This window comes from Manis javanica, chromosome 2 (assembly GCF_040802235.1).
Source record: "Manis javanica isolate MJ-LG chromosome 2, MJ_LKY, whole genome shotgun sequence".
NCBI lineage: Eukaryota > Metazoa > Chordata > Mammalia > Pholidota > Manidae > Manis > Manis javanica.
The window spans coordinates 129,575,674-130,152,389 of record NC_133157.1 but is presented as its reverse complement, the minus strand read 5'-3'; the positions used below and the strand labels follow the sequence as shown (position 1 = coordinate 130,152,389).

At 43.0% G+C, this 576,716-nt stretch overlaps 9 protein-coding genes, 2 long non-coding RNA genes and 1 pseudogene across 41 annotated transcripts; 6 read left to right on the top strand and 6 right to left on the bottom strand.

Annotated features, from left to right (window-relative positions):
- The first annotated feature begins 41,005 nt into the window (after nt 1-41,005).
- LOC140845632 (neuroepithelial cell-transforming gene 1 protein-like) lies at nt 41,006-48,364 on the top strand. The gene is made up of 10 exons (XM_073220263.1): nt 41,006-41,032; nt 41,720-41,827; nt 42,233-42,400; nt 42,806-42,868; nt 43,192-43,288; nt 43,427-43,503; nt 44,209-44,466; nt 44,905-45,075; nt 46,009-46,195; nt 47,324-48,364. The coding sequence occupies exons 1-10, from the start codon at nt 41,006-41,008 to the stop codon at nt 47,728-47,730; spliced, it is 1,563 nt and encodes a 520-aa protein (XP_073076364.1). The 3' UTR covers nt 47,731-48,364.
- Nucleotides 48,365-67,878: 19,514 nt separating this feature from the next.
- LOC140847878 (neo-calmodulin pseudogene) lies at nt 67,879-68,797 on the bottom strand (annotated as a pseudogene).
- An 11,479-nt stretch (nt 68,798-80,276) lies between these two features.
- LOC140847877 (calmodulin-like) lies at nt 80,277-81,474 on the top strand. The gene is given in 2 exon segments (XM_073229429.1): nt 80,277-80,833; nt 80,836-81,474. Coding segments are annotated over 2 exon segments (447 nt in total). The 5' UTR covers nt 80,277-80,478; the 3' UTR covers nt 80,928-81,474.
- Nucleotides 81,475-105,255: 23,781 nt separating this feature from the next.
- Nucleotides 105,256-119,328, top strand: LOC140847876 (neuroepithelial cell-transforming gene 1 protein-like). 2 transcript variants are annotated; one of them, XM_073229428.1, is made up of 10 exons: nt 105,256-105,521; nt 110,728-110,835; nt 111,243-111,410; nt 111,805-111,867; nt 112,197-112,293; nt 112,432-112,508; nt 113,232-113,489; nt 113,928-114,098; nt 115,052-115,238; nt 116,370-119,328. In XM_073229428.1, exons 1-10 carry the CDS (start codon nt 105,429-105,431, stop codon nt 116,774-116,776), a joined length of 1,629 nt encoding a protein of 542 aa, XP_073085529.1. In that variant the 5' UTR covers nt 105,256-105,428; the 3' UTR covers nt 116,777-119,328. The 2 variants fall into 2 exon arrangements, with proteins under 2 accessions (XP_073085529.1, XP_073085528.1); XM_073229427.1 differs by having other exon boundaries at nt 113,103-113,489.
- Nucleotides 119,329-138,817: 19,489 nt separating this feature from the next.
- LOC140847875 (calmodulin-like) lies at nt 138,818-139,738 on the bottom strand. The gene has a single exon (XM_073229426.1). The coding sequence runs from the start codon at nt 139,574-139,576 to the stop codon at nt 139,127-139,129; it is 450 nt and encodes a 149-aa protein (XP_073085527.1). The 5' UTR covers nt 139,577-139,738; the 3' UTR covers nt 138,818-139,126.
- Nucleotides 139,739-151,186: 11,448 nt separating this feature from the next.
- LOC140847874 (calmodulin-alpha-like) lies at nt 151,187-153,472 on the top strand. Its single transcript, XM_073229425.1, is given in 3 exon segments — nt 151,187-151,781; nt 151,784-152,958; nt 153,222-153,472. Coding segments are annotated over 2 exon segments (717 nt in total). The 5' UTR covers nt 151,187-151,426; the 3' UTR covers nt 152,146-152,958; nt 153,222-153,472.
- A 15,232-nt stretch (nt 153,473-168,704) lies between these two features.
- Nucleotides 168,705-222,624, top strand: LOC108404012 (uncharacterized). 2 transcript variants are annotated; one of them, XR_005059988.2, is made up of 4 exons: nt 168,705-175,166; nt 180,023-180,179; nt 211,421-216,252; nt 217,812-222,624. It is a non-coding gene; the product is annotated as an uncharacterized lncRNA (long non-coding RNA). The 2 variants fall into 2 exon arrangements; XR_001854846.3 differs by lacking the exons at nt 211,421-216,252; nt 217,812-222,624 and adding an exon at nt 197,234-203,304.
- A 32,422-nt stretch (nt 222,625-255,046) lies between these two features.
- ASB13 (ankyrin repeat and SOCS box containing 13) lies at nt 255,047-279,529 on the bottom strand. 3 transcript variants are annotated; one of them, XM_017671408.3, is made up of 6 exons: nt 279,365-279,529; nt 271,418-271,515; nt 270,073-270,223; nt 261,298-261,432; nt 258,078-258,269; nt 255,047-256,875 (listed from the first exon to the last, which is right to left on the bottom strand). In XM_017671408.3, exons 1-6 carry the CDS (start codon nt 279,405-279,407, stop codon nt 256,748-256,750), a joined length of 747 nt encoding a protein of 248 aa, XP_017526897.1. In that variant the 5' UTR covers nt 279,408-279,529; the 3' UTR covers nt 255,047-256,747. The 3 variants fall into 3 exon arrangements, with proteins under 3 accessions (XP_017526897.1, XP_017526896.1, XP_017526894.1); XM_017671407.3 differs by having other exon boundaries at nt 258,111-258,269; nt 271,328-271,515; nt 279,365-279,528; XM_017671405.3 differs by having other exon boundaries at nt 271,328-271,515; nt 279,365-279,522.
- Nucleotides 279,530-279,642: 113 nt separating this feature from the next.
- TASOR2 (transcription activation suppressor family member 2) lies at nt 279,643-531,181 on the top strand. Of its 24 annotated transcripts, XM_073229394.1 has the most exons (28): nt 295,356-296,231; nt 298,135-298,273; nt 345,001-345,096; nt 345,925-345,997; nt 348,010-348,099; nt 348,543-349,254; nt 482,098-482,243; nt 482,535-482,630; nt 483,457-483,529; nt 486,962-487,053; nt 488,976-489,113; nt 489,259-489,383; nt 489,465-489,484; nt 489,575-489,671; nt 490,888-490,988; nt 491,639-491,742; nt 494,796-494,868; nt 494,966-495,028; nt 497,594-498,310; nt 507,477-507,719; nt 510,841-511,714; nt 513,516-513,939; nt 517,117-520,977; nt 525,410-525,535; nt 526,419-526,572; nt 527,535-527,640; nt 529,596-529,777; nt 530,305-531,181. In XM_073229394.1, the coding sequence occupies exons 6-28, from the start codon at nt 348,957-348,959 to the stop codon at nt 530,421-530,423; spliced, it is 8,232 nt and encodes a 2,743-aa protein (XP_073085495.1). In that variant the 5' UTR covers nt 295,356-296,231; nt 298,135-298,273; nt 345,001-345,096; nt 345,925-345,997; nt 348,010-348,099; nt 348,543-348,956; the 3' UTR covers nt 530,424-531,181. The 24 variants fall into 24 exon arrangements, with proteins under 24 accessions (XP_073085504.1, XP_073085495.1, XP_073085499.1 ...); XM_073229398.1 differs by lacking the exon at nt 348,010-348,099 and having other exon boundaries at nt 295,356-296,083; XM_073229393.1 differs by lacking the exon at nt 348,010-348,099.
- Nucleotides 361,657-451,637, bottom strand: LOC140847871 (neuroepithelial cell-transforming gene 1 protein-like). 3 transcript variants are annotated; one of them, XM_073229420.1, is made up of 10 exons: nt 450,963-451,637; nt 416,899-416,985; nt 367,970-368,073; nt 367,447-367,509; nt 366,299-366,395; nt 366,092-366,165; nt 365,138-365,395; nt 364,532-364,702; nt 363,394-363,580; nt 361,657-362,269 (listed from the first exon to the last, which is right to left on the bottom strand). In XM_073229420.1, exons 4-10 carry the CDS (start codon nt 367,495-367,497, stop codon nt 361,863-361,865), a joined length of 1,245 nt encoding a protein of 414 aa, XP_073085521.1. In that variant the 5' UTR covers nt 367,498-367,509; nt 367,970-368,073; nt 416,899-416,985; nt 450,963-451,637; the 3' UTR covers nt 361,657-361,862. The 3 variants fall into 3 exon arrangements, with proteins under 3 accessions (XP_073085521.1, XP_073085523.1, XP_073085522.1); XM_073229422.1 differs by lacking the exon at nt 416,899-416,985; XM_073229421.1 differs by lacking the exon at nt 450,963-451,637 and having other exon boundaries at nt 416,899-417,411.
- LOC140847873 (uncharacterized) lies at nt 507,779-517,092 on the bottom strand. The gene is made up of 4 exons (XR_012128136.1): nt 516,239-517,092; nt 512,059-512,193; nt 511,183-511,304; nt 507,779-510,178 (listed from the first exon to the last, which is right to left on the bottom strand). It is a non-coding gene; the product is annotated as an uncharacterized lncRNA (long non-coding RNA).
- A 1,151-nt stretch (nt 531,182-532,332) lies between the features above and the next one.
- GDI2 (GDP dissociation inhibitor 2) lies at nt 532,333-569,495 on the bottom strand. 2 transcript variants are annotated; one of them, XM_037001538.2, is made up of 11 exons: nt 569,241-569,495; nt 560,510-560,617; nt 558,506-558,605; nt 556,168-556,302; nt 552,267-552,465; nt 551,891-552,022; nt 536,385-536,484; nt 535,081-535,252; nt 533,631-533,775; nt 533,357-533,411; nt 532,333-533,272 (listed from the first exon to the last, which is right to left on the bottom strand). In XM_037001538.2, exons 1-11 carry the CDS (start codon nt 569,283-569,285, stop codon nt 533,126-533,128), a joined length of 1,338 nt encoding a protein of 445 aa, XP_036857433.1. In that variant the 5' UTR covers nt 569,286-569,495; the 3' UTR covers nt 532,333-533,125. The 2 variants fall into 2 exon arrangements, with proteins under 2 accessions (XP_036857433.1, XP_017532437.3); XM_017676948.3 differs by lacking the exon at nt 569,241-569,495 and adding an exon at nt 568,890-568,997.
- Nucleotides 569,496-576,716: the final 7,221 nt, after the last annotated feature.

Below are 576,716 nucleotides of genomic sequence, written 5' to 3'. Positions count from 1 at the left end.
TAACATACCTGGTTGCAGAAAAAGTAAAAACTACTGATGTCTCCTTAAAACCTCTTGTTGCCACTAAGTTGCTGCCCACTTACTTCCGTCTCTGGGCCTCTGCAGGAGGAACTGAGTAGTAACCTTGGCCTTGGGGGTAATTTTTCTGTCTGGATTCCTGAGTTTCTAATGCCCTGCCGTCTGTCTCCCAGAGTGCATGGAAGGGGCTTCCTCCTTGTGTGTTTTTCTCTGTTGTTGAGCTAACAGCCTTGAAATTGTGGACCCTTCTGGTTGGAAGGGGCTGGCTCATCAATTCCAAGGTTTTCTAAAATGTGCCTTTTGTGTCCTGTGGTAAGAGGGAGGAAAAGGCAGAGTAAAAATACTTTTCCTTTGTCCAGTGCTTCGAGTTTAGTGTATTTAAGAATTTCATGTACATTATTTCATCTGACCTCAGATGACCTCTGCCCCATGCAGAGTGGTGATATTCTTGTTGGACATAACAGACAAAAATGGGGCTCAGAGGGGTGGAGGGATTTGCTCAGGGTCACAGAGCAGAGCCAGAACTGAAGGTAGCCCTCCAGCTTCCCACTCCTGTGCTCGTGGTCTGATACCCCAAATGCTTCTCAGAACAACTAGTCAGCAGTCATGTGATGAGCGTTTAATGGGAGATGAGCACCCTTCAGGCTGTGCAGAAATTACAGGGAAAGTATCAGGCACATTGCTTGCCCTCAAGTCACATGCAGTTCAGCAGAGTGTTTGCATTTGTCTGTATTAGGCATTCTTCCAGGTCAAGCAGAACCACAGTCCTTGTCCTCAGGAGCTTACAGCCTAGGTGGGAGTCTCCATCTGCACTCTGCTCCTTCGGCAGGTGCAGAGAACCCAGGGTGAACCTGTTTTTCTTTGCTTATTAGTGCTAAGTAAACAAACCCAGGGAAACCTCGATCCCTCAAAGAGCTTAAAGAGGATGGTTACATGTTCTCCACCACCCATCATCCTTCCCCCTTTTCTTCTCTTCATTTTCTCACTCAGATCAGGGACCTGTGGCCAGTCTGCCCCTGGTTAGCCAGGGAGAGGACGGAAGAAGCAGTTTGGGGCTGACGTGGGGCTTATTGTTGGCATCCAGCACCTGTGCCTCTTCCCCAGCTGTTGGTAACCCTGACTGAAATGGAGAGAAAGGAAGGTTTTGTATTGGGAGCAAGTGATGGGCAGGAAAGAAGCAGTGGAGATGGTGTGTGTCTATTCCTTTGAGCTGAGCTGGACTGCTTGAACATCTGAAATGGGCAAAACTGTCTTTGTGGTAGACTGGGCGAGGGGTGAGGCCAGGGGCTCCTGGAGGGGTTATAAACACTGAGGCTCTGGGCCACACAGCACTGCTTGGACCCCAGAAACAAACTGGCCCAGGTTGGAAAGTAAGATGTTCTCCCTGACTGCACAGGGTGCTGCCCCACCAGCTACCCAAGGCTGGGCAGAGTAGGTAGTGCCTGGCCCAGACAGGGTGGTGCTGCCACCAGGATGGACCCAGCATGGTTGTAGCTATGAATAGCAGGGACAGGAGCTGGAAAACAACAAGGCAGAAACCAGTACTCTGAACTAGACAGATGGCTCTGTGGACATCCACGTGTATGTACCCCATAGTAAAATAGTGATGGTGGCTAAGATTCAGCCTGGCTGGAGGCCTTGGAATTATTCTGACATGATCCAGGTAACATTCAGAGTACAAGCACCAAGAGGCTTTGCTCTAGTCAGTGAGCTCTCTGGGCACAAAACTTATATAAGTAGATAATATTCAGGTATAAAATCTCATCCCTATTAGAATTTCCTTCCTACCATTATCTATTTTCTTCTACATACCTCTAGCCTAGTTAGTATATGCCATCCCTTACCTCTTCTGTGCATAAAGCAACAAGATCTTTTTTTTTCTGAGCTTTCTCAGCTTTATCCACCATGCAGGCCTGACTCACCCCAGGTAATATCCAGTTGTCCTAAGAAGGAATCATCCTCCAGACTGAGAAAATCAATTCATCAAAACCTCTGTGAGTGGTAGTTTCTCCAAAGTTGGTTCCAAAGACCTGTTATCTGGCTCTGACCCTACCGATAATCACCAGATGCAAGTGACTTAAACTCTCTGAGGTACAACTGTCTTTGTATGTGAAATAAGACCCATCTCACTGATACTCCAGTGAGGCAATGAAGGGTAATGCACCGAGGGCAGTGACTTGTCTCTGGTGCTTACTGTTATTTCTGCAGGACACATCCACACCTTCCTGACATGTGTTCCAACCTGCCGACCTCTGCACTCATCTGCACGTGGATCCCTATTTTGGCATTTTCTCCTCCAGGAACTCCTGCTCTCTAGTAAGTCATTACCAAACACACACCTTCCTAGCTCTCAGCCTAGAGAAAATTTACCCTCTTTTGACCCTGCATCTTTCTCCTACTGAGCCTAATTTCTTTGCTCCTCTTTGTAGTAAAATGATGCAGAAAAGGTATCTGTATTTACTGTCTTTGATTCCTCCATTTCCTCTTCTGAGTGCCCAAGCACACTTTCATCCTCACTGCTCCACAAAGTCAGTCTAGCTGAGGTCACAGTGACCACCCTGCAGCAAGTCCAGTGCTCAGTTCCAGTACTCTTCTTCTCAGCCCCCCTCCTGCCCAGCATGTGACACTGTTCACTCTCTACTTGTTGCAGCCTTTGGCTTCTGGGACACCACCCCCTTGGTTTTCCTCATACCTCACTTTCTCATGATGCCTCTTGCAGATCTCTAAGTACTGCTTACCTTAGAGCACAAACCTTTTCTTGAATTACATTCACTCCCCAGGAGTCTCTTCCAATGTCATGGCTTTAGATAGCATCTATCTGCTGTCATTCTTTGTGCAAGTGTCCAGCCTTGTGCAGCCAACCACCTACTCTACCTCTCCACATCTCATCTTTTCTTACACTACATTCATTCCATCAGCAAATCCTATTGGCTGTATCTTCAAAATATACTCAGTGTTCAACTTCTTTTCCCTGCCAGCCCTAATGTTCTCTCCCCTTGACTACTGTGGTAGATTTCTAACTGGTCCTGCATCTACACTTACCTTCCTATAGTGAGTTAGTACAAGACAGCAAGAGTTATCCTCTTAAAATATAAATCTTATTACATCATCCTCCTACCCAAAACTCTCCAGTAGCTTCCTGTGAAATTTTAAAGGTCTTCAAAGTCCCACACAACCAACCTCTAACTGTGTTTCTGACCTCAATTCTGACTGGTCTTTCTCTCCATCACTCTGCTCCAGCCCCACCGGCTGACTTGCTGTTCTGAGAATATGCCCAGTGCGCTTCCAGCTCAGAGCTGCCACCCTGTTGTCCCTTGAGCTGAGCCCCCTTCTCCCAGAGAGTAGATGGCCCATTGTAATAGTTTTCTATCCCTTTACCACCAACCCTACTCATTATCCCACATTTTGGTAGGTCAGAAACCGGACACGATGGGGTTGAATGCAGGGTCTCCCATAGTTAAAGTCAAGGTGTTCGCAGCTGTGCTTTTATCAGGAGGATCTGGGAAAGAATCTTCTTTCAGTACTCATTTGGGTTAGTGACAAAATCAGTTGCTTGTGGTTAATGGACTGAGGTCCTGATTTCTGTGCCTTTCAGCTTCTGGGGCAGCTCAGAGTCCTACTCACATGGCCCCTCCATCTGCAAGCCAGCAAAGAGTCCTCACACTGAATCTCACTGATTTCCTCTTCCACTCCTGCTTTCTGCTTTGAAGGACTCATGTGATGACAATGGGCCCTTATATGCCTGGAAAATCTCCCTACTTTAAGGTCAATTGATTCGTAACCTTAATTAGTCCCTTTTGCCATGTAATGCAACATAGTATCATCTTCACAGGAGTGACACCAGGTGACAGATACTGGGGACCACAGTTCTGCTTACCACACCTGCTCTCTCACTTTTGTCATTTGGTCAATGCCCCCTAAGTCTCTGGCTGCCCAGTCTGTATGGCACCTGACTACTCCACTGATGCCTTCACTCTCTGATTCATCTCCCTGCTTGCCTTTCCTCATAGCACTGATCAGTGCCCATACTTGGTTAGTTTATTATCTGTTTCTCTTCACTAGATTGTCACCTTTTAATGGCTGGGACTTTGTCTATTTACTGCTGTATACATAGCACCTAGAATTGTGCCTAGAACATAGTAGGTGCTCAATAAATACTTGTTGAATACATGTAAAAAAATAAATAACACTTCCCCCTCTCAATAATCCTAGTTGGATATCTTAAGCAATTAACTACTTCTTTGCTTCTTAAGATACCTTTCTAGCAATTTATCACATATGAGTTAGGTATTGGAACACTTTCTACAAATTCCACTCTGTTCTGGACATCCCTTTGGCTTTTTAAAATCTTCTTTAAATTTTTATTTTTTTATCAAAATATAGTTGATATACAATATTATATCAGTTTCAAGTGTACAACATAGTGATTCAACAGTTATTTGCATTATTGTATATAAACAAGTGCAGTTACTGTCTGTCAACATAGAAAGATGTTACAGAACCACTAACTATATTCTCTGTGCTGTGCTTTCATCCCCATGACAAATTTATATTATGTTTTGAATCTTCCATTTGAGAAACTTTTGGCTTTTGGTGTACCCTTGAAACATTCTAAGGGCAAAATAAAACACATGAGGGTATGCTCTTACCCCACAACACTGGTGAAAGAAAAGGCACACTTTGTTATTTTCTCTGATAAACTTGAATCTGTTTTGAAGCCACATGCTGCTGGCTAGTAGGATGAACTTGAATCTGTTTGGAAGCCCCATGCTCCTTACTATTAATGGATGATTCAAAAATAAAATAGCTACTTCCCTCAGGGAATTTATTATTTAGTAAATTTGATAAGATGTGTTAGTAATACATCATTTTTACATGTCTTCAGTGTACAAGTGTACTAAATAATCAATGAAGATACAGAAAACATGCTTTGAGAGTATATGGTAGGGAGAAATAGCGGGAATAGAAATTAATTCTGGGGACTAGGTACTGGACGTGGGATGGGATATAAGCTAGATCTTGGTGGGTGGGTAGAGTCTGGACAGCTGAGATAAAAAAGGCAGGCAAAGTTGGGGAGAAAGGTATGAGAACAAGTGTGCAGAATGAAAGAAAAGTCTATGTAGGGAACTAGGAGTGATGGAGAAGAGCATTATAGGGCAAAAACCAAACCAAACTAAAACAAAAACAGCCCCATCACACACCCTACTCCAAAATCAATTCTAGGTCATAGATTGTAGGTCAAAGTATCAGTGACCAAACGTAAAACTTCTGCATGATAATATAGGACCCCTGGATAGGAAAAGCCTCTTTTAACAAGACAGTAAAAATGTAATCATAAAAGAAAAGGGATAAACTGGACTTATTGGAATTAAAAACTTCTATCCATCAAAAGATATCATTAAGAAAGTTAAAAGGCAAACAACAAAGTGGGAAAAGATATTTGCAACACATATAACAAGGAATTTGCATCCAGAATATATACACAATGTCCATAAACCCATAGGAAAATAACAGACAACCCAATTGAAAAATGGGCAAGAGATTTGAGTAGGCACTTCATAAAAGAGAATATTTGAATAAGCCATAAACAAAAAAAAGTCTAATTAGTCATGGGAAGTGTAAATCAAAACCACAATGAGATAACACTTCATACTAACAGGAGCAGGCTAAAACATAAGACTGATAATAAAAAGTTTTGGCAAGGATATAGAACAATCTGAATTTTCATACATTGCTGGTGGGAATAGAAATTAGCACAAATACTTTAGAAAATTATCTATTAATATTAAAAATATACATACCTCATTATCCAGCAATTCTACTCCCAGGTAGGTATCCAACAAGAATATATACACATGAGCACCAAGAAACGTGTACAAGAGTATTCAGAGAAGCAGTCATGATAGCCTCAAGTTGGAAAGAATCCTACTAGACATCAGTAGGAGAATGGATAAATTAGTGTCTAGAAATATAGGTTTAGAAGAGATTCCACAATGTCTAGAATGCTAGGGTGGATCTGGATTTTAGCCCATAGGATAGGGAGCTATTGAAGTGCTCATGTGTTAGGCAGGAAGATGACCTTTTCACTTGCACTGTAACACTGATGGAAATCCAAATAGAAAGGACAGTTTTTCTATAATACCACCATTTTTGCTTCTAAGAATTTTTTTTTTTTTACCGTCCTTGCCAGGTAAGTGGATAAGACAAGATAAAATTTTAACTTTTAATAATGCTTTTTAAAAAGAGATAGGTTGTAAGAGTGTTCCATGTGACTATTCAGTCTTCATATTCATTTTAATTGACTTTATCATTTCATCTGAGTTGATTTACCTTGTTACTTAACCATTCTCTTATTACTTTAATTCACTCCAACAGTTCTTTATTAGAGAAAATACATCATAAACATCATTTCCCCACTGAATGAGTGCTTGAGAATATGTTCTCAGAAATATTATTCTAAGGTCAAGGATTATGAATTTTCTAATGAATATTGATATTTGCAAATTACAGTCCAGAAGAATTTTTAGCAGCTCATATTGCCAGCTGCTGTGTATGAGCAAGTTCATTCATTTAGGCACTCAGCAAATATTTAATGAACACCTATTACATGCTGGCACTATGCTGTCAGAGAGTTCAATGTCAAATGAGGAAGACACAAAAATCGACTAGAGTCAGGGGGATGGGGAAGGTCCTCCAGAAGACCAGATCCGCATAGCCAATTACCCATGAAATGTATAGTGGCTGTTTTAAAAGATGAGAAAGTCTATTGGTGGTTTTTGAGCAGTGGTTGATATGAGTAGAATAGGGTTTAGAAAGATTAATTTGGCCATAATTTGTAGGAGAGATTGGTTAAGGGAGTGACTGGTGCCAGGTAGAATTGTGTGAAGCTTTTAGGTGAAAATCCATGGGGTTTCCTGACCTAGGGAAGAACTAGGGAAAAGAGCATAGGGGAGAGATGTAAGTGATCATAGCACTATTTACAAGGTAGGAGATAAGGTAAAAGCCATGTAAAATGTCATAGTACAAACAAAATATAATCAGACTGTTAGGGTTGATCATTCCACACTGCAGATGGCTGATTGACTTTTGGGTCTAATTGTAACACTTGTCTGCTCTGTTTTATACCATATACAACCTGATGGGTAGATAATCATGTGGCCTAGTTAGTGTGGCTGTGAGAATCTTAATGCCTTTATTCCTTATTTTCTGTGTATTTCAAAATATGCCCTAAATGATATTTTGTATGCCACATACATTGTGCTCTCCCCAGGATGCTGCTGTTCTTATACCATAATAGACTCTGTCTGATGCATTTGCTTTTGTAACACCACTACAATTTATTGGGGAAAATGAAGACAAGTGGCATCAAAATGCTCCCCAGCAGCTTTTACCAGAGCTCTTCGTAAATCAAGGAGGCCATAAATCAGGCAGATGTTAAACATCTGAGTCAAAGCTGCATCTCTAGGTCTGTGCCCAGAGTCTCTGGGCTGGCACTGACATGTGGCTAGGAACCATTTATGCTCATTTTCCCTGCCAGAGCATATGGGACAGCACTTACCAAGAATTACACACTTGTGATCCTGAAATCCCACAAAATTAATGAATTGTAAAGTTTTTACAGAGACGGGGGAAATGGAAGATGCATAACTTAGTAACATGGCTGGGTTTAGCAATATTTAAGCTAATGTCCATTCTGCTTCTTTTATGGGCAGTGGATGCTGAGATCAAAATTCAGGCTTACACTGCCCCATAACTTGTAGGGATGGTGCGTGGCAGTGCTAAAAGCTTCCAAACCAATGCAATGACATTTGCGATGTTCAGAAGGTTTGGGCTTAACTTGAGTAAGTTAACATCGTGTAAAACCAGGAGCAAGTCCTGAAAAACTGAAATCTACATAAGAAAAACTTAGCTGCCATATTCCCCTCTATTCCTGTTGGCAACATGCTAATTTCTCTGGTTTCTTCTTTACCTGTCTTCACGTAATTTATTATTTCTCTGCTCTCCTCAGGATTTTCTTTCTAATCTATAAGGCCAACACTTATTTTCTCTCTTGTGTGCCTCTTGAAACATTGTAAACTCAATAAAAAAATCTTCTAAGACAGTACATCTATCATTTGTGGGTAACTTCCTATGTTTCAGGCATCGTGCTGGTTTTATTACATGTATTATTTCTATGAGATCACCAGCATCTTTTACCTGAGATGGTGGGAACTCAGAGTACTTACACAGTATCCAAGGTCACAAATTGCTAGGGGCTTTACTGGCATCAGAATCTGTATCTGACTCTAAAACATTTTTCTTTCCATGCTGGTTTTCTATCTCCCATCAAAACTTAACAAAATAATCTGAACCTAGATTTTCCCCCCTCATGAATTTGGATAGTTTGATGCTTTGCCAAATTTATTTGCACATCTGCTCTTCTTTTTATAGGTCCTGCCCTGGGAGTGGTTAACACCTTCTTGGGCCTCATGTTGCAAATCTCCTGGACTCAGAGGTCTGGCTGAGGTTTTTCAGAAAGTAAGGAAAATTCTATTTGCTCTAAGCTGTAGACTTGAAGCAACTATGCTTCTTAGTCTCGGACTTTTCCTGGTGCTGAAAAATATCATTAACCATGTCCCCATCCAGCAGATAAATCTTGCCATCATCATGCCCATTACGAACCACATCTCATAGGCTCTGGGCTGTCCCCTGAAGAAGGATTACCTCCTTAGGTGACTGTTTAGGCCTGAATCACTGCTGCATACATCATCCAGGCAAATCAGATCAAGCCAAGAGTGAATTCATTGCACACGTTGAGGAATGGTTTCACCAGATAAAATACATAATGTGTCACAGTTGATCTAGCATTCACCAAAGTGACCTCACTGACAGTGGTCTGCTTGTGTATTAGGAAAAGGAAGGGCTTAGGAGAGGAATAGGAGGCCATTATAAAGTTACTATTGAATCTATTGCAAGGAGAGATCCTAAAACAATAATGCATAAAAAAAGTTTTCATCTTTTTATAATGATAACTTTCAAACACACCCAGAGAAAATACTAAAATGAAGCTTCATATGCCCATATATCAGATTCAACAATTATTAAGATATTCCACCATGAAAAACTTATAATGCCCCACGCTTCAGGAATCAAATCACAAAATAATAAAGACATAATTACTAGGTTGGTATGTCTTATAATATGGATTACACTTGATTAAAAGCTCCTATTCGTATTTATATTTCCCTCCTATTAGAATACTGTTAAAAGTAATTCCTCAGTCATCTGTTATTGTAGAAATATAAAAGCAAGAATATATATGTATATTAAAGAGACTGGTTACATTTGCTTCATTTATTCCTAAAAACCTACTTTTTGGAGTCAGCAGGATATCAATTTATAGGCTTCACATGTGCCAGCGAAGAGACGTAACAAGTGTCAAACTTAAACTTCCTGCTGATTTTTTCTCAACAAATAGATACCCATTCATTTGTTTAAAAAATCTAATAAGTGCCTACGGTATGCTAGACTGCTAGGTATAGGCAATAAAAATGACAAAAAATGAAAAGGCAGCATAGTGGTGGAAAGAGTGTTGCCTCTGCCACATATTACGTGCTCAACAAAATGGTCATGAACAATATTCATAATAATAAAGTGATAATTTTTCTGCACTATCAGGATAAGGTCCACCCTTAAGAATCTTTCAACCTTGTTGAATGAGACAGACATTAAAATAACAGGTGCCTCAGGGTTATAAAGGCTGCGATGGAATTATCTCTGGGATGCAGTAGGGAAAACAAAGAGGGAATTCACTGTCTCCATGATGGCTGATAATTGAAATGTACAGACACAGTGGGTGCCCTCCAGGCGGAGGGGACAGAATGACAATCCAGTGGAGGAAATAGCCCAATCAAAGGCACAGAGGTATAACCTTATGGAGAGTCTATGGCACTTCAGATAGGCACAATGACTGAACTGACAGCTGTCCGGGACACCACATCATAAGCAACCTTTTATGCCTTTGAACTATAACCTGGAAAGGGCAGATCGCTAGTGAAGAATTTCAACAAAGGATTATATCTGGGGGCTGTGCATGGGTGATGTGGGTAACCACACTACCTTGAACAGAAGAACTAGTAATTGTTGAAAAATAGTTAAATAAATGTTACATCTCCATATGTTTCCAGAGAGACCTGTTGTAAGAGCTGAAAACTAATGTTAATGAGAGCCATAAGGACAATGCATCATTACTGTGTTTGATCAAGTACTTTCTGATCAATTTTGTCTTTAACCAGAGTGCAGTACTTGCTCCCCTTCTGAATTCCTTACATCCATGAAGTCTGTCTTGATCTCCTACCCTAGACACCAAAGCTGAACTCTGAGAGTCATTCTCAGCACCTGCTCCTTCTCAGTGCATATGGCCCTGGCCCATCATAGAGCTGGGAGATCACAAAGTCCTATTGATTACAGCACCTGAATGTTCCTCATATCTGGTCTCTTTCATTGATAGTCTCTTGCTACTGTCCTAGCACAGGCCTTATTATCTGTTACCTAGACTAACACCTCTGCCTTCTTACCTAAACTAACTAGTTTTTCAGCCTCTAGTTCTGTACACGTTCCATTATCCACATTCCCAGATCAAATCCATGACCCCTTTGTTTGAAATTCTTCGCTGGCTCCCCAGTATTTCCAGGGTACAGTTCAAAGGCATAAAAGGTTGTTTATGATGTGGCCTCCCAGACAGCCACCAATTCAGTCATAGTGCCTATTTGGAGTGCCTTGGACTCTCCCTAAGTTTAGTGTCACCTCCATGTGGACACTAATGTGGATACTCATGCAACCTCATTAAAGTGGGGTCCCCATGACCCAGTCTCAAAACATGATCATGATCAAAAGAACAGACTCTTACAAACTAAAAAATTTCCATCTAAGTTTTTAAAAAGATTGCTGTGCTTGGACATCCTAAAGAGACTCCATTCTGACAAACATTTCTCTTTCTGCAACCCTTTTCTCTCCCATCCATTTTCTCACATACTGCAAATACTCCCCACCTCTCTTCAGAACCCCCTCCCCCGCTTCACCCTCCCTAAGCCCTGGCTTTGATCCCTCTTGTCCTTCATTCCTCCCTCTTCTCCAGATTCTGTGCTACAAAAGGCCAGAGGACCTGAGCAGACAGCAATTGATCAGGCAAAGCCAGACACCTCTTTAGTGAGCAGAGAGAGAGAACTGGTTGGAAATATACACAACAACAGTTTGTGTTTCATTACACAAAGATGAATAAACCATCTGTGATGATGGACACCTCACTCCCCACTGATGTGTAGATCATACTCATTTTACATTTATTTTTGTTGGAGGCAACTTTCCTCTTGTGGATGGCAATGCCACCAGGATAACGAGCCTGGAAAGCTCACTTACAGGGAGAGGGGTTGAGGGCAGCTGTGTTAGCAGAACTGCCTCAGCCAGGAAGCCCCAACTGTCTGTGCTCTTTCTGAATTCACACCTCAGGCTGCCTCTGGCTGGCATCACCTGTGGTGCTTTCAGGGTGTGTTTTGGGATTGGCCCTTGGAGGGTGAAGAGCAGGAAGGCAGCTGGGGCTGAGCCAGCAGGCTGCTTCTGCTTTGTGGGGTGTCCTTGCTGTTGGTCCATGTCGCTGCTCCCTGGCCTGCTGGCCGAGTTGGCACATGCCCTCAGCATTCCCGGTTTCTGACTTAGCCTGGCCCCTTGCTTAACTGCTTGCTCCCGGAGCCCAAGAGCCTTCCAGTGTTTATATCATCTTGCTTTTGGGTGCTGTTTGCTATGTGAACTTCAACCCCACTGCCACCACCTCTCCGTTCTGAAGGGCCCTGCTTCCCTGGGACCTCCTGCCACCTGCTTCTGGCCTGACTACGTAGGACCTGAGAGACTTTAGCAGTAGGTAGGTGATGAGCCAAGTAAGCACCTACTGAGGGAAGGAATTAAATTGACAAGTCAGGCTGAAGAGAAGGTAACTTAGGAGAAACTGTAAAGTGTGTGGTCTTTGACCTTGGTGGGACACTGGAGTACCTAGACTGTTTAAGGGGGGGAAAAATGCTTGGGTCCCACACCAGTTAAGCTGAAATCTTTAGGATTGAGCCTGCAGAGGCCAGCCCCCAGAAAGGCTCCCAGTGATCCTGTCCCTGGATATTTTGTCCCATGGAATGTGGACAGGATTTTGTGACTTGCTTTTAATGAATAGGATAAGGTGGAAGTGAAGGTATATGGCTCCAAGACTTGGTCATAAAGGCACTGCAGCATTGCTTTCTGACTTTCTCAGACCACTTGCATTGGTGAAAGTCAAATGTCATGTCATGGACAGCCCCGTGGCAAGACTCATGTGATAAGGAACTCTGGCCAACAGCCATGTGCGTGAGCTTGGAGGTATAACCTCGCAGCCCGGTCAAGCGTCTGGTGTCCGTAGCTCCAGTTGACAGCTTGATTGCAGCATCATGAGAAACTCTAAAACAGAACAAGCTGGCTAAGCTGCTTCCTGGTTCCTGACCTGCAGAACCCGTGAGATAATGAACATATATTTTTACAGCCACTAAGTTGTGGGGGTGATTTGTTACAAAGCAATAGGTAACTAATACAGGGCTCAATCACCTGTATTTTTTACAAGTTTTCTAGGTGATTGTAAAGGGCAGAACACTGAATAAGAGACGCTGGGAGGTGACTGGATGCTGTGGAAGGGAAGGGCATGTGACAGCAAAGCCATGTGTCAGTAACTGCACTACCCTTTCATCTGCTATCTTAACAATACTCTCAGGAGTTACATAGTATCATCCCTACTTTACAGACCAGGAAACCGAGGTTTAGCAAAACAAACCTGCCCAAGTTAGGATGACTTCAAACCCAGGTCAAGCCTTATTCAGAAGCCTCTGCTGTTTCTGATGTAGTACTCCCTGGCTTGGACCAAGGAGAGAAATCTGGTTCCTGCTAAGCTGAGAGCTGTACTTTGCCTGCTTGTCAGTCATTTGTCACTGACTTGCCTTCCACACTATTGGCTAACAAGTGCTCAACAGGAGAGCTGATTACATGCCCACCAGGGCACTTGTGTGTTTGCCATCCAGCACCCAGTGACTGTTTGCTGGGGAAGCCGGAGAAACGAGTGGTTTTGGAGAGAAGAGTTGGGGCAGGTGTGCCATCCCACCTTCCACTGTGGCCCAAGTGGGGCCTTGCCCTTCAACCTTTGTAGATTTGTGGGCCTGGGGTTTCTCTGACCATTTCATGGCCCCCATTTAACCATGGCTATTAAACCTGAAGCCCTTTGCCGTTTCCACCCCAAATGTGCTAACGTGGTCCCCAGGGTCCAGGTGTGCCTGGGCTCTAAGGCAGTAAACACATGCTGCCTAGCTCTGCCCATCACTAACCCTGGGGAGAAAATCTGCCTTGGATTAAAGATGGTTCTGGAATGAAATTTAGAGACCAATTAGCCATAGAAAATGTGAGAAAGCACGTGTCCTCCACTTGGAACTTTACAGGAGAGTTTTAAAATCATTATTATCATCCAAGCGGTACAGTGTTCATCAGGCTTCAGCTACAAAGACCATTTCTAAAAGAAACACATTATCATAATTGAATAATCCTTAATTACTGATTCCAAAATGAAAAACAGCAGAACAAAATCCAAACCCAGCTCTCAATTTATGTTTAGTGAGGATTATGTAAAGCTAATATCTTGTGGAAATAACTCAATAAATTTAGTTACTCAGCAGTGGTGTTTCATAAATCTGAAAGTAAGTAGCTAAGTCAATTAGCTGCTCTAACCTGGTTCACATTATCTTCACCTTCTATGGTGGCTTCTGGGTAAGTGTCTTTAGTGACCCAGAGCTAATCTGTCATAGTACTCGAGCACACAGAGACACTCCTAGGGCTTTGAAAGGTAGGAACAGTCACAGGGAGATGTCATGCTCCTTCAGTGACCATCCATCACTGTAGGTCAGAGCTGGCAATGAAGCAAAGTGCAGCCAGGCAACCAGGGCCAACAGACTCAATGAGAAGTGGAAATCAATGAGGTGCAAACAATCTATCCTTGAGGTCAAGGCAACATTCCTCCCTGTTCCCTGAAAATCTGGATACCATTTAAAACTGTGTGTTTGTGATGAGGGCAACAGCATGACATTTACAAAGTAAAGAAATGTTTTTGATATGGGAAAACATGAAAATAAAAATTACGTGTATACCCACTACCCATAGATAACTAATTTTAAGGTTTTGGAAGCTTTCTAGGCTTTTTAATAGACAAAAATAGTTTTAAAATCTGCATAATGTCCCTTCTTGCTTTTTATTTTAGAATCATGTCATGAAGATTTCCTCTTGTCATTGAGAAGTCTTTTAATGGATGGCCAATATCATAGTATAAAGCAAAGTTACAAGTTAAGGAACCAGTTTTCTATTATTGGACATACAGGATTTTTTCTCCCATTTTTCACTATATAAATACTACATCTGCATGCTTTCATTTTACATAAATCTCTGTCCTTTCCATTGGTAATGTTCTTAGGACAGATTCTAAGAGGTGGACTTTCTGGGCCAGAGAATTACACATTTTTAAGTCACCATAGGCATACTGTTAAAATCACTACACCTCTACAAACAGTACCACCATGTTTGGTCATGCAGTTTGAACACTGCATAAAGGTGCCCAGCAGTGGGGATGAATTAGGGCTAAACTCTAGTCTACATTTCCTTTGTCCAGCCTTACCCCCTGCAAGTGGGGCAACTCAGAGAGAGAAAGGACTGTGTTTGACCTTGCCCACCTGATTTCTGTACCATTAACCTAAAAGGGCTCTACCTGCTTAGAGTGGACTTGTCTTTTCACCTGGTCTGACTACATAGGCATCTTTTTGTAAATCATACAAAAGTGCTGTATTTGCTAGCTGGAGGCTGACTTAACAGTATGATTTTTAAAATTGGCAAATTGATAGGCAAAAACTGGTATTTCATTAAAATTTACATTGGGTCGCTCCTTCAGTGGTGTGGATTGCCAAAAGCGTCCCTTCAAAGCATTTCCACTAGTGTCTTGCATATTCTTATCAAAATGCCTTCAAATAATTATTCTCTGGACACAAAGTTCTCCAAATTGGGCTTTCAGTCTCATGTCAGCCACTGTGATCCTAAAACTAAGGAGGTATGTGTTTCTTAGCAACCTCCTCCAGGGTCTCATATCCACTTAGGCAGAGATGGATTTGCTGTGAAGCTAATGCAGCTGAAGCTTGAGGGCCCCTTCCAAGGGCTGGGACCTAATGTGGTATTAGCCATTCTTTTATGGAGGTTTATCCAAATTGTGTAACCTTCAGACCCTGAAAAATATGGTCTCATCCTTGCCTGGCAGTTACTGCTTTCATTATTCCCAGTTCTAAATTTCATATGAGTGTCTATTAGCACTACCTGGGATCTTTGGAATCCATAGATATAGAAAACATTGTTTTCTAGATATAGACACTATTTTAAAACATTTTCTACAGAGTAGTTGGTCCTTTTAGTATCTACTCTGTACATTGTCCGATTAAAGCCTTAGATTTATAATCATCTCTTCTGTCCATCATGGTTTTAAATATAGGTATAATTGTAAAACATATTTTTAAACAACTTCTGGCTTGTCTGTCCTTCGGCTGCCAATTCAACTTCAGTAATCCTCAGCCCCTACACTCCCAGCTTTGTGCACCCTATTTTTTCCAGCATTGCCAAATCATCTCTCGTTAACAAAGTTGTCAGTGACTCCTGATTATATTCATGCTGCCTTTGAGCATCTTGGCAGCCCCAGATAACCCCCGGGGTCTACTTAACTATATGCAGATTGCCAGACTAACTTTTCATGAGACATCTGTTCACATTCCAATGGTGCACGGTGGTCTGATTTTGTTTTGTAACCAAAACAAGGAGTATCGAATCTAAAGGCAGTTTAGTCAAATTTCCTGGTATTTCATCTTGTCTATGCTCCTCTTGAGCTTAGATAAATTTTTTGGTCTGGTTTTCATATCTGTAAAATGGAGTAATAATAATACCAACCATACCAAGTTTTCTGAGAAATGAGGAGGCATGTAAAGTATTTAGAACAAAGCCTGTAACTTAGGTAGTTATTCTAATAACCATTATCATTATTTTGAAAGCAACAGTAATTAGAATTGACATTTTGGAAGAGAGTACATTAAGATGAGGTATATTTTGTTCATTGCTGTATTTCCTGATGCCAAGAATAGTGCCTGGGATGTAATAGACGCTCAATAAATGTTTGTGCTTAAATGAATGAATGATGTCTATGGGCCCAGAACTTGCTTCATTTGAGTTGAAATGCCCCAAAGAAATTGAAGTTTGGTTCAGGAGACTGAAGCAGCAGATGGCTGATGTAGCAGTTTATGATTTAATCAGGGATTCTCAAAACCTTCAAGTGGAGAAAATCAATAACTAAGACATGATTTGCTTAGAGGAATTTGGCTGTTGTCCCTAGACCCAGGAAACAATTATTGAGCAGCCTGTGGTGCCAGTTTAACTGGGAAACAATCTTGTGCTGAAACCCAGCCAGTTGGAGAAGGTTGAAAGGGGTAGGGAAGAGATAATAATCCAGAGTGGTGCCTTCAGAGGGCTTTAGCACCAGGGCACCTGCCTTGAAATGGGGCTTCCAAACCTCAAATCCCCAGAAGCTGGGTCCACACGTGCTGGGCAGGGGTGAGTGCTGTCTGTGAAGCCCCTTAAAATTATATGCAGGAATTGGGGAATATCTGAGTCTGGGCTTCTAAGCATTTATTCTGGGCATCCCAGTACTTTTGGCAATTTTCAAGTAGTTCCCAAACCCAGGAAAGGTTAAGTATCATCTGAGTTTCTGCTTATGATCAGGAAGCTAGAGGGAGAGGTTCAGGGTGGGAGAAAAAAGGCTGTTTTTCAGATCAAACTGTGCCATTCACCCCAGACTGGCCCCTTTGAGTGCTCAGCAAACATTAGTAAGTCTTGCTATTCATCCAGAGCCATTAACTTGGTATTTGGCTTCTGCACGGGATTTAGACCAGGCAATGTTCATGCCCTACAGGTACCCAGCCAGCAGACAAAGAAGAATGTCCAGAGTGGGCATCTGGGACTGGGGGAAAGGAGTGGATACGTATTCACGTTTATCTCATGTTATAGTGGGAGATGCCCACATTCTTCTTTGAGTTGTTTCACCAGAGGATATCTGGGAGGAAAAGCTTCATGCAAAGATATTGAATTTTAGGAAGGGGTTTTCAATTTGTGCAGCTGCTGACTTTCAGTTACGGAACTATCCCTGGTCATCAGGCTGGATTTTGATGGTGATGAAGCAGTCACTTTAGGACCAACAGGTGTCATTCAGCTTTAAATTTAAGCCATAAATAGAAAAAGCATCTTTATAGAATAAGGTCTTGCAGGTCCAATCTAACCAAAGGGTCCTTTACGTCCTACAGGCTCATCCTCTTTGTATTGTCTAAGAATCTATGGTTTCTAGATGTAATAGTCAGATAGAGCCCAATAATTGGCCAGAGGTATTCAGCTTCCATGAAAAGTCACTTTCTACCACTCCCTATTTGAGGCCAACACCTTCGCCTGGCCACTGCCTCAGGTGTAAGGAGGGGGGTGCTTACTCTGAGACTAAAAGTGAACAAACACTCATTTGATTTTGAGAGCTTTGAATATTCCTTGATATAACTATTTTCTTTTCCACTAACACTTTTACCAAGTTATTTCTGAAAAAGAAAAATAAAACTATCGGACATGAATGACTGGAGATTTCATGGGGCTGAGTGTCCTACGCATCAAGGGGAATCATTCACACCTGGTTGGTTTTACTTACCATCCCACATCCACGTGCACACATTACAGCGAGGTACTTTAGAGTATGTGACCTGTTTGCTGCTGTGCTGCTCCAAATATCAGACCTTGTCTCTCAATAGAAAGCATGATCCAAATGGTCCCTGGCCACGTTGATTTCTGAACAATAGTGAGATATGCTGTGAAGATGAGGCATGGGGAGAAGGGACCCTCAGACCTGGTTCTGTTTTTTAATGTTGAACATGCACAGCTCCTGATGTAATAAAAGCTCAACCTTATCATTATTAGTTTTATCTCTCAACAACAAAAAAACATGATTCAAATTAGACAACAAGAGTTGGTTTTTAAACACTTACTGGCCCACCACTGGGTCCACCCTTCCCAGGCCCATGCTATTGGAGCCCCTTGCTCTCCCAGGTGGGTGGGATTTAACCAGCTGTAGCCTAGCTTTCTCTCTCCTGTGTCTCAAATTTTGCTGTTCTGCCTAGAGGTGGAAGTTGTGATGTGGGGCTAAGCAGAGGAAGCTGAATGGCCTCAGGAAGCAGCCTGTAGACCAACGGCCATTGAAGTTTGATAGTTTCAGGACTGGTCAAATTATATGGGTTCCAGGAAACATGTCTTCTCCACTAGGCTCCAAAAATTGTTCTGGTTATCTGGGAATTTGAGAGATTAGTAGACTTGATTTATGGATCTTGACTTGACACCAACCTGATTAGTTCATTTATAAATCTGGTGAGTGGATTCTTGCACTGTAGGGTATGTATTTTCCCCAATGGCAAGTAAGGGGGGATTGATAGCCATGTTTCAGTGTACATGCATGATTGAGTATATGTTTTGAGATATGCCAAACTAGATCTGATCACCAGTTTTGGGATTTGAGCAATGGGCCATGCCTGGGTAATCCTCGAGAGCTATCATCATCAGCATTTACTACGCAGCATTTTGAGGCCCCCATAGACAGAGTCCTGGAATGAAAAATGGCTTTCGTCTTAGAAGTGGCCTTCTGAGTGCAACCTGTCAAGTCCAGGGCTCGAGGGGCCTGTGTGTGCTGTGACATATCTTTACAAGCTGAAGTGGAGACAGCAGTGAGGCAGTTTCGCTGATGTACGTAGTCTTAATGGTTTTGATATTGTCGTACTGAATTATGAGTCTTTTCCGAGGCTCTTGGTGGTGCAATGCTTGATGGCAGGAAAGGAAGCTGAGGTGGGGAAATGTGAGGACGTCCAGTGATAAATCAGGGAGACCAACCCAGTCATGGCTGGCTGGGCTTGGTTTGTGTTCCCCTGGTACACACAGAAGCCTTTCAAGAAAGATCATTAAACTATGGAGAGCAAGAAGGCAATGGCCCCAGGATCACTGGGACATTGATGGGTGAATGGAAGATGCTTGTATTTTTTTTCCTGTAATACAAATGTGGAATTATCAAGTTGCATTTCTAGACACCATCCCACAGCAGCAGCCCCTTCCTTCTGCGTTTCTGTTTTGGGAGCTCTATACTGTCTTATACCTTTTTTTTTAGGAATATAGAAATAGAACATGGTTGCTCTTGGAGAAGACATAAAATAAATCAGATTATACGCTTTGAAGGTTTTCCCCCCTTTTTTTGTTTAGTTTTTAAGAGAGTATGCATGTCAGTATCTGCCTGCAGGGCGCTATGGGAGCACACATCGCTCAGGCACCTCCGTGGTCCTGCCTGATCTGCAGATCAGACCAGAACTGGTATCTGACTCTATCGGAACTAAGGAAAAGTGTGGAGCCTGAGGAAGAAGGCTTGATTCTGTTACAAAGTCCTTCTTAATGCTGGTCTCTGATTCTTGAGCCTATTGCTCAGATCCCCTTTAGGGATATTTCACCTACTTTGTTCTAATTTCCATTGGGAAATAGATTTCTATCCCATATTTCTATTTGTGCCATATTTCTATTGTTGATACACAGACTCCATTCCATCCTTGGATTCTCGATATTTGGATGTTTAGGTCCAGATCCTCAACTGGAATCTATGCTCCACTGATCATCTGCTTCCAGAACTATTAGAAAACGGACACAAACTGCATTTGCTATGGACACAAACTTAGGTTTGATCTCCTTAGCTAGTATTTTGGAAACAGCAAAGAGCCTTACCCAAATGTTACTTTAGTCCTCATTTACAAATATTTCTTGACACTAATTGTGGGCATGAGCCTATGAAGAATATGAAAATGGAGCATCAGTATATAAAATGCCTACTGTGTGCCAGGTAATTTATATATATTATTTTAATCTTTAAAATTACCCTACAAAGTATGATTATCTGCATTTAACAGATGAGAACCCTGAGTCAGAGAGGTAAAGAACTTTCCACAGTTGACTCAGTTAACAAGTGGTGGTGCCAGGGCCTGTCTTCAAAGCCAGAGCTCTTCTCTCTGAAATATATTACCTTATATGATCATCATGCACAGCACTGAAGCTTAGTAAAAAGAGTTGTATAGAATTCTAAAGGAGGGAAGTGTTCTGTGGCCTGGGTGGTTAGGGAAGATTTTGGGTAACTGTGCACTGATTTCATCTAAGATCTAAAGAGTAAGTAGGAGGAATGAGGAAGAGGAAAGAGGAACCAGACTTCTAGCAGGGGGACTGGCTTGAGCCCCAGCATCCTAGAGCAGATTGGAGGGGTGCACTAGGAGTTTTGGCTTAGTCTCCTCTCAGTTCCAACTGGGAGGCTCCTTGGGGCTGGAGAAGTTCTGGGGATAGGATAGAGTTACCACTGTAATGCCCATGGGTGGGTGACCACTCAGTGCCCAGCTCTGTTCCTGGAAGAATCTTCCCTCTGTGTTGCCCTCCATGGCCATGTTCTAGATGAGCACTGGGAGAACAAAGGTTTCCGATGTCAAAGAGTGTTGGCAGCCTGCTTCCTGTTGGTGCAAGTTCTGGGACCCGAGAATTGCCTTAGGGGTTGAATAATTACTAGGTGTATGATTTCTTTGGCTTTATAGTTATCTTAAAAACATTTTAGACTTTAGGTCTATCTGTATGCTTCTAATCCAAAGCCAAAGATGTTAACTACCCAGAGCTGTTAGGTGGATGAATTGCTGTCTTGCAGACAAGGGCCTGGGCTCTGATGTCTCTCAGGTTGCCACCTTAATAGTTTTGGGGCACTTCCTCTAATTCTGTCCCATAGCCCAGTCTTGCTCACTTTCATCTTCACAGCCATTTCATGAAGTAGGAACTATTATTAGCATCCCAATTTCACAGATGGTGAGACTGATTCTCACAGAAGTTAAGATACCAAATAGAAAGTAGGAGAGACCACACGGATTATCCTCCTTCTACAGGTTGGACTAGAACTTGACACACAAGCCCTCTAGAGCTTCTCCAGGTATATTCCTCACAGACCTTGTTGTTATTTCTCTGCAAATCATTTGCCTGAGAAGCTTCTCTTAGGGCATCCCTCTGCCTTTGATCTGAGAAACCACAGAAGCCCAGCCAGGGGGCTGCAAGACTTATGGAGCCTCCTTTTTGGAAGCTGCCAGTAGTGTGTGAAGCTTCGCAGAATGGAGCCAGTCTCCTGTGCCTGTCAGCACCACAGGGAATAAATCCCCTCTCTACCCAGCAGTAATCAGTTCACGCCCTGAAGCATGAAATTTGATTAGTGCTTTTATCTCCACTGCATCACTTGGACTGTTATTGCAGGTCATAAAATGTACTGAGTCCCACCCTGTCCATCCCTCTGTCAGTGTGACCCTGGTGTAGGACTCAGCAACTTCTGGGGGACAGGAGCCGGGCTAGCTGCTTACTCAGTAAGGAGCTTTCTTCTTTCTAATTTCTATGAACTTGCATGTACAGACCAAGGTAAATGTTTCCATACAAGGGAGCTCACTTCTCAGGGAAACATAAAGGTTACCGAAGTTTTTGCCTATCGCTTTTATGGGGTTGGGAGATAGTATAGGCATCTGTAATAAAAGGGCTTTCTTATCTCTGCAATGGAAATTCTGTTCCAAATTATAAAAAGAGCCACACTTACACTGTAGAAATGAGTTAAGGGTCTGTATTTAGAAATAGTAGCCTATAGTGATTTCCCAAACTGACTTGCAAATTAGAATATTCCAGAGAGATGTTGAAAACACATATTCTCAGGCTCTATCTCTGACCATTTGCACATGAGTCCATATTTTCTGAGACTTCAACCCAGGAATCTGTTTTGCTCACATGGACCATGTTCAGGGATGCTGTGAGGCACAGGGAGGCTGGCAGCATCTGTCACTATTTGAATGCCCTAAGGAGCAGGCCTATCAGGGCTTGTGTGCCCCAGTCTGAGGATGCTTTTCCAATGAACAAGAGTCATGCAAGCTTGAGTAAAGGGGCCTTATTTTAAGGATTCAGCAGGGCATCCAAGGCGAGGAGGGAGTCCTGAGGAGCCACCCAGGGACAGCTGGGAGAAGAGTCAGGACAGAGTTTGCCCTCTTGTTCCTCAAACGCTGAGGTCCTTCTCTGTCTCCCCTTCTCCCTGATGGCAGCACATACCTCACTCCCTGCCTGTACAGGACCCAACTTATTTAACAGTGGTCCAGCATCCACCACCAGCAGGTTTCTGTCCTTTGTAACCCAAATTCTTGAGAGCTAAAACAGGATGGGTTGGATTTGTCACTAGCCGGCCCCTGATCTGGCTTCTCCCTCATCCTGGGTTCACTGGAGCTGAGGAAGTCAGGTCAGTGAGGCTCTGCTATGGTCAGACTATCTCCCCAAATTTATATGTTAAATTCCTACCCTCAGAGTGATGGCATTAGGAAGTGGGCCTTTGGGGGTGATTAGGTTATGAGAGTGGAGCCCTTCATGAATGGGATTAATGCCCTAATAAAAGAGACCCCAGAGAGCCCACTTGCTCCTTCCACCATGTGCAGACACAATGAGAAGCCTGCAACCCAGAAAGAGGGCCTCATGTTGGCACCCTTATCCTGGGCTTTCAGACTCAGAGCTGTGAGAAATAAACTATTCATAAGCCACGCAGTCTGTGGTATTTTGCTGTAGCAGCTGAATTGACCAAGACAAGCTAGTGTCCACATACCTTTTCCTTGGGCTCTACAAGGATACCCAAGGCTATAAGGAAAGTCTTATCCTTCTCCTCTGTCCGTCAGCCTTCCCAGGATAAGTAGCAGGTGGGTCTCAAGTCTCTGCTCTGATTATTCTCACCATTCAAGAAGCAATCTCATTAAAGAAAAGGACTGAGAGGCTAATTTGAGTATTTTCTGATTACAATTTAACTTTATCTTGAGTAGAAAATGACCTGATTTTTTGTTGGGGAAAAAAAACCCTTTTGACTAGTGTGTGTCTTTTCTAGTTCTGAACATTTCAGTCTCTGCCTTATAAAAATTTTTTTATTGACTTGAGGCTTGGTAAAGAGAAATGAGCTGCTCTTCAGTCAACAATTGCCTTATAAAGAGTATGTGACTTTTTTATCCCCCCAGAAGTTCTTTGTATCTTCTTTTATCTCCAGTGTCCTAAAATTTCATGATGATATTTCTTGGTCTTTTCCATTTACTGCACTGAATTCCTGGTAGGGCCTTTAATCTGAGAAATTGTATCCTGTGGGGAAAATGCCTGAGACGTTTTCTTCTATTACACTTCTTCAATAATTTTGTCTCCTTCTGTTTACTCTCTTTTGTCTTTTTGGAGCTCATAGTATTCAGATGTAGAATTTACTGGACTAAACCTCTAAATTTTTCAAAAATCTTTTCTCTCACAAATTTTCTCGCTTGGTTAATTAATTAATTAGTTTTTTTTTTTAATTTTAAAACAAATCACCACTTATAGAAAAGTTGCCGATACAGCAGAAAGATTTTTTTCCCCCTACACCTTTGGAAGCAAGCTATGGACACAATTCCATGATATCTGAATGCTGTAGTGTGTATTTCCTACCAACAAGGAGATTCCCTCACATAACCACAATACAACATCAAACTCAGAAGATTAATACGCATACATGACTACTGTCTTGTTCTCAGATACCAGTCAAGTTTTTCCAGTTTCCTTAATAAAGTCATTTACAGCAAAACGATCCAGTTCAGAATCATGTGTTGCATTTAGTTATTTCTCGTTAGTCTCCTTCAATTCAGAACAATTTCTCAGTCTTTCCTTTGTGACCTTGATTCTTTTGAGCAGTGTGGATCAGTTATATTGTAGACTTTGCCTCAGTTGGGTCTTGTCTGTTTCCTCCTGGTTAGATTCAGGTCATGCATCTTTGGTAGGAATATCACAGGAGAGATACTTTGTGCTTCTTACTGTATCCTATCGGGTGTGCATGATTTTGACTTGTCCTATTACTGGTGATGCTCTCTTTGATCATTTGATAAAGAAGGTATCTGCCAGGCTTCTCTTCTATAAAGTTTTACTATTTGCCTTTATAATGAAGTCTTTTATGGGAAGGAAACTTGAACCTATGTACACACTATGAGTAGAAACTATGAAGAAAAATGGCAAGGAGAAACCCTTGACATGTTGCTCAAGTTACTGATCTATTTCTGCACATTTGTTCCATGTAAAGGTATATAAAAGAATATTTATAACTTCTTAGAATTGAGAAGGCTAAGGAGCTGAACCACTGTTGTATTGTGCTTCTCCATTTCTTCCTCTTCTAATCAGATTTTAGTAAATGTCAATCTTAATCTAAAATTTGACTCTATTTTTAAAACAACTATAGGGTATTGATGTATGTACATATGTGTGTTCATACATATGTGTGTTCATTCTGTCTGTTGAGAGGGTCTAGAAGAAACGGACCCTAACAGCAATAAGCACGCCTAGTGCCGACTCTGGTTTTTACATATCATTCTCCAGGAAAAGCTATCAGCAGTCCCTAGAGAACTGGCTCATTCTAGACAAGGTTAGAACAACTACAGGATGGGGACATGGCCAAAGACAGAGGCACCAACTTAAAAATACCTTCACTGGCCAAACCTGGAAAAATTTGAGTAACAAAAATAATGAGCATAGAATAAGATAGATAATATAGAATAGAGTATGATAAATTTCTGTAAGTCCATATTGATATAAATGGATACTTTAACAAATAAATAAGTAACTGGGGGAGAAAAGAAAGCTCCAGCTACTGAATTTGAATGGAAAATGTAGAAGGAATGATGGGGGAAAAAATACCACTTGGCAAGCACCACAGTAATAATTGTTACATGCAAGAACATCAACAGATGACAAAATTAGTTGGTTAAAGTATATTAGAAAACAGAATATTTTGTTCTCCACAATATAGATATAAATTACAAAAGTAACGTTAGAGTGGAAAGCCTGACAAGCACCAGCTTAACCAAATGATTAAAGATAGCATTGCCAGTAATGAGACACCAACATTGTATGATGCACTGAGAAAGAACATTCCATAAGGTACTCTTTAAAAGTGTCAAAATCATTTAAGAAAAAGAAGAAATGTTAGTCTGCTCCCAAACAGAGGTTTCCACTAACAGGGAACAAAACAGGCAGAGGTTTTGCAACAAGCAAGCCCTCAGTTTCAAAGCGGTGGAGCATCCAGGACTCCATAGAGCTAACCCAGACTTCTTTAAACCAGAACGCAGGACAGTCCAGAGGCAAAGGAAGGGCATGTGATGTGGCATCTGACCCCATCCACAGCCTCACCTCTCACCAGCAGCCTGCTGGAAGGGAGGGCGCTACTTAGAAGAGAGGACAGCTCCCTCCTGTGGAGTTAAAGCTTTATTGTGATCAGGGCTCTTTTACAGCAAAAACAAAGCCATAGTGATGGCTTCTGGAGAATGAACAGCCAAGTATTTCTTTCAATGTGTATTTCATTCATCCATCCATTTACAATAATTTGTTGAAAGTCTGCTATGTGCCTGATACTGTGCTGTTTTCTAGAGATTGAGAGACTCCTGCCCTAGGGCTCCTGGGTGAGCAAGCCACACCCACAGGTGCGCTGCAGATGCCTTAGACCTCAAACCTCTCTGGTACTGGTGGTGCCATCCAAGTGAGAAAGAGGGGTGTGGCCAGTAGGTAGCCTAGCAACAGGCCAGTAACATCATCAGGTGGTTAAAATTCCGTGAGAATACTGGCCATAAGAACCCCAACTGCCCCACACAGCGAACTTGCCAGGGGCTGAAAGCCTTTGGCAAGACAAGTGGCGAAGTCCACAGTGCTCATTGATTAGTAAGGAGAAAGAAAGGCTGCCCTTATGGGTGCGGTGCTTCAGCGGGCTGCCCCCCAGAGGGGGCAGACAGTGGATTGTCTAAGGGAAGCACAGGAGGAGGACGAGAAGGCCAGATGCAGAGAATTAAGGTGAAGGTAAGAGCTGCTGAAGACTGAGCTAGCATTGCTGTGAGGCACAGTAGAAAAGCTAAAGGTTGTGGCAGAGGAGGCACTCAGGGGAGGGGAGAGAAAGGGGCCATCAGCCCCGGAAATGGAGGAGCTGGGGAAGGATGAAGGGGTGCTGCCAGAGGCACTGACCCCTCCTGTATTGAAAGCATGCCCAGTGGCTGTAAAGAAAATAAAGACCCAGCAGCTCAAAGTTCCCCTAGGAGAGGAGTAGTCCCCTCCCCAGGTCGTGGGGCACTCTATGGACCACCCCTATACTCAGGCTGAGCTGCTGGATTTGGGCTCCCGGTTTAGGCAGAAGCCCTCAGAGTCAATATCAGCTTGGCTCCTGTGTCTGTGGTACTTAGGGGTGGATGATATTGTTCCGTTGGGATCAGTGATGGGAAAGCAGGCAGCAATTACAAAATGGACATCAGACCCGAAGGAATTACTCCCTCTTCGATTGACTTATGGCTGCACTTTGTGCTGTGTGGCCCAGTCAGGGTGATCTGCCACCTCTCCTGTTAGATGGCAGACATATGCTGACCTCCAACAGGAGTTGTGAGACCTAGACATAAGAAATGCCATGTATAATCCAGAGAATTATGGCCCAGATGAAGAGATTTTCACTACCGAGTTGAGAAATATTGTTCTTCAAATGCCTCCCACATCCCTCTTTGGGTCTCTAGTGGTCATTCTTTCCCCTCAATTAGGGCAGCCTATAAGCAAGGTGACATGTACACTAGCAGACTTAGGAGAGGTTGAAGCAATGAGAACACAAAGACAAATAAGGTCTTCTACTCCCAAGAAGAACTTAAAGGATCCCATGAAGGTTACGAGGATGCATATATGGGTTGATTTAATACTGGCAGGAGCAGATGGAAGGGATTTAGATGGGAAGTCAAATTAGATCTTACTAGAGCTATGGCAACAGCTGAAACCAGAGCAGCAGTTCCAGCCATTAAGACCAAAGAGGCAGAGGTCAGAGCCAGAGCCACAAGCCCGACCTGTGTGTTTGCAAGACTTCCTGCTGGAGAGCGAGCCAATCTCACTGGAGCCCACACAGGAAGATGATTGGGGAACATGGTTTGACTGAGGGGAAGGTCAAGGTTTCTGCCGTTTCTGCCCCGAGGGACTAGGGGGAAACAGGAGGCTACATGTTGGAATAGCTATCCATTGGTCTCCTGTGAAGTGAACATACAATGTATCCTAGCTCTGGCAGACACAGGGGCTGACTGTTCACTGATTCTGGTAACCCTGAGTAGTTTCCCCAGGACCGCCACTCTCCTAGTTGGATATGGGGGTAAGGCTATCAGAGTGAAACAAGCCCAAATCCCTTTGGGAATAGGGTGTCTACCCCCAAAAGAGTGTACTGGGTATATATCTCTTATCCGTGAGTATATTTTGGGGATTGATATCCTGCAGGGTCTATGGTTGCAGACCACTGCAGGTGAGTTTAGACTGAGAGTACCTGTTGGGGAAGGCAGTTCTGAGGGGTCATGGTAGGCACCTGCCTATACCTTTGCATGTGACCAATACCAAACAATACAAACTGCCTGGAGGACATAAAGAGGTTGGAGAAACTATCCATGAGCTGGAAAAGGTGGGTATTATAAAGCCCACCCATAGTCCTTTCAATTCTCCAGTATGGCCAGTAAAAAAGCCACATGGCTCCTGGCATGTGACTGTGGATTACAGAGAACTGAATAAAGTCATACCCCCTATGCATGCTGCTGTCCCCTCTATTGCAGGCCTGATGGATACCCTCAGCCATGAACTAGGAATGTACCATTATGTGCTGGATCTTACTAATGCCTTCATTTCCATTGACATAGAGCAGGAAAGTCAGGAACAGTTTGCCTTCACGTGGGAAGGATGGCAATGGACTTTCACCGTCCTTCCATAGGGATACCTCCACAGCCCCACCATCTGTCACGGACTTGTAGCCCAGGACGTGACTACATGGGAGAAACCACCAGTGGTGTGGCTGTATCATTATATTGATGATGTCATGCTCACATCCGATTCTCTTTCAGATCTAGAAGGTGCAGCACCTAACCTGCTACAATATCTACAGGAGAAAGGATGGGCTGTGAACAGTACCAAGGTTCAGGGACCTGGTTTGTCTATCAAATTCTTGGGGGTCATCTGGTTGGGTAGGACCAAAGCTATACCAGAAGCAGTTATAGATAAAGTCCAGGCCTTTCCTACCCCTACTACTATACCATTGCTACAGGAGTTTATGGGTCTTCTAGGCTACTGAAGAGAGTTTATCTCACACTTGGCACAAATTCTGAAGCCCTTATACTGGTTGGTATGAAAAGGCATCAGGTGGGAGTGGGATCAGACTTGTGCATCTGCCTTCACTACAGCTAAACGGGCAGTGAAGGCCGTTCAGGCCTTGAGTGTGATAGACCCATCAAGGCCCCATGAGCTGCATGTACATGTGAATGAAGACGGTTATAGCTGGGGTCTCTGGCGGCGGCTTGAACGAACTTGCCAACCTATTGGATTCTGGTCACAACTTTGGAAATGGGCAGAGGTATGTTACACTTTGATAGAAAAACAACTGAATGCCATGTATCACACCTTGCTGGCTACAGAACCCATCAGTGGAATGGCCCCGATAAGGGAAATAACCACCAATCCCGTCTTGGGGTGGGTACGAGAATGGATGCAAAAGCCAAGGAGTGGTGTGTCACAAACACCCACACTGGCCAAGTGGAGTTCTTACCCACAGCAGCATAGTGCCCTCTCTAGTAGCTCCTTGAGTGAAGAACTCCAATGCTTATTGGGCTGGTGACATATACTAGTGAAAAGCAGGAAGAATGTGCTTTGGAACCATTAGTAGCAGAAAGACCCTGTCTGGAGGGAAGAGCCTCTATACTGGAAGATGCATGGTACACAGATGGCCCCAGCCATGGGAAGCCCCCAAAATGGAGGGCCATAGCTTTCCATCCTAAGACTGAGAAAATATGGATGGAAGATGGTAAGGAGAAGAGCAGCCAATGGGAAGAGTTGCAGGCCGTGTGGCTTGTGACCAGCCAGGGGCTCTCCCCTATAGTCGTCTGCACTGACAGCTGGGCTGCCTATTGGGGATTGACCCTGTGGCTACCAGCCTGGTACCATGCCAACTGGCTGGTTGGTCACCGACCCCTTTGGGGGCAAGAGTTGTGGCAAGACTTACGGGCCTGTGGTCAGACTAAAATAATTACAGTATACCATGTGATGGGTCATTTGCCACTGGCATCCCCAGGAAATGGTGAGGCAGATAAATTTGCCCAGATACATTGGTTAGAAGGAAAGCCTGCCTCTGATGTAGCCCAGCGGTTACATCACCATTTGTTCCATGTGAGGCAAAAGACTATGTGGGCTGTAGCCCATTGGTGGCGCTTATCTTTGACCTTTGAAGAACTTAGTGGATCCTGGCAAGAGTGTGTCATATGCTCCAAAAGGGACTTACACCGAGTTTCATGTCAACATTGGACAATAACTAAGGAGCCTATACCCCTTGTCAGGTGGCAGATAGACTATATTGGGCCTCTACCTGTGTCAGAAGGATATCGGTATGCCATGACTTGTGTGGACAGGGCTACTGGACTTCTGGTTGCTTTTCCTACCCGTTGTGCACACCAGCAGAAAACCAAGAGAGGCCTGGAGCATCTCTCTGCTGCCTGTGGCCGACCACAGCTAACTGAGAGTGATCAGGGCACCCATTTTACTGGACATACAGTTAAGAATGGGTGCCACAGCTGGGAATCAAATGCAAGTTTCATGTGTCACACAATCCTACCACAGCAGGCATGATAAAGAGACACAATGGCTTGTCAAAACCTGTACTAACGTCAGATACCAATAGTCTGTAGGGTCAGTCAGTGTGGTTATGGACCTCAACATAATAAAGGCCATATATAATAAACCCACAGCTCGTTTGAACGAGAGACCCCGAAAGGGAACCCTGAGCCCCATAGACATGATAACACATATGGCTGCCTCCCATATACAACTGCCAGTACAAACCAAGGAAGAATCACTGAAGCCAAGTTTCGACCACCAGAATAAAATCTTCCTGACAGTACCAACTGCACTGAACCCCGGAGATTCCATTGAGTGGACATGGTCTTTGACCTTTTGACACCTGGACCAACGATGGCTGGCTCTCCTGGCACCTTGGAAACAAGGCCTAGAAGATGGCCTCCTGTGTATTCCTGGAATAATCTCAGAGTGACCCCCAAAGGTCACAGTAGTAAATCATGAATAGCCAGAAGGCAGGAGCATCCTACTGGGCAGTTTGTTTGATTGTTATGGCCAGTGCATGCACCTCCAGTAGCACTACATATAGATCCTTAAGTAACCACCAAGGGGAAAGGAGTAAAAGTATGGTCTACTAGACCTGGATGGGACCCTCTTCCTGCTACAGTCCTATCACAGGACCACTCTCTTGCATATATCCTACTTGATGGACAAGATTTACCTATGTTCTTATCATTAAAACATGTGTCTTATCACCCCTAAGGTCTTTGTGGATTGGGAACTTCGTCTCGCTTGAGGATTATTATACTTTTTGTTATCTGTATCAAAATCTTGTTGTATCTTAATTTTTGTTATTATCTCTAAGTTGTTGATATCCTTTGTTGCTGTTGTGGTATCTGATTATAGTGCTCCAGGTTCCTCACACAGGGTCCACTGCAGAAGATTGAGAGCATGTAGATTGTAAGGCGAGAATCCTGGAGGGGTGGAGTGTGGGGACACTCCCTGAACTTAAACCACCTGATGATGTAACTGGCCTGCTGCTAGTCTGACACTTCCATGCCTTTAGGCAAGGAGCTTTTATTGCACCATATAGAGAACTCAGGCCAGTACTCTGGGTGGAGGCAGATATGCTAGTGGTCGACCCACCACCATGATAATAAGCCAGGTAATAAACACTTTCAACCCAAACAATCGTTCTACTCTCATTTATTTGGTCACACTGAATCCACAGCGAACTGAAACCCATTGGCCAGAAAGATCCTCACCTCAGATCTTAGAGGTTTGATAGACCTTCTTTTCTTCCAAGATAACAAGATACTCCAGGCCCACTTGCACTAGTTTTTCCTGCTCCACACCTGAAACCAGTCATTTCTAAAAGCCTTAGTTTCCTTAGGAAACGGTAGAGGCTAAAATCTGGGAATTTTTATGCACACTCCTTGGATTGATCATTGTTTCTCATCCTGTTTTATGAGCAGAGCTAGGAAATATATGTAATTTTTTAAGATATAATAAATCATGAATTTATACTCTTTCAAATTCAAGGCTAAGGGTTTTTCACATAATTTTGTCACTCTTATTATCTGGATCTCTTTCAACTACACCAAAAATCTGGGTTCCTGGAGATACTGACTTAATTATTCACTTACTTTTCCCATGGGTCAAAGACAGCAGTCTACATTTCTATAAATTACTACTGTATTACTATAAATGTTAGAATTACTGAAAACATTTTATTTATTACTTGTCATTTTCTTTTGCTTTTTTACATATAGGTCATAGTAAGGATGTACAAATTACCATGTTCTCAAATTCCTGAACTAATTCTTTTCTGTGTGTAATCATGACAACTCATTTATTTCTTTTATGCTATAGAGACATTATTCTACTCCACATTTTCTGTTTCTTATCATAGTTTTCAACAGGATGCATGATTTTTTCTGTTACTTTTTAAGTGCAGTAATTTTCCTGTAATTTTAGGTTAGAGGAGTGGGTCAAATAGCCTGTTTTTCAGCTTTGGAGCTCTGGAGTTCTCTCTTCTGTTGTTTTCAGAAAGTGATTTTTAAAAATAAAACCCTCAGGCTATCTGAGAGCTTTCCTTTTTTTGACCCACCTCTCTTTTATCTGAACTTTTTCTTGTCTTTGTTTCTCTTATTCTGTTCTGCTCACTTTGGATCCTACTCCTTAAAGTTTTTCTCAGAGCAATGTTGGTTTCGAGAGTTTATAGGGCCCAGACAGCTTCAGCACCAATAGACCTTACTGCGTGGCGGTGTTCTTACTCTCAGCCTGAGAATTCAATCCTTGGAGTGTCACTTTCATGCCACTGAGGGCCCTTCTGCTCAGGGCCACCAGAGAAGTCCAGTTGTCTTCTCTCTGTGTCTTTGTGCACAAATGCTGACACCATGTAGGTCTCACAGCTGTTTGACAAACTAAAGGTTTCGGGGGAAACACGGTCTCTTCATTTTGTTGTAGCTTGGCTTTTCTGTTTTGCTATGTGTATTTTTTTTTTTTTTTTTTTTTTTTTTGGAGAGTGAAGACCTGTTAAAGATTTAATTTACGTAGTAATGAGTGAGCCAGCAGAACGATGAAGCTGGTCAGAGTGCTGTGGAAACACGGAAGTATTCTAACCACTGAAAAGTGATGGAATAAGTTTGCTAAATTAGGTGCCAAGCAGAATAATGGCCTCTGCATCTCTACCTGCAAAAGTATTTGCAGTGCTATCAGTTTTCTACAGAGTTAACATCTTACAGATGTAACCCTTATGGTTGTAAAAAAAAAAACGAACCAGTAACAAACAGTGAATCAAATAAAAGGTACATGGCCTGAGAAAATGAGGTAATCCATTAAAAAGCATTCAGGCATCCTTTTTGTCTGATTTCAGGTTGTGGATATTTCTAATTCTTTCCTTAACTTTATCACCCTTCTGACATATGCTCTTTCATAGCTTATTTTGGAACACACAGTTTTTTTGCGAACATGTTTTTCTATTATGCTTTTTTTTCCTTTGTAGGTATGTTATTTTTTTCCCTATACCTTTCTTCATATGAAAACCTTGTAGATTTCACTGTTCTTCTTTTCTATTGCTCATTATTTTCTAAAATTAGTTTTAGAAAGGAGGACTGACTTGATATATAAATCATAGGACAAGTATTATATTATATTATATTATAAACTAATACTCATCAAATGGCCAAAGGGAGGCTTCTATTGTCCTTCAGAACTTTGGGTCAGTAGTCATATATTTCCACATGCTATTGTTAACTTCTTGAATTGGGGAATTATAGTCAGGAAGGAAACTGTTATAAAATTATGGTTCATTCAACACAGCCCAACTGCCAAGAGAATAATGCTATGATTATAATCTCCCTTTCTTCCAAAACGAAGGTATGATGTACAACTATTTTCAAGAATGAACTTGAAATAATGATTTGGTATCATCTTTGTATACTCACAACTTCACTAGGCTCTGGTATAAATTCTTTCCTTTATTCTTTTCTGTTTAATGCCATGAATATTTATGGAGTACCCACAATTTTCTGGGTACTATATTTGACCTTAGAGATAAGACTATATACGAACAGGAAACAATGACCCTCTAACAAAATCATACCTGCACAGATTATAACAGACTGTCCCAAAGTACCAATTGGCATTAGAAGGAGGAGTGAGAGTGGTAGAAGGCTCTTTGGAGGGCTTGATTTGGAGTTGGGTTTTTATGAAAGCAAACATGAACTAGAGAAAACCAACCCATCTATGAATACCAAGAGTTAAAATCAGTTACATGTGAGGAATGATAAACATATTTTTGGAAAGAGTCAAAGAAATATATGAGGAAGAACTAAGGAATGAAGTTGTACAAAGGGTTAATTAGCCACTTACTTGAAAGCTATAAATGATAGATTAAAGAATTTGTTCCTCTCCTGTGAAAATCAACAGAAATAACATTCTGTATTCTTGAATTAATTTTCTGTAGTCCTGCTTTATTTACCTCTGTATTTCAGTCACCTAACATGACATACACATAGTCGGTATTCAATAAATATGAATAAACAAATGAGATATAGGTCAAATGAATGAAATGAGATTTTGGTCTTAGGGAAGCATGTAACAGTAATTGTCATGGAATGGATCATTAGCTCATGGAATGGATCACTGTCTTAAAGCTGTGATTGCTTATCACATTTGTCTCTAAGATTTCAGCACTCTTTTATCATGTTGCCTTGCCTAAAATTATTCATTTTAAATGTGAACACAGTATTTACTTTCCAAAGGTATGTTTCAGCTGTTTGTTTCTAACCATAATATTGCCTCTTTCTTGTGGTAAGAAGAATCAAAAGTTACTGTTTAATAATACCGGAATGCTACAATTACTTTTAATTGTAAAAGTAATACACAATATGTTGTCCCTGTGCTAAATTAAAACAATTTTTAAGTTCCCTTTAACCACCTTCATCCTTCAATAATAAGTAAGCAGTTATTATCTGGTGTATTCCAGGTATTTTTCTGTTTATTTATATGCTTTCACACACTGTGTATAATGTTGACTTATACATGATCATACTGTATGTAGCTTGCTTTTTTTTCTCTTTTTATGTCTTATCAATACATCTGCCAGAGATCTACTACATCCCTCTTTGATTGCCATGTAACATTCCAGAGTAGTCAAGTACCATAATCTACTTTATCAGTCCTTCAAAAGAATGGATCTTCGGTGTATTTTCTCTTTTTTCTGACATTAAAAATAATGCTATAGTGTACCTCCTCCTTGGTCATGAAGGAGGGACCATTTGGGACCATTTTCATGTTTCCAATATAGATACCTAGAAGTGGAATTGCTCTCTTGCAAATTTGAGTTTGGATAATACTGTTCATTTGCCTTCTAAAAAGTTTGATAAATTTACACATCTCCATCAGGTTATGATAGTAAACATATCCTACACTCTTGTCAGCTCTGAATTGTATTCATCTTTTCACTTTTTTCCAGTTGTTATGATGACAACTAGCAGAACATCAGTAAAAAACATAAGAGGACTTGAACAACACCATAAACCAATTGAATAAGAGACATATACAGATCACTCTAACCAACAGCAGGAGAATATACATTTTTCTAAATTGCACATAGAACATTCTCCAGGATAGACCATATGGTGGGCTACAAATCAAGTGAGTTTATGAGTTTGAAAAGACTTAACTTACACAAAGTTTTCTCCTGATCACACTGGAATGAAACTAGAAACCATTAACAGGAGGAAAACCGGAAAATTCAACACCCTACTAAACAACCAGTAGGTCAAAGAATAAGTCACAAGGGAAATTAGACAATACCTTGAGACAAATGAAAATGGAAACACAACATTCCAAAACTAATGAGATGCAGTGGAAGCAGTGCTCAGAGGGAAATTTATAACTACAAATGCTTACATTAAAAAGATCTCAAGTCAACAACTTAACACTTTAAGTATCTAGAAGAAGATGGACAAGCTAAACTCAAAGCTAGCAGAAAGAAGAATGAAGATCAGAGCAGACATAATTAAAATGGGAAGTAGAACAACAATAGAGGAAGATCAATGAAACTGAAATCAGTGCTTTGAAAAGATCAATAAAAGTGACAGGTCAGTTGACTAAGAAAGAAAAAAAGACTCAAATTGCTAAAATCAGAAATGCAAATGGACATATTAATACCAATTTACAGAAATAAAAGGTATTATAAGAGAGTACTGTGAACAGTTTTATACTAGCAGATTAGATAATTTAGCTGAAGTGAACAAATTCCTAGAAATGCACAGCCTGTCAAAACTGAATCATGGAGAAAATCTGAGTGTACCTAGAACTAGTAAAGAGATTGGATACATGATCAAAAACATCCTCAAAACAACAAAAAGACCTTGAGCAGATGGTTTCACTGGTGAAGTCTACCAAATACTTAAAGAAGAATTAACACCAATCCTCAGATTCTCCCAAAAACTTGAAGAGGAAGAGCATTTCTTAACTCATTCTATGAGGCCAGCATTACCAGACACCAAAGCCAGACAGAGATACTACAAGAAAAGGAAACTATAAACCAACATCTCTTCTGAGTATATATACAAAACTTTCAAAAAAATACTGGTAAAATAGTTGCAGCAACATATTAAGCAGGATTATATACAGTGACCAAGTAAGGTTTATTCCTGATATGCAAGGATGGCTCAACAAATGAAAACCAGTCAATGTAATAACACCACATTAACAGAATTAAGGAAGGGGGGGGGGGGAAATACGTGGTTATTTCAGTTGATGCAGAAAAAGAAATACACAAAAATCAAAATATCCTTTCATGATTAAAAAAATCCAGCAAACTAGGAATAGAGAGAAAATAACTCATGCATAAACAAGAGGTGGTATATACATACATTGGAATATTATTCAGCCTTAAAAAGGAATAAGATTCTCATACAAGCAACAGTATGGATGAACCTTCAAAACATTACACTAAGTGCTGTAAGCCGGACACAAAAGGAAAAACATGATTCCTCTTATATGAAGTACTTAGAATAGTCAAATCCATAGAGACATAAAGTAGAATAGTGGTTACCAGGGACGAAGGGTAGGGAAAATGGGGAGTAATGGGTACAGAGTTTCAGTTTTGAAAAGATGTCAGAAATTCTGGAGAAGAATAGTGGATATACTTGTATGACAATGTGCACATACTTAATACCTCTGAACCCTACAGTACTGTACCCTTTAAAATGGTCACTTATATGTTACGTGTTTCCTCACAATTTTTAAATGGAATAAAAAGGGGAAAAAGTAATTTGAGTTCTTTTTGTAGTATGGGTATTAACACCTGCTCTATTATGCATATTGCAGAGTTTTTCCAGTCTTTTGCCTTTGTCTCTCTGGGATTGTTTATCTAATATTCTTATAGTCAGCCTTTTTTGTTAAATTGTTCATCCTGGTAGACATTCTTTGGACTATCTTAATCTAAAGAGTCATATTTATTTCAGCCTTATGAAATGTTCTCATTTGTTAGATTATTTTCACCCTCTTACTATCTAATCTTTATTTCTAGAACTTGGATTAGCAAGATTTGGGAGCATGCGGAATTATTTTGTATGTTAACTCTTTAATTCCATCAACCTCTTTAGTCTTTTATGCTATTCTCTGGGAGAATTCTTCAACTTCATCTTCTACCTTGCTAATTTCTCATTAATATCTATTCTGCTATATAGGCTAACTATTGACATTTTCATCTTGACAATTACATTTTAATGTATTATCTCTATAATACCTTTCTGGGGATATCATATTATAATATCTCCTATTTGTTCTGTTAACTAATATAAAATAAGTCATAAATCAAACGAAATTATGCTAGCACCATTACAGACTGTTTAGAGGTTATAAACTCACTTTTGGACTTTTTTAGTTAGTTGTGTGACTTTGTGTAGATTATATAACCATTCTAAGCTTGTTTTCTGTATTTAATGATAAAATTTTAATCTCAAATGAGATTCTTCTTCTCAGCTCCCCAGCACACTGAGCCTTCATTCACTCATTTATTCATTCATTCCTGTGTTATTGAGCTCCCACTATGTGCCAGTCACAGAGAACAAAATAGTCTTTGACCTCATGGAGCTTACCTTCTAGTGGGGGCCATAGATTATGTTTGTCTGTACTAGCAATTTGTAGGGGAGACATGTATCCTATTGTTTGCATACATTTCCTTCCCATCTCCTTGAGGCCGAGGCTCCTGCAGGTTGTTAGGCAAGGAGAGAGGCCTGAGAAATAGGATAAAGTCTCTTTACCTGACTAAATGAGATTAATGATCCTTTTCTTTGTTGGCTGTAACTTCTGTTCCAACTTGTCCTGCATGGGTCAATGAGAGCAATGACTCCACCAAACCCTGCTGATGGGGGATCCATTCTTGTGGAACACCCCTGGGTATTGGTAGGCCCTTGTGAGATTAGCCACGTTTTGGATGACATCTAGCAAGTAGCATACCTTCCAGCCTTCCAACACTTGCTGCTCTTTGACTACCCTGCAGGAACCATCCCAGCAAGTCCATATCCCCAGTCTCCTCTCTATCCTCATAATAGCAGAGCCAGAAACTCAGTATAGGGTCCCTGCCATTACCTACAATAGAAAGTCCCTTGAGCATGTAACTCTTGTTGGCTTATTCTGTGTTTATTCTCATAGATTTCCGGACTGTCTTTTGAGGAAACTATAGTTTTACGACCTGCACTCATTCTTTAGGCTGTGTGTATGCATCATAATGCTGTTAACAACAATTCACAACAAAATAAACACTAGCAACACCATTATGGGAGCCCCATTTGGGTGACATTAGGATGGGTCTCTCTTCCCTTCATCACCTCCAAACACTGGGTTGGCAGACCAGCAGATCCGGGTGCAACACCAGCTCTCAAAGAACTTTGTCTTTAAAGTGTGTTTGGTGACAGTGCAATGTTTAGGTTCTTACTTACCAAACCAAGATGATTTAAATGGTCCAGCTGATCCTCTACAGAAAAACTGCTTTTGGTTGTAGCTCACATGTGCCAAATCCTAACCTGTACTGCAGAAGTGAGAAAAATTTGACCCAACCTTATAGGTGATCCATGAATACTAATCCATATCACTTTCCCACAAAAGCTTTCTGTATATTTTTTCTCAAACAGTGTATATGTATCCTGAATTGGTAGTGAACCATATCCAGTATTAACACCTTTATATTTTCATCACACTTTTTATGTTATTCATTAAAATTTTTCTTCTGAAAAGTTTGTGTTGTGTCTGGCAAACATTCTGCACACACATCCTGTTAGTAAGGCAATAAAGTTAGTATTGGACCCCGAAAAGCATGTGAAAAGTACGAAGGTGTCCTCCACCCGAAGCCCTGTATTTCCCACTTTAGTACCATTCTTTCCTACCAAGACATTTTAAGCGTGTTGTATCTACAGACTGAGCTAGCCGGTCGCTCTTACGAAGACATTTTAGACTAGAACTCTTTAAGAATAACATACCTTGTGAAGAAGTGAGATTATAGATGAATTTCTAAAGGTTAAATACAGAATGTATTTAAACACCAAATACTACTGAACATAATATCCTGCTGATGCCGGGGTTCTTGTTCCCGAAGCCAAAGAATGAGCTTCACAAACACTCAAGGTATGAGAGCAAGGTATAGCCCATTATTTAGAAATAAAGTGAGATAATAGAGCTCCTGGCTCACACCAGGAGGGGACAAGAGAGCCCTTGGTGTGTTGTGTAGGGGTTTTTAAAGGCAGTTGAGGATTTTTCAAGAACATGAAAAAAACTTACTGGTGTGGACTTGCATCACCTGCCCTGTCCTCAAGGTCGGCTGGGTCAAAGTCTGATTGTTAGGGCTGACAGCGGAGCCACGGGTTATGCTGATACCCTTGCAGAACACTCAAACATTCCAGGCCAAGTTGCTTCTGGCCTTTTAACCTTTAACTGATCTCACTGAAGGTGTCTATATTCTTAGGTATCTTTCCCCAGAGAATTAGTGTGACCTTGACTTTGCATAATGCTTAACAGAAGTTTCAGTGGGGACTTCTTTGCTCATTGTTACATTGCTCTGACTGTAAATACTGTGCCATGCTTTTCCTGGAGGCCATCACCCTACTCTGACTACATCCAGAGTCCCTGTCTCACTGCCACCCTAGGGAGGCTGCATAAGCAAAGTCTTTATTAGTTTCAGAAAGGTGCTTTAAATATATTTACATTTAATTATCTAAATCTAAATTCTGTAGTTTTAATTTTAAATATCACATAATGTTGAGTTACAGGGTATTAGTTGTACAATACCTGATACTATAAAGGTAAGGATTTCAAAAATTCCTTTCCTCCCAGCTAAACTAACTTTTTCCTTTCAAATTCGGTGGGAAGAGTACCTTTCCAAAGACTTTTGAATTGAAATTAAATGTTTTGTGATGTACTAGGAAGTCAAATTTGTTATGCTTTAAACAGGGAAGAGAAATTAACCTCTGTTTACAAAAAGGAGAACACAACTTTCTGACAACTGCTTTGTTTCTACTTAATATTGGCCTGTCTTCCTGTGAGGTAATTGCATCTCCATTCATCCAGAGGACTCTGTACTGTCTTTACTGAATAGAAAGGAATGCCTCATACTGGACCTTCTGCCCATGTGTGTGTCACCTCAGGCTTGCACAGAAGTGTGTTCTAAAGGCAATCACACATGTCTCTGGCCGCACAGTGTGCATTTTTACTATATATCTTGAAGGTTTCTTTCTCAATCTGTTTAACATTTCCACTTTAGTGACTTTATATTCAAAGTGTTAATTATTTTGGCAGAGCTGGGTTGGTCTACAGCTCCGCCTCTTAAGTCTTCAAAGGCCTGAATTCTCTGCTCATCTTCAAAAGTCTCCTTACTTTGTAGGTCAGTCTTTTCTGTTAAGTCTGTATACCCTGAGGGGCTTTAATGAGCCTAATTGCTTCTTTGAGTAATCAAGACACTTAAGCCTCTTTCCAGAGAATGTTAACTCTTTCTGCCAGTTTATTCTTGAATTATTCTAAGAGGATTATTTTTATTCAGTTTCCTCACCCCTGCTCACTTTTTTATGTGACATTAGTCATATCAAAGAAGTTTGAGGAAAAAAATGTCATCTGTCATTTTTAAATGGTAGTTTTTACTTTTAAATGGTAATTTTAATGTAATTTTTAATTATATTTCCTTCTGAAGTCTCATCAAAATCATTTTTTCAAGAATGCCACAGTTGTCAAAGGCATCAAATACAAATAACTTTACTGCGCAAACATTATAGTCATAGGACTGTTTTGTAATCAGCCTTCTTGATTTCACTAGCTGTATGAGTCATGTAATGGTATACGTCCATTTTCCTGCCCGTAAGAGAAGAATAACGCAGTTTGTAAAGTTTGAGATCCTTGGACAATAAGAAATGTTTGCTATACTGCTATTATTTTTGAACAATACGTATAGAATTATAACTATTCTGAATTTGTGTTAAGTTAATGAGTAAAATGTATGAGTGAGGCTCTAATTATTTATAAATCCCAACCTTTACTGGGAAGTGGGGATAACACATCCTGTGTTCCAAGCACTGTTCTGAGCCCTTTCGGCATAACTTATTTAATCTTCATAACAACTTCATAAGAGAAGTTTCAGTACTCACTCCTTCCTACAGAGGAGAAAATGGACGCCCAGGGTATTTTCCTGCAAGTGCTGGAACCAGGGCTGGAGCCCAGCCGTCCGGACTCCTGAGCACTACCTTGGCCACCGTCCTGCCCTGCAGAACACTTCCCACGACAGGGTCCTCCCTGCCTTCAAAATGACCATTCCACCATCAGACATGTGCAATTAAACACTAGTCTCTGACTGAAGTATTTAAGAATGAAATTATATCATGTCTAGGATTTGCTTTAAAATACTCCACGAGGGGCAGAGATGAAACAGATTATTTCCCAGAAACTATTAAAGCTGAATGATAAATACATGGGATCCATTCTGCTCTTCTCCACTTTTGTGTACGTTTCAAATTTTTCATAATAGTGTGGTTTTTTTTGTTACTCTCTCTGTTAAACTTAAAAGACCTATAGAGTTCTAGAAGGTCATTTCATTAATTTTAGTTTTCCTTGTGTTTAATGATAATTTTTGGTATGTTCTTTGTTATACTCTGGTATTTAATTGGAATTTCTTGCACCTTTTATTTTTTTATAAATTATTGCTACTCAATAGTGTTTTTAGTATTATAACAATGAAGAAAACATTCATTTTCAGAATCCCATAAAATTCTATACTTCACAATATGTAAATACTAGCTTTTGAGAGGGCTCAATTTTGTCCAAACTTGTTTAAAATCATTATACCTAAACATACATTTAATATAACCTGATTTTATTTTTACAGGAACCAAGCAATAAAAGAGTTCGACCTTTAACTCGAGGTACATCCTTGGCAAATTTAATCTCTCCTGTGAGAAATGGAGCAGCCAGATGCTTTGGTCATACAGTACAGGTAAGGGGGAATGGGGCTGGAAGTGAGTAATGTAGTGAGGAGGCTTTTTTCTAAAAAGCCTAAAATTGGTATTTTTTTCCTTGAGGTGTACAAACAGGTTTGTACTCTTACTAAACATAAATTTCCCTTTGGAATATGCTGGCAATAAATATTAGAACAATATCTAATCTCACTATATTAGTTTACATCTTCTATCAAAGCATGATCTTGGATAGCTTTTATTTCTAAAAAGTAGTTTTGGCTGATAATATTTTACAATGATAGATTGAAGCTTGGATAAATGCCTGGAGAAATTCTCTGAATTTTGTTTTCTAATTTGTCTATTTTTTTAAGAAAAAAAAAGAATAATTACTGTGTCCTCTAAAGCTGTTCTCTTTTGTTCACCTCTTTTATTCTTCTGTTTAGCCATTTAGTCATCATGGTGACAGCAGATCCCCAGCTTCTGCCCAAAAGTCATCACGCAGATCGACAGTTCCAACACCTGCCAAAAGGAGAAGTAGCGTCCTGTGGTCAGAGACGTTAGGTGTCAACATGAGAGAGTCTTTAACTGCCAAAGAAATCAAACGTCAGGAGGTAAGCTGCCATTCAGTAGTGAGACCAAATATATTGGCTTACACTAAAAAAAAAAATAGTACCTGTTTTTTAAATAGCTGTTTTGCTAGAAGATTAGCAAACTAATGCCTAAGGCAAAATCAACTTGCATTTATGTATTTGCCAGTAATTCTTAATAAATGCTAAGCAACACTTTGTGATTGGTGTGGTTCATCGGATTGAACTCTTCTTGATGGGGTTAAGTTATAAAACATAGGGCACTATATAAAATATTGAGACTCCATTCGGAATTTGTTTTCAGACTGAGACACTTTAAAAAGGACTGTTTGAAACATCAGTTAAATAATGGTGAATATCTATTGTACATAATTTTCCTTTCTCAGAGGAAGGGATGGTGACTTATGATGTCTGCTCCATTTTTTTTAGGCAATATATGAAATGTCCCAAGGTGAACAGGACTTAATTGAAGATCTCAAACTTGCAAGAAAGGTCAGTGTGTAACTTTTTATCATACACTCTGCTTTTTAGAAATTATATTTAACAAATTCAAACATAGTTTTCTTTTTAGAAGCAGAAAGTACTAGTGAATAGTTTTTTTTACATGAGCTTTATTAGACACATCTTCAAATATAAATGTAAGTGAGAGAGTCTTTTAGGGAGATTACCAAACATATACTTTAATTTCTTCTGTTTTACAGCAGAATCCACAGTGACGATTGTACAGTTACTCAAACTTGCATTCAAGTACAGATCTCTCATAATGTCTTCTTTGCTTGATCTCTCTGTGTGACGCATTTCTCCCCCTCTGGTAGGCCTACCACGACCCCATGTTAAAGTTGTCTATCATGTCAGAAGAGGAACTCACACATATATTTGGTGACTTGGATGCTTACATACCTTTGCATGAAGGTGAGATACGCTACTTAATTTTCTTTAGAATCTTGAACAGCAGGAATACAAGTAAGTTTAAATCTAAACTTCTAATTTAGTGCTCAATTATTTTTAAAATAAACCTGTTTTTGTTATTTCTTTTTTCTTTTGCTTCAGATTTGTTGGCAAGAATAGGCGAAGCAACGAAGCCTGATGGGAGAGTGGAGCAGATTGGTCACATTCTTGTGAACTGGGTATGTAGTGAGTATTTTACTCCAGAGAGTTTTTCACAAGTACATGCCACACTTGTCATTGTAACGAATATCAGAACCACTTGATCCAGGAACTGGATTATAAAAACAGATAAACAAGGCATTAAAATTGAACAAATTTTTGTAGCTATAAAAACTTACAGTCTCTGTTTAAAAACCTACTTCATGAATGATACAGTTTTGCTTTAAAAATATGTTCCTGCTTGTACAGAGTTCTCACATTATATGCAATTAATTTTCTCCTTCAGTTAATATTTGAGTGCCTACCAGATGCTTGGCACTGTTGTGGGAGGGATCACTGGGAATTGAGAGATAAAAGGCAGTCTCTACATGAATAATCTAGTGAGGGACAGTCCAGTAAAGAAACAGTCTGAAGGTTGGTGATGAAGGTGATACAGGAAGGCTACGGTGTCCTGGGACTAGAGAAGACTAGCATCTAACTAGCTGGGGAAAGTAAAAGTCATGAGTGTTTGGTTGAATTTAGCTAAATTAGGGAAATGAGAAAAGGGTGTTTGGTGTTGGCCCAGAATACTCTACTCCCCCTAATATCACCTGCAGGACAGTGCTCACAGCTTGTCGGAGCTTTCCAGAACAGCTGTGAGCTTTACGTTTCACGTTCACAAGCTTACTAATGGACTGACCATGGCAGGAACTTACCGTACTTCGTTTTCTCGTGTCACTCTTCAGTTGCCAGGCTTGAATGCCTACAAAGGCTACTGTAGTAACCAGCTGGCAGCCAAAGCTCTTCTTGACCAAAAGAAACAGGACCCAGGAGTCCAGGACTTTCTCCAGCGATGTCTTGAGTCTCCCTTCAGCCGAAAACTAGATCTGTGGAGCTTCCTCGATAATCCCCGAAGTCGCCTAGTCAAATACCCTTTACTGTTAAAAGAAATTCTTAGACATACTCCAGAGGACCACCCTGATGTTCAGCTTCTGCAGGAAGCTGTAAGTAGTCCAACTAATGATTCTTGTGTTTTCCAAATTTATACATTAGTTGTCTAGAAAGTTATGCAGTGCTACTCTCAGTTATGCATAGTGACTCAGCATCGGGAGGTGTTTGGTGGATGTTTTAAGCACCCCATATGCTCGTGCACCACACACTGTAATAAAGAGGCAGGACACAATCTGTATTTATATTCTAATCAAAAGACTGGATTCTGGTCTTATCACTTCCACTAGCTAGCTGGAGAACTTTGGGCAAATTACCTAATTAGGCTGAAACTGTTTCTTCATCTGTAAAATGAAGGGACAGACTGAATTAACTGATATCAAGAGTCCCTTCAAGCTTTAAAATTCTGTCATTTTGATGTGGTGTTTTAGCCCTGTAGGGAAACTGACTACATTATTCCGAAAAGGCTCCATTAGTTTTCTGATAATTTTTAGGTATTGATAATACAAGGAGTTCTCTCCAATATCAACTTGAAGAAAGGAGAATCAGAATGTCAGTATTACATCGACAAACTGGAGTATCTGAATGAAAGGCAGAAGGATCCTCGAATTGAAGCAAGCAAAGTATTGCTTTGCCACGGGGAGCTGAAGAATAAAAATGGATGTGTAAGTGTATCTTAGAACTAATAGGAAATGAGCCATTGCTTCCCTTTCTCACCCAGTTTGTTTCCACATAGATTATGAAGCAGGTTGTAAAATAAACTCATCAAATAGTGAAAGAAGGTTACTGGTTTTTGTTCTTTGTTACCAGCTTTCATAATGCAAACATTTGGTTTCTGTCTTTGCAGAATAACTTAAATGTCTCTGGAGAATCAATAATATTTTACTTTTTAGTTTTGGAGCATAAATCAATTTGGCTAGCAGTTTTCTGAATAAATTATTAGTTCCATGTTTCATAAAAAAATAACATATCCGTCAGAAGATTTTTCTGAAGAGTTGGTAGTGATGGAAGTAGTTTTACAGCAGACTACCTGGAAGCAAACTTACTTTTAGAATTTTAACTGAAAAAGTACCTGCCAGAGCTGAGTATAAACATGAGTGGTACTTTTCTTTCATTATTTGCTTTTCAGAAGCAAGATTAATAAGTTGAGGTTCTTTTTGGAAAAAGATGAAATCTGACATCTCTGATTTATACTGTGAGTCCCAGCTGTTCTATAAAGACTTAAATTTGTGTGGGACAAAGCAGACCATTAACATTTTTACAAGCTTGCATTGTTTAAATCCTTACTTTGTTAGAAAATTTTGGTGTACAATACTGGTCTTTCCAGTCATGTTCCTACTGATAGGTCTTTGTGGGGTGCAGTGTTTACTCTGCTGCTACCTCATCTAATGTTATATGCCAATAAAATGTTTTTATAGTCTGAGATTAGACAGGCTCTCCAAGCAGAACATGCATAGCCTTAGAATCCTCCTCTTTCTGAGGTCATCTACAAGGGGAATCTGAAATAAATGTGATGAGATCAATCATGTCTAAATTCCAATTACTTAAAATCACAGGGTTCCTTCCACATGTAGGAAGTATTTGTTTCATTTCTGCAGAAATTTTACATTTTCCTGTTTCAAGACATCTTGGTTTTGACTCGGGCTGTTACACGAAATGAACGTCACTCTTACCAAGTTTACCGACAACCAATCCCCGTACAAGAGCTGGTCTTGGAAGACCTGCAGGATGGAGATATGAGAATGGGACGGTCCTTTCGAGGGGCTTTCAGCAGTTCACATATAGGTAAAGATACAAATTGTAAAATTGTTTAAATTAACAAACTCAGAACCTAAGTGAATTTAGTTTTAATCTTTAAAAATTCTGTCTCAGATTAAAATATAAGATACATTAAAAAATTCACACAGTTCAACACCCCAAAAAAATCTGATTTAAAAAATGAGAACCTGAATGGAGATTTTCTGAAGATGTACAGATGGCCAACAGACACATGAAAAGATGTTCCGCATCACTAATCATCAGGGATGTGCAAATCAAAACCACATGAGATATCACTTTACACTAGTCAGAATGGCTAGTATTAAAAAACAAACAAATAACAAGTATGGGCAAGGTTGTGGTGCACTGCTGGTGAGAATGTAAATTGGTGCAGCATTCGTGGAAACAGTATGGAGGCTCCTCAAACACTTACAGAGAGGAATACCATATTACCCAGTAACTCCACCTCGGACACTTACCTGAAGAAAACAGAAACACTAATTCAAAAAGATATGTGTACCCCTATGTAAACTGCAGCACTATTTACAATAGCCAAGATATGTGTCCATCAATAGATAAATGAATGAGGAAGATGTGGATACATGGGCAATAACTAGGCCATAAAAAAGAATTAAATCTTGCCATTTGTGACAGCATGGTTGGTCCCAGAGGATATTGTGCTAAGTGAAAAAAGAGAAAAACAAATACCATATGATTTCACTTCCATCATACAGTATCTGAAAAACAGACAAAACAGAAATAGGCTATTCAGACAAAGAATAGGTGGTTGCCATGGTGGAAGTGGGGTAGTAGGCAAAATAGGTGAAGGGAATAAACAGGTGCAAACTTCCAGTTACAAATTAGTCACAGACTGAAGGTACAGCATGGGGAAAATAAAAGAGAATTGTGTCTCCACACAAAAAGTTATAAATGAAAGGATTCCATTGTCCTATAGCTGCAGCTGTCATCAAGTTGTGCTCTGACATCAGTAGGTGCATCTAATAAATAATGTCCTAAGGCTTTATTTAATGCCTCCACCTAACAAGTGTACACATACAGAAATTCCGGCACCCACACTTAGATTATATGACCACCTCATCTACACAAACTGTTTTTAAGTCTGATTTCCTTTCTTTTTTCCAATTTTTTTCCTAGCCAAAAATATCTTTAGAGTTGGCTTCCAAGACCCCTCTTCAGACCAGTCTCACACTCTGCAAGCCAATGATGTGTTCCACAAGCAGCAGTGGTTCAATTGTATTCGAGCCGCCATAGCCCCTTTCCAGCAGGCCACCAGTCCAGCCGAGCTGCAGGGTTTGCCCGGGTTCCATCAGGAGTGTGTCGAGAACAACCCCTCTGCTGGGAATGTCAAAACCCAGAGAAGGGCATCTACAGCATCCAGTGTGACTCAGGTTGAAGTTGATGGGGACGCTTCAGTGTGTGTCTCCCCTGCGTGTACCACAGACGACATGAAGAGTGTCAGAGTTCACCAAGCACAGCCTGGCTTCCCAAAGCCAAGGGACAAATCTCCATTGGGTGGTGAATGGAAAGAGACTTCAGTATAAAGGAATTTCTGTGTATTACTGGTGCAGAGCGTGTATATTTATAAATGTATACAGTTTGGGTTTTCTTGTGAGCATGGGAGCGTTGCAAGGTTACTTAATACTAGTCTTAACATTTTCAGTTTTTGTTTTTGTGTTTTTTTAATGGCAGCTAAAGATACATATACAGATTACTGTTAAAACTGCAACCTTTTTCTAAAGATACATTCTCATAATTTGGAACATGCAAGCCTGGTAATTTTAATCAAATGAAATATTTATGGAATGAGTTTCTTCTTCATTCTAAATTCATCAGGACTTTCCAATAACTACCTATTGTGATATTTACAATAGCTACCAAACCTTAAAATTTTGCAATTACTGGGATTTTATCAGTGTTTCTTTGATAAACTGCGTGTGCAGAATTTGAAATTTTAACATTGGCTCCTAAAATCTACACAAAATACAGGTGTGTAATACATTAGAATTTATACTGAAACACAAGTTCCTTTTGAAACAAAGTATAAAACTTTATACAGATTTTCCATTTTATCAACTGGAATACTTTATACTAGTTTTTGTCACTACACATTCCTCATTTTCATTCACTTAAACTGCCAATTGTTTATTTTTTTATTATAAAGTAGTTTTTAGTATTTGCTTTATTTTTTTTTTTTTACTTTGACACCTTTTCAGGTTGGTAGCCTTTATTTTTCCCCCTTGATAAAAATGTACATATGTTTAAAATCATATTACCTTTATCAACTGAAACCAAGCCATACTGTTTTTGAGCCAATGAAGAACATTGTGACTTTTCCGGTGTAGCATTGCAAGGTGGTGAACACACATGAACTGACGCGGTGTATTCTGGACGACTGAAAGAAAACCACCTGAAGGGTTTGGTTGAGAGCTTTAGCGTTGTCTGAAAAGCAGGAGCGGAGGCAGTTGGCTGTTAATACATAAAAACGGAAAAAGAGAGTAGTTTGGTCTTACGGTAAAAATGTCTGGTTGTGCTAGAACATGCAAGAAGATAGTAAAAGCTAAACTTGAGGGTGTATAGTAAGTTATAGAAGGCTTGGGGGAAGTGAATTTTATTTGTGTTGGTTTATAATACCTGCAAATAATGAGTTTGAAAAGAAGCAGGTGTGTTGAAAATCTGACCATATTATATCAATTTTGGATTTATTTATAAGAAGGAAAAAGTAATGAATATTCTACTGTAAAATGTTACTGTTCAAATGAGATCATAGTCTTTAAGTGGAGGACTAAGTGCTCTGTGTCATGGCAGACTTATAATGTGGATCATTCAAGGAAATGTTGACTATTCTGTGAACTATATTTGGCCAGTGCAAGTTAAAATGGAGAAAGATTGTAAATAGATCAGTCCAAATGATTTCTCTGTATAAATGAATTATACAATTTAAAAAGCACACACATAATCAGCCCTTAAAAGCTTCTTGACTGGTGGATGTTTGGGAGACATGTGCTAGAACGTGTTGGTATGGCAAAGGAGGTCATGCCAGGCCTCACAAGGGTTTAAAAATCATAAATACTTAAACCTTTGAAATTCACTGGTAAGAGAAAGATTCAATTAAGTCAAGTTTTGTGACTTATGAAACCATTTCGAAAGCAGTATAGTCAGAAAGAGCAATCAGATTGAAGAGGGGTGAACATCTAGCCGCTTTCTGGATACACTTGTAAATCTAATAGCAAAGCATCCTGATTTGACTAATTTAAGGTTTTAATTTAGGGATCTCAGGTTTCTGAGTTTGGATATTCAAAGTCAATTGTGTAGATGATACCAATGTTCTGATCAGAAGAATCAGAAAGCAAGTTTCTAACTATTTCTAGAGATGTTATATAGATTATCATTCCAGAATTACCTTGATCAGCTTCTAAAGTTACATAAGCCCGTAGTAGTTCAAAATGTTAATGGAATGATGATGTATCAAAAATATTCCTTTCATTCACTCAAGGGAGAAATTAAGACCCAGAAACGCAGTGATTATATGGAATGAACATTCTTCAGAAATTGCATCTGTATTTGAGAACATTTGATGATCTGGCCCATAGTTCTCTAATCTGTTTGGGCATCAGAATCACCAAGGGTGCTTCAAGAAAAGGTCTCAGGGCTTCATCCCCCTACACACCCCCATTTCACTGAGTCAGTAGCTTGGGGGTAGGAAGCAGAGGGCTGTTGATTCATATATGTAAACATTCCGTCCTTGGGTCTACATCTGGTAATCACTGACTTAGCCAACAGCCATTATTGCACCCTTGTCAAACCACGTCAGGGTAACCAAACTGAGCAGGGGAAGGTTTTCCTCACAGCAGTCACCCAGCCAATCAGTGAAGAAGGAATGACAGAATATCATTTTCTAAGCCCTCAGGAACACTTGGACCTAGGTGTTGATTCATATGGAACATGAGACACGACGTGCCTCCTGATGCAAGTGCACACTGCTACCTAAGCAGTCTTGCCAAGAAAATCACCCTGGATTGCATCTGCAGGAAACTTGAAGACAAATGACATTATTTCTTCAACAAAATAAAACCATAAAAGAGAAACATCTATGACTTAGCAGACATACCAAACAATTGCAATGTATGGACTTGGCTCCTAAAAGAAAGTTTTATATAAAATAAAACAATCCAAAAGTACCCAGTATTGACTGGATATTTGCAGTCCAGTAGTTAGTTTTCATGTGTGATGGTAGTACTATGATTACAGCCCCTTTAGAGAAAAATACTGGAGCATCAATGGATAAAATTGTATGCTCTCTGGGATGTCCTTCAAAATAATGGAGCAAGAAGAGCATGACTGGGGGGTAAAAGTGAAACAAGATTGGCTGTAAATTAAGAATTGGTGAATCGAGATGAGATGTAATGAGAATTCATTATATTTTCTGCATCTTTTTGTATGTTTGGAACTTCTCATTTAAAAAAGTTAAAAAGGTAAAGAGCTTATAGAATCTCCAGTATCTGTAAAGTTTCCAATCTCTCAACCTCCTAATTCCCCAAACCCCAGTCATCACTTTTCAAACTAAAGGCAGAATGTTTATCAAATACAGCAGCATTTGCCATCTACCACCGCACAGAAACTCAAACCTCTTGCCTCAATTCGATGCTCATACTCTGTCTCTTACAGCTTGGCAGTCGTTTAATTCATACAGCCCCTTCCCTCCCTCTACTTTCCTTTTCCCTAAATCTCCCTCTGTCTGTCCCCTGATCCTTGGCCCGCCCCTTTTCCTCTGACACACGTTCATGCTGCCCTTGGTGAGCCGGGGCTGGTTGGCAGCAGGTATGTTCCTGCTCCCCCAATGAAGCAACCCCATGCACCCTGACCTGACAACTTCCACCAAGGGCCAGCCTGTTAATGACATGCCCGCTTCTTAGGGAGGAGAAAGCATTATAATAGTGTTTGTGCTGTTGAGACCAGAAGGTAGGCAAATTAACTACATTCAAAGAATTCGGATGATCTCCCGCAAAAGTCAGATTTTTCCACTGCTGCTGCCTCTCAGGGAAGAGCAGAAGGTTTTTGTTTCCCTTCTCCCCTGGACAAAACAGAGATGATAAATCAAGTTAGGCCTAGACATTCAGAGCATTTAATTTCATCCCCTCTTTACTAGCTACAGCACCTAAAATCTAAAAATGTCCAGTGACTTGCCCAGGGTCACACACACACTTGGTGTGTGGCACAGCTGGGGATAAAGGCAGCTATGTGCCAGGCCTGTGTGTGTGCCACTGAAGGCACTGCCCCAGCTACCAGCCTGCTGTAAAGTTTGTCTTAGTTTACCTGCCTTGTCAACTGCAGAGAGACCTTGGGTATGAGAATATCGTGGATAGGAAATATTAGGGACAGTCATACCTTCCCCCACTGAATAGGCAGCTGCTAACACCCAGATCTTTAGACAGCGCTACAGAAACATTTCATTATGTATCCAGAAGCTAAACACTTCTCAAATTAGAAACCAAAAATCAGAGTTCTTTCCATCCGCTTGAGCCCTTACACTTTTCAAAGCAAGCGTCACTTTTACAGGGACTCAGAGATGAGCAGAATGCGCTGTTTTCCTGGCTGTACAGATGCAGGCTCAGACTGTAAGCCTTACCCAAGGCCGCAAAGCTAGCAGTTCACAAAGGTGGAACTAGACACTAGGCTCCGACCCAGTGTACATTTCCCCTCTCATTATGTTCATGATGGGTCCCCCAAGTTGTGTGGGTGGGAGGGGAGTGTTTTACAGCTGGTCTCTACAGCCCTGAGGGGAGGCTGGCAGAGGGCGGCCCTCACAGCCCTACAGTGTTGTGCACTGACCCCTCCCTTCCAGGACAGCTGGCGGGCTATTTCTGTGTGAAATGGAGGAGAGTGGTGCAGGGTTGGCAGAAGCAGGGGTGAAGGGGAATGCATGTGACCCACTCTTTCCCTGGTTTAGATCATGGGAGGGTTGGCCAGGCTCTGCAGCCCATTGCGGTAAGGATATTCCTGCACCCCCTGGCTTGCCCTGAGAAAGCCTCAAATTAGAGACCAGTGTGGTCCAGCCCTGAGACTACAGAGTATTACTGAGCACCAGAAGGAAATGAGCCCTCAGCCATTACTGGCATATACTGAACAGTTCCAACTCTTTGACATTCTGGAAAAGGCACAGCTGTGGGGACAGTAAGCAGGTCAGTGGTTGCCAGGGATGGAGTTCAGAGTGGGAGGGAGGAACAGGCAGACACACAGGAGTTTAGGACATTGAACCCATAATGGCAGGCACATGCCATTATGCACTTCTCCAAACCTACAGAATGTGCAACACCAAGAGTGACCTCAGTGTCATGGCCTTTGGGTGACAATGAAGTGTCCATGTAGTTTCTTCAATTGGGACAAATGTACCATGTGGTGGGCAGGGTTGATGGGGGGCTGTAAGAGAGGGGGGACAGAAATGTCTGGGAAATCTACACTTTCCACCTAATTTAGCTATGACCCTAAAGCTGCTCTGAAAAATAATACCTGTCCATCACGAGCAGAGGACGGAGCAAGTGCAGGACCCAGGAAGGAGGGTGACATTGTCAGCAGCACCCCAGTCTGGGTGGGGAGAGAAGCTCCTCGTTCCTTTTGGATCCCCCACTCACTTGAGTGTCAGACTCTGGCCAAGGCCCACGGCCTTTCCATCTGCCCCTCCTCACCTCTGTGTCTGGTGGGACAGGGGCCAGGCCGCCTCCCCTGAGGTCAGGCACAGGGCCCCTCCTCTGCCCACCACACAGTGGCCCTAAGCTGCAGCTCCTGCCTTCCCCCCAGCAGGTCTGAGCCCTGAGATCTGAGGGCCAGGCTGCCCCTTTTGTCACGTGCATTTCTCTCTCCCCTCCAGGCCCATCCTCTGTAATTCAAACTGTCCATTGAACATGACGGGAGAGGTTGGCATCTGTCCTCCCTGCACTGCAGGAAACTGCTGCAGGGCTGGGAAACATTCTGTTATCTGACATCATGTACTTTTGATAAACATGAAGCACAGACCCTGGCGGGCCCCCAACACACCCTGCCCATGGGGCCTGTTGGGGTGCTCTTCATCTTGGGTGGCTTCCAGGTGCAAGCTCAGCCCTCAGCTCCCCACGCAGCTGTCCAAAGAAAAACGTAGCATCTTTAATGATGGGGAGGAGAAGGAGGAAGGCTGCAGGTGTGAGGGACGTCACGAGGCAGGGGGCAGGCTGATGGGCCCAACGGACTCAGTAGGTCCCAGGGGAACAAGGCACAGGGTGTAACTGCGTCCCTGTTGTTGACCCTTTTGGGTGCACAGGTCAGGAGGGAAGCACCCACCCAGCACAGGACCTGTGGCCCAAAGTAGTGTGTGATTCCGACCACAGGACAACCCTTGCTGACCACACACAAGACAAACAGCATGTTACTATTCCACAGCATGAGGGTCTAGTGCATTTGCAGGGCAGCACACATAGCTGAAAACTCTGCACGGCCTTCACTCTCCGGTCCAGGCGGGCCCGCAGATGCTGCGTGCTCTCAGACCTACGAGGGCAGGCTGATGCCCGCGGGTAGCACACTTTTCCAAAACAAAGGAAAATGACACATAGGCCGAGAGATACACAGTCCGGCACACCCTGGGAGCTGCTGGGAGGGCTCCCTGAAACCATGGAACCATGTCTGCCAAAGGGAACAGCATGAAACAATCTTTCCACAAATGGAATTAGTGTGTCATTCTTACAGGCGGCCCTCCAGGGCTGCCCTTCCCCAGGAATTCCCCACGAGCTCCCTAGTTGGCGGTGACAAACAAGCCCAGCCCTGGCAAGTCCTACCCAGCAGCGCTCATTCAAAGGATGTTTCACATCCAGTGGCTCTGGGAGGTTCTGAAATCAGAGCATATGGGGGAAATGACATCGTGGCCTATCAGCACCCAGCACCTTGAGTCCCCATGAGCCAGGCTGGGACGGCTCCACCTTATGCTCACATGCTTCCCTCCCTGGAACTCTGTCCCTCTGTCTGCTGCCTCCCACTGCCTGGTGACCTCATGCTTCTCCTTCAGGACCATGTGGGGTCGCACCTGTCGTAGGCAGCCTTCTCTGATCCCTAACACCCATTGCTCCCACTTGGCCCACTGGCCCCACCAGGTATCATGCTGAACCCATGACACTGACCACTTCCCAACCTGAGTGTCACTGTGCTGGACTGTAAGCTTCTTTGTCTTCGTGTCCCAAGCACCTACCACTTTCCTGACACAGAAAATGTGCTCAAATGTGTTTGCTGAACAAACCAGACAGGGTAAACTATTTCAGTTCTGCGTTCTCAATAGTTGATGGCACAGAGAACAGACTGATCAAAGACACACAGACTTTCAGACCAGCAAGGGCCCTGTTGTCACCAGCTCTCCAGATGGCCTCCAGGAATCCTGAGAGCTCATGCATCCACCACTCCCTGCCATGATGTAAGCTAGGCTGGTCTCCATGACCAACAGAATAAGGTGGATGTGACAGGGTGTGATTTCCAAACTGCCTCTGCTTGCTCTGCCTCAGGTCACTCACTGTGGAGGAAGCCTGACGGTGGGTTGTAAGGACCCCCAGGGTTGCCTGTGGAGAGGGGCACAGGGTGAGCTGCTGGGCCCCTGCCTCAGCCAGCACCAGCTTGGCCACTGTGTGGGGGACCCCTGGGGAGCGGCCCCTGCAGAGCAGGGTCAAGCCTTCAGAGGCCGCAGCCTCGTGAAAGATCCTGAGCCAGAGCCATTCGCTGCATTGCTCACAGAGAAATTGTGAGGTGGTGCATGTTTGTGACTGTTAAGCTACAGGGTTTTTATATCATCGATTAGGCAACAAGCACTAACTAATAAAAGACCTGAGAGCTTGGCTGGGTCGAAGCTCTCGTGGGAGGACCCATGAGGGAGTCCAGACTCCAGGAACTACTCTGTGACCTGGCATTTGGACCAAACCAGAGGAATGAATCAATTTCAGGAGGAGAAACCAAAGCTCATCCCTCAGGGCGCAGAGGGAGGAGCAGGTCTCACAGACATTGGCCAGGCGTGGCTCGAGTCTCTGTCCTGAGGCCCCCAGCCTACATCCCAGGGGACAAAGTGAACAAGCTGACTTTGGATGCCGTGGTCCTACTCAGGGTCTCTTGATTTTAAGCAGGGTAACTGACTTGTCCATGCCGTTCAGCTGGAGCGTGGCCCTGAGAACCGGGCAGGGTCCCCCGGCTGCAGCCTGGTCTGCTCGGGCTGCCGTGCCCCTCAGAGGCGAGAGAGCAGGCCATCTCTCATTTCCTCCTCTGCTTTTTGCTTCCTCCCTTCCCCTGCCTCTGTCTCCCACACAGAATGTTCCTGATCATCTGAATCCTAGACACATAACAACAATTCATGCTTGGTAGGCACATGAGCATGAAGGTTGACAACAATGCCCAGTGCCCACCACCTGCACACAGTGTTCCTGCCACACCTCATACCACCCTACACATCCAAGCCCTGTCACATGCCCCACACATCTTACCACCCTACACCCACCAAACAGCCTATCCCTGAGCCTTGGTAGGTGAAGGGCAGAGGCCTAAGCCCAAGCCAGAGGCCAACAGTGCCCTGTAGACTGTGGTGCAAGGCTGCCTCCCGCTGCTGCCTTCCTCTGCTGCTCTCAGGCCCCAGGCCACCAGTCTCCCCATGGGCTCCCTGAAGGGGCAGAAGAGCATCAACGTGGGCTGACCTGAGTCCCACCTGCTGCTGGCCTTGACTGGGAAGGCCCAGCCAAGTAACCACGCCTGGGGAGACTGTCACACAGCTGGAGCCCCCAGTTCCACAGCAGATCCCAAAAGGTGACCTTCATCTGCCTGGACAATCTCATCATCTGTAGTCAAGTCTGCACACGGAAGGCCTCTGTAATAAGCGGCTGCTGCTGCTTCATGTACATCAAGAAGGCGATAATCACCATGCATTCCTCCCCAGTTGTAGTTCTATGCATGCCCCCAAATGCCTTATTGCTCCCACCATTTTGCTGCTTTATTTTCACAAGTATTTCCTCTTATTGTCTCCTAAGAAAATGGCCAGAGAGGTATTTTCACTGACTTTCAGAGTAGGGGTTGGAGTGATCTGACCTAAACTCAGAGGCTAAGTATCCTTGAAATTTACTTTGGGGAGTATGGTGGGCATGCAGTAGACATCTCAAAAGAGACTGACAGTGACCCTCAGCAGCTGAGCCTCCCCACCTCCCACAAGAATATGATGGGGACACATGTGCTGTACATGTCAAGATGCCATGAATGGACATAACAAATGGGGGCTTCAAATATTAGCCGCCCGAAGTCAGGATCTCAGATGCACTGCTCAGAGTGACAGGCACAGTTCTGGCCTCTGCAGGGGCGCAGCTGTGGGACTGGCTTCCTGACTGTGTTGAACAGCTCTCCTGGGAAATGCCTGTGCAGCCAGCTCTTCCTAAACTCATTGTACAAATCCCAACTCATGAAATAAACTCACACAAATCAATGAACACTTCTCTCCTCTGACCTCTGCTTGAGGTTTTTTCATCCTTTCATGACAAAGCAGTACAATCACCACAGATAAAGTCGCCGCACAATCTTTATGCCTCTGTTGCTGAGTCCCCAGCTCCCTTTATGACAGCGTCAGCACAGGTCTTGCATCCCCCTGCCCTTCCCCATCATTTTGCCATTCTTTCACTGTTTCCTTGAAGCCGTTTCTCCTGGGACAGCCCAAGTCTCACAGGTCTGTGTTAGGGTTCACTTTGTTTTGCATAATCCAAAGAATCATAAGTCACAGCAAAGCCAGCTGCCCCACCACCACCAGTGCAGACTCTGAATGCAGATGGAAAGCTGACATCCGGGGTGGGCCTGTGCACTTTGGCTCACTGTCCCCAAATGTCCCTCTCAGGCGCTGTTGCCTTCCCAGGTTGAAGGACGTCCATGACCATTGCTTCCTCTGAAGTAGCCACCTGATCATGAACTTCCCAGACCAGACAGTTACTGTGTCGATCATGGTGGCTTCAAGTGGGTCTTCAAGCAGGCAGGGAAGAGAAAACGGGATTTTTTTTTTAAAGTGCTAAAATGTTTAAAGCCCACTGAAATGGTGAGCTGAACAGAACTAAAGGAATTTACACAAGCTTAATTTAAGGAACGTTCCCCAGCAATCTAGCCAAAACTGTGTGAGAAAGTAAAAGCCATCGACCTGGCAGTATTTTCATCAAGACTCACTTTCTAGGATGCTAACCACTGGAGGCCTCAGACTGACACCCCCTCTCGCCCTCCTCCACAGAAAGCTCTCTGTCTTTAGAAATGCTAGTTCACACTACTAAGTGCATGGGATAGCTGACAGCCCCCTAATGGCCTCTCGTTCATGCCACTCAGAGCTCTCCCATTTCACTGAGAAGCCAGCTCCAGGTCCAGCCTGGTGGCATCAGCCTCACAGCCCCGGCAGCTCTGTCATCTTCCCCAGGTTTTACCTTGTAGTCTTGGGAAAATCCCTCACCCTCTGAACCTCCACACTGAACTTCCATCTAGACTTCTATGGACACTAGAAGCTTCCAGAGGTGACAGCCTAAGCCCGTGACTTCAGGTCCACGCAGGTCTACCACATGGTCTGCCTGCTGTCCTCATGTCTTGATTTCAGTCTTAAATCTTTCCTGCAGTTACTGAACTGAATCTTCCTTCTCCAACCTTTCTAGACCTGAAGGATGGTTAGCTCTCTCTGCTTCCCTTACTCAGGCCAAATTGTGCCAATTTCTCAGCAAGCACATGCTCTGGGTGGATGGAAATCAACAGGCCATGAGAGAAAAAGAGGCCCCCAATGCTTTTCTTGATGAGCAAAAACAGAAGTTTTGAGGCCTCAAGGAATTTTGAAACCCTTTGGGGAAACCAATCTGAAGATTTGGCAGCTGTATCATAAAAGTTCCCCTCTGTGGCTGCGGCCAAATTTTGGCCACCAACTTGAGTCCTGAGCTCCCCCAGGCTTGCAAAAGAGATAGAAGGCACCTGGTAGTGTGGCCCTTCCCAGGAGCCAGCCCCTCAGCCTCAGGTCCTCCCTGGAGTCCTTTGGTGACATTCTCCACTGTGTCCCCCGATGCCTCTTCTCGGTCTCCCAATCTGCAGCATGCAGCTCTCTCAAATCCGTCTGCATCACAGCCTCTCTCTAAGGACTCTGTCAAGCCTGTCTCTTCCAGGCCAGCATCCCTTCCTCAGCACAACAGGCAATTTTGGTAACACCCATGTTTCCAAAGGCATCACCATCTCAGAGCCACCATCACATCATGTGCCTTTTATACCACTCCTACTGGATATATTTTAATCAGCATGTTCTTCATTTAGTAAATGTATTTTAAGTCACCATTTTATATGCCATAGTTGTAAGTGGAAAACCAGCTTCCTTGCTATTAATAGAAGGAAACGGTAACAGCCAGAGTCTCAGACACCATATGCTTTTACCAAGTCCCACTGGGGTCCCTCTGCTGTGGAAGGGGGCCATGGGAGGGGCTCGCTGTCACCTTTGTTACGTTTGCCAGCTAAGTCCTAACATCATTACTAGTATCATCAATTACACAGATGTCAAATTTAGCCAAAATTGGGCTTGGAGATCTCTGGGGTCCATTCTGGAGAGACCAGTTTAATTATTCATTTTTCTCTCTTTCTTTCTCTCCTCTCTTTCCAGCTGCTATTATAACATACATACATACACCATAGCATACACAGGAATACAATCCTCTGTCCTGAAAGTACACATCTGAAAAGCCAGCATGAGCCCTCAGAACAAGGGACCAGCATTGTTTGGGGAGAGGTAACAGTCCCCAGCCTTCCTCCCCCTGGCCCTGACAGACACCATGGTGGTTCCTGACAGGAAGTCCCCTTCTTCCTCATGGAAAACCCAGAGAAGGGAGTATAGTAGCCCCTGAGAACTTGGTCCAAATTGCAGAAGTGAAAGAGGCCCATCACCTAATTCCAGGTCTGGGAGTCTGGGGTTCTGAGCACGCCTGACAGGGAATGGAAGCCTGAAGGACGCTCATACCAGGGCCTCTTCCGGTTGCATTTGCTCCATGTTTTACCAGGTCCAGCATGGTTTCCACTCTAATAACTAAATAAAGGTTGCATAGGAAGAGGCATTGCTACCTCTGTGTTCCGAGCAAGAAAATCACAGCCAAGAGGCTCGGCCTGAATGACCGCAACCTGGGTCCTTGCCTCTGCCACGCCCAAGGGTGCAGCTGAGCTCCTCACAGAGTTGGGCACGTGCACCAAGGGCCACCCTGAGCCATGCCTGCCACCAGAGCTTCTCAGCTCAGCCAAGAACAGCAGTGCCTCAGGGAGGCGGCAGGGCCAGGCCATGAGTGAGGACCCAAAAGTACTGAGCGCTGCCTCATGTGGGGTCTCGCACTAAGGCTCTTTCCTGGGCCGTCTAGAGATGAAAGGGAATCAGGAGGCCCTGCCCAAGCCCCACCCTATCTTACTTAAAAGCAGTAGGTGCAGTTGGGCTCAAGAGGGAACCCTTGTGGTGTGCCCCACTTCCCTGGCTCCTACTTGCAGGGCCTCCCTGTTAGCTGCCTCAATGGCCAGCAAAGCCCCTGTGCTCACTTCTGTGCTGGTCTCTCAGCTGGAAGGGCTTGAAGAAGTCCTAGTCCAACAGCTCCCAACTCTTTTCCTTCCAAGGACCCCTATTACTCTGCAAATTGTCTTTTTACCAAACCAACCATATTGTTCCTGAATGGTTCATTTGTTTCCCAGTTTGTGTTGACAAGGACTTGAGTTGTCCTGTCCGGCAGCCTCCACCCCTGGCAGGATCAGGCCCCATGCCCCTGTGTGATGGCTCTCCCACTGGCATGCCTCCTTCTCAAGACCATTGCTTGTGCCTGTGGGTACCCAGAGGGAGGAATTTCAAGGCAGGAGCCTTCCTGCATCACCAACATCCAGTACAGATGGTGCCTGGGAGAAGTTGTGCTCTGCCCACATTTGTACAGGAAGAAAAGAGGGCAAGGCAGAACCAGAGAAGACAGACTCAGTGAGCCCCTTCCTCCCCTCCCAGCCGGAGCCAGGTCTGGGAAGGCTCTGCTTCCTGTTTGCACACCGGGACACCTCCTGTCTCCTCCCTGACATCCAAACCCCACACACACCCCAACACACACATGCCAAGGGTAGCTCAGAAAACCCTGCCCACACCCAAAGATGCTAGAGCTGGGGTGGCAGGGGTCTGCCTTCCTCTGTGAGGTGGGGGTCAGTCCCTCTCCGGGGAGTAGGTTGCACAGTGAGGGCAGGAGGCCCTGGGCCACTCCTCCCAGGAGCACCATTCTGGCTTTCCTGCCCTCCATTTCTGGAGCCAGGCCATAGGACGCACACCTGGGCAGCCCCAGGGCTGTAGAATCTGCACACTGCCCTGGCCCTGTTAGTAACTGGGACCCCTCAGCCTCCCTGTGACTCCAGCATTCTGAGCACTGAACATTTCACCATTTGACATGGCAAGAAGCCAGCCATGTCCAACAGCAGGCAGCCCTGCAACAGTGAGAAGAACAGGTGAGAGGAGCAGGCTTGGCCCAGAGCAGGAAGTCTGGGAGTCAGAACAGTGGGGACCACCCAGTCCATCAGGGGAGCCAAACCATAAGAGGCCCATACATGGCCCTTTCCTAAACCTCTCTAGGTCTTTAACTGCGCAGCCAGGTCAGAGAGACACAGCATTACAGTAAATGGTGGGCACAGGATAGAAAGGCACTGGTGAGATGGAAAACACATGCTAGTGCCCTGGAGTGAGGACCATCTGCAGTGGGGAAGAGCAGCTGAGATCATAAATAACTGCAGGAAAGCAAGAAGGAGCTTGCAGAATGAGGTGTTTGGTCCTTCCCAGGTTATAGCGAAGCCAGAGAGAAGTACAGGGAGGAGCAGGTGAGGTCACCGCTGGGCTGGGCAGCAGCCAAGAGATTAGACAGACCCTGTCCTCAGGTGCAAGGCTGCAAAAGGCCACTTCGGATCCCTCCAAGGGTGCACCGAGCATAGTCCCAGTGCATAAGGGGTAGGGTGGCCTCATGTTATGACCCCAAACTCAGAACTTGGACAACTTTGCAGAGGAAATGAGACAGGGTGACTTACCTAGACTCTTCCTAAAAATCTGTATCTACTGAGACTCTGCTCTTCATGACTTTTGGGGAGGGTATGTGCACTGTGAAGGGATGTGCACCGATCTGAAATCCTATGAGCTGTTGCAAGTGGCTGATGTCTAAAACTATGTCCTACGAGTTCTATGTAGGAAATCTCCCTATTTCCACACCAAGATGGAATGAACTTGTGATGGTTAATTTTATGCTGTGATGGTCAACTTGGCTGTGAGAAGGGACACTCAGAAAAGCAGGTGAAGCATTACTTCTGGGTGTGCCTGTGAGGGTGTTTTCAGCAGACACTGCACTTGACCTGCTGGACAGAGGAGCTGAAGGCTCTCCACAGTGCGGTGGGCACAGTTCAGCCATCCAATGTCTGGATGAACACAAGGGGAGGAAGGCTGATTCGCTGTCTGGTTGAGCTGACACATCACCTTCCCCCGCCCTCAGATGTGGCGCTCCTGGTTCCTGCGCCTTCATACTCCCATCAGCCCACAGTTGTCAGGCCTTCGCATTCAGATGGATTCCACGAGCCCTCCAGGGTCTCCTGACTGCAAAGGGAAGACTGTGGGGCCTCTCAGCCTCCATGATCACATGAGCTCACTCCTATCATTAATCTCCTCCTGTAAAGTTATATACATCATATGTATCCTACTGGTTCTGTTACTTTGGAGAACACTAACTGCTGGGATTTTGGGATCCTGCCTGGACTGTGTCCATGGTTCTCAGAAGCTGGGCCATAAAGAGGCACCACCTCCCTCCAGTCCCCATTGGTCTTCCCCTCCCTGTTGAGTCTGACATTGCACAATCCCTTGAACCCCATTTTCACTGGAGAACCCACTCTAGGGGCAGAGGTAATTCCTCACAGGTGAGGGAGCCCAGCCAGTCTCCTGCATCTCGTACAGATCATGGGAGGGCATTTACTAAACCCACCATTCTACAGGGGTGTAGACAACCCTTGTGTGACATGTTACAATCTAGTGTAAATGTTGATGAGTTTTTATTATTTGTTCTGAAGAAGGAGACTAGGCCTTGTTCACAGCCATTATATTATAAGATGTACCTTGATGAGAACTGTACAGAGAGAGAGAGATTTTGTCATTCACTGGGAGAGCATGTCTACTGTGTGCCAGGTCCATTCTGGAAAACTTCCTGGAGGAGGAGGCATTTGGTACAGGCCTGAAAACAGACCTTCGAAGGCACATCAGACATAGACATAAATGAAGATATAAAGGTCCAAGGGCAGTTCAGAGATGAAAATGTATTATTTAGTATATGGCATTGAAACTTCTGTTTTGACCAGAAATAGAATAATTCATCTAAAATCATATGCTAATTAATGCCATGAAGGATTTGAGAGAAATTTTGCTTGAGTTCAGGTTAATTTTGTTTTGTTTTCACCAAAGCTCTTTCTCCCCAACCAGTTCCAGTGGACTTACCAGTTCAATTCTGCTCAGCAGAATTTCAGTTTTGTTTGTGATTCATGTTTCAGAGACCAAGAACTTACCAAATACTTAATCATACACAACATATGTGTGTGAATGACCAGTTAGTAAATCTGTAAATTAAAAGAAGTACTAAAGGAATAGCCTACCTTGAATATCTATTAGAAGAGAGAAACCTGCCCATCTGTAACTCATAAAACCCTTGACATCAGAAACATGTACAAATCCTCAATCTCAAAACGAGTTGGGTCTCCTTCTCCAAATCATTGACACAATTTGAAAAAAGCCAGGGAACTTTCCTCCTTACCAGGCTGTGGTGCAATGTTAGGGAAGGTGACTGCAGCTACTAAGGGGCACCTCCGGAAAACTAACAGGCAGAGACCTTCGCTGGACAAGGTAAATTTCAGAGGAATATTTAAAAACTGGTAAAACAGCTCCTCTGATGTGGATCTCTGCAAAAGTTATAAAGTGCTTTTTTAACTAATTTTTTGTAAGTTGGGAAATACCAGCAGATTGACCATTTGCAGAACTAGTCTTGGCAAACTGGCTTCCAGAGAAGTGGCTTTCAGAGAAGTGGGTTTCCCCAGAGTGACCTCAAGCCGAGGTGGCTCCTGACGCTGCTCACACACTGTCCAGTTCTCAGAGTCCTACGTTGAGGCCAGGCCACTTTGGGACCCAGGGGGAATGTAACAGCAAAGGTCTGCAAGGGGTTCTGAGTCAACACGGAAGCCATCTCTGTTTCCTGCAGAGGGTCGGGGGCAAGGAGGACTTCACGACAACTCAGGGCTGCTGGCTTCCAGAAGACTTTCCACCCTGTGGGTCCCAATGAGCAGGCCACCCAGGAGAGGTGTCCCAACAACCTCCACCTGAAACCAGCCCCACAAGTGACAGAAGGCACCACTGGAGGGGCAGCATCCTGAGCCCTCAAAGTCCATCCCAGACCCTCACTTCTCCCGAGCTGAAGTGAGTCACTTTCTCTCCCAGACCCTCAGACTCACTTTTTGTTCTCCTGGGCCAAAAAGTAGAGAAGTTTCTGTGGCTTTCTTCTTTCCCTGAGGAAAGACTCTTCAGTGATAGCCTCAAATGGCCCACCTCTAATAGCAGCCAGACACCTGCTTCCCTGGGTTGTCGTGCCTTCGTTTCTCTCGGCCTCCGTGAGCTCTAATGGTCCATGCATTGCATGCATTATTTTTAGTCTAACATATTTTAAACACTCAAAGATATGGAGAATCAAATAGCTAGATCTGTGCAGCTCTTGACCAGCTTAAGAAACCCAATATGAAGGTGTCGGTGAGGAACCCTTGTCTCTCCCCAATCCCTTCCTATCCTCCAGAGGAGACATCAGTCCTGAACTTGGAGTTTACTCTTCCCATTTCTGAGACACATATTTTTCCAGAGTCAAATAAAAAAAAAAAGTATTTCTTAAGAAAAAAGAAAATTGATGTTCCACTCCACAGACAGGATCAGTGGCTGTCAGACATTTGGGCCTCATGGGACAGTTAGCTGTCAAAATCAATTTAGGGTGCTGGTAGAACTCTCCATTTCTAAGAGTAAGAACATGAAAAAAGGAAACCCAGAAAACTATCATCTGCCATCACAGTAGCTTCATGAAAGAAAGGCCATTTGTCACAGAAAATATAGAAAGAACATATTCTCAGAATTTAAAAAAGGAATGCATTTAGACAAAAAGTCTCAGTTTTTCTCATTTCGACACAAAGCTTCGAAAAACTTCGTGTTGCATCAGTGTGGCATTTACGACTCACTAATTTAGAAACCCAGACTTCTGTGACCTGTGTCTCGAAGAGGTTGGGACCTTCCAGAGGGAAGCACCCCATCCTGGACAGAGAGGGGGCGTTTGTCACCCCATGCCCCTCAGATGCCCCACACGGGGTCTGGTAGCTGCCGGCCCCATTTTCTTATCTGATCCCACTCCTCACCAGCCCATCCCCGTCCCAGCTCAGACCTGTAGGACTCACACGATCCCTTCCCTTCTTCTCCAATGTCCCCAGCACACTGGCCACCACCCAGGACTTCACCTCACCATGTCCGGCAATGGCTGTGCTCAGAGGCACTTGGCCAGCCCCTGAGTCAGCAGTGTGCAAGGGTCATGGGGGACCAGAGCGACCTGCTGAAATGTCAAAGGGGAGAAAGGTAAGAAAATCCATCCATACAGCAGCCTCACCTCAGTGACCTAGCCCTGCTCCACCCACTGGGCACAAACCGATGTGCTTAGTCACTCACGCACCACCAATGCCAGGATAAAGGCCGGGCAAGGAGAGAGTATTTTGCAATAACCCCCAGGTAAGCTGGCTCTGCATCTCCACCCTGAACTGAGAACCACTGACTTGGCACAAGCTAGGACAAGATACAAAAGCACCATCGCCAAAAATAAAAATGTCCCTAAAAGCAAGAAAAACCCATTTCATGAAGGAGGAAGCAGAAGCCCACCATTAAGTGACACCCAGAGCACGGGGCTGGTTACAGACAATGCCGAAAAATGAATCCTGAGTCCAGGTGACCCTTCACCTCCCCGGCTGCCCCATGTCAGTCTGGCACCACTGACGAGTCAGCTTCTTACTCCAAGCCCAACTGTTCCCTTACCCAGCCTGCGCCTCCATTTCCAGGTAGGTTTCTAAGCCCATGGAGAAGATGATCTCTCAGAATCAGGACAAGGGAGCCTGGAAACTCAGAGCTGAGACAGGCTGCCTCAAATGGGTCTAATTTTTTTTTTTTTTGAGAGTGCATCTCTCATATTTATTGATCAAATGGTTGTTAACAACAATAAAATTCTGTATGGGGGTTCAATGCTCAATGCACAATCATTAATCCATCTCAAGCCTAATTCTCATCAGTCTCCAATCTTCTGAAGCATAACGAACAAGTTCTTACATGGTGAACGAATTCTTACATAGTGAATAAATTCTTACATGGTGAACAGTACAAGGGCAGTCATCACAGAAACTTTCGGTTTTGATCACGCACTATGAACTATAAACAATCAGGTCAAATATGAATATTCGTTTGATTTTTATACTTGATTTATATGTGGATCCCACATTTCTCCCTTTATTATTATTATTATTTTTATTTTTAATAAAATGCTGAAGTGGTAGGTAGATGCAAGATAAAGGTAGAAAACATAGTTTAGTACTTAAGAGGGCAAATGTAGATGATCAGGTGTGTGCCTATGGACTAAGTATTAATCCAAGCTAGACAAGGGCAGCAAAACATCCACGGATGCAGAAGATTTCTCTCAAAACAGGGGGGGTGAGGTTCTGAGCCTCACCTCTGTTGATCCCCACTTTCTCACCTGATGGCCCCCCTGCAACTGTGCCTGTCTTAGGTTGTTCCTCCCTTGAGGAATCTTACCCGTCTCTGGCTAACCAGTCATCTTCCAGGGCCATACAGGGAGATGTAAAGTTGGTAAGTGAGAGAGAAGCCATATTGTTTGAGAAGGTTAGATTTTTACTTCTTTGCAGATTTATGCCCTGTGGCTTCTATGCCCAGCACTTGTCTCGAGGTATCTTTACCGCCTGAAGGAATTATGATACTCGGTAAATTGGATATGAGGCACGAATTCTATTTAAGGGTTGTAATTAGGAAGGAAGAAGAAAAGCTATAGAGGTAGCATATGGAAGAAAACATGGGAGGATTGATTATTTCTTTGACATCTCTTCTTGTAGAGTACCTTAAGCATGTATAGTTTTTAAACTACTAACTAACTTGTGCACACATATTAACATAATAGGAATACGGTGACATAAACAAAGCAAATCTATAATTACCATCAATCTCCAGTGTAGCCAAAAAAACCATTTAGGCACCCTAGGCATTTGTGAAAATTTGCCTATGATATGATGGATATTGTCCAACTGTACTTGAACAGTCTGAGAGAAATCAGACAAATTAAAGCAACCCATTTCTGGGGTCTGTTCACATCCCATATGTTCTTTTAACCGTAGATAGTCTATAGTCATAAGATTTTGGAGTGCTACAACTTGCACCCCTCCCAACTCCTGGTTGAGTTCCAAGAGTACAGATCCGGTCAAATTCGTTGTCTCACTGTATGCACATGCCAGCCTAGACATCTCCCTCCTCATTCCAATGGCAAGTCCAGGAAATGGTGGGGTGGATGTAGCCACAAGCGCAGCATCGTCTGAATCCCTGTGGAGGCTTTTTGATGATTGTCCCCCGGCACAAGTCCTCCAGAGAGTGCTGATGCCAGAAGCTCCTCCTCATATCGTATCTTAGTTCATTTTCTGGGTAGCCAAGCTAGGCCTTGATCTTCTGCATAGAAACAAACAGACCCTTTGCCCACACTTTGACATGCCAAATGGGTCTAATTTTTTACAGGCACACAGCAGAGTCCCAAACTCAATTCAAAGGAGAGCTCTGCTTGACCTCTGGATGGGTGGAGCAACCACTGTCAGATTCCCTTTTTCCCAGCTTCTCCAGGGTGGGGCACCCCCACCCACAGCCTGGGGAACAACTTCAGAGCCTCCAGCTACCAGAGGGGCCAAGAGGGGCTGCAGCCAAGAAAGTCCGGGCAGCAGTAGGGGGCTGGCTCCTGGGAGGCAGTAGGGAGAAAACCTCTCACAGGTGACCTGCTATGCTCCTCAGGGTCTGGCTGCAGCCCCCACCTCAAGCTAGCCCACCTGCCCCCTCACCCATCACGGCACTGCTGCTCATTCCATCCCCCAACTTTCCAGCGATGTGGCCCCATCTTCAGTGCCCCCACCTCTGTGTGTTTGTTTCAGTCTTTAAGATCCTGTATCTCAAAGGCGAGATGAGTGCGCATGCACTCACACACACACACACACACACTCACACACACACACAAACACACATTTCTTTTTTAATTAGAGCCTGAAGAACAGTTGGCTATATGCAGGGATGATAAACCTTATTGTTTGTGGCATAGGAAATGTTCTCATCCTGTGGTCCAGGATCCGGTCCCTGGTCCTGACTCAGCTCAGGCAGACCCCTGAGCCTCTTCCATCCCCCTTCCAATTCCGATGATCCCACACACTCCTCTGTTACAAGTATCAGAGAAGCAAACTCAGATTGGTTCTCCAACCAGGGCAGAGGAAAAGGAACAGAGACTCAAAGGAACCCCAGACACCAGTGTTTGGGGGAGGCATGACCTAACAATCCCCAGTCAAACGTTCAAACACCAGTGCACATGCCCTTGGAGATCACATTATTTTATTTTGACCACCACATGGCTTTGGGGTTCCTCACAGCAGCCCTGTGAGGTTGGGAGCACCCCCATTTCCCTGCAGGGTACAGCAACAGGAACTGGCCTAGGGTTACAGGGTAGAGGGGATCCCTCCCAAGGAGCCCCAGGGGCTCAGCTCCCAGGCCCAAGTGTGGCAAGGCTTACCCACCAGGTAGGCAATTCCCACCACCCAGACCCTCCCTTCATACTCCACCACAAAAACAGGGGCCTCCAAAAAAGCATGAGAACCAGGATCAGTTGACTGGGCCCTCACTTTGGGGAGAGGATGCGCACAAACTCCTCGTAGTTCACCTGCCCGTCCTGGTCCACGTCAGCCTCGTGGATCATGGCCTCCAGCACCTCCTGGGAAAGCTCCTCACCCAGCTTGGCCATGACCTGCTTGAGCTCGTCCACACTGATGTAGCCGTTGCAGTCCACGTCGAAGACACGGAAGGCCTCCTGCAGGTCTTGCTTTTTCCCCCAGGTCTTCATCCCCCTGACCATCTCTTCCAGGAACTCTGGGAAGCTGATGACGCCGTCAGCATCTGTGTCCACCTTGCTGATGATCTCCTTCAGCTCGGCCTCTGACAGATCCTTGCCCAGGGCCTGCATCACGGCGCCCAGCTCCTGAGTGTTGATGCTGCCATTCCCGTCCTTGTCAAACTTGGAGAAGGCCTCCTTGAACTCGGCCACCTGCTCTGGAGACAGCTGCTCCTCCATGCTGCTCACTCGTGTCACGGAGCTTCCTAGCCTGCTGCCAGCTCAACAGGCCCACGTCAGAGCTGGGGACCCGCAGTCAGGGTGCCAGGCCGAGTCTGTATGAGGTCAGAGCTCCAGCGGTGCCTGGCCATAGGTGGGAGTCCCCTCCTTTTCTGCAGTCAGAGTAAAAGGAGGAGGGAGGCTCCCCACCCTTCCCATGTCCCCAGGCCAAACCCTCCTCCCAGGGAGGGACAAGAAGGCAGCTGCAGACAAGAAATGCAGGAACCGGAGTAACAGGGCCCGCCCAGGAGAGGCTGGAGGGAGCCAGCACGGGGCCATCCAGGGCAGCCGGCCTCTGCCGGCCCCACGGCTCACCACGCTGCTCCAGAAGCCTTTGTCCTCACAGGGGCCCAGCCAAGCTGAGGGCTTCACCACAGCTTCCCCAGCACACAGAGGCTGAGGCTGAGAAGGGGCAGGGCCCTCCCTCAGAGGACACAGCAGGCCCCATGTGGTGGGAGGCTGCGTGCGGTGTGCCTGCTCTCCTCCCGCGGGGCTGCTGTTCAGCTCTGGTCCAGCTCTTGTCCCCCAGGGCAGGGCTGGTGGAGGCAGATGGTGGAAGAATTGAGTGGAACCTAACCGGTGGAAACATGGGCATCACCAAATTCCCAGGCCAAATAGACAGAGACACGGTAGCCACCCAGAGCTCGAGAAAATAGGGAGCGGGTTTGCATTCAGAACCAGCAGCACAGCGGGGATTGTTTGTGAGACCAATGTCCATAATGTGATTTCAGAGGTGAGGAAATGACTGCATATTCCCAGAGTACCTCCCTGCTTGGCCCTGGCTCTTGATTCCATCCTATCAAGTCTGCGTTTCTTGATGCAGACACGGGAAGGACAGGGGCGCTTGTCCATGTGCATGAACGCATCTTGCCAGAGAGTCGCAGGAGAGCTGCATGCCGAAGCAGGCCAGCCCTGAAGAGGCTGGGGTAGAAGGATATGCACCTGGGGCTGAAACAGAGAACTTGACTCAGCCTGGCCTGCAGATGTGCTCAGAATCAGCCCCAAGTGCAGAAACCAAGGCTGGGTGCCTCTGGGCCCACAACCTTACCTTTTCCCTGGAAGGAAATCAGCTCTGCCCAGTGCTCTGAGGAGCAGTTTAGATGGAGAGCTCAGACTTTGGGAACTGTCTCTAAGTCCTCAGCAAGTGAAACCCTAGCCTGTGAGGGTACAGTTACATTGGGGTCCCAACAGTGACTTCCTCGAGAGATTCCCTCTTGATCCCTCTAATACCCAAGACATGGCTGACCTCTGCCTGTAAGTAAGGAATAAACTGCTCTGCTCTCCTCCTGAGAAATGTTACCAATTCCATCTCTCTCTGGTTCACCCATTGAACAGATGGAGAACTGTCTCCTTCCCTGTAGGGCAGCCAAGCAAACACCTCCCCACCCTCAGCCCTGCACACAAACCCCGAGACCCCCAAGTCCAGGGCACCACAATGTGGAGAGAGACACAAAGGAAGGCCCCAGTTGCCTAACTCCCTCTGTAGAAACATCTCAAAGGACTGCTCTTTTATCTTTGTGCTGGAATTGTACAGAGGCCCCCACAAATACTGAGTAACAAATTTCTCGATGAAACTGAAAGGGAGTATGCTGTGGAATTAAGGGTCCACCTGGGAGCCCAGCTCAGGGGTAAGCACAAAGGAAGGGTGGGGCTCCCAACAGCTAGGATCAGCTCAGCTCCTTCATTCATCTATATTTTTAAGAATATTTGAAGATATAAACCAATACTTTAAATTTCCTTTTCTTCTCATCTTATCATCAGGACTTGTGATTAAAAATCCAAGATGCTTATTTTCTTATTTTCCCTTGGCATTAACTAACATTGTAAACAACAGAGAGTTTTTCAGATACTATCAGGGGACTTGGGCGCTTCGTTCTAGCTCCTTCCCTGATTTGGAAACTTATCTCAATATGTTCATCTATAAAATAGGAATAATGCATCCACCGTATCTGACCAGGGCACCAGGAGCAAAGATCAGTATGTCTTTGATCAATGGCAGGTGTTATTCCTCTATGATAAACCTCATGTTTACTAGGAAGCTGGTTTGTGTTTGATCCAAACCAACACTCAAGATAACATCCCCTTGAAGGGGACCTCACTCTCCATTTTATTATACTTTCTGAATCGAGCTGATAAATTAAACTTGTCTGTCAGGGGGTTTCAGTTACATCAAACAGTCCAAGCCTCTGAAGGTTACTCGGCTCTTGGACAGCAGCCCTAACAGATGGAGTTCTGTGCAGAGCAGAGGCTTCTACTTAGAAAGAGCATCAAGCTGAGGGGCATCACGGGACAGGAAGGTGATGATTAGCTGAGGCTCGTTGTCTCCATGTGGAGATGGAGTCTCAGGTGGTAAAGTCCTGTGCCCAGGCCACCCAGGAGTTTTGGGGAGAGATCTAGACCCTGGTTGAGTGCCTCTCCACCCTCCATGCACTGTTTGGTCCTCCTCCTTCCTCTAGAACAGAGTTTTATCTCCACTGGAGTCGTCTCTCTACCCCTCCAGACCCAGCACCCAGCCTCAGTAGGCAAGCATTTGGCCTCACTGAGCCAGCTGCCCATGAGTGACTAACATCACAGGGCATCTGAAAGTCAAACCTGGGCTGGGGAAAGGGGCACAGTTTGGCATTTGGTGCAAAATCTAAGCAAGTTTGATTAAGCCCTTTCTTCCCCTGCAGGTGGGTGCAGCGCCCAGCCCAGCTTCTCAGAGGGAGTGGGAGAAAGCTCGGAGTGCACCTCTGCCAGGCTCCCTGTGCTGTGGGAGCAGGGTGTCCATCAGGAAGAGCCGCAAGCATGCTCAGAAAGAGAGGTGAGATGCGAAGATGGCCCACATCAGTGTGTGTCCTCCCCCTGCTGAGCAAAGGAGACAGGGGAAGATGCTGAGGGGCACAGTCATGGCAGCTGTGTGGAGGGCTCTGTGTGTGCAAAAGGGGCCCCTGGAGCCAGCGGGCAAGGAGCAGGTGGCTCCAGTGTCCACAGGATGTGACTCAGGAACAGAGACACCCTGGGCCCTCCCATGACTGGCTTTGTGGGCGAAATACTGGTGAGAAACCAGTGAGGCTGGTCTGGGAGGCTCCTGGGCTCCTCATCCCCCAATGAGGGCTCATGATGACAAGAATGGAGCCTGTGCAGGGCCCTCCCTCCCCAGGGGAGTCCCAGCTTCACAGAGCTGCCCCCTGCCACCTCTCAAGGTGTGCAGTAGGAACACCGAGCTGTGTGCTGCCCCTGGAGGCTCCCACCCCATACTGAAGGGGAAGACATACTGAAGCCAGACACACACTACCTGACCTCAGGACTCACTAAAAGCTGCAGCAGTTGGGTCAGCATGTCCATCTTGCACTTTGGAACCAGGCAGCCCTGGGCTATGGCCCTGGCTTCCCAGGTCACGGGCTGTGTGCAGGGGCAGGCGATTTCACTGCCCCAGCGCCAGCTGCCTGCATTGTGCAGGAAATAGTACCAGTTCCTGCCCTCTAAGGGGTGCAGACACTTAAGCCAGCTGCAGGGAAAACATTCGCTCAGTACATGGCACAGGGTGAACGCACAATAAATAGGAGCTTTACTGTCACTCATCTGCCCATTCACCCAGGTGCCAGGTCTCTGCTGGGCCCTCACCAGACTTCTACTGCCTGCAGGCATCTTCCAGGCCAAAGCAGACAGGGTGGCTATTCTAAGTTCTCAGAAAGTCTTAGACCATGTTAAATACCTGCTGTCAGTGGTACAAGGTCTGACCTGCTCGTTCTTCTACTCCTACTGTGCAGCCCGGAGCACTGGTTCATCGAGGGATGGACATCACTCTCCAGGAAATGGTCACATTGTGAGGACTCAGGAGTTGGACGTCACCTTTCTACTTTAGACCCTTGTCCAGGCAAAGGCATGATTCTTGGGCTAACAGAGAGTCACCTCGGAAAGGGCAGAGGCCCTACTCTCATAGGGATTATGTTCAAGAGAGACCTACCACATGCCTGTGTGCTGTGAGGCTTGTGCGTTTGCTTGCTCTGCACTCAGAACTGCCTGCTGGTGTTGCTGCAGCCAGTGCCCACGGTTTGCTCAGACTTACTGGGCACCTCTTTTCGGTCAGTGACACATCTGGGAACTCTGCAGGGCACACACCCCTCTCTGTTCCTAGTCCCCACACATTCTGGCCTGCTGACAATGGCACCCCAGTTACCTAGCACTTTTGGCCAGAAGTGCTCTAAGGTATTTTCCAGGTAACAGGAACTTGGCTCTTTAAACACCAAGTATTTGAACTTTAATCGTCTTGAGGAAACCTTCCTAAAGTATATATAATATGTTTTATTTCCCGTTATTGTAAACAAAGTAAGTGGAGTACTCAGTCTTGTCATTGTGAGCAGTGCCTCAGGGAGAGAGGCAGGCACATGGCCGCACTCCAGACAGGCCCAGGTAGCAGTAATTCCTCTCACTGGTCCTTCCCACCTCCTGTCTCCTGGTCAGCTGTTACACTTCCTGGGTCCTAATGGACCACCGGCGTAACAAAACAGAGGACGGGGACGGGCACAAGATCGTGTAGTACTTGGTCTCCTCCATGTTTGTCCTTGGCAACACTGGCATGCAGAGACAGGGGGCACTGGCTAAACTGGGTGGGAGCCAAGCACTGGGAGAGCAGGATTGGCGCCACCCCAGCCTGACAAGCTCATGGCCTAACCAGGGCAGGACGTCATTACCCGACGAAAGGGGTGGCCTGGTGACCTCTGGGAAGGCTGTCATCCTCTAGGAGAGGGTCCTCCATGTGCCAGATTCAGGATGAGACGGGGACCACCGCCGACAGTCCCACTGCCTCAGCGAGAGCCATGTTCACCGAGATGCCCGCTCTGAGCACAAAAATCCCACGTGACAGGCATAGCCACGTGTGGCTCCAGACAGAGTGAGTGCGGACACCAGGCTCAGAGTCTGCAGGCAGCTGCAGCCCAGACAGACTGTGTTCAGAGGAGGGGAGACAAGACTGGGGAAAGTGAAGGAAAGAGGCGGCCTGGCCCTACCCTGGATTCCTGTCCCTGGACAGCCTGGAGAGGGAAGCTGGTGCTTGCTACCAGTTACAGCTGGCTGTCTGCAGTCAGAAGGAAGAGAAACAGAGGCAGGGACTGGAGTGGCCTTCGGAGACAGGGTGCAAAGATCAGCCCCAAAGGCCACCGTGCTTCCTTGAGTGGAGCCCTCCGTAACCTGCCCTCCCCTCAGGGTGGACTGTCAGCCCGTCCCACCTCCCAGCCTGTCTCAGGCCATATCCTGCCATCACCCCAGACTTAGCGCCACCAGGAGGCTGCTCTTGCCCTCCCACTTGTTTCCCTTCCCGCATAGCACTTGGTCCAGGCACTCAGTTGAGCGTGGCAAGTGTGGGCCTCTGTTTAGTTTCTGTCTCCCTGGCCAAGCCTAAGGGGAGGCAGGCTGCTTTCTCTGCACATGCTGGGTGCTGAGCACCGGCTGGGTGAATGTGGGAGCCGATGGCATGATGGTCTCCCTGCAATCCCTGGCCTGGTTCATGCTGGTCTCACCACCGTCGTGTCCGTGGCCAAAGTAATTGACTCACACAACAAGCTCAGAAGCAGTCAAGACTAATCTGACATTCTCAGGGCCCGACCGCTTCACCTGTCCTTCCTTTGGCCACGGAAGACAGCAGGAGCCTGGCAGGAGCAGCAGAAGGGGCCTCCACCGGGTGGTCACAGCCCCACCATGCATGCACTGTGACAAAGCACAGTCCCTGTGTCAGGTGATGCCCCAGCACTGCCCAGGAGCTGTCCTCAATCTGGCAGAAGTGTAGTGACCCATGGAAGGATGGTGAGACCGGAGCTGTGCCAGAAGGAGGTGGAAGTACAGTCTCAGCTCCTCCTCTCACACTTAGTATCTGGCGTCCATTTTACATTTTAGATGAGGAGGCTTCAGAAATAGACTTGAGACATTGACTGTTCTCAGTACATTCCTGTGAAACCTGGGATAGGGTTCCACCAGGAACACCGTCATTCACAGTTACCTTCCACATCATCATTCTACATTGAAGGAAGGCTGCCATTATCCTCCTGTCTTCTGGGACAGCTGCCTTCTGATTCTCACTTGACCTTCTCTCTCCCTTGATAACCTCATCTCCAGTTACACCCATCTTTTTATTTGATTTCAGATTGTTTCCTTTATTTAGAAATACATACTTGTTGGAGCCATGTACACACACACACATACACATGTATTTCTGCATTAAATGCAAAGGTTTTCATCGTAATCATAAACTTCAAAGAATTGGAACTTGGAACAAATGGTCTTCTAGCCTCTTAGTGAGTTTCATACCCTCAGGAAGAACAATCACCTTTTTTTCTTTAAGGTGATTGCCACACCCCTAAGGTTTGGTGGCTTTAAGTAACGAAGGGCCTGCTTACTTGTATCAAGTGCATCCTGGTATCAAAGGAATTGCAGCACGCAGTCCTGGCACTCCAGCAGCATTACCCGACCAATTCTTTTTCAAAGCATCAAGTTTGAAAGGCTGGTGGGTCATAAAAATGAGCCCTTCCAGAGCCAGCACACCACTTTCCTCTGCCCCCCACCTTCCCTCCGCCCCCCAGGGCTGGATGCAGTGCAGGGGAGGCCACAAGGGAGCACGTGGCCAGCTGCCTGGGAGAAGTTACCAAGCCCCGCACTTGTCACAATGAACGCCCTTCTCCCAGGAACATGGGAAGTCTGAGGAGATTTTTACTTGTTTAGCTGCTTTTACTGTGAGACCTAGTAGTGACATGTTTGCATTAGGGGAGCTCATTCGATCCTGATTTGCACAGCGACTGTCAGGAATTAGATCGTGTGGCCTCCAGATGCTGATAGGGCTCTGATCAGAGGGCACTGGCCTAGCCTAGGCGGCTGCACCACTAAAGAGCTCGATACAGCACCAGGGGCCCAGAGCTTGGCCTCATAAAGCCACCGTTGGAAAGCTGTGGGACCTGATGTGAGGACAGGCCGATCCCAGAAGACCCAGGGGACTCTCACAACAGCCCAGCAGCTCAGCTGCCTCACACTTGGACTTCATTCTCGGGGGGAGGCCTTTCTTCACAAAAGCGAGCCACACTGCACAGTCTGACCCAGAGTAAGCCAACGTGCCATGGCCCTGTGAATTCCGGGAAAGGTGTTCTCATGTCACGGAGCAGCCCCGGCAGGAGGACGCTTCTGCTTATTAACAGATAAAATAAACAACCCAGCTCTGACCTAGAACAACGATCTCCTCCCTGAACTTGAATGCCAGCCCCACCCAGGACAGCCCTGGAGGAATCTTGATGATTCATACAAGACTGACCAAATATCATCATAAGATTTGGGGCATGCATGGAATCTGGAGCAGCCTTGAGTGGGGAGGTGAGAAAGATGGGCCCAAGACCCTGGTTCCCACGCAAGGCCCCCGATGAGTTGAAAAGACCCTCTCCTAGCAATGAGGGTGGCCATGCTCAGTTTAGGTCGGAATACAGGGCAAGGCACGTTTATTGCCAGCCAGTGCTGAAAGCGAGGAGCAGCAGAAGTAGTGGTCAGCAGCACCTGTGCACAGTGGCACATGATGCCACTGCCGTCCCCAGGCCGATCTCAGGGACATCGTGCATGTCTCATCATTATGTCCATTTGTCTGCATCATTATTGTTCCTTAGACTGAGAACTGCAGAGATCCCAAAACAGCAGCCATGTGTCCCCTGCAATTTAGTACGACCACTCATTTCTGGAGGATGAAAGGGGAGGGCCTGAAGGGAAGTCCCTGGTAGGAGCTGTAGCAGCTGAGACCAAAGACCCCAAAGGAGGCCTAGACAGACAGCCAGGTGCTCCCCAGGGGCTCCCTTTGACACATTCCCAGAGTAACCCTAAGCCCACAGGAGAAGTGCCCACCCCCAGGGGAGAAGTTGGAGGCCCCACCACAGCACCTGCCCATGCTCAGAGCCCCCAGAACCCTCCCCACCTCTACTCAGGATCCTTCCTCGGTCCTCTGCCTGCTCCCTCTAGGTGAACACTTGTCAGAATGTCTGTGTAACTTTCACATCTGGCTTTGAGGAGAGGTCCCACATCACCCCCAGACCTACTGGCTCTCCTCACTCCCACTGTTGTTCTAGCCACTCTCTAAGGAGCCCCTGTTGGCATCCCAGGGCGGTGACCATAATAAAGAGCAAATCAGATAAAAAGGCCATGGTATCAGATGGTTTGCAGGGTGGTGGGAGCATGAGTCAATCTTCCTACAGCCTGGGCAGCACCAAGGGAGTGCGTGGGGTGGGGGCTGCTCTAGTGGCAGCACAGAGATGTGAGAGGGAGGGCAAGCCGCGGGAAGGAGTCCGGGGGAGCAGCAGCAGCTGCTCCGGGGCAGCCAGAGGGCACCAGGCCCCAGAAGCCACTAAGCAAACCTGAGGACTGTTGGGGGAATGACAGACAACAGGTGGTGGAGAAGATGAGCATTTGGGAAGGGCCACGTGAAGCATCACGGAAGTTTAGGCCCTTCGGGAAGAACTTGAAGGGGAAATGCATGCAGCTGTCCTCCTGCAGCTGGAGGCTGTGCCGCCCTGTCCTGACTCCCTCTCGCACTCCCTTCGCAGAGCAAACATTGATGGAAGTCTGCTCCCCTCAAGGCAGAGGGCTCAATGAGGGCTCCACGAGAAATCAGGAGCAACCTGCCTCTTGTGAAACTTACATGGGGAGGAACAGAAAATAAGCCAGCAAATGAACAAATAAGATCAGTGTAGGATCAATGTAGGAGTGTAAGCCCTGAGGACAATTAAAGAGGGAGACTGATAGAAGAGATGAGGGGAAGGAGGGCTAAGTAAAAGAAGGGGCAGACACTTGAAGGTCAGGGACAGAGTGTCCAGGCAGACAGAGCAGCTCATGCAAAGATACTAAGGTGCAAATCAGGTTGGGAGTGTTCAAGGAACAGAAAGCAGTGACCCATGCATGGCATTACACAAGCGTGTGTGGGGAAGAGTTCCATTCAAAGCTTGAGACCAGTGCGTTTTAGTGTAACAGCATCGAAAGTTCAGTGACATGGTTTCAGATTCCACACTGCAACTAAATTGTAAGAAACTACCACTTGTTAAATTTTGATATGGTATCAAAAATGAATATCCACAATTATCTGAAAGAGTCATTTAAATATCCTCTCCTTTTCCAACTGACTATCTGTGCGAAGCTGGATTATCCTAAACTTCAAATCAAAACATATACCAACCCCCTAAGACACAGTGCAGAGGCAGTCACACTTCTATAAACCCAGACATTAGAGACTAGAGTTCACAAAATAATTATTTTAGGTGTTACTCTTCTAATTTTTTGTTTTAGGAATATAATTACTTTTCACATAACTATGTTATTTATGTTAACATGTAATGGGTTTTTAATTTATATTTTTCAAAGTTACAAAAAGCATAAAAAATATATTTAAGGATCTCAAGATTTTGTCAGTTCTAATTTCAAACCCAGTAAAGGTTGACAGATGTACTGCACATAAATGAAAGCCCTTTGGAATCCTCAGTGGTTTCCAAATGTTTAGATGGTCCTAAGATTTTGTAGGGAAATGGGTCAGTGCAGTGAGAAGCTGCAGGGACAGAATTACAGGAGCCCATGAAATAAAAACATTCCCCCTGTCACAGTTTCCTAGCCAGTGAGTTGCAACAGTTTAGACCATCCCAGCACTGTCTTTGTGAGTGATGAGTGACTCAGTTTAGAAGTCCTCACCAAGTTTGACACTCTGAAAATGGAGGCTGGAGGTTGGAGTCATGATCCAGGAAGCTGCACACCTCCACTGGCCTCTTCTAGGTGAAACAGGCAGGAAGCAAGAACGGATGCATCCATCCTCAGACATCTCAGACCCGAGTTTCCCCGTGAGGTTCGTACTTTGTCCTCAAGGACTGTCATTACAGACCCATCCCTGTGGCTCCCCTTCCATTCCTGCTCCTGCCCTGGTATTGTTTGATTCATGCATCCCTTTGGGGTAAGGAGTTGGCATATGAATTGGGGGGACATTTGGACTGCAGCACCCAGTTTATCTACTCTTTCTTTCATGGGTTGGGCCTTCGATGTCATGTCTAAAGACAACCCAGACCCAAACTGGATGACTTTATGTTTGGGTATCACTGCTGAACCTAAGCTCATCCAGATTTTCTCCTGTTACCTTCTAGAAGCTTTATAGTTCTGTGCCTTATATTTTGGTCCATGATCTATTTTGAGTTACTTTTCATGGAGGGTGTGAGTCTCTGTCCACATTTGTTTTTTCATGTGGCTGTCTGGGGGTTCCAGCATGCCTTAGAAAGACTGTCTTTGCTCTGTGCCACCACCTGTGCCACTTTGTCAGCATCCGTTGACTCTATTTGTGGGTCTATTTCTGGGCTCCCTTTTCTGTTACACTGATCAATGTTTCTCTTTTTCCTCTATCAACACACTGCCTTGACTGCTGCAGCTTTCAGTGAGTTCTGAAGCCAGGTAGTGTCAGTCTCCAGCTCTCTTCTTCGCCTTCAGTGTTGAATGGGCTCTTCCAGTCTCCCCGTCTGGCTTTTCTTCCACTGGGCAAAGCAGCTGCTTCTTGCATGGTGGGCAGTCATTCCCTGAGGCCTCTCGAAGTTGAGAGCTGGGTCTGTGTGCCTGGTGTACACCCCACCTCTCTTCTTGAGAAAATTTCTTACCAATACCGCTTACTTCAGCTCTGCGCATCCCCCAGCCAGGGGCTCAGCCTTTCAGACGTGCCTTGTGCATTTCCGCATCGATCAGAGAATAAAACTTGAGGCCCCACCACACCATGGATACCTTGCCCATGTCCACCCTCCTCTCCTTCTTTTCTCCCTTCACCTGTGAGGTTGTGGCCCCACAAGCCACCTCTTTGACCTTGGCCATGCCATGCCCTCTGCTCTACCGGGCTCGGAGCCCTCCAGCCTCCCCGCCTAGGAAGAGCCTCTGCACCAGGTCTCCTCCATGACCACCTCTGTGGAGAAGCCCTCCTTGGTCATCCCTAGGGAAGCAACCTCCCGTATTCCCCCATCATCACCTCTTTACTTCCTTCCAAGTGTTTATCAAAAATATCAAAGAATGCTGCTTGTTCGTTTCACTAGCTGTCTTGTGGATATAAGCTGCTTGAGGACTCGGAGTTGCCTGTCTTGTGCACAGCACTGTTCCCAGCTTCTAGAATAGTACCCTCACATTGTAGGCACTCATTAAATACCTATGGGTGAAGAGTGAGTGAATGACGGAGGAAATCCCCCTCCAGTTACATTTCTTCTAAAGACGACAAGACTGCCTGCTTCTACCTGAAGAAAAAACCTGTGTTCCTTCTCTGAAAATCCAAAGGCTGTCATGTTTTGGAAACCAATGACAAGGAGGGAAGTTCCTTTCAGACAAAGGCAGTTTCTGCTTTTCCTCCTGCCAAATTCTTCAGCTGAAGCCGTGTGGGGCTGGTGCCTTTCGTGAGTGAAGGGCATGAAGATCTGGGTCGGGGAGGGGAGGGGAGGGAGATCCACAGGAAAGGCCAGCAATCTCCCTGGAGATGTCCACCGCGCCTTCACAGGGCATGTGCTGAGGCTTCCAGCCCCGGGTGTCAGGGTGGAGAGCTGGCCCCATTCAACAGGGGCGCTGCGGTCAGCTCAATTAGCAGACTAACCTGACTGCTGGCACTGGACTCCTGATCAAACAGGATCTGGCCTTCAGGCAACCACAGGGTGGGGAGTCTGAATGTGAGGGCAAGCTCTGCTCCTTCTTAAGCGCCAGCCAGTCAAGCCAGGGCTAGACTGCCTGCCAGCCAGCGTCCCTCGAGTGGCCACCTGTCCTGGGAGCCACCACACCCTGAGGCCGCTACCACCCGTGCCCCGCACCGCACACACCATGGCGGACCAGCTGACAGACGAGCAGGTGGCCGAGATCAGGGAGGCCTTCTCCCTGTTCGACAAGGACGGGGATGGCACCATCACCACCCAGGAGCTGGGCACTGTCGTGCGGTCCCTGGGGCTGAACCCCACGGAGGCGGAGCTCCGGGGCATGGTGGGCGAGATCGACCGCGACGGCAGCGGCACCGTGGACTTCCCCAAGTTCCTGGGCATGATGGCCAAGCAGATGCAGGGTAGGGACAGCGAGGAGGAGGTCCGCGAGGCCTTCCGCACCTTTGACAAGGATGGCAATGGCTTTGTGGGCGCAGCCGAGCTGCGGCAGGTGATGACGCGGCTGGGGAAGAAGCTGAGTGACAGGAGGTGGACGAGATGCTCTGGGTAGACGACAAGGAGGGCGATGGGCAGGTGAACTGTGAGGAATTCGTGCGCGTGCTGGTATCCAAGTGAGGGCGGGGTCCGCTCCAGCCACCCCGCACCCACTCTCCTCTCCTCGGGCAAGGCTGATTCAGCCAGCTTTCCACAGCTCCCTTTGTCTTCTTTCCCGCCACTCCCCCCTCCAAGCCCAGCAAACCCTGGTGCTTCCATCACTCCAGCACCAAAGGGCCTTGTCCTGCACAGACAATGGGCCGAGGATCCACCGAGCTGCACTGACCCCTCTGTCCACGGGGAGCGCAGCTGACACCACGAGCCCGCGGGGCAGAGTCCCCAGGGCCTGACTGACGCCTTTGGGGGCAGTCCCAGGGGGGAGGAGGAGTCTGGCCCGGGGTGAGGGGCCATGGAGCTCTGACAGCTGACATCAGGCCTCCAGAAGGATCTCCTCCCTTCCCCGCGGCCCCTGTGCGCTCCCTTCTGCCTTTCCCGAGCACCGTGACTCATCTCGGCAAGCTGGGAGTAAACCTGGGTCGGTTGTAGCTTGTCTGAATTCACCTTCACGGAGGGAGACTTGAGTGCAAGGGAGAGGGAAGCTGTAAAGGAGTAAAAACTCTTGTGGTCCTTTCATGTTTCCTTTTTCCTGGTTCCCACTGACATGATCCTTGTTCGTTAAGTCCAGGGTTTAAATGAGACAGGAATCTGCATTTTTGTGCTTTTTGAAAATGCACCGAAATCTCTTTTGGTGAGCGTAGCAAAAAGAGGGAAGCCTAGGTAAAGTAAATCTCCAATACTTATTTCAACTAAAATGGATCCATCAGTAGCAAAGAGCATTTTAAAGTCCAGGCAGGGCCCTGAAGAGCTGAGGGCTGGTAGTGGTGGGCACTCTGATCCGTTGGTGCTGCCCCGACAAGCTGCTCTGCTGTGGTGCCTGTGGCTCAGGACCTGCGGGCAGCGAGCACCCCCAGCCTGCCAGTGCGTGTGGGGCCAGAACTTAAAGCCAGTGCACCCGCGGTGGACACCCTCTGGGGGCTGGAGGGCCCTTGTCAGAGGCTATTTTAGTTCCAAAGTGGAGCAGCATTTTCTGGGGTGGACACATCACTGGGACTCATCAGCAGTGCTCCTAGCCGCGGCGGTCGCAGAGCAGGTGGCCAATCTTGGGTAAGGGCATTTCCACCACACCCCTCCCCACTGTGCACGCTCCCTCAGATATAAAATGAGCATGGGCTTTGGGGTGCATGGCCAGGGATGGGTGGCTTTGTGTTGTCGCTGCCCTGCTGACGGTGCTCAGATGGCTTCTATCCCTGGTAATGGCAGAAGTGCTTTTGGACCCCGGGTGCCAGTCCCTGTCATGGACCCTCCGTGTGCTGGTCCCCACTGCCTTCCCATGGGGCACCTGATCTGAGTACTTCCCCATCTACAGAGGAGGAAACAAAGACACAGACAGCTTAAGAATTCAGCCTGCTGACCCCCACTGGTGAGCGACAGATGGGGCTGAAGGCAAGCCCACACCCTGATGCCACCACACTGCCCCATCGCCTGAACTGTGACCTGACATACCACAGTGCCTCTCCCCAGCTTTGGGGAGGTTTGGAAAAGTGTTCTTAACATGCTTGGAGGGCAATAGGTGTTTAATAAATGTCAGCTCCTGTTGCTGTCACCTTCTAACTCCAACACTGTGAGGCTTGGCAACACATTTCCACCCCTCAGCATGGTGCAAGGGCAGAGTGGGGGCAGGAAGGGGATGGGTTCCTGGATGGTCATGGCCCCAGTGCGGGTGGCTGTTGAGCTGCTTCCCAGCAGGAGAGGAGGCCAGGCTGCCTGTGGTCTTTCAGGTCCCGCCTCTTTACACAAGTCCTCTGTGGCCTCAGCAGTAGGGATTGCTGCAATACCTGAAGTCAGAGGTGGGCACAACCCCGAGAGCAGGACAGGGCACAACGGCCAAGCCAGCTGTTGCTGGCAAGGTTCTGACAGGTATGACAGCCCCACCTGCCAAAAGCAACATGGGCATCTCCCCAGGGACAGAAGGATTCCCACCCCAGGGTGTTCCGTGGGAGTCTCCTAAATGCTTCAGGAAGGAAGGAAACAGAGGTAAGGAAGGGCTGGGTTCCGAAGTTACCTTCACACGGGTCACCCGTCAGTAGCCACCAGCATGCACCTGGCTTGTAATCCCTGTCTTTCCAAGTGGCAGCCTATCTAAGCCCTTGCAAGTTTGGGGACCAATGTGTCTGCTGCCACTTCAGCTACAAGGGCAGGAGGTATCATTTTGTGCCCCCCACCCAGCCTCCTGGCGATTTATCTGCAACAGGTCATCCTGTGATGGCACATGGCAGACAGGTCCACCGCAGGCTTCTATGGGAGTTGCAGTGAGGGCTCTGGGAGCCGGCTGTGAGTGGAGCACCCAGGCGAGCTGAAATGAGCGAAGGTGACGTCTCTCCACTGGCCAAGACAACAGCACCATGTCATTTCCACCGTGGCTCTTGTGACACTGAGCATTGGGAAGGGAACATCCCCTGGTGCACCCTCAAACACAGATCAGTGATAAGTGGGGTTCTCCTCCAGCACAGATGGGATACCTGCAGCAGCAGGGCCAAGGTGTGCCACCAGCTGGACGGGCTCCCTGCCCTCCCTCTTGTTTCACTTTCTGGAATACAAGTTCCAAAAACATTTTCTTCGATCCTTGCTCATTCGAGTGAGGTCATCAGCCAGCTGGGCTTCAGGGCTCCACCCCTCTCCCAACCTAGTGGATTAGGGACAAGGATGCCAGGCCCAGGGGCCACAGCTGGGCAGGTGCTCTCTGATTCTGGGGAAGTGCCCCACCCTGGCCAGTGGGTGTGTGAGCCTCCCAGCAGGCCAGAAGCCATGTGGCCCCTCACAGCCTCCACACACTGGGCATCAACTGCTCCAGCTCAGTGTGTCTGGTTGCACATCAGACTCGGGACTTGGGGTCCCTGGGGCACACTTACGCCTGTCTTCAGTCCCCTCACCCTCATCTTCTTTCCCTTCACCCTCCACATGCCACCAGAAACCTGTCTTGTCTCCAGACAGCAAGATAGATGCTTCATTTATAAGATGCAGTCCTTGTAATTGCCATGTGAGCCCCCTGGCCTTGCTGAGTATGGCAGGGGGAAGCCTGGGGCCAGAGCACTGGAGGAGCCACCAATACCCCTAGTCCCCAGGGGAGGCCCTGAGGATGTGAGGTTGAAGCCCAACCTCCAGGGGCCTCCCTTGCCCAGGCCCTTGGGGACAGGCTTCCTGGGAGATTCTCCTCATGCACTTTCCATGTTTCTTTCTCAGTCACTGAATAATTGGACTTAAACAATCTCCATTTATTCCCCAAAAAGGTGCTGACTGCCGCCCAGAGGAACATTCCATCCACCCTGGGGGAAGGAATTTGTAAATATTGCCTGGGCTCCCATGTGCTTTCAGCAAGCCTCTCATAAATCAGTGCTCGGGGCTCCTGGACCTCCCAGACTATATGCAGCCACTCCTCTGCCTCCTGTGTTTCCAATTTTAAATCAAACACAGCCCAGCCCTGCCAGCTCCTGTTGATCCTCACAGATTCCAGGGACTGTTCAAAGGCCCCTGGAACCAACCAACTAAAAATAACTTCATTGTTCCTGCAGAGTTATTTAAAATTAAAACTCACATATGGGTAGATGGCCATCACTTCACGAAAAAATGAAGAAAGAGAAAGAAATTATCTCTGAGAATGGCCTATGTCCCCCATTTGCCAGCTTCCCACCATGCTGCTATTCTCGGGGTTTTAAAGTAGGAGCCAGGTCAGGCGCGCCTTCCACTCACTGTGCACTGGGGAAAGGGGAGTCAAGCAGGGCCATGGGAGAAGGGCTGGAATAGCCTCAGTTTCTATTCTGGGACCACCAAGTGAAGTGCTTGGCATGCACTACATTAGCTCATTTAATCTGCAGAACAAGGGGCTGCAGCAGCCACTTTCATTAGCCCCTCTTAGAGAAGAGAAGATCGAGACTTGCTCAGAGTCACACAAGCCCCCACCCTAGGCACACATTTAGCAAAGCAGAGTCTGAACCTGGGTCTGACTGGCTCCAAAGCCCGCATCCTTCCCACCACCAGAGAAGCTTCTCAGAACAGGCAGCCTGACACTGAAAAGAGGCTGGCCTTGCAGGACTATAAGAGCTGTAGCAGAGCCGCCCAGGACACCAGCTGGGAGTGGCCGGTAGGAAACGCCTGGAAGTGGAAACCATGTCTGGGCAGAATTTGCCAGGTGGGACCTAGAGAAGAGAAGGGAATTAGCAGTTGAGGAGGCCCAGGGCTTGACAACTGCTGGGTCAGGGTATGGCTGGCTGCAGAGGGCATGCCATCAAAGCTTCCCGTGTCTCCAGGCCCCCTTGCCCTGGCACTGGTTGTCAGTAGGGGCTCAGGATGCCGCCACCCATAGGAACTGGAGGCAGTCACCACAACCAGGAGAGAATTCGGCACTGCCCACATCCCTGTGACTATAGATGCTGGTCATCTGAGTCTCTCGGCTACTGTTGTGCAGGGAGCCCCGCCACCTACCCAGACTCACACCACGGGAGCCAGAGGATGGGCAGTCAGGACAGACACATGTCCTCTGCTATGGGCTAAATTACATTCCCTCCAAAATTCACATGTTAGGGTCCTGAGCCCCAGAGCCCCAGAACGTGACCTCATTTGGAAATAGGGTCTTCCTGGAGGTAAAATGAGGCCATTAGGGTAGGCTCTAATCCAGTATGACTAGTGTCCTTATAAGAAACAGAAATTTGGACACAGAAAGATGACTATGTGAGGACACAGGGAAGATGGCTGCCTGCAAACCACATAGAGAGGCGTTGGGAGAAACCAGCCCTGCTGAGCCCGGATCTCAGACTTCCAACCCCCAGTATCTTGACAACATAAAAACTACTAAGAATGTCCGGGTGGTGATGGCAGAGCTTAAACCGAGCCTGGGCCCCGTGGTGGGCCTGCTCAGCAGTGAGTGAGTTAGGCGCTGTTGTTGGTCCATCTCTGTCCATGCTCCGCGCTCCCCCTGAGCTGCCTCACTCACTTTTATGGCTTCATGCACCCGGGTACACAGATGGCTCCCCAGGTCATCCACCCAGCCCAGCCCCAAACTCATTCTGCTGGCCGTTGAGTACCATTACCTAAAAATCAACAAGACTGAAAAAATGGACCTTATTATCTCATCCCTCCTTCCCTGTCCTCCATTCATCAGAATAAAACAACCCTTCTCCTTCTCAGCTCAATTTCGGTCAAGGATGATACCATCAAGCCAGTTGTCCAGGTTCTCTTTGCCTCTTCCTTCCCTGAATTTGCCCCAAGCTCTGTCTCTCCACTTTAGGAATCCATTTCCCTCTTTCTGTTACTTTTCACTCCCCTGTTGCCACAACCTTGTCTCTTCCCTGTCATCCCACTCATCCTCAGGTCCCACTTCCAAGGCAGGCTTGAAGCCCTAGGCCTTTGCCTGATACTGTGCTGTTTTCTAGAGATTGAGAAACTCCTGCCCTCAGGCAGCTAGGTGAGCAAGCCACACCCAAAGGTGCCCTGCAGATGCCTCAGAACTCAAACCTCTCTGGTACTGGTGGTGCCATCCAAGTGAGAAAGAGGGGCGTGCTCAGTAGGTAGCCTAGCAACAGGCCAGTTACATCAGCAGGTGGTTTAAGTTACATGAGAATCCTGGCCATAGGAACCCCAACTGCCCCACACAGGGAACTTGCCAGAGGCTGAAAGCCTTTGGCAAGACAAGTGGTGAAGTCCACAGTGCTCATTGATTAGTAAGGAGAAAGAAAGGCTGCCCTTATGGGTGCGGTGCTTCAGCGGGCTGCCCCCCAGAGGGGGCAGACAGTGGATTGTCTAAGGGAAGCACAGGAGGAGGCACGAGAACGCCAGATGCAGAGAATTAAGGTGAAGGTAAGAGCTGCTGAAGACTGAGCTAGCATTGCTGTGAGGCACAGTAGAAAAGCTAAAGGTTGTGGCAGAGGAGGCACTCAGGGGAGGGGAGAGAAAGGTGCCATCAGCCCTGGAAATGGAGGAGCTGGGGAAGGATGAAGGGGTGCTGCCAGAGGCACTGACCCCTCCTGTATTGAAAGCACACCCAATGGCTGTAAAGAAAATAAAGACCCAGCAGCTGAAAGTTCCCATAGGAGAGGAGTAGCCCCCTCCCCAGGTCGTGGGGCACTCTATGGACCACCCCTATACTCAGGCTGAGCTGGCGGATTTGGGCTCCCGGTTTACGCAGAAGCCCTCAGAGTCAATATCAGCTTGGCCTCTGCGTCTGTAGGACTTAGGGGTGGATGAAATTGTTTGGTTCGGATCAGAGATGGGAAAGCAGGCATCAATTACAGAATGCACATCAGACCCCAGGGAATCACTCCCTCCTCATTTGACTTATGGCTGCACTTTGTGCTGTGTGGCCCAATCAGGGTGATCTACCATCCTCTCCAGTTTGATGGCAGACATATGCTGAGCTCCAACAGGTGTTATAAGAGCTAGGCATAAGAAATACCACGTATAATCCAGAGAATTATGGCCCAGATGAAGAGATTTTCACTGCTGAGTTGAGAAATATTGTGCTTCAAATGCCTTCCACATCCCTCTTTGGGTCTCTAGGGGTCATTCTTTCCCCTCACTTAGGGCAGCCCATAAGCAAGGTGACATGTACAGTAGCAGACTTAGGAGAGGTTGAAGCAATGAGAACACAAAGACAAATAAGGTCTTCTACTCCCAAGAATAACATAAAGGATCCCATGAAGGTTACGAGGACCCAGATGTGGGTTGATTTAATACTGGCAGGAGCAGATGGAAGGGAAATAGACGGGAAGTCAAATTAGATCTTACTAGAGCTATGGCAACAGCTAAAACCAGAGCAGTAGTTTCAGCCATTAAGAACAAAGAGGCAGAGGTCAGAGCCAGAGCCACAAGTCCAACCTGTGTGTTTGCAAGACTTCCTGCTGGAGAGGGAGCCAACCTCACTGGAGCCCACACAGGAAGATAAATGGGGAACACGGTTTGACTTAGGGGAAAGTCAAGGTATCTGCCCTGAGGAACCAGGGGGAAACAGGAGGCTACATGTTGGAATAGCTATCCATTGGTCTCCTGTGAAGTGAACATACAATGTATCCTAGCTCTGGCAGACACAGGGGCTGACTGTTCACTGATCCATGGTAACCCTGAGTAGTTTCCCCAGGACCCCCACTCTCCTAGCTCGATATGGGGGTAAGGCTATCAGAGTGAAACAAGCCCAAATCCCTTTGGGAATAGGGTGTCTACCCCCAAAAGAGTATACTAGGTATATACCTTCTATCTGTGAGTATATTTGGGGGATTGATACCCTGCAGGATCTGTGGTTGCAGACCACTGCAGGTGAGTTCAGACTGAGAGTACGTGTGGTGAAGGCAGTTCTGAGGGGTCATGGTAGGCACCTGCCTATACCTTTGCATGTGCCTCTGCAGGTGACTAATACCAAACAATACAAACTACCTGGAGGACATAAAGAGGTTGGAGAAACTATCCAGGAGCTGGAAAAGGTGGGTATTATAAAGCCCACCCAGAGTCCTTTCAATTCCCCAGTGTGGCCAGTAAAAAAGCCAGATGGCTCCTGGCATGTGACTGTGGATTACAGAGAACTGAATAAAGTCATACTCCCTATGCATGCTGCTGTCCCCTCTATTGCAGGCCTGATGGATACCCTCAGCCATGAACTAGGAACGTACCATTATGTGGTAGATGTTGCTAATGCCTTCATTTCCATTGACATCGAGCAGGAAAGTCAGGAACAGTTTGCCTTCACGTGGGAAGGATAGCAATGGACTTTCACCATCCTTCCATAGGGATACCTCCACAGCCCCACCATCTGTCACGGACTTGTAGCCCAGGACATGACTACATGGGAGAAACCACCAGTGGTGCGGCTGTATCATTATATTGATGATGTCATGCTCACGTCCGATTCTCTTTCAGATCTAGAAGGTGCAGCACCTAACCTGCTACAATATCTACAGGAGAAAGGCTGGGCTGTGAACAGTACCAAGGTTCAGGGACCTGGTTTGTCTATCAAATTCTTGGGGGTCATCTGGTTGGGTAGGACCAAAGCTATACCAGAAGCACTTATAGATAAAGTCCAGGCCTTTCCTACCCCTACTACTATAGCATTGCTACAGGAGCTTCTGGGTCTTCTAGGCTACTGGAGAGAGTTTATCTCACACTTGGCACAAATTCTGAAGCCCTTATACTGGTTGGTATGAAAAGCCATCAGGTGGGAGTGGGATCAGACTTGTGCATTTGCCTTCACTACAGCCAAATGGGCAATGAAGGCCGTTCAGGCCTTGAGTGTGATAGACCCATCAAGGCCCCGTGAGCTGCATGTACATGTGACTGAAGATAGTTATAGCTGGGGTCTCTGGCGGCGGCTTGAATGAACTTGCCAACCTATTGGATTCTGGTCACAACTTTGGAAATGGGCAGAGGTATTATACACTTCGATAGAAAAACAACTGAATGCCATGTATCACACCTTGTTGACTACAGAACCCATCACTGGAATGGCCCCGTAAGGGAAATAACCACCAATCCCGTCTTGCGGTGGGTATGAGACTGGATGCCAAACCCAAGGAGTGGTGTGTCACAAACACCCACACTGGCCAAGTGGGATTCTTACCCACAGCAGCATAGTGCCCTCTCTAGTATCCCCTTGAGTGAAGAACTCCAATGCTTATTGGGTCAGTGACACATACTAGTGAAAAGCAGGAAGAATTCGCATTTGAACCATTAGTAGCAGAAAGATCCTATCAGGAGGGAAGAGCCCCTATACTCAAAGATGCATGGCACACAGACATCCCCAGCCATGGACAGCCCCCAAAATGGAGGGCCATAACTTTCAATCCTAATACTGAGACTATATGGATAGAAGATGGTGAGGGGAAGAGCAGCCAATGGGCAGAGTTGCAGGCCATGTGGCTTGTGATCAGCCAGGAGCCCTCCCCTATAGTTGTCTGCACTGACAGCTGGGCTGTCTATTGGGGCTTGACCCTGTGGCTACCAGCATGGTACCATGCCAACTGGCTGGTTGGTCACTGACCTTTTTGGGATCAAGAATTGTGGCAAGACTTATGGGCCTGTGGTCAGACTAAAATAATTACAGTTTACCATGTGACAGGTCATTTGTCACTGGCATCCCCAGGAAATGATGAGGCAGATAAATTGGCCCAGATACATTGGTTAGAAGGAAAGCCTGCCTCTGATGTAGCCCAGTGGTTACATCAGCTTTTGTTGTATGCAGCGCAAAAGACAATGTGGGATGTAGCCCGTGAGTGGAGCATGTCTTTGACCTTTGAAGAAGTAAGTGGAGCCCAGCAGGAGTGTGTCGTATGCTCCAAAAGGGACTTACACCAAGTTCCACATCAACATTGGACAATAACTAAGGGGCCTATACCCCTCGTCAGGTGGCAGATAGACTATATTGGGCCTCTACCTGTGTCAGAAGGATATCAGTATGCCATGACTTGTGTGGACAGGGCTACTGGACTTCTGGTTGCTTTTTCTACCTGTTGTGCACACCAGCAGACAACCAAGAGAGGCCTGGAGTGTCTCTCTGCTGCCTATGGGCGACCACAGCTAACTGAGAGTGATCAGGGCACCCATTTTATTGGACATACACTGCAAGAATGGGTGCCACAGCTGGAAATCAAATGCGAGTTTCATGTGTCATACAATCCTACCACAGCAAGCATGATAGAGAGACACAATGGCTTATCAAAATCCGGACGAAAGTAAGATACCAATAGTCTGTGGGGTCAGTCAGTCTGTTTATGGACTGTGCTATGGTGTTTGAATGAGAGACCCCAGAAGGGAGCCCTGAGCCCCATAGACATGTTAACACATATGGCTGCCTCCCCTATACAACTGCAAGGACAAACTAAGGAAGAATCACTGAAGCTGAGGTTCTATCACCAGAATAAAATCTTGCTGCCAGCACCAACTGCACTGAACTCCGGAAACTCCATTGAGTGGACATGGCCTTGGACCTTTCGACACCATGACCAACGATGGCTGTCTCTCCTGGCACCTTGGAAACGAGGCCTAGAAGCTGGCCTCCAGTGTATTCCTGGAATAACCTCAGAGTGGCCCCCAAAAGTCACAGTAGTATATCCTGAACTGCCAGAAGGCAGGAGCATCCTACCAGGCAGTTCTGTTTTATTGTTATGGCCAGTGCATGCACCTCCAGTAGCACTACATATAGATCCTTAAGTAACCCCCATGGGGAAAGGAGTAAAATTATGGTCTACTAGACCTGGATGGGACCCCCTTCCTGCTACAGTCCTATCACAGGACCACTCTCTTGCATGCATCCTACCTGATGGACAAGATTTGCCTATGTTGGTGTCATTAAAACATGTGTCTTATCACCCCTAAGGTCTTTGTGGATTGGGAACTTCCTCTGACTTGAGGATTATTATAATCTTTGTTATTAGGAAACTCCTCTGGCTTGAGGATTATTATAATTTTTGTTATCTGTATCAAAATCTTGTTGTATCTTAATTTTTGTTATTATCTCTTAGTTGTTGTTATTCTCTGTTGCTGTTGTGGAATCTGGTTACAGTGCTCCAGGTTTCTCGCACAGGGACCACTGCGGAAGATTGAGAGCATGTAGATTGTAAGGCGAGAATCCTGGAGGGGTGGAGTGTGGGGACGTTGGTGTTCCTATGTCCAGGATCCTCACTGAACTTAAACCACCTGATGATGTAACTGGCCTGCTGCTAGTCTGCCACTTCCACGCCTATAGGCAATGAGCTATTATTGCACCATACAGAGAGCTCGGCCCAGTGCGCTGGGCAGAGGCAGAAATGCTAGTGGTCGACCCACCACCGCAATAACAAGCCAGGTAATAAACACTTTCACCCCAAAGAATAGTTCTGCTGTCATTTCTTTGGTCACACTGAATCCACAGCGAACTCGCCGCGGTCTGAAACCCATTGGCCAGACAGACCCTCACCTCAGATCTTAGAGGTTTGATAGACCTTCTTTTCTTCCAAGATAACAAGATACTCCAGGCCCACTTGCACTTTTTTTTTCTTCTCCACACCTGAAACCAGTCATTTCTAAAAGCCTTAGTTTCCTTAGGAAATGGTAGAGGCTAAAATCTGGGCATTTTTATGCACACTCCTTGGGTTGATCATTGCTTCTCATCCTGTTTTATGAGCAGAGCTAGGAAATATATGTAATTTTTAAGATATAATAAATCATGAATTTGTACTCTTTCAAATTCAAGGCTAAGGGTTTTTCACATAATTTTGTCACTCATTATCTGGATCTCTTTCAACTACACTAAAAATCTGGGTTCCTGGAGACACTGACTTAATTATTCACTTGATTTCCCCATGGGTCAAAGACAGCAGTCTACATTTCTATAAATTACTACTGTATTACTATAAATGCTACAATTACTGGAAACATTTTATGTGTTACTTGTCATTTTCTTTTGCTTTTTTACATATAGGTCATAGTAAGGATGTACAAATTACCATGTTTTCAAATTCCTGAACTAATTCTTTTCTGTGTGCAATTATGACATCTCACTTATTTCTTTCATGCTATAGAGACATTATTCTACTCCACATTTTCTGTTTCTTATCATAGTTTTCAACAGGATGCATGATTTTTTCTGTTACTTTTTAAGTGCAGTAAGTTTTCCTGTAATTTTAGGTAAGAGGAGTGAGTCAAATAGCCTGTTTTTCAGCTTTGTAAGTCTGGAGTTCTCTCTTCTACTGTTTTCGCAAAGTGATTTTTAAAAATACAACCCTCAGGCTATCTAAGAGCTTTCCTTTTTTTGACCCACCTCTCTTTTATCTGAACTTTTTCTTGTCTTTGTTTCTCATATTCTGTTCTGCTCAATTTGGATCCTACTCCTTAAAGTTTTTCTCAGAGAAATAATAGTTTCGAGAGTTTATAGGGCCCGGACTGCTTCAGCACCAATAGACCTTACTGCATAGCAGTGTTCTTACTCTCAGCCTGAGAATTCAATCCTTGGAGTCCTTCCCAGGCTAGTCTCCTGCTTTCATGCCACTGAGGGCCCTTCTGCTGAGGGCCACCAGAGAAGTCCAGTTGTCTTCTCTCTCCATCTTTGTGCACAAATGCTGACACCATGTAGGTCTCAGAGCTGTCTGATGAACTAAAGTTTTTGGGGGAAACATTGTCTCTTCATTTTGTTGTAGCTTGGCTTTTCTGTTTTGCTATGCATTTTTTCTTCTTTGAAGAGTGAAGACCTGTTAAAGATTTAATTTACGTAGTAATGAGTGAGCCAGTAGAATAATGAAGCTGGTCAGAGTGCTGTGGAAACACGGAAAGACTCTAGTCACTGAAGAGTGAGGGAATAAGGTTGCTAAATTAAGTGCCAAGCAGAATAATGGCCTCTGCATCTCTACCTGCAAAAGTATTTGCAGTGCTATCAGTTTTCTACAGAGTTAACATCTTACAGATGTAACCCTTATGGTTGTAATAAAAAAAAACCAATCTATAACAAACAGTGAATCAAATAAAAGGTACATGGCCAACATCAGCACTCTCTGGAAGAGTCATAATAGAAGATCATCATCAAAAAGCCTCAACAAAGTTCCAGGCGATGCTGCAGTTGTAGCTGCATCCATCCCACCGGTTCCTGGACTTGCCATTGGAATGAAGAAGGAGATATCTAAGCTGGCCTGTGCTTTTAGTAAAACAACAAATTTGACTGGATCTATACTGTTGGAACTCAACTAAGAATTAGGAGACGTGCAAGTTGTAGCGTTCCAAAATCTTACAACTACAGACTATCTACTGTTAAAAGAACATATGGGATGTGAACAGTTCCCAGGAATGGGTTGTTTTAATTTGTCTGATTTCTCTCCGACTGTTCAAGTACAGTTGGACAATATCCATCATATCATAGACAAATTTTCACAAATGCGTAGGGTGCCTAACTGGTTTTCTTGGCTTCTCTGGAGACGGCTGATAATTATAGATCTGCTTTGGTTATGTAACTGTATTCCTATTATGTTAATGTGTGTGTACAATTTAATTAGTAGTTTAAAACCTATACATGCTTAAGTTACTCTACAAGAGGATATGTCAAAGAAATAATCAATCCTCCCATGTTTTCTTCCATCTGCTACCTCTATAGCTTTTCTTCTTCCTTCCTTATTACAACCCTTAAATAGAATTCATGCCTCATATCGAATTTACTGAGTATCATAATTTCTCCAAGTGGTAAAGATACCTCAAGACAAATGCTGGGCATAAAAACCACAGGGCATAAATCTGCAAAGAAGTAAAAAGCTAACCTTTTCAAACAATATGGCCTCTCTCTCACTTACCAACTTTACATCTCCCTGTATGGCCCCGGAAGATGACTGGTTAGCCAGAGACGGGTAAGATTCCTCAAGGGAGGAACAACCTAAGACAGGCACAGTCGCAGGGGGGCCATCAGGTGAGAAATTGGGGATCAACAGAGGTGAGGCTTAGAACCTCACCCCCCCCACCGTTTTGAGAGAAATCTTGTGCATCCGTGGATGTTTTAATGCCCTTGTCTAGCTTGGATTAACACATAGTCTACAGGCACACACCTGATCATCTACATTTGCTCTCTTACAACACTAAACTATGTTTTCTACCTTTATCTTGCATCTACCTACCACTTCAGCATTTTATTAAAAATAAAAATAATAATAATAATAAAGGGAAAAATGTGGGATCCACATATAAATCAAGTATAAAAGTCAAACGAATATCATATTTGACCTGATTGTTTATAGTTCATAATGCGTGAACAAAAACAAAAGTTTCTGTGATAACTGCCCTTGTACTGTTCACCATGTAAGAACTTATTCACTATGTAAGAATTTGTTCACCATGTAAGAACTTGTTTGTTATGCTTCAGAAGACTGGAGACTGATGAGAATTAGGCTTGGGGTGGATTAATGATTGTGGCTTGATCATTGACTCCCCTATACAGAATTTTATTGTTGTTAACAACCATTTGATCAATAAATATGAGAGATGCCCTCTCAAAAAAAAAAAAAAAGAACAACAGCAAAAAGTACATGGCCCTAGAAAATGAGGTAATCTATTGAAAAGCATTCAGGCATCCTTTTTGTCTGATTTTAGGTTCTGGATATATCTAATTCTTTCCTTGACTTTATCACCCTTCCGACATATGCTCTTTCATAGCTAATTTTGGAACACACAGTTTTTTTGTGAACATGTTTTTCTATTATGCTTTTTTTCCTTTGTAGGTATGTTATTTTTTTCCCTATACCTTTCTTCTTATGAAAACCTTGTGGATTTCACTGTTCTTCTTTTCTATTGCTCTTTCTTTTCAAAAATTAGTTTTAGAAAGAAAGATTGACTTGATATGTAAATCATAGGACAGGTATTATATTGTATTATATTATAAACTAATATTTATCAAATGGCCAAAGGGAGGCTTCTATTATCCTTTAGAACTTTGGGTCAGTAGTCATATATTTCCACATGCTATTGTTAACTTCTTTAATTGGGGAATTATAGTCAGGAAGGAAATTCCTGGCAAGAAAATAATGCTATGCTATATAATCTCCATTTCTTCCAAAACAAAGGAATGATGTACAATTATTTTCAAGAATGAACTTGAAATAATTATTTGGTATCATCTTTGTATACTCACAACTTCATTAGGCTCTGGTGTAAATTCCTTCTTTTATTCTTTTTTGTTTAATGCCATGAATACTTATGGAGTACCCACAATTTTCTGGGTACTATATTTGACCTTAGAGATAAGACTATATACGAACAGGAAACAATGACCCTCTAACAAAATCATACCTGCACTGATTATAACAGACTGTCCCAAAATACCAATTGGCATTAGAAGGAGGAGTGAGAGTGGTAGAAGGCTCTTTGGAGGGCTTGATTTGGAGTTGGGTTTTTATGAAAGCAAACATGAACTAGAGAAAACCAACCCATCTATGAATACCAAGAGTTAAAATCAGTTACATGTGAGGAATGATAAACATATTATTGGAAAGAGTCAAAGAAATATATGAGGAAGAACTAAGGAATGAAGTTGTACAAAGGGTTAATTGGCCACTTACTTGAAAGCTATAAATGATAGATTGAAGAATTTATTCCTCTCCTGTGAAAATCAACAGAAATAACATTCTGTATTCTTGAATTAATTTTCTGTAGTCACGCTTTATTTACCTCTGTATTTCAGTCACCTAACATGCCATACACATAGTAGGTAGTCAATAAATATTTGATGAATAAACAAATAAAGAAATGTAGGTCAAATGAATGAAATGAGATTTTGGTCTTAGGGAAGCCTGTAACAGTAATTGTCATGGAATGGATCATTAGCTCATGGAATGGATGATAGTCTTAAAGCTGTGATTGCTTATCAAATTTGTCTCTAAGATTTCAGCACTCTTTTATCATGTTGCCTTGCCTAAAATTATTCATTTTAAATGTGAACACAATATTTACTTTCCAAAGGTATGTCTCAGCTCTATTTGTTACTAACCATAATATTGCCTCTTGTGGTAGGAAGAATCAAAAGTTACTGTTTAATAATACTGGGATGAGTAATACTGAGTCATATTTTTATGACTGAAGTTTTTTAACTCTGATAGGCAAGGCTTTGATCAAAAAACAAACAAATACTTCAAAAGAAATGTTTTTAAATATATGAATAGTTGATTTTTTTCTGAGTGTCTAGATTTGGGACCTCATTTTCTTGTAAGTTAAATAGTATATTGAAGGGTTATATGTTGAGTATTGGTATACTCTGCAATTTTAGATTAAACATAATAAACTGTGTATTTAATTACTAATACAATTAACAGTTTTAATAACACTAGTGTTTATTTACAATTACAATAGTCTGCTGGCTGTTCCTGATTTATCGTATCACTTTTGATAAACTACCTTTTAGAACCATGACAGGTAATTGGTAATTTCCCTGAGGCACAGATTTGTATAGTTTGAAGCTAGCTGTCATGCTAAGGCTAGTGACTTATGAGGAAGGCTAGCTTACTGCCCTCCATCTTGCATTTTGAAGAAATTTATGATCTCTACTGGTTGCCCTGTAAAATAATAAACTTTGTTTCTCAGTGACAAAGTTGTAGAAAATAAAGCCAGTTACTGGTACATGTGATGAAACTTGGGGAAACAGAAGACAGATGAAAGAAATGGTTTTTCTTACCCAAAATATACAAGTTAATTATAAAACAGTTATTGCTGATAATGCTCTGAGAAGCCATAAATAGTATCCAGAGCTGTTTATCCTTAAACATAATCATTCCTAGACTGCTATATGTATTTCACTGCTTGTGCCTGCTTTTTAATTGTAAAAGTAACACACAATATATTGTCCCTGTGCTAAATTAAAACAATTTTTTAAGTTCCCTTTTACCACCTCCATCCTCTAATAATAAGTAAGCAGTTATTATTTTGTCCATTCCAGGTCTTTTTCTGTTTATTTATATGCTTTCACACACTGTGTATATTGTTGACTTATACATGATCATACTGTATGTAGCTTGCTTTTTTTTCTCTTTATCTCCTATCAATACATAGAGATCTAAAACATCCCTCTTGATTGCCATATAATATTCCATAGTATTCAAGTACCATAATCTACTTTATCAGTCCTTCAAAAGAATGAATCTTTATTTTAGTGTATTTTCTCTTTTTTCTGACATTAAAAATAATGCTATAGTGTACCTCCTCCTTGGTCATGAAGGAGGGACCATTTGGGACCATTTTCATGTTTCCAATATAGATACCTAGAAGTGGAATTGCTCTCTTGCAAATTTGAATACTGTTCATTTGCCTTCCAAAAAGTTTGATAAATTTACACATCTCCATCAGGTTATGATAGTAAACATATCCTACACTCTTGTCAACTCTGAATTGTATTCATCTTTTCAATTTTTTCCAGTTGTTATGATGACAACTAGCAGAACATCAGTAAAAAAAAATAGAGGACTTGAACAACACCATAAACCAATTGAATAAGAGACATATACAGATCACTCTAACCAACAGCAGGAGAATATACATTTTTCTAAATTGCACATAGTACATTCTCCAGGATAGACCATATGGTGGGCTACAAATCAAGTGAGTTTATGAGTTTGAAAAGACTTAACTTACACAAAGTTTTCTCCTGATCACACTGGAATGAAACTAGAAACCATTAACAGGAGGAAAACCGGAAAATTCAACACCCTACTAAACAACCAGTAGGTCAAAGAATAAGTCACAAGGGAAATTAGACAATACCTTGAGACAAATGAAAATGGAAACACAACATTCCAAAACTAATGAGATGCAGTGGAAGCAGTGCTCAGAGGGAAATTTATAACTACAAATGCTTACATTAAAAAGATCTCAAGTCAACAACTTAACACTTTAAGTATCTAGAAGAAGATGGACAAGCTAAACTCAAAGCTAGCAGAAAGAAGAATGAAGATCAGAGCAGACATAATTAAAATGGGAAGTAGAACAACAATAGAGGAAGATCAATGAAACCAAAATCAGTGCTTTGAAAAGATCAATGAAAGTGACAGGTCAGTTGACTAAGAAAGAAAAAAACAAAGACTCAAATTGATAAAATCAGAAATGCAAATGGACATATTAATAACCAATTTACAGAAATAAAAGGTATTATAAGAGAGTACTGTGAACAGTTTTATACTAGCAGATTAGATAACTTAGCTGAAGTGAACAAATTTCTAGAAATGCACAACCTGCCAAAACTGAATCATGGAGAAAATCTGAGTGTACCTAGAACTAGTAAAGAGATTGGAAACATAATCAAAAACATCACAAAACAACAAAAAGACCTTGAGCAGATGGTTTCACTGGTGAAGTCTACCAAATACTTAAAGAAGAATTAACACCAATCCTCAAATTCTCCCAAAAACTTGAAGAGGAAGAGCATTTCTTAACTCATTCTATGAGGACAGCATTACCAGACATCAAAGCCAGACAAAGATACTACAAGAAAAGAAAACTATAAACCAACATCTCTTCTGAGTATATGTACAAAAGTTTTCAACAAAATACTGGTAAAATAGTTGCAACATATTAAGCGGGATTATATACAGTGACCAAGTAAGGTTTATTCCTGGCATGCAAGGATGGCTCAACAAATGAAAACCAGTCAATGTAATAACACCACATTAACAGAATTAAGGAAGGGAGGGGGGGAAATGGATATTTCAATTGATGCAGAAAAAGCAATAAACAAAAATCAAAATATCCTTTCATGATTAAAAAAATCCAACAAACTAGGAATAGAGAGAAAATAACTCATGGATAAACAAGAGGTGGCATATACATACATTGGAATATTATTCAGCCTTAAAAAGGAATAAGATTCTCATACAAGCAACAATATGGATGAACCTTCAAAACATTACACTAAGTGCAGTAAGCTAGACACAAAAGGAAAAACATGATTCCTCTTATATGAAGTACTTAGAATAGTCAAATCCATAGAGACATAAAGTAGAATAGTGGTTACCAGGGACTGAGGGGTGGGGAAGATGGGGAGTAATGAGTACAGAGTTTCAGTTTTGAGAAGATGTCAAAAATTCTGGAGAAGAGTAGTGGATATACTTGTATGACAATGTGCACATACTTAATACCTCTGAACCCTACAGTACTGTACCCTTTAAAATGGTCACTTATATGTTACATGTGTTTCCTCACAATTTTTAAATGGAATAAAAAGGGAAAAAACAATTTCAGTTCTTTTTGGAGTATGGATATTAACACCTGCTCTATTTGCATATTGCAGTTTTTTCCAGTCTTTTGCTTTTGTCCCTCTGGGATTGTTTATCTAATATTCTTATAGTCAGACTTTTTTGTTAAATTGTTCATCCTGGTAGGCATTCTTTGGACTATCTTAATCTAAAGAGTCATATTTATTTCAGCCTTATGGAATGTTCTCATTTGTTAGATTATTTTCACCTTCTTACTATCTAATCTTTATTTCTAGAACTTGGATTAGCAAGATTTGGGAGCATGTGGAATTATTTTGTATGTTAACTATTTAATTCCATCAACCTCTTTAGCATAAAAGACTAATTCTTCAACTTCATCTTCTACCTTGCTAATTTCTCATTAATATCTATTCTGCTATTTAGGCCAACTATTGACATTTTCATTTTGACCATTATATTTTAATATATTATCTCTATAATACCTTTCTGTGGATATTATATTTCTTTTAACATCTCCTTCTATTTGTTCTGTTAACTAATATAAAATAAGCCATAAATCAAATGAAATTATGCTAGCACCATTAAGGACTGTTTAGAGTTTACAAACTCACTTTTGGACTTTTTTAGTTAGTTGTGTGACTTTGTGTAGATCATATAACCATTCTAAGCTTCTGTTTTCTGTATTTAATGATAAAATTTTAATCTCAAACTTGATTCATAGCTCTTCTCAGCTCCCCAGTGCATTGGGTCTTCATTCACTCATTTATTCATTCATTCCTGTGTTACTGAGCTCCCACTATGTGCCAGCCACAGAGAACAAAATAGTCTTTGAATTCATGGAGCTTACTTTCTAGTGGGAGCCATAGATTATGTTTGTCTGTACTAGCAATTTGTAGGGGAGACATGTATCCTATCATTTGCATACATTTCCTTCCCATCTTCTTGAGGCTGAAGCTCCTGCAGGTTGTAAGGCAAGGAGCAGACTCAGAAATAGTATAAAGTCTCTTTACCTGACTAAATGAGACTAATGATCCTTTTCATTGTTGGCTGTAACTTCTGTTCCAACTTGTCCTGCATGGGTCAATGAGAGTAATGACTCCACCACACCCTGCTAATGGAGGATCCATTCCTGTGGAACACCCCTGGGTATTGGTAGGCCCTTGTGAGATTAGCCACATATTTTGGATGATGTCTAGCAAGTAGCATACCTTCCAGCCTTCCAACACATGCTGCTCTTTGACTACCCTGCAGCAACTATCCCAGCAAGGCCATATCTCCAGTCTCCTCTCTATCCTCATAATAGCAGAGTCAGAAACTCAATGTAGGGGCCCTGCCATTGGTCCCTGGCCCTCTCATCTCTCGAGATTTCCTAAGGGAAGGAAGGCTTGAAGGCAGAATAGTCCCTCTCCATGTAAACTACAGGCTCCCAAACACCAACAACTTTATTTCTCTGTCCTTTTCTTATTTTGCTTGGAAACAGTGAAGTGGAGATGTCTATAGCGAGTATGGTTCACTCCCTGATCAGACTCAACTAAGTCTTGCAGGGACTATTATTATTTCTAATAGTATTGAATTTATCTGAATTGATCTTTTCCCAAACCAAATTCTCTGTGAAGCTTGGAAACACTCATGTTTTTAAAAACTCAAATCCACACATAACTTCATTACTAACTTCTTTTGTACTCATCTAGTCCAAATACAACTGCATTTTCTGTTGTTTTTAACTTAGAGATATTTGGGAACTCTGGTTCCTCAGAAATTCCATTTTGTTCATTTTTCAATCAATGCTTCCTTTTTTAGTAAAACTTGAAATTCTATTCAACCAACCTATTTTTAGTGAGATATAGAGCAGTAATTTGTAATCTTGAACTCTAGGGTTTTAAAGAGGAACATAGTTTTCTTATATTTACAAAAAGCCCTTAAAATATTTGTGAACTGTAGAATTTTTTCATACACTTGTGTGGTTTTTAAATATACATTTAATTTAGTAATACAAAACAAGGGCTAAAGATACAAATTCTACTGTCATCCATACTTCTCTATGATTATGAGTTTTTTATGTAATCATCTTACTATCATAACTAAAAAGTTAAAAAAAACCTCCTTGGCAATTGCATTTCACAATATCCTGTATAGAGGGCAGCAGAGAACGTAGATTTTATTACTCTCTACTGGAATGGCTTTCCTAGCCTAATTTGCAGTTCCTTGTATCTGTTCCAGATGAGAGTAAATAAAAACAAGTAATGTCTAAATGAAACAAAGTAATGACTATTCTTCAGCTTTAATTTATTTCTAAAATTCAGAATTCTAACTTCACATTAAAAGGAGAAAATAAACGTAAGTCGTAAAAAAAAAAATACAGTCCTTTTCTATAGAGAAGGGAAACAATGTTATCTTCTTTCCCTTTACCTTGTTCCTACTTTAGGAAAGAAAGCATTGAAGGCTCATACAAGTAGAATAACAGAGACTGTAACCAAACCTGGTCATTGGAAACCAGTCATTTTACCAAAAATTTTATTATCTTTTACACAACTGCATTATTATTTTTACATGACTCGGTTAAGTTTTTAAGTTTATAAATTCTATGTTTTCTGCACAAAGAAAAGACACCCAGTTTATGCTTCCAATTTTGGCATCTGTACTATTTGTAAGGCATGTATGTGGTTGCTGTTACGTGATCATTAAAGTAAACCACCAGTTGAAATAGGATCTCTTCTAACATTTAAGCAACTGAACTATTTTATTATTCCCTTTTTATTTATCAGCTCTGTTATAAAAAGGTTATAAGGCAAGTAATGTCAACTTTTTTTAAGGTTTCCTTCTCTGTAAAATGCTGGAAATTATTTACCAAACTGTAGCCTGAGACAAGGAAACTCAGATTTTAAACCTAGCTCTGCTCCTAACTCATAGGGCAACACCTACCATTGACCGAGCAGTGAGCATTTACCAAACTGTGCTAAAGGTGTTACGTTTATTGGCTCATCTGGAAGGTATGTTGTAATAGGAGTTGAGCAGACCAGATTCAAACCTGTCCATTGATTAACCATGCAACTTTGGGAAAGTTCATTAAACTTCCTGAGTTCCTGTTTCCTCCATCTGTAAAATGGAGGTAATAATACATACTGCATACAGTTGGTTAAATAAGATAATATGCATAAACCGTGAAGTAAGAACTCAAATTTCCCTTTTTTTTAAATTACTGTCCTTCAATTTCCACTTAGGAAAAATGAGGAGGATGAGTTCATGATCTCAAATGTCCTTTCAGCCCTCTGCTTTCATGGAATATTGTTAGAGTTAAGGTTCTCTCAGGCTCATCACTGAGGCGAACTAAACATCCCATGTTCATTAGTGCTGTTTCAGGTGCTGGCTACAGCTTTCTAAATGATAGATTGGTATTTACAGAAGGGCAGCTTTGGTCCTTCCTGCAAGAAGTCACACTGACCTGCAAACCCTAGTAAACTGTCTTTTACAGATTTGTCGTTATAAACAGTGTGTGCCCACTACTTATTAGCTCTATTCCCTCCTCAACCTCTATAATTTATCTTCTATCTTTATTCCACTGAAGTGGCACACATGAGGTCTTTATTAACCTTGATATCACTAAACCCAGGAACCTGTTCTTACCAGTCTTAACCGTTTTTCTGTAATTAACACTTTCTCTTCTCTTGGCACCCTTGCCTTATTTCTTTCCTTCTGATTGTTGCTTTTACAAAATTCTTTTTCCCTCAGCATTTCTGCAAAGTTTGATCTTTGGACCTCTGTTCAAAAGAAGAAAGTATCCAGATTTCCTCTCCCAGGCATCTCATTCTCTCCCAAAGCTTCAGCTCTGATCCCTGTGTGTCTGACTCCCCAGTTGAAATCTGCCCTCTGACCTCTTCCAGCATTTCCAGGTAGTAGCTCAGTGTTTTCATTGCGTGACCTTTCACCACCTCAGACTCAGTACCTAAAATGAAACTCAGAATTCCCTTTCACAGCTTGCTCCTCCTCATTTCTTTATTTGCAGTCACACTAACCCTCCTAACTTTAAGGTAGGCATTTCTGACTCCTTGCCTATATATCCTTTTCCCTACTTTAGGCAAGACTCCTGATACCACCTGATTGTGATTTGTGCATTATGTTTCCAGTCATCTTTTAAACCGTCTCAACACAGCTTAAAACATAACTTTCATTGTTTTTCTCACCTACTCAACAAAGCCCTCTGCTCAGCTGTCTTTGCCCATAGCCCCTGGCCTCCCACCGTGAGCCTTCTCCCTCATCCTCCTTTGGGAGAGCCTTGCACTTTGCCCTTGATCAGACCTATGAAAAACAAAACATAGCCACCACTGACATACTGTCTTACAGCCTCTTCCTTAACATCGTTCCCTACTGCAGCTCCTCTCAGAGGACCGCCAGAAGTGGTTTCTCCTAACTCCTGTAGCACTGCCAGCTATACAACTTACTTTGGTGTTAGTTATCTCTGTGTGTGGCCTGCCTTTACCCAGTGGTCTACTAGCACTTGGGGAGCAGGTATGAAACCTATTTTTTGGATTGCCCACAGCATCTAGACTAGTGCCTTCTCCATAGATTTGTCTGGTCCTAATAAATCCTAAGAATGGAGATGATTTTGCAAATTACTGGCATCATATCATTCATAGTAGTATATAGTTAATAAAATTCTGCCTTTCAAAGTAAAATAGATTTTTTTCTTTCTGTTAAAGAAGAAAATCTGTGGAGGAGTTCTACCAATCCAACAGAAATAGTGTTTTTCCATAGAGAAAATGAATTAGACGAGAAATTTAGAGACTGTCACTAGTATGTGACTTTGGGGAGGTCACTTCATGTCTGCAAACCTTATGTCTTCACCTAGAAAATGTAAGACTTTTAAGTAGGTATTTTAACCCTTTAAGGATTACATCAGGATTAATGTAATTCAAAATAGCAAGGTACCCTGTTAGTCATTTTTAGGATAGAAATCACCTTTTATACATTTATTTTATAAAACATCTATTTTATACATATCAGGTTTTTAAAACATACAGAAAAAATCTCTACCTTCAAGAAATCTTAGAAATACTGAACCTTCAAATCTGATATGGTAGCCCCATTATACTTTACCCATATCCCTATGGAAGATATATACTTTAGGAAAGAGTTAACTGAAGTATGGCTACTGCATTTACTCTGCTAATCTTAAGAAAAGATAGTGGGAACCAGTTTGTGATGATTTTACAGTCGTGAATATGCTTGCAGTTACATAAATAAAAGCAAGGTGCCTGGATAATTAGGCTCTTCTTTAGGGTATACACTCATTTGGCTCTGAATTATGATTTTCTTAAAGTTGTCAAGTTGTCTGCACTAAATTCCTTTCCTATGTAATAGGGTTTTACAGAGAAAGTACCCCTGTCTGTGATCAAGTACTAAGAGTTAGGTACGTAGGTAAGAATTCAGTCTCCTTCTGGGAGTGCTTTTTAAATTAGGAAAAGCTGTGCATTAACCCAGTTTCCTTGCCCCATCTTTTTTACTATAGAAATTCCAAACCTCTTGCTAAAGGGCTTTCTCTGGCACTGTGCTAACTGAGAAGCCTAGGTGTGCCCAGCTGTCACTTAACCGGAGTCACGTGCCCCTTAGGTGCCCGCCCCCTAGTCCGCAGCTGGCCCCGCCCACAGAGCCCTGAGGGCTGTGTGCTTTCTCCCCACTGTTCTCAGAAGCTGTTAACTCCGCCGCAAGTATGCGGCAGAGCAAATGGCTTCCCAGGGTGGCCGAGCCCTGGAAAGAAAAGCCCGTGTGCCTGTGTAGTGCTCCGCTATAGGGCTGACTTGGACATTACTGAGCTCCCAAGATTTTAAGGGATGCTTGGTAAAGCATGGTGGCGCACGATGAGATTGGAGGTCTCCTACCTATTAAAAGGACTATACGAGTCCTCGATGTTAATAATCAGTCCTTCAGAGAACAAGAGGTAAGACTTTTAGAGAAAAATGAAGCCAGAGGAATGTTTTCTAACTTCACGGAACTTTTAAGATTTTTAGCAATTTAATAACAATCTAATCTTACACTTTTGATCTTACTGAGTGTTAAAATATACGGCTTTGGTTTACATGCAAGCTTGAAATGTGTTTAGGAACTATGGTGTGAGTCTAAGAACTATGGTATAGATACGTGTCTATACATAGCATAGCTTGAGTGTACATAAACTTTATACAAAAAGAAAAATATTTTACCTGTTTATGCTGCTCAGTTTGATTAAATTGGTCACATTTCTGGTCTTTAATATAGTTGTGGCTTACTTTAACTTTCATTTTTATTACCTGGTCTTAGAAACCGCTTTACAAAGTGAGTGGAAAACGAGTCCCTTCCTTGCAAGTCAGTGAACAGATTGCCCCTAAAATGCTGTCTGACTTAGTGCTCTTTTTTATTTTCCTTTCCACATCTAATGCTTTCATTGTGTATGACTTTCTTTTTCTTAAGAATGAAAAATATGTTAAAATATTTAAACCAACAAATCATTATTATTTAGGGGGCTTCTACCTTACTTGCTCTGTGAAGTCATTGTGGTTTTTAAAGGTCTTTATGAACATTTATCAAAATAAGTCATGATTTTTATGCCATTTTTTGAATTTGATAATATTTAACACTACATAGGTAATTTTATTTATACTGCATAGTACAATATATATACTCCCTACTGCAAATACTCTATAGTGTATACTATATTATCATTTACATGATAGATAGAAATAGTGTTCCTTTATTCAATGAACTGTGTACTTCCTCTTTTGATTGTACTGATGGTTTTGTGGCTGTATGCATATATCAAAACTTATCTAATTACATGTTTTAAATATGTGCACCTTATTGTATTCCTCTTTTGATTGTACTGATGGTTTTGTGGCTGTATGCATATATCAAAACTTATCTAATTACATGTTTTAAATATGTGCACCTTATTGTATACCTCAGCGGCGCTGTGTGTGTCGTACATACACATTTTGGTAGTTAAAATAGGTGCCATCTTTAGGAGGTATGCTTTCATTTGGTGTGGCTTAGCTTTGGTTTCTGCTTCTCTGTTTCATTTTGGCTTTTGCTTCTATGTTTCAATTTTCTCAAAATATATAAGCATTTCCTTTGAGTATAAGCATTCCAAAATATATAAGCAAGTCCTACTTTGCATTGTAAATACTGAAACTGATCATCTTTTGTACCATCAAGAATTAGTCTTTTTTGTTCAGTATCAGACACTGGTCATGTTTGTGGCGCACCTTTATTCCAAAAATAATAAACACCAGGGATGTTGTCAGGTTTTTAGTACTAGCAATGGAACATAAATAAATAACTAAATTTGACTGTTTATATTACTAAGTAGAAAGGGAAGAAATCCTATGTGATCACAACTCATTTGTATCTTTTTATAAATAAGTTTTTCTGTTCATTCTTCTCATTTTAGAGTTCTTGCCAGTCAGAGGAGACTATTCATCCAGTAATCCAAACAAACTGACAAATACTATTTTTTTTAAGTGTTTTGATTTGGCTTACTATAGGGGAGACCCTCCTAAAACATATCCTCTTACGTGCCATTACTAGTTGAGAAAAACTTAAAAAAAAAAGAAACTGAGCGCACAGCAGAATGTTTCCATGTTGTTGCTTTTATCTGCAAGGGTAGTACCAGTGATAGACTTCAAATTGATTCTAACCACTTTCTGTTTATAGATATCCAGAAACTATTTCAAGACATAAATCTGACTACAAGTGGATTAGTAAAATAAATAGATTGATTAAAAACTTGGTATAAAGACAGAGTGCCTTTTTATATAATCATGTGATTGCCTAGCTAAACCCAGATAGTCTGGTTAAAAGCTAATAAGCAAAATAAACAATATGGATTTATATTAGTGGGTGTTGAGGTTTGTTCTCATCTAAGTGAACTTTAGCCCCGTTGAAAGGTTACCTACAATAGAAAGTCCCTTGAGCATGTAACTCTTGTTGGCTTATTCTGTGTTTATCCTCATAGATTTCCAGATTGTCTTTTGAGGAAACTATAGTTTTACGACCTGCACTCATTCTTTAGGCTGTGTGTATGCATCATAACGCTGTTAACAACACTTCACAACAAAATAAACACTAGCAACACCATTATGGGAGCCCCAGTTGGGTGACAGTAGGATGGGTCTCTCTTCTCTACATTACCTCCAAACACTGGGTTGGCGAACCAGCATATGTGGGTGCAACACCAGCTCTCAAAGAACTTTGTCTTTAAAGTGTGTTTGGTGACAGTGCAATGTTTAGGTTCTTAATAACCAAACCAAGATGATTTAAATGGTCCAGCTGATCCTCCACAGAAAAACTGCTTTTGGTTGTAGCTCACATGTGCCAAATCCTAACCTGTACTGCAGAAGTGAGAAATTTTTGACCCAACCTTATAGGTGATCCATGAATACTAATCCTTATCACTTTCCCACAAAAGCTTTCTGTATATTTTTTCTCGAATAGTGTATATGTATCCTGAATTGGTAGTGAACCATATCCAGTATTAACACTATTATATTTTAATCACCCTTTTTATGTTATTCATTAAAATTTTTCTTACTTCTGATAAGGTTGTGTTGTGTCTGGCAAACATTCTGCGCACAAATCCTGTTAGTAAAGCAATAAAGTTAGTATTGGATCCCCAAAAGCATATGTGAAAAGTACGAAGGTGTCCTCTACCCCAAGCCCTGTATTTCCCACCTTAGTACCATACTTTCCTACCAAGACGTTTTAAGATCTACAGACTGAGCTAGCCGGTTGCTTTATGAAAACATTTTAGACTAGAACGCTTTAAGAATAACATACCTTGTGAAGAAGTGAGATTATAGATCAATTTCTAAAGGTTAAATACAGAACATATTTAAACAACAAATACTAGTGAACATAATATCCTGCCACCCTAGGGAGGCTGCATAAGCAAAGTCTTTATTAGTTTCAGAAAGGTGCTTTAAATATATTTACATTTAATTATCTAAATCTAAATTCTGTAGTTTTAATTTTAAATATCACATAATGTTGAGTTACAGGGTATTAGTTGTACAATACCTGATACTATAAAGGTAAGGATTTCAAAAATTTCTTTCCTCCCAGCTAAACTAACTTTTTTCCTTTCAAATTTGGTGGGAAGAGTACCTTTCCAAAGACTTTTAAATTGAAATTAAATATTTTGTGATGTACTAGGAAGTCAAATTTCTTCGGCTTTAAACAGGGAAGAGAAATTAACCTCTGTTTACAAAAAGGAGAACACAACTTTCTGACAACTTCTTTGTTTCTAGTTAATATTGCCTGTCTTCCTTTGTGAGGTAATTGCATCTCCATTCATCCAGAGGACTCTGTACTGTCTTTACTGAATAGAAAGGAGTGCCTCATACTGGACCTTCTGCCCATGCATGTGTCACCTCAGGCTTGCACAGATATGTGTTATAAAGGCTCTCTGACCACACACTGTGCATTTTTACTATATACCTTGAAGGTTTCTTTCTCAGTCTGTTTAACATTTGCACTTTAGTGGCTTTATATTCAAAGTGTTACTCTGGACTTAATTATTTTGGCAGAGCTGGGTTGGAGCTCCACCTCTTAAGTCTTCAAAGGCCTGAATTCTCTGCTTATCTTCAAAAGTCTCCTTTACTTTGCAGGTCAGTCCTTTCTGATACGTCTGTATACCCTGAGGGGCTTTAATGAGCCTAATTGCTTCTTTGAGTAATCAAGTCACTTAAGTCTCCTTCCAGAGAATGTTAACTCTTTCTGCCAGTTTATTCTTAAATTATTCTAAGAAGATTATTTTTACTCAGTTTCCTTACCCCTGCTCACTTTTTTATGTGACATTAGTCATATCAAAGAAGTTTGAGGAAAAAAATGTGTCATCTGTCATTTTTAAATGATAGTTTTTACTTTTAAATGGTAATTTTAATGTAATTTTAAATTATATTTCCTTCTGAAGTCTCATCAAGATCATTTTTTCAAGAATGCCACAGTTGTCAAAGGCATCCAATACAAACAAATAACTTTACTGCACAAACATTATAAACATAAGACTCTTTTATGATCAGCCTTCTTGATTTCACTAGCTGTATGAGTCATGTAATGGTATACCTCCATTTTCCTACCAGTAAGAGAAGAATAACAGTTTGTAAAGTTTTGAGATCCTTGAACAATAAGTGATGTTTGCTATACTACTATTATTTCTGAAACAGTACATATAGAATTGTAACTACTCTGAATTAGTGTTAAGTTAATGAGTTAAATGTATAAGTGAGGCTCTAATTATTTATAAATCCCAACCTTTACTAGGAAGTGAGGATAATTCCTAAGAAACTTTAACTTTAGCAATGGCTAACACATCCTGTGTTTCAAGCACTGTTCTGAGCCCTTTCAACATAACTTATGTAATCTTCTTAACAACTTCGTAAGAGAAGTTTCAGTACTCACTCCTTCCTACAGAGGAGAAAATGGAGGCTCAGGGTGTTTCCCTGCAAGTGCTGGAACCAGGGCTGGAGACCAGCCGTCCGGACTCCTGAGCACTCACTCCCTTGGCCACCATCCTGCCCTGCGGAACACTTCCCATGACAGGGTCCTCCCTGCCTTCAGAATGACCATTCCACCGTCAGACAGATGTGTGCAATTAAACACTAGTCTCTGACTGAAGTATTTAAGAATGAAATTATATCATGTCTAGGATTTGCTTTAAAATACTCCACCAGGGGCAGAGATGAAACAGATTATTTCACCAGAAACTATTGAAGCTGAATGATAAGTACATGGGATCCATTCTGCTCTTCCCCACTTTTGTGTACGTTTGAAATTTTTCATAATAGTGTGTTTTTTTAAAGTTACTCTCTATGTTAAACTTAAAAGGTCTATAGTGTTCTAGAAGGTCATTTCTTATAGTTTTTCTTGTGTTTAATGATAATTTTTGGTATGTTCTCAGTGATACTCTGGTATTTAACTGGAATTTCTTGCACCATTTATTTTTTTATAAATTATTGCTACTCAATAGTGTTTTTAGTATTATAACAATGAAGAAAACATTCATTTTCAGAACCCCATAAAGTGTAGCTTTTGAGAGGGCTCAATTTTGTCCAAACTTGTTTAAAATCATTATACCTAAACACATTTAGTATAACCTGATTTTGTTTTTACAGGAACCAAGCAATAAAAGAGTTCGACCTTTAACTCGAGGTACATCCTTGGCAAATTTAATCTCTCCTGTGAGAAATGGAGCAGCCAGATGCTTTGGTCATACAGTACAGGTAAGGGGAATGGGGCTGGCGGTGAGTAATGTAGTGACGAGGCTTTTATCTAAAAAGCCTAAAATTGGTATTTTTTTCTTGAGGTGTACAAACCAGTTTGCACTCTTACTAAGCATAAATTTCCCTTTGGAATATGCTGGTAATAAATACCAGAACAATATTTATGTAATCTCACTATATTAGTTTACATCTTCTATCAAAGTATGATCTTGGATAGCTTTTATTTCTAAAAAGTAGTTTTGGCTGATAATATTTTACAGTGATAGATTGAAGCTTGGATAAGTCCCTGGAGAAATTCTCTGAATTTTGTTTTTGTAATTTGTCTATTTTTTTAAGAAAAAAAAGAATAATTACTGTGTTCTCCAAAGCTTTTCTCTTTTGTTCACCTCTTTTATTCTTCTGTTAAGCCATTTACACGTCATGGTGACAGCAGATCCCCAGCTTCTGCCCAAAAGTCATCACGCAGATCGACAGTTCCAACACCTGCCAAAAGGAGAAGTAGCGTCCTGTGGTCAGAGACGTTAGATGTCAACATGAGAGAGTCTTTAACTGCCAAAGAAATCAAACGTCAGGAGGTAAGCTGGCATTCAGTAGTGAGACCATATATATTGGTTTATACTAAAAAAAATAGTACCTGTTTTTTAAATAGGTTTTTTGCTAGAAGATTAAGAAAAATGCCTAAGGCATAATCAACTTGCAATTTTGTGTTCGACATTAATTCTTAATACACGCTAAGCAACACTTTGTGATTGGTGGGGGTTATGGGATTGAACTCTTGATGGGGTAAAGTTATAAAACATAGGGCACTATATAAAACATTGAGACTCTGAATTTTAGTTTTCAGACTGAGACACTTTAAAAAGGACTGTTTGATACATCAGTTAAATAATTGTGAATATCAATTGTACATAATTTTCCTTTCTCAGAGGAACGGATGGTGACCTATGATATTGGCTTCATTTTTTTTAGGCAATATATGAAATGGCCCGAGGTGAACAGGACTTAATTGAAGATCTCAAACTTGCAAGAAAGGTCAGTGTATAACTTTTTATCATACACTCTGCTTTTCAGAAATTATATTTAACAAATGCTAACATAGTTTTCTTTTTAGAAGCAGAAAGTATCTACTAGTAAATACTTTTTTTTTACATGAGCTTTATTAGACACATCTTCAAATATGAATGTCAGTGAGAGCATCTTTTAGGGGGATTAGCAAACATATACTTTAATTTTTCTATGTTTTACAGTAGAATCCACAGTGACGTTTGTACAGTTACTCAAACTTGCATTCAAGTACAGATCTCTCATAATGTCTTCTTTGCTTCATCTCTCTGTGTGACGCATTTCTCCCCCTCTGGTAGGCCTACCACGACCCCATGTTAAAGTTGTCTATCATGTCAGAGGAGGAACTCACACATATATTTGGTGACTTGGATGCTTACATACCTTTGCATGAAGGTGAGATATGCTACTTAATTTTCTTTAGAATCTTGAACAGCAGGAATACAAGTAAGTTTAAATCTAAACTTCTAATTTAGTGCTGAATTATTTTTACAATAGACCTGTTCTTGGTATTTCTGCTTTTTTATGCTTCAGATTTGTTGGCCAGAATAGGTGAAGCAACGAAGCCTGATGGGAGAGTGGAGCAGATTGGTCACATTCTTGTGAACTGGGTATGTAGTGAGTATTTTACTCCAGAGAGTTTTTCACAAGTACATGCCACACTTGTCATTGTAACGAATATCAGAACCACTTGATCCAGGAACTGGATTATAAAAACAGATAAACCATGCACTAAAATTGAAGAAATTTTTGTAGCTGTAAGAACTTACAGTCTCTGTTTAAAAACCTACTTGACAAATGATGATGAATGATACAGTTTTGTTTTAAAAATATGTTCCTCCTTGTACAGAGTTCTCACATAATATGCAATTAATTTTCTGTTTCATTCTTTCAATTAATATTTGAGTGCCTGCTAGATGCTTGGCACTGTTGTGGGAGGGATCACTGGGAATTGAGAGATAAAAGGCAGTCTCTACATGAATAATCTAGTGAGGGACAGTCCAGTAAAGAAACAGTCTGAAGGTTGGTGATGAAGGTGATACAGGAAGGCTATGGTGTCCTGGGACTAGAGAAGACTAGCATCTAACTAGTTGGGGAAAGTAAAAGTCATGAGTGTTTGGCTGAATTTAGCTACATTAGGGAAATTAGAAAAGGGTGTTTGGTGTTCACCCAGTATACTCTACTCCCCCTAATATCACCTGCAGGACAGTGCTCACAGCTTGTCGGAGCTTTCCAGAACAGCTGTGAGCTTTATGTTTCATGTTCACAAGCTTACTAATGGACTGACCATGGCAGGAACTTACCGTACTTCGTTTTGTCTTGTCACTCTTCAGTTGCCAGGCTTGAATGCCTACAAAGGCTACTGTAGTAACCAGCTGGCAGCCAAAGCTCTTCTTGACCGAAAGAAACAGGACCCAAGAGTCCAGGACTTTCTCCAGCGATGTCTTGAGTCTCCCTTCAGCCGAAAACTAGATCTGTGGAGCTTCCTCGATAATCCCCGAAGTCGCCTAGTCAAATACCCTTTACTGTTAAAAGAAATTCTTAGACATACTCCAGAGGACCACCCTGATGTTCAGCTTCTGCAGGAAGCTGTAAGTAGTCCAACTAATGATTCTTGTGTTTTCCAAATTTATACATAAGTTGTCTAGAAAGTTATGCAGTGCTACTCTCAGTTATGCATAGTGACTCAGCATCGGGAGGTGTTTGGTGGATGTTTTAAGCACCCCATATGCTCGTGCACCACACACTGTAATAAAGAGGCAGGACACAATCTGCATTTATATTCTAATCAAAAGACTGGATTCTGGTCTTACCACTTCCACTAGCTAGCTGGAGAACTTTGGGCAAATTACCTAATTAGGCTGAAACTGTTTCTTCATCTGTAAAATGAAGGGACAGACTGAATTAACTGATATCAAGAGTCCCTTCAAGCTTTAAAATTCTGTCATTTTGATGTGGTGTTTTAGCCCTGTAGGGAAACTGACTACATTATTCTGAAAAGACTCCATCAGTTTTATGATAATTTTTAGGTATTGATAATACAAGGAGTTCTCTCTGATATCAACTTGAAGAAAGGAGAATCAGAATGTCAGTATTACATCGACAAACTGGAGTATCTGAATGAAAGGCAGAAGGATCCTCGAATTGAAGCAAGCAAAGTATTGCTTTGCCACGGGGAGCTGAAGAATAAAAATGGACATGTAAGTGTATCTTAGAACTAATAGGAAATGAGCCATTTCTACCCTTTCTCACCCAATTTGTTTCCACATAGATTATGAAGCAGGTTGTAAAATAAACTCATCAAATAGTGAAAGAAGGTTACTGGTTTTTGTTCTTTGTTACCAGCTTTCATAATGCAAACACTTGGTTTCTGTCTTTATAGAATAACTTAGATGTCTCTGGAGGATCAATAATATTTTATTTTTTAGTTTTGGAGCATAAATAAATTTGGCTAGCAGTTTTCTGAATAAATTATTAGTTCCATGTTTCATAAAAAATAACATATCTGTCAGAGGATTTTTCTGAAGAGTTGGTAGTGATGGAAGTAGTTTTAGCATTACTAACCAGATTTCTACAGCAGACTAACTGGAAGCAAACTTACTTTTAGAATTTTAATTGAAAAAGTACCTGCCAGAGCTGAGTATAAGCATGAGTGGTATTTTTTGTTTCATTACTTGCTTTTCAGAAGCACGATTAATAGATTGAGGTTCTTTTTGGAAAAAGATGAAATCTGATGTCTCTGATTTATATTGTGAGTCCCCGCTGTTCTATAAAGGCTTAAAATTGTGTGGGACAAAGCAGAACCATTAACATTTTTACAAGCTTGCATTCTTTAAATTCTTACTTTGTTAGAAAACTTTGGTGTACAATCCTGGTCTTTCCAGTCATGTTCCTACTGATAGGTCTTTGTGGGGTGCAGTGATTACTCAGCTGCTACCTCATCTAATGTTATGTGCCAATAAAAAGATTTTATAGTCTGAGATTAGACAGGCTCTCCAAGCAGAACATGCATAGCCTTAGAATCCTCCTCTTTCTGAGGTCATCTACAAGGGGAATCTCAAATAAATGTGATGAAATCAATCATGTCTAAATTTCACTCACTTAAAATCACAGGGTTCCATATATAGGAAGTATTTGTTTCTCATTTCTGCAGAAATTTTATATTTTCCTGTTTCAAGACATCTTGGTTTTGACTCGGCCTGTTACACGAAATGAACGTCACTCTTACCAAGTTTACCGACAACCAATCCCCGTCCAAGAGCTGGTCTTGGAAGACCTGCAGGATGGAGATGTGAGAATGGGAGGGTCCTTTCGAGGGGCTTTTGGCAGCTCAGATAAAGGTAAAAATACAAATTGTAAAATTGTTTCAATTAACAAACTCAGAACCTAAGTGAATTTAGTTTTAATCTTTAAAAATTCTGTCTCAGATTAATATATAAAATACATTTTAAAATTCACACAATTCAACCCCCCTCAAAAATATCTGATTTAAAAATTGAGAATCTGAATAGACATTTTCTGAAGATGTACAGATGGCCAACAGACACATGAAAAGATGTTCAGCATCACTAATCAGGGATGTGCAAGTCAAAACCACATGAGATATCACTTTACACTAGTCAGAATGGCTAGTATTAAAAAACAAACAAATAACAAGTATGGGCAAGATTGTGGTGCACTGCTGGTGAGAATGTAAATTGGTGCAGCATTCGTGGAAACAGTATGGAGGCTCCTCAAACACTTACAGAGAGGAATACAATATTACCCAGAAACTCCACCTCTGGACACTTACCTGAAGAAAACAGAAACACTAATTCAAATAGATATGTGTACCCCTATGTAAACTGCAGCACTATTTACAATAGCCAAGATAGGTGTCCATCAATAGATGAATGAATGAGGAAGATGTGGATACATGGGCAATAACTCAGCCATAAAAAAGAATTAAATCTTGCCATTTGTGACAGCATATATGGACCCAGAGGATATTGTGCTTAGTGAAAAAAGAGAAAAACAAATAGCATATGATTTCACTTCCATCATACAAGCATCTGAAAAACAGACAAAACAGAAATAGGCTCATTCAGACAAAGAATAGGTGGTTGCCCTGGTGGGGTGGGGTAGTAGGCAAAATAGGTGAAGGGGATAAAGAGGTGCAAACTTCCAGTTACAAATTAGTCATAGACTGAAGGTACAGCATGGGGAAAATAAAAAAGAATTCTGTGTCCACACAAAAAATTACAAATGAAAGGATTCCATTGTCCTATAGCTGCTGCTGTCATCAAGTTGTGCTCTGACACCAGTAGGTGCATCTAACAAATAATGTCCTAAGGCTTTATTTAATGCCTCCACCTAACAAGTGTACATGTACAGAAATTCCGGCACCCACACTAAGATTATATGACCACTTCATCTACACAAACTCTTTTTAAGTCTGATTTCCTTTCTTTTTTCCAATTTTTCTTTTCTAGCCAAAAATATCTTTAGAGTTCGCTTCCAAGACCCCTCTCCAGGCCAGTCTCACACTCTGCAAGCCAATGATGTGTTCCACAAGCAGCAGTGGTTCAACTGTATTCGAGCTGCCATAGCCCCTTTCCAGCAGGCCACCAGTCCAGCCGAGCTGCAGGGTTTGCCCGGACTCCATGAGGAGTGTGTCGAGAACAACCCCTCTGCTGGGAATGTCAAAACCCAGAGAAGGGCGTCTACAGCATCCAGTGTGACTCAGGTTGAAGTTGATGGGGACGCTTCAGTGTGTGTCTCCCCTGCGTGTACCACAGACGACATAAAGAGTGTCAGAGTTCACCAAGCACAGCCTGGCTTCCCAAAGCCAAGGGACAAATCTCCATTGGGTGGTGAACGGAAAGAGACTTCTGTATAAAGGAAGTTCTGTGTATTACTGGTGCAGCGTCTGTGTATTTATAAATGTGTACAGTTTGGGTTTTCTTGAAAAGTGAGCATGGGAGTGTTGCAGGGTTACTTAATACTAGTCTTAACATTTTCTGTTTTTGGTTCTTTTTGTTTTTTTTTAATGGCAGCTAAAGATGCATATACAGATTACTGTTAAAACTGCAGCCTTCTTTTTTAAGATATATTCTCATAATTTGGAACATGCAAGCCTGGTATTTTTAATCAAATGAAATATTTATGGAATGAGTTTCTTCTTCATTCTAAATTCATCAGGACTTTCCAATAATTGCCTATTGTGATATTTACAGTATCTACCAAACCTAAAAATTTTGCAAATACTGGGATTTTACCAGTGTTTCTTTGATAACCTGCATGTGCAGAATTTTGAAATTTTAACATTGGCTCCTAAAACCTACACAGAATACAGGTGTGTAATACATTAGAATTTATACTGAAACATAAGTTCCTTTTGAAACAAAGTATAAAACTTTATACAGATTTTCCATTTTATCAACTGGAATACTTTATATTAGTTTTTGTCACTACACATTCCTCATTTTTATTCACTTAACCTGCCAATTATTTCATTTTTTTTTATTATAAAGTAGTTTTTAGTATTTGCTTTATTTATTTATTTTTTTACTTTGACACCTTTTCAGATGGTAGCCTTTATTTTTCCCCCTTGATAAAAATGTGTACATATGTGCATATATATATATATATATTATGTTTTTAAAATCATATTACCTTTATCAACTGAAACCAAGCCATACTGTTTTTGAGCCAATGAAGAACATTGTGACTTTTCCGGTGTAGCATTGCAAGATGGTGAACACACATGAACTGACGCGGTGTATTCTGGACGACTGAAAGAAAACCACCTGAAGGGTTTGGTTGAGAGCTTTAGTGTTGTCTGAAAAGCAGGAGTGGAGGCAGTTGGCTGCTAATACATAAAAAAGAGGGAAAAAGAGAGTAGTTTGGTCTTAAGGTAAAAATGTCTGGTTGTGCTAGAACATGCAAGAAGATAGTAAAAGCTAAACTTGAGGGTGTATAGTAAGTTATAGAAGGCTTGGGGGAAGTGAATTTTATTTGTGTTGGTTTATAATACCTGCAAATAATGAGTTTGAAAAGAAGCAGGTGTGTTGAAAATCTGACCATATTATATCAATTTTGGTGGATTTATTTATGAGGGAAAAAGTAATGAATGTTTTACTGTAAAATGTTACTGTTCAAATGAGATCATAGTCTTTAAGTGGAGGACTAAGTGCTCTGTGTCATGGCAGACTTAAAATGTGTATCATTCAAGGAAATGTTGACTATTCTGTGAACTATATTTGACCAGCACAGGTGAAAATGGAGAAAGATTGTAAATAGATCAGTCCAAATGATTTCTCTGTATAAATGAATTATACAATTTAAAAAGCACACACATAATCAGCCCTTAAAAGCTTCTTGGCTGGTGGATATTTGGGAGACATGTGCTAGAACGTGTTGGTATGGCAAAGGAGGTCATGCCAGGCCTCACAAGGGTTTAAAAATCATAAATACTTAAGCCTTTGAAGTTCATTGGTGAGTAAGAGAAAGATTCAATTAAGTCAAGTTTTGTGACTTATGAAACCATTTCGAAAGCAGTATAATCAGAAAAGCAGTATAAGCAATCAGATTGAAGAGGGGTGAACATCTAGCCACTTTCTGGATACACTTGTAAATCTAATAGCAAAGCATCCTGATTTGACTAATTTAAGGTTTGAATTTAGGGATCTCAGGTTTCTGGGTTTGGATATTCAAAGTCAAATGTGTACATTATTCCAATGTTCTGATCAGAAAAATCAAAAAGCAATTTTCTAACCATTTCTAGAGAGGTTATATAGATTATTGTTCTAGAATTACCTTGATCAGCTTCTAAAGTAACATAAGTAAATAGTAGTTCAAATGTTAATGGAATGATGATGTATCAAAAATCTTCTTTTGATTCACTCAATGGAGAAATCAAGACCCAGAAACTCAGTGATTATATGGGATGAACATTCTTCAGAAATTGCATCTGTATTTGAGAACATTTGATGATCTGGCCTGTAGTTCTCTAACCTGTTCAGGCATCAGAATCACTAAGGGTGCTTCAAGAAAAAGGTCACAGGGGTTTATCCCCCCCCACACACCCCATTTCACTGAGTCAGTAGCTTGGGGGGTAGGAAGCAGAGGGCTGTTGATTCATATGTGTAAACATTCCATCCTTGGTTCAACATCTGGTAATCACTGATCTAGCCAACAGCCATTACGTAAATGATATACATAAGTATTGACATACATCTACTGTCTTCAGCTTGTCTAAACTGTTCAGAGTCTGAGTTGAAGGTAACCTGATTTTGCTTTTTGAACTTCATAAAAAACAGTGAGTGTGCTTTTATATTTATAAGCAAAAGAGAGTCTCCACCTGGCAAGGTCTTTTTTTTTTTTGAGAGGGCATCTCTCATATTTATTGATCAAATGGTTGTTAACAACAATAAAATTCTGTATAGGGGAGTCAATGCTCAATGTACAATCATTAATCCACCCCAAGCCTAATTCTCATCAGTCTCCAATCTTCTGAAGCACAACGAACAAGTTCTTACATGGTGAACAAGTTCTTACATAGTGAATAAGTTCTTACATGGTGAACAGTACAAGGGCAGTCATCACAGAAACTTTCGGTTTTGATCACGCATTATGAACTATAAACAATCAGGTCAAATATGATATTCGTTTGACTTTTATACTTGATTTATATGTGGATCCCACATTTCTCCCTTTATTATTATTATTATTTTTATTTTTAATAAAATGCTGAAGTGGTAGGTAGATGCAAGATAAAGGTAGAAAACATAGTTTAGTGTTGTAAGAGAGCAAATGTAGATGATCAGGTGTGTGCCTGTAGACTATGTGTTAATCCAAGCTAGACAAGGGCATTAAAACATCCACGGATGCACAGATTTCTCTCAAAACGGAGGGGGGGGGGTGAGGTTCTAAGCCTCACCTCTGTTGATCCCCAATTTCTCACCTGATGGCCCCCCTGCGACTGTGCCTGTCTTAGGTTGTTCCTCCCTTGAGGAATCTTACCCATCTCTGGCTAACCAGTCATCTTCTGGGGCCATACAGGGAAATGTAAAGTTGGTAAGTGAGAGAGAGGCAATACTGTTTGAAAAGGTTAGCTTTTTACTTCTTTGCAGATTTATGCCCTGTGGCTTTTATGCCCAGTGTTTGTCTTGAGGTATTTTTACCACTTGGAAGAATTATGATACTTGGTAAATTCGATATGAGGCACGAATTCCATTTAAGGATTGTAATTAGGAAGGAAGAAGAAAAGCTATAGGAGTAGCAGACGGAAGATAACATGGGAAGATTGATTATTTCTTTGACATATCCTCTTGTAGAGTAACTTAAGCATGTATAGGTTTTAAACTACTAATTAAATTGTGTACACACATTAACATAATAGGAATACAGTTACATAACCAAAGCAGACCTACAATTACCAGCCATCTCCAGTGAAACCAAGAAAACCAGTTAGGCACCCTAGGCATCTGTGAAAACTTATCTATGATATGGTGGATATTGTCCAACTGAACTTGAACAGTCTGAGAGAAATCAGACAAAACAACCCATTCCTGGGGACTGTTCACATCCCGTATGTTCTTTTAACAGTAGATAGTCTGTAGTCATAAGATTTTGGAGCACTACAACTCTGGCAAGGTCTTTTTAAAGCTATGCTCCATCCTGGGATGTGTGCTTACAAGGTGGTAAGGGAAGCTAAGGCATCTGATAAACTAGTAGTCAGTGGGGTCATAGTGTCACTGAATCACCCATGAATCAGCACTGGCATTTCCTCACCTGCCCCAGGAAGTGGGGACTAGCCACCTTTGTGCTGGCTTGTCTTCCTTTATGCTTTTCTGAATTTGCAGATCCAGCATAGTACTTGGTTTTTAATTATATGTGTATAGATATATGTGTGTGTCTATATATATATATATATATATATATATATATGGCTACCTACCATGTTACTAAATTAATTTTACAAACACCAGCAAATGCCTAGTTAAGGCTCCTGTCTGTCAATCGTGATGATGACACAGAAAGGCTAAACTGAACATTTTATAGTTTGCCTTCATCAGACCCCTCAATTAAACCTCCTGCCCATCCCTAGAGATGGACCAGCTGGTAGCATTGCCTCCATTGTTTTAGAAGTTCTAGGAGTTGAAGGTAGATGATAGTTTAACCTATAAATTTAGGCTTTTCTTAATCAGCATTGGAGAACACCAATGAAAAAAGGTATATCCCTTTGTCCATAGAACCTAATTCCCATGAGTGAAATGTTCTAGCAAAGAAAATCTTCCTTGACATAAAAGCATCTAGAACTTCCTAGATCAGGAGTACTTTTGCTATTTGCACATTTGAGCAACTCCAGACCCGACTGCAAGTCTGAAGACATCGTGGGTGATTCCTTGGGTCCAGTAGCACATCATCTTATTTAGAGCATGATTATCTTGAGACTAATGATGAGCCCTCTCTCTAGAAATGCACAAATTAGGGGACCTGGGTAATTCCCAAGTGTGTCTATGACCCCAAGTTAAGACTGGCTAAGTCTGCCACAACTTTCTTTAGGGAAACATGCTGGAGAGCAAGGATGCAATTTTTTTCATATGAATTCGCAAAGCACTAGTTTCACACCTGTATCACATTAGTGTAAACACTAGTATCACATTATTATTAATAATGGTTGAAAAGTACCATCTACCAGACTTCTAGCCAGTTTTCTCACACTTGTACCACCTTTGACAGTTCTATAATTTTTATTGAAGTAATATGTATTTCTTGAGTGTGCTTTTCAGAAGTACTTAAATTTGGTATCACAAGTACCTGAGACAATGCGAGCATCAGTTAGAATAATAAACAAGTTTAAATCCATAACTTCAGAATGATTCTATTCAAAAAAGTTGGTTTTGGAGTGTCTCAGGAAATCAACTTACTACCCAGAAAACTGATAAAGGAAGAAAACAAGCACTCATTGCACCCTTGTCAAACCACGTCAGGGTAACCAAACTGAGCAGGGGAAGGTTTTCCTCACAGCAGTAGCCCAGCCAATCAGTGAAGAAAGAATGACAGAACATCATTTTGTAAGCCCTCAGGAACACTTGGACCTAGGTGTTGATTCATATGGAACGCGAGACACGACATGCCTCCTGATGCAAGTGCACACTGCCACCTAAGCCATCTTGCCAAGAAAATCAGCCTGAATTGTGGCTGCAGGAAACTCGACAAATGGAATAATTTCTTCAACAAAATAAAACCATAAAAGAGAAACATCTACGACTTAAGAGACATACCAAACAATTGCAATGTATGGACTTGGCTCTTAAAACAAAGTTTTATATAAAATAAAACAATCCAAAAGTACCCAGTATTGATGATATTTGTAGTCCAGTAGTTAGGTTTTCATGTGTGATGGCAGCAGTATGATTACAGTCCCTTTAGAGACAAATACTGGATCATCAGTGGATAAAACTGTATGCTCTCTGGGATGTCCTTCAAATAATGGAGCAAGAAGAGCATGATTGGGGGTAAAAGTGAAACAAGATTGGCCATAAATTAAGAATTGCTGAATCCAGATGAGATGTAATGAGAATTCTTTATATTTTCTGCATCTTTTTGTATGTTTGGAACTTCTCATTTAAAAAAGTTAAAAAGGAAAAGAGCTTATAAAATATCAAGTATCTAGAAAGTTTCCAATCTCTCAACCTCCTAATTCTCCAAACCCCAGCCATCACTTTTCAAACTAAACACAGAATGTTCATCAAATACAGCAGCATTTGCCATCTACCACCGCACAGAAACTCAAACCTCTTGCCTCAAATCAATGTCCCTTACAGCTTGGCAATCATTTAATTCATATGGCCCCTTCCCTCCCTCTACTTTCCTTTTCCCTAAATCTCCCTCCATCTGTCCCCTGATCCTTGGCCCACCCCTTTTCCTCTAACAACACACATTCATGCTGCCCTTGGTGAGCCAGGCCCTGTGGAAGCAGTTATGTTCCCGCTCCCCCAGTGAAGCAACCCCGTGCAGCCCGACCTGACAATTTCTAGCAAGGGCCAGCCTGTTAATGACATGCCTGTTGCTTAGGGAGGAGAAAGCATTACAATAGTGTTTGTGCTGTTGAGGAGACCAGAAGGTAGGCAAATTAACTACATTCAAAGAATTCGGATAATCTCCTGCAGAAGTCAGATTTTTCCACTGCTGCTGCCTCTCAGGGAAGAGCAGAAGGTTTTTGTTTCCCTTCTCCCCTGGACAAAACAGAGATGGATGAATCTAGTTAGGCCTAGAAACTCAGAGCATTTAATTTCATCCCCTCTTTACCAGCTACAGCACCTAAAATCTAAAAATGTCCAGTGACTTGCCCAGGGTCACACACACACTTGGTGTGTGGCACAGCTGGAGTTAAAGGCAGCTATGTGCCAGGCCTGGGTGTGTGCCACTGAAGGCACTGCCCCAGCTACCAGCCTGCTGTAAAGTTTGTCTTAGTTTACCTGCCTTGTCAACTTCTGCAGAGAGACCTTGGGGATGAGAATATCGTGGATAGGAAATATCAGGGACAGTCATACCTTCCCCCACTGAATATGCAGCTGGTAACATCCAGAACTTTAGACAGCACTACAGAAACATTTCATTCTGTTTCCAGAAGCTAAACACTTCTCAAATTAGAAACCAAAAATCAGAGTTCTTTCCATCCACTTGAGCCTTTACACTTTTCAAAGCAAGCGTCACTGTTACAGGGACTCTGAGATGAGCAGAATGCACTCTGTTTTCCTGGCTGTACAGATGCAGGCTCAGACTGTAAGCCTTACCCAAGGCCACAAAGCTAGCAGTTCACAAAGATGGAACTAGACACTAGGCTCTGACCCAGTGTACATTCCCCCTCTCACAGTGTTCATGATGGGTCCCCCAAGTTGTGTGGGTGGGAGGGGAGTGTTTTACAGCTGGTCTCTACAGCCCTGAGGGGAGGCTGGCAGAGGGCGGCCCTCACAGCCCTACAGTGTTGTGCACTCACCCTTCCATTCCATGACAGCTGGCGGGCTATTTCTGTGTGAAATGGAGGAGAGTGGTGCAGGGTTGGCAGAAGCAGGGGTGAAGGGGAATGGATGTGACCCCCTCTTTCCCTGGTTTAGATCATGGGCGGGTTGGCCAGGCTCTGCAGCCCATTGTGGGATGGATATTCCTGCACACCAGGGCTTGTCCTGAGAAAGCCTCAAATTAGAGACCAGTCAGATCCAGCCCTGAGACTACAGGATATTACTGAGCACCAAAAGGAAATGAGCCCTCAGCCATGAAAAGACATGGTAGAATCTTAAATGCACATCCTAAGTGAAAGAAGCCAGTCTGGAAAGGCCCATACTGCACAGTTCCAAATCTGTGACATTCTGGAAAAGACAAAGCTGTGGGGACAGTAAGCAGTTCAGTGGTTGCCAGGGATGGAGTTCAGAGTGGGAGGGAAGAACAGGCAGACACACAGGAGTTTAGAGCATTGAACCCATAATAACAGGCACATGTCATTAACACATTTGTCCAAACCTACAGAATGTGCAACACCAAGAGTGACCCCAGTGTCATGGCCTTGGTGTGACAATGACATGTCCATGCAGGTTCATCAATTGGGACAAATGTACCATGTGGTGGGCAGGGTTGATGGGGGGCTGTAAGAGAGTGGGGACAGGAATGTCTGGGAAATCTACACTTTCCACCTAATTTAGCTATGACCCTAAAGCTGCTCTAAAAAATAAAGCCTGTCCATAACGAGTAGAGGACAGAGCAAGTGCAGTACCCAGGAAGGAGGGTGACATTGTCAGCAGCACCCCAGTCTGGGTGGGGAGAGAAGCTCCTCGTTGCTTTTGGTTCCCCCACTCAGTTGAGTGTCAGACTCTGGCCGAGGCCAACGGCCTTTGCATCTGCCCCTCCTCACCTCTGCATCTGGTGGGACAGGGGCCAGGCCGCCTCCCCTGAGGTCAGGCACAGGGCCCCTCCTCTGCCCACCACACAGTGGCCCTGAGCTGCTGCTCCAGCCCTACCCCCAGCAGGTCTGAGCCCTGAGATCTGAGGGCCAGGCTGCCCCTTTTGTCACGTGCATTTCTCTCTCCCCTCCAGGCCCATCCTCTGTAATTCAAACTAGTGGTTGAATGTGACAGAAGAGGTTGGCATCTGTCCTCCCTGCACTGCAGGAAACTGCTACAGGGCTGGGAAACATTCTGTTATCTGACATCACATACTTTTGATAAACATCAAGCACAGACCCTGGTGGGCTCCCAACACACCCTGCCCATGGGGCCTGTTGGGGTGCTCTTCATCTTGGGTGGCTTCCAGGTGCAAGCTCAGCCCTCAGCTCCCCACGCAGCTGTCCAAAGAAACATGTGGCATCTGTGATGATGGGGAGAGAGAAGGAGGAAGGCTGCAGGTGTAAGTGATGTCACGAGGCAGGGGGCAGGCGGGTGGGCCCAACAGACTCAGTAGGTCCTGGGGGAACAAGGCACAGGGTAGAACTGAGTCCCTGTTGTCGACCCTTTTGGGTGCTTGGGGCAGGAGGGAAGCACCCATCTAGCACAGGACCTCTGGCCCAAAGGAGTACGTGATTCCGACCACAGGACAACCCTTACTGACCACACACAAGACAAACAGCACATTACTTTTCCACAGCATGAGGGTCAGGTGCATTTGCAGGGCAGCATACGTAGCTGAAAACGCTGCACGGCCTTCACTCTCCGGTTCAGGCGGGCCTGCAGATGCTGCGTGCTCTCAGATCTACGAGGGCAGGCCGATGCCAGCGGGTAGCACACTTTTCCAAAACAAAGGAAAATGACACATAGGCCGAGAGATACACAGTCCTGCACACCCTGGGAGCTGCTGGGAGGGCTCCCTGAAACCATGGAACCATGTCTGCCAAAGGGAACAGCATGAAACAATCTTTCCACAAATGGAATTAGTTGTGTCATTCTTACAGGCTGGCCCTCCAGGACTGCCCTTCCTGAGGATTTTCCCACGAGCTCCCTAGTTGGCAGTGACAAACAAGGGCAGCCCTGGCACCTCCTACCCAGCAGCACACATTCAAAGGATGTTTCACATCTAGTGGCTCTGGGAGGTTCTGAAATCAGAGCACATGGGGGAAATGACATCGTGGCCTATCAGCACCCAGCACCTCTAGTCCCCGTGAGCCAGGCTGGGATGGCTCCACCTTACGCTCACATGCTTCCCACCCTGGAACTCTGTCCCTCTGTCTGCTGCCTCCCACTGCCTGGTGACCTCATGCTTCTCCTTCAGGACCATGTGGGGTCGCACCTGTCGTAGGCAGCCTTCTCTGATCCCTAACACCCATTGCTCCCACTTGGCCCACTGGCCCCACCAGGTATCATGCTGAACCCATGACACTGACCACTTCCCAACCTGAGTGTCACTGTGCTGGACTGTAAGCTTCTTTGTCTTCGTGTCCCAAGCACCTACCACTTTCCTGACACAGAAAATGTGCTCAAATGTGTTTGCTGAACAAACCAGACAGGGTAAACTATTTCAGTTCTGCGTTCTCAATAGTTGATGGCACAGAGAACAGACTGATCAAAGACACACAGACTTTCAGACCAGCAAGGGCCCTGTTGTCACCAGCTCTCCAGATGGCCTCCAGGAATCCTGAGAGCTCATGCATCCGCCACTCCCTCCCATGATGTAAGCTGGGCTGGTCTCCATGACCAACAGAATAAGGTGGATGTGACAGGGTGTGATTTCCAAACTGCTTCTGCTTGCTCTGCCTCAGGTCACTCACTGTGGAGGAAGCCCGACGGTGGGTTGTAAGGACCCCCAGGGTTGCCTGTGGAGAGGGGCACAGGGTGAGCTGCTGGGCCCCTGCCTCAGCCAGCACCAGCTTGGCCACTGTGTGGGGGAGCCCTGGGGAGCGGCCCCTGCAGAGCAGGGTCAAGCCTTCAGAGGCTGCAGCCTCGTGAAAGATCCTGAGCCAGAGCCATTCGCTGCATTGCTCACAGAGAAATCATGAGGTGGTGCATGTTTGTGACTGTGTTAAGCTACAGGGATTTTATATCATCGGTTAGGCAACGAGCACTAATAAATGACCTGATAGCTCAGCTGGGTTAAAGCTCTTGTGGGTAGACCCATGGGGGAGCCCAGACTCCAGGAGCTCCTCTGTGACCTTGCTTTTGAACCAAACCAGAGGAATGAATAGATTTCAGGAGGAGTAACCAAAGCTCATCCCTCAGGGCGCAGAGGGAGGAGCAGTTCTCACAGACATTGGCCAGGCGTGGCTCAGTCTCTGTCCTGAGGCCCCCAGCCTACATCCCAGGGGACAAAGTGAACAAGCTGACTTTGGATGCCGTGGTCCTACTCAGGGTCTCTTGATTTTAAGCAGGGTAACTGACTTGTCCATGCCGTTCAGCTGGAGCGTGGCCCTGAGAACCGGGCAGGGTCCCCCGGCTGCAGCCTGGTCTGCTCGGGCTGCCGTGCCCCTCAGAGGCGAGAGAGCAGGCCATCTCTCATTTCCTCCTCTGCTTTTTGCTTCCTCCCTTCCCCTGCCTCTGTCTCCCACACAGAATGTTCCTGATCATCTGAATCCTAGACACATAACAACAATTCATGCTTGGTAGGCACATGAGCATGAAGGTTGACAACAATGCCCAGTGCCCACCACCTGCACACAGTGTTCCTGCCACACCTCATACCACCCTACACATCCAAGCCCTGTCACATGCCCCACACATCTTACCACCCTACACCCACCAAACAGCCTATCCCTGAGCCTTGGTAGGTGAAGGGCAGAGGCCTAAGCCCAAGCCAGAGGCCAACAGTGCCCTGTAGACTGTGGTGCAAGGCTGCCTCCCGCTGCTGCCTTCCTCTGCTGCTCTCAGGCCCCAGGCCACCAGTCTCCCCATGGGCTCCCTGAAGGGGCAGAAGAGCATCAACGTGGGCTGACCTGAGTCCCACCTGCTGCTGGCCTTGACTGGGAAGGCCCAGCCAAGTAACCATGCCTGGGGAGACTGTCACACAGCTGGAGCCCCCAGTTCCACAGGGCATCGCAAAAGGTGACCTTCTTCTGCCAGGACATCCTCATTATGCTTAGTTAAGTCTGCACCCGGAAGGCCTCTGTAGTGAGTGGCTGCAATCTCTGGAAGCCCCGCAGCTGCTTCATGCACATCAAGGAGGCAGTAATCACCATGCATTCCTCCCCAGTTGTAATTCTATGCATGCCCCCAAATGCCTTATTGCTCCCACCATTTTGCTGCTTTATTTTCACAAGTATTTCCTCTTATTGTCTCATAAGAAAATGGCCAGAGAGGTATTTTCACTGACTTTCAGAGTAGGGGTTGGAGTGATCTGACCTAAACTCAGAGGCTAAGTATCCTTGAAATTTACTTTGGGGAGTATGGTGGGCATGCAGTAGACATCTCAAAAGAGACTGACAGTGACCCTCAGCAGCTGAGCCTCCCCACCTCCCACAAGAATATGATGGGGACACATGTGCTGTACATGTCAAGATGCCATGAATGGACATAACAAATGGGGGCTTCAAATATTAGCCGCCCGAAGTCAGGATCTCAGATGCACTGCTCAGAGTGACAGGCACAGGTCTGGCCTCTGCAGGGGCGCAGCTGTGGGACTGGCTTCCTGACTGTGTTGAACAGCTCTCCTGGGAAATGCCTGCGCAGCCAGCTCTTCCTAAACTCATTGCACAATTCCCAACTCTTGAAATAAACTCACACAAATCAATGAACACTTCTCCCCTCCGACCTCTGCATGAGATTTTTTTGTTTTTAAGTTCTTAGATTTTTCATCCTTTCATGACGAAGTGGCTCAATTACCACAGGTAAAGTCACCGCAGAATCTTTATGCCTCTGTTGCCTGTCTCCAGCTCCCTTTAGGCCAGAGCCAGCACAGGCCTTGTATCCCCCGGCCCTTTCCTATAGTTCTGCGATTCCTGTTGCTGTTTCCTTGAGGCCTTTTCTGCTCAGACAGCCCAAGTCTCACAGGTCTGTATTAGGGTTCACTTTGTTTTGCTTAATCCAAGGAATCGTAACTCACACCAAAGCGAGCTGTCCCACCACCATCAGCGGGGGCTCTGAATGCAAATAGAAAGCAGACATCCGGGGTGGGCCTGTGCACTTTGGCTCACTTTCCCCAAATGTCCCTCTCAGGCACTGTTGCCTTCCCAGGTTGAAGGACATCTGTGACCATTGCTTCCTCTGAAGTAGCCACCTGATCATGAACTTCCCAGACCAGACAGTTACTGTGTCGATCATGGTGGCAGTGGGTCTTCAAGCAGGCAGGGAAGAGAAAAGGGGCTTGTGTTTTTAAAGTTCTAAAATGTTTGAACCCCACTGAAATGGTGAGCTCAACAGAACTAAAGGAATTTACACAAGCTTAAGTTAAGGAACGTTCCCAGGAATTTAGCCAAAACTGTGTGAGAAAGTAAAAGCCATCGACCTGGTAGTATTTTCATCAAGACTCACTTTCTAGGATGCTAACCACTGGAGGCCTCAGACTGACAACCCCCCTCGCCCTCCTCCACAGAAAGCTCTCTGTCTTTAGAAATGCTAGTTCACACTACTAAGTGCATGGGATAGCTGACAGCCCCCTAATGGCCTCTCGTTCATGCCACTCAGAGCTCTCCCATTTCACTGAGAAGCCAGCTCCAGGTCCAGCCTGGTGGCATCAGCCTCACAGCCCCGGCAGCTCTGTCATCTTCCCCAGGTTTTACCTTGTAGTCTTGGGAAAATCCCTCACCCTCTGAACCTCCACACTGAACTTCCATCTAGACTTCTATGGACACTAGAAGCTTCCAGAGGTGACAGCCTAAGCCCGTGACTTCAGGTCCACGCAGGTCTACCACATGGTCTGCCTGCTGTCCTCATGTCTTGATTTCAGTCTTAAATCTTTCCTGCAGTTACTGAACTGAATCTTCCTTCTCCAACCTTTCTAGACCTGAAGGATGGTTAGCTCTCTCTGCTTCCCTTACTCAGGCCAAACTGTGCCAATTTCTCAGCAAGCACCTGCTCTGGGGTGGATGGAAATCTACAGGCCATCAGACAAAAAGTGGTCCCTGGTGCTTTTCTTGATGAGCAAAAACAGAAGTTTTGAAGCCTCAAGGAATTTTGAAATCCTTTGGGGAAACCAATCTGAAGACTTGGCAGCTGTATCATAAAAGTTCCCCTCTGTGGCTGCGGCCAAATTTTGGCCACCAGCTTGAGTCCTGAGCTCCCCCAAGCTTGCAAAAGGGACAGAAGGCACCTGGTGGTGTGGCCCTTCCCAGGAGCCAGCCCCTCAGCCTCGTGTCCTCCCTGGAGTCTGCAGGTGACGTTCTTCACCTGCGACCCTCACTGTCTCTGCTCCATATCCCAATCTGCAGCCTGAAGCTCTCTCATGCCCATCCACAACACAGCCTCTCTCTAAGGACTCTATCAGACCCAACACTTCTGGGCCAGGGTCCCTTCCTCAGCACAAGAGCAATTTTGGTAACACCCATGTTTCCAAAGGCATCACCATCTCAGAGCCACCATCACATCGTGTGCTTTTTATGCCACTCCTTCTGAATATTTTTTAATCTGCATGTTCTTCATTTAGTAAATGTATTTTAAGTCACCATTTTATATGCCATGATTGTAAGTGGAAAAACCAGCATCCTTGCCATAAATAAAAGGAAACGGTAAAAGCCAGAGTCTCGGACACCAAATGCTATTACCAAGTCCCACAGGGGTCCTTCTGCTGTGGAAGGGGGCCATGGGAGGTGGTTCACTCTAACCTTTGTTACGTTTGCCAGCTAAGTCCTAACATCATTACTAGTATCATCAATTACACAGATGTCAAACTTTAGCCAAAATTGGGCTTGGAGATCTCTGGGGTCCCTTCTGGAGAGACCAGTTTAATTATTCATTTTTCTCTCTTTCTTTCTCTCCTCTCTTTCCAGCTGCTATTATAACATACATACATACACCATAGCATACACAGGAATACAATCCTCTGTCCTGAAAGTACACATCTGAAAAGCCTTTCTTCAGCCAGCATGAGCCCTCAGAACAAGGGACCAACATTGTTTGGGGAGAGGTAACAGTCCCCAGCCTTCCTCCCCCTGGCCCTGACAGACACCATGGTGGTTCCTGACAGGAAGTCCCCTTCTTCCTCATGGAAAACCCAGAGAAGGGAGTATAGTAGCCCCTAAGAACTTGGCCCAAATTGCAGAAGTGAAAGAGGCCCATCACCTAATTCCAGGTCTGGGAGTCTGGGGTTCTGAGCACGCCTGACAGGCACTGGAAGCCTGAAGGACGCTCATATTAGGGCCTATTCCAGTTGCGTTTACTGCATGTTTTGTCAGGTCCAACGTGGTTTCCACACTTATACCTAAATAAAGGTTGCACAGGAAGAGGCATTGCTACCTCTGTGTTCCAAACGAGAAAATCATAGCCAAGAGGCTTGGCCTGAATGACTGGAACAGGGGTCTTTGCCTCTGCCACACCCAAGTGTGCAGCTGAGCTACTTATAGAGATGGCTGCATGCGCCAAGCGCCAACCTGAGCCATGCCTGCCAACAGCGCTTCTCAGTTCAGGCAAGAACATCTGTGCGTCAGGGACGCGGCAGGGCCAGGCCATGAGTGATGACCCAAAAGTACTGAGCGCTGCCTCGCATGGGGTCTCCCACTAAGGCTCTTTTCTGGGCCGTCTAGAGATGAAAGGGAATCAGGAGGCCCTGCCCAAGCCCCACCCTATCTTACTTAAAAGTAGTAGGTGCAGTTGGGCTCAAGAGGGAACCCTTGTGGTGTGCCCCACTTCCCTGGCTCCTACTTGCAGGGCCTCCCTGTTAGCTGCCTCAATGGCCAGCAAAGCCCCTGTGCTCACTTCTGTGCTGGTCTCTCAGCTGGAAGGGCTTGAAGAAGTCCTAGTCCAACAGCTCCCAACTCTTTTCCTTCCAAGGACCCCTATTACTCTGCAAATTGTCTTTTTACCAAACCAACCATATTGTTCCTGAATGGTTCATTTGTTTCCCAGTTTGTGTTGACAAGGACTTGAGGATCCCATCGGAGCCTGGGCACAGGGAGAACCGAGCGACGTTCCCCATTGAAGAAGCCACACGACCTGTGTGTCCCCTCTGCACATTCACTTGTAAGAACCTGACAGTTTCTACCCACTCATGTGTTTCCTATGACGGGAATGACTAGTGGGAGCTGCCATTCATGTTGAGGCCTGAGCGACAGGAGCAGCTGAGGCAGTCCTGAATGAATGGATTAAGCAGCCAGCCCCTCCTGCCTCCCTGTTGGTAAACCCCTCTTTTTCTCCCCAAATCATAGACATCTCCCCCTAGGGCAGCTGAGCCAGTACAGGGGGAGGTGGGCAGGTGATTGCACTGGGAAGAGGCGTATCCTTGAAGATAGGAACTCCAGAGCCGAGCTCCATGACATTGGAAAAAGAGGGTTTTGGGCTCTTCTGGCAGCCCACCCTCTCCATCCTCTTCTCACAGGCACAAGTTGGCTCCCTGCCAGAAAAAGCCATGATCCAAAAGGTGAGCAGAAAGGGGCCTGAAAGGTGGGTACACTGCAGTGATACCCAACGTGACCCCTGAGCCCACACTGCCTACTGTCCAAGTAGTCTGCCTAGTCCCCAGCATGCTGTAAGGCCCCGCTGAGTTGTCCTGTCCGGCAGCCTCCACCCCTGGCAGGATCAGGCCCCACGCCCCTGTGTGATGGCTCTCCCACTGGCATGCCTCCTTCTCAAGAGCATTGCTTGTGCCTGTGGGTACCCAGAGGGAGGAATTTCAAGGCAGGAGCCTTCCTGCATCACCAACATCCAGTACAGATGGTGCCTGGGAGAAGTTGTGCTCTGCCCACATTTGTACAGGAAGAAAAGAGGGCAAGGCAGAACCAGAGAAGACAGACTCAGTGAGCCCCTTCCTCCCCTCCCAGCCGGAGCCAGGTCTGGGAAGGCTCTGCTTCCTGTTTGCACACCGGGACACCTCCTGTCTCCTCCCTGACATCCAAACCCCACACACACCCCAACACACACATGCCAAGGGTAGCTCAGAAAACCCTGCCCACACCCAAAGATGCTAGAGCTGGGGTGGCAGGGGTCTGCCTTCCTCTGTGAGGTGGGGGTCAGTCCCTCTCCGGGGAGTAGGTTGCACAGTGAGGGCAGGAGGCCCTGGGCCACTCCTCCCAGGAGCACCATTCTGGCTTTCCTCCCCTCCATTTCTGGAGCCAGGCCATAGGACGCACACCTGGGCAGCCCCAGGGCTGTAGAATCTGCACTCTGCCCTGGCCCTGTTAGTAACTGGGACCCCTCAGCCTCCCTGTGACTCCAGCATTCTGAGCACTGAACATGTTTCACCATTTGACATGGCAAGAGGCCAGCCATGTCCAACAGCAGGCAGCCCTGCAACAGTGACAAGAACAGGTGAGGGGAGCAGGCTTGGCCCAGCACTGGAACGCTGAGAGTCAGAACAGTGGGGACCACCCAGTCCATCAGGGGAGCCAAACCATAAGAGGCCCATACATGGCCCTTTCCTAAACTACTCTAGGTCTTTATCCGTGCAGCCAGGTCAGAGAGACACAGCATTACAGCAAATGGTGGGCACAGGATGGAAAGGCACTGGTGAGATGGAAAACACATGCTAGTGCCCTGGGGTGAGGGCCATCTGCAGTGGGGAAGAGCAGCTGAGATCATAAATAACTGCCAAAGAGCAAGAAGGAGCTTGCAGAACGAGGTGTTTGGTCCTTCCCAGGTTATCGCAAAGCCAGAGAGAAGTACAGGGAGGAGCAGGTGAGGTCATTGCTGTGCTGGGCAGCAGCCAAGAGATAAGAGAGGCCCTGTCCTCAGTTGCAAGGCTGAGAAAGGCCACCTCTGCAACCTCCACAGGGGTACCGAGCATAGTCCCAGTGCATAAGGGGTAGGGTGGCCTCATGTCATGACCCCAAACTCGGAACATGGACAACTTTGCAGAGGAAATGGGACAGGGTCACTTACCTTGAGGCTCTGCTCTTCATGATTTTTGGGGAGGGTATGTGCACTGTGAAGGGATGCGCACTGATCTGAAATCCTATGAGCCGGTGCAAGCGACTAATGTATAAACCTTTGTCCTACGAGTTCTATGTAGGAAGTCTCCCTATTTCCACACCAAGAGGGAATGAACTTGTGATTGTTCATTTTATGCATCAACTTGGCTGTGAGAAGGGACACCCAGAAAAGCAGGTGAAGCATTACTTCTGGGTGTGTCTATGAGGGTGTTTTCAGCAGATACAAGCACTTGACCTAGTGGACAGAGGAGGTGAAGGCTTTCCACAGTACGGTGGGCACCGTTCAGTCCATCCAATGTCTGGATGAACACAAGGGGAGGAAGGCTGACGTATCACCTTCCCCTGCCCTCAGATGTGGCGCTCCTGGTTCCTGGGCCTTCATACTCCCATCAGCCTCCAGTTTTCAGCCCTTCACATTCAGATGGATTCCACGAGCCCTCCAGGGTCTCCTGACTGCAGAGGGGAGACTGTGGGGCCTCTCCGCCTCCATGATCACATGAGCTCACTCCTATCATTAATCTCCTCCTGTAGAGTTATATACATCATATGTATCCTACTGGTTCTGTTGCTTTGGTGAACACTAACTGCTGGGATTTTGGGATCCTGCCTAGACTGTGTCCATGGTTCTCAGAAGCTGGGCCATAAAGAGGCACCGCCTCCCTCCAGTCCCCATTGGTCTTCCCCTCCCTGTTGAGTCTGACATAGCACAATCCCTTGAACCCCATTTTCACTGGAGAACCCACTCTAGGGGCAGAGGTAATTCCTCACAGGTGAGGGAGCCCAGCCAGTCTCCTGCATCTCATATAGATCATGGGAGGGCATTTACTAGACCCACCATTCTCTGAGGGTCTAGATACCCCGTGTTTGACAGGTTACAATCTAGTGTGAATGTTGATGAGTTTTATTATTTGTTCTGAAGAAGGAGACTAGGCCTTGTTCACAGGCATTATATTATAAGATGTACCTTGATGAGAACTATACACAGAGAGAGAGATTTTGTCATTCACTGGGAGAGTATGTCTACTGTGTGCCAGGTCTATGCTGGAAAACTTCCTGGAGGAGGAGGTATTTGTACAGGCCTGAAAACAGACCTTCAAAGGCCCATCAGACATAAACATAAATGAAGATTTAAAAGGTCCAGAATGAAATGTATTATTTAGCATATGGCATTGAAACTTCTGTTTTGACCAGAAAAAAAATAATTCATCTAAAATCAATATACTAATTAATGCCATGAAGATTTGAGAGAAATTTTGCTTGAGTTCAGGTTAGTTCTGTTTTGTTTTCACCAAAGCTCTTTCTCCCCAACCAGTTCCAGTGGACTTACTAGTTCAATTCTGCTCAGCAGAATGTTACTTTTGTATGTGATTCATGTTTCAGAGACCAAGAACTTACCAAATACTTAAAACATACATAACATATTTGTGTGATTGACAAGTTAGTAAATCTGTAAATTAAAAGAAGTACTAAAGGATTAGCCTACCTTGAATATCTATTAGAAGAGAGAAACGTGCCCATCTGTAACTCATAAAACCCTTGACATCAGAAACATGTACAAATCCTCAATCTCAAAACGAGATGGGTCTCCCTCCCCAAATCATTGACACAATTTGAAAAAAGCCAGGGAACTTTTCTCCTTGCCAGGCTGTGGTGCAATGTTAGGAAAGGTGACTGCAGCTACTAAGGGGCACCTCCGGAGAACTAACAGGCAGAGACCTTCACTGGACAAGGGACACTTCAGAGGAATATTCAAAAACTGGTAAAACAGCTCCTCTGATGTGGATCTCTGCAAAAGTTATAAAGTGCTTTTTTAAATAATTTTTTGTAAGTTGGGAAATACTAGCAGATTGACCATTTGCAGAACTAGTCTTGGCAAACTGGCTTCCAGAGAAGTGGCTTTCAGAGAAGTGGGTTTCCCCGGAGTGACCTCAAGCCGAGTTGGCTCCTGACGCTGCTCACACACTGTCCAGTTCTCAGAGTCCTACGTTGAGGCCAGGCCACTTTGGGACCAGGGGGAATGTAACAGCAAAGGTCTGCAAGGGGTTCTCAGTCAACACAGAAGCCATGTCTGTCTCTTGCAGAGGGTCGGGTGCAAGGAGGACTTCACGACAACTCAGGGCTGCTGGCTTCTGGAAGACATTCCTGTGGGTCCCAACAAGCAGGCCACCCAGGAGAGGTGTCCCAGCAACCTCCACCTGAAACCAGCCCCGCAGGTGACAGGAGGCACCACTGGAGGGGCAGCATCCTGAGCCCTCAAAGTCCATCCCAGGCCCTCTCTTCTCCCAGAGCCGAGGTGAGTCACTTTCTCTCCCAGACCCTCAGACTCACTTCTTGTTCTCCTGGGACAATAGGTAGAGAAGATTCTGTGGCTTTTTTCTTGCACTGTGGCTTCGGGAAGGACTCTTCAGTGATAGCGTCAAATGGCCCACCTCTAATAGCAGCCAGACCACCTGCCTCCCTGGGCTGTCCATGCCTACATTTCTCTCGAAATCCGTGAGCTCTAATGGTCCATGCATTGCATGCTTTATTTTTAGTTTAACATATTTTAAACACTCGAAGATATGGAGAATCAAATAGCTAGATCTGTGCAGCTCTTGACCAGCTTAAGAAACCCAATATGAAGGTGTCGGTGAGGATCCCTTGTCTCTCCCCAATCCCTTCCTATCCTCCAGAGGAGACATCAGTCCTGAACTTGGAGTTTACCCTTCCCATTTCTGAGACACATATTTTTCCAGTCACCAAAAAAAAAAGTATTTTTTTAAAAAAAAGAGAATTGATGTTCCACTCCACAGACAGGATCAGTGGCTGTCAGACATTTGGGCCTCATGGGACAGTTAGCTGTCAAAATCAATTTAGGGCGCTGTTAGGACTCTCCATTTCTAAGAGAAAGAACATGAAAAAAGGAAACCCAGAAAACTATCATCTGCCATCACAGTAGCTTCATGAAAGAAAGGCCATTTGTCACAGAAAATATAGAAAGAACATATTCTCAGAATTTAAAAAAGGAATGCATTTAGACAAAAAGTCTCAGTTTTTCTCATTTCGACACAAAGCTTCGAAAAACTTCGTGTTGCATCAGCGTGGCATTTACGACTCACTAATTTAGAAACCCAGACTTCTGTGACCTGTGTCTCGAAGAGGTTGGGACCTTCCAGAGGGAAGCACCCCATCCTGGACAGAGAGGGGGCATTTGTCACCCCATGCCCCTCAGATGCCCCACACGGGGTCTGGTAGCTGCCGGCCCCATTTTCTTATCTGATCCCACTCCTCACCAGCCCATCCCCGTCCCAGCTCAGACCTGTAGGACTCACACGATCCCTTCCCTTCTTCTCCAGTGTCCCCAGCACACTGGCCACCACCCAGGACCTCACCTCACCATGTCCGGCACTGGCTGTGCTCAGAGGCACTTGGCCAGACCCTGAGTCAGCAGTGTGCAAGGGTCATGGGGGACCAGAGCGACCTGCTGAAATGTCAAAGGGGAGAAAGGTAAGAAAATCCATCCATACAGCAGCCTCACCTCAGTGACCTAGCCATGCTCTACCCACTGGGCAGAAACCGATGTGCTTAGTCACTCACACACCACCAATGCCAGGATAAAGGCCGGACAAGGAGAGAGTATTTTGCAATAACCCCCAGGTAAGCCGGCTCTGCATCTCCACCCTGAACTGAGAACCACTGACTTGGCACAAGCTAGGACAAGATACAAAAGCACCATCGCCAAAAATAAAAATGTCCCTAAAAGCAAGAAAAACCCATTTCATGAAGGAGGAAGCAGAAGCCCACCATTAAGTGACACCCAGAGCACGGGGCTGGTTACAGACAATGCTGAAAAATGATGTGTCTCTGAATCCTGAGTCCAGGTGACCCTTCACCTCCCCGGCGGCCCCATGTGAGTCTGGCACCACCGACGAGTCAGCTTCTTACTCCAAGCCCAACTGTTCCCTTATCCAGCCTGTGCCTCCATTTCCAGGTAGGTTTTTGAGCCGATGGAGCAGATGATCTCTCAGAATCAGGACAAGGGAGCCTGGAAACTCAGAGCTGAGACAGGCTGCCTCAAATGGGTCTAATTTTTTACAGGCACACAGCAGGGTCCCAAACTCAATTCAAAGGAGAGCTCTGCTTGACCTCTGGATGGGTGGAGCAACCACTGTCAGATTCCCTTTTTCCCAGCTTCTCCAGGGTGGGGCACCCCCACCCACAGCCTGGGGAACAACTTCAGAGCCTCCAGCTACCAGAGGGGCCAAGAGGGGCTGCAGCCAAGAAAGTCTGGGCAGCAGTAGGGGGCTGGCTCCTGGGAGGCAGTAGGGAGAAAACCTCTCACAGGTGACCTGCTATGCCCCTCAGCCTGTCCCCAAGGGTCTGGCTGCAGCCCCCACCTCAAGCCAGCCCACCTGCCCCCTCACCCATCATGGCACTGCTGCTCATTCCATCCCCCAACTTTCCAGCGATGTGGCCCCATCTTCAGTGCCCCCACCTCTGTGTGTTTGTTTCAGTCTTTAAGATCCTGTATCTCAAAGGCGAGATGAGTGCGCATGCACTCACACACACACACACACACACACACACACACACACTCACACACACACACAAACACACATTTCTTTTTTAATTAGAGCCTGAAGAACAGTTGGCTATATGCAGGGATGATAAACCTTATTGTTTGTGGCATAAGAAATGTTCTCATCCTGTGGTCCAGGATCCGGTCCCTGGTCCTGACTCAGCTCAGGCAGACGCCTGAGCCTCTTCCATCCCCCTTCCAATTCCGATGATCCCACACACTCCTCTGTTACAAGTATCAGAGAAGCAAACTCAGATTGGTTCTCCAACCAGGGCAGAGGAAAAGGAACAGAGACTCAAAGGAACCCCAGACACCAGTGTTTGGGGGAGGCATGACCTAACAATCCCCAGTCAAACGTTCAAACACCAGTGCACATGCCCTTGGAGATCACATTCCTTTTATTTTGACCACCACATGGCTTTGGGGTTCCTCACAGCAGCCCTGTGAGGTTGGGAGCACCCCCATTTCCCTGCAGGGTACAGCAACAGGAACTGGCCTAGGGTTACAGGGTAGAGGGGCTCCCTCCCAAGGAGCCCCAGGGGCTCAGCTCCCAGGCCCAATTTGGCAAGGCTTCCCCATCAGGTAGGCAATTCCCACCACCCAGACCATCCCTTCATACCACACCACAAAAACAGGGGCCCCAAAAAAGGATGAGAACCAGGATCAGGTGGAAGGAGGTGACTGGGCCCTCACTTTGGGGAGAGGATGCGCACAAACTCCTCGTAGTTCACCTGCCCGTCCTGGTCCACGTCAGCCTCGTGGATCATGGCCTCCAGCACCTCCTGGGAAAGCTCCTCACCCAGCTTGGCCATGACCTGCTTGAGCTCGTCCACACTGATGTAGCCGTTGCCGTCCACGTCGAAGACACGAAAGGCCTCCTGCAGGCCTTGCTTTTTCCCCCAGGCCTTCATCCCCCTGACCATCTCTTCCAGGAACTCTGGGAAGCTGATGACGCCGTCAGCATCTGTGTCCACCTTGCTGATGAACTCCTTCAGCTCGACCTCCGACAGATCCTTGCCCAGGGCCTGCATCACGGCGCCCAGCTCCTGAGTGTTGATGCTGCCATTCCCGTCCTTGTCAAACTTGGAGAAGGCCTCCTTGAACTCGGCCACCTGCTCTGGAGACAGCTGCTCCTCCATGCTGCTCACTCGTGTCACGGAGCTTCCTAGCCTGCTGCCAGCTCAACAGGCCCACGTCAGAGCTGGGGACCCGCAGTCAGGGTGCCAGGCCGAGTCTGTATGAGGTCAGAGCTCCAGCGGTGCCTGGCCATAGGTGGGAGTCCCCTCCTTTTCTGCAGTCAGAGTAAAGGGAGGAGGGAGGCTCCCCACCCTTCCCATGTCCCCAGGCCAAACCCTCCTCCCAGGGAGGGACAAGAAGGCAGCTGCAGACAAGAAATGCAGGAACCGGAGTAACAGGGCCCGCCCAGGAGAGGCTGGAGGGAGCCAGCACGGGGCCATCCAGGGCAGCCGGCCTCTGCCGGCCCCACGGCTCACCACGCTGCTCCAGAAGCCTTTGTCCTCACAGGGGCCCAGCAAAGCTGAGGGCTTCACCACAGCTTCCCCAGCACACAGAGGCTGAGGCTGAAAAGGGGCAGGGCCCTCCCTCAGAGGACACAGCAGGCCCCATGTGGTGGGAGGCTGCGTGCGGTGTGCCTGCTCTCCTCCCGCGGGGCTGCTGTTCAGCTCTGGTCCAGCTCTTGTCCCCCAGGGCAGGGCTGGTGGAGGCAGATGGTGGAAGAATTGAGTGGAACCTAACCGGTGGAAACATGGGCATCACCAAATTCCCAGGCCAAATAGACAGAGACACGGTAGCCACCCAGAGCTCGAGAAAACAGGGAGCGGGTTTGCATTCAGAACCAGCAGCACAGCGGGGATTGTTTGTGAGACCAATGTCCATAATGTGATTTCAGAGGTGAGGAAATGACTGCCTATTCCCAGAGTACCTCCCTGCTTGGCCCTGGCTCTTGATTCCATCCTATCAAGTCTGCGTTTCTTGATGCAGACACGGGAAGGACAGGGGCGCTTGTCCATGTGCATGAACGCATCTTGCCAGAGAGCCGCAGGAGAGCTGCATGCCGAAGCAGGCCAGCCCTGAAGAGGCTGGGGTAGAAGGATATGCACCTGGGGCTGAAACAGAGAACTTGACTCAGCCTGGCCTGCAGATGTGCTCAGAATCAGCCCCAAGTGCAGAAACCAAGGCTGGGTGCCTCTGGGCCCACAACCTTACCTTTTCCCTGGAAGGAAATCAGCTCTGCCCAGTGCTCTGAGGAGCAGTTTAGATGGAGAGCTCAGACTTTGGGAACTGTCTCTAAGTCCTCAGCAAGTGAAACCCTAGCCTGTGAGGGTACAGTTACATTGGGGTCCCAACAGTGACTTCCTCGAGAGATCCCCTCTTGATCCCTCTAATACCCAAGACATGGCTGACCTCTGCCTGTAAGTAAGGAATAAACTGCTCTGCTCTCCTCCTGAGAAATGTTACCAATTCCATCTCTCTCTGGTTCACCCATTGAACAGATGGAGAACTGTCTCCTTCCCTGTAGGGCAGCCAAGCAAACACCTCCCCACCCTCAGCCCTGCACACAAACCCCGAGACCCCCAAGTCCAGGGCACCACAATGTGGAGAGAGACACAAAGGAAGGCCCCAGTTGCCTAACTCCCTCTGTAGAAACATCTCAAAGGACTGCTCTTTTATCTTTGTGCTGGAATTGTACAGAGGCCCCCACAAATACTGAGTAACAAATTTCTCGATGAAACTGAAAGGGAGTATGCTGTGGAATTAAGGGTCCACCTGGGAGCCCAGCTCAGGGGTAAGCACAAAGGAAGGGTGGGGCTCCCAACAGCTAGGATCAGCTCAGCTCCTTCATTCATCTATATTTTTAAGAATATTTGAAGATATAAACCAATACTTTAAATTTCCTTTTCTTCTCATCTTATCATCAGGACTTGTGATTAAAAATCCAAGATGCTTATTTTCTTATTTTCCCTTGGCATTAACTAACATTGTAAACAACAGAGAGTTTTTCAGATACTATCAGGGGACTTGGGCGCTTCGTTCTAGCTCCTTCCCTGATTTGGAAACTTATCTCAATATGTTCATCTATAAAATAGGAATAATGCATCCACCGTATCTGACCAGGGCACCAGGAGCAAAGATCAGTATGTCTTTGATCAACGGCAGGTGTTATTCCTCTATGATAAACCTCATGTTTACTAGGAAGCTGGTTTGTGTTTGATCCAAACCAACACTCAAGATAACATCCCCTTGAAGGGGACCTCACTCTCCATTTTATTATACTTTCTGAATCGAGCTGATAAATTAAACTTGTCTGTCAGGGGGTTTCAGTTACATCAAACAGTCCAAGCCTCTGAAGGTTACTCGGCTCTTGGACAGCAGCCCTAACAGATGGAGTTCTGCGCAGAGCGGAGGCTTCTACTTAGAAAGAGCATCAAGCTGAGGGGCATCACGGGACAGGAAGGTGATGATTAGCTGAGGCTCGTTGTCTCCATGTGGAGATGGAGTCTCAGGTGGTAAAGTCCTGTGCCCAGGCCACCCAGGAGTTTTGGGGAGAGATCTAGACCCTGGTTGAGTGCCTCTCCACCCTCCATGCACTGTTTGGTCCTCCTCCTTCCTCTAGAACAGAGTTTTATCTCCACTGGAGTCGTCTCTCTACCCCTCCAGACCCAGCACCCAGCCTCAGTAGGCAAGCATTTGGCCTCACTGAGGCAGCTGCCCATGAGTGACTAACATCACAGGGCATCTGAAAGTCAAACCTGGGCTGGGGAAAGGGGCACAGTTTGGCATTTGGTGCAAAATCTAAGCAAGTTTGATTAAGCCCTTTCTTCCCCTGCAGGTGGGTGCAGCGCCCAGCCCAGCTTCTCAGAGGGAGTGGGAGAAAGCTCGGAGTGCACCTCTGCCAGGCTCCCTGTGCTGTGGGAGCAGGGTGTCCATCAGGAAGAGCCGCAAGCATGCTCAGAAAGAGAGGTGAGATGCGAAGATGGCCCACATCAGTGTGTGTCCTCCCCCTGCTGAGCAAAGGAGACAGGGGAAGATGCTGAGGGGCACAGTCATGGCAGCTGTGTGGAGGGCTCTGTGTGTGCAAAAGGGGCCCCTGGAGCCAGCGGGCAAGGAGCAGGTGGCTCCAGTGTCCACAGGATGTGACTCAGGAACAGAGACACCCTGGGCCCTCCCATGACTGGCTCTGTGGGCAAAATACTGGTGAGAAACCAGTGAGGCTGGTCTGGGAGGCTCCTGGGCTCCTCATCTCCCAATGAGGGCTCATGATGACAAGAATGGAGCCTGTGCAGGGCCCTCCCTCCCCAGGGGAGTCCCAGCTTCACAGAGCTGCCCCCTGCCACCTCTCAAGGTGTGCAGTAGGAACACCGAGCTGTGTGCTGCCCCTGGAGGCTCCCACCCCATACTGAAGGGGAAGACATACTGAAGCCAGACACACACTACCTGACCTCAGGACTCACTAAAAGCTGCAGCAGTTGGGTCAGCATGTCCATCTTGCACTTTGGAACCAGGCAGCCCTGGGCTATGGCCCTGGCTTCCCAGGTCACGGGCTGTGTGCAGGGGCAGGCGAGTTCACTGCCCCAGCGCCAGCTGCCTGCATTGTGCAGGAAATAGTACCAGTTCCTGCCCTCTAAGGGGTGCAGACACTTAAGCCAGCTGCAGGGAAAACATTCGCTCAGTACATGGCACAGGGTGAACGCACAATAAATAGGAGCTTTACTGTCACTCATCTGCCCATTCACCCAGGTGCCAGGTCTCTGCTGGGCCCTCACCAGACTTCTACTGCCTGCAGGCATCTTCCAGGCCAAAGCAGACAGGGTGGCTATTCTAAGTTCTCAGAAAGTCTTAGACCATGTTAAATACCTGCTGTCAGTGGTACAAGGTCTGACCTGCTCGTTCTTCTACTCCTACTGTGCAGCCCGGAGCACTGGTTCATCGAGGGATGGACATCACTCTCCAGGAAATGGTCACATTGTGAGGACTCAGGAGTTGGACGTCACCTTTCTACTTTAGACCCTTGTCCAGGCAAAGGCATGATTCTTGGGCTAACAGAGAGTCACCTCGGAAAGGGCAGAGGCCCTACTCTCATAGGGATTATGTTCAAGAGAGACCTACCACATGCCTGTGTGCTGTGAGGCTTGTGCGTTTGCTTGCTCTGCACTCAGAACTGCCTGCTGGTGTTGCTGCAGCCAGTGCCCACGGTTTGCTCAGACTTACTGGGCACCTCTTTTCGGTCAGTGACACATCTGGGAACTCTGCAGGGCACACACCCCTCTCTGTTCCTAGTCCCCACACATTCTGGCCTGCTGACAATGGCACCCCAGTTACCTAGCACTTTTGGCCAGAAGTGCTCTAAGGTATTTTCCAGGTAACAGGAACTTGGCTCTTTAAACACCAAGTATTTGAACTTTAATCGTCTTGAGGAAACCTTCCTAAAGTATATATAATATGTTTTATTTCCCGTTATTGTAAACAAAGTAAGTGGAGTACTCAGTCTTGTCATTGTGAGCAGTGCCTCAGGGAGAGAGGCAGGCACATGGCCGCACTCCAGACAGGCCCAGGTAGCAGTAATTCCTCTCACTGGTCCTTCCCACCTCCTGTCTCCTGGTCAGCTGTTACACTTCCTGGGTCCTAATGGACCACCGGCGTAACAAAACAGAGGACGGGGACGGGCACAAGATCGTGTAGTACTTGGTCTCCTCCATGTTTGTCCTTGGCAACACTGGCATGCAGAGACAGGGGGCACTGGCTAAACTGGGTGGGAGCCAAGCACTGGGAGAGCAGGATTGGCGCCACCCCAGCCTGACAAGCTCATGGCCTAACCAGGGCAGGACGTCATTACCCGACGAAAGGGGTGGCCTGGTGACCTCTGGGAAGGCTGTCATCCTCTAGGAGAGGGTCCTCCATGTGCCAGATTCAGGATGAGACGGGGACCACCGCCGACAGTCCCACTGCCTCAGCGAGAGCCATGTTCACCGAGATGCCCGCTCTGAGCACAAAAATCCCACGTGACAGGCATAGCCACGTGTGGCTCCAGACAGAGTGAGTGCGGACACCAGGCTCAGAGTCTGCAGGCAGCTGCAGCCCAGACAGACTGTGTTCAGAGGAGGGGAGACAAGACTGGGGAAAGTGAAGGAAAGAGGCGGCCTGGCCCTACCCTGGATTCCTGTCCCTGGACAGCCTGGAGAGGGAAGCTGGTGCTTGCTACCAGTTACAGCTGGCTGTCTGCAGTCAGAAGGAAGAGAAACAGAGGCAGGGACTGGAGTGGCCTTCGGAGACAGGGTGCAAAGATCAGCCCCAAAGGCCACCGTGCTTCCTTGAGTGGAGCCCTCCGTAACCTGCCCTCCCCTCAGGGTGGACTGTCAGCCCGTCCCACCTCCCAGCCTGTCTCAGGCCATATCCTGCCATCACCCCAGACTTAGCGCCACCAGGAGGCTGCTCTTGCCCTCCCACTTGTTTCCCTTCCCGCATAGCACTTGGTCCAGGCACTCAGTTGAGCGTGGCAAGTGTGGGCCTCTGTTTAGTTTCTGTCTCCCTGGCCAAGCCTAAGGGGAGGCAGGCTGCTTTCTCTGCACATGCTGGGTGCTGAGCACCGGCTGGGTGAATGTGGGAGCCGATGGCATGATGGTCTCCCTGCAATCCCTGGCCTGGTTCATGCTGGTCTCACCACCGTCGTGTCCGTGGCCAAAGTAATTGACTCACACAACAAGCTCAGAAGCAGTCAAGACTAATCTGACATTCTCAGGGCCCGACCGCTTCACCTGTCCTTCCTTTGGCCACGGAAGACAGCAGGAGCCTGGCAGGAGCAGCAGAAGGGGCCTCCACCGGGTGGTCACAGCCCCACCATGCATGCACTGTGACAAAGCACAGTCCCTGTGTCAGGTGATGCCCCAGCACTGCCCAGGAGCTGTCCTCAATCTGGCAGAAGTGTAGTGACCCATGGAAGGATGGTGAGACCGGAGCTGTGCCAGAAGGAGGTGGAAGTACAGTCTCAGCTCCTCCTCTCACACTTAGTATCTGGCGTCCATTTTACATTTTAGATGAGGAGGCTTCAGAAATAGACTTGAGACATTGACTGTTCTCAGTACATTCCTGTGAAACCTGGGATAGGGTTCCACCAGGAACACCGTCATTCACAGTTACCTTCCACATCATCATTCTACATTGAAGGAAGGCTGCCATTATCCTCCTGTCTTCTGGGACAGCTGCCTTCTGATTCTCACTTGACCTTCTCTCTCCCTTGATAACCTCATCTCCAGTTACACCCATCTTTTTATTTGATTTCAGATTGTTTCCTTTATTTAGAAATACATACTTGTTGGAGCCATGTACACACACACACATACACATGTATTTCTGCATTAAATGCAAAGGTTTTCATCGTAATCATAAACTTCAAAGAATTGGAACTTGGAACAAATGGTCTTCTAGCCTCTTAGTGAGTTTCATACCCTCAGGAAGAACAATCACCCTGTTTTCTTTAAGGTGATTGCCACACCCCTAAGGTTTGGTGGCTTTAAGTAACGAAGGGCCTGCTTACTTGTATCAAGTGCATCCTGGTATCAAAGGAATTGCAGCACGCAGTCCTGGCACTCCAGCAGCATTACCCGACCAATTCTTTTTCAAAGCATCAAGTTTGAAAGGCTGGTGGGTCATAAAAATGAGCCCTTCCAGAGCCAGCACACCACTTTCCTCTGCCCCCCACCTTCCCTCCGCCCCCCAGGGCTGGATGCAGTGCAGGGGAGGCCACAAGGGAGCACGTGGCCAGCTGCCTGGGAGAAGTTACCAAGCCCCGCACTTGTCACAATGAACGCCCTTCTCCCAGGAACATGGGAAGTCTGAGGAGATTTTTACTTGTTTAGCTGCTTTTACTGTGAGACCTAGTAGTGACATGTTTGCATTAGGGGAGCTCATTCGATCCTGATTTGCACAGCGACTGTCAGGAATTAGATCGTGTGGCCTCCAGATGCTGATAGGGCTCTGATCAGAGGGCACTGGCCTAGCCTAGGCGGCTGCACCACTAAAGAGCTCGATACAGCACCAGGGGCCCAGAGCTTGGCCTCATAAAGCCACCGTTGGAAAGCTGTGGGACCTGATGTGAGGACAGGCCGATCCCAGAAGACCCAGGGGACTCTCACAACAGCCCAGCAGCTCAGCTGCCTCACACTTGGACTTCATTCTCGGGGGGAGGCCTTTCTTCACAAAAGCGAGCCACACTGCACAGTCTGACCCAGAGTAAGCCAACGTGCCATGGCCCTGTGAATTCCGGGAAAGGTGTTCTCATGTCACGGAGCAGCCCCGGCAGGAGGACGCTTCTGCTTATTAACAGATAAAATAAACAACCCAGCTCTGACCTAGAACAACGATCTCCTCCCTGAACTTGAATGCCAGCCCCACCCAGGACAGCCCTGGAGGAATCTTGATGATTCATACAAGACTGACCAAATATCATCATAAGATTTGGGGCATGCATGGAATCTGGAGCAGCCTTGAGTGGGGAGGTGAGAAAGATGGGCCCAAGACCCTGGTTCCCACGCAAGGCCCCCGATGAGTTGAAAAGACCCTCTCCTAGCAATGAGGGTGGCCATGCTCAGTTTAGGTCGGAATACAGGGCAAGGCACGTTTATTGCCAGCCAGTGCTGAAAGCGAGGAGCAGCAGAAGTAGTGGTCAGCAGCACCTGTGCACAGTGGCACATGATGCCACTGCCGTCCCCAGGCCGATCTCAGGGACATCGTGCATGTCTCATCATTATGTCCATTTGTCTGCATCATTATTGTTCCTTAGACTGAGAACTGCAGAGATCCCAAAACAGCAGCCATGTGTCCCCTGCAATTTAGTACGACCACTCATTTCTGGAGGATGAAAGGGGAGGGCCTGAAGGGAAGTCCCTGGTAGGAGCTGTAGCAGCTGAGACCAAAGACCCCAAAGGAGGCCTAGACAGACAGCCAGGTGCTCCCCAGGGGCTCCCTTTGACACATTCCCAGAGTAACCCTAAGCCCACAGGAGAAGTGCCCACCCCCAGGGGAGAAGTTGGAGGCCCCACCACAGCACCTGCCCATGCTCAGAGCCCCCAGAACCCTCCCCACCTCTACTCAGGATCCTTCCTCGGTCCTCTGCCTGCTCCCTCTAGGTGAACACTTGTCAGAATGTCTGTGTAACTTTCACATCTGGCTTTGAGGAGAGGTCCCACATCACCCCCAGACCTACTGGCTCTCCTCACTCCCACTGTTGTTCTAGCCACTCTCTAAGGAGCCCCTGTTGGCATCCCAGGGCGGTGACCATAATAAAGAGCAAATCAGATAAAAAGGCCATGGTATCAGATGGTTTGCAGGGTGGTGGGAGCATGAGTCAATCTTCCTACAGCCTGGGCAGCACCAAGGGAGTGCGTGGGGTGGGGGCTGCTCTAGTGGCAGCACAGAGATGTGAGAGGGAGGGCAAGCCGCGGGAAGGAGTCCGGGGGAGCAGCAGCAGCTGCTCCGGGGCAGCCAGAGGGCACCAGGCCCCAGAAGCCACTAAGCAAACCTGAGGACTGTTGGGGGAATGACAGACAACAGGTGGTGGAGAAGATGAGCATTTGGGAAGGGCCACGTGAAGCATCACGGAAGTTTAGGCCCTTCGGGAAGAACTTGAAGGGGAAATGCATGCAGCTGTCCTCCTGCAGCTGGAGGCTGTGCCGCCCTGTCCTGACTCCCTCTCGCACTCCCTTCGCAGAGCAAACATTGATGGAAGTCTGCTCCCCTCAAGGCAGAGGGCTCAATGAGGGCTCCACGAGAAATCAGGAGCAACCTGCCTCTTGTGAAACTTACATGGGGAGGAACAGAAAATAAGCCAGCAAATGAACAAATAAGATCAGTGTAGGATCAATGTAGGAGTGTAAGCCCTGAGGACAATTAAAGAGGGAGACTGATAGAAGAGATGAGGGGAAGGAGGGCTAAGTAAAAGAAGGGGCAGACACTTGAAGGTCAGGGACAGAGTGTCCAGGCAGACAGAGCAGCTCATGCAAAGATACTAAGGTGCAAATCAGGTTGGGAGTGTTCAAGGAACAGAAAGCAGTGACCCATGCATGGCATTACACAAGCGTGTGTGGGGAAGAGTTCCATTCAAAGCTTGAGACCAGTGCGTTTTAGTGTAACAGCATCGAAAGTTCAGTGACATGGTTTCAGATTCCACACTGCAACTAAATTGTAAGAAACTACCACTTGTTAAATTTTGATATGGTATCAAAAATGAATATCCACAATTATCTGAAAGAGTCATTTAAATATCCTCTCCTTTTCCAACTGACTATCTGTGCGAAGCTGGATTATCCTAAACTTCAAATCAAAACATATACCAACCCCCTAAGACACAGTGCAGAGGCAGTCACACTTCTATAAACCCAGACATTAGAGACTAGAGTTCACAAAATAATTATTTTAGGTGTTACTCTTCTAATTTTTTGTTTTAGGAATATAATTACTTTTCACATAACTATGTTATTTATGTTAACATGTAATGGGTTTTTAATTTATATTTTTCAAAGTTACAAAAAGCATAAAAAATATATTTAAGGATCTCAAGATTTTGTCAGTTCTAATTTCAAACCCAGTAAAGGTTGACAGATGTACTGCACATAAATGAAAGCCCTTTGGAATCCTCAGTGGTTTCCAAATGTTTAGATGGTCCTAAGATTTTGTAGGGAAATGGGTCAGTGCAGTGAGAAGCTGCAGGGACAGAATTACAGGAGCCCATGAAATAAAAACATTCCCCCTGTCACAGTTTCCTAGCCAGTGAGTTGCAACAGTTTAGACCATCCCAGCACTGTCTTTGTGAGTGATGAGTGACTCAGTTTAGAAGTCCTCACCAAGTTTGACACTCTGAAAATGGAGGCTGGAGGTTGGAGTCATGATCCAGGAAGCTGCACACCTCCACTGGCCTCTTCTAGGTGAAACAGGCAGGAAGCAAGAACGGATGCATCCATCCTCAGACATCTCAGACCCGAGTTTCCCCGTGAGGTTCGTACTTTGTCCTCAAGGACTGTCATTACAGACCCATCCCTGTGGCTCCCCTTCCATTCCTGCTCCTGCCCTGGTATTGTTTGATTCATGCATCCCTTTGGGGTAAGGAGTTGGCATATGAATTGGGGGGACATTTGGACTGCAGCACCCAGTTTATCTACTCTTTCTTTCATGGGTTGGGCCTTCGATGTCATGTCTAAAGACAACCCAGACCCAAACTGGATGACTTTATGTTTGGGTATCACTGCTGAACCTAAGCTCATCCAGATTTTCTCCTGTTACCTTCTAGAAGCTTTATAGTTCTGTGCCTTATATTTTGGTCCATGATCTATTTTGAGTTACTTTTCATGGAGGGTGTGAGTCTCTGTCCACATTTGTTTTTTCATGTGGCTGTCTGGGGGTTCCAGCATGCCTTAGAAAGACTGTCTTTGCTCTGTGCCACCACCTGTGCCACTTTGTCAGCATCCGTTGACTCTATTTGTGGGTCTATTTCTGGGCTCCCTTTTCTGTTACACTGATCAATGTTTCTCTTTTTCCTCTATCAACACACTGCCTTGACTGCTGCAGCTTTCAGTGAGTTCTGAAGCCAGGTAGTGTCAGTCTCCAGCTCTCTTCTTCGCCTTCAGTGTTGAATGGGCTCTTCCAGTCTCCCCGTCTGGCTTTTCTTCCACTGGGCAAAGCAGCTGCTTCTTGCATGGTGGGCAGTCATTCCCTGAGGCCTCTCGAAGTTGAGAGCTGGGTCTGTGTGCCTGGTGTACACCCCACCTCTCTTCTTGAGAAAATTTCTTACCAATACCGCTTACTTCAGCTCTGCGCATCCCCCAGCCAGGGGCTCAGCCTTTCAGACGTGCCTTGTGCATTTCCGCATCGATCAGAGAATAAAACTTGAGGCCCCACCACACCATGGATACCTTGCCCATGTCCACCCTCCTCTCCTTCTTTTCTCCCTTCACCTGTGAGGTTGTGGCCCCACAAGCCACCTCTTTGACCTTGGCCATGCCATGCCCTCTGCTCTACCGGGCTCGGAGCCCTCCAGCCTCCCCGCCTAGGAAGAGCCTCTGCACCAGGTCTCCTCCATGACCACCTCTGTGGAGAAGCCCTCCTTGGTCATCCCTAGGGAAGCAACCTCCCGTATTCCCCCATCATCACCTCTTTACTTCCTTCCAAGTGTTTATCAAAAATATCAAAGAATGCTGCTTGTTCGTTTCACTAGCTGTCTTGTGGATATAAGCTGCTTGAGGACTCGGAGTTGCCTGTCTTGTGCACAGCACTGTTCCCAGCTTCTAGAATAGTACCCTCACATTGTAGGCACTCATTAAATACCTATGGGTGAAGAGCGAGTGAATGACGGAGGAAATCCCCCTCCAGTTACATTTCTTCTAAAGACGACAAGACTGCCTGCTTCTACCTGAAGAAAAAACCTGTGTTCCTTCTCTGAAAATCCAAAGGCTGTCATGTTTTGGAAACCAATGACAAGGAGGGAAGTTCCTTTCAGACAAAGGCAGTTTCTGCTTTTCCTCCTGCCAAATTCTTCAGCTGAAGCCGTGTGGGGCTGGTGCCTTTCGTGAGTGAAGGGCATGAAGATCTGGGTCGGGGAGGGGAGGGGAGGGAGATCCACAGGAAAGGCCAGCAATCTCCCTGGAGATGTCCACCGCGCCTTCACAGGGCATGTGCTGAGGCTTCCAGCCCCGGGTGTCAGGGTGGAGAGCTGGCCCCATTCAACAGGGGCGCTGCCGTCAGCTCAATTAGCAGACTAACCTGACTGCTGGCACTGGACTCCTGATCAAACAGGATCTGGCCTTCAGGCAACCACAGGGTGGGGAGTCTGAATGTGAGGGCAAGCTCTGCTCCTTCTTAAGCGCCAGCCAGTCAAGCCAGGGCTAGACTGCCTGCCAGCCAGCGTCCCTCGAGTGGCCACCTGTCCTGGGAGCCACCACACCCTGAGGCCGCTACCACCCGTGCCCCGCACCGCACACACCATGGCGGACCAGCTGACAGACGAGCAGGTGGCCGAGATCAGGGAGGCCTTCTCCCTGTTCGACAAGGACGGGGATGGCACCATCACCACCCAGGAGCTGGGCACTGTCGTGCGGTCCCTGGGGCTGAACCCCACGGAGGCGGAGCTCCGGGGCATGGTGGGCGAGATCGACCGCCACGGCAGCGGCACCGTGGACTTCCCCGAGTTCCTGGGCATGATGGCCAAGCAGATGCAGGGTAGGGATAGCGAGGAGGAGGTCCGCGAGGCCTTCCGCACCTTTGACAAGGATGGCAATGGCTTTGTGGGCGCAGCCGAGCTGCGGCAGGTGATGACGCGGCTGGGGGAGAAGCTGAGTGACAGGAGGTGGACGAGATGCTCTGGGCAGACGACGAGGAGGGCAATGGGCAGGTGAACTGTGAGGAATTCGTGCGCGCGTGCTGGTATCCAAGTGAGGGCGGGGTCCGCTCCAGCCACCCCGCACCCACTCTCCTCTCCTCGGGCAAGGCTGATTCAGCCAGCTTTCCACAGCTCCCTTTGTCTTCTTTCCCGCCACTCCCTCCCCAAGCCCAGCAAACCCTGGTGCTTCCATTACTCCAGCACCGAAGGGCCTTGCCCTGCACAGACAATGGGCCGAGGATCCACCGAGCTGCACTGACCCCTCTGTCCACGGGGAGCGCAGCTGACACCACGAGCCCGCGGGGCAGAGTCCCCAGGGCCTGACTGACGCCTTTGGGGGCAGTCCCAGGGGGGAGGAGGAGTCTGGCCCGGGGTGAGGGGCCATGGAGCTCTGACAGCTGACATCAGGCCTCCAGAAGGATCTCCTCCCTTCCCCGCGGCCCCTGTGCGCTCCCTTCTGCCTTCCCCGAGCACCGTGACTCATCTCGGCAAGCTGGGAGTAAACCTGGGTCGGTTGTAGCATGTCTGAATTCACCTCCATGGAGGGAGACTTGAGTGCAAGGGAGAGGGAAGCTGTAAAGGAGTAAAAACTCTTGTGGTCCTTTCATGTTTCCTTTTTCCTGATTCCCACTGACATGATCCTTGTTCATTAAGTCCAGGGTTTAAATGAGACAGGAATCTGCATTTTTGTGCTTTTTGAAAATGCACCAAAATCTCTTTTGGTGAGCGTAGCAAAAAGAGGGAAGCCTAGGTAAAGTAAATCTCCAATACTTATTTCAACTAAAATGGATCCATCAGTAGCAAAGAGCATTTTAAAGTCCAGCAGGGCCCTGAAGAGCTGAGGGCTGGTAGCGGTGGGCATTCCGATCCGTTGGTGCTGCCCCGACAAGCTGCTCTGCTGTGGTGCCTGTGGCTCAGGACCTGCGGGCAGTGAGCACCCCCAGCCTGCCAGTGCCTGTGGGGCCAGAACTTAAAGCCGGTGCGCCCGCGGTGGACACCCTCCGGGGGCTGGAGGGCCCTTGTCAGAGGCTATTTTAGTTCCAAAGTGGAGCAGCATTTTCTGGGGTGGACACATCACTGGGACTCATCAGCAGTGCTCCTAGCCGCAGCGGTCACAGAGCAGGTGGCCAATCTTGGGTAAGGGCATTTCCACCACACCCCTCCCCACTGTGCACGCTCCCTCAGATATAAAATGAGCATGGGCTTTGGGATGCATGGCCAGGGATGGGTGGCTTTGCGTTGTCGCTGCCCTGCTGACGGTGCTCAGATGGCTTCTGTCCCTGGTGATGGCAGACATGCTTTTGGCCCCCTGGGTGCCAGTCCCTGTCGTGGACCCTCCGTGTGCTGGTCCCCACTGCCTTCCCATGGGGCACCTAATCTAAGTACTTCCCCATCTACAGAGGAGGAAACAAAGACACAGACAGCTTAAGAAATCAGCCTGCTGACCCCCACTGGTGAGCGACAGATGGGGCTGAAGGCAAGCCCACACCCTGATGCCACCACACTGCCCCATCGCCTGAACTGTGACCTGACATACCACAGTGCCTCTCCCCAGCTTTGGGGAGGTTTGGAAAAGTGTTCTTAACATGCCTGGAGGGCAATAGGTGTTTAATAAATGTCAGCTCCTGTTGCTGTCACCTTCTAACTCCAACACTGTGAGGCTTGGCAACACATTTCCACCCCTCAGCATGGTGCAAGGGCAGAGTGGGGGCAGGAAGGGGATGGGTTCCTGGATGGTCATGGCCCCAGTGCGGGTGGCTGTTGAGCTGCTTCCCAGCAGGAGAGGAGGCCAGGCTGCCTGTGGTCTTTCAGGTCCCGCCTCTTAACACAGGTCCTCTGTGGCCTCAGCAGTAGGGATTGCTGTAATACCAGAAGTCAGAGGTGGGCACAACCCCGAGAGCAGGACAGGGCAGAACGGCCAAGCCAGCTGTTGCTGGCGAGGTTCTGACAGGTATGACAGCCCCACCTTCCAAAAGCAACATGGGCATCTCCCCAGGGACAGAAGGATTCCCACCCCAGGGTGTTCCGTGGGAGTCTCCTAAATGCTTCAGGAAGGAAGGAAACAGAGGTAAGGAAGGGCTGGGTTCCGAAATTACCTTCACACGGGTCACCCGTCAGTGGCCACCAGCATGCACCTGGCTTGTAATCCCTGTCTTTCCCAGTGGCAGCCTACCTAAGCCCTTGCAAGTTTGGGGACCAATGTGTCTGCTGCCACTTCAGCTACAAGGGGAGGAGGTATCATTTTCTGTACCCCACCCAGCCTCCTGGCAGTTTAGCTACAATAGGTCATCCTGTGACGGCACCTGGCAGGCAGGACCACTGTAGGCTTCTGTGGGGGTTGTAGTGAGGGCTCCGGGAGCCGGGCTGTGAGTTGGACACCCAGGCCAGCTGGAATGAGCGAAGGTGACGTCTCTCCACTGGCCAAGACAACAGCACCTTGTCATTTCCACCGTGGCTCTTGTGACACTGAGCATCGGGAAGGGAGCACATCCCCTGAGGCACCCTCACACACAGATCAGTGATAAGTGGGGTTCTCCTCCAGCACAGATGGGATGCCTGCGGCAGCAGGGCCAAGGTGTACCACCAGCTGGACGGGCTCCCTGCCCTCCCTCTCGTTTCACTTTCTGGAATACAAGTTCCAAAAACATTTTCCACAATCCTTGCTCATTAGGGCAAGGTCATCAGCCACCTGGGCCACGTGGCTCGGTCCTTCTCTCAACCTAGTGGATTAGGGACAAGGATGCCAGGCCCAGAAACCACAGCTGGGCAGGCGCTCTCTGATTCTGGGGAAGTGCCCCGCCCTGGCCACTGGGTGTGTGAGCCTCCCAGCAGGCTGGAAGCCATGTGGCCCCTCACAGCCTCCACACCCTGGGCATCAGCTGCTCCAGCTCAGTGTGTCTGGTCACATGTCAGACTCAGGACTTGGGGTCCCTGGGGCACACTTACGCCTGTCTTCAGTCCCCTCACCCTCATCTTCTTTCCCTTCACCCTCCACACACCACCAGAAACCTGTCTTGTCTCCAGACAGCAAGATAGATGCTTCGTTTATAAGATGCAGTCCCTGTAATTGCCATGTGAGGCCCCTGGCCTTGCTGAGTATGGCAGGGGGAAGCCTGGGGCCAGAGCACTGGAGGAGCCACCAATACCCCTAGTCCCCAGGGGAGGCCCTGAGGATGTGAGGTTGGAGCCCAGCCTCCAGTGGGCCTCCCAAGCCCAGGCCCTTGGGGACAGGCTTCCTGGGAGATTATCCTCATGCACATTCCCTGTTTCTTTCTCAGTCACTGAATAATTGCACTTAAACAACCTCCCTTTATCCCCCAAAAAGGTGCTATCTGACTGCAGCCCAGAGGAACATTCCATCCACCCTGGGGGAAGGAATTTATAAATATTGCCTGGGCTCCCATGTGCTTTCAGCAAGCCTCTCATAAATCAGTGCTCGGGGCTCCTGGACCTCCCAGACCATATGCAGCCACTCCTCTGCCTCCTGTCTTTCCAATTTTAAATCAAACACAGCCCAGCCCTGCCAGCTCCTGTTGATCCTCACAGATTCCAGGGACTGTTCAGAGGCTCCTGGAACCAACTAACTAAAAATGACTCCACTGTTCCTGCAGAGTTATTTAAAATTAAAACTTCACTTGATGGCCATCACTTTACCAAAAAATGAAAAAAGAAACGGAAACTATCTCTGAGAAAGGCCTGGATTCCCACTTGCCAGCTTCCCACCATGCTGCTATTCTGGGGGTTCTCAGGCAGGAGCCAGGCACTGGACGCTCGGGGAAGGGGAGTCAGGGAGTGCCAGGGGTGAAGGGCTGGAATAGTCCTGGTTTCCATTCTGGGACCACCAAGTGAAGTGCTTGGCATGCACTAGATTAACTCATTTAATCTGCAGAGCAAGGGGCTGCAGCAGCCACTTTCATTAGCCCCTCTTAAGAGAAGATCGAGACTTGCCCAGAGTCACACTGAAAAGAGGCTGGCCTTGCAGGACTATGAGAGCTGTAGCAGAGCCGTCCAGGACACCAGCTGGGAGTAGCCGGTAGGAAACGCCTGGAAGTGGAAACCACGTCTGGGCAGAATTTGCCAGGTGGGACCTAGAGAAGAGAAGGGAATTAGCAGTTGAGGAGGCCCAGGGCTTGACAACTGCTGGGTCAGGGTATGGCTGGCTGCAGGGGGCATGTCATCAAAGCTTCCGGTGTTTCCGGGCCCCTTGCCCTGGCACTGGTTGTCAGTAGGGGCTCAGGATGCCGCCACCTATAGGAACTGGAGGCAGTCACCACAACCAGGAGAGAATTCGGCACTGCCCACATCCCTGTGACTATAGATGCTGGTCATCTGAGTCTCTCGGCTACTGTTGTGCAGGGAGCCCCGCCACCTACCCAGACTCACACCACAGGAGCCAGAGGATGGGCAGTCAGGACAGACACATGTCCTCTGCTATGGGCTAAATTACATTCCCTCCAAAATTCACATGTTAGGGTCCTGAGCCCCAGAGCCCCAGAACGTGACCTCATTTGGAAATAGGGTCTTCCCGGAGATAAAATGAGGCCATTAGGGTAGGCTCTAATCCAGTATGACTAGTGTCCTTATAAGAAACAAAAATTTGGACACAGAAAGATGACCATGTGGGGACACAGGGAAGATGGCTGCCTGCAAACCACAGAGAGGCGTTGGGAGAAACCAGCCCTGCTGAGCCTGGATCTCAGACTTCCAACCCCCAGTATCTTAACAACATAAAAATTACTAATGATGTCATGGTGGTGATGGCAGAGCTTAAACCAAGCCTGGGCCCCATGGTGGGCCTGCTCAGCAGCGAGTGAGTTAGGCGCTGTTGTTGGTCCATCTCTGTCCATGCTCCGCACTCCCCCTGAGCTGCCTCACCCACTTTTATGGCTTCATGTACCCGGGTACACAGATGGCTCCCCAGGTCTTCCACCGAGCCCAGCCCCAAACTCATTCTGCTGGCCATTGAGTACCGTTACCTAAAAATCAACAAGACTGAAAAAATGGACCTTATTATCTCGTCCCTCCTTCCCTGTCCTCCATCCATCAGAATAAAACTACCCTTCTTCTCAGCTCAATTTCGGACAAGGATGATACCATCAAGCCAGTTGTCCAGGTCCTCTTCGCCTCTTCCTTCCCTGAATTTGCCCCAAGCTCTGCCTCTCCACCTTAGGAATCCATTTCCCTCTTTCTGTTACTTTTCACTCCCCTGTTGCCACAACCTTGTCTCTTCCCTGTCATCCCACTCATCCTCAGGTCCCACTTCCAAGGCATGCTTGAAGCCCTAGACCTTTGCCTGGGCTCTCTCAGCCAGGATGGGAGATCGTGTGGGGAAAGAGGTCCCAACAATCCAGAATGCACCATCAGCCCGGCCTGAGACCCCAAGTTCTCCCCCAGCGGCCCCTCTGCACTCGCCATTAACCCCACCAAAGGAAGGCAAAGTGACTGCGTGAAGGTCTTTCAACTCAGAGAGGGACAGTAGGCAGAAGCTGGTAAGGACTCATGGATCATCTTTTCCAGTAAGACCTAAACCCAAGAAATGGTCTCCAACGTCTGCAGAAGAGATTTTGATTAGATGTGAAGAATTTCACAATAGCACAGATTTTGCAATGTCTGCAGAGGAGACCCAACTGGAGAGAATGTAGCCCAAACAGCACCCCTCTCCATGGGAGTGGGCTCTGCCTTCCAACCTCCCTTGAGGGTTCTGCATGGGCTGGCCCCGTAAGTGCCCCAGCTTATGCATGAAAACTCTGCTAGCTCTCCCAGAGACACCTGCAGCATGCCTGAGAACCAGGCTGTCCCTGTAAAACCCCCTGGCTAAAGTCCTCTGCCTCATTTTGCAAGTAGAATTTTGGTTATTGAATCCAGGATCTTGTGGCCTTATGTAAGTCCCAGATATAGCACAGTCATAACTTACAAAATAAAACAGTGTTCCCAAAGGAGAGACCCTAGGATGGAGCAAGACTATCTGCAACCCAAAACCTGTGGGGAAATGTTGGTATGTTCCCAAACAGAGGTTTCCACTAACAGGGAACAAAACAGGCAGAGGTTTTGCAACAAGCAAGCCCTCAGTTTCAAAGCTGTGGAGCATCCAGGACTCCAAAGAGCTAACCCAGACTTCTTTAACCCAGAACGCAGGACAGTCCAGAGGCAAAGGAAAGGCATGTCTGACCCCATCCACAGCCTCACCTCTCACCAGCAGCCTGCTGGAAGGGAGGGCCCTACTGGGAAGAGAGGACAGCTCCCTCCTGTGGAGTTAAAGCTTTATTGTGATCAGGGCTCTTTTACAGCAAAAACAAAGCCATAGTGATGGCTTCTGGAGAATGAACAGCCAAGTATTTCTTTCAATGCAAATTTCATTCATCCATGCATTTACAATTATTTGTTGAAAGTCTGCTATGTGTCTGATACTGTGCTGTTTTCTAGAGACTGAGAAACTCCTGCCCTCGGGCAGCTAGGTGAGCAAGACACACCCACAGGTGAGCTGCAGACGCCTAAGCATTCAAACCTCTCTGGTACTGGTGGTGTCATCCAAGTGAGAAAAAGAGGCATGGCTGGTGCCCTCATGACTGCACAGGCTATGTTATGGCAAACATTCCCAGTAGATAAGAACCTCCATTTTCTTAGGCCTGAAAAGAATTAAATCCTGCACTTACTGCTTTACCTCTGATGGTTGCAGCAATTTTCCTCAGCCCAGCTTCTGAGTCTGTATAGAAATTTCAAACCCCATTTGTCTCCACTGTCCAGCCTCTGGGGCCTATTTGCACAGGATACATTTGTGTGGCAGTATCAGCACAGGCTCTGTACCTTCGTGTCACTATGCCAGAAGCCATTTTTCTACCAGGACATCTGGATAATTTAACTGCACGAAGTGGCTGCAAACTGCTTATGTCAGAGAGGGAAGGGAAAGCAGCCTGGACTGCACTAAGCAGACATCCTTTGCAAATTATACAAAACATAGGACATTGTGAACACACTGTAGGGCTTTGGAATGGGTCCCACCAGACAGGGCCTGAAGCAGATGCTCAAGCTTACCTGTCATCAAGGTACATCCACCTCTGGATGCCAGGAGTGTCTAACTCTCCCAAGCATCAGAGATTCTGGGTCCATCTTTCTCCCCGCAGAAGACAAAGAGAAGTCATGTCGGAGCCCCAGATCCTCAGCCCTAGAGGTTACCCCAAGGCCGTGTTCACAGGTCACAAACAGAGTAAAATTGGGCTCCTCACAAATGTCAAGGAAAGATACTGTGGCGCTGAGTGTCTGCTCAGTTTATATCCTCCAACCTCCGCCTCTCCACAATCCGCCCATTTTCCAATTTGGGGACTTATCTCACCAGCCCTTCCATGCTGTCCATGTTCTATTTCTAATGCTCACCGTCTTCAATTCTCTGAAAATCTTCTCATTGTTTTCTTTCCATTCTTCACCTTGTCCCCTCCCCTCCTCCTCCCTCTCTGGCTCTCTCCTTCTCTCTCTACCCACTCCTTGCTGTCACTGTCATCTGTCTATCTGAGATCTCTGCCTCTCCCTTTCTTTCTCCTTTGTCTTCTCTCCAACCTTCCTATGGCTCTGTCTCTGTGCCTTCATTTCTCTCACTCCTGGCTCTCCCCCTATCTTTCCTGGTGCCTTGCAATTCTTTCCACAAACAGTTCAGCCATGCTGACCTAACATATTTTCCTATTTATCACAAGTTGTTTAAGAATTTGGTCTCTGGACAGAGCCTTATTACAGATTGCTTTCCTTCCTGTAGCATGAAAGCCTTTGAGTGGCCTTTCCCTTCTGGCCACAGGACAGGAGCAAGGCCAGGAGTAGTAGGAGCTCATCCAGGCCTCTGCCTTTGTTTCTGCAGGCAGGCCCCAGAGGGGAAGTTCGCTTGAAATGTCCTGTATCTCAGACACACAGGGAAACCAAGAACAGAGGCTCATGCCAGTTGTTTGGGAATCCCTCCTAACTCTTGTTTTTTTCTCTAATTTCATCTGTTTTTGTCTGGCTTTCTACAGAAGTCAGAAATCTATACCTCATGTTTACTACTCAGAACACCCTTGAGGAGCCAATGAAGAGCAAAACAAAGTCCTTATCCACAAAAAAGCTTCTTCCCCAGGGTCTATGGTCACAAAACTATGACCTGTAAACAGAGGACATGGAACAAAATACATATAGTACTGGTATGCTGAAAACTACAAAATGTTGAAAGAAATCAAAGAAGATCTAAACAAAGGGGAAGACACACTGTGTTCAGGAATGGAAGACAACATTAAAGATGCCAATTCTCCTTAAATTGACAAATAGCAATTCCTATCAAAATCCCAGCAAGATTTCTGTAGATATGGCAAGATGACTCCAGAATTTATATGGAAAGGCAAAGGAACTACAATAGCTAAAACAATTTTGGAAAAAAATTAAAAAGTGGGAGGAATCAATGCACCCAGTTTCAATCCTTATTATGTATCTACAGGAGTCCAGACTTTGTGGCATGGTTGGCACAGAGATGGGCATATAGAGCAGTGGAATTGAGCAAAGAATCCAGAAATAATCCCACATAAATATATGCAAGTGACATTTGATATTTCATAGGAGGAAAGACAGACTTTTCAGCAAATGGTGCTGGAGCAATTGGGTCATAAAATTAAATTACCTGGACCTACCATAAGTTTCACACCTTATACAAAAATTTAACACAAAATGGATCACTATCTAAAAGACAAGAAACAACAAATGCTGGCAAGAATATGGAGAAATAGGAACTTTCCTACACTGTTAGTGGGAGTACACGTTGGTGCAACTGCTGTGGAAAGCAGGGTGACTTAAGGTAAGACTTAAGGTAAAACTGTAACACTTTAAGGAAAAAGATCTTTGGGGTCTGGGGCTAGGCAAAGAGTTCTTAAAAGGAAAAAAATAATAACCTGGACTCCATCAGAATTAAAAACTTGTTCCCCAAAAGACCCTGTTTGGAGAATGAAAAGGCAACCTACAGACTAGGAGAAAATATTTGCAACCACATATTTGACATGGCACTAGTTAATATCTAGAATATACAAAGAACTCTCAAAATTAACAGTAAAAAAAAAAAAAAGTCAAATTAAAAACTGATGGTCAAAAAACACGAGAAGACCTTCACTGAAGAAGAGAAAAGAGTGTCGAATAATCACATGAAAAGGTGCTCCACATCATTATTCATTAGGACAATACAAATTAAACCACACAGAGATATTCCTCCAGAATGATTAAAATTATAATAGTGACAACATCAAATGCTGAAAATGAAGCAGAGGAACTGGATTGCTCACTCTCTGCTGGGAATGAAAATGGTGCAGCCACTCTAGAAAAGGATTTGGCAGATTTTTAAGAAAAAAAAAACATGCAAAGATGCAATAACCACACAACTAGGCTTTTGTCCCAGACAAATAAAAACTTACATTCACCCTTCTCTATCTTTTATTCCTTTTTTCTTTATCAGTCTTCCCTTTTATCCCCCCCAACCCCTCCCCTTTCATAACCACTAGTCAGTTCTCAGTGTCTATGGGTCAAATGCTGTTTTGCTCCTTCTCATTTGCTTTTTTTTATATTCCACAAATAAGTAAAATCATATGGCATTTGACTTTCTCTGCATGGCTTCTTTCACTGAACATAATACCCTCTAGATCCATCCATGTTGCTGTAAATGGGAGGATTTCTTTTCTTTTTATGGCTGAATACATTCCATTGTATAAATGTACCTCATCTTCTTTATCCATTCATCTACTGATGGACACGTAGGTTGCTTTCATATCTTGGCTATTGCAGCAGTGTGGGATTAAACATAGGGGTGCATATGTCTTTTGATTCAGGGATTTTGTTTTCTTCTGGTAAATTCCTAGATGTGGAATTACTGGGTCAAATGGTATTTCTATTTTTAGTTTTTTGAGGAACCTTCACTCTGCTTTCCACAGCAGTTGCACCAACTTGTACTCCCACTAACAGTGTAGGAAAGTTCCTATTTCTCCACATTCTTGCCAGCATTTGTCGTTTCTTGTCTTTTAGATAGTGGCCATTTTAACTGGTGTGTGGTGATACCTCATTATGGTTTTAATTTGCATTTCCCTGATGATTAGTGATGTGGAGCATCTTTTTGTGTGCCTGTTGGCCATTTGTATTTCTTCTTTAGAGAAGTGTCTGTTCAAGTCCTTTGCCCATTTTTTAATTGGGTTATTTGCTTTTTGTGTGTTGAGGTGTGTGAGTTCTTTATATATTTTGGATGTCAACCCTTTATCAGATGAGTCATTTAGAAACATATTCTTCCATCCTGTAGGATGTCTTTTTGTTCTGCTAATGGTATCCTTTGCTGTACAGAAGCTTTTTATTTGATGTAGCCCCACTTGTTCATTTTTTACTTTGTTTCTCTTACCCAAGGAGATACGTTCAGGGAAAAGTTGCTCATGCTTGTATTCAAGAGATGTTCACCTGTTTTCTTCTAATAGTTTTATGGTTTCATGACTTAAATGCAGGTCTTTGATGCATTTCAAGTTTACTTTTGTGTGTGGAGTTAGACAATAATCCAGTTTCATTCTCTTACATGTAGTTGTCCATTTTTGCCAATACCAGTTGTTGAAGAGTCTGTCATTTCCCCATTGTATATACATGGAACCTTTATCATATATTAATTGACCATAGATGTGTGGGTTTATATCTGGGCTCTATATTCTGTACCATTGATCTATGGATCTGTTCTTGTACCAAACTGTGTGGATTACTATAGCTTGATAGTAGAGCTTGACATCAAGGAGAATAATCCCCTTAGCTTTGTTCTTCTTTGTCAGGATTGCTTTAGCTATTCAGGATCTTTTGTGGTTCCATATGAATTTTAGAACTATTTGTTCTGGTTCATTGAAGAATTCTGTTGGTATTTTGATAGAGATTGCATTGGATCTGCAGATTGTTTTAGGCTTGGATGGCCATTTTGACAATATTATTTCTTCCTATCCATGAGCATGGGATGTAATTTCATTTATTGGTATCTTCTTTAATTTCTCTCATGAGTGGTTTGTAGTTTTCAGGGTATAGGTCTTTCACCTCCTTGATTAGGTTTTTTCCTAGGTATTTTATTCTTTTTGATGCAATTGTAAATGGAATTATTTTCCTTTCTGCTAGTTCATCTTTAGTATATAGGATCGCAACAGATTTCTGTGTATTCATTTTGTATCCTGCAACTTTGCTGAATTCAGTTATTCTAGTAGTTTTTTGATGGATTCTTTAGAGTTTTTTATGTACAATATCATATCATCTGAAAACAGTGACAGTTTAACTTCTTCCTTACCAATCTGGATGCCTTTTATCTCTTTGTTTTGCCTGATTGCCATGGCTAGGACCTCCAGAACTATGTTGAATAAAAGTGGTGAGAGTGAGCATCCTTGTCATGTTCCCTATCTTAGAGGAAATGCTTTCAGCTTTTCACTATGAAGTATGATGTTGGCTATGGGTTTGTCATATATGGCCTTTATTATGTTGAGGTACTTGCCCACTATTCCCATTTTGTTGAGAGTTTTTATCATGAATGGATGTTGAATTTTGTCAAATGCTTTTTCAGCATCTGTTGAGATGATTGTGTGATTTTTATCCTTTTTTTAATGTGGTGTATAATATTGATTGATTTACAAATATTATATACCATCTTTGTATCCCTGGATTAAAACCCACTTGGTCATGATGGATGCTCTTTTGATGTATTTTTGGATTTGGTTTGCTAATATTTTGTTGAGGATTTTTGCATCAGTGATCAGCAGGGATATTGGTCTGTAATTTTCCTTTTTTGTGGCATCTTTGCCTTGTTTTGATAGTAGAGTGATGCTGGTCTCATAGAATGAGTTTGGAAGTATTCCCTCCTCTTCTACTTTCTGGAATGCTTTAAGAAGGATGGGTACTAGCTCTTTAAATATTTGGTAGAATTCGGCTGTGAAGCCATCTGGGCCTGGAGTTTTGTTTGTTGGGAGTTTTTTGATTACCAGTTTGATTTCATTGCTGGTAAATGGTCTGTTCAGATTTTCTGTCTCTTCCTGGATCAATCTTGGAAAATTGTATTTTTCTAGGAAGTCGTCCATTTCTTCTAAGTTGTCCAATTTATTGACGTATAATTTTTCATAGTATTCTCTAATAATTCTTTGTATTTCTGTGGTATCTATTGTGATTATTCTTTCTTAATTTCTGATTCTGTTTATCTGTGTACATTCTCTTTTTTTCTTGATAAGTCTGGCTAGGGGATATTTTCTCAAAGAACCAGCACTCGGTTTCTTTGATTTTTTTCTATTGTTTTATTCTGCTCTCTTTTATTTCTGATTTGATCTTTATTGTGTCCCTCCTTCTACTACCTTTGAGCTTCATTTGTTCTTCTTTTCCTAGTTTTTTATAATTGTGATTTCAGACTATTTATTTGGGATCGTTATTTTTTTCTTGAAGAAAGCTTGCATTACTATGTAATTTCCTCTTAGATCTGCCTTTGCCACCTCCCACAGATTTTGGGCTATTGTGTTTTTTTTTTTCATTTGTCTCCATATATTGCTTGATTTTTATTTTAATTTGCTCATTGATCCATTGATTATTTAGAAGCATGTTGTTTTCCCTCTATGTGTTTGTAGGTCTTTTTGTTTTCTTTGTAGAATTTATTTCTACTTTCATACCTTTGTGGTCTGAGAAGCTGTGTGATACAATTTTGATCTTTTTTCATTTATTGAGGCTCTTCTTGTGAGCTAGTATGTGATCTACTTTGGAGAACATTCCATATACACTTGAGAAAAATGTATGTCCTGCTGCTTTTGAGTGGAGAGTTTTGTAGAAATCTGTTAAGTCCATCTGATCAAATGTATTGTTCATTGACTGTTTCCATATTTATTTTCTGTCTAGTTGATCTGTCTATTGATGTGAGTGGTGTGTTAAAGTCTCCCAAAATGAATGTGTTGCAATCTATTTCCCCCTTTAATTCTATTAGTATTTGTTTTACATATTTAGGTGCTCCTATGTTGGGTGCATAGATATTTATCATGGTTATATCCTCTGTTGGACTGACCCCTTTATCATTATATAATGTCCTTCTTTATCTCTTGTCATTTTCTTTGTTTTGAAATCAACTTTGTCTGATATAAGTACTGCTATTCCTGCTTTTTTCTTCCTATTATTTGAGTATCTTTTTCCATCCCTTCATTTTTAGTCTGTGTATGCCTTGGGATCTGAAATGAGTCTTTTGTAGGCAGCATATAGATGTGTCTTGTTTCCTTACCCATTCTTCCACTCTATGTCTTTTGATTGTGCATTCAGTCCATCTGCATTTAAGGTGATTATTAATAGAAATGTACTTATTTCCATTTTATTAATTGTTTTCTAGCTTTTTTTATAGCTCTTCTCTGTTCCATTCTTCCTTTCTTATACTCTTCTCTTGTTATTCATGGTTTTCTTTAGTGTTATAATTGGATTTCTCTCTTCTTTTTTATTAAATTAATTTAATTTTTGTGTTTGCATATTTATTGTAGGCTTTAGTTTTGTGGTTACCAAAGGTTCAATGATTGCTTCCTTACAATATAATAGTCTGTCTTAAATTGCTGATTATTGTATTTCAAACACAATCTAAAGGTACTTTTTTTCCTTCTTCTTCCTCCTCCACATTTTTCTTATTAGATATCATAACTGCACTTTTCATGTGTCCTTTGACTGATTTTATATATAGCTGATATTGCTTCTTTTGTTTTGTTTTAATTTCTTACTTGCTTGGTAATTAGTTGGGTTTTGTCATTTTAATTATTATATGTCTTGGTGTTGTCTTGTTGGGGTTCCTTTTGTTAGGGATCTCTGTGCTTCCATGACCTATCCCTTTTTCTTTCTCTTCTACTCCTGGTATGCCTTTAGTGAATATTGTTTCATTTGGATTGGTCACATAGCTCTCTTATCATTCTTTCATTCCCAGAGATCCTTTTTTCTCTCTGTTCCTCAGCTTCTTTGTTTTCCTGTTGTCTAATTTCCATTTCATTTACCATCTTCTCAAATCTACTTTTAAATCCTCCCATTATATGTTTCATTTCAGATACTATATTCTTCAGCTCTGAGTGGCTCTTTTTCAGGTTTTTGGTGTTTCTTCCTTTATATTAGATCTCCCTGATATCCTTTCTGGCCTATGGAGTAATAGTTTCATGAAGAAGGTGTGCTATGGTGCCCAGAAGCTCAAGATTCTTTACTCTCTAGTGCTTGGTTCTATTTTGCTGGAGCTCCAGCTGTTGGCATGCTGTGGGTGGTGCACCTTTCTGTCTGGCATCTGTGGTGGACTAAGTCTGGGTGGGCAGTTTACTTTTGCTGTTGCCTTTGTAATCAGCTCAGGAATCTCTGATGAGCTCGTTGTGGGTGGGGCTGCCCTCTGCCTGGCTTGTAACAATGACGGGGCTGCAGGGTTAATGGGGTGGGTGGACCAATGTATGGCTCTGCCCCAACTGGACCTGCAGCACTGGGTTTGGACACCCACAGGGAGGAAGGAGCTCCTGGGGCTGGGTCCTCCAGGCTGCTCTCTGGTTGGACTGAAAGGGAGCCAGGCAATCTGAGAGAGTCTGTGACTACCTGCAAGGCAGCAGAGTCTGCTGCTGCTGCTGGGCCAAGTGAGTTGTCTGTCAGCAGCACACAGGAGTCTCAGCCTCCCAGAGTTCCATCTGTCCCTGGTGTCCAGCCCTGCTAATCACCAGAATCCAGTGTAATGTGTGCTCATGGTCCCAGAGAAGATCTCCAGGACCAAGTGTGCAGTGCTCCTGGGCTCCTACCACCACCCTGCTCCATTCCTCTTTCTCCTGCCTGTAGACTGGGGTTGGGGGAAGAGCTAGGTTCCCACTCATCTTTGCTTTGCCACCTCACCCTTTTCTGCATTGTCCTCTCTTCTTCCTCAGGTGTAGGGGGTCTGTTCTGTAGTCTTCAAGTCATTTTCAGGTCTAGTTGCTTTTGCTGTACTTTCCTCTTTTATGTGTTTATGGGAGGAGGTTTTCGTCTTGCCTTCATATGCCACCATCTTTAATCCACTTGGGGGCTCTGTAATTTCTGAATTTTATTCCTTTGCAACCAATTTTTTTTTAAATGACTGTTCTCTCCTGTCCTTCATCAAGTTCTTCCTCTTCTTCTCCTCCTCCTCTTCCTCTCATCGCACAATCACACTCTTTAAAAGATACAAAAATGTTTTATAGTATCTTCATTTATAATGGCCCCAAACTGGAAACAACCCATATGTCCTTCAGTGGGTGAATGGCAGTCCATACCATGGCATACCCACACCATGGAATATTACTCAGCACTAAAAAGAAATGAACTTTAGACACACACATAACAACCTAGTTGAATCTCCAGAGAATTACGCTGGGTGAAAAATCTAATACCAAAGTGTTGTAACTATATGTTTCCATTTATATAACATTCGTGAAATGACAAAATTATAGAAATGGAGAAGAGATTAATAATTGCCTGGAACAAAGGGGTAAATGGGACAGAATGGGTGTGACTATGGAAGGTCATGAGGGTATCAAGGTGGTGATGGAATGTTCTGCTCCTTGTGGATCAATATCAATATCCTGGTTGAGATATTGAGCTAAAGTTTTACAAAATATTACCATTGGGATTAGCTGTATTCCAATTATGTTAATGTGTGTATGCAATTTAATTAGTAGTTTAAAACCTATACATGCTTATGTTACTCTACAAGAAGATATGTCAAAGAAATAATCAATCTTCCCATGTTTTCTTCCGCCTGCTACTTCTATAGCTTTTCTTCTTCCTTCCTAATTACAACCCTTTAGTAGAATTTGTGCCTCATATCGAAATTACCGAGTATCATAATTCTTCCAAGTGGTAAAGATACCTCAAGACAAATGCTAGGCATAGAAGCCACAGGGCATAAATCTGCAAAGAAGTAAAAAGCTAACCTTTTCAAACAATATTTCTTCTCTCTCACTTACCAACTTTACATTTCCCTGTATGGCCCCGGAAGATGACTGGTTAGCCAGAGATGGGTAAGATTCCTCAAGGAAGGAACAACCTAAGACAGGCACAGTCGCAGGGTGAGAAATTGGGGATCAACAGAGGTGAGGCTTAGAACCTCACTCCCCCTTTTTTGAGAGAAATCTTCTGTATCCGTGGAGGTTTTGTTGCCCTTGTCTAGCTTGGATTAATACTTAGTCTATAGGCACACACCTGATCATCTACATTTGCCCTCTTACAGCACTAAATTATGTTTTCTACCTTTATCTTGCATCTACCTACCACTTCAGCATTTTATTTAAAATAATAATAATAATAATAATAATAAGGGAGAAATGTGGGATTCACATATAAATCAAGTATAAAAATCAAACGAATAATCATATCTGACCTGATTGTTTATAGTTCATGATGCGTGATCAAAACCGAAAGTTTCTGTGATGACTGCCCTTGCACTGTTCACCATCTAAGAACTTATTCACTATGTAAGAACTTGTTCACCATGTAAGAACTTGTTCATTATGCTTCAGAAGATTGGAGACTGACGAGAATTAGGCTTGGGGTTCATTAATGATTGTGCATTGAGTCCCTTATACAGAATTTTATTGTTGTTAACAACCATTTGATCAATAAATATGAGAGATGCCCTCTCAAAAAAAAAATACATGCATATCAAATAATCCAACAGTTTATTTCTATAAACACGCAACCATTAAAAAGTATGCTGCAGAATTTAAAAAAAAATATTACCATTGGGGAAAATTAGTAAAGGGTACACTGAATCTCTCATATTATTTCTTAAAACTGCATGTGACTATGTAATTACCTCAAAACATTTGATTTTTTTAATTAAAAATAAAATTGGGACTATATATGTCTTCTTTTTTACATTTAATATTAAATTATGAACATTTCCTCATTGTATAAAATATTCTTATCTATTATATTTACTGGCTGCTTTACATTTCATTTATGGAATGTCATTCTGTCTTCTTAGGGATTAAATAATTTCAAATATTTTGTTATTATTGTTTTTTAAATGCTAAGATAAACACTCTAGTGCCCATTTTTTAAACAACTTTATTGAGCAACATACAATACAACTCCCCCATTTACAGGGTATAACTTTATATTTTAAGTATATTCACAGGGTTGCACAACCATCACCACCATCTAATTTTACAATGTGTTTGTTCTTCTAAAATAAACCCCATACCCATTAGCAGTCAGTCTTCATGACCCACCTTTTGCCTACCCCAGCCTTAAGCAACCGCTGATCTACCTTCTGTCCCTATCAGTTTGCCAAGAGAGACAAATCCTATACATTCCACATAGAAAATGGAATCACACAATGTGTGGTCCTGGCTTCTTTCTCTGAGCATGCTTTGAGGGCTTAGCCCTGTTGCTTCCTTCCTTTTTATTTCTGAATAATACCCCATTGTACAAATGGACCTATTTCATTTACCCACCCACAGTGAAGGGTCATTTTCACTTGGGGCTGTTGTAAACAGTGCTGCTGTGAACTTTCACATGCAATTGTCTCTGTGTGGATGGACTTTTTCACCCAGGAGAGGATTTGCTAGATCGCATGGTAACTCTATGTCTACCTTTTTAACCTGCTACGTGTTTCTGATTATTTCTTTAAAACACACTCCTAGCATGAACTTAATTGGCCAGAGCATATGGGCATCCTTAAAGTTTTTGGTGCATGTTGCAAAATTTCACTCCTACAAATTATGCCAACTCCTGTTCCTACCAGTAGTGCAAGAGAATGTTTGAAAAGTACAGATTTGGGTTCCAGAGCCTCTTAAAGGATCAGACCCACAGTCACCTGATGTCTGTTTGGACCTGCAGAGGCTCCTGAGGCAGCTCTCCTTTTCTAGACAAAGCTTAGCAGAAGGAGCCAGAAGACCAGGTTTCTTCTCCCAGGACTGCTGCTACCTACTAGCCTTGCAACCTCAAGCAATTATTTCCTTCTTTATCAAATGGAGGTAAGACTAGGCCTTCCCTCCCCCACCCCCACGCAGCAGTTAGAAGGCCAATGGAGAAATGCTGTGTAGGAATGCTTTTGTAACATGGACACACCCAGACAGGAATGAGCCTTGCCAGCATGTCACTTTCTGAGAAGCACTGCTTAACTGGTCTGTCCACTGAGTAAAGAGATTTGGGGCAGGACTTGGCAGTTGGGGGTCATTAGGGGGGTCAGTGGGGGGTTAGTCCAGACACGTCTGCTTTGACAGAAGCTGAAGACAAGCAATCTTCCTTACTCTACTGTGATGTGATTGCACAGCATGATTTCACTGTGTCTTTAAGCTGAACATCCCCTCTGGCATCAGAGGCTGGGTAGGCAGGATCAGAGAGGGTAGGGGGCAGGGGATGCCCCTGACTAGGAAGTACTTGTTACCCATGGAAAAGCCTTCCCTTCCTTGGAGTGAAAGGTGTCCTCTAGAAATTATAACCAGGGGGCTGTGCCCTGCAGCCCCAGCTGGTGCAGATTTCTTTTCTGAGTCTCCCCATGAGCTCAGGGCTTCCTCTGTGGCCAGCCAGCAATCCGTGTGCTAAGAGCCCAAGGGGGGCCCTCCCGGGGTCTGCTCCCTGGCCAACCATGCTGCCCCCAGGAGGCACCCAGTGATCCAGATCTCCACCCAGGCAACCATCTGTCTGTCCCATGGCCTTGGGGATGGCACCTGCCTTCAGGTGGTGAGAGGGGCCACAGAGGCCTTCCGGGGACTGGCCTCCCTGAGGCTGCTGCACATCTGGCCTGGGCCTGCTGAGGGAGGACATCGGATAAGACATGTATACAAACTCCAAGTCAGGATCGGGGGATGGCGGATCCCAGGACAGACCAGGTTCAATAGACACACTGTGCCAAGGGAGCCACACATGTCCACCAAAGGCCCGAATGCTAACTCAGTTTCTTTTTATAGTACAAGACCCAGAGAGCTTATCTGAGAGAAGACTTTAATTAAGTGAGATTAGTTATTAGGTAATAAGTATCACGTATGTTTCAGGCACTTCACCTAAGTCAGCTTTAGTCCTCACAGAGATCATGAAGGTGGGCATCACACCCACTTTAATGATGTAGAACTGAGATCCCATGAGTTCGGGTAACTTGTCCATAAAGCTAGTAGGCGGCACGGTGGGGCCCACAGCCAGGCCTTGCTCTCCTCATTTCCTGAAGGCATCAGGGTGTGTCCTGGAACACCACTTGCCCATCATGCCAGCCCATGATGCAAAGGGCCCTCCAGTGAGGATCTTGCCCTGGGTCAGGAAGGCTCCTGGGAGGGTGGTGGGTGAATAAGTAGGGAAGGAGGGGTGAGTGAGCAAGTGGGCAGGGGGTCTGGTCCCTGCAGAGCAGAGCAGGAGGCGCATCAGCCAACCTACTGAGCAGTCACCCGGGCTCGTGGTTTGGCTCGCCTTGTGCTCATTCTGGCTCCTTCTCCTTCTTCCCTCTTCCCCTGCAAAGCCCTTTGCATAATGGGTTTCCCCTTCCAGTTCATTTCAAAACATGTTGAGCCAAGGAGGGCCTGGGCCTCCTCCAGGAGTGTGCTGTTGACAGGAAGCGCTGGTGATGAGTCACTCCAAAAGCAGGTATCAAAGAGCTGGACAGACAGGGTCCGGAGAGCATACGGGGTCAGCTGAGGAGGACTTCACGGGGTGGGCAGCTACAAGGAGCCCAGTCTGGCAGGCAACACTCTATGTGTGTGTGGGACAGAGATGACAGCCCCCAGGGGGTGCCCTGGGTCAGACCACAGGCTGACCAGTCAGTGATGGAGAGCTGATGAAAAGCCATCTCGGTTCTACGCCTGGGGGCCCAGTGTGCTGGAGCTGAAAGGCACTCTTCCTAGCCTACAGTGCCGGCCCAATGCCTGGCCAGAACCCTAGCAGGAGAGGGCTGGCCGCCTGATGGTGTCTGTGGCTAACCCACCCAAGGGCCTTATTTGCAATGCTGCAGGTGGTGAGGGCCACCTTCAAGTGTGGGCATCCTGGGGGCACATGCTGAAGCCCTTTGCTCATCAGGGAGACAGATTAGCATGACCAGCAGCCCTGTTGTCACCATACATGGACTGTTATGGACCAAGTGTGTCCTCCCAGACCCATATGTGGGAACCCTAATCCCCAATGTGATGGTGTCAGGAAGCAGGATCTCTGGGAGGTGATGAGGACATGAGCATGGAGCCCCCATCATGGGATCAGTGTCCCTATAGAGGAGACCCCAGAGAGGCCCCTTGCTCTTTCCTCCATGTGAGGACACAGTGAGGACACTGTCTGTGAAGTGTCTGAAATCTGCTGACATCTTGATCTTGCATTTCCAGCTTCCAGGACTGTGAGGAATCAGTGTCTGTTGTTTATAAGCTGCCCCATCTGTGGAGTTCTGTCAGAGCAGCTGGCTGACTAAGATACATCCTCACACTTACCTCTGTCATTGGGAATATTCTGTATGTGTGGGATGGCTGTGAGGACTGGCCCTGATACTTTCTGCAGTGTCCAGCTAAAGTACTGCTCACCTATTTGGTGAACTCCTACCCTCATTTAACTCTGTCCTAAGAATGAGGCTGTAAGGCACAAAGAAGCATGAGACAAAATTCCAGACTTTAAGAAACTAGTACTCAAAATGGGAATCAAAATAGAGATGTACAACACAGAAAACAGTGCAGAACACTGCACTCTTGATTGTGAGATTGTATGGTGACAACTCAAATAATATTAGGGGTCTAAGAAGGAAAGCAACTTGAATTCTAGATTCCTGATCAGGGGAGGCTTCCTGGAGGTGGTGAATTCTTGAATGATGGGTTCAGAAAAGGGAAGATGAAATGCTAGGTGGGAAGAGCAGCATGAACAGTTAGTACTGAATAAACATCAGCTCTAGGCACAGTGGGTGGTTCACTTCTTGGCCCCTCAGCTGTACTCTAGTCAAGTAGTAAATATAGGATGACACCAAGCCCTGTGGGGGTTGAGAGCACATGCTTCTGGTAGACATCTCTGCAGTTCACAACCAGTACAGGTACAGCAGCCCCACTTTTTGAGTGCCTACCATATGCTGGGTACTTTGCGCAGACTCATTTCGTTTTCATAACAAACCTAGGAGGGGCTATCATTATCCTCATTTCCCAAATAGGAAAACTGAGGCTGATGGAGGTTAGAGACTTGCCCAAGATCACACAGCAGAGCGGCACAGACAGGGTTCCAACCTGGGCCTGCCGGTGCTCTTTCCACTGGCAAAGACCAAAGGTCACTTAGGGATAAAAGCCTTTGCCCCTACCATGCCTTTGAATGCTTGTCCCATGCTCGATCCACCAGAAAACCCCTCCTAACCTCTCCTCAACCACACAGGCTCACTCCTCCGGACTTAACACATCTTACATGGAAAGTATCTTTGTTAACATCAACAGCGGTTGCCTGGATGTAGGGGCAGGAGAGGCAGAGGAAACTCTCGGGAGTGACCGTTATGTTCACTCTCTTGTTTGGGGTGATGGTTTCACTTGTGTAGTCACATGTCAAAATGTATCAGCTTGCTCACTTTATATACATGCAGTTTCTCATATGTCAATTCACCTCAAAAAGCTATTTTTAAAAAATCCTAACTCAGGGCTGTCTCACTCCAAAAGAAACACTTGGGATGGGAAGGGTATTTCTTTAGTGGCATGAAAGAATGGCATGCTCCCAGGTGCAGCCCCTGCAGTCACCACTGTGTCTCAGCACTCAGGCCAGCCGTCCCCAGAGGTGCCCACACACCATGTCACACCAAGTATGGTGACACGAAGCTAGCCCCAGAGCTATTTCACAAAACCAGCCCTTTTTGCTCAGTATGTCCTTAAGAACAGGTGTAGGCCAGGCCCTGCCCTGCTTTTTTTTTCAACAGATAAGAAATTGGAGCCAGAGGGAGAAAAGCTCCTACACTCACACGTCAACTCTGAGTCAAGGCAGAAACTGCAACTGACCTTTCTTCTTTAGCTGCCTCAGGCAGAAACCTGGGCCTGAGGGCTCCATCCCAGAGGCCCAGACGCACCCTCCCCATCTGCGCACTGAAGGGCTGGTTCCTAGCCAATGCACCCAGACACCCAGCCGGGCCTACTGAGAGCACATGGGCCCCTTCTGCAGGCAAGGTGTCTAGGGGTGGGAGACCCTTTCTTCCTGGCCTACTTGCCGGTGTCTTTCAACACAGCTGGGCTCAATTATACTGAATTATGCACATTAGAACCACCCAGTTTAGGACAAAGGCATGATTTCCCCCCAAGCACATCAGTCCATGTACTGGAGGGATGAATTAATACCACTGGATTAACCTGGAGGCAGGGCCACCACAATGAGTCTCACAGGTTGCACAACTGCAAAAGGGGGCAGTCATTTGGTGACCTGCCTGGAGGCATTTATGATTTAATAGGAACAAACCAATCTTAATATACATCTCTTTTTACTATAAACAAAGGGTTAGGAACAAGCCAACTTGTCTACACCAGTGTCAGGAATAACAGTGTAGGACAACGTGCTAAGTCCAGGCTGAGTACCAAATGACCTGGCCTCCTCCAGCCCCAGCTCAGGTGGGAACTAGCTGTTTGACCTGAGGCAGGAGCCTTAGGGACATCGCTCCCAAGGATGTACAGCCTGGGCAAGTGCTGCAGGAACTGTGTGGCCTAATAAGTACTATGTATAGTTGCTTTTTAAGATAAAAATCCAGTTAGACTAAAGACAAGTCTTCTGGCTGAGTCATTCTCCAGTCCTCTGCTATCAAACACACGACCCATTGCTGGAGGGTCCAGGCTAGGGGCTCAGGCAGGAAAAGAGGGTGGTGCTAGTCCCACCTGACGGTTTGAAAAGAGATAAGTCCACGCCCTCCACCAGTTCTAGTTTTTCACTCCTCTCAGCTGGAACAAAGGGCCTTTTTATGAACTTAATGGAGCCTGACTTACTCAGCAAACTTTTCTGTCTGTCTCCTTCTTCTGTATGAGAACAAAAACAAACCTTTCTATCCGGGTTTGCTAGGTTCCTTTGAAGGGCTTGCAAGCTTTGGTTTAGGCAAACAGGAACCTGGCTGGGACCGCCCTGGTAAATGAACCTTTTGGCAAGACTCTCCAGAGGCCTCCTCTGCGCAGACTGAGGAGGGGGTGGCGGGAAGGAGAGCAGGAACTGGAACGGAAAAAAGCCACTGAGTGGGGGCAGGTGCCAAGGGGCTCGGCTTCCTGAGGGCTGATGTTCTGACGCTTCTGAGAACCACGCACCAGGTGCCAGGCTGAGCCCTGGACTGGCTTCATTTACTGGAACCTACCTAAATTAGCCCATGTGACCTCACCACCACCCGAAGAGGGGTGGCCACTGCTCCAACCTCCAGATCAGGAAATGGAGACCAGAGGTTGTGTAACTTTGCCTGAGGCCTCAAGGATCTGGTGAGTCCCACCCAAGGCCCGTACTCCTGCCCCAGGCCCTACTCTTCCTGCAGAGCCCCCAGCCTCCTCCCAGCCCTGAATGGATCCCTCAGGCTGGCACACAGTGGCCACACCTGGAATCCGGTCTGTCTCTGGAGCAGGGACATGGGTATGGCCTTGAGGGTGATGGCAAGTTCAGTTCCCACCGGAGCCCCGGGTGAGTCAGCCCCACTGCTCACACTCGCATTCAGAGCCTCATGGGCGTGCAGCGCCTTCTGGCACAGAAGGGCTATCGGTCTCAGGGTGACCTCCAGCCTTGGGACTTACCCCATTCACTCAGAGGGACTCCTCCACACCCCACAGCAGATAAGTGACAGAAGAGCCATAATTAACCATCTCACTCACCCCTCCTGAGGAGCTCCTCTCAGGCACCATCAAAACCTCTACTATTAGGGCCACCTACACTCAGTGGCAGAGCTCTTAGCCCAGCCTCTGGGTCTAAATAGCTCCATCCAGTTTTCCAGCATGTCTGATGCCAGGCAGGCAGGCTTTCAGAGCAGGACGAGACCAGGGCAAGTCCCCAGCTGTACCCCCTCCTCCCCAATCTCCTCATGGGCTCCACACAGTAGAAGCCAAGTGCAAGAAAAGGCAGTAGCCAGGGTGGGAGGCCAGAGACCCTATTATCTTTTGTTTCCCTGTCGGCTTCTGGGTTTCCCAGCAGCTTCCAAGGATAAGCAAGGTGGTATAACTCACAGAGCCACGTGGAGGGGCTGATGTTGTTGGCAGGGAAACACCCCCCCAAAGATGACATCACCCTAATCCCAGAACCTGTGAATATGTGACCTTACATGGCAAAAGGGACTCTTCAGATGTAATTAAGTTTTAAGGCTCAAGATGGGGGATGACCCTGCATTACACAGGGGGCCCAACGTAACCACAGGGCCACTGGACAAGGGACATCCAGTTCCTGGTTCTCAGGCCTTCAGGCCTAGACTGGCACCACACCGCTGGCTTTTCTGCACAAGAAGCAAGTGGGAGGGTCAGAGTCAGCAGCAGTTCGTGGAGGGTAGCGTAATCTGAGGAAGGGGCCATGAGCTAAGGAACACAGGCAGCCCCTAGAATAATGCAAGGAAACAGATTCTCCCCTGCAGACCCCAGGAGGAGTCAGCCTGCTGAAACCTTGTTTGGAGACTTCTGACCTCCATTACTATGCGGGAACACATTTGTGTTGCTTAAAACCACTAAGTTTGTAGCAATTTGTTACCACCTCCATAGGAAACGAATACAGAGCGAAATCCAAACAGTGCAGGATTCAAATCAGCTGGAGGAAGTAATGGGGACTGGCTTAGTGTACTCGGGTGGCTCAGACAACAGACACAGACACCACCTTCTTGCAGTTCTGGAGGTTGCAAGTCCAAGATCAAGGCACTGTCAGGGTTGGGTTCCTCTGAGACTTCTTGCCTTGACTGACAGCTGGCCAGCCTCTCATGTGGCTCTCCCCTTCACGTGGCTGTTCCTCTGTGCACGCACACTCGTGGGGTCGCTCCCTGTGTCCTAAATTCTTCTTAGAGAGACAGAAGTCAGGTTGAGTTAGGGCCTCAATTGAACTTAATCACCTCTGTAAAGACCTAATCTCCAAATACAGTCCCCTTCAGAAGTGCTGAGCATTATGGCTTCAAAGTATGAATTCAGCTTGCAACAGGGAGCCTTATTTCCTCAAAGATCTCACTTCTCCAGCAGTTTCTGGGTCTCTGGAGGACCCAGCTTAAGTTAAAGCAGCCACTGCCAGCAGAACTGGTTGGTACTTCCCTGGAGGACTGGTTGGGACAGGCCAGGGAGAGGTTTGCAGTAGGTACTGAGGATTCTAGAGAGACAACCCAGGGAAGGGCATGGGGCCCAAGCTGGGCTTGGAGTAATTCAGTGTCTCGTGCAGGCCAGACCCCCACAGCCTCTTCTACTGGTCCTAACAGGCCCTGGTGGACCCAGCGGACAAGCAGCCCTGTTCACCATGCATGGGAAGGCTGCTGTGCACCATGCAGATTGGCTGGGAGTTAGACCCACACTGGGCCAGGTGGCTCCTTGCAGGACTATTAGCAGGCACCATGAACCAGCCAAGTGTGGAGCATACCTTTTTGTCAGCAGACTCTGCCTGCATGCCTAGGACTCTGAGTCTCCAAGAGAGGAGTGGTTTCCTGACTTTTCTTTCCAACATTACCCAGGCCCTTGCCTACTCCAAGCCACCAAAATTCTCAGGCAGCAGAAGTGAGTAGAGCTGCCCTCAGAGCTGCCTCACCTCCTCTGCCCCCTTGCCGTGGTTCCTGTAATCTCTCCCACTGCCTCCACCAACCTGCCAGCCTCCTACAGGCCAGGGTGAATTCACCCACTCCCATAGACCACAAAGGCAGGGTCAGGGTACAGAGAGGACAGCCCACAGTCATTACTTGAACAGAGAAGATTTAGTACAAATATTCACATGGGTTTGAAATTGCGAACTTGGTAGCTAAATAGGTAAAGAGAGGTGTCTATAGCGTCACCCCTGAGGCCAAGGGAGCAAAGAGAAGAGGCTGGGATGGTTACACCTTGGGAAACTGGAGAGGGGCCCGAGGGCCTGGGCCCCAACCTCTGAAAGCAACATCCCATTCCTGGGCTCCTTCTCCTGCATCTCCATCAACCCAGCAGACCCTGCCAAGGGTGAAAGCTCTTGGAGCCTGTTAGGATGACCCTAAAAATTCTGTCGTTTTCTGTCGTGAGCTATTCCACCTGGTGTGATGGTCAGTTTTCTGCATTGATTTGATGGGGCAGATGCCCAGAAAGCTGGTGAAACATGATTCTGGGTATGTGTGCAGGTGTCTCTGGAAGAGAAGAGCAGTTGAATGGGTAGATGGAGGAAAGCAGAACCCTCCCCAGTGTGGGGCCTCATCCAGTCCTGAAGGCTCAAATAGGACCAATACTGAGGAAGGGGGACCTTGCTCTCTCTGCTTGGGCTGGACATCCAACTTCCCCTGCCCGTGGATATCAGTGCTCCTGTTTCCCAGGCCTTTGGGTTTGAACTGGAACTACACCAGCAGTTGTCCTAGGCCCCAGCCTGCAGACAGCTGGTCCACAATTTCACGAGCCAGTCTCTTTCGGCATATCCTATTAGCCTGCTTCCCTGGAGAACCCTGGCTGATCCAGCAGCAGGTTCTCTCTTTGGTCCCACGTCCACCTACCTGTGGCCAGCCTGGGTCCCTGACATGGGATTCCTTTAGTTGCCAGCATTCGATGAGGGCTCTATGAGACAAATGGGCACCCCTGTTCTCATCCACACCTTTGTAGCTAGGTACGGGCCACCTCACCCTGAGATTCGGCCGCAGCGCTCCCATCGCTCAGCCTGCTTACCCACATTTCCCTGCACAGCACCAGCCTGGCTGAGTGTGAGCCATAACTCCATAAAAGACCACAGCTCTGTGCCCCAGGATTGTTTCTTAACTTTTCCATCATTTCTCTGCTCCCCAGCACATGTCTTTGAGGAGCTTTGTCCTCAGAGAATGAGACTGTCAAAAGTCACTTTATAGAAAATCTAGAAAGATGGCTTTCCTGCTTTGTCAGTAAGAGACCCAGCAGAAACAATTGCAAACTCCTGTTAGAATAATCCGAGGAGGGCGGCTGGCTAGAAAGGCATACCCAGACTGCAGGGAGCCCCAGGGTACTGCAGTGCACCAAACCTGGCAGGTTCAGAGACCAGAGGAGACAGGGGTGGGGGAAGAGGGGTGATCAAGTGGAAGAAGAGAGAGAAGGCTGAGAGGCCGTGACCCTGGGTGAGAGACACGGGGAGACTAACAGAAACAGCAAGGAGGAAGGCAGAATAAATGCCTGCACGGCTCTCTCTTCCCTCTGAGCTCCCACTGGGACTCCCCATTGCTGGCCCCAGCTGAGAGCAGGAAGTAAGGGAGAGCCCACACAGGCCAGCCTCGGGGCAGGGAGTAGGGTGTGCTGGAGGGGAGACCAGAAGGCCTGCACCCAGGCCTCCTGCAGAGTGCGCAGTTTTCTGTAAAAGGCTCCCCTTAGACAATGGCAAGCCTCCCTCCAAGGTGACTAAGTGCCCTTACCCAGAAAGATCTGATGGACACAGGCACAGCCCCAAGTCCTGAAGAGAATTCTAGAGTGACAAGGATGGTTTTAGAATCCGAGAACAATTTGGGCCATTCCTTGGAGAACCAAGATCCTCAGAAACCTAGACCTTGAGGTTGAGAGGTTTGGTCTTATCCCCTTTCCAGAAGACATTCTATGGGACCGTGGGGTTTTCATGGGCCCCTTTTTCTTAAAGCCAAATTGAGAAGGTTCTGTGAGACCAGCCACTTGCCCATGTACCTGGGTGATACCAGTCGAATTTCTTTCTGAGGGCCCTTAGGGGCCCTGAGGATCCCCTTGGCATTTCCTTTACTACACCAGATCCAGAGCCATTAAGTACCACAGGCCCTGTGACTTATAGGGTTCTGCTTCCCCCAAGTCATTTTCCCCTGAAATCACTTTCCTGTCAGCTAGCATTTCACACTCACAGAGCAATGCATCTCACCCAAGGAGACATCCGGATCAGCCCAGTCTGTGTGGCATCACACCCAGGCTAACATGACCCCGGTGTCCCACACTTCCCTCAAGACCCCACCAAGTGTGCTTGGCACTGCCCACCAAGAGAAAGCAGGGTCTGAGTGGGCCATGCATCAACCTTCCTGGGCCAGCATTCAGGTTGGAGCCAAGCACCAACTAGTCACTTCAAAATCAGAAACAGTCCTGCAGGAAAATTCATCAGGCTTGGCTCCAGGCCAGCCAGTTAAAAATGGAATCTGATGCCTCAGAGGCTCACACAGATCGCTTCTGCTAATTAAACATTTTTCCAGAGCTGTCCCAGTTTCCGCTGTTGCCGTTGGCCCAAGTTGCTGGCACACCCTCGGAGCTGTGCCCTGAAAGGCAGCACAGATCAGAGGAGAAGAAAAGGAGTTTCAGAGCAACAGAACAGAGCAGAGGGGTCTGAGTCCATTAACAAAGAAGGAAGAGGTAAGAGACACGGGTGCCTCCAACTCCAAGTCACAGCAGCCCACAAATGTCTGTCCCTCAGGCACACACACACATGCATGCACACATGCTGATGAAGTGCATGGCCTTCCGCCGCCCCCCAAGAAATGAGCAATCCAGCAGCAGAGTCTTGAGTGTGGTTTTTGTTCCTAGCCTGAAGGAGGTGCAGGGGCAGCTAAAGTTGCTTGGAGAAAGCTAGACAATGTGGGCATAGGTCTCTAGGAGGCAGAAGTCAGCAGTGGCGCTTAACCCTTGAGAGTGTGCACACTCCACCCACCTCCCCAACAACCTCATCTCAGAGAAATGTCCACACACACTCTTCCTGCAGGAGGTCAGGAGTTCAGGATTTCCTGACTCATACCTAGGGTTTGGGGCTGGCAAAGACAGTCCCAGTCTGGGATATTGGCCCAGCCTTCCTCTCAGCCCCTCTACAGACCCCTGGACTGGAAGTCCTCAGCTCCTCAGGCCTCCCATGGCCATGCCCCCGTGCACACCTGAGCTGCCCTTTTAAACCTGGGACCCCTGATCTTTCTCAGAAAAGACTTGCCCCCTCACTGTATGCTCCTTTGGCACCAACAGCTGCCAGGCCTGGCTGCATGGAAGGCCCAATCCCACTCCAGGCCTGCATAGTGACATGATGCCTGTGAACACTTGCCCTCTAACTCCAGACCCTTGTCTGTGCATGAGGCCTGTAGGCTGGGCCAGCAGCTTCATGCTCATTAGCCAAGAGCCCTTGCCTGACCAGCCTAGAAAGCACAGCAACGCAGGGGCTCTGGTGGGAAGAGGGAATGGAAGAAGACCCCCACAACCCCTGGGTCTCTAGGAAGCACAACTAGAAAATGCTGTGCTAGAAGGTTCCTACAGTGCCCTGCAGCCCAGGGATGTTATGACCCTGGGTTTCCTCGGAGACCCTGATCTAAAATGTCCCCCTCCCCTCCATCCCACCACCCACTGTGCATAAACCCAACACTCTGCTGACTTGTCACACATTCCTCCCTTCCAGGTCACCCTGTTTCAGGTGATTTGATGAGCTAGCATGCTTCAGGATTCAGAGGGTCTTACTAAGTTAGTGAGTCAGCTCCAGGCCTAAGGGAGTTGCATTGTCATGGGGATCACCTAGTTCCAAGTGAGACCTGTGAAAACATTTTTTGCATTGCTTTATTTCAAAAGTGATTTGTGACTATTACAAGCAATTTCTGACTATAGAAATACATGGCATAGGAGGCCAGAGTCCCCTTTCCTGACCCCCTTCTATACCTTGGTAAAGCCATACATGAATGGCAAACCTGCAGCAGCCTTGGCGGGCCTACAGACTGCATGCTGGGGGCGCTGTAGGCTGGGGGCTGTGCCCAAGGCTGGGGCCCAAGCAGGTGCTGCCATCAAAGCCTTTCCCAGGGCCAGAGAACCCCAGGGCTGTGTGAGTTCCAGCCCTCGGTCCATCACCCTGCCACCCAGCTGACCTCACGAGGGTGGGAACAGAACCACAAAATCTCAGGAGCCTCCAGAAGAAATGATGGAAGAGCTTGGCCAGGCTCCTGATGAAGGAGCTTCCAAACCCCACCCTGGGGCTCTGAGCTCTCTCAAGGACTCTCCTTGTGGTAGGGCTGGAGGAGCAGGGCAGACATGCAGACTCTGCTTGAACATTTCTGATGAGAGGGGAGCACTCCACCTAGCACTGGGAGAAGGTCCTTATAATTAGGAGGTTCTGCCCCCCTGTACCCCTGCTGAGCTCCCCTGCATGGGGCACCTGGTGGCATCTGGGGACCACCACCCAGTTCACCACAGTTCACATCCCACATCAAAAGGACCTCCTGGAAGAATGAAGACCTCAGTGTCTTTCAGGTCCAACATCTCCAACAGCCACCAGGCCTGCCCTTGGGTTGAGGAACTCCATCGAGTGTTTCAACAGCTCGCATGTCCTGTATGTGGAGCAGGGAAAGCCAAGGGTAACTCTGATCTTGGCCCTTGGTGTGGAAGTGCCACCAAACAATGCATCAAAGGCAGCTTCTTTCAAAATAGATTCTCTGTTTTTACAATTCCGGAACAAGTTCAGCCTCGCATCCCTGGAGATGCCAGCCTAAAGGGCCCCACCCTCCCGAGACCTGAAGGCACACAACCTATGCTGGTACTGCACATAAGCCTTTGTCACCAGCTCTCTCAAGGCTCCTGCTCCCTTTGGAGAGCCCAGAGGCCAAAGCCCTGGTCGTCCTCCCCCTGGAGGGGCAGGAAGGGTCCAGCCTCAGCCCCAGGTTCTTAGTGCAGCACAGTGCGGGTCGCAGAGAGCCCCTGGTCGAGTTGTCTGCAGAGGTGCTGCCTTCCAGGGACCATCCCACTGCCACCCCTGCTGGCGAAGCATGGGGAATGTGGGCCTGGAAGACTGGAAAGTTCTTCAGGAAAGAAGACTGAATGCAGCACCTGCCTGGGGGTCTCCTGCGGGTCCAAGCACAAGTCTTTCCAGGAGCAAGTGGATGCAACTGCAAAGCAGGCTCACCAAGAAGGGAGACAGCCAAGGGCGCCAAGCCAGAGAGATGCTGGAGAGGGTTCCCCCATCAGGACCCTGTGTGTGTGGCAGGAGCTCCCTCAGGGAAGAAATGCACCCCTGGAGCAGGCCAGCTGTGGTGCCTGGGTCAAGGAAGCCACCAGGGACCCACAACCCCACACCCCTGTGTGCATCCGTTTCCTCTGACCCGGAGGAGCCCAGAAGCTGGGAGGGCGGCAGCTAAGGCTGGACAGAGCTGAAGCCTGCTCCTACACTTCTCAGGGGCATCTGCTCTTGCCCACCCATGAAATGGGACACCGGGCCCCCACATGGGGAGGAGACTGTGTGCTCCAGCCCCCTGCTTCAGAAGTGAGGACGAGGTGGCTGTCCTCACCGGGACCAGGAAGGAGCAGCCACCATTCCGCACTCCCACATCGAGCTGCCCATCTTCTGTAGAGTCCCTGACACCTTCTCAGGGGATGGCATCTCTGCAGAGCTCTCACAGCAGGTGGGCTGCCTGCCCCCGGGACTTAAAAAATTCACTGTGGGTTGTGTCACACTCATCTTCAAGTCCCCAAAGTGCCCCCGATAGAGAGAGGGTGTCTGCACGAAGAAGGTACTTCAAAATACTTCCTGAACTGAGCTTCAAACAAGGAGCACACTGTTGGGGACAGCTCAAGTATTTTCTTCTCCATGAATCAACCAGCTGTGTTTCTATTGTTCTTTACTAGTGATGAGGGCTTCCTGTCTGAAATCCTCTCTTGGAGGCAGGAGACTCTTTGGGTTATATGGGGTTGCTCCAGCTCAAGCTTATTGCATGTTTCCATGTGTTCAGGCCAGAAGAAATCACAGATGATACGATCCATAACTCCCCTCCAAGTCTCCCTTACATGGGAGGCTCATCTAGCAGCCATAACTCAGCTTTATGCAGATGTACATTTAATCAAATTGTTCCAGGGGGAATTTCAAGTGTGAACAATACAATCTCCCCATATGAAAAATATCTATTTCCCTGATCTTTCCCTCCCACAAGCCCCCACACACAGCTTTTTTCTTACCACACACACACACACTGTCTGGAGAGAGAGCCAAGAGTCAGCCCAGAGAGGAAACTGCGAAGACATAGAATGTCTAAATAAAGTCAAGTCTTGTCTGAGAACCTTGCAATCATCATTCAAAGAACATTAAACATGCAGACTCTATATATAAAGCACACCTTCCCCAGTGGCTCAAAAACTCACAGGCAGCGAGTCCTCATCAGCAGGCATGTGCATCTATAAATATCTGTCCTTTAAGCCAGCTTCTAATTTAACTGCAGTGTTGGGGAAAAATGCAAAGAATATTTAAACTTTAAACACTGGCACACAACCAAAACTAACAGGCAGAGTTTAGCCAGGTTTCACCTAAAATCACACTGTTCTTTGCAGAACTTACCCTCAGTCATTTTAGGTTCTTGTGTGAAACAGACTTGAGTCTTTGCCTCTTTCTCAGCTTTGTGTCCAGAGAGTGTGTGCGAGATAGGGAGAGATCCACATGGGGGGAACAGCCACAGGGTAGGCCGTAATAGACTGTTCCTGTCCAGAGATTCTTTGGAAACAAGTTGGAAATGATCTCCTAAGTGATTTGGATGCCTAAAAGAAACATTCTATTTTATTTTAAACAGTCTTGCAAATCAAGCAATCAGTCAATGGCTATTTATAGAGAATGCAGGAATAGAGAATGCAGGAAAATTAAACCCTGATATGAAATCCTTCCTTAGGCTTGGTTTAGTCCAGTCCTGTCCACACAGAACCGCTTTCTTATAAAGGGGGCAGGGGAGTGGGGGGAGATAGCGTTGGTTGAGGCTGTCTGCTCCCATCCTGCTGGCCTGCCTTCTCATCCTGGATACCACATCCCAGCGAGTGACTCCCAACGAGGGGAAGTCATCATGCTGTCCCCAGGATGGAACACAGAACATCCTTGGTGGCCTCATAGCAGGACATCTGAACCAGAAAAAAACTTCTGTCCCTACTGGCTGAGTTAGACCTGGAAGGGCAGAGGACAGAATGGGGAATCACAGGCCAGGTGCCACAGTTAGAACTCACTCAACATGCCTGTTCCTACCAGATGGCTGTCCGGGCCCAGACCCCAAGAAGACCCTTCTCAGAACCCCAACTGTTCTGTAAGTCATGAAGGAGGGGTTAGCCCAGGGTCATGGTACACAGTAGTCCACAGAGAGCCAGATGAAGTCTATACTGGGTAAATTCTTCCTTTTTAGGCAACCTATTTATTGAGTGTCTGCTGGTATGTGACAGTGTGCCTGTGGAAGTCATGAAAATTAACTAAGAGGTCATGCCTTGGGGTTTCCAGAGAACTTTTCTGGGGTCTCACTGTGGTCCCATTACCTCTCCTGGCTTTGCTGACTCATTGCTCTCTCTCAGCCGGACATTCAGATGGGGCTGCGTCTTTCTCATTTTGAATCTCCAACACCCATTGAGGGCCGGGCACAGTGCAGAACTCCATTCATGTTTGTTGGATTAAATAAGTCTGAGTGCTTGTGGTCAGGATTTACAGCCCCACTGCATGGTCAGCCCCGGTCCTCAAAGGTGTGAGCCCCTAGAGCAGAGAGCAGAAGAGAGGGGGTATACTTGCGCTGGGGTGAGGCCCAAGATGCTCCCCAGAGAAGGTGCTCCAGAGAAAGCACTGAGAGGACTAGAACTGGGACCAGAGATTCAGGTCTAACAGCTAGTGAGGGGAGGGACCAAACGGGGCAGGGCCTGCACTGGACGTACACGGAGCAGGAACCCATGTCAGGAAGGTGAGTCAGTAGGTGAGTCAGCATGTGGGCCTGAGCAGGTACTTAGGGGGCTGGACTTTGCTCAGAAGACAGTGTTCCCTCTCACTTTGTATCAGCACCCCAACCATGATAAGAGTGAGGTAGCCATGACGCAAGGCACAAGTGTTTAATGCCTGTAGAGTGCAGACTGAATATTTGACACCACATGCCTTCAGTCCTCACAGCCCTCTACAGGAGAGCCACCATCTCCAGATAAGGAAATAGCTCAAAGTGGCAGAGTGAGGGTATATGGCCTCTGACCCCCATCCTGACTGACCCCCAGTTCATGGTGATTCATGCTGCCCCCTCCTTGCTCCTAGCCATGGCCACCACCCTGTGCTCTGTTCCTTATCTTCCACCCTTTTGACCTCCATGCTGGGTCCATCTGCTCTGCAGCTAGCTCTTAGGGTCAGAGAGAGGGCTGACTGCCACACCCATGTCTCAGGATACAGTGGCTTGTAGGGGTGACTTACTGCTCCTCTGACTAGTCATCAGCTCCTGTCAACAACAGTGCCACCGCAGCTTTGCTGTATGCTTCCTGAGGCCCTCAGGCATCTCAGCACAATCGCTGCTGCTGGGGCCCCCCTGGGGTGGCCAAGACCCCAGCCTGCTGCTCCCAGGGTTCCCAGAGCCCAAGTCTCTGGAGGCCACTGTGGTACATGAAATGCCTCTCCCCACCTCCACATCTCCCAGGTCCTTCACAAAACACCTGCTTAGCTTCTGCCTGACACGTATGTGGGCTCACAAGGCGATTTACAGGACCAGTCAGAGGTTGGCTGCCTGCTGCGAGCCCCCTCTGCCCTGGGAGTCCGTGTGCAGGCGCCTCCCTGCTCCCACACCCCGCGCAAATCCCGCCCACCAACCGCTGAGAGCAGTGGGTCCCCTCCCGATCTAGCCTCCGACTGACCACCCAGCCACCACTGAGACCCCTTATTTATGGGCAAGTCTTCAACATCAATCGACAGCATCTATTTTTCCTCTTCTCTCTTCTTTTCAAACTTTAGTAGACATAGAAGGATAAACTTAAAGCACTTCATTTCCTCTCTACTTAACATTCTAATAAAAAGATTTGGTCAGAGTTCCATACCAACATTTTTAAGAATGGAATGATGTGTTGTCTAGATTTGCTTTAAAATGTATGGGGACATAAGGGAGATACAGAAGAAGTAAGTTTGGTTGTGAGTTGATCATTGATGATAAGGGAATAGCTAGATAGTCCACAGGGCCAAGTACCACATTCTGTTCACTTTCATATGTATGTAAAATCTTCCAACAAAAAGCTAAAGACATGAAAATTTTTACATGGTGGTGGGGCACTAAATTCAAATGCAAAGCAGTAACATCATTTGGGGGTTTCTCTTTTTATTTCAACTCTGTACATAACCTTGGGGACTCCAGGAGCCAGGGATGAATGGGATTTGGCTGGTTGCACATTCCTGGTTAAACAAAACCACACAAGTGGATTTCAGGCTGTGAGGCCAATGCATCCCAGCCATCCCAGGAAGGTGCCCCACAGCCCTGCAGTAGCAGCGCCCTCATCAAAGCTGGGTCTAGACTCGAGTTGGAGTGTCAACACTCCAGCTTCTGAGTCAGTGAAAACCTGACTTCCGGTGCATTCCACTGCACATCTCAGAGGAGAAACCTCCTGGAGGTGCGCTGCCAAGTGCAGATGCCAAAAACAGCGGGCTGCTGGAAGGCACTGAGAAATGGTCATGGTTATTCTCTTAGGCCTTAAAGTGTCCACCTTCCTCAGAGGAGACAAAGGGACTCCAGAGGCTCCATTCTGAAGGAATGGCAGGCTCTCTGGGGAAGCCAAGGCATCTTAATTCTGCAGCTTTCTGTGGCCCAGGCCCATTCCTATCCATAAATGTGGCAGAATGGCTCTCAAGAAGGGTGCTGCTGGCCTCATGGCAACTCGGGGTTGAGTCAAGACTGCTCGCCTCTGAGAATGAAGTGACTCCACCACATTCCATGAGTGCAGCTGTCTGCATCAAGGCCTCCCTCTCCAACCGCAGCCCTTCCACCATCTCAGCAGTTGTGGGTGTCTTGTGGGCGTCACAGGTCGCTGGCACAGTGCCAAGCCTGGGTAACAGTACTCCCCACTCCTGGAGTCTTGGGGTGCTGTCTGTGACTCTGCACTGATTGACCTCACTTCTGCATCCTTCCACCTGGAGAGCTGCTGCCTTCCAGCTCACTGAGGCTGAAAGATGCAGAGAGGAGAAAGCAGCCAGCATGGGGCCCACACCCAGCCTGGCCCAGGTGGCCTCCCCAACAGGGGTGTTGGCTGCAGTAGCTCCATTCACTACCTGCTGTCGCCTTATTCCAGTCCACTGTCATCTACAGCAGGGTCCCCACAGCAGCCTTGAATGATTGCTTTTGACACCAGATGCCACCAGCTCTCCATTCAGGTCTCCCTGTCTCCCTGATGCATCCCCGAGGCTCACTGAGCACCATCCCCCTGCCATGTCTCAGTGGCCACCTGCACGGCAGTTACCTCCTGCCCTGTTATGGCTCCTTTACATCTCTGCTGCTATGCAAGAATGTGCCCTTAAAGTTCATGCACTGACACCTGACCCCCAGGGGATGGTGTCAGGAGGCAAGGCCTCTGGTGGGTGATGAAGTCATGAGAACGGAGCACCCATGATGGATCAGTGTCCTTATAAAGGAGACTCCAGAGCCCCCTCTGCTCCCCAAGTGAGGAAAAAATGAGAAGATGTGTCTGCAAACCAGGAAGGGGCCTCACCTTGACCCTGGTCCCCAGCCTCCAGAGCCATGAGGGATCAACATGTCTTGTTTTTAAACCCCCTGGTCTATGGTATTCTGTTATGGCAGCCCAAATGGTCCCCAGACTGAACTTGGAGGGCCAGGACTGTGTTTCCTAGCACAATGTCTGACCCACAGTAAGTACTCAAATAACAGGTCTCAGTGCAGACAGCCAGTGCAGACCACGTGGCCAGTTGAGAGCACTAGCCCAAAAATGGCTTCTCAACAATCCTTATGTTTCCTTCTCTGAAACACTTGAGTGACAGCAACCAAATGGCCTGCCCTTCCTGTGTCTCTGTCCCTCGGGGAGTTGTATCCCCCAAAACATCCTCAAATTCCCTCTCACCTGGAACATTCCTGTAAAGGAAGAAGAACATCCTGAACAGGTAGTGCCCCATCATCACCACCTTCACGGCCCCAGCTACTGAGGGCTCACCCCACAGGCTAAGGCTGAAGGCCAAGAAGACTGGAACCTGGCAGCTCTCCCTATGGGTCAGCACTTCCCCATTTCATACAGATGGAATCTCAGTGAAATGAATGTCAAAGGCAGCTGCCCAGACTTCCTGAAGGGGATGGCTCTGAACTTGAGCAGATCTGAGTTTAGGCATGGTTTCTACCACATATTCTTTCTGTGGCATTTGTGTCATTGTTAAGTGTATGTAAGACCTGCTGTATTCATCAGCTAAGTACCCCCAAATCTCAGTAACTAAATGCAAGAGACCACTTATGTGTCACTCAGGTAAGCCAGGTGATTGCATAGTTCACTTGGGTGGTGCTTCTCCACACTCAGGGACCCAGGTTTCTCCCATGCATGTGCTCAACTACAGCCCCTCATCCCCCTGCACCCTCTGCACAGGAGCTTTAGGCTAGCCTGCAAGTGTTGTACATTCACTTCAGCCCACATCCAGTGGTTCCTGTCTAAAAATGGGGGCAGGAAAAGTGGAAAATGAAATGTTTTGAAAAACACTTTGCATTGCTTCTGTCACACTCGCCTGACAGAATTGTTGTGTTTAATGAAATAACACATAGATGCGCTTAACAGGTCCAAAAGTGGATACCAAATTAATAGATGGATACCAAAATAATGAATTTCCTTATTTCTTTGCCTTTCGTGATAGCTGGGGCTGGAAGTTTTCTTGAATGATCTGTATGTAAATGAGCCTCTTTTGTCTTTTTAAGCACTGGCTGATGAGAATTTTTGAGGCAATAGCCCTTCATCAAAGGCCCATCAGAGTCTGAGAGGTCACCCCAATTTGATGGAACATTTGGAAAGTTCAGCTCTAAGTTCCATGACAAGCATGTGCCTCCCACACCTCCACCCACACCCCTCATCCACACATACACATTCTGTTCTGCTCCGGAAAATGAAGGTCCAGGATGACTGGATTTCTCAATTTCCTCAATGCAGATTAAAGAGGTTTATAGAGTCTGTCTTTGGGGATGAAGCCATAGAATGGGGCATCTCTGGCTGAGAAAGTGTGACTCAGGGTGGAGTCAGCTGTTCAGACAGGCTTAGAGAGGCACTGGGATGAGACACCTGGGAGGCAAGAGGCAGGGGCTCAGACTCTCTTCCTGCTCTTCTCTGAGGCTTGCTCACCTCTGGGGGAAAGAAGGGCATGCTGGCCTGAACCCTGAGGACTCAGACAAGAGACAAGGTGTCCGGAGATGAGTATGTGGCTGGAAGAGCTTACAACAATTCAGGACAGCCTCCAGGAAATAAGGTGAACACCACATCCACACACAACTCAGCCACCCAGGAAGGAAGGGTGCAACAATGCAGGGTGACTGTGATGGGACCCCATGCCTACCATAATCTGGTGTTCTGTCACCTCTGAGAGCTTTCTCCTGAGACTGGTGGACAGCCCAGACAGCCAGTAGGAACCCCTACACCTCATCTTAGTTGGCTAAGGCAATGCCTGCTGCCAAATGCTCAGTGGTGACTGATTTGGATCTCTCTGGCAGCCAGCATCCTTCCCTAGCCCCTTGCATGCCAAGGCTCCATGAGGACACACCAAGGACATTGGACTTCTTAGTGGCCTGTGCCCACTGAAGCCCCAGACCCCTCATATGCCTTCTTCCTACATCTGCTTCTCACTTCTCAGTATCCCTAAGAAGCAGAAGAGCAGGGACAGTAGTGCCAGGACACTCTTCTTTTTTGGGATGACTGTTTTCCCTTTATCTCATATACGATTTGGCAGGTGAGGCGGTCCAGACAATCTTAAGCATAAGATATAGGCAGAAAGAGGAGGAAAAGATGGTGGCGTGAGTAGGGTGGTGGAAATCTCCTCCCAAACCAATATATTTTGAAAATACAGCAAACACAACTATTCCTAAAAGAGTAACCAGAAGACACAGTACACCAGCCAGGCTATATCTGCAAGAATCCAATATCTCACAGAAAAGAGTAAGATACAAAGCCATGACCCAGCGGGACCCGAACACTCCCCCAACCCCAGCTTACCAGCGAGAGGAAACAATTCAGAGTGGGTAGGGAGTGGAAGCACAGGACTGCTAAATAACCAGCCCTAGTAATCTTCCCCAGGAGTACAGACACCAAAACCACATGATCATCTCCATAGATGCTGAAAAAGCATTCAACAAAATTCATCTTCTATTCATGATAAAAACTCTGAACAAAATGTGTATAGAGGGCAAGTACCTCAACATAATAAAGGCTATATATGACAAACCCACAGCCAACATCATACTTAACAGCAAGAAGCTGAAAGCTTTTCACCTAAGATCAGGAACAAGACAAGAATGCCCACTCTCCCCACTTTTATTCAACATAGTCCTGGAGGTCCTAGCCACAGCAATCAGACAACACAAAGAAATAAAAGGCATCCAGATTAGCAAGGAAGAAGTTAAAATGTCCCTGTTTGTAGATGACATGATATTGTACATAAAAAACCCTAAAGAATCCACTCCAAAACTACTAGAACTAATATTGAAATTCAGCAAAGTTGCAGGATACAAAATTAATACATAGAAATCTGTTGCATTCCTATACACTAATGATGAACTAGCAGAAAGAGAAATGAGGAAAACAATTCCATTCACAATTGCATCAAAAAGAACAAAATACCTAGATATAAATCTAACCAAGGAAGTGAAAGACCTATACCCTGAAAGCTGCAAGACACTCTTAAGAGAAATTAAAGAGGACACTAACAAATGGAAATTCATCCTATGCTCTAGGGTAGGAAGAATTAATATTGTCAAAATGGCCATCCTGCCTAAAGCAATCTACAGATTCAATGCAATCCCTATCAAAATACCAACAGCATTCTTCAATGAACTGGAACAAATAGTTATAAAATTCATATGGAATGACAAAAGACTGCGAATAGCCAAAGCAATCCTGAGAAGGAAGAACAAAGCAGGGGGGATCTCGCTTCCCAACTTCAAGCTCTACTACAAAGCCACAGTAATCAAGACAATTTGGTATTGGCACAAGAACAGAACCATAGACCAGTGGAACAAAATAGAGAGTCCAGATATTAACCCAAACATACATGGTCAATTAATATATGATAAAGGAGCCATGGATATACAATGGGGAAATGACAGCCTCTTCAACAGCTGGTGTTGGCAAAACTGGACAGCTACATGTAAGACAATGAAACTGGATTACTGTCTAACTCCATACACAAAAGTAAACTCAAAATGGATCAAAGACCTGAATGTAAGTCATGAAACCATAAAACTCTTAGAAGAAAACACAAGCAAAACTCTCTTGAATATAAACATGAACAACTTCTTCATGAACATACCTCCATAGGCAAGGGAAACAAAAGCAAAAATGAACAAGTGGACTATATCAAACTAAAAAGCTTCTGTACAGCAAAGGACACCACCAGTAGAACAAAAAGGCATTCTCCCAGTATGGGAGAATATATTCATAAATGACAGATCCAATACAGGGTTGACATCCAAAATATATAAAGAGCACATGCACCTCAACAGACAGAAAGCAAATAATTCACCTAAAAAATGGGCCGATGATCTGAACAGACACTTCTCCATGAAGAAATTCAGATGGCCAACCAGCACATGAAAAGATGCTCCACATAGCTAATCATCAGAGAAACACAAATAAAAACCACAGTGAGATATCACCTCACACCAGTTAGGATGGCCAACATCCAAAAGACAAACAACAACAAATGTTGGCGAGAATGTGGAGAAAGGGGAACCGTCCTACACTGCTGGTGGGAATGTAAATTAGTTCAACTATTGTGGAAAGCAGTATGGAGGTTCCTCAAAAAACTCAAAATAGAAATACCATTTGACCCAGGAATTCCTCTCCTAGGAATTTACCCAAGGAAAAAGAGATCCCAGATTCAAAAAGATATATGCACCCCAAAGTTTATGGCAGCACTATTTACATTAGGTAAGACATGGAAGTAACCCAAGTGTCCATCAGTAAAATGAATGGATAAACAAGGTGTGGTACATATACATAGTGGGATATTATTCAGCCATAAGAAGAAAACAAACCATACCATTTGCAACATCATGGATGGAGCTAGAGGCTATTATGCTCAGTGAAATAAGCCAGGCAGAGAAAGACAAGTATCGAATGATTTCACTGATCTGTGGAGTATAAGAACAAAGCAAAAACTGAAGGAACAAAACAGCAGCAGAATCACAGAACCCAAGAATGGACTAACAGTTACCAAAGGGAAAGGGACTGAGGAGGATGGGAGGGAAGGGAAGGAGAAAGGGAATGAGGGGCATTATGATTAGCACACATAACATACGGGGAGGCACAAGGATGACAGTGTAGCACAGAAAAGACACGTAGGGACTAAATAGCATCGTACTAATCTGATAGAAAGTAACTGTAATGGGGTATAGTGGTGGGGACTTGATAATGGGGGAATCTAGTAACCACAATGTTGCTCATGTAATTGTATATTAATGATACCAAAATTCTTTTAAAATTAAAAAAAAAGAAAGGCAGAACATGACAACCTGGTCATGAGAATCCAAGCTGGGGCAGAATGTATTCCCACGGGTGCTCTTTGTTTGCACATCTCCAAAAGAGCAAAAAAATGCAAATGCACACCCATGTTCAAATCCAATCCAGACAACACTGTCAAAGAACATAACACAAAAGCAGGAGACATGTTAACCTGCTTCTCTCCCAGCTTCAGGTTGCCTCACCCTGACTCACTTTGGTGGTCATGCCCACCCTTGGTTTCTGGACTGTGGGCAGTTATTTTCAAGGCCAGCTTCTGTCCCTGTGTGATAGGCCCTCGTCTGTAGGCCTTTAAACACCCCACTGCCTTCCTTTCCCCCTTCTCCCTTTAAGACTCATACTTCATTTAAACCAGATTCCTCTTTTCACCTTTATTGTGTTGACTGGCCATCGCCATGGCAACCCTCCCCACCCCAGCCTCTTCTCAGGAATGAGCCCACAGGCAGGGGCCAGTCCCTGTCATCCTCCGTTAGTCAAAGTGGTGATGAGCTCCTTCCCTCCAGGATCAGCAATGAGTACTCCTTCAGTGTGTTTTTTGGTAGCTAGGACAACTCTGTGAGTGATGAGCTTTGGGTAGGGCAGGGAAGTCCCTCCCAGAGCAAGAGATAGATAACAACTTTTGGAGCTAACTTCTCCAGTGTTGAAATGGGGGCTGCTCTGGGTCCTTGCATTGCAAAAGCCTATAATGCAAGACCACAAGGCATGTGTCTTTTTTTTTTTTTTAATGCTTATCTTTATTCATGAGGTTAAGCATAGTTTTTAAAAGACTGTTTTCTCAACTCTGTAATCACATTTTTTTTTTGAGAGAGCATCTCTCCTATTTATTGATCAAATGGTTGTTAACAACAATAAAATTCTGTATAGGGGGTCAATGCTCAATGCACAATCATTAATCCATCTCAAGCCTAATTCTCATCAGTCTCCAATCTTCTGAAGCATAACGAACAAGTTTTTACATGGTGAACGAATTCTTACATAGTGAATAAATTCTTACATGGTGAACAGTACAAGGGCAGTCATCACAGAAACTTTCGGTTTTGATCATGCATTATGAACTATAAACAATCAGGTCAAATATGAATATTCGTTTGATTTTTATACTTGATTTATCTGTGGATCCCACATTTCTCCCTTTATTATTATTATTATTATTTTTATTTTTAATAAAATGCTGAAGTGGTAGGTAGATGCAAGATAAAGGTAGAAAACATAGTTTAGTGATGTAAGAGGGCAAATGTAGATGATCAGGTCTGTGCCTATGGACTGAGTATTAATCCAAGCTAGACAAGGGCAGCAAAACATCCACGGATGCAGAAGATTTCTCTCAAAGTAGGGGGGGTGAGGTTCTGAGCTTCACCTCTGTTGATCCCCAATTTCTCACCTGATGGCCCCACTGCGACTGTGCCTGTCTTAGGTTGTTCCTCCCTTGAGGAATCTTACCCGTCTCTGGCTAACCAGTCATCTTCCGGGGCCATACAGTGAAATGTAAAGTTGGTAAGTGAGAGAGAGGCCATATTGTTTGAAAAGGTTAGCTTTTTACTTCTTTGCAGATTTATGCCCTGTGGCTTCTATGCCCAGCACTTGTCTCGAGGTATCTTTACCACCTGGAGGAATTATGATACTCGGTAAATTCGATATGAGGCACGAATTCTATTTAAGGGTTGTAATTAGGAAGGAAGAAGAAAAGCTATAGAGGTAGCATATGGAAGAAAACATGGGAGGATTGCTTATTTCTTTGACATTTCTTGTAGAGTACCTTAAGTATGTATAGGTTTTAAACTACTAACTAATTTGCACACACATATTAACATAATAGGAATACAGTGACATAAACAAAGCAAATCTATAATTACCATCCATCTCCAGTGAAGCCAAGAAAACCATTTAGGCACCCTAGGCATTTGTGAAAATTTGTCTATGATATGATGGATATTGTCCATCTGTACTTGAACAGTCTGAGATAAATCAGACAAATTAAAGCAGCCCATTTCTGGGATCTGTTCACATCCCATATGTTCTTTTAACCGTAGATAGTCTATAGTCATGAGATTTTGGAGTGCTACAACTTGCACCCCTCCCAACTCCTGGTTGAGTTCCAACAGTACAGATCCGGTCAAATTCGTTGTCTCACTGTATGCACATGCCAGCCTAGACATCTCCCTCCTCATTCCAATGGCAAGTCCAGGAAACGGTGGGGTGGATGCAGCCACAACCGCAGCATCGCCCAGATCCCTGTGGAGGCTGTTTGTTGATCATCCCCCGGCACAAGTCCTCCAGAGAGTGCTGATGCCGGAAGCTCCTCCTCATACGGCATGTGTCTTTTAAAAAATTTACTGTGTATTACCTCTAACAAAGCTACTCTAAGGTTTTTTTTCACACTCATGATCACACGTGGCTTTGGTGGGTAATTTTGCTCGAAAGTAAAGCTAGCTCTAAATCCACAAAAGACAGGCTGGAATGAGAGTCATCTCACAAAACTGCATCTTGTGGGAAACAAATATACTTCACACATTTGACTTCCCAAAACATCAAAATATTTATGAGCCAAATAATAGAAATAGTGATTTAAATAAATTTTGTTACAGTAACTATCCATAAATATTTGCCCAGTAATAAGGGTGAAGACTACATCATTCAAAATTGGTATCCTTAAATAATAGTTTTAAAAGATTCAGCTAATTAAATACCAGTATTATTTTTTCATCATGGTATGAGGGAATAACCCTCCTTTTCCAATACATGTGCATATTTTGTATTATTTTATGATATGAATCATGAATCACATGTTTTATTAATATATGGCTGTGTTAATGAGCCTAAATAGAAAAACTACACCCCTACTGTGGGTGTAGGAGGTGAAATGCCCAGATGATGGCATAAATAATGTCACTCACTAGGTATAATGAGGTATGTTCCTCAGATATAAAATGATCAAAGGAATATTCTAAACCTTGATCCAGCAATGACTTCACAGGTGTACACCTAGTAACAATTCATCAACGCTTATCGTTTTATGTACTTTACAACATTATGTCACGTTCCCCTACAAAAACATAGAATAAATGATCAGAGAGAGTGCTGAAGGCAAACTTCAGAAAGTGTATCCGTCCCTCTTGGCTATGACCATTGAAGTGTCAAAATACCTCCTGAACCGTGGAGAGAAGCTAGAAGGGAGGAGAGTGGGGGCCCAGGTGACACATCTGTGGACAAATCTGTTCCCAACACGGAAGGGCAAGGAGATGCATATCTAAGAAAATAGTAAATACTAGGTCATCTCGGACTTTGAAGCTGATTTGCTTTATGTTTTGGGATTCTTTTCATTTTTTTCCCTTATTTCTCACCTGGTATTAATTAGACAAACTACAGTCAATTCTTGTTATTCATGGTAGTTATGTTCTTAAAAGTCTGTGGAACACTGATTTAGCAAATACTAAACCACTACTTCTAGGGGAAATACAGGCTTAGGCTCTTTTGAGCCTCTTGTATCAACATTTTCATCAACTGAAGAATACATCACCCAGTTTTGTATGTTTTTGTTTAAAGACCTCCTTATTATTGAGGTCTTTTTATTATTGAGATATTATTGAGATATTAACATTGAACTCCTGGCCAATAGTGCTGAACGAGCTGACCTATCACATGTGTTTTCTCTGCAAGGTCCATCACAGCCTTCTAGCTCTTAGGAACACTGGACAAAAATGAGAAAAATGTGACTCACTCCTGTCCTCAGTGTCATGGCAAAGGCTGCCCACTGACTGCCCACTGCTGGGCATTTGGCTGGGTGGGCCATGGTCCAGCCAGCACCCTGCACAGGAGGCACTCAGTGTGAGCTGCTCTTCTGGCACTAAAATGAGCATCTGCGAAGCCCTGTCCCCTTGAATCAGGGGTTGGTTTGGTTCCCATGTACCAGGTGGACTTCATTGCCATTGTCGCTATGAGACAAACTACTCTGGCCTCCTTTCTTCCCCTCCAGCAATCTCTGCTCTGTCCAACAGGTGACAAGACTACAGAGGACAATGAAGCATCTCAGTGCTACCGGCTGTGTGACCTTGGACAGACTGCACAACCTCTCTGAATGGCAGGGGCTGGGCCACTGCAGGGTAAGGGTTCTGCATGGAACCCATCACTCTGTAGATCAAGTTCTAGCTACTACTCAGGATGTGGTTTGCATAGCCTTGCATTTTTCTTCATGCATTTACCTGTTTATTAACATGGGAGGTGTGTCTGATGCATGGGAATGTGCACCCTCTGAACTTGGACACTCAAACTAATTGCTGCCCAGGCCCAGTGCCAGACCCCTCCATTACAAAGGCCCCAGGTCCTTGTCCCTGGCATCCCTGTGTTGGAGCTGGAGGGAAGAATTCTTGGAGCAGGATTTATTCAACAAATATCCATTGAGTGCCCTAATAGGTACCATGCACTGGGTTTAGAGTTTTCTTTAGGTAAATGGGTACAAGGCTGGGGAGCCAAAGTTATTGATACAATAATTCTATATAAATCTAATATTTATTCACACAATGTATTGAATGCGTACTGTGTCAGGGATTTGCAAAGCAGAGGAAGAGAAAATATAGCTATGGCCATGATTGATTGGGACAGTTGTCACAAGCCCTGTAGGACCCAGGAACAAAGGAGGAGGAGCTGCACACATGGAGAGAACATGCCTGCTCACATCTTCCACACCTGAGGCCCAGGGGTGTTTTTAAAAAGCCCCACAGCTGGATAAATGTTCCTGAACAGTCGATTCTGGGTGGGCGGGGAATAACTGCAGGTCCTGGAAGCACTTCCAGTGATAGGTGTATTTCCTCCCCTTTTGGCTGTCGACTTGATAAGGGTAGGTCAAGTGCAGAGTGTTTGAGAGATGCCGTGCCTGGGTGGTGGGGAAAGTCCTGGACACTTGGGTTCCTTCTGAGAAGCATCTTTCAGACAGCCACCTCTGCAGGGTGTGCCAGCCCCTTCTAGAGGAGGAGGAGGCAGGGCAGTGACCCAGGTGTCAGCAGGGTCCTGACATAGGCCCTGTGCAGCCATCACTCTGGATGAACTGCAGGGCCACCTGGCCTTGGGCCAGGGAGGTGGCTTTGAGAAGGGGAGGTGCCCCCAAGGCCTGTGAGGCTCTCTGGCCTCTCCTTGTCATTTTTGCAGTCCTCTAAATAAATAACCACAAACCCCCAGGGTTAGCCCAGTCCTCACACCGCCAGGACCTTGCCGCCACAGGTTCCTTGCAGCCTGACAGTAGAAAGGGCTGCAGTGGGCCTCCTTGCTGGGGGGCTCCTGAGCACACCCTCTCCTCCGATCATCCCTCTGTGGCAAACACCCAAATGCTTCCTCGTGTCTGGATGTGGCACTTATAGAGCACTTATTCTCATAGCTTTTTATCCCACGAATCTGGGCCTGATTAGTGTTGCCATGTCTGCCTGCATTACAGAATGAGGAATCTAAATTTCAGGGAGATTTAACACATAACCAAGGACAAGCAAATGACAGGCCACTAGGTCAGTTAAAGTCTTACAAATATTATTTCACCAAGAATTGAACCCAAGGCCAGGCCCCAACAGAAGCGAGATGTAAGGAGAGAGAAACCGTGCAGCAGGCTAGTGACCAATTTAGCCAAATGATGACTGAGGTTCATGTCAGTGCCCTGGGCCTCTTTCTAATTGGGAACAGAGCTCCATGTGGGATGTCTTCACTGTGTACCTGGTACTTCACAGAGGTCATATGACAATTTGGCAATGGAGGAGGGAGAGGCCTGTGGGCAGGTGGAGTATGTGGGCATCTAAGGCCAGTGTAACCAGCTGGAGAGATGGGAAAACTGATGTGTGCTTAGCTGAGAGTTTGTCTGTCAGCACCTGTGCTGAGCATTTCTGTGCATTATCTCAGATGTTCACAACAGCGTGAAGCTTACTGGTAAGACCCCCAGGCCTCTGCAACCAGCTCTAAGTCCTGTGTCTAGAATCATGAAGTTGCTCCCAGCAGCCAATCTGGCCTCCACTGTGCCCCTCAGCCCCCATCACTGGCATTTGGGGCTGACTATCATACCTCCCCTCCAGGCACCAGGATGCTCAGCAGTACCATCTCTACCATGAGGCAACCTCCCCTCCCAGCTCTGAGGTTGACCCAGGGAAGCTGAAGACAAAATGCAGCTGCTCCCTCTGGAGTGGGTGGCATGCAATGTTCTTATGCCTGATAAATATACCAGGAATTTCATTATCTGATGAGGAGAAGCTTCCAACTGCCCACACCTGCCACAAACCAGTGAGGGAGACACAGCAGGCAGCCAACCACATGGGCCTAGAGGCTGGGCTCCCCCCCATGAATGGCCCCAGTGAGGCCCGCTGAGAAGACAGCCCTGGACCTGTCTCAGCCTCAGCACAAATGGCTCATGGGGACTTTGGAGGGGACCAAGGCCCCGACATGCTATGGAGGTAGCACCCACCCAGCTGGATAAGGGTCAGGAACAGGACCGGGACCAAGCACTCTGACCTTTGGATGACAGCAATACCCAATACCCAGAGAATGTCCCATGGGGCTGCAGGTTACATCTGTTTGCTCACCCAGTCCCCCCAGCAATCCTTGAGGCCAGGACTGCTACTGCCTCTGTGTCACACAGAGGAAACTGAGGCCTGGAGGAAGAGGCTTACCATAGGTCACTCAGCTAGTTAGACCTCTTCCCTGTCACACTCCCTATGGCTCTCATCTGACCCTTAAAAGCCTCAGCTTCCCCAGCTGGGGGGGGCCACCTGGTTAATGATTGACTCCTTCTTCAGAATCCAAAGTGCACAGGCAGCGTGCCCAGTGTCTGGCTCACCAGCACCTGCTGTTTTATGGACATTGTAAATGTCCCATGACCATAAGGACTCAGGTTAGTAGCCTCTCAAAGGCACATTGAGACACACAGCCTCCCTGTGTCCATCCACGCCCTGTACACCCATGGCTGCAGGGGTGCTAGATTACCACCTCCACCCGGCACAACTTCTCCATGCCTGCCCTCTCCTGAAACCTCCCACCCTGGCCTTTAGTGGGATGGCCATTCCTCTTGAAAAGCCTCCTCTGACCCTCCACTTCCACGAAGCCATGGGCAGTGTTAGGAGCATGGTCTGCCCCAAATCTAGTTTAGTAGTCATGCAGGTTTCAGAGGCACGTTCTTTGTGTCTCAGTGTCCTCCTTTGTAAAACTTGATGACCTCCAGATTAGACAAGCGAGAGCACAGGATGCCGTAGCAAGCCCTGTGGCAGCATGGGGGACCCTTGGTCCTGCCAATACAGTGCTGGTCTCTGTCACATCCTGGCAGACCCCCTGGGGACAGGGACAGTGTTTCACCATCTTCTCTGCTCCTGGCCACATAGGAGACAGCCAGTAAGCAGAGTGTTTTTTAGTAGAGAGACCATTCTTGAATATTTGTGCCAAGTGAGGGAGGGAAACATAAATAACCCCAAATAGAAAACATTCCTTCTAAATGACATGATTATGCCAAATAGTCGCACACATAAAAAGCAGGAAAGAGCCCTCAGTGCATTCCAAAGTGAATGAGGAATGATTTTTCACTTTTCTTCCATACGGGTTTCCTCCTTAGGAGGTTGTTTCTACTCACCTCCCTTGTAAAGTTAGGGAGCAGATGATTCATAGGCCGACTTCCATGGGTATTCCTTAAAGGGAAGCCACCTTAGTTTCTCAAGTCCTTCACCTGGTTGCATGTCCCGGGCAAGCACAGCACGGCCACCCCGATGCAGGGCCACGCAGAGAGAGCCTGGACTTCAGGAGGATCTGCACAGGGATTCTGGTGGCTTCATAAGAGACACCAGGCCGAAGAAGGGACCCACCACGACATGACTGTGGTGAAGATGGAAGAGCCGTGGCAAAGTTACTGGTGTGGCAAAGTTCCAGGTGGGACACTAAGGACAGGGCACTGCCCTAGCATTTCTTCACACTGCACCTTTTGGCATCTGACTGCCTCCAGCTAGCTCCAGGATCAGCTGTCTGACCCCAGGCCTCACCTGAAGGAACCATGGCCTCCCTGCCTGCTTGGTGTGAATCAGCCGCTGTGGCCAGGGCCAGAGGAGACAGTTCTTCCTGCTCGTCACCTGCCTCCAAGTCAAGGCCCTGCTCTGTTGAATGGTCCTGTGCTCTATCTGTTTAGAAATGAGCTCAGCAGGGTGGGAAAAGCATGGTCTCTCCCTCAGAGGTGCAGAAGCAGCTCAGGGTAAAGCCAGACCCACCCCCTCAGTGGGCTCTGCTGCCTGTGGTGACCCCCTGCCCTGCCCTCCCCTCCCCTTTGGTCCAGGCCCCTCAGCAGCTTGGCCCCTGGAGGCTGGTGCAGGGCCTCAGCTCTTGTCTGTTACTCTTTCCTGTACCACTGGTTGCCTTGGTAACAGCTGTGGCTGGCCCCTGGCCCCTGGCCTGCCCAAGCACTGAGCTGTAATGTGAATCTCCGGCAGGTTTGTTCTGCTCCACCGCCTTGAAGACAATAGGGGAATGCTGGGCAAGAGCTCCAGTTTCAGAACCTGTCCCCAAGGAGCCCTCCTTCCCAAGTAAGGGGAAGAAACAGGATCTGGGAGGAAAGGTGGAAGGGGCCACAAAGCAGTGCAGGCAGGAGGGAAGCAGTAGGAGGAGCAGGGATTTGAGACCACTCCTATTACACCCTTTGGATCAATGTGCAGGGTGAGTCCACAGTGGGACCCATCTAAAGTTGGCTAAATAAGAGTAAATGAAGAAAGTTCCTTCGCCCCATCCTGTGCCTTCATTGTTAAAGTGACAGGAATGAAAACATCCTGGGCAAATCCACAGACAACAATCCAAGAGGCAGAGCTAACGTGCTTACAATGACCAAGTTGGTGTCCATAAAGGAGACCTGATTAGATTAGAATAATGGGTCAAAACCAATAAGAAATACACTGTAGGGAAGTTTGGCTGCATGGAAATGTCTTGAGGGTTCTAATCACTTAAAAACCCCTGTGAGCCAATAAGGACATGACGTGGTAGAAAGCAGTCACAACCCGAACACTCTTGTGAGTTTGTCACCAGCTCCCCTGTGCTGCCGAGTGACTGGGAAGTAGGTAAAGCATATGGGTCTTAGAAGCTAAGGAGGCTGATGCAACTTGAATGTGGGGTCCAGTACTGTATTTAGAACTGCATATGCAATTGTGTGATTTGGGAGCTGCTTGATGTAATTAAGAGCAAGTGTTCTGGAGACAAACAAGCTAGGTTTGAACCCTAGCTCTCTTGTTTATAAGCTGTGTGTCCTTGAAGAAGTTACTTAACCTCTCTGTGTGTCAGCTGCCTCCCCTGTGCAATGGAGATGACACTCGTAGGGCTTCGGTAGGACTGAGTCAGTTATTCTAGACAGAACATTTAGAAGAGTGTCTGGCACATAGCAAGTGCTTCTAAGTGGTTGCTACTGGTATTGGTGACTCAGCTTTTATAAGGTTGATGTGCTGTTTTTGCCCAGAGGCTAGCCTGGCTAGCCTCAGTATTCTTGGACGACTCAACCTCCACACTGCTAGTTGCCCTGCCGTCAGTCAGGTTGTGCCTGACCACTCCAGATGCAGGCGAGGCCACATCCAGGCAGCCCTGCCAGTTACAGAGATGGGTACCCTCTCCCTGCCTGAGACAGCACGGGACTGCAAGCCCCCAGCCTGTATAACTGCCCTTGATGGGCCCCACTAATGGGTGGGCTCTCCCTCTCTGGCTGGTCCACAAGGCCCTGTGATACTCAGGACCCCTGGGTGCTGGGGAGCACATTTTCCGCCTGACTCCACGTTTACCTCCCTTCTCTAACTGGGGACTCCTTCTTCTCCACTGGGCCCTGGAGAACCGGAGAGGGCATGGTCCAGTTGGGGACATGACATTATGTAAACATCTGCTTGACCAGAGGAGAACCCTCTTTCTGCCCAGCCGCTGGAAGTTTTGTCGTAATTTCCTCCTCAGACCCCACATCCTGTGACCTTAGCTCAGCCTCTCCCATTCGAAATTTCTCTCATCAGTAGGCAGCAATTTATCAGAGAAGAGATTTGCCCTAGGCTTGGAGAGCATGGCCGCTGTTACAGGAGAGCTCTCTCAGGTGGTATGGCCACACTGTCACAGCCCGTGAAGTCCTATTTGGGAACAGCATTCCTTCCTATGTGCTACTCCCAGAAACCCAAAACATTCAAAGCAACTGAAACTAGGCTTAAAAACAAACCCACGCAGGAAAACTGCCAAACCTCATCTCAAAACCTGGATACCATCTCTTCCCATTTGTTGAGACCACGTTTTTATCTTGTGTTATTTATTTTTACAACACTGGAAGTATATAATGCCAGACACTGTTCTAAGAGCTTTGCAAACATGATTCATTGTTTCCTCAAAGCAGCTCAATAAAGTAGATGCTGTTATTACCTCCATCCCCATTTTCAGAAGGGGATTGAGGCACAGAGCAGATAAGTAACATGCCCAAGGTACACAGCCAGTAAGTAGCCAAGTCAGGATTCAAACGGCGGCAGCAAGCTCCAGAGTCCCCAGTCTTACCCACCAAGCTGCCTTTCATTCTGCCACACTGGTCTGCATTTTCCATAAACAGCCTGGAATTGTCTAGAAAGCACAGATCATGTCTTCATTAAAACATCTTACTGTGGGTACCTAAGGCAATCAACCAATGGCTTGTGATGATGTTCGCAGCTGTTAACACTAGTTGCAACAACCAAGACGTGTGATCTACCTCCACACCACACTTAAAAACCACAGCACTGGGACCAGGAGCTCGCCCACACGCCCTAAGGATGGGGGTCACCTCAGGGCCCTGGGGCAGGCTGGGCCTGGGCAGCAGCCTTTACACCTACTCCCAGGGGAGGCAGCTTCAAGTGACTGGGCCTGACCTCGCCAAGACCTGCAATCCCACCCGTCTGCTTCCCTAATAGAAAACAGCATCTCTTTCATCGTTTTTTGAGGAAGTTTGGCAGCTTCTCCTGGGCACCCAGCAGCTCCTCTAGGGTTCTCAGCAGAGCCTGCAGCTCAGAAGAGGCTCCTCCTCTCTGTGCGCCAGCCATCCTAATGAGTAGGAGGGGACATGAGTGGCTCCCAGTCCCTGAGTTCGCATGGCCTGAGCCCGGGTGCTGGGCCACCTGCCTCACCATGCTGGGGGTGCCAGTGGGGCAGCTGACGGTGTCTCAGCCTCTCCTCTCATGATGGCCCACTTCTCGAGGGAGAACAGCAGCTCCCAAGTGAGCGTCCGCTCAACTACCTGGCATTGTGTGTGTCCCTGCCCCACTGCAGGGACAGGTAGTCTGTCAGTGTCCTTGCGGGCTTTGCTCTGGAGGCTCTTGAGGTCACAGAGCAAGGTCTGCATCATCAGGGAAATGCAGATCACAAGGAGGTATCACCTCACACCTGTCAGAATGGCAAATAAAATAATAGAATAGAATAGAATAGAATAGAATAGAATAGAATAGAATAGAATAGAATAGAATAGAATAGAATAGAATAGAATAGAATAGAATAGATAAAATAAAATAAAATAAAATAAAATATAAAAGAAATAACAAGTGTTGGGGAGTATGTGGAGAAAAGGAGCTCTCCTACACTGCTGGTGGGAATGCAAATCAGTGAAGCCACTGTGGAAAGTATTATGGAGATCCCTCAAAAAGCTGAAAATAGAAATACCGTATGACCCAGCAATTCCACTTCTGGGAATTTACCCAAAGAAAACAAAATTACTAATTCAAAAATATCTATGCACTTCTACATGTATTACAGCATTATTTATACAGGCAAGATATGGAACCAACCACAGTATCCATTACTAAATGAATGAATAAAGAAGATGTGGCTCCTATATACAATGGAATATTGCTCAGCCATAAAAAGAAAAAAAAAAGAATGAAATCTTGCCATTTGCAGTAACATGGGTGGACCTAGAGGGTATTATGCAAAGTGAAATACGCCAGGTGGAGAAAGGCAGATACCATATTATTTCACTTATACGTGAAATGTAAAAATAAAGAAATAAAACAGAAACAGACTCATAAACACAGAACAGACTGGTGGTTGCCATGGAGGAGGACAGTGGGGGATGGGTGAAAAGGCTGAAGGGGAAAGAGGCACAAACTTCAAATTATAAAAAGATCAGCCACAGGGATGAAAGTACAGATCAGGAATATGGCCAATAATACTGTAATTTCTTTGTATGGTGCCAGGTGGTAACCAACCACACTTAACACTGTGAGCATTTAGTACTGCAGGTAACAGTCAAGTCACTATGTTGTACATTGAAACCAACATAATGTTATATATCAACTATACTACAATAAATGTTAATCATTAAAAGAGGATGAAACTAAACAAAACAGAGAAAAGAAACAAAAAACCACATGGCTGTGGTAACTGTTGCCCCAGAGGGAGGGCCTGGTGGGGGTGCCAGGAGGGAGGGTTGGCCTGCACCTAAAATAGGCCTGCACTCCAGCCGATGAGTGACAGCATCTCCGTGGACACAGCTGGGACCATGTTACAGAGAAATGGGGAGCAAGAGCCAGGACGACTGGGTGTCCCCAGGGGGCTTAGTGAAACTATTTTGATGCTGGTTTATTGGGCTTCCGGGACGGCTCCCCCACACTTGCTTGGTGAACCAGGAGGCACTGGGTGCAGGGTGATGAGAAGGAGGAAAGCTCAGGGGCTGCTGGATCAGCCAGCAGTGGGGCAAGAGGGGGAGGGAAGGACACTGCTGCAGGTAGCAGGCATTGGGGTCAGCCGGACCTTACAGGGCATTTCACCAGACCGCAGGCCCCTACTGCCACAGAGCCTTGGCCCAGAGATAGGGCAGTTTCCCCACACAAACAAGTCCCAGATGTGTCCAAGAGACGCTCAAGTGGCCTCAGCACCTTCTGTCCTGGAGGCCAGCCATCCCCAGCTGTGTGGTTTCCATCCCACTATGAAGCCTGAGGCAGGGCCAGACTCCAGTCCAGCTTGTGTTCGTAGGGGTTCCTTGGGGACAGTTGAGGTGTATGGGCTCTGTAGCAACAACTCCTGCTGCCCAACCCTGCACCCTGTGGCCATGACCGTGGCGGCAGATGCCAGATGAGTTAGCTCATGCACCAGCTGGGTGGGCACACTATGTTCCAGACCCTGAGATGTGATGGCACCCTTACAGCACTCTCTCAGCCTCATTCCCAGGAACTGCCATGTGGTCTGGCTGCCACCAGCAGGTGTCTGACCTGTGCCCTGCTGCATTAAGTGGCTGCTTTGTAATGGCAATTCAGAATCTGCTGACTATTGAGAAACTATTACTCGGATGTCCCAAAGCTTCAGTCATATGAGGTAGTTTTGGGCCAAAATGGGATTTTCATCTACTTGGAAAGAATGTATGTGTGAAATGGAGAGTCCTGGAAGCATACCCAGTGCTAAGAACCAACAGATGTCACTGCAGTGAGAGTGGTGACCAGTTCCAGGAAGGGGAAACCAAGGTGCCTGAGGTTTTCCAAGCTGGAAAGGGGGTTGAGGCTTAAACTAAACTCAGACCACCACCTTAGCGTGGGACAGGGAAGCAGAGGTGAAAGGTGGGAGTGGGCCAGGCACATGGCACAGGTGGGGTGCAAGGAAGACACCATGCGGTGGGCAGAGCTCTCCTGGGGGCTGGCGACATTGGAGGAATGGGGACGGGGCATAAAGGAGACCACCTTAAAGCTGAGGGTAAGGGCTGAGTCAGTCCTCTGGGCAGTGGGCGCCTGCCCAGGGTCTAAAACTGGAGGCCACTTTGGGCTCTCAGAGGATCTGTCTGAGTGCGGGATATGGGTGTAGAGATTAAAGGGAGGAAAGGTGAAAGGGGAGGAGACAGAGGTCGCAGTGCCTCACTGGTGTCCCCTGATGCTCAATCTTTCTCCTTCTGTCATATTTGGCAGATTCACTCAGGATGCCTTGAAGTCTCCATCTGAGAGTTTCTTAGAATTAGGCAGGAGACTGTCAGTGCCATCCAAACACAATTGCATCTTGCAATTATTTCTTGATGGTTCATATATGAGTATTCACACACACACACACACACACACACACACACACACACAACTAAGCAATTAGAAATAATTTAAAAGGAAGATGACACAATTACCACTCTCAAGTGACCTGCTTGAAGATTTGGGGAGGCGAGCTGACAGACCCCAGGCTGCTGCTTCAAGTGACAGGGGGCTGGGTCCAGGAGGTGGAATGCAATCTCTGACCTGCAGCCATCAGGGCCCTACTGAGCCCCCCAGGGACTGCACACCTGTGCCTGCACTTCACCCCACCCACCAAAGGGGCCACAAGGCAGCTTCCCAGGCCCAAACATGGAGAGCTTTCAAGGGCTGTGTCTGCAGTGAGGCCTTTCCAGGTCACAGTCACTTGGAGAGCTGGCCTCGCAGCATGACACCTCTAAGCTGGAGATCTGTGGGCCAGGCGGAGGGGCTGGCAGGCATAGCTAAAGGCTTCCTGGGAACAATGAGCATGTCTGGCTTTCACCTGCTGTTCTCTGCCCTGACAGCTGTGGGAAATGAATGAACCATGCGCTGGGCCAGAGGCAAAAGGGAGGCCGGCTCCAGACTGGGTGGCCTGCACGCACATGCCATTTGCAAACATACCCTTGGAATGTGACCAAGACTCAGGCTGGAGCCTTTTGGTGCCGGGCTCACAACATCAAACCCCAGTGCCAACCACAGCTAGAAGCTCATGTTTCCCCCAACCTGAAACCTTTCTTGTCACAGGACCTTGGGCTGAGTTCCCTCAGGTTAGACCTTGGGGCATATGCTGTCCATCCTTTGTTCTGTGGGTGGATCTCTAGGGGCAGAGGAACCACATGCACGAGGGGGAAGCATGGCTAGAGCTGTGCTTCCTGTCAAGGTCATTCCACCTGCAACAACTGCCTCTTGGCCACCCAGGAGGCAAATGCCATCAGGTGGCCTGTGACAACCAAGATTCCATGGCCTTTCCCTGCATATGCATCCTGCTCACAGGTGTCATATTCCTGATGTGTGGAACTCATCCTCTTTCTCTGTCATATTTGGCAGATTTCACCTAGGATGTGTTGTGGTCCTTGTCTTACAGGAACTTAGGCAGGATGCTATCAGTTCAGTTCAAAAATAATCACATTTTGCATTTTTTTCTCAATGCTTAATATATATGAAGCACCAAGCTAGACCATTAGGATTAACTCAAGTGCTAAAATCGGAACAATCCAGGGATCAGCATGGCCCCTTGCAAACATGACACAGATTCGTGACACAGTCTATGTTCAAATATTTGACTGACTTGATTGTGGTGATCATTTGCAGTACATACATATTTAAAATCACTACTTTGTACACCTCAAACTTACACAATGTTATATGTAAATTATATCACACAAAGCTGGAAACACAAGAAAGAATGTCAAAGGAAGTGACACAATTACCCCAATGAAGTGGCCTGCTTGAAGATGTGGAGAGGGGAGCTGACAAAGGGGCCCAAACATTCCAAGGACAGCATGAGAAATAGCACAGCTCAGGGCTCACAGACATGCAACAGAAGCCAAATGCTACCAAGGAGGGAGCATTCATCCCAGCACAGTGGCAGGAGGTCAGTATGGTCCAAAGGATGGAATCACGGGACTCCATGGGAGGTGCTGGTATCAATGGCAGAAACCAGAGTCGGCCTGCTCTGAAGAGTAGTGTGCAGAACTGCCCAAATTCCAATGAAAAGGGAGGAAAAGCAAGAGTGTAGTTCTGTCCCTGGGGGCAACAGGAAGCCCATTTTGAGAAACTTGCCCTGGCTCTATCATTCCCAAATTACCGAAGAAATGTTATTAAGATTGATTTATCATTACTGAAATAATTTGTGTTTGTGGTTGAAAATTTAGAAAATACAAATGAACAAGCAGAAGAAAATATAAACTGCCTGTATTCTTACCATGGTAATCCTTCGTCCTTGCAGTCTTATTTCTCCACATGAGCACAGTTTGGCGCAATGTTATTTGTTAAACAGCATGGATTTGGGTATGTTTCTTAGACGAGCTGTTGTTTCACATGTTTAGAGATGGCTCGGGGACAGTAATGAGTGCCCTACTTTGTAGGAGGGCTAAGAAGGGTTACCCTTTTGGAATGATGAGCATTATTTGTCACAGAATCCTTTGCATTTATTATCAAGCTGGATGTCTCCGTATAAAGAGAGAAAAGCCCTCTACCCACCATCTCCTCCGCCCCCAACACAATCGCTCAAATCATCATCCCCTCTTCTCCTTCATCTTCTATGGCTCATGGCTATGATACCAAGTAAAGGGCGAGGCATATTTTAAATACTTCTAATAACCATTCTACCTCTCATTTAACCTTTCTGGTTCAAAAATAGTGAACTCACAGGGGCACAAAGATGTAGAGAAATAGCTGTGTGCACCCAGGTATGGCCCCTGACCTCAAGAAAACGTCTGGGTTGGGAGAGGCAGTATACAGATTCAACATAATCATATAATACACAGTTGAATATGTCTAAGGGGTTGCATAAAGTAAGTGCTGGAGAGGGATTGAGAAATAATCTGGCCCTTCTCCCCCAACCATTTTTCCATTACAGATGAGGAAACTGGTTCCAGAAGCAGACTGTTCAAATGCCTCTTGCAAAACCCCAAAGTGTTGGTTTTTGAGCCCTGGTAAAATTTCTTAGCAGTTTTTGTGTCTCCTGGTTTGGGTACATATGCATCAGACACATTATTGGTGAGTTTGTAGTAGATCACTGTGACTCACCATCTTCCTCCAAAAGGCAAAATCTCTCAGAGCAAGTTAGAGGTCTCAGGACTTTCCTTGGCCCCAAACAGTTAAGTGCGGCCTGGGGTGTAAATGCGGATCCCACCAGCGTTTGGACAGGAAAAGAACTCAGAGGCTGCTTTTCTTCTCCAAGGCCAATCCCAGTGGAGTCGCCGGGGTTTTAAAACCAAATGTCTTTACAGCTTGAAATGAATAACCATGACCTCAGCCATTACACACGCAACCCCTGCTGCTATACATTTAGCATCAGGCGCTCCAGGCGTCCTCTAAATAACCCACGTCTGTGGGGCACATGCGGGGAGGGAGAGCTGCCATCAGAACCGGTTTGAGTTGGAAGGCCAGAGACTACAGCCCTGTGAAGGGTACAGTCATCTGTTAGTGATTTCCCACTCACATTAAAGCCAGATGCTGGATCCCTTTGCCTGGTTGCAGACTGTCATAAGAGATTTATCTTTATAGCTTGGACTCGGGTCTCTGAACCACATCAATTTCAGACCTTTGTGTTACCATGGCAGGTGTGACATGAAATGAGGACAATCTCATTGCCCCAGAAAAGTTCACAGACTGTATGGAGATGGAATTCTGTATTCACTGTGAGAACAGAGAGGGGAAAATCTAGATTGTAGGCTACAGACACAAATCAACCCCCCAAAATACGAATGGCTAATCACTCTCAGTGTGTCACTGAGTTGGGAACTTTAGCCTGCATTACAACCTACCTTTATGAGTGTCAGACAAGGAGACCTCAACCCCAAACTTAAGGAGTAATTTCCTGAGTTAGAGAAACAATATATCATTATTACTATTATGTATAACAGCATATGAAAAATACAGTTGTTAGTAACCAGGTTCATGGAGACCATATCGCACACAGTGGACCAGGTCTCTAAAGAGCTGCTTTAAGATGTGGCGGAGCCTCCAGCCCTTGGCAGCTGTGTCTGTCTTCAAGGTAAGCCCCCCAGAAGAGCCGAGGTTATCTGTAAGAGAAGAGTCCATGGGAAGTATGGCGAATAGCCCTTTGTCTTTGGCCAACTCTTACACCTCACAGAACAGGCCCGACTTGGCCAAAAGACACCCCCACCCCCCATCCCAAAGGGGGCTGCCAACCACATTTCCACCAAATCCTGAAAAAAAGGAACCTTTGCAACCAGAAGTTTGCAAAGTGTCTTCTTTCTTGCTCGCCTTTGTTTTCTGCAAGTGACTGATGGATGCAGGGCAGGGAAGGCTGGCTGATAAGTCACTTCCTCCCCCAAAGGCATTTGACTCACCTCTGATTTGCCTCAAATGAGTCTGCTCAGAACCAGACAACTCCCGGCTTTTTCCTAAACTGTAATCTATTGTGGTTCTTGACTCAAGCCCCACCCACAGGCCTCACAGCCTGTGCAGGAAGCCTGGGCCTAAGGTTCTGGGAGCCTGTGGGCCAGTCCTAACCCTGTTTCTCTGTCTTAATTTGGCAAGGCCTGGAAGGAATCCTGCTCCTCTCCAGTTTCTGCTCCAGGGAAACACAGGATACAGCTCCCCAGACTCTTGGAAGCGGAGTGTGCAGCCACCATTTCCCAGAGCAGACCCACAGCCTTCCACAGAGAGTCTACCTGCAGTTCTCACCTGGCTTGACACCCACTCGGCCAAGACGTCACAGGGTATTTTCCACTTAAAAAGCTTAATTGTCCAGCAGCCACATTTCTTCCAAACTTATCCCTGAGGCTTGGTGGAGGGAACTGCAGCTGACAGCTTAACAGGAAGAAAGAAGACTCTGAGCTGTGCCCTTTTCCTCTCTGCTCCATGCCTGTGGCCACACGGTAGCATGTCACCCACACACACACTGCTAGTGGGGCCTCTCACTGGAATGGGCAGGGGAGCCAGGACAGTCTGCCCGTGAGCTCCAGCTGCATTAGGAGAGGCAGTGGCAGCTGCCCCTGCATCCCAGGGTGGATGCTCTCAGCCCACACCTGGACAGCCACCTGTGCCATTCTCATCCGACACCCGTGCCTTATTCCACCTGTGAGATGGACCTGACCTGGTGGGCCTGTGCCTCAGAAACAGCCTGCAGTTGCCCACCAGCTCCCATCAGACTGCTAGGGGTGCTTCCCAGGAGGCCCTGAGCTCACAGCTAATGCCATTGAAAAGTCTGGGGGTGGCAGGTTGTCACCCAAAGTGGACTGAGGGGCTGGAGAGGACTTGATATCTCTGCAGAGTTGCACATTGCAGGGGCTGCCTGAGCACAGGCTGAATAGGCTCAGCAGGGCTGAGCTTCCAAAGCCCCCACCAATTCTCATACTCCATGAGGATGCCCCCACTCCTGGGGTACCATGGAGTGGCCAAGGAGCAAGCTTCTCTGTAAATGAAACAGGAGGTGTGAGCCACCAGAGGACAGTAGATGAGTAGGAAAAGGGGTCTGGGAACAGTTTCCAGACCTCCTTCCAGCACCAAGAAACTTCTAAGGCAGCCAGGTATCATCACAGGACATGGGGACATGTGAACTCAGGACTGCTGCTTTTCCTAAATCTTCCTTTTTCTCTATTCAAACTCTGTGCTTCAATATTCCCAAGTAAAAGTAGCAAGAATATGAATAGCAACATTTACTAGGTACCAAGGGGGTCCAGGCACATTTACTATTAACTCATTTAATCCCAAGGGAGGCACAAGACAGCTTGGGAAGGAGAAACAGCCTGCATGTTTTCCTCGTTTTTGTTGGGAGAACTGGAGAGATGGGATCTTGAAGAAACTCACAGGGAGGATTTCCCTCTGAAAAGATACGTCTGTGCTGTGTGGAGGAACCAAGGGGGAAAAGAAGGAACAAGAGAGGATCGTGGTTTCTGGGGTGGCACAGGGGAAGACCTGGCCCATGTTCTTGGCTCCTTTGAGGAAGAGGCAGATGGAAACATGAGCACCAGTCCCCCGCCCAAGGCTGATGTGGAAGCAGGGCCAAGTGGTTGTCACACTGGATAGTGGGTGTCTCAATAGCACATGTAGACTGAGCATCAAGGGCCGTGGGACAGCCCCCAGAGCTCTCGGTCAGGCCCCAAGAATATGCCACATTCTTTACATGTGAGGAGGATTGAGCTAGTTAGGTTTCCCAACAGTCTGGCAGGGGATGGGAGTACAATCAGATATTACACTGTTACAGGAAAATTAAGTCAGTTCTCTTTCTTTCTGAGTTTTTGGACTGAGATTCACATATGTTGTGTTTTTCTTTCAATTCCCAACTTAACACTAGGTAGTTCTTCAAAAATGTTTACTGAATGAGTATAAGCACTGGAGTAGAAAAAGAATATTACAGATATGTAATAGGCCAGTGGTTCTCCACGTATGGTACTGGAACCCCTGGAGGTGTCCAAGATCCTTTCATAATAATCCAAAGACATTAAGTACTTTTTTCACTCTCATTCTCTCACAGTTGAGTTTCCACTTAAAAAGTTTTCCTCAACTGTGAGAGCTACATGATGCGTGTTATTGCAACTGATTAAATGCAGAAGCAGATATTGCAATCCACTGTCTTCTATTAAGCCAGACATTAAAACCATTTGCAAAATGTAAAATAATGCCACTTTTTAAATTAATGTTTTTTGAAAGCCACTTGACCTCTCCAGGCTCATGTACCAAATGCAGGCACTGGTCGGATGAGCTCTCAGGGCTCCGTCCTCATAGGCAGAGGCAGAGACGGAAGCTCAGTAGAGTCAAAGCGGCCCCTCTGAAATTATTGTTCCCTGAGTACACCATGGGAATGCTGCAGGATGGGTTTGCTGGCTAAAAGTAACTGCCCTAAGGCCTGGGGGTCAAAGGGCTCCTCTCAGAGCCAGAGCCAGATGATGTCAGTGCCCAGGCACCATCAGCATTCCTGGGTGGCTCAGGTCTGTGGGTGGCTGCTCGGGAATCTGCCATCCCTTTGTGCCTCCAGAGATGCCACCTCTACTCTCTAACTGAGCCCAAAATGCAGGCACACATGTGCATGCATGCACACTATATCAAATGCTGGAAGTAATATGATTTAGACTCTGATGCTCTTTCAGGGAAGCCTCGGTGGAGAAACAAAACTGACGGCCTTGCTTTCAGCCAGTCACCCCTGCCCCACGTGGCAGCCTCTGCAAGCAGAAATGCTAGGCGAGGGCAGGCTGCCCTCCCAGGGCTGTGACATCCCCCCTTTCTGGCCCGGGCCCAGCCAGTGCTGCAACCCATGCTCCTTTGTGGGTCACTTGGAAGCCTGCTCTTGAACATGGTTATAAATGCCCAATAATAAACAAACACGAGCTCTTCTGAAATGTTCCCAGGAATAGCCAACTGCCCAAATTGCCAAGGTTGTTTTTCAGATCCTGGGAAAAAAAGAAATGGAGTATGGTTTATTTTTTCCATGCCCAAAGCAGAATCATTGGTCACATAGGTCCAATTTTAGCTTTCTGGTTCCATTTTTTTTTTTGTTTGTTTGTTTTATCATCTTAGAGCCTGGGGAAAGCAGGGAGAGGGAGACGATAAGAATGAAAGAGATGGAAGAGGGAGGAAGATTCTCTTCTGTGCCCACAGCTCTGAGAACTGGTGGACAAACAGGCTCTAGGCTCTCCTATTCCTCGGCTGGCAGACAGGAGTGGGAAAGGCCTGGGATCTGGGGGAGCCACAGAGGAACAGCAGCCCCTCCCAAATCCCACAGAATCAGAAAACAAAGAGAAAGCTGGGAGAAAAGAGAGACCCCACTTAAGACTGGTGGCTGAGGCCTCAGGAAAGGAGGCTGGGGAGAGCAAGGGGGTGTGGGATTACACCCCCTCTCACAGAGCCCAGGCTGCTGGTGGTAGCTCTCTGCCACTCCACACCATCACAGTGGGATGAGTTCCCACAAATACCATCCACAGACCCAGCCCCCAGTCCCTCCCCCACAGGATGTGGGCCACCACTCTGTCCTTACCTACCAGGCTACAAGATTCAGGCACTTCAGCCCAGTCATTGCTGAAACACAGGGACCTGTTCTCTGTGCCTGGTGACAAGGGGTCCTTTAGTGAGTCCAGTGAAACAGCATCATGCGCCTGTGTATCTCAGATGGAGAACAACCCCACACAACAAAATTCCTCCTGGACCAGGTCCTCAGATGTCAGTGTGAGGACCCTGGACCCCTAACCGAGCCAGAACCTACACCAGCCACCCAGGAAGTTGGGCCTGGAATCCTGGAAGCAGTCCAGCATCACCTGAAGTACTTCAATTGTTCCTAACCTGCTCCCCAGACCCCTTCCATCTTCTTCAAATGTGGAACATGGGGGTGAAACTCCCTAACTTCAGCTGCTGGCACTTTGTGGATTGACCTTTGTTTTGGATTCCTGGCCTCCGTTTCCCCCACAGGATCTTACTGGACTTGCCCTTCATTTCTCCATGCACTCTGCCAATCCAGCCCTAAGCAAGCAAGCCCGCAGACCACCTCCACCCTGGGAGCACAGGGCTCATACACCCATTCATACTAGTCTCTAAGCGCCAACCATGCTGTTTACCGCCTCATCCCAACACAAATGGAACACCTGGGGATGGACACAGGAGGTGTCTGTGAAGTCAGCACACCTTTCTTCCCACCTTCCCAGGGAAGTGAAACAACTTCAACAGATATGACTCCAGGAGCTAGGACCCTTGGAGGAGACCAGATAAAGAGGGTTTAAATACTGAAATGTGAAAGCCCTTCTGTGGATAAAATTAAGGTTCTGTGGCCAGGATTCTCACCTGGCCCTGGCTGGCTAGCTCACTACACATGTGTGTGCAATATCTTGTTATTGACTCTACGTAAAGAGCTCCACCCACTGTCCTATGTGACGCAGTGGCACAGCTGCAAGGCTGCAGGAGAGCAGAGCAGAGCATGGAGGGGTGGTAGGGCTGAGAACAGGGGCCCGGAGGATGGCTGTGTAGGCAGAGAGGCCCAGAGGCAGAGACCAGTTTGCTGCCTGAAGCCTTGCTCTGAGTGGATGAGATTTTAGTGATTGACCTGCCACCTTGGAAATAAAGTTGGATATAACCCTTTCACCCCAAGACCGTTCTACTGTCATTTCTTTGGTCACGTTGAATCCATAGTGAACTTGCCTGGGGCTGAAATCCATTGGCAAGACACCTTTCCATGATTGCATGAGTCAATTTTCTCCCTTCATTGGGTTCTATTTTTTACAGGGCACTTTTCAAGGTCCTAAATTTGCTCAAGAGATTTGCTGATGCTGTTGAGACTGGAATTCAAAGGGAAAGCACAGATGACAGACAGAGAAAATCCACCTCTGACTGCCCCCTGGCCACCTTCCAGAGGTTGTGACTGCCTCATTCTTGACAGGGCCCAAGTGAGTTCTCTTCTTCTGCCCAGACATATGCCTTCCCATCTCCCTGTCTCTGAAGACAACAGAAACTACCATGTGTTACCCAGGTCCAACCCAGGAGTCACCGTAGACTCCTCCCTTGTCCTTGTTTGATTTTACCCCTTAACTTACTCCATAGCTGTTCTCTTTCTCCATCCACACAGCTACTGCTATATTTCAATCCCACTTTATTGGTTAAGACAGGCTAGGTTGATTGCAGTAACAAATAATCCCAAAGTCTCACTGACTTAGACTTGTCCATGACACAAGCCCAGTGGGGGCTGGCAGGGTCACTCAGGGCACCAAGTGCACTGAAATTCTGCCAAATGATGATGGTAACATCTCAATCAAAGCTTCAGGGGTCACTGTGGCCAGAAGTTGGGAAGTTGAGCACTAGTGATTAAGTGCTTAAGTCTGGAGGTAAACACATTGTGATGGTTAATTGTATGCACTGGCTGGGCCATGGTGCCCCTTTGGTCAAACATTATTCTGGATGATGTCTCTATGAGGGTATTTTTGGATGAGGTTAACACTTACATAGACGAACTTTGCATAAAGCAGACTGTCTTCCCTAATGTGGGTGGGCCTCATCCAATCAGTTGAAGGCCTAAATAGAATAAAAGCCTGACCTTCCCCTGAACAGGAAGGAATTCTGCATCAGAGGGTCTTTGGTCTTGAACTGAATCATCATCTTTTCCCTGAATCTCCAACCTACTGGTCTACCTTGAAGATTTTGGACTTGCCAGCCTTCATAATCACATAATCTTTAAAATACATTGGTATGTGTGTGTGTACATATATACACACACCTCCTATTGGTTCTGTCTCTCAGGAGAATATCACTAACACACACATGGAACTTCCACTCACTTCTCATTGCTAGAACCAGTTACATGGCCATGCCTAACTTCAAGAGGGAAGTCAGATCAGGGTCTGTTCTGGGAAGGCTACTTCTGGGTCTGTCTCTGTCCAGTTCTGTCTCTTCCAAGCCAAACTCCATTGCTCCATCAGACTGATTTTTTTAAATGAAAATCTGTGTCATCTGTCTGTTTAAACCCTGCTGTGATTTCCCATCACCTCCAGAATGAAACAAAATCTGTAAGCTCCCTTACCTGTTTTACTTCCTCTCCTGCACTTCTGGATTCAACCATCAACAGGTTGGTAGCTCCAAACCAGCCATGCCCCCTTCTCTGATTTCCCTGCATCTGGGAAGCCCCTTCTCTGTTTGCTCACTGGCCCTCCTGCTCAGTTCTCACAGGTCATCCAATGTCCCTCCTCTTAGGTTTTCAGGAAAGATCGGGAGTTCTTTCCTCATGCACCCATGGCATCTGGTACATTTTTTCTGTCTCAGCATGTCATATTTTAGGTATCTGTTCCAATAATAATAATAATTTAAAAGAATATGAATAATTAAATAATATATTCATATATACTTAATATATGTAACATGAAATAACTAATATTTATTAAGTGCTCATGATCTTACTGGTATTTTACATGCATTGTCTCATTTAATCACCAAAAAGCTATTTCTCATTTTGCAGATGAGGAAACTGAAGCTCAGAGGGTGAAATTACATGCTGATCATCTCTCAGTCTTCAAGCAGCCTGGTTGAAGTCAGAAACCCTCAGTGTGACTCCACAACCTGTATGTTCGTTAACTGCCACAGCTCAGTTGTCCACCTTTCCAGTCTGTGCCCCTCTGGAAAGGAGTCCCTTGTGGGCAGGACCAGACATCCATCAGCCCTGCAGCCCCCATCCTTTGCTGAGTGAGGACAAGTTCGGAAAGTACAAAATGATGGTAGATCCCTGTCCAGTGCTACAGTGGGCAGCTAGGACACTATGCTCGAAGCCGAAAGAATCTGTGTCCTCATATTCTAGGGGGTCAAGGTTCTAGCAGAGGGGCCCCCCAAAGGGCAGAGATGGTAACACCAGCCTTACAACCACCTGCACCCCATCTTAGGTGGAAGACAGGGCAGGGGAGAAGGAGAAGAGATAGGGTGTTATGGAGAGAGGCTTTTCTTCCCCGGCCTCATGGGAGATTTTGCTGCTCTGAAGCCAGGTGAGGCTCATTCAGATGCCAGCTTCCTGCAAGCAGGGACACTAACATCTCCTTCCCCAGCTAGGTACCTGCTGAGCAGGAGAGGAATGTGGAGAGAGCTCTGAGGAGTGCATGACATGTTCCCCTGCAGTCTAGGGTGGGCACAAAGGGTACTGCAGTGGCCTGGATTGCCAGGAGCTTTACAAAGCCCTGGCCTGGAAGAGGAGAGGCCATCCATCCTTGCTCCACAAGGCTCTGGGAGGTCAGCAAGGGACTCAGAGGCTGTCATGTCCTCCCAAAAGAGCAGAGGGGGGAGAGGAGAGTTAGGAGCAGGGGACACCCCGACTCAAGAAAGAGATGGGATGAGTCTGTTGGAGCAGCCCCTGAGGAACAAGCAGCTCATCTCAGAGAGCCTCCAGCCACCAAAGAGCCTAGGACCACCACATACACATACATACATGCACACATGTGCACACACACACACACAGCAGACCCACCATTTACACAGGATCTGTGCAATCGGCCAAGGCCCTGGTGCCCACGGAACCAGACTGAGATCGGGCCCCCTCCCACCACCAGTTGCAACCTCACCAGGTAAACAAAACTTCTTCCATGCCCCCCCTTTTTTTACTTTTATGAAGTTGTGAGGTTTAACACACAGAGAAAAGTGTATACACCATAAATGTTTAGACAATGAGTATCATGAGACAAAGAACCATTTGCTTAATCTGTTTGCTGCGGTGACAGAACCCTAAAGACTCGGGGGTTAAAACAACAGAACGGTATTTCTCGCAACTCTGGATGCTGAAGTTCTGGACCAGGGGCCAGCATGGGGGCTCTGGCAGGAGCCCTTCTCCAGGCTGCCGTCGGCCACCTTCTCATTGCATCCTCACAGCTGAGGGCAGAGAGGGGAAGCCAGCTTTCCTATGACCCTGATCAGGATACAAATCCCATTCACAAGGCACCACCTTCATGGCCTCATCTAGTCCTGATCACCTCCCAAAGGCCCCACCTCAGGATACCCTACATAGAGAGTCAGGTTTCCACATACAAGTTGGGGGACACCAGCGGCAGGCCATAACACAAGCAGGCAGGAGGCAGAACATAGCCAGGCCCCTAGAATCCTCTTGCAGGCCTGCTCCATCTGCCCCTCCTTCCTCCCAGTGAGCTCTGTGACCCTGACTTCCAGCATTGCCCATTAGATTTGCATGGCTTCAGCTAAAGCCATTTCTTAATTTTTTCCCTCTCTTACCATCTTGAAGTTTGGGGAGTGTCATGGGTTGAACTATGTTCTCCCAGAATTATATGTGGATGTCCTCACCAAGTCGCAGTCCCACAGAATGTGGCCTCACTTGGAAATAGGGCCATTGAAGATGGGATTAGTTAAGGTGAGGTCACACCGGAGGAAGTGGGCCCCAATCCAACATGCCAGCGCCCTTACAGAAGGGCAGCGTGGACACAGACATACACACACGGAAACACCATGAGAGCAGGGAGGCGGAGACCAGGGTGATGCTTCCACAAGGCAAGGGAGCCAGAGACGGCCAGCAAAGCCCCGAAGCTGGGCCAGAGTCGCAGATGCTCCCTCGCCCCTCGGGAACCAGCCCTGCCCACACCTGGATTGTGGACATCTGACTCCAAGACTGCAAGACAATGCATTTCTATTGTTCCAGCTGCCCAGGGTGTGGCATTTTGTTAGAGCAGAGCTAGCTGACTGATACAACTAGCTACAGTCTAGGAAGGGTGCAAAAGAGAGGTACAAAGCTTTGAATTGGGCCATAAATTGTAGTTTTAAACTAGACAGGCTACATTTTAATTACCAAGAGTGTCCAGAAAGCAGTGGAACTTGTCCAGCTCTGGCCAGGGGAGGAATAGGGGATGGAGCATGGCTGAACACTGCTGCAGGGGTGGGCAAATAAAAGTGCTCATGCTGTCACTGCACACATGAGGCTTCTCAGTACCGTTACAATCATGTGTGGGCTTGCTGGAGGCCTGAGGGTTTTCTAGAGTCTCTCTGTGTTGTGAGGGTTTTGGGCATGCTCACCTGGGGACCTGGCAGGAGAGGGAATGGCTGCAATCCACGAGGAAAGATGAACACATATGTGCAGCTGACAGCACGTCACACAGGACTGATCCTCGCCTGTCCATGTGGCCTGCACTCATGCCTCCGGAGGGAAACTGCACCATCTGCCTGACTTGACCTCATTTTCTGTCATTTATTTCCCTCTTTTGTAAAATAGGGTGGAAGATAAAAATCTCTCTCCCAATTAGTGGCATGAGGCATAATAGAAGAAAATTATTTCAAGGTTTTCATGATATTTAAGCTGCTTTAGAAATTTCTTAAGAGGTACATGAGCTTTTTTCATGCTAGCAAACACCAGGCTCCAAGACCATGTCATTCCTGCTGAACAATCAACCTCAGAATACATGTTGTCTCTTTTCTAAATCACTGGGTCAAGAGTTCCCTTAGATTTTGGAAAAGCAGTGGGGCAAGCTTCCCAGGAGGGCGGGCATGAGGGTGATGTAGTAACTGTGGGGGAGAAAGCCGTTCCTTCAGGCGGGCTTCTCAGACCCCAAGGACAGGGAAGCCTGCCTCAGCTGGAGATACCCTGAGTGCTCTGGACAGCTGGCCACCTCTCTGAACCATGTCAGGGAAACCAGCTTCAGAGCAGCCTCATTCTCTGGCTTTGCACGGAGGTTCCTGGACTGAACTCGCCCCGCTTTACCTCACACAGTCCTGTTAGGAAGCTGCCTTTCGCACTGACATCCTGATAACACTGCTTTGTTTTCAGATCCCTCAAAAGGGGTGGGACAAACGACATCAAGCAGAGGAAGCCAGACACTTAACGGGTAATGTGTGCTTCCATTTACACACATCTGAGGACAGGCCAACCAACCATGAGGTCAGCAGTTAGTACAGCGGCTCTCCTTGGGGAACGGGGCAAGGGAAGGGGCAGGACAGGAAGAGCCTCAGAGACCAGCACTGTGTTGTTTCTTGAGCTGGGTGCTGAGTTCATGGGTGTGCTCAGTTTATGAAATCTCTACTAGCTGAATGCTTATGGCCTGGGTCTTTCTCTATAAGTACATTCAGTGAAGTTAGAGAGGTGAGGACACCTCACAGCCAAAGAACTCTTCAAATGTGGGACTTTCTGCAGACTTCCAAGCCGGCTTGCTTCCTTTCCGGGGATGATTTCCCTCCTATCTCTCATGAAAGTGATGTTTCAGGTCACAAATGAGAAAGAACCTGCTCTCCTCCTCAGAAGGGAACAGGGAAGCTCACAACCAAGTCCCCCAGCACCCTGCCACCTAAAAGTGAGCCAGAAGCAGTGTAATCCTTGGCTCCTGAATGTGGAGCCAGTAAAGAGAGAGAATGTGCCCTGACCACGCCTACACAGAGCCCTGGGCAGCCTCTGCCCAGACACAGGTGCGCCCTCCCCGCAATCTCAGGAGAGGTCCCACAGGCCTTGTCTTCAAGGATCGCCGCATGCTTCATCACAAGATTCTTCTGAGGTTGACCTAGAGTAGGAGGTGGGAACTGAGGTGCTAGGGGGACTGCCCAGGACAGGCATGTGACCCCAGTGACATTCCTCAGGCAGCTTAACTCCCAGAGCTCGGTTGCAAACACCACATTAATTTCCAGAACCAGAGCCAGGCTGAGCTCCACTCCTCATAAAACCTCGTAAGTGAAGTCTATCTCCACCTGAAAATATAATCCAGCTTTTGTTCTCTCGGGTCCCTTTCTGTGCCTCCATGTCCCCAGTGAAAGTCCTGATGACCTCAGATGCCATCAGAGCCACTTCCGTGGCACCTGTTGGAGCTTCATTCCACTGTCTCTCTCACATTCTGTCACCCTTCCTCAGGCATCTGGGGCAGGATACCCCAAGAGAATCAGGACAAGGTGGGGAGGTCCCTCCCATGCCAATTCACTCCTCTCCATGGCTGCTTGCTCTGAACTGCTTCCTCAGAGGGTGTGATGATTTATCCTAGAACCCTAAAATGGAGAGACCTGCCTGCCTTTCTGATGGTAGACCACCGGGACCAAAAGGCCAAACCAGGAAGCAGTAATATTCCCCAGCTGCCTTGAAGTGTGCTCTTAGGTCTTAAAAGGATTAAACATGCATATTATTCAACCCACAAATTCTTTAAAACATGAGGTGTATCCACTTAAGAGATGTTTTGTAATAACAAGCCCAGGAATGGAGATCAGGAGGCGGTAGGCCAAGTGTTCAGGTCCTAATCCCATGGCTTTCCAATGCTTAATTCTGCAGTAAATCTCATGCCTTACCCCGGACCTCAGTCTCCTACATCAGCTCAGAGAGCACCAGGTGATCTCTGGGGTCCCTGCTGGGTCTCCAGTGCCTGATTCAGTCCTTCCGGGTCACCCTACTTGGGATCTAGGCCATCTTTAGCAATGGTGTCTGCTGGTATCCCCCAGCCTCCTATGGCTCAGAGAGGTCAGACCAGGGGATCACTGCTGTGAAATGTGGGGCCCCCAAACTCAGTGGCTCTGCATGGCCACTGTGTGACATAAGTCAGCAGCTGAGAGCATGTGCAGGAGGCCCCTCCACAAGGTAGCCATCCATGCAGCAAATACCAGCCAAGGGCAGGCAGGTGCAGGAGAGCAGCAATCCCCAATGTGGCATCGTGGGAGCCCTGGCACCTTCCTTCACTAACAGTTAGATGCATTTTCCAGCATAGGAAACGGTGTTGGGCTGGACTCAGAGTAAAGCAACATGCTGCTTGTTGTTTCCTATCCGAAGGAAGCCTGGAGGTCACATGTCATTGCTAACTGGGCAGGCAGGGCCTTCCGGACTTCCTGCCATAAAAGAAACAGAAAGCTCTGATACCCAGTTCTGAGGAAACTATGTATCAGTTTGACGCTCTCAGTTAAAGCTAATAACCAGAAGCCTCTCTCATGGTTTCCTGCTGACTCATCTCTGCTTCTTCACAGGGGAAACTGAGGCATGTGGGTGTTTTTGTTTTGTTTTTTCTTCACCTATTCTGTGGCCACACTGGATGGAAGTGTGCTGTGCAAAAGGTTAATTTCAAATTTTCACAGGTGCGGTAAGGACCAAGGGCAGGCTGCCTCAGGTAGGCCGTTTTAACATGTAGATGATGTTGGACTAAAAACATTCAAGACCCAAAAGACTCAGCAAGAAACTTTGGCCTCCCGCCCCAACTTGAATTCATGAAAAGATTTCAGAGGGAGCATCTGCTCCAGGAGGAGAGCTGTCACCATAGATGGCAACATTGTAACATGACCTAGGTGTGGTAGATGGGGAGGGATGTACCTCCATCTGTTAAAATTCCTCTCTGTGCCGCCTGTGCCTGTGTGGCCCAGCAAACATTTGTTTGACATTTACTCTCATATTCCTGCTAATTGATTCCCTTTTCCTTTGAAGTCCCAGGCCCCTACCCTTTCCCCTTGGTTCAGGATGACAGACATACCTCACTGTCCCTGCCTGTCTGAAATCTCATGTCCTTCAATTCCTAGACATATGCAATTAAACTTTGGTGTTCTCTCCTGTTAAACTATTTCACATCAATCTGATTCTTAGACCAGCTAGAATAACCTCGAGGGGTAGACGAAAATTCTCCCTCTCTAAAGGTACCAAGAAAGTGGTGGAGGTGTGCACAGGTGGAGGAAGATGATCCCGATCTTGAAGGCAGATGCACTGGGCAGCACTGGACGGGATCCCAGGACTGGCATGTGGAGGTGGCTCTGCTCCTGCATCCCTCTCCTTTCTTTTCTGTAGACACAACATATTCCCAGGAATCCTTCTTGGACTCTAGTGTGACTCCAAGTGGAGATCTTTCTAGAAACTCCATTTCTCCTTTTTCAAAGAAAAGGTGGTTTTCTCAGAGAATCCCACCCCCAACTATTTCTCAAATGCACCCATCTTGCCAGGATCAGTACTTTCATGTTGAGAAGCCCAGCACTCAGGGGCCAGGCATAACAGGGGGCTTCGGCACCCCACACTCACACAGAGTCCCCACCAGCTGCCCCTTGCTGGTCATGGATGTGGCTTTCTATCTCCCACCCATGTACATGTGTGCCTAGGACTGACCCAACCCCAGGCTCCAATAAAGTCTCTTGTCAAGGCATTGTTCAAAGATGGACTGAAAACTCAGTCCATGAATTCAGAGTGAAATGCAGGGCTTTGTTCTCCTTTCTGGAAATCAGTCATCCTCTCCCCACTCCTAGAAGTAAACAAGGAAGCGCATGCCCAGGGATGTGTGGCAGCTGTGCCATCACCAAGAGGGAAGCCTGCCTGAGGACACACTGCCCCGTGGAAGTGTTGCTGAGCAACCCTATCTTGGGAAAGTCTCCCCTGGCACTAAGTGAAACCTCAACCGGGAAGGGGGCGGGCTCCTGAAGAAGCCCTCCGTACTCAGAGGTTCCCACAGCCGCTTCCCTACTGGTCTAAAATAAAACAGAGAGAAAAACAGGTTTGTGTTTAAAGACTAGAAAGCTGAATGAAATAGCAAAGTGACAATGATGCTTACCACTGCAGGTGGAGGTTGGCAAATTCTTGTCTTTATCATGAAAAAGAATTTAGAGATGAAGTGCCACAGGCTTATGCAGCAGGAAAGCTCATGGATAAGACAGTGCACACCCAGACAGGAGTGCGAGTGACCTGAGACAGGAGGCATGCTTTAAGGGTTTTAGGTTTGGGGCTTTATGGGGTCTTTTGGATAAAGATAGGTATAAGGCATGACTTATATCAGTGGTTAATAATTTCTTTGAAGTTTTGTCTTAAGAATAGGGTTATTCAGGTGACTGTGTTGATTCAGATCTCAGCATTCTTTAACCACATAGGTTCGTTTATACCTCAGAGGTCTGTCTTTTATCCTGGTTATAAAGTTAGAGTTGATTAAGGGCCTGGAAGAAGAAGAACAGCATATAGATTAAGTTAAAGAATAAGATTTTTTTTCAGGCTAAGTAGATTTTACAAAAGCATGCCCCTTGTCCCCTTTCCCTGCTCAATCTCAAAGAGGCAAGGCTGGGAGAATTACAGATAAAGTGACCTGCAGTCCTGACTAGCCGAGCACTTCCAAGCAAATAACCTGAAAGAAGCTCGCCCTACCTCTGGGTGTTTCTGTTGTGGAAGCTGATGAGTGCCCAGTTCACTCCAGTTGGGTGTGAGCTTGCCCTTGTTGAGCCACGAAGCAGTCTGGTGAAATCATCTGTAGAAACCTTTACTATTTGCATGTGTGTCACTACAAAAGAAGAGCAAACAGTGCGCCTGCTCCAGGGCGAGTCCTGGTCCCTCCCTTCCAGCCAAACTGCCACACAAGGCCTCCCACACAGATACTCCGGAGCCTCTGGGCAGGCGCCTCCCCAGGCCCCGTCTAACATCCCCACTAGTCTGCCCAGTATCCTGAGATTACAGATTCCTGAGCAGCATGAACAAGTGATGAGCAGGGCTCTGGGAAGACTGTCTGGCGGCATCAGGCAGACGACACTGAGAAGCAGGAAAACCGGCTGGGAGGCAGCAGAAGCATGAAGCCCTGAGAAGGCCAAATGAAGGCCGAAAGGAGAGGAAAGGGGGAGTGTGGGAGACACATACAAGGAGAAATAGCCTGAGCGAGCCAGAGGGACGAAGGGGCCAGCAATGACTCTAAGCTGCTCACAGCTTGGTGACACACAAAGAAAACGAGCAAAATGGGGAGGGGTGCGTGCCAGGAGGATGAGGTTGAAGATTTGGCTAAAGGAACTGAAAGGAAAGGAGCGACACACAACAGCAATTTACCGGAGAGTTCCGCTTTATTAGGGAAAGGTGCTGGGATATATAGGATGGGGCATAGGGTGATTGTGGTGTTACTTCTATGGGGCTGGTGGCTGTTGGCTAGGTGCTGGGATTGGGAGGGGGGCGAGAGGTGATTGGGCTTCAGGTGGCGCCGGCGGGAACCGAGGACCCCGAAAAGAAGCCGGAAGTTCGCCATCTTACTGGTGGGGACCCTTCATTCCCCCCTTTCTCCTCTATGGGTTTGTGGGCGTTGCTTTCTTTCTGACTGCTTCCTGCTGAACAGGGGCGGAGAAGGGAGTGAGGGTTTGAGGATTGGGAGGAAAGGGTTGACAGGACTCCCCACAGTAAGGATGAGTAGATGTGGACTTCTTCAGGTTGGAAATCAATGAAGGTTCCCTGTAACCATAGGTTGAGGACCTGTTGATTCCAATGGTGCCAAGAGGATATGGGTGTCAGGAGCCAGGCGTCTGCGGCCATTGTTTCCAGGAACAGTTTCCAGCGGAGAGAGGGGTCCATCTCAGCATGTGGTGAGGAGGTCACGTGAGGGTGAGGGGTCTTCCGTGGCCAGAAGCTGGTAGTTCCTGAGTAAAAGCTGGTTGAAAGCTTGATTAGAGATTTTCCCGACTTGGGATTTGATGAACTTTATTATACAGGGTAAGAAGAGACAGACAAGAAGAATGACTATTATGGGGCCTGCAATGGGCCAGAGCCAGGTGAGGAGGGGGTTTGTTAGTATTGACGAGAATGGGTTGGAATTGGAAGCAGAGTGGAGGCTGGAGGCAAGGTCAGTGAGTTTGGTGATGTCAGTTTCTACAATGCCGGATTCGTTGATGTAATAGCAGCACTCTTCCTGGAGGAAGACGCAGGTGCCACCCTTCTCGGCTGTAAGCAGATCTAGGGCCCGCCGGTTTTGAAGGGTGACTTTAGCTAGCGAAGTGACTTGTCTTTGGAGAGAGGCTAGGGAATCGGCAGTGGATGCCAGGGCTCCCTCAAGTTTGGCGTCGAGATCTCTAACTGCCCATAGAGAGTGACCCAAGGCTCCTCCTGAAAACCCCACCCCAATGGCTGAGGTGATTAAAGAGATACCGACCATGATGGGAAGGAAAGCAGCCCTTTTTGTGCGCGAGTGCAAGGGAGGTTGGAGCTCAAGGAATTCTGCCATGCTGTAAAGTGTAAGCTGTGGGATTAGGGTGACGAGAATGCAGGGTGTATCGGAATTGAGAGGCAGTGAGTTGAAAAGGCTGCCATTACACCAAAAGAAGTGTCCCGGTTGTGTAAAAGTCTTGGAGCCGGAGGTAGGGGTGTAGATAGAGAGGCAGTGAAGTGCACTGGAGGGGGGTGGAGTTGGGCCTACACAGTGGTGGATGGTGAGATTATCTGGGTATTCTGGCTCCCATAGGGGTATGTCTGCCAGGGGACGGAGGGGTTGTCCTTCTGCATGGAAGGAGTAGTTGGAAATATTAAGGGGCACGGCGGCCAGCAGTGGGCGCTGTAGTGATGCGCACAAGAAACAATTGGCGGTGTTGAGGGTGTGGTTGAGAAAGATGGTGGTGTCTTGAATGAGCTGCAACCAAGAGTAGGAGGAATAAGATGAAGAGGCGCCGTCAAGAGTTTGGATAATGACCTTTTCGGAATGTCTGATATCTGATGCAACTTGAGAGATCTGGGAGCGAGAGGGAACATACTCTCGAGAGATATGAAGGGTACCGTGGGGGGTCGAGGACCCCTTGTAGTAAACTGAGGCTGTTACTCCAGCAGCCCATCGAGAGTCCCAGGGATCTGGGATTGATAAGGAGAATGAGCCGTTGGGATATTTCATGAAACGGTTGGAGGAGTAATACTGTGGGTACTGGAAGTCACCCATGTAGTGAATGGTGCAAGACCAGTAGGGGCATCCCCCGTAGGTGTCTGGCCATCGCCTGCAATAGGCTTGTCTTTGGTCATAGAGGAAGCAGAGGTAGGGAGAATAAAGGTAGCTGTAAATGAATACTTCGGTGGAGGGAGGAAAGTGGAGGTACAAAGGCTCAGAGCAGCCTTTCAGAGGGCAGTCTGATGTGGCAATGAGGGCAGTAACTTTTGTTTGATGCTGTGTGTAAGTCTGCTTGACTTTGAATCGCCATACAAAGGAGGATGGGGCGGCAGGGAAGACAATAGGAATGAGGGAAAAAAGCGAGAGAGCAGTAAAGGAGGAAAAAGTCATGATTCAGGTATGGATGGCAAAGAGGGTGCACGGGAGATGCGGAGCTTCAAGGGATCAGAGGGATGAGGCGTGGTAGAGTAGACAGCGTCTTGGGCTGTGTCCGAAGGACTCTGGATTGTGACTGATGGGTCTTGGGTGTCCAGAGAAGGTGAGTCTTGGGTATTTGGTTTCAACCTGGAGATATGAATCCAAGGGGTGACAGAGTTATCAGGCAGTGAGAGCTTGGCAGCCGAGGGGGTGCAGAGAATAACTGGGTGTGGACCTTCCCATTTCGGGGTGAGAGAGGGCTGATCCTCTGGTGGCTTATAAAACACTAGTTGGCCGGGCTGTAAGACAGGAGGATTTTGGGAGGCGGATGGATCAGGAAGGAGCCAATCTTGATATTTCCACAATTCAGTGCGGAGGAGAGAGAGTAGTGGAAGGGCTATATTGGGAGGAATTGGTCCTTTGTGGGAAGGGAGCCCCGGGGGTAGAATCGGGCGGCCGTACATGATCTCAAAGGGTGACAAGAAGGAAGGTTTTTTTGGGAGGGCTCGAATGCGGAGTAGAGCTAAGGGAAGTAAGCGAACCCAGTCAAGGTGTAGTTCTAGAGATAGTTTGGTCAGGATGTCTTTTAGAGTCCTATTGGCTCTTTCTACTTTTCCTGAAGCTTGTGGTCGATAAGGACAATGTAAATGCCAGGGGAGCGAGAGCGACTTGGAGAGGTTCTGGATAATTTGGGCAGTAAACTCAGGGCCGTTATCTGATTGGAGGGAAGTGGGCATCCCGAACCTAGGAAAGATCTGGGTGAGGAGGATAGAGGCAACTACGGATGCTCGTTTGTTAGTGGTGGGGAAAGCTTCAACCCATCCTGAAAATGTATCTACTAGCACGAGTAGGTATCTGGTACGTCGTACAGGGGGCATGTTAGTGAAGTCTATTTGCCAATCTGCAGCGGGGACATTACCCCTTGCTTGATGAGCCGGGAAGGGTCGGGCTTTGAGGGGGGTATTAGGGTTAGTGCGTTGGCAGATGGTGCACTTGCAGGTTATTTGGTTAAGTAGGGTTTTGTCTTCAGGAGAGAGAGGAAAAAAAGATTGTAAAAAATGGATTAAGGATTGGGGGCTGGGGTGGAACAGGTCATGTAAGAGGCGGAAGAGAGACTCTTTGTCCTGAGAGCAGAGGGCATCTTGTGATAAGGCTAAAACTGCAAGGGCAGACGGATTGTTGCCTGGTGCGTTTTCTGATAGGGCAACTGACCGGGCTACTCTGTCGGCCTTGTTGTTACCTCTTGCAATGGGGGAGTCATCTTTTTGATGTGATTTGCAGTGGACTATGCCTAGTCGGTGTGGGAGTTGTGAAGCCTCTAAAAGTTTAGTAATTAAGGCTGAATTAGTTATGGAATTCCCTTTTGTGGTGAGGAGGCCTCGTTCTTTCCATACTGCCGCGTGGGACAAGAGAATGTGGAATACGTACTTGGAGTCAGTGTACAATGTGAGAGACGTGTCCCGGGCCAGAGTGCAAGCTCTGGTGGCTGCAATGAGTTCAGCCTGCTGATTGGTTGTACCAGGGGGTAGGGCTCGTGCTTCAATGACATCTTCGAGGGAGACTACTGCATATCCTGAGTAGTGGATGCCCTCATGTTTAAAGGAGGACCCATCAGTAAACCAGATGAGGTCGGAGTGTGAGAGGGCTCCTTCGGAGATCGTGGAGTGGCATGGAAGGAAGTTGTGAAGGGCTTCTAGGCAATCATGCGAGGGAGTATGAGGAGAGCAGGGTAGAGGAAGAAGAGTGGCCGGATTTAGGGGCGGGCAGGGGAGGAAAGAAATGTTTGGATTTTGGAGGAAAGAGGACAGTAAGGTGAGGAGTCTGGAGGGGGGGAGAGTCTGTAAACTTTTGTAGGTTAAGAGATCTTTTAGGTGATGTGGGGACAGAATGGTAAGTGGCGCTCCGAATGTTAGTTTATGAGCTTCTTTCTGCAAGAGCTGTCCAGCGGCTAATGCCCGTAGGCAGGGGGCCCATCCCCGAACTGTGGGGTCTAATTGCTTGGAGAGATAAGCTACTGGGGCAAAGGATGGGCCATAATATTGGCCTAGGACTCCTAGAGCTTGACTGGACCTCTCATGAATGTATAATGAGAAGGGTTTTGACAAATCAGGGAGATGGAGAGCTGGAGCTTTTACAAGGGCTTGACGGAGCTTAATGAAGGAGTGTCGGGGTGAGGATGATAATGGTTCTTCAGGGGGGCCCTTGCTGAGGTCGTATAGGGGTCTTGCCAACAGGGAGAAGTTAGGGATCCACGCTCTAAAATACCCAGCCAAGCCTAGAAAGGAAAGGATTTCTGTCTTGGTTTTGGGAACGGGCAGGTCAGAGAGGAGTCGTTTTCTGTCTAAGGTAATGGACTTTCTTTGCTGAGACAGAAGGAATCCAAGGTAAGTGACAGAAGGGGAAGAGATTTGAGCTTTGGCAGGGGATACTCGGTAACCTCTGGAAGCTAGAAGGTTAAGTAGAGATGCAGTGTCAAGTTGAGACTGTTCCCACGAGGGACTGCAGAGCAGAAGATCATCTACATATTGTAATAAAGTGGACTCGGGGTGATCATGGTGAAACTGTTTGAGGTCTTGAGCTAGGACTTGTCCAAAAATATGGGGACTATCTCGGAAGCCTTGTGGTAAAACTGTCCAAGTAAGCTGAACAGAATGTCTGGTGTATGGGTCCGTCCAGGTGAAGGCAAAAAAATCTTGGGAGGAGGGGTCTAGGGGAATAGAAAAAAATGCGTCCTTGAGATCTAGGACTGAGAAGTGGGATGCAGAAGCAGGGATCTGCGATAAAAGGGTGTATGGATTTGGAACTAAGGGATGGATAGGGACAACGGCTATGTTGATGAGGCGAAGGTCTTGGACAAGGCGGAAAGATCCGTTGTTTTTTTTAACAGCTAATATGGGGGTATTAAATGGGGAGTGAGTGGGTCTGAGGTAGTTTTTGTTTAAGAGATCTTGAATGATGGGTTGGAGGCCTATGAGGGCTGAAGTGGTTAGGGGGTATTGGGCCTGACAGATATACTGAGAGGGGTCACGTAATTTGATAGAGGCAGGGGGACATAGGGCCATGGAGGGGCTTGTAATGTCCCAAACTTTGGGATTTACAGGGTGTATAAGGGCAGAACTGGAGCTTTCATTGGGTAGAGGGGGGCTGTCGGCTATGAGGGCCATCAGAAAGGGAGTACTGGGGGCTGTGGGATTGGATATAGTTATGGAAACGTGGAGGAGGGAAAGGATGTCCCGTCCTAGTAAGGGGATGGGACACTGGGGCATAACTAGGAAGGAGTGGGAGAAAGGTATGGGACTGTCTAGGATTGTGCATAAAAGGGGGGGGGGTTTTAATGGGAAAATCTGTTTACCTCCTACCCCGACTATAGGAGTAATGGCTGGCGTGGTAGGGCCCCGGTATTCTCGCAAGACTGAGAAGGTGGCTCCTGTATCTAGGAGGAAGGAGATGGGGCGACCGTCTACTGTTAAAGTAACCCTGGGCTCCTGTTTGGTGATGGAAATGGTCGGGCGAGAAGCCCCCGGGCCCCGTCAATCTTCTTCTGCCAGCCCCACTACGGTGGGCTTAGGATGGGGGTTGTTCGTCCAGCCTCCCCTTCGGGTGGTTGGGCAATCAGACCCCCAGTGGCCCTTTTTGTGGCATCTGGGGCATGGGGTGGTAGGAGATCTGGGGGAGGGGCACGCCCTTGACCAATGTCCCTCTTTTCCGCACTTGAAACAAGCTCCTTGGGGGGGCTTGTCTGTAGAGGGGCGCCCAGGTTGTGGTTTTATCAGCTGGGCCAACATCTGGAAATTGGCCTGATCAGCTTTTTGTTTACGGCGTTCTTTCTCCTCCTCCCGGTTATGGAAGACTTTAAAGGCCACTGTTAGGATCTCAGTCTGTGGGGTAGCGGGGCCCTGTTCTAACTTTTTGAGTTTAGCTTTAATGTCGGGGTAGCTTTGAGCTAGGAAGTATGTCATAAGGACCTGTCTTCCTTCAGGTGTTTCTGGGTCCAGGCTGGTATACTGTAATAGGGCTTGAGTGAGTCTATCTAAGAACTCGGAGGGGGTTTCATCTCTCTTTTGAATTATGTCTTGGAGCTTTTGAAAATTGACTACTTTACGAGCTGCCTTTTTTAGACCTGCTATTAAGCAGGAGGCAAAAATATCTCGAGAGTGGAGACCCACAGCGGTGTTATAATCCCAGTGTGGGTCTTGTTCGGGGACAGCAGTGGGACCAGGGGGACAGGTGGGGTCAGTCCTGTGGGTTTCGGTAGCATGCATTTGGGCGAAGTCCCAAGCTCGTCTACGCTCTTCAGGGAGGAGAGTATTGGCCAGGAGCATGAAGATGTCATGATGCGTGAGGCTGTAAGACTGGAGGGTCCATTGAAACTCCCTGATGTAGGTCGTGGGATCAGTGGAAAAGGAACCTAGGCGTTTCTCTAGTTGGGCTAAATCTCCTAAGGAGAAGGGGACGTGAACACGCAAGATGCCTTCGGATCCTGCTACTTCCCGGAGCGGGGCGATAATTTTGGGAGGCCCTCGGGACCGAGTCTGAGGGGGACTGAAGGGTTCTGGCTCAGTCTGTGCAGGGGAAACAGGTAATGGGGGCAAAGCCGCGATAATTTTGGGAGGCTCTCGGGACCGAATCTGAGGGGGCAAAAATGGACGAGGCTCTTGGAACTTAGTTAGAGGGGGGCTGAAAGGCTCAGGCTTGATTTGCGGGAGGGGGGAAGGTGAGGGGGACAGAGGAGGAGGTGGTGAGGTGCAGGAGGAGATGCTGGAGGAGGGGGAAGGGAGAGGATGGGAGGCTTCGGCGGGGGTGGAGGCGGCGGCGGCGATAGAGGAAGGAGGAGGGGCTGTTGTAGGAGAAGAAGGGGAAGGGAGAGGATGGGAAGATTCTGCCGGGGGGAAAGTGGCCGCGGTGGGGGCGGTAGAGGAAGGGGGAGAGGCTGTTGTAGAAGGAGAAGGGGAAGGGAGAGGATGGGAAGCTTCTGCCGCGGGGAAAGCGGCAGCGGTGGCGGCGGTAGAGGAAGGGGGAGAGGCTGTTGTAGAAGGAGAAGGGGAAGGGAGAGGATGGGAAGCTTCTGCTGCGGGGGAAGCGGCAGCGGTGGCTGCGGTAGAGGAAGGGGGGGGTGCTGTTGTAGGAGAAGAAGGGGAAGGGAGAGGACGGGAGGCTTCTGCCATGGGGAAAGAGGCGGCAGTGGCGGCGGAGGGTGGAGGGGTTGTAGGAGGGGGAGGGGCTGAAGGGGGAAGTCTGTATGGCGGAGGCTCGTCGGCCGGGTCAAAGGTAATTGAAGAGGGACTGGGAGTGTGTGGAGGGGAGGGAGACGGCTTGCAGGCTAGGAGAACTTGGGGCGGGGAGCAGGTGGTGCAGAGGCTGGGATTTTGAGCTAGGAGGCGAAAAGCTTCGATATAGGGAATCTCCTTCCATTTTTTCAGGCGCTGGCAGTAGTTAAAGAGATTGCGAGTGATGTTAGGATCAAGAGTTCCCCCTGCGGGCCATTGGTTGTTATTGTCTAGGGGGTATGTCGGCCAATCTTGGGAGCAATATTTACGGAGAAGTTTTGGTTTTATATCAGGCGTCAGGGAGAGGGTAGCCAGATGCTTAAGCAGGCATTCAAGAGGTGAACTTTCAGGGAGGGATGAGGAGGCTCCCATGGCTAAAGGACAGAGAAGGAGACAAACAGGGGAAGACGAACGGAGATCCTCAGACTGGAGGCAGACCACAAGGAGACAAAATGGCTAAAGGACAGAGAAGGAGACAAACAGGGGAAGACGAACGGGGATCCTCGGACTGGAGGCAGACCACAAGGAGACAAAATGGCTAAAGGACAGAGAAGGAGACAAACAGGGGAAGACGAACGGGGATCCTCGGACTGGAGGCAGACCACAAGGAGACAAAGGGCGTCCCCGATGATCCTTGGTGGTCTGCGGAAACTCGTATACGAGTCGGAATTTCTTGGGAAGTGTGGGTCGTCACCCAAACTTCCCTAAGAAGGCAGAGTGCCGGAGTCACGAGGTACCTAGCGCTAGGCGTTTTCGGCGGGCCGAACAGGTTTCGGCGGACAGAACAGAAGGAGGAGGGAGCGGGAAAAGGAGCGTTCTCATCCGCAAAGGAGTCACCTCATTTATGGCTGTTGGGGGGAGGGGGCTGAGAGTCTGCTGCAGCTGTGAAGGCCTGAGGTGGGGGTTTATGGCTTTTGGAGGAGGGGCCTGAGGGTCCGCTGCAGCCGTGAGGGCCTGAGGCAGGGATTTATGGCTGTCGGGGGAGGGGCCTGAGGGTCCGCCGCAGCCGTGAAGGCCTGAGGCGGGGAGCGTTCCCTCCTCGTCCCCGAGCGTCAGGGCCTTGCCGGACGATCACGGTCAATGGCACTGCGATAGCTCAGGGAAGAGTGGCCCACCCCGGGGAAGTTTTGCTTAAAAAGTCTCAGCTGAGGTGGGGGTTTATGGCTTTTGGAGGAGGGGCCTGAGGGTCCGCCGCAGCCGTGAAGGCCTGAGGCGGGGAGCGTTCCCTCCTCGTCCCCGAGCGTCAGGGCCTTGCCGGATGATCACGGTCAATGGCACTGCGATAGCTCAGGGAAGAGTGGCCCACCCCGGGGAAGTTTTGCTTAAAAAGTCTCAGCTGAGGTGGGGGTTTATGGCTTTTGGAGGAGGGGCCTGAGGGTCCGCCGCAGCCGTGAAGGCCTGAGGCGGGGAGCGTTCCCTCCTCGTCCCCGAGCGTCAGGGCCTTGCCGGACGATCACGGTCAATGGCACTGCGATAGCTCAGGGAAGAGTGGCCCACCCCGGGGTGGGGGGGGGGGGACTTACCTAAAGGCCAGAGAGGAGTGGTGAGTGTGATGAGCCAGCGCCGGAAAAAGAGGACGAGGGCAAGCTGCTGTTGGTGTTGGGGGAAGACGGGGCCCAGTTGGGGTGTCCCGTCTCCCGGGTTTCGGCACCAATGAAAGGAAAGGAGCGACACACAACAGCAATTTACCGGAGAGTTCCGCTTTATTAGGGAAAGGTGCTGGGATATATAGGATGGGGCATAGGGTGATTGTGGTGTTACTTCTACGGGGCTGGTGGCTGTTGGCTAGGTGCTGGGATTGGGAGGGGGGCGAGAGGTGATTGGGCTTCAGGTGGCGCCGGCGGGAACCGAGGACCCCGAAAAGAAGCCGGAAGTTTGCCATCTTACTGGTGGGGACCCTTCAGGAACCACGATGGTGACAGAGGCATAATCCAGAAGGCTCTCTCTTGATCTCAGGTCACTTAACTGGTTTGGGGTTTGTCTTGTTGGGCAGGGTGGGATGGTATTTGGAGTGGTTGGTAAGTGGGGGGTTTATGGGAAGGAGAGCATGAGAAGTCACTGCTCAGCTAAAGGAAGCCAAGAGAGAGATGAGAAGCAGCCCCCTCTCTCAAAGAAGAGATGTTTAAGACCCCAATGGCTGTGGGGAAGATATCATCAATGCTGGCATATTGGCCACACCTCTTGGATCTTTTATAGGTCAGTTCAGCTAAGGTGCTCCCCACTTTGAGAGATTTTTCTAGAATGAGTGAAGTAGACCCCCAACCCATCAAATGATTTAGACTACTGTGAGCTTTGTTAGGGAACTGGAGACAGAAAGTGTCCCATGGGGATAACAGCCCTGGACAGGTGAGGCATCTAAGCCCCGGCAGAGCAGCCTCGGGCTGTGCCACGGCTTGGAGCCTCAGTCCTGCCAGAGTCCAGGTCCCTACTGCCCAGCACTGTACTTTGCACCCCCTGCACTCTGTCAGGGGCCTGATTTGGACAGCAAACCATTGGGCCCACTACCTCCGAGCTTGAGGAGCCTGGACAGATTAAGGACGTAGCACCATGCAGCCCTGTTCACAGTCAGCCCAGAGAGCCTGGAGGAGAGGCTGAGACCCAAGACCCCGAGTTTTCTGCTGGCTGCTGAAGGGGCTGGGGAAGGGGTGCCTCCTCTTCTGTGGGACCCAGTACATGCTGCCAGTCACCCTGGGTCTGTCTTCTCTTCTGTGATGGTTAGTCAGAGGCCCTGCCTTTGGAGCGCCTGGGCTCCCACCCAGCAACTACCTGGTTCACTGAGCAGTTGGTCACCAAGGTGCTCCAGGACAGCGAGTGGCAGGTTGGTGTGCTGCGCACCTGCCCCCGCAATGCACACTTTGTTTATTTACTGAGCACTCGCAAGCACAAGTCCCACAGCCATGGCCTCAGCAGTCTCCCCCGGTCCTCAGAGCTGCGGGGCAGCCTCAGCAGCACCTGTCAGGCAAGGGCAGTGCCATGGTCTGCAGCACAGAAGTGCGCAGCCGGGAAGAAGGCAAGGCTGGAAGGAGGCTCTTGTGCAGTTAATGCTTCACGGGTGAAGCTGAGGACACTGAGTTTTGTTTTGGCCCTGGTTTTCCTGTGCGCAGCTGGGTTTCCATTCAACTTCAGAATTTACCCTCGGACAGGCAAGAGAAGGGAATACAGCAAGCTGGTACATCCTTTCTGAAAAGGAGACAACCAAGGTCCAGAAGAGGAAAAACAATGACCCCTCCCCAAATGGCCATCAGGGGCAGAGCTGAGAGTCAAGCCCAGAGCCCCGTGCCAGGATGCCCCCTGCCTGTCCTGGGAGGCAGCAGGCCTTGCCTGGCCTGGCAGCTCCTCACTGTCCAAATGACAGTGAATCCTGAGCGCATGCCACTCCCCCGCTGGAAGGCCTCTCCAAGGCAGTGTGCCCTAGGTTTGCACGGAGAACCTGAGATGCACCTCCTAGTTTCTCCACACACACACCCCCGTGCCTGTGACACTGGCCAAAGCAGAGTGACGGTCCAACAGCCAAGGGGCAATGGATTATCTGAACAATGACTTCTCAGGTTCCCTCTGAGGTTCTGGGGCGTTATCATCAGTAGCCATAAAAGAACAGGCCCATTCGACCATTGTGGAAAGCAATATGGAGGTTCCTCAAAAAACTAAAAATAGAAATACCATTTGACCCTGGAATCCCATTCCTTGGAATATACCCAAAGAATACAATTTCTCAGATTCAAAAAGACATATGCACCCCTATGTTTATTGCAGTACTTTTTACAATAGCCAAGTTATGGAAGCAACCTAAGTGTCCATCAGTAGATGAATGGATAAAGAAGAGGTGGTACATATACACAAAGGAATACTATTCAGCCTTAAGAAAGAAACAAATCCTACCATTTGCAGCAACATAGATGGGCTGGAGGACATTATGCTCAGTGAAATAAGCCAGGTGGAGAAAGACAAATGCCAAATGATTTCCCTCATTTGTGGAGTATAACAATGACACAAAACTGAAGGAACAAAATAGCAGCAGACTCAGAGACTCCAAGAATGAACTAGTGGTTACTGAAGGGGAGGGGTGTGGGAGGACGGGTGGGGAGAGAGGGAGAAGGGGACTGAGCGGTATTATGTTTAGTACACCTGGTGTGGGGGATCATGGGAGAACAGTGTAGCACAGAAAAGGCACATAGTGGATCTCTGGCAACTTGCTGCACTGATGGACAGTGACTGCATTGGGGTATGGGTGGGGACTTGATAATATGGGTAAATGTAGTAACCACATTGTTTTTTCATGTGAAACCTTCATAAGAGTGTATATCAATCATAACTTAATAAAAAATTAAAAAGAATAAAAAGAACAGGCCCATTCAAGTCTGGGTCCTTGGGCTTGTTTGAAGTCTCTCCAGTGTATCAGTCATTAAAATGGGGACACTCACATCTGCTTCATGGCTGACCCCAGTGGAGGAGCCCCCAGCAGTCTTTATCCCAGTCATGTGAGCCCCACAAAAGAGAATAAGGGTCAGGGCAAACTCCTGGCCATCTGGCCATCCCCCTCCAGAACCCCAAAGCTGCTGGGCCAGTGAGGAGTAGGAAGCTGCAGGCATGTCCTGTGGCATCAGCTATATTCTGGGACACCCAGGCTACATGCTCATGCATATGCCTTGCATATGAGCAGCTACATGCATGTGCCCAGCATCATTTCCTGGACTGTGACAGCCATGCCAGAAAGAATGAATGACTCAGTGCTCCACACAGACCTGCATGGAGCTGTCCAAAGACTGGGTCTCATAGTGAACAAGGACTGAGTGTGTATCCAAAGGCCAGTCACTGGGGCCAGTGCCACACCCCTGCTCGCAGCCTTCTGTTTGACTCATGGCCACTGACAAGAGAATCGTGTTGTCTCTAGTTGATTCCTTCTCTCTTTGGCTTCTGAGGTAAATGTCTAGGAGAGGCTGCAGAAGGGTAAAACTGAGGATTCAGGCAGCATCAGAAATCTGAGAAAAAATGGGTTCTCTACCCTCACATCCCATTGCCAACCTCACCTTCCTGGCTCCATTTCCCCACCCTCTGGTTCTGCAGGTAACTTCTTTGCCCTTCTTCCTCCTCCTCTCACTCTGTCATTTCCTGCCCTGCACCCAACATTTTAGGAGCCTGCTCTGTGCTAGACTTCATGTGAGGCCCTGAGGATACAAAGCTGGATAAGGCATCGTGCCCGCCCCTAAGGTTAATCTGAGACCAGCCAGGAGTGAAGTTTGCTCCACGTCCCATTGAATGCTGCAGGGAGGGCAAAGGGAAGCTGAGTCCTAACTACTTCTCACAGGTGAGCCATTCTAAGATTTGGCAATCAAGGGAAGTCGTCCTGTTTTGGGTCTTTCTTGGAAACCTGAAGGTGATGCGGGCTGTGCGGCTTCAGCAGCCTGAGCAGTTCCACTGTGTTAACATGATGTGTCCTTTTCTGGACCTCAAAGCACACAGAAGCGACTCTCTCAAGCCTAAGAGGTGGCCTCTCTGTGGTTGGTCTTGCACAACCAGGCCTCCTAATGGAACTGAAAATGTGACAACTTTTCACAAAAGCAGAAAAGAAATGAGGTGAGGGTCTGCAAACGTCCTGAACCCAATCTTACTTAGTCCTCGCATTTTTGTCTGCTCCTTATTAAACTCCGCAAACCATCTCATGGGGTGACATTCATAGTCAGGAAGCAAAGAGCAGGCCTGTGACAATCCCCTTGAATCTGGCAGCTTTTTCATTGGCCAAGTCAGAATTTTCCTCCTAGTCAGACAAGGTCTGAGCAGTTGGAAGAGTTTTTGTTTTGTTTGATGAGAGAGGGATGTGGGGACAGCTTGGAATCAACAGAGGGTAACTGTTGACCTTTTAGCCAGTCAAGGTCCTAAGGATCCCAAAACCCAGGTGTGTGAGCAGGTGGTTGAGAGGCCTGGTAAGCCAAGGAGCAGGGAGACCCCCATAGCCCTGCTAATCAGGAAACATCATGCTGACAAACGGGCAATCCATGAAATCTGTGGGAAGCCACAGCTGACGGTGACAGTAGCAGACCAAGACAACTTCCAGAGGGACAGTCCTTATCGTCCAGTCCCTCCCACCTGGAACCATGCTTCTTCTGCCCCAGGCCCCCAGGATTGAGCCTGGTAGCCATTCAGTTCTCTAGCCCACTTCCCTTTACTCCCTGCAGGCAGAATGAGGCATGTTCACAAGACAGGTCGAAGCCCCGCCCAGGGGATCATGGCCACAGGGTTTCCTCCATCCTTAGAACTCCAGGGGATTTTGTACCTGTAGGTGATGGATCTGTAGCTCCAGCCCATCAGGCAGCCTGGGTGGCACCCCAGGATGCTGGAGAAGGACATAGACTCCATCTGTGCTGTGGCCGTGAGGAACTTGGGCTCGCAAGCCTGGAGAGCCTGCGTGGGGTGGGAAGGTGAACACACCTCTGTGGACTTTGGAAAGCCCCTGGGACCTCACCAACCTCCTGTGCTCTGCTCCAGACTACTCTGCTTGGGGTTTGTCATGACTATGGGAGACAGGGGGGATTTATCATGGCCATTTAGTTAAAACTTTGTGGAAATGGAAGTCTGCCAGGAACTAGGAATCTGGGTGTTTAACTCTGCACACTGCCCTCGGCAGTCATGGAATAGTCCCAAAACCCACCATGCCCAACACACCCTAAACTGGGTGTTTTGATTTTGCAAACCCTGCAGTTTCAAACGCATCCTCTCCACCCTGTACCACTAGGAGCCTCTCACCCCAGAGGGGTCAGCTTCCAGGAGCCAAAATAAGCACTGGGTGTTGGAAAAGGGAGTGTTTCTCTCTGTTGGGCTGATACCCATCTCCACCTGCATTTTAGCTAAGGCACCTCCCTGTTCCAGCTGCCAAGAGTACTTGAGTTTCTTTAGGTTGGCAGCAAGCGGAACAGGCAACTGCTGTGCTGGAAAATGTAATGTTCTTACATCCACTCAGACCACAGAGCCTCCAGCTCCTTCCCTTTCCCCCAGCCATCCCCAAAGTGGGCAGGCAAGGAGAGCCACTAACAGACACTGGAGTTGGGGCCTGGCTCACCAGGCAGGGCTCAGAGATGGCTGAATGTTCATTATACCCACAGAGGATAAAGTGCTGGGGTTTCCCAGAGCCCGGGTTTCACAGCCAATGCTTAGATTCTATCAGTGTTCCTGTATGAAACCAATGCAAGCTGTAGACTCTTTGTTAACAAATGCTATCATAACTGAGACTCAAAAAAGAGCTTGATTAGCAATGGGTTTTCACTCTTCATGGTTGTGGTCCTGTAGCTCTTTCTATTTTTTAATCTTTAGCCCTAACATCATTATTTTTCAAAGTGTTTAGATAAGGTGAGTTCCTAAAAGCCTTTAGTCACTTATTTTAGTGTTATTCAATGACCACGGTCAGCAAGGTCTATCCAGGCTTTAGCTTAAATTATGTCTGCCACTTAAATAGGCCTGTTTTCTCTCAAAAAAGCCCTTAAGAAAGTGTCTGGCCTAAAAACCTTGGGCAGGTTCCCACATATGTCTTTTCATATTGGCATGGGAAGACTTTGAAAACCTAGCCCAAAGTTTTAGGACAAAGTGGGACCAAGGGAAGGATGATAAAACAGGATCTCAGGAGACGAAGCAAGACTAAGAGGTTTTCATAGACTGAGCACTGGAGTGAAGTGAGGCTCATGAAATAAGAACTGATTGATTGATTACTGTAGGCTAGTCCTGTACTGAGCCAGTTTATATATTATTTTTTTAATCTTCCCAACAGTCCTCTGAAATAAATATTATCTCCACATTCAAATCAACAGAGGCAGAGTCCCTGACCCCCACCCCACCTGATCCCCCAAAGCAAAGTTGCAAGGCCCCCAGAAGGCATAGCCCAGCTTAGGCAGGGCTATCTGCCTGGACTCTTCCTGGGGTGTGACTTTGATTCCCTTGTTCATACACTCAGCAACTAGTGATAAGCTACTTTCTCCAGTCTCCTTGTTTTGCAACGGGCATCATGATCAACCATCCACTCACAAACATTGGTAGGAAGTGCCTGGCACTGTGCCACATGCTGTGAGTGGTATGAGCTAGGTTCCCCCACACCTCCCACCCTCCCATGGCTGGGTTTGGAGTAAACGAAGTAGCATGTTGAGATGTCTTGGTACAGTGCTGGCACATAGTTGGTGTCTGATAGATGGGGCTAGCTATAATGACAGCCCCATGAAGGCTTGCTCAGCACCCATGGTCACCAGACTTCTCTTCTGAACTAACTCCAACACTAAGCACCCCCCACCCACACCCCACCCCTGGTGACACAGTACATACCGTCTGGCTGGCTTATCTTTGTATCCTCCAGCATCTAGCCAAGTGCCACAAGAGCCCAAAACTGTGCTTAGTCAATTCTCAAAATGATTTCTATCCCCAGCACTGAGCCCTTGCCCTCCATCTGCAGCCAGTATGATGGCTGGTTTTATGTGTCAGCTGACTGGGCTCAGGGACACCCAGAGATTGGGAAGAGGTTATTTCTGGGTATGCCTATGAGGGCATTTCTGGAGGAGATGGGAGGGTCTCATCCAGCCCCGAGGCATGAGTCTAACAAAAGGCAAAGAAAGCAGTATTTGCTTTCTAAGCTGAGACATCTCTCTCCTCCTGCCCTGGACTCTGGTTCTCCAGTCATCCAGTTTGGGCCAGAGCACCACCAGCTCTCCTGGGTCTGCAGACTGCACACGGCAGGTGGTGGGGCTCCTCAGCCTCCATAATTGTGTGAGCCCATTCCTCCTGGTAAACTCTTTTCTGATGTCTACGTGTGTCCTACTGTCTCTGGTTCTCCTGAGAACCCTAATACTGCTGGGTCCTATTTGCTCTCCTCAACAAAGCAGATGGGGAAAATCAACCCCTCCATACAGAATGAAACGATTTCCTTTGAATAACTGCTTTATTTCAGTCTTGAGGAGACTTCTGCCATATCAGCTGTGGGGGAACTTCCTGGTCCCTCTGATATCAGGGAGCAAATACCAGGTCTAGGCCCCATCAGAAAAGCCAGATGTTGAGCATTCTCTGCCCTTGGGGCTGGGCAGATACCCCTGGCCCCAGTCCCCAAGAAGGCCCTGCGGGGAGAGGCAATGAGATCATGTCTGTGGAGCTCCTGGCCTCTTGGAAGGAGACCCTCTGTAGTTTCTTGGAAGCAGTTTCTCCTTTCCAGCCATTTCTGCTCACACCTCAGCTTTCTTCACCACAAACAGCAGCTGCACACTCCAGCCAAATTCGCATTTGCTCGCCCTCTGGTCTTCTCACGATTTGGAGTCACACCCCCAGGGACCAGGTGCAGTCTGAGCGCGTGAGCCCAAGGCTAAGATTCTGTGGCCCCACCAGTTATTTAATCCCTCAGAGAGCTCTAATAAAGGATGTTTGAGGGCTTAGGGAACATGTCTTGCTTTGCTTTTTCCCTTATTATGCATTTGCTCGCTGTCTAGTTGTAGGAACCTGGAGAGGGAAAGGAGGAGGTAGGTTTTCTTAGCAGGAGATGCTCACCTTTTGGGAGTACAGTCATTTAGGATTAGGGACCTTTGGTCAGCCCTTGGCTTGTGTATGACAAGTCTCCCTTCTGTGGGTTCCTTCTCAGCGAGCTGGAGGGTTCAGGGGGCAGAATTAGAGGAGGCCGCTGTGGAGCAGGGACCAGGCTGCTGAAGAACCCCACAGGCCTGCACTTCATGGGTCGGGGAGGCATCCAAGCACACCCGGCCCCAGGCAGGCCAGGTCTCCTGCAGGCCCCTTATCACAGCTGTGTTGCTGGTGTCACTGGCCAAGCATTAGGGCTCCAGCTCCTGGCTTGCAGGGTCAAGGTTTTGTAGCCACAAAGGTGCCGGCAGGGCTGAACCCAGAGCCTGGTCTGTCCAGCCAAGAGCGAGCCTGGTACTGAGTCGGTGCTCTGACAGTAGATACTGGCCTTCCAGCCGAGTGAACAGCCCGTCCGCATCTTCTAGTAGCCGTACCTTCTCGTGGGCTCTCCCGCTCGGTGCTGACAGGACCTGCCCTGGTGAGCACGCAGTTCTCCCAGCTCAGAAATGGCAGCAGGCAGCCAGGACCCGTTCCTCTGGCCAGGATCCCACAGGCCTTACCTGTGTGCTGCACCTTGGCAGCCAGGGCACTTTGTGTGGGGAGAGTCTCTCTAAGCCCCTCCCTCCTGGAGAGGGTGAGCAAAGAGAGGGTGCTCCTTTCCAGCAGGAGGGGCCGCAGCTAGGGCCCTGGGTGGGGAGGAAAGCCTGGTTGGTGCAGGCCGGGCAGACACACTGGAGGAGTAGAAGGACCGGCGGGCTACACAGTTGCTCTAGAGAGGCGGGGCCAGCTGCAGTGCAGGGGCACAGCAGGCCTGGTGGTCACACTGCAGACGGCCAATTCCTCTCCACAGCCCACTGACTGTGCTCTGCAGGACCAGCAGAGACCACATTCCCTGGGAGCCAGGTCCCCGCGCAGAGCCCCAGCCACATATAGAAGCCTCATCACTGTGCTGAAGTGGTTTGGAAGGAATTGGTTCTGGGTTTTCAGGCCAAGATACATTTTTATTTTTCCACTTCCTCTTTGGTGAAGTTGTTATGACTGGTTTTGGAGCCAGCTTGCAGGGGTTGGAAGAGCGCTGGCTGGGGGGCAGCGCAACAGCCCAGACAAGGGATGGCAGCTGAGAGGACCTTCCCCATGGAGGCTGGGGGTCTCACGGGTGCCCTTGGAGGGAGGGCTCTGACCTGAAGGGCAGGTGGGGCCCCTGGTGTCATCACCACCTGGAGGTGGTCTGGGGTCCAGGAGGTGGGTCAAGTGGTGGGAAGGGGAAGGTGCACTGGACTCTGCCACACCACCCAGGAAGGAGCCCCACCTGCAGCACTTGGCAGTTGTGTCTTAGATGCACTGAGCACAACACAGATACCCCTCATCTGTGTGAGCCAGGTGCTTCTCCCAGCCCATGGGTAATGGGGGATATGAGGCCGGCCTCCCCAGACAGCTCCGGGGGTCCTAGTGCAGGCCCTGCCAGGCTCTGAGGGCTGAGGGCCAGGGTGCAAGGATGTGTGCTGCCAGCAGCATTCAGCAGTGACCATGGGGCCAGCGAGCGGTGAGAGCAATGTGCAGACTAAACAAGAGGCAGGAAAAGCTGGCTCTGAAAAAGGGCTATTTTTATACCCCTTTTTTCGAAAGTCCCAGGTACTGAGATATGACACAAAACAAAAACTAAGGGCTAGAAAAAAATAACACCTACTAAGGAAAAGTATTTGTTCTTTCAACATTTCTATGGCATTATTTCACCTGGGCAGCTGGTTAAAAGAATGCTGATTTCCGGGCCTACCCCAGACCTAGGAAACCAATCTAAGGGCCAGAGCCTACAGCTCTGTATTTTGAATCAGCTCCCCAGCTAACTCTGCTGCACCACTGCTCACGGCAGTGCTGGCAGCCCCAAGATGTTTAAAACAAGAGAATTCAAGGCACTGTGGAGGCACTTCAAATAAGCCACCCATGATGTTACTCAGGCATTGGCATCTGGGCAGCGGGGAGAGCTCTGGTTGAAGGCCTGTGTTGGGCAAGAGGCTAGAGCCTTTGGCTCTGGTGCCCTGCCTTTCTCCACACCTCTAAAACTCATCAGTTCCCCAGAGCCTCAGCGGTAGGAAGGGGGAAGGGTCTGGTTTCCAGGTTCGGATGGCCTGGGGCCTGTATCCAGCTGGCCCCCTCCTCTGACATGGCCCCCACCAGCTGTTTCTCAGCATGCAGGAGGGAGATGGCAAAGGTCACGTGGGCCCCAGGGACACTCCCAACAGGCTGACATCTAACTGAAAGGCCTCTTTGTTACAGATGAAGCAAATGAGAACCAGAGAGGGAAAGTGGCTTGTCTAAGGTCACCCAGCCAAAGGAACAGCTGAGCAGAAACAAGAAACCTGCTCTCCTGACCCTCAGCAGTGTGCAGCATGCACTTCGACCTTGCTGTATTTCCTGCTGAATTAGAATTAGAGAGCCCACATGGTCTTAGAGATCTCTGTAGACCACACTGAGTGTTTCAGATAAGGAGCCCCAGGCCCAGGGAGGTGACTCTCCTTCCTCAGGGACAGACAGCTTAGTGGTGGCATCTCAGTTCTACCTTCTGATCAATGTTTTCCTGGCACTGAGTTGCCTTCAGTGGCCCCAGAGTTTTGGGGCTTATTGATGGAGGCAGGGACAGAGGGGCCTTGTAGATAAATGCTCTTCTCTGACCCAGGCCTCAGGCAGCTGAGCACACCCCAGTAGACCTGTGTGGCCAGACCGACCACACTCAGAGATCCTGATGTGCAAAACCAGGCCTGGCACAGCAGCTGGCATGTCAGTGCCCCCATGTGGCAATACGCTAAAATGCCAGGCTGCCCCTGTCTCTTCTCTTGAGCTTTGCCCTGACACCTTTTACTCCCAGAGGTCACTGGCCAGTGAAACTGAGGAATTCTGTGCATACGGACACTCAGCTCATAACGGTGTGCCCTACCAGGGGCCATCACCATTTTGGGATGAGCTCCTGGCTCGTTCATGCAAGCCAAAGACATGCAGAGGTTCCCACACTAAAGGAAATTCTTCATGGGGACAATAAAAAGTTTACCTCAGGACTCTGCCCCTCTGGCTCTGTTTTCAGCAGCTACCAAATCCCAAGATACCACTTCCCCCTGAGCAGCCTCTCAGCTGCCCATCCCAGTGACAAAATTCTCTGCTCCATCACCCAGGGGTAAGACTCACAGGGCCAGTGTATCTCCACATACATCAGGGACAGTGTTGCGGGCTCTTGGTACTTTTAAGGGTCCATGAAAATGCTTTAACTTTAAGCTCTTTTCAAATGAGAGGGGAAAAAGGAATATGAAAATGAATACGTAATAATGGATCCAGCCTGGATTAAATTTATCATTGTACCGACACAATTGCAAAGTATGATTTTTACTTTTTCTTAACAAAGAAGAGCCCATGAAAGCATAACATGGCCCTGCCTCCAGACAGCTCTCACAGAGGTGAAACCACATCGGCAGAGGTAGGGACTCGGTCACCCATTCTTGTTTGTTTTCATGGCAGTGACCATTTACCTGTTCTCTGAGATGGGGCACACAACCAAGGGAGCACAGGCCGTGGAACCAGGAAGGTGAAATCGTATGAAGAATGGGACATGCAACTCACATCCACAGATGCTGAAGCAGTAAGAGGAAACTAGAGGTCAGATTTCAAATGCCGCTAAAAGGCAGCCACCCCCCACTTTTAGACACTGAACCTAGAAATGCATGAGCTGAGCGGCCTGCTTTTGGACCCTCAGCTTCACTGGCCGTCCTGCTGCTTGTGGTTCAGGGTCTACCTGAAAATGACAGCAGAATGCATTACTCAGATGTCAGGCTCTTTCCTCAGTGTCAAATGTACAGCTGCCAGGACCAGTAGGGGCCAGTAGACCTCCCTCCCATGTGCCACGGGACACATTCCTGAAAAACACTGTTCTTCCTGCTCCTTGTTTGGCAAACTTGCATGGAGCTCACACCATGACCAGGCCAGGGTGTTGGGCACCAGGATTACAGGGCAACAATGAACAGTACTGGTCCCCATCCTCAAGGCTCCTACAGCCTGGGAACTGTACAAGCACACCCATACATTATTAGATTGGTACGATCAGAACAATCACAGAAGTAAAAGCAAAAGTGCGTTGGGTAGAGTTACAAGCAGCACACATGGGAACCCAGAAAGGGAATGGGTCTTCAAGTTGGGAAGCATTTTTGAAGATTCTGAAATGACCCTACGTGAGCTGCACCCTGAAAGAAGAAAAGAATATCAGTTCTTAACTGTGGAGCCTTCTACGCAGTTTGAAACCATTTTCACAGTGAGACAGAGGGCAGGCAGAGAGCATCTGGCTCGAGCTGGTGGTGTTTGAAGCCACCAACGTGCCTCATCATGTCAATGTGGATGTCTGGGGAGAGAGTGCAGATTTGGCAGTAGGTAAATTCCAGTCCCAAAGCCCCAAATATCCAGCACTACCTTCCTTCCAGGACTGCCAGGTGGATAGGCAGTGTCCTACTTTGCCATGGCTGCTATGGCAAAACACCACAGGCCACAGATCTGGGGCTGCACATCTAAAGTCAAGGTGCCAGCCTGGTTGGCTCCTGGCAAGAGCTCTCTTCCTGGCTGGCAGGCACTGTGTGCTCACTGGATGGGCAGAAGGCACAGAGTCTGCCTCATTAGGGCCTCACACTTATGGCCTCATTCAACCTTCTTCACCTCCAGACAGGCCCTATCTCAAATACAGGCACATGGGAAGCTGGGGCTTCAACATACACATTCAGCAGTGGGGACTGCAATTCAGGCCCCAGCAGTCATGCATAGCATGCATCAAGAACATGGAAGGCTGAAATGAGAGGATGCCAGAGGGAAGAGTCAGAAGGGGAGGGGCCATGGCCAAGATGGGTATCAGAGTCACCAAAAATATGTAAAAATCAAGGGCTCAGACCTCTGCCTGGAGCCGCTCCTAGATCATGGGGAGAGGTGCAAAGGGTACATGGCAAGTCTCTTTTGTGCACCAGCTTTCCAGGATTCTAATGCTAATCAGGGCATCTTTTCCTCCTGTCCTTGACACCATAGACTCAAAAAAAAAAAAAAGACCCTTTGTTCTGCAAAGGGGGATGGGGTGACAGGAAAGAGAATGGAGAGACTATTAAACTTTAGGTCCTGGGAGGACACGGGTCAACCAATTAGGAGCTTTTTTCAGCCACACGTGCTCACAGAACCCCATGAGTGCAGGGTCTCCACTCCATAGTCTTGAAAGACTCATGTAAAACAGAACAAAATCTGGGGCTCACTGAGAACTCCTGCCTTTTCATAAAATACTTTTGGATAAGGAAGCATTGAAACAATGATCCAGAGACATCACATAATCTGTCCCCCAGACCTTGAAAGAGCCAGATGGTTGTACATCATCAGTTATGCCTGAAGTCACCTGCCTCTGCTCTCCCCGGGCTGCTGGTGTACACAGCTTCCTCTCCCTCCTGCCTCCCCTGCGTTCTCCTTTGCTGTCCCCGTGGAAATCCATGTAGCTTCAAAGGAGTTGTTTGGGGGTGGGAGAAGTTGTTAACAAGGGTGGGAAAATTTGAGTTGTCTTTTGGAGTTAGGCTGTGTGGTTTGCACTGTCCTCTAAGGATTTCACATGGAATTAGAGGTGAGCAGAAGCAAGTAAAATGGGGAGCCTTTACTGCCAATGACTGGGATGATTTTTTTAGAAAGCAGTGGTGGTAGGGGCTGCTAGGTACTATTGCTATCTATTCTTCCTTTCTTCTTTAATAAGAGAAACTTGTATGGTTTGGGATGGCAGTGTGCCCAAACTAAATAAAAACTGTATGTATGCCCTGTTCTCTTTGCAGATGTGGGAGGCCGGTGAGATAGAAACAGGAGCTACTGGGTGGGGCCCACAGCACACAAAGCTCATTCAGCTGGCAGACCCCAGGGACGAGCCTAAGCAAATTCAAACCATTCAGTGCTGACTGTACAAGGGAATGTGTCTTGTCAAAAGGCCTACACAGCTTGCCTCTGTCTCAGTCCAGGAGACTGAAGTGTTTTAGGTGAGTCATGGCAGCTCGAGGATTTGAAGGGAAAACTCTGATTTTCCTCCACACTGTAAATCTGCCTGGAGAAATTTCAGTTACCAAGAGAGACTTCTGGATAGATGGATATTCATATACGTAGAGAGATGATGATAGATTGATGGATACGTGACAGACAGAGATGATGAAAGGATGGATAGGTAATAGAGATAATGGATCAATAGATTGATGGGTGATGGATGGACGGATAGGTGATAGAGATGATGGATGGATGGATAGGTAATAGAGATGATAGATTGATAGATTGATGGATGATGGATGGATGGATGGATGATAGAGATGATGGATTAATGGATTGATGGATGATGGATGGATAGGGGACAGATAGAGATGATGGATGGATGGGTGATAGAGATGATGGATTGATAGATTGATGGATGAATGTACAGGTGATGGATAGAGATGATAGATGGATGGATAGGTGACAGAATGAACAGCCATTATCTTTGGCCTCGTAGGGGATGCTATTGAAAATATGTTAAAAGTCTATGGCAGTGGGTGGGTCTCCTACTCTGGCTGTAGCTTCCTGAGCATTATGAGAAACAATCCTGACCCCAGGTGGCTCTCGGCCTCAGTGTCAACCTGGCAACACACAACAAACCCAGTATTGTGATTTCTAAAGGGGACCTAATGTCCCAGTCTGGGCAAAAGACCCCCTGAGGAAGCAGGGTGCAGCCAAGGACTCAGTCTGGCAAACTCCCAAAAGGGAGACACTGTCCCTGCCCAACTGCAAATGTGGATGCAGCCCAACCTGAGGGGGCACTACATTCTGAGATTTAGGACCTGCATGGGAGGCCTGCCTGCAGGTGAGCTTCTGGTGGGCAGAGTTCTGTGCCCAGGTTATAGTTTATTCCACTGCTCAGCGTTTCAGTGCAGGAAGAGGTGGCAACCCCCCTCCTTTACCTCACAAAGCTGCTTGGGGACAACACTTTACAAAGGGCCTTGATTTGAGTGGAAATATAAAACACAAAGGAAACAATTATCAGCGGCTGTTCTTACTCACTGGAAGACAGACTCACCTGCCATCTTTGTGTCTCTTCCAGTCATCAGTCATTCCTTCTGTGGTCAGAGCACCGGGGTGGGAAGAATAACAGGGGCCTGGCCCTGAGGTAACCAGTGGTGTCTCCGCCCACGGGACACGCAGTTTCTGCAGTCACAGCCGGAGGCCCGAGCAGGTGGCCACAGAGAGGACACCTCCGTTGCTGTGCCCCCATGTGCAAAGCACACTTCTGGAGACTCGGCCTTAGAAACCCGATTCCCAGAGGTTCCTCCAGGAAGCAGGAGTGGGGTCAGCAAGAGGGATGGGCCTGGGTGGGCCCGGTCTGGAGTCTCCATCAGTCTCCCTACAGGGCCTTACTGCAAGGGCATTTCCTTAACCTGGGGCTGAAACTGAAATGATAGCCCGTGAGAAGCAGACAGCCTCCGACCAGCGGTCGCTCCACACACACAGCAGCAGTGCCCACCAGAGCTCACAGAATGCAGAGTCTCAGGCCCGCCCCAGCCACTGAATCAGCAGCTCTGGGAGAGCGGCTCAACCATCCGTTTCAACAAGCCCCCTTGGGGGCAAGGGGTGGCCCGTTGCGCCCCCTTGTGGGATGTCCGAGGAACTTGTAATATTGGTTTCGTGAAGATACATGTTCAAAATACGAACCAAAGACCCCCGTCATGGGTCACAGTTGCCTTGTTATTAGAAATGTCGTTTGGCTTTATTGAGTCTTAGCTGCCTTGTTTTAGGGACAAGCAGAACCCATCAGGGACCAGGTCCAATGATGGCCCAGGGATGCCTCCTAAGCCTCTCAGGTGCCACACCTGGCTCTGGGGGGTGCTAGTTGGTATGTGTGTGGGAACAGATGTGGGGATTCAGGTCTGATTCCATCCAGGCTTTCAGGTAACATTGCCTGGTGCCATTTTGTTCAAAACTGCACCTACCATCAACCTGTTCTGGGAAGAAGGTTCCCATCCCTACAGAGCCTTGGCGGGCATTGCCTCAGGTAACGCCAAGAGGCAGATTGACAAGTTTAGCAGCTGGCAACCCCCACGTGCTCACTGGCACTGTCTCCTGACCCCTCTCTGGAACTTCACTTCCTCCAAACCCTCCCTTTGCCCCTCTTCTCATCCCATTTCCATCCGTCTGTTATATGAAATGAAAGCATTTTTTGCTATATTTCTTGAACAAAATTTTATATTCTTTGTTTTTTTTAAAGAAGCAAGAGATCCTCTGGCCCACCCCAAGGGAAAATAACCCTAATGACTAGACTCCTCAAAGGGAGCTTGTGATGGATTTTTCCTATGGCTCAGTTTATTTCAATGTTTTAAAGCTGCCCATATGAGTTCTGCAAGGTATAGACTCCTACAGGCTCAGAGACAACATCACTTCACTCCCTGGATGGCCCTAGTTGGCCCTTTTTGAAAGTCTCTTCCACATCTTTGGAAGCCAGAAGCATAAAAAGGGATTAACAGTAAAATCTTTACACATGCAAAATGCCACAGGATTCAACTTCATTCTCGTTTCTGTGCTTGGCAGAAAAGGTGTGAAATGAGTCTCTTGTGTCTTTACACTGGAAAAGCACTGCTGATAATGAAATTCTCTTAAAAGCTTTGCAGACTACACCACATCATGAATGTAAAATGAAAGCTAAATGCACTTATTACTCCACGACTTGAGCAACAGAGTCAAGGTGCTCCCTATCCTCTGATCTTCTCCCTCCCTGTTTGGGGCTCATGACCCTAACCTCCATTTCTAAGGCAGCCCTCATTCAGCAACTACTCCCTGAGAAACTGCTTAAAATAGATGCCCTGAGAAACCTACAATAGAGTAACTGGTAGAAAGAGAGAAAGAGAAGAAAGGATGGAAAGGGGAAGGGAAGGGAGGGGAGGGAAGAAGAGGGGAGCTGGGGGGAGCAGAGCAGATGGAGGGGAGGGAACTGCTGCACGGGCCAGGACAGTGGCACAAGGGTTGAATGAATGTTCCCAATGGCTTCTCTTGCAGCTCTCTGCCTCTAATACAGCAGAATGGGCCTCAGGATGTGGATAACCCAGATACAGTGGTCATTCTCCTTGTTGATCCCACAGACAGCAGAGAACTAAACTAGTCAGTCGTTCATCCTGTCTCAGAGTTCAGGTACAAACTCTCTCAGCTCTGAGAATGTGCATACACCTGGAGACCAGCTGCTGGAGAGTAAAATTTCATAGGAAGGAATAAGCATGTGTGTGCATGAGACAGACAGAGACCTATCATGGTTTTGAGATATTAAGCTTTTAGGAGGTACCCTGTTTAGATTGGACCAACTTAAGACATATTTTTCTGCAAACTGACAGAGATCAAGAGGCTTTCACGCCAACATATGAGGCCTAGCTGTCAATGCCATGTGGTACCAACTCGAAGAAAAGAGAAAAAGCAGACTCCAGGGTCTGGAAGCACTTTCCAGGCCATTACAGGGAGGGCAGTGAATGCTGTGGTGCTGCCCAGAGGATAGGAAGGCCATCACAGCCTGCTTGCACCCTGCCATCCTAGCATCTGTGAGCACAGCTGCTCACAACGTGAGCAAGTGGGTGAGCTCTGTGTTTGGAGCCCATTTTATGCTCATTTTCATGAATAAAGAAACTCAACTGCTTAAACGTAAAGTGTATTACCCCCTGGGAAGAAACTATGAACGGTTCTAACAACGCCACCCAAGGGAGGAAATGGTCATGCAAAGGCATTCTTTTCATCCCAAACAACTTCAAAACTTTGTGCAGATTCATCTAGAAGTACTGATTGGTTACCACATGCAGCCAACGTCTATCTGCTGTACCAGCATTGACCAGGGACTCTCGAGACCAGAGGAAACCTAGATATCACCTCTTTGCCTGCACCTCCCTTGCCAGACCTGCAGGGGGCGAGCAGCCCAGGAACATAGCTGCGTCAACCTGCAGAGACAAGGTTCCTAGAGTGTGAGGACCTGGTTTTTACTCCTCCGAAGGGTAGGATTTGAAGCTGGGGACTTTGCCCAGAGCCACATACAAAAAGTTCACAATCCTCTAGGTAGTGAGTCATTCCAAAGCTGGAGAGGCTAGCTGAGGAGAGAGGTTCCACCCAACCGGCCCTGGGGGCACTCAGAGGTTTGCAAGGATGCAGTCTAAGACAGCGGCTGCAATGCCGTCCAAAAACCAGGATGGTGAGAAGCGTCAGCGACTGTTGTGGAATGCAAGATCTCACCTCCAAAACAAGCTCGTGGCCCACAGGATGCTGATGGGCATTCTAAACAGCATCTTTTCTAAGGGTCACACAGAGCTCTTCCTCTTTTTTAAAAAGACATTTTTGCCCTCTGTTCCTTCTCCGTGCATTAAATTTTTACTTATGAGAAAACTAAGTATGGAAACACATGGAGGAGGCACCACCCAACAAGAGCAAGTGCGAGCATTCTGTCACATGTGCTTCCTACCTTGTTTTAGGAAACGACTATCACAGAGGTGAAGTGCCTTTGTGCCTCTCTCCAGATCACACGTCCCCCTCACCCAGGGATAAGCACACCTGGGCTGTGGGTCCTGGAATCTTATGCATGTACTACCCACATAGGTATCCTCAGATTCCTCGGCTGTTGTGTATTTCAGTCTACACAAACGGATTCATACTGCACATAAATAAGGTTGGCAACTCATTTAGATCTATCACCGTTAACACATATAACTCTAATTCATCTTAATTTTAATAGCATGTAGGCATTAGAGGACTATATTCTACAACTTTTCCACTATAATGGCATCTTTGGCTATTGCAAACATGCTGCACTAAACATCCTCACACATGTCTCCCTATGATATGTCTGAGAGTTTAAGGTATATTTGCAAAAGCAGAAATACTGGGCATGTGGGGTATATACTTTTCATGGACTAGATACTGTCTAACACTGCTCCAAATACACATTTCCAGTTATCCCTGCTGGCAGTCTATGAGTCCCCATCTACCTGTATGGCCCATCAACATTAAGGAACTGTCAGACCTTTCAATTTTTCATCAAGATGATGCAAAATAATGGTATGATTTTGTTGAATTAAATATTCACTAATTTGCATTCCCTTGACCATCCCCTTCCTGTCAGGGGACACTTGAGATTTCCTCTTTTGCAAATTTCTTATTCATAGTTTTTGCCCGTTTTTTTCTATTGGATTTATCATTTTCATGATTTATAAAAGATCTTTATATATGTTTATTACCAATCACTTGTTATCTATGTTGTATATGGCTTCTCCAAATTTGTCATTTACACATTGAGCTTTAAAATGTAAACTGAGGTCTTCTGAATATAGTATTTCTGAAATAGGTGATAGCCCAAAATCAGAAAAGAATTGTTTACACAGCTGTAAGATCTACAGACACAGCAAAATCACAGTACAGTCATAACTATGTAACTTTTACGTTTGGGGAGCCCTTTACATTTTTCAAGGCATCTTTTAATCACCTAATTTCAGCCTTATAAAAATGTGAGGCTAGTGACCCCTCACTTTCTCATCTGTACGATTCAGTGATTATCAGTAACCTTTTAATGGCCAAATTCTGACCTTTTGTCCCTGTTCTGCAACTAGGAAGATGGCAAAACACATCTTTAGTCACATCCCTGTGGAAGGGTTCAGACAGGTTATACATCAATTTTATCCTAATAAAGCCATGGGGAAAAGGTCCAAGAGGCCCTAAAATCAATCAACTGATTCTTGGGCAGTGCCAATCCATGCATAGGTGGCACTGAGATCAGCCCCAGGGCATGAGGAAGGGCAGCAGTGAGGAACCTGAGATGGCATGACTCCACCTCTTGACCTTCCAAAACATGGAGAATACACCCTCCTCCATTCACACAGGATGAAGCCCCACTGTGTTTCTGCTCTTGATAAGAACAGGGCCACACAAACACAAGGATGAACTCCATTTAACAACTTTTATTGAGCAGTGAGCATTGAGACTGGGCCCTGCCCTCAGCACTCCACCTGTGAAAATGTTCTCAGCATTTATTGCTAGAGGCAAGTTTGTCGTAAAGAGGAAAGGGCAGAATGTGATGTTTTTGTCTTTGTTATTAGTACATGCAGAAACATGAATTATCCAAACCTTGTTAGACAGACCTAAAGCTGTCCCTGAACAGGAGTGGCCCTTCTCAGCATCCAATAAAGACTGCAGTGGCATGGCTGGAAAATTCCCAGGGTGGCCAGCATGAAACTTTTCACCAGATCTGGGGCCACTCATGGAACCCACAGCCAGACACCTCTGGCCATGAAGAACAACTATGTGATTATATAAGGCCATCCTCCTCACATTCTCTGGGGTAGGGAAGACCAGGCAGACCTGCAGAATCTGGTGACATTCCCATTTCTAAGGACGCTGGCTTCAGGCATGACTCACAATAGTGTTCACAAGTGGTGCCCGCCCCAGCAACCCAGAAGTCAAATACAATGGACTAACTATGGAAAAGTCTTCTGGTCTAACTCCCCTGTGTTTGTTGTTTTTAATTATACAGAATCTTAAACAAATGCAGCCTGAATATACTACTTAATAGTATATTGGCTTGTAACAGAGAATATAAGTTGTTTCTAATACTACAGGAACAGATTGTAACAGATTTTCTTTCCCTGCCTGGGATAATCAATCTGTTTCCTGCCCAGTGCAAAGCTGAGACAATTCCTTAAGCATAATGCATGTTCTGTAATTATCTGCAAATGCATGAATCAACGATTAATACCCAGTGGGTGTTGGTAACCTCGTTTACTAATTTCAGTGCTTCAAGGAGTTAGCAAACTTTAGGATGGGAAAATAACTCATTTGGCAACTGAGAAACAGATGAAAAATAATCCTTAAAGAGCTTCCTAACAGTCCTTCATGCTGGAAATGACTACTCCTGGGAATGTGTTTAAACACCTTCATGTTACTGTTGTTGTAAAGACATTAATAAAACCTAGGTTAAACAAAACCTATGTATGTCTAAAAGCTTTTTATTCCCTATATAAACTTTGTTAGAAGAGTTGAGACCTCAAACTGAAGAAAAATTTCCAAAGAAACACTGTGCTAGTGGGGAGTGAAATGCCCCAGCCTTCCCCAACTGAGACCCATAAGAAACCCTGGGTGATGCGCATACCTGGGCACAAGTGGGCCTTGGAAAGTGTCAAGCATGGCTCCAGAAGCAAGCATTCAAGTGGCATGATGTCACCAAAGCAGTGTCCTGGGCCACAGGGTCAGGACCCAACCTCCCAAGGGGCACGCCTGTGGCACAGGCTCCTCTGAATGCCCAGGGCCACTCAAGGGCCCCAAGAATCAGCCAGGGCCACCCTCTCAGCAATGCCCTGGCCCCCTGCCCTGCCTGGTTTGGCCTTTCCCCATGCTTCTGGAAGTCTTTCCTGAGGGTCCCTCTGAGGAAGGTCAGTGAAGAAGCCAGCTGGACAGCGGCCAGCACAGGACCCCCAAAAGGTGAGGTGTGGCCTGTCTCCAAGGCATTGGAGACATTCTCCAGGATCTTCAGAGAAGATGAAATAGATTGGTGGCAGGGACTCAGGGACATCATTTGATCTAGGGCAACGGCCCAGCTTCAGACAGACAAGGCAGAAGCCCCAGCAGCCTCTGCCTCCCGCATCTGCAGCTCAGTTGTAGGAAAGGTAATCAATAAGCCGGGGAGGGAGGTTCAATTTGGTGATCTTCTCCAGCCCTCTGACACCAGTGGCCCTCCTGAAGCTCACCCTGCAGAGCTGCAACAGGGTCAGAGGTGTCTCTGAAAAAAGAGAATAGAAGCACATGAGGTCACCTTCAGGAAGCAGAGCACACCCTTCAACCTAGTAAGTGCCCAGGGGGAGCTGGTGATGCCACCCTCTCTGTGCAGTAGGACGTGCCCTGCATGCCTCCTCTGGAAGGCTTCGAGGAAGGACAACAGGACCCAGGGAGGAAGATCAGGAAATGGAACTAGATGATATCCAGTGGAATTTTATTTTGTGGAGTTTTGGGGGTTGTTTGTTTTTGTGATTTTTTTTTCATATTTTAACTTGGCATACAGATTTGTCAGCAAAGGACTAATGTATGGCTAGCAGGCTCAAACTTCCAGACAAATGAGGGACAGGGTAGGTTAGTCCTGGGCTGGTGCCAGCTGCCAGCTCCTGCTGTTTCAGGCCATTAAGGGGACCCAAGGAAAACTGCCTCACAGCACCACACAGCTCCAGCAGACACATACTCAAATGCACATCCTAGAGCAGGGGGTTGGGACCTCAGGACAAAGATGGAACTAGAGTTCAGGAGGGCAAGCAAACCAGGGCCAAAGCTGGAAGACGCCTGGTGGGTCCTGGAACATTTGCAAAGCAGGGCCTGGCCTCAAGGCCTGCCTTTTAGAATGATTTGATTCTTCAAAAAACCATGCAGGACACATTTATATCTAGGTTTGATAAAGTATAAATTAACCAGAGTATTCTCAATTTGTGGAAACTCGTGAAATAAAAAGCTCTTTGAAAGAAAAAACTACTGGTGAAATTCATTTTACCAGGTAACTTCATCCCCCAAAGTATTTGAATGCAAGAAAAGAAACACCATCTGGAAATATTTAACTGACAGATAGGGATGGTGTTTGCCTCTAAGATCCAAATGGATTCTGGCTGAATAGGGCTGGCAACAATTTGAATAACAAGGTTTCTCTTTTCAACTGATAGGTATTTGAATGTGAGTGTAAGTCTAGGTAAACACAAAGTCTAGGTAAAAGCGTTTACCCGAAGAAGTCTTGCCCTTAGATCATTTGTACTGTTTGCCAAATTGTAAGGGCTACATCTGTATAATCAGCCTCATCAGGACTAAGTCCGAGCTTGTTTATTTACTCATCAGGGATCTGATATGTTGTCAGGACAGAGCTTCTTGCCTAACTGTCTCTCAGGCAGTTATAGAATACACCACATCATTCAAAGGACCACAACAGGGAGAAGCATTGGGCCTCACTTTCATAGAACTCAAAGCACTTGGCTGGCGCACCACTACTCCCAGTGTAGTCGGATGGCTTCTTCCCCCGGTTGTCCCGCGCATAGATGTTGCCTCCAAACTCAACAAGCATCTCGATGAGGTCAACATTCTTCACCTTAGCAGCGTGGTGCAGGGCTGTCTCATGGAGCTTTGCCGCATTCACATTGGCCCCTGCAGGCCCAGAGCAAGGAGAGCATGTGGAGTCAGGAGAACATGAGCTGGTGCTTTTTGTCCAGCAGAGCAGACTAAAGCAGTCCTCTCCAGGAATCAAGACCAAGACAGACTCTGCTGCAGCCTTTTTAACATCTTTTCCAAAACCCAAAAGCAGCAATCACTTCTTTTTTTTATAACAAAAGGACTAAGGACAGGTTAGCAGTAATCAAGAAATATAACTGGAAAAACAATTTTTAAAAAAGGAAATACAGCTGGAAATAGAACCAAAAAGAAAAATAAAGCAAAAGCTGTGCTGTGAGTTAAGAGACAGTCCTAATGCCCAGACAGCCTGTCCTGCAGCACCAGAGCTCAGACTGAGCCTCTCAGGCCCCTGACCTTCCCTCACCCATGCACACGCAGCAGGAACGGGACAGAGGCTCTGAGAGGGTGTGTCGCATGAATGAGTGAATATTCCTTAAATATAAATATCCTTTTACAAAAGTGAAACTCAGAGGGAACACAAGTAATGTTCCCCAACACCCTGGAGTTCAGGTAAGAGATAAAGTCTCTTAATCTCAAATCCAACTCTGCCATTCATCTCTTTCTTGGGAAAATAGAAACATTCAGAAAATTGTGAACAAGTAGCAACTAAATACAGCAGTTTTAGATGCATCAAAAGATAACAATTTTGATAAAGATATGCTTTATATAGAACCATCACCACTTCTATACAGCGGGATCTCCAGGAACCTCAGAATTTTTATTAAAAAAAATAAACCAACTTCTTCAAAGTACGTGGGTAAGGAGTAACAAGAGGAAGGTGGGGAAAGTAGTTTGGAAAGTAAGCAAATAGCCCAGCAACCGTGAAGTGAGCCTCCAAATAGTAGATTCAAATCACAATCATAAAATAATCACCAAAGTGGGGATTAAAAAACATCAGATCACCAGCATGTCACCCTGTTGATTTTTATATCCTGCAACTTTACTGAATTTTTTTATAAATTCAGAGGGCCAAAATAGGAGGAAATGAGGGGGCATGAACACATGGGACTACATCATGTTAAAAAGCTTCTGTATAGCAAAGGACACCAGCAGCAGAACAAAAAGGCATCCTACATTATGGGAGAATATATTTGTAAATGACATATCTGACAAGGGATTAACATCCAAAATATATAAAGAACTCACATGCCTCAACACCCAAAAAGCAAATAACCCTATTAAAAAAAGGACAGAGGATATGAAAAGACACTTCTCCAAAGAAGAAATTCAGATGGCCAAAAGGCACATGAAAAGATGCTCCACATTGCTAATTATCAGGGAAATGCAAATTAAAACCACAATAAGATATCACCTCACACCAGTTAGGATAGTCAACATAGAAAAGACAGACAGCAAATGCTGGCGAGGATACAGAGAAAGGGGAACCCTCCTATGCTGCCAGTGGGAATGTAGACTAGTTCAACCATTGTGGAAAGCAATATGGAGGTTCCTCAAAAAACTAAAAATAGAAATACCATTTTACCTGGGAATTTCACTCCTAGGAATTTACCCAAAGAATACAAGTTCTCAGATTCGAAAAGACATATGCACCCCCTATGTTTATTGCAGCACTATTTACAATAGCCAAGATATGGAAACAACCTAAGTGTCCATCAGTAGATGAATGGATAAAGAAGAGGTGGTACATATACACAATGGAATACTATTCAGCCTTAAGAAAGAAACAAATCCTACCATTTGCAACAAGACGGATGGAGCTAGAAGGTATTATGCTCAGTGAAATAAGTCAGGCAAAGGAAGACAAATACCAAATGATTTCCCTCATTTGTGGAGTTTAACAACAAAGCAAAACTGAAGGAACAAAACAGCAGCAGACTCACAGACTCCAAGAAGGGACTAGCGGTTACCAAACGGGAAGAATGGGAAAGGGTGGGTGGGAAGGGAGGGAGAAGGGGATTGTGGGTTAACATGATTGGTGCACATGGTGTGTGTGGGGTCACAGGAAAGACAGTGTAGCTCAGAGAAGACAAATAGGGACTCTGTGGCATCTTATTACACTGACAGACAGTGACTGCAGTGGGGTATGGGGCGTGGGACTCAATAATAAGGGTGAATGTATCAACCATATTGTATTTCTTGCGAAACCTTCATAAGAGTGTATATCAATGATACCTTAATAAGAATAAAAAATAAAAAATAAAAAAAATCTCACATTAAAAAAAAACATTTACTGCTGGTGATCAGATTAAAAATTACTCCAGCTGGACTTTCATCTTTCCCAGACACCCCCCACCCCAGACCTCCTTGCACGAACAATCTGCATCTCAAAGACTTGGTTTCACTCCTTCATTTCTCAACAGTTTTGTTTTTCATCCTAAGTCGCACCCAGAATAGATGAAATGACTGAGCTAAAATTTTCCCTCAACAAAATATTTATACTGGGTGCCTAATAAGAACTCCTTGCCAATACCAGCTTTGGCTACATTTCAAAACTTCTCTGGTGGACAGGTCCTGAATGTAACCTTCCCTTGGTAGGGTTGTTTATTATTTCATTTTTGTTTTCCACCTTGGGAACCTCTACATTCTGAGCCTTTTTAGATCAGCTGACAGTGACCTGGATTAAATGTTGCCGACTCCATTTCACGTTGGATCCCCAAATCGTTCTGATTAGACAGCAACCCCATTAGGCAGGTATCATGAATGGTGTCCTGTGACCATGTGAAAAGTAGCACTAAATTCTAAGAGTAATGATTAGCATTTGCTGAATGCCTACTATGCACCAGGTACATGGAAATGTTATCACAAATCCTCCTGATGACCTGCAAAATAGGTTTTATATTTCCTGTTTTATAGATATGGACACTGAGGCCCAAGGTATCAGCCAGCAAGCAGGAGAGCAAGCTTCACACGTGGTCCATCTGACTCCACCACCCAGCTCTCCACAGTGCACGGTGCAGGTAAACAAAATCCACCTGCCCTGAGGAGGACAGGTGGAAACAAGAGGCACCTGCACTGAGCAGTGCAGATATAAATACCAACTCACCTGCATTGAGCAGCACTTTGACACAGTCCAGATGCTCCCGAGCACAGGCAACATGCAGAGGGGTCCCGAAATGGCAGTCATGCGCTTCCAGATTGGCCCCAACGTCAACAAGACACCTAACACATTCAGAACTTCCTTAAAAGAAATGGAAAAGGGTGAAAAGTCACACTGAACATATTCATTTGAAATAACCAGCATAACGTAAAGAGCAGCTGGAATAGGGAAGCCCATGCCTGATCTCAGAGGAGAGGGAACCAGGGCTTCATCCCAACTCAGAGCTGTTTAGGTCCCACATGGTCCTGGGGAGCAAGGGGGGGGGGCTATTCTTTCTCCAGAGAGTGCAGTGGTTCTCCAAGCCTGTGGGGCAAGGGAGGCAGGGAGGGCAAGGCCAGCTCTCCATTAGGAAAACAAAGGTCCTGGAAGGCCACCTCTGCACAGCCAGTCTCGCTGCCCCTCACTGCTCTCCACCTCTGCACTCTCTCCTGAGTTGGGTCTGTAGTGCTGAGCCCAGAGGTGACGACATGAAGCTGCAGGCATCCCCAGTCCAAGACTCTAGGATGAGCTTCCCTAAATTTCCTCACCTCCTGGGGCCCCCCACCTTCCAAGCTGACACCTTGCCTACCTCTTCCCCTGGCTCCTTGCCCTATGTCTCTAACCCAGGTTGATGTGGGGTTTCATCCCATCCTGGACTGCACCATACTTCACCACACTTTGCTGTTAGCAGCTCTAATCCGTTGTCACCACTAGCCTTGAAATCCTGCCTCGCACCTACAGCCTTCTGCTGGTCAATCTCATTTGATATCTTGGCCACTGCAAAGTCCCCTCCCTTCCCAGGGGCTCGTGTTCCTGACCAATCTGTCCCAGCACCACTCCCTGCTCAACCCTGAGTCAGCGTTGACCCTGTGTTCAACTCTCCCCCACAGCAAATCTATTGATTCTTCCCCCAAAGCATTCTAAGTGAATCTACCACATGCCATGATCAAGCTCAGGATCTCAGGGCTTTGCACTTGATCACTGCGATGGCTCCTGACTCATCTCTCCACTTCCAGAGACACCCACCACCACCACCAAAGCTCATCCTGTCTATTGCAGGGTGACAGGATTTATCACACCAAACTATGCCACTTTCACAGAAGTTATTTTGAGCTGAAGACAACTGAGAAGAAATACAAGAAAAGCTGTATGCCCTCCCCCATTTGCCTAAGAGCATAAGGTGAATCTGTAAAATTCCCAAACTGCCAACACCAGGCAGGACAGATGATCACCAGAGACGCACCTGTGGACCATCGCAAGCCTTGCCAAAGCTGGCCTCACCTCCCATGAGCTCCCTGTGCATTTGTCTCCTTGCGATTTGCCATCCAAGAAGCCCCAAATCCTCTTCCTTTGTCTGGTCACTTCTCTTAAAACTTACTGCTCTTTTGCTAAAATATAAGCCAAGTTCTAATCACTGATGGGTGCTCCTCTGGGTACATGTGACGCAGGCATTAACAAACTTGTGCTTTTCCCTTGTTAATCCATTCTTTGTGAGCTTAATGGGCAGGGCCCCAGCCATTGAACCTAACTAAGATAGGTGGAGGGTAAAAAATTCTTCCTCCCAGCCAAGATGGCAGCGTGAGTAGTTCAGTGGAAATCTCCTCCCAAAAACATATATTTATGAAAATACAATAAATACAACTATTCCTAAAAGAGACACCAGTGGATACAGTACAGCAGCCAGGATACATCTACATCTGCGAGAACTCAACATCACACAAAGGCGGTAAGATACAAGCCACGCCCAGCCCCCCCAAAATTCGGCGGGAAGAAAGGAGTCAGAACGGGGAGGGAGTGAAAGCCCAGGACTGCAAAACAACCAGCTCTAGAAATCTGCACCCAGAGTGCAGATACATGGGGCACGGGGTGCTGGATATTAGAGAAATGGAAAGGCAAAACCTGTGGGCAGGTCCCTGCAACCGGCGCCCCTGAGACAAAAGAAAAGCGAGTGCTTTTTGCAAGTCTTAAAGAGACAGGGACCCCACAGCTGGAAGAAGTCGTCCCAGCACACTTAGCTAGCAGGTGGGAATCCTGGGGAACTTAAGGCGTCCTAACCCCCTGGGCGGCAGCGCAGCTCTAAAGCCCCTCACAGCACTAGGCAGCCGGCCAGTCGTTTCCCCAACGGGCGCAGACCATGAAACACTGACCCAGTAGTGGGAGAGCGGCAGCGCACGCTGGGGATGGGGGTGCCAGAGGGGATTGGTAATGGCCCGCGTGTGCCAGCGGTGCCAGAGGGACCAGGGAGAGGTCCGTGCAAACCCGCAGCGGCAACACATGAGAGGTCCAGGAGTGGCCCGCATGTGCTGGCGACCGCGGCACCAGAGGGGCCTGGGAAAGGCTCGCAAGAGCTCGCGGCGGTGGTGACTGAGCGGCGCAGGAGTGGCCTATGCGTGCTGGCGACCGCACCACCAGAGGGGCACGGGAGAGGCCCGTGCGCACCTGCAGCGGTGCCAGAGGGAGCAGTCATGCTCCCAGCACCTGACTGGAATCCCAGCCCAATGCACAGCCACCCAAGCCAGACCCAAAGGCCGCTGCTGGCACACAGGTGCCCAGCAGGGGCGCCACTATCGCAGAGGAGCACACCAGGGGTGCCTGCCACTCCCCACAGGGCTCTGCGCTGCTCTGATGTAGACCCCACCCACAGCAGTTTAGGGGATTAACCCGGTGGCTGCTCCAGGAGTGCGTGTAACCGACACAGGCAGCGGAGAAGGGCAAGGCATCCAGCAAACAGGAAAGGACTTTTTTCTCCCAGCTGACACACCCGCAACCTGCCTACACCCACTGCTATCACCAAGAAAAAGCAGAAAAATTTAGTCCAGTCCAAAAGAGTCCAGACAATTCCTGAGAGAGGATCTGCAGAGACAGACCTAACCAGTCTCCCTGAAAAAGAATTCAAAATAAAAATCATAAACATGCTGACAGAGCTGCAGAGAAATATACAAGAGCTAAAGGAGCAAGTACAGAGTGAGACTGCAGAAATAAAACAATCTCTGGAAGGACTTAAAAGTAGAATGGATGGGATGCAAGAGGCCATTAATGGACTAGAAACCAGAGAACAGGAATGCATACAAACTGATGCAGAGAGAGATAAAAGGATCTCCAGAAATGAAACAATATTAAGAGAACTGTGTGACCAATCCAAAAGGAACAATAACTCACATTATAGTGGTACCAGAAGAAGAGGAGAGAGAAAAATGGATAGAAAGTCTCTTTGAAGAAATTGCTGAGAACTTCCCCAAACTGGGGGAGGAAATAGTTGCTCAGACCACAGAAGCACACAGAACTCCCAACAGAAGGGACCCAAAGAAGACAACACCAAGACACATAATAATTAAAATGGCAAAGATCAAGGACAAGGACAGAGTATTAAAGGCAGCTACAGATAGGAAAAAGGTCACCTACAAAGGAAAACCCAGCAGGCTATCATCAGACTTCTCAACAGAAACCCGACAGGCCAGAAGAGAATGGCATGATATATTTAATGCAATGAAACAGAAGGGCCTCGAACCAAAATTACTGTATCCAGCACAATTATCATTTAAATATGAAGGAGGGATTAAACAATTCCCAGACAAACAAAAGTTGAGGGAATTTGCCTCCCACAAACCACCTCTACAGGGTATCTTAGAGGGACTGCTCTAGATGGGAGCACTCCGAAAAAGAGCACAGAACAAAACACCCAACATATGAAGAATGGAGGAGGAGGAATAAGAAGGGAGAGAAATAAAGAATCATCAGACTGTGTTTATAATAGCTCGATAAGTGAGTTAAGTTAGACAGTAAGGTAGTAAAGGACCTAACCTTGAACCTTTGGTAACCACGAATCTAAAGCCTGCAATGGCAATAAGTACATATCTTTCAATAATTACCCTAAATGTAAATGGACTGAATGTACCAATCAAAAGACACAGAGTAATAGAATGGATAAAAAAGCAAGACCCATCTATATGTTGCTTACAAGAGACTCACCTCAAATCCAAAGACATGCACAGATTAAAAGTCAAGGGATGGAAAAAGATATTTCATGCAAACAACAGAGAGAAAAAAGCAGGTGTTGCAATACTAGTATCAGACAAACTAGACTTCAAAACAAAGAAAGTAACAAGAGATAAAGAAGATTACATAATGATAAAGGGCTCAGTCCAACAAGAGGATATAACCATTATAAACATATATGCACCCAATAAAGGAGCACCAATATATGTGAAACAAACACTAACAGAATTAAAGGAGGAAATAGAATGCAATGCATTCATTTTGGGAGACTTCAACACACCACTCACTCCAAAGGACAGATCCACCAGACAGAAAACAAGTAAGGACACAGGCACTGAACAACACACTAGAACAGATGGACCTAATAGACATCTATAGAACTCTACACCCAAAAGCAACAGGATACACATTCTTCTCAAGTCCACATGGAACATTCTCCAGAATAGACCACATACTAGGCCACAAAAAGAGCCTCAGTAAATTGCAAAAGATTGAAACTCTACCAACCAACTTTTCAGACAACAAAGGTATAAAACTAGAAATAAATTGTACCAAGAAAGCAAAAAGGTTCACAAACACATGGAGGCTTAACAACATGCTTCAAAATAATCAATGGATCAACGACCAAATTGAAATGGAGATCCAGCAATATATGGAAACAAATGACAACAGCAACACAAAGCCCTAACTTCTGTGGGACACAGCGAAAGCAGTCTTAAGAGGAAAGTGTATAGCAATCCAGGCATATTTAAAGAAGGAAGAAGAATCCCAAATGAATAGTCTGATGTCACAATTATCAAAATTGGAAAAAGAAGAACAAAAGAGGCCTAAGGTCAGCAGACAGAGGGACATAATAAAGATCAGAGAAGAAATAAATAAAATTGAGAGGAATAAAACAATATAAAAAATCAATGAAACCAAGAGGTGGTTCTTTGAGAAAATAAACAAAATAGATAAGCCTCTAGCCAGACTTATTAAGAGAGACAGAGAATCAACACACATCAACAGAATCAGAAATAAGAAAGGAAAAATCACGACGGACCCCATAGAAATACAAAGAATTATTAGACAATACTATGAAAACCTATATGCTAACAAGCTGGAAAACCTAGGAGAAATGGACAACTTCCTAGAAAAATACAACCTTCCAAGACTGACCCAGAAAGAAACAGAAAATCTAAACAGACCAATTACCAGCAAGGAAATTGAAGTGGTAATCAAAAAACTACCCAAGAACAAAACCCCCAGGCCAGATGGATTTACCTTGGAATCTTATCAGACATACAGAGAAGACATAATACCCATTCTCCTTAAAGTTTTCCAAAAAAATAGAAGAGGAGGGAATACTCCCAAACTCATTCTATGAAGCCATCACCCTAATACCAAAACCAGGCAAAGACCCCATCAAAAAAGAAAACTACAGACCAATATCCCTGATGAACATAGATGCAAAAATACTCAACAAAATATTAGCAAACCAAATTCAAAAATACATCAAAAGGATCATACACCATGACCAAGTAGGATTCATCCCAGGGATGCAAGGATGGTACAACATTTGAAAATCCATCAACATCATCCACCACATCAACAAAAAGGATAAAAACCACATGATCATCTCCATAGATGCTGAAAAGCATTCAACAAAATTCAACATCCATTCATGATAAAAACTCTCAACAAAATGGGCATAGAGGGAAAGCACCTCAACATAATAAAGACCATATATGATAAACCCACAGCTAACACCGTACTGAACAGCGTGAGGCTGAAAGCTTTTCCTCTGAGATCGGGAACAAGACAGGGATGCCCACTATCTCCCCTGTTATTCAACATAGTATCAGAGGTCCTAGCCACAGCAATTAGACAAAACAAAGAAATACAAGGAACTCAGATTGGTAAAGAAGAAGTCAAACTGTCACTATTTGCAGATGACATGATACTGTACATAAAAAACCCTAAAGACTCCACTGCAAAACTACTAGAACTAATATTGGAATTCAGCAAAGTTGCAGGATACAAAATTAACACACAGAAATCTGTGGCTTTCCTATACACTAACAATGAACTAATAGAAAGAGAAATCAGGAAAACAATTCCATTCACAATAGCATCAAAAAGAATAAAATACCTAGGAATAAACCTAACCAAGGAACTGAAAGACCTATACCCTGAAAACTACAAGACACTCTAAAGAGAAATTAAAGAGGACACTAACAAATGGAAACTCATCCCATGCTCCTGGCTAGGAAGAATTAATATCATCAAAATGGCCATCCTGCCCAAAGCAATATACAGATTCGATGCAATCCCTATCAAATTACCAACAGTATTCTTCAATGAACTGGAACAAATAGTTCAAAAATTCATATGGAACCACAAAAGACCCCGAATAGCTAAAGCAATCCTGAGAAGGAAGAATAAAGCGGGGGGATCTCGCTCCCCAACTTCAAGCTCTACAACAAAGCCACAGTAATCAAGACAATTTGGTTCTGGCACACGAACAGAGCCACAGACCATTGGAACAGAATAGAGACTCCAGACATTAACCCAAACGTATATGGCCAATTAATATACGATAAAGGATCCATGGACATACAATGGGGAAATGACAGTCTCTTCAACAGATGGTGCTGGCAAAACTGGACAATTACATGTAAGAGAATGAAACTGGACCACTGTCTAACCCCATACACAAAAGTAAATTTAAAATGGATCAAAGACCTGAATGTAAGTCATGAAACCATAAAACTCTTAGAAAAAAAAATAGGCAAATGTCTCATGGACATAAACTTCAGTGACTTCTTCATGAACATATCTCCCCGGGCAAGGGAAACAAAAGCAAAAATGAACAGGTGGGACTATATCAAGCTGAAAAGCTTCTGTACAGCAAAGGACACCATCAATAGAACAAAAAGGTATCCTACAGTATGGGAGAACATATTCATAAATGACAGATCCGATAAAGGGCTGACATCCAAAATATATAAAGAGCTCACACACCTCAACAAACAAAAAGCAAATAATCCAATTAAAAAATGGGCAGAGGACCTGAAAAGACATTTCTCTAAAGAAGAAATTCAGATGGCAAACACACACATGAAAACATGCTCCACATCGCTTCTCATCAGAGAAATGCAAATTAAAACCACAATGAGATATCACCTCACACCAGTAAGGATCGCCATTGTCAAAAAGACAATGAACAACAAATGTTGGTGAGGTTGTGGAGAAAGGGGAACCCTCCTACACTGCTGGGGGGAATGTAAATTAGTTCAACCATTGTGAGAAGCAGTATGGAGGTTCCTCAGAACGCTCAAAATAGAAATACCATTTGACCCAGGAATTCCACTTCTAGGAATTTACCCTAAGAATGCAGCACTCCAGTTTGAAAAAGACAGATGCACCCCTAAGTTTATCGCTGCACTATTTACAATAGCCAAGATATGGAAGCAACCTAAATGTCCATCAGTAGATGAATGGATAAAGAAGATGTGGTACATATAGTCAATAGAATATTACTCAGCCATAAGAAAAAAACAGATCCTACCATTCGCAACAACATAGATGGAGCTAGAGGGTATTATGCTCAGTGAAATAAGCCAGGTGGAGAAAGACAAGTACCAAATGATTTCACTCATATGTGGAGTATAAGAACAAAGGAAAACTGAAGGAACAAAACAGCAGCAGAATCACAGAACCCAAGAATGGACTAAAGACACCAAAGGGAAAGGGACTGAGGAGGATGGGTGGGAAGGGAGGGATAAGGGCAGGGAAAAAGGAAGAGGGCATTACGATTAGCATGTATAGTGCATGGGGGGCACGGGGAGGGCTGTGCAACACAGAGAAGACAAGTAGTGATTTTATAGATCTTACTATGCAGATGGACAGTGACTGTGAAGGGGTATGTGGATGTGGAGGGGACTTGGAGAAGGGGGGAGCCTAGTAAACATAATGTTCTTCATTTAATTGTAGATTAATGATACCAAAATTTTAAAAAAATTATTCCTCCCTACACAAGGAATAACACTAAAACCTTTGTAAAAGGTTTTCCTCAATATCTGCTTAAAAACCTCCAACAGGGGCCTGCAGCAATCCCCAGTGCCCACAGGAGACAAAAGATGACCTGAGCAGAAAACAGTGTTCCTTTGTGGAGCCTGAGGTAACCTGGACCTACACCCAACAAAACACAGCAAAGACACACCATGCCAGTCAATCAACATGTAGGCCACAGGTTTGTGACCTGTGCTCAAAAAGGCAAATCCAGCCTCCTTAGTCTGTCATTTAAAGACTAGCTGGTCTTGCCCTACATTCCCAATATGGTCTGTTATTGACCATCCATGGGAGTTTCTGTCCAGTGAGACAGAACTAGTCATTTCCCCGTGCTTTTCCCCATTTCCTCCCACCAACTGGAATCTAGCCATCCTGCAAGGGCAGCTGAAATCCCAGCTGCTCCCTGAGCCTCCTGGAGCAACACCTTCCTGAGAACACAGGTCCCAGGGTTGCATCTGGACCTCCCAATGGGAATAGGACCCACAGGGCAAAATGACAGCAAGGACTGAGCAAGCAACTGCAGGGTGGACATCTGAAAGGCACTGGGGACTTGGCGAGGGAACAGAATCCTAGCATAGAATCAACGGACCCTCATCCCGGCGAGGACTGGGTCTCCAGGAGGAAAAGCCAAGAGCCTCCGGGGACACAGCCTGGGCAGTCTCCTTTGTCAGCCGATGGCTTCCACCAACTCACCGCTCATGCAGGCCTCGTGCAGCGGGGATGCTGTGTACAGGGGAGGGTTGACCTTGGCCCCATAGGAGAGCAAGAGCTTCACACAGTCGATGCTGCCCGAGGCGCAGGCGTCACAGAGAGGAGTGCTGCCATCGATGTTGCAGGCATCCACCTGGTAGGGAGGAAGCAACGCCAGAGGGGGTCCCTGCAACTACTTTGCTCCTCCTTAGCCACGTTCATTTTGCAAAACACTCCTTAGAAGAATCATTTTTCTAGTACATACTACAGTGCTGGGTGGGCAAGGGAGTTCCAGGGCAGACAGTAGCACGGGCTGGTGTCAGCCTACTCAGTGCAGGAGTCCTAACCGGGGTGGCTCAACCCAACCCCACTCTCCCCTCAACCCCCAGAGCACAGAGGAGGCCAGGCAAGCTCTGGTTATAAGCTGAGGAAGGCAGGGTATAAAAGTGGGTTTTAACTCAAGTCTCAGCTAGGAGGACCTACAGCTGCTTAATGTGTCTCTCGTTGGAAAATCCTAGGGCAGGAATAGGCGATCTTTTTCCCAACTCCCAAACTGGCAGATTCTGCTGAGAATTTATGCAAATTCAGATGCTCTTTGGGTACATGCTGAAGCCTGTTCCAGTTCCCCCAAGACCACCGCAGTAGCCAGGCTTTCAGAGAGCAGACATCCAGCTGCTTCCCACCCTGTTAGGCATCCCGCCCCTCTGCTGGCTGCAAACTACTGGGGCTGCACATCAGCCGCAGCATATTTACACCAGGGAAAGAAGGAAATCAGATCTTGCTTCGTTTTCCTTTTTCCACTGAGAGCTAGCTTGCCAGCATCCTAGTTAGTCACCTCAGAGACTGGAATACTGTTCTTTGAGCCCAAACAGTTCTTCAGCCCAGGCCCCACTAGCCCTTCCAAAGCCTGTCTAATGTGCACGCTTACCCCTACCCCTGCTCATGTGCAGAGCCAAAGCCCTCCCTCCAGCATTTTGCTAAAACTGCCCCTCTCTGGCCACCAGTGACTCCGATTAGTCAAGTCCATGACCACGCATACTGGTCCTCGGTGAATAGTTGCCATAATGACCACCCCCATCTCCCTGGGCTTCTACTACATCCCATTCTGCTTTCCTGCCTCTTTTTCTTCTGTCCCTTTGCACATCTCAGACCGCTAATCCCAGCCTCTTCTGTTCCTCCCATTTCATGTGCTCTGGAGCTGTCCCTTCCACTCTGCAAATACAGCCAGCCCCGGAATCTGTCCCAAAGGGCCACTCACTAGGGCCCCGGCAGCCAGCAGAAGCTGCACACACTGTGTCTGGCCCTGCAGGCTGGCCACATGCAGGGGTGTGATGGAGTCCACCATGACCTGGTTGACACAGGCACCGCTCTCGATCAGCCGCTGCAGCTGCAGGGTCTCTCCTCGCTGGGCTGCCTCATGAACAGGAGTGCACTCCACCCAGAATCCTGGAGAGGAAGAGAGACCTAGTATAAGACCATGCCACTTCCACCCAGGGCAAATGAACACAAGCACACTTATGAGACTCAAGACACTATATACAATCAGGTAACTGGTCCAATGCTCCCACTCAAAATTTGTGAGTAAACTCACCAGTGAAGGGTGGATCCAAGCAAATTGGCATGGCACATGAGGGCCTTGCAGATCTGGACCTTGCCCTGACCTGTTCTCACAACACCCCCACAGTGCACACGGGACCTACTGTCCACACACTTGCAGCTCATTGTTGCCCTGCCATTTCACACCCATGTCTCTGCGTATGTTCTCCCTGCCTTATAGGCCTGCCTTTGCCCACATCCCCATTGCCAATTCTGCAACCTCTTGCTGAGGTGCCACATCCTCCACATGGACCACCTAAAACACCTTCTTCTCTGGGAAACACTTCCACAATGCTTGCATACCCTCATTAAAGCACTTGAAAGGTCCCCCTCCCTGCCTGGAGGAACCTTGAAAATAGGGCCCATGTTTTCATTACTCAATTTTAGCAGATTCCTCAGTATTTTCTACATATAAAATCATGTCAGATGCAAATAGAGGTAGTTTTGCTTCTTTCTTTCCCTTCTGGATGCCTTTCATTTCTTTTTTGTGCTGTCACAGTTGAACTCGCACACTGCTGAACAGCAGGGTAGGAGCATGCATACTTGCCTTGTTCCTGTTCTTGGAGTGAAAGTGTTCAGGTGGGACTTAGTGTTAAGGATGATGTCAGCTGGAGGTTTTGCATAAAAGTGCAGCCACCTTCAGTAATGACCTTAGCTGAATCTTCTGGGTAACTTGCTGCAGCTTCTACCTAAGCACTTGCTGCTTCACCTGCACTTTTATGTCACAGGAGTGGCTTCTTTCCTTAAACCCATGAACCAATGCCTCAGACTTTTTTCTGCAGCTTCCTCCCCTATCTCAGCCTTCACAGAATTGAAGATAGTGTAGGGCCTTGCTCTGGATTAGGCTTTATCAGGTCAAGGAAATTCCCCTCTATTTCCAGTTTGTTGAGAGTTTTTATGAGAGGGTGTTGGATTTTGTCAAATACTTTTTCCTGCATCTATTGCAATTATCATGATGGCCTTTAAAGTTCTGTTAAAATGGTGTATTACATTCATTGACTTTCAGATATTAAACCAAGCGTACATGCCTGGGATAAATCCCACTTGGTCTTGGTGTATAATCTGTTTTATATGATGTTAGATTTGGTTTGCTAGTAGTTTGCTGAGGATATTTGTGTCTGTATCCACAAATGTCATTTTTCTTTAATCAATGTATTTGTCTGGCGTTGGTATCAAGGTTTTGCTATCATTCTGGCCTCAGAATGGTTTGAGAAGTATTCTCTTCCAGTTTTTGTTAGAGTTTATGAAGAATTAGCATTAAATCTTTAAATGTGTCAAAATCACCTAAAAAGAGATCTAAGCCTGGGCTTTCCCTTAGTATCAGTTTTTAAATCACTAATTCCATCTCTTCATTTGTTATGCATCTATTCAGACTTTCTATTTTGAGTCATTTTGGTAGTTGGTAGTTTGAGACCTTTAGGAATTAGTCCACTTTATTTATATTATCTAATTTGTTGGCATACAATCTATTATGGGCTGAACTGTCCACCCCCCCCACCCCCCACATACACATACAAATTCAGAATTTGAAGCCCTAACCCCTAGTACCTCAGAATGTGACTATTTGGAGACTCAGTCTTTTCAGAAGTAATTAAGAGTAATAAAAGGTAGCGCTTTGACCTCCCTGCCCCTATAACCAGTGGGTCTCACAAGGAGCACAGGTCAGCATTACCTGGAGGGCTTGTGAGCCTGTCAGTAGGTCTCAGTGGGGCCTGAGAATCTGAATCTCTAACAAGTTCCCAGATGCTACAGCTGGCCTGGAGACCACACATTGAGAACCAGGGTTTTAGACAATACCTCTCCCTCTGAATAGAGCCCCCTTCACTCCCCTATCCTCCTCCCTGCTTATCCAACTAACTTCTACTTGTACTTTTCCAGACTGAAATCCAGTGGTTAGTTCTCTGTAAGTCTGGGGAGAGGAAATCCCTCTAAAAACTGAAATCAGTCAAAGGGAGGAATAAAGTTTAAAATACGTTTATTGCTTACAAATCGCAGTCCAGGGCCTTCTCTCTTCCCTGCTCCAGCAGAAACAAAACTAGCCCTCCCCCTCACCTCTCAGGTACAGGTAAGCCCTCTGTTGCCCAGGTAATTACCATTGATATGGAGATGAACTTCTCTCCACCCCTGAGGAATGATGCAAAGGCACTAAAGCCATACTTCTTTCCACCTCTGAATGCCTATTGATATGCAGATGTACTAACACCAGGAGAAATATTCTGGAAATATTACAGTTTTACCCACATCTCCCAGGAGGCCTTGCCCACCCCAGTCCCCGTTCATGCTGGATAAGCCCCCCTCCGTGCCCCCCCTAGTCTGCCCGTCTCATTTTGGTGCTGTGGTCACCCTCAGTGGCCTGCACTCTGCCACTCAGTATTAAGAAACTATAACAGCCACTGAGTTTGGCTTCCAAACCATGCATCCCTCCCCAGATGCGTGGGCTAAGTTAATCATAGCAATCCCATTTCTTGTAGCCCATCTGCCCCACCTTCCCTAATGAGAAGGGAGGGAGGGAGGGCCTGCAAAGGTCTCACAGCTTCAAAACTCTCTCTTCCCAAGGAAGAGATGGCTCCCTTCTCCCTCAGGATACTGCCCAGATGTGGCCATCTGGCTACCTGCCTGCCAGTGCAGGCACGAGAACAGCAGAACCAGAGAGGCAGGAAGGTTCCAGAAACCTGGGAACCATGGTGAGTCAGTGGACACATGAGGCGTGGCACCCAGGTGGCAGCAGACTTCCTATTGTGTGCAAATATTTCTTTATTGTCTGAGCCAGGTGCAGACAAAAGCAGGTTAACTAGTGGAGACGGTAAACATCCCAAGTGCAGAATCTACAGCAACAGTTCCTCAGCACTCTCAGCCTGGGGCACATGAGAATCTTCTAGACACTAAACTTAAAAGGTAAAAAGTCACAGATGACAATGCTGGGTTAATAGTGGCATACCCTTACTGTCAAGCCCCCTACTTCAACAAGATCACATTGCATACACTTTACAATAAACAGCCTCCTTTTATTATTGCCCTTTATTATTATTACATCTACCTAGAAAAACTTCCAATCAACAGCTAGTTCCCCAGTCTGATCAAGTGTACTTTTACAAACCATGTCTAGGGTGAATTTATGTCCTCTGCAGACAGATAACCTACCTGGTCATCTGTTGATGACTGTCTACTAGAGATCACCTCATTTCTATCATCCTATAGCCCACCCTGCCTCCGCAGCAGCGCAGCATAGCACTGTGGGTCACAGTCCTCCAAGCCAGAACTGCTGGATCTGACACAGCGGTTTATGATATTTTGCAAGAAATAGCTTCTCTGAGAGTCTTGTTTCCTCACTGGTAAATTGGGATATAACAGTTTACTCACTAGTGGGCTATGAAAATTGAATGGCTTAACATAAGCATTCAATGTGGGGCCTGGCACACAGTAAGTACTCAATAAATGTTGTCTAACTGTAGTATTTTTACCGCCCCCTCCCCAAACTGTACCCTTCTGTCTTGCCCATTAGCTAAAGAGGGGAATTAGCAAATACAGGCTTACCTTGTTTTCTTGAGCTTCGCTTTACTGTGTTTTGCAGTTTTAAAATACGGCATGTTTTACAGATTGAAGGTGTGTGGCAACCCTGCACTGAGCAAGTCTATCAGCACTATTTTCCAGCGGCATTTGCTTACATTGTGTGTCTGCATCACATTTTGGTGTCATATTTTGGTAATTCTCGCAATATTTCCATATTTTTCATTATTACAGTGATCTGTGATCAGTGATACTATTGCTATTGTAATTGTCTGGTAGCCATGAACCGTGGCCATGTAAGACCATGAACTTAATAACCGTGCTCGTGTTCTGACTGCCCCACTGCCTGGCCGTTCCCCGTCTCTCCCTCTCCTCGGGCCTCCCCAGTCCCTGAGACACAATACTGAAATTAGACCAATAAATAACCCTACAATGGCCTCTAAGAGTTCGAGTGAAAGGAATAATCACATGTCTTTCACTTTAAATCAAAATCTAGAAAGGATTAAGCTCAGTGAGGAAGGCATGTTGAAAGCCAAGGCAGGTGAAAGCTGGGCACCTCTTGCACCAGCCAAGTGGCGAATGCAAAGGAAATGTCTCAAAGGAAGTTAAAAGTGCTACTCCAGTGAGCACACAAATGATAAGAAAGTGAAACGGCCTTATTGATGATATGCAGACAAGATCCAACCAGCCACAACATTCCCTTAAACCAAAGCCTAATCCAGAGCAAGGCCCTACACTATCTTCAATTCTGTGAAGGCTGAGATAGGGGAGGAAGCTGCAGAAAAAAGTCTGAGGCATTGGTTCATGGGTTTAAGGAAAGAAGCCATTCCTGTGACATAAAAGTGCAGGTGAAGCAGCAAGTGCTTAGGTAGAAGCTGCAGCAAGTTACCCAGAAGATTCATCTAAGGTCATTACTAAAGGTGGCTGCACTAAACAGCAGATTTTCACTTTAGGTGAAAGAGCCTTCTATTGGAAGAAGATGCCACCTAGGCCCTTCATTGTCAGAGAGAAGTCAATGCCTGGCTTCAAAGCCTCAAAGGGCAGACTGGCTTTCATACTAGGAGCTAACGCAGCAGTTGACTTTAAGTTGAAGCTAATACTATTTATCATTCCAAAAGCCTTAGGGTCCTTAAAAATCATGCTAAATCTACTCTGCTGGGCTCTATAAATGGAACAACAAAGCTGGATGACAGCACATCTGTTTATAACATGGTTTACTGAATATTTGAAGCCCATTATTGAAACCTTTCAAAAAGATGTTTCAAAATATAACTTCTCATTGACAATGTACCTGGTCATCTGAGAGCTGTGATGGAAATATACAATGAGATTAATTCTGTTTTCATGCTTGCTAACAACCTCCATTCTGTAGCCCATGGATCACAGATAATTTTGACTTTCAAACCTTACAAATGAATATATTTTGTAAGGCTATAGCTGCTACAGAAAATGATTCTTCTGATGGATCTAGGCAAAGTAAATTTAAAACCTTCTGGAAAGGATTCACTGTTCTATGTGCCACTAAGATTATTCATGATTCATGGGAAGAGGTCAAAATACCAACATTCACAGGAGTTTGAAAGTTAATTTCCACCCTCGTGGATGACTTTGAAGGGTTCAAGACTCCAATGGAGGAAGTCACTGCAGATATGGTGGAAATGGCAACACAGACAGAAATAAAAGTGCAGCCAGGAGATGAGACTGAATTGCTGCAATCTCATGAGAGAACTCTACAGATGAGGAGTTGCTTCCTATGAATGAATTTCTTGAGATGGAATCTACTCCTTATGAGGATGCTGTGAAGATTGTTGAAGGGACAACAAAGGATTTAGAAAATTATACAAACTTAGTTGATAAAGCAGCAGGAGGGTTTGAGAGGGCTGACTGCAATTTGAAAGAAGTTCTACTATGAGTAAAATGCTACGAAACAGCATCACATGCTATGGAGAAATTGTTCATGAAAGGAAGAGTCAATCAACGCAGCAAACCTCATTGTTGTTTTAAGAAATAGCCATGGCACCTTTCAGCATCCACCCCTCCATCAGTCAGCAGCCATCAATAACAAAGCAAGATCTGCCACCAGCAAAAAGACTGATTTCCTGAAAGCTCAGATGATGATAACCAATTTTTAAGCAAAGGTTTTTTAAAGGTGTATATACATTGTTTTAGACAATGCTATTGTACACTTAATAGACTAGTGTAGTGTAAACATAATTCTTACGCACTAGGAGGGCGAATGTATTTGACTCATTTATTGCAGTGGTCTGGAGTTGAACCTACAATACCTCTGAGATATACCTCTATGTGTTCCCAGGCATGGTGATGCACATTAGCCTGCGCTCATGACTGTGGACCCCTGACACAAACACCTTTCTCACAGCAGGAAGAGTGATAAAGTATGTGGGGACAGCAAATAGGTGGTCAGAGTGTTCCCCTATCCCATGAAACACACAGCAGACACGACTTATCCAACCCAGTCACAAAACCAGTCCAGCATTACAGGTAACCCTACAAATTGCTTAGAGACAAACCTATTTGGGAAGGAAAAAAAAAAAAAGCAAACCCACCTTGGTTTAAACCTCAGCTTTCTGCTTTCTAGCTGTGCACTCTTACCTCTATCTACAGGTACTGATGACTGCCTAGAAGCTGTCCCAGAACTTGAGGCCCCTGCTGGCGTATCACATAGCGGCTCAGCAGCTCTCACCATGGTACCAGGAGCTGCCCCTTTTCTCCATCCCACATTCTTAAGTTCTTGGTTAAGGATAACTGAAGAATAAACAGCACCTCCCCTCTTCGAGCCCAGATTCCCTTTCATCTTCTGCCAGGCTTGTACTTCCAAGTCCGAAGTTTCTGAGTACCGAGCTGAATATGGGGATTACCTTTTCACCTTTGCAAACAGACACTCACCTTGGGGCAATATGATCTATATTACACTTGCTAGGTTACCAACATTGGATTCACTTTAGGAGGTGACTTCCCCTAAATTCTTTCTACTTCTTGATAAGGCCGTATTGTGAGACTCTGCAATCTCTACCTCTGTGAGGTATTTGAGGTATTAAAAAATGAAAAACCTACATGCTGTGGTTGCAGTACACCTCACATACAGAACTTCAGATAAGAATGTTAAAATGGGTTCAAGTTCCCATCATGGGCCTGTACTGCTAGTCTAGCAGTATTGTTTGGATCCAGCACAGTCAGCTTATTTATTAAAGTTGGGAATTAAAATGTCAGTAGAATTTACTTTTGGAGAAAGATAGTAAATAATAAGTAAAACACTGACAAAGTAAAAAAATTCCATGAACTCCAGAAGTTGTGAATTCATTAGTTTAGAAGGTGCTTTTCTTCTAAAGCTACGTTCTTAAACCTCAAAAAGCATGCTGAGAAGTAATGCTGTGCCAATGACAAGTTCTATATGAACAAAAAGATGTTTTAATAGCCTTCCAAGGTTAGGTGTTCACTGCGTATTTAATTGAATCAATCAAGTGCTGACCACACTGGCAGGGTCAAAGTAGTGCCTGCCTGGGGTGGAACGCCAAGTACAAAGAGATGTTTATTAAATGTCTTGGATCATGTTGGCTGTTTTACAAAATCCAAGTATCCTTGCCTTGCTATTACCGCAGTGCGGCGCAACGGTAACTTTAGCTTCAGACTTCTTACATTTTTCCTCAGCTACTGGTTTTAACCAGTCTAAAAATACTTTATATTTTTTTCTTTCAGGCTTTCAAAATGCTCTCCATGCTCGTTTCATCCTCAGAGTACTTCCTAGACAGGCGAGCTGCTTCCCGCTCGGGGCAGCAGGATAATGTCCCCTGGCCCTCCAATCCGTTGATTCTGAGCAGCCCAAAAATGGTTAAGATGCAGTGGAGCACCCTGGTAGCACTTTTCAGCGTGCCATCGGTCAGGTCAGGGGGTGCCTTCCGCTGGCGCGCTCCTCTCCGCGGCTGGGTGGGCCTGCAGATGCTACGGACACTGCGACCTGGAGCCGCCACCCAGCCCGCGACCCGCGTGGGTGCGCAACCCAGGAAGAGAACGGCGGGCGGAGAGGGTGCAGAGCCGCGTCTGAGGCACTGGGCTGCCGGCATCGGCTGCCTGAGCCCCCAAGCCCGACCTCCCTCGCTAGGAGCGCGCGCGCCACCCACCCCGGGGCTCGGGTCGCGCGCCGTCGCCGCGCCACCCCCGCGCCCGCTCGTACCCACGTCGCCCACGAAGCAGCCGTCCGCTGCGCGGGGTTCCATGCCCTTGCTGCCCCGGGCCGGCGCCGGGCTGGCGCGAGACGCGACCGAGCGCCACTGGGGCAGGTCCCCGAGGCGCGGCGCCGGGACTTGTAGTCCCCGCCTACGGGCGCGCCACCGGACTCGCGCCGGCGCCGAGCGCGGCTACCACGCCCCCGCAAACGCGCACCCCCGGGCCTCCGCGCTTCATTTCAAAGGCCACTTCCCTCCGGCTGGCGCACTTCCTGCCTCTTCCTTCTCTCCAGAAAAATCGTAAACTCCCTGTCGTTCACGGTCGCGGAGAAAACGAAAACAAAGATACATGTCTTTCCAAGTCCCATGACAGAAACGCAGAACCGGTTTCCAGAGGCTTGCAGGTTGATGATTGAGTAAGCGAGCTTTTGTTTTCGCAAAGCACCTCACACAGTTCAGAAGGCCTAACGTTGGGACATTTGAAGCTATTAGAGCATGTGTGCGTGTGTGTGTGTGTGTTTGGTTGAGGAATTTTGCTCTGTATTCGTAAGGGATGTTGGTCTTCAGATTTCTGGTTATGTTTTTTTAGCTTTGGTATGAGGTCATAGGGGGCGTATATTGGAAATACAGGCAGCCTTGGAGATGTGGGTTTGGTTCTAGACCACCATAGTAAAGCAAATATCGCAATAAAGTGAGCTAAAAGAATTTTTTTGGTTTCCCAGTGCATATTAAAAATTGTGTTTATACTCTAGTCTATTAAGTTTAATCCTCTTAAATTTTTTGAAGCTTCTTTTATCACATTGTAGATGGTCTATCTTGAACAATGTTTCATGTGCAATTGAGAAGAGTGTGTATTCTACTGTTTTGGGGTGAATTGTTTCCTAGATGTCGGTTACATCTAATTGGTTAATAGTATTGTTTAAGACTTCTATTTCTTTGTTGATTTTCTGTCTAGTTCTGTCCATTATTGAAAGTGGGAAATCGAAATATCCAACTATTGTTGAATTTGATGACTGGTCTATTTGTTCCTTCAATTAGTTTTTGTTTCATATATTTTGATGCTCTGTTGTTTGATGCATATATTTATAATTGTTGAACTGACACTTTTATCATTATAAATTTTCCTTCTTTGTTGCTAGTAACAATTTTTGTCTTAAAGTCTGTTTTGTCTGTTATTAGTATAGTAATTACCACTCCAATTACCTTTTGGTTACTTTTGGCATGGTATATGTTTTTCCATTCTCTTAATTTTAACCTATATGTATCTTTTAATTTTAGGTGTGTCTCTTAGACAGTATATTATTAAACCAGGTTTTCTTAATCCATCTCATCTTTGCCTTTTGATTGGCCCATGTAATCCATTATGATTAACGTGATTACTGATAAGGTAGGCTTTCCACTTGCCATTTGCATTCTGTTTTATTTCTTTTTTGATCCTCTGTTTTTCCACTACTGCCTTCTTATGAGTTAAATAGATATTTTCTAGTGCACCACTTAAGTATCTTTTTATTTTACTATAGTCTTGAGGTCTTTAAAATTGCCCTGGAGGTTACAAATAACATCTTAAAATAATCTAGTTCAGATTAATACCACTTTAATTGCAAGAGTATATAAAAAAATTTGCTCCAGTAGAGTTCCATTCCTTTCCCTTTCTTTAGTGCCATTATTGTCATACAGATTATCTTTATATATTATAAGCCCATTAAAAGTTTATAATTATTGATATATACCATTGTATTTTAAATCAGTGGAATAAAAGAGTTACAAACTAAAATACATCTATACTATCCTTTATATATTCCTGTGTAGTTGCCTTTACTGGTACGTATTTTTTCTTCTGGATTTGGATTACTGTCTATTCTTTCATTTCAGCCTGAAGGTTCCCTTTGGTATTCTAGAGCAAATCTGTTGATGACAAACTCACTTAGGTTTTGTTTGTTAGGGAATTTCTCTTTCATTTTATAAGTATGTTTATGCTAGATATAGAATTCTTGGTTGGCAATCTTTTTTTATCTCCCACAGGGAATATGTCATCCCATTGCCTTCTGGTTTCTATGATTTCTGCTGTGAAGTTAGCTGTTAATCTTAATGAGATCTTAATGAACATCCCTGTACATAAGGAGTTGTTTTTCACACTGCTTTCAAGGTTCTCTTTTTCATTTTCGGTAGTTTGATGCTGATGTATCTAGGTGTGGAGAGAGTGAAGGTTCCTATGGCTAGCATTCTAGCCTAGTCCTGGTTGGCTTACTCACTACACATGTGTGGTCAATACATTGCTATTGACTCGAAAGAGCTCCGCCCAGTGCTCTGGGCTGCTGCATGGCTGCAGGGCTGCAAGGCTGTAGGAGAGCAGAGACTGAAGCAGTGGCAGTGCCAAGTACAGAGACTGCGATAGCTGCGGGGGCAGAGAGGCCCAGAGGCAGAAACCAGCTTGCTGCATGCAGACTCACTCTGAATGGATGGGATTCTAGTGATTAACCTGCCCTCATGGGAATAAAGTTCTTGGGTATAAACCCTTTCACCCCAAGAATGTTCCATTGTCATTCTTAAACAAGTTTACTGTCTACTTCACAGTGAACTTGTCTGAGGCTGAAACCCATTGGCAAGACAATTGGCAATTTGGCAGGATTTACTGTTGACTGAGGAGCAGAACAGGCTGCCCTTATGGGAGGGGTGCTTCAGTGGGCTGCCCCTATGGATGGAAAGACCATCGAGTGTCCCCCAGTGGACATGTGGTCTGACGTGGCTTGCCTCCCAGAGGACTGGTCCTCACCCCAAGACTGGGAAGAGGTGGAGGCAACACCTGAGGCAGTAAAGTTGGCCCTCAGCAAAATAGGGAATTCCTTAAATAAACAGAGTGTGAGTGAGGCAGCAGGAACTGTGGGGAATTTTTTTCTCATAATATTGAGAAAGGCCATAAGGGAGAAACATGTCCTCCTGCAGGAAGCACAAGGAGGCAGCACAGAACATGAGGTGCAATGTGCCATTGAGATAAAAAATTTGTTGATGACTAAAATGGCATCACTATGAGGTACTGTGGAAATGGCGAAGGATGTCATGGTAGCCTGAGAGGAAGCAGCCTGAGAAGCAGCAGCCAGAGAAGCAGCAGCCTGAGAATGCAGGCTTCCAGGTGCCACGGGGAAGGTGAAGGATGTAGTGGTGCCATCAGCCCCAGAAATGAAGGAGGAGCAGAGGTTTGATGAACAGGTAACGGTGGAGGCCCTGCCAGTGCCAGGGGCATCAGCCCCATCTCAGTTGAAACCCCACCCAGTTGAAAGCTGGTGGAAAGCCCAGAAAGAAAATAAAGACCTGGCAATTGCAGGTTCCTCCAGGACAGGTGCAGCCCCCTCCCCAGGTCATGGAGCACTCCATGCTCTGCTCCTATACTCAGGCTCAAGCAATGAAAGCACAAAAGGAAATACAGTCTGTTTCTCGAAGAATTTAAAGGGCCCTGTGAAGGTAAAGAGGACCCAGATATGAGTTGATTTGATAAAGGCAGGAGCAGAGAGAAATTGGGTGGAAGGTCAAATAGAATCTTACTGGACCTGTGGCAACAATTGAAACCGTAGCAGCTGCTGAGGATGAAGAAGCAGAAGTCAGAGAGACAAAATTGGCCTTGTGTCTCCAAGACTTTCTGCTGGAGAGGCTGAAGAAGGTGGGTATTGTAAGGCCCACCCATGGTGTCTTGACAATGGGTTTCAGCCCCAGGCAAGTTAGCTATGGATTCAGTGTGACCAAAGAAATTGACAGCAAAACATTCTTGGGGTGAAAGGGTTATACCCAGGTTTATTTCCAGGTGGCAGGTCAGTCACTAGAATCCCATTCACTCAGAGCAAGTCTGCATGCAGCAAGCCGGTCTCTGCCTCTGTGTACCTCTGTCTGCACAGTCGTCCGACACAGCCATCCTCCAGGACTCTGCACAGCCGTCCCACACAGCCGTCCTCTGGGCCTCTGCTCTCCTGCAGCCTTGCAGCCCTGCCACTGTGTCGTGCCCAGAGCACTGGGCGGAGCTCTTTTTATAGAATCAAATTGTCCACAGGTGTGCAGTGGGCTAGTCAACCAGGGCCAGGTGAGAATCCTGGCCACAGGAACTCTCATTTTATCCACACATGGTCCTTTTGGTTAACTCATTTGGGTAGAACTGCTTTGAATACAGCCAGGATGACCACTTGGTGGCATGGATCTCCTAGGGCTTGAGGGTTATTATAATTTGTCCTAATTTTTGTTATTTGTATATTGTTGTAGCATCTGTTATTATGGAATTTGGTTACAATGTTCAAGCTTCCTCACACAAGGACCATTGCAGAATATTGAGAGCACATAGACTTGAGAGGTGAAAATCCTGGAGAAGCAGAGTGTGGAGAAAGAGAAGGTTCCTATGGCCAGGATTGTAGCCTGGCCCTGGTTGGCTTGCTCACTACACACATGTGGGTAATATGTTGTTATTGACTCTATATAAAGAGCTCTGCCCAATGCTCTGGGCTGCTGCATGGCTGCAGGGCAGCACGGCTGCAGGAGAGCCGAGACAGAGACTGAGATGGCTGTGGAGATGATGAGGCCCAGAGGCAGAGACCAGCTTGCTGCATGCAGACTCACTGTGAGCAGACAGGATTCTAGTGATTGACCTGCCACAGTGGGAATAAAGTTGGGTATAAACCCTTTCACCCCAAGAATATTCCAGTCATTTTTTGGTGTCACTGAATCCATAGTGGACTTGTCCGGGGCTGAAACCCATTGGCAGGACACTAGGTATGGGTCTCATTTATCTTACTTGGAGTAATCAAAAGATTAAGTCGTCTCAGTTTTTTTTTGGTGTGCACACAGCCCTGCATGCATACATGGCCCTCTAGATTTTTGTAAATATGTTGGAGCTTTAAAAAGCTCCCTATTGAGATTCATCACCTGGTTTTCCATTTAGGTTCTTGGCCAGCTTCTCATTTGCCCAACCTGGTATAGCAATTGTCACTGATTGTTTTCAACAAATGCCTTTGCGATTGGGCATTTCTCACGGGGTAAGCTCTTTTTCAAGTCAAATAAAAACAAGCTGTATGAGTTAGACTTTTCCAGAGAGCCTCCAGCTGATCAAATAGTGATAATCTGGGGAGAGCTCCAAACCTGTCTGCCCCTACTGGTGGCTGTTAGGCTACTGGTTTTCACAACAACCATGGTTCTAAGGCAGCTGATTTTACAGAATACTGCAGAGCTTGGGCAGAGGAGGGTCGAGAGTAGAACAAGTTAAAATACCCAAGAGCTTACTCTTCTTACTGTGATTCAGCTATTTCTTTTAAATAAATTTCCTCAGATTGTTATAAGCCTTTGGTTTAAGTTCTCAGAAAATGACTTTGATAACTATCATTGGTTCCTTTTTATGGAGTGGCTTTTTGGAGGTCTTTACTCTGTAATTCTGGAAGTGCTTTTCCCATCGATCATCTTTTAGAGAAATTGTTTAAAAAGAGAAAATAATCTTTTCTATTTAACTGTAGTTTAGCATTTCAAGCATTCTGTGGTGCTTCGTGATCCAAGATTCCATCTGGAATTGTGCAACCTGAAGAACTTCTAACATAGTACAGGGCTGCTGGCAACAAATTCTCTCAGCTTTTGTCTGAAATATCTTTAGTTTGCCTTCATTTCTTTTGCATGAAACATCTTAATAGCATCTTAGGTTGACAGTTTTTAATTTCACTACTTTAAGAATGTCATTCCATTGTCTTATGGCTTGAATTATTTCTGATGAGAAGTCACCTGCTATTATTATGTTCCTTCTGTATCTAATTTATCCCTCTGGTTGCTTGTAAGATTTTCTCCTTACTGGTTTCTAACACTTTCATTATGACGTGCCTAGATGTGCTTTTGTTTGTAATTATCCTGCTTAGGATTGTTTTGTTTTGTTTTGTTTTGTTAGCTTTGTGGAGTTATGGATTTATTTTTTCCCTCAAATTTGGAAATGTTTTAGCCATTGTTTCCTTAAATGTGTTTACCCTCTTCATTTTTCTGATATGAAATATATCAGATTAATTATACATATTTTAGACTGCTTAATATTTCACACATCATTGAAGTTTTATTTACTTTTTCAGACTTTTTCTTTTTCTCTCTGTACTTAGATGTACATAGTTTCCATTGCTATGTCTTCATGTTCACTGATCTTGTCTTCTGAAATGCCTAATCTTCAGTTAAGCCTATCTAGGGAATTTTTCATTTTAGATTTTTTTTTTTCAGTTCTAGAAGTTCCATTTGGATTCTATTATACTGTCCATTTCTCTCTTTATTATTTCATGTTTTCTTTTTAATCTTTAAATATATTTAGATTGCAATTTTAAAGCCCTTGTCTGCCAATTCCAATATGTTTATCATTCCTGCATGTCTCTATTGACTAATTTCTTTCTCCTCCCTATTGAGGAGCTCAATAGGGAGCTTTTTTAGATTACCTTTTTTTTTTGCTTTGTTCTATGTTCAATGGTTTTTATTTGAATACAGAATATTGTGAATTTACACTGAGTAGATTATACCATCTTCCTTCAGGGAACATTGAGTTCTGTTCTGGCAGGAAGTTAGTTTGCTTGCAATTCAGCTTGATTCTCTCAAGTCTTTTTAAACTTTGTTTGGCATGTCTAGAGTAGCTTTACTTTAGGGCATGGCTTTCCATGAATGTCCCAGTTTTTCAAAAGGTTCTGACTCTGGTAGGTCAGAAGTCAAATGTCTCACAAGCTTGTGTGAACTCTGGTAGTTGGTATTTCTGTAGCTCCCTAGTAGTCTCCAGTTTTGAAATCAAGAAGTATGAGTCTGTCTTATTTTGTTGTTCATTTTCAAGATTGCTTATTGGCTCTTCTGGGTCCCTTGTAATTCCATATGAATTTTAGAATCAGCTTATCCATTTTTAGAAAGAAATCATCTGGGAGTATGATAAGGATTGTGTGTAATCTGTAAATCAGTTTGGGAAGTATTGCCACCTTAACAATGCTGTCTTCTGATCCATGAAGATGGGATTCTTCTCATTTCTTTAGATTTTTTAAAATTTCTTTTAAAACAAGTTTTGTAGTTTCCATAGTATGTTTGCACTAGTTTTGTTACATTTATTCCTAAGTATTCTATTCTTTATTTTTTGCAATCACAACCACATTTTATTTTGTGAGACTGTATTCCCTAATTGCAATGAATTTTTGATCTTTAAATAATGTAACTATATAAAAATTCAAAATAAACACTGTCCTGGATTTGAAAATGATAGCAGAAAATTACAATTTAACAAGTGAACAACGATTACATCATTTTTGCAGTTGGAAAACTATGTATCCACCCTCCTTAAAATTCTTCAAGTCAACAAAATTTATTCACACCAATAGGATTAAATGAATGGTTAAGATCCATTATTCTTTGAAATTAAGACATCAAAGAACAGAAAAACAGCATCAATGACCTCTTGCGGAAAAGAAAGGAACATCAAAATATATCATTATGAGCTTCATTGAGCTCTATCATATAAACATGTTAGGTGACCCAATCTTGTTCTATATAGTATCATTCTCTGGCCATTCAACTCAACTGCAACTCAGAAATGTGTTTCAATATGTTTGTAATTATTTAGAAGCATACATAGTAAGCCTGTGCTCCCAAACTAACAAGTATGTCTCTATGAACTCGAGTTTACATTTATACATCCACACTTGAGACAATGACATAAATTTAACTTTACTGATTTTTAATAGTTTAAACTAGCACTTAAATTGTTTTAATGCCTCATTTAGGAGATTTCAAATGACATTTCTACATCTTTCATATTTATTTACTTGACAATCTGGGTTGTCCAATTTCCCAAGGTATTTATTTATCTATCATTTAATTGGGAATTGAGAGCAACAAAAATTCTGAATAAAAACCTTACTGAATATTAATTCAAATTATGTAAAAATGAGAAAGTAAAACCCTTCAGCTTTCCATGGTACACTTAACCAACTACAGCTCAAGTATGGCAAAAGTGTCATGAGAATAATTTTCACCTGTATCTTAACTGCATCACGTAAAAGCGGAAAATGTAGAGATTAGGAGCATAAGGCTTCTAATTCTACAGTACAAGTGGAGACAAAATTAAATGCAGTAAGAACAAATTTGCAAGTCTAAAAGGAAAATTATAACTCCAGATCTATGGGGAAAAATATTTATGTGGAGCTTTTAATCCATATTAGAGTTTAGTTGCTATAACTTGACCATAAATTTAAACAGAAAACTCTTCTGAGACATACATTCTAATAAATATTAACAGTATTGATAGTCAGGTGTCTGTTATTTGAACTTACTGGTAACATTTCATTTTTCTATCTAACAGAAACCTACAATGGTTTGCACCAATCACAATGCTGAAACATTATCTTATGAAAATAAAATGATACAAAATTAAATGACATTGAAGACAAAAATATTCTGAGGTTAAAGCAAACTATAATCCTTGGCAAATCAGTCAGGTAAAAAACACTGGTGAGAGCTGAAAGCACAGGATTAACTAACATGATGAAGCTTTAGCACAAAGTACATTTTTGAAAACATGAAACAATGATTCTTTGGCGGACAACAGCTAAATATCCAAGAATCATCGAGTTTGAAAAATATTGCTTCATAACTTTCCAAAAACACAGTTAGTTGCAAGAATTGAAGATCTTGTTTAAAAACATCAAGGTAATTATATTTATAGCATCTTTAGAATGCACTCTGCAACTGAAAATTAACAGTGCACCCCAGTTTCACCATAATATATATTTGAGAGAGGGAGGACCAAAGATATGTGTAAACGAAGTATAGACTGTGTGTGCTTTTCAAAGGGGCTCAATTAAATATAACCAGCTGCCAACTTTGTGCTATGACATACTTAGGGGGTATGTGTATACTAAATTTATTTTTGTCTACAATAAATGAAATAAAAACACTGCCCTATATTAATCCAATATTAGTAGTGAGTACAACAGCAAAATTATTGTACAATTTATACATTCTAAAATATTTTCCTTCTCTAGAGATAATGCAGAGTAAAGACCTAACCATCATAAGACTTAATTTGAGAAATCTCAAATTCAAGAGGGATAAACCAAATCAGGGTGTGTATAAACCCAAAACAAAGATTCCTGATCATAAGGCTATCAGATTAGAAAGTGCAAGTGGTAGAATAAAGCATGCTCAAATTGTATGCTTGGGTCTTTGTGTATTTATCGAACCTTTAAACTAAACAAGACTAGCTAAAGAAATGCCTTAAGCAGAGTAAGATAATTGGGAATTGTGTCATTTCCTTTTACCATTTTTGTTACCCAACTTATACAATGTGCAAAGTGCTGAGCAACACTACAAAAACACATTTACGTCAACACTGAAGACCTGGGGAAATGAAATCCAACAAGTTTAAATTGTTTTCTTAGTTTTACTTTCAGGTTATGGCATGCAACTGCATACATAAAAATTATTAAATTATTTAAAAAAATAAAAGTTATTTTATAATTTGTATCCTACAATCTTGCTGAACTCATCTATTACATCCAATTATTTCTCGCTTAATTCCTTATGATTTTCTGAATATAAGATCATGTTATCTGAAAATATAGGATTACCTCTTTTTTAATCTGGATGTCTTCTATTTCTTTTCTTTCTTAATTGACTTGACTAGAACCTCTATTTCCATGTTAAAAGAATAAACAAGACCTTGTTATATCCTGATATCAAGGGGAAACACAGCCAGTAATTTTTTTTCTTTTTTTAAGAAAAATAAAAAACAGCATTACCAAGGTTTCTACACTTGGAACAGGGGATCTTCTGAAATTAAGGACGTCACTTTTGGATTAGTTGTTTAGCATTTCTTTGTTTTTTACAATGTTGAATATTGCTAAGTTTTGTAAATGATTAATTAGGGTGCACTCATGAAAGTTTGGACTTGGTGTCTGGATAATTTCCATTGAAATACTTTATAAAATAAAAAGGTTCTCCTGGAACTAGTATTAGCACAGTCCACTGAGCAAAACTATTAAACTGACATTTCTTAAATTGTTTACTGGACTGAATATGTTCTGTCCAGTGACAGCCCTTCACTTCTGAGAATGATGTCTCCTGTAGATGCCCTTTATCAAGCTGAAGAAGATCCTTTCTATTTCTAATTTATTGAGTGTTTTTTTTTAATCAGGACAACATGGTAGATTTTTGTCAAATATTTTTCCTGTGTCTTTTGAAAGAATTATGTTATTTTTGTTTTCTATTCTATTGATTTGATTTTTAGATTTTTAAAATGTTAAATCAACCTTGTATTTCTGGGATATATCCCACTTGTTCACGGTGTGTAATTCTTGTTATATGTTGCTGGAGTTACCTTGCCGAGTATTTTGATGAGGATTTTTGCATTAGTATTCACAGGAGGTATTAGTCTATAGTTTTCTTGTGATAGTTTTGTCTGTTTTGTTTTTTTAGGTCATATATTTCTTTGCATTCTTCATAATTTTTGGTTGGAACCTGCTGCGTTTAGCTAAGAAATTGCTCCAACTTTGTGTGCTGGTCTGTCCTCCTTCATTCAGGGTTTGTTGCTCTCATTTGCTTATTTATTTGTTTAGCTGAATTATTTTAGTGACATCTGTTTCCCCATACACATAGTGTTGAGCTTGTTTCTGCTTCTCAGGTAGGCACAGCTTTGGGTGTGCTTGCAGTTATCCTGCTGTAAAAGTGGCATTGGTAGAGCTCTTTTCCTCTGAAATAGATGTTCTTAGTGACTCTAAAATAATAGCTAGAATTCTCACACATCTATTAATAGTAAAGAAATAAAATCTGTACTTGAAAACTTCCTATAAAGAAAATACAGGCCTGATGACTTCACTGGTTAATTCCATTGAACACTTTTGGCAGAACTATTACCAATTTTAATCAAAGTATTTTAGAAATTAAAAGAGGAAGGAATACTTACCAAGTCATTCCGTGAGGCTAGAGTTATTCTAGTAACAAAACTAAGATAATACAAGAAAAGTAAACTATAGATCAATCTCCCTCATGAACATAAATGCCAAAATCTTTAACAAAATATCTGCAAGTCATGTCAACCAACATATAAAAGGATAGCACATTCTAATTAAATGGGGTTTATCTCAGGAGCTCACAGTTAGCCTAATATTTTTAAACAAATTAATATAATTTACCATATTAGTAGACTAAAAAAGAAAAATTATGTCTTCTCAGTAGATGCAAACAAAATTCAATTCTCATTTATGATGAGTTCTCAAAAATTAGGAGTTAAAGGGAAAACCTTAATCTTAAAAGGACACAAAACACCAAAGCTAACATACTTAATGCTGAAAGACTGCTTTTCCCATAGGTCAGTGATAAGATATTTCTTCTCACCTCTTCTAGTCATCATTTGCACTAGAGACTTTGAACAATGCAGTAAGGAAAAACAGATTGGAAATAAAAAAGTACCTTTGTTTGTAGACAAAACGTTTGTCTTACAAAATCTTAAAGAATACACACAAATGATGAACTAGCAGAAAGAGAAATCAGGAAAGCAATTCCATTTACAATTGTCTGTAAAAGAATAAAATACCTAGGAATAAACCTAACCAAGGAGGTGAAAGACCTAGACCCTGAAAATTATAAGACACTAATGAGAGAAAGAAGACACCAATAAATGGAAATACATCCCATGATCATGGATAGGAAGAATTAATATTGTCAAAATGCCTGGGCTGCCTAAAGCAATCTACAGATTCAATGCAGTCCCTATCAAAATACCAACAGCATTCTTCAACGAACTAGAACAAATAGTTCTAAAATTCATATGGAACCACAAAAGACCTCAAATAGTCAAAGCAATCCTGAGAAGGAAGAATAAAGCTGGGGGGATTACACTCCACAACTTCAAGCTCTACTACAAAGCCACAGTAATCAAGACAATTTTGTACTATACAAGAACAGATAGAATAGTGAGTCCAGATATATAACCCAAGCATATATGGTCAATTAATATATAATAAAGGAGCTATGAATATACAATATGGAATGACAGCCTCTTCAACAACTGGTGTTGGCAAAACCGGACAGCTACAAACAAGAGAATGAAACTGGATTACTGTCTAACTCCATACACAAAAATAAACGTGAAATGTATCAAAGACCTAAATTTAAGTGATGAAACCATAAAACTCTTAGAAAAAAACATAGGCACATATCTCTTGAATATAAACATGGGCAACTTTTCCCTGAACACATCATTTCGGGCAAGGAAAACAAAAGCAAAAATGAACAGATGGGACTACATCAAACTAAAAAGCTTCTGTACAGCAAAGGACACCAGTAGAACATCAGTAGGACAAAAAGGCATCCTACAGTATGGGAGAATATATTTGTAAATGACATATCTGATAAAGGGTTAACATCCATAATCTATAAAGAACTCACATGCCTCCACACCCAAAAAGCAAATAACCTGATTAAAAAATGGGTGAGGTATCTGAACAGACATTTCTCCAAAGAAGAAATTCAGGCACATGAAAAGATGCTCCACATTGCTAATTATCAGGAAAATGCAAATTAAAACCACAATGAGATTATCACCTCACACCAGTTAGGATGGCCAACATCCAAAAGACAAGGATCAACAAATGCTGGTGAGGGTGTGGAGAAAGAGGAACCCTCCTAAACTGTTGGTAGGGATGTAAATTAGTTTAACCATTGTGGTAAGCAATATGGAGGTTCCTCAAAAAGCTCAAAATAGAAATACCATTTGACCCAGGAATTCCACTCCTAGGAATTTACCCAAAGAAAATAAGATCCCAGACTCAAAAAGATATATGCACCCCAATGTTTATGGCAGCACTATTTACTATAGGCAAGACATGGAAGTAACCCAAGTGTCCATCAGTAGATGAATGGATAAAGAAGATGTGGTACATATACACAATGGAATATTATTCAGCCTTAAGAAGAAAACAAATCCTACCATTTGAAATAACATGGATGGAGCTAGAGGGTATTATGCTCAGTGAAATAAGCCAGGCAGAGAAAGACAAGTACCAAATGATCTCACTCATTTGTGGAGTGTAAGAACAAAGAAAAACTGTATGAACAAAAGAGCAGTAGACTCACAGACTCCAAGAAGGCACTAGTGGTTACCAAAGGGAAGGGGTGGGGAAGGGTGAGTGGGGAGGGCAGGAGAAGGAGATTAAGGGGTATTATGATCAGCACACATAATGTAGTGGGGGCACGAGGAAAGCAGTATAGCACAAAGACGACAAATAATCACTCTATAGCATCTTACTATGCTGATGGGACAGTGACTGCAATGGGGCATACGGGGGGGACTTGATTATATGGGTGAATGTAGTAACCATAATGTTGTTCATGTGAAACCTTCATAAGATTGTATATCAATAATACCTTAATAAAAAAAGAAAAGAAAAAAAATACACAAACAACTAGCTATTAGATCTTATTGGTGGGTCTAGCAAGTTGCAGAATATAAGGTTAATATAGAAAAATTTTATTTCTGTATTACTATTTTTTTTTGAGAGGGCATCTCTCATATTTATTGATCAAATGGTTGTTAACAACAATAAAATTCTGTATAGGGGACTCAATGCTCAATGTACAATCATTAATCCACCCCAAGTCTAATTCTCGTCAGTCTCCAATCTTCTGAAATGTATTACTATTTTATTTCTATATACCAATAACAAACCATTGTACATTTAAAATTCTAAGTACTATAAAAAAATGAGATAAACTTAACAAAATCTATACAAGATTTGTATACTTAAAACTATAAATACTGCACAGAGAAATTCTATAAGACCTAAATGGAGATAACATGTTCATGGATTTGAGGATGGAATATTAGTGTATTAATTCTCCTCAAATTGCTCTACTTTTGAACACAATTCCAAACAAAATCCTAGTAGCCTTTTTTGAGGTAAAAATAAGCTGATTCTAAAATTTATACAGAAATTCAAGACTTAGAATAGCCAAAACTTATTTGAAAAAGAACAAAGTTGGAGGCAAGTAACAATCAAACCATAATACACTGGCCAGAATAACTAAAATTAAAAAGTGTTAGCAGAGATGTAGAATAACTAGAATTCTCATACATTGCTTTTGAAAATGTAATGCAGTAAAACCAATTTGCAAAAAGTTTGCCATTATCTATTAAAGTTGAACATATGTCTTCTTTACTGCCACAATGCTGCATAATAATCAAGCCACAAACCCAGAGGTTTATGACAACAGCATTGATTCTTATGTTTATTGATCTTTGGGATGTCTAAGATTCTGAAGATTGGATTCAAATCTGCCCCGCACATGTTCGTTCTGAGGGCCCAGGCTGAAGGGACAAAGGCTACATGAGATAAAGTTTCCTCGTGTCCATCATCTGAGCTCACGAGCCACATCAAAGTACATGAGCACATTTAAGACTCATGTCATGTCTGCTAATATGCTATCAGCCAAAAGAATTCACATGACCAAGATCAGTATCAATGAAGCAGACAAGCAAACTTGGCCAACCATGGAAGGGGAAGGAATGAATATTACCTGAAACAAAAATCTAAATTATCATGTACAGCATGGGATACACTCACCAGAAATGATGCACATGTGTACCAAAAGATGTAAATAAGACTGTTCAAGCAATATTCTTGTTAGCCAAGAACTGAAAATAATCCAAATATCTATTAACAATTCAATGGGTAAAGAAAATATGCTAAATCTACACATATCTAATGAAAATGGAAGAGTAAGTACACATATAAACATGAGTACTGGGCACAAAAGTGTTCAATTTATATAAAGTTCAAACCACAGTGACAAACCTTAGGGATCCATATTTAGGCAGAAAACCTATGAAGTAAGGAAAATTTCACCATGGAAGTTAGGTTAATGGTTAGGTTTGGTGGTAAGGAAGAGAGGAGGATACTGATTGGAGATGACTCGAGCAAGCTTCTGGAATTTTGGCAATGTTCTGTTTCTTGACCAGGGTGGTGGTTTCATGAATATTTTGAGGCAAATTAGGGAGTTACACATTCTGGTTTTATGTACGTTAAACATGTCTCTTGCGGTATTTTCTGCTTTCTCAACCTTCAATTCATGAATAACAATTTCATATCTATAGTAACTTTGTACTCATTTTGCCCTCTGCTTGGAAAGCCCTTCCTCCGCATCTCCTAAGGACTGGTTTGTTTTATTACTGACGTTTTACTTCTAAAGCCCCTTATTCAGTGAGAGCTTGTTAGCTCTGCACCTTCTGCCTGACCTACAGTCTCTAATCCCACTCTCCCAACATTTTCAGCTTTTCAAAATGGTATAGTTAAAAATGAAATTCTATTTTTGTGGTGGTGGTGGTGGTTTCCTTGTTAATGTTTGTCATCACCTTTAGAATAAATTGCATTATATGCAGGGTTCTGGTCTAGCTTGTTCACGACTATAATCCTACTTCAGCGTCTGTCTACAGCAAACAGTAAAAGGTGCTATTGAATGAATAAATCTATTCCCATCACGTAGCACGGTGCCTGGCTCACTGTCTGCAGGTACTTACTATCTCTTCTTGGTATCATTAATGTTATTTGTGGTACCCGAACTCTACATGGATTAAAACTTCCTAAAGGTGTTTCCTAGGAAACGAGCATATAAACAAATGTTGCCGTGTAAAAATGGATGAAGGAAACAATTCAAATGGGAGTCTGGAAGCAGTAAGGGAGGGTTCTCCTTCATGAACCACAAAGCTTCTTTTACCTATCCCAGAGGAGAAGGGAAATTTTCTCACGGCCCAGGAACAACCCCAAACCGTAACTCCTCCAATGGACTGGACTTTCGCTCTAAACAACCGCTCCCAGTTTCCTCCTTTGTTCTTGGATTTGCCCATGGTTCACCATACTTTACATTGTTGAATTGGAATTCCTCCCCTATTCCCAAATAAACTCATGTTTCTGGTTAAATAACTAGCTATTAATATTTATTAAATTACAAGATTTTGTAAAGGTCGCTTTGGGGCAAAACAAAACGTGTCACCGTACCAGCTGCAGGAAGAGACGCAGAGCCGGACAAGGCCGTCCGAGCTTAAAGAGCCCATAAAGCACGTGTGGGCCCGTAGTGGCTGCTCCGCCCATCTTCCCCTGCGCGGCTTCCACATCCGGCGCCGGCCAACTCTTGGCGACTCCTGTCCCTGTCCCGCCCACGCCTCCAACTCAGTCTTCGTCCTCCAATGCCAGGGCGCGCTGCGGCCTCGGGTCTGCGCAGAGAGGCGAGACGAGCCCGCGCTTGCGCATTCGCTTCTCTTTAGTGATTGGCTACTGCCTCCTCGGGGCCCGCCAGTCTCAGTTTTCACTTTCTCTTTCTGAGGTTACGGGCTTTACTTCCGGTTTCCCGCGCCCATCCCCGAGAAAGCAGTCACGTTTCCTCAGGCTGCGGGGCGTCTCCAGGACCACTCCTTCCTCAGCCAGGACGTCGCCTGGCTGACGACCGCGGACGGACCTGCGGTTTCACGAGACCATCCCGCCGGCGTCTAGCGGCCCACTCCGGCCCGGGCCGCGTTCCTCGCGCCGCTGGCGCTAAGGCCGGAAGAAAAGATGGGCTGCAATGTGGAGGGTCCCGCGCGCTTCTGACGAGCCTCTGCAGACCCGGGTCGAGGGGGCGCCCACCTGAGACCGGTGAGGAGGGAAGTCCCGACAAGAGGCGACTCGGGGGCTTCCTATCCGGGAAGGCGGCACAGACTGCGGCTAGTTAGCAAGGTACGCAAATATCTTGTCACATTTGGCTGCGAGGGACCGAGAGATAGGCAGCGCATGTGTGGAGGACCGGACTACATCTACAAGCATGGGCAAAAAACTGAGCAATAATCGCAAGGTCCCCGGGGCGGCGGCAGCGCAGAACAAACAGGTAAAACTGCCCCGGTGCGTGGACCTTTGTAGACGCCTGGGAGAAAGAGCCCAATTCCGCCAAGGTTCAAGTCTACCGCGTAGCGCTTGGGCATTTGTGGTTGCTGTTGGGGGCTTCGCCGTTGTAACTTAAAAATAACGAGTGACTGCTTGCTTCTCTTGAATGGTGAGTGACTAACCCATTCGTCTTTCCTGTTTTGCCTTGAGTGCGGGGTGAGGGGGTGGTTGGTGGTTTTCAAAATCGATTTTGCTTTGCTGCTTTTAGATTACTAGACTTACAACCTGTATGCATTCTCAGTATTGCTAACATGCCTATCTTGTTCCTAGGAAGTCAGTATTTCAGTTCATACAGAGCTTTACAATTCATGTCTTCCTCTTTTTGAGGCAGAGTGTCTAACGTTTCTCTTGAGTCGCTAGTCAGAGGAGAGCTTCATCCTCAGGACATTATATTAGTTGAAACTTTCCTCATTTGGTTTTACTTGGCTATTAAATAATTTCCTAAGGGTTCTGTATGAAGTCTGCACTTCAGATTTCTTTCTGTAGAAAATTCATGGCAGTGCGTGGCCTTTCCTTTTTTAAAATAGGTATAAAAGGGAGAGTTCTGTCTGCAGGGAGGGCCACTTGGCGGAAAAGTGAAGTAGCGCATAAGCAATGTCATAGTAGGTTGGTACATGCAAGCCAGTAGTTCGTGTGAAGGTGACACCAAGCAGCATTTTGTGGGAGAACGTGACAGATTAACCTCAAAAGTGAGGGGGATACTTTGAATATCTTCATTTAGTCACCACTTGTCTATTTGAAATCCAAAAATTTAAACATATCTCTTTATTCTAAGGTAAAATTAGAATAAGATTTATGAAAATGTATTCTAACTCAATTGTTGTACCAAGTGTGTGGTGTCGTAGTAACAGTGATTTAAGGGCCCACGATGTCCCCTGAGAGCTGTGGAAGTGAAAGGGGTGTGTGTATGATATTTAATATTATGGGATCTGAGTTTAGTGGGAAACCTACTCAGGAGGTTTATGACAAAATATTCCTTACTAATATAAGAATACATTCTGTTGAAAAATTGCCTTCTCGAATTGGACAGCTGTATACAGTATGTTCAGCACATTATTAAGTAAAACAGTAGAGGAAAAAACAGTGTTGTTTTTCTTAAAGTAATTGTGTACATTGTTTTAAAATTTGTGTTTTCAGGACATTTTGCTCAAATGTCACCAGTTCTCTTTTAAAAGGAACTCTATCAAGAGTATCTTCTGTAATCCAGAGTTGCCTAAATAAATTAATATCTGCAGATTTTCTAAGAACTTGCCTGAGACATTGTTTATTAAATAAATGTAGTAAGATGTCTAAGTAGATATGGCATGTGTTTATCAAATCAGTCTTTCATTCCTCTATCGATGGATGTTTATGTTCAGTTTTTCCCCTGTAATTAACAGTGCTTCAGTGATTATCTTTTTTTTTTGTTTTATACAAGTGTCATACATTGTTTTATACAAGTAGTATTTTTGTAGAATCCATTCCTTCTGAGAATACCGAATAATAATGCTAATAAATTGCCTTTAAACGATTGTATCCTTTTTATATTCACTCTCTCAAAAAGTGTTTTTATTTCCCTGCTAGCCAGCACTGGATGATAACAGTATTTAATATTTTACTAATTTTCTAATAATAGAAAATAATATCTCACCTTAATTTTTACCTTCCTCACTATTAACAAAGTTAAACATTTTAAGCTGGGTCATATCTTTTGTGTGTTTTTGTTTTTTGTTTTCTAATTGGGTACCGAATGCCCTTCTTTGACCTATCTAATGAATAGCACACTGTTTTAATTATTGTAGCTTTCTAATGTATTTTGGTATGTTCTTTTGAAAAAAGCTTTGGGCTCTTCTGCATTTTTCTTCCAGATGAAATTCACGATTTTGGAGCACTGCAACTATCCTTTCAAATTCTGTAGAAAATCTTGTTGAGATATTGTTTGTGATTACATTGAATTTATAGATTGAGAAGAGACATTCTTTTGAGTTTTTCCTTCTAGGAGAATAGGTATGTCTCCTTGTTTCATCTACTAAAATTTTTGTTGTGAAATATGCTGTTTACATGTACTACTTAAAAATACATACATAAGTACATATCTGTGTACTTAGCTTAATAGAACATCGTAGGTGCCTCTCCCCAGAAGCAAAGTATTCATAGTCCCTGTCCCCATCACCACTGTCATCCTGCATTTTGTGTTGATTATTCCCTTACCTTACTTTATAGTAATCACCTATATATGTATCCTTAACCAACATATTGTTTACTTCACCTGTTTTTGAACTTTAAATAGAATCATGCTGTATCCTTTAAATTACTCTTCTTAAACATGTTTTTGAGATTTCATCCATATTGAAGCATGTGCCTTAGTTCAACAATTCAGAAACATTTTGGACTCAGGACTCTACACTTTTAAAACTATTGAGGACCCCATAGATCTTTTGTACATGTGGGTTGTGTAATATTAGATATTAAAACTGACTAAAATATAATAGATATGGTATCTGTGGTTCATTTATATATTATATATATGGTAGAAGAAAATCTGGCCTCATTTGTGTATTCAGAAAAAGGAATGTTTTACTTATTTGTAAATGATTGTTTTATACTGAAGTATATACAATAAAATGCACAAGCTTGATGAATCTTGACCACATGAATACACTCATGTAACCATCATCCATATCAAGATATCAAACATCCTGATTCCTTTTCTTCTTCACCTATTTCACTCATTCTCTCACTCCCATCCCCTATGGCCACCAGCAGTATGTTCTCTGTTTCTATGAGTCTGTTTCTGTTTTATTAATTTGTTTTGTTTTTCAGATTCCACATTTAAGTGAAATCATATAGTATTTGTATGTCTCTGTCTGACTTATTTCACTTAGTGTAATACCATCTAGGTCCATCCAGGTTGTTGAAAATAGCGAGATTTCATTTTTTGTGTGTGTCTGGGAAATAATTCCATTTATATATATATATATATATATATATATATATATATATATATATATATATACCACATGTTCTTTTATCTATTCATCTATTGATAGAGGCTTAGGTTGCCTCCATATTTTGGCTATTGTATATAATGCTGTGATACACATAAGAGTGCATATGTTTTTCTGAATTAGTGATTTTCTTTTCTTGAGGTAAATTCCCAGTAGAATTGCTGGGTCATATTTCTGTTTTTAGTTTTTTGAAAAACCTGTAAAGGGAGGAATATTTTAATAACTTTTTTAAGATAGGTTTTTTTTTTTTTGATAGAACCATTTATTCTAAATATCTTTATCCTTTTTTTCTGCACCTGATATTATTGTGTTTATTTTGTTAATTGTCCCCCCCACCAGAATGTGAGCTCCGTGAAGGCAAGAATACGGACGGAGCTTGTTTACTAGAACCCCCAGCACCCAGAAGAGTGCCTCCTCTGTAGTTGGCCCTCAATTAATATTTATTATATTTTGAATAAGTGAATGAATGATGAAGCAAATGTTAGGACCCCTTTCCTGGGCTCACACTCATTCACAATCCTTCCTGTTTCAGCATAGTAATTACTGTACAAGAAAATGTGCAGATCCTAAGAGTTAAGTTTGTTGAATCTTGACAATTGCATAAACTCAAGTAACTTGCACCCAAAACAAGATAAAGATCCTTTCAATGACCAAAATTTTCCCTTGGGCCCCTTTCCAAATCTAACACCCCGGTCTGGGTCAATCATGTTCTGACCTCTCCCACTATAGATTCGTTTTCCTGTTACTGGATTTCACAGAAAGGGATTCAGTAAGTATGTACTTTCAGCATTTGACTCCTTTGGGGAGCATGTTTTTGTGAATCATATAAATACAGTTCCATGTATTTGCAGTGTCTGTGTCCATACATTGTTTATCTATTAAGATAGGTTTTTATATGAGTATCAAAAATATATATAACAGTTTCTTAAAGGTTAGTCGCAATGCAGAATTTGAAATCACATCATTGAAAATCTCAAACTGCAATATAATCCATTGGTCTGTCTTGCATCCTTTTTTTTTTTTGCTCTAAAAACATTTATTTATTTATTTATTTATCTATTTGTTTATTTTGAGAGGGCATCTCTCATATTTATTGATCAAATGGTTGTAAACAACAATAATATTCTGTATAGGGGACTCAATGCACAATCATTAATCAACCCCAAGCCTAATTCTCAACAGTCTCCAATCTTCTGAAGCATAACGAACAAGTTCTTACATGGTGAACAGTGCAAGGGCAGTCATATCACAGAAACTTTGGGTTTTGATCACGCATCATGAACTATAAACAATCAAGTCAGATATGATTATTCGTTTGATTTTTATACTTGATTTATATGTGAATTCCACATTTCTCCCTTATTATTATTATTATTTTTTTTTAATAAAATGCTGAAGTGGTAGGTAGATGAAAGATAAAGGTAGAAAACATAATTTACTCTCTAAGAGGGCAAATGTAGATGATCAGATCTGTGCCTATAGACTAAGCATTAATCCAAGCTAGAAAAGGGCAACAAAATATCCACGGATGCTGAAGATTTCTCTCAAAACGGGGTGAGGTTCTAAGCCTCACCTCTGTTGATCCCCAATTTCTCACCTGATGGCCCCCCTGCGACTGTGCCTGTATTAGGTTGTTCCTCCCTTGAGGAATCTTACCCTTCTCTGGCTAACCAGTCATCTTCCAGGGCCATACAGGGAAATGTAAAGTTGGTTAAGTGAGAGAGAGGCAATACTGTTTGAAAAGGTTAGCTTTTTACTTCTTTGCAGATTTATGCCCTGTGGCTTTTATGCCCAGTATTTGTCTTGAGGTATCTTTACCACTTGGAAGAATTACGATACTTGGTAAATTCGATATGAAGCACGAATTCCATTTAAGGGTTGTAATTAGGAAGGAAGAAGAAAAGCTACAGAAGTAGTAGACGGAAGAAAACATGGGAAGATTGATTATTTCTTTGGCATATCTTCTTGTAGAGTAACATAAGCATGTATAGGTTTTAAACTACTAATTAAATTGCATACACATATTAACATAATAGGAATACAGCTACATAACAAAAGCAGACCTACAATTACCAGCCATATCCAGTGAAATCAAGAAAACCAGTTAGGTACCCTAGGCATTGGTGAAAACTTATCAATGATATGATGGATTTTGTCTAACTAAATTTGAATATTTTGAGAAAAATCAGACAAATTAAAGCAACATATTCCTGGGAACTGTTCACCTCCTATATGTTCTTTTAACAGTAGATCGTCTATAGTCGCACGATTTTGGAGCACTGCAACTTGCACTTCAACTAATTCTTGGCTGAGTTCCGACAGTATAGATCCAGTCAAATTTGTTGTTTTACTGTATGCACAGGCCAGCTTAGATATCTCCTTCTTCATTCCAATGGCAAGTCCAGGAACCGGTGGGATGAATGCAGCTACAACTGCAACAGCACCAGGATCTTTGTTGAAGTTTTTTGATGAACATCTTCTGGAATGACTCTTCCAGAGGATTTTGATGTTGGAAGTTCTTCTTCATATCGTATCTTAATTCATTTTCTGGGTAGCCAAATTAGGCTTTGATCCTCTGTATAAATACAAACAAACCCTTTGCCCACACTTTGATAAGACCTTTATACCATTGTGAAGAACCTATTGGAGATCACCACACAGGAACTACCTTTTTTTTGAGAAAGGAATATTATCAGAAAAATGTACTTCCATACCTGATCATCTGACACCCTTTAAAAGATCAAAATTAAGGATATGTAAAGCATGCATTAATCATTGATTTGCAGTTAGTTTTATCCAATCAGGGAGTAATCCCTCTTTTCTTTCTCTTTTATTTTTGTTATCATTAATCTACAATTACATGAAGAATGTTATGTTTATTAGGCTCTCCCCTATACCAAGTCCCCACCACAAACCCCATTAAAGTCACTGCCCATCAGCATAGCAAAATGTTGTAGAATCACTACTTGTCTTCTCTGTGTTGCACAGCCCTCCCCTTTCTCCCACCCCCCACATTATGTATGCTAATCATAATACCCCCTTTCTTCTCCCCCATCCTTATCCCTCCCTACCCACCCATCCTCCCCAGTTCCTTTCCCTTTGGTACCTGGTAGTCCATTCTTGGGTTCTGTGATTCTGCTGCTGTTCTGTTCCTTCAGTTTTTCCTTTGTTCTTATACTCCACAGATGAGTGAAATCATTTGGTATTTCTCTTTCTCCGCGTGGCTTATTTCACTGAGCATAATACCCTCTAGCTCCATCCATGTTGTTGCAAATGGTAGGATTTGTTTTCTTCTTATGGCTGAATAATATTCCATTGTGTATATGTACCACATCTTCTTTATCCATTTATCTACTGATGGACACTTAGGTTGCTTCCATTTAATGGCTATTGTAAATAGTGCTGCAATAAACATAGGGGTGCATCTGTCTTTTTCAAACTGGAGTGCTGCATTCTTAGGGTAAATTCCTAAGAGTGGAATTACTGGGTCAAATGGTAAGTCTATTTTGAGCATTTTGAGGAACCTCTATATTGCTTTCCACAATGGTTGAACTAAGTTACATTCCCACCAGCAGTGTAGGAGGGTTCCCCTTTCTCCACAACCTCGCCAACATTTGTTGTTGTTTGTCTTTTCGATGATGGCGATCCTTACTGGTGTGAGGTGATATCTCATTGTGGTTTTAATTTGCATTTCTCTGATAATTAGCGATGTGGAGCATCTTTTCATGTGTCTATTGGCCATCTGAATTTCTTTTTTGGAGAACTGTCTGTTCAGTTCCTCTGCCCATTTTTTAATTGGATTGTTTGTTTTTTGTTTGTTGAGGTGGGTGAGCTCTTTATATATTTTGGATGTCAAGCCTTTATCGGATCTGTCATTTACAAATATATTCTCCCATACTGTAGGGTATGGGAGAACCTTTTTGTTCTATTGATGGTGTCTTTTGCTGTACAGAAGCTTTTCAGCTTAATATAGTCCCACTTGTTCATTTTTGCTTTTGTTTTCCTTGCCCAGGGGGATAAGTTCAAGAAGAGGTCACTCATATTAATGTCCAAGAGATTTTTGCCTATGTTTTTTTCTAAGAGTTTTATGGTTTCATGACTTACATTCAGGTCTTTGATCCATTTCAAGTTTACTTTTGTGTATGGGGTTAGACAGTGATCCAGTTTCATTCTCTTACATGTAGCTGTCCAGTTTTGCCAGCACCATCTGTTGAAGAGACTGTCATTTCCCCATTGTATGTCCATGACTCCTTTATCAATTAATTGACCATATATGTTTGGGTTAATGTCTGGAGTCTCTATTCTGTTCCACTGGTCTGTGGCTCTGTTCTTGTGCCAGTACCAAATTGTCTTGATTACTGTGGCTTTGTAGTAGAGCTTGAAGTTGGGGAGTGAGATCCTCCCCACTTTATTCTTCTTTCTCAGGATTGCTTTGGCTATTTGGGATCTTTGGTGTTTGCTGTCTTGCATTTTGAAGGGATGTTTTACCCTTACATTGGTCATGTAGGAGATAATAGTTCACTGAATTATCTAGATCTCTCAAATGGTGACATATTTCAATATACAATATCAAAAAATCACATACATCAGCATCATTACTTTGGGTAAAATTGTGACCTTTCCAGAATATCTCGCCTGGCTTTAGTATATCTGCATATCAATAGGCGTTCAGAGGTAGAAACAAGTATGGCTTTAGCACATTTGCATGTTTCCTCAGGGGTGGAGAAGTTCATCTTCATATCAATGGGTAAATAACCTGAGCAATGGAAGTCTTATCTGTACTGAGAGGTGAGGGGGAGGGCTGGGGTTGTTGCTGCTTGAGCCAGAGAAAGAGATGAGCAGGACGGAAGTTTTGTGAGCAATACACAGGTTTTAAACTTTATTTCTCCCTGTGACTGATTTTGGTTTTTAGAGGTATTTTGGCCCGGGATTTCCTTTCCCCAGACTTACAATTACCATTTTGGGAACTGAAGGGTCCCCACCAGTAAGATGGCAAACTTCCGGCTTCTCTTCGGGGTCCTCAGTTCCCCCCGGCGCCACCTGTAGCCCAATCACCTCTCGTCCCCCTCCCAATCCCAGCACCTAGCCAACAGCCACCAGCCCCATAGAAGTGACACCTCAATCAATTCATGCCTCTTCCTATATAACCCAGCACCTTTCCCTAATAAAGCGGAACTCTCCGGTGAATTGCTGCTATGTATCGCTCCTTTCCTTTCATTGGTGCCGAAACCCAGGAGACGGGACACCCCAACTGGGCCCCGTCTTCCCCCCGACACCAGCAGCAGCTTGCCCTCGTCCTCTTTTTCCGGCGCTGGCTCATCACACTCACCACTCCTCTCTGGCCTTTAGGTAAGTTTTCCCCCCGGAGTGGGCCACTCTTCCCCGAGCTATCGCAGTGCCATTGACCGTGATCGTCCGGCAAGGCCCTGACGCTCGGGGATGAGGAGGGAACTCTCCCTGCCTCAGGCCTTCACGGCTGCGGCGGACCCTCAGGCCCCTCCTCCAACAGCCATAAATTCCCGCCTCAAGCCTTTATGGCTGCGGCGGATGCTCAGGCCCCTCCTCCGACAGTCATAAATCCCCGCCTCAGGCCTTCACGGCTGCGGCCGACTCTCAGGCACCCCCCTCCAACAGCCATAAACGAGGTGACTCCTTTGTGGATGAGAACGCTCCCTTTTCCCCCCCCTCCTTCTGCTCCGTCCGCCGAAAACGCCTAGTGCTAGGTACCTCGTGACTCCGGCACTCTGCCTTCTTAGGGAAGTCTGGGTGACGACCCACACTTCCTAAGAAATTCCGACTCGTATACGAGTTTCCGCAGACCACCAAGGATCATCGGGGACGCCCTTTGTCTCCTTGCGGTCTGCTTCCAGTCCGAGGATCTCCGTTCGTCTTCCCCTGTTTGTCTCCTTTTCTGTCCTTCAGCCATGGGAGCCTCCTCATCCCTCCCTGAAAGTTCACCTCTTGAATGCCTGCTTAAGCATCTGGCTACCCTCTCCCTGACGCCTGATATAAAACCAAAACTTCTCCATAAATATTGCTCCCAAGATTGGCCGACATACCCCCTAGACAATAACAACCAATGGCCTGCGGGGGGAACTCTTGATCCTAACATCACTCGCGATCTTTTTAACTACTGCCAGCACCTGAAAAAATGGAAGGAGATTCCCTATATGGAAGCTTTCCGCCTCCTCCTCTCCCCGCCCCCCCTCAAGTTCTCCTAGCCTGCAAGCCGCCGCCCCTGCAGAAGCCTCCTGTTCACTCCCTTCCCCTTCTTCTCCTACAACAGCCCTTCTCCCTTCCTCCCCAACCATCTCCTCCCCCATCTCACCTCCTCCACCTTCATTCCCTGCAGATTAAGCCTGAGCCTTTCAGCCCCCCTTTAACTAGGTCCCAGGGGCCTCCTCCGTCTTTGCCCTCATCACCTGTTTCTCCCCTGTTAGGGACCGCCTTTGTCTTCTCACATGTTTGTAGGGAGAATGGGAAAGCACCTTCCCCCATGTCTGAACGCAGCATGGGAAAGCACAAGCTAGAGAACAACCAGTGCAGTCCTTGGAAGTTATCTGTCCACAAAAACATATCTTGTCCTCGAAGATGAGCCAAGACTCCTCACTCTGAAAATAGGGAGACCTTGAAGATGTGTAGAAACACCGCCCCTGCTTCTAAATATGCCCTTCCCCCACTTGCGGATGTGGCAGGAATGGAGAACAAAGAACATTCTGTTTACGCATTTCATAAGCAATTAACTGGAGCCCTACTGTAGCTCAGTTAGTAGAGCATGGGACTCTTAACCTCAGTCATGAGTTCAAGCCTAACTAAAGCAGCAGAGGTAAGCAGCTGGGCTGCAGGCTGGCAACACGTGGGTCTGATTCTATCTTTCTTTATTTTCTTTGCCCCCCCCCCTTCCGCACTTCAGGACCTGCTTGAATAAGCGCAGCTAGACCACGTCACTCCCCCACAGACTGAGCCAGAACCCTTCAGTCCCCCTCAGACTTGGTCCCGAGAGCCTGCCAAAATTATCGCCCCCCCTCCTGGAGGTAGCAAGATCCAAAGGCATTTAGGAGATTTAGCCCAACTAGAGAAATGCCTAAGTTCCTTTTCCACTGATCCCACGACATACATCAGGGAGTTTCAATGGACCCTCCAGTCTTACAGCCTCACGCATCATGACATTTTCATGCTCCTGGGCAATACTCTCCTCCCTGAAGAACGTAGACGAGCTTGGGACTTCGCCCAAACGCACGCTACCGAAACCCACAGGACTGACCTCACCTGTCCCCCTGGCCCCACCGCTGTCCCCGAACAAGACCCACACTGGGATTATAACACTGCCGTGGGTCTCCACTCTAGAGATATTTTTGCCTCCTGCTTAATAGCAGGTCTAAAAAAGGCAGCTCGTAAAGTAGTCAATTTTCAAAAGCTCCAAGACATAATTCAAAAGAGAGACAAAACCCCCTCCGAGTTCTTAGACAGACTCACTCAAGCCCTATTACAGTATACCAGCCTGGAATCAGAAACACCTGAAGGAAGGCAGGTCCTTATGACATACTTCCTAGCTCAAAGCTACCCCGACATTAAAGCTAAACTCAAAAAGTTAGAACATGGCCCCGCTACCCCACAGAATGAGATCCTAACAGTGGCCTTTAAAGTCTTCCATAACTGGGAGGAGGAGAAAGAACGCTGTAAACAAAAAGCTGATCAGGCCAATTTCCAGATGTTGACCCAGCTGATAAAACCACAACCTGGGCGCCCCTCTACAGACAAGCCCCCCCCAGGAGCTTGTTTCAAGTGCGGAAAAGAGGGACATTGGTCAAGGGCGTGCCCCTCCCCCAGATCTCCTACCACCCCATGCCCCAGATGCCACAAAAAGGGCCACTGGGGGTCTTATTGCCCAACCACCCGAAGGGGAGGCTGGACGAACAACCCCCGTCCTAAGCCCGCCGTAGTGGGGCTGGCAGAAGAAGATTGATGGGGCCCGGGGGCTTCTCGCCCGACCATTTCCATCACCAAACAGGAGCCCAGGGTTACTTTAACAGTAGACGGTCGCCCCATCTCCTTCCTCCTAGACACAAGAGCCACCTTCTCAGTCTTGCGAGAATACCGGGGCCCTACCATGCCTGCCATTACTCCTATAGTCAGGGTAAGAGGTAAACAGATATTTCCATTAAACCCCCCCCCCTTTATGCACAATCCAAGACAATCCCTTACCTTTCTCCCACTCCTTCCTGGTTATGCCCCAGTGTCCCATCCCTTTACTAAAATGGGACATCCTTTCGCTCCTCCACGTTTCCATAACTACATCCAGTCCCACAGCCCCCAGTACTCCCTTTCTGATGGCCCTCATAGCTGACGACCCCCCTCTACCCAATGAAAGCTCCGGTTCTGCCCTCATACACCCTGTAAATCCCAAAGTTTGGGACATTACAAGCCAATCTGTGGCCCTGTGTCCCCCTGCCTCTATCAAATTATGTGACCCCTCTCAGTATATCTGTCAGGCCCAATACCCCCTAACCACTTCAGCCCTCATAGGCCTACAACCCATCATTCAAGATCTCTTAAACAAATTACCTCAGACCCACTCACTCCCCATTTAATACCCCCATATTAGCTGCTAAAAAAACCAACGGATCTTTCCGCCTTGTCCAAGACCTTCGCCTCATCAACATAGCCATTGTCCCTATCCATCCCTTAGTTCCAAATCCATACAGCCTCAGCATCCCACTTCTCAGTCCTAGATCTCAAGGACCCATTTTTCTATCCCTCTAGATCCCTGCTCCCAAGATTTTTTCATCTTCACCTGGACGGACCCATACACAAGACATTCTGAACAACTCACTTGGACAGTTTTGCCACAAAGCTTCCGAGATAGTCCCCATGTTTTTAGACAGGTCCTAGCTCAGGACCTCAAACAGTTTCATCATGATCACTCCAAGTCCACCTTATTATAATACATGGACAATCTTCTACTCTGCAGTCTCTCGTGGGAACAGTCTCAACTTGACACTGCCTCCCTACTTAACCTTCTAGCGTCCAGAAGTTACCGGGTATCCCCCATCAAACCTCAAATCTCTTCCCCTCCTGTCACTTACCTCAGATTCCTTCTATCTCAACAAAGAAAGTCCATTACCTTAGACAGAAAATGGCTCCTCTCTGACCTGCCCATTCCCAAAACCAAGACAGAAATCCTTTCCTTTCTAAGCCTGGCTAGATATTTTAGAGTGTAGATCCCCTAACTTCTCCCTGCTTCCTGCTGGCAAAACCCCTATACAACCTCAGCAAGAGCCCCCCCTAAAAAACCATTATCCTCCTCACCCCAACACTTCTTCATTAAGCTCCGTCAAGCCCTTGTGGAAGCCCCAGCTCTCCATCTTCCTGATTTGTCAAAGCCCTTCTCATTATACATTCATGAGAGGTCCAGTCAAGCTCTAAGAGTCCTAGGCCAATATTATGGCCCATCCTTTGCCCCAGTAGCTTATCTCTCCAAGCAATTAGACCCCACAGTTCAGGGATGAGCCCCCTGCCTACGAGCATTAGCCGCTAGACAGCTCTTGCAGAAAGAAGCTCATAAACTGACATTCAGGGTGCCCCTTACCATTCTGTCCCCACATCACCTATAAGATCTCTTAACCTACAAAAGTTTACAGACTCTCCCTCCCTCCAGACTCCTGACCTTACTGTCCTCTTTACTCCAAAATCCCATTCACCCCCTTTCCCATCCATACCCAAATCATGACTTTTTCCTCCTTTACTGCTCTCTTGCTTTTTTCCTCATTCTTATTGTCTTCCCCGCTACCCCAGCCTCCTTTGTATGGCGATTCAAAGTCAGACAGACTTACACACAGCATCAAACAAAAGTTACTGCCCTCATTGCCACACCAGACTGCCCTCTGAAAAGCTGCTCTGAGCCTTTATACCTCCACTTTCCTCCCTCCACCGAAGTGTTCACTAGCAGCTACCCTTATTCTCCCTACCTCTGCTTCCTCTATGACCAAAAACAAGCCTATTGCAGGCGATAGCCAGACACCTACAAGAGATGTCCCTGCTGGTCTTGTGCAATTCACTACATGAGTAACTTCCAGTACACACAGTATTACTCCTCCAACCGTTTCATGAAATATCCCAACAGCTCATCTCCTTATCAATCCCAGATCCCTGGGACTCTTGATGAGCTGCCAGAGTCACAGCCTCAGTTTACTATGGGGGGGGGGTCCTCGAACCCCCACGGTACCCTTCATATCTCTCAAAAGTATGTTCCCTCTCATTCCCAGATCTCTCAAGTTGCATCAGATAGCAGACATTCCGAAAAAGTCATTATCCAAACTCTTGACGGTGCCTCTTCATCTTCTTATCCATGCCCCTCTTCCCATTTCTCCTACTCTTCATTACAGCTCATTCAGGACACCACCATCTTTCTCAACCAGACCCTTAACACAGCCAATTGTTTCTTGTGTGCATCACTACAGCGCCCACTGCTGGCCGCCGTGCCCCTTAATATTTCCAACTACTACTTCCATGCAGAAAGACAACCCCTCTGCCCTCTGGCAGACATACCCCTATGGGAACCAGAATACGCAGATAATCTCACCATCCACCACTGTGTAGGCCCAACTCCACCCCACCTCCAGTGCACTTCACTGCCTCTCTATCTACACCCCTACCTCCGGCTCTAAGACTTTTACGCAACCAGGACACTTCTTTTGGTGTAATGGCAGTCTTTTCAACTCAGTGCCTCTCAACTCCGATACACCCTGATTTCTCGTCACCCTAATCCCACAGTTTACACTTTACAGCATGGTAGAATTTCTTGAGCTCCAACCTCCCTTGCCCTCGCGCACAAAAAGAGCTGCTTTCCTTCCCATCATGGTCAGTAGCTCTTTGATCACCTCAGCCATTGGGGCAGGGTTTTCGGGAGAAGCCTTGGGTCACTCTCTATGGGCAGTTAGAGATCTCAACGCCAAATTTCAGGGAGCCCTGACATCCACTGCCAATTCTCTAGCCTCTCTCCAAAGACAGGTCACTTCGCTAGCTAAAGTCACCCTTCAAAACCGGCGGGCCCTAGATCTGCTTACAGCCGAGAAGGGCGGCACCTGCGTCTTCCTCTGGGAAGAGTGCTGCTATTCCGGCATTGTAGAAACTAACATTACCAAACTCACCGACCTTGCCTCCAGCCTCCACTCTGCTTCCAATTCCAACCCATTCTCTTCAATACTAACAAACCCCCTCCTCACCTAGCTCTGGCCCATTGCAGGCCCCATAATAATCATTCGTCTCGCCTGTCTCTTCTTACCCTGTATAATAAAGTTCATCAAATCCCAAGTCGGAAAAATCTCTAATCAAGCTTTCAACCAGCTTTTACTCAGGAACTACCAGCTTCTGGCCACAGATGATCCTCACCCTCACATGACCTCCTCACCACATGCTGAGATGGACCCCTCTCTCCACTGGAAACTGTTCCTGGAAACAATGGCCGCAGACGCCTGGCTCCTGACACCCATATCCTCTTGGCACCATTGGAATCAACCGGTCCTCAACCTATGGTTACAGGGAACCTTCATTGATTTCCAAACCTGAAGAAATCCACATCTACTCGTCCTTACTGTGGGGAGTCCTATCAACCCTTTCCTCCCAATCCTCAAGCCCTCACTCCCTTCTCCGCCCCTGTTCAGCAGGAAGCAGCCAGAGAGAAAGCAACGTCCACAAACCCATAGAGGAGAAAGGGGGGAATGAAGGGTCCCCACCAGTAAGATGGCAAACTTCCAGCTTCTCTTCGGGGTCCTCAGTTCCCGCCGGCGCCACCTGAAGCCCAATCACCTCTCGCCCCCCTCCCAATCCCAGCACCTAGCCAACAGCCACCAGCCCTGTAGAAGTGACACCTCAATCAATTCATGCCCCTTCCTATATAACCCAGCACCTTTCCCTAATAAAGCGGAACTCTCCGGTGAATTGCTACTATGTGTCGCTCCTTTCCTTTCAGGAACCACTGCTGATTCATTCATTTTCACTGAAATATAATAATCTACTATTAAGAGTATATTATATACATACCCTTTTTATTGTTTATGAGCATCTTTGTTATTTCCAATGTTGGGCCATTGTAATTCGCGCTACCATAAATGTTCTGTTAATCTCCAAGTTATATACTTTTGCTTGTGTATGTTAGTGGAATTGGTGGATTTGTATGGGGGATGTGTGCATGATCTTTTTCCAAAATGTGTTTCTGAATTATGCTCCACAAGTTGTGAATGAAACTTCTCTTTTTCCCATTCTCACCGCATATGGCACTGTTCAGCTTGTTTACATTTTGCCACTTTAGTGTAAGTGAGATGATACTTTATTATGGTCAGTTTAAGTATTTCTCTGATTACTTGAAAGAAATTGAGGGTCTTTTTTCTTCTGTGTAATGTTTAGTCATGTTTTCCCCACTTTTCCTATTGAGTACTAGTTTTCTCTTATTAATACGTTTGATTTAAAAAACATGTTACACATACAAGTTGATGAACTCTTCCTATTACTAAAAATGTTAGTAGAATAACTTAAGCAATTAAAAATATGTAAAACATATGCATTGAAAAAAGTGTTCCCTGTATCTGTCCAACTCATTCCCCAATGTATTTTTTCATAGGCCTTCTTACTCTTAATACTCTGCTATGTTGTATTTTTTTTTCCTCCACTTCGTCAGTGTATCCTGGAAATCTTAACAAATCAGTATATAGGAAGACAAGGAAAAGTTTTACATGTGTGGCCATCCCTGTTTTAGTAGTACAGTAGATAGTTTGATTCTAGCTTTTTACTATTAAAAACAATGGTGCATGTAGTAATTTTGTAGAGTTGTCATTTTGTATGTGAGCAGGTATTTTTTGTATATGATTAGTTTCTGGAATTGTGATTACTGGGTGAGAGGATAAATGCTTTTGATAAATATTGCCAGACTTGTTTTTCTTTGGGAGTTTTCACTCTTACCTGCAGTGTACTGAAATTACTGCTTTCCTAAAGCCACCCCTCACCAAATGCATTGTGAAACTTGTACGTTTTGATAGTTTGCTAAAAGAAAAGTGGTGTCCATTTATTTAAATTTATATTTCATTATGACTGAGTTTGAACATCTTTTCATACGTTCAAAGACCTTCTTTCAGTTTTTCTTTGTATTAACTGTTCATATCCTTTGTCTATTTTTCTATCTTTTACTAAGTTGTTGGACTGTGGGACTTTACTTACATGATCTGGGTATTAATCTTTTGATAGTTAAGTGGGTTGTAAGTACCTTTTCTCTTTAAGATGTTTTTTGATGAGAAGTTTTTCATCTTAAAGATGTTCATGTCTCTATATTTGGAATTACTATTTATGTGTAGTTTAGAGTATAAATATAATTGTTAGGTTGGAGGAAGGAAAAACAAGGACATGCAAACAGAACAGAGATGCCATAGGGGGAGAACACACCAGACCCCAAGGTCCGTGCCTTATATGGAAGGGGGACAGCTTTTCCTGAATTCCATCCTTCTGATGTGCCAACTAAGACCCAGATGTCAGCCTCCTCCCTCTTGGAAGGAAAAAAGTTTCTAATTGTCTATTATGTCACCCTTAGGCAATCATACCTCAACACGCTTCCTAGGATAGCTTGCCCACTCCTCCCCCTCCTAATCCCTTATAAGCCCCCACCTCCCTAACCCGGGTGTGACTTCCCCAGCCTCTGACACCCAGACCGCGGAACATCACCCGGGGGTTGCATTCAAATATACTACCTGGCCCTTTGTTGCCTCTCTTCACCTGCTTATTTCGGCTAAAATTTATCTTACAATAATGTAACTTTATTTTCATGTGGATAACCAGTTGTAGAATTTACCATTGAATCCACTTGGCTTTAACGTTTTTTTAGTGGCAGATTTTTTTAACTAATGATTTAATTTTTTTAGTTGTTACAAGATTGCTCAGATTTTTAATAAAACTATAGCAGTTTTGGCAAGTTAGATTTTTCTAGGATTTTTGTCCATTGTGTCTAAATTTTTAATATTTATTGGCACAGTTGTTAGAAGTGCCCTCATACTATCTTTAATGTCTGAAGCATGTGTAGTTATATCTCCTTTCATTTCTGATATATATCTGATATATTAATATTTCTATTCTCATTCCCTCTCCCTTTCTATTAATCATTTTGCTGGAGTTTATCAGTTAATTTAGTCTTTTCAGTGAATCCTTTTGTGCCTTGTGAGATTATTTCTAGCATGTATTTCTTTTTGTATTTGCTTTTTTCTTTTCATTTATTAAGCTGCTTTGAGACAGCTGTAGATTTATATGGACTCCTATATTTTAGATAAGTCTTTTTAAAAGAGCATCTGTTGGAATTTTTAATGCAGTTTCAAAATATTTTTAGCTGGGACATAAGCCTATTTAAATTTACAACAATTGCTCTTATTTTGTGCTATCTGTTTGTCCTGGTTCTTTATTTCTTTTTCCCTTTTGTTTTATTATTTTTTGTTTTGTTTTTGTTTCTTAATTAATTAATTAATTTTGTTGTCATTAATCTACAATTACATGAAGAATATTATGTTTACTAGGGTCCCCCCTTCACCAAATTCCCCCCACAAACCCCATTACAGTCACTGTCCATCAGCGTAGTAAGATGCTATAGAATCACTATTTGTCTTCTCTGTGTTGCACAGTCCTCCTCATGCCCCCCCCCCCACATTATACATGCTAATCGTAATGCCCCCTTTCTTTTTCCCCACCCTTACCCTTCTTCCCTCCCTTTCTCCCCAGTCCCTTTCCCTTTGGTAACTGTTAGTCCATTCTTAGGTTCTATGATTCTGCTGCTGTTTTGTTCCTTCAGTCTTTCTTTGTTTCTATAGTCTTTGGGTTTGAGGTGAGTCTCTTGTAAGCAGCATAGAGATGGGTCTTGCTTATTATCCATTCCATTATTCTGTGTCTTTTGATTGGTGCATTCAGTCCATTTACATTTAGGGTGATTATTGAAAGATATGTACTTATTGCCATTACAGGCTTTAGATTTGTGGTTGCTAAAGGTTCAAGGTTAGCTTCTTTAGTATCTTACTGTCTAACTTAACTCGCTTATTGAACTATTTTAAACACTGTCTGGTCATTCTTTATTTTTCTCCCTTCTTATTCCTCCTCCTCCATTCTTTATATATTGGTTGGTTAAATCTGTGCTCTTTTGTGCTTCCTTTAACTGCTTTTGTGGGTAGTTGATTTTATTTTTTGCCTTTATTTAGTATTTGGTTGGTCTGCTTTCTTTGCTGTGATTTTATTTTCTCTGGTGACATCTATTCAGTCTTAGGAGTGCTCCCGTCTAGAACAGTCCCTCTAAAATACCCCAGAGAGGTGGTTTGTGGGAGGCAAATTCTCTCAACTTTTGCTTGTCTGGGAATTGTTGAATCCCTCCTTCATATTTAAATGATAATCGTGCTGGATACAGTATTCTTGGTTCAAGGCCCTTCCGTTTCACTGCATTAAATATATCATGCCATTCTCTTCTGGCCTGTGAGGTTTCTGCTGAGAAGTCTGATGATAGCCTGGTGGGTTTTCCTTTGTAGGTGACCTTTTTCCTCTCTCTAGCTGCCTTTAAAACTCTGTCCTTGTCCTTGATCTTTGCCATTTTAATTATTATGTGTCTTGGTGTTGTCCTCCTTGGGTCCTTTCTGTTGGGAGTTCTGTACACTTCCATGGTCTGATCGATTATTTCCTCCCCCAGTTTGGGGAAGTTTTCAGCAATTATTTCTTCGAATACACTTTCTATCATTTCTCTCTTCTTTTGGTACCCCTATAATGCGGATATTGTTCCTTTTGGATTGGTCACACAGTTCTCTTAATATTGTTTCATTCCTGGAGATCCTTTTATCTCTCTCTGCGTCAGCTTCTATGCGTTCCTGTTCTCTGGTTTCTATTCCATCAGTGACCTCTTCCATCTTATCCATTCTGTTTATAAATCCTTCCAGAGATTGTTTCATTTCTGTAATGTCCTTCCGGACATCTGTAATCTCCCTCCAGACTTCATACCTTAGCTCTTGCATATTTCTCTGCAGGTCCAGCATCATGGTTATGAGCTTTATTTTTAATTCTTTTTCAGGAAGACTGGTTAGGTCTATCTCCTTCTCAGGGTTTGCCTCTGTGATCTTGGTCTGTATCAATTTCTTCTGGCTTTTCATGATATATTTGTGGGGAGCTGGTGCATGTGTTGGGTAAGAGAAAGTCCCTTCTTGCCAGTTTGTGGCCTTCCTCTCCTGGGAGAACAGTGGCCTCTAGTGGCTTGTGCTGGGCAGCTGCGTGGAGACGGGGCTTCTGATCTTGCCTGGCCACTATGGAGTTTAGCGCTGCAGTTGCTTGGGAGTGGTCTGCTTCAGGCTGCTTCTCCAATATGGCGGAGCCGCATCAGAGGGGGAACAGGCAGGAGGCTGTTCATCGCGGTGAGGGGCCTCTGCACTGTGCTGCAGGGGTTCGGGTGCCCAAAGTTCCCCGTGATTCCCAGCTGCTGAGCTAAGTGTCCTGGGGCACTTCCGTCCAGCGGTGGGATCCCTGTCCCTTTAAGACTTTCAAAAAGCACTTGTTTTTCTTTGTCCCAGGGGCGCCAGCTGCGGCGACCTGCTCATAGGTCTTACTGTTCTGTTTCCCTAGTTTCCAGCACCCCACGCACGCACTCTGTTTGTGCTCTGGTGCGGATGGCTGGGGCTGGGGGTTTAGCAGTTCTGGGCTCCCGCTCCCTCCCTTCTCTGACTCCTCTCCTCCCACCAGGAGCTGGGGTGTGGGGTGCTCGGGTCCTGCTGTGCCGCAGCTTGTATCTTACCCCCTTCACGAGGCGCTGGGTTCTCGCAGGTGTGGATGTAGTCTGGCTGCTGTCCCATGTCTTTTGGTCTCTCTTTTAGGATTAGTTGCATTTGTTGTATTTTCAAAAATATATATGGTTTTGGGAGGAGATTTCCTCTGCTCTACTCATGCCGTGATCTTGGTTCTCTCCCTCCCTTTTGTTATTTTTTAAATACTGATTTAATATCTTTTATCATTCCATTTTTCCCATATGCTAGTTTGGAAACTATACTTTTTGCCTCTCTTGTAATTATCCTGGAAGAAATGTACATCCTGGACCTTTCAAAACCTAAAAAGACCAGTAAACCTAAAAAGACCCCTTATAATACAAGAACCTTAGATGTTTAATTTCACTTAGCGCCTTCATGACTTATATGTTATTATGTATTTTGAGTTTTTTAAAAATATTCTTATCAGACCGAAGGAGGCCTGTTTAGAGAAAGGCTTACAGGACCTTCTCTATTCATTGCTTCTTACATTCTTTAGACCATCCACCTAGGGTGATTTCCTTCTGCTTGAAGTACATTCTTTCTTTTGATGATGAACTCTGTTTCTGTACACCTGAAAATGTCTTTCTTTCACTGCCATTTATGAAAGATATTTTAGCTGAATATAGCACTTGAGGTTAGCATTTATTTCCATTTAGCACATTGAAGACCTCATTCCTCTCGGCTTTTGGTTTACAATATTGCCATTGAGAAGTCATCTGTATGTGTCTCCTGTCCTTTTTTTCTTGCTGCTTTGATATTTCTGTCTTTAGTTTCCTGCTCTTTCACTGTAATGTATCTTTATTAATCTTACTTGGGATTGCTTGGCTTCTTAAATCTATAAATAGGAGGTGTTTTGAAATGTGTTTATTGATTGTTCATAATTCCTGAATTGTAAATTTCTACTTTTATATCCTATTTATCTAAATGTGTAATAATTTTGTGACCTACATAGTATATATTTTCTCCTGGTCTTTTGTTTTTCTTTTTGTTTCCCACAGCTTCCCCAACTGAATGCATTGCCAAACATGGGAGTTTTGATATTCTGATAAGTGAAAAATGAAACTTGACAGTAAAACCCTGGAACTGGTCTTTTGGGAGAAGGGGTGGGACTGTGGCTACTCTTTTATTTTTTTCATTTAATTCATTTATTCAGATGTTTCTTCCACTTATAGACCAGTGTTGATAATATATTTATATAGTTTTCAAATTTATTGGTATAAACTGGATCTTACAATTTATAATTTTGTATCTTTTCCCTATATTTGTCATTGTATCCTCCTTTTTGTTCCTGATACTTAATTTTTTTCTTGATTTTATTTGTTAAAAAATTATCTTTTTTATTCCAAAAGGATCAGCATTTGCTTTTATTGATTAACTCAATTGGCCTTTTTTGTTTGTTTTTAAATTTGGCTCCTCTTTCTAAAATCAGTACTTTTATCATAAGAAATGTGTCTAGGGCCTGCTTTTTGTTTTCCCTTAATAAGATTTTAATAATACGTAATTGGAGAAGTAAATCCCTTGCTAATATTCTTTGTCAAGGTTCACTACCCTCAGCATGGTGTAATAGACTCTGTTTAGAACCTTTGGTTACACCTGCTTCCTCATTAGGAGAAAACATATTCAAGACCCCAACTCCTGAGGTGTAGTTTGAGCAGTCGGAGCACTTGCTTCACCCTGGGGTCTCCCCTCTCTGAACAAATCTGTTCTTTGCCCAGGAATGTGGGATGGGATATACCTAAGGATGGTGGTAATAAAATCATCTTGAGGTGGCATGGAGTGGGTGTCGTTTTCTCTTTTGTCATATGTAATAATCAAAAGAATCCAAAGCAGGTCTCAAAATGTAACTGTCCCTGAGAGAAATTTAGTCTTAGGAATTTCTCATAAGAAGGACAAAACTACTTAACAATGTCCTTGTAATAAATACAATAATGAGTTTAATACAGCCATTTCTTTGCAGGCTGATAATTTAATGCTAAAGCACAAATTAGTAAATCTATTTTGAGGAGCCAAAACAGAGGTCACTTACTTCATACAGTTGTCTAAAAAAATAACACCATATAAACTTTGAAATCATTCTAATAAAAGGTGCCTAATCTTGACTATGGAAAGTATGGTCTCCAAAAAATCTCTTGACTGATTATATAGCACTGCAAAAAAGAAAACAAAATTTGATAGGTATAAAATTATAAGCCTCTGTTTGATATACAAAAGCACTTTTTACAGTCAGACTGGATTTTTGAATGTTGAAACAGTCTTCAAAAATTGAACACTAAATCTAAAAGTCAGTAAGCCACAATTAAATGAAAAAGTCATAATACATAGGTATAAGTCATTTTACACAATGGATGTAATCTCTGATAAATGTTTTTTTAAAAAGTAATTTCTTCCCTATTGGATATACTAAATACCAAAGTGATTTGTCCTTTTAAATAGTACATACTTAATCTACATGATTCTTTATGAATTTAAGTAATTTGCTATGTGAGTTCAGGTTTTCCTATGTTTTCTATATGTACAACACAACAGTAATGATTCTCTAGACGTCCTGATTAGATTTTCCTCTAGCAAATGTAGGTTGCTCTGTTAAAACATGAGTGAAAAGTAATGATGTTCTTAGGTCTGGCTAAATACTTCAGCTATCCCTCCAACCCGCAGTTTTGGTGTTGGTGGATTTGGTTACACCTGTGAGACTTATTAGCAGGGACGAGCATGCCACCCCGACCCTATGTGCTGGTATCAGCATCTCGGGGATACATGGAATGTTAGAAACCATACTCAGTAGGCCTTTATTTTTATGAACTAAAAACCCCATGAAACCATAGCGGGGAGTTGAAATAGACAATGGGAAAAGCTTTACAGGGGCAATGAGTTAGAATAACTTGGAGTAACTGTAGCAAAGACTTGGATTTTGGATGAGGACTGGGATTTGCAGTCAGGTCTTGTTACTGGGTGCCTGCGGGAAAGACCCTTGAGGAAACTGAAGCTTGGAGCAATTCCTGTTTATAACTATATCGTCCACGTGGGGGTATTGCGAGACTCCAGAATCAGCGGCCTGGGCTCCTCCCACCATTGAACCAGACTGCAGCTCCCATGACTCCCAGTACCTACGGGTGTGTCTGGGTGCTGGCTCAAGATCTGCCACCCTCATTGACTTTAAAAAGGCGCAGCCCGTGTGTGCTGCCGCAACCGCTCATGCTTGGCCTGAAGCCTCAGGCCAGGGCAGCGGAGGCACAGTCCCTACCCCGCACACCATGAGGTGAGGCCTAGACAGGTTGAGAGGGCCCAAGCTGGGCGCCTACCTCCGCGGGCTGTGGGAGTTGGGCTTGGGGTCCTGCAGGCAGGGGTGGCTCCCGAGAATGGTTTGGATAGGTTCGCGAAGCGCCCAGAACCCTAGCTCCTCTCGGGTTCTGCCGTTGAGGTAGCGGGAAGCCTGCAGAACTGCTGGACAGGGCATTCACTTGGCACAGTTGTCCGGCGTGTAGGGGGTTGGAGGGGGTACCTCGGGTATTTCTTTAGAAAACATTTAAACTTGTGTACATGGTAGGTTTTTAAATGTATTTTAAATTTTTTATGAAAATTGTGCGTTTCTCATTCTATAGCATTTTCTGATTTTTAATAGGAATGCTGAGTTTTATGGGTCTCTCTATTGTTGGTTTATGGGAAATACTATATCCATTTGTTTGCTCTTCATTTAAAAAAAAAAGACTAACTTGCTGCTACTTAGGATTATGGCAGATCTTTTTGTCCATAATGAAAATAGCTTTACTTCCCACAGATTATATCTATGCTTATGTAAAACTTCAGATAGTCCTTTTTTCAGGGCTTCAGATCTTTTTTACATAAACCTTTCTTGTGGAAACAACTAGAAGACAAACTCCAGGGGATCAGTAAATGAGAAGAGAAACTTGAGCCAAGAAATTGACCACTAAAATCCTGGAGTTCATAGAAGGTATAATTAGACATCTTTGTCTTCCTACTTTTAAAGGGAGTACTATTTTTAATGTCACCATTATGTATTAGGGTATTTCCTGTATATCCCTTTATCACCCAAAGTAGTCTATTTACTGCAAATGTTTTTAATCACCAATTGCTGTTGAATTTTATGTAGTGCTGTTTCTGTCTACCAAGGCCTAAGTTTTTCTTTAATCCATTAGTGTGGTGAATTAACAAGAGCAGATTTTGTAGTGTTAAGCCTTCTTTGAGTTTCCTGCAAATGGCCTACATGGTCAGGTTTTGTGTGGTGCATATAGTGATGTATTTTAGCTTTTTTAATATTTTCATTTCACATTTTTGCATGTATTTTCATTGATATACTACATTAAACTTTCTTTTGTAACTGTTCTTGTCTCAAGGTTGTGTGCTAGTCTTATAATTTAAGATGTACTGTTTTCTGTTCTTGAGAACAATTTTTATGTGGAAGATTTCTGGGCCTGACATTTATATACCTATAACAATTAAACCACTGTATTAATTATCTAATAGTTACAGGTATATTACAGTGTTTTAGTTTTCTTAAGTAGGTTTCAATAAATTACATTATTTATAGGAAACTTTCCCATGTTACCTATTATTTCTGTTTTTGTCATAAAATGGTTTCTATCTTTCATCTTTTATGTATCTATAAATCACACCCCTTTTTATTCCCAAGGTTGTTTCATGTGCCCTTTTTAAAAAACTAATTTGGCAGGAGATAACTCCTTTTTCCCCAAAGAACTAATCTTGTTTTTCCTGCTCTGTGCTTCCTTTTACTTCTTTTTAATTAATTTCTGACCTCTTGTTACTTTTTCTCTTCCTTTATTTTCTTCAAATTTACTATTTCTCTGCTTTTTAATTTCTTGAATTGACTCTGTTGGTCATTGATTTTCAGAAGTTTTTCTTTAATATGTGCATTTAAAACTAATTTCCTTGTAAGTGTTTTAGATGCATCTAAATTTAGGTAGGTCTTATTTTCATTGTCATTCAGTTCAAACCCTTTTATATTTATTAATGTTCTTTAACTTATGAACCATTTATAACTAGAGTTCATTTGTTTTAATTTCCATACGTAGGACTCTTGGGATTAACTACTATGACCACATTGTGATTTTCCTGGATTTTGGTCAGAGACTGTGTTCTATGCTATGTCAGTGTCAATATTTACTACTGAACACATTTTAAGTATATAGTTAAATGAATTTTAATAAATGTATGCACCCCGTAACCACCACACCCATAAAGTGTGTTTGTGCCTACCTCACTCGGAAAAGTTTCCCTTTTTTGCAATCAATTTCCCTTTTTCTACCCTTTACCCCAGGCAACTATTGATAATGATTATTGCTGTAGACTTGATTTGCCAATTGTAAGACTTTGTATATATGGAATCCTACAGTGTGTACTTTTTTTTTTGGTATCATTAATCTACAATTACATGAGGAACATTATGTTTACTAGACACCCCTCATCACCAAATTCCCCCCACAAACCCCATTACAGTCTCTGTCCATCAGCGTAGTAAGATGCTATAGAGTCACTACTTGTCTTCTCAGTGTTGTACAGCCCTACCTGTGCCCCCGCTCATTATACATGCTAATCATAATGCCCCCTTTCTTTTTTCCTCTCCCTTATCCCTCCCCTCCTACCCATTCTCCCCAGTCCCTTTCTCTTTGGTAACTGTTAGTCCATTCTTGGGTTCTGCGAGTCTGCTGCTGTTAAGCTCCTTCAGTTTTTTTTCATTGTTCTTATACTCCACAAATGAGTGAAATCATTTGATACTTGTCTTTCTCCACCTGGCTTATTTCCCTGAGCATAATAGCCTCTAGCTCCATCCATGTTGTTGCAATGGTAGGATTTTTTTTCTTTTTATGGCTGAATAATACTCCATTGTGTATATGTACCACATCTTCTTTATCCATTCATCTACTGATCAACACTTAGGTTGCTTCCATTTCGTGGCTATTGTAAACAGTGCTGCGATACACATAGGGGTGCATCTGTCTTTTTCAAACTGGGCTGCTGCATTGTTAGGGTAAATTTCTAGGAGTGAAATTCCTGGGTCAAATGGTATTTCTATTTTGAGCATTTTGAGGAACCTCCATACTGCTTTCCACAATGGTTGAAATAATTTACATTCCCACCAGCAGTGTAGGAGGGTTCCCCTTTCTCTACAACCTCACCAACATTTGTTGTTGTCTTTTGGATGGTGGCGATCCTTACTGGTGTGAGGTGATATCTCATTGTGGTTTTAATTTGCAATTCTCTGATGACTAGCGATGTGGAGCATCATTTCATGTGTCTTTTGGCCATCTGAATTTCTTTGGAAAACTATCTGTTCAGCTCCTCTGCCCATTTTTTAATTGGAGTATTTGCTTTTTGTTTGTTGAGGTGCGTGAGCACCTTATATATTTTGGATGTCAACCTGTTACTGGATCTGCCATTTATGAATATATTCTCCCATACTGTAGGATGCCTTTTTGTTCTATTGGTGATGTCCTTTGCTGTACACAGTGTGTACTTTTTTTTTTTTTTGAGAGGGCATCTCTCATATTTATTGATCAAATGGTTGTTAACAACAATAAAATTCAGTATAGGGGGGTCAATGCTCAATGTACAATCATTAATCCATCTCAAGCCTAATTCTCGTCAGTCTCCAATCTTCTGAAGCATAACGAACAAGTTCTTACATGGTGAACAAATTCTTTCATAGTGAATAAGTTCCTACATGGTGAACAGTACAAGGGCAGTCATCACAGAAACTTCCGGTTTTGATCACACATTATGAACTCTAAACAATCAGGTCAAATATGAATATTCGTTTGATTTTTTTTTTTTTTTTTTTTTTTGAGAGGGCATCTCTCATATTTATTGATTAAATGGTTGTTAACAACAATAAAAGTCTGTATAAGGGACTCAATGCTCAATGTACAATCATTAATCCATCCCAAGCCTAATTCTTGTCAGTCTCCAATCTTCTGAAGCATAACGAACAAGTTCTTACATGGTGAACAAATTCTTTCATAGTGAATAAGTTCCTACATGGTGAACAGTACAAGGGCAGTCATCACAGAAACTTCTGGTTTTGATCACACATTATGAACTCTAAACAATCAGGTCAAATATGAATATTCGTTTGATTTTTATACTTGATTTATCTGTGGATCCCACATTTCTCCCTTTATTATTATTATTATTATTTTTATTTTTAATAAAATGCTGAAGTGGTAGGTAGATGCAAGATAAAGGTAGAAAACATAGTTTAGTGCTGTAAGAGGGCAAATGTAGATGATCAGATGATCAGGTGTGTGCCTATGGACCAAGTATTAATCCAGGCTAGACAAGGGCATCAAGACATCCACGGATGCAGAAGATTTCTCTCAAAGCAGGGGGGGTGAGGTTCTGAGCCTCACCTCTGTTGATCCCCAAATTCTCACCTGATGGCCCCCCTGCGACTGTGCCTGTCTTAGGTTGTTCCTCCCTTGAGGAATCTTACCCGTCTCTGGCTAACCAGTCATCTTCTGGGGCCATACAGGGAAATGTAAAGTTGGTAAGTGAGAGAGAAGCCATATTGTTTGCAAAGGTTAGCTTTTTACTTCTTTGCAGATTTATGCCCTGTGGCTTCTATGCCCAGCACTTGTCTCGAGGTATCTTTACCACCTGGAGGAATTATGATACTCGGTAAATTCGATATGAGGCACGAATTCTATTTAAGGTTTGTAATTAGGAAGGAAGAAGAAAAGCTATAGATGTAGCATATGAAGGAAACTTGGGAGGATTGATTATTTCTTTGACATATCTTCTTGTATAGTACCTTAAGTATGTATAGGTTTTAAACTACTAACTAATTTGCACACACATATTAACATAATAGGAATACGGTGACATAAACAAAGCAAATCTATAATTACCAGCCATCTCCAGTGAAGCCAAGAAAACCATTTAGGCACCCTAGGCATTTGTGAAAATTTATCTATGATATGATGGGTATTTTCCAACTGTACTTGAACCATCAGACAAATTAAAGCAGCCCATTTCTGGGATCTGTTCACATCCCATATGTTCTTTTAACCATAGATAGTCTATAGTCATGAGATTTTGGGGTGCTACAACTTGCACCCCTCCCAACTCCTGGTTGAGTTCCAACAGTACAGATCCAGTCAAATTCGTTGTCTCACTGTATGCACATGCCAGCCTAGACATCTCCCTCCTCCTTCTTATGGCAAGTCCAGGAGACGGTGGGCTGGATGCAGCCACAACCGCAGCATCGTCCTGATCCCTGTGGAGGCTTTTTGATGATCATCCCCCTGCACGAGTCCACCAGAGAGTGCTGATGCCGGAAGCTCCTCCTCATATCGTATCTTAGTTCATTTTCTGGGTATCCAAGCTAGGCCTTGATCTTCTGCGTAGAAACAAACAGACCCTTTGCCCACACTTTGACATGCCCTCTATACCACTGTGCAGAACTCATTGGAGGTCAGCACACAGTAACTGCTTTTTTTTTTTTTTTTTTTAATTAAGAGAAAGGAATATTATCAGAAAAGAGTACCTCCATAGCTGATCATCTGACACCCTTTAAGTGATCAACATTAAGGATATTTAAAGCATGCGTTGATCTTTGATTTACCAATAGTTTTATCCTGTTAAGGAGTAATCCCCCTTTTCTTTCTTTCTTTCTTTTTTTTTTTAAATTTTTAATCTACACTTACCTGAAGAATACTATGTTTACTATGCTTTCCCCTATATCAGGTCCCCGCTAACAACCACATTACGGTTACTGTCCATCAGCTTAGCAAAATGTTGTAGAGTCACTACTTGTCCTCTCTGTGTTGTGCAGCCCACCCTCCCCTTTCTCCCTCCCCCCCATGCATGCTAATCTTAATACCCCCCTTCTTCTTCCCCCCCCTTATCCCTCCCTGCCCACCCATCCTCCCCAGTTCCTTTCCCTTTGGTACCTGTTAGTCCATTTTTGGGTTCTGTAATTCTGCTGCTGTTTTGTTCCTTCAGTTTTTCCTTTGTTCCTATACTCCTCAGATGAGTGAAATCATTTGGTATTTCTCTTTCTCCCCTTGGCTTATTTCACTGAGCATAATACTCTCCAGCTCCATCCATGTTGCTGCAAATGGTTGGATTTTTCCACTTCTTATGGCTGAGTAGTATTCCATTGTGTATATGTACCACATCTTCTTTATCCATTCATCTACAGATGGACATTTAGGTTGCTTCCAATTCTTGGCTATTGTAAATAGTGCTGCGATAAACATAGGAGTGCATCTGTCTTTCTCAAACTTGATTGCTGCGTTCTTAGGGTAAATTCCTAGGAGTGGAATTCCTGGGTCAAATGGTAGGTCTGTTTTGAGCATTTTGATGCACCTCCATACTGTTTTCCACAATGGTTGAACTAATTTACATTCCTACCAGCAGTGTAGGAGGGTTCCCCTTTCTCCACAGCCTCGCCAACATTTGTTGTTGTTTGTCTTTTGGATGGCAGCTATCCTTACTGGTGTGAGGTGATACCTCATTGTAGTTTTAATTTGCATTTCTCTGATAATTAGCGATGTGGAGCATCTTTTCATGTGTCTCTTGGCCATCTGTATTTCTTTTTTGGAGAACTGTCTGTTCAGTTCCTCTGCCCATTTTTTAATTGGGTTATTTGTTTTTTGTTTGTTGAGGCGTGTGAGCTCTTTATATATTCTGGACGTCAAGCCTTTATCAGATCTGTCATTTTCAAATATATTCTCCCATACTGTAGGGTTCCTTTTTGTTCTATTGATGGTGTCTTTCGCTGTACAGAAGCTTTTCAGCTTAATGTAGTCCCACTTGCTCATTTTTGCTGTTGTTTTCCTTGCCCAGGGAGATATGTTCAAGAAGAGATCACTCATGTTTATGTCTAAGAGGTTTTTGCCTATGTTTTTTTCCAAGAGTTTAATGGTTTCGTGACTTACATTCAGGTCTTTGATCCATTTTGAGTTTACCTTTGTATATGGGGTTAGACAATGGTCCAGTTTCATTCTCCTACATGTAGCTGTCCAGTTTTGCCAGCACCATCTGTTGAAGAGACTGTCATTTTGCCATTGTATGTCCATGGCTCCTTTATCAAATATTAATTGACCATATATGTTTGGGTTAATTTCTGGGGTCTCTAATCTGTTCCACTGGTCTGTGGCTCTGTTCTTGTGCCAGTACCAAATTGTCTTGATTACTATGGCTTTGTAGTAGAGCTTGAAGTTGGGGAGTGAGATCCCCCCTACTTTATTCTTCTTTTTCAGGATTGCTTTGGCTATTCGGGGTCTTTGGTGTTTCCATATGAATTTTTGAATTATTTGTTCCAATTCATTGAAGAATGTTGCTGGTAATTTGAGAGGGATTGCATCAAATTTGTATATTGCTTTCGGCAGGATGGCCATTTTGACGATATTAATTCTTCCTAGCCATGAGCATGGGATGAGTTTCCATTTATTAGTGTCCCCTTTAATTTCTCTTAAGAGTGACTTGTAGTTTTCAGAGTATAAGTCTTTCACTTCCTTGGTTAGGTTTATTCCTAGGTATTTTATTCTTTTTGATGCAATGGTGAATGGAATTGTTTTCCTGATTTCTCTTTCTATTGATTCGTTGTTAGTGTATAGGAAAGCTACAGATTTCTGTGTGTTGATTTTGTATCCTGCAACTTTGCTGTATTCTGATATCAGTTCTAGTAGTTTTGGAGTGGAGTCTTTAGGGTTTTTTATGTACAGTATCATATCATCTGCAAATAGTGACAGTTTAACTTCTTCTTTACCAATCTGGATTCCTTGTATTTCTTTGTTTTGTCTGATTGCCGTGGCTAGGACCTCCAGTACTATGTTAAATAACAGTGGGGAGAGTGGGCATCCCTGTCTGGTTCCCGATCTCAGTGGAAATGCTTTCAGCTTCTCGCTGTTCAGTATAATGCTGGTTGTGGGTTTATCATATATGGCCTTTATTATGTTGAGGTACTTGCCCTCTATTCCCATTTTGCTGAGAGTTTTTATCATGAATGGATGTTGAATTTTGTCAAATGCTTTTTCAGCATCTATGGAGATGATCATGTGGTTTTTGTCTTTCTTTTTGTTGATGTGGTGGATGATGTTGATGGATTTTCGAATGTTGTACCATCCTTGCATCCCTGGGATGAACCCCACTTGGTCATGGTGTATGATCCTTTTGATATACTGTTGAATTCTGTTTGCTAATATTTTATTGAGTATTTTTGCATCTACATTCATCAGGGATATTGGTCTGTAATTTTCTTTTTTGGTGGGGTCTTTTCCTGGTTTTGGTATTAGGGTGATGTTGGCTTCATAGAATGAGTTTGGGAGTATTCCCTCTTCTTCTATTTTGTGGAACACTTTAAGGAGAATGGGTATTATGTCTTCTCTGTGTGTCTGATAAAATTCCGAGGTAAATCCGTCCGGCCCCGGGGTTTTGTTCTTGGGTAGTTTTTTGATTACTGTTTCAATTTCTTTGCTTGTAATTGGTTTGTTTAACTTTTGTGTTTCTTCCTTGGTCAGTCTTGGGAGGTTGTATTTTTCTAGGAAGTTGTCCATTTCTTCTAGGTTTTCCAGCTTGTTGGCATATAGGTTTTCATAGTAGTCTTTAATAATTCTTTGTATTTCTGTGGAGTCTGTCGTGATTTTTCCATTCTCATTTCTGATTATGTTGATTTGTGTTGACTCTCTTTTTCTCTTAATAAGTTGGGCTAGAGGCTTATCTATTTTGTTTATTTTCTCAAAGAACCAGCTCTTGGTTTCGTTGATTTTTGCTATTGTTTTATTCTTCTCAATTTTGTTTATTTCTTCTCTGATCTTTATTATGTTCCTCCTTCTGCTGACTTTAGGCCTCATTTGTTCTTCTTTTTCCAGTTTTAATAATTGTGATGTTAGACTATTCATTTGGGATTGTTCTTCCTTCTTCAAGTGTGCCTGGATCGCTATATACTTTCCTCTTAAGACTGCTTTCGCTGCATCCCACAGAAGTTGGGGCTTAGTGTTGTTGTTGTCATTTGTTTCTATATATTCCTTGATCTCTATTTTGATTTGTTCATTGATCCATTGATTATTTAGTAGCATGTTGTTAAGCCTCCATGTGTTTGTGAGCCTTTTTGTTTTCTTTGTAGAATTTATTTCTACTTTCATACCTTTGTGGTCTGAAAAATTGGTTGGTAGAATTTCAATATTGTGGAATTTACTGAGGTTCTTTTTGTGAGCTAGTATGTGGTCTATTCTGGAGAATGTTCCATGTGCACTTGAGAAGAATGTATATCCTGTTGCTTTTGGATGTAAAGTTCTATAGATGTCTATTAGGTCCATCTGTTCTAGTGTGTTGTTCAGTGCCTGTGTGTCTTTACTTATTTTCTGCCCGGTGGATCTATCCTTTGGGGTGAGTGGTGTGTTGAAGTCTCCTACAATGAATGCATTGCAGTCTATTTCCCTCTTTAGTTCTGTTAGTATTTGCTTCACATATGCTGGTGCTCCTGTATTGGGTGCATATATATTTAGAATGGTTATATCCTCTTGTTGGACTGAGCCCTTTATCATTATGTAGTGTCCTTCTTTATCTCTTGTTACTTTCTTTGTTTTGAAGTCTATTTTGTCTGATATTAGTACTGCAACCCCTGCTTTCTTCTCACTGTTGTTTGCCTGAAATATGTTTTTCCATCCCTTGACTTTTAGTCTATGCTTATCTTTGGGTTTAAGGTGAGTTTCTTGTAAGCAGCATATAGATGGGTCTTGCTTTTTTATCCATTCTATTACTCTATGTCTTTTGATTGGTGCATTAAGTCCATTTACATTTAGGGTGACTATTGAAAGATATGTAGTTATTGCCATTGCAGGCTTTAGATTCGTGGTTACCAAAGGTTCAAGGTTAGCTTCTTTAGTATCTTACTGCCTAACTTAGCTCGCTTATTGAGCTGTTATATACACTGTCTGGAGAGTCTTTTCTTCTCTCCCTTCTTATTCCTCCTCCTCCATTCTTCATATGTTGTGTGTTTTGTTCTGTGCTCTTTTTAGGGGTGCTCCCATCTAGAGCAGTCCCTGTAGGATGCCCTGTAGAGGTGGTTTGTGGGAAGCAAATTCCCTCAGCTTTTGCTTGTCTGGGAATTGTTTGATCCCACCATCATATTTAAATGATAGTCGTGCTGGATACAGTATCCTTGGTTCAAGGCCCTTCTGTTTCATTGCATTAAGTATATCATGCCATTCTCTTCTGGCCTGTAGGGTTTCTGTTGAGAAGTCTGATGTTAGCCTTATTGGTTTTCCTTTATAGGTGACCTTTTTCTCTCTAGCTGCCTTTAAAACTCTTTCCTTGTCCTTGATCCTTGCCATTTTAATTATTATGTGTCTTGGTGTTGTCCTCCTTGGATCCTTTCTGTTGGGGGTTCTGTATAATTCCATGGTCTGTTCGATTATTTCCTCCCCCAGTTTGGGGAAGTTTTCAGCAATTATTTCTTCAAAGACACTTTCTATCCCTTTTCCTCTTTCTTCCTCTTCTGGTATCCCTATAATACGAATGTTTTTCCTTTTGTATTGGTCACATATTTCTCTTAGTGTTGTTTCATTCCTGGAGATCCTTTTATCTCTCTCTATGTCAGCTTCTATACGTTCCTGTTCTCTGGCTTCTATTCCTTCAATGGCCTCTTGCATCTTATCCATTCTGCTTATAAATCCTTCCAGGGATTGTTTCACTTCTGTGATCTCTTTCCTGACATCTGTGATCTCCTTCCGGACTTCATCCCACTGCTCTTGCATTTTTCTCTGCATCTCATCCCATTGCTCTTGCATTTTTTTCTGCATCTCTGTCAGCATGTTCATGATTTTTATTTTGAATTCTTTTTCAGGAGGACTAGTTAGGTCTGTCTCCTTCTCAGGTGTTGTCTCTGTGATCTTTGTCTGCCTGTAGTTTTGCCTTTTCATGGTGATAGAGATAGTTTGCAGAGCTGGTACAAATGACCGCTGGAAGAGCTTCCCTTCTTGTTGGTTTGTAGCCTTTTCCTGGGAGAATAGCGACCTCTAGTGGCTTGTGCTGGGCAGCTGTGCGCAGACAGGGCTTCTGCTTCCTGCCCAATTGCTTTGGGGTTTATCTCCGCTGTTGCTGTGGGCTTGGCCTGGCTGGGGCTGTTCCTCCAAAATGGTGTAGCCCCGTTGGAGGGGGAGCAGCCAGGAGACTATTTATCTCCGTAAGTGGCCTCTGTGCTCCCTGCTGCCCAGGGGGTTAGAGTGCCCAGAGATCCCCAGATTCCCTGCTTCTGGTCTAAGTGACCTGTCCTGCCCCTTTAAGATTTCCAAAAAGCACTCTCCAAACCAAAACAACAACAGCAACAATGAGAGAGGGAACAGAAAGAAAGAGAAAAAAAAAGGAAAAAAAAGGAAAAAACAAGCGATTTTTTTTTGTTTTTTTTTTTTGTCCTCAGGTGCCGGTCCCAGGCACCCGCTCACTGGTCCTGCTGCCCTGTCTCCCTAGCACCAGGGTCCCTGTCCTTTCAAGGCTTCCAAAAAGCACCCACCCACCGGTCCCGCAGGGAAGGAACGCTCAATATTCTTTGTCCTCAGGCACTGGTCCCACGCACCCGCTCACCAGTCCCGCCGCCCTGCCTCCCTAGCACCGGGGTCCCTGTCCCTTCAAGGCTTCCAAAAAGCACTCGGCAAAAAGAGAGAAAAAAAAGGGGAAAAACGCGCGATTTCTTCCGTCCTCAGGTGCTGGTCTCAGGCACCCACCCACCGGTCCCACAGGGAAAAATGCGGGATATTCTTTGTCCTCAGGTGCCGGTCCCAGGCACCCGCTCACCAGTCCCGCCGCCCTGCCTCCCTAGCACCGGGGTCCCTGTCCCTTTTAGGCTTCCAAAAAGCACTCGCAGAAAAGAGAAAAAAAAAAGGGGAAAAACGCGCGATTTCCTCTGTCCTCAAGTGCTGGTCTCAGACACCCGCCCACCGGTCCCGCAGGGAAAAACGGGGGATATTCTTTGTCCTCAGGCGCCGGTCCCAGCCACCCGCTCACCAGTCCCGCCACCGTGCCTCCCTAGCACTGGGGTCCCCGTCCCTTCAAGGCTTCCAAAAAGCGCTCGCCAAAAAGAGAAAAAAAAAAAAAAGGGGAAAAACGCGCGACCTCCTCCGTCCTCAGGCACCGGTCTCAGGCACCCGCCCCCAGGTCTCGCAGGGAGAAACGTGGGATATTCTTTGTCCTCCGGCGCTGTTCCCAGGCACCTCCTCACCGGTTCCGCCACCCTGCCTCCCCAGCAACGGGGGCCCGTCCCTCTAAGGCTTCCAAAAAGCGCTCGCCAAAAAAAAAAAAAAAAAAAAAAACCGCTCCGGTTTCTCTCCACCCGCCGGGAGCCGGGGGAAGGGGCGCTCGGGTCCCGCCAGGCTGGGGCTTGTATCTTACCCCCTTCACAAGGCGCTGGGTTCTTGCAGGTGTGGATGTGGTCTGGATGTTGTACTGTGTCCTGTGGTCTCTATTTTAGGAAGATTTTTCTTTGTTATATTTTCATAGCTCTTTGTGTTTTTGGGAGGAGATTTCCACTGCTCTACTCACGCCGCCATCTTGGCTCCGCCCTTCCACAGTGTGTACTTTTATGTCTGACTTCTTCTGCCCAGTTTTTTTGAGATTCATGTATATATCATATGGTATATGAATGTGCCATAGTTTGTTTATACATTTACCTGTTGATGAACTTTAGATTTACCTACTGTAGTTTTAGCCTACTATGAATAATGCTGCCCTGAACATTCATGTACAAATCTTTTTATGGACATAGGTTTTATTTCTCTTGGGTAAATAGGAATAAAATTGCTCGGTTATATGAGTAGGTGCTTGTTTAACTTTATCAGAAATTGACAAAACTATTTTCCCAATTGGCTACATAGCTTTATATTCCTACCAGGAATGTATAAGAGTTCCAGTTGTTCCTCATCTTTGTGAACACACTTAGTATTTTCTTTTTAATTTTAGTCATTCTAGTGGCTGAGTAGTATTTCCTTGTGGTTTTAATTATCACTTCCATGTTAACTAATAATGTTGACCATTTTCCCATGTACTTACTTTCCACTAATAAATCTTTTACAAGGTGTGTCTAAGAATTCTGTATTTATTCTGTACACAAGTCTTTCATGAATCTTTTCAATTTCTTAGTGATGTCTTTTGAAGATCAGATGGCTTTAATTCTCATGAGGTCCAGTGTATCAGTTTTTCTTTTCTGGGAACTGATTTTTGTGCCCTGAGAAATCTTTACATGTCCCATGCTTGAGATTTTCTCCTATGATTTTTTCCTAGAAACTTTATAGTTTTAACTTTTATGTTTAGGTCCATGTCAGTTCCAGTTGAATTTTGTGATTTGAGGTAGGGAAGAGGTTCATGATTTTTCTCCATTTTCCTTAGTGTAGAACCTATTAAATTATATTGGTAGTGATTGTTAAAGTCAGTATCCATCTCACTGTTCTGTTCAATTGATCTGTATGATCTGTACATCATCATTACAGCCTCGACAGCTTTAGCTTTGTAGTGATTCTTGAAATCAAGTGGTGAGTCCTTCAACTTTGTTCTTTTCCCAAATTGTTTTGATTGTTCCAAATCCTTTGACTTGTCATGTGAGTTTTAGGATCAGGTTGTCAGTTTCTGCAGTCTGGGATTATATTGAACATCGATAGGTCAATGCTGTATCTCACCATTACTAGCAAGCTCACAAAACTAGGCAGTAGTATTAGGAGTCACGAGTCCAGACTGAAGATGACCAACACAGTACTGTGAAGGATGTCTCCAAAAACATTTGATATATCTATCTATCTATTCAGTGTTTTAGTTCTTTACAAGAATTTTAGGCTGAAATGACGATTTTTAACTGAAAATCAAACGGAGACAAATTTGAAATTTATAAAAACAAAATACCATGTAAGAAAGGAAATTGACTACCTAGGGTGTCCCAGCCATGTTAATGCATACAATTTAGTGAAACATTAAATAATATAAGAAATCATGGTAAAGCTATGAGAAGATAGGAAGGAAAAGTGTGTTTTTTAATGTGTGTGGGGAGGAGGGAGGTGTTTTCATTAAAGGAATGTCTAACATTTATACAGGTCTTTTATTTAGAAACATGAGGTTATATCAGAAGATACAGCCAACATTGAAAGTGGTCAGTCACCTAAGAGAAATGGAAAAAAGGATCCCAGGGAGGGTAGGGCCAGTGACTGATAAGCCTGGAAGTATTTGGCTTTATATTTACTGTATATGCTTTGTTGAGATTTATTTTTAGAAGGATGGGGAGGAAAGTTTAAATAGTTTGCTCAAAGTCACTAAGCTAGAAAGACTGGGATTCAAAATTTTGTCTTGCCAAGTCCTTTTCATTCCAAAGCTCGTGCGCTTAATCACTTCTTCCACTCCCTCTGCCTCTCTTCAGCCTGAAGATATTGTCCTAAACACAATTACTGTATGTAGATAAAATGAGAGTTGCTGTGGCCAGGATTCTCACCTGGCCCTGGTTGACTAGCTAGCTCACTACACACGTGTTGGCAATACATTGCTACTGACTCTATATAAAGAGCTCCACCCAGTACTCTGGGGCAATACAGTGGCATGGCTGCAAGCCTTCAGGAGAGCAGAGCAGAGGCTGGAGTGGTGGCAGCACTGAGGACAGAGGCCCAGAGGACGGCAGTGCGGGCAGAGGGGCCCAGAAGCAGAGACTGGCTTGCTGCATGCAGACTCGCTCTGAGTGATCGGGATTTTAGTGATTGACCTGCCACCATGGAAATAAACTTGGGTATAACCCTTTTACCCCAAGAACATTTTACTGTTATATTCTTTGGTCACACTGAATCCATTGTGACCTCGCCGGGGGCTGAAACCCATTGGCAGTTGGCGAAGTCAGCAGGATTCACTGTTGACCAAGGAAAAAGGCTGCCCTTATGGGAGGGGTGCTTCCACGTGCTACCCCTGTGAATGGGGAGACAGCAGATTGTCCCCCAATGGGTGTGTGGTCAGAGGTAGCTTGCCTCCTAGAAGATGGGGCCCCACCCCACGACTGGAGACAAGTAGAGGTGATACCCGAGGCAGTAGCAATAGCCCTTGTTATGGTAAGTAGGGCTTTTGAGAGAGAGAGTGCCTGTGAGGCAGTGGGGACTGTGGGTTGGCTGCTTCGTACAGTATTTAAAAAGTCTACAGAAGAGAAGGACATTCTCCTGAAAAAGACCCAAGAAATGGCGGCACGAGAACACAAGATGCAAACTTCTGTGTATTCCCTGAAGAAGGAAATGGCATTGATGAGAGAGGAGGCAGCACGAGAACACTGGCAGCAAGGTGCCGTTAAAGAGGTAAAAGATTCCTTACAGAATGAGACGGCAGCGCTGCCAGATGCTCTAAATGAGGAAAAGGCCATCAAGGAAAAAGACTAACTCCTTAGGGAAGCACAGGTGGAGGTGGCATGAGAACGCCAGCTGCGAAGCATTGAAGTGAAGGTAAGAGAGCTGCTGAAGACTGAGCTAGCATTGCTGCAAGGCACAGTAGAAAAGGTAAAGGTTGCACCAGAAGAGGTGCTTGGGGGAGGGGAGAGAAAGGTGCCATCAGTCCCGGAAATGGAGGAGCTGGGGAAGGATGAAGGGGTGGTGCCCGAGGCACTGACCCCTCCTGTATTGAAAGCACACCCAGTGGTTGTAAAGAAAATAAAGACCCAGCAGCTGAAAATTCCCCAAGGAGAAGAGTAGCCCCCTCCCCAGGTCGTGGAGCACTCTTATGTTGCACCCTTATACTCAGACTGAGCTGTTGGAATTGGGCTCCCCGTTCAGACAGAAGCCTTCAGAGTCTATATCTGGTGGGCTCCTGTGTCTTTGCGACTTAGGGGTGGATGGAATTGTTCTCCGGATCAGAGATGGGAAAGCTGGCTTCCCTGACAGTGCAGCACACCTTGAGGCAGTGATTACTAAATGCACATTAGACCCCAGGGAATCACTCCCTCCTCACTTGGCGTATGGCTGCACTTCATGCAGTGTGGCCCAATCAGGGTGATCTACCATCCTTTTCTGTTAGATGGCAGACACATGCTGAGCTCCAACAGGTGTTATGAGAGCTAGGCATAAGAAATGCCATCTGTAGCCCAGAGAATTATGACCCAGATGAAGAGACTTTCACTACTGGGATGAAAAATACTGAGCTTCAAACGGCTCCCACATCCCTCTTTAGGTCTCTAGTGGCCATTCTTTCCCCTCACTTAGGGCATCCTATAAGTGAGGTGACATGTACAGTAGCAGACATAGGAGAGGCTGAAGCAATGAGAACATGGAGAGAAATAAGGTCTTCTACTCACAAGAAGAATTTAAAGGGCCCCATGAAGGTTACAAGGACCCAGATGTGGGTTGATTTAATACTGGCAGCAGCATATGAAAGGAAATTAGATGGGAAGTCACATAGGATCTTACTAGATCTATGGCAGCAACTGAAACCAGAGCAGCAGTTCCGCCATTAAGACCAAAGAGGCAGAGGTCAGAGACAGAGCAACAAGATCAGCCTGTGTGTCTGCTAGACTTTTTGCTGGAGAGACTGGAGAACAATGTTCAAGCTTCCTTGCACAGGGACCATTGTAGAGGACTGAGGGCACAAAGATTGAGAGGGGAGAATCCTGGAGGGGTGGAGTGTGGATAAAATGAGAGTTCCTGTGGCCAGGATTCTCACCTGACCCTGGTTGACTAGCTCACTGCACACGTGTGGGCAATACATTACTATTGACTCTATATAAAGAGCTCCACCCAGTGCTCTGTAGCAACACAGCGGCATGGCTACAAGGCTGCAGGAGAGCAGAGCAAAGGCTGGAGTGGTGGCAGCACCGAGGACAGAGGCCCAGAGGACAGTTATGCAGGATGACTGTGCAGACAGGGAGGCCCAGAGGATGGCTGTGTGGGCAGAGGGGCCCAGAGGCAGAGACTGGCTTGCGGCATGCAGACTCACTCTAAGTGAACAGGATTTTAGTGATTGATCTGCCAGCGTGAAAATAAAGTTCGCTATAACCCTTTCACCCCAAGAACCTTTTACTGTCATTTTCTTTGGTCACATTGAATCCACAGTGAACTTGCCTGGGGCTGAAACCCATTGGCAAGACACTGTATTTCATGCCTAATTGGGAAATTATGACCTAAATGTTCAAAGGCTCTTTTTTAAGTGGGCGTCTGGTATTCAGTGTTCTCCAGTGCAGAGCTATGCATGTAGAAAGATGATGGCAAGTATCTGTGGAACACTTGTGAAGAGTAATTCATGCATGCCAGAAAATCTTAAGACATCAGAGAAGCTGCTTCTTGGGCTAGGCTTTAAATATGAGGAAAACTTAGACATGGAGCAGGTGAGGGGTGTGAAAATTAGACTGTATATAACTAATGAGGAAAATTTTCATGAAGAGGGATCTGAGTCAAGAGTGTTTTGCCCTGGTGCAGGGGAGGGAGATAAGATATATTGAGTAGGTGGGAATCAAGCAGTCAGAGGCTTTAAATACCTTATATTTTAAGTTTCAAGTTTTCATGGATGTTAACTTTTGTGATTCCTTGCCAATAAATACTTGGTACGATAAATGTCTCTGTGCATGGCAACAAATAGAAAAGGGATTTGATAAAAAGTTGTGCTTTGGGGAGGGGAAGAAAAAGGCGTGTGATGGGGAGGCAGTCAACATCGTCATCGTCTCAGCACAAGTTCTAAGTAGGCATGCACCAAACTCCTGTCTCCTGATTCTCCATTTAATTCTCACCTTTTGACGTAATGAATAAATATCAATATTGCTACTTTTTCTGAGGGATCTTGAATATATCCACACAATTCTGTTGCAAATCCTTCTGACAAAGGATGTACTATTACAAAACTATACCTGCCATTTTTAAGCGTATTTAATTTGTCAAATAATAAACTACCTACAGTTCCTTATGTGTGGTTGTTTGTACTTCTGCATCTGCTCCTATTTCTACTGCCTAGAAAACTCACACGTTAGTGCCTGTTTTGCTTCCTTATCATTTGAATGCCTACTCAGATTTCAAGTATCAGTGCCTTTGCAACCTTGACATATGCTTATCTCAGTGAAATTGGTTGTTTGTGCCATAGTACTCCCACTATATCATGTTCTAGATTCTTCTACACATTTATAGTACTGGTTTCTTTATAGGTTTTCTGTTCTAGTCTAAGAGCTTTCTTTGTTGAGACTGTTTCTGTTGTCGTTTTTAATTCAGGGTATAGCATAGTACTGGATATGTAATAGGCACCACTAATAGTTTTATTTAATGCCTGGATGATCATATTTTACTAATTTGGGGGTAGGGAGAGATTTTACTTAATTGTTTTCTATTTGATTTTATTACCACCAACCAGTATAGAATATGGATATAGTTTTACAGTCTACTGTTGCTTTTGAAAGATTTTCAGTAAGGCAGAAATGATTCCTATAGAACATAATTCATTTCTGTGAACAAATTTTTCTTTAAAACTTAAATTATGTTGGATGAGAAGCATTTCATTTTATGCAAAGAAAATTTAGCATATAGCTCTGAAGACTTAAAACGGGGGTGAACATAACAGAATTGTACATAATGCAAATTAGATGCTCAGTAACATTTGTTTACATAGTAAATATGCCATAAGTAGAACTTTTCACTTTATGACTTAATTTTTTTCTTCTTTCATTTTAGCATTTATGACAATAACAGAGAACAGAACTATTGTCAAGAATTCTGGGGGTATACTTGATGAAAATGAATTAAGACCACCCTCCCAGCTACATTCTTTTTTAGAGAAGACTGAGACAGGGTTCATATCAGAAAAGAGTGGGTATTAAACTTAATGCCATAAGTTATTACTAATGAATCAAAGTAGAGCAGTACAATTTTCTAAATTTTAGCTTAGATCATGTAAAATGAAAGGACTTTTTAAAAACTTATAATTTCCAATGAAAACAGATTTCTTAAAATCATTAGTTCAAAATTGATAGGTGATTAAGTTACCAGATTGCTTCAGAAAAGGTAAATGTTCAAAGGAAATTGTGACATTTCTCCATTTGTATTTCACTGAAATTCTGGCTCATTTCACTTAATTTTTGAACTGAGATATTTTAAATAGTAGAAATAATACATGCTTATGTAAGAAAAACCTGAATTGTAGCAGTGTATGTAAGGTGAAATTGCAAGTCCCCCTTTTATCCACTTCCCAATCTCAATAATCATTGGTTTGAACTATCAACAGTTTGGTTCCCTATCTTTCTAGATCTTTTTCTGTATACTTTCAAACACATAATTTTTAATGTGTCTTTTTTTAACCAAAATGGCATTATTGAATAATGCATGTTACTCAATGGTATATAGTACACATCTTTATATGTCAATATGTACAAATTTACTTGGTTTTTATTTAGTGGTTGCAAGGTGTTCATCTGTTTATGGCAATTTAGATGATCGCGAGTATTTTTACTATTACAGATGCTGGTGTATAGGACACCCTTGTAGATACATCCCATGTACTCATGCTAGTATTCCAGAAATGGAATGGTTATTTGGTGTGCACTTGAAGATTTTGTTAGGTCTTGACATATTGTGTTCTAAAAAATTTGTATCTATCTTAAACTGGCAATCCTTTAATATCTTAAAAGTAAAGGGTAATAAATTTTAGGGTTAGCTAAGGGAATGGGCTCTTCCATCAACTACTGTCAGATGGCCTACTTAGACATAAATAATACTATAGTAATGCATAGATAATACTATAATAGCAATGCCTCTATACTTGAATATAGGTAGATTATAGCCCATCTTTAGGAAATACTAAAAAGAGCCTTTAATGGCAGATATTGTTGGCTTCTGAGTGTTTCTGTCTCTGATGAGTGCTCTTGCTTACTGAACAAACAGGAGATGTGGTCATGAAAGTCCTGGAGAGATAGAGAAGTGGCTGATCTTTGTAAGAATTATTCTGACACCTAGGAAGGATGCCGGCATTAGTTCATCTCATTATTTGCTTTTAGACCACATGCTACTAGAATGGGAAATAGGTACCTGTGGTATAACATCAGAAATTGGTTGATAATTTTCTAATTCCTCTTACTAGTAATTAAAGAGAGAAAAAAATGTCCAAACTCAGAGACTCAGTGTGTCTGATGGAATTTGAGAAAAAGGCAGATTTGAGCAGAATCCAGCTAGCGTCAAGCTTGTCTTAACTTTTAACACTGAATCCACAAATAGCAGAGAAATGTGCCCAAAGACATGCTACAGGAAAGAGTTTTAACTCATTCTCCAGAGCCATTAACATTCCTGCACACACTCTCTATTGGCCACTTGAGCCCGAAGGGATACTCTCCACACTTCACAGACAGGTACTTTTCCAGTTACCTTCTTAGATATTGTTCTAGGTTTCTTTGTGGAATAGCCCCCTCTTGATTTTCATAATACTCTGATAACCTTTAATGTTTAAATAAAGCATGTGTTCATGTGTTTTCCTCAGCAAAAATGAGACCATTCATTTAGTGCTCTTACTGTTTTGTACAAGAGTTAGACTCTTAAATCGAAGTGCATGGTGCAGAAAAAAATAGCAGTGTGTAGTATCTGCTCAATAAATGCTTACTGCTGATAAGGAAGAAAAAAGGAAAGTGCATGGTGTAAGAAAAGAGACAATGCCAAATAATTCTCAATAAGATTTTCACCCCCTTATTGACAAACCAGGCAACTTGGTCTTTCTTGAAAGTATAATTCAGGTTATTTATTATGAAGTCATGAAAGAATCAAGATTTATTGTGGTTTTCCAACAGCTTTGCTTTTGACATGCTTTTCCTTCTGCGAGCCATAAAATTATTGCTTTTATAAATATATTGCTATCTGGAGAATAGCCATGAGTAGTTTTAACCATGAGTAGTTTCAGGGAAAAAGAAATAATAATAAGCACAGAAGAATTCATTTCCTACTTGTTCCTCTTTGTTTATTGTAAATCTTTACCTTTATTCATTCCTTTATTGGGAACAGTAAGTACTGCCCACATTGGTGTAAATAAAGTCTTCTCTGACCACCTATATGTTATTTGGGAACCTCTGTGTTAGGTAGGTAGCTTCATTGATTGGGGTTTTTTTAATTACACAATTTCTCACAGTTTTGTTCACTGTGCAGTAACACTAAAAAATGGGTGTATATATAGTATTCAGTACTTACAAAACTTAAAATGTGAGCCTATTAACATCTTGTAGAATTTAGAGAAGTTGATAATCATAGGATATTCATTTCCAAACCTACAACTTTTATTTTTTTCACTTTAAGTAATATATTTCTTAAATATTTAGCCCAAGAGTATATATACTTAGATTTTAAAATATTATACCACCTTTTAAAAAACAATTAAATACAAGATTTCCAAAATCATAATTTTTAAAGGAATCCAGCTTTGCATTTCAGCTAGCTGTAAAGGTTATTTATGAGATGAATTTGCAAAAGCATATGCTTCCCTGTTTGAGAAGAGCCACTAAAGAAAACCATGATTATTATCACTGGTCTTTTGGTCTTTGAGTCTCTTTAGAATATCCATATTTTTTACACCACCGGTATACTGATCCAGAAAGAGGAAGTGAAACTGAGAAAAAGTAAAACAATTGATTTAGTTCAGACATACCAACTTCAAAATATTCTTAAATGTTTATAATCCTCTTGTCTTTCCTTCCTTGCTGTTTATAATCTTTCATTTCTGACACTTTATTACAGTAGTTTTAAATTACCTTGATAAATGAAGTGTTAGGACAGTTCAGATTGATTTCACTGAAATGTTTATTTTCATTTCTGTAACAATCTAGTTTTTCCTTCTCATTTTAAATAAAATGTTTTTTTTTTCTTTAACTTTAGTGTAATTGGCAGAGTTCTGGGAAAAGCAGGAATCCATGATAATATACTTATTTATACTATATGACCAAAACTCCAGTGCTATATAAGTTATTCATTCTTTTTCTTATTTATAGTTTGTACCTTCCTGCTTCAACCTTGTTAAGTAGAATAGAGAGGATACAAATTGAATGGAATGAACAAATCAAATGGTTAAATGTTATGAGAATTCATTAAGCTCAGTTCTTGCCAAAGTGAAGACTTGTGAAATCAAAAGGTACAAAGTCTCAATCATGAGAAGATCGGATAGAGTTGGTAATTCTCAATTAGGAAACATGCCCCTTGTGGGAGGGCCATGGCAGAATCTCTGGGATAGCACATGGGTATGATTTGAAAAAAGCACTTTAAAAAAAAAAAGGGAAGTTTTATTTTTGTAAAATAAAAAGAAAATGATTTTATAATACAACCCATAAATGTAAAGTTTAATAGGTGTGCTTGGGCTGGTGAGGAAAACCCAAAGATACAGTAACTTCTAATTTGTTTGCTGAGTGTGCAGTAGTAGGCCTCTAAGGACTTAGCAGACTTGGGGATTTGGTGAGAAGATGGGACGGGTACTTTATGAAAATGTGGCATACATTTAAAAATTTTCTGGATGAGATGGCTTCATGACTGAATTTTATCTAGCATTTAAAGAAGAGCTAATAACCGTCCTTCTTAAAGTATTCCAAAAAGTAGAAGAGGAGGGAATACTTCCAACTCATTCTGTGAGGCCAGCATCACTCTAATACTAAACCAAAGATACCACAAAAAAAATTTACAGACCAGTATCCCTGATGAACATAGTTGCAAAAGTCCTCAACCAAATATTAGCAAGCTGAATTCAAAAATACATCAAAAAGATCATCCATCATAACCAAGTGAGATTTATTCCACGGATGCAAGGATAGTACAATATTCAGAAATCAATCAACATCATAAACCACATCAATAAAAAGGACAAAAATCACATCATTTCAATAGATGCTGAAAAAGCATTTGACAAAATTCATCTATTCATGATAAAAACTCTCAACAAAATGGGTATAGAGGGCAAGTACCTCAACATAATAAAGGCCATATACTACAAACCCACAGCCAATGTCATACTTAACAGTGAAAAACTGAAAGCTTTTCCTCTTAAGATCAGGAACAAGACAAGGATGCCCACTCTCCCCACTTTTATTCAACGTAATACTGGAGGTCCTGGCCACGGCAATCAGACAACACAAAGAAATAAAAGGGGCATCCAGATTGGTAAGGAAGAAGTTGAACTGTCACTGTTTGCGGATGATATGATATTATACAGAGAAAACCCTAAAGACTCCACCAAAAAATGATTAGAACTACCTGAATTCAGCAAAGTTGCAGGATACAAAAGTAATATACACAAATCTATTGCATTCCTATATACTAACAGTGAATTAGCAGAAAGAGGAATCAGGAAAACAACTCCATTTATAATTGCATTCAAAAGAATAAAATACCTAGGAATAAACCTAACAAAGGAGGTTTAACACCTATACTCTGAAAAGTAAAAAGACACTCATGAGAGAAATTAAAGAAGACACCAATAAATGGATCCCATGCTCATGAATAGGAAGAATTAATATTGTCAAAATGGCCATCATACCTAAAGCAATCTATAGATTCAATGCAATTCCTATCAAAATACCAACAGCCTTCTTAAACAAATTAGAACAAATAGTTCTAAAATTCATATGGAACCACATAAGACCCCATATAGCCAAAGCAATCCTGAGAAAGAAGAACAAAGCTGGGGGATTATGCTCCCTAACTTCAAGCTCTACTACAAAGCCACAGTAATCAAAACAATTTGGTACTGGCATAAGAACAGGCCCATAGATTGATGAATGTAACAGAATAGAGAACCCAGATATAAACTCACACATGTATGGTCAATGATAGAGGAGCCATGAATATATAATGGAGAAAAGACAACCTCTTCAACAGCTGGTGCTGGGAAAACTGGACAGCTACATCTAACAGAATGGGACTGGATTACTGTCTAACTCCATACACAAAAGCAAACTCAAAATGGATCAAAAACCTGAATGTGAGTTGTGAAGCCATAAAATTCTTAGAAGAAAACATAGGCAAAAATCTCTTGCATATAAACATGAGCAACTTTTCCTGAACACATCTCCTTGGGCAAGGGAAACAAACAAACAAAAAAGAACAAGTGGGACTACATCAAATTAAAAAGCTTCTGTGTAACAAAGGACACCATCAGCAGAACAAAAAGGCATCCTACTGTGTGGGAGAATATATTCATCAACAATTTATCCAATAAAGGGTTAACATCCAAAATATATAAAGAACTCACACACCTCAACACCCAAAAAGGAAATACCCAATTAAAAAATGGGTAGAGGATCTGAACAGACACTTCTCCAAAGAAGAAATATGGAAGACCAACAGGCACATGAAAATATGCCCCACATCACTAATCATCAGGGAAATGCAAGTTAAAACCACAATAAAATATCACCTCACCGCAGTTAGGATGGCCAAGATCCAAAAGATAAGCAACAAGTGCTGGTGGGGATGCACAGAAGGGGGAATCCTCCTACACTGTTGGTGGGAATGTAAATCGGTTCAGCCATTGTGAAAAGCAATATGGAGGTTCCTCAAAAAATTAAATATAGAAATACCGTTTGACCCAATGATTCCTCTCCTTGGAATTTACCTGAAGAAAACAAGATCCTTGATTTGAAAAGATATACGCACCCCAATGTTTATTGCAGCACTATTTACAATAGCCAAGATATTAAAGCAACCTAAGTGTCCATCAAAAGTGAGTGAATAAAGAAGAGGTGGTACATATATGCAATGGAATATTATTTAGCCACAAAAAGAAAAGAAAAATACTTCCATTTGTAGTAACATGGATGGATCTAGAGGGTATTGTGCTCAGTGAAATAAGCCAGGCATAGAAAAACAAATAACAAATGATCTCATTTGTGGAGTATAAAAAAAAGGAAAACAGAAAGAGCAAAATAGCAGTAGACTCACAGACACTGAGAAAGGGACTAGTGGTTACCAAAGGGGTGGGTGGGAAGGGAGAAGGGGATTAAGGGGCACTATAATTTTCAATCACAATATAGGTATAGGTAGGTCACCGGGAAGGCAGTACAGCATTAGAGAAGACAATGACTGTAACATCTCACTACCTTGATAGACGGTGACTGCAATGGAGGGGGTGAGGACTTGATAGTATGGGTGAATGTTGAAACCACTGTGTTGTGTATTTGAAACCATCATAACCTTGTGTATCAGTGATATTTCAACAGCAGCAGCAAAAGACTTGGATGAAAAACACTGGTCTCAGTGATTACTGACCACCAACTTGATACTATGGTTGCATCTGTTTTTATCAGCCACACACGCAGCTTAAACCAAAAGGCCTGTGGGGTCTGGCAGGATTTATTTTGCTCTTAATATTTAAAGTAATTTACACTCTTGCAATCCATTCAGATTATTTTCTTCACATGAGAGATCTGTTAGGATATACAGATATGGTAGCTCAAACACACTGTAGAAGTCAGGTATACAGGAAAGAGCAGTACAGATAAAATATTCAGTGATTTTTAGTGTGCCACTTTGAACCTCATCCTTTGGTTATCTTAAACAGTTGTGTTATTTTTGTTTGTGTTTTACAGTTTTTGAGGCAGTATCCCTGAGTTCAGACTCTCTCTTCCAAAGGGCAGTTTCAATTCTCCATATTTCTTACTTGGACTCTGCATCTGAGCATGATTTTCAGTACAGTCATGTGACTTTGGTGAAAAATGACATTTTCTTAAATGAGGTGAGGTGCTTGGTACACACTCTGTGTGTTAGTTTTATTTTAGTTTTACAGAAGTAGACCCATCGTTTTTGGTATATAAGCCTAGTTCTTTTTAGCTATCACTTTTCAGATGAGATAAAAGATCCTTGGAAATAGTCACTTGAAAGGCAATATATTTAGGGAATAGAAAAACAGTCTTATTTCATTAGTCTTTTAGCAGGAGGGATTCAGATGATGAGTTTTAAAAATTGATTTGCAAAGTAGAATAACATGTTTATAGCATTTGGTTATTTTCTCTTATACACAGTACAAAACTTTTTACCAAGAAAAAAAAACAAATAACTATACTGAGGAAGAACTTAAAGAAACTTACAGATTTCTTCTGTCTGAAACGGAAAACCAGGTGAGGGAATTAGATTGTATGAAATTAATTTTGTGATATTAATGAACAAAACTGATATCATTAATGGGGTGAATGGATATTTCTCCATTCTGGATCATGGTTTACATAGATACTTTGTGTTTCTTGTGGAGATTTTTCAGGTTTAAGTTACATGGTTTTGTGAATTAGGAGAACTCTCCCAGCAGTTTATTTCCTTGGAGTAGTTCATGCCTGTCTTTGAAGATTGAGCATCCATACTGTTGCTTGTAACTAAAATGTGAGAGGAGACTGCTGTGTATAGGGCATGTTTCCAAAGATGTGTATGGCTTCCTAGGTACAATTTTAACAATATAGTGATCTATAATCTGACTCAAATTCAGAGGAAGTATTTTGGTTGAGTCCATGACTTTTAAGGAACAAGGGTAGATTGATTTAAAGAATAATTAACATTTATATAGTAATTAACAATTATATAATAAGACCGGAAGGGTTTATTTACTTAATCAGCTACTTCCAAATAAGATATGCTATGGATTTATACTAAAAAAGGCATTTGAGGATAAGACATTTTCAAATTTAGTACTTCTAAAACTGTAATTGAAAGAAATCTTCAAGAGAAGACTTACCTACAGGCTTGCTTAATTTGGTTTTCATGGTGACATTTTTTGCTAACAGAAATGGTGAAACTTGATGAAAAACTTCTAACTATTAACCAGAACACAATTACCTGACTTAAGCTTGGTTTTGTGCCATGAATACATACAGTGTACAGATTCTGTATTAATTTGCAAGTGTTATTTTATTGCCTCTCCCAAAACTGATAAGCAAAGTGCTCTCTTCTGTTTAAAGGCGAAGTTGGTATGTCAGCGTGGACTCCGTGTTGGCAGCAGTGCTGTTACCACATTGGGTGATCCAGCAAAAGGTAAGTCTGAAATAAACATCTCTTCTTTACAAGATGAAGTTGGTTTTAGTTAATTTCATAAGTATATTAAAAGCAGTATAGTAATGATAACTAGTCATTAGAATTACAATTTAAAGATATAAATGAGCTTTGAGTCTAAGACTTTAGGTTTCCTAGTAGGACTTAGATGATCAGAACTTTTTTTAAAGATTGCTTGGACTAGAAAAGATACTGAAGATGTCTTTCAAGTGCCAGGAGATTAGTATAGTCTTTGAGGCTAGCAAGGGGTCTCTTCCAGACTACCTAATGGCAGGAGGAATAGAGAATAAAACTGACCAAATTTGGCAACTGTGGAATGTGAGGAGGAAGAGAAAGGAAGTAGTCAAATAAAAGGTTTTAAACTTACACTACAATGATATTATTAGTAGAGTAGAGACAACCAGAGGAGAATGGTAGGAGGGCTGATAAGCTAAAAGAGAAAGGTGATCTTGTGGTTAAGAATGTGGATTAGCACTACATGTCTTTAAGCTTCAGTTTCCTCCTCTGTAAAATAAACTATTATGTAGGTTTGTTGTGTGGATTACATGAGACTATATATTAGCCTCAGTAATACACTAACACTAACATGTAATGCTATATTACATTAGCCCAGAATGTAAACCTATTAAACCCTCAGTAAATGGGCACTACTACCCTCATGAGTTAAATTTGAAAAATTATGAGTTTTTCTTAAGTATTTCTGAAGAATACCTGGTGGTGGTAAAAATAGTAGGAAAGGGATTAGGACTGGAGATTTGAGGCTCAAGGTGGTGGCAGTGGGGTGTGTGTTAGTTAAGCCAAAAATACTGTTATTTGGAACAGTGTAAAAGGAAAAGATGGCAAAGAGTAGAACTTTGGGATAATTACGGGAGTAAAGGGTGGGGAGATGGGGAGATGGATAGAGGGAGAAAGAGTCGAGAACAGTCCCGTTGATGAAGAATCAGGAAGTGATTTTACAGAAAGCAGAAGGACCAGAGGAAGGGTATTAGTGGCAGGTGCAGAATTTGGAGTGGAGAACTGAGAGACTGGGCTTTATTGCTAGATTCCTGCTGACTCTTTTTTTAACTACAGCTTTGTAGAGACAAAATTCACATACCATACGATTCACCCATTTACAGTGTACAATTTCAGTGTTTTCTAGTGTATTCACAAGGTTGAGCAAGCATCACCACTGTCAATTTTGAACTCTTTTCATCACCCAAAGAAACGCCGTACGTCAGCAGTGACTCCTCATGCCCCATAACCACCAGCCTAGGCAGCCGCAAATCTACTTTTTGTCTGTATGGATTTGCCTGTTGCAGACATTCCATGTAGCTGAAATCATCTATAATTTTTTGTGACTAATGTCTTATACTTAGTGTTTTTGAGGTTCATCCATGTTGTAGTATGTCCCAGTACTTCATTCCCTTTTGGGCTGAATGATATTTCATTGTATGTTTATACTGCATTTTCTTTATCCATTCAGCAGCTGTTGGGCATTTGGTTGTTTCCACTTTTGAATTATGAAAATGCTGCAATGTATGTTCATGTACAAGTTTTTGTGTAAACTAGTGTTTTTATTTCTTTTGGATGTGTATCTACGAGTAGAATTGCTGGGTCTTACAGTAGCTCTCTGTTAAAACAAAAGTTTTTTAAAACATACTTTCAGCTCTTTTAAAGACATGGCAATGGGATAATAAATTCATAACCCAAATAACACTTTCACATAAAATCTTGTTTCCTTTTCCCCTTTTCTTTTCCTCCCCCCCCCATTTCATTATGGTTAGTGCTAACATAGAAAAAGCAGAGAGCAGAGTATAATCACTTATCACCTGGGTCTACCAGGTAATTGTTTACATTATTCTCTTCATTTGTTTAGATCATAATTATTTTGTTTTCACCAACAAATTTGTAAGTAAATTACAAGGAGACACCTCAGCTTACGTCTCTAAAAAAATCAAGACCATTTTTCTACAGTACTACAGTCCTGTGATTTTGTGGTTTATCTTTGAGAGGCTGACTTCAGTAGGGTGGTGGAGTAGAAGCTGGACTGTTCCTGATGAACACACATGCTTCTTAAACACTAGCCTGGGATTGTTAACAAGGTAACACTACTGCCTGTGTGTATTTTATAATTTGGCTTAAATAGAAACAGTTCTGTGTGTCTAATAGTGATGCTTTATATTCATGTGATGTTCTATAATTTTAAGAGCTTCTATAAATTTAAGAGCACCACTGTGCAAGTAATACCTCTTTGGAGCTGGAAGCTGGTCTGCCCTCTTCATTCCAACCTAGTGATAACATTTGAATGAATCTCAGTTCTGTGTGTGTGTGTGTTTAAGTGATTTCATACATATGACATACATATTCATTAAACTTACCCATAAGTCTTTTAATTGACATTTAGATTACCATTTGAAACAGTGTATAATATTTAACCACCCTGTAATGCTGTGATCGAAAGCATTTTTTCTTGCATGTATTTGTAAAAAAACAAAGACAAAAACATTTCAGGTTTTTAACATAGGTGTATATATATATGTTTTAGAGTTTAAAGACTTGAAAGTTGAAGATGACTTCTCATTGAAGGTGATGCCTGTTTTACCTGCCCTTAACTGTGCCCTGCTAGAAGCACAGAAATCATTTACTGAAGAAGGAATCTGTCCAAACACCTTTGTAAAGCATAATTTCCAAGAATTGTATAAAGTAGACCAAAGTCCTTCATTGACTGCTGCTTCTCAGGATGGACTACAAGAGACTGCTTCCACTGGCCAACTGTCCAGTGGTTTTGACTTGGCTTCTCAGCTGAAAAGTGCCCCTTATTTAACTCAGTTGAAATCTTATTTTTTCAGATCCTAGTGGGTACATTTTGGAAATATCAACTGCGTTAGATTTATTGGCAGAGTGTCCTCAGTCTTCTTGTATTTCAGATGGAATTTGTGATGCTGGATTCTCTTTAGTTATGATTCCTGATTCTGAATTTCTTGACTCTGAGGCAGAAGTAAGAAAAGAAACTGAAAGAGAAAAGAATTCTGGAGAAATGTTGAAAGCAAGGCAGGGAACAGTGGTCCAAGTAAGTCTTGCCTCAAATCTGAGGGTTCAGCCTAAGAGAAAGGCAAGCATGCTACCCATAGTGCAGAGCAAAAGGGTGAACTTGTGCCGCTCCTTCCCCAAGAGAACTGCTGGAGCAAGCAAGCGTGTGGACTCCCCAGCCACTCTCAGATTAGTCAAAGGACACTTTCCTCAGAAAAGAAAAAGAGGTAAGCGCAATTTATGTAGATTAGTAAATGAGCAGTTAGTAAAAACTATTGTTTTCTAACACTGTTGCTGTCTGATCATAGTGAACTGAACAGCTTGGCAGTATCAGAAATTCCTTAGGTATGCCAGCATTCCCCTCCAGATGATTTCTCTGTGTGTTTAAAATTTGAGAAGCGCTGATCTAGATAACTGCTAAAAATCAAGAAATCGGAAAACCTGTGAGATATCTCAAAAAGAAGCCACACGCCAAAAGCTTATATTTCTCTTGTAAAACTGCTAAAACTGTCAACTCAGTTATTTACGCATCATTTTAAAAATTTGGTTATCCAGTTTCCAAGCTATCTGCAGACAAATTAAGCGTGGAAGAAGAGGGTCTTCTAAAATCAGGCTTACCAATAACAGTAAAAAGTGGTAACTGATACCCAGAACATGCATGAAAAGGGAAAGAATGCCTGCAACCTCCAAAACTACAGCAGGGGAGATAATTTCCAATCCTCTGTATGTCTCAGAGTCTAAAAAATAGTCACATGAATCTGACCACAGAGCTACTATTGAAACAGGTGTCTAGTAGCCTGGAGACATTTATGTTGAAATAGTTCCACAGTGGCATTGTTGCTCCCTAAAAATTGAGTGAGACTCAGAGTCTAGAGCCATTGAGTGTATAATCAAACGTCAGTGAATACAGCCCAACAAACAACATGATTTTGGCTTACAGTCCTCTCTGATTCTGTGTAGTACATTTTGTTTAAAGGTAGGAAACTACCTCGTGTATGACCTTTTAGAGAAGGGGTCAGCAAAGAGTGGCTAAAAGGGCCCAACAGACCTGTCACCTGCTGTCCCTGGCTACTTAACACTATGTTGGCAGAGGTGAACTGCCGTGACTGAGACCATATGGCCTTCAAAACTAAAAATATGTCCTGACTGTCCCTTTACAGAAAAAGGTTTCTGACCCTGTCTTTTTTTTGTTTTATTTTGTTATCATTAATCTACAATTACATGAAGAATATTATGTTTACTAGGCTCTCCCCTACCACAAGTCCCCCCCCCCGCCCCATAAACCCCATTACAGTCACTGTCCATCACCATAGTAAGATGTTGTAGAATCACTACTTGTCTTCTCTGTGTTGCACAATCCTCCCCTTTCCCCCTCCCCCCTCATTATACATGCTAATCATAATACCCCCTTTCTTCTTCCCCTCCCTTAGCCCTCCCTACCCTCCCATTCTCCCCAGTCTCTTTCCCTTTGGTAACTGTTAGTCCATTCTTGGGTTCTCTGATTCTGCTGCTGTTTTGTTCCTTCAGTTTTTCCTTTGTTCTTATACTCCACAGATGAGTGAAATCATTTGGTATTTGTCTTTCTCCGCTTGGCTTATTTCACTGAGCTTAATACCCTCTAGTTCCATCCATGCTTTGTTGCAAATTGTAGGATTTGTTTCCTTCTTACGGCTGAATAGTATTCAATTGTGTATATGTACCACATCTTCTTTATCCATCCATCTACTGATGGACACTTAGGTTGCTTCCATTTAATGGCTATTGTAAATACTGCTGCAATAAACATAGGGGTGCATCTGTCTTTTTCAAACTGGAGTGCTGCAGTCTTAGGATAAATTCCTAGAAGTGGAATTCCTGGGTCAAATGGTAAGTCTATTTTGAGCATTTTGAGGTACCTCCATATTGCTTTCCACAATGGTTGAACTAATTTACATTCCCACCAGCAGTGTAGGAAGGTTCCCCTTTCTCCACAACCTCGCCAACATTTGTTGTTGTCTGTCTTTTGGATGGTAGCCATCCTTACTGGTGTGAGGTGATATCTCATTGTGGTTTTAATTTGCATTTCTCTGAGAACTAGCGATGTGGAGCATCTTTTCATGTGTCTGTTGGCCATCTGAATTTCTTCTTTGAAGAACTGTCTGTTCAGCTCCTCTGCCCATTTTTTAATTGGATTATTTGCTTTTTGTTTGTTGAGGTGCATGAGCTTTTTATATATTTTGGATGTCAAGCCTTTATCAGATCTGTCATTTATGAATATATTCTCCCATACTATAGGGTACCTTTTTGTTCTATTGATGGTGTCCTTTGCTGTACAGAAGCTTTTCAGCTTGATATAGTCCCACTTGTTCATTTTTGCTTTTGTTTTCCTTGCCCGGGGACATAATGTTCATGAAGAAGTCGCTAATGTTTATGTCCAAGAGATTTTTGCCTATGTTTTTTTCTAAGAGTTTTATGGTTTCATGACTTACATTCAGGTCTTTGATCCATTTTAAATTTACTTTTGTGTATGGGGTTAGACAGTGATCCAGTTTCACTCTCTTACATGTAGCTGTCCAGTTTTGCCAGCACCATCTGTTGAAGAGACTGTCATTTCCCCATTGTATGTCCATGGCTCCTATATCATGTACTAATTGACCATATATGTTTGGGTTAATGTCTGGAGTCTCTATTCTCTTCCACTGGTCTGTGGCTCTGCTCTTGTGGCAGTACCAAATTGTCTTGATTACTATGGCTTTGTAGTAGAGCTTGAAGTTGGGGAGTGAGATCCCCCCCACTTTCTTCTTCTTTCTCAGGATTGCTTTGGCTATTCGGGGTCTTGGGTGTTCCCATATGAATTTTTGAACTATTTGTTCCAGTTCGTTGAAGAATGTTGTTGGTAATTAGATAGGGATTACATCAAATCTGTATATTGCTTTGGGCAGGATGGCCATTTTGACGATATTAATTCTTCCTAACGAAGAGCGTGGGAAAAGTTTGCATTTGTTAGTGTCCTCTTTAACTTCTCTTAAGAGTGTCTTATTGTTTTCAGGGTATAGGTCTTACACTTCCTTGGTTAGGTTTATTCCTAGGTATTTTATTCTTTTTGATGTAATTGTGAATGGAATTGTTTTCCTGATTTCTCTTTCTATTGGTTCATTGTTAGTATATAGGAAAGCCACAGATTCCTGTGTGTTAATTTTGTATCCTGCAACTTTGCTGTATTCCGATACCAGTTCTAGTAGTTTTGGAGTGGAGTCTTTAAGGGTTTTTTATGTACAATATCATGTCATTGCAAATAGTGACAGCTTAACTTCTTCTTTACCAATTTGGATTGGTTGTATTTCTTTGCTTTGTCTAATTGCCGTGGATAGGACCTCCAGTACTATGTTGAATAACAGTGGGGAGAGTGGGCATCCCTGTCTTGTTCCTGATCTCAGAGGAAAAGCATTCAGCTTCTCGCTGTTCAGTATGATGTTGGCTGTGGGCTTATCATATATGGGCTTTATTATGTTGAGGTACTTGCCGTCTACACCCATTTTGCTGCGAGTTTTTATCATGAATCGATGTTGAATTTTGTCAAATGCTTTTTCAGCATCTACAGAGATGATCATGTGGTTTTTGTCTGTCTTTTTATTTATGTGGTGGATGATGTTGATGGATTTTCGAATGTTGTACCATCCTTGCATCCCTGAGATGAACCCCACTTGATCATGGTGTATGAGCCTTTTGATGTATTTTTGCATTCTGTTTGGTAATATTTTGTTGAGTATTTTTGCATCTCCGTTCATCAGGGATATTGCTCTGTAATTTTCTTTTATGTTGGGGTCTTTGCCTGCTTTTGGTATACGGAAATGTTGGCATCATAGAATGAGTTTGGGAGTGTTCCCTCCTCTTCTATTTTTTGGAAAACTTTAAGGAGAATGGGTACTATGTCTTCTCTATATGTCTGATAAAATTCCAAGGTAAATCCATCTGGCCTAGGGGTTTTGTTCCTGGGTAGTTTTTTGATTACTGATTTAATTTCTTTGCTGGTAATTGGTTTGTTTCGACTTTGTGTTTCTTCCTTGGTCAGTCTTGGAAGCTTGTATTTTTCTAAGAAGTTGTCCATTTCTTCTAGGTTTTCCTGCTTGTTAGCATATCAGTTTTCATAGTATTCTCAAACAATTTTTTATATTTCTATGCAGTCTGCCGTGATTTTTCCATTCTCATTTCTTATTCTGTTGATGTGTGTTGATTCTCTTCTTCTTTTAATAAGTCTGGCTAGAGGCTTGTCTATTTTGTTTATTTTCTCAAAGAACCACCTCTTGGTTTCATTGATTTTTTTCTATTGTGTTATTCTTCTCAATTTTATTTATTTCTTTTCTGAACTTTATTATTTCCCTCCTTCTGCTGACATTAGGCCTCCTTTTTTGTTCTTTAACCAATTTTGATAATTGTTACGTTAGACTATTCATTTGGGATCATTCTTCCTTCTTCAAATATGCCTGGATTGCTATATACTTTCCTCTTAAGACTACTTTTGCTATGTCCCACAGAAGTTGGGGCTTTTTGTTGTTGTTGTCATTTGTTTCCATATATTGCTGGATCTCCATTTCAGTCTGGCCATTGATCCATTGATTATTTAGGAGCATGTTGTTAAGCCTCCATGTGTTTGTGAGCCTTTTTGCTTTCTTTGTACAGTTTATTTCTAGATTTATACTTTTGTGGTCTGAAAAGTTCGTTGGTAGGATTTCAGTTTTTTTTAATTTACTGAGGCTCTTTTTGTGGCCTAGTAGGAGAAGTCTGATGATAGTCTATTCTGGAGAATTTTCCATGTGCACTTCAGAAGAATGTGTATCCTGTTGCTTTTGGATATAGAGTTCTATAGATGTCTGTTAGGTCCATCTGTTCTAGTGTGTTGTTCAGTGCCTCTGTGTCTTACTTATTTTCTGTCTGGTGGATCTATCCTTTGGAGTGAGTGGTGTGTTGAAGTGTCCTAAAATGAATGCATTGCATTCTATTTCCTCCTTTAGTTCTGTTAGTATTTGTTTCACATATGCTGGGGCTCCTGTGTTGGGTGCATATATATTTATAATGGTTATATCCTCTTGTTGGACTGACCCCCTTTATCATTATGTAATGTACTTCTTTATCTCTTGTTACTCTCTTTGTTTTGAAGTCTATTTTGTCTGATACTAGTACTGCAACACCTTTCTTCTCCCTGTTGTTTGCATGAAATATCTTTTTCCATCATGTGACTTTTAGTCTGTGCATGTCGTTGTGTTTCAGGTGTGTCTCCTGTAAGCAGCATATAGATGGGTCTTGCTTTTTTTATCCATTCTTTGTGTCTTTTTATTGGTGCATTCATTCCATTTACATTTAGGGTGATTCTTGAAAGATATGTACTTATTGCCATTGCAGGCTTTAGATTCGTGGTTACCAAACGTTCAAGGTTAGCTTCTTTAGTATCTTATTGCCTAACTTAACTTGCTTATTTAGCTATTATAAACACTGTCTGGTGATTCTTTATTTCTCTCCCTTCTTATTCCTCCTCCTCCATTCTTTATATGTTGGTTGTTTTATTCTGTGCTCTTTAGTGTTTCCTTTAACTGCTTTTGTGAGTAGTTGATTTTATTTTTTGCCTTTAGTTAGTATTTGGTCTGCTTTCTTTGCTGTGACTTTATTTTCTCTGGTGACATCTGTTTAGCCTTAGGAGTGCCCCCATCTAGAGCAATCCCTCTAAAATACCCTGTAGAGGTCATTTGTGGGAGGCAAAGTCCCTAAACTTTTGCTTGTCTGGGAACTGTTTAATCCCTCCTTCATATTGAAATGATAATCGTGGTGGATACAGTATCCTTGGTTCAAGGCCCTTCTGTTTCATTGCATTAAATATAGCATGCCATTCACTTCTGGCCTGTGAGGTTTCTGTTGAGAAGTCTGATGATAGCTTGATGGGTTTTCCTTTGTAGGTGACCTTTTTCCTCTGTCTAGCTGCCTTTAAAACTCTGTCCTTGTCCTTGATCTTTGCCTTTTTAATTATTATGTGTCTTGGTGTTGTCCTCCTTGAGTCCCTTCTGTTGGGAGTTCTGTGTACTTCTATGGTCTGAATGATTATTTCCTCCCCCAGTTTGGGGAAGTTTTCAGCAACTATTTCTTCAAATTCACTTTGTATTCCTTTTTCTCTCTCTTCTTCGTGTGGTACCCCTATAATGCGGATATTGTTCCTTTTGGGTTGGTCACACAGTTCTCTTAATACTGTTTCATTGCTGGAGATCGTTTTATCTCTCTATGCGTCAGCTTCTATGTGTTCCTATTCTCTGGTTTCAATTCCATCAGTGGCCTGTTGCATCTTACCCATTCTGCTTATAAATCCTTACAGAGAGTGTTTCATTTTTGTAATCTCCTTATGGACAGCATCCCTTCGCTCCTACATATTTCTGTGCAGCTCCATCAGTATGGTTATGACCTTTATTTTGAATTATTTTTCAGAGAGATTGGTTAGGTCTATCTCCCCAGATTCCTTGTCAGTAGAGGATGTCTGGGTTAGTTTGGTCTGTATCAAATTCTTTTGCCCTTTCATGGTGATGGACGTATTTGTGGGAAGCTGTCTGATGTGTCCGCTGTGAGAACGTCCCTTCTTGCTGGTTTGTGGCCTTCCTCTCCTCAGAGAACAGCGACCCCTAACGGCTTGTGCTGAGTAGCTGCGTGCAGACAGGGTTTCTAATTCCTGCCTGGCCTCTGTGAAAGAAGCTCTGCCCTACTACCTCAGGCTGCTTCTCCACTATGACGGAGCTGCATTGTATGGGAAATGGGTGGGAGGCTGTTTATCTCTGTCAGGGGCCTCTGAGCTACAGTGCCGCCCAGGGGTTACGGAACTGGAGTTCCCCAGGATTCCCAGCTGCTGGGCCAAGTGTCCCGAGACGTTTCCGTCCAGCTGTGGGGTTCCTGTCCCTTTAAGACTTTCAAAAACCACTTGCTTTTCTTTGTCCCAGGGGTGTTGGCTGCAGGGACCTGCTCACAGGTCTTACTGTCCTGTTTCCCTAGTTTCAAGCACCCCACGCATGCACTGTGTGTCTCTGCTCCAGTGCGGCTGGCTAGGGCTGGGTGTTTAGCAGTCCTGGGCTCCTTCTCTCTCCCCACTCCGACTCCTTTCCTTCTGCCAGGAGCTGAGGTGAGGGGCGCTCGGGTTCCACTGGGCTGCAGCTTGTATCTTACCCACTTCATGAGGCGCTGGGTTCTAGCCTGTGTGGATGTAGCCTAGCTGTTGTCCTGTATCTTTTGGTCTCTCTTTTAGGGATATTTGTATTTGCTGTATTTTCAAAAATATATATGGTTTTGTAAGGAGATTTCCGCTGCTCTACTCACGCTGTCATCTTGGCTCAACCCCCATTTTTAGCTTTTTTAAATGAGAAATTACAAGCATACAAATGATGCAGAAAATATAATGAATTCTCATTACATCTCATCTGGATTCAGCAATTCTTAATTTACGGCCAATCTTGTTTCACTTTTACCCCCCGTCATGCTCTTCTAGCTCCATTATTTTGAAGGACGTCGCAGAGAGCATACAATTTTATCCACTGATGTTCCAGTATTTGTCTCTAAAGGGACAGTAATCATAGTACTACCATCAGACATGAAAACCTAACTATTGGACTACAAATATCGTCAAGACTGGGTACTTTTGGATTGTTTTATATTATATAAAAATTTGTTTTAGGAGCCAAGTCCATACATTGGAATTGTTTGGTATGTCTGTTAAGTCATAGATGTTTCTCTTTTATGGTTTTATTTTGTTGAAGAAACTATGTCATTTGTCTTCGAGTTTCCGGCTGTTGCAATTCAGCCTGATTTTCTTGGCAAGATTGCTTAGGTGGCACTTGCATTAGGTGGCACATTGTGTCTCGTGTTCCATATGAATCAACATCTAGGTCCAAGTGCTTGTGAGGGCTTACAAAATGATGTTCTGTCATTCCTTCTTCACTGATTGGCGGGGCTACTGCTGTGAGGAAAACCTTCCCCTGCTCAGTTTGGTTACCCTAACAAGGGTGCAATGAGTGCTTGTTTTCTTCCTTTATCAGTTTTCCGGGTAGTAAGTTGATTTCCTGAGATACTCCAAAACAGAATGTTTTTTTTAATAGAGTCATTCTGAAGGTATTCATTTAAACTTGTTTATTATTCTAACTGATGCTCCCATTGTCTCAGGTACTTGTGATACCAAATTTAAGTACTTCTGAAAAGCACACTCAAGAGATACATATTACTTCAATAAAAATTATAGAACTGTCAAAAGTGGTACAAGTGTGAGAAGACTGGCTTAGTAGTCTGGTAGCTGGTACTTTTCAACCACTATTTATAAAACAGGTGTGAAACTAGTGCTTTGTGAATCCATATGGAAAAATGTTGCACCAGGAATGGGTTGTTTTTATTTGTCTGATTTCTCTCAGACTGTTCAAGTTCAGTTGGACAATATCCACCATATCATAGATAAGTTTTCACAAGTGCCTAGGGTGCCTAAATGGTTTTCTTGGTTTCACTGGAGATGGATGGTAATTATAGGTCTGCTTTGGTTATGTAACTGTATTCCTATTATGTTAATGTGTGTACGCAATTTAATTAGTAGTTTAAAACCTATACATGCTTAAGTTATTCTACAAGAAGATATGTCAAAGAAATAATCAATCTTCCCATGTTATCTTCCGTCTGCTACTCCTATAGCCTTTCTTCTTCCTTCCTAATTACAACACTTAAATAGAATTCATGCCTCATATCGAATTTACCGAGTATCATATTCTTCCAAGTGGTAAAGATACCTCAAGACAAATACTGGACATAAAAGCCACAGGGCATAAATCTGCAAAGAAGTAAAAAGCTAACCTTTTCAAACAGTATTGCCTCTCTCTCACTTACCAACTTTACATTTCCCTGTATGGCCCCAGAAGATGACTGGTTAGCCAGAGATGGGTAAGATTCCTCAAGGGAGGAACAACCTAAGACAGGCACAGTCGCAGGGGGGCCATCAGGTGAGAAATTGGGGATCAACAGCGGTGAGGCTTAGAACCTCACCCCCTCTGTTTTGAGAGAAATCTTCTGCATCCATGGATGTTTTATTGCCCTTGTCTAGCTTGGATTAACACTTAGTCTACAGGCACACACCTGATCATCTAAATTTGCTCTCTTACAGCACTAAACTATGTTTTCTACCTTTATCTTGCATCTACCTACCACTTTATCATTTTATTAAACAATAATAATAATAATAATAAGGGAGAAATGTGGGATTCACATATAAGTCAAGTATAAAAATCAAACGAATATTCATATTTGACCTGATTGTTTAGAGTTCATAATGTGTGATCAAAACCAGAAGTTTCTGTGATGACTGCCCTTGTACTGTTCACCATGTAGGAACTTATTCACTATGAAAGAATTTGTTCACCATGTAAGAACTTGTTCGTTATGCTTCAGAAGATTGGAGACTGACAAGAATTAGGCTTGGGATGGATTAATGATTGTACATTGAGCATTGAGTCCCTTATACAGACTTTTATTGTTGTTAACAACCATTTAATCAATAAATATGAGAGATGCCCTCTCAAAAAAAAAAAAAAAAAAAAAAATCAAACGAATATTCATATTTGACCTGATTGTTTAGAGTTCATAATGTGTGATCAAAACCAGAAGTTTCTGTGATGACTGCCCTTGTACTGTTCACCATGTAGGAACTTATTCACTATGAAAGAATTTGTTCACCATGTAAGAACTTGTTCGTTATGCTTCAGAAGATTGGAGACTGACAAGAATTAGGCTTGGGATGGATTAATGATTGTACATTGAGCATTGAGTCCCTTATACAGACTTTTATTGTTGTTAACAACCATTTAATCAATAAATATGAGAGATGCCCTCTCAAAAAAATAAAGAAAGAAAAAATAAAAAAAGAATATCCAAAAAAAAAGAAAAAATATTGCATCCTTCCTCTCCAGCATGTTTCCCTAAAGAAAGCTGTGGTCACAGCAGACTTGGCCAGTCTTAACTTGGGGTCATATGTAGGTTTGGGGAATTACCCCTGGCCCCCTAATTTGTGCATTTCTAGAGAGAGGGCTCATCATTAGTCTCAAGATAATCATGCTCTAAATAAGATGATGTGCTACTGGACCCAAGGAATCACCCGCAATGTCTTCAGACTTGCAGTCGGGTCTGGAGTTGCTCAAATGTGCATATACCAAAAATACTCCTGATCTAGAAAGTTCTAGATGCTTTTGTATCAAAGGAGATTTTCTTTGCTAGAACATTCCACTCATGGGAATTAGGTTCTATGGACAAAGGGATATAATTTTTTCATTGGTGTTCTCCAATGCTGATTAAGAAAAGCCTAAATTTATAGGTTGAAATATCATCTACCTTGAACTCTAGAACTTCTAAACAATGGAAGCAATGCTACTAGCTGGTCCATCTCTAGGGATGGGCAATAGCTTTAATTGAGGGGTCTGATGAAGGCGAACTATAAAATGTTCAGTTTGGTCTTTCTGTGTCATCGTCAAGGTTGACAGACTGGAGCCTTAACTAGGCATTTGCTGATGTATGTAAAATTAATAACGTGGTAGGTAGCTATATATATAAAGACACACACACACACACACATATATATATATAATTAAAAACCAAGTACTGTGCTGGATCTGCATATTCAGAAAATCATAAAGGCAGACAAGCCAGCACAAAGGTAGCTAGTCCCCACCTCCTGAGGCAGGTGAGGAAATGGCCAGTGCTGATTCATGGGTGATTCAGTGACACTATGACCCCACTGACTACTAGTTTATCAGATGCCTTAGCTTCCCTTACCACCTTGTAAGCACACATCCCAGGATGGAGCATAGCTTTAAAAAGACTTTGCCAGGTGGAGACTATCTTTTGCTCCTAAATATAAAAGCACACTCACTGTTTTTTATGAAGTTCAAAAAGAAAAATCAGGCTACCTTCAACTCAGACTCTGAACAGCTTAGGCAAGCTGAAGACAGTAGATGTATGTCAGTACTTATGTATCATTTACATAATGACTGTTGGCTAGGTCAGTGATTATCAGGTATTGCCCCAAGGATGGAATGTTTGAAGTACTACTTGCTTATATAACTTTAGAAGCTGATCAAGGTAATTCTGGAATGATAATCTATATAACATCTCTAGAAATGGTTAGAAACTTGCTTTCTGATGAGAACATTAGTATAAACTACACATTTGACTTTGAATATCCAAACTCTGAAACCTGAGATCCCTAAATTAAAACCTTTAATTAGTCAAATCAGGATGCTTTGCTATTAGATTTACAAGTATATCCTGAAAGTGGCTAGATGTTCACCCCTCTTCAATCTGATTGCTATTTGTGATTATACTGCTTTCTAAATGGTTTAATAAGTCACAAAACTTAATTGAATCTTTCTCTTACCAATGAATTTCAAAGGTTTAAGTATTTATGATTTTTAAAACCTTATGAGACTTGGCATGACCTCCTTTGCCATACCAACACATTCTGGCACATGTCTCTCAAATATCTACCTGCCAGGAAGCTTTTAAGGGCTTTTTATGTGTGTGCTTTTTTAATTGTATAATTCATTTATACAGAGAAGTCATTTGGACTGATCTATTTACAATCTTTCTCCATTTTCACTTGTGCTGGTCAAATATAGTTCACAGAATAGTCAACATATCCTTGAATGATCAACATTATAAGTCTGCCATGACACAGAGCAGTTAGTCCTCCACTTAAAGAGTATGATCTCATTTGAACAGAAATATTTTACAGTAAAAGATTCATTACTTTTTCCCTCGTATGAATAAATTCACAAAAATTGATATAATATGGTCAGATTTTCAACACACCTACTTCTTTTCAAACTCATTATTTGCAGGTATTATAAACCAACACAAATAAAATTCTCTTTCCCCAAGCCTTCTATAACTTAATATATACTCAGTGTATTCAGTAGTCCAGAATACACCGAGTCAGTTCATGTGTGTTCACCACCTTGCAATTCTACACTTGAAAAATCGCAATTTTCTTAATTGGCTCAAAAACAGTATTGCTTGGTTTCAGTTGATAAAGGTAATATGATTTAAAACACACACACACACACACACATATATATATATGCACATATGTACACATTTTTATCAACGGGGACAAATAAATGCTACCAATCTGTAAAGGTATCAAAGTAAAAAAATAAAGTAAATACTGAAAACTACTTTATAATAAAAAAAAATTAAATAATTGGCAGGTTAAGTGAATAAAAATGAGGAATGTGTAGTGAAAAAAACTAGTATAAAGTATTCCAGTTGATAAAATGGAAGATCTGTATAAAGTTTTATACACTTTGTTTCAAAAGGAACTTACGTTTCAGTATAAATTCTAATGTATTACACACCTGTATTCTGTGTAGATTTTAGGAGCCAATGTTAAAATTTCAAATTCTGCGCATGCAGTTTATCAAAGAAACACTGGTAAAGTCCCAGTATTTGCAAAATTTTAAGGTTTGGTAGATATTGTAAATATCACAATAGGTAGTTATTGGAACGTCCTGATGAATTTAGAATGAAGAAGAAACCCATTCCATAAATATTTCATTTGATTAAAAATACCAGGCTTCAATGTTCGAAATTATGAGAATGTATCTTTAAAAAAGGTTGCAGTTTTAACAGTAATCTGTATATGTATCTTTAGCTGCCATTTAAACAAAAAACAAAAAACAAAAACAGAAAATGTTAAGACTAGTATTAAGTAACCCTGCAACGCTCCCATGCTCACATTACAAGAAAACCCAAACTGTATACATTTATAACTAAACAGACTCTGCACCAGCAACACACAGAACTTCCTTTATACTGAAGTCTCTTTCCATTCACCATCCAATGGAGATTTGTCCCTTGGCTTTGGGAAGCCAGGCTGTGCTCGGTGTGCTCTGACACTCTTCATGTCGTCTGTGGTACATGCAGGGGAGATACACGCTGAAGCGTCCCCATCACCTTTGACCTGAGTCACACTGGATGCTGCAGATGCCCTTCTATGGGTTTCGACATACCCTGCGGAGGGGTTGTTCTCGACACACTCCTCATGGAGCCCGGGCAAACCCTGCAGCTCGGCTGGACTGGTGGCCTGCTGGAAAGGGGCTATGGTGGCTCGAATACAGTTGAACCACTGCTGCTTGTGGAACACATCATTGGCTTGCAGAGTGTGAGACTGGTCTGAAGAGGGGTCTTGGAAGCCAGCTCCAAAGATATTTTTAGCTAAGAAAAAAATTGGAAAAAAGAAAGGAAATCAGACTTAAAAAGAGTTTGTGTAGATGAAGTGGTCCTATAATCTTAGTGTGGGTGCCGGAATTTCTGTACATGTACACTTGTTAGATGGAGGCATTAAATAAATCTTAGGACAGTATTTATTAGATGCACCTACTGGTGTCAGAGCACAACTTGATGACAGCTGCAGCTATAGGACAATGGAATCCTTTCATTTGTAATTTTTTTGTGTGGAGACACAATTCTCTTTTATTTTCCCCATGCTGTACCTTCAGTCCATGGCTAATTTGTAACTGGAAGTTTGCACCTGTTTATTCCCTTTACCTATTTTGCCTACTACCCCACCCCACCATGGCAACCACCTATTCTTTGTCTGAATGAGCCTATTTCTGTTTTGTCTGTTTTTCAGATGCTGTATGATGGAAGTGAAATCATATGCTATTTGTTTTTCTCTCTTTTCACTTAGCACAATATCCTCTGGGACCATCCATGCTGTCACAAATAGCAAGGTTTAATTCTTTTTTATGGCTGAGTTATTGCCCATGTATCCACATCTTCCTCATTCATTTATCTATTGATGGACACATATCTTGGCCATTGTAAATAGTGCTGCAGTTTACATAGGGGTACACATATCTTTGAATTAGTGTTTCTGTTTTCTTCAGTTAAGTATCCAGAGGTGGAGTTACTGAGTAATATGGTATTCCTCTCTGTAAGTGATTGAGGAACCTCCATACTGTTTCCATGGAGGCTGCACCAATTTACATTCTCGCCAGCAGTGCACCACAATCTTCCCCATACTTGTTATTTGTTTGTTTTTTAATACTAGCCATTCTGACTAGTGTAAAGTGGTATCTCATGTGGTTTTGATTTGCACATCCCTGATGATTAGTGATGCGGAACATCTTTTCATGTGTCTGTTGGCCATCTGTACATCTTCAGAAAATGTCCATTCAGGTTCTCATTTTTTAAATCAGGTTTTTTTGGGGGTGTTGAATTGTGTGAATTTTTTAATGTATCCTATATTTTAATCTCAGAATTTTTAAAGATTAAAACTAAATGTACTTAAGTTCTCAGTTTGTTAATTTAAAAAATTTTACAATTTGTATCTTTACCTATATGTGAACTGCCGAAAGCCCCTCGAAAGGACCATCCCATTCTCATATCTCCATCGTGCAGGTCTTCCAAGACCAGCTCTTGTACGGATATTGGTTGTTGGTAAACTTGGTAAGAGTGACGTTCATTTCGTGTAACAGCCCGAGTCAAAACCAAGATGTCTTGAAACAGGAAAATGTAAAATTTCTGCAGAAATGAAAAACAAGTACTTCCTACATGTGGAACCCTGTGATTTTAAGTGATTGGAATTTAGACATGATTGATCTCATCACATTTATTTGAGATTCTCCTTGTAGATGACCTCAGAAATAGGAGGATTCTAAGGCTATACATATTCTGCTTGGAAAGCCTGTCTTATCTTAGACTATAAAAACATTTCATTGGCATATAACATTAGATGAGGTAGCAGCAGAGTAAACACTGCACCCCACAATGGCCTATCAGTAGGAACATGACTGGAAAGACCGGTATTGTATACCAAAGTTTTCTAACAAAGTAAGGATTTAAACAATGCAAGCTTGTAAAAATGTTAATGGTTCTCCTTTGTCCCACACAAATTTAAGCCTTTATAGAACAGCTGGGACTCACAGTATAAATCAGAGATGTCAGATTTCATCTTTTTCCAAAAAGAATCTCAACTTATTAATCGTGCTTCTGAAAAGCAAATAATGCAAGAAAAAATACCACTCATGCTTATAGTCACCTCTGGCAGGTACTTTTTCAATTAAAATTCTAAAAGTAAGTTTGCTTCCAGGTAGTCTGCTGCAGGAATCTGGTTAGTAATGGTAAAACTACTTCCATCACTACCAACTCTTCAGAAAAATTTTCTGACAGATGTTATTTTTTTATGAAACATGGAACTAATAATTTATTCAGAAAAACTGCTAGCCAAATTGATTTATGCTCCAAAACTAAAAAGTAAAATATTAATGATTCTCCAGAGACATTTAAGTTATTCTGTAAAGACAGAAACCAAATGTTTACGTTATGGAAGCTGGTAACAAAGAACAAAAACCAGTAACCTCCTTTCACTATTTGATGAGTTTATTTTACAACCTGCTTCATAATCTACGTAGAAACAAACAGTGAGAAAGGGTAGAAATGGCTCATTTCCTATTAGTTCTAAGATACACTTACACGTCCATTTTTATTCTTCAGCTCCCCGTGGCAAAGCAATACTTTGCTTGCTTCAATTCGAGGATCCTTCTGCCTTTCATTCAGATACTCCAGTTTGTCGATGTAATACTGACATTCTGATTCTCCTTTCTTCAAGTTGATATTGGAGAGAACTCCTTGTATTATCAATACCTAAAAATTATCAGAAAACTGATGGAGCCTTTTCATAATAATGTCAGTTTCCCTATAGGGCTAAAACACCACATCAAAATGATAGAATTTTAAAGCTTGAAGGGACTCTTGAAATCAGTTAATTCAGTCTGTCCCTTCATTTTACAGATGAAGAAACAGTTTCAGCCTAATTAGGTAATTTGCCCAAAGTTCTCCAGCTAGCTAGTGGAAGTGGTAAGACCAGAATACAGTCTTTTGATTAGAATATAAATACAGATTGTGTCCTGCCTCTTTATTACAGTGTGTGGTGCACGAGCATATGGGGTGCTTAAAACATCCACCAAACACCTCCCGATGCTGAGTCACTATGCATAACTGAGAGTAGCACTGCATAACTTTCTAGACAACTTATGTATAAATTTGGAAAACACAAGAATCATTAGTTGGACTACTTACAGCTTCCTGCAGAAGCTGAACATCAGGGTGGTCCTCTGGAGTATGTCTAAGAATTTCTTTTAACAGTAAAGGGTATTTGACTAGGCGACTTCGGGGATTATCGAGGAAGCTCCACAGATCTAGTTTTCGGCTGAAGGGAGACTCAAGACATCGCTGGAGAAAGTCCTGGACTCCTGGGTCCTGTTTCTTTCTGTCAAGAAGAGCTTTGGCTGCCAGCTGGTTACTACAGTAGCCTTTGTAGGCATTCAAGCCTGGCAACTGAAGAGTGACAAGACAAAACGAAGTACGGTAAGTTCCTGCTATGGTCAGTCCATTAGTAAGCTTGTGAACAAGAAACATAAAGCTCACAGCTGTTCTGGAAAGCTCCGACAAGCTGTGAGCACTGTCCTGCAGGTGATATTAGGGGGAGTAGAGTATTCTGGGCCAACACCAAACACCCTTTTCTCATTTCCCTAATTTAGCTAAATTCAACCAAACACTCATGACTTTTACTTTCCCCAACTAGTTAGATGCTAGTCTTCTCTAGTCCCAGGACACCATAGCCTTCCTGTTTCACCATCACCAACCTTCAAACTCTTTTTTTACTGGACTGTCCCTCACTAGATTATTCATGTAGAGACTGCCTTTTATCTCTCAATTCCCAGTGATCCCTCCTACAACAGTGCCAAGCATCTGGCAGGCACTCAAATATTAACTGAAGGAGAAAATTAATTGCATATAATGTGAGAACTGTGTACAAAGAAGAACATATTTTTAAAGCAAAACTATCATTCATCAAGTAGGTTTTTACACAGAGACTGTAAGTTCTTATAGCTACAAAAATTTGTTCAATTTTAATGCCTTCTTTATCTGTTTTTATAATCCAGTTCTTGGATCAAGTGGTTCTGATATTCATTACAATGACAAGTGTGACATGTACTTGTGAAAAACTCTCTGGAGTAGAATACTACATACCCAGTTCACAAGAATGTGACTGATCTGCTCCACTCTCCCATCAGGCTTGGTTGCTTCTCCTATTGCCAACAAATCTGAAGCATAAAAAAGCAGAAATACCAAGAATAGGTTTATTTTAAAAATAATTCAGCACTAAATTAGAAGTTTAGATTTAAACTTCTATTCCTGCTGTTCAGATTCTAAAGAAAATTAAGTAGCGTATCTCACCTTCATGCAAAGGTATGTAAGCATCCAAGTCACCAAATATATGTGTGAGTTCCTCTTCTGACATGATAGACAACTTTAACATGGGGTCGTGGTAGGCCTACCAGAGGGGGAGAAATGCATCACACAGAGAGATCAAGCAAAGAAAACATGAGAGATCTGTACTTGAATGCAAGTTTGAGTAACTGTACAAATGCCATTGTGGATTCTACTGTAAAACAAGAAATTAAAGTATATGTTTGCTAATCCCCCTAAAAGTCTCTCACTGACATTCATATTTGAAGATGTGTCTAATAAAGCTAATGTAAAAAAAACTATTCACTAGTAGATACTTTCTGCTTCTAAAAAGAAAACTATGTTTGAATTTGTTAAAATATAACTTCTAAAAACCAGAGTGTATCACAGTTCATCCATGTTGTGGCATATTGCAGAACTTCTTTCCTTTTTAAGACTTAATAATATTCCATTGTATGTATGTAATACATTTTGCTTATCCATTCGTCCATCACTGGATGCTTTGATTGCCCCAACATTTTAGCTATTGTGAATAATGCTATTAACATGAGTTTACAAATAGCTCTTCAAGATCCCATTTTCAATCTTTTGAGTATATATCCAGAACTGAAATTGCTGGATCATATGGTAATTCTATTTTTGATCTTTTGAGAAACTGCTATACTGTTTCCACAGTGGCTGTACCATTTTACATTCCCACCAACAATGCACAGATGTGCTCAGCTTCACATATTCTCATCAATACTTGCTTTCTGGATTTTTTCTTTTGTACTAGCCATCCTAATAGATATGAGGTAGTATCTCATTGTAGTTTTGATTTTTGTTCCCTTAATGATTAGCAATGCTGAGTGTCTTTTCATGTGCTTATTGGCCATTTGTATATCATCTTTGGAGAAATGTCTGTTCAGGTCCATTGCCCAGTTTTAATTGGGTTGATTTATTTTTGAGTTTTAGGAGTTCTCTCTATATTCTGGATATTAATCCCTTATCAGATATATGATTTGTAAATATCTTTGCCCATTTTGTGGGTTGCCTTTTTACTTTGTTGATAGTGTCTTTTGATGTACACAATTAAACATTTTTCATAAAAAAAAAAAAAAAAAAACAGAGTGTATGATAAAAAGTTATACACTGACCTTTCTTGCAAGTTTGAGATCTTCAATTAAGTCCTCTTCACCTCGGGACATCTCATATATTGCCTAAAAAAATGGAGCAAACATCATAAGTCACCATCCCTTCCTCTGAGAAAGGAAAATTATGTACAACTGATATTCACCATTAGTTAACTGATGTTTCAAACAGTCCTTTTTAAAGTGTCTCCGTCTGAAAACAAATTCCGAATGGAGTCTCAATGTTTTATATAGTGCCCTATGTTTTATAACTTAACCCCATCAAGACTTCAATCCGATGAACCACACCAATCACAAAGTGCTGCTTAGCGTTTATTAAGAATTACTGCCAAATACAAAAATGTAAGTTGATTTTGCCTTAGGCATTAGTTTGCTAATCTAGCAAAACACCTATTTAAAAAACAGGTACTGTTTTTTTTTAGTATAAGCCAATATATATGGTCTCGCTACTGAATGGCAGCTTATCTCCTGACGTTTGATTTCTTTGGCAGTTAAAGACTCTCTCATGCTGACACCTAACGTCTCTTACCACAGGACGCTACTTCTCCTTTTGGCAGGCGTTGGAACTGTCGATCTGCATGATGACTTTTGGGCAGAAGCTGGGGATCTGCTGTCACCATGACGTGTAAATGGCTTAACAGAAGAATAAAAGAGGTGAACAAAAGAGAAAAGCTTTGGAGGACACAGTAATTATTCTTATTTTTTCTTAAAAAAAAATAGACAAATAGAAAACAAAATTCAGAGAATTTCTCCAGGCATTTATCCATCCTTCAATCATTGTAAAATATTATCAGCCAAAACTACTTTTCAGAAATAAAAGCTATCCAAGATCATGCTTTGATAGAAGATGTAAACTAATATAGTGAGATTAGATAATTATTGTTCTGGTATTTAAAAAGCAGGCACAAGTAGGTAAATATATATAGCAGACTAGGAATGATTGTGTTTAAAGATAAACAGTTCTGGATACTATTTATGGCTTCTCAGAGCATTATCAGGAATAACTTTTATAATTAACTTATATGTTTTGGGTAAGAAGAACCACTTCTTACATCTATCTTCTGTTTCCTGCAAGTTTCATCACATGTACCAGCAATTGGCTTTATTTTCTTGAAATTTGCCACTGAGAAGCAAAGTTTTATTATTTTACAGGGCAACCAGTAGAGATCACAAATTTCATCAAAATGCAAGATGGAGGGCAATAAGCTAGCCTTCCTCATAAGTCACTAGCCTTAGCATGACAGCTAGCTTCAAACTATACAAATCTGTGCCTCAGGGAACTTACCAATTACCTTTCATGGTTCTAAAAGGTAGTTACTCAAAAGTGATACGATAAATCAGGAACAACCAACAGCCTATTGTAATTGTACATAAACACTAGTGTTCTTAAAATCGTTAATTGTATTAGGAATTAAATACACAGTTTATTATGTTTAATCTAAAATTGCAGAGTATACCAATACTCAACATATAACCCTTCAATATACTGTTTAACTTATAAGAAAATAAGGTCCCAAATCCAGACACTCAGAAAAATATCAACTATTCATATATTTAAAAACATTTATTTTGAAGTATTCTAGTTTGTTTTTTCATCAGTGCCTTGCCTATCAGAGTCAAAAAACTTCAATCATAAAAATATGACTCAGTATTACTCATCCCAGTATTATTAAACAGTAAGTTTTGATTCTTCCTACCACAAGAAAGAGGCAATATTATGGTTAGTAACAAACAGAGCTGAGACATACCTTTGGAAAGTAAATACTGTGTTCACATTTAAAATGAATAATTTTAGGCAAGGCAATATGATAAAAGAGTGCTGAAATCTTAGAGACAAATTTGATAAGCAATCACAGCTTTAAGACTATGATCCATTCCATGAGCTAATGATCCATTCCATGACAATTACTGTTACATGCTTCTCTAAGACCAAAATCTCATTTCATTCATTTGACCTATATTTCCTCATTTGTTTATTCATCAGATATTTATAGACTACCGACTATGTGTATGGCATGTTAGGTGACTGAAATATAGAGGTAAATAAAGCAGGACTACAGAAAATTAATTCAAGAATACAGAATGTTATTTCTGTTGATTTTCACAGGAGAGGAATAAATTCTTTAATCTATCATTTATAGCTTTCAAGTAAGTGGCCAATTAACCCTTTGTACAACTTCATTCCTGAGTTCTTCCTCATATATTTCTTTGAGTCTTTCCAAAAATATGTTTATCATTCCTCACATGTAACTGATTTTAACTCTTGGTATTCGTAGATGGGTTGGTTTTCTCTAGTTCATGTTTGCTTTCATAAAAACCCAACTCCAAATCAAGCCCTCCAAAGAGCCTTCTACCACTCTCACTCCTCCTTCTAATGCCAATTGGTACTTTGGGACAGTCTGTTATAATCTGTGCAGGTATGATTTTGTTAGACGGTCATCGTTTCCTGTTCATATACAGTCTTATCTCTAAGGTCAAATATAGTACCCACAAAATTGTGGGTACTCCATAAATATTCATGGCATTAAACAGAAAAGAATAAAGGAAAGAATTTACACCAGAGCCTAGTGAAGTTGTGAGTATACAAAGATGATACCAAATAATTATTTCAAGTTCATTCTTGAAAATAGTTGTACATCATACCTTCGTTTTGGAAGAAAGGGAGATTATAATCGTAGCATTATTCTCTTGGAAGTTGGGCTTGTGTAGAATGAACCATAATTTTATAACAGTTTCCGTCCTGACTATAATTCCCCAATTCAAGAAGTTAACAATAGCATGTGGAAATATATGAGTACTGACCCAAAGTTCTGAGGGACAATAGAAGCCTCCTTTTGGCCATTTGATGAGTATTAGTTTATGATATAATACAATATAATACCTGTCCTAAGATTTATATATCAAGTCAGTCCTCCTTTCTAAAACTAATTTTAGAAAATAATGAGCAATAGAAAAGAAGAACAGTGAAATCTACAAGGTTTTCATATGAAGAAAGGTATAGGGACAAAAATAACGTACCTACAAAGGAAAAAAAGAGCATAATAGAAAAACATGTTCACAAAAAAACTGTGTGTTCCAAAATTAGCTATGAAAGAGCATATGTTACAAGGGTGATAAAGTTAAGGAAAGAATTAGAAATATCCACAACCTGAAATCAGACCAAAAGGATGCCTGAATGCTTTTCAATGGATTACCTCATTTTCTCGGGCCATGTACCTTTTATTTGATTCACTGTTTGTTATTGGTTGGGTTTTTTTTACAACCATAAGGGTTACATCTGTAAGATGTTAACTCTGTAGAAAACTGATAGCACTGCAAATACTTTTGCAGGTAGAGATGCAGAGGCCATTATTCTGCTTGGCACCTAATTTAGCAACCTTATTCCATCACTTTTCAGTGATCAGAATACTTCCGTGTTTCCACAGCACTCTGACCACCTTCATCATTCTGCTGGGTCACTCTTTACTATGTAAATTAAATCTTTAACAGGCCTTCACTCTCCATAAAAAAAAATACACATAGCAAAACAGAAAAGCCAAGCTACAACAAAATGAAGAGACAGTGTTTCCCCCTAAACCTTTAGGTCTCAAACAGCTCTGAGACCTACATGGTGTCAGTATTTGTGCACAAAGACACGGAGAGAAGACAACTGAACTTCTCTGGTGTCCCTGAGCAGAAGGGCCCTCAGTGGCATGAAAGCAGGAGACTAGCCTGGGAAGGACTCCAAGGATTGAAATCTCAGGCTGAGAGTAAGAACACCACCACGCAGTAAGGTCTATTGGTGCTGAAGCCGTCTGGGCCCTATAAACTCTCGAAACCAACATTGCTGTGAGAAAAACTTTAAGGAGTAGGATCCAAACTGAGCAGAACAGAATAAGAGAAACAAAGACAAGAAAAAGTTCAGATAAAAGAGAGGTGGGTCAAAAAAAGGAAAGCTCTCAGATAGCCTGAGGGTTTTATTTTTAAAAATCACTTTGTGAAAACAATAGAAGAGAGAACTCCAGAGCTCCAAAGCTGAAAAACAGGCTATTTGACCCACTCCTCTAACCTAAAATTACAGGAAAACTTACTGCACTTAAAAAGTAACAGAAAAAGTCATGCATCCTGTTGAAAACTATGATAAGAAACAGAAAATGTGGAGTAGAATAATGTCTCTATAGCATAAAAGAAATAAGTGAGTTGTCATTATTACACACAGAAAAGAATTAGTTCAGTAATTTGAGGACACGGTAATTTGTACATCCTTACTTTGACCTGTATGTAAAAAAGCAAAAGAAAATGACAAGTAATAAATAAAATGTTTTCAGTAATTGTAACATTTATAGTAATGCAGTAGTAATTTATAGAAATGTAGACTGCTGTCTTTGACCCATGGGGAAAGTAAGTGAATAATTAAGTCAGTATCTCCAGGAACCCAGATTTTTGGTGTAGTTGAAATAGATCCAGATAATAAGAGTGACAAAATTATGTGAAAAACACTTAGCCTTGAATTTGAAAGAGTATAAATTCATGATTTATTATATCTTAAATAATTACATATATTTCCTAGCTCTGCTCATAAAACAGGATGAGAAAGAATGATCAATCCAAGGAGTGTGCATAAAAATTCGCAGACTTTAGCCTCTACCATTTCCTAAGGAAACAAGGGCTTTTAGAAATGACTGGTTTCAGGTGTGGAGCAGGAAAAAAAAAGTGCAAGTGGGCCTGGAGTATCTTGTTATCTTGGAAGAAAAGAAGGTCTATCAAACCTCTAAGATCTGAGGTGAGGGTCTTTCTGGCCAATGGGTTTCAGACCGCGGCGAGTTCGCTGTGGATTCAGTGTGACCAAAGAAATGACAGTAGAACAATTCTTTGGGGTGAAAGTGTTTATTACCTGGCTTGTTATTGCGGTGGTGGGTCGACCACTAGCATTTCTGCCTCCGCCCAGAATACTGGGCTGAGTTCTCTATATGGTGCAATAATAGCTCATTGCCTAAAGGCATGGAAGTGTCAGACTAGCAGCAGGCCACATCATCAGGTGGTTTAAGTTCAGGGAGGGTCCTGGCCATAGGAACCCCAACGTCCCCACACTCCACCCCTCCACGATTCTCGCCTTACAATCTACATGCTCTCAATCTTCCGCAGTGGTCCCTGTGTGAGGAACCTGGAGCACTGTAACCAGATACCACAACAGCAACAGAGGATATCAACAACTTAGAGATAATAACAAAAATTAAGATACAACAAGATTTTGATACAGATAACAAAAAGTATAATAATCCTCAAGCGAGACAAATTTCCCAATCCACAAAGACCTTAGGGGTGATAAGACACATGTTTTAATGATAACAACATAGATAAATCTTGTCCATCAAGTAGGATACATGCAAGAGAGTGGTCCTGTGATAGGACTGTAGCAGGAAGAGGGTCCCATCCAGGTCTAGTAGACCATACTTTTACTCCTTTCCCCTTGGTGGTTACTTAAGGATCTATATGTAGTGCTACTGGAGGTGCATGTACTGGCCATAACAATCAAACAAACTGCCCGGTAGGATGCTCCTGCCTTCTGGCTATTCATAATTTACTACAGAGACCTTTGGGAGTCACTCTGAGATTATTCCAGGAATACACAGGAGGCCAGCTTCTAGGCCTTGTTTGCAAGGTGCCAGGCGAGCCAGCCATCGTTGGTCCAGGTGTCAAAAGGTCAAAGACCATGTCCACTCAATGGAATCTCCGGGGTTCAGTGCAGTTGGTACTGTCAGGAAGATTTTATTCTGGTGGTCGAAACTTGGCTTCAGTGATTCTTCCCTGGTTTGTACTTATAGTTGTATATGGGAGGCAGCCATATGTGTTATGTCTATGGGGCTCAGGGTTCCCTTTCGGGGTCTCTCATTCAAACACCATAGCACAGTCCATAATCAGACTGACTGACCCTACAGACTATTGGTATCTGACTTTATTACAGGCTTTGACAACCACTGTGTCTCTCTATCATGCCTGCTATGGTAGGATTGTGTGACACATGAAACTTGCATTTGATTCCCAGCTGTGGCACCCATTCTTAACTGTATGTCCAGTAAAATGGGTGCCCTGATCACTCTCAGTTAGCTGTGGTCGGCCATAGGTAGCAGAGAGATGCTCCAGGCCTCTTACGGTTTTCTGCTGGTGTGCACAACGGGTAGGAAAAGCAACCAGAAGTCCAGTAGCCCTGTCCACACAGCCATGGCATACCGATATCCTTCTGACACAGGTAGAGGCCCAATATAGTCTATCTGCCACCTAACGAGGGTTATACCCCTCTTAGTTATTTTCCCATGCTGCTGTGGAACTTGGTGTAAGTCCCTTTGGACCATATGGCACACTCCTGCCGGGCTCCACTAAGTTCTTCAAAGGTCAAAGACAAGACCCACCGATGGGCTACAGCCCACATTGTCTTTTGCCTCACATGGAACAAACAGTGATGTAACCACTGGGCTACATCAGAGGCAGGCTTTCCTTCTAACCAATGTATCTGGGCCAATTTATCTGCCTCACCATTTCCTGGGGATGCCAGTGGCAAATGTCCCCGTCACATGGTATACTGTAATTATTTTAGTCTGACCACAGGCCCATAAGTCTTGCCACAACTCTTGCCCCCAAAAGGGTCGGTGACCAACCAGCCAGTTGGCATGGTACCAGGCTGGTAGCCACAGGGTCAATCCCCAATAGACAGCCCAGCTGTCAGTGCAGACAACTATAGGGGAGAGCCCCTGGCTGATCACAAGCCACACAGCCTGCAACTCTTCCCATTGGCTGCTCTTCTCCTTACCATCTTCCATTCATATTTTCTCAGTCTTAGGATGGAAAGCTATGGCCCTCCATTTTGGGGGCTTCCCATGGCTGGGGCCATCTGTGTACCATGCATCTTCCAGTATAGAGGCTCTTCCCTCCAGACAGGGTCTTTCTGCTACTAATGGTTCCAAAGCACATTCTTCCTGCTTTTCACTAGTATATGTCACCAGCCCAATAAGCATTGGAGTTCTTCACTCAAGGAGCTACTAGAGAGGGCACTATGCTGCTGTGGGTAAGAACTCCACTTGGCCAGTGTGGGTGTTTGTGACACACCACTCCTTGGCTTTTGCATCCATTCTCGTACCCACCCCAAGATGGGATTGGTGGTTATTTCCCTTATCGGGGCCATTCCACTGATGGGTTCTGTAGCCAGCAAGGTGTGATACACGGCATTCAGTTGTTTTTCTATCAAAGTGTATCATACCTCTGCCCATTTCCAAAGTTGTGACCAGAATCCAATAGGTTGGCAAGTTCATTCAAGCCGCCGCCAGAGACCCCAGCTATAACCGTCTTCATTCACATGTACATGCAGCTCACAGGGCCTTGATGGGTCTATCACACTCAAGGCCTGAACTGCCTTCACTGCCCATTTAGCTGTAGTGAAGGCAGATGCACAAGTCTGATCCCACTCCCACGTGATGCTCATGTAGCCACGTCCTGGGCTACAAGTCCATGACAGATGGTGCAGTTGTGGAGGTATCTCTGGAAGGATGGTGAAAGTCCATTGCCGTCCTTCGCATGTGAAGGCAAACTGTTCCTGACTTTCCTGCTCGATGTCAGTGGAAAAGAAGGCATTAGCAATATCTACCACATAATGGTACGTTCCTAGTTCATGGCTGAGGGTATCCATCAGGCCTGCAATAGAGGGGACAGCAGCATGCATAGGGAGTATGACTTTATTCAGTTCTCTGTAATCCACAGTCACATGCCAGGAGCCATCTGGCTTTTTTACTGGCCATACTGGAGAATTGAAAGGACTATGGGTGGGCTTTATAATACCCACCTTTTCCAGCTCCTGGAGAGTTTCTCCAACCTCTTTATGTCCTCCAGGCAGTTTGTATTGTTTGGTATTAGTTACCCGCCAAGGCACATGCAAAGCTATAGGCAGGTGCCTACCATGTCCCCTCAGAAGTGCCTTCCCCAACACGTACTCTCAGTCTAAACTCACCTGCAGTGGTCTGCAACCATAGACCCTGCGGGATATCAATCCCCAAAATATACTCACGGATAACAGATATATACCCAGTACGGTCTTTTGCGGGTAGACACCCTATTCCCAAAGGGATTTGGGCTTGTTTCACTCTGATAGCCTTACCCCCATATCCAACTAGGAGAGTGGGGGTCCTGGGGAAACTACTCAGGGTTACCATGGATCAGTGAACAGTCAGCCCCTGTGTCTGCCAGAGCTAGGATACATTGTATGTTCACTTCACAGGAGACCAATGGATAGCTATTCCAACATGTAGCCTCCTGTTTCCCCCTGGTCCCTCGGGGCAGAAACGGAAGAAACCTTGACCTTCCCCTCAGTCAAACCATGTTCCCCAATCATCTTCCTGTGTGAGCTCCAGTGAGGTTGGCTCACTCTCCAGCAGGAAGTCTTGCAAACACACAGGTCTGACTTGTGGCTCTGGCTCTGACCTCTGCCTCTTTGGTCTTAATGGCTGGAACTGCTGCTCTGGTTTCAGCTGGTGCCATAGCTCTAGTAAGATCTAATTTGACTTCCCATCTAAATCCCTTCCATCTGCTCCTGCCAGTATTAAATCAACCCATATATGCATCCTCATAACCTTCATGGGATCCTTTACGTTTTTCTTGGGAGTAGAAGACCTATTTCCGTGTTCTCATTGCTTCAACCTCTCCTAAGTCTGCTAGTGTACGTGTCACCTTGCTTATGGGCTCCCCTAATTGAGGGGAAAGAATGACCACTAGAGACCCAAAGAGGGATGTGGGAGGCGTTCGAAGTACAATGTTTCTCAACTTGATAGTGAAAATCTCTTCACCTGGGCCACAATTCTCTGGATTATACATGGCATTTCTTATGCGTAGGTCTCACAACTCCTGTTGGAGGTCAGCATATGTCTGCCATCTAACAGGAGAGGTGGTAGATCACCCTGATTAGACCACACAGCACAAAGTGCAGCCATAAGCCAATCGAAGATTGAGTAATTCCTTCAGGTTTGATGTCCATTTTGTAATTGCTGCCTGCTTTCCCATCTCTGATCCCAACTGAAAAGTTTCATCCACCCCTAAGTCCCACAGAAGCAGGAGCCAAGCTGATATTGACTCTGAGGGCTTCTGCCTATACCGGGAGCCCAATACCAGCTCAGCCTGAGTATAGGGGTGGTCCATGGAGTGCCCTACGACCTGGGGATGGGACTACTCCTCTCCTAGGGGAACTTTCAGCTGCTGGGTCTTTATTTTCTCTACAGCCACTGGGCATGCTTTCAATACAGGAGGGGTCAGTGCCTCTGGCAGCACCCCTTCATCCTTCCCCAGCTCCTCCATTTCCAGGGCTGATGGCACCTTTCTCGCCCCTCCCCAGAGTGCCTCCTCTGCCACAACCTTTAGCTTTTCTACCGTGCCTCACAGCAATGCTAGCTCAGTCTTCAGCAGCTCTTACCTTCACCTTAATTCTCTGCATCTGGCGTTCTCGTGCCTCCTCCTGTGCTTCCCTTAGACAATCCACTGTCTGCCCCCTCCTAGGGGAAGCTCGCTGAAGCACCGCACCCATAAGGGCAGCCTTTCTTTCTCCTTAGTAATTAATGAGCACTGTGGACTTCTCCACTCAGCCCCTGGCAAGTTTGCTGTGTGGGGCAGTTGGGGTTCTTATGGCCAGTATTCTCACGGAATTTTAACCACCTGATGATGTTACTGGCCTGTTGCTAGGCTACCTACTGGCCACGCCCCTCTTTCTCACTTGGATGGCACCACCAGTACCAGAGAGGTTTGAGTTCTGAGGCATCTGCAGAGCACCTTTGGGTGTGGCTTGCTCATCCAGGTGCCCTAGGGCAGGAGTTTCTCAATCTCTAGAAAACAGCACAGTATCAGGCACATAGCAGACTCAACAAATTATTGTAAATGGATGGATGAATGAAATACACATTGAAAGAAATACTTGGCTGTTAATTCTCCAGAAGCCATCACTATGGCTTTGTTTTTGCTGTAAAAGAGCCCTGATCACAATAAAGCTTTAACTCCACAGGAGGGAGCTGTTCTCTATTCCCAGTAGTGCCCTCCCTTCCAGCAGGCTGCTGGTGAGAGGTGAGGCTGTGGATGGGGTCAGATGCCACATGCCCTTCCTTTGCCTCTGGACTGTCCTGCGTTCTGGGTTAAAGAAGTCTGGGTTAGCTCTTTGGAGTCCTGGATGCTCCACAGTTCTGAAACTGAGGGCTTGCTTGTTGCAAAACCTCTGCCTGTTTTGTTCCCTGTTAGTGGAAACCTCTGTTTGGGAACAAACATTTCTTCTTTTTCTTAAATGTTTTTGACACTTTCAAAAGAGTACTTTATAGAATGTTCTTTCTCAGTGCATCATACAATGTTGGTGTCTCATTACTGGCAATGCTCTCTTTAATCATTTGGTTAAGCTGGTGCCTGTCAGGCTTTCCCCTCTAACATTACTTTTGTAATTTATATCTATATTGTTGAGAACAAAATATTCTGATTTCTAAGACACTTTAACCAACTAATTTTGTCATCTGTTGATGTTCTTGCATGTAACAATTATTACTGTGGTGCTTGCCAAGTGGTATTTTTTCCCCCATCATTCCTTCTACATTTTCCATTCAAATTCAGTAGCTGGAGCTTTCTTTTCTCCCCCAATTACTTACTTATTTGTTGAAGTATGCATTTATATCAATATGGACTTATGGAAATTTATCATACTCTATTCTATATTATCTGTCTTATTCTATGCTCATTATTTTTGTGACTCAAATTTTTCCAGGTTTGGCCAGTGAAGGTATTTTTAAGTTGGGGCCTCTGTCTTTGGCCATGTCCCCATCCTGTAGTTGTTCTAACCTTGTCTAGAATGAGCCAATTCTCTAGGGACTGCTGATAGCTTTTCCTGGAGAGTTATGTGTAAAAACCAGTCAGCACTAGGCGTTTTTATTGCTGTTAGGGTCCGTTTCTTCTAGACCCTCTCAACAGACAGAATGAACACACATATGTATGAACACACATATGTACATACATCAATACCCTATAGTTGTTTTAAAAATAGAGTCAAATTTTAGATTAAGATTGACATTTACTAAAATCTGATTAGAAGAGGAAGAAATGGAGAAGCACAATACAACAGTGGCTCAGCTCCTTAGCCTTCTCAATTCTAAGAAGTTATAAATATTCTTTTATATACCTTTACATGGAACAAATGTGCAGAAATAGATCAGTAACTTGAGCAACATGTCAAGGGTTTCTCCTTACCATTTTTCTTCATAGTTTCTACTCATAGTGTGTACATAGGTTCAAATTTCCTTCCCATAAAAGACTTATTCATTATAAAGCAAATAGTAAAACTTTATAGAAGAGAAGCCTGGCAGATACCTTCTTTGTCAAATGATCAAAGAGAGCATCACCAGTAATAGGACAAGTCAAAATCATGCACACCCGATAGGATACAGTAAGAAGCACAAAGTATCTCTCCTGTGATATTCCTACCAAAGATGCATGACCTGAATCTAACCAGGAGGAAACAGACAAGACCCAACTGAGGCAAAGTCTACAATATAACTGATCCACACTGCTCAAAAGAATCAAGGTCACAAAGGAAAGACTAAGAAATTGTTCTGGATTGAAGGAGACTAACGAGAAATTACTAAATGCAACACATGATTCTGAACTGGATCCTTTTGCTGTAAATGACTTTATTAAGGAAACTGGAAAAACTTGACTGGTGTCTGAGAACAAGACAGTAGTCATGTATGCGTATTAATCTTCTGAGTTTGATGTTGTATTGTGGTTATGTGAGGGAATCTCCTTGTTGGTAGTAAATACACACTACAGCATTCAGATATCATGGAATTGTGTCCATAGCTTGCTTCCAAAGGTGTAGGGGGAAAAAAATCTTTCTGCTGTATCGGCAACTTTTCTATAAGTGTGGATTTGTTTTAAAATTTTAAAAAACTAATTAATTAATTAATTAACCAAGGGAGAAAATTTGTGAGAGAAAAGATTTTTGAAAAATTTAGAGGTTTAGTCCAGGAAATTCAACATCTGAATACTGTGAGCTCCAAAAAGACAAAAGAGAGTAAACACAAGGAGACAAATTTATTGAAGAAGTGTAATAGAAGAAAACGTCTTAGGCATTTTCCCCACAGGATACAATTTCTCATATTAAAGGCCCTACCAGGCATTCAGTACAGTAAATGGAAAAGACCAAGAAATATCATCATGAAATTTTAGGACACTGGAGATAAAAGAAGATACTAAGAACTTCTGGGGGGATAAAAAAGTCACATACTCTTTTTAAGGCAATTGTTGACTGAAGAGCAGCTCATTTCTCTTTACCAAGCCTCAAGTCAATAAAATTTTTTTAATAAGGTAGAGACTGAAATGCTCAGAACTAGAAAAGACACACATTAGTCAAAAGGGGTTTTTTTTCCCAACAAAATCAGGCCATTTTCTACTCAAGATAATGTTAAATTGTAATCAGAAAATACTCAAATTAGTCTCTCAGTCCTTTTCTTTAATGAGATTGCTTCTTGAATGGTGTCAATAATCAGAGCAGAGACTTGAGACCCACCTGCCACTTGTCCTGGGAAGGCTGACGGACAGAGGAGAAGGATAAGGCTTTCCTTATAGCCTTGGGTATCCTTGTAGAGCCCAAGGAAAAGGTATGTGGACACTAGCTGCTCACTTCTGCTCTCCTGGAGGTGAACTGCCTCTTTCATTTACTTCCAAAGATGTTTAACAAGGATGTCATCCAATTACAACTTTTTCATTGTAATGTGGGGCTCCAAGAGGTGGGTGACTTCTATTTCCTGACAGCAACTCTACAATGTACCCATCATACCAAAGTTCTTATGATATAATGTGAAGTGTGGAGAATGAACCCCCACTCCCCAACCTCTCACATCCCAGTTTGGTTCTAGCCCTAATTTACTAGGACTTCCCCTGGGAATGGAGCACCAGAAGGCTTGCTGTCCCATAGTCTCTTAGAATCAGTTCTCCAAATCCTTACATTCTCAGATAAAAGAAGCTAGTGAGAGTCTCTATCACGTAAAGGGAGAGAATTAGGAAGTGTCACACTCTCCAACAAAGTCACTTGTTTCTCTGCTTGAAGACTAAGGTCAGCCCCATGGCAAAAGCAGCATTTGTTTATTAAGACTATTCTTTGAAAGAAAGAGAGAGGGCAGGAGATGATTCTGAAGCACCAGCTCCCCAACAACACAAGGGAATACTAAGGGCTCTCAGGAGCACAAGGGACACCTCCAAAGACTGCACACCCCTGTTCCTAGGAAGGACTTTGGAGGGCAGCCAACAGAGGCCCCTCTGGGCGGATGACCCCAGGCCCACAGTGCTGGAGTGCCCTTCCTCTGGGCAGAGCAGCCTAATGAAATGCACCAGATTCCAGTCAACGCTTTTTCTCCCTCAACCCCCAAAGCACAAAATGCCCCATAGATGTGGTAGCCCTGGGCACTTGGTCTTCAGCTGGTGGGCTGGGTTGGAAGTAGGTCAAGTGGTCCTGATGCTTTAAATTCTGACTGCCTTGTGGACAAGAAGAGACATAGAGGGACATGCCCACAGGAAAAGAGGGCCTTGAACAACTGTCCCAACCTGTCCCTTCACACTTTCTGCTCACCCTCTGCTCAACTTTCCTCCCTGCTTGCAGCTCATGAGCAGGGGCCAAGTAAGAGGCTACCCCAGGCCCATCTCAGCACAGCTTTTGGAAAGAAAGTCAAATGGACTTTCTCTTATATTCATCCAGTGAAGAAGAAGATGAAGCAAGAAGAAGGGAACCCAAAATTGTGACTAAAAGAAAGATCACAAAGGGAAACAAGCATTTTTAACTTCCGTCCTTCTCCTCCCCCAAGTCCTGCTCTCTCTTTAAGCCCAATCAGTGGTCCTCCAATCAGTCAAACCTGGGGCTTGGAGCTGGCAGTGAGGTCTTTGCTTTCCCTAGAGACTGAAAAGTGACTCAGCCATCGAGAGCTGAGCTTTGCATTACTGGCTTCAGGAGAACTTGAATGGTACCAAGTAGAACAGACAAGCCAACCAGGGACTGTGCCAGGGAAGAGAAAAACTTGCGGTGCCAGCAATTCCACTCCCTGAGAATTAATTGTCAAAGGTGGTTTCTGTTATCATTCTACTTGCTATACTCCTTGAATGTCCTTCTTAAGGTTAGTGTGGCCTAGGGAAGCACAGTTACAACGTTAAAGTCTCCTGCCACATCAGCCCCATGCGCTGGATGGAAACCCTTTGAGCCACAGCCCCAGGTGCTCCCCATTGCAATGACAAGGGCAGAGTTTTGGCAAAAATTTTTCACTCCCTTTAGACAGCTCCAGGGTCTTCATCTCATCAATGTGAAGCAAAAGAACATCCATCCAAGCTACCTGTATACCTGGAGAATTTAAACTCAGCATTCACAATGCCTCTGCTCTTCTGCCCTCAAGCAACCAGCATCATTGAAAGGAAGAGAAAACTTTCCCAATTCTAGTAAAAGATGTTTTAAGTTTCCAACCATCCTCAATTGTTCTTACTGCTCTCCTTTTCGCCCTCTGACCTGACTGAGAACAACCTTAAGGCCCTGTCCCTACACAACCCATCAGCCATCAGGGATGTATTAAATTTTGTCTTGACCTAATTCTACTTCAGACATGAGAGCATGTTGGCACCTTAGGAAGTTCTGAGTCACCTATCAGGAGTCTCAAAGTTAGATTCCCATTGTAGAGAAATTATTCCTTCCTTATTGGGCCAGTGTCTAATTAGGTGCTAATTAGAGTGAATTCTCACTTTCTAAACATAGGAACCAATCAGATCTTCCTTCCCTGTGTCTACAATTTATGGAGCCAGGTTGCCTGTTCAGATCTTGACTCTGCTACTCATTAACTGTCACCTTGGGCAAGCCTGTCTATGCCTCAGTTTCTACTCTGTTAGGTGGAAATAATAATGTTTTATAACTCATGGGGTTATTGTGAAGAGTAAATAAGTTAATATTTGTAAAACACTTGCACAGTATGTAGCACCAATAATTACTCAATAAATAATACTACTTATTGTTATTACAGAATGTTGGCCTAATTTGGTAAAAAGTCTTCACCTCAAAGTGCTGTGACGGTGCTTGTATCATCCTTAAAAGAAAAATCTTTTAAATCACATTATCCACCATACTAAAACTAGCTTGCTTTTCAATATAGATATTTGTAAAAAAGTTATTTCAATAAACCACTGCCTTCATAGTTATTGGTCTTTCTGAACCCATTATAGCTTCTTGAAGTAACAGTAACATTTGGAAATAAAGACATTTTTTCCTTGCTTTGGTCCTTCTCCTCCACTGTCCCCTCTCTGACACCTCTATCAGCATTCAGCCTCCAGGGTAACAAGCTGAGTCTGACCTGGCCAAGGAGGATGGCAGAAAAGCCCTCAGGTGTGGGAGAGTCACATGGGGCCTCAGTCCTGGCTGTCAGTGCATCCCTCCCCAGGATGCCAAGTCCAGACCTGTCTGTGCTCGCATCAGTGCTTCTGGATGTTTGAAAAGAGATATTTGGCCTCAAAGGATCTTCGGAGTATAAAGCTCTTGGTGGCCTCGGCTTCCAGGGATTTGGGAGCACATGGTGAGCCCCTAAGTTGGGCCTTATTCTCAACTTCAGACCCAGCCTTAGCACTAGTTCCAGACAGAGCTGGCTTCCCTGTCCTGCCAAATCAGGAATAAGTGAGATAAAGAAAATGGCTCTTTAGAAAAACTAACCTGGTATTTCTGTGTGAGGTGGACTGAAAAAGTGTATATGAAGACAGGGAGATGGTCCAAAAGGAAGAGAAACTGGCCTGGAGCAGGTGTGCCAATAGGGAAAATGAAAAGGAAAGGATAGATGTGCCTCAGTCCGTTCGGGCTGCTATAAAAAAATACCACAGACTGGGAGGCTTATAAACAACAAATATTTATTACTCACAATTCTGGAAGCTGGAAGTCTGACATCAGAATGCCAACATGGCCAGGTTCTAGTGAGGGCCCTCGTCTAGGTCACAGACTTCTTGTATTCTCACAGGTGGGGAGGGGATAAGAAGCTTTGGGGCATCTCTTTCATGAAAGCAGTCTCATTCGTGAGGACCTCACTCTCATGCACTAATCACCTCCCAAAGGCCCCACCTACTAATACCATCACCTTTGGAGGTTAGGATTTTGTGGGAACACAAACATTCAGGTAGTAGCAAGATTAGAACATTGTCTCAAGGAAAAGCAACTTGAAACACTGACTGGCCAACTGGATATAAGGCAGGGACTTTAAGGAAAAGCTAAGAAACTCTAAGGTTTTAAATCTGAGTGGTTACAAAAATCTGTAACTAGGTGGAGAGCCTGCCTAGTGCTGTGGGAGTTAAATGATAAACTGCTGAGTTTGATGATAACCTCCTATAAAGATCCAGTGAGCCATAAACATGGGGGAAAGAAGCGGTCAGGGCTGGGGGTCCAGATTTTGGAGTAACTGACATCCACTGTGAAGTTGTGAGAATGGGTATGTTATTTTCTCTGAGGGAAAGAACATAGAAGGAAAAGAATAAGAAAGTGCTATCCAACTCTGAAGGCACCTCTGTCGAGGCAGAAGAAGGGACAGAGACTGCAAGGGGATGGACAGGGAAAAGTCCAAGAAGGAAGAAGTACTAGGGGTTTTCCAGGGAAAAAGAACCAATAGTATGTATACCTGCATATAGAGGGATTTATTTGAAGGAATTGGCCCTTTCAAATTCTGGCAGATCCAAAATCTGCAGGGTAGCAGGCAGGTGAGAGCCCCAGTGCTGCCTTCCGACTTCAAGGCCACCTGCCAGCAGGATTCCTCCCTGCTCAGGGGACCTCAGGTTCTGTTCTGTTAGGGCCTTCAACTAGTTTGGATGAGGCCCACCTACATTATGGAAGGCAGGCTACTATACTCAAAGTCCGGCAATTTAAATGTTAATGTAATTTAAAAATCATCCTTATAGAAAATGTTTGACCAAATATCTGGGCACTGTGGCCCAGCAAAGTGGACCCATAAAATCAATGATCACAGAAGATAAAGACATATCTTCAAGGAGACCAAGCATAGGGTTTTCAAGATAGATTATGATAATCAAACATTAGTATCATCTGAGAGGCCAAGGATTATGAAGGAAAAGTCCTCTGTTTTTTCATCTGGGGATCACAGCCAGCCACCTTTTTTCTGTTACTAAGTGTAAGATCGTATTAAGAGCATAAACTTCAGGTTAAAAAAATTCTGCGAGCACATTCTCACTCAGCCATTACTTGCTGTGACCTTGCACAAATTAGCTCCCTCTCTGGGTCTCAATTTTTCCATTTCTAAAATAGGAATATTGTATCTATTTCTTAAAATTATCTTGAGCACTAAATGAAATGTTTTTGAGTGTCTAGTACATACTAAATGCTTATAGTGCCTCAGACTCTTTCATCAGATTAAATTGATTAGGTTATTGGTGGACTAATATTGTCATCATCTTGATCATTACCTTCATCTATCCTATATTCTGAGGATACAATTTAGAGTAGAAGGATTAAAGAGGGGATGGATTAAAGACAAAAGGAAACATTAGAGAGGGAAAGAAGAGTAAGGAAAAATGTGTGCCTGCACTGGATTGCAGACCCAGCATTCTATGCTCCAACCTAGTCCTAAGACTTGGATGCTTTTGATTCATTCCCTCCCCTTTACAAGCAAGGAAACATTTGAAATATTAATGCACTGACTTCTCCCAACCCTTAGCTCAGTAACAGAATTAGAACTAGAGAGCAGATCTTTTTCTTCTATTTTGTTCTTTTGTCATCAGATCAACACATTCCCAACTCCCATGACTTAGCCTTTGATGTTGCATTTCTAGAAATCTTCCAATGAGAATGAGGGTCATAGTGGACCTCACCACTCCTCTCAACCAGTGGTGGTGAGGCAAATGCAGCACTCACACCACACAAAGCAGGCATGGATTCTGACTCTTACATTTTACTCAGGGTTCTCTGACAGTCAAAAACACCTAACATTTCATCTTTCAGTCCAGTGGAACAGAGGTTAATGACTTGTCCAAAGAAACAAAACAAAAGACTCAAATCCAATTAAAAAGATCTCAGAAACAAGTCAGGCATAAAGAGTGTTCCAGAAACTCTACAACTGAAGTTTTTTCATTGATAAATGATCCTGCCATCATTGTAGATAAGGTAACATATCTAGTTCCTGTAATTCAATACCCTTAACTGAAGCCTGTAGGAGATGCATTGATGGAAAGAAAGATAAATGGGACTGAAAGGAACATATTCCACTTCATTCCTCTCTCCAAGTTCCATTTTTACCAGGTATTCTGATAGTGTCATTTTCCACCCCTGCCTGAGGCCAATTCTCATTTATACAACCCTAATGAAGAACATGAAGACAACTGATTGACCAAGCACCTAACCTAGTAAAGACCTCAATCATTGCCCCCAAACAAACCTTTTTGCCTTGGGAATTTTATCCTGCAGTCTACATTCCAAAGAGAAAGAAATAAACTGGAAAATGAGCATAAAGAGAAGAGGTAGAAAGATGATTGAAAGGCCCAGTAAGTTCACAAACAAGAGAATCTGCTTCCATATTCGAAAGTGTCAAGCACACTTGCTTTATGCTTAAATCAGACTTGGTTTGCCTCTTCTAAGCAAGCATCAGCATCCAAATCATTCCCTTGGTAGTGTATCTGTGGTCTGTTATGTGACACACAATGTCACACATTGCCAGGATGAAGGAAAGACATGATCCTTGAACCAATACTACTCTCTGTATAGTCTTGGACAAGTTATTTAATATCTGTTTGACTCAGCTTTCTCATCTGTAAAATGGGCAAGTAACAGACTACCTCAAAGGTTGTGAGGAGAATTGAGTTATGTATGATGTAGTTATGTGCTGTTGCAGAGATATCGTCAAAAGAACATAGGATAACAGAAAAATTCTACTAGGACCATAACAAAGGAAATGATATTGGGGCTGGGCCTTAAAAGAATTGAGTAAGGGTTTAAGAAGAATGGAAAAGGGTTGGAAAAGCCATCCTAGAGAGGCCAGTATCATAATGGCACAGAGGTGAAAATACACACAAGCCACTGGCTGGTGAGAAGCTGGAATGTAAGAAAACTGAGTAGGGTGACTGCTAGAGCCTCAGACTTTGTCTTCCAGGCTCTGCTGGGCCTGTGCATGAGGGAGAAGGCTGTGAAGATGATCTAAGGGGCCCTTGCTACACAGAGAAGCAGTCTGACTGGGCACAGGAAGAGTGGTCCTGGAAGAGGAGGAGTGTCTCCCACCTGCTGCCATCAATTCCCTCAGCGTCCCTTCCCATTACTGCCCCACAGGAGGGGCAGGAAGGATGGAAGTGATGTTCGGCCTGGGGAGGAATGTTCTTCCAGTTACATTCAAACAGTGGTAATCCTTGACAAGTTTCTGAGTGGAGCCTTCTGTTCCAGAATTTTCTGTCTGATTACTGTGCTCATAAGCCTCTACCCACAGGCTTCCCTTTGCTCCTCACTCTCTAGAGCCCCTCAGCACTCTGAGGAAGGGGCAGCCCAGGTGAGGAGATCTGGGAAGACTATGGGGGTATAGGGGTGACCTCACTAGCCACAGCATCTGTCCTCTGATGGAGAGGGCCAGACTGTCAGGGGACAGAGAGAGGCAGCAAGCAGGGGGAAAGACAGAGGCAGACACAGAGAGGGAAGAAGAGACATGGAGGGAGACAGAGAGTCAAAAACACAGAGGGGGAGAGAGTCTGAGTGTATTGAAAGACCTTTTGTGCTCCACTCACAGAGCCCCAAAGTGGATGGGGATGTGGAGGTGGAAGCAGACTGATTCTCTCCACACCATCATTCTCAAGGGGTCCCTGTGGAATTTGTGCTCCTGTCTCATGACCTGAGGCTCTGCTGGATTGGAGACCCTAGGTCCCAGGGTAGGGACATAGCTGCAGTTCTAGAAGAAGCTATGATTGCCATCTATTCATTTCAGGCTTCTCATGCCAGTGAATGAGAAGGCAAGGAAAGGAGTTAGGATGTTGGCCAGAGTAACTGGCCCTGATGAGCACAAGGAGCGGGGCTTCTACTCTACAGGGAGAGGCAGGAAGGAGTACATCTGGAACTCAGGGGATGCCCTGGGATGTCTCTCAGGGCTTCCTGCACCCAGTGGCTGTAAAAGGGCCATTTGTACAACCATCACCTGGAAAGGCTCAGAGCTCTTGGAGAAGTTTGGGAACTAGTAGTCTTGACTCACCAAAGTGTTTGCTGAGGTGAGGGAAACAGAGAAGGTGTGGTTGAAGAAGTGGATAATGAATCTCAATCCAAGCCTTGGGACCAGTTATAAGATCACAAACCAGTGGCATGTTCCACTAAGCTTCTTTCTGTCCTAAGCCCTTTGTAGAACTGTCGGTCAGCCAACAGCTTGAAGTCTCTGACAAGTTGAATTGAATGGAGACATCACTAGCTCTGCGCTGTGCAAAGAAGGACCCTGCCTCCTGCTGTTGCCATATTAACCAGCTTTGCACAAGCATAAACCGAGAGCACCGGGCTAAGTTGCACCATGCCTCAGGGTTTCCTGGACACAACAGCAGGGATCCCAGCGGAGATATGCAAAGAAGTTGACACCCCATGGGGCAATCCTGAATGCACTCAGTGGGTGTTCCTCCCTTCTGTCATTTAGCAAACAGTTCTGGGCCCATTTTGCATGACTCCTCAGAGCATCCCGGTGGGGTTGAGCGGTCTGCAGGAGTGACTAATTGAAGAACACCACCAATAGGGGTCTCCTACCTTCCTGTCACATGCTTTCTATGTGACAGGAAAGTCAGTTCCCAAAATCAGCTGCCCACACTCAAGCTCTTAGCTCAGCTCTTTTCTGAGGGAGGGAAACCCAGGTTAAGACATAGCCTTGTTGGAAGGAAAGTGGGGAGATAGAGAAGAGAGCCACAATGGGGAATAAGAGGCCAACAGAACCAGCAAATATCACAAGAAAGCTCAGAGAAGAGGAGAGATGTTCCATGTTCCCAGACCGATCAAATTTCAGGTCAGCTTCTGGGTCAGAGAGGCAGTATTAAGTTTGAAGTGGGAATAAGAGGCCAGTGTGGGATGTGGCTGAGGAAAACTGCTCAGAGAGCATGTAACAATCCAGACTTCTCACCCCCCCTGCCGTGACCCTGCCCAGATGCTACAACCACATCTCAGGGCATCTCTGGGGCAGAGAGGACTGTGTTGGGGGGAGCTGAGGCCCCTTCAGAACAAGGCATCCTCTAGAGGAGGCAGACTGAAGGGCCAGGGCATAGTTGTGGGTGGGTGAGCCACCTCCTTCAGGGAGAACTGACCGCCAAGCTTGGAAGACTGGGCCAGCTTCCAGGGCCAGGAGCAGAGTCATAAACAGGAGACTAAGTCAGGGCTTCTGCACCAGGCAGAAACAGGAGTGGACCAGGAACAGGAAGGACACACCTGTGCACAGGCAGGGACCACCGCCCCTCACTGTGGCTCTCCTGTGCCTGTGGTGGTCTACCTCAAGGGTATGGAGAGGGTGATCCAGGGTCAGTGACACGGGAAAAAGCAGTTACTCCTGACAGTGTGTTAAGAACTGTAACAGCTCAGAGCACTACTCCAAAGATATTTATACTTTAGGGCAGTATCTCCTGAAGATTTTTTTTTCCAATCACTACTGAGCACCTACCATGTGCTGCTTGCTACTTTAAGCACAGCAGTGAACAGAATCCCTGCCTTAATGGAACACATAGTCTTACCAGGAAACACAATGTCTTACTGTAAAAAAATGACTGAGAGAATTCCAAGCAGAGGCAGGATGTGGGGTGCATTCCTGGTGCCCCTCAAATCACACCCCATCAATCACTGTTTAGCTACAGGTAAAACTGACCATCTTTCAGCCCTATAAATAGAAAAAACCTGCAGTTAAGTTAACATCTCTGAATTACCACAGTGAAGAGCGAAGTGTCTCAGCAACAGCACAAGGCACAGGGTGGGGCCTAAGAAAGGATGAGGTGAGAGTAGGGGAGATGGATGGAGGCCGAGGCTGCCAAGGCTGGGAGTGCTGACCACCCATGAACTAACAAGAGCAGGTGTTCGGAATCCGAGGACCCGCTAGGGAAGCCTGTGCCTACCCCTTCCCCGTGGACGGAGGGGAGCTCCCTTGTCACAGGTGGGGTGGGAGTCACAGACAACAACACCATGGGGAGTGTCACTCATCTGTTTCACCTCCTTTCTCTGCACCATGGGTCCCACCCATGCAGCCTTGGGTGGCAGGGGATGAGGAGAAATAGATGCAGCCTCAGGGTCACTCTGAGGCACCAAACCCAATTCCTCTGTGGGAAGGGTCCATCGCACCTTCCTTGGGCCTGCTCAGCTCTGGCATGGATACAGCCCTGCAGATTTAGCCTCGTCGCTGCTAAGTCATGCAGTGCACAGGCTTTGGGAGATGCTCCATGCCTACCCTGTTCTACCCTGCTGCCCTGAGTCTGTGTCTCAGGGATGAGTCCCAGATGCCCCCTAAGCTGCGACCTCCCCCATGTTTACCTGCTCCCTAGTCTGGCCTATTCCTAGTTGCTCTCTTGGAAACAGAGGTCCACTCTGAGCCCCAGCTCCCTTAGCTGCTTGGGGAAACCATTCCTGTCCCCTGCAGCTCAGTACCCCAGCTGCCACCTGGAGTCCTGCTCCAAAGAGAGGAACCACTCAGAACCACAGTGCTGCCAATGCAGACCCCAAGGACCATCTCAGATACTGGGCTACTCCTGATGCCACCCCTCACCTCTCAGCGTCTGTCTCTGAGTGTTTAGGCTGAGTGGTAAGGCTGTCCAGATGGTCTCATTTTGGAGACGCTTTCCTGGCTCTTCTCTCCTACTTCAACTCCCTTTCAGCCTGATTCATGGCTCAGCATGCATGAATTTGGATAGTCACAGCTCTGACCAGATAGTGAATATATATATGCCTATTATATACACAGATATACGTACTTTAAGCTATAGATTTTGATATACACAAGAGAAACTTTTTCCTAATATAAAGATACAAGGTTTTGTAACGGTTTTAAATTACTCCATTTTCTGTAGCAAAGTTACACACACACACACACACACACACACATATACCACTTTATCTTAAACATAAGTTGACAGAGTGTGAAACTGCATCTGGTTTACTGCACAGTGAAACACCTTTATGATACCCTTATAAATAATGCCTTTTCTCTGAACCACTTTTCTTTTTAGTGTTCAATGTATGTTATTACCACAATTTTCATGTTTTTTAAAAATACTCTGCAAAATTCATTTTCTTTGTTGTGAAACTAAACCTAAGGAGCGAGGATTTCTATGTTGTTAACAAGTATTTTGAGATTTATTTAGAGATGCATAACTCCACCGAATTGAGCATATAGACTTATGAGATGCTGAAAAGGTGTCATGTCCATAAAGACACCCTCTGGGCTTAGATTAGATTAACACTATGAAGATGGGGGTTTTACCCTCAGAAGGCTTTGCTGGTTGTCTGGGACCAAAAAAAATTGTAATGATGAAGTCAATAGTAAAGCAAGAACAATTTTTATATCAATCAGGATTCATTTTTCAGTTGAAGTGAAGAAAACACAACTCAAAATAACTCAAGCAAAAAAAAAAAAAAAACATGGGAGAATGGATAGTGGGGAGTGAGTTTCAACACACCCAAGGCCAGGAATTCAAAGAGAAGTTATCAGATCTCTCTCCCTTTCAGTAATGCTTCTCTCAGTGTGGTAGCCTCATTCTCTCTGACTGAAGAAGGATTTTGCTGGCATAAAATTCTAACCATCATCCCAAAAGATATAGAAAATCCCAGAGAAGACTCTCATTGGTCCTGCCTTGGTCACATGCCCCCACATGTCAAATCACTGTGGCCTGGAGGATGAGGTACTATGATTAGCCAGAGTCTGGTCACATGCTTAGTGTGTGTGGCTTAGTAAAGCAGAGCACCAATATTTATAGTCAGTCCCACCAGAACCACATAGTATAGAAAAATAGTTTTAAAATGTAGAAAAATGGACATTTCCCTAAGGAAAGGGAGTACCAGAAGGGAAACCAGGCAGACAAAACAACAGACACCTATTTCAAAATTCAATGCACTGGTTTTCCTCACCTTACGCATAACCTCTCACAGTTTCTCCTATCCCAAAAAAAGTGGATAAGAGGACTATCCATATTCATACATACACACAAACAGAAGAATGAAGAAAGGCTCAGAAAATGCACCGAACTCTACCAGTCAGCATTACTATGCAGTAGGATCTCTATTTCCAGGAGCCAAGTTCAAGTCAGAGGTGATGAATGTGAGTGAGAAAGCTCACCTCCACCAGGGCCAATTCGGAGCAAGTAGAGGAAAGGTTAGCCAACACTGCGAAAACATAGCAGAGTCAGGCAGGGCTCAGGGCTAAAGCTGCTGTTACCACCTCACCCCAAGCAGTGCAGTACAAACACCTGCCTCCTGCAGCCCATTATGACTGCCTCTACTTGGGTGGTCCTGCCCACCTCCATTGAGCACTTTGCCCCTAGCACTGATAGCTCTCTTGTCCCACCTTCTTCCTATCACCCTAACCAGGGTTTAACTACCTTTTTGGATTCTGCTTTTTGCTTCTGTGGGAGTTTAGATTTTGTAATTTGACTGAGATTTATACAAAGGCAATTCATTCCCACCCTACTAAAGTAATTACGTGATTCTGGCTCCCTAAACTCCCAAAGTCTTATTCCTTGTTCTGAAAACACTGATCTTAATCACCCTTTCTGGTAGCATCCCCACCTCTTTTGTTCATAAACACTTCCTCCAAAACACTGTATTTTAAATTACTGTCCTTCAACATGCCCTTTTTCCAGCTCATCCTCTGGATTTGGCTTCTGCTATTCTCATCGCCTGGGTGATTCTTTCTTCCATTAAAATTCCAGTCGCTCTTCAAATGTTACTTCAAAATAACCTTGTTCATGGATAAACTCCTATGACCACGTCCATGGGAAATGACTGCCATCATTAGTATTACTATTTGGTGTTGAATCAAGGTAATTTAAGTGGCTTTCAAGTATGAGATTTCTCTACTCATTTCTCTGATATTCTGCCACCACTTTCAGAAAACGATTTCACCCAACTCCAGCCAGAAAAACTAATACATGCTCTGGATAAGAGGACTATCCATATTCATACATACACACAAACAGAAGTACTGCTTTTGGGGATTTTTATAAGAATTTAAGATTGAGAGAGAACTGTGAGTGTGCCATGCAAAATACGAGCTTTAGTCTCATGAGTAAATGATACTTCTGCCAAGAGGAACATTCTGGTCTTCTCAGCAGCTTAGCCTATGCTTAGAATATACCTGTCTTCAAGGGAACACAAAAAACTTGGGGGACATTCCAACAAAGTCATATTGGATCCATTACATTGTTTCTTAACTTTGGTGCTATTGACACTTTGGTGGTATCATTTTCTGCTGTGGGGGCTGTCCTGTGCATTTTAGGATGTGTAGGGCCATCCTGGACCTCTATCCATTAGTTGCCAGGAACACTTCCCCCTGCAGTTTTGACAGCCATAAATATCTCTGCATGTTGCCAAACGTCCCCTGGGAAGCAAAATCACCCCAGTTGAGAACCATTCACTATCTATTAGGATTTCAGGAGCAATACCCCATGGGAGCTCACTATGACATAAAGGAAAGAATAGAAGAATACTGGGATTTTCTCATAAAACCTAGTGCAAAGACCCCGTTTTCCTACCCTAGACAGGAGTCCTTGGACCTGTCTCTTCCCTCACCCAAGTTTCCTGTCCTTTTTGGTAGAATTGGGCTACTGTGGGGGGCTCTCAGGATTGTGTTGATTACCTGAGTTACATTTGTGAACCCACTTTTAACTGTTATCCACCATTCCCACGTAAGGAAGTCCTCCTTCTGGAGGACTATTGCTCCACTGTTATTGTACCTCTGTGTGGACAAGTAACTTCAAATAGAAACACTGTCACATTAGAGCCTAAGATTTCCAACCCAGATGATTCTGAATTTAATTCATAAATATTCACCAAGGACTCCCTCCAGGCTAGGCACAAGCTGTGTCCTCTAGAGACATAGGGATGGATCAGGGGTAACCTTTATCTCAAAGTCAGCACACATGCTCTCTGCTCCATCATCACTCATGCCAGGACTGGACAGAGCAACCCTTTATGTCCACAACACCCAAGAAAAATTAAAATTGAGTTGCAAGGTATATTGCTCTGTGTGGTTATCTGGTGCTAGAATTTCACAAGGGTATTAACTTAGACTTTAAACTCTCTCAGAGGACAGGAAATGTACATTTACTGAGTTTATACTATGTGCCAGCTTCTCAGGTTCATTTAGGACTGTGAAGAAAGTATTATTATAATTCCATTTTTACTGATAAGGACACTGAAGTTCATAATGAATAAAATAGTTTTCTCAGTGTCACAGTATTAGTGGCAAAACTGGGATTTGAATCCACATTGGTTTTAATCTAAAGCCTTTTGTTGCCAAACATGCAACTGGAGATGTATATGGAAGTGATGCTAATGGAAAGTAATATGCCCTACTTAGACTGTTTCTTCCAGGGATATGAATGTTGGAGGAAGATAATCTTCTCTCTTGTGTGAATCCCTCATTTGGGGAATGCCAGGTAAATGGCTACCACAGTGATCCACAATCCCACTGTTGAAGAGATATCATCTAGGCTGAGCCAGTAGAATCTCTGCATAGTCCAAAGGAGGGGAACTGCTGACCAAAAGAAGCAATAACAGTGGATGTGTCCATCTGTGCCTTCTTGGAGCACAGCTGTCCCCACAGCCTGACAGGACATGGAGACTACAGCATCTCTGAAGCCAGCCTCCCCAGGAGTCAACCAAGTGAGTACAACTTAACAAACCAGCAGGGCCAACACAAAGGCATGGAGTGGAAGACAGGTCATCTACAAGGCCAGATCCATAGGAATCATGTGCATGGGCATCCTTGCTTGACAAGTAACAACAGTGTTATGATTTTGCAACCCTGTAATTTCCATTACAGTATATGACTACACTTGGGGGAGAGAAAAAGGCAGATTGATAACTTCATTTAGAGCAAATCAGTGGGATTCCACTGATAGATTCATGAATCATCTAGGAGACATATACGAGATGTCAAGGAAAACACTGAGTCATCTCCCCTAGTGATTTTCCTAAGCCTCATCAACAAAACACTTCCATTGGGTTATTAATATAAAAGTTCTAGAATTCATGAAGTGAAATACTTTCTAAAACTCTGTCACCTTGACCAGTAAGACTTTGCCATCATACCTTTGATTTAATTAACACAAGTAGAGAGAAATATATCTATCTAAATGTGGGCCAGTTTTTTCCTTGAAACATTAACCAAGGGTTTAATATAAATACAACCAGTATAGAAAAACTCAGAACCACTCATACACCAAAACCAGAAGTGGTGGGGACAAAAGGCAGATTTCTGACTCTGGCTCAGCCAGCTCCCAAATGAAAACCAACAAAGAAGACAAATCAAGACAATAAGAAATGAGATTCATGCTAAGCTATGGGAAGAGGAAAGGGGATATGTGTATGTCACACAAAGAATGGCCAAGGAAGACCATGACACTTAGGAAAATAGCCATAAAGGCAACCACGGTCTGGAAAGAGGAGACTTAGGTGGTCCAGATTCCCTTGTCCAAAGATCATTAGGGCCATCTTAGCCTTGTATCATTTCAAACTTTATCAAGCATTCCTTGTTCTGCTCCCATATGTACTGATGGAATTAGAGCTGGGCGAGTTAGATTACATCACTACCACCACCTCTCCGCATCCCACCCCTGCCACTGCCAATACATCCATTTGTATTCTGTAATTTACATATGGGCTGGGAAGTCACTGGGGTGAAGTTTAAGCCCTGGGGTTCAGTTACAAACAATACAGCTGGGGGACTTAGTGGATGATGGAGCACGCTACAGTGCCAAGCAAACATAAGATGTTCAGGGACACGTCCACATTGTTTTCTATCCTGGTTGGAGATCAAGGATCTTGTCTTGGTCAATTCAGCTGCTACAGCAAAATACCACAGACTGGGTGGCTTATGAATAGTTTATTTCTCACAGCTCTGAGTCTGAAAGCCCAGGATAAGGGTGCTAACATGAGGTCCTCTTTCTGGGTTGCAGGCTTCTCATTGTGTCTGCACATGGTGGAAGGAGCAAGTGGGCTCTCTGGGGTCCCTTTTATAAGGACATTAATCCCATTCATGAAGGGCTCCACTCTCATAACCTAATCACCCCCCAAAGGCCCACTTCCTAATGCCATCACTTTGAGGATAGGAATTTAACATATAAATTTGGGGAGATAGTCTGACCATAGCAGAGCCTCACTGACCTGACTTCCTCAGCTCCAGTGAACCCAGGATAAGGGAGAAGCCAGATCAGGGGCTGGCTAGTGACAAATCCAAGCCATCATGTGTTAGCTCTCAAGAATTTGGGTTACAAAGGACAGAAACCTGTTGGTGGTGGATGCTGGACCACTATTAAATAAGTTGGGTCATGTACAGGCAGGGAGTGAGGTATGTGCTGCCATCAGGGAGAAGGGGAGACAGAGAAGGACCTCAGCCTTTGAGGAACAAGAGGGCAAACTCTGTCCTGACTCTTCTGCCAGCTGTCCCCAGGTGGCTCCTCAGGACTCTCTCTTCGCCTTGGATGCCCTGCTGAATGCTTAAAATAAGGCCCCTTTACTCAAGCTTGAGTGACTCTTGTTCATTGGAAAAGCATCCTCAGACTGGGGCACACAAGCCCTGATAGGCCCGCTCCTTAGGGCATTCAAATAGTGACAGATGCTGCCAGCCTCCCTGTGCCTCACAGCATCCCTGAACATGGTCCATGTGACCAATACAGATTCCTGGGCTGAAGTCTCAGAAAATATGGACTCATGTGCAAATGGTCAGAGATAGAGCCTGAGAATATGCGTTTTCAACATCTCTCTAGAATATTCTAATTTGCAAGTCAGTTTGGGAGATCACTATAGGCTACTATTTCTAAATACAGACCCTTAACTCATTTCTACAGTGTAAGTGTGGCTCTTTTTATAATTTGGAACAGAATTTCCATTGCAGAGATAAGAAAGCCCTTTTATTACACATGCCTATACTATCTCCCACCCCCATATAAGCGATAGGCAAAAACCTCGGTAACCTTTATGTTTCCCTGAGAAGTGAGCTCCCTTATATGGAAACATTTACCTTGGTCTGTACATGCAAGTTCATAGAAATTAGAAAGAACAAAGCTCCTCACTGAGTAAGCAGCTAGCCCGGATCCTGTCCCCCAGAGGTTGCTGAGTCCTACACCAGGGTCACACTGACAGAGGGATGGACAGGGTGGGACTCTGTACATTTTATGACCTGCAATAACAGTCTAAGTGATGCAGTGGAGATAAAAGCACTAATCAAATTTCATGCTTCAGGGCATGAACTGATTACTGCTGGGTAGAGAGGGGATTTATTCCCTGTGGTGCTGACAGGCACAGGGGACTGGCTCCATTCTGCGAAGCTTCACACACTACTGACAGCTTCCAAAAAGGAGGCTCCATAAGTCTTGCAGCCCCCTGGCTGGGCTTCTGTGGTTTCTCAGATCAAAGGCAGAGGGATGCCCTAAGAGAAGCTTCTCAGGCAAATGATTTGCAGAGAAATAACAACAAGGTCTGTGAGGAATGTACCTGGAGAAGCCCTAGAGGGCTTGTGTGTCAAGTTCTAGTCCAACCTGTAGAAGAAGGATAATCCATGTGGCCTCTCCTACTTTCTATTTGGTATCTTAACTTCTGTGAGAATCAGTCTCACCATCTGTGAAATTGGGATGCTAATAATAGTACCTACTTCATGAAATGGCTGTGAAGATGAAAGTGAGCAAGACTGGGCTATGGGACAGAATTAGAGGAAGTGCCCAAAAACTATTAAGGTGGCAACCTGAGAGACATCAGAACCCAGGCCCTTGTCTGCAAGACAGCAATTCTTCCACCTAACAGCTCTGGGTAGTTAACATCTTTGGCTTTGGATTAGAAGCATACAGATAGACCTAAAGTCTAAAATGTTTTTAAGATAACTATAAAGCCAAAGAAATCATACACCTAGTACTTATTTAACCCCTAAGGCAATTCTCGGGTCCCAGAACTTGCACCAACAGGAAGCAGGCTGCCAACACTCTTTGACATCGGAAACCTTTGTTCTCCCAGTGCTCATCTAGAACATGGCCATGGAGGGCAACACAGAGGGAAGATTCTTCCAGGAACAGAGCTGGGCACTGAGTGGTCACCCACCCATGGGCATTACAGTGGTAACTCTATCCTATCCCCAGAACTTCTCCAGCCCCAAGGAGCCTCCCAGTTGGAACTGAGAGGAGACTAAGCCAAAACTCCTAGTGCACCCCTCCAATCTGCTCTAGGATGCTGGGGCTCAAGCCAGTCCCCCTGCTAGAAGTCTGGTTCCTCTTTCCTCTTCCTCATTCCTCCTACTTACTCTTTAGATCTTAGATGAAATCAGTGCACAGTTACCCAAAATCTTCCCTAACCACCCAGGCCACAGAACACTTCCCTCCTTTAGAATTCTATACAACTCTTTTTACTAAGCTTCAGTGCTGAGCATGATGATCATATAAGGTAATATATTTCAGAGAGAAGAGCTCTGGCTTTGAAGACAGGCCCTGGCACCACCACTTGTTAACTGAGTCAACTGTGGAAAGTTCTTTACCTCTCTGACTCAGGGTTCTCACCTGTTAAATGCAGATAATCATACTTTGTAGGGTAATTTTAAAGATTAAAATAATATATATAAATTACCTGGCACACAGTAGGCATTTTATATACTGATGCTCCATTTTCATATTCTTCATAGGCTCATGCCCACAATTAGTGTCAAGAAATATTTGTAAATGAGGACTAAAGTAACATTTGGGTAAGGCTCTTTGCTGTTTCCAAAATACTAGCCTAAGGAGATCAAACCTAAGTTTGTGTCCATAGCAAATGCGGTTTGTGTCCTTTTTCTAATAGTTCTCGAAGCAGATGTTCAGTGGAGCATAGATTCCAGTTGAGGATCTGGACCTAAACATCCAAATATTGAGAATCCAAGGATGGAATGGAGTCTGTGTATCAACAATAGAAATATGGCACAAATAGAAATATGGGATAGAAATCTATTTCCCAATGGAAATTAGAACAAAGTAGGTGAAATATCCCTAAAGGGGATCTGAGCAATAGGCTCAAGAATCAGAGACCAGCATTAAGAAGGACTTTATAACAGAATCAAGCCTTCTTCCTCAGGCTCCACACTTTTCCTTAGTTCCGATAGAGTCAGATACCAGTTCTGGTCTGATCTGCAGATCAGGCAGGACCACGGAGGTGCCTGAGCGATGTGTGCTCCCATAGCGCCCTGCAGGCAGATACTGACATGCATACGCTCTTAAAAACTAAACAAAAAAAGGGGGGAAAACCTTCAAAGCGTATAATCTGATTTATTTTTTGTCTTCTCCAAGAGCAACCATGTTCTATTTCTATATTCCTAAAAAAAAAGGTATAGGACAGTATAGAGCTCCCAAAACAGAAACGCAGAAGGAAGGGGCTGCTGCTGTGGGATGGTGTCTAGAAATGCAACTTGATAATTCCACATTTGTATTACAGGAAAAAAAATACAAGCATCTTCCATTCACCCATCAATGTCCCAGTGATCCTGGGGCCATTGCCTTCTTGCTCTCCATAGTTTAATGATCTTTCTTGAAAGGCTTCTGTGTGTACCAGGGGAACACAAACCAAGCCCAGCCAGCCATGACTGGGTTGGTCTCCCTGATTTATCACTGGAGGTCCTCACATTTCCCCACCTCAGCTTCCTTTCCTGCCATCAAGCATTGCACCACCAACAGCCTTGGAAAAGACTCATAATTCAGTACGACAATATCAAAACCATTAAGACTACATACATCAGCAAAACTGCCTCACTGCTGTCTCCACTTCAGCTTGTAAAGATATGTCACAGCACACACAGGCCCCTCGAGCCCTGGACTTGACAGGTTGCACTCAGAAGGCCACTTCTAAGACCAAAGCCATTTTTCATTCCAGGACTCTGTCAATGGGGGCCTCAAAATGCTGCGTAGTAAATGCTGATGATGATAGCTCTTGAGGATTACCCAGGCATGGCCCATTGCTCAAATCCCAAAACTGGTGATCAGATCTAGTTTGCATATCTCAAAACATATACTCAATCATGCATGTACACTGAAACATGGCTATCAATCCCCCCTTACTTGTGATTGGGGAAAATACATACCCTACAGGGCAAGAATCCACTCACCAGATTTATAAATGAACTAATCAGGTTGGTGTAAAGTCAAGATCCACAAATCAAGTCTACTAATCTCTCAAATTCCCAGATAACCAGAACAATTTTTGGAGCTTAGTGGAGAAGACATGTTTCCTGGAACCCATATAATTTGACCTGTCCTGAAACTATCAAACTTCAATGGCCGTTGGTCTACAGGCTGCTTCCTGAGGCCATTCAGCTTCCTCTGCTTAGCCCCACATCGCAACTTCCACCTCTAGGCAGAATAGCAAAATTTGAGACACAGGAGAGAGAAAGCTAGGCTACAGCTGGTTAAATCCCACCCACCTGGGAGAGCAAGGGGCTCCAATAGCATGGGCCTGGGAAGGGTGGACCCAGTGGTGGGCCAATAAGTGTTTAAAAACCAACTCTTGTTGTCTAATTTGAATCATGTTTTTTTGTTGTTGAGAGAGAAAACTAATAATGATAAGGTTGAGCTTTTATTATATCAGGAGCTGTGCATGTTCAACATTAAAAAACAGAACCAGGTCTGAGGGTCCCTTCTCCCCATGCCTCATCTTCACAGCATATCTCACTATAGTTCAGGAATCAACGTGGCCAGGGGCCATTTGGATCATGCTTTCTATTGAGAGACAAGGTCTGATATTTGGAGCAGCACAGCAGCAAACAGGTCACATACTCTAAAGTACCTCACTGTAATGTGTGCACGTGGATGTGGGATGGTAAGTAAAACCAACCAGGTGTGAATGATTCCCCTTGATGCATAGGACACTCAGCCCCATGAAATCTCCAGTCATTCATGTCCGATAGTTTTATTTTTCTTTTTCAGAAATAACTTGGTAAAAGTGTTAGTGGAAAAGAAAATAGTTATATCAAGGAATATTCAAAGCTCTCAAAATCAAATGAGTGTTTGTTCACTTTTAGTCTCAGAGTAAGCACCCCCCTCCCTACACCTGAGGCAGTGGCCAGGCGAAGGTGTTGGCCTCAAATAGGGAGTGGTAGAAAGTGACTTTTCATGGAAGCTGAATACCTCTGGCCAATTATTGGGCTCTATCTGACTATTACATCTAGAAACCATAGATTCTTAGACAATACAAAGAGGATGAGCCTGTAGGACGTAAAGGACCCTTTGGTTAGATTGGACCTGCAAGACCTTATTCTATAAAGATGCTTTTTCTATTTATGGCTTAAATTTAAAGCTGAATGACACCTGTTGGTCCTAAAGTGACTGCTCCATCACCATCAAAATCCAGCCTGATGACCAGGGATAGTTCCGTAACTGAAAGTCAGCAGTTGCACAAATTGAAAACCCCTTCCTAAAATTCAATATCTTTGCATGAAGCTTTTCCTCCCAGATATCCTCTGGTGAAACAACTCAAAGAAGAATGTGGGCATCTCCCACTATAACATGAGATAAACGTGAATACGTATCCACTCCTTTCCCCCAGTCCCAGATGCCCACTCTGGACATTCTTCTTTGTCTGCTGGCTGGGTACCTGTAGGGCATGAACATTGCCTGGTCTAAATCCCGTGCAGAAGCCAAATACCAAGTTAATGGCTCTGGATGAACAGCAAGACTTACTAATGTTTGCTGAGCACTCAAAGGGGCCAGTCTGGGGTGAATGGCACAATTTGATCTGAAAAACAGCCTTTTTTCTCCCACCCTGAACCTCTCCCTCTAGCTTCCTGATCATAAGCAGAAACTCAGATGATACTTAACCTTTCCTGGGTTTGGGAACTACTTGAAAATTGCCAAAAGTACTGGGATGCCCAGAATAAATGCTTAGAAGCCCAGACTCAGATATTCCCCAATTCCTGCATATAATTTTAAGGGGCTTCACAGACAGCACTCACCCCTGCCCAGCACGTGTGGACCCAGCTTCTGGGGATTTGAGGTTTGGAAGCCCCATTTCAAGGCAGGTGCCCTGGTGCTAAAGCCCTCTGAAGGCACCACTCTGGATTATTATCTCTTCCCTACCCCTTTCAACCTTCTCCAACTGGCTGGGTTTCAGCACAAGATTGTTTCCCAGTTAAACTGGCACCACAGGCTGCTCAATAATTGTTTCCTGGGTCTAGGGACAACAGCCAAATTCCTCTAAGCAAATCATGTCTTAGTTATTGATTTTCTCCACTTGAAGGTTTTGAGAATCCCTGATTAAATCATAAACTGCTACATCAGCCATCTGCTGCTTCAGTCTCCTGAACCAAACTTCAATTTCTTTGGGGCATTTCAACTCAAATGAAGCAAGTTCTGGGCCCATAGACATCATTCATTCATTTAAGCACAAACATTTATTGAGCATCTATTACATCCCAGGCACTATTCTTGGCATCAGGAAATACAGCAATGAACAAAATATACCTCATCTTAATGTACTCTCTTCCAAAATGTCAATTCTAATTATTGTTGCTTTCAAAATAATGATAATGGTTATTAGAATAACTACCTAAGTTACAGGCTTTGTTGAAAATACTTTACATGCCTCATCATTTCTCAGAAAACTTGGTATGGTTGGTATTATTATTATTCCATTTTACAGATATGAAAAAATGAAAACCAGACCAAAAAATTTATCTAAGCTCAAGATGAAATACCAGGAAATTTGACTAAACTGCCTTTAGATTGGATACTCCTTGTTGTGGTTACGAAACAAAATCAGACCACCGTGCACCATTGGAATGTGAACAGATGTCTCACGAAAAGTTAGTCTGGCACTGTGTATATAGTTAAGTAGACCCTGGGGGTTATCTGGGGCTGCCAAGCTGCTCAAAGGCAGCATGAATATAATCAGGAGTCACTGACAACTTTGTTAACAAGAGATGATTTGGCAATGCTAGAAAAAATAGGGTGCACAAAGCTGAGAGTGTAGGGGCTGAGGATTACTGGAGTTGAATGGGCAGCCAAAGGACAGACAAGCCAGAAGTTGGTTAAAAATATGTTTTACAATTATACCTATATTTAAAACCATGATGGACAGAAGAGATGATTATAATTCTAAGGCTTTAATCAGACAATGTACTGAGTAGATACTAAAAGGACCAACTACTCTGTAGAAAATGTTTTAAAATAGTGTCTATATCTAGAAAACAATGTTTTCTATATCTATGGATTCCAAAGATCCCAGGCAGTGCTAATAGACACTCACATGAAATTTAGAACTGGGAATAATGAAAGCAGTAACTGCCAGGCAAGGATGAGACCATATTTTTCAGGGTCTGAAGGTTACACAATTTGGATAAACCTTCATAAAAGAATGGCTAATACCACATTAGGTCCCAGGCCTTGGAAGGGGCCCTCAAGCTTCAGCTGCATTAGCTTCACAGCAAATCCATCTCTGCCCAAGTGGATATGAGACCCTGGAGGAGGTTGCTAAGAAACACATACCTCCTTAGTTTTAGGATCACAGTGGCTGACATGAGACTGAAAGCCCAATTTGGAGAACTTTGTGATCCAGAGAATAATTATTTGAAGGCATTTTGATAAGAATATGCAAGACACTAGTGGAGATGCTTTGAAGGGACACTTTTGGCAATCCACACCACTGAAGGAGCGACCCAATGTAAATTTTAATGAAATACCAGTTTTTGCCTATCAATTTGCCAATTTTAAAAATCATACTGTTAAGTCAGCCTCCAGCTAGCAAATACAGCACTTTTGTATGATTTACAAAAAGATGCCTATGTAGTCAGACCAGGTGAAAAGACAAGTCCACTCTAAGCAGGTAGAGCCCTTTTAGGTTAATGGTACAGAAATCAGGTGGGCAAGGTCAAACACAGTCCTTTCTCTCTCTGAGTTGCCCCACTTGCAGGGGGTAAGGCTGGACAAAGGAAATGTAGACTAGAGTTTAGCCCTAATTCATCCCCACTGCTGGGCACCTTTATGCAGTGTTCAAACTGCATGACCAAACATGGTGGTACTGTTTGTAGAGGTGTAGTGATTTTAACAGTATGCCTATGGTGACTTAAAAATGTGTAATTCTCTGGCCCAGAAAGTCCACCTCTTAGAATCTGTCCTAAGAACATTACCAATGGAAAGGACAGAGATTTATGTAAAATGAAAGCATGCAGATGTAGTATTTATATAGTGAAAAATGGTGAAAAAATCCTGTATGTCCAATAATAGAAAACTGGTTCATTAACTTGTGACTTTGCTTTATAGTAGGATATTGGCCATCCATTAAAAGACTTCTCAATCGCAAGACGAAATCTTTATGACATGATTCTAAAATAAAAAGCAAGAAAGGACATTATGCAGATTTTAAAACTATTTTTGTCCATTAAAAAGCCTAGAAAGCTTCCAAAACCTTAAAAGTAGTTATCTATGGGTAGTAGGTATACATGTAATTTGTATTTTCATGTTTTCCCATATCAAAAACCTTTCTTTACTTTGTAAATGTCATGCTGTTGCCCTCATCACAAACACACAGTTTTAAATGGTATCCAGATTTTCAGGGAACAGGGAGGAATGTTGCCTTGACCTCAAGGATAGATTGTTTGCACCTCATTGATTTCCACTTCTCATTGAGTCTGTTGGCCCTGGTTGCCTGGCTGCACTTTGCTTCATTGCCATCTCTGACCTACAGTGATGGATGGTCATTGAAGGAGCATGATATCTCCCTGTGACTGTTCCGACCTTTCAAAGCCCTAGGAGTGTCTCTGTGTGCTCGAGTACTATGACAGATTAGCTCTGGGTCACTAAAGACACTTACCCAGAAGCCACCATAGAAGGTGAAGATAATGTGAACCAGGTTAGAGCAGCTAATTGACTTAGCTACTTACTTTCAGATTTATGAAACACCACTGCTGAGTAATTAAACTTATTGAGTTTTTTCCACAAGATATTAGCTTTACATGATCCTCATTAAACATAAATTGAGAGCTGGGTTTGGATTTTGTTCTGCTGTTTTTCATTTTGGAATCAGTAATTAAAGATTATTCAATTATGATAATGTGTTTCTTTTAGAAATGGTCTTTGTAGCTGAAGCCTGATGAACACTGTACCGCTTGGATGATAATAATGATTTTAAAACTCTCCTGTAAAGTTCTAAGTGGAGGAGATGTGCTTTCTCACTTTTTCTATGGCTAATTGGTCTCTAAATTTCATTCCAGAACCATCTTTAATCCAAGGCAGATTTTCTCCCCAGGGTTAGTGATGGGCAGAGGTAGGCAGCATGTGTTTACTGCCTTAGAGCCCAGGCACACCTAGACCCTGGGGACCACGTTAGCACATTTGGGGTGGAAACGGCAAAGGGCTTCAGGTTTAATAGCCATGGTTAAATGGGGGCCATGAAATGGTCAGAGAAACCCCAGGCCCACAAATCTCAGGATCCCAGGCCCACAAATCTACAAAGGCTGAAGGGCAAGGCCCCACTTGGGCCACAGTGGAAGGTAGGATGGCACACCTGCCCCAGACTCTTCTCTCCAAAACCACTCTTTTCTCTGGCTTCCCCAGCAAACAGTCACTGGGTGTTGGATGGCAAACACACAAGTGCCCTGGTGGGCATGTAATCAACTCTCCTGTTGAGCACTTGTTAGCCAATAGTGTGGAAGGCAAGTCAGTGACAAATGACTGACAAGCAGGCAAAGTACAGCTCTCAGCTTAGCAGGAAACAGATTTCTCTCCTTGGTCCAAGCCAGGGAGTACTACATCAGAAACAGCAGAGGATTCTGAATAAGGCTTGACCTGGGTTTGAAGTCATCCTAACTTGGGCAGGTTTGTTTTGCTAAACCTCAGTTTCCTGGTCTGTAAAGTAGGGATGATACTATGTAACTCCTGAGAGTATTGTTAAGATAGCAGATGGAAGGGTAGTGCAGTTACTGACACATGGCTTTGCTGTCACATGTCCTTCCATTCCACAGCTTCCAGTCACCTCCCAGCATCTCTTATTCAGTGCTTTTGCCAGTGGCTACCCTTTACAATCACCTAGAAAACTTGTAAAAAATACAGGTGATTGAGCCCTGTATTAGTTACCTATTGCTTTGTAACAAATCACCCCCACAACTTAGTGGCTGTAAAAACATACGTTCATTATCTCACAGGTTCTGCAGGTCAGGAACCAGGAAGCAGCTTAGCCAGCTTGTTCTGTTTTAGAGTTTCTCATGATGCTGCAATCAAGCTGTCAGCTGGAGCTACGGTCACCAGACGCTTGACCGGGCTGCGAGGTTATACCTCCAAGCTCACACACATGGCTGTTGGCCAGAGTTCCTTATCACATGAGTCTTGCCACGGGGCTGTCCATGACATGACATTTGACTTTCCCCAATGCAAGTAGTCTGAGAAAGTCGGAAAGCAATGCTGCAGTGCCTTTATGACCAAGTCTTGGAGCCATATACCTTCACTTCCACATTATCCTATTCATTAAAAGCAAGTCACAAAGTCCTACCCACATTCCATGGTACAAAATATACAGGGACAGGATCACTGGGAGCCTTTCTGGGGGCTGGCCTCTACAGGCTCAATCCCAAAGATTTCAGCTTAGCTGGTGTGGGATCCAAGCATTTTTTCCCCCCTTAAACTCTCTAGATACTCCAATGTCCCACCAAGGTCAAAACCTCACACTTTACAGTTTCTCCTAAATTACCTTCTCTTCAGCCCAACTTGTCAATTTAATCCCTTCCCTAAGTAGGTGCCTACTTAGCTCATCACCTACCTACTGCTAAAGTCTCTCAGGTCCTACATAGTCAGGCCAGAAGCAGGTGGCAGGAGGTCCCAGGGAAGCAGGGCCCTTCAGAACGGAGAGGTGGTGGCAGGGGGGTTGAAGTTCACACAGGAAACAGCACCCAAAAGCAAGATGATATAAACACTGGAAGGCTCTCGGGCTCCGGGAGCAAGCAGTTAAGCAAGGGGCCAGGCTAAGTCAGAAACCGGGAATGCTGAGGGCATGTGCCAACTCGGCCAGCAGGCCAGGGAGCAGCGACATGGACCAACAGCAAGGACACCCCACAAAGCAGAAGCAGCCTGCTGGCTCAGCCCCAGCTGCCTTCCTGCTCTTCACCCTCCAAGGGCCAATCCCAAAACACACCCTGAAAGCACCACAGGTGATGCCAGCCAGAGGCAGCCTGAGGTGTGAATTCAGAAAGAGCACAGACAGTTGGGGCTTCCTGGCTGAGGCAGTTCAACCCCTCTCCCTGTAAGTGAGCTTTCCAGGCTCGTTATCCTGGTGGCATTGCCATCCACAAGAGGAAAGTTGCCTCCAACAAAAATAAATGTAAAATGAGTATGATCTACACATCAGTGGGGAGTGAGGTGTCCATCATCACAGATGGTTTATTCATCTTTGTGTAATGAAACACAAACTGTAGTTGTGTATATTTCCAACCAGTTCTCTCTCTCTGCTCACTAAAGAGGTGTCTGGCTTTGCCTGATCAGTTGCTGTCTGCTCAGGTCCTCTGGCCTTTTGTAGCACAGAATCTAGAGAAGAGGGAGGAATGAAGGACAAGAGGGATCAGAGCCAGGGGTTAGGGAGGGTGAAGCAGGCGGGTGGGGGGGGGGTTCTGAAGAGAGGTGGGGAGTATTTGCAGTATGTGAGAAAATGGATGGGAGAGAAAAGGGTTGCAGAAAGAGAAATGTTTATCAGAATGGAGTCTCTTTAGGATGTCCAAGCACAGCAATCTTTTTAAAAACTTACATGGAAATTTTTTAGTTGATAGAGTCTGTTCTTTTGATAATGATCATGTTTTGAGACTGGATCATGGGGACCCCACTTTAATGAGGTTGCATGAGTATCCACATTAGTGTCCACACAGAGGTGACACTAAACTTAGGGAGAGTCCAAGGCACTCCAAATAGGCACTATGACTGAATTGGTGGCTGTCTGGGAGGCCACATCATAAACAACCTTTTATGCCTTTGAACTGTACCCTGGAAATAGTGGGAAGCCAGTGAAGAATTTCAAACAAAGGGGTCATGGATTTGATCTGGGCATATGGATAATGGAACATGTACAGAACTAGAGGCAGAAAAGCTAGTTAGTTTAGGTAAGAAGTGAAAGGAAAGGAGCGACACATAGCAGCAATTCACCGGAGAGTTCCGCCTTATTAGGGAAAGGTGCTGGGTTATATAGGAGGGGGCATGATTGATTGAGGTGTCACTTCTACGGGGCTGGTGGCTGTTGGCTAGGTGCTGGGATTGGGAGGGGGGCAAGAGGTGATTGGGCTTCAGGTGGCGCCGGCGGGAACTGAGGACCCCGAAGAGAAGCCGGAAGTTTGCCATCTTACTGGTGGGGACCCTTCATTCCCCCCTTTCTCCTCTATGGGTTTGTGGACGTTGCTTTCTCTCTGGCTGCTTCCTGCTGAACAGGGGCGGAGAAGGGAGTGAGGGCTTGAGGATTGGGAGGAAAGGGTTGATAGGACTCCCCGCAGTAAGGACGAGTAGATGTGGACTTCTTCAGGTTTGGAAATCAATGAAGGTTCCCTGTAACCATAGGTTGAGGACCGGTTGATTCCAATGGTGCCAAGAGGATATGGGTGTCAGGAGCCAGGCGTCTGCGGCTATTGTTTCCAGGAACAGTTTCCAGTGGAGAGAGGGGTCCATCTCAGCGTGTGGTGAGGAGGTCACGTGAGGGTGAGGGATCTTCTGTGGCCAGAAGCTGGTAGTTCCTGAGTAAAAGCTGGTTGAAAGCTTGATTAGAGATTTTTCCGACTTGGGATTTGATGAACTTTATTATACAGGGTAAGAAGAGACAGGCGAGAAGAATGATTATTATGGGGCCTGCAATGGGCCAGAGCCAGGTGAGGAGGGGGTTTGTTAGTATTGAAGAGAATGGGTTGGAATTGGAAGCAGAGTGGAGACTGGAGGCAAGGTCGGTGAGTTTGGTAATGTCAGTTTCTACAATGCCAGATTCGTTGATGTAATAGCAGCACTCTTCCCAGAGGAAGACGCAGGTGCCGCCCTTCTCGGCTGTAAGCAGATCTAGGGCCTGCCGGTTTTGAAGGGTGACTTTAGCTAGCGAAGTGACCTGTCTTTGGAGAGAGGCTAGAGAATCGGCAGTGGATGTCAGGGCTCCCTCAAGTTTGGCGTTGAGATCTCTAACTGCCTATAGAGAGTGACCCAAGGCTTCTCCCGAAAACCCTGCCCCAATGGCTGAGGTGATCAAAGAGCTACTGACCATGATGGGAAGGAAAGCAGCTCTTTTTGTGCGCGAGGGCAAGGGAGGTTGGAGCTCAAGAAATTCTGCCATGCTGTAAAGTGTTAACTGTGGGATTAGGGTGACGAGAATGCAGGGTGTATCGGAGTTGAGAGGCAGTGAGTTGAAAAGACTATTACACTAAAAGAAGTGTCCCGGTTGCGTAAAAGTCTTAGAGCTGGAGGTAGGGGTGTAGATAGAGAGGCAGTGAAGTGCGCTGGAGGGGGGTGGAGTTGGGCCTACACAGTGGTGGATGGTGAGATTATCTGCGTATTCTGGTTCCCATAGGGGTATGTCTGCCAGGGGGCAGAGGGGTTGTCTTTCTGCATGGAAGGAGTAGTTGGAAATATTAAGGGGCACGGCGGCCAGCAGTGGGCGCTGTAGTGATGCGCACAAGAAACAATTGGCTGTGTTAAGGGTGTGGTTGAGAAAGATGGTGGTGTCCTGAATGAGCTGTAATGAAGAGTAGGAGAAATGGGAAGAGGGGCGGGGATAAGAAGATGAAGAGGCGCTATCAAGAGTTTGGATAATGACTTTTTCGGAATGTCTGCTATCTGATGCAACTTGAGAGATCTGGGAATGAGAGGGAACATTCTTTCGAGAGATATGAAGGGTACTGTGGGGGGTCGAGGACTCCCCGTAGTAAACTGAGGCTGTGACTCTGGCAGCCCATCGAGAGTCCCAGGGATCTGGGATTGATAAGGAGAATGAGCTGTTGGGATATTTCATGAAACGGTTGGAGGAGTAATACTGTGGGTACCGGGAGTTACTCATGTAGTGAATGGCGCAAGACCAGTAGGGACATCTCCCGTAGGTATCTGGCCATCACCTGCAATAGGCTTGTTTTTGGTCATAGAGGAAGCAGAGGTAGGGAGAATAAGGGTAGCTGCTAGTGAACACTTCAGTGGAGGGAGGAAAGTGGAGGTATAAAGGCTCAGAGCAGCTTTTCAGAGGGCAGTCTGGTGTGGCAATGAGGGCAGTAACTTTTGTTTGATGCTGTGTGTAAGTCTGTCTGACTTTGAATCGCCATACAAAGGAGGCTGGGGTGGTGGGGAAGACAATAGGAATGAGGAAAAAAAGGCGAGAGAGCAGTAAAGGAGGAAAAAGTCATGATTCGGGTATGGATGGCAAAGGGGGTGAACGGGATTTTGGAGGAAAGAGGACAGTAAGGTCAGGAGTCTGGAGGGAGGGAGAGTCTGTAAACTTTTGTAAGTTAAGAGATCTTTTAGGTGATGTGGGGACAGAATGGTAAGGGGCGCCCTGAATGTCAGTTTATGAGCTTCTTTCTGCAAGAGCTGTCTAGCGGCTAATGCTCGTAGGCAGGGGGCTCATCCCCGAACTGTGGGGTCTAATTGCTTGGAGAGATAAGCTACTGGGGCAAAGGATGGGCCATAATATTGGCTTAGGACTCTTAGAGCTTGACTGGACCTCTCATGAATGTGTAATGAGAAGGGCTTCGACAAATCAGGAAGATGGAGAGCTGGGGCTTCCACAAGGGCTTGACAGAGCTTAATGAAGGAGTCTCGGGGTGAGGAGGATAATGGTTTTTTAGAGGGGCTCTTGCTGAGGTTATATAGGGGTCTTGCCAACAGGGTGCAGGGAGAAGTTAGGGATCTACGTTCTAAAATATCTAGCTAGGCTTAGAAAGGGCCTAGAAAGGAAAGGATTTTTGTCTTGGTTTTGGGAATGGGCAGGTCAGAGAGGAGCCATTTTCTGTCTAAGGTAATGGACTTTCTTTGTTGAGATAGAAGGAATCTGAGGTAAGTGAAAGGAGGGGAAGAGATTTGAGCTTTGACGGGGGATACTCGGTAACTTCTGGAAGGTAGAAAGTTAAGTAGGGAGGCAGTGTCAAGTTGAGACTGTTCCCACGAGAGACTGCAGAGTAGAAGATTGTCTATGTCTTATAAGGTGGACTTGGAGTGATCATGATGAAACTGTTTGAGGTCCTGAGCTAGGACCTGTCTAAAAATATGGGGACTATCTCGGAAGCTTTGTGGCAAAACTGACCAAGTGAGTTGTTTAGAATGTCTTGTGTATGGGTCCGTCCAGGTGAAGATGAAAAAATCTTGGGAGCAGGGGTCTAGAGGGATAGAAAAATGGGTCTTTGAGATCTAGGACTGAGAAGTGGGATGCTGAGGCTGTATGGATTTGGAACTAAGGGATGGATAGGGACAATGGCTATGTTGATGAGGCGAAGGTCTTGGACAAGGCGGCAAGATCCATTGGTTTTTTTAACAGCTAATATGGGGGTATTAAATGGGGAGTGAGTGGGTCTGCTTGAATGATGGGTTGGAGGCCTATGAGGGCTGAAGTGGTTAGGGGGTATTGGGCCTGACAGATATACTGAGAGGGGTCACATAATTTGATAGAGGCAGGGGGACATAGGGCCACGGAGGGGCTTGTAATGTCCCAAACTTTGGGATTTACAGGGTGTATGAGGGCAGAACCGGAGATTTCATTGGGTAGAGGGGGGTCGTCGGCTATGAGGGCCATCAGAGTACTGGGGGCTGTGGGAGTGGATATAGTTATGGAAACGTGGAAGAGGGAAAGGATGTCTCGTCCTAGTAAAGGGATGGGACACTGGGGCATAACCAGGAAGGAGTGGGAGAAAGGCATGGGATTGTCTTGGATTGTGCATAAAAGCGTGGGTGGGGGGTTTAATGGGAAAATCTGTTTACCTCCTACTCTGACTATAGGAGTAATGGCTGGCGTGGTAGGGCCCCGGTATTCTCACAAGACTGAGAAGGTGGCTCCTGTATCTAGGAGGAAGGAGATGGGGTGACCGTCTACTGTTAGAGTAACCCTGGGCTCCTGTTTGGTGATGGAAATGGTCGGGCGAGAAGCCCCCGGACCCCATCAATCTTCTTCTGCCAGCCCCACTATGGCGGGCTTAGGATGGGGGTTGTTCGTCCAGCCTCCCCTTCGGGTGGTTGGGCAATCAGACCCGCAGTGGCCCTTTTTGTGGCATCTGGGGCATGGGGTGGTAGGAGATCTGGGGGAGGGGCACGCCCTTGACCAATGTCCCTCTTTTCTGCACTTGAAACAAGCTCTTGGGGGGGCTTGTTTGTAGAGGGGCGCCCAGGTTGTGGTTTTATCAGCTGGGCCAACATCTGGAAATTGGCCTGATCAGCCTTTTGTTTACGGCATTCTTTCTCCTCCTCCCGCTTATGGAAGACTTTAAAGGCCACTGTTAGGATCTCAGTCTGTGGGGTAGCGGGGCCCTGTTCTAACTTTTTGAGTTTAGCTTTAATGTCGGGGTAGCCTTGAGCTAGGAAGTATGTCATAAGGACATGTCTTCCTTCAGGTGTTTCTGGGTCCAGGCTGGTATACTGTAATAGGGCTTGAGTGAGTTTGTCTAAGAACTCGGAGGGGATTTCATCTCTCTTTTGAATTATGTCTTGGAGCTTTTGAAAATTGACTACTGCCCTTTTTCAGACCTGCTATTAAGCAGGAGGCAAAAATATCTCAAGAGCGGAGACTCATGGCGGTGTTATAATTTCAGTGTGGGTCTTGTTCGGGGACAGCAGTGGGGCCAGGGGGATAAGTGGGGTCAGTCCTGTGGGTTTCAGTAGCCTGCATTTGGGCGAAGTCCTAAACTCGTCTACGCTCTTCAGGGAGGAGAGTATTGGCCAGGAGCATGAAAATGTCATGATGTGTGAGGCTGTAAGACTGGAGGGTCTATTGAAACTCCCTGATGTATGTCATGGGATCAGTGGAAAAGGAACTTAGGCGTTTCTCTAGTTGGGCTAAATCTCTTAAGGAGAAAGGGATGTGAACGCGCACGCTGCCTTCGGATCCTGCTACCTCCCGAAGGGGGGCGATAATTTTGGGAGGCTCTTGGGACTGAGTCTGAGGGGGACTGAAGGGTTCTGGCTCAGTCTGTGGGGGAGTGACGCGGTCTAGCCGTGCCTAGTCGAGCAGGTCCTGAAGTGCAGAAGGGGGGCAAAGAAAATACAGAAAGATAGAATCGGACCCACATGTCGCCAGCTAGCAGCCCAGCTGCTTACTTCTGCCGCTCTAGTTGGGCTTGAACTCATGACTTTGAATTAAGAGTCCCATGCTCTACTAACTGAGCTGCAGCAGGGCTCTAGTTAATTGCTTATGGAATACGTAAACAGAATGTTCTTTGTTCTCCATTCCTGCCACATCTGCAAGTGGGGGAAGGGCATATTTAGAAGCAGGGGCGGTGTTTCTACACATCTTCAAGGTCTCCCTATTTTCAGAGTGAGGAGTCTTGGCAAGATATGTTTTTGTGGACAGATAACTTCTAAGGACTGCACCGGTTGTTCTCTAGCTTGTGCCTTCCCATGCTGCGTTCAGACATGGGGGAAGGTGCTTTCCCATTCTCCCTACAAACATGTGAGAAGACAAAGGCGGTCCCTAACAGGGGAGAAACAGGTGATGAGGGCAAAGACGGAGGAGGCTCTTGGGACCTAGTTAAAGGGGGGCTGAAAGGCTCAGGCTTAATGTGCAGGGAATGAAGGTGGAGGAGGTGAGATGGGGGAGGAGATGGTTGGGGAGGAAGGGAGAAGGGCTGTTGTAGGAGAAGAAGGGGAAGGGAGTGAACAGGAGGCTTCTGTGGGGGCGGCGGCTTGCAGGCTAGGAGAACTTGGAAGGGGGCGGGGAGAGGAGGAGGCGGAAAGCTTCGATATAGGGAATCTCCTTCCATTTTTTCAGGCGCTGGCAGTAGTTAAAGATCGCAAGTGATGTTAGGATCAAGAGTTCCCCCTGCAGGCCATTGGTTTTTATTGTCTAGGGGGTATGCCGGCCAATCTTGGGAGCAATATTTACGGAGAAGTTTTGGTTTTATATCAGGCATCAGGGAGAGGGTAGCCAGATGCTTAAGCAGGCATTCAAGAGGTGAACTTTCAGGGAGGGATGAGGAGGCTCCCATGGCTAAAGGACAGAGAAGGAGACAAACAGGGGAAGACGAACGGAGATCCTCGGACTGGAAGCAGACCGCAAGGAGACAAAGGGCGTCCCCGATGATCCTTGGTGGTCTGCGGAAACTCGTATACGAGTCGGAATTTCTTGGGAAGTGTGGGTCGTCACCCAGACTTCCCTAAGAAGGCAGAGTGCCGGAGTCACGAGGTACCTAGCGCTAGGCGTTTTCGGCTGACGGAGCAGAAGGAGGAGGGGGGGAAAGGGAGCGTTCTCATCCACAAAGGAGTCACCTCGTTTATGGCTGTTGGAGGGGGGTGCCTGAGAGTTGGCCGCAGCCGTGAAGGCCTGAGGCGGGGAGAGTTCCCTCCTCATCCCCGAGCGTCAGGGCCTTGCCGGATGATCACGGTCAATGGCACTGCGATAGCTTGGGGAAGAGTGGCCCACCCCGGGGAAATTTTGCTTAAAAACTTTCAGCACTGATGGAAGGGATGGTGAATGCGTTTATGACTGTCACAGGAGGGGCCTGAGCGTTCCCCGCAGCCATAAAGACTTGAGGCGGGGATTTATGGCTTTTGGAGGAGGGGCCTGAGGGTCCGCCGCAGCCGTGAAGGCCTGAGGCGGGGAGCGTTCCCTCCTCATCCCCGAGCGTCAGGGCCTTGCCGGACGATCACGGTCAATGGCACTGCGATAGCTCAGGGAAGAGCGACCCACTCCGGGGGGAAAACTTACCTAAAGGCCAGAGAGGAGTGGTGAGTGTGATGAGCCAGCGCCGGAAAAAGAGGACGAGGGCAAGCTGCTGCTGGTGTCGGGGGAAGACGGGGCCCAGTTGGGGTGTCCCGTCTCCCGGGTTTCGGCACCAATGAAAGGAAAGGAGCGACACATAGCAGCAATTCACCGGAGAGTTCTGCTTTATTAGGGAAAGGTGCTGGGTTATATAGGAGGGGGCATGATTGATTGAGGTGTCACTTCTACGGGGCTGGTGGCTGTTGGCTAGGTGCTGGGATTGGGAGGGGGGCAAGAGGTGATTGGGCTTCAGGTGGCGCCGGCGGGAACTGAGGACCCCGAAGAGAAGCCGGAAGTTTGCCATCTTACTGGTGGGGACCCTTCAAGAAGTATTTAGGTAAGAAGGCAGAGGTGTTAGTCTAGGTAACAGATAATAAGGGCCTGTGCTAGGACAGTAGTAAGAGACTACCAAAGAAAGAGACCAGATATGAGGAACATTCAGGTGCTGTAATCAATAGGACTTTGTGATCTCCCAGCTCTATGATGGGCCAGGGCCATATGCACTGAGAAGGAGCAGGTGCTGAGAATGACTCTCAGAGTTCAGCTTTGGTGTCTAGGGTAGGAGATCAAGACAGACTTCATGGATGTAAGGAATTCAGAAGGGGAGCAAGTACTGCACTCTGGTTAAAGACAAAATTGATCAGAAAGTACTTGATCAAACACAGTAATGATGCATTGTCCTTATGGCTCTCATTAACAGTTTTCAGCTCTTACAACAGGTCTCTCTGGAAACATATGGAGATGTAACATTTATTTAACTATTTTTCAACAATTACTAGTTCTTCTGTTCAAGGTAGTGTGGTTACCCACATCACCCATGCACAGCCCCCAGATATAATCCTTTGTTGAAATTCTTCACTAGCGATCTGCCCTTTCCAGGTTATATTTCAAAGGCATAAAAGGTTGCTTATGATGTGGTGTCCCGGACAGCTGTCAGTTCAGTCATTGTGCCTATCTGAAGTGCCATAGACTCTCCATAAGGTTATACCTCTGTGCCTTTGATTGGGCTATTTCCTCCAGTGGATTGTCATTCTGTCCTCTCCGCCTGGAGGGCACCCACTGTGTCTGTACATTTCAATTATCAGCCATCATGGAGACAGTGAATTCCCTCTTTGTTTTCCCTACTGCATCCCAGAGATAATTCCATCGCAGCCTTTATAACCCTGAGGCACCTGTTATTTTAATGTCTGTCTCATTCAACAAGGTTGAAAGATTCTTAAGGGTGGACCTTATCCTGATAGTGCAGAAAAATTATCACTTTATTATTATGAATATTGTTCATGACCATTTTGTTGAGCACGTAATATGTGGCAGAGGCAACACTCTTTCCACCACTATGCTGCCTTTTCATTTTTTGTCATTTTTATTGCCTATACCTAGCAGTCTAGCATACCGTAGGCACTTATTAGATTTTTTAAACAAATGAATGGGTATCTATTTGTTGAGAAAAAATCAGCAGGAAGTTTAAGTTTGACACTTGTTACGTCTCTTCGCTGGCACATGTGAAGCCTATAAATTGATATCCTGCTGACTCCAAAAAGTAGGTTTTTAGGAATAAATGAAGCAAATGTAACCAGTCTCTTTAATATACATATATATTCTTGCTTTTATATTTCTACAATAACAGATGACTGAGGAATTACTTTTAACAGTATTCTAATAGGAGGGAAATATAAATACGAATAGGAGCTTTTAATCAAGTGTAATCCATATTATAAGACATACCAACCTAGTAATTATGTCTTTATTATTTTGTGATTTGATTCCTGAAGCATGGGGCATTATAAGTTTTTCATGGTGGAATATCTTAATAATTGTTGAATCTGATATATGGGCATATGAAGCTTCATTTTAGTATTTTCTCTGGGTGTGTTTGAAAGTTATCATTATAAAAAGATGAAAACATTTTTTTATGCATTATTGTTTTAGGACCTCTCCTTGCAATAGATTCAATAGTAACTTTATAATGGCCTCCTATTCCTCTCCTAAGCCCTTCCTTTTCCTAATACACAAGCAGACCACTGTCAGTGAGGTCACTTTGGTGAATGCTAGATCAACTGTGACACATTATGTATTTTATCTGGTGAAACCATTCCTCAACGTGTGCAATGAATTCACTCTTGGCTTGATCTGATTTGCCTGGATGATGTATGCAGCAGTGATTCAGGCCTAAACAGTCACCTAAGGAGGTAATCCTTCTTCAGGGGACAGCCCAGAGCCTATGAGATGTGGTTCGTAATGGGCATGATGATGGCAAGATTTATCTGCTGGATGGGGACATGGTTAATGATATTTTTCAGCACCAGGAAAAGCCCGAGACTAAGAAGCATAGCTGCTTCAAGTCTACAGCTTAGAGCAAATAGAATTTTCCTTACTTTCTGAAAAACCTCAGCCAGACCTCTGAGTCCAGGAGATTTGCAACATGAGGCCCAAGAAGGTGTTAACCACTCCCCCGGCAGGACCTATAAAAAGAAGAGCAGATGTGCAAATAAATTTGGCAAAGCATCAAACTGTCCAAATTCATGAGGGGGGAAAATCTAGGTTCAGATTATTTTGTTAAGTTTTGATGGGAGATAGAAAACCAGCATGGAAAGAAAAATGTTTTAGAGTCAGATACAGATTCTGATGCCAGTAAAGCCCCTAGCAATTTGTGACCTTGGATACTGTGTAAGCACTCTGAGTTCCCACCATCTCAGGTAAAAGATGCTGGTGATCTCATAGAAATAATACATGTAAAAAAACCAGCACGATGCCTGAAACATAGGAAGTTACCCACAAATGATAGATGTACTGTCTTAGAAGATTTTTTATTGAGTTTACAATGTTTCAAGAGGCACACAAGAGAGAAAATAAGTGTTGGCCTTATAGATTAGAAAGAAAATCCTGAGGAGAGCAGAGAAATAATAAATTACGTGAAGACAGGTAAAGAAGAAACCAGAGAAATTAGCATGTTGCCAACAGGAATAGAGGGGAATATGGCAGCTAAGTTTTTCTTATGTAGATTTCAGTTTTTCAGGACTTGCTCCTGGTTTTACACGATGTTAACTTACTCAAGTTAAGCCCAAACCTTCTGAACATCGCAAATGTCATTGCATTGGTTTGGAAGCTTTTAGCACTGCCACGCACCATCCCTACAAGTTATGGGGCAGTGTAGGCCTGAATTTTGATCTCAGCATCCACTGCCCATAAAAGAAGCAGAATGGACAGTAGCTTAAATATTGCTAAACCCAGCCATGTTACTAAGTTATGCATCTTCCATTTCCCCCGTCTCTGTAAAAACTTTACAATTCATTAATTTTGTGGGATTTCAGGATCACAAGTGTGTAATTCTTGGTAAGTGCTGTCCCATATGCTCTGGCAGGGAAAATGAGCATAAATGGTTCCCAGCCACATGTCAGTGCCAGCCCAGAGACTCTGGGCACAGACCTAGAGATGCAGCTTTGACTCAGATGTTTAACATCTGCCTGATTTATGGCCTCCTTGATTTACGAAGAGCTCTGGTAAAAGCTGCTGGGGAGCATTTTGATGCCACTTGTCTTCATTTTCCCCAATAAATTGTAGTGGTGTTACAAAAGCAAATGCATCAGACAGAGTCTATTATGGTATAAGAACAGCAGCATCCTGGGGAGAGCACAATGTATGTGGCATACAAAATATCATTTAGGGCATATTTTGAAATACACAGAAAATAAGGAATAAAGGCATTAAGATTCTCACAGCCACACTAACTAGGCCACATGATTATCTACCCATCAGGTTGTATATGGTATAAAACAGAGCAGACAAGTGTTACAATTAGACCCAAAAGTCAATCAGCCATCTGCAGTGTGGAATGATCAACCCTAACAGTCTGATTATATTTTGTTTGTACTATGACATTTTACATGGCTTTTACCTTATCTCCTACCTTGTAAATAGTGCTATGATCACTTACATCTCTCCCCTATGCTCTTTTCCCTAGTTCTTCCCTAGGTCAGGAAACCCCATGGATTTTCACCTAAAAGCTTCACACAATTCTACCTGGCACCAGTCACTCCCTTAACCAATCTCTCCTACAAATTATGGCCAAATTAATCTTTCTAAACCCTATTCTACTCATATCAACCACTGCTCAAAAACCACCAATAGACTTTCTCATCTTTTAAAACAGCCACTATACATTTCATGGGTAATTGGCTATGCGGATCTGGTCTTCTGGAGGACCTTCCCCATCCCCCTGACTCTAGTCGATTTTTGTGTCTTCCTCATTTGACATTGAACTCTCTGACAGCATAGTGCCAGCATGTAATAGGTGTTCATTAAATATTTGCTGAGTGCCTAAATGAATGAACTTGCTCATACACAGCAGCTGGCAATATGAACTGCTAAAAATTCTTCTGGACTGTAATTTGCAAATATCAATATTCATTAGAAAATTCATAATCCTTGACCTTAGAATAATATTTCTGAGAACATATTCTCAAGCACTCATTCAGTGGGGAAATGATGTTTATGATGTATTTTCTCTAATAAAGAACTGTTGGAGTGAATTAAAGTAATAAGAGAATGGTTAAGTAACAAGGTAAATCAACTCAGATGAAATGATAAAGTCAATTAAAATGAATATGAAGACTGAATAGTCACATGGAACACTCTTACAACCTATCTCTTTTTAAAAAGCATTATTAAAAGTTAAAATTTTATCTTGTCTTATCCACTTACCTGGCAAGGACGGTAAAAAAAAAAATTCTTAGAAGCAAAAATGGTGGTATTATAGAAAAACTGTCCTTTCTATTTGGATTTCCATCAGTGTTACAGTGCAAGTGAAAAGGTCATCTTCCTGCCTAACACATGAGCACTTCAATAGCTCCCTATCTTATGGGCTAAAATCCAGATTCACCCTAGCATTCCAGACATTGTGGAATCTCTTCTAAACCTATATTTCTAATTTATCCATTTCCTAATGATGTCTAGTAGGATTCTTTCCAACTTGAGGCTATCATGACTGCTTCTCCGAATGCTCTTGTATACATTTCTTGGTGCTCATGTGTATATATTCTTGTTGGATACCTACCTGGGAGTAGAATTGCTGGATCATAAGGTATGTATATTTTTAATATTAATAGATAATTTTCTAAAGTATTTGTGCTAATTTCTATTCCCACCAAGCAATATATGAAAATTCAGATTGTTCTATATCCTTACCAAAACTTTTCATTATCAGTCTTATGTTTTAGCCTGCTCCTGTTAGTATGAAGTGTTATCTCATTGTCGTTTTGTTTACACTTCCCACGACTAATTAGACTTTTTTTTGTTTATGGCTTATTCAAATATTCTCTTTTATGAAGTGCCTACTCAAATCTCTTGCCCATTTTTCAATTGGGTTGTCTGTTATTTTCCTATGGGTTTATGGACATTGTGTATATATTCTGGATGCAAATTCCTTGTTATATGTGTTGCAAATATCTTTTCCCACTTTGTTGTTTGCCTTTTAACTTTCTTAATGATATCTTTTGATGGATAGAAGTTTTTAATTCCAATAAGTCCAGTTTATCCCTTTTCTTTTATGATTACATTTTTACTGTCTTGTTAAAAGAGGCTTTTCCTATCCAGGGGTCCTATATTATCTTGCAGAAGTTTTATGTTTGGTTACTGATACTTTGACCTACAATCCATGACCTAGAATTTATTTTGGAGTAGGGTGTGTGATGGGGCTGTTTTTGTTTTACTTTGGTTTGGTTTTTGCCCTATAATGCTCTTCTCCATCACTCCTAGTTCCCTACATAGACTTTTCTTTCATTCTGCACACTTGTTCTCATACCTTTCTCCCCAACTTTGCCTGCCTTTTTTATCTCAGCTGTCCAGACTCTACCCACCCACCAAGATCTAGCTTATATCCCATCCCATGTCCAGTACCTACTCCCCAGAATTAATTTCTATTCCAGCTATTTCTCCCTACCATATACTCTCAAAGCATGTTTTCTGTATCTTCATTGATTATTTAGTACACTTGTACACTGAAGACATGTAAAAATGATGTATTACTAACACATCTTATCAAATTTACTAAATAATAAATTCCCTGAGGGAAGTAGCTTTTTTATTTTTGAATCATCCATTAATAGTAAGGAGCATGGGGGTTCCAAACAGATTCAAGTTCATCCTACTAGCCAGCAGCATGTGGTTTCAAAACAGATTCAAGTTTATCAGAGAAAATAACAAACTGTGACTTTTCTTTTACCACTGTTGTGGGGTAAGAGCATACCCTCATGTGTTTTATTTTGCCCTTAGAATGTTTCAAGGGTACACCAAAAGCCAAAAGTTTCTCAAATGGAAGATTCAAAACATAATATAAATTTGTCATGGGGATGAAAGCACAGCATAAAGAAAATAGTTAGTGGTTCTGTAACATCTTTCTATGTTGACAGACAGTAATTGCACTTGTTTATATACAATAATGCAAATAACTGTTGAATCACTATGTTGTACACTTGAAACTGATATAATATTGTATATAAACTATATTTTGATAAAAAAAATAAAAATTTAAAGAAGATTTTAAAAAGCCAAAGGGATGTCCAGAACAGAGTGGAATTTGTAGAAAGTGTTCCAGTGCCTGCTAACTCATATGTGATAAATTGCTAGAAAGGTATTTTAAGAAGCAAAGAAGTAGTTAATTGCTTAAGATAGCCAACTAGGATTATTGAGAGGGGGAAGTGTTATTTACCTTTTTACATGTATTCAACAAGTATTTATTGAGCACCTACTATGTTCTAGGCACAATTCTAGGTGCTATGTATACAGCAGTAAATAGACAAGGTCCCAGCCATTAAAAGGTGACAATCTAGTGAAGAGAAACAGATAATAAACTAACCAAGTATGGGCACTGATCAGTGCTATGAGGAAAGGCCAGCAGGGAGATGAATCAGAGAGTGAAAGCATCAGTGGAGTAGTCAGGTGCCATACAGACTGGGCAGCCAGAGACTTAGGGGGCATTGACCAAATGACAAAAGTGAGAGAGCAGGTGTGGTAAGCAGAACTGTGGTTCCCAGTATCTCTGTCACCTGGTGTCACTCCTGTGAAGATGATACTATGTTGCATTACATGGCAAAAGGGACTAATTAAGGTTACTAATCAATTGACCTTAAAGTAGGGAGATTTTCCGGGCATATAAGGGCCCATTGTCATCACATGAGTCCTTCAAAGCAGAAAGCAGGAGTGGAAGAGGAAATCAGTGAGATTCAGTGTGAGGACTCTTTGCTGGCTTGCAGATGGAGGGGCCATGTGAGTAGGACTCTGAGCTACCCCAGAAGCTGAAAGGCACAGAAATCAGGACCTCAGTCCCATAACCACAAGCAACTGATTCTATCATTAACCCGAACAAGTACTGAAAGAAGATTCTTTCCCAGATCCTCCTGATAAAAGCACAGCTGTGAACACCTTGACTTTAACTATGGGAGACCCTGCGTTCAACCCCATCGTGCCCGGTTTCTGACCTACCGAAATGTGGGATAATGAGTAGGGTTGGTGGTACAGGGATAGAAAACTATTACAATGGGCCATCTACTCTCTGGGAGAAGGGGGCTCAGCTCAAGGGACAACAGGGTGGCAGCTCTGAGCCGGAAGCGCACTGGGCATATTCTCAGAACAGCAAGTCAGCCGGTGGGGCTGGAGCAGAGTGATGGAGAGAAAGACCAGTCAGAATTGAGGTCAGAAACACAGTTAGAGGTTGGTTGTGTGGGACTTTGAAGACCTTTAAAATTTCACAGGAAGCTACTGGAGAGTTTTGGGTAGGAGGATGATGTAATAAGATTTATATTTTAAGAGGATAACTCTTGCTGTCTTGTAATAACTCACTATAGGAAGGTAAGTGTAGATGCAGGACCAGTTAGAAATCTACCACAGTAGTCAAGGGGAGAGAACATTAGGGCTGGCAGGGAAAAGAAGTTGAACACTGAGTATATTTTGAAGATACAGCCAATAGGATTTGCTGATGGAATGAATGTAGTGTAAGAAAAGATGAGATGTGGAGAGGTAGAGTAGGTGGTTGGCTGCACAAGGCTGGACACTTGCACAAAGAATGACAGCAGATAGATGCTATCTAAAGCCATGACATTGGAAGAGACTCCTGGGGAGTGAATGTAATTCAAGAAAAGGTTTGTGCTCTAAGGTAAGCAGTACTTAGAGATCTGCAAGAGGCATCATGAGAAAGTGAGGTATGAGGAAAACCAAGGGGGTGGTGTCCCAGAAGCCAAAGGCTGCAAGAAGTAGAGAGTGAACAGTGTCACATGCTGGGCAGGAGGGGGGCTGAGAAGAAGAGTACTGGAACTGAGCACTGGACTTGCTGCAGGGTGGTCACTGTGACCTCAGCTAGACTGACTTTGTGGAGCAGTGAGGATGAAAGTGTGCTTGGGCACTCAGAAGAGGAAATGGAGGAATCGAAGACAGTAAATACAGATACCTTTTTTTGCATCATTTTACTACAAAGAGGAGCAAAGAAATTAGGCTCAGTAGGAGAAAGATGCAGGGTCAAAAGAGGGTAAATTTTCTCTAGTCTGAGAGCTAGGAAGGTGTGTGTTTGGTAATGACTTACTAGAGAGCAGAGTTCCTGGAGAAGAAAATGCCAAAATAGGGATCCACGTGCAGATGATTGCAGAGGTCAGGCAGGTTGGAACACATGTCAGGAAGGTGTGGATGTGTCCTGCAGAAATAACAGTAAGCACAAGAGACAAGTCACTGCCCTCAGTGCATTACCCTTCATTGCCTCACTGGAGTATCAGTGAGATGGGTCTTATTTCACATACAAAGACAGTTGTACCTCAGAGAGTTTAAGTCACTTGCATCTGGTGATTATCGGTAGGGTCAGAGCCAGATAACAGGTCTTTGGAACCAACTTTGGAGAAACTACCACTCACAGAGGTTTTGATGAATTGATTTTCTCAGTCTGGAGGATGATTCCTTCTTAGGACAACTGGATATTACCTGGGGTGAGTCAGGCCTGCATGGTGGATAAGGCTGAGAAAGCTCAGAAAAAAAAAGATCTTGTTGCTTTATGCACAGAAGAGGTAAGGGATGGCATATACTAACTGGGCTAGAGGTATGTAGAAGAAAATAGATAATGGTAGGAAGGAAATTCTAATAGGGATGAGATTTTATACCTGAACATTATGTACTTATATAAGTTTTGTGCCCAGAGAGCTCACTGACTAGAGCAAAGCCTCTTGGTGCTTGTACTCTGAATGTTACCTGGATCATGTCAGAATAATTCCAAGGCCTCCAGCCAGGCTGAATCTTAGCCACCATCACTATTTAACTATGGGGTACATACACGTGGATGTCCACAGAGCCATCTGTCTAGTTCAGAATACTGGTTTCTGCCTTGTTGTTTTCCAGCTCCTGTCCCTGCTATTCATAGCTACAACCATGCTGGGTCCATCCTGGTGGCAGCACCACCCTGTCTGGGCCAGGCACTACCTACTCTGCCCAGCCTTGGGTAGCTGGTGGGGCAGCACCCTGTGCAGTCAGGGAGAACATCTTACTTTCCAACCTGGGCCAGTTTGTTTCTGGGGTCCAAGCAGTGCTGTGTGGCCCAGAGCCTCAGTGTTTATAACCCCTCCAGGAGCCCCTGGCCTCACCCCTCGCCCAGTCTACCACAAAGACAGTTTTGCCCATTTCAGATGTTCAAGCAGTCCAGCTCAGCTCAAAGGAATAGACACACACCATCTCCACTGCTTCTTTCCTGCCCATCACTTGCTCCCAATACAAAACCTTCCTTTCTCTCTTCAGTCAAGGTTACCAACAGCTGGGGAAGAGGCACAGGTGCTGGATGCCAACAATAAGCCCCATGTCAGCCCCAAACTGCTTCTTCCGTCCTCTCCCTGGCTAACCAGGGGCAGACTGGCCACAGGTCCCTGATCTGAGTGAGAAAATGAAGAGAAGAAAAGGGGGAAGGATGGTGGGTGGTGGAGAACATGTAACCATCCTCTTTAAGCTCTTTGAGGGATCGAGGTTTCCCTGGGTTTGTTTACTTAGCACTAGTAAGCAAAGAAAAACAGGTTCACCCTGGGTTCTCTGCACCTGCCGAAGGAGCAGAGTGCAGATGGAGACTCCCACCTAGGCTGTAAGCTCCTGAGGACAAGGACTGTGGTTCGGCTTGACCTGGAAGAATGCCTAATACAGACAAATGCAAACACTCTGCTGAACTGCATGTGACTTGAGGGCAAGCAATGCACCTGATACTTTCCCTGTAATTTCCGCAGGGCCTGAAGGGTGCTCATCTCCCATTAAACGCTTATCACATGACTGCTGACTAGTTCTGAGAAGCATTTGGGGTATCAGACCACGAGCACAGGAGTGGGAAGCTGGAGGGCTACCTTCAGTTCTGGCTCTGCTCTGTGACCCTGAGCAAATCCCTCCACTCCTCTGAGCTCCATTTTTGTCTTGTTATGTCCAACAAGAATATCACCACTCTGCATGGGGCAGAGGTCTTCTGAGGTCAGATGAAATAATGTACATGAAATTCTTAAATACACTAAACTCGAAGCACTGGACAAAGGAAAAGTATTTTTACTCTGCCTTTTCCTCCCTCTTACCACAGGACACAAAAGGCACATTTTAGAAAACCTTGGAATTGATGAGCCAGCCCCTTCCAACCAGAAGGGTCCACAATTTCAAGGCTGTTAGCTCAACAACAGAGAAAAACACACAAGGAGGAAGCCCCTTCCATGCACTCTGGGAGACAGACGGCAGGGCATTAGAAACTCAGGAATCCAGACAGAAAAATTACCCCCAAGGCCCAGGTTACTACTCAGTTCCTCCTGCAGAGGCCCAGAGACGGAAGTAAGTGGTCAGCAATTTAGTGGCAACAAGAGGCTTTAAGGAGACATCAGTAGTTTTTACTTTTTCTGCAACCAGGTATGTTAGAAATAAAGTCTCATCTGGGGTCTCCCTGAAGTTAATGAGACTGAACTGATAGTTCATTGGCTTGCTTTGCAGAATTTATTTTATGAGTGTCTCTAATCCACATGGCTCCTCTTCACTTTGGAACTCAACCAAGGGAAACTCAATAAATCCTACTGGCTTATTTATACTTACCATGTTGCCTCAGACACAGTGTGCACTCAAACTAATTATTATTCCATTCCAAAAGAGAAAACACTATTCTAGAGATCATTTTAATCCACAAGTACACACACGTTCACACACACAGACACAGACACACACTCACTCACATTTGTGTGTGTGCGACTATCTGAATGCTCAAATTACAGTTATAAATTTCCCACAGGTACTGGGCCTCCTGTTCACCCCATCTTCCAGATGAATCTTACAGGGGAAGACTCTCCCCAACTACAAGTTGAAGATTTCCCCACTGGCTCAGGAGAGGAAGAGAAAAATCTTGGACCACTGCTCTTGGACAAAGACAATGTCCCTAAGCAAGGGCCAGACCTCAGAGGAAAAGTCCTTGCACCACACTCAGGGGAAGGGGCCCTAGTCCTGGGTTTCCAGCCACAGTGCAGATTCCAGAGCCCCACAGGTAGTGTAGGAGGTGTGCAGAACAGGCCTGAAAGGACCATGGAGGTCTTAGTATTAACTGTTCATGTGCACAGAGGACCAATGCCATCCCCTATACTCTACCCCACTTGGAACATAGAGCTTTAAGAATGACAGATTAAGTTTCCTTCCAATTCAGTGAAATGGAGACTCATGGTCAAATTAGGTAAATTAGAGACTATAAAAGTAATATATATGCACTCTGAGTTTATGGATAGGATTCATATCCAATGGAAAATGACTTCTTATTTCAATGAACACAATTAATTTGCTAGATTAAATCTCTGAAAAATTCATTATTCTTGGAGAAAAATCTATGTGGTTTTGGCAAGGGCAGGGAGGGGAAGTCCTTGTTGGCAAAGACACTGGCAACTGTGTTTCTGCCATCACCCCCAAGCACGTGGCACTTTCTCCTCAGTGCCCTTCCCTAGACTCCCGTGAAAGAACCTGCCTGGGTGTGCTGCCCTTAGAAGTCAGGACTCAGTGCTGACTTGCTTTGCTTCAGACCATCCTTTCATTAGCTCAGTACCTTCATCACCTCCCCAGGAAAATGAGCTCCCAAGAACATGTCCAACAAGAAAGGCAGGATAAGTGGGTTGGCATGTTTCACCAGGATCTTTGGGCCATACAGAACAGAACCCCATTCAGGTTGGTTCCCATTATGGGAGTGCATCATAAGGACATGCAGGACAACAAGGGGTGCCATGAAGCCTAAAGCCTGCTGCACGCCAGGCCCAGAAGGAACACAGAAGCCTTGCTCAGGCAGTCTCTCAGCTGCAGAATTTCACTGGTCCCTATTGTGAACTCAACCCCGAACACTGATGCAGGTCCTCCTGCATCTGCTTCTTTTTCCCCATGAGCCATGTCAGCCTCTGTTCTAGGGACTCTTCTCTACCGCATAACTGGTATATACCTGCCTATTCCAGACTCCTGGACTCTTCTATCTTGTTATCTGTCCTACTTTCTCTCAGTATGCTGTCCCAATTCTGCTCCTTCTACAAACCAATCAACCCTTTCTCCCTGTTTCCAGTCCAGATTTCTGAGGAAGGCTCATGATGTCCCTATTCAGCAGATATTTTATGCCACGTGACATCATAGGCTATCATTGGCCAGCCATGGATTTCTGAATTCCTATAGCCCTGCCTTCTACTGTTCTAATTGGTGTAAGCTATGGCAGTGAGAGTCCACTACAGAGAACATAGCCACTACTTCCATATTGAGAGAGCAGTGCATGAGAACCCCTGAGTATGAGGCTGCGGTCATGGCAGACCACTTTTCAAAGCTTAGCCCATTTGGAACAATTTGGATCTCAGAGATCCATTGTCAATTATCTGAGTATATTTTTGCATGTCTCCTGCGTTGTATTAAATAATTTTTTAAGATCCTATTTTACAGAAGCTCATCCTCTCCATTTTAAAAAAGAAGATCGCTATAGATATTTGGCCCAACTTCCACTTGAAAGTGGAAGATATCACTAAGCAGAAAAGTGGGCTTAGATGCCTGACAAGAGTCCCAGCTGAAGGGGCCTCATCTTTAAGGTGTCAGGCTTAGCAGGCTTCTCAGTGTCAGCAGGAGGTACAGCAATCTGCCCTGAATGGCAAGGTATCTTTCCTCCTAACAACAGGCTCATGTTTCTAGGACAGTTCAGAAAAAAACCTGCCCAAGGAAGGACTGTGCTCACCACTCATTTAGTTTCAGTGTCTCATTAGCAAGTGGGGCCCTGACATGGGTGTGAAGCTGTCACAGGCCTCATACAAGACATGTTCTCCAAGCAAACATCTCCCTGGCATCCGAATCGCATGTGCTGGCTCACCTGAGGGTCATCTGGGTCACTGGAGGCCTAGAGGTTGCCTTTGTGCCCTCCTGGGGCCTGTGTTTGGGAGCTGCTGCCTCCAACCCCATGTCCTGAGCAAGTGACTCTTGAGCTGAGCACAAAGAGGCTGCCATAATCAAACAGGCTGGCAGAATGAGCACACTTGTGCTCAGTGCTGCATCTGGAAATTGGCCTTCCTTGGCTTTTAACAGTACATTTGGAAACCTAGAATATTTGTACCCTTCCTACGGTTTGTTCCTCAAGCACCAAATACATTAAGTCAGTGCCCTAGAGGGCCCCTCCCCTTTGGAGAAAATGTTTAGTAATTGAAAGGCACTGTATTTCTGTAGTCATTAATTTAAAAATATTCCCCAGTCAATAGTCTAACAATACGGTTATTAAATGCTTGGTGATTAAATGCTTAGTGATGAGCTGAGGATAGGACAATAGTCTTTCTTATACCATCTTCTGTTTTTTATCAAGAATAAACACCAGCACTCAGCTATTCATAACATGTATTCATAAGCAACCCAACTATTCTAGATTGAATTAAACCTAGTTAAAAATAACATCTTTAGCAACCAGTATAATTTTAAATAATACACATAAATATCTACTTTTTCTTTCCCTTCAACCTTTGGTAGGATTTCTTGACCACCTACCACTAGAAGTTGAAGATCTTACTGTTCCTCACTTACTGCCCCTACTTCTCTTCTTTTATCTATACTTCTGTTGCATATTATATTTTTTCACTTCTGACAGTAGCAACATTTAAATACTAATCTGTAACCTTAATTCAGTCTTCCACATTTTGTTTATAAGTTCAGTCTAAAAACTAAGAACAATAATTACCTATTGGTTGTAATTACTATGTAAATACTACTCACCACAGAGCCAAATGATATCATATAATTGCTTTTCTTTGTCTACAGGTAAAATGTCATAACCCCTGGGACATTCGGAGAAGAATGCTGTTAGTGTCAAAGTCAAATAGATTATCTGTCCTGACACTCAGCCAATGTTCCAATCATGTCGAAATATAATAAACATTTACTCATGACCCATGACTTTGTTATAAAACTATTTCTTTTTCCTAAGATTTCTAATTGTCTTTTGTTTACTTACTGAAAGAAAATTAATAAACAGTTAACATATTCTTAATTATTTTCTGCCTCTCAATGATAGTGTTTCATAGAATCGCCATTTTACCCAGACGACCTTCAAGAGTCTTCCTTCCCTGTGAACTGATTGTTCTCTGGCTCCATGCACAGACCTGAGGCACAGCTGCTCTGCTGGGACTTCCTGTCACCATGCTATTTGGTTATAAACACTCTTTCCTTAATCAGGACTTTCTTTCCCTGTTTTTCCTAGAATCACTTCCTTATTTTGTCTAGAAATTATACTGAGTCCCTGTATGTCTAAAAATGTATTTTACCCTTCCACGTGATTGAGAGTTTGGCAGGATATAGAATTCTAGATTGAATTAAACCTAGTTAAAAATAATTTTTTAACTTGGAATTTTGTGGCATTGCTCCATGAGCTTCTATCATCCAGTACTGCTGATGCCAGATGATTTTTGTTATAATGTAGGGTACTTGATTTGCTAGTTTCACCCTGAAAACTTTTAGGATCTTCTTTTTATTCTGCCCTTTCTAAGACTGAAGAAAATATTCTTAAGAGTGGATCTGTTTCCTTTCCTAGTGCTCAGCACTTGCTAAGCTCTGTCAAACTGAAGACATGGATCTTTCATTAACTCTTGAAAATTTTCCTCAAAAAAAATTCTACCCTATATTATATAGTCTAAATTCTGGAATTACTACGAGTCATATGATGAACCCTGGATTGATCTCTTTCACATATTTTTTCTCATGTTCATTTTGCTCTAGAGTTTTGAATATTGCTTTGACTTTATTATCAGCACTTGCTATTGATTTTTAAGAATTTTAACTTAATTTTTATTACAAGAATTAATACTTTGACTATTCATTTATTATATCATTCTTTTCTTGTCTTGAATAAAATGTCTTTTCAATTCTCTATGAGGACATAAGCAAATTTTTAAAGTTATCTTTTGTTCCCTGAGTATAAGTCCCCTGGCATCCAATATATTTATTTTGTACCTTCGTTTACATACTGCTCTTCCTCCTCACACATTGTTCATTCATATTCAAGAATAAGGGACAAGGCTGATTATCTACTTAGCTGGTATGGTTTTCTTCTGTTTATTTAAATGACGGTATGACTATTTCTCCAACAGACTTCTGCCCTGAATTGTAAGCCTGATTGAACCTTTGTTTACCTACAGAAAATATATTCAATGGAAGGCTTTTCTTTAGGTGATCAGTGAGGAACGAGCTTCCCAAATTCCAGAAGAAAAAATTATCTGTTCTAGAGCAGCTATACTCACCTAGTATCTTAGCATGGCTATTAACTGATTGTTCTCTTTATATAAAAAAAGAGAACCTTTTTCAGTTTTGGTTTGCTTTGATTTTTGGTTTTGACTTTGTTTATTTGTTTTTTTCATCTTAGGGTAAATGCAAGATCTTCGTTGTTCTCTATAAAGGGGAGTCAAGGAGAAGAGGAGTATGAACCTGATTTTGTGGCTCTTATACTTAATCCTTCTCTTTCCCACTCCCTCTCATGACTACCCTCTACACCTACTGACCTAGAGTCCAGAACCTCTTATGGGTTTCACAGGGAAGATCAGCTTCCACCTCTCCTGTAAGGACCACTGTGGCTTCCTCCATTTTGCTCACTAATCAACACATTTCAGTTTTCCATCTTCTGGGAATTTCTTGAAATTATTTATTCACCAATAATCTCTCTTTTCAAATTCTTTGCTGTTATAAGCTTACTCCTCTTTGTGTTTGTCTTAGTCCTAAAATTTCAACTGGGTTTCTGAGAATAATGGGAGTCTATGAATGAGCAATTTTTGAATTTTGAGTCAGAAACTCCACCACCTGTTTTGGGGCCTTTAGACAAGAGAAAAGCAGTGTTTCCTCCTCCCAGAGAGGGGACATCAGTGGTGGTTACATGTGGAGGAAAGTTGTGCCCAGCAGAATGGTTTTCTCCTAAGAGTCGTGAGCTACAAAGGCTGTGTGGCAGCAGAGCAAAGAAGCCAGAGTAGAAGACCTTGTTAATTGTCTGAATCAGACAGTTATGAGTCTCTGAGTTAGTTTTCTGAAGAATGCTCATAAGTAACTGGGGATCACTTTACAAGATGTTATAAAAGAGGGTATTAATTTCTAAAATTGGAAAAGCAGAAGCTCATTTCAACATATGTTGGGGATAAGAAAGGAAGAATAAATTTCTATTATAGTCTGAGTTGCTCTTTATAACTATGCTTTCACAAAACTGTTAGTAAAGTTCAAGTGAAGATCAATCTTTAGAATATAGATGATCATCTCCAGTGAAAAATTTTGTTTAATTCAAGACATTTTGCCTGTTATATAATGCCTCACCCAAGGTGCGGGCAGGAGCGTGTAGAGGGAACTCATATTTATTAAGATTCTACTACATGTGGTAAATGTTATGTATCTTACTTTAATACTCACAAGAACTCCATGAGATTCATTCATTCCTTCAATCAATTTAGTGAGCAGCCTATGTATATCAATAACTGCTAGGCATGTAGCATACAATGGTGTATGAAAACAAGTGCTTATTGTGTTTACAGCCTAGTGGGGGAGACAGACTTAATTAAATAAACACTCATTTATAAGTGTAAAATTACAACCACAAGTTTACAAAGTACTATATAATGCAATAAGAATGCAAAAATGAAACACCTGACCTGTTGTGGGAGGAGAACCAAGGAAGGTATCTCTAAGAAAATGACATTTGATCTGAGTACTCAAGAAATAATGAGAGTTAACCAGTTGAAAAGGAGTAAGAGGGTATTCCAAGTAGAATACATCACATGTGCAAAGGCCCTGGGATGGAGAGAGCATGGCATTTTTAAATGTGTGAACAAAGCAACATTTGGCAACCACCACAGTACTAGTCATTTCAGACAGGAAACATCAATGGATCCTAGCATTAGAAGATGCAAGTTTGATAAGGAACAGAGAATAAGAGAACTGGAACCAACAGTGGCCAGCTTAGCTGTGACCCTGACATAAAACTGCAGTAATCATGCTTCCTTCTCTACTTTCTCATCTTCAGGCTGTGGCTGTGTATGTGGAGTGATGAATTTCATGTGTTATTTAGAAATTTCATGTCTGTGATTCCATTAACCTTTTCTGAGTTAAGCAAATCAAACTCACAGCTGCCCTTTGGACACCTTGTAAAGAAGCTTATAATAACTCCTGGCTTATGAGGTTGGCTGCCGGCATATCCCTCAGGTGGTATGGTGGAATATGAGAGGGAAGCCTAAGAGCCCAGTTAACAGAAGCATGTAAGAGTGACGAGATAAAGGCAAGAGGCACAACGATGAGGTTCTCAGGTAACTCAGAAGCCCACCTGGGTTTTTGGCAATTTTTAACTTTTATAAGTACATTCACGCATTTCTTTGGTCTTTTACTTTGCTATACCAATAGCAAGTACCCCCATATCCATACTTAGCTGTAGCTCTGACCTCAGGTCTAAGACATCCTCCCTAAATTCACAGTTATCTCTTGAAAGAATAGTGTATTTTTCAGACAAGCAGATAAATAAGAGAGCTTCCAGCCGAGAGACCAAACCATGTTAATTTAAGGTTTTTTTTGAAGTATAGTTGATTTACAATATTATATTGGCTTTAGGTGTACAACATAGTGATTCGACAATTATATTTATTATTAAATGCTCATGATGTACGTGTAGTTACCATCTATCATCATACAAAGATACAATGTTATTGACTATATTCCCTGTGTTGTACTTTTATCCCTGTGATTAATTTATTTTATAACTTGATATAAAATATAAAATTGTTATATTTTACAATATACTTTTTTAGCCCTTTAGCCTATTTCTCCCACCCTCCCACCTCTATGGAAACCATCAGTCTTTTCTCTGTGTTTATAGCTTGTTGGACTTCTAATCTGGGTTCACTTTCAGCTGTGGCCTTGAGCCCTTTGGCTATAGTGCTGGCCATTCCTTCAGCAGGCTTAGACTAAAAACGTCGAGTAGAAATAGTGTCTCTTATTCTCATTACAACGCCAAGACCCTTCAAAGAAGCATCATCAAGCACCATCACTAAATTTAGTCTGCCCTAGCGAAGAACCCTTGTCATGTCTCAGGTCCAATGGGTTAACTTGGAGTGTTAGTGGGACTGGTCAAGTTGTGCCCATTCTCCTCTTACTTAGTATGTGCTTCCTCCACTCCTTGTCCACATATCACAGAAACACAACTAAATTCTAATCTTGAAAACATGTCAGAACATAATGAAAATAACAGTAGCGAATATTTACTGAACACTTACTGCGTGCTAGGCATCATGTTGAGCTATACACATACACTCTTTTATTTTATTGATTCTTTCTACCAATGCTGTGAAGCTATTATTATTTTTATTCCCATCTCCCTGATCAGGAAATAGAGACTCGGCAAGTAACATCAGTAAGTGGCATCTTGCCAAGGGGACAGAGGAAAACAAAATCCTAAATAAGCCACCAAATCTCCAGGTGAAAGACCTCAAGACACAATTTTATCCAGTTTTAGTAATGAAAGAAATAGTTTCATGAGCAACAATCAGCTAGGATGGCATTGAACATGGCCATAAGCAGTCTCAAAAAATAAAATTTAGCTTGTAAGCCCACTTTACAGGTGGTTCCAGCAGTGTGATCCCATGCCAGAGCAAGCGTTCATAAACGATTGCACACATTTACAATAAATTTACATCCTTGCTATGATTATTCCTTATGCAAGAATTCTCATTGAATTTTCTGGCAACATTTTTGTTGAAATATAATCCTCACATAGAAAGTGCACAAATGTAAAGTTCTATGGATGTTCATGAAGTAAACACATCTCTGTAACCATCAGTGATCAAGAAACAGAATATTATTAATACATAAGCAGCCCATTTCATATGATCTCCCCACCACAATTCCCCTTATGCCAAAAGGTAAATTGTTATCCTAACTTCTCTCATCATAGATACTTTTGCCAGTTTTTGAACTTCATATAAATGGAGCCAAACATTAGATTTCCCTTTACAAAAGAACTTGTTGAGCTGCACGTTCTGTTAGCTTATAGCCTCCAGCTTTCAGTACCTTTAGGACAGGCTTCATCTTTTCAGGAGAGAATAGTCTATGCCTGGAAAGTCCCCAGACAATGCCTGAATAGAGTAAGGGTACTAGGGTCCAGCCATCTGCTGTCCCATGTTGGACTCTTGGAACAGATAAGTGTACTGCAGATCTCCACACTGAGTTGGCCCAAGACTTTGTGAAATCAGGATCAGGGTCTGAGGCTGTCCCTGCCAAATTCTGCTTCTTCCTCCATTATCCTCGGGAATCCTACTCTCTAACAAACGTCCTGCCCTCCTGAAGCTTGTTCCCCACTTCCCCAAGGCCCCAGCTGACAATGCTATGAGCAAAGGCATTGCTTCTTAAGCTTTCTTAAATTTCTACTTGTTTGGAGCTGCTGTATAAAACACAGCTGATTTTTGCATGTGACTGTGTATCAGCAATTGTCAGCTTCATTTTTAATCCTGATTCTTTCTGCATTTTCTACATAAACAAATTATAGGATCCTTATATCTTTAATTTCTTTCTCTATTGCACAAAGACCTATATAGAATGGTATCATTCTGATAAGACAAAGCTATCATTTTTTGCTTTAAACAGTTCTTTGTACTTTAAAGAAATTAAAATAAAAATTATCTTTTATATCTACCTCTTACTATGTATGAAATTCTTCATTTTTTTCTAAAGCTCCAAGTTTCCATGTGGCATAACTCACTTTCAGTCTGAAGAAATTCCTAGAGCATTTTGCAGTGGAAGTTATCTGGGAATAAATTCTCTTTGTTTCTTTTATCAGAAAATGTCATTACTTCACCTTTGTTCTTCTTTTCTTAATAAGCTCTTTCGATATATACCATATTATTTTATCCTTACAACATCCCCATTTATCATCATCACCTCATGTTGTTGCTTTCCTTGGGCAAGATAGAAAAACATGTGATTTAAAATTGTCTTGACTGCAGATGCAAAAACTTGCCTTCTGATTCTTGGTTATTTTCTTTAAGCTATCCAATCCAGTAAGCTAAGATTGTGGGGGTTTTATTTTTCAAAAGTGGTTTTATTGATATATAATTCAAGTACCATATAATTCACCCATATAAATCAATGGCTTTTAATATATTCACAGAATAGTGCAACCACTGCCACAATCAATTTTAAGACATTTTCATCATTCCCCCTACAAACCTCATACCCATTAGCAGTCACTTCCCCTGCCTCCTCCACAATTCCCTTCCAGCCCTAGGCGACCACTAATCTTATTTTCTTTCTCTATTTGTCTAGTTGGACATTTCATACCAATGGAATAATATAATATCTGTCCTTAGTGATTGACTTCTTTCACTTAGCACAATGTTTTCAAGGCTCATCTGTGTGGTGGCATTATCAGTACTTCATTTCTTTTTATCACAACTACCCTTCCATTGTATAAATATACTACATCTTCTCTACCTATTCATCACTGATAAATATTGGACTGCTTTCCCTTTTTGGCTACAATGAATAATGCTGTTAGGAATATTTTCATACAGGCATGTGGACATGTTTTCATATTTTCTCTTGGGTTGTATATCTAGAAGTGAAATAGATGTCTTATAGTAACTCTATGTGTAACCTTTTGAGGAACTGCCAGACTGTCTTCCAAAGGAGCTGCACCATTTTGCATTCCCACCAGCTTCCAGTTTCTCCACAATCTTGTTGACATTTGTTATTATCTGTCTTTTTGATCACAGCTATCCTAGTGAGTGGGAAGTGATATTTCACCATGGCTTTTATTTGAGTTCTCTTACTGGCTAATGATGTTGGGTATCTTTTCATTTGTATATCTTCTTTGAAGAAATGTCCATTGCCCATGTTTTTCACTATGTTATTTTTTTATTATTGCATTGTAGACTTTCACTCTTAAATTATTTTTTCACTGGATATAAGATTCTGGATCAAAAGGGCTTTTTAAAATAGCACTTGAAGGTACTATTCTAGAAAATCACCATTAGGAAAATATTACAATAAAAAGTGTCACAGACAAGATCCACAGACAAATATTAGTGAAAGTTTGAGGAGAAATAGGGCACTTGCATAATCTCAAAGCATTTCCCACAAGACATGTATAATTACAAAGGGGAATACAGTAATTTCCAGTGAAAAAATAGGACCTACATCAGGTCAGCAAAGTTAACATCACCAGGAATGAGACATCATGAGATATCATGAATTCTCTGATATGATGCACTGAAAGGAATGCACCACCTTTGTATTATTTTTGCCAAAAATTTATAACCTCATCCTAGTCAGCAGAAAGCATCAGGCAAACCCAAACTAAGAGACATACCACAGAATAACTGGCCAGTACCCTGCAAAAGTATTAATGTAATGAAAGACGAGAAGAGACTAAGAGACTGACTGACACAGATGTTGGAAATGAAAATAACAACTAAATACAATGTGGGATCCTGAATTGGATCCTGCAACAGGAAAAGGGTATTAGTGGAAAAATTGGTGATATGCTAATAAGATCTGTAGTCTAATTAATAGTATTGCACCAATGCTAATTTCTTGGCTTAGCTAGTTAACAATGCTTACGTACACCATTAACATGAGGGAAGCTGGATGAAAGGTAAATAGAAACTCTGAACTATTTTTGTGACTGTGGAGAAAGGGAAGGCTACTGTGGCCAGGATTCTCACCTGGCCCTGGTCAGCTTGCTCCCTACCCACGTGTGGGCAATAGGTTGTTATTGACTCTGTATAAAGAGCTCTGCCCAGTGCTTTTTATATAGAGCAAGCACAGAGGACAGAGGCTGAGACGGCTGTGGGGGCAGAGAGGCCCAGAGGCAGAGAGCAGCTTGCTGCAGGCCGACTCGCTCTGAGTGGACGGGATTCTAGTGAATGACCTGCCACCATGGGAATAAAGTGGGTATAAACGCTTTTACCCCCAAGAACATTCCATTGTCATTTTTTTCAGTCTCATTGAATCCATAGTGAACTTGTCCAGGGCTGAAACCCATAGGCAAGACCGTGACTTTTTTATGTGCCTAAAATATTTCAAAATAAGTTTTCTTTTTTTAAACATATTCTACTAGCTACTGGCCTCTTATCATTTCTGATGAAAGGTGAATATATTCCCAATTATTTTCTGATGTACTGTCATCTTTCTCTGGCTGTTTTCTATATTTTCTCTTTATCTTTGCTGTTAGCAATTTGCCTTTGATGCACCTAGGAGTATATTTTTGTATTCTGCATGTTTTTTGATGAGATTCTTGAATCTCTAAATTTGTATCTTTTAAGAAATTTGGGGAATTTTCAGGCATTCTATTCTTTAAATATTTTTTTCTGTCACAGTTTCAACCTTCTCTGTCTTGGATCACATTTATATCGATGTTACATTTTTGTTATTGTTCTTTAGGTGTCTGAGACTATGTTTATTTTTTTTTAATCTTTTCTCTCTCTCTCTTTCACATTTTCACATTAATAGACTTTTCTCTGTCATTTCCATTTTTTCAGGTAAGCCCATCCAGTGAATTTTAAATTTCAAATAAAACCTTTTTAATTCTAGAAATCCCATGGTTTTTAATCAATTTCTCTAGTGAAATTTTTTAATCATATTTCTCTCTTTAACTTATTGCAATCACATTTTTGTCCATTTAAAAATCTTTGTGTGCTAATTCTAAGGCTTGATCCTAATTTTTCTCAGGGTTGATCTCATTTACCATCCTTTCTCTTAAGACTGGGGAACATTTTATTAGCTCTTCATATGTCAAGTAATTTTGAATGAATTGGTCTTGTCAATTCTATGTTGTAGAGACACAGGATTCATTTATATTCATTCAAAGAATGTTGTTTTTATTAGTTAATTTGATTTGACCCTGCCTCTTGGGCAACAGCTCAAATCTCCTGTCTGATTTTGGCTTTCTCTGTGGTACTTAAGTGTGCCCAGGCATGCATGGTTCAGCAGTCAGCCAGAAACTTGGGCAGAGTTTATGTAGAGACATTGGGGTTCTAATGCTTTAGGATTCTAATCTCACTTTCCAGTTACTCTGGTGTTCCTGATGTCTGTTCTCTGATTCTTTGGGACAGAAACACAGAAGGACAGGTCCTCTATCTGAATTTTAGTTACCTCTTCGGGTATTCACTTTGGTCTGCCATCATAAAAATGGGTACCTCCTCCTTATCATTTTTTTCCTGCAGGTTTAATCTCCACATCAGATTTCCCTTCCCCTAAAAGATTGTAGTTCTTATCTGTGGGATGATAGGCTACAGTACTAGCCTATTCAGTCATACCCTTAGCTGATGTTCTCAGATCTGCTTCTCTCTGGGCCAGTGCCACTTACTACTTGGCAAATGCATCAAAGAGACGCACCTCAGACTGTTAGGCTGATTTCTCTGCACTTCCTTCTACAATATCTTCAAATCCCAACTTACTGAGTAGCCTCGAACTCCAATTGTCATCTTCCAAGCAGTATTAATACTGCCAAAAACTGTTTAGCTTCTCCCCTTCCTAGAAGGTGTCTTTTTCAAGATGTCTTATGAATTGGCAAATGTCTTAGTTGGAAACTGCACAGGTTGTCAGGCTTACCTCCATGAATTCCCTTCTCTCCAGAATTTTGGCCCTCCTGTCCTGGCTGCTTTAGTAGATCCACATAATTTTGTTTCACTTTCATCCATGTTTTCTAGTTATTCACAACAGATGATTTTTAGTCTGTTGCAAGTTAGTTTGCCATTACTGGAAGTGAAACACTATCATCCAAGTTTTTTAAATTAATGTCCATGGTTCACATAAGCATTTAGCAGCAAGAAGGCAATTTTGATAAAAATATTTATATGATAAAAAATAAGTTATAAAAATCAGAGTGTTTGAGGTTTAATTCAAGTCAGTGCACTCCATGTATCATAATGGATAATAGCATTTGTTTTGGAGTAGCCAGGGCAAACCTCAAAATCTATCTGCTGCCTCTGAGACAAATAACTTTAGGAAAATTTCTTAAGTTCAGTGTTCTCACCTATAGAAGGAAGATAATCATACCCACCTCCTAAAATTATTATGAGTGAACTAAATGAATTTTTTGTAAAGTCCTTAGTATAGATATCCCTAAGGTAATAAGGGGTATATGAGAAGAAGGGAAAGGAGAAGGGAAGGGAAGGGAATACATATATACAGCAGGACCTAAAAATTGTTATGGAGAAAGCAGAAGAGAATGCAAATTCCAGAGTGTGTTATATATGTATTTGTTTCCTATTGCTGCTATAAAAAGTTACCATAAACTCAGTGGCTTAAAAGAACACAAATCTGTTATCTTACAGTTCAGCAAGTCAGAAGTCCAAAGTGGGTCAACGGGTCTGTGTTCCTCCCGGAGCCTCAAAGAGAAGGTCGCTTTCCTTGCCTTCTCCAGCTTCTAGAGGCTGCCTGAATTCCTTGGCCCAGGGCTACCACATCACTCTGGCCTCTGCTTCTATTGTTGCATCTCCTTCTCTGGATTCTGACATGCTTGTCTCCCTCTTACAAGGACCCTTGTGATTACACTGGGCTCACCTGGATAATCCAGGGTAATTTTCTCAAGATCCTTAATTAAATGACATCTGCAAAATCCCTGTTGTCATGTAAGGAAATATGTTCACATGTTTCTGGTATTAGCCATTGGGCACTTTGGGGGAGCCATTATTCTACCACAATATAATATCACTTTGAATTTACTGCTGTCTTCTTTACAGCTGAGCTAAAAGTAGCCAAATACATTGGTTTTTAGATGAATTTGAACATCCACTTAATTTTATTCTTATCATTGTTAACATCATCCAAACTCCCAAAAAGTGGCTTTTTAAAACACATAGTTTTGTGACACATCAGATTCTGAATTGCAAGACAGCAGGTGATTATGTCTTAGAGCCTTAATTTCAGATAACATTCTTACCAGTTACCTAGGCTTCACTGAATGTATGTTTTTCAAAATAATTTCTGCTGTTCTAGAAGTGTTAGAAAGATGATGAAATAAGGATCATTCGCCCATTACCTCCCTACTTTTTCTGAAAGTGCTGGATAGCCCATTTTTTTTTCAGTAATTTTTTTTTGGATGCCTGGGGCTAGGCAATCAACTACTCTGATAATTATGCTATTGTCTGTTCCATGCTGGCCTATCCCTAACTTTCTGTACTACCTTCTTCCTTTTATACATGTATTCCCCTCTCCGTGGGCCCCCGTTAGCCCATTGCCCACTTGAAGCACCATTATAATGACTATCTGCCTTCACCACCATTATCTTAAGGCTTCTTCCTTTATAAAACAAATATATTGAGCAGGGTAACCTAACTACAGTAACCACCTATCTCAAAATTAGAGTGTATTAACCCAGCAAATGCTAGTTCTTCCTCATATCACAGTCCAATGCCACTGGCAGGATGCATGGGGGAGCCCTGTGTTTCACAGTCGTTCAGGACCTAGGCTCCTTCCATCCTGAGGCTCCATACTCCTCTGGTTCTCTGGAGTTCTCTCTATTCAGACAATAGCTGCAGAGAGAGGTTCACACATGGGAGAGTTTCATGGACCACTTCTAGAAGTGGCATATGTCAATTTTGCCCACATCTAATTAGCCAGTCTCCAACACTTGGTCACATCTAATTAATTACATGGGGGTCTGGGAACAGAGTCCCCAGAAAGAAAAGAAAAATATTTGGTGAACAAGCAGCAGTTTACATAACAACAAATATTATATTAAATAACAGAGGGTTACATATGATACTGATGATATAAAAATTGTACTTCAAGGATCATGGGAAGATGGCGGCGTGAGTAGTTCAGTGGAAATTTCCTCCCAAAAACATATATATTTATGAAAATACACTAAATACAACTATTCCTAAAACAGACACCAGTGGATACAGTAGAACATCCAGGATGCATCTACATCTGCGAGAACTCAACATCACACGAAGGGGGTAAGACACCAGCTGCGACCAGGCGGGACCCGAATGCTCCCCGACGCCAGAACCCAGTGGGAAGAAAGGCGTCAGAACGGGGAGGGAGTGAAAGCCCAGGACTGCTAACCAACCAGCTCCAAAAATCCGCACCCAGAGCGCAGACACAGGTGCACAGGGTGCTGCATATTAGAGAAACGGAAAAGCAAAACCTGTGGGGAGGTCCCCGCAACCGCCAAACCTGAGACAAAAGAAAAGTGAGTGCTTTTTGCAAGTCTTAAAGAGACAGGGACCTCAGCTGGATGAAGTCATCCCGGCACACATAGCCAGCAGCTGGGAATCCCAGAAAACTTTAGGCGCCCTTATCCCCTGGGCAGAAGCACAGCTCTGAAGCCCCTCACAGCAGTAAGGAGCCTGCAAGTCACTCCACCAACTGGCGCAGATCCCGACACACCGGCCCAGTAGTGGGAGAGTGGTAGCGTGCGCCAGGGGTGGAGGCACCAGAGGGGAGCAGCAGTGCCACAGGGAGTAGCCACACTCCCAGCAGCTGACTGGAATCCCAACCCAATGCACAGGCACCCGGGCCAGACCCAAAGGCCGCTGCTGGCACACAGCTACCCGGAAGGGGCGCCGCTATTGCGGAGGAGTGCACCTGGTGTGCCTGCCACTTCACACAGGGCTATGCACTGCTCTGATGGAGACCCTGCACACAGCAGCTTAGGGGATTAACCCGGTGGCTGGTCCAGGCACCACACACACAGCGGAGAAGGGCAAGGCATCCAGCAAGCAGGAAAGGACTTTCTTCTCCCAGCTGAACACCCACAACCTGCCTAGAGCCACCGCTATCACCATGAAAAGGCAGAAAAATTTAGTCCAGTCCAAAATAGTTCAGACAACCCCTGAGAGAGGATATGCAGAGACAGACCTAACCAGTCTCCCTGTAAGAATTCAAAATAAAAATCATAAACATGCTGACAGAGCTGCAGAGAAATATACAAGAGCTAAGGGATTATGTCCGGAGGAAGATTACATAAATCAAACAATCTCTGGAAGGATTTATAAGCAGAATGGATAAGATGCAAGAGGCCATTGATGGAATAGAAACCAGAGAACAGGAATGCATAGAAACTGACGCAGAGAGAGATAAAGTGATCTCCAGGAATGAAACAATATTAAGAGAACTGTGTGACCAATCCAAAAGGAACAATATCCACATTATAGGGGTACCATAAGAAGAGAGAGAAAAAGGGATAGAAAGTGTCTTTGAAGAAATAATTGCTGAGAACTTCCCCAAACTGGGGGAGGAAATAGTTGCTCAGACTACGGAAGCACACAGAGCTCCCTAGAGAAGGGACCCAAAGAGGACAACACTAAGGCACATAATAATGAAAATGGCAAAGATCAAGGACAAGGACAGAGTATTAAAGGCAGCCAGAGAAAAAAGGTCATCTACAAAGGAAAACCCATCAGGCTATCATCAGACTTCTCAACAGAAACCTTACAGGCCAGAAGAGAATGGCATGATATAGTTAATGCAATGATACAGAAGGGCCTTGAACCAAGGATACTGTATCCAGCACGATTATCATTTAAATATGAAGGAGGGATTAACCAATTCCCAGACAAGCAAAAGTTGAGGGGAATTGCCTCCCACAAACCACCTCTACAGGGTATCTTAGAGGGACTGCTCTAGATGGGAGCACTCCTAAAAAGAGCACAGAACAAAACACCCAACATATGAAGAATGGAGGAGGAGAATAAGAAGGGAGAGAAATAATCATCAGACTGTGTTTATAATAGCTCATACATGAGTTAAGTTAGACAGTAAGGTAGTAAAGAAGCTAACCTTGAACCTATGGTAACCACGAATCTAAAGCCTGCAATGGCAATAAGTACATATCTTTCAATAATCACCCTAAATGTAAATGGAATGAATGCACCAATCAAAAGACACAAAGAATGGATAAAAAAGCAAGACCCATCTATATGCTGCTTACGGGAGACACACCTCAAACACAACGACATGCACAGAATAAAAATCAAGTGATGGAAAAAGATATTTCATGCAAACAACAGGGAGAAGAAAGCAGGTGTTGCAGTACTAGTATCAGACAAAATAGACTTCAAAACAAAGAGAGTAACAAGAAATAAAGAAGGACATTACATAATGATAAAGGGGTCAGTCCAACAAGAGGATATAACCATTATAAATATATATGCGCCCAACACAGGAGCACCAGCATATGTGAAACAAATACTAACAGAACTAAAGGAGGAAATAGAATGCAATGCATTCATTTTAGGAGACTTCAACACACCACTCACTCCAAAGGATAGATCCACCAGACAGAAAATAAGTAAGGACACAGAGGCACTGAACAACACACTAGGACAGATAGACCTAATAGACATCTATAGAACTCTACATCCAAAAGCAACAGGATGCACATTCTTCTCAAGTGCACATGGAACATTCTTCAGAATAGACAACATACTAGGCCACAAAAAGAGCCTCAGTAAATGCAAAAAAAACTGAAATCCTACCAACCAACTTTTCAGACCACAAAAGTATAAATCTAGAAATAAACTGTATAAAGAAAGCAAAAAGGCTCACAAACACATGGAGGCTTTACAACATGCTCCTAAATAATCAATGGATCAATGGCCAGACTGAAATGGAGATTCAGCAATATATGGAAACAAATGACAACAATTAAAGCCCCAACTTCTGTGGGATGCAGCAAAAGCAGTTTTAAGAGGAAAGTATATAGCAATCCAGGCATATTTAAAGAAGGAAGAACAATCCCAAATGAATAGTCTAACGTAACAATTATCAAAATTGGTTAAAGAAGAAGAAATGAGGCCTAAAGTCAGCAGAAGGGGGAAAAAAAGTTCAGAGAAGAAATAAAAAAAATTGAGAAGACTAAAACAATAGAAAAAAATCAATGAAACCAAGAGCTGGTTCTTTAAGAAAATAAACAAAATAGACAAGTCTCTAGCCAGACTTATTAGAAGAAAAAGAGAATCAACACACATCAACAGAATCAGAAATGAGAATGGAAAAATCATGACTGACCCCATACAAATACAAAAAATTGTTTGAGAATACTATGAAATACTATGAAAACCAATATGCTAACAAGCTGGACAACGTCTTAGAAAAATACAACCTTCCAAGACTGACCAAGGAAGAAACACAAAATCGAAGCAAACCAATTACCAACAAAGAAATTAAAGCAGTAATCAAAAAACTACCCAGGAACAAAACCCCTAGGCCAGATGGACTTACCTTGGAACTTTATCAGACATACAGAGAAGACATAATACCCATTCTCCTTAAACATTTCCAAAAAATAGAAGAGGAGGGAATACTCCCAAACTCATTCTATAATGCCAACATTTCCCTATACCAAAACCAGGCAAAGACCCCACCAAAAAAGAAAATTACGGAGCAATATCCCTGATGAATGTAGATCCAAAAATACTCAACAAAATATTACCAAACAGAATTCAAAAATACATCTAAAAGTTCATACACCATGATCACGTGGGATTCATCCCAGAAATACAAGGATAGTACAACATTCGAAAATCCATCAACATCATCCGCCACATCAACAAAAAGAAGGACAAAAACCACATGATCATCTCCATAGATGCTGAAAAAGCATTCGACAAAATTCAACATCCATTCATCATAAAAACTCTCAACAAAATGGGCATAAAGGGCAAGTACCTCAACATAATAAAGGCCATATATGATAAACCCACAGCTAACATCATACTGAACAGCAAAAGGCTGAAAGCTTTTCCTCTGAGATTGGGAACAAGACAGGGATGCCCACTCTCCCCACTGTTATTCAACGTAGTACTGGAGGTCCTAGTCACAGCAATTAGACAAAACAAAGAAATACAAGGAATACAGATTGGTAAAGAAGATGTTAAACTGTCACTATTTGCAGGTGACATGATATTGTACATAAAAAACCCTTAAAGACTCCACTCCAAAACTACTAGAACTAATATCGGAATTCAGCAAAGGTGCAGGATACAAAATTAACACACAAAAATCTGTGCCTTTCCTATACACTAACAATGAACTAATAGAAAGAGAAATCAGGAAAACAATTCCATTCACAATTGCATCAAAAAGAATAAAATACCTAGGAATAAACCCAACCAAGGAAGTGAAAGACCTATACCCTGAAAACTACAAGACACTCTTAAGAGAAATTAAAGAGAACACTAACAAATGGAAACTCATCCCATGCTCCTGGCTAGGAAGAATTAATATTGTCAAAATGGCATCCTACCCAAAGCAATATATGGATTCTATGCAATCTCTATCAATTTACCAACAGCATTCTTCAATGAACTGAAACAAATAGTTCAAAAATTCATATGGAACCACCAAAGACCCTGAATAGCCAAAGCATTCCTGAAAAGGAAGAATAAAGTGGTGGGGGGAATCTTGCTCCCCAACTTCAAGCTCTACTACAAAGCCATAGTAATCAAGACAATTTGGTACTGGCACAAGAACAGAGCCTCAGACCAGTGTAACAGAATAGAGACTCCAGACATTAAGTCAAACATATATGGCCAATGAATATATGATAAAGGAGCCATGGACATATAATGGAGAGATGACAGTCTTCAACAGATGGTGCTGGCAAAACTGGATATCTACATGTAAGACAATGAAACTGGATCACTGTCTAACCCCATTAACAAAAGTGAATTCAAAATGGATCAAAGACCTGCATGTAAGTCATGAAACCATAAAACTCTTAGAAAAAAACATATGCCAAAATCTCATGGACATAAACATGAGTGACTTCTTCATGAACGTATCTCCCTGGGCAAGGGAAAGAAAAGCAAAAATGAACAAGTGGGACTATATCAAGCTGAAAAGTTTCTATACAGCAAAGGACACCATCAACAGAACAAAAAGGTATCCTATATTATGGGAGAATATATTCATGAATGACAGATCCGATAACGGGTTGACATCCAAAATATATAAAGAGCTCACACACCTCAACAAACAGAAAGCAAGTAATCCAATTAAAAAGTGGGCAGAGGAGCTGAATAGACAGTTCTCTAAATAAGAAATTCAGATGGCCAACAGACACATGAAAAGATGCTCCATATCACTTGTCATCAGAGAAATGCAAATTAAAACCACAATGAGATATCACCTCACACCAGTAAGGATCGCCATCATCGAAAAGACAATGAACAACAAATGTTGGCGAGGTTGTGGAGAAAGGGGAACCCTCCTACACTGCTGGTGGGAATGTAAATTAGTTCAACCACTGTGGAAAGCAGTAAGGAGGTTCCTCAAAAAGCTCAAAATGGCCATACTATTTGACCCAGGAATTCCACTTTTAGGAATTTACCCTAAGAATGCAGCACTCCAGTTTGAAAAAAGACAGATGCACCCCTAAGTTTATTGCTGCACTATTTACAATAGCCAAGAAATGGAATCAGCCTAAGTGTCCATCAGTAGATGAATGGATAAAAAAGATGTGGTACAGATACACAATGGAATATTACTCAGCCATAAGAAGAAAACAAATTCTACCATTTGCAACAATATGGATGGAGCTAGAGTGTATTATGCTCAGTGAAATAAGCAAGGCGGAGAAAGACAAGATTCAAATGATTTCACTCATATGTGGAGTATAAGAAGAAAGGAAAACTGAAGGAACAAAACAGCAGCAGAATCACAGAACCCAAGAATGGACTAACAGTTACCAAAGGGAAAGGGACTGAGAAGGATGGGTGGGAAGGGAGGGATAAGGGCGGGGAAAAAGAAAGGGGGCCTTACGATTAGCACGTGTAGTGTGAGTGGGGCACGGGGAGGGCTGTGCAACACAGAGAAATCAAGTAGTGATTTTACAGCATCTTACTACGCTGACGGACAGTGACTGTGAAGGGGTATGTGGGGGGGACTTAGTGAAGGGGGGAGCCTAGTAAACATAATGTTCTTCATGTAATTGTAGATTAATGATACCGAAAAAAAAAAACTAGCACTTAAATTGTTTTAATGCCTCATTTAGGAGATTTCAAATGACATTTCTACATCTTTCTTATTTATTTATTTGACAATCTGGGTTGTCCAATTTCCCAAGGTATTTATTTATGTATCATTTAACTGGGAATTGCGAGCAACAAAAATTCTGAATAAACACCTTACTGAATATTAATTCATATTATGTAAAAACGAGAAAGTAAAACCCTTCAGCTTTCCATGGTACACTTAATCTACTACAGCTCAAGTATGGGAAAAGTGTCATGAGCACAATTTTCACCTGTATCTTAACTGCATCACGTAAAATGGAAAATGTAGAGATTAGGAGCATAAGGCTTATAATTCTACAGTACAAGTGGAATTTTGTACAGTACAAAATTAAATGCCATAAGAACAAATTTGCAAGTCTAAAAGGAAAATTATAACCCATGATGTATGGGGAAAAATATTTATGTGGAGCTTTTAATCCATATCAGAATTTAGTTGCTGTAACTTGACCGTAAATTGAAACAGAAACCTTTTCCTAGACATATATTCTAATACATGTATTAACAGTACTGATAGTCAAGTGTCTGTTATTTGAGCTTACTGGTAACATTTCATTTTTCTATCTAACAGAAACCTACAATGGTTTGCACCAATCACAATGGTGAAACATTGTCTTATGAAAATAGAATGAAACAAAATTAAATAAAATTGAAGACAAAAATATTCTGAAGTTAAAGCAAACTATAATCCTTGGCAAATCAGTCAGGTAAAAAACACTGGTGAGAGTTGAAAGCACAGGATTAACTAACATGATGAATCTTTAGCACAAAGTACATTTTTGAAAACATGAAACAATGATTCTTTGGCGGACAACAGCTAAATATCCAAGAATCATCAAGTTTGAAAAATATTGCTTCATAACTTTCCAAAAACACAGTTAGTTGCAAGAACTGAAGATCTTGTTTAAAAACATCAAGGTAATTATTTATAGCATCTTTAGAATGCATTCTGAAACAGAAAATTGACAGTGCACCCCAGTTTTACCATAATATATATTTGAGAGAGGGAGGACCAAAGATATGTGTAAACAAAATATAGACTGTGTGTGCTTTTCAAAGGGGCTTAATTAAATATAACCAGCTGCCAACTTTGTGCTATGACATACTTAGGGGGTATGTGTATACTAAATTTATTTTTGCCTACAATAAATGAAATAAAAACACTGCCCTATATGAATCCACTATTAGTAGTGAGTATAACAGCAAAATTATTATACAATTTATACATTCTAAAATATTTTCCTTCTCTAGAGATAATGCAGAGTAAAGACCTAATCATCATAAGACTTAATTTGAGAAATCTCAAATTCAAGAGGGATAAACCAAATCATGGTGTGTATAAGCCCAAAATAAAGGTTCCTGATCATAAGGCTATCAGATTAGAAAGTGCAAGTGGGTACAAGTGGTAGAATAAAGCATGCTCAAATTGTATGCTTGGGTCTTTGTGTATTTACCGAACCTTTAAACTAAACAAGACTAGCTAAAGAAATGTCTTAAGCAGAGTAAGATAATTGGGTATTGTGTCATTTCTTTTTACCATTTTTGTTACCCAACTTATACAATGTGCAAAGTGCTACACAACACTACTAAAACACATTTACGTCAACACTGAAGACCTGGGGAAATGAAATCCAACAAGTTCATTTTAATGAGCTGTGTTTTCTAAATTTCTGTTTAAATATTCTATTCTTTTGGGTGGTGTCATAAATGGAATTGTTTTCTTAGTTTTATTTTCAGGTTGTGACATGTAACTGTATACATAAAAATTATTAAATTATTTTAAAAAACAAAAGTTATTTTATAATTTGCATCCTACAATCTTGCTGAACTCATCTATTTTTTAAAATTTATTTATAAAATATATACATGAAATTTACTGAAAACATTGTTTCTGTATTCATTAGAATTTATCCTATGACTTTTTACATGTACAATAAATTAACATAGTGTTTTCCACATTCCTTACATTTATAATTTATAGTTCTTTACTGTTTCCTAATGACAAAGAACAATCAAAAGCTTTCCTATACCCTTTCCTTCATGAGATCTCTTATAGTATGTGCTTTCATACTTTCCCAATGTGGAGGATAAAAACTAAAAAAAACATGCATTTTTTACATTCACAAGATTTTTCACACCTGTGAAACACAGCTGAGTATTAAAGTATAATGCAGAACTAAAGGCTTCCCACATTCCTTACAATAAGGTTACCTCCACTATCAATTAGTGCATGTTCAGTAAATGTGAGAAAGTACTGAAACTTTCCTACATTCTTTACAAGCAAGCATAAGCTTCTCTCCAGTATGAATTCATTAAGGCATGAAAAATTACTAAAGGTTTCCCCACATCCCCTTTATATATGACTTCTCCCCACTATGAGTTCTTACATGCTGAACAAAATACATGAATCAAGTAAAGCCTTTCCATATTCCTTACATTGATAAGGCCTCTCACCAGTGTGAGTTCTCATGTATACTCTAAGGCTGAAGAAATAGTGAAGGCACTCCCACCTATTTTATGTCCATATGGCTTCTCTCCAGTACGTTTTTATGTTGACTAAGGTTTGAGGAGTATCTAAATGCTTTCCCATATTCCTTACCTTCAAAGGTCTTTCTACACTGTAAATCCTTAAACACTGAAGAAACAAAAATTGGATAAAGCCTTTCCCAAACTGCTAAAAATTACAGGGTTTTACTACAGGGTAGGTTTGCAGATGACTTTTAAAGGAAAATCAATTACTAAGGGCTTTCCCACATTCCTTATACTGATAAGGCCTCTCACCAGTGTGAGTTCTCATATGTATAGCAAGGTGTGAGGGACTAGTAAAGGCTTTTCCATTCTTTGCATTTGTAAGGCTTTTCTCCAGTGAGTTCTTGTGTCTTAGAAGACCTGAAGACTCAGTGAAGGATTTCTCACATTCATTAAACTTACACAGTTTTCCTTCAGTGTGAACTTGCATGTGAGAACTAAGTTTTGAGAAACACACTCTTTGTTACACTCCTTACAGTGTTTCTATCTGGTATGAAATCTTATGTTTAACAAGATCTGGGGAATAAGGAAATGATTTCTCAAATTTCTTAAATTCCACAGGCATTAATCCCTGAGTTCTTAAATGCTGGGTGAGATATGAAGATCACATACAGATTTCTTTAAGTTTTTACATTCATTAGGTTTTATCTACTATGAGTTTGCACATATACAAAAAGGCTTGCAGAATGAGGAAAAGTTTTCCAAACTCCTTAAAAGCATATGGCCTCTCTCCTCCATAAATTCTTAACTCTCTAAGGTGTGAGGAAGAAGGTAAGCATTTCTCAGTCAATGCATTTATTTATAGGATTTCTCTTAAACCAAATATGGATTTTGGCCAAAGGCTGTTTGGCATCGATTACACTTAGGTTTCTCTCCAGTATGGGTTTTCTTGTATAGATTAAGGGCAGTTATTCAGAAGGCTTTTCCACACTGATTATACTCACAAGTTTCCTCCTAATCTAATTTCTCCTGTGAGTCTTACAGCATAAGTGTTCACTTAAGGATTCTTCACAATGACTAAAATTAAACAGTTCCTCTTCAACCTGGCTTCTGTCCATTTCTACCACACTGGCTGTTTCCCCCTGCAAAGCATTCTGCTGAGGTGCTGACCATTTGGTACTAAGACAAATCTCCCGATCTGAGAATAAATTGTCAGACATTCAGTCACAATTCTTTCCCCGTCTGATTTCCTCTTTGTAAAGACAGAAAAAATCTTGAGAAATATGACTACAAGGTGAAAGGTCAATGGCCAGCATCCTGGAAGTCTTATGGTAAAATCTGCTCTCACATTTCTTGTTCCTGAAGTCTCTTCAAGACAACTATCTGAACCTAGCGGGCAGGTTGGTTCCAATTCCTTAAGTAGTAGTGGAAGTCTTGTCTCATGCCACCAACCTTAAGAAACAGGCGTTACTAACCTGTCAGCAGGCACTATTCACTAGGCATCTCTCAGACTTCCGAACCGACACCCGCGGCCTTATAGGCAACGCCACCGAGTGCTCACCGGGACCGACGGGGCTGCCCTGCTGCTAGCGACAAGAACAACGGAGACGCTCTTGCTTCTGGAGGAAAGCCCCAAAGGCTGCTTCGGAGGCTTCTGAAAGGGGGAGCACGGCGGGAGGAGAAAAAGCCAGGCCGACGCGCCTCCTCCCGCCGCGGCCGTCGCGACCCCGGCGGATGAAGAGCCGGCACCCCGGAGCGCGTGCTGGAGGCTGCGGCGGATAGGGACGTGCGCTAGGCGAGCGCCCTTTGAGGCCGCGCGCCTCGTCGGGGTCCCTCGCCTCCTGCGAGGCCGTACCGAGGGCGGACGCCGGAGAAAAATACTTCACCTCAGCGGCAGGCTGCAGCGCGTAGCTCAGATGGCCGCCGCCCCGCGCACGTCTGAACTCATCTATTACATCCAATTATTTCTCACTGGATTCCTTACGATTTTCTGAATATAAGATTATGTTATCTGAAAATACAGGATTACCTCTTTTTTAATCTAGATGTCTTCAATTTCTTTTCTTTCTTAATTGACTTGACTAGAACCTCTATTTCCATGTTAAAAGAATAAACGAGACCTTGTTGTATCCTGATATCAAGGGGAAACAGAGCCAGTAATTTTTTTTCTTCATTTTTAAGAAAAATAAAAAACAGTATTATCAAGATTTCTACACTTGGAACAGGGGATCTTCTGAAATTAAGGACATCACTTTTGGATTAGTTCTTTAGCACTTCTTTTTTTTTTTACAATGTTGAATATTGCTAAGTTTTGCAAATGATTAATTAGGCTGCACTGATGAAAGTTTTGACTTTGTGCCTGGATAATTTGCATTGAAATACTTTATAAATTAAAAAGGTTCTCCTGGAACTAGTATTAGCACAGTTCACTGAGCAAAACTATTAAACTGACATTTCTTAAATTGTTTACTGGACTGAATATGTTCTGTCCAGTTACAATCTTTCATTTTTGAGAATGATGTCTTCTGTAGATACCCTTTATCAAGCTGAAGAAGATCTCTTCTGTTTCTAATTTATTGAATGGTTTCTTTTTTTTTTAAATCAGGACAACATGGTAGATTTTGTCAAATATTATTCCTGTGTCTTTTGAAAGAATTATGCTATTTTTGTTTTCTGTTCTTTTGATTTGATTATTAGATTTTTTAAATGTTAAATCAACCTTGTATTTCTGGGATATATCCCACTTGTTCATGGTGTGTAATTCTTGTTGTATGTTGCAGGAGTTAGCTTGCCTAGTATTGTGATGAGGATTTTTGCATTAGTATTTACAGGAGGTATTAATCTATAGTTCTCTTGTGATAGTTTTGCCTGTTTTTTTTTTTTAGGTCATATATTTCCTTTCATTCTCATAATTTTTGGTTGGAAACTGCTACATTTTAGCTAAGAAATTGCTCCAACTTTGTGTGCTTGTCTCCCCTCCTTCATTCAGGGTTTGTTGCTCTCATTTGCTTATTTATTTGTTTAGTTGAATTATTTCAGTGACATCTGTTTCCCCATACACATAGTGTTGAGCTTGTTTCTGCTTCTCAGGTAGGCACAGCTTTGGGTGTGCTTGCAGTTATCCTGCTGTAAAAGTGGCATTGGTAGAGCTCTTTTCCTCTGAAATAGATGTTCTTAGTGACTCTAAAATAATAGCTAGAATTCTCACACATCTATTAATAGTAAAGAAATAAAATCTGTACTTGAAAACTCCCTATAAAGAAAATACAGGCCTGATGACTTCACTGGTTAATTCCATTGAACACTTTTGGCAGAACTATTACCAATTTTAATCAAAGTATTTTTGGAAATTAAAAGAGGAAGGAATACTTACCAAGTCATTCCATGAAGCTAGAGTTATTCTAGTAACAAAACTAAGATAATACAAGAAAAGTAAACTATAGATCAATCTCCCTCATGAACATAAATGCCAAAATCTTAAACAAAATATCTACAAGTCATGTCGACCAACATATAAAAGGATAGCACATTCTAATTAAATGGGCTTTATCTCAGGAGCTCACAGTTAGCCCAATATTTTAAAAGAAGTTAATGTAACTCACCATATTAGTAGACTAAAAAAGAAAAATTATATGTTCTCAATAGATGCAAACAAAATTCAATACTCATTTATGATGAGTTCTCAAAAATTAGGAGTTAAAGGGAAAACCTTAATCTTAAAAGGACACAAAACACCAAAGCTAACATACTTAATGCTGAAAGACTGCTTTTCCCATAGGTCAGTGATAAGATATTTCTTCTCACCTCTTCTAGTCATCATTGCACTAGAAACTTTGAACAATGCAGTAAGGAAAAACAGATTGGAAATAAAAAAATAACTTTGTTTGCAGTCAAAATGTTTGTCTTACAAAATCATAAAGAATACACACAAATGATGAACTAACAGAGAGAAATCAGGAAAGCAATTCCATTTACAATTGTCTGTAAAAGAATAAAATACCTAGGAATAAACCTAACCAAGGAGGTGAAAGACCTAGACCCTGAAAATTATAAGACACTAAGAGAAAGAAGACACCAATAAAAGGAAATACATCCCATGATCATGGATAGGAAGAATTAATATTGTCAAAATGCCTGGCCTGCCTAAAGCAATCTACAGATTCAATGCAGTCCCTATCAAAATACCAACAGCATTCTTCAATGAACTAGAACAAATCGTTCTAAAATTCATATGGAACCATAAAAGACCTCAAATAGTCAAAGCAATCCTGAGAAGAAAGAATAAAGCGGGGGGATTACACTCCACAACTTCAAGCTCTACTACAAAGCCACGGTAATCAAGACAATTTTGTACTAGTACAAGAACAGACCCATAGATCAATGAATAGAATAGAGCCTCCAGATATAAACCCAAGCATATATGGTCAATTAATATATGATAAAGGAGCTATGAATATACAACACAGAATGACAGCCTCTTCAACAACTGGTGTTGGCAAAACTGGACAGCTACATACAAGAGAATGAAACTGGGTTATTGTCTAACTCCATACACAAAAATAAACTTGAAATGTATCAAAGACCTGAATGTAAGTCATGAAACCATAAAACTCTTAGAAGCAGACATAGGCACCTATCTCTTGAATATAAACATGGGCAACTTTTCCCTGAACACATCCCCTCGGGCAAGGAAAACAAAAGCAAAAATGAACAAATGGTACTACATCAAACTAAAAAGCTTCTGTACAGCAAAGGACACCAGTAGAACATCAGTAGGACAAAAAGGCATCCTACAGTATGGGAGAATATATTTGTAAATGACATATCTGATAAAGGGTTAACATCCATAATCTATAAAGAACTCACATGCCTCCACACCCAAAAAGCAAATAACCGGATTAAAAAATGGGTGAGGTATCTGAACAGACATTTCTCCAAAGAAGAAATTCAGGCACATGAAAAGATGCTCCACATTGCTAATTATCAGGAAAATGCAAATTAAAACCACAATGAGATACCACCTCACAACAGTTAGGATGGCCAACATCCAAAAGAAAAGGAAGAACAAATGCTGGCATGGGTGTGGAGAAAGGGGAACCCTCCTAAACTGTTGGTAGGAATGTAAATTTGTTCAACCATTGTGGTAAGCAATATGGAGGTTCCTCAAAATGCTCAAAATAGAAATACCATTTGACCCAGGAATTCCATTCCTAGGAATTTCCCCAAAGAAAATAAGATCCCAGATTCAAAAAGATATATGCACCCCAATGTTTATGGCAGCACTATTTACAACAGGCAAGACATGGAAGTAACCCAAGTGTCCATCAGTAGATGAATGGATAAACGAGGTGTGGTACATATACACAATGGAATGTTATTCAGCCATAAGAAGAAAACAAATCCTACCATTTGCAACAACATGGGTCGAGCTAGAGGGTATTACGATCAGTGAAATAAGCCAGGTGGAGAAAGACAAGTACCAAATGATCTCACTCATTTGTGGATTATAAGAACAAAGAAAAACTATATGAACAAAAGAGCAGTAGACTCACAGACTCCAAGAAGGCACTAGTGGTTACCAAAGGGAAGGGGTGGGAAAGGGTGGGTGGGGAGGGAGGGAGAAGGAGATTAAGGAGTATTATGATCAGCACACAAAATGTAGGAGGGGCACGAGGAAAGCAGTATAGCACAGAGAAGACAAATAATCACTCTATAGCATCTTACTATGCTGATGGGACAGTGACTGCAATGGGGTATGTGGGGGGGACTTGATAATATGGGTGAATGTACCATAATGTTGCTCATGTGAAACCTTCATAAGACTGTATATCAATAATACCTTAATAAAAAAGGAAAAGAAAAAAAAGGATACACACACAAACAACTAGCTATTAGATCTTATTTGTGGGTCTAGCAAGTTTCAAATACAAGGTTAATACAGAAAAATTATTTTATTTCTGTATTACTATTTTATTTCTATATACCAATAACAAACCATTTTACATTTAAAATTCTAAGAACTGTAAAAAAATGGGATAAACTTAACAAAATCTATACAAGATCTGTATACTTAAAACTATAAATACTGCTCAGAGAAATTCTGTAAGACCTAAATGGAGATAACATGTTCATGGATTTGAGGATGGAATATTAGTATATTAATTCTCCTCAAATTGATCTACTTTTGAACACAATCCCAAACAAAATCCTAGCAGCCTTTTTTGAGGTAAAAATAAGCTGATTCTAAAATTTATACAGAAATTCAAGACTTAGAATAGCCAAAACTTATTTGAAAAAGAACAAAGTTGGAGGCAAGTAACAATCAAACCATAATACACTGGCCAGAATAACTAAAATTAAAAAGTGTTAGCAGAGATGTAGAATAACTAGAATTCTCATACATTGCTTTTGAAAATGTAATGCAGTAAAACCAATTTGCAAAAAGTTTGCCATTATCTATTAAAGTTGAACATATGTCTTCTTTACTGCCACAATGCTGCATAATAATCAAGCCACAAACCCAGAGGTTTATGACAACAGCATTGATTCTTATGTTTATCGATCTTCGGGATGTCTGAGATTCTGCAGATTGGATTCAAATCTGCCTCGCACATGTTCATTCTGAGGGCCCAGGCTGAAGGGACAAAGGCTACATGACATAGTTTCCTCGTGTCCATCATCTGAGCTCACGAGCCACATCAAAGTACATGAGCACATTTAAGACTCATGTCATGTCTGCTAATATGCTATCAGCCAAAAGAATTCACATGACCAAGATCAGTATCAATGAAGCAGACAAGCAAACTTGGAACCAACCAACTTGGCCAACCATGGAAGGGGAAGGAATTAATATTACCTGAAACAAAAATCTAAATTATCATGTACAACATGGGATACACTCACCAGAAATGATGCACATGTGTACCAAAAGATGTAAATAAGACTGTTCAAGCAGCAATATTCTTGTTAGCCAGGAACTGAAAATAATGTAAATATCTATCAACAATTCAATGGATAAAGAAAATGTGCTACATCTACATATATCTAATGAAAATGGAAGAATAAGTACACATATAAACATGAGTTTCACAAACAGTGTAACTCCAAAGAACTGGGCACAAAAGCGTTCAACTTATATTAAGTTCAAACCACAGGCAAAACATGATGACAAAGCTTAAGGATCCATATTTAGGCAGAAAACCTTACGAAGAAAAGTAAGGAAAATTTCACCATGGAAGTTAGGTTAATGGTTAGGTTTGGTGGTAAGGAAGAGAGGAGGATACTGATTGGAGATGACTCAAGCGGGAGCTTCTGGAATTTTGGCAATGCCGTTTCTTGACCAGGGTGGTGGTTTCATGAATATTTATTTTGAGGCAAATTAGGGAGTTACACGTTCTGGTTTTATGTACTTTAAACATATCTCTTACGGTATTTTCTGCTTTCACAACCAACCTTAGTTATTGAATAACAATTTCATATCTATAGGAACTTTGTACTCATTTTGCGTTCTGCTTGGAAAGCTCTTCCTCCGCATTTCCTATGGACTCGTTTGTTTTGTTCTCATTACTGACGTTTTACTTTAAATGTCCCTTATCCAGTGAGACCTTGTTAGCTCTGCACCTTCTGCCTGACCTACAGTCTCTAATCCCACTCTCCCAACATTTCCAGCTTTTCACAGTGGTATTGTTAAAAATGAAATTCTATTTTTGTTGTTGTGGTGGTGGTTTCCTTGTTACTGTTTGTCATCACCTTTAGAATAAATTGCATTATATGCAGGGTCCTAGTCTAGCTTGTTCACGACTATAATCCTAGTGTCTACTTCAGCGTCTGTCTACAGTAAACAGTAAAAGGTGCTATTGAATGAATAAACCTATTCCCACCATGTAGCACAGTGCCTGGCTCACTGTCTGCAGGTACTTACTATCTCTTCTTGGTATTATTGTTTGTGGTACCCTAACTCTACATGGATTAAAACTTCCTAAAGGTGTTTCCTAGGAAACGAGCACATAAACAAATGCTGACGTGTAAAAATGGATAAAGGAAACAATTCAAACGGAGTCTGGAAGCAGTAAGGGAGGGTTCTCCTTCATGAACCACAAAGCTTCTTTTACCTATCCCAGAGGAGAAGGGAAATTTTCTCACGGCCCAGGCACAACCCCAAACCGTAACTCCTCCAATGGACTGGACTTTCGCTCTAAACAACCGCTCCCAGTTTCCTCCTTTGTTCTTGGATTTGCCCATGGTTCACCATACTTTACATTGTTGAATTGGAATTCCTCCCCTATTCCCATATAAACTCTTGTTTCTGGTTAAATAACTGGCTATTAATATTTACTAAATTACAAGATTTTGTAAAGGTCGCTTTGGGACGAAACAAAACATGTCACCGTGCCAGCTGCAGATGCAGACGCAAAGCCGGACAAGGCCGTCCGAGCTTAAAGAGCCCATAAAGCACGTGTGGGCCCGTGGTGGCTGCTCCGCCCATCTTCCCCTGCGCGGCTTCCACATCCGGCGCCGGCCAACTCTTGGCGACTCCTGTCCCTGTCCCGCCCACACCTCCAACCCAGTCTTCGTCCTCCAATCCCAGGGCCCGCTGGGGCCTCGGGTCTGCGCAGAGAGGCGAGAGGAGCGCTGCTGGGCAGCTACTCAGCCCGCGCTTGCGCATTCGCTTCTCCTTAGTGATTGGCTACTGCCTCCTCGGGGACCGCCAGTCTCAGTTTTCACTTTCTCTTCTTTTTTCCCCATTCTCCTCTTCCTGAGGCTACGGGTTTTACTTCCGGTTTTCAGCGTCCGTCCCTGAGAAAGCAGTCACGTTTCCTCAGGCTGCGGGGCGTCTCCAGGACCGCTTCTTCCTCAGCCAGGACGTGTCCTGGCTGAAGAGCGCGGAGGGGCCTGCGGTTTCAGAGCCTGGACGCCAGCCCCGAGACCATCCCGCCGGCGCCTAGCGGCCCGTTCCGGCCCGGGCTGCGCTCCTCGCGCCGCTGGCGCTAAGGCCGGGAGAAAGGACGGAGTGCGACGTGGAGGGTCCCGCGCGCTTCTGACGAGCCTCTGCAGACCCGGGTCGAGGGCGCCCACCTGAGACCGGTGAGGAGGGAAGTCCCGACAAGAGGCGACTCGGGGGCTTCCTATCCGGGAAGGCTGCACAGACTGCGGCTAGTTAGCAAGGTACGAAGATATCTTGTCACATTTGGCTGCGAGGGACCGAGAGAAAGGCAGCACATGTGTGGAGGACCGGACTACATCTACAAGCATGGGCAAAAAACTGAGCAATAATCGCAAGGTCTCCAGGGCGGCGGCAGCGCAGAGAACAGGTAAAACTTCCCCGGTGTGGGCGCCCCGGTGTGTGGACCTTTGTAGACGCCTTGGAGAAGGAGCCCAAGTCCGCCAAGGTTTAAGTCCACTGTGTAGCGCCTGGGCATTTGTGGTTGCTGTTGGGGGCTTCGCCGTTGTAACTTAAAAATAACGAGTGACTGCTTGCTTCTCTTGAATGATAAGTGACTAACCCATTCGTCTTTCCTGTTTTGCCTTGAGTGTGGGGTGGGAGGGGTTGGTGGTTTTCAGAATCGATTTTGCTTTGCTGTTTTTAGATTACTAGGTTTACAACCGGTATGCATTCTCAGTATTGCTAACATGCCTGTCTTGTTCCTAGGAAGTCAGTATTTCAGTTCATACAGAGCTTTACAATTCATGTCTTCCTCTTTTTGAGGCAGAGTGTCTAGCTTTTCTTTTGAGTCGCTAGTCAGAGGACAGCTTCATCCTCAGGATATTATATACTTAGTTGAAACTTTACTCATTTGGTTTTGCTTGGCTATTAAATAATTTCCTAAGGGTTCTGTATGAAGTCTGCACTTCAAGATTCTTTCTGTAGAAATTTCATGGCAGTGCGTGGCCTTTCCTTTTTTAAAATAGGTATAAAAGGGAGAGTTCTATCTGCAGGGAGGGCCACTTGGCGGAAAAGTGAAGTAGCGCATAAGCAATGTCATAGTAGGTTGGTCCACGCAAGCCAGTAGTTCGTGTGAAGATGACACCAAGCAGCATTTTGTGGGAGAACGTGACAGATTAACCTCAAAATGTGAGGAAGATACTTCGAAAATCTTCATTTAGTCACCACTTGTCTATTTGAAATCCCAAAATTTAAACACTTCTCTCTTTTTTCTCCCTAAGGTAAAATTAGAATAAGATTTATGAAAATGTATTCTTACTTAAGTGTTGTACCAAGTGTGTGGTGGTGTAGTAGCAGTGATCTAAGGGCCCACGGTGTCCCCTGAGAGCTGTGGAAGTGAAAGGGGTGTGTGTATGATATTTAGTATTATGGGATCTGAGGTTGGTGGGAAGCCTACTGAGGAGGTTTATGACAAAAGATTCCTTAATAATATAAGAATACATTCTGTTGAAAAATTGTCTTCTCGAATTGGACAGCTGTATACAGTATGTTCAGCACCCCAGTAAAACAGTAAAGGAAAAAGCAGTGTTGTTTTTCTTAAAATAATTGTGTACAGTGTTTGAAAATTTGTGTTTTCAGGACATTTTGCTCAAATGTCGCCAGTTCTCTTTTAAAAGAAACTGTATCAGGAGCATCTTCTGTAATCCAGAGTTGCCTAAATAAATTAATATGTGCAGAGTTCCTAAGAACTTGCCTGAGACGTTTATTAAATAAATGTAATAAGATGTCTAAGTAGATATGGCATCTGTTTATCAAATCAGTCTTTCATTCCTCTATCAATGGACATTTATGTTCAGTTTTTCCCCTGTTATTAACAGTGCTTCAGTGATTATCGTTTTTTTTTGTTTTATACAAGTCTCATGTGCTCATGGTAGTATTTTTGTAGAATCTATTCCTTATGAGAATGCAGAATAATAATGCTATTAAATTGCCTTTAAACGATTGTATCCTTTTTGTATTCATTCTCTCAAAAAGTGTTTTTATTTCCCTGCTAGCCAGCCCTGGACGGTAACAGTATTTAAGATTTTACTAATTTTCTAATAATAGAAAATAATATCTCACCTTAATTTCTACCTTCCTCACTATTAACAAAGTTAAACATTTTAAGCTGGGTCATATCTTTTGTGGGGTTTTTTTTGTTTTTTGTTTTCTAATTGGGTACCGAATGCCCTTCTTTGACCTATCTAATGAATAGCATACTGTTTTAATTATTGTAGCTTTCTAATGTATTTTGGTACTCTCTTTTGAAAAAAGCTTTGGGCTCTTCTGCATTTTTCTTCCAGATGAAATTTAGAACCATCCTTTCAAATTCTGTAGAAAATCTTGTTGAGATATTATTTGTGATTACATTGAATTTATAGATTGAGAAGAGACATTCTTTCAAGTTTTTCCTTCTAGGAGAATCGGTATGTCTCCTTGTTTCATCTACTAAGATTTTTTTGTGAAATATGCTGTTTACATGTATTACTTGAAAATACATACATATATGCATATCTGTGTACCTAGCTTAATAGAACATCGAAAGTGCCTCTCCCCAGAAGCAAAGTATTCATAGTCCCTGTCCCCATCACCACTGTCATCCTGCATTTTGTGTTGATTATTCCCTTACCTTACTTTATAGTTATCACATAGGTATGTATCCTTAACCAACATATTGTTTACTACACCTGTTTTTGAAGTTTAAATAGATTCATACTGTATCCTTTGAATTACTTTTGTTAAACATGTTTTTGAGATTTCATCCATATTGAAGCATGTGCCTTAGTTCAACAATTCAGAAACTTTTTGAACTCAGGATTCTACACTTTTAAAAGTATTGAGGACACTATAGATCTTTTGTGCATGTGGATTGTATCATATTAGATATTAAAACTGACTAAAATACAATAGATATGGTATCTGTGGTTCATTTATATATATTATATATGTTAGAAGAAAATCTGGCCTCATTTGTGTATTCAGAAAAAGGAACATTTTACTTATTTGTAAATGATTGTTTTCTACTGAAGTATGTACAATAAAATGCACAAGCTTGGTGAGTCTTGACCACATGTATACATTCATGTTACCATCACCCATATCAAGATATCAAACATTGTAATTCCTTTTCCTCTTCACCTATTTCACCCATTCTCTCACTCCCATACCCCATGGCCACCAGCAATATGTTCTCTGTTTCTATGAGTCTGTTTCTGTTTTATTAATTTGTTTTGTTTTCCAGATACCACATAAAAGTGAAATCATATAGTATTTGTATGTCTCTGTCTGACTTATTTCACTTAGTGTAATACCATCTAGGTCCATCCAGGTTGTTGAAAATAGCAAGATTTCATTCTTTTTTTGTGTCTAGGAAATAATTCTATTTATATGTATATACATATACCACATTTTCTTTTATCCATTCATCTATTGATAAAAGCTTAGGTTGCCTCCATATTTTGGCTATTGTGTATTGTGTATAATGCAGCGATAAACTTAAGAGTGCATATCTCTTTCTGAATTAGTGATTTTGTTTTCTTGAGGTAAATTCCCAGTAGAATTGCTGGGTCATATTACCGTTTTTAGTTTTTTGGAAAATCCTGTAAAGGGAGGAATATTTTAATAACTTCTTAAGATAGGTTTTTTTTGTGATTTTTTTAGTAGAAACATTTATTCTAAATATCTTTATCCTTTTTTTCTGCACCTGATATTATTGTGTTTATTTTGTTAATTGTTCCCCCCCACCGGGATGTGAGCTACGTGAAGGCAAGAATACGGAGCTTGTTTACTAGAACCCCCAGCACCCAGAAGAGTGCCTCCTCTGTAGTTGGCCCTCAATTAATATTTATTATATTTTGAATAAGTGAATGAATGGTGAAGCAAATGTTAGGACCCATTTCCTGGGCTCACACTCATTCACAATCCTTCCTAACTGTATTTCAGCATAATAATAATTACTGTACAATAAAATGTGCAGATCCTAAGTGTTCAGTTTGGTGAATCTTGACAATTGGATAAACTCAGGTAACTTGCACCCAAAACAATATAAAGATCATTTCAATGACCAAAATTTTCCCTTGGGCCCCTTTCCAAATCTAACACCCCGGTCTGGGTCAATCACGTTCTGGCCTCTCCCACTGTAGATTCGTTTTCCTGTTAGTGGATTTCACAGAAAGGGATTCAGTCAGTATGTACTTTCAGCGTGTGATTCCTTTGGGGAGCATGTTTTTGTGAATCATACAAATATAGTTCCATGTATTTGCAGTGTCTGTGTCCATACATTGTTTATTAAGATAGGTTTTTATGAGTATCAAAAATGTATATAAGTTTCTTAAAGGTTAGTTGCAATGCAAAATTTGAAATCATATTATTGAACTTCTCAAACTGCAACAATAAAATACATTGGTTTGTCTTGCATTTTGAAGGGATGTTTTTTACCCTTATATTGGTCATGTAGGAGGTATTAGTTCACCGAATTATCTAGATCTCTCAAATGGTGACATATTTCAATATACAATATCAGAAAATCACATACATTAGTATCATTACCATTTTGGGAACCACTGCTGATTCATTCATTTTCACTGAAATATGATAGTCTACTGTTAAGAGTATATTATATATATACCCATTTTATTGTTTATGAACATCTTGGTTATTTCCAATGTTGGGCCGTTGTAATTAGCACTGCCATAAATGTTCTTGTCAATCTCCAAGTTATATACTTTTGCTTGGGTATTAGTGGAAGTGGATCTGTTGGGAGGATGTGTGCATGATCTTTTTCCAAAAGGTGTTTTTTATTTATGCTCCACAAGTTGTGAATGAAACCTCTTTTTTTCCCATTCTCACCACATATGGCACTGTCCAGCTTGTTAATGTTTTGCTAATTTAGTGTAAGTGAGATGATACTTTATTATGGTCAGTTTAAGTATTTCTCTGGAACTGGTCTTTTGGGAGAAGGGGTGGGACTGTGGCTACTCTTTCATTTTTTTTCATTTAATTCATTTATTCAGATGATTCTTCCACTTACAGAACAGTGTTGGTAATATATTTATATAGTTTTAAAATTTATTGGTATAAGCTGAGTGTTACAATTTATAATTTTGGTCTTTTCCCTATATTTGTTGTTGTATCCTCCTTTTTGTTCCTGATACTTAATTTTTTTCTTGATTTCATTTGTTAAAAAAATTTGGCCTCTTTTTCTAAAATTAGTACTTTTATCATAAGAAATGTGTCTGCTTTCTGTTTTCCCTTAATAAGATTTTAATAATACGTAATTGGAGAAGTAAATCCCTTGCTAATATTCTTTGTCAAGGTTTACTACCCTCCTTGGCATGGCGTAATAGACTCTGTTTAGAACCTTTGGGTACACCTGCTCCCTCATTAGGAGAAAAAATATTCAAGACCCCAACTCCTGAGGCCTAGTTTGAGCAGTCGAAGCACTTGTTTCACCCTGGGTTCTCCCCTCTCTGAACAAATCTGTTCTTTGCCCAGGAATGTGGGATGGGATATATACCTAAGGATGGTGGTAATAAAATCATCTTTGAGGTGGCATGGAGTGGGTGTCGTTTTCTCTTTTGTCATATGTAATAATCAAAAGAATCCAAAGCAGGTCTCAAAATGTAATTGTCCCTGAGAGAAATTTAGTCTTAGGAAAGAAGGACAAAACTACTTAACAATGTCCTTGTAATAAATACAATAATGAGTTTAATACAGCCATTTCTTTGCAGGCTGATAATTTAATGCTAAAGCACAAATTAGTAAATCTATTTTGAGGAGCCAGAACAGAGGTCACTCCATACAGTTGTCTAAAAAAATAACACCATATAAACTTTGAAATCATTCTAATAAAAGGTGCCTAATCTTGACTATGGAAAGTATGGTCTCCAAAAAATCTCTTGATACAGCACTGCAAGAAAGAAAACAAAATTTGATAGGTATAAAATTATAAGCATCTGTTTGATATACAAAAGCACTTTTTACAGTCAGACTGGATTTTTGAATGTTGAAACAGTCTTCAAAAATTGAACACTAAATCTAAAAGTCAGTAAGCCACAATTAAATGAAAAAGTCATAATACATAGGTATAAGTCATTTTACACAATGGATGTAATCCCTGATAAATGTTTTTTTAAAAAGTAATTTCTTCCCCATTGGATATACTAAACACCAAAGTGATTTGTCCTTTTAAATAGTACATAGTTAATCTACATGATTCTTTATGAATTTAAGTAATTTGCTATGTGAGTTCAGGTTTTCCTATATTTTCTATACGTACAACACAACAGTAATGATTGTCTACACGCCCTGATTAGATTTTCCTCTAGCAAATGTAGGTTGCACTGTTAAAACATGAGTGAAAAGTAATGATGTCTTTAGGTCTGGCTAAATACTTCAGCAACCCCTCCAACCCGTTCAGTTTTGGTTTTGGTGGACTTGGTTACACCTGTGAGACTTATTAGCAGGGACGAGCATGCCACCCCGACCCTATGTGCTGGTATTAGCATTTCGGGGATACATGGAGTGTTAAAAACCATACTCAGTAGGCCATTATTTTTGTGAACTAAAAACCCCATGAAACCATAGCGGGGAGTTGAAATAGACAATGGGAAAAGCTTTACAGGGGCAATGAGTTAGAATAACTTGGAGTAACTGTAGCGAAGACTTGGATTATGGATTAGGACTGGAATTTGCAGTCAGGCCTTGTTACTGGGCGCCTGCGGGAAAGACCCTTGAGGAAACTGAAGTTTGGAGCAATCGCAGTTTATAACAATACCGTCCACGTGGGGGTATTGCGAGACTCCAGAACCAGCGGCCCGGGCTCCTCCCGCCATCGAACCAGACTAGCCCCCGTGGCTCCCGGTACCCACGGGTGTGTCCAGGTGCTGACTCAAGATCTGCCACCCTCATTGACTTTAAAAAGGCGCAGCCCGCGCGCGCTGCCGCAACCGCTAACGCTTGGCCTGAAGCCTCAGGCCACGGCAGCCAGCGGAGGCACAGTCCCTACCCCGCGCACTATGGTGTGAGGCCTAGGTAGTCCGAGCGGGCCCAGGCTGGGCGCCTACCTCCGCGGGCTGCGGGAGGTGGTCTTGGGGTCCCGCAGGCAGGGGTGACTCCCGAGAATGGTTCGGATAGGTTCGCGAAGCACCCAGACCCGTAGCTCCTCTCGGGTTCTGCCGTTGAGGTTTCGGGAAGCCTGCAGAACTGCTGGACAGGGCATCACTTGGCACAGTTGTCCCGCGTGTGGGGTAGAGGGGGCGGGGGGTGGGGTACCTCGGGTGTTTCTTTGGAAAACATTTAAACTTGTGTACATGGTAGATTTTTAAATGTCTTTTAAACTTTTTATGAAAATTGTGCGTTTCTCATTCTATAGCATTTTCTGATTTTTAATAGGGATGCTGAGTTTTATGGGTCTCTCTATTGTTGGTTTATGGGAAATACTATTTGCATTTGTTTGCTCTTCATTTAAAAAAAAAAAAAGACTAACTTGCTGCTACTTAGGATTATGGCAGATCTTTTTGTCCATAATGAAAATAGCTTTACTTCCCACAGATTATATCTATGCTTATGTAAAACTTCAGATAGTCCTTTTTTCAAGGCTTCAGATCTTTTTTACATGAACCTTTCTTGTGGAAACAACTAGAAGACAAACTCCAGGGGATCAGTAAATGAGAAAAGAAACTTGAGCCAAGAAATTGACCACTAAAATCCTGGAGTTCATTAGAAGGTATAATTAGAGATCTTTGTCTTCCTACTGTTAAAGGGAGTACTATTTTTAATGTCACCATTATGTATTAGGGTATTTCCTGTATATCCCTTTATCACCCAAAGTAGTCTGTTTACTGCAAATGTTTTTAATCACCAGTTGCTGTTGAATTTTATGTAGTGCTGTTTCTGTCTACCAAGGCCTAAGTTTTTCTTTAAACCATTAGTGTGAATTAACAAGAGCAGATTTTGTAGTGTTAAGCCTTCTTTGAGTTTCTGGCACAAGGCCTGCATGGTCAGATTTTGTGTGGTGCATATAGTGATGTATTTTAGCTTTTTTAATATTTTCATTTCACATTTTTACATATATTTTCATTGATGATACTACTTTAAACTTTTCTTTTGTAACTGTTCTTGTCTCAAGGTTGTGTGCTAGCCTTGTAATTTAAGATGTACTGTTTTCTGTTCTTGAGAACAATTTTTATGTGGAAGATTTCTGGGCCTGAGTTTTATGTACCTATAACAATTAAACCACTGTATTAATTATCTAATAGTTACAGGAATATTACAGTGTTTTAGTTTTCTTAAGTAGGTTTCAATAACTTACATTATTTATAGGAAATTTTCCCATGTTACCTATTATTTCTGTTTTTGTCATAAAATGGTTTCTATCTTTCATCTTTTATGTATCTATAAATCACACCCCTTTTTATTCCCAAGGTTGTTTCATGTGCCCTTTTTAAAGAATTAATTTGGCAGGAGATAACATCTTTTTCCCCAAAGAACTAATCTTTGTTTTTCCTGCTCTGTGCTTCCTTTTACTTCCGTTTAATTAATTTCTGATCTCTGTTACTTTTTCTCTTCCTTTATTTTCTTCAAATTTACTGTTTCTCTGCTTTCTAATTTCTTAAATTGACTCTGGGGGTCATTGATTTTCAGAAGTTTTTCTTTAATATGTGCATTTAAAACTAATTTCCTTTGTGTTTTAGATGCATCTAAATTTAGGTAGGTCTTATTTTCATTGTCATTCAGTTCAAGCCCTTTTATATTTACTTATGTTCTTTAACTTATGAACCATTTATAACTAGAGTTCATTTGTTGTAATTTCCATACATAGGACTCTTGGGATTAACTTCTGTGATCACATTGTGATTTTCCTGGATTTTGGTCAGAGACTGTGTTCTGTACTATGTCAGTGTCAATATTTACTACTGAACACATTTTAAGTATATAGTTAAATGAATTTTGATAAATGTATGCACCCCGTAACCACCACACCCATAAAGTGTGTTTGTGCCTACCTCACTCGGAAAAGTTTCCCTTTTTTGCAATCAATTTCCCTTTTTCTACCCTCTACCCCAGGCAACTATTGATAATGATTATTGCTGTAGATTTGATTTGCCAATTGTAAGACTTTGTATATATGGAATCCTACAGTGTGTACTTTTTTTTTGGTATCATTTATCTACAATTACATGAGGAACATTATGTTTACTAGACTTCCCCCATCACCAAGTTCCCCCCACAAACCCCATTACAGTCTCTGTCCATCAGCATAGTAAGATGCTATAGAGTCACTACTTGTCTTCTCTGTGTTGTACAGCCCTCCCTGTTACCCCCCTCATTATACATGCTAATCATAATGTCCCCTTTCTTTTTGTCTCCCCCTTATCCCTCCCCTCACACCCATCCTCCCTCATCCCTTTCTCTTTGGTAACTGTTAGTCCATTCTTGGGTTCTGTGAATCTGCTGCTGTTAAGCTCCTTCAGTTTTTTCATTGTTCTTATACTCCACCAGATGAGTGAAATCATTTTATACTTGTCTTTCTCCGCCTGGCTTATTTCCCTGAGCATAATAGCCTCTAGCTCCATCCATGTTGTGGCAAATGGTAGGATTTGTTTTCTTCTTATGGCTGAATAATATTCCATTGTGTATATGTACCACATCTTCTTTATCCATTTATCTACTGATGGGCACTTAGGTTGCTTCCGTTTCTTGGCTGTTGTAAATAGTGCTGCAATGAACATAGGGGTGCATCTGTCTTTTTCAAACTGGGCTGCTGCATTGTTAGGGTAAATTTCTAGGAGTGGAATTCCTGGGTCAAATGGTATTTTTATTTTGAGCTTTTTGAGGAACCTCCATACTGCTTTCCACAATGGTTGAACTAATTTACCTTCCCACCAGCAGTGTAGGAGGGTTCCTCTTTCTCCACAATCTCACCAACATTTGTTGTTGTTTGTCTTTTGAGTGGTGGCCATCCTTACTGGTGTGAGGTGATATCTCATTGTGGTTTTAATTTGCACTTCTCTGATGACTAGCGATGTGGAGCATGTTTTCATATGTCTGTTGGCCATCTGAATTTCTTCTTTGGAGAACTGTCTGTACAGCTGCTTTTTGTTTGTTGAGGTGCGTGAGCTCTTTATATATTTTAGATGTCAACCTGTTACTGGATCTGTCATTTATGAATATATTCTCCCATACTGTAGGATGCCTTTTTGTTCTATTGGTGGTGTCCTTTGCTGTACACAGTGTGTACTTTTATGTCTGACTTCTTCTGCCCAGTTTTTTTGAGATTCATGTATATATCATATGGTATATGAATGTGCTATAGTTTGTTTATACATTTACCTGTTGATGAACTTTAGATTTACCTACTGTAGTTTTAGCCTACTATGAATAATGCTGCCCTGAACATTCATGTACAAATCTTTTTATGGACATAGGTTTTATTTCTCTTGGGTAAATAGGAATAAAATTGCTCGGTTATATGAGTAGGTGCTTGTTTAACTTTATCAGAAATTGACAAAACTATTTTCCCAATTGGCTACATAGCTTTATATTCCTACCAGGAATGTATAAGAGTTCCAGTTGTTCCTCATCTTTGCGAACACACTTAGTATTTTCTTTTTAATTTTAGTCATTCTAGTGGGTGAATAGTATTTCATTGTGGTTTTAATTACCACTTCCATGACAACTAATAATGTTGACCATTTTCCCATGTACTTACTTTCCACTAATAAATCTTTTACAAGGTGTGTCTAAGAATTCTGTATTTATTCTGGACACAAGTCTTTCATGAATCTTCTCAATTTCTTAATGATGTCTTTTGAAGATTAGATGGTTTTAATTCTCATGAAGTCCAGTGTATCAGTTTTTCTTTTATGAGAACTGATTTTTGTGCCCTAAGAAATCTTTACATGTCCCATGCTTAAGATTTTCTCCTATGATTTTTTCCTAGAAACTTTATAGTTTTAACTTTTATGTTTAGGTCCATGATTCAGTTCCAGTTGAATTTTTGTGATTTGAGGTAGGGGTGAGGTTCATGTTTTTTCCCCATTTTGCTTATTGTAGAACCTATTAAATTATATTGGTAGTGTTGTTAAAGTCAGTATCCATCTCACTGTTCTGTTCCATTGATCTGTATGATCTGTACATCATCATTACAGCCTCGACAGCTTTAGCTTTGTAGTGATTCTTGAAATCAAGTGGTGAGTCCTTCAACTTTGTTCTTTTCCCAGATTGTTTCGACTGTTCCAAATCCTTTGAATTGTCGTGTAAATTTTAGGATCAGGTTGTCAGTTTCTGCAGTCTGGGATTATATTGAACATCGATAGGTCAATGCTGTATCTCACCATTACTAGCAAGCTCACAAAACTAGGCAGTAGTATTAGGAGGCATGAGTCCAGACTGAAGATGGCCAACACAGTACTGTGAAGGATGTCTCCAAAAACATTTGATATATATATCTATTCAGTGTTTTAGTTCTTTACAGGAATTTTAGACTGAAATGACGATATGTAACTGAAAATCAAACGGAGACAATTTGAAATTTATTTTCAAAACAAATTTCAAAACAAAATACCATGTAAGAAAGGAAATTGACTACCTAGGGTGTCCCAGCCATGTTAATGCATACAATTTAGTGAAACATTAAATACTGATATAAGAAATCATGGTATAACTATGAGAAGATAGGAAGGAAAAGTGTGCTTTTTAATGTGTGTGGGGAGGAGGGAGGTGTTTTCATTAAAGGAATGTCTAACATTTATACAGGTCTTTTATTTAGAAACATGAGGTTATATCAGAAGTACAGCTAACATTGAAAGTGGTCACCTAAGAGAAATGGAAATAAAGGCTCCCAGGGAGGGTGGGGCCAGTGACCTACAAGCCTGGAGGTACTTTGGCTTTGTATTTACTGTATGTGCTTTGTTGAGATTTATTTTTAGAAGGAAGGGGAGGAAAGTTTAAATAGTTTGCTCAAAGTCACAAAGCTAGAAAGACTGGGATTCAAAATTTTGTCTTGCCAAGTCCTTTTGATTCCAAAGCTCATGTGCTTAATCACATCTTCCACTCCCTCCACCTCTCTTCAGCCTGAAGATATTGTCCTAAACACAATTACTGTATGTAGATAAAATGAGAGTTGCTGTGGCCAGGATTCTCACCTGGCCCTGGTTGACTAGCTCACTGCTATATAAAGAGCTCCACCCAGTACTCTGGGGCAACACAGTGGCATGGCTGCAAGGCTACAGGAGAGCAGAGCAGAGGCTGGAGTGGTGGCAGCACCGAGGACAGAGGCCCAGAGGATGGCTGTGCGGGCAGAGGGGCCCAGAAGCAGAGACTGGCTTGCTGCATGCAGACTCACTCTGAGTGATCGGGATTTTAGTGATTGACCTGCCACTGTGGAAATAAACTTGGGTATAACCCTTTCACCCCAGGAACGTTTTACTGTTATATTCTTTGGTCACACTGAATCCATAGTAACCTTGCCGGGGACTGAAACCCATTGAGAAGACACTTGGCGAAGTCAGCAGGGTTCACTGTTGACCAAGGAAAAAGACAGGCTGCCCTTATGGGAGGGGTGCTTCTGCATGCTGCCCCTGTGAATGGGGAGACAGCAGATTGTCCCCCAATGGTATGTGGTCAGAGGTAGCTTGCCTCCTAGAAGACGGGGCCCCACCCCACGACTGGAGGCAAGTAGAGGTGATAACCTGAGGCAGTAGCAATAACCCTTGTTATAGTAAGTAGGGCTTTTGAGAGAGAGAGTAGTGGGAACTGTGGGTTGGCTGCTTCTCACAGTATTAAAAAAGTCTACAGAAGAGAAGGACATGCTCCTGAAAAAGACCCCAGAAATGACGGCACAAGAACACGAGATGCAAACTTCTGTGGATTCCCTGAAGAAGGAAATGGCATTGATGTGAGAGGAGGCAGCACGAGAACACTGGCAGCAAGGTGCCGTTAAAGAGGTAAAAGATTCCTTACAGAATGAGACGGCAGCACTGCCAGATGCCCTGAAGGAGGAAAAGCCGTCAAGGAAAAAGACAACTCCTGAGGGAAGCACAGGCGGAGGTGGCATAAGAATGCCAGCTGCGAAGCACTGAGGTGAAGGTAAGAGAGCTGCTGAAGACTGAGCTAGCATTGCTGCAAGGCACAGTAGAAATGGTAAAGGTTGTAGCAGAAGAGGCGCTCGGGGGAGGGGAGAGAAAGGTCCCATCAGTCCCGGAAATGGAGGAGCTGGGGAAGGATGAAGGGGTGGTGCCCGAGGCACTGACCCCTCCTGTATTGAAAGTACGCCCAGTGGTTGTAAAGAAAATAAAACCCAGCAGCTGAAAGTTCCCCAAGGAGAAGAGTAGCGCCCTCCTCAGGTCATGGAGCACTCTTATGTTGCACCCTTATACTCAGGCTGAGCTGTTGGATTTGGGCTCCCCATTTAGGCAGAAGCCCTCAGAGTCGATATCAGCTGGGCTCCTATGTCTTTGGGACTTAGGGGTGGATGAAATTTTTCTCTTGGGATCAGAGATGGGAAAGCTGGCTTCCCTGACAGTGCGGCACACCTTGAGGCAGCGATTACAAAATGCACATTAGACCCCAGGGAATCACTCCCCCTCAGTTGGCGTAAGGCTGCTCTTCATGCAGTGTGGCCCAATCAGGATGATCAACCATCCTCTCCTGTTAGATGGCAGACATATGCTGAGCTCCAACAGGTGTTATGAGAGCTAGGCATAAGAAATGCCATCTGTAGCCCAGAGAATTATGACCCAGATGAAGAGACTTTCACTACTGGGATGAAAAATACTGAGCTTCAAACGGCTCCCACATCCCTCTTTGGGTCTCTAGTGGCCATTCTTTCCCCTCACTTAGGGCATCCTATAAGCGAGGTGACATGTACAGTAGCAGACATAGGAGAGGCTGAAGCAGTGAGAACATGGAGAGAAATAAGGTCTTCTACTCACAAGAAGAATTTAAAGGGCCCCATGAAGGTTACAAGGACCCAGATGTGGGTTGATTTAATACTGGCAGGAGCAAATGGAAGGAAATTAGATGGGAAGTCAGATAGGATCTTTCTAGAGCTATGCAGCAACTGAAACCAGAGCAGCAGTTCCAGCCATTAAGACCAAAGAGGCAGAGGTCGGAGACAGAGCAACAAGATCAGCCTGTGTGTCTGCTAGACTTTTTGCTGGAGAGACTGGAGAACAATGTTCGAGCTTCCTTGCACAGGGACCATTGTAGAGGACTGAGGGCACAAAGATTGAGAGGAGAGAATCCTGGAGGGGTGGAGTGTGGATAAAATGAGAGTTCCTGTGGCCAGGATTCTCACCTGGCCCTAGTTGACTTGCTCACTGCACACGTGTGGGCAAAACATTACTATTGACTCTATATAAAGAGCTCTACCCAGTGCTCTGGGGCAATACAGTGGCATGGCTACAAGGCTGCAGGAGAGCAGAGCAAAGGCTGGAGTGGTGGCAGCACCGAGGACAGAGGCCCAGAGGACAGTTATGCAGGATGACTGTGCAGACAGGGAGGCCCAGAGGATGGCTGTGTGGGCAGAGGGGCCCAGAGGCAGAGACTGGCTTGCGGCATGCAGACTCACTCTAAGTGAACAGGATTTTAGTGATTGATCTGCCAGCGTGAAAATAAAGTTCGCTATAACCCTTTCACCCCAAGAACCTTTTACTGTCATTTTCTTTGGTCACATTGAATCCATAGTGAACTTGCCTGGGGCTGAAACCCATTGGCAAGACACTGTATTTCATGCATAATTGGGAAATTATGACCTAAATGTTCAAAGGCTCTCTCTTTTAAGTGGGTGTCTGGTGTTCAGTGTTCTCCAGTGCAGAGCTATGCATATAGAAAGATGATGGCAAGTATCTGTGGAACACTTGTGAAGAGTAATTCATGCATGTCAGAAAATCTTAAGACATCAGAGAAGCTGCTTCTTGGGCTAGGCTTTAAATATGAGGAAAACTTAGACATGGAGCAAGTGAGGGGTGTGAAAATTAGACTGTATATAACTAATGAGGAAAATTTCCAGGAGGAGGGATCTGAGTCAAGAGTATTTTGCCCTTGTGCAGGAGAGGGAGATAAGATGTATTGTGTAGGTGGAAATCAAGCAGTCAGAGGCTTTAAATACCTTATATTTTAAGTTTCAAGTTTTCATGGATGTTAACTTTTGTGATTCCTTGCCAATAAATACTTGGTAGGATAAATGTCTCTGCATGGCAACAAAGAGAAAAGGGATTTGATAAATTACCTAGTGTGGTGCAGTGTTTCATAACCTAACAGGTCTTCAGTAAGGCAGTTTGTAGAGTCAGTGTTAGAACTGAAAGGAACCTTCAAAAGATAATTACAATTAAATGAGGCTTTAGAGAGAATAAATAGTGTATTTTCAGCTGCCAATGAAAGCGGTTTAAACAATAAGGAACACTTATTATTTCACGTATCAAAAGATTCAGAGGTGGGGTTACTTCAGGCTAGTTCATTGAGATTCATGAAGATTCTGTATGTTGGATCTAGATTTTGTTCCATCTTCGGTGTGTTGGCCCACCAGTCCCATCTTGGTTGCAGGGAGTTCCAGGCAACACACGCTTTGTCAGACAAGGCCCTAAGCTAGAAAAAGGTGGGAGGCAGGAAGAGTGCATCTTTTTGTCCTGTCCTTTTGTAAGAAAGCTTTCTCAGAATTCTCTCTGTAGACATCCATCCAAATCTCATTGGCCAGAATTGAGTCACATGTTTATTCCTGACATAATCCCTAGCCAAAGAGTGAAATTACCATAATGAGCTTAGAGCAATTAAGATTCACATACACACCTGCTCCCAAAGCTCTCCTGAAGCTTGGGATCACCTAATACTAGCAAAAAAAAAGTTGTGGTTTGGGGAGGGGAAGAAAAAAGGGTGTTATGGGGAGGCAGTGAACATCATCATCACACTAAGGTCTCAGAACAAGTTCTAAGTAGGCCTGCACCAAAGTCCTGTCTCCTGATTCTCCATTTAATTCTCACCTTTTGACATAAATAACTTATTTCCATAATGAATAAATATCAATATTGCTACTTTTTCTGAGGGATCTTGAATATATCCACACAATTCTGTTGCAAATCCTTTCTGACAAAGGATGTACTATTACAAAACTATACCTGCTATTTTTAAGCATATTTAATTTGTCAAATAATAAACTACCTACAGTTCCTTATGTGTGGTTGTTTGTACTTCTGCATCTGCTCCTATTTACTGCCTAGAAAACTCACACGTTAGTGCCTGTTTTGCTTCCTTATCATTTGAATACCTACTCAGATTTCAAGTATCAGTGCCTTTGCAACCTTGACATATGCTTATCTCAGTGAAATTGGTTGTTTGTACCATAGTACTCCCACTATATCATGTTCTAGATTCTTCTACACATTTATAGTACTGGTTTCTTTATAGGTTTTCTGTTCTAGTCTAAGAGCTTTCTTTGTTGAGACTGTTTCTGTTGTCGTTTTTAATTCAGGGTATAGCATAGTACTGGATATGTAATAGGCACCACTAATAGTTTTATTTAATGCCTGTATGATCATATTTTACTAATTTGGGGGTGGGGAGAGATTTACTTAATTTTTTTCTATTTGATTTTATTACCACCAACCAGTATAGAATATGGATATAGTTTTACAGTCTACTGTTGCTTTTGAAAGATTTTCAGTGAAGCAGAAATAATTCCTATAGAACATAATTCATTTCTGTGAACAAATTTTTCTTTAAAACTTAAAATTATGTTAGATGAGAAGCATTTCATTTTATGCAGAGAAAATTTAGCATATAGCTCTGAAGACTTAAAACGGGGGTGAACATAACAGGTTTGTACATAATGCAAATTAGATGCTCAGTAACATTTGTTTACATAGTAAATATGCCATAAGTAGAACTTTTCACTTTATGACTTAATTTTTTTCTTCTTTCATTTTAGCATTTATGACATTAACAGAGAACAGAACTATTGTCAAGAATTCTGGGGGTATACTTGATGAAAATGAATTAAGACCACCCTCCCAGCTACATTCTTTTTTAGAGAAGACTGAGACAGGGTTCATATCAGAAAAGAGTGGGTATTAAACTTAATGCCATAAGTTATTACTAATGAATCAAAGTAGAGCAGTACAATTTTCTAAATTTTAGCTTAGATCATGTAAAATGAAAGGACTTTTTAAAAACTTATAATTTCCAATGAAAACAGATTTCTTAAAATCATTAGTTCAAAATTGATAGGTGATTAAGTTACCAGATTGCTTCAGAAAAGGTAAATGTTCAAAGGAAATTGTGACATTTCTCCGTTTGTATTTCACTGAAATTCTGGCTCATTTCACTTAATTTTTGAACTGAGATATTTTAAATAGTAGAAATAATACATGCTTATGTAAGAAAAACCTGAATTGTAGCAGTGTATGTAAGGTGAAATTGCAAGTTCCCCTTTTATCCACTTCCTAATGTGTCTTTTTTTAACCAAAATGGCATTATTGAATAATGCGTGTTACTCAATGGTATATAGTAGATATCTTTATATGACAATATGTACAAATTTACTTGGTTTTTATTTAGTGGTTGCAAGGTGTTCATCTGTTTATGGCAATTTAGATGATCGCCAGTATTTTTACTATTACAGATGCTGGTGTATAGGACACCCTTGTAGGTACATCCCATGTACTCATGCTAGTATTCCAGAAATGGAATGGTTATTTGGTGTGCACTTGAAGATTTTGTTAGGTCCTGACATATTGTGTTCTAAAAAATTTGTATCTATCTTAAACTGGCAATCCTTTAATATCTTAAAAGTAAAGGGTAATAAATTTTAGGGTTAGCTAAGGGAATGGGCTCTTCCATCAACTACTGTCAGATGGCCTACTTAGACATAAATAATACTATAGTAATGCATAGATAATACTATAATAGCAATGCCTCTATACTTGAACATAGGTAGATTGTAGCCCATCTTTAGGAAATACTAAAAAGAGCCTTTAATGGCAGATATTGTTGGGTTCTGAGTGTTTCTGTCTCTGATGAGTGCTCTTGCTTACTGAACAAACAGGAGATGTGGTCATGAAAGTCCTGGAGAGATAGAGAAGTGGCTGATCTTTGTAAGAATTATTCTGACACCTAGGAAGGATGCCGGCATTAGTTCATCTCATTATTTGCTTTTAGACCACATGCTTCTAGAATGGGAAATAGGTACCTGTGGTATAACATCAGAAATTGGTTTATAATTTTCTAATTCCTCTAATTAAAGAGAGAAAAAAATGTCCAAACTCAGACACTCAGTGTGTCTGATGGAATTTGAGAAAAAGGCAGATTTGAGCAGAATCCAGCTAGCGTCAAGTTTGTCTTAACTTTTAACACTGAATCCACAAATAGCAGAGAAATGTGCCCAAAGACATGCTACAGGAAAGAGTTTTAACTCATTCTCCAGAGCCATTAACATTCCTGCACACACTCTCTGTTGGCCACTTGAGCCCGAAGGGATGCTCTCCACACTTCACAGACAGGTGCTTTTCCAGTTACCTTCTTAGATATTGTTCTAGGTTTCTTTGTGGAATAGCCCCCTCTCGATTTTCATAATACTCTGATAACCTTTAATGTTTAAATAAAGCATGTGTTCATGTGTTTTCCTCAGCAAAAATGAGACCATTCATTTAGTGCTCTTACTGTTTTGTACAAGAGTTAGACTCTTAAATCGAAGTGCATGGTGCAGAAAAAAATAGCAGTGTGTAGTATCTGCTCAATAAATGCTTACTGCTGATAAGGAAGAAAAAAGGAAAGTGCATGGTGTAAGAAAAGAGACAATGCCAAATAATTCTCAATAAGATTTTCATCCCCTTATTGACAAACCAGGCAACTTGGTCTTTCTTGAAAGTATAATTCAGGTTATTTATTATGAAGTCATGAAAGAATCAAGATTTATTGTGGTTTTCCAACAGCTTTGCTTTTGACATGCTTTTCCTTCTGCGAGCCATAAAATTATTGCTTTTATAAATATATTGCTATCTGGAGAATAGCCATGAGTAGCCATTTTAACCATGAGTAGTTTCAGGGAAAAAGAAATAATAATAAGCACAGAAGAATTCATTTCCTACTTGTTCCTCTTTGTTTATTGTAAATCTTTACCTTTATTCATTCCTTTATTGGGAACAGTAAGTACTGCCCACATTGGTGTAAATAAAGTCTTCTCTGACCACCTATATGTTATTTGGGAACCTCTGTGTTAGGTAGGTAGCTTCATTGATTGCGGTTTTTTTAATTACACAATTTCTCACAGTTTTGTTCACTGTGCAGTAACACTAAAAAATGGGTGTATATATAGTATTCAGTACTTACAAAACTTAAAATGTGAGCCTATTAACATCTTGTAGAATTTAGAGAAGTTGATAATCATAGGATATTCATTTCCAAAGCTACAACTTTTATTTTTTTTCACTGTACGCAATATATTTCTTAAATATTTAGCCTAAGAGTATATATACTTAGATTTTAAAATATTATATCACCTTTTAAAAAATAATTAAATACAAGATTTCCAAAATTACAATTTTTAAGGAATCCAGCTTTGCATTTCAGCTAGCTGTATATGTTATTTATGAGATGAATTTGCGAAAGCATAGGCTTCCCAGTTTGAGAAGTGCCACTAAAGAAAACCATAATTATTATCACTGGTCTTTTGCTCTTTGAGTCTCTTTAGAATATCCATATTTTTTACATCACTGGTATACTGATACAGTAAGAGGAAGTGAAACTGAGAAAAAATAAAACAATTGACTTAGTTCAGACATACCAACTTCAAAATATTCTTAAATGTTTAATCCTCTTGTCTTTCCTTCCATGCTAATTATAATCTTTCATTTCTGACACTATTTATTACAGTATTTTTAAATTACCTTGATAAATGAAGTGTTAGGACAGTTCAGATTGATTTCACTGAAATGTTTATTTTCATTTCTCTAACAATCAAGTTTTTTTTCCTTCTCATTTTAAATAAAATTGGCAGAGTTCTGGGAAAAGCAGGAATCCATGTTAATATACTTATTTATACTATATGACCAAAACTCCGGTGCTGTATAAGTTATTCATTCTTTTTATTATTTATAGTTCATACCTTCCTGCGTCAACCTTGTTAAATAGAATAGAGAGGATACAAATTGAATGGAATGAACAAATCAAATGGTTAAATGTTATGAGAATTCATTAAGCTCAGTTCTTGCCAAAGTGAAGACTTGTGAAATCAAAAGGTACAAAGTCTCAATCAAGAGAAGATTGGATAGAGTTAGTAATTCTCAATTAGGAAACATGCCCCTTGTGGGAGGGCCATGGCAGAATCTCTGGGATAGCATGTGGGTATGGTTTGAAAAAGGCACTTTAAAAAATAAAGGGAAGTTTTATTTTTGTAAAATGAAAAAAAAATGATTTTATGATACCACCCATAAACGTAAAGTTTAATAGGTCTGCTTGGGCTGGTGAAGAAACCCCAAAGATACAATAACTTCTAATGTGTTTGCTGAGTCTGCAGTAGTAGGCCTCTAAGGACCTGACAGCCTTGGGGATTTGGTGAGAAGATGGGAAGGGTACTTTATCAAAATGTGGCATAGATTTTAAAAATTTCTGGATGAGATGGCTTCATGACTGAATTTTATCTAGCATTTAAAGAAGAGCTAATACCCGTCCTTCTTAAAGTATTCCAAAAAGCAGAAGAGGAGGGAATACTTCCAACTCATTCTGTGAGGCCAGCATCACTCTAATACCAAACCAAAGATACCACAAAAAAAATTTACAGACCAATATCCCTGATGAACATAGTTGCAAAAATCCTCAACAAAATGTTAGCAAACCGAATTCAAAAATACATCAAAAAGATCATCCATCATGACCAAGTGGGATTTATTCCACGGATACAAGGATGCTACAATATTCAAAAATCAATCAATAACATAAACCACATCAACAAAAAGGACAAAAATCACATCATTTCAATAGATGCTGAAAAAGCATTTGACAAAATTCATCCATTCATGATAAAAACTCTCAACAAAATGGGTATAGAGGGCAAGTACCTCAACATAATAAAGGCCATATACTACAAACCCACAGCCAATGTCATACTTAACAGTGAAAAACTGAAAGCTTTTCCTCTTAAGATCAGGAACAAGACAAGGATGCCCACTCTCCCCACTTTTATTCAACATAATACTGGAGGTCCTAGCCACGGCAGTCAAACAACACAAAGAAATAAAAGGGGCATCCAGATTGGTAAGGAAGAAGTTGAACTGTCACTGTTTGCAGATGATATGATATTATACAAAGAAAACCCTAAAGACTCCACCAAAAAATGATTAGAACTAATACCTGAATTCAGCAAAGTTGCAGGATACAAAAGTAATATACACAAATCTATTGCATTCCTATATACTAACAGTGAATTAGCAGAAAGAGGAATCAGGAAAACAACTCCATTTATAATTGCATCCAAAAGAATAAAATACCTAGGAATAAACCTAACAAAGGAGGTTTAACACCTATACTCTGAAAAGTAAAAAGACACTCATGAGAGAAATTAAAGAAGACACCAATAAATGGATCCCATGCTCATGAATAGGAAGAATTAATATTGTCAAAATGGCCATCCTACCTAAAACAATCTATAGATTCAATGCAATTCCTTTCAAAATACCAACACCCTTCTTAAACAAATTAGAACAAATAGTTCTAAAATTCATATGGAACCACAGAAGACCCCATATAGCCAAAGCAATCCTGAGAAAGAAGAACAAAGCTGGGGGATTATGCTCCCTAACTTCAAGCTCTACTACAAAGCCACAGTAATCAAAACAATTTGGTACTGGCATAAGAACAGGCCCATAGATTGATGAATGTAACAGAATAGAGAACCCAGATATAAACTCACACATGTATGGTCAGTGATAAAGGAGCCATGAATATATAATGGAGAAAAGACAACCTCTTCAACAGCTGGTGCTGGGAAAACTGGACAGCTACATCTAACAGAATGGGACTGGATTACTGTCTAACTCCATACACAAAAGCAAACTCAAAATGGATCAAAAACCTGAATGTGAGTTGTGAAGCCATAAAATTCTTAGAAGAAAACATAGGCAAAAATCTCTTGCATATAAACATGAGCAACTTTTCCTGAACACATCTCCTTGGGCAAGGGAAACAAACAAACAAAAAAGAACAAGTGGGACTACATCAAATTAAAAAGCTTCTGTGTAACAAAGGACACCATCAGCAGAACAAAAAGGCATCCTATTGTGTGGGAGAATATATTCATCAACAATTTACCCAATAAAGGGTTAACATCCAAAATATATAAAGAACTCGCACATCTCAACACCCAAAAAGCAAATACCCAATTAAAAAATGGGTAGAGGATCTGAACAGACACTTCTCCAAAGAAGAAATATGGAAGACCAACAGGCACATGAAAATATGCCCCACATCACTAATCATCAGGGAAATGCAAGTTAAAACCACAATAAAGTATCACCTCACCCCAGTTAGGATGGCCAAGATCCAAAAGATAAGCAACAAGTGCTGGTGAGGGTGCACAGAAGGGGGAACCCTCCTACACTGTTGGTGGGAATGTAAATCGGTTCAGCCATTGTTGAAAGCAATATGGAGGTTCCTCAAAAAACTAAAAATAGAAATACCATTTGACCCAGTGATTCCTCTCCTAGGAATTTACCTGAAGAAAACAAGATCCTTGATTTGAAAAGCTGTATGCACCGCAATGTTTATTGCAGCACTATTTAAAATAGCCAAGATATGAAAGCAACCTAAGTGTCCATCAAAAGTGAGTGAATAAAGAAGAGGTGGTACATATATGCAATGGAATATTATTCAGCCACGAAAAGAAAAGAAAAATACTTCCATTTGTAGTAACATGGATGGATCTAGAGGGTATTATGCTCAGTGAAATAAGCCAGGCATAGAAAAGCAAATAACAAATGATCTCACTCATTTGTGGAGTATAAAAAAAAGGAAAACAGAAAGAGCAAAATAGCAGTAGACTCACAGACACTGAGAAAGGGACTAGTGGTTACCAAAGGGGTGGGTGGGAAGGGAGAAGGGGATTAAGGGGCACTATAATTTTCAATCACAATATAGGTATAGGTAGGTCACCGGGAAGGCAGTACAGCATTAGAGAAGACAATGACTGTAACATCTCACTACCTTGATAGACGGTGACTGCAATGGAGGGGGTGAGGACTTGATAGTATGGGTGAATGTTGAAACCACTGTGTTGTGTATTTGAAACCATCATAACCTTGTGTATCAGTGATATTTCAACAACAACAACAGCAGCAAAAGACTTGGATGAAAAACACTGGTCTCAGTGATTACTGACCACCAACTTGATACTATGGTTGCATCTGTTTTTATCAGCCACGCACGCAGCTTAAACCAAAAGGCCTGTGGGGTCTGGCAGGATTTATTTTGCTCTTAATATTTAAAGTAATTTACACTCTTGCAATCCATTCAGATTATTTTCTTCACATGAGAGATCTGTTAGGATATACAGATATGGTAGCCCAAACACACTGTAGAAGTCTGAGGTATACAGGAAAGAGCAGTACAGATAAAATATTCAGTGATTTTTAGTGTGCCACTTTGAACCTCATCCTTTGGTTATCTTAAACAGTTGTGTTATTTTTGTTTGTGTTTTACAGTTTTTGAGGCAGTATCCCTGAGTTCAGACTCTCTCTTCCAGAGGGCAGTTTCAATTCTACATACTTCTTACTTGGACTCTGCATCTGAGCATGGTTTTCAGTACAGTCAAGTCACTTTGGTGAAAAATGACATTTTCTTAAATGAGGTGAGGTGCTTGGTACACACTCTGTCTGTGTGTTAGTTTTATTTTAGTTTTACAGAAGTAGACCCATCGTTTTTGGTATATAAGCCTAGTTCTTTTTAGCTATCACTTTTCAGATGAGATAAAAGATCCTTGGAAATAGTCGCTTGAAAGGCAGTATCTTTAGGGAATAGAAAAATAGTCTTATTTCATTAGTCTTTTAGCAGGAGGGATTCAGATGATGTGTTTTTAAAAATTGATTTGCAAAGCAGAATAACATGTTTATAGCATTTGGTTATTTTCTCTTATACACAGTACAAAACTTTTTACCAAGAAAAAAAAACAAATAACTATACTGAGGAAGAACTTAAACAAACTTACGGATTTCTTCTGTCTGAAACGGAAAACCAGGTGAGGGAATTAGATTGTGTGAAATTAATTTTGATATTAATGAACAAAACTGATATCATTAATGGGGTGAATGGATATTTCTCCATTCTGGATCATGGTTTACATAGATACTTTGTGTTTCTTATGGAGGTTTTTCAGGTTTAAGTTACATGGTTTTGTGAATTAGGAGAACTCTCCCAGCAGTTTATTTCCTTGGAGTAGTTCATGCCTGTCTTTGAAGATTGAGCATCCATACTGTTGCTTGTACCTAAAATGTGAGAGGAGACTGCTGTGTATAGGGCATGTTTCCAAAGATGTGTATGGCTTCCTAGGTATAATTTTAACAATATAGTGATCTATAATCTGACTCAAATTCAGAGAAAGTATTTTGGTTGAGTCCATGACTTTTAAGGAACAAGGGTAGATTGATTTAAAGAATAATTAACATTTATATAGTAATTAATAATTATATAATAAGACCGGAAGAGTTTATTTACTTATTCAGCTACTTCCAAATAAGATATGCTATGGATTTATACTAAAAAAGGCATTTGAGGATAAGACGTTTTCAAATTTAGTACTTCTAAAACTATAACTGAAAGAAATCTTCAAGAGAAGACTTACCTACAGGCTTGCTTAATTTGGTTTTCATGGTGACATTTTTTGCTAACAGAAATGGTGAAACTTGATGAAAAACTTCTAACTATTAACCAGAACACAATTACCTGACTTAAGCTTGGTTTTGTGCCATGAATACATACAGTGTACAGATTCTGTTTTAATTTGCAAGTGTTATTTTATTGCCTCTCCCAAAACTGATAAGCAAAGTGCTCTCTTCTGTTTAAAGGCGAAGTTGGTATGTCAGCGTGGACTCCGTGTTGGCAGCAGTGCTGTTACCACATTGGGTGATCCAGCAAAAGGTAAGTCTGAAATAAACATCTCTTCTTTACAAGATGAAGTCGGTTTTAGTTAATTTCATAAGATCAGTATATTAAAAGCAGTATAGTAATGATAACTAGTCATTAGAATTACAATTTAAAGATATAAATGAGCTTTGAGTCTAAGACTTTAGGTTTCCTAGTAGGACTTAGATGATCAGAACTTTTTTTAAAGATTGTTTGGACTAGAAAAGATACTGAAGATGTCTTTCAAGTGCCAGGAGATTAGTATAGTCTTTGAGGCTAGCAAGGGGTCTCTTCCAGACTACCTAATGGCAGGAGGAATAGAGAATAAAACTGACCAAATTTGACAACTGTGGAATGTGAGGAGGAAGAGAAAGGAAGTAGTCAAATAAAAGGTTTTAAACTTACACTACAATGATATTATTAGTAGAGTAGAGACAACCAGAGGAGAATGGTAGGAGGGCTGATAAGCTAAAAGAGAAAGGTGATTTTGTGGTTAAGAATGTGAATTAGCACTACATGTCTTTAAGCTTCAGTTTCCTCCTCTGTAAAATAACCTATTATGTAGGTTTGTTGTGTGGATTACATGAGACTATATATTAGCCTCAGTAATACACTAACACTAACATGTAATGCTATATTACATTAGCCCAGAATGTAAACCTATTAAACCCTCAGTAAATGGGCACTACTACCCTCATGAGTTAAATTCGAAAAATTATGAGTTTTTCTTAACTGTTTCTGGAAGATAACCTGGTGGTGGTAAAAATAGTTGGAAAAGGGATTAGGACTGGAGATTTGAGGCTCAAGGTGGTGGCAGTGGGTTGTGTGTTAGTTAAGCCAAAAATACTGTTACTTTGAACAGTGTAAAAGAAAAAGATGGCAAAGAATAGAACTTTGGGAACATTATGGGAGTAAAGAGTTGGGAAGATGGGGAGATGGATAGAGGGAGAAAAAGTCCAGAACAGTCCCGCTAAGAATCAGGAAGTGATTTTACAGAAAGCAGAAGGACCAAAGGAAAGGGTATTAGTGGCAAGTGCAGAATTTGGAGTGGAGAACTGAGAGACTGGGCTTTATTGCTAGATTCCTGCTGACTTTTTTTTTAAACTACAGGTTTGTAGAGATAAAATTCACACACCATACAATTCACCCATTTACAGTGTACAATTTCAGTGTTTTTTAGTATATTCACAAGGTTGTGCAAGCATCACCACTGTCAATTTTAAACTCTTTTCATCACCCAAAGAAACGCCGTACGTCAGCAGTGACTCTTCATGCCCCATAACCACCAGCCTAGGCAGCCGCTGATCTACTTTTTGTCTGTATGGATTTGCCTGTTGCAGACATTCCATGTAGCTGAAATCATCTATAATTTTTTGTGACTAATGTCTTATACTTAGTGTTTTTGAGGTTCATCCATGTTGTAGTATGTCCCAGTACTTCATTCCCTTTTGGGCTGAATGATATTTCATTGTGTGTTTATACTGCATTTTCTTTATCCATTCAGCAGCTGGTGGGCATTTGGTTGTTTCCACTTTTGAATTATGAAAATGCTGCAATGTACATTCATGTACAAGTTTTTGTGTAGACTAGTGTTTTTATTTCTTTTGGATGTGTACCGAGGAGTAGAATTACTGGGTCTTACAGTAGCTCTCCGTTAAAACAAAAGTTTTTTAAAACTTACTTTCAGCTCTTTTAAAGACATGGCAAGGGGATAAATTCATAACCCCAATAACACTTTCACATAAAATCGTTTTTTCTTCTCCCCTTTTCTTTTCCTCCCCTCCATTTCATTATGGTAAATGCTAACATAGAAAAAGCAGAGAGCAGGGTATAATCACTCATCACCTGGGTCTACCAGGTAATTGTTTGCATTATTCTCTTCATTTGTTTAGATCATTATTATTTTGTTTTCACCGACAAATTTGTAAGTAAATTAAAAGGAGACACCTCAGCTTACATCTCTAAACAAACAAGACCATTTTTCTACAGTACTACAGTCCTGTGATTTTGTTGTTGATGTTTGAGAGGCTGACTTCAGTAGGGCGGTGGAGTAGAAGCTGGACTGTTCCTGATGAACACACATGCTTCTTAAACACTAGCCTGGGACTGTTAACAAGGTAGCACTACTGCTTGTGTGTATTTTATAATTTGGCTTAAATAGAAACAAATAGTTCTGTGTGTCTGATAGTGATGCTTTATGTTCATGTAGTGTTCTATAATTTTAAAAGCTTATTGATCTTTTTAGAGCTTCCTGAGAACCCTGTGGTTTGAGTGTCTGATCCACGCCCACCATCCCTGATGAAGTGACATATCCCTCAGTCACTTGATTGTTAATAGTCATCAGTGAACACTTGCAAGTGGGACCCAGGTTTCTGAGCAGAAGCTCACTGTTCTTCCTACCGTGTGCAAGTGTTCTCACCATTGTCTTCTGTATTGCCAAAGACATGCCTCTGTTCAGCAGTCTCTGAAATCTGCCCTTTCCAGCTTGCGCTCCCTGCTGCCGTTGTTTGGGAAAGCTTGTCTCTGGCCTCAGCTCTCACAGCAGCTGTCTAGTTGGTCTTGTTTATAGAGTGGCCCCCTTGGACTTACCTCTTTTGTAAGCAGCAGCCCACTGCCACTGCTAACCCTGCTGTTGTCTGCTGCACAGAACGAAGTCCAAGCTGATGAAAAGTCCTACAAGAATCTTACTGTTCAGTTCCAAGCTTCCTTTTCAACCTCAGCTTACCCCACTTTGTATTCCAGTCTCACACTGTGGCCCACCGTCCTAAGTAATTTGTGCTGTTGTACGCTGCCATACTTTTTTTTCACTCTATTCTCAACTGAGAAGCTTGTTTCTCTAGAGAACTCCTTTCCCGGACACATTTACTTAATTATTTCCATTTCTCTTTGCCGTAAATACAACATACACCTGACAATAGCTCACATACATCCTTTATGTTGGGCTGTGATGTTGCTGCAGAGTGAACAAAGACATAAACCCCTGCCTTCCTAGAACTTCCCATCTGGAGAATAACCTCTCTTAAGGCAGGGACCTTGTTTTACTTCCCTTTGCATCACTGCTGCCTAGCACAGACTTGCCGTGTAGTAAACCTCACATATTATTAAGTAAGAATACTTAGATTTTCTGCAAAAAGTAACTTGAGAATCGAGACCTGTACCATAGGCCTTTTCATGGAATGATTGCCTGGAGACAAAACAGACTAACCTAGAGTTTTCCATGAATGTGATACTTTTATCCCTTTTTAGTTATTGTGTCCAACTAGACATTCAGTTGTCAAGCAGGTATATTCTGTGTCTTAGCCCTTTCCATACTTTTAGAATATCTCCAATAATATTAAAAGGTAAGCAGTTCCCAAAGCTTCATATTGACTTTTGTTTCATTCAGTTCAGATCACTTCAGGTAGGGTCCTGTATATGTAACAGTGACACGCAGTTCATGTTTTGCAGGTGTGTACATTTCCAAATACTCAGACTATCTTCAGGCAAGACCATGGCATCCTGGGAAGCCCGGTTATGTTGTGATTTTCAATCTAATTATGGTAAAGTCCAAATATGCTTCTATGTAATTTTCCTTTTAAAAACTAAGAGTTACCAGTCTGTGATGAAGTTTTCTGCAGATCCATTACTAAACATAGTCCTCATTAGAAACAGCTGTCAAAATTGAGGAAAAGTATTTGCAAATTTTGCTTTCCTTTAAAACAGAGCTTTTTTGTTCATTTAATAGCTTACCTATGAGTATGTTTTTTTAAAAACTTCAAAACAAATGCAAAAGTAATATTATCAGTGAAAAATCTTCCCCTCTCTCCTGTCCCACAGTGCCACTTTTTAAACGTTAGATAACAGGAAACAAGTAGCTGCTTATAAAACAATGAGATTGCAGTTATGAGAAATGAATTTAGGAAGCAACATTCACTGTCTGTTTTAAACTGTCAAAATAAGAAAACCTTTCTTTTTTATCCCTAAATATCCAAACCTTGTTCATAGTTCGAGTGTGGCTCCTGTAACTGGCGACCTTAGAAATTCTTAAATACTCTTAAATAGTCCAAGATAAGTGAATCATGCAATTAGAATTTTCACTCAAATAGTAGGAAAACTGATTTTAACGGTTTGTGGACTTTTTAAGGACCTATTCTGTAGCCTTGTTTTTGCTTCTGTTTTAGCTTTTATGCTATCTATCTTAAGTTCTTTGGCTATAAACCCAACACTACCAGTGTTCTTTTTTTAAGACTGTGAAGTCTTTATATTCCAGAATTTGTCCCCAGGATCTGAAGGGAAAGTAGCATTGCCCTGTTGCACAGTCAGGGTTATTCTTGCCTTAGTGTTCCTCTGCTACCCCATGACAAGTGTGGTAGCTCTGCTGCAGAGCACCTGTTAGCTCAGATACCAAACGGTTGGTTTTTATTCATGTCACATTATACTTCACTGTGGTCTCCTGCCCCTGGATCCCACCCTGTTTGGTGGATGTGGCTGTTTTCATGGCTGCCCATGTGTTTCCAGCCCTCCTTACTTTACTGTGAAGAGCCAGCATCTCCTGTGTCATAAGAATATTTGTGGAGAAGATACAGGTTGTGATTGCTCACCAAGAAGTACTATTTATAGTCTTCAGTTTCTTAGAGTTTCCTTTGGTGATCCTATAAATGAAGAAGCAGGACCGTAACAGGAAATAAATAAATAAATTCTTGTAAGATAAAAATGAAAGTTGCCTCTAATCCCAAATCTTATTTTTGTACATGTTTTGTATGTCATTATATTATTCAAAACAGCTTTTAAATCATTGTATGACTTTCATTGTATGATAACTTGGCCACCTTTTTCTTTTCTTTGGAGACATATAACCCTTGATGAAGAGAAATTTGTAATTGGAAATACTATTGACTGTTCAGTAATCAGGGCCTTTTCAATTTCTGTGGCTCTTTACAATTCCTTGCTGATTTACTGGGACATGGCATAGTAGAAGTGTCTTGGTTGGTCTGTCACTTATAATTGATAGCTTAATACTTCAGTTTGGATACTCACCTTTTGAAACTAAATTTGATTTGTCATTGTTTATGTTATAGTCGTTGAATAACCAATTTCATTGGCTATATACATTTTCTTTTAAAGAAATGGTTCTTTTCAAATCTTAATTTTCTTTTGTTTAGATGAAAGGTGATTTGATTTAAGACTTCGTGAACTAGGATGGGAGGGGGCAAAAGAAGGAGGAGGGGGGACGCGCATGTATTCCTTTCATGTTGTAATAAAAGTTGTGGGCTTTTGCCCCAGAAATTACAATTTTAAATACAATTTTAAGGGATTCATGGAAAATAAAACTGTTGTTGGTCCTAAGATAGTTTTCTAAGAATTGTAGTTAACTGTTCGTTGAATCACATCCCCATCCTTACTAAGCTACTTTTAAGTGAATTGTCAAGTGAGATTACTGCTTTTTGAAGGCATCTGATTAGTCTCAATATTTTCATTCTAGGGAAAAGTCAAGTTTGTGTCTGAGAATTATACAGCTAACTATACTAGCCCATCTCCTGGCTATGATTGCCACGTGGCTGCAAATACTAATAAAGTCTCTCATAAGACGAGTCATTTTCGTGCATTTGAACTGAGTCAGGTATAGTCACCTGGGAATAAATCATTCCTAATGTGCATTTCTGAATCTAATGTGTTAAATTTCAGAAGTGGGTGGGATTGAGATAAACTTGGTGTGTGTGGAATTCCATAGCACTACCTTTATAACACTTACTTTCCTCTTCCAGTATTATCTCTATGAACTCTCAGGCAGCACTGTTACTGAGCGACCCAGGCAGCTCTATCCATACGCAATTGTAGCTTTTCAGTACAGAGAACCGAAAAGGATGGCTGTGGCAGCTCATAAAAGCATGTAAGTGATTATGTGTGTCTTTGTTTCAGTGAATTTGTTTCCTTTGCTCTTATAAAAATACTTTTTTATTTTTGTTTCTAGATTTGAACTCAGTGAAAATGGTAAGAAATTAATTATTTTAGTTTTTTTTTCAAGCCAATGTTTTGTTCATAATTAAAATAACCAGTTTTTTCTTCCTTCATTTCTTAAAGTTCTCTCTCCATGGAAAGGGAAGTTAATTATTCAAGGCTGTCTGCTATGTGATATCACTCTTTGGTCCTCTTACGGTTCAGTGGTTCCAGCACAACTGTAAGTGTTGAGTTTGTGTTCTCTACTAATGCTTCTATAATTGTTGCTAATTCTCATTTTGGGGTCTTGCTTAATCAGCTCTGGTATGAGGCAGAGCAGTTGTACTTGGTTTTGGATTAAAGTACTTTGAGGTAGATGTGTCAAGCACAGGGCTATGACACAGGCGGCCTAAACTCAGGTCCAAATTCAGACCTTGGTCTGGAAATAAGTTTTATACATATCTCACAATATTTACTCACAGCTTACTAATCACAAAGGGAAAAGTGCAGACTTTACAATGAAAAAAAAAAACTATAGCTACCATCTTAAATAAGTGACTAAGTTAGCATGGCCAGGATTGGAAAAAATATCATGTGCTCTGATACGATGCACAGAGAATGACATATCAGTGGCATTCCTGTCAAACTAATTAGGAGGCAACATTAGACATACCTAAATTGAGGGGTATTCTGGAAAGTAAATGGTCCATGTTCTTCAAAAATGCCAAGGTCACTAAAGATAAAGACTTCAGAGACTATACCAGATTAGAGGAGAGTAAAGAGACATAACTAAACACAGTGTGTCATCCTGGATTGAATCCTGGACCCTCTCCCCCAAAATTGTTTTCTTTTTTCATAAAGGACCTTCATGAGACAGTTGAAAAAATTGAATAAGGTCTGTACAGTAAACAACTGTACTTTATCTTTGTTAACTTAATTGCTAATTGTTTTGTGGTTGTATAAGGAAAAAGCCCTATTTTAAGGATACACACAGAAGTGTTTAAGGGAAGAAAGGGCATCTATAAAGTCTACAAGTATTTCAAAATAAGGTTTGAAGAGGGAAAAAGTAATCGGGAGAAATGATGCAAAAGTCTGGATGCAGTTCCTTCTGTGGCACTGCAACCCAGTATCGTCAGAAGTTTCCAAATCTTACATAGCTTAATTTTCAGAAAATTTTCATTCCAGTGTGCATAGTTCTTCCATACATCTGGATATTTTGCTTACACCAAAAATACATTCAGAAAATGTGAACACATTTGCAGACCATGGTCTGTGGGGCCATATATTTAAAAATCTATTAATATTTTTAAATATGAACATTATTTGATATGGAGTATCAATTTAAGGACTTGTGGTTATGATACTTTTGTTTGTATTTATATTAGAAAACCAACAACTATGAAGCTATAGATAGATTCAGTGTTTATTACAATGCATGGTATTGTTTTGTTTTTTAGACCATATGAACTAGATTTTAAGTATATAATGAAAGTGTCGTCTTTGAGAAAAAGATTACCAGAAGCTGCCTTTAGAAAACAGAATTACTTGGAGGAGAAAGGTCTGTTAAATGTAATGATACACTGCATGTCCTGGGTTTTGTTCCAATTATTTTCCACTCTCTCTTGCATACATGCACACATATACACACACATACTCTTCTGCTTTGCCTTAAGTGATTCTTAGAAGGGCATTTTGGAAAGTTACAGAGCTGTTACGTGATTCAGTTCTTCAGAGGCTAACTAGAAACTGAAAGGTAGTTTCATCTAAGAGGACATAGACTAGCTTTAATGTAGAATACCAAGGGAAGTAAGCAAGCACCATATTCTTACAAATAGTTCGAAACTCATAACCTTGCCTTTCAAGGAGAACAGTTTTCATGGTGGAAGGAAGAAGAAATCAGAAAACCTGAGAAAGAAATTTTTTGTTCATTTAAATGACTAATTCATGGAACACTGCTGTTTATATTACTCATATAGTATGTATTTGCCTTGTTAATCCTATTGTAGTGTCAGTATAAATGAAAGCATTGTTTTTAAATGCTCTGTGCAGTAACTTTATTAAATTTTATAGCCAAGAACAATGAATAACTTTCTTCTGAATAGTAGTGCTATTTTTTCTTTCATCCTTTTAACATAAAATGAATAAAATGGCTATAAAAAGTTTGAATATTTTAAGTAAAAAATGTTCTGTTTTTCTGCTTTTCTCCAGTCTGTTGCGAAGATGTATGCTTCAACATGTATGAGGTGGAACTATCAAACAAACAAGGGGATAAAATAGATAAACTAACAGAATACATTCAAAATAAGCAATTGGTAAGGATCATCATTTAAAATGCAAATATTATTTTTTCCTTAAATTGATATCTAGTTATTAGTTGGCTGTGCCTGGATTGAATTACTTTAGCTTGTTGAAAGGAGTTTCATCATTTAATATTTATTGACATATTTTTGGCCTAATATTTTATTAGCTAACATTTTCATCCCTTTTGCATCTTAGTTTTTGTCTCACTAGTCACTTTATACTCCTGATTTTAAGAATAAGAGTGTAGTTTTCTCAAATCCGTTGTTGCTGTTTTTGTTTTATGATCGAAGAGTTTAGTAGATCACTAGTGTTTCTGCGTTACTTAAAGGACCACTTGTGAAATACTTCTTTAAAAGTGACCTGTGTCAATCCATACGTTTATAAGGAAATAAAAAAGTTGGTGCTTCTACTGTTTCCACAATCTAAAAAGTAAATCTCTACTGAGAAATACGTAACAGTTCAAAGATTTCTCCCCATTATGTTAACCAGGGCTCCTCAGTGTGAGGACAGGAGCAGACGCTGATTTTCTAGTGAGTGATTACTTAATAAGCATCCCAAAGGAAATGGTGTAAGTGTGGGGCAGTGACCAAGGCATGACAGACTGCCCCCGTAGTAGAGAGAAGAGACTGATAAATTAAAATGTAACATGTATATAATCTGTGAGGGTAAGCTGTCTTAGAGATGGTGTCACAATACTTTGAGTTGCGTTTAACAGAAAACCCAAACTAGTTTGAACAGTAAAGGGATTTTAAGGCTTAATTTTCAATTCTAGGTGATAAGGCCAGTTCAAACACTATTTGCTTAGGACTCTTTCAGTTCACCCCTTCTGCATGATCGTTTTGTCCCAAGGCTGCCAGTCAGAACTACATGCTTCCTTTTTGTATCTAGATAGAGAGAACCCCTCCTCCAAACCATCTGTCAGTTTCATTATCACAGTTTATGTCACCTGCATATCCCTCACCCAGTAACCAAAAGGAAATGGACTGCGCTTGTTAGCTCCAGCCAGTCAGAGCCCACCTTCCAGATCTGCATACAAGGTCAGTCCCACCAGTCTGCAGTAGTGCTCCCCAACAGAGAAGAAGACATTTGTACTAAGAGGTGGAGCCAGCAACTTTAGAGGTTGGGTGAATTACCATTAAATATCTGCTATAGGATTGTAGTCTGTTTTCTTGAAGAAGCATAGTCCCTTTTATATTTGGAAAACAAAAAGAAGGCAGTCCATAGATACTTTCAGAAAATGCATTCATTAATGGACTACTTGTGAATGCTATGGAAAGCAGTAGACATGGTGCAGAACTTTGCTCTGAAACCTGTTTACTACTAATAATTACTTAGGAAATGACATGTTGCACAAGGTCCTTCCTCCTCCGTGCTTCATGCTGCTTTTCTTGCCTCATTATATATTGAATAAATTTTACATATCAGTCCCTGCAAAGAGACATTGGGTTTTTTGGAGGCAGATACCATGCCTTAAGCATCTTTGACAACTCAGTGCCTGGTGTATGTGGGCAAGCAGTAAATAACCCTTGAATAAAACGTATGTGAGTTTGTACCTAGAAAACTGAACTTTAAGAATAGTACAGAGCAAAGTCTCTTTTTAAAAGGGTGTTGAGGACATACATACCTATGTTTTTCTGTGTGTAAATGAAGAGGTAGAAGTAAGTATTTAAAACATTCTATGATTTCTCCCCATAAAGGTTAAAATAGGAACTTTAACCTTTTGAGTACATAATTGGGAGACTAATAGCATATACTACATATTTCTGTTTTATTTGTATTTTTTTTGCAAGATAAAAATGTATGGTTTTAAGTAAAGGGGTTTTGCTTTCAACTATGTCACAAAACTAAAATGCAGAACAACATAGAGACTAACTATTGTCACTTTCACTTTTTATGCCAATAGAAAATGAAACGATTAGACCTGTTTGCAGTTTCATAAATATAAAAGCTAGGGTATACCAAACTATTGTTATATCTATTCAGTCATTCTGTCTTGAGTGCTTACTATGTGCTAGAAGCAAAAATACAACATAGTCCCTTGCTGTTGAGGAGCTTATGAAACTGTGGAGGAGACAAAGACAGGAACTGTCAAATGCCTTGGGGCTGTGAGTGCAGCAGATGGAGGCTTACACAGTGACTGTTCCTGTGTCAGCAGCTTCAGTGTTGTAACTTAGTTCTCAGACAAGACTTAGAACAGAGGCTTTTTTTCATACTTGATTGTTACTGAATAATTTGCAGATTTTTACTGTATTTGTAGCCTTATAATCTATAAGTTTTTGATGTAGACTGTTTTACCACTTTATTCTATGAAATTCTGTATTTTTAGTTGTTTTGAACTGAAAAAACTGCAAGAATACTGGATCTCATAGTTCTGGGTACATATGGGTATTATGCTTTTGAAATGATGACTTACTAGAATGACAACTTTAAGATAGTTTCTCCTGCTCCTTGGGGATAAAATTCCCCCAAGTCACTGTAAACATCAAAATTTAAAGATTTTATTTTTCTTGAGCTCAAGATTCCACTGAAGACTGTGGTAGAGGGAAAAAAAGAGAGGAAGGATTTATTTTCATCTGCGTTTCTTATTGCCAAGGGACCTAATTATGTTATTTTCTGTTTTCCATCTCTATGATATATAGAAAGGATTCTTTTATTGGATAATATCTTCCAGTCTTTCTACTTCCAGGATTCTGGCATGTTTTATGTAAACATGAACTTAAAAATGCTAATCATAGGTCTGGTTCATCTGGAGTTTGTAGTGGCAAATGGTAGCAGATCAGTTACTTAGGCAGCAGTATGAAATGCTCAGCATCTCAGTGAACAAATGATGCTAAGTGTTTTTTGATTGGTTATGTATTTGAGTGCTACCCTAAAACTAACACTTGAGATGTCTAGTTAATATATGAACCCCTAACAAGGCCATGATTATTTGAGCACTTTCTGATACTGGAGACAAAATTCTCCTGATTCCCATACACACTAACATTTCACGGTTCATTTATTTTACTGTGTGGTAGAGGGAGAAGAGAAATTGAATCTTCTTTCACATTTTTTTATGTTTAAGGCAATCATCAAATGCTTAGAGGATCGGGGCTTTTTCATTTTACTTACATCATCAGCCTTAATATCAGAAACAAGTAAGGACAACTTTTTTGAAAAAATATTTTTCAATGTGTTTACTTTGGTTTTATAAGATCAGCAACCTAACTCACCTCTGATTTTCATTCTGTGTAGATTTTGGAGATGACCAGATGGGTCTGCATGGACTACATTTATTCCACTCATCCCCCACAACAGGTGAGACACAGTGACTTCCAATTCACTGCATCTGTCAGGTATCCCTCAGTTCTCATCTTCCTTAACCTCTCAGCAGAATCTGACCATGGTAACTGTGTCTTCTCTTCAATACCTCTCATCCATTATCATCTTTTTAAGCTTATCCTTCCCTGTAACCTTCACAGGAAGGTATCCACCTGTCTTTTGACACTTCCACTTGGATGTCTCAGATATTCCTCAAATTCAGCATATCCAAAACTGAATTCATTTGTTCTTGAACAACAATGGCTAGGAGATAGTGGGGTCATAGCCTCCCAAATAATCGGACTCAAGGTTTCATACACACAGTCCCTCCATCTGGGGAACTGCTTGTCTCCTGCCCTCCATTGAGTGATGTTGGCACCCATAGGACCAAGAATTTGTTCTTGAGGGCAAAAAAGTATTATACAGTATGGAAATAGATATACAGCATATCTGTGGCATTAACATTTCAGAGGGCAGTTAGGAAACAAAGCCTAAAAAGACTCTTGGTGGGGTCAGGGTTTGAGTAATGAATAAAATCAGAGGAGAAGCACTGATCTGGCCTGTCAGTCTTCTGTGTCAGGAGTCAGTTCAGATATCACTTACTGATTCCCTTCACCACTCTTCCTTCCATGAGGACCCCTAGGCTGATCATCAATATAATTTAAATAGTTACTGTAATTATTTCATTCCTGCCTACCTTGTATTCCTCTGTACCCCTACTGCCTCTCAATGCCAGATGCCTTAAAAATAATAGTTTGCTGAACAAATAAATAAATGAAAGTAAACAAGTCATTTCTTTTTGTCATGAGGAAAGTTTCTTTATTATTCTGTTATGTGTATTTAAACATAAAACTGTATACAGTTTTATAAACCTGCAACCAATACAAAAATGTTTCTAAAGTTGATTTTCAAAAGTTGAAGTCAGTCACTCAAAGCAGAGAACTGTACTTTCTTGGGCATCACTTCTTTAGACTAAGCAAAACATTACCAATCATAATGGCCATGCCTTTTCGCATTTTTCAAACATTTGCGATGTCAGGTAGGTATATTTGACTATGGTAGGTATAATTGATTTAGCAGCTGTTAAAATAGGTATTCTTAGGATAACCATATCAAAGATAATGAAACTGAAATTGTATACTTGCCTGAGGTCAAACAACTGACTTTTACACTGGCTTTCAACTCCTGTTTCATACTGCCTCCTTCCTCTGTAAGAGCTCTGACTCCATTTTTATTTTTAAATGTGAACTACTTCTTGAGAAAGGAACATTAGTGCCTGTACCATTGGGTGCTGAACAACACAGCCTTTCTGTTTGAGCAAAGAGTGGAGTGCTGTGTTACAGTATTCAATTCCTTTTCTGGTTCATTAAGACATTTTCTATTTATGGTTGCCCAGAGCTGTGGTTATTTGTTTTAAACTGAGTAATACCTTGCTTAGCAGACTTAAAAAGTTCTTTTTCATAGACTTCATAACAAATCTTTCTGGGTTCTGCCTTTCCAAATTCTTAAAATAATGCAGTTGCCTAAAAGAAGACTATGTTATTGCGAACTATTAGTAGTACATATAAGTTTTTCATTATTTTTTTTCTTCACTTCTTCCTTTTGAAATGATCAACTTCAAGTAAAGGAATTTTTAATATCTAACTCCATTTTCCTGTTTATTCATATTTGCCATTCTTTTCCTAATGATACCTGCTGGAGTGCAGAGGAATTCAGCTAGGACTAATACAGTGTTTCGTAATTTTCATTTACTTTTTCTTTATGAAGAATGATTCAGTTCATACGTCAGCTTAACTAGAGGCCTTTGTTATTTGTGGGATTTTATTACCGGTAACTCTTAAACTTTTTAGGATTCATTACCCACTTGGTGACCTGACCTTTTCTCTTTTTCCCCCTCTTACTGTTTTCATTTAGCATGTCAGTCAAAGAGTGAGCCAGGGAAAGGAAGTGAAACACAGACTCTAGTTGGTTTTGTTACTTAATTTTTTTAAATTGTATATGTTCGATTAATAGAGGGGGTGAGGAAATTCACAACAATAGTTACCATGAGATTTGGGGGCTACTTAAGTGTTTTACTTTTTTCCATTTCAGGTAGTTTGCAGTATGACTTAAAATAATTTCAAGTATGTTGTATAAGTAAAGATAAAAGACAGATTTTAAAAACATAAAATAAGAATTAAAAGTAGAAAAGCAAGTATGCCAACTCTAAAAGCTAGTGCTACTGCTCTGGTGGCACCCTGAGCTCACGCTGGGCTCCTTGTCATATGGGATGGAGCTGGAAGCTGGTCTGCCCTCTTCATTCCAACCTAGTGATAACATTTGAATGAGTCTCTCTCAGTTCTGTGTGTGTGTTTAAGTGATTTCATACATATTACATACATATTCATTAAACTTACCCATAAGTCTTTTAATTGACATTTACATTATCATTTGAAACAGTATATAATATTTAACCACCCTGTAATGCTGTGATCTAAAGCATTTTTTTCTTGCATGTGTTTGTAAAAAAACAAAGACAAAAACATTTCAGGTTTTTAACATATGTATATATATATATTTTAGAGTTGAAAGACTTGAAAGTTGAAGATGACATCTCATTGAAGGTGATGCCTGTTTTACCTGCCCTTCACTGTGCCCTGCTAGAAGCACAGAAATCATTTACCGAAGAAGGAATCTGTCCAAACACATTACTAAAGCATAATTTTCAAGAATTGTATAAAGTAGACCAAAGTCCTTCATTGACTGCTGCTTCTCAGGATGGACTAAAAGAGACTGCTTCCACTGGCCAACTGTCCAGTGGTTTTGACTTGGCTTCTCCAGCTGAAAAGTGCCCCTTACATGCTTTAACTCAGTTGAAATCTTATTTTTCAGATCCTAGTGGGTACATGTTGGAAGTATCAACTGCGTTAGATTTATTGGCAGAGTGTCCTCAGTCTCCTTGTATTTCAGATGGAATTTGTGATGCTGGATTCTCTTTAGTTATGACTCCTGATTCTGAATTTCTTGACTCGGAGGCAGAAGTAAGAAAAGAAACTAAAAGAGAAAAGAATTCTGGAGAAATGTTGAAAGCAAGGCAGGGAACAGTTGTTCAAGTAAGTCCTGCCTCAAATCTGAGGGTTCAGCCTAAGAGAAAGGCAAGCATGCTACCTGTCGTGCAGAGCAAAAGGGTGAACTTGTGCCGCTCCTTCCCCAAGAGAACTGCTGGAGCAAGCAAGCGTGTGGACTCCCCAGCCACTCTCAGATTAGTCAAAGGACACTTTCCTCAGAAAAGAAAAAGAGGTAAGCGCAATTTATGTAGATTAGTAAATGAGCAGTTAGTAAAAACTATTGTTTTCTAACACTGTTGCTGTCTGATCATAGTGAACTGAACAGCTTGGCAGTATCAAATTCCTTAGGTATGCCAACATTCCCCTTCAGATGATTTCTTTGTGTGTTTAAAGTTTGAGAAGCGCTGATCTAGATAACCGCTAAAAATCAAGAAATCGGAAAACCTGTGAGATATCTCAAAAAGAAGCCACACACCAAAAGCTTATATTTCTCTTGTAAAACTGCTAAAACTGTCACTCAGTTATTTACGCATCATTTAAAAAATTTGGTTATCCAGTTTCCAAGCTATCTGCAGACAAATTAAGAGTGGAAGAAGAGGGTCTTTTAAAATCAGGCTTACCAATAACAGTAAAAAGTGGTAACTGATACCCAGAACATGCATTAAAAGGGGAAGAATGCCTGCAACCTCCAAAACTACAGCAGGGGAGATAATTTCCAATCCTCTGTATGTCTCAGAGTCTAAAAAATAGTCACATGAATCTGACCACAGAGCTACTATTGAAACAGGTGTCTAGTAGCCTGGAGACATGTATGTTGAAATAGTTCCACAGTGGCATTGTTGCTCCCTAAAATTGAGTGAGACGCAGATTCTAGAGCCATTGAGTGTATAATCAAATAAACGTCAGTGAATACAGCCCAACAAACAACATGATTTTGGCTTACAGTCCTCTCAGATTCTGTGTAGTACATTTTGTTTAAAGTTAGGGAACTACCTCATGTATGACCTCTTAGAGAAGGGGTCAGCAAAGAGTGGCTAAAAGGGCCCCACAGACCTGTCACCTGCTGTCCCTGGCTACTTAACACTATGCTGGCAGAGGTGAACTGCCGTGACTGAGACCATATGGCCTTCAAAACTGAAAATATGTCCTGACTGGCCCTTTACAGAAAAAGGTTTCTGACCCAGTCTTTTTTACAATTTTTTTCTAGTAAAGTATTCTTGAAATACACTATTATGAAGGTTTCACATGAAAAACAATGTGGCTACTACATTCACCCATATTATCGAGTCCCCTCCCATATCCCATTGCAGTCAGTGTCCTTCAATGTAGTAGGATGCCACAGAATCACTACTTGTATTCTCTGTGCTACACTGTCTTCTCCATGATCTCCCCACACCATGTGTACTAATCAAAATCCCCCTCAAACCCCCCCCCCCGCCCACCTGCCACCACCCCTCCCCTTTGGTGACCACTAGTTCCTTCTTAGAGTTTGTGAGTCTACTGCTGTTTTGTTCCTTCAGTTTTACTTCATTGTTATACTCCACAAATGAGGGAAATCATTTGGTATTTGTCTTTCTCTGCCTAAATTATTTCACTAAACATAATACCCTCGAGTTCCATCCATGTTGTTGGAAATGGTTGGATTTCTTTCTTATGGCTGAATAGTATTCCATGTGTATATGTACCACATGTTTATCTACTGATGGACACTTAGGTTGCTTCCATTTCTTGGCTATTATAAATAGTGCTGCAATAAACATAGGGGTGCATATGTCTCTTTGAATCTGAGAACTTGTATTCTTTGGGTAAATTCCTAGCAGTGGAATTCCTGGGTCAAATGGTATTTCTATTTTTAGTTTCTTGAGGAACCTCCATATTGCTTTCCACAGTGGTTAAAAATAGTTTACATTCCCACCAGCAGTGTTAGGAGGGTTACCCTTTCTCCACATCCTTGCCAGCATTTGCTGTCTTAGTCTTTTCCATGCTGGCCATCCTAACTGGTGTGAGGTGGTATCTCGTGGTTTTAATTTTCATTTCTCTGATGATTAACAATGTGGAGCATCTTTTCATGTGCCTGTTGGTCATCTGAATTTCTTCTTTGGAGAAGTGTCTGTTCATATTCTCTGCCCATTTTTTAATAGGGTTATTTGCATTTTGAATGTTGAGGTGAGTTCTTTATATATGTTGGATGTTAACCCCTTGCAGAAATGTCATTTACAAATATATTCTCCCATACTGTAGGATGCCTTTTTGTTCTGCTGATGGTGTCCTTTGCTGTACAGAAGCTATTTAGCATGGTGTAGTCCCATTTGTTCATTACTGATTTCGTTTCCCTTGCCCAAGGAGATGCGTTCAGAAAAAAGTTTCTCATGTTTATATTCAAGAAATTTATGCTTATGTTTTCTTATAACAGTTTTATGATTTCATGACTTACATTCAGGTCTTTGATCCATTTTGAGTTTACTTTTGTGTATGGGGTTAAACAATAATCCAGTTTCATTCTCTTGCATGTAGCTGTTCAGTTGTGCCAAGACGAGTTGTTGAAGAGGCTGTAATTTCCCCATTGTATATCCATGGCTCCTTTATCATATATGAATTGACCATATATGCTTGGGTTTATATCTGGGCTCTCTAGTCTATTCCATTGGTCTATGGGTCTGTTCTTGTGCCAGTACCAAATTGTCTTGATTACTGTGGCTTTGTTGTAGAGCTGGACGTCAGAGAGCATAATCCCCCCTGCTTTATTCTTCCTTCTCAGGATTCCTTTGGCTCTTCAGGGTCTTTTGTGGTTCCATATGAATTTTAGAACAATTTTCTCTAGTTTGTTGAAGAATGCTGTTGGTATTTTGATAGGAATTGCATTGAACCTGTAGATGGTTTTAGGCAGGATGGCCATTTTGACAATATTAATTCTTCCTACCCATAAGCACAGGATGTATTTCCATTTATTTGTATCACCTTTAATTTTGCTAATGAGTGTCTTGTAGTTTTCAGGGTATAGGTCTTTCACCTCCTTGGTTAGGTTTATTCCTAGGTATTTTATTCTTTTTGATGCAATTGTGAATGGAATTCTTTTCCTGATTTTTGCTAGTTCATGTTAGTGCATAAGAATGCAATAGATTTCTGTGTATTAATTTTGTGTCCTGCAACTTTTCTGAATTCAGATATTAGATCTAGTAGTTTGGAGTGGATTCTTTAGGGTTTTTTATGCACAATGTCATGTCATCTGCAAACAGTGACAGTTTAATGTTTTCTTTACCAATCTGGGTGCCTTTTATTTATTTGTGTTGTCTGATTGCCATGGCTAGGACCTCCAGAACTATACTGAATAAAAGTAGGGAGAGTGGGCATCCTTGTCTTTTTTCCGATCTTAAAGTAAAAGCTTTCAGCTTCTCGCTGTTAAGTATGATGTTGGCTGTGGGTTTGTTATATATGGCCTTTATTATGTTGAGGTACTTGCCCTCTGTACCCATTTTGTTGACATTTTTATCATAAATGGATGTTCAGTTTTGTTGAATGCTTTTTCGGCATCAATGGAGATGATTGTGTGGTTTTTGTCCTCCTTTTTGTTGATGTGGTGAATAATGTTGATGGATTTTTGAATATTGTACCATCCTTGCATGCATCCCTGGAATAAATCCTATGTGGTCATGATGGATGATCTTGATGTATTTTTGCATTCAGTTTGCTAATATTTTGTTCAGTGTTTTTGCATCTGTGTTTATGAGGGATATTGGTCTGTAAATTTCTTTTTTTGTGGTGTCTTTGCCTGGTTTTGGTATTAGAGTAATGCTGGCCTTATAGAATGAGTTTGTAAGCAATCCCTCCTCTTCTACTTTTTGGAAAACTTTAAGGAGGATGGGTATTAGCTCTTTATTAAGTGTTTGGTAAAATTCAGTGGTGAAGTTTTCTGGTTCAGGCATTTTGTTCTTATGTAGTTTTTTGATTACCAATTCAATTTTGTTGCTGGTAATTGGTCTGTTCAGGTTTCTGTTTCTTCCTAGGTCAGCCTTAGAAGGTTGTATTTTTCTAGAAAGTTGTCCATTTCTTCTAGGTTATCCAATTTGTTATCATGTGACTTTTTATAGTATTCTCTAATAATTCTTTATATTTCTGTGGTGTCTGTAGTGATTTTTCCATTCTGATTTCTGATTCTGTTTATGTGTGTAGATGCTCCCCTTTTTTTGATAAGTCTGGCTAGAGTTTATCTGTTTTCTTTATTTTCTTGAAGAACCATCTTTTACTTTCATTGATTCTTTCTATTGTTTTATTCTTCTCGATTTTATTTATTTATGCTCTGATTTTTATTATGTCTCTCCTTCTACTCACTTTGGGCCTTATTTGTTCTTCTTTTTCTAGTTTGGTTAATTTGTGTTTAGACTGTTCACATGGGATTGTTCTTCTTTTCTGAGGTAGGCCTGTTTTGCAACCAAAAGGTGGGCCTTTCCTCTTAGCACAGCCTTCGCTGCAGCCCACAGATTTTCTGGCGTTGAATTATTGTCATTTGTCTCCATATATTGTTTGATCTCTGTTTTTATTTGGTCACTGATCCATTGGTTATTTAGGAGCATGTTGTTAAGCCTCTATGTGTTTGTGGACTATTTCGTTTTCTTTGAGTTATTTATTTCTAGTTTCAGACCCTGTGGTCTGAGAAGGTGGTTGGTACAATTTCAACCCTTTTGAATTTACTGAGGCTCTTTTTGTGGCCTAATATATGATCTGTTCTTGAAAATGTTCTATGTGTATTTGAGAAAAAGTTGTGTCCTGCTACTTTTGGCTGGAGTGTTCTGTAGATATCTGTTAGGTCCATCTGTTCTAATGTGTGGTTCAGTGTCTCTGTCTCCTTAGTTATTTTCTGTCTGGTTGATCTGTCCTTGAGGTGAGTGCTATGTTGAAGTATCCTAAAATAAGTACATTGCATTCTATTTCCCCCTTTAATTCTGTTAGTATTTGTTTCACATATGTAGGGGCTCCTGTGTTGGGGGCATAGATATTTATAATGGTTATTATATCCTTTTGTTGGACTAACCCCTTTATCATTTGTAATCTCCTTCTTTGTCTCTTGTAACTGTCTTTGTTTTGAAGTCTATTTTGTCTGATATAAGTACTACAACACCTGCTTTTTTCTCCCTATTAGTTGTATGAAATATCTTTTTCCATACCTTCACTTTTAGTCTGTATGTCTTTGGATTTGAAGTGAGTCTCTTGTAGGCAGCATATAGATGGGTCTTGTTTTTTTATGAATTCAGTGACTGTGTCTTTTGATTGGTATATTCAGACCATTTACATTTAGTGTGATTATCAATAGGCATGTACTTATCTCCATTGCAGGCTTTAGATTCGTGGTTACCAACGTTTCAGGGGTAAGTTACTTACTATCTAACAGTCTAATTTAACTCAGCATGCTATTACAAACACAATCTAAAGGTTTTTGTTTTTGTTTTTTTCTTTTTCTTCCTCCTCCATTATTTATATATTAGATATCATACTCTGTACTCTTTGTCTCTCTCTTCACTGACTTTGGGGGTAATTGATTGAATTTTGCATTTGCATAGTTATAAATTGTTCTACTTATTTTACTGTGGTTTTATGTCATCTGGTGACAGCTATTTAGCCTTAGGAACACTTCCATCTGTAGCAGTCCCAACAAAATGCACTTTAGAAACAGTTTGTGGGAGGTAACTTCTCTCAGCTTTTGTTTTTCTGGGAATTGTTTTATCCCTCCTTCAGATTTAAATGATAATCTTTCCGAGTAGAGTATTCTTGGTTTAAGGCCCTTCTGCTTCAGTGCATTAAATATGTCCTGCCACTCCCTTCTGGCCTATAAGGTTTCTGTTGAGAAGTCTGATAGCCTGATGGTTTTTCCTTTGTATGTGATATTTTCTCCCTCTGGCTGCTTTTAATAGTCCGTCTTTATCCTTGATCTTTGTCTTTTTAATTATTGTATGTCTTGGTGTTGTCTTCCTTGGGTCCCTTGTGTTGGGAGATCTGTGCACCTCTGTGGCCTGAGAGACTATCTCCATCCACAGATTGAAGGAGTTTTCAGCACTTACCTCCTCAAAGTCACTTTCTATCCCTTTTTCTCTGTCTTCTTCTGGTACTCTTACAATTCGAATATTGTTCCGTTTGTATTGGTCACACAGTTCTCTCAATATTCTTTCATTCCTATAGATCCTTTTTTTTCTCTGCACCTCAGCTTCTTTCTTTATATTCCTCTTCTCTAATTTCTATTCCATTTACCATCTCCTCCACTATATATAGTCTGTTTTTAAATCCCTCCATTGTATGTTTCATTTCTGATAGTGCATTCCGTAATGATTGGATCTCCGTCCAGAATTCTTCCCTGATTTCTTGAATATTTTTCTGTACCTCCATGAGCGTGTTTATGATTTTTATTTTGAAATCTCTTTCAGGAATATTGATGAGTTCAGTTTCACTTGATCCTTTTTCTGGTGTTTGTGGGATTTTGGTTTTGAACGAGGTTCCTTTGACATTTGGCGCCCTCTAGTGCCCAGAAGCTCTACTCTGGAGCTGCTCAGCCCCTGGAGTGATGTTGGGGTCATGAGGGAGTGGTGCTGGTACCTGGGGGGATGAAAGAAGTGTTCCTGCTTCCTGGCTTCTGTGCCTGCCTCCACTGACAGAAACAGTGGGCCGAGTACACAGATGTAAGCCTCTATGCTTTGCATTTGTAGCTGCCATAGGCAGGGCTTCCCTCTGGCTGGTCTGATGCCAGGGCAGGGCTGCTGGTTTGCAAGTCCATGTGGGCTGGCTGGGAGGAAGATGCAGCAGGCTGCGTGTCACAGTGGGGTGCCTTGGAGCTGTGTAGCCAGCCAGAGGGATGGAGTGCCTGAAGCTTGTGAAAGTTCCCAACCTGCTGGGCAGAGTGTGCCCAGACAGTTTTGTCCACTTTTCCTTTCTCCTGAATAGTAGGCTCTCTGCAATTCTTGCCCTTTTAGCAGTCCTCTTGCTGTTAGGAAATCTCTTAGACTGCCCAGCTTTCTTTTGTCCCAGAGCAGCCGGATGTAGATCCCTGTTTTCTACCAGCAGCTGGAATGTCAGTCTCTCCAGTAGTCTGCCCATCATAGCTGTCCAACCCCATCCAGAGTATCATGTAACGTAGGTTTGTGCTCCCAGCACAGATCTCCAGGGCTGGGTTTTCAGCAGTCTGAGGCCTCCACTCCCTCCCTGCTCTGTTTCTCTTCCTCCCATTGGTGAGCTGGGGTGGGGGAAGGGCTTGGGTCCTGCCAGATCACGGCTTTGGCACGTTACCCTGTTCCGTGGGGTCTGTTCTCCAGGTGTATGCAGTTTGGCACAGTCTTCTTTCCTGTTGCTCTTTCAGGATTAGTTGTATTAATTATATTTTCATATAATATAGTACATGTGGTTTTGGGACCTCTGTCTCACCTCTCACACTGCCATCTTTAATCTTCCACCCTATCATTTTAATTTGGAAATTTTTGATGCCTCAAGAAGAGACATTAGGGATATACAGATCACTTGGATTCCAGATAATGAAGGTTTTATCCTTTGGTTTAACAAATATTTATTTCCAGTGTAATATAGTTGAGAAATGGCATTTGTGTGTGCATTTGGGAGTGTGGTGTTAAGCAGGGCAAATATTCCAGGCCAGCCATACTGAATTTCTGCTCTGTATGAACCAGTATACTTCAAAATATTAAATAAATTATGTGGAATTCAACATAGATCTTGTCAGTTTCTCAAATTTTTTTTTACCTCATCCACTGTTTAAACAAAAAGCTTATGTTGTAGTAATAGTACATAGAAAATCATACATGACTGAAACAAAAATTTAAAAGAACATTTATCCTAAATGTGCAGTACAATCTGATATTTTCTATTATATTCTGTTTCATTTAAGAAAGAATTCTGGGGGCTCTCTTGTCCCCTCCTGGCATTAGCCAGGAGCTCTATTCTCTCACTTTATCTCTAAATAAAAGCTTAAAAAAAAAAAAAGAAGGAATTCTGGTTACAGTCTGTTAACTATATTTTACAGTCCACCAGAGGATTATTACATGCAGCTCAAGGAACATGGCACTGAGTGACACACAGAAGAACCCTATGGGATCCGCTTGTTTCATATTCCCATTTTTCTTCCCAGGAACTTGGGTGGGAGCGGTCTTCCCTTCCTGTGCCTGTGCAGATGTTAGGAAATTCCTGTAGGTATTGGGCATCTCATTTTCTCACTTGTTGATTTAGTCTTAATTCTTTTCCTGTTTTATTTGTATTTAGCCTTTCTTTATGTGAGAAACTTTAGAAAATGTGACTGGGATGGAATGCAAAGTCATTCTTAAACAAAATGCTGCTTTATTCCAGTAATTGTTTACTAGGAAGATAATTAGACCCAGGGAAATGTACATTAAGAGATTCTAAAAGCTTTTTATTTAAAAAACCTACTCCTTTTTCTTAACCCACAACAGGATGAAATGCAGTTGACCTCTTTTCTACCTTTCAATAAGTCACCACAATTTCTTAAAACTATATAGTGTCTTGTTTCTCATGCTCAATTAGAAATAGTGTTTTCTTTATAAAGTAGCTTAAAATATTTGCCAATACTCATGTGTGTGATTGTTTTATATGATATCTTTAGGGGTAATTTTTTGTTGGGAAAAACTGAAAATACAGAAGTCAATGGGGGAAGAGTTTTCAGCAGGAACATTTATTAACATTTCTTTAAACTCTGATCATTTTCTTAGGACTGAAACACTTCCTATTGGGTTGTACGAGCAGGTAGTAAACTGTCTTCTCCTCATGTGCCTCCACCCTTAGCTGTTTCCTTTTTTCCATGTGAGAAGCAAAGCTGAGCATTTTGTAAGAGATATGGGCACTTACAATAGATTTGTAGAAATCAAATTAGTTGAAGACTTTCTTCAGTGTACCTTCCTCTGTCTTCTCTTAGAAGGTGATTTCTCAGGTGGTTTTCAATATTTAGGAGTAGTAACATGACTATGACTATACAACCTCTTTTCTGTCCTGTGATTGTCATTCTGACCATCACATGCTTTGGAAGCTGTGTTGCTCTGTCATGAATTGAATCACCCATCTCCCAGTGCTGTGAAATAGCATATTCAGTCCTACCTGCCATTTCAGTCCAGAAGGATTATGCAGATTTTTGAAAAATTAAGTCATGCTTTGTTTTATAAAAGCTAATGATAATTTTCTTCTTCACCTGCCACTTAATAAGTTAACATTTTTATATTTATATGAGAACTTTTAACTCCTGCTTTGTTAAAACAATCTTAATGAAATACCCAACATTTTATATTTTAGTCCCCATTACTAAAGTTACCCCCCAGAAAACAAAAGAAATAAAAGGAAGAGCTGTGCTGATCAGTATCCAAGTCCCCTACCCCTTAAAAATGGTGTCTTTTTTACATAAGGTGCTGAAGTGCTGACTGCACAGTTTGTACAGACAACCAAATTGGATAGGAAAAACCAAGAAGCTCCTATTTCTAAAGATGTTCCAGTGGCAACAAGTGCTAAAATGGCAAAGAGACAAGAAAAATCTCCCATCAAAACTGTTCCAAGGGCTAAACCACCTGTGAAGAAATCTCCACAAACACAGAGGGTAAATGTAGTAAAAGGCAATCAGAATCCCAGAATCAGAAAGCAGCCACAACCTGGTAAGAAATACTCTTCCTATAAATTTCAACACCATGATACAGACTAATTGGGATCACAAGATAGTGTATTGAAATAGGATAAGAGCAGTTGAAATCTAGCAACATATCTTGCTGTATTCTTTAGTTAAGATACTAACAAGACTAAGAAACTTGTTTTCCTATTGCACATAAATTAAAAAAGTGCAAAGATTCATACCTTCATAAAAATAGACCCTACTTTCTAGTTTGCGTAAGGCCTGAACCTGAACTGTCTATAAGAGTTAAGGTATAAATGGCCTTTTTTTTTGTGACTGAGTGCACAGCCAAATACTATTACCTGACAGTATTTTTCTGGACCATAAACAGTTACAAAAAGTAGAAGGTTATAGGTTTATTTGTCCAAAGGGAACTGTAAAGAGATTGTCCGAAGTGGTCAGTAATCCAGAATCCTGCATTTTATTTTAAAAGGCATTAAATTAATTTTAGAAACAGTTTTACTTTTCTAATTTTACTTAAGTGAGCAATTAACTTTAGTTATCAGAACAAACAGATAACTGCTCTAGTTCTTGTATTTTCAATTGCTAGACATACTCTCTTGAAAGTTCTGTCGCCACCATGGGCTTCACCTCCAGCTCTTCTTCTAGGTCCATGTCCCTCCTTACTTACACCTCCCTCCTGTGACGACAGCGGCCGTTGCAGTCTGCAGTCTGTAAAGTTTACTTTCTTTTCGGTGTTGAGTACTATTGTGTTATACGTGTGTTGTTGTTTTTCATTTGTTTTAACAAAGACTTAATGGTCTCATACCTTTATATTTCTATCAATTTTCTGTCTCTTCTCTTGGATGCTGTTTCTCCCTGGGCTATGAAAAAAATCTAATTTTTATTGGAAATTCAGGGAAAGAAACTATTGTTGAGGTGATGTTGCTATGGATGAGCTTTTTTTTTGAAGTTTTTCTAATATTTTCTTATGACAAGATTTTTTTAAAGCGCATTATGTCACATCTAAAATGGATAGTGTTGCACGTTTGGCATCCATGCCAAATGCAGGCTCTTCTGCTTTCTCTCAAGGTGGTTCATGATGTGGTTGTTGCCCACGTGTCCAAACTTCCCTCCCTCTGTCTCCTGCCCTGCACCCTCCCCTCATTCATCACACCTGTTTTACTCTGGGGCACTTCCCTCCTCTCTCCAGTCAGCTCAGCTAAGTCCTGCCTCCACATGGAGGCATTTCCTGATGCTCTCACCTTCACTGATGTCAGTTTTATTTTTGTGTGTGTTTGAGGGTATTATGGAATTAAATTCATACAATCATTTGTGTCTTGGTCCTGTCTTTCAATTAGTCTGTAAACATGAATGAGCATAGATAAACATACAATGCTTTGCATTTTTGCTGTGTCATCTGAATTCTTTGTACTGAATTGGCATGCAGATATTTAGAGACTGATTAATGGGAGGAGGTATGAGGTAGGTATTGGCAGAAAAGTGATCCCAGAAAATGAAGTTTTCAAAATGTGTATTCAGAAATTGGCTGATTTGTACTGCAAATGTCTGTATATATTGTGCAGCCACATACAATTTTGAGATTAGCACCTTTTAAATAATCTCTTAATTTTTCTTTTATTAATCAACTATACTAATCTGTTTCATTTTCTGTACTTGAGATATCAGAGTTAAAGAAACAAAAGTTTGGTCATTTTGTTACTGAAATAAATGATTTTCTATCCTTCTAAAAGTTCTTAATGTTGCTTTTATGTACTGAACTTTTTTTCATATATAATTCACTTGGCATTGTCTTATCTGTACTTAAAAAATGCTAGGTTATCGATACTGTGTTTTTTAGACAGAGGGCTTATAACAGTCATTAAATGATGGGCTGGCTTGAGACTGCACATTCTTAATTAAACTGAACTATTTTTCTTGACTTCAATAGAGGATTCTGTATATTAGACCTTACTCAAAAGTGATGTTCTGTTTAAGAGCCATAATTTTAATGAAGATAGAGTGAAATTAATGTGAATAAACACATCAGATCATAAAATGAATTTCATGTTTCCAATACACCCATGGAGCTAATGCAACGATTCTCTGCTTTTGGTCAGTTTCTTCTACTTGGCTCCTTAGGTTTTGTTATTTTAATCAAGACTGGACAGTGGTTGATAAATTTTACCCTCCCACCATTCACACACACCCTTCTTATTCTATTTGATGACCTTGTAGGCCAGAGTTTTATTTTCCTCTTTAAATGTGGTAGTCATTGGCTTTCATGTAGGTTAGTTATTACTTTCAGGCCTCCTGCTATTACAAAGAGTACAGTTGGTTTTTCTGAATATCCACCCACTATAGGAAATTGTTGCTTACTGTTGTAAAATTTGTCCTTCAGGGTTACTTCAGTTAAAGAAGGCTGAATTAAGGTCCTGAGAATCCAAGTAAGCCATTTCAGAATGTCAGTTTTCTGATAAAAGCCGTATGGGTCGATTTGATTATCTGCAGAACAGAGAATTATCATTAGATAGGGAGATCTGCTATTTTATGGATAGGATACCAAGATAATGTTTTCAGTACAGAAATTGAAGTTTAACAAGGTGATGAAATTAATGTGATTGTGAATACTTTTAAGGACTTTTCTAATTTTTTTACTCATATCACATATAATTAAACATCAATATGGTTAAAATCTATTTTGAACTTAGGTGAGTTCTCTAATCATTTGATAAGGGAAATTTTTAAGAAACTACATTAATATACTATAATGTACACTTCAAACTTAGAAATTCTTAAATTCCCACTAATGCTAAGCTCTCTGAGGGCAGGACTCTGGTTTTGTTTTGTCTTCCTCTGTATATTTAGCTGAGCCGTATACCTTGTATGTAGTTTAGTACTTGTATTTTTGAAAGGTGATTTCTTTTTGAGTTAGTTGCACATTCCTTAAGAATTATTCCTCTGGTGAATACAATATAAATAGATCTGAAAGTTGAAAGAAACCTCAGTCTGATAGTAAAATTTTAATATACAATCTATGCAGTATGTCAAGGGGTTTTTCTTGAATATATTGACTTAACCATTGATTTTCACTAAGCCATATGATATGGCAGAGAATTAATTCTATGGAAATCAAATGTTATATGTCTTTTTCTTTTACACTGAAGCCAAAGGAGAAACTGCTTCACAGCTTCAGTCAGAAATTTCATCAGATGGTCAAGAAGATGCTATTGGCATAAATACAGCTCAGCCAGAAAGCATCACAGTGGCTCACGGAGATCCACCTAAAAACTCCCTTGCCAGCTGTGACTCCCAGGCCCTGAATATGTTAGCTGATCTAGCATTGAGTGCTGCTGCCTCCCCAATACCATCGTCTGAGCCCAGAAAGCTTCCCTGCTCCTCTGGACTGCCCCCAATTGAGGTTTTGCCTTGTAAAGAACATTCTTCGCATGGTACATCTGACCATGAATATCACAGAGGAGCCAAAAGTCAAAAAGATGGGCCGTTACCTAAGCCCTCTGCTGATAAGAGTAATCCACCGTCGGACTCCACTGTCGACCAGGAAGAAGGGAGCTTGGTTCCTAGCACTCAGGCCCCTGTTGGCACCCATGTTGCTCTTCCTGAGGAAATACTGAAAAGGCCTGACGTAAGCCAGAGCTCTTTTGTTGCTGTGGAACATTCCTATGCCCTACTCCTTGCAAAACATTCAAAGAAGCATCTACAGCAGAGAGTAGCAAGCCCTGCCTTTGCTAAGAATGGCACAAAAGGCCCCGAAGCAGGAACCCCAGTGGGAAAAGTAATGCCCTTTCGGCACCAGCAGAACACCTCCCCTCTGCAAAAGCTTTCCGAGGACCCATTACTCCAGTGCAAGAGCAGATTGCTCTCCTCCAGCCTGAGAGATTTTTACTGCTCTCATACTGTGTTCAGCTGTGATGGCTCCTTTAAGGTCACTTTCACATGTGAAGCAGAATATGTATTCAGTTTAGACAGCAAGTACACCAACAACCCACTGGAGAAGGCAGTGGTCAGAGCATTACATGGGTAAGTGGTGGTGCGGGCGAGGTGGTGGTCAGAGCATCACGTGGGTGGGCGGTAGTGCAGGTAAGACTGTAGTCAGCATCACGTGGGTGAGTGGTGATGTGGATGAGGCGGCAGTCAGAGTGTCACATGGGTGGACAGTGGTGCAGGTGAGGCAGTAGAGCATTACATGCATTAAATAGTGCGCCAGGGTATAGTCAGAGCATTACATGCATAAATAGTGGTGCAAGTGGATATAACCGTGTTGAGTAAATGTTGTGTTGGGGGTTACTTGTGCTGAGCTTTGGAGAAGCAGAAAGCGGATGTAAGTCCAGTAACTTGTATTAATATCAAGTGGTTTGATTTACCGTCAGCCATCGTCTGTGATTGCATGGAGAACTTCTGCAAGGTAACTTCAGCCTTGTGAGTGGCTTTCCATTTTGAGATGCTCCTTTGTAAACCTTTGCAATCTTTGAATTGTAATATTTAAGTGAGTGCTCAATCTAAAATAGTAAGATGCAGAAATAATGCTTTAAAGACTGAATTCCAGAAGAAACGTTTTAAAAATTAGTTGTAGTTTGTTGACTCAGTCATGTTGCAGTGAGTGAGCTGTCTGACAGGCTGTTCCATAAATCTTTGTCAAGGGAGGGGTCAAGTCAGTAAGAGCAGAACAGCTCAGAGCATGGGCTTTGGAGTGTGGACTAACCTGGGTTTTTAATCAAGGCCTTCCCACTGTATTTTCTGTGACCTAGACGTCCCTGTGCTTTGGGACAGTGCTTCTCAACTCAATCTTTATTGTGTGCACCACTCACTCTCTGCCTTGCAAATTCTGACTCAGTCTATCGGGATGGGTCTGAGTGTCTACGTCTCTGACAAATTCCCAGACAGAGGGTGATAGCCTGTGGAAAAAACTTTTAAGTAGGGGCTTAGTAATAGCTACATCATGAGGTGGTTACATTAGGATTTTGCTCAGTGACTGGAACAGACTAATAAATGGTAACTATTACTGTTAGCAGGAAGCATTAGCTTTTTGAAACGGCATTCATCTACTTGTTAGTGGTCTGTTTCATGAGTGACTAAGACTAAATTGTATTAGACACCTTTGTTTGCTCCAGTTAGGAGCTCCCACTCCTCAGAGCATTTCCTTATGTTCCCATCACTTCTCTAGCCTAAGTCCTCTGTAACTGCAGCCTGTCTCTGAGCCCTTCTGACTCATCCACTCCAGCTCTCTGCTGTCCTTTGCCTGCAGATGGCCAGAAATGTTTTGTATCTCTCCTTACAGTTCAGGAGGCTTTCCAGAACTGTAATCTGAAAACAGTGTAGTTCTGCTGAATTGCCCACAAAGATATTTTAATCTTCAGACTTTCCCAAGGCTCTGGAGAGAGACACAAAAATAGAAAAGAAATAAGTTTGCCAGATTTAGCAAAAGCACGGGGAGAGGAGGGTTTGAGTAGCTTTGTAACCGTCATTCCCCTAATAGAAATACGGTGTCCAGAGAGAGTCTGCATGAAATCAAAGAAGGTCCTAGGCTAGGAGTCAGGAGGCCTGTGTACCAGTCACAGTTCTACCACTTACAAGTTCTGTGATGAAAAAGGAGTCAAAACTCTGATTCTCAGTGCTCTTTTCTGTCTCTGAAAAATGGGTGGATTTGATTTATTGTAACTGTTAAGTCAACTTCTTTTTACTTTATTGTTGCCTAGTTGTATTATTTTTAAAATAAAAACACATTTAAAATCAAGGTTAACAAAAAAGGGACTTGGCTTAAGATACTTGAGTAACCAATCATTGTCAGTGATCATTGTATGTTCTTTCTTTAAAACCACAGGCCCTGGAACACTGATTTACCTGATAATGTAGAAGAAGTGAAGCTCATACTTCATATGTGGATGGCTCTGTTTTACAGCAGTCAGAGCAAACTCATACAGTCATCTAGAAAAGTGGTGGAGCACAGCAGCCCCACGAAGTTTGTGTCTATAAATAGCACATTAGATTCTTTGGAAGTCAGTGAGTTGGAGGAGCCCCCCTGTGCAGAGAGGTGTAACCCACTGTTGGAGACTGACGAGACTCCCAGAGGTCACACTGCCGAAGTGTCCTTCCCTGACACGCACCCCTTGCTTCCTTTCATTAAACCACCACCTGCAAGAGGCTTGGAACTGTGGGTACACAATGAGCCGAAAGAAGGTTTTTCAGGAGAGGGTCACTCAGATACCCCGGAAAGTCAGAATTTCATCAATTCCTGTAGTAACGAGGTAAGTAAATCTGAACACTATAAATGCTGATGTTATTTGTGAAGAAATTTTCATTTGATTTTTGTGTATAAAAATCACATTCAAAACAAGGCATTGGTTTCTTTTAGAAAAGTGGATTCCCTAGTAATGTAAAGGATTATAATGCTAAAAACTTAATTTCCTTAAGTGTTGCTCTGGATTGTCTGCAGGTGGAGCTTGTCTTTCATCCTGATCGAAGAAGCAGAAGTAGAAAAATATTGTGGGGGACAGGCAATCTGAGAGGCGGCCATAGTGCCACTTATTGTATAATTTGGGACAAGTTATTTGTTTCCTCTGAGCTTATTTTCTTACCTTTTAAAAGAAGTGAATAATATCTGTTATGTCTTACCTAGAGTAGTTTTTAAGAATCAACTGTGGTAATAATAAAATATTAGAAATCTTTGATAAATCTTAAAATTGAATATGTTAAAATTATTTTTGAAAACATACTGGGACAGTAAATAAAATGCCAGGTCTCTTATAGATCTGTAGTTAAATATTTGTAAATATGGCAAATACGCTTTGCTCCTTTCCATTGTTCTCAGCTTATGTTCAGCCAGGCCAGATAATCAGATTTTAGCTGGAGCAAGTAAAAAAGTTGTATCAAAATTCTGTACATGAATTGACAGAATAGCCACCTTGTTAAGCATTTGGCCTAGCTTTGTTCCAGGATAATTTTGCACGGGTTTGAACATCTACAGTGCCTGTTCTAATGTTGAATAAACAGTGTGTCTATACCTGGGGTTACATGGGGATTGGCAGGTCTGGGTGAGCCCCAGTGGGTGGGGAGGGTCTGTGACCCCCTCCAGAAGCAAACAATAGAGTGCTGCAAGCTGAGGGTGGCTGGAACCCTCCGTTTACCTCAGCTCCATTAGTTCCCACAACTCAAGGAGGCAAGGGCCATTCTTGCCCATCTCCTAGATGAGTGACTGCAGCACAGAGAAGCGTGAAAATTGCCTGAGGTTGTGTAGTCAGTCAGCTTGTCTAGCCAAGATGCAAATCTAGAATCAAATCCTGTGTCTGTATGTATATGCACATGTAAGTGTTTGTGTGTACATATGTGTGGTTTTTTTCTGAGGATGTGTTCATAAATTTCTTCTGATTTTTAAAAAGGTACATAAAACCTAGGTAAGAATCACTACCTCAGAATAAGAAAATATTTAGTAGTTAGGCAGACTTCAGTTACTATCTGTATATATACTAGTTTCTTATATTTTTTTGTGGTAATATATAATTAACTATCAACAAGTCTAATTTCAGAAATAGTTTTTGCAAATGTGAAATTGAGTATTAAGAAGTAGAAAGTAAGGAACAAAACAGCAGTAGACTCACAGAACCCAAGAATGGACTAACAGTTACCAAAGGGCAAGGGGCTGAGGAGGATGGGTGGGAAGGGAGGGATAAGGGGGAAAAAGGGGCATTACGATTAGCACACATAATGTGGGGGGGAGGGCACAGGGAACACAGTATAACAGAGAAGACAAGTAATGATTCTATAGCATCTTACTACGCTGATGGGCAGTGACTGTAATGGGGTATGTGAGGGGGACTTGATAATAGGGGGAGTCTAGTAACCATAGTGTTCAAGTAATTGTACATTAATGAAATCAAAATAAAAAAAATAAAAAATAAAGTTAAAAAAAAAGAAGTAGAAAGTAGAATATTAAAGTCCATGCTCCCTAATGATATCTTAGCATAGACTTACAAAGACCTTTCTGTTGTCTTGGATATTGTGCCTGCACCTCGAAGGTGAGCGCACACATGTGCCACCCCCTGCCTCCCAGGGGCAGACTCAGATATGAAGAGAATGCCATATGATAGGCACTAGAAACCAAAGGCAGGTTGCTTTAGTTGTATGTTTACTTGAGCAATTCTTTTAAATGATCAGACTTTATTTTAGAAACAGTTCACTTCACCTATACGAAAACATATCAATATAAACATACCAATGTGATCACAATTTGTATTTCCCAAAGACCACAAGCATGGTGAGATTTAGTACTGTGACCAGACATTGGAGCCACAGTGTGGTAAGGAGAGTGACAGGAAAGTTTTCACAAAGACTCTTACCATCAAGACTTTGCTATGCTTTATGTCTGGCCAGTCATATCCTCTTAAAACTCTGAGTCTCAGTTCTGCCCTGACAGTTACTTGGGTTGGTGTGTTTCTTTGGTTAAGACAGAAATGTTTTAATGAGATTTGAAAAACAGGTCCTAACTTCCAATATGATTGCCCCAAAACATGGCATGATAACTAACCATAATAACCAACCAGAACTTACAGATGTGTCGTTAGTTGTATGATCAGTCCATTTCACCATGCTCTGGACGACACCATGCCACAGCCTTTAAAAAAACAAAATCCTGTTTATGAGGTTATCAAAATTGTCAGGAGTGGTTTTGTTAACGTTAAAACTGAATCCTTTCTGTTACTGGTTAAATCAGCCCCTCTGGTTTAGTTTCTAATGAAGACTGCACTGCACTGTGTTTCCATTGCCCTGTTGAATAGGAGGCATTATAATGAGAGAAAGTGATTATCTCTACTTATAAGCAAAGAAAATAGCTAAGGGGGGAGGAACCTTTATTTACCAGAGTGGATATTGACACTTTGGGAAACTGCTTATCTGTATCTTCTGAGTACAAGAAATAGTGATTAATTTACTATTTCCTCATGGGCAAGTTCTAGATGACAGTATGTTTACAGTCTAAATGAAAGCTGGTGTTTAAAATAAGGTACTCTTTGCTTTTAAAATCATCTTTTAATCTTACTAAAAACAGTAAAAAATAATCACTTTTCCTCCAGTGTAGCATTTCTGAATTAAGCAGTGTTGTTTAGCAAACAGGCTCCTTTTTCAATTCTTTAAATTGTCAGTGGTCTAGCCACTTTTCTTCCCAAAGGTCCATTTAAAAAAAAAATGCTGTGCAAGTAAGAGTTTTGGAGCTTTCATCATGTGTATATTTAAAGAAAACAGATTATTTAGGGAAGTATTCTTACCCTATCCAAAAGGATCTGCTTGATCTCCACCCTGTGATATTCTTATAGATTAGAAGATTCAAAAGAACAAACTAAAATCAACCCTTGGCTACAACTGTTCTTCACATACATAAATGTTAGTTTACATGACTCTTAATTTTTTTTTTTCTACATTCATTATTTTAGGTAATTGGGGGGAAAGCCAAACAAGAATCATCAGATAAACTGGAGACTCCGAGCCTTGTGCCTTCTGGTATTGGAAGTACCCAAACTAATGAACCATCTCTTCCTGGTGAAGACACAACCTTAGAGCCACTTGATAGCACAAGAGTGACTTCTTACAATGATGGTGTCCCACAAGTCACATTCACCAAGAGTCATGATGGGATCAGCAATCAGCCAGCAATTTGTCAGAAGTCTGTGTACAGCACCCTTGAAAGCAAAGTTGGTGTTTTCCAAGCAACAATGCAAACAAAACCAGGTGCTTCACAAGGCCTAATCCAGCACAGCTGCCCCATAAACACAGAGTCCCAGCCTTCCCTGGAAGGAAAGGATGATACAGGGTATGTAATGATTAATCTGGAACCAGTTACCCTGACTTTTGAAAAAAATACCAATGTCCCAATACCGACAGAAGGTGTAAATAGAGCCAATGAACCTGCCACCTTTAATATGGAGTTGATGAAGCAAGTAGCCCCTGCCATGAGTCTTCGACATCCTGGATCCACTTTTGAAAAGGCACAGACCCTAAGGGACATGCCATCTGTAGCAATGTCAGGACAGAAAGACCCTAAGTGCCTTTGTTCCTCCTCAGTGAGCAGAGTGGCCCCTGCTGAGGAGCTGTGTTCCTTACAGAAGGAGACTCCTGGTCCAGGCTCATCATCGCCATCTGGTAATTCAGTGGTGACTGAGGCACTGTCATTAGGCAAAAGTTCTAATTATTCATCACCCCGAAAGGAAGTGAAACTTTCTCAGGAATTTTCCCTTCAGACTCAGAGTCTCTTCAGCATATCTCCAGAAGAGGTTACAGAGCCATCACCAATTCATGAAGAGGTAGGCTCGTCAGCCTCTGCGTCCTTGGAAAAAAACTATGCACTTACTCGCATTCCTCCAATAAGTGCTACACCCCATGGTGCTTCAGAACTCAAGGATGAGGTTGGCCTCAGCAGTGAAAAGAGAAACTTTGAATCATGCAGTTCATTTAGCAAACAAACCAGCTTGTCTCTGAACACAGAGGAGGTCAGCTTAGAGCTATCAGAGGAAGATTCGGACATCAATCTAACTCTCACAATATCACCACCGACAAGTCCCAGAGAAGAAATGCCAGCAGGTGAAATAGAGCAACATCAGGAGGCCCCACTATCAAACTTAGAACTTCAGGAAATGACTGAAGAAATAATTGAGTCAGAAGAGGTGACTTTAAGAGCAAACAGAGAAGGGAATTCTACTAGTTATACATCAGTGCATCCTACAGTGTCAGAGAAAGCAGTAGAAAATGAGAGAAAAAGTGGTAACTTACAAACTGTTACTCTAGTACTTTCTAAAGACACTTGTTGTGCCCTTCAGATTGCAGAGGAAGTTAATGTTACCTCAGATTTTCCCTTTGGTTCCTTAATTGAAGAAGTGTCACCAGCTTCTAGTCCTGACCCCCAGGTACCAGTTGAAGTACCCCAAGTACCATCTCAGGCTGTATCTCCATGTAGCTTAAAACTTCCTGATACACAGTGTGAGAATTGGGACAAATTCTCCCAGATAGAGGCAAGAGATTTGGCCATAACAGAAGAAAATAATTCTTTTGTGGGTCCTCCCCACCTGGGGGGCAAAGGTCACTTACCTTGGATTCAGCAAATGCAACTTTGTGCTGAAATGCCTCTCATACTGAATCGTCATCATGGAAGGGAAGATAGATGCTCAACCCTTCCTAGTAAGGTAACTGAGGACATTAACCCCAGTGAGTGTGAAGAGGGCCTCTTCCCCTCAGACAACGCACCATGCTGTGATACAGAGTTAGCCCAGCCTGCCTTGGCAGCCAATTCCACACATGAGTTCAGGCCTTCTCTGGAGAAATGGGTAACATCAGGAAATCCACTGCAGACAGTCAGTGTAGAAAACAGAAACTTGGACTTAAATCATCCTGTCTTGGAGACCAGTGAGCCTCCATTGAGTCCTAGAAAGATTATTGAAAATAAGTCTTTGGCTGACACATTTAGTTCCACAACTGTCCCAGGTGGTATAGAGAATGTGTCCTTCGAACAGGAGACTAGCCCTAAAAGTATTAAGAAAAGCCTCCTTTACAGTGATTTGAAAACAAATGAAGGCAGTTACACGCAAGCTCAGTCCTTGAGCTTTGACTCCATTGATGGAGCAGATCTTCTACAGGCACACTTGTGTTCAGAGACCCCCAAACTTGATTGGTCCTCAGGTAGCACTCCGTTAGCCCATTTTACAAGACCCATGAACACAGAGCTAGGGTTCCAAACACAGGAAATACCAGTAGGCAGAGTGGGCAGTTTGCTTAAGAAAAGTGAAACTAAAGCTGAGTTACATGAAAAACACAGAGATCTGGGAGGTGCTGACTCTCCGTCAAACACTGCATCTCCAAAAGGGGAACAAGAAACAGTGCTGCAGGATCTGTCACCGTGTGGCACAATAAATCTGTTAAATGGTGGGCTTTTTCCCGTGTGTGTAGCTGCTGATTCTTATCGACATACAACAGTCACCAGTGACAATACCAGTATGGAGCCTCTTGCTCCTTTTGTTCCCCAGCCTCGTTCCCCTCTTGTTTATGGAATTTCTAAAGAGCAGATGGGAAATAAAAGCACTGGTGAGCGTCTCAGGACCAAGGAGGACTCAGAAGTCCTGAGTGGAGACATTGATGTCAGTGTGAATCCTGACATTCATTATGAACCACTTTCTGGAGACTCTGATAAAGACCCTTGCAGTGACTGCAGAGATCCCAAAGTGGATGAGGATGACCCCTGCACTTTGCGATGTATTCACACCAAGAAAAAAGAAGATGCTTCAGAAGATGTTTATGACTCTTTCCCAAGCCTAACCACTAGTGATAACAAGGATTGGGGCTGCTCAAATCAAGTTCCAGGGTTACAGACAAGCATTCCTCCCAGAAACCAGTCAATTGGATTAAAGAAAGAAGATAAATGTGTGCCATGTTACATACAAATCCGAGATCTCCATGGCATCCCCAGGACTTATGCTAACTTCACTGTAACTAAAGAGCTCAAAGATACCATGAGAACATTACACAGCTCGAGAAGGCACTCCAGTTTCACTGCGAAGTGTGACTTGCTCAGCTTCTGGACAAATACTTGTCAGGTGGCAGATAACCTCACCCAGAGTACTTTAGATCTGGAATATCTGCGTTTTGCACATAAACTAAAACAAATGGTGAAGAGTGGAGATTCTCAGCATTCTGACTTTTCCAGTAACATCTTTCCGGAAGAGTCGCCCCTCCAGATCACTGCTGGAGCTTTTCCTTTAACAAAACCACCTGAGACCCCTGTTCTACATCCTGCATCCCAGAGCTGGAGTCCCCTTATAGTAACAGTCACACACTCAGATGCTAGACAGCAGGGTCAGCACATTAGAGACCTCACATCCAGCAATTTGGACAGTCCTTCCTTTTGGAAAGAGAGGTGTGATCACAGTACACAGCATCTTTCAAATTCTGAAAGAAATCAGGCTGTTTCATTACATCTCAACAAGCTGAAATATAACAGCCCTTTGAAAGAATCCCAGAGCGATATTTCACTTATTCTCAGCGAATATGCTGAACTTAATAAGGTGGTAATGAATCGCAACCAAGTCATTTTCCAAGATAGAGAGTCCAGTGTGGCTTCTGGAGAAGCCATGCCTCAAGAGATGTGTTCATCCATGCCAAGAAGGCCAGCCTCCTATGAAGACATGGTTACAGACTTGTGCACCAGTCTGCATAGCAAGCTGAAGAGTGTGGTCAGAGAGGCTTGTAAACGGACCTTCCTGTTCTACCTCGTGGAGACAGAAGACAAGTCATTCTTTGTAAGAACAAAGGTAAAGTGCTGTATTTTCTTATACTTAATATTCTTTTGATTGCCATCTAATTTTAGTTTACTTTAGAAGTAATAACTGTGGCATTTTTGGCCTCAGAAAGAATCATGATACGAAGTCGCATTTGAATTTCACAGCTGTCTTTATCTGCATACACAATATTATGCTATATTTGTACTATATCTGAAGATGTATATGATGTTCCAGAGTTAGTATGGTGACTAATTTTCATAAAGTTACCAATGTACTCTTACTCAAATGTGAACAAAGCCTTCCAAAGGTAAAATTCAGATTTTTAAAAAGTTATTACCTGTGTTCCCCCATTAGTATGGACAGTTGAGAGGGGCCTCTTTTGGTTTGGGATGTACTTTTTTATTTGAATATTAGGATAAATGATGTTCTGGTGAGAACACAGTGTTTATATATAAATGATTCAACCATAGTAAAATTCTAATTTGGTGGGAGCCAGAATCTGTCTTCATTTCTTCGTTAGCTTCCTTATTTTATCCTCTGTTTTGGGAAAAGACAACATTCTCTCGCTCTTTTCCCACTTTTAAGATAAGAATTTCAGGTTTATGTAAAGGCTGCAGAAATGGCATCCTTTGCCCATATACCCCCACTGTTCACTTTCCTGAGCCATTTGAAAATGGTGGTATTCATGGCATCCTACCACCCCTTACAACGTATCACCTGCAGGCTATGAGACTGCGGCTACTGTGCCAAGGTGGTGATGTGTGTGTTACCTGAGGGAAGGGGCACTTCTGTATGGCCACAGCCCTGTGAGCTAGCAGGCAGGGTGCTCATCAGGTTCCAGGCACCACCGTCTTTCTGCGCTTCACATATTCTCCTGGCTTGTCCTTTCCATTGTCTCTCAGTTCCCATGAGTTTGGGATGGTTCTTCTGTCATTTCTTATCATGTGACCTTGCCAGTTTTGAAGACTGTAAACTAATTATTTGATAGGATTTCCTTCAGTTTGTGTTCATCTGTGACTTCCTTGGGATTTCTGCATTTTAGGTGAGAATACCCAGATAGGATGTTCTCGCTCGGTGCATTCTATTGGGAGGCACACGATGCTGATTTGTCCCATTCCAGGTGTATTAACCTTTTGCACTTGGTTAAGATTGTTTCTGCCAAGTTCCTCCAATGTAAAGTTAATTAGTAAGCATGTTGTAGTTATCCCCAAGTGGGAAGAAGGTACAGCAGGACATGTGAATATACTGTTCCTCATCAGACTTTCACCCACCAGATTTAACATCGATTGGTTGTTTTTGCCTGAGTCAGTTATGACAGTGATGGTTGCCAAAAGGTGACATTCTAATTCCATCATTCCTTGTGCATTTTATTAGCTGGCTTTCTGCTGTAGGGTAGAGCTTTCCCTTCCCTCCCATTAATTACTTATATCAGTGACAACCTGTGGTCCCTATTATTTTACTCAGTTACCATCTGGTCCTTCACTATTTTAATGCTCAGATTGTACCCCTTTCGGCTGGCTCTGTGTCCTTTCCGCAAGTCTCCAGAGTTCTTTGGCTACCTCCTTCCTCTGTGGCACAGCACAGTACCACAGGTACATCTCACTCCTGGCCCCAGCCTTAAAGGCAGTGTTTCGCTAAGGAGCCGTGATCCTTTCAGAGAAGACTAGCACTTGGAATAGAGATCTGGGCAGTGGGTGGACTCAGTGCCACTGGCTATCACTGGTTTAGGTCCTCCCAGCAAGCAGAGCTGGGGAATGTTTGTATGTGTGCATGTGTGTACACGTGCATATGTATCTGTTTATGTTTAAAAAACCAGCAGGTGCACACATCCCCAATTCCAGCCCATCACCATCAGGCCATAGCCTACTTTGCCTTCTCCAGCAGTCAGAAAGTGGCTACCATGACCCCTAATGTGCCTGCTGCTTGGCTTGCTCCCCCACCCCATGTGTAACCCCACTCTAGGTCCAGCACACAGCCCACAGCCCCGTTCTCTCACAGGGGAGGGAAGCCCTCTCACAACACCTGCCCTCTTCCTCCTCTTCTTTTTGGTACCTGTTTTCCATCCCTAGTATGCGCAGGTGAGTGGAAATGTTGCCTTTATGATCTGGTCCTTGCATTCTAATGGGACAGGAAAAACACTGATAAAGAAGTACACAAATGTGAGATTCACGCTGTGGTTAGTTTCATTGTGCAGGGCTTCCACACTGGTTCGAGGGCAATAGGCCAGATGGCCTCAATGGAGGCCAAGGACCTTTTCTTTGATGAGGACCTTTTCTTTGATGAAGTGACACCAATCTCATACGTGAGGTGTGGACAGCTACCCGAGAAGCCTTTGCTCTTGAGTCACCTGGCTGCTCTCCACACACGTAGTTGATGCTTGCATAAGGCCAGTGTTAGGGCCAGAGTGCCTGTCACTGACATGTCCATAACTCCCCAAAGGCTGCGGAAGATGCCTGTGCCTCTGCTGTGAGCGCCTCAAGGAGCACTGGGCTCCGCGGAATGCTGGTCCGCCGGGAGGCTGGCATGCAGGCAGTTCAGTTGGGGAAGCCGACAGGACACTGCTCAGACGCCACCCTGCTGGCTGCGAGTCTGCCGTGACAGGGTGACAGGGGCTCAGCGCTGCGGGTGAAGCAAAAGGGGTCTGCGGAGGTTTCCCAGCAGGGCAATGTGCCTGGGGCACAGCATTTACTGTCAAGAAACAAGTCTGCCCATGATGGCTGAGGGCTCCTATTTTGTATCTTTTAAAAATGATTTTAAAGTTTTCCAAACTTAAGCAATCTTATCTTTTGTGTAGCTGATTATTTTTCCTGTCAAGGATCCTTTTGGTTCTCCAAGGTTCTTCCAAAATGGTTGCCAGATTTGTCTCCCCAACCCCCAGCCTGACTTGTCTTTGTTCCAGTTTCCATGCCCTCTCTGTAAGCTGTGTTGTTGGATGGGAGAGCATTAAACGACCTTCAGTCTTTTCCTCCAAAACTAACCTGCAATGTTTTTTTTTAAGCTTGAATTAAAGTTAATTTTGTTTGGAGAATTAGTAAGTCAGGGAGTGACTTGAGTTTACATCCTGGCCATGTCTATTTTGCTACAGGGAGCAAAATACCCGATTTCCTTTTGTTGCCTCCTTCTCAAAAGCAACGCAGTATCTTAGTTCTCAGACCCTTTTCAGAGCATAGGTCACATAGGAGACGGTGGGGTGATAAGTTTACCTCTGAGCTCTTCTAGGGTATCAGGTGCTTGTTTCAGTAATGAAGGTTTGTTTCATATTTTATCAGTTGGCCACCATTTACAATAGAAAATAAACTGCAGAAGTAACTTTAAGTGAGATAGTAGATAGACTCATTATAAAATAAACGAGAATAAAGTACTATCAGAGCAAGCAAAATGTTTGCAAAAGCTCACTCGAAAAGCCATCTGGGTTCCTCTTCTGTTCCAGAGCTTCCTGCAGCATTCACTAGTGATGGGACAGCAGGCTCCATTTATGTGTAAGTTGGAGAAGCCCTTCAGAGTGCTTGGCAAAACAGCCCGAACGCCACAGGGCTTGATGAAAATGTTGAACTTGTCAGAAAATGTATTCATTCATAGTTTACTACTAACATAAGTGACGGCTGCAGATTCATATATAGATATTTTGTGGACTCTTTGTTAAAAGAAATCTGTGTAGTAATTTTTGAAATTATATTGTAATACATTTTGAGTAGTGAATTAAAGTAGTCAAAATTTGAATTGTTTTGAGGTCCAAGGGAGACTGACCAAAAATTTAACAATTTTCTTATAAAGGAAGTAACAAGGGATGGTCAGACAGAGAGTCTGTGGTATAACTAGGAACATCAAGGCGTGCAATGTAAACTTCCTGAATTCTTTAGAAACAGCCTCAAAATCAGAGTAGGACGAGGGGAAGGAATTTTCCTGAATTACATTAACTTTCCCCCCAATCAGGCATATTACAGAACTGTTCCATGTTAAACTACATCCTAACCTATCTCCCATTGTATTCAAATACCTAGACCCAAGGGACTGTTGCCTTTCTCCAAAATCATTCCTGTTAATGATTCTCAAAGTAATATATAGGTATAATAGGTATTATTTTCTAAAGTTCTAGAAACATTTGACTGGACATGGCATTTTTAGACTAAATACCTGCACTCCTGAGGTAATTCCCTTGAAAAGGGTGAGAGACATGTGTATCAGCCTCTGATTAAAAAGAATCAGCCTTTGATACTTTATGGACAGAAAAGACTTACTTTAAGTGCTCTGCCTCTTAATAAACTTCCAAGTCCAACCCAGTTGTTAATGATACCCAGGAGCCATTTGTTTTTTATGCAAAATCTCATTCAGTAGTAAGATAAACTGCCATTTATATGGCCTTGTTAGGGTATAATTTAATAATAGGATGTGCTTTTTGATGTAAACTATAAAAGTAGTTCTGTGCAAGTATCCATTCTTAGTGGCTATTTGTAAATTTCAGAGTATTTTGAGGAAAAGCGGCCATGCAGAAATTGAACCTCAGCATTTCTGTCAAGCTTTCCACAGAGAGAATGAGACACTAATTGTCATCATCAGAAATGAAGATATATCATCACATTTGCATCAAGTAGGTTTGGAAATAACTTTGCAACAAAGGAATGTATTTCAGGCATTTTGTTATTCTATAATTATGAGACTCATCACTGCCTTTTTTTTTAGGAAGACGTTAAACATTACCATTGAGTCTAAGTGGTAAGATAACAGGGTTGAGATGATGTACTTTAGGATATTGTAATATTACCAAGGTGTTTATATGACAAACTGTGTTTCAGAGTTATTTACATAGTAATAACTAAGAACTACAAGAGGAGACATTGGTAAATTTTCTCATCTGAAATATAAACCAAATTTGTTGGAGTTTTGTTGTTTTTACAAGTGGACTCAAATATAAGTCAACCACTTGGTGTATTTTTTGTTTATAATCAGCCCTCTCTCCTCCATTTGTCACTACCACCCATCATCTTGATGTCACATTATCTTGATGTCTGACAATAATAAAAATCTTGCTTTGCAAGGAACTTGTCTTTTTTGTTGTTACAATACTTAAGCAAAAGTAATTGCTTGTCCTAAGAAGATCTTCTGGGTGTGGACTGAGTAGTCCTCCTGTCAGGCGGTGGTGACTGAACCCTACAGTGTTGGCACGTGAAGGTGGAGACGGAGTGGTGGTGTCAGCTCACCACCTGCCTTATTACCTTACAGGTCCCCAATCACAGGTATGCTTTTCCCTCACTATTCCAACCATTAGAGTTATAGGCACCACTTATAATTAATTTTAATGAGCTTGTAGCATTGCTGATGACCTGAGTTAATATTCCTTAGGTGTAGGAGAACTGCCAGTCATCAATGTTAAAGGTATTTTCAGCTGTTCCTGGATCTTGAAATCTTGATGAAAATGACAAAAGTGACCCAATGAACCAATCTTCACTGGGGGATCCCCTTATGTTTAACAGATTCCTTCTTTGTTGAAGCTGAAGCATTTCCCCAGTGTCATCTTTGCTGGAGTAGACAGCCCTGAAGATGTTCTTGATTGCACTTACCAAGAGCTGTTTCAGACAGGAGGCTTCATGGTATCGGACGACAAGATACTGGAGACTTTAACATTAGGTTGGTCTCTCATTTTCCTTTTGGGATCTAGTCAAATCAGTTTCCTCACCCAGTGACCCAAATATTATTTCATCAAAAATTATCAACTCAAAATCAAGGGCTTCATTTTTGCTATGTTATGCTAAACACTTCATATAATTTTATATAATTCTTATTTCAAAAGTGTGCATCCTCCTAAACTTTCAACTGGTCATCCTCACCACCAAATCTGCTTCTAAGTTCCTTCCTTTCAGTAGTGCAGCTCAATTCCTGTTCATAGAAATTTGTTGGGAGTTTTGTTGTTTTTACAAGTGGACTCAAATGTAAGTCGACCACTTGGTGTATTTTTTGTTTATGATCAGCCCTCTCTCCTCCATTTGTCACTACCATCCGTCATCTTGCTGATATGGAAATCTACAAAAAGCTACTAAAAGTCACAATTATCTACTTCGGTAATCATACATACTTCTCTCAACACTGAACTGATGAAGAATGTTAAAGCACAGGGCAGACATCGTTATGGACCAACAAATCCTGCCCTACCTCTGATAGCACATTAGAACTGACTGTGGATGCTGCTTCTATGTTGGAAGGATATACTTTAACAAGCATGAATTTTGCATATATCTGTAGATTGAGTAGTTAAAACCTAGACCTGTATCTTCTCTATTGCAGCTGTGTTCAATTGTGTTCCATCCACATGATGTATATACCTTCAGAGCTTTAATGGCTAGTAACTGCACTGCCTTACATCCCCACACAGCTGCTCTCTCCCACAGATTAGGAAGGAGGACTCAGTTAAGGGGCTTTAGGCTGCTGTGTCTTTGAAAGGCAGTGTGGGATCCTGCCCAGCTCTGTATATGGCAATGATGGTATACATTCAGACATGGGATGTTATTTCCACAAGTCATAATTACTGGGCTTTGGACAAGCCAAAAACCCTGAAATACATCTTCTCTTGTCAAACTTACTCTATTCTGTAGTTCAACTGAAGGAAATTGTCAAAATCCTGGAGAGATTAAATGGAAATGGACGGTGGAAGTGGTTGCTTCACTATAGGGAAAATAAAAAGCTCAAAGAAGATGTAAGGTAAGAAAGATCCTTCTGAAAGGTGAGGCCTCTCTGTGTGGGGGTTCTTCCCCTTTTATAGGCGAGGAAATTGGGTAACCATTTCAGGGTTAATCATGTGGAAATGGTTACCCAAAGAGCTGCCCTAAGGTAAGGATAGGCTAGATGCTAATCACAGTATATGGGTCTGTTGACTATGGTTTCAGTTGTTTTTGTAGCAGAGCTTTCAGTGATGGGACCTCATAATCAAGAGTTTGAGGCACTGTTTTTGAGTAGCACTTTCTAGACTAACAGATGACATAGGAGTTCTAAAATACCATATAGTTAAAGGTCTGGCTCTACTACCAGGAACTGTAATAAAAAATAAGTGGAACTTTGAGTTTGTCATGTTAACAAAAGTTTTTGGATATTTATTCATATATTAAGTTGCCACAGTTGTAAGGATGGAAAATTTAGACCAGAATGTACCCTTGATTTTGCCCTTAAAGGATTGATTCCTTGGCTGAAGAGACCTGTGGGTGGCTTTTCTGCATTAAAGATGTGTCCCCAGGTTCTGGTGAGGCTGGGAAAGGCAGAGTGCACACAGGGCCTTGGAGCTCAGAGATTGCCAGCCACTTGCTAAATGATGGTGTCAGGCACTGGTAGGTGTTTTACATTGAGCATCTTGTTCTGACTTCACACAGAGGTAGAGTCAAAACAAACCTACTGTACTGCTATGGGAGTTGAAGCACTGAAGATGACACACCTGACCCAGGCTTCATCCCCAGCACATACTCCTTTCAAATTAGTTATTTGGTTTCACCTACTGCTTTCAAGGAAAACATACCAGGGCAAGAAGACAGCTGACTCTGGGGAAGCGCAGGAAGTGTTGAAAGGTAGCTAAGAACAGAGGTTAGGAGAGGAGCTGGCAGAAGAGAGAGGCAAGGGCAGGCAGGCAGGCAGAGAGGCCATGCCCAGGAGTTCCCAGGGAGGCAAGATTTAACTAATTAGATAATTACAGAAGGAAATATAGCAGGCAGAGTAAGAACTCATTGGAAAACATATCCTTTGACCTTGGGGGCCATTTATCCAAAACTAAAACCAAAACCCTGGCTTTTAAAAACCAGTATTTCTCCAAAGATGTTATAGCCATGGGTGGTTATCACTAACTACAAAACCAGCCTCAAATCTATCTCTAGGCAAATACAAGAAACAGACATATAGATTACATCGATGTGCGATTTTCTTAAATTATGCAAATAATGCTATACCAGTTCATACGGTAAGTAAAAGAATATGAAACATTTCTGTTCACAGAAAGAATAAACATGTAAAAGTTGGTATCAAAACTATGTGCAATATCATGTGAGCCATACAAATTTATACAGACCAGAGATAAAGCCAGAAGGGAATTCATCCTCACCATGCTAACAGTGCTTGTTACTAGAGCTGTGGAAATTTGACTTTGGTTTCCTACAGCAAGCAGGGCTGAGGATTTGAGGTGGGAAGATAGGAGAGATGGAGTCAAGAGCAGAGGTGGAGACATTAGTAATAACGATAGGTAGTAACAGGATTTTAAGAGAGGTGAGAAAGTCTAATGACGTTGGTGATTATCTGACTAGAAAGCATCACAGGTGCTGCTGTGTTACACAGGATGCAGTCAGAGGCCACTGGGACTTCACCACAGTCTTGTCAGGCACCACTACATGAATGGGCAGGTGTCTCTCTTGCTTGGGAGGAGGCCCTTTCTTTTTTAAGCCTTTTTTTTTTTAAACATTTTATTTAAGTTGTAATGTTTTGAAGGACTCAACAGGATGTCTAGGAAGCCAGGTGTGCTGTGAAAAAGAACAAAGGAGGGAACAAGGATCTCAGGTGTCCGATTGTTTTAACTTAAGGTTACACTGAGGATGTCAGAGGGGTATAAGGCACAGAAAAGTCTACAAATAAAACTACTGGAAATTAAATTTGTTTAACATTTCTGTGTACTTCCCACCCAGAGTGGATCCAATTGCACATAAAAAGAACTTAATATTGAAATCCTATCAGAGTGCAAACATCATTGAATTGCTTCATTATCACCAGTGTGACTCTCGATCATCAACAAAAGCAGAACATTTGAAATGTCTGCTCACCCTGCAAGTCCAGCACATCCACGCCAGGTTTGCCGTCTTCCTGACAGGTAAGCTCACACAGCCTTGGGTCTGCTGACTGCCAACACTCAGGCCTCGCCCAGAGTGGGCATCTGTACAATGACTTCCCAGAGGGGTCATTGCATAGTCTCAGAGGTAATGTACACGTACCTCCAGGGGCAACGAGGAGTAACATTTAGCTTGGTGGGTTTTCACAGACATAGGTTGGGGTATGGGTACTTGGGGTTTTGTCTAGTTAATATTCCTCCAAAGTTTTTTCCATCATTGAATCATCTCTAGCAAGTACTTACTCGGTGGTTTCTGTGAATCTTGATAGTGCAGAGAGCAACCACAGCTGTCATTTAGCAGTGCAAGCCTCCCTCCCCACCGCCAGTGCCACAAAGGCTGCCCAAACTCTTTTCTTCCTGTAACCAGACTCCATTTCTTTTCTGCCTCCACACATATTAGGGAATTCCACAAAAGTCTTTTTTTTCTTTAGTGAAAGGAGTTCTGCTACTTCAGTAAATGCCCATTAGTGAATTACTCACCAAAAAAGGGATATTTTTTCTTTTTACAGAAAAGCCTACTGTCTCCAGAGAAGTCTTTGAAAATAGTGGCATCCTTATTACAGATGTAAATAACTTTATTGAAAATATACAAAAAGTAGCAGCTCCGTTTAGGAGTAGCTACTGGTAAGAACTTTCTGTACCTCTCCCATGTGAACTGTAATTGACGGCAGATAACTGACATCTGTGTCTATGAGGAAACTAGTTTGGGAAGTTACATGTTGTGCTGTATATTTAAAATGTATGTATAGGGGTGGGTTTGCTGTTGGTTTGGCATAAATGGGAATTCCTAAAGTATCACTGATGAAATAATCTACTTGATCATTTTATCTGAATGATAGGCATTTTCACTTGCAGGGCATCTTGATTGCCAGGACAAAAGATACTATCACCTTCAGATACATAAATATGCTATAGCTTGGGGGAAGCTTTCCTTGTGTGTTTTTCACTTTGCTAGAAAACATCTGACGGCACTTAGGCCCGCAGTTGCCCCTATAGGCTTTGGGCTGCAGCGTTAAATATGGTTTTAAATTATTTTCGTTTTAGGAAGAATGCTTTCATAGCTATTAACTAAGGAGCTTTAACCAATAGCTTTGTTATGTAATACATGTTTTTAAAGGTTTACCATCCTTGTGAAAGCTATAATCTTACACTACATAAAATTAAACATTTTCTCCTAAATGGTACAAATTTATAAACTCATTTTTACATACTCAGTTTTTGTAATAGTGCACTACAAAATCAACCTTCTGGGGAAGAAATAATCCCTACAGTAATCTTTAAAACTCAAGGCCAAGCAAAAAACCATTATGATACATAGTATCTATTTGAAACAAGTTTTTATAACTGGTTTGTTTCATTTTTTAAATAAAGATAACTAAAAAATCATGTGACTGCTTCTGCACTTTGTAGCAACAATGGGGTTTGTAGGGAATGTTTTAACAAGCTGCAAGCAAGCTGCAGAGAGCTGTTAGACCTGTACAGAAACTTCTTTCAGAAGTGCCAATTTCACTGTTACTTTCTCAGGAAGAGGACTAACAGTCTTAGTAATTTAAACCCTAGGGTTAAGAGCTAATGAGAACTCTTAACTGTATGTGGTGCACCAAATTACTTAGAAGTTACTAAGGATGTGGAAACCTTTACTGAGTGCCTACTAATACCTGCTCTCTGCCTGGTGCTTGTCCTTCGGTTGTACTTCACATGGTCATCGTCCCTTGCTGAAAAGCTGTCCAACCCCCATGAAACCATCCGTTTTCTGTGACTGTTTTACTGCTTCACCAAGCCATGGGGCAAGGGTCCTGCTGCTAGAGAGACTGTGCTGTTGTCACCTTCCTACCGCACTGGCCAGACCTATAAGTATTATTAGTTGTTCAACAAATAGACTGAATGAAAATACATATGAAAATGTCCTTTTCCTGTTTTATTTGGACTTAATGCTGCCAAAGGTGCAAGCTGGGTTAGTAGTAGTAGTTCAAAATTTGAAGTCTCACAGGGAGGGAAAGGCTTGCTGGGGATTCACATAAGGGCATGTAGATACAGCAGTTGTTCTCAACTGTGGTAATTTTGTGCCCCAGGAGATGTGTGAGAATGTCTGGGGACATTCTTGGTTATCAGCTAGGGAAGTGCTATTGGCATCTAGTGACTAGAGGCCAGAGACACTACTAAATGTCACAGTGTGCAAGACAGCCTCCCACAATGAAGAATGAGCTTAACGACAAATCCACCAAACTGCTGCTATAAGCCCAAGTACCAGAGGTGTTAACTCACATGGGAAAACCACTTGCTCTAAACCACTGGGCAAACCAAGAGTCTCATTACACTGCTCCAAGAATACAGTTTGGGGGCTACTCAGCATGAAGCCAGGTGACAGACTGTTTCCATCCCTCAGCTTGGACTCTCCCCACACTGTCAATGGCTGAGCACACCTGCTCCAACAGCTCCATCTTCAGCTCTACTGAAGGACGTGCAGCTGTGTCTCGCCAGCACACCACTTTCAACCTCATACACACCAGGACACAACAGACCAACCAACAGGGAACTGGTTTCCAGAGTTCAGCTTTATTGTGCAGTACAGAAATCATTGGAGCCATTTTGAGACAGACATCACTGAAGGGAAGGCGCTGTCAAATCAATACTGCATTGCAGCTTGGTCCACCAAAAAAGCCACACCTGGGATACAAAAAAGCTTCTACATTTACCTGCTTTATGATTGGTTTCTTTCCCCTTTGTTCTCATCAGTTTATTAGGTTGAAACACTGCACACATGCTTCCTCCAAAATGACTCTCAAAGTCTGGAGCTGACTTAGAATTTTAGGCCCATATAAACCAAATGTGTGGCTATGCTACAGGGGCACTGTCATAATACTTGATGCAGAATATTGAGGTATAGGGAAAACTTAGAGATGCTGTCCCAAATTATGGAATATTTGATTTGACTTTTCAAATCTCTTTGTAAGTCAAGAGGATAGATGGCACTCAAACTGTACTGATCCAGCTCTTGAGCAAAAGCACATAATTGCAAAGGCTACAAGATACAAATACTGTATCAAGTTCTCTGCATCAACATCACATTTTTTTAAAACTGATCCTTCACTAGAAAAAAAAAGCCAGTATTGGTTAAATTGAACAGAATGTGGTAACTTGCCAATTCTGAATAGCCACTCCATGAAAACAAGTTAATACATGATATTAGAAAGAGGAGGAATATTTACTGGTACAGTGCTCTGTAATCTGTTTTGATTACAAAAGCAGGCCTTACAATATTGATTTCAATACAATACGCATTGTTTGCCAAATCTTAAGTTTGTCCTAATTAGGTAACATGTACTGCTGTTAGTCTTCCCCATAGATGTCATTTTTCTTGCGCTTCATTTCCTCAAAGTCAAACTCTGATCCTGTCATCCTCTTATAGATGTCCTTAATGTCATCACAGGTTGTCTCAAAGTGAGTTGTGGCATCATATGTGCGAGAAATAAAGATCTGGAAATAAACATTACAAACACTTGAGACTGTAGGAATATCTCCTGACAAAGCCTGCTAACACCCTTTTTAGATCACACTCACCTGGCTTTCTGTTCCCAAATCTTTTGGTACAAGGAGGTCACTGATGCTAACAAATCTGGAAGGAAAAAAGAATTAAGTCCGGAGGTGAGCTGACCCCACATCCATTTACGGCTTTGCCTGAAATCCAAAACCCAAAAGATAATAAGACTGATCAAGATGATACCCACACAGCAAGCAGCCAACGGCTGCTTTCACTCATCTAACAGGGTTCACTCCACCATGGAGCCAAAATCAATCTTTGACTTCAGCTGATAGAAATGAACACATCACTTACTTCTGTTCAACTGGTTCCAAGAGTTCCAAAGCTGGTCTGATTTCTTTCTCGGGTTCCTTGGTCTCCACAGTAGTACTAACTATGGCAATGTACTTCCCTTGTGCTGCCACATTGTGCGCAGAGGAAATCATGCAGACATAGATATCTGGAAACAAGTAATGCCATCTCACTGCCAAGGGTTGCAAACCGCGAGCATGTGTACATACTGCTTTCACCCATATATTAGTGAGGCGTGAATTAAAATTACATGGAACAGACAATATTTTCTATGCATAAGTTATAAATAGAGGCAAACAGGATCATATATAATGTGTGCAAATTCTTATAGGAACTTTCAGCCAAGGAGATTAGGGATTTATGTGGCACTGAACTGCTGGACTTGGAAATGAAATTTCTCTTCCAATCCCTGTCACAGCTAACTGGAACACTAACACACCTGATACCAACTGCTCTGCATTCTTCCTCTCTGAGCTTTCACAGACCCAGGGATCTGCTTGGAAACCCCTGAAAGATTACTTTAGTATAAGTCCCTTTGTTCTAGTAATAATATCCTGTGATTTTGGTTTCTTATATGGGAAAAAAATAACAGCTGACCCTTGAACAACGTGGAGGTGAGGGGGTGTTGAGCCCCCACCAAGCAGTCAAAAATCCACATGTAACTCCTGACTAACCCAAAACTTAACAGTCCATGTTCTCAATAAGGGCTTCTGGCCAACAGTAAGCAAGTAACACATATTTTGTATATGTGTTATGTACTATATTCTTACAATAAAAATAATTTCTTAAAAAATTGTTACTGATCTCCAAAATATTTCCCAATATATTTATTGAATAAATCTGCATTTGAGTGGGTCCAGAAAGTTCAAACCATGTTGATCAATGGTCAACTGTATAGACAGCTCTTAGCACCCCTTTTAAGTTGAATTTTTGATAAATAAAAGGGCTTCTAACTGAAAGGAAGATAGGAAAAGCTAGTGGATGGAAACTGATGAAAGAAAAATGGATTAGGAATTAAATTAGAACTAGGTCCTGATCTTAACTCAGAGAAAATCTTAAGTTAACAAAAAATGGCATATAAGCAGCACTGTCATCAGGTCAAAAACAGAAGTAAACCAACAGCACAAACTTCTTTGAGGCACACAGTGCTGAAGAGCCAGGAGACACCAGGACAGCTACCTATCTGATCCAGTTTTCTGGTGCTATTCTAAGTGAGGAAATGACGGTCCAAAGTAACAGGTAAGTCCCAGGAAAGGCTCTGGGGGCTAATTTGTCTATTTCAATGCAATGATGATTCAGGATGTTGACGAGCTAAAAGGGACCCATCGCACTGTTTCCCTTATGTAAACTAGTTACACTTCAGTGTAACAGCAGATACATGAGGAACACGGGATGAAACACAAGACAGATACGTCTAATAAAATTCTACAAACATCTGATCTTCATAACTCACCTGACTTGCGATTGACTTGGTTCTGTGGAATAATGATCTGGCAGGAGTTGGCATCATTGGTGTTTTTGATAGGGTGGCTGAGGATGCAGATGACCCTGATCACCTGGCCCACTTTTGCTACCCGATCTTTTACATAGCTGGGATCACAGATGAGCTGCTTACAACGAGCAAGCTGCACAAAATATTTGACTTTGTTATACAGTATCCATGACATAATTTAAAACTAACTCTGCCAACAATCCCTAGAATTCCCCAGAAACTGACCCCTGATTCTAAGTCCTGTTCAAATGGTAGGCCACATGCACAGAGGTACCCAACCTCAAAGAGAATTAAATGAAATATAGCGTATTTCAAGGCTATCATGCATGAATGGCCCTGGTAAAAACCAAATGTGCTGTGACAGTACTAATTACAAACAGACCAAAGTCAGTGTCATCTTAATATGCTAAGCAAAACTTTAATTGCAAGAGAAACTATAGTCGTCTTCCTCTTTATAGCAAAGCCTTCAAACTGAAGCAGCTGTGTGAGGCAAAGAAAAATGAACTAGGACATTTATCAGGTTAGAACATTTATCCCTATTTCCTAAACATCTGTTATGCTGAAAGCACAAGGTAATTACAAAAGATCTACAACAATAATAAAAGTTCAGATGGCGAATGACTGAGAGCAGATTATATGGTCTTTACCTATGGAATATAAGATTTTTAAATTTCTGAGGTGTTTTTTTTTTAAGCAATTCTATTTGTAAGACTTGGTATTTCATAAATTATGAACAATCTGGTTTACAGACCAACAGCATCACCTGAGAGCTTGTAAGAAAATGCAGACCCACCTCCTTCGACCTACTGAATCAGAACATGCACTTCAAAAACAATAATTTATATTCAATTAGAATTTGAGAAATACTGCACAAAAATCTACCAAAACAAAAAAACAGGTCAGTACTCTCCAAATCCAATTTCAACCAGTAAACTGAAAGTGGTACATATAAAGCTAGATTTAAGTAAAAATTTAGAAGACAGGCACCAGCCCACACTATATAAAATGTTTACCCTTACCATTCAGAGCTCATCCATAATGTTCATTTTGATCTTAAGAAATAATAGAAAGCACTATAACTGTTGTTTTTAAATAAAGTACAGCATCTATTTAACTAGTCCTTATTCATTATGAATACCAACTTGCCATAAAGAAAGGACATATAATCTGAAATCTAGCACTGATGTCCATACCAAATTTAAGTACATATTAGGAAATTTTCTTCACAAGACCACAGCATTTTTTAAATTGTAAAAGCTACTTACCTCTCCTTCAGATTTCACACCAATCACTTTTCCATTTTCCATAATGATTTCTTCAATTGGTTTATTGAGCATGTAGGTACCTCCATAAATAGCACTTAGCCTAAGAAAAAATGTTTAATTACAGGAATTTAAGAGTTATTTCACCTGCTAAAGTCCCCTTTCTTAGCATTTAATATATATTTGCTCAATTTCCTCCTAGAAGGCAATAGTTTAAAAATCATTAAAGCATCACTTATAAAACAGTCAAAACCATGACATGTTCACAGTTCTGACTACCAAGTCCAAAAAAAGCAATGATCCATAACCAGTTGGGGTGGGGGAAGTAGGGAGAGTGGGGAGACAGCTTATATTGGTCTAATCATCTTGCATATACAGAGAACTCTGAAAAATAACCAAAAAAACTACAGGAGGCACTAGAGTATGATAAAACCAGGCAGAAAGTGGAGAAGAGACTTGAAGCAAGAGGATGAGTTCTTTATGTGGTCTGGATGGCTTTCCAGATGGAATGACTTCCCTGGTCTTGTAACATGAGCAGCTATACCTACACAAGAAGAAGACCTGCAATATGATGTAAGGTGCTCTAGGACAGAATTTGGGGCTCTCAAAGGAGATGAAAATGGTGGGGGAAAATCACAAAAAAGGGGCAGCACCAAATCTATAAAATCTCTCCGAATCCTTAACTCCAGAAGTGCTCATACACAAAGGATATACCCCAAGGAATCGAGCAAAAAACAGTATCTGGACGGCACAAAACTGAGCAGAGATACAGCTGCGGGTGATAAAAACAAGTTTGAAGTGTCAAACCGCCATATTAGAGGAACTTGGTACACACCTTGAGCTATCCACAGAAACCCCAGGAGGATCCCACCTTGTATCAGCCAAAGACAAAAGACCCCTTAAAATGTAAAATCAAGCCTCCAAAAGTTCAACATGAGTGGCCAATAATTTGATGGCTCAAGCAAAAATCAACACTTCAGAAATGACTAAACACCTGAAGAAACAAGAAAATGTGGTCCAAGTAGAGTAAATGCAACCAACACAGACACCCAAATTACTGACCATTAGAATATGCAGGGCTTATGAGAAGAAAGCAAATCCTACCATTTGCAACAGCATGGATGGAGCTGGAGGGTATTATGCTTAGTGAAATAAGCCAGGCAGAGAGAGACAAGTACCAAACGATTTCCCTCATTCGTGGAGTATAACAACGAAGCAAAACTAAAGGAACAAGACATCAACAGACTCCAGGCTCCAAGAAGGGACTAGTGGTTACCAAAAGGGAGGGGTGGGGAGGTGGGAGGGAAAGGGGGATTGAGGGGTACTATGATTGGTACAGATGGTGTGGGGGCAGGGGGGTAATGGGGAAGACAGTCTAACAGAGAAGACAAGTAGTGACCCTGGCATCTCACTACACTGATGACAGTGACTGCAATGGTGTATAGGGGGACTAGATAATATCGGTGAATGCACTAACTACAATGTTTTACATGTGAAACCATAAGCGTGTGTATCAATGATACCAGAAAAAAAATATGCACGGCTTAGAGGCAACTACTGTAAACATCTTCAAGCACATCCTTGTTCAAAAGTTGAGAGTCAAAATGAGTATTTTTTTTAAAAATTGAAATTATAGATCTAGAAAGTACACTACTAAAAAATAAAACTCACTTTATGGGATAAACAGCCTTTTGGGATTGAAAGAAAAGTCCACAACTTGAAGTCAAATGAACATTACCCAATAGGAAGCATGGGGAGAAAGTATACGAACAAAGCCTCAGTGACCAATGGAGCAACAGCAAGCAGGACTACAAGTCACGGAAGTCCAGGGGTAAAGCAGAGAAAATGGGTCAGAATATCTAAGGATGATAATGACTGTCAAGTTCCCAATTTGATTTAAAAAAATTAATGCACACATCCAACAAGTTCAGTAATCCCACGCATACCCATATGTAGGCTAATCCTTGTGAGCAGCCAAAAATCTCAAAAGCAGCTAGAGGAAAAGAACTTACATGCACAGAAGCAGCTATGAATTACAGACACAGTTAACTTCTCACTAGAAACAAAGACCACAGAAGGAAGTCTGTAGATGCTGAATGAAAAAACATAAAGCCAACAAAAGTCCTTCAAAAATGAAGGTGACATTAACACCTCCAAATAAACAAAAGCTGAGAGAGTTCATCAGCAGATCTGTAGCTATACAATGCAAAAGAAAAGGTGAAGAGAAATAACAGCAGATGGAAACAAGGATTTACAATAAAGAATGAAGAGCAACAGACGTAAAAATGTGTGAAAATGGTTACTTTTTATCCTTTTCACTCATTTATACTGTTTAGCACAGAAATTACAATTCTGTTATGTGACTTATCAAGTATGCAGATGTAAACAGCACAAAGGAGAGTGGTAAATGCAAGTTAATTACCACAGAGTTATGTTTTCTGTAAAGTACTACAGTATTAACTCAAACTGTGTTAAGGGATGCACACTATAACCTACAGAGTGAGCCCTACAAATCTAACCCATGTAGCTAAGAAATCACTAGAGGAATAAAGGTGGAATATGGGAAAACATTTGATTAGTTGATGAAGAGGAAAGAAGGGTGGGAAAATAGGAGGAGAAAAAAGAAACAACACACCTAATTCCAACCATATCAATACTTATAGTAACTGTAAATGGACTAAATCCCATTAAAAGCCAAGGTTATAGCATCTGGATTTCAAAAAAGCAATAATCAACTATACGCTGTTTTGTTACAAGAGACTTCCTTTACATACAAAGACAGTTTGAAAATAAATGAATGGAAAAAGAGATAAGAACACAAAGCAAGTTGGTAAGATTATATTTGATATTAGACTAAGAAAACGTGGTGACATAATCAGAAATGAGTATCACCTAGTAAAAAACTTTCAATGAAAGAAGTACAAACTGGATTCTTACAAGATTAAAGATGGTGGCATGAGAGGAGAGACAGTGACCTCCTCTTAAAACCGTATGTAATACAAAAATATAATTAATATAACTAATCCTGCAAGAACAACAGGAAAGAGGACTGTGCCAGACTGCATAAACCTGGAGAAGACAGACCCCACGGAACAGGGTAATGTACCAAAGCTGTGACCCAGCAGGACCCACCAAGCCTTTCCCCCATCCCAGCTCACCAGCAGAAGGAAGAGAAAGAGAGCCAGGAGGGAATGGAGATCTGGGACTGCTGAACACGTAGCCCTGGACATCTGCTCTGGAAGCATTAAACTACATTGCATGGTGCTCTGGTGATTACTGGTGTTGGAAAGCTAAGACAGGCAGAATACCTGGAGAGACTGAGATTCCAGCTACTTGTGGAAAATGGATTCATATCTGGCTGATCTGGGTGGACAGTCTGAGAGACTTCATAAAAGCGAGAGGACTGCTAAAGGGGCAAGGACTGCACAGAGCTTAATGATCAGAAGAGACAGGGTAGACAAAATTGTCCAGGTGCACTCTGCCCAGCAGGCTGGGAAGTTTCACCATTGTGAGGTGCTCCTTCCCCGTGGCTGGCTATGCAGCTTAAAGGCCCCCCACTGTGATAGGCATTCTGTTGCGCCTTCCTCCCGGCGATTTGACAACTACCTTGCAAACTGGCAAACCCTGCCCTGATGTCAGGCCAGCCACAGGGAAGCCCCGCCTACAGCAGCGACAAACACAAAGCACAGAGGCTTACACCTGTGTTTGGCGCACTGATTTCTGACAGTGGAGACAGGCATAGCAGCTGGGAAGCAGGAAACAGCTCTTTCCTCCATGCAGGCATCAGCACCACCTGTGAACCCTGACATCTCTCCAATCACTGAGCAGCTCAAGAGAGAAGAGTTTCTGGGCACTAGAGGGGGCCACATACAAATATGAAAGGTCAAAGGAACCTGGTTCAAAGCAAAATCTCAACAACAGAAAAAGATTAGAGTGAAACTGAATTAATAAATCTTCCTGAAATAGACTTCAAAAAAAAATCATGAACATGCTCCTGGAGGCACAGAAAAATATTCAAGATCTCAGGAATGAATTTAGGATGGAGAGCCAATCGTTGAAGTACACAAGGGAGGGTATTAGAAGCAGATATCTAGATAAGGTGGAGGAGAAAATAAAATAGAAATTATAGGAGAGGAATACAAGGAAGCTGAAGTACAGAAAGAAAAAAAGATGTCTAGGAATGAAAGAATACTAAGAGAACTGTGTGACCAATCCAAACAGAACAATATTTGTATTACAGGGGTACCAGAAGAAGAAGAAGAGAGAAAAAGAGAGGAAGAAATTCCTGAAAACACCCACAATCTGGGGAAGGAGATAGTCTCTCAGGCTATTGAGGTGGAGAGATCTCCCAACACATGGGACCCAAGGAAGATAACACCAAGACATATAATTATTAAAATGAAAAAGATCAAGGATAAGGACAGACTGTTAAAACCAGCCAGAGAGAGAAATAAGATCACATACAAAGGAAAACCCATCAGGCTATCATAAGACTTCTCAGCAGAAACCTTACAGGTCAGAAGGGAGTAGCATGGTATATTTAAAGCAACAAAGCAGAAGGGCCACGAATCAAGAATAATTTATCCGGCAAGATTAACATTTAAATTTGAAGGATGTAATTTGATAGGGATAGCATCAAATCTCTGTATTGCTTTGGGCAGGATGGCCATTTTGATGATATTAATTCTTCCTAGCCAAGAGCATAGGATGAGTTTCCATTTCTTAGTGTCCTCTTTAATTTCTCTTAAGAGTGTCTTATAGTTTTCAGGGTATAGGACTTTCACTTCCTTGGTTAGGTTTATTCCTAGGTATTTTATTCTTTTTGATGCAATTGTGAATGGAATTGTTTTCCTGATTTCTCTTTCTATTAGTTCATTGTTAGTGTATAGGAAAGCCACAGATTTTTTGTGTGTTAATTTTGTATCCTGCACCTTTGCTGAATTCCGATATTAGTTCTAGTAGTTTTGGAGTGCAGTCTTTGCAGATTTTTTTTGTACAATATCATGTCATCTGCAAATAGTGACAGTTTAACTTCTTCTTTACCAATCTGGATTCCTTGTATTTCTTTGTTTTGTCTAATTGCCATGGCTAGGACTTTCAGTACTATGTTGAATAACAGTGGGGAGAGTGGGCATCCCTGTCTTGTACCCGATCTCAGAGGAAAAGCTTTCAGCTTCTCGCTCTTCAGTATGATGTTGGCTGTGCTTTGTCATATATGGCCTTTATTATGTTGAGGTACAACAGCATTCTTCAATGAACTGGAACAAATAGTTCAAAAATTCATATGGAAACACCAAAGACCCCGAATAGCCAAAGCAATCCTGAGAAAGAAGAAGAAAGTGGGGGGGATCTCGCTCCCCAACTTCAAGCTCTACTACAAAGCCACAGTAATCAAGACAATTTGGTACTGGCACAAGAACAGAGCCACAGACCAGTGCAACAGAATAGAGACTCCAAACATTAACCCAAACATATATGGTCAATTAATATACGATAAAGGAGCCATGGACATACAATGGGGAAATGACAGTCTCTTCAACAGATGGTGCTGGCAAAACTGGACAGCTACATGTAAGAGAATGAAACTGGATCATTGTCTAACCCCATAAACAAAAGTAAATTCGAAATGGATCAAAGACCTGAATGTAAGTCATGAAAACATAAAACTCTTAGAAAAAAACATACGCAAAAAGTCTCCTGGACATAAACATGAGTGACATCTTCATAAATATATCTCCCCGGGCTAGGGAAACAAAAGCAAAAATGAACAAGTGGGACTACATCAAGCTGAAAAGCTTCTGTACAGTAAAGGAACACCATCAATAGAACAAAAAGGTACCATACAGTATGGGAGAATATATTCATAAATGACAGATCCAATAAAGGGTTGACATCCAAAATACATAAAGAGCTCACGCACCTCAACAAACAAAAAGCAAATAATCCAATTAAAAAATAGGCAGAGGAGCTGAATAGACAGTTCTCTAAAGACTAACAGACACATTAAAAGATGCTCCACATCGCTAGTCATCAGAGAAATGCAAATTAAAACCACAATGAGATATCACCTCACACCTGTAAGGATCGCCACCATCCAAAAGACAGACAACAAACGCTGGCGAGGTTGTCGAGAATGGGGAACCCTCCTACACTGCTGGTAGGAATATAAATTAGTTCAACCACTGTGGAAAGCAGTATGGAGGTTCCTCAAAAAGCTCAAAATAGAAATACCATTTGACCCAGGAATTCCACTCCTAGAAATTTACCCTAATGCAGCAGCCCAGTTTGAAAAAACATATGCACCCCTATGTTTATCGCAGAACTATTTACAATAGCAAAGGAATGGAAGCAACCTAAGTGTCCATCAGTAGATGAATGGATAAAGAAGATGTGGTACATATACACAATAGAATATCATTCAGCCATAAGAAGAAAACAAATCCTACCATTTGCAACAACATGGATGGAGCTAAAGGGTTTTATGCTCAGTGAAATAAGCCAGGCAGAGAAAGACAAGCATCAAATGATATCACTCATATGCGGAGTATAAGAACAAAGAAAAACTGAAGGAACGAAACAGCAGCAGAATCACAGAACCCAGTTACCAAAGGGAAAGGGACTGGGGAGGATGGATGGGAAGGGAGGCATAAGGGTGGGGAAAAAGGAAAGAAGCCTTACTATTAGCATGTATAATGTCAGGGGGGGGCATGGGGAGGGCTGTACATCACAGAGAAGACAAGTAGTGATTCTACAGCATCTTACGCTGATGGACAGTGACTGTAATGGGGTTTGTGGGGGGGACTTGGTGAAGGGGGGAGCCTAGTAAACATAATGTTCTTTGTGTAATTGTAGATTAATAACAAAAAAAAATTGAAGGCGGGATTAAACAATTTCCAGATAAGCAAAAGCTGAGAGAATTTTGATCCCACAAGCCATCTCTACAGTGTATTTTGGAGGGACTGCTATAGGTGGAAGTGTTCCTAAGTTTAAATAACTGTCACCAGAGGTAATAAAAAGGGATAGACAAAGAGTACAGAATATGATACCTAATATATAAAGGATGGAGGAGGAAGAAAAGGAGGGGGAAAAAAACGAATCTTTAGGTTGTGTTTGTAATAGCATACTAGGTGAGTTAAGTTAGACTCTTAGATAGTGAGGAAGTTACCCCTGAACCTTTGGTAACCACAAATCTAAAGCCTGCAATGGCAGTAAGTACATACCTATCAATAATCAGCCTAAATGTCAATGGTCTGAATGCACCAATCAAGACATAGATACTGAATGGATAAAAAAAAAACAAGACCCAACTATATGCTGCCTACAAGAGACATATTTCAAACCCAAAGACATACACACAGACTAAAAGTGAAGGGATGGAAAAAGATATTTCATGCAACTAATAGGGAGAAAAAAGCAGGTGTTGCAGTACTTGTATCAGACAAAATAGACTTCAAAACAAAGCACAAGAGACAAAGAAGGACATTACATAATGATAAAAAGGGGTCAGTCCAACAAGAGAATATAAACATTATTAACATCTATGTGCCCAACACAAGAGCATCTACATACATGAATCAAATACAACAGAATAAAAGGGGAGATAGAATGCAATGAATTCATTCTAGGAGACTCCCAACACTCCACTCACTCCAAAGGACAGATCAAGAAGACCGAAAATAACTAAGGAGACAGAGGCATTGAACAGTACACTAGAACAGATTGACCTAACAGAAATATACAGAATTCTCCACCCAAAAGCAGCAGGATACACATTCTTCTCAAGTGCACATGGAACATTTTCAAGAATAGATCATATATTAGGACACAAAGAGCCTCAGAAAATTCAAAAAGACTGAAATTGTACCAAACAGCTTCTCACACCACAAAGGTATGAAACTAGAAAGAAATTATGCAAAGAAAACGAAAAAGCCCACAAACACATGGAGGCTTCACAACATGCTCCTAAATAACCAATGACCAAAACAGAGATCAAGCAATATATGGAGACAAATGACAACAATAATTCAACACCACAAAATCTGTGGGACACAGCTAAGGCCGTGCTAAGAGGGAAGTATATTGCAATACAGGCCTGCCTCAGGAAAGAAGACCAACCCCATATGAACAGTATGAACTCACAATTAATGAATCTAGAAAAAGAAGAACAAATAAGGCCCAAAGTCAGTAGAAGGAGGTACATAATAAAGATGGAACAGACTAAAGAGCTCAGATATAAACCCAAGCATATATGGTCAATTAATATATGATAAAGGAGCCATGAACATACAGTGGGCAAATGACAGCCTCTTCAACAGCTGATGTTGGCAAAACTGGACAGTTACATGCAAGAGAATGAAACTGGGTTATTGTCTTACCCCATACACAAAAGTAGATTTGAAATGGATCAAAGACCTGAATGTAAGTCATGGAACCATAAAACTCTTAGAAAAAAACATAGGCAAAAATCTCCTGAATATAAACAAGAGCAACTTCTTCCTGAATGCATCTCTTCGAGCAAGGGAAACAAAAGCAAAAACGAACACACGGGACTACATCAAACTTAAAGCTTCTGGGGGAGAGAACCAAGATGGCGGCGTGAGTAGAGCAGCGGAAATCTCCCAAAACCATACATATTTTTGAAAATACAACAAATACAACTAATCCAAAAAGAGAGACCAGAAGACACAGGACAACAGTCAGACTACATCCACACCCACGAGAACCCAGTGCCTCGAGAAGGGGGTAAGACACAAACCGTGGCCCTGCGAGACCCGAGTGCCCCTCACCCCAGCTCCCAAAGGGAGGAGAGGAGTCGGAGTGGGGAGGGAGAGGGAGCCCAGGACTGCTAATCACCCAGCCCTAGCCATCCACACTGGAGCACAGATACACAGTGTGTGTGTTGGGTGCTGGAAACTAGGTAACCAGGACAGTAAGACCTGTGAGCGGGTCCCCACAACCGGTGCCCCTGGGACAAAGAAAAGCGAGTGCTTTTTGAAAGTCTTAAAGGGACAGGGACCCCACAGCTGGATGGAAGCGCCCTGGGACACTTAGCCCAGCAGCTGCGAATCCCCGGGGAACTCTGGACGCCTGAACGCCCACAGCACAGCTCACAGACCCCTCACCGTGATAAACAGCCTCCCGCCTGTTCCCCCCCCGATGAGACTCCACATATTGGAGCAGCAGCCTGAGGCAGGCCACACCCACAGCAACTGCAGAGCTAAATAAACTCCATAGTGGCCGGGTAAGATCAGAAGCCCCATCTGCACTCAGCTGCCCAGCACAAGCTGCTAGAGGCCGCTGTTCTCCCAGGAGAGGAAGGCCATAAACTGGCAAGAAGGGACTTTCTCTTACCCAACACACGTGCCAGCTCCCCACAAATACATCTATCACCATGAAAAGGCAGAAGAAAACTGATACATACCAAGATCACAGAGGCAAGCCCTGAGAAGGAGATAGACCTACCCAGTCTTTCTGAAAAAGAATTAAAAATAAAGCTCATAACCATGCTGATGGAGCTGCAGAGAAATATGCAAGAGCTAAGGGATGAAGTCCAGAGGGAGATTACAGACGTCCAGAGGGAGATTACAGAAGTGAAACAAACTCTGGAAGGATTTATAAGCAGAATGGATAAGATGCAAGAGGCCATTGATGGAATAGAAACCATTGAACAGGAACGCATAGAAGCTGAGAGAGAGAGAGATAAAAGGATCTCCAGGAATGAAACAATATTAAGAGAACTGTGTGACCAATCCAAAAGGAACAATATCCGCATTATAGAGGTACCAGAAGAAGAAGAGAGAGAAAAAGGAATAGAAAGAGTATCTGAAGAAATAATCGCTGAAAACATCCCCAAACTGGGGAAAGAAATAATCGATCAGACCATGGAAGTGTACAGAACTCCCAACAGAAAGGACCCAAGGAGGACAACACCAAGACACATAATAATTAAAATGGCAAAGATCAAGGACAAGGACAGAGTTTTAAAGGCAGCTAGAGAGAGGAAAAAGGTCACCTACAAAGGAAAACCCATCAGGCTATCATCAGAATTCTCAGCAGAAACCTTACAGGCCAGAAGAGAATGGCATGATATATTTAATGCAATGAAAGAGAAGGGCCTTGAACCAAGAATACTGTATCCAGCATGATTATCATTTAAATATGAAGGAGGGATTAAACAATTCCCAGACAAGCAAAAGTTCAGGGGAATTTGCCTCCCACAAACCACCTCTACAGGGCATTTTAGAGGGACTGCTCTAGATGGGAGCACTCCTAAGACTAAATAGATGTCACCAGAGAAAATAAAATCACAGCAAAGAAAGCAGACCAAACAAATACTAACTAAAGGCAAAAAATAAAATCAACTACCCACAAAAGCAGTTAAAGGAAGCACAAAAGAGCACAGAATAAAAGAACCAACATGTAAAGAACGGAGGAGGAGGAATAAAAAGGGAGAAAAATAAAGAATGACCAGACAGTGTTTAAAACAGCTCAGTGAGTTAAGTTAGACAGTAAGATACTAAAGAAGCTAACCTTGAACCTTTGGCAACCACGAATCTAAAGCCTGCAATGGCAATAAGTACATATCTTTCAATGATCACCCTAAATGTAAATGGACTGAATGCACCAATCAAAAGGCACAGACTAATAGAATGGATAAAAAAGCAAGACCCATAATCTATATGCTGCTTACAAGAGACTCAACTCAAACCCAAAGACTATAAGAACAAAGAAAGACTGAAGGAACAAAACAACAGCAGAATCATAGAACCTAAGAATGGACTAACAGTTACCAAAGGGAAAGGGACTGAGGAGAAAGGGAGGGAAGGGAGGGATAAGGTGGGGAAAAAGAAAGGGGACATTATGATTAGCATGTATAATGTGGGGGGGGGGCATGGGAAGGGCTGTGCAACACAGATAAGACAAGTAGTGATTCTACAGCATCTTACTACGCTTATTGGACAGTACTGTAATGGGGTCTGTGGGGGGGATTTGGTGAAGGGGGGACCCTAGTAAACATAATATTCTTCATGTAATTGTAGATTAATGACAACAAAATTAATTAATTAATTTTTAAAAATTGAAACATAAAAAAAAAGCTTCTGTACCCTACACTGATGGACAGTGACTGCAATGGGGTTTGGGAAGGGACTTGATAATATGGGTAAACGTAGTAACCACATTGTTTTTTCATGTGAAAGCTTCATAAGAGTGTATATCAATAATACCTTAATAAAAAGTTTCTGTATAGCAGAGGACACCATCAATATAACAAATGCATCCTACAGTGTGGGAGAATATATTTGTAAATGACATATCCAACAAGGGGTTAACATCCAAAATATATAAAGAACTCACACACATAAAGACAGTTCTCCAAAGAAGAAATTCAGATGGCCAACAGACACATGAAAAGATGCTCCACATCGCTGATCATCAGAGAAATGCAAATTAAAACCACAATGAGATATCACCTCACACCTGTAAGGATTGCCACCATCCAAAAGACAAACAACAATAAATGTTGACGAGGATGTGGAGAAAGCGGAACTCTCCTACACTGCTGGTGGGACTGTAAATTAGTTCAACCATTGTGGAAAACAATATGGAGGGTCCTCAAAAAACTCCAAATAGAAATACCATTTGACCCAGAAATTCCACTCCTAGGAATTTACCCAAAGAATACAAGTTCTCAGATTCAGAGAGACATATGCACCCCTATCTTTACTGTAGCACTATTTACAGTAGCCAAGATATGGAAGCAACCTAAGTGTCCATCAGTAGATGAATGGATAGAGAAGAGGTGGTACATATACACAATGGAATACTACTCAGCCATAAGAAAGACATAAATCCTTCCATTTGCAACAATATGGATGGAGCTGGAGGATATTATGCCCAGTGAATTAAGCCAGGTGGAGAAAGAAAAGTACGAAATGATTTCCCTCATTTGTGGAGTATAACAACAAAGCAAAACTGAAGAAACAAAACAGCAACAGACTCACAGACTCCAAGAAGGGACTAGCGGTTGCCAAGGGGGAGAGGGAGGGGAGGGGAAGGGGATTGAGGGGTATTATGATTGGCGCACATGGTGTGTGGGGGATCATGGGGAAGACGGTGTAGCAGAGAGGGCAAATAGTGACTCTCTGGCATCTTAGTGTACTGTTGGGCAGTGACTGCAGTGGGGTATGGGGGGTCACAATAACATGGGTGACTGTAGTAACCACATTGTTTTTTTATGTGAAACCTTCATAAGAGTGTATCAATAATACCTTAATAAAAAAAAAAGGAAGTACAAACTGACAGAACTAAAGTAAGAAACAGATAAATCTACCTTCTTGGTAAGAAGACCCTCTCTCAGTGATAGAACCAGAAACAGAATCAACAAGAATACATATATAAATGACTCTTATCAGCTGCCTTTATAGAACACTGCACACAATACATGCAGAATGCACATTCTTTCAAGGGCATATTCACTGACTTGGGACGTTTGGCCATAAATCATATATTTGGCTATAAATTATTCCTTAACAAATTTATTAATTTCAGAGATTGAAATTTTCCAAATTTGTTCTCCAGCCAGAATGTAATTAAATTAGATGCCAGTAACAATAATATATGTAGGAAGATCTCCAAATGCTTAGGAATAAATACACTGGAAAAATGTTTTCGGAGATTTGCAACAATTTGAAAAAACATTGTCTTTAGCTTAGTTTATGGTAAGAATACAGACTGTAGTACATATAACATGCAAACTATGTGTTAAACAACTGTTCATGTTATTGCTATGGTATTTGGTCAACAGTAGGCTTAGTAGTTTAGTTTTTGGGTAATCATAATCCAAAGTTACACTGCATGTGGTATTGACACCCCTAACTCCCTCACTGTTCAAGGGTCACTTGTATTTTCAAATAACCCAAGAATCAAAGGAAAAAAAAAATAGTAAAGACAGGGTATGGTATTGGATGGTGGTTAGAGGGAAATTTTTTATTCTTTAAACCCTAGTATTAGAAAAGAAAAGTGCAAAATTAGTTGCCTGTTTCAACCTTAAAAAACTAAAAGAAAAACCAAGTAGAAGGAAGAAATTAAGAAGAGAAATCAATAAAACAGAAAAAAAGCTACAGGAGTAATAAAGCTAAAAATCTGGTCCTTTGATAGGATTTTATCCAAGAAAAGAGAGATGATATGAAATTAAAACATATGAAGGAAAGAGAATTTATAAGAATGAAGACGGGAACTTCACTACAGACCCTATACACCTCAAAAGAGTAAAGGAATATTATGGACAGTTTTTAATAAAAAAATTCAAGAACTTATTCAGAATGGTGAAATTCCTTGAAAAACAACTGAAATAGAACTGGTACAATTGAACAGTCTTGTTTCTAATTCATATGTGTGTATACACAAACACACACACAAATTAAACCTAAAAATAAAAAGAAAATATATCTTGAGTAAGTGATGTTTACATTAGGAATGCAAGGTTAGTTTATGAAACAAAAAATCAACCTGTGTATTTCATCATAGTAACAGACCAAAGAATAAAATCTGTATCATTAACTATTTTTATTAACTCAATGTCAATACCCATTCATAATAAAAACTCATCAAGCAATGAAATGGAATTTAATCTGACAAAACCATCTAAAATAAAACCTACAGAAACATATTTAATAATGAAATGTTGAAAACATTCCTCTTAATAGTGGGAACAAAGCAAGGATGTCCATTCTCACCACTTGTACTCATACTTCTGGAAGTCCTAGGCAGTAAATAAAGGCAGAGAGGCTAAACTCAACAGTTGTAAGATGATATGACTGTACAGTCTAAGCCTATAAAACTGGTAAAATAAATGAAAGGATATAGGTCCATTGTGGAAAGCAGTATGGAGGTTCCTCAAAAAGCTAAAGTAGAAATACCATTTGACCCAGGAATTCCACTCCTAGGAATTTACCCTAAGAATGCAGTAGCCCAGTTTGAAAAAGACAGATGCGCCCTTATGTTTATTGCAGCACTATTTACAATAGCCAAGATAGGGAAGCAACCTAAGTGTCCATCAGTAGATGAATGGATAAAGAATATGTGGTACATATACACAATGAAATATTATTCAGCCATAAGAAGAAAACAAGTCCTACCATTTGCAACATGGATGGAGCTAGAGGCTATTATGCTCAGTGAAATAAGCCAGGCGGAAAAAGGTAAGTATCAAATGGTTTCACTCATCTGTGGAGTCTAAGAACAAAGAAAAAAACTGAAGGAACAAAACAGCAGCAGAATCACAGAACCCAAGAATGGACTAACAGTTACTAAAGGGATAGGGACTAGGGAGGATGTGTGGGAAGGGAGGGACAAGGGGCGAAAAGGGTCATTACCATTAGCAGACATAATGTAGGGGGTGGGGGGCACGGGGAGGGTTGTACAACACAAAGACAAGTGGTGATTCTACAGCATCTTACTATGCTGATGGACAGTGACTGTAATGGGGTATGTGGTGGGGACTTGATGTTGGGGGGAGTCTAGTAACCATAATGTCACTCATGTAATTGTAGATTGATGATACCATTGCAGATTAATGATACCAAAAAAAAAATTAAAAAATGTGCAGGACATGAGCAACCGAGCAACCATAACACAAAATTATACAAAGCTCACAAAAAGATAAGCAACATTAGTCCTCAGGAAACCAGTGAGATGGCACTTCACACCAACTTCTTTGGTTAAAATTAAAAAGACAAAACGAAATGTCTGCAAGGATGTGGAGCAACTTAAAACTCTCATACACTGCTGAGTGTTATGTAAAATGGTATAACCACTCTGGAAGGCTGGCAGTTTCTTCTGAAGAAGATACACTTCATATAGTTCCCATTATCAGCCAACAATTCTACCCCTGGATATTTACCCAAGAGAAACAATAACTATGTCCATACAGACTTTTACACCAAAGTCCCCAAGCTCAGAGGAACCAGATGTCCATCAAAAGGACAATGTGGTATATTCACATAATTCATACAACAGAGTATTATTCAATATTTGAAAAACAAACTACCAGCACATGGATACCATAAACATGGATGAATCTCAGAAGTATTTTTAAGCAAAAGCCAGACACAGATGAGTACACACTGTACTACTGAGTACATATTGTATTATTCCCTCTACATAACTTCAAAAACAGGCAAAATTAATCATGTGACAGAAATCACAAATGTTGTCCCTACAATGTGGGGGATGGTGATTATGAGGAGCTATGATGAAACTTTCCAGACTGAGGGAAAATGTTCTATGTTTGACTAGTACTGGTTACATAGGTCTATATGTTTTATCAAACTTAATTTTATTCTACTAGAGACCTGTGGTTTCATTTTATGTAAATTTCAATAAATATAAAAAGCAAAATAAAGCTCTATCATGTCTCAGTACTCACAACCATACTTACATACTTCTGTTGAAGAAGGATGTTTGGGAGTAGTGGAGTTTTAGCAAACAGGTTAAGTATGAGCTATTACCTTGCAAATCCTTGTGGCAGTTCTCCAAGGCCATAGAGTGGATAAAGGTATGGGCTTTTGCCGTATCTTGCCAAAGACTCACTGTAAAGTTTAATCCTATTAATGGTTTCACAACATGACTGATCTAAATAGCTGGAAAAAAGGAAATAATAGAAAAGGGCTTTAGTTTTCACTCTTGTGTTCAATTTAAACTTTTTTCCGAAGTAACTTCAGTTCACTACCTTTGTATTTTACTTGAGAGGTTCTAACCGTAACCTGCAACTAGAACCTCTTCTGTAGAAAAACGTGATTATATACTTTTGTTAGAATCTACACTTTAGAGATATGGGAAGTGCAGCAAGAGTTCCAAGAAAAATATAAAAACCAAAAAACTCACTCGTCAGTTCTGTAAAGTGCCAGGGCATGCCCGGTAAAATCTATGACATCCTGTCCCAAGTCAAACTTCTTGTACACCTCTCGCATCGTGGTCTTCTGAGGATCAATGCCTTCAAATGTTCTACCATCTTTTTCATCGAAATTGGCAACATATACTAGGAATTTTCTGAAGCGACGTTTTTCAAAAAGCCCCATTAAGCCTAAAAAAATAATTTTCAAAAAGTAAATACAACAGGACACTGTGGTAAAGAAAACGTGAGAGGCAAGTTCAAATGTGCCATGTTAGGGCCTGAGCCTCTTGTGTTGCAATGTGCAACTTAAGATATAGGAGTTTAGACAACACAGCTTCTACTTTCCCAACAGTTTATATTTTTTAAAACAAAGTGACATAATTACAAACATCAGTTATTAAGTCTTTAATTTTACAACACAGTTACAAATAATTATAACCAGTACTTAATTAAATGTAATATGCTCAATTAAACCCTTTATTAGGTACAAAGTAAAATTACTTTGAAAAACTATTCAAGAAGGCATCCGACTGTTTTTTTGACAACTCTGATCTACTCTCAGTCAACTGCTTAAAATTCTGAGAGCTCTTCTTTCTCTCTAAGATTCACTCTGTCATTTCATGGAAAAGATGTTGATTATGCTTTCCCTTATTTATTTATAGTCTGTCTCCCACTACTGTCAGCTCAACATGGGAAAGCATTTGTTTACTTTTTCATTCTGTTGAACCCTCCCTAACCCCAAACCTAGAGGGAACCTGACACAAAGTAAGTGCTCCATAAACATTCAATACATGTAATCAACATCTAATGGGAGTAAATATAAAAGCCAGCTTATTCATATACTGGATTTATAAATAAATGAAGAAAAATGTTCAAATACATGATAAAGGATTTAAAAAGAGTCTTTCTGCAATTACTCCCTTCTCACTCCTAGTGTAGAAAGGGATAATGTACTTCATTCAACTGCACACTGAGGTTTATTTACAAAGAAATACACTTAGGTCAAGACTTAACAGAAAAGGCTACAAAATCCAGAGCAGTTTCAATGAGAGAATATGTAAAACCTTTCCAATCAGCCAACAGGTATGAGATCTGACCATAGCATTTTTTTAAAAATTAGAGTGAAATTGTGTCACAAGACTATTGCTAAGATATGATGCACCACAAAGACTTTTAATGGTGGACCTAAGTGGCCTCCCTTCAGATTAGTAGCTGAAGCTGCAGCAGACACATCTGACCTCAGAACACAAGCCCAGGGGTTCACTTAGCTTAGTGATACCAGAGGTGATTTGTTGGTGTCAAATGGATCCCTCACAGCAGTAGGGTGAAAATAAGCTAAAGATTCCAATGAAGACAGAAGATTTTGCTAGGCACATTCCAAAGCTATTCATGAAACTTAAAACATTTGTCAACATAGTATCTATGTTCAATATTACTCTGGAGATCAAATTATTTCTCACTGATATGATTAAAATAATGCCTGACCAAATAATAATAATAATAATGTCTGACCAATCAACAAATATTTTTTGGAACCTTGAGGTTTTAGTTGCCATCATAAACTACCACTAGAGCCAACAGTGTATCCAGCTCCTAAAAAAGCCAATGTAAACTTAAGCTACATTAGCAGAAATAAACTGCCCTAGAAAAGTAACAGCCCCACTGACACCGAGAAAGCAGACGAATCTGGAGTATTTCATCTGGTCTGGCTGCCATATTTTTATATCTAGAACACCTTGGCAAATCAGAGCCTTTCCAAAGAGAGGTGGCCAATAGTGGCCTACTATATGAGGACAGGAACTAGCAACGTTTAACATGAAGAAAAAAAGAATTAGAGTGGATGTGATAATTATTAAAATATCTAAAAAGCTAAATTTATACTACATGATATAGTGGTTCAAGCACGGGGAACCAAAGTCAGACAAATCTGGCTTTAAACCAGTTCTAACAGTCATGAGCTATGCTACGCTACTCTGGGCTTCTCTTTCACACCTACGGACCTTAGCTTTCCCATACATATATGTGTGTATATGTCAGATAAACTATATAAAATAAGGCTAGATATTACACATGAAATACTTAGTATGTATGTACCTATACATAATGTTCAAAAAATGTTAGCTATTCGCTATTCAACTTAAAAAATAATTTTTCTTACTCATCTTTCTTTTCAGCTTCCCCACATCTATACCTTTTCTCGGCCGATTCATTTATTTTGCCTAGAATTTTCCTGCCTGTCATTCCTACTTCAAAGTCCTATTCATTAAAGTAATGCCACTATATGATAAGGTGATTCGGTGAACATTCATAAAACTGTATACTAAAACATGTAAATTCTACTGTCTGTAAATTATACTTCAATAAACCTAACCTTAAATGTATATATACAGTAATATACTTGCTGATTTTGCAGAAAGAAACATAAGAAGGATAAACAAAAAATAATAATAATTACCTGTCAAGGTGGAGAGAATGTAGTGGAAGAAATGAGAATTAGACTCTAAATATATCTTTTGATATAATTTTGACTTTCAAGTCTTATAAATTTTACATATTTGGAAAAAAAAATGGTATCAAAAAAGGGAAAGATAAAACTGCCCAAAGTTTAAGTCCTTCAATTCTTTTTGAATGAAGTAGCTAAAGCTATAGAATAAGAGCTCAAAGACAATAAATTTAAAATAGAAAAACACAAACTTTGTTTAAAAGAATTATATTCAAACTCTTGAACTCTGATTTCTATGAAAAACTATTTTATTTGGGTCAGACTGACACTTAAAATAATTCCAGCCCATAGTCATACCATTAACTCCCCTCACTAACTGGGGCCATTCCCTCCCTTCCCAGTTGTCTCACTCCCAGCCTCACCACAATTCTCAGGGGGTAGTTTTTAGTTTCTGACTAGAGTATCTTTCAACATTTTATGCCCAATATTTTCTCCCCTGATTGTAAATAAATGGAGCAAGAGAAACTGCCAGATAATTAAAATTGGGTTTTCAGGTGAAAGAACTTTTCCACACTTACACCAAAGTAATTCCAGGATAATTTACCAGCACTTCTCTTCTCTCCAATGCAAACCTTTCCCTCCTCTGAACTTCTGGGACGCATACTAGTCAAAGTCATCTACCCTTTAGTTATACAAGTTTACCCTTCCTCAAACTGCTCTGCACAACTAAGACACCTGCAAGGAAGGAAGGAAGGCCTTTTCTAGGGGGTTTGCCATTTAAGACAGAGACAAGAATAGGAAATGGTAATGAGGAGTCTGTGGGTAGGCCAGGAGAGCAGATAATTTTGGGCAAAGAATAAAATCATTCCTAAAAATGGAGATTTCCAAGAATGGCCACAGCACCAGTTAGAAGATGAATTTTACCATTATGGAGTTCTCTGCTTTCTTGGCAAGCTGGACAGCACAGTACAAGAGATGGGAGGTCAGCTTAGCACAGTGATTAAGCACACAGGCTCTGTAGCAATACTGCCATGGGTTCAATTCCAGTCCTGCCACCCATCACCTATGTCATTTCAGGCCTGAGTTCCCTCATCTTTAAATGGAAACCCTACCTCATAAAGGCATTGAATACCTCTTAAGAAGAATTATTATAAGAGCACTACTAGACCTAGACAGGCTCAAGTTCACCAGCAACATGTTAGCCGCACGACAGATGGTCACTTAAACTCTTCTCAGCTTCAAAAGGTTAGGGATTTTTTAACATTCCCTTCACTGATGTACTCTCAACTGCCCAGAACAGTATGTGGCACATAACTGACATTCAGTAAGCATTTGCTGACTGGATGAGTGCATGAACAGTTGGCGTAAGGGACATTAAATGTTATCTCTAAGATTCTTTTCCATTATAATATCTTCATATCATGAGAAAATAAAATTAAATCACTTACTAGATGCCAGGGCTTCTGCTTCAGTGGAAGGAACCTTGTAGATTTTTCCTCCCTTATAGACAAAGCTCCCTTCAGTCACTTTGAAATCCATATAGCGAGTGACCTCTGTATAAAGCAACATCTTAACCAGCTGACCTGTAAGAGTCCCACAGTGTAAACTATAACTTAAATCTTACTAACTTCAAAAACTTGCTAAAATAAAAGTACATTTCCTTTTGTGGCTTCCAAATTTTTTCCTTAACATTATCCTAATATCTCCAAAGCTATATTTTAAACAAAACAGTAAGAATGCATACCTATTGCATATTTAGAAGCATATATTTTTTAGATGTTATAACTTGTGAAGTTTATTAACTTTATCGACTTGCTTTTATAAAAGATATACAATAATTATTAGAGGTATGAAGTTTAGAATTACAGTTATGATTGCAAATAGCTCTGGGTTTCTTTAAAGTTCCTATTATGGCCTAAAGAGAGAGGCAACTTATAAGGCAAAATCTTTCAGGAATTTGTGCTTTTCAGTTTCTAAGTCAGTTTATATTAATTAAAATGAATTGGTATAAAGAGGAAAAGCAAGGTGTACAATTAAAAATATTACCTGCCTATTAACCAAAGAAATTTTGGCATATGAGAGCAAACTTATTTTATAAAAATAGCAATTTCTTTGAGAAATCAAAATTATTTTAAAGCTCATTTGAAATTAAAAAAACACTATGACAGTCAAAATAAAGATTTACTTTTGAGAACAAGAAATAAAGTAATGAGAGCTTCATGCAGCCATAAGTTAAAGTAGAGTTATATTATTTAGCCCACAAATCAGTAGAAAACGAGAGACTTATGTATAAGTGGAAAGATAAATGCTATTAAGGGACAATGAATTAGTCATTTTGAAAGAAATTTCAATCTCTACTTCTCAAACAACAGGATGATAAAATAGATAAATTTATTTATATGGTAAAATGGGTGTTTATACAGTGAAAAAAATTAAACTATAAAACCATTCAAAGCAAGTATTAGTATTTTTAGAAACTTGAGGTAGGAAGAAAAATTTTAAGCATACTCTTCCAAATTAAAAACAATTGAAGAAAGATAAACTTTTTTCCACAACTACATGAAAATTAAATGCTTTTTGTACAGAAAAATAAAAGGTAACAAGGTATATATAAAGCTAATCACAAACTGGAAAAAATGTTTTAACCATATTTTAAAAGGGTATTTAACAGCCTCTGTAAAATACTCTTTCACATTAATAAGGAAACACAAAAACCTCAGTAGAAAAATGTGCAAAGCACAAGGCTGGCCAATTCACTGAAGAATATGAAAGCTAATAAACACCTAGAAATCATTTCACCTTCTACTAGTTATTCTTTAAAAATCCATTCTTTTGTCTTCTAATACAAGAAAATGACAAAACTAAATGAGTACTACCCAGCCCTAGAAAGGTACTGGGAAAGGGGCAATCTCTCAGTCTACTGGGGAAAGTCAAATTTGGCAGCATAAAGGGATACCTTCAACAACCATAGTCTTTACCATAATACACATCTAGAAGTATACAATGAGGTTTATCACACACTCACACACACTTTTTCACAGTATACTGATTCACAGTACATAATTCTAGGTGGTAAGATTCTGGTTATGTAAGTTTTATTTCCTTTCTGCTTATCTGTGTTTTCTAATTTTAATAAAAATAACTTTATTACTTACATAATAAAAAACATTGAGTTTACAATCTACCTCAAAATAATTCAGTTAACTTTAAATTTCAGAGAAAATTCAAATGAAACCTTTCCATTAAAACTATAGAACATAAAGGTAAAAATGGGTGTGTCTGTCTGTGTGTGGCTCATACTTTAATTCATAAGACATAAATAAGCTTTTACCAACAATTTAGCTTTTCAAGAAAAAAATTTATCTCAGAAAAAAGTACTAGTATCACAAAAACTTTCCAGAACTTAGCTCCTCTAATTAAAAATGAGAAATTAATATGAAAAAGTAATTCTAAAAGCCTACCAACTGGAAGAACAATGTTCCTAAAGGCCCTGCTAGACTGTCACCGAAGCATCAGGAGAAAGTCTGTTAAAAATTATTACAATGTTGATATTTTGTGTCACATCATAATTTTGTTTCCCAAGAACCAATTACTAAGTCAACCCCTCCTTCCCTCGATTCATAAGTTACTGATTCTAGAAACCTCTAATGGACCATATCAGTCGCCATACTGTTACCATTCAACAAAATCCATTTCCACATACCCAGAATAATACTCTCTGTGGAGTTAGTTTCTACTTTTAAATCAGATGCAATGCACTGTCATAAATTTGTTAGAATTCTTTACCATTAGCCATGAGGAACTTGGGAATTAAGTCAACATTCCAGTCTCTTCCTCTCCCCATTGATGCTGGTGGTGCTCCTGGTATTTTAAATCTTTTGTATAGCTAAAACCAAAACAAAAATTTCCATAATGTAACAAAATTTAATTTTCATTATGCTATTCAACTATTTTGTGATGAAGTGGTTTTGATGTAGTAATACCATTACACAAGGTGAAGTATGAGAAGGGGATTTCATTTTCAATCATGTAAAACTTTAAGCAAAGTCTGAATACATACGTAAATATATTACTAAACTAATGAATGCTAACATAAACACCGTAGAGGTGGTATTTGTTTTTTACTAGTAGATAAGCAAGAAAACGAAACAGTCTGTTGTCAGTGGCACATAACTCTGCAGATACATCCCTTTTTATTTATAGAAATAATTTAAACTCCTTCTCTCCTGAATAACAAGCTAACAAAAAGCTTAATTTTGCTTCCATAGTTATGTAAGAAGTCAAAACTAAGTTTTGGATTCTTTAAATCAGAAAAGACAACTGAAATTAGATCCAGTTGGTTTATAATTCATGTAAGTTGAGTAGGAGCTATATCTAAACAGCAGCCTGCAGTTTAAAATTTTGAGACTATTCATTTGAACTCATGTACTCTATAGATAAGGTGGACCAGAATAAGCCAAGTTGGTATATATCTACTCAATAAAATTATCCAAGTACTGGAGTATATTCACACATGCACAGAAAAGACCACTTGTTCATCTAATTGAAGATTAGCTAATAATTTGTACTAGGTGCAGATGGAATGATGCCAAAGCATCACTTCACAGATTATTTACAGTGAAGAAATCTGGTGGTCATCACTCGAACCAGGGCCAAGCTTAGCGTCATGAATAGTGGGGGCAACCAGACATTAAGTGCCTCCTGATAGGATGCAATATGAAAACACGAACAATACTTTCTTATAAACTAGCCTGAACTTTGCAAAAGGAAAATAAGTGGGGAGACTTTTATAGATTACGAGAAGAAAGACAAACAACACCAAAGGCAACGTTTAAATTGGTTTTTAAAAAAACAAAACACTACAACATAGCACATATAAAACATTCCTGCAGTCCCTGGGAAATTTGAATATGGTCTGGACATTGTTAATTTTCTTAAATGGAATGATAATTGTGATTATGTAGGAAAACGTTATTCTTAGCAGATGAGTGCTGAAATATTTCAGTCAAGTATTGGTGTCTATTCCAATGGTTCAAAACCACTAACAAAAAAGACAGATATGAAGTAAATACAGCAAAATGTTAGCTGTTGAATCCCAATGAAAGGTTTTTGGATTCACTGATATTTTTCCAACTCTTCTGTATGCCTAAATGTAGAAAAATACTTTCTGATGTAAATATTAAATTTTATCAAAGTTATTTAAAGTAATTGATGTCACCTATACGGTACCTATCTACTTCTATAAAACAGCACAGCTCATATGCATTCATATGGATGTTGAATAAACCTTACACAGAGAAAGAAGTATGTATTTAGTAGAACACCCTTTGGAAATACTTCATGTGCCTGTTTAAAGGAGTTGGAAGCAGGACAGTACAGCAAAAGGCTTTGGAGGCGTGTAACCAAGGCTCACAAGCCATCTGTGATTTTAACCCCCAGAGACTATTTTGTCATCTGAGAAATGGGGGTAAAAACATAGCTCTGACTGACAAGGAGAACAGATTTTTAAAACCAAGTAGAAAGCACTGGGATTGGGCCTGGTATACAGTAGTCTTCATGAGAAGTCTATACTCTTAACTCTAAGAGATAATGGATAACTAACTGCTCCAGAGGGCAACAAAGGTCAGTTAAATTTCTATAAGCTCCACCCTAGGACTCCTAAAAAATCATGATGCTACAGATGATCCATCTAGTAAAACAAAATTAAACCTGTATTTATGGAGTAAAGTTGAGATTTACAAGTACAAGACTATACATATTAAAGGCACATTAATTGATTTTGCTACTTACATCTTCCAGAGGCGTTATAGATGCGCTCTCTCCTCCATAATATGGGTTTCTATCCATGTGAAGAACTTTCTTTCCATTCACTGACATTATACCTGACAGGATACATTCCTATAGAGAAAAGTGGAAGCTCTTCAAAAGAGGGAAAGTCTTATACATGTTTTAAACAGATACTTTTTAAAAAGACTAAGATATCCTTCACTAATTCCACTGTGTTGACATTAGCATTGATGATGCTAGACCAACAGTGGATGGATAAACCGAATTACGGCAGGGGCTCTAAACTATTCTCCACCACCAGGCACACACAGTTTAAAAAGACAGGTCAGTGTCACTTAAGAATGTCCTTGATGAAGCATTAGAAATTACCTCTGTTAAACATACACACATTTCTGAACACCTGTATTTTTAATATTCTGTGTGGCAAAATGGGAAGTACACATAAGGCAGTTCTGGCTCAAGGAAAATCTTTTGTGCAACTGGTTTGTGTGCTAAACTAGCTACTTCTCCTATGGATTGCTATTTTTATTTCAAAAAACAAGTGACCAGCAACTACAATTACTCAGACTTAGGTGTCTGGCAGACATTTTCTCAAAGCTGATCATCAAGTAAAATAACTCAGTAGTTGTTGCCAAAAAACAAAAAGTCAAAATTCTGAATTAAAGTTTTAATTTGCGGAATCTTCCATCCACCACCATTAATACGTCAGATGCTGAATACTTAAAGGGCTTCTCAGACAGTATCAGTGATGATATTGATAAATGTGAATTTTTGATATTACATAATGAAATGGGTCAACAACTCGGAAATTCTGTATTACTCAGTAAACCAGTATTATGAACAAAGAATGATGTTACAAAATCATGCAGGGGGATAAAAGAGGAATTCAAAGTATAAGCTAGATGCTCATACATTGTAACAAAATATCAAACAAAATGTAACAAAATATGAAATGTTCGGTGGTGTGGTTTCAGCTTTCACATTGCAATCAACATTTTTTTTAATAAGCCACTTGTGTTTTGGTGTACAAAGAATACCCACAACAACCTGAAAGACGGTTAAGATTAAAATACTCCTCCCCTTTCCAAGTACACATGAGGCTTGATTTTCTTCATATACTTCAGCTAAGACAATGTATCACAAAAGACTGAACACCCAAGCAGGTATGAGAATCCAGCTATCTTTTAAGCCAGACATTAAAGCAATGTGGAAAAAATATAAAACAATACTTTTCTCACAAAATTTTTGTTTTAGAAAATATAGTTGTACTTCATTAAATTGTCATTCATGTTAATACATAATGGGTTTATCATCGTTAAATTATTTTAAATTTCTGTGTTGATTTCTGCTATGATAAATATTAATATAACCCTTATAAACAAATGCTCTTAGAGGTCCTTAACTTTTAAGAGTGTGAACAGATTCTGAGACTACAGTTTGCAAGCTAGAACCCAAAAGGAAGCATCCAAAACAACCACTAATAAATTGACAATCAATGGAGAATTATAAATAACCACTCTTGGGAAAAAGGTAAATGAAGCATGGATGTAAATAGGACACATACTCTCTCAAAATCATTATACCAAGGCTTTGAAACCTGAATAATGGAATCATGCAATATATAATATTTGTATATACCTTTTATTCAACCTTAAGTTTACAAGATTTATCCATATGTTGTGTGTAGAAATTTACTTACTCTCATTGCTGTTCAGCAGGGGTCGCCAAAGAATAAAAGCTAAATCCAGCCAGAAGGCCATTTTTGTAATTAAAGTTTTACTGGTAAACACCCATGCTGGCTCATTTACATACTATCTATAGCTGTTTCACTGTACCATAGCACAACTCTAGTTGTGACAAGTACCATATGGCCTGCATAACCTAAAATATTTAAAATCTGGACCTTTACAGAAGGTTTGCTTACCCCTGCAGTGTATCTCAAAGTATACTACTGGACTTGGTGTCACCTGTGAACTTGTTAGAAATATACACGCTAAGCAGATTCTCAAACTTCAGCTTGCTCCACACTACCTGGAAGGCTTGACACAGATGGCTGAGCCACAACCTGAGCTTCTGAATCTGCAGGTCTGGGGGTGGGGCCTGAGAATTTGCAGGTGATGCTACAGCTGCTGGTCCAGGACCAATTTCAAGAACCACTATTAAAGTAATGCTGGTTAAACTTTATCAAACCTAAGACTCAGCTGGGGATAATGATAAAATGTAGGTTTTGATGCAGTGTCATGTGGGGTGAGGCCTAACCTTCTGCATTTCTAGTAAGTTCTCAGGTGTTGCAGAAGCAGTTGATCCATGAACCACACTTTGTGAAACAAAGCTGTAGAGGATTCTATTACATGAATATACAACACAGATATACCACAGTGTATTATCCATTCTATACAGATGGAGAGTTTCCAGTTTTGACCATTACAAATAATTCTCTATAAACAGTCTCAACATGTCTTTTATGTGTGTGCATTTGCTGGATGTATATCATAGAGAGTAACATGTTCACCTTCAGCAGATACTGCCAAACAGCAGTATGTGGAAGTTCCTGTTGTTTCACGAATTTGCACAGCACTTGGGTTCTTTTAATTTTAGCCATTCTACTTAGGATGTGGTTTAATCTGCATTTCTGATGACTAACGGATTGAGCACTTTTTTTAGTTTACTGATAATTATGTTATCTTCTTTTAATAAGTGCCTATTCAAACTATTTGATCATTTTTAAAATGGGCTTTCTGGGGTCTTTTTCTTACAGCCATATAAGAGTTCTTTATATATTCTGGATTTTAGACATCCTCTACAGGTTTCATGTGTTCCAAACATCTTCCATTCGCTGGCTTGTCTTTTCACTTTGTAAACAATGTCTTGCATAAATAAAACTGAAGGTATTTTACAGCTACAAAAATCGTATTAGCAAAGCTATTCACTTATTCAAAAAAAACAAAAACAAAGGCACTAACATATATAGTTCAACATATTATCTGAAAGTAGAGTAACATTTACCATCTCAAAAATAGCTTATGACACAAATAGAGGAAGACTTAATAGTCACATTTCCAGCTGGTAAAAGAGACTTCAGGATTCAACTTCTGGAAGCAAAATCACAGCAAGCACCTGCAAGTGTTGTACAGCTTCTATATATAACAGCACGACCCACTCACTGGACTGTGGGTCTACAGCACTGAAGCCTAAAATAAAGGGCTCAGTAATTTAAAGATTCAGCAGAATCCAAAGAGCTGATGGCAACTATCTTTAAAAGGTACAACTTGAAGCAAATATACAAAAGCTAAACCTGCAGGTCCACTGACTTTTCTAAACCCATCTATAAAAGATTGCTTTTACATAGCCAAAAGGATAAATAAATACAGAGCAGCATAAATGTTAAATTTTGCTTTAAAATATGGGATGAAGTCATTAATTCACTGATAAAATTTATCATTCATATCTGGGCATAGGGTATATACTAATGATCCTAAGATTTTAGTAGCTTCCAAAATTAACAACTCAAAATTAAAATCTATTAATACTACCTATCTGGTGGATATGAAATGACAAGCGAAGTATATTAAAGTCAGAGAAAATACTTTAAATGATTCCTTCCTTTGCACCAGAAAACCTGGTCCAGCCATCAAGTATGTCAAAAATACTTGTAACTGTTACCAGGAAAGTTTCATGATTGAACATTAACCAGCTTATTAGTTTCAAATCTAACAGATGAGAGTACCCTAGATTTAACTTCGAACTCACTCACAAATGACCTGAGCAAGATAAGAATAAACAAACTGACATCTAAAACAACTAAATAAAACCATACTCAGAATCCAAGCTCTTTGTGATAGTCATATCTGTCATCCATCTGGCATTTCATGCTCTCCTACACAAAGAGATAAACAGGTAAAACTGTTCATAGTTCAGCTGCAGCAAAGTTGTTCTAGTATGTGCAGATATGTGGGTGTGGGAACAGGGAAGGGCCAAATCAGTGACACTTAAGTTCCTCAGGTACCCTACACATAACACTGCAATAAAACAATAACTTCTCTGGACAGCACCTAACACATTAGGCATGGTACCTCTTATGCAGCCTGCATGCCGTCCCTATATATGAATTGTGATGAACATAAATGGTGTTTGTGAGGCCAGTCATACTCAACAGTATCCTGGTATCCTGGAAAAGTTAATGCCCACCCCCTCCTACTTAGAAAGCAACTTAGGCTTGTAAGAGAATAGAGACAGAGCACATTGATATTCTCATCTATCTTCCGGTGACCCAAACTAAACACCCATTAAGACTCTAAATTCTACTGCAACTTAAAGTTCTGTTGTGAGGGTGGGAAATAAGTAAATGCATATAAAAATGTAAGAAAACAAGGTAACTAATAACTAAAGAAATGTGCCTTTTGAAAGGCACTTACCTAGAAATATGAGAAAAATATAGTAACTAGAAAAACTTTAAATCAGTTCATCTCAATGGTCTGTCTTACAGTAATTAACATAATAAAAATGATTGTTAGTTTTCAGCATAGCAAGTGCTTCTTCAAATGTCTCTGACTAATGAATCTCATTAAAAGCTATCAAAGAAGACTTTTCTTGACATTTGTCTCTATTTTTATCTTTCCTGCTCAAAATTCTCTGCCACCCCCTAGAATATAAACTTCACATTTCTTAGCCGAGGAAGTCAACATTCTTGAGATTAGGTCTTTTCTCCAACTCTATTACCCATTACACCTCCTCAAATCTTCCGTTTCAGGTAAAATAAACTTCCTATTCTTCATACACATCCTCCTCTTAATACTGATTTACACTGTTCTCTTTGCCTAGAAAATAACTCATGCTCAAAGATTACCAGTATTCTTAAAAGCCAGTTTACATACCTTCCTCTTTGTGAAGATTTTCCTGATCCCTGTCTGAATTCCCACATGTGTATCTTTCTTATGGCCCTTGGTACTACCTCATATTAAGTCTTATTGTAGTTACCCCTCTACAAGAGAAGCAGCTACTTATTTATAGACAGGTGTGTTTTTACCTTTTTATTGCCCGTAACTAATCACAAGAGTCAAGAGTAATTTAAATAACTGAATTGGGTAAGCCATTACTCCACGAAGAGTCTTTAATCAGGTACTATGAGAGGGAAGATAAGAGGACTGCAGATTTATCCAGTATGTGAGCCAAAACATTTTCCTAGTGGTCTTTCAAACCAAGTGTCTCATTTCCTCTATATGCTAAAATACATCTGATACAATTTCCAGCAGGCCAGTAGACTTACGGCTGACTTAAAATGCAGACTGCCTACAAGATACGTGTACAGCTTCCAAAAGTAAGACATTTGTACATATCAGCCCTATGATCACACCTGCAGTGGTTAGAAAATCCTTTGTCTACAGAACTCTAACAGAATGGTAAGGATTTTGAAGGAGTAAAATCTATGAGATAATTTAAGTATTTTAAATGTTATAGAAACTCCTTTGAAATCACAAAAGTTTTAGTAAGGAAAAATGAGGAAAAGTATGTGAGATGTCAAAACTTTTAAATATATAATGTTGAGAACAATCTGGTTCCATCTCCAAAACGTACGTTTCTATTCATAACTCCTCACCAGAATTACCATAAAGGACAGAAAAAAAAAAAAAAACTTCTGGGAAGCACAGTTAGATGTGGTGCTCATTACCCTCATTACATACACATTTCTAAGAAGATTCCCAAATTTACTGCCAAGTCTAAGAGTCAATGTGAAGTAGCACGTTAGGTGGTCAGAGGCTATCCACTTCTGCTGAAATCAAAGAAAGTAGAAGTCTCCAGCCTAAAAGCAAAGTGAGCAAGAGGGAACGAGGAACTGTCCAAGTCTGAGGCTATTTACTAAGGAGGGGTTTGGTTTACCAGGTATCCCAATGGCTTCTTTACATTATAGCGTTAACTAGTCCTCATGATATAAAATCTTAGTTATCAAGTGAATTATGTTCCTTCAATTGTTGAAGTGGTGATAACATTTGAAACCAAACTGTGGTTCTTTAAAGGATAACCCTCAGTTCCTTAGAATATTCAATTATACAGAATATTCCATTTCTCCTAGACAGAGAACGAAAATTTTGCTCGTTAATCCTAAAATGTCTTATGCCTTCTTTATTAAAGTTACTATCAATACTTGTGGATTAACATGACCTTTAGACATAACTAATACAAAATAAGGAAAACAGAGGCAACAGAGAGAAACTCCAACACATTTCTTATGCTTCCTGCAAACTGAAAGCAACTGACACACAGGCATCCCAGCATCATGTAGTAACTGATGTACCCATAACTGATAGTGTATGCCTGTTTTCAGGTTCTTAAACCTAGGCACTAAACATTTATAAGCCAAAAATAAAATTAAATGGTATGTTCACTTCAAATATGAAAAGTTAATTCTAATTTGAAGGCTTTTAACTTCAGTGGTCCCTTCACTTAACTTTGAGCTGTCAAACTTAAAATGAGGATACAAGACTTATCATTATCAGAATCATCCCACCACTACTCCTTGTCAATGACAGTAATAATGTAATTGATCTGAATTGATATAATTCTGAAAGACCATCTCACAAAACAATCCAGGAAGGCTGATAAAGATTAAAGTTACCACAGTTGAAAAACACAACAGAAGCTGGTTGACTTCTAGTTAAGTATGCATCTACCACCCATCAAAAAGATTACAATCCAAATGAAAATTTAAGTGCATTATCTTAACCTGGTTGTTACACAATAAGACTGTGCCATCTTTGATACAAAGTGATGCTTCTGAACTAGGCTTGTAGAAACCTGCGTGATGGATTTGCACTCATTTGTCCCTGTCCAAATGACCTAATCAGAAGCAAATTTGAAAGACCAGCACTAACCACAGAAAACCAATGGAAACTGCTCTTAAAACAGAGCCCACTAAAATGGGGAAAATCTACCTGCAAACTACGGAACTCAGCTTGGAATCCAAATTGGCACTATAAAAATAAAAAAGCCCCACAGTGGGTAGGCCTACTCATTTAAGCATCCAACAGCGCTCCTACTCAGTACCAAAAAAAAAATTCAACTAAATCCCTCACATTCAAAATCACTAAGCAAGCTTTCTGGGTAAGTAATCTCATCTATTCCATACTATCCCCCAGCCAGTCACATGTCTATTTCTGAACTGGCCAAACATAATGAGGCATTCAGAAATAAGTATTCTCCAAGAATCACCATAAATCATTATAAACAGAAAAGTGTGAGGCCAGAGAAGTGCCATCCCAGTTCATAAAGGACTAAAAAATTAGCCCAATAGAAGTTCAAAGATTTCCTCTTGTCTAGAGAAATCTAAAATAGTTATTCCGGGGTTATTACCTGAAAAAAAGATCAATTTGATACTAAGAGATTCCAATGCATTACAACAAAGAGAACGGATTACATAGGATACACAAGATTTACATGAGTGTTCATCTTACTAAGACCAACTAGCACAAAGAATTTCAAATTTAAAAAAAAATTGATAATGAAAATGGCCCTCTTCAAATGCAATATTTTGCAAGATGAAGTCTATTTTCTTTAAAAAGCACAAAGAAAAGTACAAGACACCTACCTGCGTTATTTGCAGATTATCTAAAGGTCTCTAAGCAGATACCCAGGAAAAGATTTACCATGGTATCAGAAACCTTGTATTCAGATCACGATTGTATTCTTTATGCTTTATTGATTTATCTTCTAATTCCCTGAAGAGGGTACAGTAGTAAACTTGGCCTCTAGCAAACCATTTATCAGGGGAAAGCATCCAGAACAGACATCAGACCAAGACCAAAGAACAGGAAAAAGATGGCAAAGATCAAGTGAGAAAGCATTCGATAGTAAAGTACTGAGAATTCATTTCCAATTCTACAGATGCTTGGTAACTGGGATGGGAGGGTGATTAAGAAATGCATGCTTCTCATTTGAATTAGGGGAGGGTATTAAAAAAACTAATTTTCTCCAAAAATGTAAGTTAACTCAATTCTAGCAATTACAAATCGGTGATTAACAAAAGGCTGGTCACAAAACCTCTTGCTTAGCTCTGGCAGCCAAAGACTGACTAGCTGTAGCTGGAGACAGTAGGAAACGCAACCTCGTGCGGTTTCCACCTGCCCCCACACCGCCTGGTGCCTTTCCGTTTCCAAATGGGAGAGGACATCAACCCACAGAGGAGGTGGCGAGGCATCAATACACCAAATCCGGCCTTCTCTGCAGCAAAGCTAAACTCTTAATTTCCCCATACTTTGATTTTGCCGTCACTATTCATCTAGTCCCCTAGCTGACCGGAACTGGCGCAGCCTGGTCCTTCCTTCCCGGTTAGAGACAAGCCCCTGGGCCTGCACGCCTCAGAACGCTGACGGCCCAACTCCCTTCTTACCCTCCAGATGACGGAGGCTGTGTGCGCAGGGAGAACCTCCCAGGGGCAGGCGCGGGTTCGGGCAGGACTGGGCCCTGAAGGGTGGCCAGGCATTGGACGGGCAGCGGCGGTGGGCGGGCTTCCGCTCCGCCTCTTCGCCGGGGCCTCCCACCACCGCGGCTCCTCCGCTCCTCCCCACCGTCCTGCGTCCCGGCCTCCCCTCCGCCCCGTCGCCCCTGCTCCCAGGCCTCCCACGACCCCAGCCTTCTCTCCGCGACCTGGCCTCCCCTTTCCAAGCCACCCCCGTACCCAGCCCTCCCGCCGCCCCCCGACGGCCGCCCCGGCTCCTGCGCCAGGCCGCCCCCAGCTCACCGTCAGGCCGGTGCCCAGGACGATCACGTCGTATTCCTCATTCATGGTGGGGCCGGGCGCGGACCGAAGTCCAGCGAAAGGAGAGAGGCAGAGATTCTAGAGGCAGGGGTTGTACAGCCACCCTGAGAAGGCAGGGGAGCGCTCAGGCCGGTTTCGGTGCTGAGGAGAGAGGAAAGCCAGGAAAGGGACACGGAGCCGGAGAAAGGGAGGTCCGCCACCTCAGACAGGAAGGGAAAAGCAGGGCGGGGAGCGGAGGGAGAGGCGGGCAGACACAGGGCTCCGCAGCCGGGGCGGGGCCTAGAAGAGGCGCTCGGAGAGCCATCGATCACACTCTTCCCGCCCTCTCATTGGCTGCGTCCCCGTCGCGCCCCAGCATGCTTCCTTTCCCACCTCTCGCGAGGAGAGGGCGGATTGCACTCTGAGAGGGTTCCTTCTCCCCGCCCTACCCTCTGCCACCGTTGTTGGGGATGACCTGGTAGCGAGACCCCCAGGCCATCCAGTTCGTGCCGGTCCGGTGCACTGCTCGCGCCGCCGTACGGGAGCCGAGGCACGCCCGGGGTCACGAGACCGGCGGCCGCCTTGGACTTTTGAGCGTGCGGCGGCCACGTGGGCCGGGTCGGGCGCGGCGACCCGCCAACCCGGGGGTTTCGTGGTGCAGCCCTCAGGCCTCAGTCCCAGCCCGCTCGCAAAGCGTGGCCTCGTCTTTCATTTGCAAATTTTTTATCTTTCTATCCTGCCTCCCTTTACCGAATGAAAAAGGTGTCTGTATTTTAAGTTGAGAAACCACGTTTTATTCTTGGGTTGCTCCATGTTCCGTCTTAGGAAATCTAGGAGAAGAAAAAGAAACTCTCTTTTTAAAAGGTAATCTTTAGCATAAATGAAAGAGAAAGCCAGATTTTATTTAGAAGCCGGCCAGCGCCTACTGAGAGCTACGTAATTTAAACCAGCTGTAAGGTAGTAGCGGACTGCGCTATAAGCGTAATAGAAGAACCAAGATCCCGTTTGCCTTCTCCTCCATCCCTGCCCCCACACACGCCTTTTCTCAGGATTCTGATTGGAATCTCCAGCTTTGGATAAGGAGAGAGGTTGCAGGCGGAGGCTTGTGTTTTCAACCAGAAGTAGACCCTACAGAGGCTTTCTAGATAAACGACTTCCCTGCAACGGTTGACAATTTTGCAGCCCTTGATAGGTCTGCATACTAAGCAAGCAACAGAGTAGGTATCTCCTTCAAGATTTACTCACAAATGTGACTGGATAAAGCTCATAGCGAATCTTGGTAGACAGATCTTCCTTCATTTAAAGCAGATGCAGGAAAGAATATAGCAATGTTCCTTCACCCCAGTGGACAATGGACCTTTTTTGGTGGGAGAGGGAAGAAAGCAATTTAAATTTACATACAACCTTAATTGGATTTGAATACGTTAGTGACCAAGTGAATTTTGGGGAGTAGACAAAAATCAACACACAGTTTACTAGACTTCTGATTATATAACAGTGGGTGTAACTGACTTTTCTATCAGCTAAGCAGATGATGTCTTAAGGCCCTGCTGTTGCTCTCCAAGTAATCAGGAGTTACCACATATATGCCTAAAATTTCTCACTATTGTGTAGGTTTGTTGATCAAGATGTGTTTGATGAGAGCCAGCTTCCTGGTCGGTGCTGTCTTTTCACGTGTGTTCTCACATGACCAAAGGAAGGAATCTCGGGCTATTTTTGTAATGATTTTACCTATATTTTTGAACTGACATGAAATATTAGCCCACTTTTTAAAAACAGCAATAACGACAGTCCTTTTTTGCCATTAGCCTCTGAATGTTGAAGTTGTTAGGCATATCGGCTGAATTATATTACTATTTTAAGTGAAGAATATTATCAATATTCAGATTGAGTTATTGAGAAACTTGAAAGCATCATATACCTGAACTTACACTGAAGTTTAGTTTTGCTAGTAGTACAAGTCCTAAAGCCCTGCAGAAGGATAAAACAAAATCCACTGGGCCATTCCAACAGATTGAGTCCATCCAAAATTCTGTGCCTGCTACTGACTCTGCCACCACACCTATTCCAGTTGCCAAGGCACTTGGTAGACAACAAATACCATTTATGGTAAAACCACTAATTGATTCAGTGCATCAAAGGCCACACGGCAGTTCCTGAGAGAGTAAAACCTTAGGTTTGGAGGAAGTAGGTGGTGGGTGGAGAAGAGTGGAAAACACCATAAAACTTGAAAATATTTCAAATCCTTATACAAAGCAAGAGTCTGGTGGGAGCATTGTTTACACTTAGGGACTTGGGAATAACTGCTGATCTGTTTCTACCAAGCCTCCACCTGCACTTTACAGAAGAAGAAACTGAGTCCCAGGAAAAGAAAATCATAGTGAACCTTAGCCCAGGCCATCTTTTTCTGTACTGAACCACTGCAACAGTTTCTCAGCGTTTCCCCCTCCTGTCTGTTCTGACCATTATCTTACAATGTGAATCAGATCATGTTCTTGCTCTTGCCTATCTTTTGCATTTAGAATCAAGTGCAAATCCCTTTATGTGGCCTAAAAGGTACTGTTTGATCTAACCTCTTTGTTACTCCTCAGCTTTGCCTTGCTATACTTCTGCTCACTACACTCCACACACACTGGCCTTTCAGTTCCTAGAAGCGGGTTGAGCTTTTAACCTCCCAGGGCTTTTGTGGGGCCCACAGCTACTAACCCTCACTTCCCCTCCTGCTACCTCTTCTCACAGCCAGTTCTTGCCACTTCCTTAAATTTCAGCTTAAAAATCTTCCCTGACCACCTTATCTAAAGTAGGTTCCCCACCCTGCTTCTTTCATTGCTTTCCATCAAATTGTTAACTGTGTTCTTTACTTGTTTTTGTCTGCCTGTCAATCAGAATGTAAACTCCAGGAGGGCAGGATAGTACCCATCTGGAGCAGTTATGGCCCTAACACCCATAACAGTGCTCAGCCCCTGGCAGATGTAAGTAAATATCTGGTGGCTGAAAGAGACCTGGAAGTTGGTTGCTATATCAACAAGGATTAAATGTAATAAAATAGCTGCCACTTCCTCCTGATACTTTTAAGAAACACAGTTTTGCTTATAGCAGAAGACACTAAAATTAGTATGTTAGAGGGTCTTACAGATAGGGAACTATACACTATAAATCTGTTTAGAATCTGGATAGCTAATGCTGAAGATACAACCTCATAGGATATCTACAGAAAAATGTAATGAAGTTCCAAAAATAAAGATTTCCTAGTTTGTGACAGATTAATTTACCTACACCCACATCCACACCCTCACAAACTATTCATCTGCTCCCAAATTCCATCTCAGCAAGGAGTGACTCCACCTTGGACCCACACCAGAATCCTGGATATCATCCTTGAATCTGACTACTTTCTCCCCATCCACATATATTCCTGTTTTTTTTTGGAATAAAGTTGATACACAATATTATATTCGTTTCAGATGTACAATATAGTGACTCAAAAATTATACACATTAGTAGATGCTTGCCATGATAACTGTAGTTATCCCATTACCATACCAAGATATTACAGTATTATTGGTTATAATCTCTATGTTGTACTCTCATTCCTATGACTAACTTATTTTATGATTTTCAGTTTATACCTCTTTATCCCCTTCACCTATTGCACCCATCCTCCCACTCCCCTCCCCCATGGGAACCTCCAGTCTCTTCTCTGTGAGTCTATTTCTTTTGTTTTATTTTTTAAATTCCACATATAAATGAATCATATGGTATTTGTCTTTCTCTGCCTGACACATTTCACTTAGCATGATACCCCCAGGTCCATCCATATTGTTGCAAAAAGCAAGATTTACTTCTTTTTTAGGGCTGAGTAATATTCCATTTATATATGTACCACCTCTTTTTTATCCATTCATCTACTGATGGGCACTTGGGTTGCTTCCATATCTTTGCTATTATAAATAATCCTGCAATGAACATAGGAATGTGTATACCTTTGAATCAGTGATTTTGTTTTCAGGTAAATTCTCAGAAGTAGAATTGCTGGGTCACATGGTATTTTTATTTTCAATTATTTGAGGGGCCTCCATATTGCTTTCCACAGTGGCTGGACCAGTTCAGATTCCCACCAATAGTGTAGAAGGGTTCCCGTTTTATCACATCCTTGTCAACACTTATTTCTTGTCTTTTCGATACTTGCCATTCTGACTGGTGTGAGGTGGTATCATTGTGTTTTGTTTTTTTTTTCTTTCTTTCTTCCCTGAATCTTCAACCTGCAGATTTTGGACTTGCACCTCCACAATCACATGAGCCAATTCCTTAAATCTCTCTTTATATGTACGTATTCACATTTTGTTGGTTCTGTTTCTCTAGAGAACCCTGACTAATCCAGTTAATTATATTTCTTAGTTTGCCTTTATATTTCCTGGTTTCTTCTAGCTTTAAAATTCATATGATCTTGGGAGCGGGTCATTCCCCAAACAAGCCTTCAGGTAAGACCTCAGCCTTAGCCAACATCTTTATTGTAGTTTTGTGATCTGCACTCCAGTTCCTGCAACTGAGACCTTGAAATAATAAATTTTGTTGCTTTAAAAAAATTCTATGGGTGGAACTTAAATTTCCTTAGGGTAGTCTGGTGTAATAGAGACTGATTTGAATCACAACACCTGGGTCCCAGGCCCTGCTCACTTGGTTCTGTAGACCTGTGTCTTAGACCTTGGTCAGTTGACCCTCTGGACCTGGGTCCTGGCACCTGGCCACTTCCAGCTAATTTGTATAGATCTCACATATCTGGGTCTCATTTCCCTATTTATATCATGAGAGACTGGAAAGAGGAACTTTAGTTTCTCTTAATGTTACAATTCAATTTCTCTATTAATCCTACTGTTTATTCATCAAAATAAATACAGTGAAAGTCACAAGAAGAACACACCCTGGATTTTCAGGCCTCTGGATTTGATGGCAGCGTTCCAGCTTCCTTTCTGCGTGTAGCTGCGCTCAAGACCTGCTTTACCTCTTTTTTTCTCCTCCAGCCAAACAGTTCTCTATCACTAGCCAATGTTATATACATTTCTTAGCACTTCCGTGAGTCTATGCATGTGTGCTTTCTCCCAGTTTAAGCTGGGCTGCCCTGGTTCTGTAAGTGTACTTGGTTCCAGTGGCAGAAGGGTTATGGCTAGCATTTCATGAACTCTGGCAGTTCACAGGGGAAGGGGACTTCTTTCCAAGTGTGAGTGCTTTTTCTCTCTTCTTGTCTCCAAGGAGGTGTGTCCAGATCCCTTTGCCAGGCAGCTACTCTGTAGAGCACAGGAGTGCAGGCAAGCTGACTTTCCCCAATGAGTAATTGGATTTGCATTTGCAAATCAATCATGCTGAATAAAATGTCCTGTGAACATCTTCCCAGCTCGCTGTTAATATCCCTTCATTTTTTTTAGGGGGGCATATTTTAAACGAAAGTGCAACAGTGTGACTTGTGCTTGTCTGTGAGTCCCAGTGAAAAGCATCAGAGAGGGTTCAGGCAAGTAAAGGGTGGCAGGCAAAGTTGTGCACCAGAAAGCCAACTGAAGCCTTGTGCACCCATTCTCGGACACCTGGAGCTGTTTCCACCCCATTTCACAGCACACCCTTCTCTCCTGCCGCCTTCCCCATTCTTCTTTCGGAAGAGATTTGACACAACGCAAAGTCAAGAGCATTGGTAGGTTTAAAGTATTATCACTCCCTGGTACACTTGGATGCGTTTACACAGACGACAAAATTCTAAGCCAAAAGTATGAATCTGTGTAAATACAGGTGTCAACAAATCAGTGGGTGGGAGGCAATAGGTGTATTTGTGGTGGGTTCAGTGGAGCACGCAGGTGTACCGAAACCGCCACCTGCTCTGCCACCCCTAGGCTGGTCTTCGTCTTTGGTTGGTGTTGGGAGACTCACTCACACCCAAAGGAGGTCAAACATAACTTTTGTCTACTACGGATCCCCCAAATCTGCTCCTTCTTGCATAATCTCCTTCTAAGAAAAATGTGGCACATTTTCACAAAGTTACTTAGTCCAAAAAACTACTAGCTCTCACCGATTCATGTCCCTCCCTCATCTCTCACATCTAATTCATCAGTAAGTTTTATCTTCTCTAAATCTAAACATCTTGTAAAATAGACAACCTCTCACTACTCTGTCACTGCTGCCCGGGTCCACAGCACCTCGTGACGGCTGCCATGGTCTTTTAAATGACCTCTGTTCCCTACAAGGCAGCCGGCATCTCCTCCTTGACAGTGAGAGGGAGAGAGAGGTAAGAAAAGAGAAGAAAGGCGAGGGGCAGAAACGGGAAGAGAAAAAAATAAAGGGGAAAAAAAGAAAGAGAAAAGTACAGCAAGGCAGTGGCCAGAGCGCGAGGACGGGTCCCGCGGGCTGGTCGGCCGGAATCCCAGCGGGCATGGAGATGCCCCCTCGCCGCCTGCCTGCCGGTCTCCAGGACTGGGGCCCTCGGCTCTCGGGTGGCCTCCGGGCCGGCCCCGTCCCCTCCCGCGCCGGGAGCCGCCAGTCGCCCACCCCGTCCGGCCCCGCGGCGCAGCTTCTGCCTGCCCGCCCCGCGCCGGCCCTCCTGGGTGGGGCGCCGGCAGCGCCGTCAGGACGGCCCCGCCGCCGAGCGCCCAGGCCCTCATTGTGGTTTTTATTTGCATTTCCCTGATGATTAGTAATGTGGAGCATCGTTTCATATGCCTGTGGGCCCTGTGTATGTCTTCTATGGAAAAATGTCTATTCAGGTCCTCTTCCCATATTTTAATTGGAATTTTTTGGAGGGGGTTGAGTTGTAGAAGTTCTTTATATATTTTGGATATTAGCCTCATATTGGATATATCATACACAAGTATATTCTCCCATTCAGTAGGTTGCCTTTTTGTTTTGTTGGGGATTTCCTTTGCTGTGCAGAAGCTTTTTAGTTGGACATAGTCCTGCTTCTTTATTTTTGCTTTTGTTTCTGTTGCTTGGGAAGATGAATCCAGAAAAAAATTTCTCATGCTCATGTTCATGAGATCCTTACCTATGTTTTATTCTAAGAGTTTTATGATTTCATTTCTTACATTTAGGTCTTTAATCCATTTAGAGTTTACTTTTGTGTATGGTGTTAGTGATCTACTTTTATTTTTACATGTGGCTGTCCAGTTTTCCCAACATCATTTATTGAAAAGACTGTCTTTCCTCCATTGTGTATTCATGGTTCCTTTGTCAGATATTAATTGATCATATATGCATGGGTTTATTTCAGGGCTCTCTATTTTGTTCCATTGATCTATGGGTCTGTTCTTATGCTAATACCATATTGTTTTAATCACTATTGCTTTATACTATAGCTTGAAATCCAGAAGTGTGATACCCCCAGCTTTGCTCTTCTTTCTCAAGACTGCTTTGCCTACTTGGGGTCTTTTATGGTTACGTATAAATTTTAGGATTTGCTCTAGTTCACTGAAAAATGCCATTGGTATTTTGATAGGGATT

Bases quoted from the DNA above. Each gene is read 5' to 3' on its own strand.
- LOC140847876 (XM_073229427.1), top strand. From the start codon at position 105,429: ATGGTGGCGCACGATGAGATTGGAGGTCTCCTACCTATTAAAAGGACT. The intron at 105,522-110,727 runs GTAAGACTTTTA...TTGTTTTTACAG, and splicing joins AGTCCTTCAGAGAACAAGAG to GAACCAAGCAATAAAAGAGT. The intron at 111,411-111,804 runs GTAAGCTGGCAT...CATTTTTTTTAG, and splicing joins AAGAAATCAAACGTCAGGAG to GCAATATATGAAATGGCCCG.
- TASOR2 (XM_073229403.1), top strand. From the start codon at position 348,957: ATGATTCCTGATTCTGAATTTCTTGACTCTGAGGCAGAAGTAAGAAAA. The intron at 483,530-486,961 runs GTAAGTCTGAAA...CATGTTTTGCAG, and splicing joins ATTGGGTGATCCAGCAAAAG to GTGTGTACATTTCCAAATAC. The intron at 498,311-507,476 runs GTAAGCGCAATT...TTTTTACATAAG, and splicing joins TCCTCAGAAAAGAAAAAGAG to GTGCTGAAGTGCTGACTGCA.
- LOC140847875 (XM_073229426.1), bottom strand. From the start codon at position 139,576: ATGGAGGAGCAGCTGTCTCCAGAGCAGGTGGCCGAGTTCAAGGAGGCC.
- LOC140845632 (XM_073220263.1), top strand. From the start codon at position 41,006: ATGGACGCCCAGGGTATTTTCCTGCAA. The intron at 41,033-41,719 runs GTGCTGGAACCA...TTATTTTTACAG, and splicing joins CCCAGGGTATTTTCCTGCAA to GAACCAAGCAATAAAAGAGT. The intron at 45,076-46,008 runs GTAAGTGTATCT...TCATTTCTGCAG, and splicing joins TGAAGAATAAAAATGGATGT to AAATTTTACATTTTCCTGTT.
- ASB13 (XM_017671405.3), bottom strand. From the start codon at position 279,407: ATGGAACCCCGCGCAGCGGACGGCTGCTTCGTGGGCGACGTGG. The intron at 271,516-279,364 runs GTACGAGCGGGC...CTTCCTCTCCAG, and splicing joins CTGCTTCGTGGGCGACGTGG to GATTCTGGGTGGAGTGCACT. The intron at 256,876-258,077 runs GTGAGGCCCAAT...CTCTTTTTTCAG, and splicing joins GTGCTTTGAGTTCTATGAAA to AGACACCTCTGACCCTGTTG.
- GDI2 (XM_017676948.3), bottom strand. From the start codon at position 568,982: ATGCCTGGCCACCCTTCAGGGCCCAGTCCTGCCCGAACCCGCGCCTGC. The intron at 556,303-558,505 runs GTAAAGAATTCT...GGACTCTTACAG, and splicing joins CAAGTTCCTCATGGCTAATG to GTCAGCTGGTTAAGATGTTG. The intron at 535,253-536,384 runs GTAAGTAGCTTT...TATTTTGTGCAG, and splicing joins GTGTGAAATCTGAAGGAGAG to CTTGCTCGTTGTAAGCAGCT.
- LOC140847871 (XM_073229420.1), bottom strand. From the start codon at position 367,497: ATGTCCCGAGGTGAAGAGGACTTAATTGAAGATCTCAAACTTGCAAGA. The intron at 366,396-367,446 runs GTCAGTGTATAA...CCCCTCTGGTAG, and splicing joins ATCTCAAACTTGCAAGAAAG to GCCTACCACGACCCCATGTT. The intron at 364,703-365,137 runs GTAAGTAGTCCA...GATAATTTTTAG, and splicing joins TTCAGCTTCTGCAGGAAGCT to GTATTGATAATACAAGGAGT.